We start from the raw sequence: 576716 nt of genomic DNA on the forward strand, positions 1-576716 counted from the left end.
GAAAAAAATAAGTTTGTTTCCACAGACTGAGAATCTTGAGAGCAGTTGTGGACACCTCGAAATGGCAGCTTTCAGGAGGATGCAGATCGAATCTGGCAGGAGTGTGGTGGGCACCTGGTGACACACTTGGAAATCAGGGGTCAGCTGGGGAGTTGGGGTCCTTCTCTCCGTCTGGAACCCTGACCCCCTGTTTCCAGCGCAGTGCCACCTCTTTCCTCCCAGTCTCCGCTGCGTTGGGATAATGTTGATATTTCTACTCGCCTGCAGGTGGCGCCACAATGTAGGTTTTTAAGCTGCGGACTCGGCTTGTTTTTTTTGTTTTTTGTTTTTTTTCCTCCATCCAGCGCCGGGTGCAGTTTCAAACCCAGCCATGGGGCCAGTTATGGGGGGAAAATTTTCTCTATAGCACCACCAGGCTCTGGTGATTTATTTAACGAGCATATCTGGCTTTTATCAACTTAAATAGCGGTTCTGTTCCTAGACTAATAAAACGGTGGTGGCTAAGTGAAGGAAAACTCAAGGATTTCTTCTCCCCTCTGTTAAATCTGGGCTTTTATTCAGCCTGAGGGATGAACCACTACTCTACTTCTCAACTGTCTTTAGAAACCACCACCAAATCGCCACCAAAATAGTCTCCTTAGAAAACAGGACTTTAGGAAGCGGTGTGCCGTTTAGTTTCTCCCTCTTGTGGCCGTAAACCAGGCAATGACCTCTGCAGTGTACCCACTAGCGCAGGCAGAGAGTGGGTGACGTGCAGACCCACTCTCAGCAGGAGAAAGCTCTGGTCTCTCTAGGCCCCCTCCCCAGCAGGCAGGGGCGGGGGGTGGGGGGGATGTGCAGGAGCTAAGAGGGTCTGTACATCCTGCAGAAACCCACTTTGAACCTGTGTAGACGCTGTGTTTCCCAGTGTCTGAGAATGGTCAAGATGACAGAGAACCTTCTGGCCCTCCCTGTAGGGTGCTATTTTTAAAAAGACTTGGTCCTCTGAAAAGCATTGCTAATCCCTTAGGTGTGTATCACGCTTACCTTAGAGTCTCCAAGCACATGGATAGCATCTTCCTTGAATGGCACTGCTTCCAAGGGGTAAATGGGGCAGGTGAGAAGACAGAGTGTCACTGAGGAGGTCTGATCCACCGCAAATTATACAACGGGCAGGTGGCAGAGTCAGGACTAGGACCCAGGTCTTCTAACATCCGGTCTAGAGCACTGCTCATCCTAACCCATCGCACTCTCCAGTGCAGAGAGAGTAAACACAAGCGGCTATCATAATTAAAACAAAACAAAACTGAAAAACAGGTCTGGCACTGTTGCTAATTTGACCTTTCATGTTCTTCCTTGCAAGGACCTTATAACCACCCCTCAGCACACCTTTCACCTGGTTGTTAAGTGGAAGGTTAAATGGAAGGGAAAAGAAGGAAAATGGCCTTGTTGACTACAGGAGAATTGGCTGGTGGGACCCCTCACCTGCCCACTGTTGGGCCAGCTCGTTCCCTCACTCTTTCTCTGTCATTTGGCTCTGTTATTGCTCTTCAGGCACCACATGGCATTCATTTCTTTGAATGAAAATAAATGACGCCACACACTAGGCAGGAGATAAAGAATAATAAATACACTTTATTTGCTACCGCTTAAAAAAAAAAGGTCTTTGACTTCCCATCCATCCATCAGAAAATGGACCTGGGGCGTACCAGCAATATTCACACACACACACACACACACACACACACACTCATGTGCACACACAAGCTACAAGAGAAAAAATCAAGTTGTATTAAAAATACATGCTAGATGGCTGAGAATGGAAGCAGAGCTGTTTTTCTCACTCCCCCCCCCCACCTTCGGCATTTTTATGGCGCACCCTGAAAGCTGAGTGGTAAACACATTTGAAAGGGTTCCCCCTCCCTCCTGCTTTTACGGAACCATATTCCATAAGTAACCCATTAGGGTTTTCCGTGGGGCTGTCACCTCTGGGAGAGGACTGTGATGGTTTCATCCAGCAATTTCAGAGAAGATATCTTGAAGTGGGGCCTAGACTGGGGTGAGGACCGCCTGACGGGAAGGCGCCTGAGCATGCATGCCTCCTGAAATTTTGCCTCTGGGGCGCCTGGCTTGTCTCTCCCTAGTCTGGGTCCCGCCTGGAGAAACATTTGGTCCTGGGCTTCCTCAAATCCTGATGGAGTTCCAAGAAGCAGCAAGACTGACTTATTTTGTTCTGTTTCTCTGGACTTCCGAAACTAACCTGATAGTGTGTGCTTTATCTAGAGTCTGGGATCCAGGGTTTCTGAGAAGAGAAGAGACAGATCAATGTATTAACGCAAGCTAATAAGATAAGTCCTTGCTGCTTTCTGGGCCTTGCGGTGCTCAGCGGAGGACCAGAAGCTCCCAGGGCTCCACTGTGTCTCCTGGAATACCCTCTCACCAAACAACCCCATGTCTGGTTTCCTTCTCATTGGGGCTTGGCGCTCTCCTGCTCTCCGGGCATCCTGCCTCTCCAGGGCAAAGCTTCAGCAAGGCCTGTCTGGGTGGGTCCGGCCTGACCTGAGGGCAGTGTCACCCTGGGGCTTGTATAGCCCGCCAGTGCCCAGCTGGTTTTAATCTCCCTGGTTTACAACCCTGATCTCTGTGAAAACAGAATTCCTACAGGAAGGTATAGAAATGTATGCTGTTGTCAATCATTTCCACCCAACAGGAAGATTGCCTGAAGATGTTTTGATGGGAGGACAGTAATGGACAGGAAGTTACTGGCTGTGGGGCGCAAAAAGGAAAGTTGAAGACCAGACAGGAAGGAGGAAGCCAGAAACCATGGGCTCCTTTTGAGGGTCATCCTTGATGGCTGCCCATGAGAGGAGGTCCCTGGAGGGCAGAATTAATGGTGCCAGTTTGGTGTGGTGGGTGGAAGTTGTAGCCGGGATGTGGGAGGGACACATGGATGTCTTGGGCTAAATTAAGTGTGGAAATCGCAGTTTCTTTTGCTGGATGGGGCACAGTCCTGGGAGGATGGAGACAGAGGTTTCAGGGATAGAGCTGCTCACTTCCATATTTGCGCCCTGCCCCATGGCTCTCTGAACCTGAGCAACGTCCTGATTGTTTTCTTTGGACTTCAGAAACCACCCTGATGTTGGTATTGTCTGGTTTTGCTCTGATCTAGGATCTAGGGTTTTCGAGAAGAGAGGAGCCAGGTCGGCCTCAATATGAACAGGACTCGAGAAGTCAGGTTAACAAGGGAGCTCTAGGGCCATTGACCACCCATATTCTCTCAAACAAGCCTGGCATCCTCAGGTCCCCCGCGGGGTGCTGGGGCGGGGCTCTGATTCGGGGCACGGGTGCCTGCGTCGGTGTGTTGGCTCTGAGCACCAGGGGGTCCCTCCGACCGTCGGCGCCCACATCCGGACCTGCTGGAGGCAGCTGTGTGCCCCATCCTGCGGGCGCGCCCGGCCCCCGTGCCACCAAGTACGCTCCCCTCCGCCCCACCTCGCCGCCGGCGGGGTCGCCTGGTGCGGGCCGAGGGCACCAGGCGGGTCTCCTTCAACGTGGGAGCGGGGAGCGCGGGCCAGGCGGGCGGCGCGGGCGCTGGGTGCGGGGAGGCGCCCCCTGCCCCCTCTGCCGGCCGCTCTCGGGCGGTCTAGCTGTCAGCCGAGCTCCGAGCCAGCCAGCGCGAGCCAGGGAGGGAGCGGCGGCGGGCGGCGGGGAGGGGCGGGGGCACGGCGAGGGAGGGAGGCAGGGAAGCGGGGAGGGCGGGAGGGAGGAGAGGAGGACCCAGAGAGCGCCAGGCAGCTGGAGTTTTTGCAGCGCTTGGCCGGGCTTCAATGCACAGCAGCAGCGAGCCGCGGCGGCAGCAGGCAGCCCGGGAGCTCCGGCGGCGGCCGAGCCAGCGGCGGCCCCGCTCCCTGCCCCCTGCAAACTTTGCGAGCAGCCCGCCCGGGGGGCCGGGGGCGCGCCCGGGAGGCCCGGCTCGGCCCGCAGCCGCGCTCTCAGCCGCCGCAGCGCCGGCGGCCGCCGCCGCCGCCCCGCGCCTCCCCGGGGAGCAGCCGGCGGCTCCCGCGGCCCCCCAGCCCCGGCCCCTCGGCCCGGCCCGGCCCGTCCCCCGGCGGGGGCGGGGGCAGCCGCGGCGCGGCCGACCGCGGGTGGCCGGGGGGTGGCCGCCGCTGCCCAGGGAGGCGCGCGGAGGCGCGGACAGCGCTCCCCGGCGGGTCCCCGGCGCACTTGCCGCGCCCGGGCAGCGGCCCGACCGGGCGAGCATGGGCGGTGCGGAGTGACGCCGCCGTGCCCGCTTGGCATCAAGGACATTCAGCCCGCGGGGGTGGGGACGAAGGGGGGCGGCCCCGCGTCGCCACCGCAGCCCCCGAGAGCCGCCACCGCTGCTGCTCGGGCTTCGGGGCTCGGGATCTCGGGGAAAAGGGGTGCTTGGAAGCTAGCCGCATTTCCCGACCTTTCTGTTGGACATTCCGCCCACCCTGGACGCCGCCAGAGGAGCTGTCAAGTCCCGCAGGCTCTGATTTCGCCCTCCGCTTCCCTGGCCTCCCCCCTGGGTTCCCCGCGCCTCGGTGGAGTATTCGCGTTGGTTCGGGGCTGGGCTGGAGGAGGCAGCCACACGCGCGCACACGCACACGTTCAGAGGAGGGCGAGAGGCAGCGGCCCCAGCACCATCTGCAGTGTCAATGCGGCGCTCCCGCTGAAGCAGGCAAAGCGGCGCTTGCAGGTAAGGAGCCGGGCGGGCGAGGACAGCGCGGGTGGAGATACCCGCGCGGTCCGGAGTCCTGGGCTGCCCCGGAGCCAGCCCCCTGCACGCACGCACACACACACACACACACACGCGCGCGCACACACACACATACACATAGGCACACGCCGCGCATTCGCACCTGTCCACGTCCCACCTGGACACCCACGTAGGTGCGGCGTGGCCGGAGCAGGTATTTCCCGTGTTCTTTCTCCTCTGACGCTCTGGGATTCAGACTTCGCCAACCCGGACTTTCGGGTGGGATTCTGTGCCTTCTTGCCTCTCCCTCCCGGCCCGCCAGGTTGAGGGAGCGATTTTTTTCGCCCCCAGTTCCCAGCCACTGGCATCCCTAGCTGGTTTAAAAAAAAAACCCAGAGAAGTCATGGTCTTGGGAGACCCGCCCCAGGTAATCTTTGCTCCGTGGCCTTGGCGCACCGGGAGGGGTTTAACGCTGGGACGGACCGACAGATATTCAGACAGATCTTTGGAAAGCGGGGTGGCCCCGCGCACGGGGAGGAGGCCACAGAGGCGGATGGGGCTGCAGTTCTGTAGGGCGGTGCGTATGGAACAGGCACTGCGTTTCCCCAGTAAGAGGCAGCACAACCGCCTTTCTGAAGCGAGGCAACGCTTTCCCGGGAATGCGCCGGGGTTTCAGGCAGGAAGGGGCTTAAGCATCGCTTTGGGTATGTGGCTGGTCTAGAGAGACTGACTGTATGGGGCCGGATCCTCCATAGAAGGTCCAACCTACTAGCATCTCCAGTCTGTGGGCAACAGCAATCCTACAAGCGCCTGGGGCTTCCTAGCCTTCCCTCTGCACTGTGCCCGGGGAAACATGGGGATGCTTTCCCCTGCCTGCGCCTAACACCTGCCACATGCCTTTCGAGCTGTGTGTCTGAGAAATAGAACTAGAAGGGAGATGGAGGAGGGCGCACTGCAGGAAGGGAGGAGGCCCCCCCCCCCCACCTTCATGACCACCTCAGCAGTGCCCACCCTACAAAGAGGCCAGGCATTCTTGGGTCTGGCAGCGTCTCCCAGAGCCAGGCTGCTCCTGACATGTGAAACCACAGGCTCTCCTGAAGCCTGTGGTTCAAGGCTCTATCTCCCTTAAGCTTGTCCTTTTTTTTTTTTTCCTCCCTGGATGGAATGTCACAGGCTGCCCATTTTCAAACTTTTTCTGGAGGAGGTGGGAAGTAATAGGGTTCCCAAAGTTTTTTTTTTTTTATTCACAGTTCGCATTTGGGGATCAAAGACCAAACCGTTCAGGGCTCAGTTGTAGGGAGCAGAATGTGAGATCCATTACAACAGCAGTTTGGAGTTGAATATAGATTTAGCGAGGTTCTGTGTTTCTGGAGCTGTCCCTTTTGGCATAGCTTGTTGGGCAACTTGGCAAGAAATGGAATCAGCTTGTACTCTCTATACAAGATCATGTGTTCAGTGTGTCCTGCAAACCCACCAGTGGGAAAAATATGTTGGGAGTTTTCCAGAACATTAGGGGAAAGGAGGCAACATTCTTTCGAACAAGTGGGCTTCAGTGCTGAGCACAGGATTGGGCTGATTCTGTAAATACTGAAGATGGGTGCTGAACTAAAGGGCCCTCTTCCTACCCCCATCTCTCTGCTATTTTCAAACTTTTTTCAGCTCCTGCAAAGGTCTCCGGTTAGGCTGGGAAGGAGAGAACCAGACATCCCCCGGAGGGAGATTGTATTCCCCGCTGTGTGCTGTGTGAGCTGCCCTTTGATTGATTGAAAAGGGTAGATGGAATAAAGCAAAGCTTTCACAATGGGGAGAACCCAGTCGGGAAAAGAGATATTATTCTCTTTTTAAGAATGGTGGGTGTGTGTACATGCACCTAGATATACGCGCGCCTTCTCAAAAAGCCTTGCTATATGTGGTCAGCTCTTTCAACCACATAACAAAGGTTGACAGCGGGGACCCCATCTCTATATCTTTGTGGCTACGGGAGAGCCTTAACATTTCACATGCATGCCTTGTGGGTGCGTGGACAGGGAGGTCCCATGTATGCGTGGAGCAGCACATGGTCTTCTACAGAAATAGGGAGCACCAGCGACGGTGGGTGGCTCCCAGGTAAACATTCCCTCAGGGCACCTTGAAAGGGCAGAAAGGTGGGGTCCAAGCTTCCGGAAAGGTCTGTGTGCCTTCCAGGGGAAATCTCTGCACCTTTCTCTGCTTCCTTCCCCAATCACTTTCCTTTCTTGATTATTTGCAGCCTCAGGATCCATCATACTCACGCCAAGCCAGGAGTCACTATGCTGGTGACAAGCTAAACATTTTTTTTTTTTTTAACGTGGGTTCAAAAAATCCCCACACTTTTGGAACTTAGTGTTAGGTACCAATTTGGTTTCTAGGACAAAGCAGGCATGAATTAACATCTGTGTAAAGCTGGCTGTACGTCTCATTTTTTCCCTGGCTCTCTGGCCTAGCCCTGGAGCATGTCACGTTCCTTGTCACTCTCCCTCTCCACCAGTCCACCAGTACCTTCCAGTTAAGTTCTCTGGGGGGTGGGGGGCCTTCCTCATTGCTCGGAAGGGAGTCAAACTAGCTTCTCTGCAGACCCTCGCTGCTGCGGAGCTGTGCTCCGGGCGCCTCTGATGTGGGCGCGCGGCGTGGCTTGCCGGCGAGCCCTTCCTTCTCGCCGGATCCAGTTACTGCCGGGCTCGCCTCTGTCCTCCCAGCCCATCATTCTGGATGCCCACCGACACTCGGGCAAACGTTTCCGGAGGAATCCGAGGCCGCCAAGTTGTTTCCTTTCTACGTCTCTGCACCTCTCCCTCCCCGCGGCCGCTGTTCCCCGCAGACAGGGAAGTCTGCGCCGCAGAGTCTGCCTGCACTTGGCCTCCCGATCCTTCTAATCACGACGAAGGCTGCTGGGAATTAAGTCCGGGGGAGGAGGGGCGGGGGGTGTCTTTCTAGCGCGGCAACGATCCTGAAGTGGAGAGAGCGCTCAGGGGGCGGGGAAATCACCCGCTCTTAGCTCCTAGTTATCCCTAAGCTTTGATGCAAAAGAAATCGCCGCCCATCTCTCTCCTCCTAGCCAGCTAGGGGGCATTTTTCAGTCGTTTTTCTCCCCATCCTCACCCGGAGAAGCCAATCCACAGACAATGCCATTTCAAGACCTGTTGGGGTGGCTTCAGCGAGGGACTGTGATAGGGTGTCTGCCCTGCAGAAAACCCGCCAGAGATTCCAGGCTGGGATGCGTCTGGGATGCAACACACGTGCTACTCTTTCTAGGCTCTTTTCTCCTCTTCTTCATCTGTGTCCAGCGCTGCCCGATGTGAAGCCAGTTGGGACCCTCGGGCAGTGGAGCAGGGCTCATGTCCCTCCCTTGACACCCCCTCTTCACCCCTCCCACCCCGCCATTTCCTCCCATCCCAGCCCCTCCCCTTGCCAATCCACCTCGTGGCTTCGTGCACACATCCGCCAGCCCATTCGCCCTCAAATTTGTGGCACTCCAAGAAATCAATATAACATGAATTTAACGACAGCTGGATGATTAAGTGTTATTTATATTTAAGAGCGGCATTTTTAAAAGACGGCGCACTAATAAATCAAACGACTGTTGCGGAGATGCATGTGATTAGAGAAATTGCTCTATGGGTTCTGTGGAGCAAGGCTTGGGCGAGAGGAGCCCTGCGGAGGCTACCTTTTTAGTAGGTATGCACCCGACTGCTCTCCACCCTGCACCCCAACCTGATCCCCTCTCTTGGTTCGGGCTGACCAGCTCTTCCTTCTTCCCTCCTCACTGCCCAGGTCACCGCTAGCCTTCCAGTTGTGGCAGGAATGTGAAGTCAGCAGGGAGGCTGAAGGGGGCTCTGCTGCTTAGTGGAAAGCTAGGGATCTTTAAAGCGGAGGGAGGCAGGGGTCCTAATTTCCAGAGCAGGGGCCTTGTTCCTGGAAGAGGAGGCTGCTTCCCTGCTTGGTACCAAGCCACTTGGAAGAAAAGCTTCCTGAGTCCCAGGCCAAGTCTACCTGAACCCTGCATCTCTGTGCTTAGGATCATGTGACATCAGCCTCCCCAGGGGAGAGGCTGTGAGGACGTATTTGTCCTTGTGAAAATAACAGAATGAAAAATAATAATAATTAGTAATGATAATGGTGGCTAGTATTTCCTGAGCACTTACTTGGTAGAGGCATCGTTTAAGGGTTTGCACAGGTTGGTCCATGTCTTCCTTACCCGGAGGGACAATCACTGCTATTATCCCCATTTCCTCCACCAGAAAACTGAGGTGGGGGCAGTGTTGGGGGAAGGGTATGGACTTTGTCCAGGATCACACAGCTAGTAGGGGGTGGAGTCAGGTCTCAACCCTAGGCAGACAACCTGGCCTCTTGTCACTGTGGTGTGTTTGCATCCTTAGCAAGCCATGGGGAGGTTTGCGGGGAGTGTGCTGGGGCAAGGTTTAGAATATCTGGTTTCTCCCTTGGACCATCTCTGTGATCCCAGGCAAATCTATTCATTCTTTGAACCTCGACTTCCCCTATCACCAAATGGGGCTGGGCCTTATCCTTGACTGCCGTTGGCTGTGAAATTTCGAGGATCATTCTGGCAGAGTGCTCCGTTCCTGAGGGTGACTCTTGCCTCATTTGGCAGCTCCTATTTCATCCTGGGAAAAACCTAAGGAGGAGTGAATGCGTGCAGTCCTGATCTCTGCTTTTGACTCTGTGAGGCTCTGAGTCTTATGCTGGTAGGAGTCTAGTTCTCCCAGTGGCTGCTTCACACTCTCATTTAATCCTTCAAATCACCCAGTAAAGTGGGGATTATTTATTCTCATTTTGGTGGTCTGGGAACTAAGATGGAATGAATGCCCAAGGTCCCAGTCTGCTATACAGCGCATGGTCTTTTCATTCTTTGGGAAGTATGCACACAGTAGGTGCTCACCACTTGCTGGCTCATTCATTGATTAGCCACCCTAGGGTTCCAGATCTTGGAAGCCAGAGGCAGGACAGGAATCTTTGCTTGTGGATGTCATGATGTGCTGGAGGCCTGGACCATATGGTGTTGGAGCGGAGATTCATTGGAAATTGGTGCAAATGGCCTGTGGGTGGGGAAGGTCATTGTGCAGACTTATGGTAAGTGTAGCGCTTAGCCAGGAATGACATACTGATTCTGAGAAATGTGGGCAGCAAGGCCCTGATGGAGCCCATTCATCCAGCTGGGTGCTGTCCCCCCTGGAAGTCGGGCCTAAGCTACCTGACTTGGTCTCTCTGGCCTGAATACTGTAGGGAACATCCACAGGTGATCTGCTTGTGATTAGTTTGTTTTTTGTCTCTCCGAAAGACAAACTTTCATTCTGTGTGTTATTTATTTGGCTTCTCCTCCACGCTGAAGTGAGTGAAGCTTCTGCTAAACTTGAGGCGGCTAGAAGGGTGCCCTTGGATTTCATCACCACCCCTCCGGGCCGCAGCAGGAGTGACTGCCACTGTTGGCCTGCTCAGACTCATGCCGACAGGTGCGTGCGAGACCTCAAGCATCCTCTTTGCTGGCTCAGCTTGGCTGCCCGCCGCCCTCTTCACGGTGCCTTCTCCATGAACCAGGATTCGAAACAGCAAATTGGATTTTGGAATGTTTTGTCACTCCAACACAAAACAGATCACTAGCTAAGAGGATATCGTCTCCGCAGTTGATGTGCTGAACACAGACTCGTTGAATCAATTCCCGAGGTCTTCCAGGAACGAGGATTTTCATTAGGAAGTTCGAGGAGAGGAGCAGCGGAGGACGAGGTCACTGAAATCGCAGGAAAGGAAAACCAGAGCTGGTCAGAGGCTCTCCTGGTCTCTGCTCAAGTTCGGGTTCCCGTTTGACAGCCTCGTTGAACTTATCTGTTACAAGACCCACTGAATTTCCCTCTGGGTAGCGTGGGGTCGGGAACCAGAGGGGGAGCAAGCCATTCCTTGGCTTTGGCCCAGAGGTCGAGAGGAAGGACAGGAAGCCGAGTAAAGATGGGTGTTTGCGTCTCCTCTCGTGGAGGGAATAAATAGAGAGGTGGGCCTGGCAGGGCGCAGCCAGCCCTTCGGAATATGGGATTGAACCAGCCTGCATGGAATGCCAGCCAACTTTGCTGCTGCTGCTGCTAAGCCGCTTCAGTCGTGTCTGACTCTGTGCCACCCCATAGACTGCAGCCCACCAGGCTCCCCCGTCCCTGGGATTCTCCAGGCAAGAACACTGGAGGGGTTGCCATTTCCTTCTCCAATGCATGAAAGTGAAAAGTGAAAGGGAAGTCGCTCAGTCGTGTCCGACTCTTAGCGACCCCATGGACTGCAGCCTACCAGACTCCTCCATCCATGGGATTTTCCAGGCAAAAGTACTAGAGTGGGGTGCCATTGCCTTCTCCGAGCTAACTTTGCAGAGACAATTAAAGTGGATTTTCTTGCTCCTCATCTCAGTCCTACTTCCTGAAGGTGATACCTAAAATAAAGCAGAATTTCACAGAGCGTACTCTGTGAATAGGTGTTACACATACACAAAGTTTCCATGGCCAAAGAAGTTTGAGAAATCCTGAGTGTTAAGAGCAAAGCGAAAAGGGGTTCTTTGTTGCAGGACTTCTCAGAGCCTTTAAACACATGAATGTGCATTGGGAAGACCACAGGAAGTAGATACAATGTGTTGTGGCTCTGGGAATCCCCCAAGAGATGCCAGACTTGACAAGCACTTTCATTCATCTACCCCTGTCTGTGAAAGAAGGAGTGAAATCTATAAAAAAAAAAAAGTTTCAGTTGAATTATCATGATAAGTATTAGGTTCTGCTGATTATATAGACACTAGGGTTTCAAGCAGAATTTTGGTGGGCAGACAGTTCAACTCCAGACTCAGTGTTTGGCCCTTGTCCTTCCAAGGCAGCTGAGAGGTTCTCAGACAGTAGTGAGATCCAGGAGGTGTGTATTTTCTCTGGTTCCTGGATGATGCTGGTGTGTCCCCCTGGGTAAACAGCGCTAGTGTTTTGGGAGAAAGCTAGGTTTTGAAGAGGGCTTCCCAGGTGGCTCTAGTAGTAAAGAACCTGCCTGCCAATGCAGGAGACTTAAGAGACATGGGTTCAGTCCCTGGGTCAGGAAGATCCCCCAGAGAATGGCATGGCAACCCACTCCACTATTATTGCCTGGAGAATCCCATGGACAGAGGAGCCTGTTGGGCTACAGTCCATAGAGTTACACAGAGTTGGACATGACTGGACACAGATGTAGATAATCCTAGCCCTGTCACCAGCAAAGGGGTCTTGGGAAAAATCACCTTATGTTTCAGTATTACTGTTTATAAAATTAGGGAGTTGGTCTAGATCAGTGATTTTAAAAATGTTTATGCAGTTGTGTGCATGCAAGCTAAGTCCCTTCAGTCATGTCCGACTCTTTGCGACCCTATGGACTGTACCTGCCAGGCTCCTCTGTCTGTGGGATTCTCGAGGCAAGAATGCTGGAGTGGGCTGCTATGCCCTCCTCCAGGGGATCTTTCCAACCCGGGGGTTGAACCCATGTCTCTTATGTCTCTTGCATCAGCAGGTGGGTTCTTTACCACTAGTGCCACATTATGCAGTGGAATTCTCTACGAAGGCAATGGAATTCTAATGCACAGAACAGATGCTAGATGCGTTGTTCTGGTGCAAGCAATGTAGAACCCAGGGCCTGACACCCTTATCTTTCTCCCCACCCCCAGTCTTGGCCTGGATTCCTTGGAAAGCAGAGACCGAGGCAAAAGCTGATGTGGTGACTCTTCATTGAAGGGCAGAAAGACTGAGGCAGAAGAGAGGAGAGGGAGGGAAAAAGTGTACAAAGAATGATGTATTACCAAGCCAACCACTGTGCCCCCAGGAAACAGCTGGTGGCTCAGACTCTCAGGATGTACCAAGAGAAGCCTGGTGGGAACATGGTTTCAGAAGAGCCTGGAGGACAGGCATGGCCAGCATCCATCTACCTGCTGGGTCCTTCCTGCTGCATCTCCCTGGGCACTGTTCACCCCACAAGGTGGGAACTCCCCTGCCCCTTGGGGTCATGATGGCAGGTCATGCTGGAGCCTGTGTGGTCAGGCCCAGGGCCTGGGTATCGGTTGCTCCCCCACAGTAGGCCTGCAGTATCCTGACCTTCACCCCTGAAGGAAGAAAAGGAGCAGGAACTTTAGGAGCAGAGGAATGAATGGGGCAAGGTGTCTATGGGGCTGCTTTGGCAGGGAGCAAGCACCGCAAGGGGTTGAAGTTCAGAACTGGGGATGGGGTGGGGTGTTAGGTGGGGCTCAGCGATCTGAGAAGATACCTACTCTGGGGTCTGTGATAATGGGTTCCATACAAGGAAGAAGCGATTCCTCAGCACAGTCAGTGAATCGCAGCAGCTGCTCCAATAAGGCATCATTAAGCCGCTAGAATCATGACTCTGGCCAAAATAGCCAAGCACACTATGGCTTACCCAATTTAAACCCCTGAGGAACCACATGAAGAATGTGTTCTAGCCAGGTTTCAAGAGGCTTTCCTGACCCCTAGGGCTTATTGACCAGAGTTATGCCTTCCACATGCTGATGTGCAACTAGCTCAGAAACTTCTCTTGGTGCGGGCAGAAGGGCATAGCCGCTGGGAAGCTGGAGGCAGATACAGATAACTTTTGCCCCCTCCCAGTATTTAAAAAATATTGTGAACATTGGCAGACAAAGCAACAGGGGACCTTTCTGCGTAAAATATTTCCCATAGGTCATTGCCTGAAGTCAGTCCCCCTCCTTTTTTAACAACCCTTGTTCTTTGATTCATGCTTAGTCAGTCTAACTCTTTGGGTCCCTGTGGAATGTAGCCCGCCAGGCTCTTCCTCATCCATGTAATTCTTGAGGCCAGAATACTGGAGTGGGTTGCCATATCCTCCCCCAGGGGATCTTCCTGACCTAGGGATCGAACTCACGTTTCCAGCATCTCCTGCGTTTGCAGGCAGATTCTGTACCGCTGAGCCACAGGGGAAGCTCCTCTAGGGTCTGGTGGAGCAAAAGTCTGATGGTCACACTGTGCTTGTGACCCGCATCCCCACTCCCTTCGCCATTAGATACTGACCCCTGTCTTCTTCCCCTAAATGCACCTGCCCTTAACCACTGATTGATGCAAGCAACTCGCTGACTTTGAGACAACATCTGTGTTAGCACGGCTGCTTGAGGTTTCCGGCTCCCAGAGGGCCAGAACCAGCCCCTGCTTGAAGCAGTCTCTTGTGTGATCGGGAACTTAATTCATAAAGAAGCTGCCACTGGCCATAGCAATGGTGAAAATAGCATTGAAATTACTGATTTCTTTGTGCTTTTAGATGACAGGGCTTGTTTCTTATGTCTCTTTTTGCATACTCGGTACCCAGCTTAGGGCCTGTGTTACTGGAAGCAGTCAATAAATATTTGCTGAGTAGAAAGAATGAATGAGTGGAGGCAGAGAGCAGAGGAACAGTCTATAAAGGAGAAAACTAGGGAGGTGAAAACCAGCTGCCCTGGCGGGTGCCTGCTCCCTGGCAGGGGCGGCTGGAAGCACATCAAGGCTGGTGGCTGTTTCACAAGATTAAGATGAACCAAGACTAGCACAGCTGAACCCATCAGTCACCCCAGGGTGTTCTGGGCGATGGTGGTTTGGAGGCCATCAGGTGCCATGGTCTTGTTACACTGATGCACACAGAATTGAATTCTTGCTCTCCATGAAAAACTCGCTATGGGTTTAGATACCAGTATATTGGGAGAGATGACCAAACTGCATTTACCAGAGCATTCCAAAGACAAGCTCCCCCCACACTCCCGCCCCGTGGAAAATGCATTCATGGCCAAGTGTAAGTCTTACAAACACCTTATGCTATGTCCTCCTCTTGGAGATTCAAGATGCACATTAAAGGCAACGGAGTTTGGCTATAGAGAATCCTGGTTAGTTATTCTTGCAGTGAAGAAGTGAAAGTGTTAGTTCAGTTGTGTCCGACTCTGCGACCCCACGGACTGTAACCCGTCAGGCTCCCATGTCCATGGAATTCTCCAGGCAAGAATACTGGAGAGGGTAGCCATTCCCTTCTCCAGGAGATCTCCCCAACCCAGGGATCAAACCCTGTTCTCCTGCACTGCAGGCAAATGCTTTACTATCTGAGCCACCAGGGAGGCCCTATTTTTAGCCAATCATTTTTTTCAATGGAGGGATCCCTTTGTGTGGGTGTATTTAAACCTGTTGACATTTCTTGGAATTAGGGTTCCCCAGAAAGCAGTTTGGGAGATACTGGCCTTCATCTGGAAGCTTTCAGGTTTGAGTTTAGTTTGGAGGAGAAAAACAGAACAAATTTACTATGCTCTTAAAACAAGGACTGGTGAGGTGCTGGCTTCTGCTTATCCTTGTCAGTTGCTTTTGGGAATCTCAGAAATGGCTGTGAATTGCTCTAAGACGCAGGTGACCCTGGTGCCTTCAGATGTATGTGTTCTAAAGGGACCGTTTAGGAGCGTGACTGCAGTTCTGACAGGTTTGTGGCAGCGTTTCCAACAAGTAGCACTTCCCGGTTGCGCATTATAGATCAAGATGGATGTCTGCAAGATACGTGAGTAATGACATTCACCTTCTCAATATATTTTTTTCAGCTGCACTTATTGAATAAGAGACTTCAATGTAACTGGCAAAGATAAATGTTCAGAATTAACAAAAAAGGCGTGAGTTATTAAGATACAGCTCCCTAAATTTTGGATGGTTGAAACACATTTTCTCTCAGGAAGAAACTTTGCTACCCCAGAGAGGCTGAAGGTTTCTAATTAGACTGTAAATCCATGGTTTCTACCATTGCGTAGTGACCCAGAGAGCAAAGCTAGGCATTTCCCACGGGAAGCCTTTCACCGCCTAGTATTTGTCTTACCTAGGTAATGATGTGTGTGTGTGTATGCTTGCGTGTGTGAGTGTGCGTGTGTGTGTGCATGCATGAGTCAGGGTGGGGGTGGGGTATCACCCCATGCTCCTTGGCTTTGGCACCTGCGGACGCTGACTGAGAACCTACGTGCCCAATTACAGGGCCTCACCATGCTTTGCCCAAGCACTGTGCTCCTTTTCAACGTGAATAGCAGTTGCTAACACACACTTACTAACAAAATTCCCCTGACGCCCATTCATAAAACAGAGCACTGGTGACTCTAGCAGCATTAAACTGTTTGGCGACCGAGTTTAGAATTATAGGAATCGGGGAGATGAATTAGCAGTAAATCAAGTCCCAGCTGAGTTCGGACCCAAGTGCGGTGAGTTTTAAATTAAACATATCTTGCCATGATGAAGGCGTTGTAAGTCAAGCACTGGAGCTCTGTCACTCTTGACTCTGGAGGAGTGTGGCAGTCACCCTTTGAAAAGAAAACCCCGACCACAGCTTGTATTGATTCCCAGGCATTCTGGGAAATTGCCACTTCATTTCTTCATAAACTGTTGACTTTCAGTTTTTTTTTAGAATAGGAGTCCTGTTCCCCAGGACTCAGTGGAGCTCTGGGACCAGGTGGGTGGAAGAGGACTCAGGCCCAAGGGGGACCACTCGGAGCCTTCTCTTTGGTCTTTCCCAGGAGGAGTCACGCGGAAGGGGAACCTGGGTCCGTGGGTGCTGTGTGGTTTGTTTTCCCGCTCAGACTGTATTTGATACTTTTTTCCTGGGGGATCCGTACATAAAAACAACAAAGAGTACACCTCAAGGAGGCTGCAGCACAGTTATATTGCAGTGACAATTGCAGTGTAATAGGAAATCATTTATGTAAGTTACGGTGCCCTCTGAATGGAGCTTGTTGGAAATATGGCTACAGCTTCTTGAGGCTTATTTTTTTCCCCCTCCTGCAAAATAATCCTGAGGTTTTCATTTTCAGAGCAATTGAAGAAGTATTATGTGCTGGCCAGGGAATTGGGAGCCCCGGCTTCTAATCCTAGGGTTGCTGAATCGCTTTCAGGGAGTTCCCTCTCTGGGCTCGGCCTCGATTTCTCTTTCTTTCAAGCCACAATAAGCCCTTGCTGTTTCTGACCTGAAGCCCCGGACGTGAGGATGAACGTTGCCATGCATAGTAAAGGACCAGGTGAGCGTCAGAAAACAGGTTCTATTTACATCCAGTGTTAGAGAAAATCAAGTAAGAGGGACGAGTGTCTCAGATTAGGCTTCTCACATCGCACCTTTACCAGCTCCTGTGTGTTTGCTGATCTGATGAAGAGTGACTAGTGATGAAAACAGCTCACAGAGGGTCAGAGAGGAGAATGCCCCTGGGGTAGCAGGAAGCCTGGGAGAGAATGGTTAGCGCAGTAGTCCAGAGGCTTGGGCATGAGGCCGGGGGTGGGGGTCCTGATCCTGGCCGTAGTATGTTAATCGGGGACCATGTGAATGTGTGCATAATGTCACTTCAGTCGTGTTCAACCCTTTTTCAACCCCATGGACTGTAGCCCACCAGACTCCTCTGTCTGTGGGATTTTCCAGGCAAGAATACTGGAGTGGGTTGCCGTGCTCTCCTCCAGGGGATCTTCCTGACCCAGGGATCGAACTCATGACCTTTATATCCCCTGCATTGGCAAGTGGGTTCTTTACCACTACTGCCTCTTGGGAAGCCCAATCAAGGACCACAAAGATAGCCAAAAGGTCTTGATTTCCTTCCCTAGCTGTCATTCCTACTTTGGCCCATATGTATATATTTACATACTGTAGGTAGATGTGAGCTAAGGACTATTTAACCAATGAATTGATCAATTCATCAATTAGTTAATATTTCTTGAGTTCCTATGATGTGCTAGGCATGATGCAGGAGTTTGGCTGGAAAGAGATGAAAGACTCAGTTCCTGCACGGGAGAGCCTGCACACAGCTTGGTGTGGCCACAGTGCACACATTTCTAGATCATTAACACAGGACGGTGAGACATAAGCTCTGTGCATGCAGAGGACCTTCTGTGAAGATGTAAGAAGGGGCGCCCATTTAGATATGAAGCAGGACATGGTGAAAGTCTTCTGGAGGAGAGGGGCATCAAGCGGAGCATTGAAAGGTATTTTGAAGGGAGAGCAGGACTGGCCTTGTGAACACATGGGGAAGAGGTGCCCTGAGGGAACAAGCAACATAGACAAGGCATGGAGAGCTGAGCCCCCACAGCACAGGTTGGGAAGTGGACCAGATATAAACACTGTTGGGGGCCGGCCAGGACAAGAAGCATCCAGATCAGGGTCTCATCCAGCAGGCAGTGGTGAGGCCTTGGGGATTTCCAAATGAGAGAAGCAACAAGACCAGCTTTGCATTCTAGAAAGATCCCCATGGGACCATGTGGGGAAAGAATCAGATCCTACTATGGTAACCCAGAAGACATGGAAGAGGGCTACCCAGAGGTGGTGGCCAAGGAGAGAAAGGGACAGATTTGGCAGGTCCGTGGGCGTTAGAGTTGACAGATGGTGAATATGGTAATGAAGGTGGTGGGAGGGAGGGGAAGGGGAGTTGGAGATGTCTTGCAGGCATCCAGCTTGGGCAGCTGTGAAAGGTGGCCCTGCTTCACTGAGCTACAGATTTCTAAACTGACACTTGGTTGAGGGACAGGATGTGGTCTTTTCTGGATGTGGTGCATTGAGGTGCACGTAGATTTGCGGGTAGAGGCGACCAGGTGGCCAGTAGCTATACGGCCTCTGAGTTGCTGGCAGTATCATCTCCTTGCTTACTATGCTATTTACCGCTGGTCCCATTTGTCGACGTAGGAGCTCATTTTGGGATCTGGCAGAAGCTTGGTAAAGAAGCAAGAAAACCTACATATAGATTTTTACATTTTTCAAGTGGTTCATGTTTTGAATTAAACATACTATCTTGAACATTTTGCTTGAGATTATTCTGAAAACATCCAGGCATTCACCTTGCCTTAGGAAATTTCTACTATTTTCCAATGGAAACAGCATGGGCCTGGAAGGTTGAGTCATATGCAGCTGATGCAGCTGATTACAGAGTAGGATCAGAATAAGGCAGAAGTAGAATTTGGCAGAGGAGAATCACAGGCCTTTGTTCCAGGCATTAGCTTGTTCCTCTTCTTGGTGTGTTCATCCCATTTTCAATGTTCAGTTGCTCAGTCATGTCTGACTCTGCGACCCCATGGACTGCAACACACCAGGCTTCTCTATCACCAACTCCCGGACCTTGCTCAAACTCATGTCCATCGAGTCAGTGATGCCATCCAATCATCTCATCCTCTGTCATACCCTTCTCCTTCTGCCTTCAATCTTTCCCAGCATCAGGGTCTTTCCCAATGAGTCAGTTCTTCATATCAGGTGGCCAAAGTATTGGAGTTTCAGCTTCAGCATCAGTCCTTCCAATGAATATTCAGGACTGATTTCCTTTAGGATGGGCTGGTTTGATCTCCTTGCAGTTGAAGGGACTCTCAAGAGTCTTCTCCAACACCACAGTTCAAAAGCATCAATTCTTTGGCTCTCAGCCTTCTATATAGTCCAACTCTCACATCCATACATGACTACTGGAAAAACCGTAACTTTGACTAGACAGAGCTTTGTCAGCAAGATAATGTCTCTGCTTTTTAATATGCTGTCAAGGTTGGTCATAGCTTTTCTTCCAAGGATGTGGACACACTCAAAACAGTGTTGTTGTTCAGTTGCTCAGTCATGTCTAACTCTTTGTGATCCCATGAACTGTAGCACACGTGACTCTCTGTCCTTCACAATCTTCACAAGTTTGTTCAAACTCATGTCCATTGAGTTGATGATGCCATCCAACCATCTCATCCTCTGTCGCCCCCTTCTCCTCTTGCCCTCAATCTTTCCCAGCAGCAGGGTCTTTTCCAATGAGTCGGCTCTTTGCATTAGGTGGCCAAAGTATTGAAGCTTTAGCATCAGTCCTTCCAGTGAATATTCAGGGTTGATTTCCTTTGGGATTGACTGGTTTGATCTCCTTGCTGTACAAGGGACTCTCAAGAGTCTTCTCCAGCACTACAGTTTGTAAGCATCAATTCTTCGACGCTCAGCCTTCTTTATGGTTCAACTCTAACATCCATACATGACTATTGGAAAGACCATAGCTTTGACTAGACAAACCTTTGTTGGCAAAGTGATGTCTCTGCTTTTTAATATGCAGTCTAGGTTTGTTATAGCTATTCTTCCAAGGAGCAAGTGTCTTTTAATTTCACGGCTCAGTAACTACTCACAGTGATTCTGGAGCCCAAGAAAATAAAACAGTGTGGTCTGGTGAAATGAGCCCCACCCTGAGCTGAGAGGTGGGGATTAAAGTTTTGACCTTGCCCTTTAGAAGTATTGTTTGTCTAATTTTGTGTCCTGTGCACAGGAACGGGTCTACACAGTCTAGGCTTGCAGGTAGGATCTGGCCACTAGTGAGGTTTTGCTTGGTCCAAAGAGCCTTCAAGAGAAATTTGTGTGATTTTCATGATGAGACGTTAGGTGGGATGGTCCCTGTCCAGCGGGTGGCAGGTTCCCCTCCCTGTAGTCACGCCTTTGCTTCACACATTTACGGTGGAGATATTTGAATTAAAATACCAGCAGCCTAATACCTAAGAGCTACTCAAGTAGTGGAACTTTCCCCCTCTTTACAGTATATGAGGGTAAAATGAGTTATTTTTGCATCCGGTGCTCTGCATTCTGCAGGGACGCTTTGTCATTTAGTGGCCCCTGTTAAGCCCAGGAGACATAGATGTGGCTGCTGGCAAAACTTTTAGGCAGTCCGTGCTTATACTATGGAAACTTTAGGAAGCAGGATGTTTGGTTTGAGCACTGTGTAGAGAGAAAAATACCCAACTGCTTCAAGTCCGCCCAGGCCCTTTCAACCTCCAGCCCTGCTGTGTGCTGCTGTGGAAGGGTCACCAGGCTGCCATGAAGCTGGGGGTCCTCTGATGAGTTGAGAGGTCTGGCTGGCACAGATGCTATTCACACCAGTCTTCCTGAATGAGGGATTCTGGGATTTCAGCTCCAAAGATGGTCTCCAGCTGCAAAGTCACCATGCAATTTCGAGGGAAACAATGGGGCTACTCTGGGTCACCCCTGGGTGTCAGAGCAGCTAATCAGAATGGCTTGTGCTGCGGTCTCCCGCGTGGAGAGGGAAGAGGGGCAGGATAGGTGTTGTTGAGCTCTTACCTCCTCAGAACCCCGCAGAGATGACAGGGTTCATGTTCTTCCTGCCCCTCACCTCTGTAGCAGCCCTTCTCAGCTACACTCGGTACATAATATATTTATGTACGTGCGCTGCTGGTCTCAGGGAACTCAGTAGCTTTTCCCACTTTGTCTGGTGGCATCTTGTTTCCCTGTTTGAGGGCAGAGGGCAGGGCCTGGGGCTGTAAGAAGGGAAGTAACTTAACCACAGTGATGTGCGGCGAGGACTCAGGTAGACTGGTTGACAGCACCCAAGGCTGTGCTGGTGGCGTCCCCTCTGCCTGGCCCCGAGTGCTGGGAGGCAGGGGGCTCCAGATCGCTGGGCCACGTGCTCTCTGAGGCTGCCTCTGAGTCTGGGACAGAGGCAGGTGATCCCCATTGCTCCTGCTTTTCTACTTCTCTGCCCCCTTAAGTGTCATTGTAGAGACTTCCCACTGAACCTGTGCTTAGCTGATGCCCTCAAAGGGGGTAGATGGGATGATCCAGGAAAGGTGCAGGTACCTGAGCTGTTGACTCTGTGCTCAGTATCGAACTGAGCAGAACGTCTGGGCTGTTGATGGGCCCTGGGCTGGGTGCTGGGGGAGGTGAGGGGAAGCATGCTTTGCTAAACCCAGGCTTGATTTCATGAGGAGTTCGCTTTTGCTCATTCTACCCTACTTACTCTTTTTTTTTTTAATTAAAAAATTTGGTGACTCAGATGATAAAGAATCTGCCTGCAATGCAGGAGACCTGGGTTCAATCCCTGGGTCAGGAAGATCCCCTGGAGAAGGGCGTGACAACCCATTCCAGTATTCTTGCCTGGAGAATTCCATGGACAGAGGAGCCTGGTGGGCTCCCATGGGGTCCCAGTCAGACACTACTGAAATGAAGGAATGTATCCAATTTCTTTTTGGCTGCGTGGGTCTTTGTTGCTGCTCACGGGCTTTCTCTAGTTGTGGTGTGTGGGCTTCTCACTGGGATGGCTTCTTTTGTTGTGGAACACAGGCTCTAGAGCATGTGGACTCAGCAGTTGTGGCCCACGGACTTACTTGCTCTGCAATATGTGGGGTCTTCAAGGACCAGGGATTGAACTCATGTCCCCTGCACTGGCAGGCAAATTCTTAACTACTGGATCACCAGAGATGTCCTCATTCCTTTTATTATTATTATTTTTTTTTTAGGACTTGATACTAGCAAGAGTGCTTCGTGGCAAGTACTAAAAAATAAATGGATTGCATATTTTATTTAATTAAAAAAATTTTTATTGGGCAATAGTTGCTTTACAGTATTATGTTAGTTTCTACTGTATGGAGCTGCCCTTATAGGGTACAATGGTATTTTCCTGGCATCTAGTATTGAAGATGCAATAGAAATTATCTTGCTTTAATTTGAAGATGCCCATGTTTGAAGTGTTCCAGAGAGCTTGAGTGTAAAGCTTGAGGAACATCACGTAGCCAAAGAGAGAAAAGTGACTCCTAAAAATATCAAGCAATATTTCACCAGCACATATTGTTTTGAAAGAATGGCATTTATATTTGCAAATTAAAAAAAATTCTTCAGGCCTGGGTGAGTTTTTCCTAGTTAACAAATTTTGCATGTAACCTTGTCCACATTCCAGACATGAGCCATACCGAGGAACTTCTATGTCAAGATAGCAGGCATATAGCTAGAATCTCTCTACAAATTCAAGCTGCCAAGAATTTGTTTGTCATATGTGATTTACTGACTTGTATTTTTAACATTTACGTCTCATATCTCCCTTTAGCTACAAGCTTCTTGAAAGCAGACGATTGTCTTATTTCTTATTCAGTTGCTAAGTTGTGTCTGACTCTCTGCGACCCTATGAACTGCAGCACGGCAGGCTTCTCTGTCCATCACTATCTCCCAGAATTTGCTCAAACTCATGTCCATTGAGTCAGTGATGCCATCCAACCATCTCATTCTCTGTCACCTCTGTCTCCTCTTGCCCTCAATTTTTCCCGGCATCAGGGTCTTTTCCAGCGAGTCAGCTCTTCACATCAGGTGGCCAAAGTATTGGAGCTTCAGCTTCAGTCCTTTCAGTGAATGAATCTTCAGGGTTGATTTCCTTTAGGATTGAATGGTTTGATCTCCTTGCTGTCCAAGGGACTCTCAAGAGTCTTCTCTAGCACAACAATTCAAAAGCATCAGTTCTTTGTGCTCAGCCTTCTTTATGGTCCAACTCTCATATCCATATGTGACTACTGGAAAAGCCATAGCTTTGACTATACAGACCTTTGTCAGCAAAATGATCTCTGCTTTTTAATACACTGTCTAGGTTTGTCATAGCTGTTCTTCCAAGGAGCAAACGTCTTTTAATTTCATGACTTAAGTCACCATCTGCATTGATATTGGAGCCCAGGAAAATAAAGCCTGTCACTGTTTCCACATTTCCCCCATCTATTTGCCATGAAGTGATGGGACAGGATGCATGATCTTAGTTTTTTGAATGTTGAGTTTTAAGCCAGCTTTTTCACTCTCCTCTTTCACTTTTATCAAGAGGCTCTTTAGTTTCTTTTCACTTTCTGCCATTAAAGTGGTATAATATGCATATCTGAGGTTATTGATATTTCTCCCTGCAGTCTTGATTCCAGCTTGTGATTCATTCAGCCCAGCATTTCACATGATGTACTCTGTGTATAAGTTAAATAAGCAGGGTGACAATATACAGCCTTGATGTACTCCTTTCCAAATTTTGAATCAGTCCATTGTTCCATGTCTGGTTCTAGTCCTTCTTTTCCTGCATACAGATTTCTCAGGAGGCAGATAAGGTGGTTTGGCATTCCCATCTTTTTTTTTTTTTCTTTTTTTTAAAATTTTATTTTATTTTTAAACTTTACATAATTGTATTTGTTTTGCCAAATATCAAAATGAATCCACCACAGGTATACATGTGTTCCCCATCCTGAACCCTCTTCCCTCCTCCCTCCCCATACCATCCCTCTCGGTCGTCCCAGTGCACTAGCCCCAAGCATCCAGTATCGTGTATCGAACCTGGACTGGCAACTCGTTTCTTACATGATATTTTACATGTTTCAATGTCATTCTCCCAAATCTTCCCACCCTCTCCCTCTCCCACAGAGTCCACAAGACTGTTCTATACATCAGTGTCTCTTTTGCTGTCTCGTACACCGGGTTATTGTTACCATCTTTCTAAATTCCATATATATGCGTTAGTATACTGTATTTATGTTTTTCCTTCTGGCTTACTTCACTCTGTATAATAGGCTCCAGTTTCATCCACCTCATTAGAACTGATTCAAATGTATTCTTTTTAATGGCTGAGTAATACTCCATTGTGTATATGTACCACAGCTTTCTTATCCATTCATCTGCTGATGGACATCTAGGTTGCTTCCATGTCCTGGCTATTATAAACAGTGCTGCGATGAACATTGGAGTACACGTGTCTCTTTCCCTTCTGGTTTCCTCAGTGTGTATGCCCAGCAGTGGGATTGCTGGATCATAAGGCAGTTCTATTTCCAGTTTTTTAAGGAATCTCCCATCTTTTTAAGAATATTCCACAGTTTGTTGTGATCCACACAAAGGCTTTAGCATAGTCAATGAAGCAGATGTTTTCTTGGAATTACCTTGCTTTTCTTCCTATGATCCAGGGTATGTTGGAAAATTGATCTCTGGTTCTTCTGCCTTTTCTAAATCCGGCTTACACATGTGGAAGTTCTTGGTTCATGTACTGCTGAAGCCTAGCTTGAAGGATTTTGAGCATAATCTTGCTGGCATGTGAAATGAGTGCAATTGTACGGTGATTGTACCGTCTCACATGATCTGCAATTCATTTGGCTCCAATAATAGGGTAGTTTGGTTTTCTTCTTGGTTTCCTGAGCCAAAAATAGAGGGGTGCTGCAATGGCCAGATGGTAGAGGGCATCACATATAATGAAGCAACTTTGAATTCACAGGAAGTGGGAAGTAGTTTCACAGGGAAATCAGCACGCCATGAAGTCTGCATGCTGGTGTGTAATCTTCCGTCTAATCGTAGTTGCTCAGTGATTGTGAATGGAGCAGCTCCTGAGTTGTAGTCTTGACCACAGACTTACTGTAAGGCCTTGGAGGACATAGGAGGACATGGGAAGGTCCAGTCACTTCCTTCCCAAAATGAAAACCCCATTAAACTCATCTGCTTTCTTGTGGTCTTTGGCTGGAAGGTTCTCAGGTTTCATAAAAGTGAAAAAATTATAAAGATAATATCAAAGTGAAATTCAAGGAAATAAAGAGTTTTTTATTTAGGGACACAGATGATTGCCCCTCGGTAGTTAATGGCCTGCTTTTATGTTTCTCCTTTCTCCCCCTACCCCATTCCTTCCATTTTCTGTGAAGAAAATCTTAAATTCCCAGCTTAAATTCCTCAGAATTCCCTTAAATTCTGAGCTACACATCTGGGCTATGCATCTTTGTGGGGGATGTGAACAACCCTGTGTGACACACGATGGTTCTTTCTCTTCTACTGACCTTCCCACATGGACTGAGAGCTCATTGCTGCCATGAAAGAATAGGTCTGACTCCACATCTGACTTGGGGACAGATGTGTGGAGAAGGTGGGAATCTGTGGGAGGTGGGACACCAGATCCCAGTGTTAGAATTCCCTTGCATCAGAGGTGCTGGGCACAGACTCCCATATACTTTAGGGGCAGCCCCATGGCACTACTGGTCCAGAACTGGGGGGTTTCTAAACTCCTTCCACATTCATTTGATATATATTTTATGTTAACTTCTGCCACCTGGTACTTTATTCACTAATGTGTTTTTTAAACCTAAATTTTGAACCTTACCACTAGTACTTCCTGGGAAGCCCCCAAAGAATTTTAATCAATTGTTATTTGTCAAACATATAAGGGAAGCTCTCCAAGAAATGCCATGCCAAAGGGTTCTGTCCTTGGTGCTCTGCAACAAAAACCTTAGTTTTTTTTGTTATTGTTGTTTAATCACCAAGTCATGTCCAACTCTTTGCGACCGCATGGACTATAGCCCGCCAGGCTCCTCTGTCCATGGGATTTCCCAGGCAAGAATACTTGAGTATTCTTTTGGCAACTAGAGTTGCCATTTCCTTATCCAGAGGATCTTTCCAACTCAGAGACTGCACCCTCATCTCCTGTATTGCCGGCAGATTCTTTAGTATTGAGCCACCAGGGAAGCCCTGAACCTATGTTTATCACATTCAGTTTTATCTTGGAGTCATGTTCGGATCTGTTCCAGCCTGCTAAGATAGTTTTGAATTATGTGTCATTATCACCAATAGAGACCACACAACTTCTCCCATTGCCTCTCATTTGACCTTTACGAGTCCTAGAGTTTGTCTTCTGCAATTCTGAGAAGTGTCTTCATTCATATTACTGATAAATTGTGAAACTGCAGAGCACCAAGGACAGAACCCTTTGGCATGGCATTTCTTGGAGAGCTTCCCTTATATGTTTGACTAATAACAGTTGATTAAAATTCTTTGAGGGTTTCCCAGGAAGTGCTATTGGTAAAGAACCTACCTGCCAATGCAGGAGACACAGGAGACCAGGGTTCAATCCTTGAGTTGGGAAGATCCCCTGGAGAAGGAAATGGCAACCCACTCCAGTATTCTTGCCTGGAGAATCATGAACAGACAGACCTGGTGGGCCATAGGGTTGCAAAGAATCAGACATGACTGAAGCAACTTAGCACACACAAGTTTCTCTGGACTCAAGAAGCAATGGAACCACAAGGACCCAGCAAGGACTTTGGAGGCAGACAGACCTGGCCTCGCAACCTGGCTTATGCCAACTGGTCATCCATTCCCAATAAATAGATTATCTGGGGGCTCAGTTTCTAGTGATTACGGATGAATGAGAGCTATAGGCCTTCTCCTCCACAACCTTCCAACAAAGCAAGTATCAGACTGGATTCCATCACACACACCCGTCTTTGTTAGTAAGAAGACATAAAATCAGTTGCACTCCTGTCCTGAAAGCTCAGTGATGACCCTGTCTTTTTGATCCCAGCTAGTACACCACAGATAGCAAGTCCCCTCAGCCCTGCTGTGGACATATGAGGCATACAGATGGCAGAGCCCCCAGGCCAGCCCTCTCTAGCTCCAGAGAGTAGCACAAATATTATCATTTTCTTCATGTGTCAGGAACTGAGAAAGTTTGGGGAGCACTGGCTTAGTGACCATCTTGGTCAGTTTAGGCTGCTATACAGCATACCATAGAAAGAGTGGCTGGAACAGCAGACATTTTTTCATAGTTCTGGAGACTGGAAGTCCAGGATTAGGGGGCCAGCATGGTTCAGTTCTTGAAGATTCTCTTTCTGATTTACAGGTGACTGCCTTCTCCTTGTATGATGTGTGTGTGTGTGTGTGTGTGTATATATATATATATATATATACCGCCCACACACACATCATATATATATATATATATATATATGATTATATATATGTTACACACACATATGGGGGCAGGGGGACACTTGTTCTCTTCTTATAAGGACACTAATCCTATTCAGGAGGGCTCCACCCTCATGACCTAATTACCTTGCAAATGCCACACTTCCTAATACTATCACACTGGGAGTTAGGATTTCAACATATGAGTTTTGGGGGGACACATTCAGTCTCTAACATGACTCTGTGAGGTTTATTTGAAGGGAGGTTTACTTGAGGCAGAGGCAACAATATTTTTCTTAGAGGTTTCAGCTCACCTTCTAGTGGGATCAGAGGACAGAATCATTTGAAAGATGAAACATAGATCTAATGGGGCCCTAAGCCACAAACTTTCCAGTTTCTTGTGCCATAGAGCAGAGGTGCCCAGACAGTATTTCAGTCCAATTGTCTGTCTTTGACACTACTTAATTTCCCACTGAAAAATTATTTCCAACATTTCTTATGCTTTTTAACAAACCCAGTGGTGCTGATCAAGATAGTGAAGTTGAAAGACTCAGGGTGGACTCTAATGTGAGTCTTTCAAAAGCCAACTCAGCAACCCTGGAGTGTGTGTGCATTTTTGATGTCAGTACTTCAGATGTTGACTAACTGTCCTTGGGTGTAGATTAAAAGTAACTTGCATACATTATACCACACTGTCTACACTGAAGTGTTTTAAAGTAAGTTACAGATGTCATCAAACTCTGGCTCCTTGGCTGTGTGACTCTAGGCATGTAACCCATCCTCTCTGATGTTCAGGTTTCTTATCATTGAAAAGGTAAAATAATAGATCACAGAATTACTAAAACAATCAAGTAGCATTATGCACACTGCCTGGCACATATTAAATGCTTATAATATTGCTGAAAATTATTGCCTCCTCTTCAGATAACTAAAACCTGTTAGTTATGATTCTTGCTATTCTGTGCTGGATTAAAGCACTTAAACTTTATTGGCTTATAAATAGTCACACTTGTTTCTAACACTAGACTTCAGTGTGCCTACCACTTGAGACTGTACATGCATGTGGGAGAAGCAGAAGGGCAGGTGGCTGATCCCATGGATCCTGGCTCTCCTTTTAAGTATGGCGTCCTAGAAAAAGATTTAAAAGTTTCTGTAGGAGTTTCTTCATTTTGGGAAAATCCAGTGTTTGCTTGGAGTTTAAGTTTAACAGCAATATTATATCTTTGATCTGTGCTCAGCTCAGCCAACTGTTTTGCCAATGCACTCCTGTAAACATACATGGTTTTACGTATGTTTCACCTTCAGTGATACCTTAGATAATGTGTTCTTGCCAGGCGGTGGCAATGGTTGCTGTTTTTTCAGGTTTACCACCCAGACCCAAAGATTTGGTTTAAGGGAGAGCACATAGGAGACTCTTGGCTTTAACTCAAGGCAGTGACTAACCATTAGTGGGTAATTATTGCCTGGAGCCTACCTGATAATTACATCAAGCTCTGCAGGATGGAGCATCTGCTGTGTGCCTGCTTCAAAGTCATAAAGCTGACATGGTCCATTGGAGACCAGAAGGGTGGGTCCAGTGTACATGGCATTGACATACCTGGATATACTCACCTGAGTCCAACAGGAGATACTTATGGAAACAGCCCATCTCAGTTGTCTTCAGTTCCAGGCCCTGGTTTCCTGGTAGGATAGCCTTAAGCTGGATTGCAAGGGCCTCTGGGACTTTCCTGCCTGCTTTTCACTGTATGTGTCCAGTGACCCAGTCAGAACCCATTGCCCCGAGACACCCCAATTGACAGAGCACACCCAATTTCTCCTGTTAACTCAGTTCTGATAGCAGTTAAATCTCTGCGTGATGATGGACTATTAAGCTGGAAACATGCATTTTCCCCAGCAACATTCTGGCTGAGGGAGGAATAAACCACTGGTTGACTGTGGAGAGAGGTGATGAGCCACTGTGGAGAGGGAGCAAAAGCCTGGGAGCCTGGGGACTTTCAGTGCATTGGTGGATTTTGAAGATGATGGAGCCTCTATGAACGGTGAATTTAGCCAGCTTGGAATGAGATGGTCATTCTAGAGCAATCACACCACAAAAAGATCTGTTACGTCTCCCCTGTTCCCTGAAGGAAATGAGGCACTTATTGGCAGTATCACCCCCATATCCTTGTCACAGCCACCTGCCACTTTCTGGCCTGTCAGTAGTGACCATGCACCCTGGATTTAGTAGACACAGACTTCAGGTATTCTATGCCACTGTCCAAGCATGTGTCCTGGTATTCTTGGTTTAAAAATAGTCACTATGTAGGTATAGATATAGATATGGACATAGATATGGGATATACATATATCTATATGTATAGATACAGAATGCACATACACATATACATGTGTCTATTTACGTATCTGCCTACATCATCGACTCAATGGACATGAGTTGAGCAAACTCTGGGAGATTGTGAAGGACAGAGAAGCCTGGTGTACTGCAGTCTGTGGGGTCACAAAGAGTCGGACGTGACTGAGCAACTGAAGAACATATCTCCAAAGGTTATCCTTGGACAAAATTGGAAAGTAGTTGCTTTTCTTCTTAAGAACTCCATTCAGAGTGAAACTTCTTCCTTTCTGCCTCTCCTTATTTTCTTTAGACAGGCCCTCGGGGGCTCTAGCTGTATATCTGTGACTCGGGAGTTAGTGAGAGCTGCCATTGTGCCATGTCCCATTGGCCAAGCTTTGTTTCATCTCCTTGCTGAGGAAAGACTTGTCTCTTTCTTCTACCAAAATCCTTCTGCCCACTAAGCTTTAGTTGACCAGAGAGGATGCTTCTCCTCAGTCTCACCGTGTAGCTTTGTAGACCAGTGGGCCCCTGCTCTTTGAACCCTCTCCACTCACCTGGTCTGCCTGCTCTTGTGTCTCCCTGTCCACAGGGAAAGGGAAGTGATGGAGGAGCCACAGTAAGGAGTGGGTTATTGGGAGAGGGAATGTAACACTTGACCCAAAGACACAAAGCTCCATTGGTGGCATTTCAGGCATTTCAGTGGAGAAGGTAAGATGAAGACTGATTCAGGGGGACTTCTCTAGAATTTCTCAAACTGGACAGGGAGGCCCCTGACTACCGACTTTAGGTGTCTGTGTTTCAGATTGGGCCTGGAGCAGTTGTCTCGGGCCCCTCCTTCTGCATTTGATTTCGTGGCCCTGTCAGGAAGCTCTGCCCCTGTGCTGAGGCTGTCACCCTTTGGTTTTTCTGATGGATCTGGGGAGGAGACCCTTCCAACAGTGTTATGAACCTCCTGGGGCAAAACACCATTAGTTGTCCTGTGGACAGTAGCTCAGGGGCAGCTGAGAACTGCCTCCTCCCAAGGCCCCATGCTTCCTTTTATGTGTCTCCTCGCTGTCACTCCAGGAAATGCTGGCCTTCCGGTGAGCGGGTCACAGGCACTACCTGAGGCTGGCAGAAACACACCTCATGATGTAGCCTCTGCTTCCGGGTCATCTGCTGTGGATGCAAGTGCTAGGGATAGGTGTGCAGAGCAGCAGGATTTCTGCCTGTGGGGTAGCTCAGAGAGACTGGCTTTTTCAGAAACAGGAATTAAGAAGACCCTCATTTTCATGGGGGGCCTTACAGAAACCCAGAACTCTGGGTCACACACCCCATCAGGGCTAACAAGCCAATGCCCTGCTTCCTAGCAGGACCACCCCAAGGGGTTTGTCATGGGCAGTGCCAGCCCCAAGGCAAGATTTCTTTTTCTGAGTCTCTTTCATCTGAACAGTTTCCACTTCACTTAGTATCACTTAGCTGGTGTCGACTTAAAAAGCATTTACAACCTAAAAGTTGAGCGTTCGATTTGGTGGCAATTTTTAGGACTTCAAGCCTGAGAGACAGCATCTCAAGTGATCCTGAGAGAACTACTCTGGGGAGGAAAGGGGAGGTGCCAGATAATATAGAAGTTTTGCAACAAAGGGCAGGTAGTCTGAACATCAACAGATTATTAATTAAAAAAATCCAGATCTCCCAAGTTAAGGAATGTAGTGTGTATTGAAGGATGCAAGAGTGGGGACTCACTGAAATCATTTCTTTGATATGCACCTCAGCTATCTGTGGGCCAGTATCCTGTGCTTTCACATCCAGAGTTTCCTCAGGGCTCACTGGGACTGACTGTGGTCTGATGGCTGCTAGAAGTCAGGTACTCTTTCCTTCCTGAGTTCCCTCAGGGCTCACCAGCTCATGCTGGTTCAGTTCAGTTCAGTTCAGTCGCTCAGTCATGTCTGACTCTTTGCGACCCCATGAATTGCAGCACGCCAGGCCTCCCTGTCCATCACCAACTCCTGGAGTTCACCCAGACTCACTTCCATCGAGTCAGTGATGCCATCCAGCCATCTCATCCTCTGTTGTCCCCTTCTCCTCCTGCCCCCAATCCCTCCCAGCATCAGAGTCTTTTCCAATGAGTCAACTCTTCGCACGAGGTGGCCAAAGTACTGGAGTTTTAGCTTTAGCATCAGTCCTTCCAAAGAAATCCCAGGGCTGATCTCCTTCAGAATGGACTGGTTGGATCTCCTTGCAGTCCAAGGGACTCTCAAGAGTCTTCTCCAACACCACAGTTCAAAAGCATCAATTCTTTGGCACTCAGCCTTCTTCACAGTCCAACTCTCACATCCATACATGACCACAGGAAAAACCATAGCCTTGACTAGACGGACCTTTGTTGGCAAAGTAATGTCTCTGCTTTTGAATAATGCTATCTAGGTTGGTCATAACTTTCCTTCCAAGGAGTAAGCGTCTTTTAATTTCATGGCTGCAATCACCATCTGCAGTGATTTTGGAGCCCCCCAAAATAAAGTCTGACACTGTTTCCATTGTTTCCCCATCTATTTCCCATGAAGTGGTAGGACCGGATGCCATGATCTTCGTTTTCTGAATGTTGAGCTTTAAGCCAACTTTTTCACTCTCCACTTTCACTTTCATCAAGAGGCTTTTTAGTTCCTCTTCACTTTCTGCCATAAGGGTGGTGTCATCTGCATATCTGAGGTTATTGATATTTCTCCCGGCAATCTTGATTCCAGCTTGTGTTTCTTACAGCCCAGCATTTCTCATAATGTACTCTGCATATAAGTTAAATAAGCAGGGTGACAATATACAGCCTTGATGTACTCCTTTTCCTATTTGGAACCAGTCTGTTGTTCTATGTCCAGTTCAGTTGGAGGGTTGCAGTTGCTGATGACTCTGACATCCTTTGTTTACTGATATGGCAGGCAATATTCCATTTATCACTGATATTGGGGATGGGGCTCAGGCACTGAATTGATTTTGTACTGAAGGGTGTGACTCTTGAAATTAATCTCCAGGAAAACAAAAACCCAGGTTTCTTTAGCTCAGAGTTTTCGAGCCCAGAGGGGTGTGTTTCCAGGTGGAGGAAATTCACTGAGGGTATCAGTGCTAACCTGAGCCCCAAGGAGGTGGGTGGGTTTGCAGGTAATCAGATCACCACTTCAGCTGGAAACCTCATACCTGCAAAAAAAATTTCCTCTTTTCACCTTCCTGAGTCTTCCTGGTCTGAGGTGCACTACAGGAAATTGAGGGCTGATGAAGGGCAGGGTTTGTCCCAGTACCACCCCTAAAGCTGTCTCAAGCCCTCCAGACCCTTGGCCTCCCAGCACCCCATCTCTGGGGGCAGAGGTACTTCCAGCTACTCTTTATGGACCAGGAGTTTGGAAGGGAGGCAAGAGGAACAGAGAACCTCCAACAAATAACTCCCATCGTGGCTTCTAGTTTAGAGCAAGTGTTTGCTAAGGATGAAATCAACCCTCCTAGCTTGTTATTTTTCAGTATTTTAAATTAGGGTCTAGGAATCAGGTCTTTAGCACTGAGGTTCTGGGTAAAAACTTTGCCAGCTGTGATCTGGACAGGATCTCTGAATGGCTTTTCCAGCCCCAATTAACATCCACCCTGCCAGTCCCATTAACTCTCACCAGGAGCTTTCCTGTTAAAGGGAGGCGGCATGCAGGCACTCAGCTTTACACACACCCTCCACTTGGGCTGCATCTCAGTTGCATGTGGGACATTGATTTTACACTTTGCTCCTCAGCAAACCTGCTAATAAGATCCTTTTTCCTCCTCCTCCCTCCCTCCAACCTCCTTCAACCTGGCCCGACTCCTGGTCAGGCCTTGATTACATGTCTCATTGATTCCATTCAGCTATTTATTAATACACTAATTAGTATGTTCGTTTAAAGGAGAGTGACATCGCCTTTTAAAAATAAATGTACAGAGGTGCAGGTTAATGGAAATTTCTGTTTATTTAACATTGACGTCTGGTGTGAAGAGGATTAGTTTTGGATGTTAAAAGGACACAAGGGTTTTTTCTGGGGCTTAAATCACTTGTGCTGACAGTCTTTGAAAGGTGACACCTAGAGTCATATTGCATTTTGCTTGGGAGATCAGAGGCTCTCTCCACTACTCGAATAGGGAAACTGGAGGGTGTCCGAGAGGGTGTGGGGCTGTCTGTGCTCCATCTCTCACAGGAGACTGGTTGTGTATGAGGGTGGCTGGCACATCCTCATTCACTATGGTGAATCACACTTACTGCTCTGCCTGTAGGGCTGTCTGGAATTTTGTAATTCAAGGTCAGTGAATGGACGGCCATTGCTTTTCTAGGATAAGCTTGCTCTGTTTGTTCTTGAGTTGCTCGTGAATGGTGTATTAGTCAGCATCGGTGATTTCTGTAACAAACAGCACCAAAGATCAGTGGGTTTGCACATTGCCATCCAATATTGGTTCATATGTTATGGGGGGATTTTGCTCTGTGTAGTCATTGATGTGAGATCTTCCTTGGTGGCTCAGATGGTAAAGAATCTGCCTGCGAAGTGGGAGACCTGGGTTCAATCCCTGGGTTGGAAAGATCCCCTGGAAGAGGGCATGGCAACCCACTCCAGTTTTCTTGCCTGGAGAGTCTCCATGGACAAAGGAGCCTGGTGGGCCACAGTCCATGGGGTCGCAAAGAGTCGGACACGGCTGAGCGACTTTCACTTTCTAGCTTTTAATGCTAGATTGGGAATTTACCAGAAAGCACCAAAGAATTCTTGGTGTTTGGTGAGAACTCCCCAACTTTGAGTCAGAACAGGTGTTTCTGGGATGGGTGGTGGAACAGAACCCAGACTGCCTGGCGTGCGTTCAGCCGCAGGCTCGTCCACTGCTGGCAGTTTCGTCTGTTTCCAGCCTGTCCCCCGTTTTCTGGACTCTACCCGCCAAGCAAAACCCCCAAAGGTAGACAAAATGATGGGACATTACAAAAACAAATAAAAACCTCCCTGGAGCTTGAAATGGCCCTAGGCTCATTGGCTTATCATAAAATCCTTTGGCAGTCATCTTGAAGTTAGAATTACACTGTACTCTGAATTAATTTTGCATTAGACTTTAATTTGATGAAAGACCAGGGCTACCCGAGCCTAGGACTCCACTTCCTACTCTGACAAGGAAGCGCTGTTCAACGCCTGGGGCTCTCCAGACCCCTCCCAAACCCCACCGGATTTGGGACGTGGCATTCCTAGAAACTCTTTTGAGCCTTTCCAAAGCGAGGCTTTGTCTGTCTTCACGCTCTCCCCATCCGCGATCCTGGAGCGAAGCCATCAATTCAAAGGGCTCTGTTTGGCTGGGTTTTTTCTTTGGTTTCACGTTTTGTTCGACAGCATTAGATGCGCTCACGCTCAGACTCCCTGGGGCCCGTGTGTGCGTCAGTGACGGCTTTCTGTCCTAATTTGGTCCGGGTGATCTGGGGATCTGGACTTGTGGTTGCAGAGAGAGGTGCTCTCTGGTTTCTTCTCACCCCCAGAGCTCAGCTGTAAGCTGAGGCAGGGGCTGAAATACAGAGCAGCCCGAAGAACAGAAATCCAGGCAACTAACATACTCTCTTGTCTTCACCTCTGATTTGTTGTTCTCGATGGGTGTTTGTGGAATCCTGGTGGCTTTCACCCCTTCCCTGTCTTCTCTGTGGGTTGGGAATGCCTGTCCTTTGGTCCTTCTGCATAGTAGATACAAATCGGAAATCCCGTAACAAACAGCCCCAAAGATCAGTGGGTTTGCACATTGCCATCCAATATTGGTTCATATGGGGGGATTTTGCTCTGTGTAGTCATCGATGTGAGATCAATGACTCACATCATCAGGCAAGCCTGGGAGGAGGCCTATATATAGCTCCCAGGCTCTCCTCTGACCTTGCCCTCAATGGTGCCTGCACGCCTGCAGGAGGGCCCTGACATAGGAGTTGAAGGAACTCTGTTGGCGTGGAGGGGATGTTTGTTCAGTGATGTTCAGAGATCCAGGAGCAAGCAGAGATGTAGATGTGGGAGGGGTGAAGGAAGAAACGTGCTGCAGGCTTGAAGGTAAAGACTCGGGTCAGATGCAGGTGAAGTTCAATCTCCCCACTTCCTAGCCTGGGCAAGGTACTTAACCCTCCACTTCTTCATCTGTCGCATGGAATCCCGATCATTTCCTTACAGAGTTAAGTGAGGTGATGCATGTAAAGTTCTCGGCCCTGTGCCAGGCCCAGAGCAGGCATTGTCAAAGAATGTGGCCTCATATCTCTTCCTTTTGGAAAGGATTTTCAGTTTTAAATGATCTCTGCGAACTGGAATCAGGGGAAATACCACTGTGGAACTAACCTGATGTAATTCAGAGTATTCTTTCAAGAGAGGAAATATTTGAAAAATAAATGTATCTCTTAGGCCACTTGTAAGGAATTGGCATACTTTGGGAATCTCCTGCCTTGAATAGTAGAACCAGCTAGGCTGGTTTGATATTTGACCTGCATGTTTTCATTTTGTGAATCTCAGGGTTGACCCCATGGTTCCCAAGCCCTGCTTATTTTAAGATTCACCTAAGAAAATTTGAAAAATTGTAGATACCCTGGCTTCATCCCAGGCTGATGTAATCAGAGCCTCTGAGGGTGTTGGGAGTGGGGGGTTGAGGATGGAGAACCTTCTGGAAAGGGTTTCAAGGAGGATCTGATGATCAGTCAGTTTAGGAAACCTGAAGCAAGATCACTGTCTTTGGAGTGCAGGGCATAGGAGGAAGACATGTGTTCCTTCTCCCAGCTGCCCACCTCTGCTGAGCTTAAAAAGCTCAAAGCTCAGCACTCAAAGAGTTATCAGTGTCTGTCAGCTTCTGTTCCTGAATCTAGATGAGTGTCTGAGTTACCTGCGGCCCTTTAGGGGTGATGATGCTATAATCTGAAGATAAGTTTATGAATGACTTCCGCTGGCATTGGGCTTTCACTTGGGTGTTTGCATCTGACATATGCATTGGATAACTTTCTCTTTCAGGTCCTACATCCAGCAGTGTAGCATGGTGAACCCACTAGGGCTGATAGAAGGGGGGGAAAGATCAAGACCACTTCAAGCAAACCCATGTCAGTGTGATGTCCTTTTCCCTCCCTCTCTCTTATCTTCAGATTCTCCCCAGCTATGGCCCCAAGGAGGTGTGAGGGGAAGAGGGAGAGAAGCACCAGATTGGGTGTGAGGGTGGGTGTCCCGCCTTGACCCTTCCTTGCTTCCCCTTCATTGTTCTGTTCGGCCCCATTGACCAGGGCTCCTGCTAGAGCCAAGGCAACAGCTCTCTGCTGATCCTCCCAAGGAAGATGCTTCTGAAGGGTTTTCCTGGTGTCTGTAAGAGCCACTGCAAGGAGCACAGACTCTAGGAAATACACTGGGTGATTTTGTTTCCGTTTCTTTTCTGCTTCTCAAGGATGGGTTTCAGATGTTGTGAGGGACCATATTTCAGAGTCATGCCAGCTTTATTCCTCTTATAGACTCTGGGAACTCAAGGGAGGGACCTTGGAGCCTGAAATATGTGAATTTCCAAGAATCCTGATGGCTTCCGGCAGGTCAGTGAGGACCTCAGTGAGGCAGAGAGCGCTCCAAGCCAGGAGGGCACGCCTCCTGTGATGGGAGCTGTAGATCTGCCCCTGACCTGACGGCGGGGACATGAGACCACATCCCCTTGAGGGGTCTTGAAAACATGGTCTTCCTTCTCTTCCCTGGGAGGAACCAGAAGTCTTCACTCTAGCAGACTAGGCAGCCACTGGCTCCTTTTGCTTCTGTGGGCTGATTAAGATGGGAAACGGAGGGTCTTGCTATGTGTGGCTGAGAAACAGTCTCAAGTTTGTTGTTGTTGAGTTGCCAAGTTGTATCTGATTCTTTGAGACCCCATGGACTACAGCACGCCAGGCCTCGCTGTCCCTCACTGCTTCTCAGAGTTTGCCCAAGTTCATGTCCATTGAATCGGTGATGCCATCCAACCGTCTCATCCTCTGTCACCCTCTTCTCTTTCTTCCTTCAATCTTTCCCAGCATCAGGGTCTTTTCCAGTGAGTCGACTGTCTGCATCAGGTGGCCAAAGTATTGGAGCTTCAGCATCAGTCCTTCCAATGAGTATTCAGGGTTGATTTCCTTTAGGATTGACTGGTTTGATCGCCTTGCTGTTCAAGGGACTCTCAAGAGTCTTCTTCACCACCACAGTTTGAAAGTGTCAATTCTTTGGAACTCAGCCTTCCTTATGGTCCAACTCTCACATCCAGATCCTGAAGTTTAGCAGTTCTTAAATTGATCCTAAACCAGTGGTTCTCAATCGTGACTATTAAGTGGAAACCCATGAGCCGAAGCACACTTGTGTTTCATTTAGGTACATGGAATATTTCCCCATGGCCAAAATTTAATGATCAAGAGATTGCGTGTAAAATGTGGTTTTTTACACATCTGTAGAAATACAGGCATATCTGAGAACATGGAGCCGTTCTTCTTACATGGCAATCGCAGAGTTGGCTAGAGGCCACTTCCCAGAGGACGTGTTCTCCAGCTTGCAAAGCTGCATGCTCTGTGCTCAGCTTGCTGTGTTCTCTGTGCTATTTGCCTTCCTTGCCTGGGCCCAGGGTTGTCACTTGATTTTGGGAGCCCTGCCTCCTGGTGTCATAAGGGGCACCTAAAGATCTATTATCTAGAAGGCTGCTTCCTGCACCCTCAGAGGTTCTGATCCCATGAGTGCAATTCTGCTCCAAGAAACTACACTTGGAGAAATACTGTCCTAGAGTTCAAGGCACAGTTTCTTATGAGGGCGAGTGTGTGACCACAGAGAGGTCCAGGCAAATCCCACCAAGGAGAGCAGGCCTCAGGTCTCTCCATCAGCTCAGTGTTAGAAGTTGATGTGAAGGCATCTCGTTCCTTTTTCTCCTCTGGGGCCAGGGGTCTCGGGTGGGGACACAGCATCTGTAACACAGCTGAGCTCTGCTTTTGCACCTGTTGGTGGAACGTGAAATGCTGCCTTCTTGGTGGCTCTGCTTAGTGAACAGAACTTGCCTCGCTAAGCTTTCCAGGAGAAATAGAAAAGCCACTTGTTCCTCTACTCACTGTTCAAAGTGGAAGCCCTGCTCTAGGGCCTGGATGGCTGGACAGGGATTTCTGAAGAAACGGAGAGGTGAAGCCTGAATGCAGGCCAGCTTGGGCCAGAAGCAAGCAGGGGACGGTTGAACCACACGTAGAGATTCCCTGCTTCCTTCACTGGTCAGGGGCTTCTGAGGAAACTGTAAACTCTGCCTAGGGTAGATGGATGAAAATGAAGAGAATTCAGACTTCTTCTGGGCCCAGAGATGGGAGGAGCTAGGAGAATAAGCCGGAATAACCAGAATAATGATGAAGCTCTCTAATGCATGGCCCCCTCCTGGATGCTATAATTTTTTGAGGTCCTGGAAGCATCCATTCCCACGTATCTGCCTTCAAACTTTTTCTTTGCAGTGCTGCCCTTGTTGTGTTTTGTTTTGCTTCTGGTTACTCTTTATTTTGGGCTTCTCAGGTGCTGTTAGTGGTAAAGAACTGGCTTGCCAGTGCAGGAGACACAAGAGACGAAGGTTTGATCCCTGGGTCGGGAAGATCCCCTGGAGGAGGGCATAGCAACCCACTCTAGTATTCTTGCCAGGAGAATCCCATGGACAGAGGAGCCTGGAAGGCCAAAATCCATAGGGTCGCAAAGGGAGCTGGTCATGACTGAAGCGACTTAGTATGCACGCACACCCTTATTTTGGCTTCCCAGGTGGATTAGTGGTAAAGAACCTGCCAGCCAGTGCAGGAGCCACAGGAGACACCAGTTCGATCTCTGAGTTGGGAAGATACCCTGGAGTAAGAAATGGCCACTGACTCCGGTATTCTTGCCTGGGAAATCCTATGGACAGAGGAGCCTGGTGTACTACAGTCCATGGGATTGCAAAAGAGTCGGACATGACTTGGTGACTAACCAACCAATCTTTATTTTACTGTCACTTTTACTTGAGTATAATTGGTTTACAATGTTGTGTTAGTTTCTGCTAGACAACAAAGTAAACCAGTCATGTGCATGCATATATTCCCTCTCTCTTGAGCCTCCCACTCCCCATCCCATTCCTCTAGGTCATCACAGAGCACTGAGCTGAGTTCCCTCTACTATGTATCAGATTCCCACTAGCTCTCTACACATGGTAGTGTGTATATATTAGTCCTAATCTCCCAGTTTGTTCCACCCTTCCCTGTCCCACTCCCCCAACCCTCCTGCACCCACATGTCCATTCTCTACATTTGTGTCCTTATTCCTGCCCCAGAACTATGTTCATCTGTTGCTCTCTATTCCAGAGATCAGCTTTGGGAGTAGGCAAGGTACAATTCCATAGCTGGAGGACAGGACCCCTGGTCCTTGGGTGGTGGCCAGAGCATCACAGAGGGACACCATGGCTTAGTTCTGGCTCAGGCATGTGCACCCCTCTGGAGTGCCTTGTCCATTGGGGACAGTTGTTAAAGCCACTGTTGCCCTAGCTAGTGATGACTGGAGTTATCAGGGATGATTGGTCACTCAGCACTAGTCAGTTTCCAGGGTTGGTGGGTTACTGGTGGTCCTCTTCTCATGTCCCACCTTAGCTGTGAATAGACAAAGTTACTCCATCAGTCAGCAGGAATATACCTGGCTACCTCCTGCTGGGTGCTTACCCGCAGGTGCTGGTAGCTGTGCGGTGGATGGTGTCAGCCCTCAGCCTTGCAGGTTCCCCACCCTAGCAACACTCTTGACTTTTCTTAGCCTCTTCTCTCCTGTTACACTTCTTAACACCTTCATCCCAACTTAACCTTATCCTCACCTTCTTTCTTTCCTGCAAAAAACACAGGAAAGTCATGTAGCCCTCCCTTTCTCAGGAGTCTGGAAATCCAACTGCTATTTTTCTTTTTTATGGAACGAGTGCTTTGAGAGGCAAAAAGAATACATTTGCAGGGATAGGGGGAGCCTCCTTGGGACGATGTAATGAAAGAGTTAGAAAAATATTGTGTCAAGCCATTGCCTGGCTCTCAGATGGCAAAATATTTAAGAATTATTTGGAAAGACATGATGCCTGGCTTGCTTTCCTCCTCCCTGGAATCTCAGTTCAACAGTTCTGGCATTTATGGAGTATCTCCTATAAGCTAGGTATGGTGCCAGAGCCTGGGGTTCAGTGGCGAATCAACCAGTAGGACCCTGCCCTCAGGGAACTGATGATCCATTCCTGGGACACCTTTACACAGGCCACACTCTGCCTCCATCGGTTTTCCAACCTTCTAGCACTCCCATGGCTTCCCTGATGGCTCAGTAGTTAAAGAATCTACCTGCAATGCAGGAGACTCAGGTTCAATCCTCAGGTTGGGAAGACCTCCTGGAGGAGGAAGTGGAACCCACTCCAGTGTTCTTGCCTGAAAAATTCCATGAACAGAGGAACCTGGCAGGCTACAGTCAGTGGGGTTGCACAGAGTTGGACACGATGGAGTGACTCTGCTCAGGTAGCGTAACTACAATCTAACTTTCACTTGGTTAAATGTAAGCTGCTTGCAGGAGCCGAAGACCTGATTGCAGGAGGTGGGTTCCTTTGCGGAGAATTAGTGGGAATTTTTTGAGCCCAGAGGATATTGGGAGAGAAAGTACATTTGCTTTCTGCAGATCCCATTGGTTTGGTGCAGACAATTAGTAAGAAAGTCAGGGGCAGACAGGTTCTGTACGCTTGGTGAGCTTTGCCTGATGTGGCCATCATGTTCTCTTCTGTCTGTAGCACGAGTTCCGCTCAGATCGATGCCAAGCCTGGTAATTTATTTATGAAATTATATAGCCCTTCCCAAAGTAACATTTTACTTTTATTTTATTTCATCTCCCAGATCCCTACCGTGAAAGCAGAAGTTATTTCCTCACAGGTGGCTACCTTTTGACATTCATATAAATGGAAGGGAGGAAGGGGAAAAATATCTGTAGTACATGGCATATGTGTAGGCCAAGGAAGACGTGATGATAGTTTAAAGGTTTAAATTTCTTTGGGATTGAGTCTCTAGCTGGAAACCTGGGAGCTCAGCCCTAGTGGACACTTTCTGTGGCTCAGGGGAACCAGTGATGGCGGTCCTAGGAGTCTCCGAGGGCCAACTATCACACATAGTGATGGGTCCACACCTCTTGCCCTCTGTGCATTTAAAATCCATTTCTATGCTCTCTGTTTTCTATGGAACTTCCTGGCTTGTGTTCTGATCTCCCAGGATATCTGGTTATTAACAAAGTGCCCTGAGAGCTTTCTCCTTGCCCTGGACAAGCATTGTGCAGTCAGCTACCATCACTTAGAGAATCTCTGAAATCACAAAATAGGGTGACCTCCCTCTCGCCACAGGCTGGTCCTTCCTGCCTGATCACGTGCTATGCTGGATGCTTTCTAGTGGCAGGTTCTGTATTTTAAGCCTGAATTTCTCCCTCCCTGGCAGTTTTCTCGATTGGAGAGTAGTGCCATCACTAACTTCAAAAATGTATCTCCCCATATCTAGAAAAAGTACTAAAATTCTTCATGGTGATGACATTCCCCATTTGGAAAAGGCAATGGCACCCCACTCCAGTACTCTTGCCTGGAAAATCCCATGGACGGAGGAGCCTGGTAGACCGAAGTCCATGGGGTTGCTAAGAGTCGGACACAACTGAGCAACTTCACTTTCACTTTTCACTTTCATGCATTGGAGAAGGAAATGGCAACCCACTCCAGTGTTCTTGCCTGGAGAATCCCAGGGACGGGGGAGCCTGGTGGGCTGCCATCTCTGGGGTTGCACAGAGTTGGACATGACTGAAGTGACTTAGCAGCAGCAGCAAAGCTTCATGAGACTAGTAGAAACCTTCTGGAAACATATGTGCTTGACTGCACGTATTCTCCCTTCCCCAAAATCACATGTTTACTGACCTTTCCCCCTCCCTGCCTCTTTGGAGCAGTTTCTCAGAGCTATATGAGGTGCTGTCTCCTGAGCTTCAGTCCTTATTTTGCTCTAGATAAAACTTAACTGAAACACACACACAAAAACCAAAACCAAAAAACCCGACAGCACACTAGAAACTATAAAGAATATATAGTAGATTTGAAACCAAAAAGATATTCCAGAACTGAAAAGTGTAGCAACTGAAATTAATAACTCAGTGGATGGACTTTTAAATGCTTTAGACACAGCTGAAGAGATAATTAATGAAGTGGGGAACAGGGCAAGAGAAACTATCCAAAATGGGAGGTAAAAAGGTACAGAAAAGGGGGGTAAGGGACATCGTGGGCACATTGAAAAGGTCTTACCTAATTGATTGGATTTCTGCAAAGAAAGAGAGAGAATGGGGAAGAAGTAGCATTTGAAGAAGTAATGGTTGTGGATTTTCCATCAGCCATCAAAAACAGATTCTAGGAGATCTACAAACTCCAAGCAGGATGAATAAAAAGAAATCTACATCCAGACAAGTCATAATGCACATGTAGAATGTTGAAGACATACTGTATTGTTTATGATTTCCCAGGCAAGCCCCCTGTATCCTGTACCTTTGCATATACTGTTCCTTGCTTCTTCATCTTTGTCTCCTCAAGCTTTATCTGATAATATTCCTGTTCTTACCACCCACTAGATTTACAATTAAAATTATAAAAATTTGTAACGTCACCAGTGTCAATTCTATTTCCTTGATGACTGCTCTCATTATGGAACACTGAGTTAGTTCCAGGCATTGTTTGGGTACTCATGATACACGATCCCATTTGATTCTCCTAAAACTCACCAGGGATTTCTACACAGGAACGACCACCCAGTCCTCCTCTGAACCTGAAGCATTTTACCGATCTTATACCACTTACACTCTTCTCCCTGAATGTCTGTAATTTCTAAGCCCATCTCATCTGGGGGAGGACCCTTTTTCTTCTTTTTCTGTCTCACTCTGTGCCTTGCACCTAGCTTTGCATACGCACGGCAAGTGCCCATTTACTTGTTGAGTGAGACTTGCGTGTGGTTTGTCCCCAGAATGCCTTAAGTGCCTGTGGATCTGTTAAAAGTCTGAGCAGATGCACCAATGGAAGCTGTGAGCCCGTCTCCACACCTTATCATCTCTGCCTGCCTCAGCGGCTGCCGTTCACACGTTAAATTGAAAGCAGCGACCGATGCTCTATTTAAAGTGTCCTCGAAAATGGTACTCAAGTGTGTAACACAGCTATTTCACTGATGTGGGCAAAGTATTTATGGAGAGGTTGTTTTTCCTTTGGATAGGAGGGTTTGTAACCAGAAGCCATTATAGAACACCTATGTGGATGTCAAAAGGAAAACAATGAAAAAAAGCCCCCAAACTCCTCTGCTTGTTACCTCCATCTCTATCAAGACATCATCTCCCTGGTTATTTTCTGCATCAAGTTGTGTCTCTTCCATCAGTATCCGAAGATCGCAAAATGTGACCTGGGGCCAATAAAGTTGAAGCAGGGATTGTCCAGAGCAGAAAGAATAATTGCAGTGTTTGCCATTAGCATTCCAGCTCTGGTTCTCTCTGGATTTGTTCACCACCTGGCTTGACAGCTTAATGGTTTGCAAGGGAAGAAACGTTTTAGCACAGTTGGTCTCTACCCCTTGCGGGGAGGAGTAACTGGTGAAAGCACTGGGTGAAGTCTCTGGGGAAGGAAGGGGGCGGTGTTTGGGAAAAGAGGTGTTAAGTTAGGGGCAGCGGCCCACTTCATCAGGGTCACATGCCGTCCCTGCTTCCAGCAAACTGGTGACTTGTATGCACTGTTGCCGCCACCCTTTCCCTCCTCCACCCTCTGTCTGGGCACCTGTTCACGGGGCATCCTTTGAAGTAAACTTTATTGATTCTACCGATTCAGTCCACTGCTCGCACTTTTGACATCCAGGATATTTTACTTTCAGAACAATATTCACATTCTCTTCCTTTTCTCTCCTTCTCCCTTTCTTGAGCATGTGTACTCAGTCATGTCTGACTCTTTGCCACCCCATGGTTTGTAGCCCACCAGCTATCTCTGTCCAGGGGATTTCCCAGGCAAGAACACTAGAGTGGGTTGCCATGTCCTTCCACAGGAGATCTTCCCGACCCAGGAATCGAACCTGCATCTCCTGCATTGGCAGGTGGACTCCTTACCACTGAGCCACCTGGGAAGCCCTCTCCCTTTCTTAGCAGCACATAGTAAACAGCACAAAAATTTTAAGACAAGTCCCTTCATACCCTCTAGTCTCTGCACTCGGCGTCTGTTTCCAGTACAAGCTTCTGGAGAATCCTCAATACCACAGAGCTGGACAGCATTTTCCTGGGTTCTGGAGGCAGAGGCTCACGTAGGTTTGGTGGGAAGCTTTAATCATTGCATGTTCAAGAGAAAACAAAATATTGAGGGTAAAACCCAGTCCTCACCATACCCGATGTGGGCGTTGGGGATGCCAGCAGGAATCCTGTCCCCTGAAACTTCAGTCCTTCACTGCAATGACTGTGATTGCATTGCCAGGTTCTCCAGGCAGCCTCTGACATAGAGTTCTGCTCTGTGTAGCTCTGAACCTCTGGTGCAGCCTATGTTTCTTGATGGAGGTGTCACTGGGCCTTTTGGTCAGTACAGTTCTTCATTATGCATGACCATCTTCCAAAATACAGGGTGAGCATCCCCCACTGGGGGCTAAAAACCAGGGGCTCTTGGTCAACTGAAAAAGCCTCCATACATTTCTGGATGCCCGTGGTGGAGCACTCCAGACTGAGAACTTCTGCAAGCCTGAGAAAAAGAAAAGCATGGTTTACACTCTTCCTGCACGTGACTCCTGTTCCTCTTTTGTTATCTTGGACAGAGAAATGACCTTGAACAAATCACATCAAAAACTCTCTGAGCCCTCAGGGTCCGTCCTTGTTGAATAGTGATCATAGTAAAACCTATGTCTTAGGTTCAGGAGGAAGATTAACATTAATGAATGTTTGTGAATGTTTACAATGTGCTAGGCAATTTGCTAAGCATGTTACATGGAGGATCCCATGTAATCTTTGTAACCAACCACCCAAAGAAGTGGGTCCCATTATTATTCCCATTTCACAGATGATGAAACTATTTTTAGTCCCATCTTACGGATGCCAAGACTCAAGATTATTTAGCCACATGGGCTATAAGTTCAGTCAGTGGCTCTCAAACTTCAGAATCTCCTGGAGGGCTTGTGAACATCACAAGTGGTAGGGACCCACCACTAGAGTTTCTAATTCAGTAGGTTTGGGATGGGCCCAAGAAATTGCTGGGGCTGCTGCGCTGGGTACCACGTGTTGAGAACCACTGATTTAAGTCTGAGAACCACTGACTTAAGTCTTCCAGTTTATTACTTCCAGCAATTTGCCATGTATTGTAAGCTCTAAGAAGGCAAGTGGAGAGTATGTCCCTTACCCACTTGTACACATCACACACACACATATCCACACATCAAGCGATTCTGTATGTTTGATGTGGCCTTCTAAGGGCTCAGCCCCTGAGGCAGGGGACAGAGTGTCACTTGGGTTGTCTTCACTGTCAGTCTGCTGAGGCTCAACGTGTCCCTGAGCTCTAGATGTAGGGGCAGGGTCCTGAGAAGTCCTAGTGAGGTCCATTAATAGGAGAGAGAAGGGGAAGGTAGGTGATGGGGGTGGCAGCGGCCACAGGGCGACAGGCAAGGGCTGGGAGCTTGGAAAGTCCTCTAGGATGTGTTACTACAGATCCTGAGACTTGTTCTCAGGATACTTCATTTCTATTGTGCCTGAGTTTTCTGGGACTATTGGGTTTTGTTCTCCTCTCCTGACACTGTCAACCTGTGCACACAGGAAACAGGGGAAGGGATTTTCCTCCTTCCATGCTTAAGCCAGCCTGTCAAGAGGGAAGCTGCATCTCTTGATGGCTGTTCATGATGGTGACCAAGTGAGGGAAACCCAAAGAGAGGTGGACATAGAACAGGACAGCTGCCAGCAGCATCCAGGCCTGCTTGGTCCAGGTGCCCTCCCCACCCAGAGATCCTTCCAATAATAATATTATAACCACCGCTCATAGCTGCTGATTGCTTACTGTATGCCAGGGCTCAGACTGAGCACTTTATAGTAGTTGTGGGTTTGGGGCCTATTTTCAACTCTGTTTTATGGATAAAGAAAGTAAGTTTGGAGATCCAAAAATTTGCTCAGGTTTGCATAATGAGCAAGCAACAGAGTAAGACCTAGGGCCCAGGCTTTGCCTGAGGTAAAGCCCATACCCTTAACCCTTTCACACCGAAGTTCATTAAAGCCTTGGCATTTTCTCTGTCTCAATTAGGGAAGACTTCACTCACTGCAGGAGGACCTTACCCAGGGGCTTCCCAGGTGGCTCAGTGGTAGAGAATCTGCCTGCAACGCAGGAGACATGGGTTGGATCCCTGCGTAGGGAAGATCCCCTGGAGGAGGAAATGGCAACCTACTCCGGTTTCTTGCCTGGGAAGTCCCATGGACAGAGGAGCCTGATGGGCTACATACAGTCCATTGGGTCACAAAGACTTGAACACGACTTAGCAGCTGAACAGCAGCAACTCCTTACCTAGAAGCAGGTACTCTCTAAGTCTCGTGGAGCTGACGATGCCCCAGGCTTCAGACCAGGTTCTGCCCGTGAACCTGAACTGGTCCTCCAACTCCATGGGCCTGAGTGTCTGCCCTTTGTGAGCGGAGGACCCCTCTCCTCTGTTGCAGGGCTGCTGTGTGGATGGCTGATACACCCAGGCTGCTGGGAAGAAAGGTGGTGATGGTGTCCTCTATCCATAGCTGTGCAGGGGCTGTCCCCCGCGAGGGGCTGGCTCTCTTGGTGGTCACATGGCACCCACACACCTGCCTGCTTCTCTGTGTGTGTAACTGCACCAGGAGAGCTGGAGAAGGGATGTGAGTAGGGATGAGACTGATGTCTTTTCTAGGAGGAATTGAAATGCAAGCAGGTCTAGGGTCAGGGCGGATTCAGCGATGCTCTACATCCTGCAGAGGAGTTGCTGTGTGCTGGGGGATTTTCCCGTCTGCTGATTTGATAAATGATCCAGGGCTGGGTGTCCAGGCCAAGCATGTGGGTTGCGGTGGCCCCCGCTGCCCGCGCACCTCCCCATGAAATTGACAAGAGAGCTCCTGGCTTGAAAAGGGCTTGATCCAGATAAACACTTTTTTTTTTTTTTTTTTAACCTACCAGTCTTATCAGAGGTTTCCCTGTCACTGTGGACTTGACACCTCACTCTCAGAGGGCCTTGGGGCTCCTTTTCTTTCTTCCCGCATGTGCCTCCCTCCTCCTTTCCCCGCCCCCCGGCACAGCCCGAGCTGAAGACGGTGCTGCAGGGAATGACCCCTGCGCTGTGCTGAGAGACATATGACTCTCGGTCCAGGTCCTGGCCTTCTGTTTCAGGCTGTCTATCCCGACCTGGGGAATCTCGGCGAAAGTCCTTAAAAAGGGTCTTAACTTTCTTTCTTTTAAAATTTATTTAATTATTTTATTAATTCTTTTTTTTTTCTGGGCTAGGTCTTTGTTGTGGCACGCAGGCCTGCTATAGTTGTGGTGAGTGGGTTTCTCATTGTGGAGGCTTCTTTTTGAGGACAACAAACTCTAGGGCACGTCCGGGCTTCAGGAGTCATGGCACAGAGGCTTAGTCGCCCTGGAGCATGTGGAATCTTCCCGGACCAGGGATTGAAACCGTGTCCCCTACACTGGCAGGCGGATTCCCAGCCACTGGACCACCAGGGGAGTCCTTAACTTTCTTGAAATGGTATTTTGGGTGCTGAAAATAACCTCATTCAGGGCGATAGTGGACTTGAAGGATTAAGACCTCTTCGAAAAGGCTGTTTTTATTATTATTGGCTCAAAAGAACCGCACTATCTTCTCACTGGATTAAATTACCATAAAAGCTATCACAGGCTGAGTGCTTAGTAGGTGCTAGATGCTGCTAAGTGCTTCTTTCAGCATCACTTGGTCCTCTCCCCTGCTTCTGTGCACAGCATCCCTGCCAACTGGACACTCGGCTCCTGCCTCAGCCTGTCTGGGGTGGCCATGTCTGAGCCTGTCTGGCATGGCCGGACTGGTCTCCTGGACTCAGAGAGGATCGAAATCTCTCTGCCTCATGACCCCCACTCACAGGCTCTATCTCTGCTCCTTGGAGTCATCCAGAAAGGTTAGTCTCCCCTCCCAGTAGCCCCCAGCTTCAGCCGAAACATCCCCAGCCCCATCCTCCATAGCTGCTTGTTTTTCCTTTCATTTTTAAGCAGCTTGATACCTCTGAGAGTATGGTCAACTTAGTAACTCTTCTGTGCAAGAGGCAGAGTCTGAGACAGAGTTGGAACTCCACAGTTCACTCTCAAAAAATATGCTTTTTTTTTTTTTAAAGAAAAAAATACCCTTCGCATGAACATCTCTCCCCCCAACTTCTTACAGTTAGGACCTCTGAATAGTCAAAGTCATTCATCTCTGTAGCGTGGCTTCTCACTGAGGGGAGGGCTTTTGAGTTTTGCTCCTGCCGCCACTGCTGCTGGATGGACAGGGCAGCTCCTTGAAGTGGCTCTGTGATTGCAGCCTTCCAGCCTCTCTCAGCAGCTGCCTCCTGTTGGGTTCTCTGGGCTGATTTGCCCAAGGACTGGCTGCCTAGTTAGTCTCCAGGTGTCTGGAGCCCCAGCAAAGCAGCCTATACTGGGCAGACTGCCTTGGAGGAGAAGATTAGATGTGCCAAGTGGGGGCTCTGCATGAGCTGAAGGAGCCTTGAAGCCTGCATCTTCTTTCTTCTGCTCTATTCACTTTCTGGCTCCTTTGGTGGAGACCTGACTGTGGCCGAGGGGTGTTTGGTCTTTCCCCTATATGATCTATAGCTTCTCCCCAGGCCTGGAGCAAAAGTCAGGATTGGGATAAAATGACAAGGATTAGTCTTTCATGGGGGATGAAAAAAGAGACTAAGCTTCCTGGGAGAGCAATATAACCCAAGAATGATGGCAATAATCATGGCGAACACTGATGTGATGGCTGTGGGTGCCCAGCACTGTTTGAGGCATTTACACCTGTTCACTCATTTAATCCCCACATGGTTTGTGCTATTGTGACCCCACTTTTTAAATTAGAGTGTACTGCTTTACAAGGACTTCCCTGGTGGCTCAGATGGTAAAGCGTCTGCCTACAATGCCGGAGACCCAGGTTCGATCCCTGGGTTGGGAAGATCCCGTGGAGAAGGAAATGGCAACCCTCTCCAATACTCTTGCCTGGAAAATCCCATGGACAGAGGAGCCTGTTAGGCTACAGTCCATGGGGTTGCAAAGAGTTGGACACGACTGAGCAACTTCACTTTCATACTGCTTTACACTGTTGTGGTCATTTCTGCTGTACAACAAAGTGATCCAGCTATATGTACACATATATCCCCTCCCTCTTGATCACACCATCATGGTTATGTGGGTCATGAAGATCTTTTTAAAGCTGAGCACCGAAGAATTGATGTTTTTGAATTGTGGTGTTTGAGAAGACTCTTGAGAGTCCCTAGGACTGCAAGGAGATCCAACCAGTCCATCCTAAAGGAAATCAGTCCTGAATATTTGTTGGAAGGACTGATCCTGAAGCTGAAAAACTCTAATACTTTGGCCACCTGATGTGAAGAACTGACTCACTGGAAAAGACTCTGATGCTGGGAAAGATTGAAGGCAGGAGGAGAAGGGGATGACAGGATGAAATGGTTGGATGGCATCACCGACTCAATGGACATGAGTTTGAGCAAGCTCTGGGAGTTGGTGGTGGACAGGGAAGCCTGGCATGCTGCAGTCCATGGGGTCGCAAAGAGTCAGACATGACTGAGTGGCTGAACTGAACTGAACTCCCTCTTGAGCTTCCCCCATCCCACCCCTCTAGGTCATCACTGAGCACAAGCTGAGCTCCCTGTGCTATACAGCAGCTTCCCACTAGCTATCTATTTTGCACATGGGAGTGTATTAGGTATTATGACCCCATTTTTATACATGGGAGCCTGAAGTTCAGAGAGTGACTCATCCAAGGTCACAAGACAAATGTGAGTTTTTCTCCAGGCTTGGCACTCCTGATCTCCTTGAGAAGCAGAAGAGAGGTGGGGAGCTGAGGTTCCAAGCCTGGGATAGAGTCTGGACTCCAGCCCTGAAGAATTCCTACCCTCTATGAACCCCAGTTTCTCCCCTTGTCAGAGGGCAAGAGTCACACCTACCTTGAGGACGTGTGGTGAGGATTATCAGAGGTGATGGGGTCAAGCATAGAGCCTAGTGCTGGGCAGGTAGTGAGGTCTCAGTAACTTGCTCTTATGAAGGGGAAGATACTTTGATATTCAATCACAGAGAAAATCTCCTGACTGTGGGCACTGCCAAGAGTCTGTTCATCCAGGACTAAAGCAGAGTCAGGGAGCCAGGGGACCTGGGTCCTCATTTCTTGGCATCACATTTTTTCTTTTTTTTTGGTTCTCTTGGGTGAACTGCTGGAATAAGGGGGCACTGGACATGGGGTAGCTTCCATGAAGGTGAATGAGACGAATGAAGTGCTTGAATAGGAAGGGACCCCTTCCCTTTTCCTCCAGAGCCCCAAATCTGTGACTGATGTGAGAAAGAGGGTAGGAGGAGAAATGAGTCAGCTTGTTGGTCTCAGCTCAAAGGCCTTTAGGAAGAGCTGGATCTTGAGATGCATGAGAGTATAACCCCACTCCTTCCTCATGGTCCCACGAAAGCCCACCAGTCAGATCACAGGTCCTCCCTGCCCCGGCCCTCCCACAGAAGCCTACGGTGGACCAGGACACGGACTATGGTCTGCCACATTTCAGTGTGTATTGCCATCCGTGAGGCAGTATCTGAAAGTAAAGCAGCGCTTATGGGGAAGGTCAGCATTCATAATGCGTTCACAATGGTGAATCTAAATCCAGATTTGAAAGCAGTCTTCTGAATCATTTTGATTTCTTTTCTTGGAGAAGGGAGTGACTTCTGGTCTGGTTAGGTGGCCCTGTGACTTGTAATGTGGGTAGTGAAGAGTTTGTGCTGGCAGTAGAAGGGACAGAGGACGGCCTCTTCATTCTCTGGTCCCTTGCTAGCACTTGCACTTCCTATTCTCTTCTAGCCATACTCTTATTATAGGCATCTTTTAAAGCCATTTGTCCATTTTGAAAAACACGGGATGGTAAAAATGCAATAATGCAGTGCATCATAAAACCCCTTAGCTGATGCAGATATGCAGCCATATCTTGCTCATACTGCTGGCAAATTCAGGTGCGAGGGGACCACACGAGTCCCGCCCAGCTCTGCCCTCAGGACACCTGCTCTCCCTGCAGGATACAGGCCTGTTGACATGTTAACCCAGGGCCATGCTGGTTCTCTGTGTCGAATATTTGTAAAGCTGTTATCTTTCATTCTTTTGAGATAAAAATATATTTAAATAGAAACTCTAGTATTTTCTTCCCATATCTCCTTATTTTGGAGACCAGTAAAAGAAAACACCTTCTGCACCAGCCAACCTAGCATCTGTCCCATTTGCTCTGACTCTCACTCGGAGACTCCTTCCTGCTCCATGTGCTCTCTCCTCACCTCCCTGCCCCTTGTGTCTGTAAGCATGTGTATGTCTCCATGGGGATGTCCCTTACAGCCAGGCTCTCGCCTCTGCACTGTGGCAGGGACACAGCATAGGGAGACCGTGCTTCTCTCTCCTGGAAGAGGAGATGCCCCTTCCTTACTGGGACCCCTACAGCAGGGGTGCATCTAATGGTGGGAGGAATTAGTAGGACAGGTGGCCCCATAGTCGGTCAGTTGGGGAGCCCTAGATTAGGGTCGGGGAAGAATAGAATTGCTGATGGATCTCGCTAGGTATCCCTCTTCTGGCCAGGCAGAGAGAAGCAGTGCATCCTTTGTTTATGCTGACCAGTTATCCATTTGGTCAGTTATCCATTTGGTGGCTCAGATGGAAAAGAATCTGCCCACAATGTAGTAGACTTGGGTTCGATCCCTGGGTTGGGAAGATTCCCCTGGAGAAGGAAATGCCAACCCACTCCAGTATTCTTGCCTGGAGAATCCCATGGACAGAGGAGCCTGGTGGGCTACAGTCCATGGGTTGCAAGGAGTTGGGCCCAACTGAGTGACTGTCAGTGACTATCCATTTCAGTGTGAGCTCCTGCTCCCCCTTCCTCTTCACCTGCCTCCCCTCACCCCTGCAACCTCCCTTATCCCTCATCAATCTTCCTCTTTAGTGGCCTTTTCTTCTGAGTCGGCTCAGCCTTGGCAGTCATCACTGAGCGGCCATTTTGTTTCCCAGCCTCCCTTTCTTCAGCCCCTCCCCAGCAGGCCCCACCCTCCCCCCATCAAAGGAATGTCCTTCAGTCTCATTGCTTCTGTTGTTGGCGAGATGCCAAAACAAACAGAACCCCTTAATGTGTCCTTAAGAACCCACAGTGGTCTGGTTCTACAGGCAGTGGGCCCAAGCCAGAGTTCCAGAGTCCCAGGATGATGTGGCTTTGCTCAAGGAGGTGGCTTGGTCTGGGATGATGGTACCAGGGATGCCCAAGGCAGGCAGTAAGCAGAGGGGAGGCGAGGTGGTGCTGGCAGTGGGTGGAGGAAGGGGCCTGCTGGGCTTGCAGCCTGTGTGTGGAGAAGCCCCCAGACTCCACGGAGTCAGAGCTCCCTGAGGTGGGCAGGGCAGCAGCAGCTTCATAGACGAGCAGAGCACGGGAAGAACAGAGGCCCAGAAGCATCAAATGAGAGAAAAATGGTTTTCTTGTGAAGCCAAGGTTTTTTGTTTTAAGTAAGCACAAAGGACTCCTGTTGTGGAGGAGAATCTTTGAATTATTGGAAGATGCTTTGGGGATGGAAAACCGGGCTGAGGCTGGCCTCTAGGGATTTGGGGGAACTCTTTGAACAGGGATGTCTGGGGACCCTTCTCCAAAGCTTAGCAACTGGTTCACAGGACGAGTTAAATCTTTTCATGTTGGAGGCCTCAGTTCAGTTCAGCCACTCAGTTGTGTCTGACTTTGTGACCCCATGGACTGCAGCACACCAGGCCTCCCTGTCCATCACCAACTCCCGAGCCTACCCAAACTCATGTCCATTGAGTCGGTGATGCCATCCAACTATCTCATCCTCTGCCATCCCCTTCTCCTCCTGCCCTCAATCTTTCCTAGCAGCAGGGTCTTTTCAACATCAGGGTGTTGGAGGCCTCACCCCATCTGATTGCTGACTCTGTGGCATGCCCAAGGATGTGGCTACTCTCATGGGGCTGAAAGCACTGGGAGGGACATTCTAGGGTCCATTTATGGTCACACAAAACTGATCATTTATCCTTCCAACTCCTGTTGGGCACTTACAGTGGGTTAGGTGCTGAGCTCTGAGCCTTGAACTATACATAAGAATCATGTCTTCACCTCATTAGGGCTTAGGTAGCTGCCAAGTGAATACAGGTATAAACGTGATGGCAACTGCAAAGTTCAAGTGATAAGTTCTGATATTTGCACACATTGTTTTGGAAACTCAGGGAAGGAAAGAGATTCCTTTGGCTTGGAGGTTAGGGGGGCTTTGTGATGGTGGTAACCATTTATGCAAACTGCCTCAGTTATTCCTCATCACAATCTAGAAGGCAGGTCTTACCCTCATCCCCATTTTACAGTTGAGGAACTGAGGTCTAAAGGGAATAAGTAATCTGTCCAGGGTCAGATTTGTAAGGGCAGAGCTAGAGAAGAGAGAAGAAGGGAATCTTAGGCAAAGGAAACAACTTGACGAAGGCGTGAAGGCAGGAAAGCATGGGACAAGTATCAGCAGTGAAGAGTTCTATTCGAGTGAAATGATGAAAGCCAGATGGAGGAGGTATTTGAACACAAAGCTAAGCCTCTCTTTCATTCTGTAGGCAATAGGGAGCCACTGAAATTTCCCAAGTAAGAGGGTGTCTTGATCGGAGCAGACAAGCAGTCAGGAAAGAAGAGTATCAGATGTGTAGAGAATTAAGAAGTGACTCTTACAGAGCATGTGAGAGGTAATTCACTGTGCCCAGAGGCGTATTACTTTGGACAATGCAGGAGAGAAAATTTCTTTTCGTTTTGATAAGAGGTAACTCATTTCACAAGAATGAAGGGAAAGTTGTCCGCATTTCAATTCCTTCCAATTCCATCTACACATTTGCACCTATTACCCTGACCCCCAGACTGGTCTCTAGTTATCACCGCTTTATTCTCTTCCTGTCTCCTTACTGGATATTTTGATACCAGTGCCAGTTGCTTTCTAGATATCTCTCTCAACATTTTACTGGAATGAATCTAAACATTTTTTATGCCTTCAGACATTTATTGCCTTTGAGGGAGGTGGTTGGTGAGTGCACAGAGCACTAAGCTCAGGTTCTTGGTCAAGGCTGTAGCTTCTTTTGTGGTTCTAGGACACAGGATTTTGATTTTGAGTTTCTGCATCACTTTGCCGACAAAGGTCTGTCTAGTCAAAGCTCTGGTTTATCCAGTGGTCATGTACAGATGTGAGAATTGGACCAAAAAGAAGACTGAGCATTGAAGAATTGATGTTTTCAAATTGTAGTGCTGGAGAAGACTCCTGAGAGTCCCTTGGTCTGTGAGGAGATCAAACCAGTCAATCCTAAAGGAAATCAACCCTGAATATTCACTGGAAGGACTGATGCTGAAGCTGAAGCTCCAATGCTTTGGCCTCCTGATGTGAAGAGCTGACTCATTGGAAAAGACCCTGATGCTAGGAAAGATTGAGGGCAGGAGGAGAAGGGGATGACAGAGGATGAGATGGTTGGATGGCATCACTGACTCAATGGACATGAGTTTGAGAAAACTCTGGGAGATAGTGAAGGACAGGGAAGCCTGGCGTGCTGCAGTGCATGGGGTTGCAAAGAATTGGACACAACTTAGTAACTGAACAACAGCAGCCCACAAGATGGGGATTATAACCCCGAAGCAAGTGAGAAACACGAGGTGGTGGGAAGAGAAATACGAGTCCGTGTATCAGTGGTCCCCAGGCAGCAGCAGTGTTGCCTGGCAGTTTGCTGGAAATGCACGTTCCTGAGCCCTGCCCCATCATGGGAAGGTACCTAATCTGGGACTCAGGGGCCCAGACCGCTGGTGTTCTGACTCTGTGGGCAGTGGAGGCTGGTGTCCAGCGGCCCCTTCCCTCACCTGGGCTTGCCGCTTCTCCTGCTCAGGACTGGCTGTCAGTGGTACTCATCCACTCTGACTGCACTATTAGAGCAATCACTTGGGAATCAAGTGGTTATTGCTTATTTTAAAAAGCAACATTTTATTGTTTTATAATTAATTTTGAATAACTATTGCTTTTTAAAGAATACTGATATCTATCCCACATCTTTTGGGTGAGAGTTTCTGGGGATGGGATCCTGGGTCTTTGCTTTTTACAAAGCTCCCCCAGTAATTCTGATGCACAGGAAGTTGAAATGATTTTCCACACAGCCTTCTTATCCAAAATACAACACTTTTGTATTCTTCATGTTGATTTTGTTTTACTCTCAAGAACACCGTGAGGTAGGTAAGAGAGATGTTGTTTAGTTGCTCAGTCATGTCCGACTCTTTGTGACTCCATGGACTGTAGCCCACCAGGCTCCTCTGTCCATAGGATTCTCCAGGCAAGAATACTGGGGTGGGTTGCCATTTCCTCCTCCAAGGGATCTTCTCGACCCAGGGATCGAACCTGTGTCTTCTGTATTAGTAGGCGAACTTTTTACCACTGAGCCACCTGGGAAGCCTCAGGAGAGATGTAGCTTGTTTAAAAACAAGGATGCAAGTACATAGAGTAGATAAGGGACTTGAGTGGATATAAATGGGTGGGGCTGGAAGGAGGCATGTGTTTACCATTGTTCCCTCCAATTGCTGTTAAACAAGGTGACACCAGCATTTAGGCCAATTGCTATTAAAAAAGGTGACACCAACATTCAGGCAGCAAGTGGCCTCTGGGTTGGGTACCCCACAGTGGAGTTACCATAGACCAGGGTCTGTATCCAGAGATGGAGAGATTCTCAGGACTGACTCAGTCTAATTCTCTGGGATATTGATATTTAAGGTACAAATGCCACCTCATTCATTGTTGTGGAGTCTGTTCTAGTTAATGGAAGAAAGATGCTTGCTCTCCTAGATACCCTTCTTGGCTCCATGGTGGTTGGGTATCTGGAGAACCCCTGTGTAACCTGAAGGTTTCCTGGGAGAGTCAGTGAGAGGCTTTCAGCTGCTGTTAACAGAACCCAAAGGATAATGTGGACAGTAAGTGAATGACCGTCTCCCATGAGACGACTGCAGGTTGGTGCCTCCAGGTGGGACTGTTCAGTGGCTCAGCATCCAGTGATAAGGTGGGGTGATGGGTCACCCCCTCCCCAGGTACTTCCTTTCCTCCGCTCAGCCACGGTGGGTATATCAGTGATGCCTCCCCTCCCGTTCAGGAGAAGCCTGCAGCAGTTGATGGCCCCAAGGGTGGTGGACTCACCAAGGGTGAGGAAGAGGACTGTTCCTCTGCGTGGAGTCCCCAGCAGGCTTCCCATTCGGTCCAGTGGGCCAGGCTTGAGTCTCATGGCAGTTCCAAAGCTCATTACTGGCAGGGGGAAGGGGACCCCCATGATTGGCTTAATCCAGTCATGATTACCCACTAGGACTGGGATTCACTGGCTTATTCCAATCTTGATTGGCCCCCTTCTGAGGTGAGGCTGCTTATGGAGGCTGTACTCCTGAATAAAGCTGGGGGGATATACCAACAAGAAAGAATAAGGGGTTCAGCTGGCTCAAGGGAGTAATGTGGAATTGGAGCCAGGAGGCTGGTATCATCCATGCCATGGAGAAGCCTGGTGACCAACTGCTGTCGTTCCTCCCAGTGGGTAAGCCCCACACTCATGTCTGACGGCCACTCCCATGCTCTCTCCCTGGTTGGTATGAGATTAAAACTCAGCAGTTCATGCTGGTTTGCTCTGTACTCCAGGCCGACTGCCCTGAGTTGGCTAATATCTTCTTTATTCAGACTACAGCCTTCTAGAGTTACATTCTTGTCTTGACGAAGAAATCACGTCACCCCGAGTGGACTTTGGCTTGCTGCTCTTTCAGTAGTGATCTGGGGACACTTAGTTCCTGTAAGGTGGCTTCTGCAGATATCTGCTGCTTCCGTGAGGATGTCTTTATCATTACTAAATTAACTCTCTGAAGGTGACCTTATCTCCTCGTTCCAGGGGCTTCTTCCTGTAGCCTGTCTGTGCAAACTCCATCAGCTACCTCTCAAGGGATGTTTGAAGATGCTGTTCGAATCAGCACCAGGGGTCGCCTAGGTGGAGGTTGAATCTGGTACCCAGGGAATATGCGGGCAGGTGGCATGGGGGGTTGGTTTGGGCAAATACAAACATGACCGTGATGTGGTCGGGTGTCAATTCAGGTGGGAATACGGGTCGTTGGTTGGTTGCCTCATCGATCTTTACAGGCTGAGCATTTTGCCTTATTGATTTTTCACTGTCGACTGACTCTTGTTCATTGTTCACTTAGAGATCGCTTCATTTCTTTTCAATTCATTTTTCTGTGCCCGTTTGACACTTTACCACACTGTGTTTTCCTTCCTTGATGTGGTTGCTGATCATCCCTTTCCTGGGACACTCTCAGTGACCTTTGGAAAGGCCTTTAACCTCTCTGAGCCTCTGTTTCCTCATCTACTCAATGGAGAGGATAATTCCTCCCCAAAGCATCTAGAAGGTAGGGAGGCGGGCAGGTGGGGATCTGGGAGGGTAGAGGTGCTGGCAGGATTTGCTTGGTCAGGGAATGATGGCCTTGCTCAGACCTGGCACTGGAGGAAGAACCTCCACTTGAGGAGGGGTGGTGACTGAGATCCTGCTCTCCCCCAGAGATTGGGATTTTTCCTGCTAATAACTGCAGCTTCAGCTGCATTGGCTCCCAAGGATGGGATGTATCTTCCTTAGAACCTCAGCCCAGGAATGGATTTACAACTTCCCATTAATATCTAATAGCACGGTTGAGACAAAGCTGGACATTTTAATAGTATTTTGCCTAGGGCCTGGCTATCATAAAAGGAAAATAAATACTGTAACAAGTCATTGTGATTTCCAAGTTATGGTTTATTTCTCTTCATCGGTAGATGAACACGCACTGTACTGCCATCTCCACTGTCCTTTTTTGACCCCTGGCTGGATCCCAGCCTGCCTGCCTGCAAAGTCACTTCAGTCGTGTCCAACTCTGTGTGACTGCATAGACAGCAGCCCACCAGGCTCCCCCGTCCCTGAGATTCTTCAGGCAAGAACACTGGAGTGGGTTGCCATTAGAAGCCCTTTAAAGTTTAGGCATAAAGACTGGGGACCAGAGAGGGATAGGAATCCCCTGTCCTGCCTGCAAAAGTGTGCCCATTTGGGAAGCCACCTCTTACCTGGATGACTGATGCCACTTTGGTCACCCCTTCGTGAGACCAAGATAGAGGCTCATTATCCTCAAACAAAGCAGCAGCCCCCACAGGGGCACCGCAAACGCCTTCACTACAGGCCGAGAGGCAGTGAGACTTCCAAGCCAGGAGCCTTGAAGTTGAACCTGCTCTTTGGCTGGAGGATGGAGGGGCGTTTGAACCTGGGAATGAGTTAGGAATGTCTGAAGCAGAAACCCATCATTTGTTCACAGAGACACACTTTATGTGTCTTCCTTTGTCTGTGTTTGTTTTGTTTCCCCGTCAGATTTCATATTATCATAGAGAAAATTGTGGCCGTTCTCAGCTGTGTAAGGAGGAGGAAATGGCAGCCCACTCCAGTATCCTGGCCTGGAGAATCCCCATGGACAGAGCAGCCTGGTGGGCTACAGGCCATGGGGTCGCAAAGGGCCAGACACGACTGAGCGGCTTTCACTTCACACTTCACTTCAGCTGTGTAAGAGGCAGCAGGAGAGGGTGTTCTCACGGCCGTGTAGTCCTCTGCCAGAAGATTAGAAGTGGGGATGCTGTGTGTCCCGGGGCTGTGACGATGGTGGACACAGTGTGTTATGGGAGTGGGCTTTTGGCCGAAAGGAACATCAGGGGGACAGAGTCCAGACCACTTCTTCCAGATGCTTCTCTCACCTGGAGATTTTCCTTCTAGACCTAAAGCTCGATAGCTGTGTGTGTGTGTGTTTTAATGAGTGAAGCAAATTACCTTAAATTTCTCAATCTACTTGACAGGGTTTTTATAAAGACTAAGTGAGAAAATAGATGGAACAGTATTTTGAAGCCTGGAAGCCAGCATACCGACATTTCCCAAAGTGTGGATGTGGAACAGTGTTCCTAGAGACATTAAAAGGCGTTAAGCAATGGAAGGTATTAATAGGTATTAAGCATCTGTAGTCAAACATGTTTGAGAAACTCTGGTTAATAATCCTTCAATGGGTGTCTTCGTCAAAAGACTTCTCAGGACTTTTAATAATAAGCACCTGAGGTCGCAAAGAGTTGGACACAACTTAGTGACTAAACAACAGCAACAAAGATGGAAACTGACTGTCTAGGAGGGTGACTGGTGTTTCCCAAACTTGCTTCATCAGGGACCCTTTTAGGGCAAAGCTTTGTGAGGGCCTGATGTTCTTCGTGTTGCCATGTCATGATAAGTGTGCAGGTTTGGAGTTGCAGGTGTTGTTAGGGGGTATGCTTTCATTCAGGAAGCTTCCATGGGCATTTATCCTATTACATTTTCTCATTTCAACATTTCTTCCCATTCTCACCAGTGTCCATGAAATGGCAACTGTGAGCAGGAATTACTTAAAATCCAGAAAAGTTTCTTTGACAGGGGAAGTCCATGTTTTAAAATTAAACACTGTCTTACTCTATGTGCTACAGCATAGATGAACCTTGAGGACATTATGCTAAGTGAGATAAGCCAGACATATAAGGACAAGTACTGTATGAGTGCATTTAAATGAGGTCCCTAGAGTAGTCAAATCCATAGACAGACAGTGGAATATTAGCTGCCAGGGGCCTGCAGGGAGAGGGGTTTGGTGAACTGGTGTTTAATGGGTACAGAATTGCAGCTTGGGATGAAGGGAAAGTTCTGGAGATGGATGACAGTGATGGTTGCACCACAATACAAATGTTCTTAATGGCACTGAACTGTGCAGTTAGAAATGGCTACAGTGGTTACAGCCCCTATATGTGGAATCTGAAAAGTAATGCAAATGAACTTGTTTACAAAACAGAAACAGACTCACAGACATAGGAAGCAAGCTTATGGTTACCAAAAAGGAGATGGTAGGGATGGAATAGGAGTTTGGAATTAAAAAACTGCTATATATAAAATAGATAAACAACAAAGATTTACAGAATAGCACAGGAAGTGCCTGGGCTTCCCAGGTGGCTCAGTAGTAAAGAATCTGCCTGCTAATGCAAGGGACACAAGGGAACATGGGTTCGATCCCTGTGTCAGGAAGATCCCTAGAGAAGGAAATGACAACCCACTCCAGTATTCTTGCCTGGGAAATCCCACGGACAGAGGAGCCTGGCGGGCTACAGTCCTGGGATTGCAAAAGAGTCAGACGTGACTTAGTGACTAAACAACAGGCTGCTGCTGCTGCTAAGTCGCTTCAGTCGTGTCTGACTCTGTGCGACCCCATAGACGGCAGCCACCAGGCTCCCCCGTCCCTGGGATTCTCCAGGCAAGAACACTGGAGTGGGTTGCCATTTCCTTCTCCAATGAATGAAAGTGAAAAGTGAAAGGGAAGTCGCTCAGTCGTGTCCGACTCTTGGTGACCCCGTGGACTGCAGCCCACCAGGCTCCTCCGTCCATGGGATTTTCCAGGCAAGAGTACTGGAGTGGGGTGCCATCGCCTTCTCTGAAAAAATAGGCAACTATATTTAATATCTTATAATAACCTATCATGGATAAGAATATGAAAAAGAATATATATACACACATCTATTAACTGGATCATTTTGCTGTACACCTAACACAATATTGCAACTCAACTATAGTTCAATAACAAAGAAGAAAAATGGTTAAAATGGAAAATTTTTACCTTATGTAGATTTTGCCACAATTTTCTTAAAAGTTAATATTAAAAGGTCTTATCCTTATTCTGAATTCTTTTGATTTCAGTCTAATTTCTTAAACTTTCACTGGTTAGCATAACTGGGTGCCCAAGATGCTCTTTATAGCTTGGAGAGAGAGTGAAGAGAGAGCTCATTGCTAAGAAGTATATGATTGATGCTGAATATCCTTTACCATTTCCACTCTTTTAATATTATTAATTTTGGCTACAAATTTATGAGCTTACAAATTAGCCTGTACTTCATAAGCATTTGCAATTTCCCTTTAGTAAAATGGAAACTTTGATGTGATAGTTTTTCTTTCACAAAATGTAAGTGTGAAATGCCAGGTCTCTTAGGAAAATATTTTAGTTGGCATCCCCCTTTGCCAGCGAAGGTCCCTTGGTTCAGTCTCTGCCTCTACCAAAGGCTGATGCAAGCAGGATGCCTCTGGGGTTTTCTGCAGGCATATTAGGTACTGAGAATCAGTTTCTCATCTAGAAAATAAGGATACCATTAGCATCCACTTGGAGCATTTAAATGAGATGCTTTATGTAGACCACACAGCTGGGTTCTCTGTGAGCCACTTCCCTCCATGATTCCCTTCCATCCCAGCATGTAGACTCTGCAGACAGCCTTGCCCTTGATGTTCCAAACTGAACTCTTGACATCTTTCCTTATTTGCCCTGCTCCTCCCTGCTGCTGCTGCTGCTGCTACATCGCTTCAGTTGTGTCCGACTCTGTGCGACCCCATAGATGGCAGCCCACCAGGCTCCCCCATCCCTGGGATTCTCAAGGCAAGAACACTGGAGTGGGTTGCCATTTCCTTCTCCAATGCATGAGAGTGAAAAGTGAAAATGAAGTTGCTCAGTCATGTCCGACTCTTAGCGACGTCATGGACTGCAGCCTACCAGGCTCCTCCATCCATGGGATTTTCCAGGCAAGAGTACTGGAGTGGGTTGCCATTACCTTCTCTGTGTTCCTCCCTGCTAAGTCGTTTCAGTCGTGTCCAACTCTGTGTGACCCCATAGATGGCAGCCCACCAGGTTCCCCCATCCCTTGGATTCTCCAGGCAAGAACATTGGAGTGGGTTGCCATTGCCTTGCCTTCCCCATATCAGTAGAAAGGAACTACCATTCACCCAAGTGCTCCGGCCAAAATCAAGGTGGTATTATAAATATTCCTTTTATTTCCATATTCACCAGTAAGCCCTACTGGAACAATGATGACCCTGTTTTCACCTATAACACCTGAGTCAGGCCTCCATCACCCCTCAAGGAACTCCGGCAGGTCACCTGTTCCACCCTCAAATCATCCTCCACGTGGAGCCAGACTGAGCTGGTCAATGATACACTGATCGTGTTACTGCCTTGCTCAAGACCTTTCCATGACCTCCCACCCCATTGGGAATGAAACTCTCATTCCTCCCCTGGATTTGAATGTCCTCTGTCATCTGTCCCCTGCCCTTCCCTCGGACCCCATTACTCACACGTCCCTGCTTGCCCAATGCCTTCCGGCAGTTCAGTCTTCTGCCTTTTCCTTGCCAAAATCTGCCCTCTTCTCAGAGTTTCTCACTCACTCTGTTTTTGCCCTGGAATGCTGTGTCCCCAGATCGTTGCATAGCTGGCTCCTCCTTGTCATTTGTTAAGTCCCCTTCAAGCATCACCTAGGAGGCACCTCTACTGGCCACTACAGCTGGGGAACACCCTGCCCCCGAAGTTATTCTGTATTAAATGACTATCCTTTTTTAAAAAAAAAAACTTCAAAAATTTGAAAATAACACTCTCTGAAAATAACTATTCTTCCTGTTTATTGTCCGTCTTCTTCCTGTTAAATGTAAGCTCTGTGACATCAAAGATCCTTTTGTCTTACTCACTGTGCACCCTTGGAACACAGGTTTCTGGTATGTAGTAGGAGCTGATTAAGTGTTGTTGATGAATGCAGAGATAGACTTGGGTCGCCCACCCTGCTTGCTACTTGGCCCCTTATATCATCCCTTGGCCACTGAGAACTTGTCTACTTGTGCCATCTCCTTGGTCTGAAGGAAAGGGTCCCCTTCCATCACATGCAAGCCGTCAAAGTATATGGAGGTCATGTCGGTACAAAATTGTTTATACTCTAACAGGCTAGAAGGCCTCCCTTTCTTTCCAGCTAACCACTGCATTGGTCACGTCATCTTTATCTTCTCAACTTATCCCCTACCCCACTTTTGACATGCCACCCTCATTGATGGCTCTGATGGGTGGCCTTGTGGTTTACAGGGAAGTGTTGGGTCCATCAGAAGACCTGAGTTGTAGACATATGAAGAGCAGGGCTTTGGGAACTTAATGGAATTATCTGAGTCTCTGTGTCCCCATCTGGCCAGTAATAATAATGGGTTGGATGGGGATGGATATATATTTTTGGAGTCATGAGGGCTGATTGCATATGAAGGAGAATGTGGAAAGCCAAATATAACCCACAAACAAGAGGTGATGGTGGTGGAATTTCAGGCCGTGTGAGAGGAGGAGGTTGGCCAGTGCTGGCACGTGTTCTCTCTGAGTGGAGCATTGCATGGTTCCATCCACTGAGTGATGTGCAGAGCAGATTCGTAAGAGCTGCAGGGTCTACTTCAAGGTCTCCGGGGTTTCACAGTGGGTTTGATCCTCTATCACACCTTGGATCCACCTCTTGGACTCTTGTGCCCCTGGTAACACAGCTAGGAGGTCCTGAACAGGTCCTGAAATGAGGTGTCAGCAGCATCCAACAGGATTCCTTCCTCTGCTTGGCCCTGCCCCGGCCATCCAGCACCCTGCCCCCCATGTTCTTGTCACCTGGAGAAGGAGGAGGGGTTGACCGATTCATAGGGGTGCTATGGGAGGGACCAGGCTCCCTCGGGAATGCTGGCGAGAGGGCCTGACCTTGATGTGGGGGCAGAGGTGGACTCTTTGAGACCCATGCTGTGTGGCGTCTGCAGTGATGGGCACCTTGGAGAATGGTCTTGGAGGGCCTTTGCCATTCTGTGCCTCGCTTGAGAAATGGCAGCAGAATGGGGATTCAGATTTCCTGCTCCTTGTTCATATGTTGCTGGCACCAATATGGAAATAGAGAGAGGTCTCAGCAAAATGGTGTGGGGTGGGCGGGGGCAAAGGAGTTGGAAGATAAGACTGTGTTAGTTAATGGAGAATCATTGCCAGAACCCACAGGTCTCCTTGGTCCTTTGATTCATAAGTGTGTGTCCAGCAGGTGGGAGGGGCAGGATGAGATGGTGGCTCAGGTCCCCCAACTGCCTGGGACCCAAACACCTAAAGCCCATGAGAATAAGGAGAGAGTGCGGGGCTAAGAACCTCCTGCTTAGGAGGTACGGCCTCCTAATACTACCATTACTTGATCAAATATTTTAAAAATTCAGTGTTGCCTTGGTGATAGAGATTATTTCCAAACTTGAAGATATCAAATACCCTATTTTGCTAGCTCCTTGTCTGTTTACAGGTAATAGTGCCTGGTCCCCAAACTTTGTTCCAGTCGATTCTGAACTTTTTTTTTTAAAGGAGTGAATATAGCTCTGTTCGGCTTCCGGCTGCAGGGGAGATTTCTGCCAAGATTTGCGGCACGCAGCTGAAATGTGTTTTGTATTTTATGAGCTTTGGCTCATCGTGGAATTAAATAGCACTAATTACATGAATATAGACCAGCAAGGGAGACAACTGTTCACTTCCTGATTTTCTGGGGGATTGAAAAAGAAAGGGAGGAGGAGGACAAGGACAAGGACGGGACCAGGGAGAAAGCTCTCTCACCAGACATTAGGTGACACAGAAGTGCAGTTATTTAGCCTAAATCTGCTCCAAATGGCCTGTTCCCTCATGTTGCCCCTGCTGGGTGGAGTCACTCATTTCCTGTCAGCAGGAAGACCCTGTGGGCTGGAAGGCAGGGGGTCAGGGTGTGGGATGCAGGGCTGCTCTGAAGGAGCTGGCATTGATGCTCTGGGTGGGAAGAGGCATTCTGGGAACAGAGTGGTACCTGGGAGAGATGCTGAGTGCAAGGATCTGAGCACAGTGGATTCCCATCTGGGTCCCCCTGGCAACCTGCTTCTAGCATCCTTTCCAAACCTATTGACTTTTTTTAGTTAGAAAAGTCTACTGAGAGATTTCCAGCCATCTAAAGAGAGGAATTTCTATTCTTTTAAAAATTTTCTCCTCTTGAGGAAGATAGGAGATGAAATAGGCAGGATGTCCTTATCGTGGGGTGGTGGTTAAGCCCTTTAGTGGGTGGGGGAGCCTCAGAACTTGGAGGCCTCCTGCTGATTCTTCACTCAACTGTCGAGAGACTTGGGGTCCTCAGAGGCTGGGAGCAGTGAAGGCCCCTCCTTGGAGGGTTAACTTGCTCTCTAGAGTCTGACTCAGTGAATTGGCCAATGCCTGAGCTGACAGTGTGTCCTGCTCCAGCAATCCTTACTGAGAGAGAGAAAATAGGTTCAATGAGTGTGATGGAAGCCGGCTTAACAGCTGCATGCCCTGAGTTCTCCAGGGCCAGATCGTGGGACTCGACCAGCGGGCCCTCCCAAAGCACCTCACAACTTTAGCCACTACAAAGCCTTCAAGTGAAGATGCAAAGAGACTCGAGAGAGAGACTTCAGCACCAGCCTTCAGTTTTGCAGTGAACACCCACCCCTGGGCATCGTCACCCTCACCATTTCACGGCAAAGGCCACTTGTGGATCCCTCCCCACATCAGTGTCAGCCTGTGCTCCACGCAGCCTGAAATGCTTCACTCTCACTCCGTCTAGAATTAAGTCCAAAAGAAGCATAATGAGTGACCTTGACTCAGCACCCTGTTTCCAGAAATGCCATTTTACAGATGGAGACACTGAGGCATCAAGAAAGCAGGACTGTGGCCAACGAGAAGGACCATTCCTGATGCCTGTAGCATCCTTGCTACTGTGATTCAGAGAGAAAGGCGTTCTTAGGAGTGACCTTGGCTGATAGGTCAACTGCTGTGAATGAAGAAGATCCAGCCTCTTCCTGAGACCGTGGAAGGAGAGAAGGGCCTTGAGAGAGAGGAGCTCGCTAGCTTGAAGCCCACAAGATGTCACTTTGTTTCCTGGGAGTCCAGGGTGAGAAGATGGCGAGGCTCAGGGGAGGGGCGAATGGGTGGCTGGGGGAGCCTCCATTTTAGATGAAGATCAGACAGCAAAGCAAGCCTTCAGTCTACTTCACCCCAGGCCACACGCTTGAGGTGGGCCTGGCTGGGTCGATGACTGTCCCCAGCTTGTGGTGGGCCCCCGAGACCCCTATCTGTGATGTGAATGTCTACCCAGACCTTGGGGCAGCAAAAGTGACAACAAATACTCCCTTTGTCACAGCTTTGGGGTGTCTTGAACATCTTCCCATGATATGCCCCCATTTCTGCATATCCACAGGCCAGTGGGGACGCTCAGAAGTAACTGGGAGCTAGCCCCCCTGGACAGGGCATTTTTCACCAGCAAGACCAAGGATTGGGATGGGAGAGAGTGACCACATGGACACCAAGTCAGCTTGGGACATCTGCCCCCCAGTTCCTGGCCGGCCGTTTCCTTTAAATGAGACCCTGGAAAGAAGCTGACAATTGTGTCCTCCTAGCCCAGGCTGCTACTGAGAGTGTTGTGTTTTGAAAGCCTCGCAGCCAGACTTGGAGTAAAGAGACTCATTGCTTAGCGACTCCCCCGCCCGAGCACAGCGCCTAGAATATAAAGGACTGCCGTGGTGTAATAATAGCATTCCATATTGGGCTGCCTGGGCTTCACTGGAGCTCCCACTCGGCTCTGCTGGGAATGGCGGACTTGGCCAGGAACAAGTGGTTCTGCACCCTGGGAGGGGGCTCCCTCAAGGCCAAGGAGGGGAGACCTGGGGGAGGGGAAACCACAGATGGGGGCCTCAGGGTTCCAGCACGGACCTAATCTCTGAATGGGGGCGGCTCTCTGGCTCATTCTCTGGCAGGGGCTTCTTCCAGGCTGATTGCAAAGGCTCTGTCCATGGTAATCGTGTTCCCCCAGCCCTGTCTAATAAACTGGGAAGTAAAGGATTAAGTCACTGAGCTTGGTGCTGATTTTCCCGGGGACCGGGCTGGTTGCCTGGCAGCCAGACTCTAAGCTTGGGCCTGGCTCCCCATGTCTCCCTCTCCGTACCTTTTATGCCCTTCTCTAGCCCTTCCCTGACCACGGATGGCACGTTTCTCATTGCTCAAAGAAACAGAAGCACAGCGAAAGCAGACTAGAGGGATTGATCCCTGGGCTTGTGACCTGCCCCTGCTGTTGCTGCCTTCTGCTTTTGTGCTGGGTTACAACCAGGCTGACCCTTCTGGGCACGCCCCCGCCCCACCAGCCCTGCATAGGAGACTGTTTAGTCACAGCGCTGTGACCTCCTCCTGGGAGGACAGTTCCTTTGACCTGACCTTTCCCCCAGTGGTAGTGATGGAATGCACTAGGACACCCACACCTGGAGTGTTCTTCCTCCCATGAATGCGGCAGTCATTTCTGAGACATCGACAAGGAAGAGGGGTAGCAGCGAAGGCCAGGACTTGGCAGTGCAGCGCACAGGGGACGCTATAACCATCGTGTCTTCTTCTAGAAGGCAGGGACAGATGTTCTATGAAAAAAATAATTCTCTGGGAAAAGAAAGAAAATCACAATTCATGGCTCCTTCTTCTAGAAACCAAGAGTTTAAACTGAGAAATGCAAACAGGAAAAAATACCAGTTACTTCCTGAAGGTGTTCTTCTGAATGCATTGATTACAAATTGGAGGAGGAATCTTACAAAGACCTTTGTCCATTTTACTATTTCGGGTCAGTAGCTGGCTGGTGTTTCTTAGGTGAAATAGAAAGGGGACCTGGGCCGTGTCCCCAGTCCCCCCACTGCTCCCAGCTGCACACACATAAGGTGCCTCCTTGGTCCCAAACTTCAGAAAGACCACTTGAGAGTAACATGAAGATTTTTTGCCTCAGGGAGACACTGGCATGGCCTTCTCCCACCTCGCTGGGCTTGGTGACTTGCAGTCTGGCTTTGGGAACAAGGAGGGAGCTACTGACACTTAAAGAGGACTTTCCCTGGGGTCATGTACTCCAAGGAACAGAACCTCCCGGGTACCAGTTTCGGATTGGAACCAGCTGAGATACACTGTGTGCTGGCTGTGTTCTGTGCTCATTTGGTTGGTGCCAACTGTTGGGACACACAAGTCCACCAGTTCAGAGCCTTGTCCCAGTTCAGTCCAGTTCAGTCGCTCAGTCGTGTCCGACCCTTTGCCACCCCATGGACCACAGCACACCAGGCCTCCCTGTCCATCACTAACTCCTGGAGTCTACTCAAACTCATGTCCATTGAGTCGGTGATGCCATCCAACCATCTCATCCTCTGTCGTCCCCTTCTCCTTCCACCTTCAGTCTTTCCCGTCATCAGGGTCTTTTCCAATAAGTCGGTTCTTCACATGAGGTGGCCAAAGTATTGGAGTTTCAGCTTCAGCATCAGTCCTTCGAATGAATATTTAGGACTGATTTCCTTTAGGATGGACTGGTTGGATCTCCTTGCAGTCCAAGGGACTCTCAAGAGTCTGCTCCAACACCACAGTTCAAAAGCATCAATTCTCTGGCACTCAGCTTTCTTTATAGTCCAACTCTCACATCCATACATGACTACTGGAAAAACCATAGCCTTGCTTAGAAGGACATTCATTGGCAAAGTAATATCTCTGCTTTTTAATATGCTGTCTAGGTTGGTCATAACTTTTCTTCCAAGGAGCAAGCATCTTTTAATTTCATGGCTTCAGTCACCATCTACAGTGATTTTGGAGCCCCCCAAAATAAAGTCTGTCACTGTTTCCATTGTTTCCCCATCTATTTGCCATGAAGTGAACTGAACTGATGGGACTGGATGCCATGATCTTAGTTTTCTGAATGTTGAGTTTTAAGCCAACTTTTTCACTCTCCTCTTTCACTTTCATCAAGAGGCTCTTTAGTTCTTCTTCGTTTTCGGCCATAAATGAGGTGTCATCTGCATATCTGAGGTTATTGATATTTCTCCCGGCAAGCTTGATTCCAGCTCGTACTTCATCCAGTCCAGCATTTCTCATGATGTACTCTGCATATAAGTTATATAAGCAGGGTGACAATATATAGCCTTAATGTACCCCTTTCCTGATTTGGAACCAGTCTGTTGTTCCTTGTTCAGTTCTGACTGTTGCTTCTTGACCTGCATACAGATTTCTCAGGAGGAAGAATGGTTTATTTCTTGTCTGACTTGGATGTCTGTGGTTGGTCAGTGGGTCCTTCCATCTTGAGGCTCCATGATCTTGCAGGGCCTCAGAATCCTCTTTATTCAGCTGGTGAAAGGCTCTTTAGAGAACACATAGCCATTTCTTACCTGTTTTGGCATGAAAGTGTCACCATGACTCCTTCACCAGTCATGCGGTCACACCTGGAGGCCATGTGGATGCAGAGAGGCCAGGGAGACCATAGCTGGTAGGCATCTCTTATCAACAGCTTTACATCAGGAGCTGCAGTGATGGAGAAGCATACCGTTTTGGTGGATAGCTAGCTTCCTGTCCCCCCTGGGCTCACCTGCACAAGAGATGAATTACCTCTAGTGTAGCCCCGTCAGGAGGATGAAGGAGGATGAAGTTCTTGGTTTCTAGGAAACCAGGTGGGACTGAGAGGTAGAGCTTGGCAGAGCTTGCCAGTGACTGTGGACAAGCTCAAAGGGGAAAGCTACAGGGTCCAGTATACCTTAGCCACCAGACAGCAGGGCTACTGCTCTCTGCTTTGGAGTGTCTATAGTCCTTGACACCCAGCTCAGAACCCCACATGTGATACATATTCCATCAACACTCATTGGCCGAATGAACGAACACATCCTGACTTCCAGTAACTGGGTCTCCTGTGTTGTCTCTTTTCCTCGCTGCAGTTTAGTTTTCATGCCCAGCTCTTTCTTCTCAACATGGTCTGTGCTGAGTTCCTCTGCTGAGTAGGGAGATGGTCCTCAAGTCTAATTTGTGGATGCCAGGCAACCTATTATGATGTTCCACTTGGTGGACTGGCAGCTCCCATTGTAAACCATGTCTGAGAGATGTAGTTTCCCATTGCATTTGAAGGCATGTTTTTAATGGACAAAATAGGCTATTTAAGTAGCTACATGCCCTGGGTTAGAGTGGGTAAAGTCAGCATTGTGAGTTTGGCCTAAGTGGCTCAGCATCGAGATTGACATGGTACTTCAGTTGTAGGGGAATCCCAGCTGCTGTCTCATACACTCTTCTGTGAAGTCGTCATTCATTCCTCATTTAGTCACTCATCAACTCGTTCATTCATAATTCATCCATCCACTCATTTATGCATTCCCAAACATTTATGACATACCAACCATGTATCCAGCTCTGGGCTTGAAATAGAAGAGAATAGTGGCAAAAAATACATAGTAATTTCTAACCTCCAGAAGCTCATATTTTTTAGAGAAGGGGGAGCATCAATGGGCAAATATAACAGCGTTTGTGGGATGTGAGACTAACCTGAGTTCCTGCAGTAACACATGGGTGAGGGGCTGTCCTAGACCAATGCCAGGGTCAGACATGATTCATCAGAAGAATGAGGCCTTAGGGGAGGGGTTGGGGTGGTCATCCCAGGCCAGGTAACCACCTATGCAGAAGACACGGGGGTGTGGACAGGTGAAGATCCCAAGAGACTTGTCAGCATGGCCTTCAAGGCAAAGGCCTAGCAGACAGGGAGCATTGTGATGGACTATGAAAGTCAACATGCACACACACACTCATTATATTAGCAAAATTCTAGTTTATCTCTGGGGCAGTGGGACCCAGGCATGATTACTTCTTGTGAAAGGACAATCTATTAGAGAGGATGTGGTGAGAGACACTTATTCTTTTGGCTGGAAGGCTGGATTTTTCTGTGTATGGGTCATAATTCTTTCATTAACAAGTGCCAGAACCCTCGCTGGCTTATATAAAAGGGGAATTTTTGGCTCCTGTAGCTGGAAAGTATAAGCATAGAGCCGGCTTCAGTGCACGTGATCTAGACATCTGTGTGATCACCAGGACCTGGGACTCAGGACTTTCCGTGCCCTGGCTCAACTCTGCTGTCCCGGGACTAGGCTTCCTTCTCTTCAGGGTCCCCGCCCCTCTCCAACCCCTCTGGTTACAAGATGGTGCCCAGAGTTCTTAAGCCCGCCCCTCTCCAAGGACACAGCCAATGGCAGACCTAGAATGTTTCCCTCAGCACTCCCGTCCAAAGTCTATTGCCTCCCAGAGATTCTGATCCAACCAAGTGCCCATCCCTGAACCAGTCACTGGGACCCGCCCCTGCTCTGTGCTGATTGGTTTGAGCTTGGGTGACGTGTCCTCCCCTGAACCAGGGGTGAAGTTAATTTTCCCAGAAACTTTTGGCTGAGAAAGGGTGAAGGGGTGGATCTCTAGAGGATAAATGAATAGTAGCGAAAACAACAGGTGTCTACTGTGTCTAACAGTGTCTTCCAATTTTTGTGTTTTGATCATGACTGTGTTAGTCAGGGTTTTCCAGAGAAGCAGAAGCTCTGTGTGTGTGTGTGTGTGTGTGTGTGTAGATAGAGAGAGAGAGGAGTTTATTTTAAGGAATTAGGTCATGCAATTATAGAGGCTCCAAGTCCAAAATCAGCAGAGTAGGACTGCAGACTTGAGACTCAGAGGAAAGCCCATGTCGTAGTTCAAGTCCAAAGGCATCGGCTGCAGAATTCCCTCTCCCTTGGGGAGGTCACGCTTTTGTTTGAGTCAGTCTTCAACTGATTGGGTGGCTGCACACCCATATTATAGGGGAAGTCTGCCTCACTCAAAGTCCACTGATTCAAATGGTACTCGCATCCAAAAACCCCTCTCAGAAACATCCAGGATGACGTTTGCCCACATATCTAGGCACCATGGCCCAGTCAAGTGGACACATCATAGTTACCATGACAGTGACCGACTGCAGGAAGTAGACTTACTTCACACTCATGCATGCACTTACGTGGCTGAAACATCAGTCTCACACAAGTTTTATCCTTCCTAAATGTGACATGCTTTTATTTTTCTCCTCGATTTTATTTCATTAAAAAGAGCACATGTGGCCTGCTCAGTTGATTTCTAGACTCAGGATGGATTGTGATTTGTCTTTTGAAACGCCATCCCAGAAGACATTTTCTGGATGTTCTATTATTCCATAGCAAAGGTCCTGAGGACAAGAGGATTCTGTTCAGAGGTTCAGGGAAGTACTGTGTGCCACCGAGGAAGACCTGAAGAGATTTCCAAGTCCCAGTATGACTGGGTGTGACCCCAGCCAGGACCTATAACTACTCATGCATCTGTTTCCTTATCTGTAAAGGCTGCCTACTTACAAATACTTCTTCTGCCTAACAGGGTTGCCACGCACAGTACAGTCAGAACAAGGTAATATATATGAAAACACTTTGTAAACTCAGAAGTAATTTTGTGCAGTAATTGCTATTTTTAAACTACTCTATAATAACTTTCTTCTCTGCCACTCAAGAATCTGAGAAGATGATGCTATTTCATGAAAATTAGTTTGAGCTCTTCACCACGTGCCACATAAAACAAAGCCCCAATTTCTTTAATCAAAATGATGATCAGCTTCTAAAAATGAGTCCCACCTCTCCTGAGATGATTTAGAATTAAAATTTGATTTCAAAGAGGGGGAAAACAGCAGCGTGTTTGGGTTTGATTCAGAATCTTTCAGTCCCACCTTCCTGAGCCTTTCTCATTCTTCCTAGTTCCTGAGTCCTTCAGGGCCATTTGGGGGTGACTCGGCTTCATTATTTGCCTTGAAGCATCTGAACTGGGCTGAATGCCACCTCCAATACTTGGTTTTTCAAATCAACCGAGTGATGACCCGAGAGAGAAATGGCAGATGGGACCTGGAATCTCAATGGGGGTTTCCTAGGTCACGTCCTCACTTACCAGGATTAAATCCAGCTTTGCCAGGACGGACAGCCTGAGGCAGCCTTGGGCGGGGGCAGGTGGGCAACTCTACCCACCTTTGGGTCTGGCCCTGGGCTGGGAGGGCTGCAGTTGGTTCACCCCTGGGTGGCACCGGGTGGGGTCTCTGATGAGGCAAGCTGGGGCCCTCCACATCCCTAGAGCTCACATCCCTACCTCCCCCATTCTCTTCCATTTCTCTTATTTGTTTTTTAATCAGTCTCTTTCGTGGTGTGTGAAATGAGAGGCTGGTTATTCCTATCACACGTTATTGTTTTCTGTGGGTTCCCCCCTCTCCAGGCGCAGTAATTTCGCCGTCCTCAGATGAGGGTGACGAGTGTTTGAGATGCATAACTGTGTCTCATTTCAGTGCCTAATAGGAGATGGGGAATGAGGCCTGGCACCTTTCTGCTCAGTAAATTTATAATTACAGGCTTCCTCGTCTCGCCTCTTGCAAACCAGAGAGCTGTTGATTGGCTTGTGGGCCCGTGAGTGGGTACAGTAAGGCAGGGCTGTGGCAGGCACGCTTTCCTGGTGCTCGGCAGGTTCCAAAACAGGGACTGTTGACAGTTCCCTCCAGAAGGCTGGTGGCTGAGGCCTGACCCGCACCTGCCTGTCTGGAATGAGGATTACCAACCCTGCTGGAATTTGGCTGTTGGCAGCGGTGTTCTCAGAGCTGCAGTAGCCAGCAGAGCACGTGGCACCCATACAGCAGGCTCCTCCAGACAAAGGCTGAAGGGGTTCAGGTAAAGTCGGGAGACAGGCCAAGGGTGGTGAGAAGAGCCCTGGATTGGGAGTCCAGGGACTTGAGCTTGACCCCATCCCCACTGTGAGCTCACTGTTTGACCTCCTGCAAGTCATTTAACGTCTGTGGGTCACAGCTTTCTTGTCTCTAAAATCAGCGGTTGGAATTGTCCAAATGGATCATCTCTTTCAGATAAACTTCTAGATTCTGATACTTAGATGTGCACAGGCAATTCACAATGAACCATCCTGACCCCTCATCACTTACAGAGGTGGTACCTTTGGGTATTTTTTGATCCTAGTCCCTCTAATCTTGTTAAAGTCTTGTCAACAACAACAACAACAACACAGCAACATCCACAACAACCCACACATAAGAAACACTTACTTGGGGCCGGGAGAGACTGTGTGCCAGGCACTTTCCAGTCATTATTGCTTTTAGAAATAAATACCTGTGCCTGCCTGATGGGCGTTACCTGTGAGGTTATGCTCTGGGGGTTTCAGGGGCTTTGCTTTCCCCCTACAGACCTAGGAGAGGTATTGCTGGGTGATGTATTGGGATTTCTGTGTGTGGGAACTTAACATGGATTAAAATGGACTTCCAGGACTTCTCTAGTGGTCTAGCAGTTAAGACTTCACCTTCCAATGCAGGAGGTGCGAGTTCAATCCCTATTTGGGGGGCTAAGATCTCACATGCCACATGGCCAAAAAAACAAAGCATAAAACTGAAGCAGTGTAACAAATTTGATAAGAGCTTTCACTGGAAAGAATCAAAATTTAAAAATAAATAAGTAAATAAAATTGACTTCTGGGGGCTCTGGAATTGCACTTTCCTAGAAAGAGGACAGCTTTTGTAGTACTACAATGCTGGGCTTCACCTGAGCTTTCCTGGTAGCCCAGTCAGTAATGAATCTGCCTGTAGTGCAGGAAACCCAGGTTCGATCCCTGGTTTGGAAAGATCCCCTGGAAAAGGAAATGGTACTCCATTCCAGTATTCTTTCTTAGAAAATCCTATGGACAGAGGAGTCTGGTGGGTCTCAAGAGTCAGACACGACTTAGTGAGTAGACCACCACCACCACCAACGCTGGGTTTCAGCCTCAGCTCTGCCAGCTTATGAGCCACGAGCCATGAGCCATGAGCCATGTGCTCTTGCTGAGCTGGCTTCCTCACCTGCAAAGCAAATCAAACACTTCTGACCCCAGCCAACAGGTGTCTGATGAGTGAGGTCATGGGTCTCCTAGCATTTGGCTGGGGCCGGAGGTCCTGTAAGTGATACACAGATGCTGATGCTCCTCCTCACCTCCAGCCCTCTTCCTGCCAGCCAGAAAAAGGTCTTGAGTCTCCATTCCATGTCAGCTGTGGGTCTGGCGCTGTGGACGCACCAATGAACAAGGTACCCCCTGCTCCCAGGGAGCTCTCACAGGCCTCAGCTCCAAACTCAGTTCTTTCAGCAAAGGTTAAACCAACAGGAGCATGGAGATCCTTTCTGGAAGCAGGACCTAAGCTCTTCCCAAGTTTTTTCTCCGACACCGTGTATTTTAGTCTCAACCTCCCAGGGACACCTTGACAAGGTCCTGGCTCCCTTTCTCACCCTATGTCCTTCTGACTCTTACGAACCGTGTTTTCCAGACAGACGCCTCCTGGTGTGCACCCTGAGGGTGCCCTCGCTGTGGCTCCAAGGACCCCTCCCCAGGGAGGCCCTTCCTCTCCAGCTCTTCAGGTCCTCTCAAAGTTCAAGGCTCAGCCCAAATGCCCTGGCCTCGCTGAGGCATCCTGCAGCCTTCTCCTTGTTCCCCTTGCCCCAGGTTAGAGGTCAGCTATACTCATCTGAGCTCTTGAAGTCCATCATCTAACATTCCATCATCTGAGTAACTGGGGTTCTGGCGGTATCCACCCCCCTGACTCAGGGTTCTTCCAGGGCCTGGTCCAGCCTTGGCCATCCTTGGATCCACAGTATCTTGCTCATTTGGAATGTGCCCTGAGCGCATGTTTGCCTTGTGGAGGAAGAGATGAAGGTCATCTGCTCACAGGATTGCTGTTGGTCCTGGGTGTGCTATCTGCCAGTTCCCCTCCTCTGATGTTTTTTTGAGAAGATTTGTGGTTTTCACTGGGACCTTTGCTGACAATGTCAAGTGTCTGTTTAACTTTCTTCTTCCGTCTCTTGTTTATTCGCTCAGTTGTGTCCAGCTCTTTTGGACCCCATGGACTGCAGCACACCAGGCTTCCCTGTCCTTCACCATCTCCCAGAGCTTGCTCAAACTCATGTCCATTGAGTCAATGATCCCATCCAACCATCTCATCCTCTGTTGCCCTCTTCTCCCCCTGCCCTCAATCTTTCCCAGCATCAGGATCTTTTCCAATGAGTAGGCTTTTCACATCAGGTGGCCAAGATATTGGAGCTTCAACTTCAGTATCAGTTCTTCCAATGAATATTCAGGGTTGATTTCATTTAGGACTTTGCACTCTCTCTGCTTGGGATTTCCCTGGTGGCTCAGATGGTAAAGAATCTGCCTGTAATATATGAGACCTAGGTTCGATCCCTGGGTCGGGAAGGTACCCTGAACAAGAGAATGACTACCCACTCCAGCATTCTTTCCTGGAGAATTCCATGCACAGAGGAGCCTGGTTGGGCTATAGTCCATGGGGTCGCAAAGAGTCTGACATGACTGAGAGACTAACAGTAACTAACAAGTTGCTTGGGATGGGGGATGGGTCTTTGGCTCAGTCACCTACCTCTTCCTATCAGCTTGTTTCTGAGTTATTTGGGCAGGGACTGGGGGGAGAATGAAAGAAATTCCACAGAGGTGAGATGTCCCTGAATAAGACATAGGCCATTCCTTCCCAGATTTCTCCCAAACTGGAAGAAATATGAAAAGCCATTTTCTGGAAATGCATGCCAAAAGGCATCTTGAATAGAAATGAATGAGACCATTAGGATGGAAAACTATATTGTTCCACAGGGAGTTGTTTATTTATTTATTTACTTGACCATTTCTTAAAGCATTTGTTCTCTGCCTTTAATGAAAACCTCTCAGAGGAGGCCTCACTATGGGCGGCAGCCAAGATCTGCCTCATTAAAATGACATCGAGGCTCAGAGCTGGGCAGTGGACCCAGAGGACCGGGTTGCTGACACGCAGTGAAGGGATCTGGGATTTGGGTTGTTAATTTGGCCTCTTGCACCGACCAGCAGGGATTGGGGTGGGGGGGAGGGGCAAAGGAGAACCTTCCCCTGCAGTAGGTGCAGACCCAGGGGGCTGGAGCTGTAATGGACAGCCCCCGAGGAAGGGTTGTTTGAACTGATCTGTTGTGTATAAGCCGTCACTGGTGGACATTCCCATCTGTGCCCAGCTGGGGTAAACTGAAATGGTTTAGCAGGACAATACGAGAGCATGGACCTCAATTAACCTTTGTGCCAGTGACCTGATTTGCATGTATGATGTTTCCATGCACGTGTGAGTTGGGCTCTCTTGCTTTTTTTAAAAAATGAGTCAGTTTATTCAAGTATAGTTTTATACATATATAGCATTTCAAAACATTTATTTATTTTTGGCTATGCTGGGTCTTCGTTGGTGCGCATGGGCTTTCTCTAGTGCTGGTGAGCAGGGGCTACTCTCCAGTTGCCGTGCATGGGCTACTCATTGAAGTGGCTTCCCTTGCTGAAGAAGCATGGGCCCTGGGTGCAAGAGCTTCAGTAGTTGTGGCGCAGGGGCTTAGTTGCTCTGAGGCACGTGGAATCTTCCTGGACCAGGGATCAAACCCATCTCCCCTGCATTGTTGGCAGGTGGATTCTTAACCACAGGATCCCCAGGGATGTCGGATGACCTTTACTGCTTTTACCTGTGCATCTTGGATACCTGCCCTCCGCTCTAAAGTGGGAGTGTCGGAGGTTCTTACATCAGGAGGCTGCTAGTTAGGGTCCTAGTAGGAAACATCCTACATGCAAATCAGGTCATTGGCACAAAGGTTAATAGAGGAGCTGTTGACCAGGTGCCTCCTCAGAGGCAGGGCGGTGTTTAGGGCCAAAAACACGGAGGCCCTTTATCTCCCCTAGGACCAAATGGAGGCAGATAGGAGGCAATCCACAGACTCCGGGGATGGGGAGGCCGAATACACGCAGCCCACCTCCCCTCTTCTGAGCCTCTCCCCTTCCCACTGGGTTTCTGCTGATTATCCTCACTCTGCTGCACCTAACTCAGACCAAGGAACCTGCACATGTAAGGGCTCCTGGGCACAGAGAAGGGAAGAGAGCAGAGCTAGGTGTGTGTGGGGGGGGGGGGGGGGAGGGGCAGGTGGAAGATACACAGCACTAAAAATTTGTTCAAATGAAATGAGAGTCCCTGGAAGGTGCTGGACAGTGACTGATGCACAGTCAGGCATTCTGTGGGCAATGACTATCATCATCAACATTATCATCATTATTACCACCACCATTATCACTGTTGCTACCATCGCTAGTATTATTACTAGTACTACTACTGACATGCCCACCTGCTGCCACTAGCTTGGGCTGACTCATACATGTATGCTGGGGACCAGCCCCAGCTTCCCCCCTTGAAGATCTATTTCAGTGTGTGCAGGATGCTTTGAGGGCCCAGCCAGACAAGCTATGGGGTGAAACTAAGACTCGGCCTTTGTCATCAGCATCACCTCTTTCCTTTCCCCCACAGGGAGCCTGCACTCCTCACGTGACACTGCTGTGCCCAGTGCCCCGTGCCCCAAGGACGCGTCTCTGAAATGAAAGCCATGCCTTGGAACTGGACTTGCCTGCTCTCCCATCTCCTGATGGTGGGGATGGGCTCCTCCACTCTGCTCCCCCGGCAGTCGCCCCCACCGTCCCAGAAGCGGTCTTTCGTCACGTTCCGCGGGGAGCCCGCCGAGAGCTTCAACCACCTGGTGGTGGATGAGAGGACAGGGCACATTTACGTGGGCGCCGTCAACCGGATCTACAAGCTCTCCAGTGACCTGAAGGTCCTGGTGACCCACCAGACGGGGCCGGACGAGGACAACCCCAAGTGCTACCCGCCCCGCATCGTCCAGACATGCAACGAGCCCCTGACCCCCACCAATAATGTCAACAAGATGCTGCTGATAGACTACAAGGAGAACAGGCTAATCGCCTGTGGGAGCCTGTACCAGGGCATCTGCAAGCTACTGAGGCTGGAGGACCTCTTCAAGCTGGGGGAGCCTTTCCACAAGAAGGAACACTACCTGTCGGGGGTCAACGAGAGTGGCTCCGTCTTTGGGGTAATCGTCTCCTACAACAACCTGGATGACAAGCTCTTCATTGCCACTGCTGTGGATGGGAAGCCTGAGTATTTCCCCACCATCTCTAGCCGGAAACTGACCAAGAACTCGGAGGCAGACGGCATGTTCGCATATGTCTTCCACGACGAGTTTGTGGCCTCGATGATCAAGATCCCTTCGGACACTTTCACCGTCATCCCCGACTTTGATATCTACTATGTCTACGGCTTCAGCAGCGGCAACTTTGTCTACTTTTTGACGCTCCAGCCTGAGATGGTGTCTCCCCCGGGCTCTACCACAAAGGAGCAGGTTTATACGTCCAAGCTTGTGAGGCTTTGTAAGGAGGACACGGCCTTCAACTCCTACGTGGAGGTGCCCATCGGCTGTGAGCGCAGCGGGGTGGAGTACCGCCTGCTGCAGGCCGCCTACCTGTCCAAAGCCGGGGCTGTGCTCGCCCGGACCCTCGGGGTCCGCCCAGAGGACGACCTGCTCTTCACCGTCTTCTCCAAAGGCCAGAAGCGGAAGATGAAGTCCCTGGACGAGTCGGCCTTATGCATCTTCATCCTAAAGCAAATCAACGACCGCATTAAGGAGCGGCTGCAGTCCTGCTACCGGGGTGAGGGCACGCTGGACCTGGCCTGGCTCAAGGTGAAGGACATTCCCTGCAGCAGCGCGGTGAGTCCAGGGAGGACCTGTGGGCCGGGAGGGCACAATGAGGAGGCCCAGGCTGTGGCCTCCACAGGGTGTGAACCACCTGTCCCGTTTTGTAGATGAGACAAGTATATCCCACCTCTGGGGCTCCTTAGGCTCGGATCATCACCAGCTCAGGCATGCTGTGACCACTAGCACTGAGCTTATGAGAGTCAGAGCCGGAGCTGAATGTAGATTTCCTATCGGCACTTTTCTCTGTTCTGATTGGCTCATTGGCTGAAAGAGGAGGGGCTAGAATAGGCGGGAATTGTATGCTGTACATTCCGCGAGGACCAGGCATTGTTGAAGGCTGCATTGTGTGTGCTGTGATCCCAGACATGTACGCACCTTCTTCTTTTTTTAAATTAATTTGATTTATTTTAAATGGAGGATAATTATATTACAATATTGTGATGTTTTTTTGCCATACATAACATGAATCAGCCACAGGTATACATGTGTCCCCCCAACAATCCTGAATCCCCTCCCACCTCCCTCCCCACCATATCCCTCCAGATTGTCCCAGAGCCCTGGCTTTGGATGCCTCACCTCGTGCACTGGTGTACCCACCTTCTTACCAACCACACCTGTTAGTCACCCTTCTGAGCATAGAATAAAACCATTGGGTGATGGGGGGGGGGGGAGAGCTTAGAGTAAAACCACTACTGGGAGTAGGGGAGGCAGTCATTTCACATTTAGAGTAGATGTAGAACTTCTGAAGAGGTATGTTTTTAGCCCCTTGTGTCTTTAGGAAATGGCAAAATAAGATCAGAAGGAATAGGATGAGAGTCCAGTGAACACAGATGAAAAACAGAGCTTGCTTAGAAAACTGCATTTGTTAGGCATCTTCTGTGTGCACAGTTCCATGGAGGAGATACGTCACAATGTCCAGAAGCAGCCACGGAGCAGTGCTGGGTGACAGAAGGGCTGAAGGAAACTGGAGGAAGGGGAGAATGAAGGGTTGGTTTGGGAAGCCTGCCCAGGGTCCTGATGGACAGACGACCTCAGGCTGCTGGGTGACCGCAGGTGCTGCAGGTTACACAGACTCCTGCCTCTCCCAGCCTAACCCACTTGTGACCCAAAGTGAAAAGCACCTGCCTTTCTATGGCTTGACTTCTGTTCATCTTCATGGTTGTTTTTTCTCAACCACTCTTCAAGTGACTTGGAAGGTTCAGCTATTGGCATCTTCTATGCTCTGTGTCACTCTCCTTTCCCTTTTTCCTATTTATTGTCCATTTGAAAAATTATGAACCTTGTTTGAGAAAACCTATCCCATAATATTAGTGTAGGAGAAGAAAAGTCAGTTCACTCATCAGGTAGAAGCATTCAGTTGTGTGGATGTAGTTCTTGACTCCTAGTCAAACTTTGATGGAATCCCATATTAGGAGAGGGTATTTGGACTGATTTAAGAAGTGCAAGTTTCGTTCATAAAGTGGCTGCTTGCCAAGCAGCCCTCAGAGGGCACTGGCACCCCACCCCCAGCATGTGGTGAGGTCGTTCCTCGGGGTACTGGGATTTGGGGTGATGGCAGGGGAGAGGAAGAGAAAGAAGGAACTCACTTGCCACCCAAAGTTTGTCTTTGGTGCCCTAGCATTTAGGCTCAGGCTGTTTTCTAGTGATGCATTTTCCAGAGGCTGAAATTATAAGATGTCATTTCTTCTTGGAGGTCCTGAAAAGCCAGGAGACGCCCCTAGTGTCACAAAGGGAATTGAAGAGGCATTGAAGAGGCACCATGAGCCAAAGAAGGAAGCAACACATTGAGGGGGCTTGAGGCCAGGGAATGGAGGGGACTCCCTTGTATCTGCTGAGCCCTAGAGACTTTGGTTTGGGCAGTAGGTGATCCACTCAAGAATCTATAAGACGGGTTTATGGGCTTCCTGGGCTGTGGACTGCTCCCACATGAAGACAAGGAATGACAGGCCAGATGCTGTGCTGTGTGTATGTTTATTACACACTCAGATGTAGGTCCCTGGGGGAAATGCCCCAAGAGTGTTTCCACAGGAAGGTGCTCAGAGATCTCCCAATCTGTATCTTTGTTCTGAGGCCCGACAACTTGAGTGAGTTGCACTAAGTCACATATTTTGTGTATGCATGGCAGAGACTGCATTTGAGGAGAAAACCCTTGCCTCTCGCCACCACGCTTGCACACACGCCCACACACACCTCTATACACATGCATTGCATGTACACAAGAAATACCCCCATGAGCTCACACACATGCTCCTTGTGTTAGAAAATAGTAAGTTTATGCTGTGTGCTTACTTAACAGCTAGTTCTTTTGAGATTAGAGAGGTTGGCTATTTTTGCTGCAGAAAACTTGCTCCTAGCCTGTCTTTTGGGGCGATGCTTTGGGGAGTAAAATCAGCGGTGGGGATCAGCCTGACTGCCCACAGGCAAGCATTTGTCTCGCCCTTGCTCCCTGCCACAGCACAAAAAGCAGAGTTCATCATGGGGAGTCTGCAGAGCTGTAGGTCCTAACATCCGCCTGGCGGCCTTGGAGAGAACAGAGGAAAGGCAGCTTTGCAAGACAGGCTAATGCCAGTACTGGGACTAATGGAGCCAGATAACAAGCTTTTGATTTTTCTTTGGGCTTTAATTAGCCTTTTCAAGTTCGAGGCAAGTTCAGGGTTGAGAGCAGAAAGGAGGAGGCCAGAAACTCCACACAGGGCTGGGGCTGTCTCCCCAGCCAGTCTAAAAGACCACACTGGCTTTTAATGCACAGTATCAGTTTCTTTTGATTCAGCCGATGCTCGAGTTACTTTGCTCTGGGGCTAGGCTACGCTTCTTTTGGCCTCAGCCCAGACCACACAGGTTTCACCCGCCTCAGCCAGGCCAGGCTCCTGAGCATTCCCATTGAGGAGCCCTCTCAGGGACACTGTTAGCAAACCCAGCTTTTCCCCGCACTCTTCATTCTCAAGGCCATTGCATTCCTTTCCCTTATGCCTTCTTACCTTGAGGCAATGAGGGATGGGGATGGGACGAATTCTAGAATTTTGTTTTGTTTTGTTTTGTTTTGTTTTGCCTGGAGTCTGGGATTCCCTGGAGGCCTGAGAAGGGAAACACAATCTCAGATGACCTCTGTCCTGTGACATTTCAAGCAGGAAAGTGGAGGAGGGGTGTGTAAGGTACAGGAGGCTGACTTTAGGACTTACGCTTTGTAGGATTGGGGTCCCCTGTAGGTTTTGTCATAGTTACAGCTCAAAGAGCTTACAAAGTGGTTCATTTTAAAATTGAGATGAAATTGACGTGTAACATGACACTAGTTTCAGATGTAGAGCATAATTGTTCAATATTTGTATATATTGCAAAATGATCACTGCAAGAGTCTAGTTAACAATCCATCACCGTACGTAGTTACATGTTTTCTTATGATTAGGACTTTTAAGATCTATTCTCTTGTGGCATTGACATATATACACTGCCATGAGTAAAATAGCTAGCTAGTCGGAAGCTGCTGCAAAGCACAGGGAGCTCAGCTCAGTGCTCTGCGATGACCTAGAGGGGTGGGATGGGGGGCGTGGGAGGGAGGCTCAAGAGGGAGGGGATATATGTATACATTTAGCTGATTCATATAGTACAGCAGAAACTAACGCAACATTGTAAAGCAATTATACTAAAAAACAAACCTCTACTCTGTTCAGTTCAGTCACTTAGTCATGTCTGACTCTTTGCAACCCCATGGACTGCAGCACGCCAGGCCTCCCTGTCCATCATCAACTCCCGGAGTTTACTCAAACTCATGTCCATTGAGTCAGTGATGCCATCCAACCATCTCATCCTCTGTCGTCCCCTTCTCCTCCCACCTTCAATTTTTCCCAGCATCAGCGTCTTTTCCAATGAGTGAGTTCTTTGCATCAGGTGGCCGAAGTATTGGAGTTTTAGCTTCAGCCAGTCCTTCCAATGAATATTCAGGATTGATTTCCTTTAGTATTGACTGGTTGGATCTAGTCCATGGGACTCTCAAGAGTTCTCCAATACCACAGTTCAAAAGCACCAATTCTTCAGTGCTTAGCTTTCTTTATGGTCCAACTCTCATATCCATACATGACTACTGGAAAAACCACAGCTTTGATTAGACGGATCTTCGTTGGCAAAGTAATGTCTCTGCTTTTTAATAAGCTGTCTAGGTTGGTCATAACTTTTCTTCCAAGAGCAACTGTCTTTTAATTTCATGGCTGCAGTCACCATCTGCAGTGATTTTGGAGCCCCCCCAAAATAGTCTCTCACTGTTTCCACTGTTTCCTGATCTATTTGCCATGAAGTGATGGGACCAAATGCCATGATCTTAGTTTTCTGAATGTTGAGTTTTAAGCCAACTTTTTCACTCTCCTCTTCCACTTTCATCAAGATGTTCTTTAGTTCTTCTTTGCTTTCTGCCATAAGGGTGGTGTCATCTGGGTATCTGAGGTTATTGCTATTTCTCCCAGCAATCTTGAGTCCAGCTTGTGCTTCCTCCAGCCCAGCATTTTTCATGATGTACTCTGCATATAAGTTAAATAAGCAAGGTGACAATATACAATGTAGATGTACTCTTTTCCTGATTTGGAACAAGTCTGTTGTTCCATGTCCAGTTCTAACTGTTTCTTCTTGACCTGTATACAGATTTCTCAGGAGGCAGGTCAGGTGGTCTGGTATTCCCATTTCTTGAAGAATTTTCCGCAGTTTGTACTCCCTTAGCAGCTCTCAAATATACAACACAGTGTGTACATGCTAAGTTGCTTCAGTTGTGTCTGACTCTTTGCAACCCCATGGACTGTAGCCCGCCAGGCTCCTCTGTCCATAGCAAGAATACTAGAGTAGATTGCCATTCCCTCCTCCAGGGGATCTTCCCAACCCAGGGATTGAACCCATATCTCTTTTGTCTCCTGAATTGGCAGGCAGGTTCTTTACCATTAGCACCACCTGGGAAGCGCATACAGTATCATGAACTGTATCACCATGCTCTACATTACATCCCAGGACTAATTTATTTTATAACTGGAAGTCCATCCCTTTTGTCCAGTGACTCGTTTTTAATGCACTCTTGTCCTAATTCCTTGAGCTAGAATACTTGTCCCATGGTGCTCTTCAGGCTTTTCTGGTCTCTTCCATTTCCTGGGATTCACATTTCTTCCCCTGAACTCATGCCTCCAGGACTCCGAGCAGGAAGCAGTATGAACCTGAGGACCCACCTCCTCACCAGGTCCCTGCTGTATTCAGCTGTACTCAGGGAAGATGAGGTCCGAGGGCCTGCATGTGTGGGGCATCAGTGGAGCCACGTGTGGCCCATAGCCTGGTGACTAGGTGAGAGGACAGACTTTGGGCTGGGAATCTAGAGTCTTGATCTGTAGGGAGCAACCTGTTGTCTTTACTCTTGGAGAAACAGGGAAGTCTGGTTGAGCCCCCATCATGGATAAGGGCCAGTTGGCGAGAAGTGGCTTCCTCATGGGATTGTGTCCCAGTGAATGTCAGTGCATGTTGCAAATGCAAATCCCAGAATGGGCATCAGGTGTAGAGGCTGGGGAAGCAGCCCGGGCACTTGCTGGTGCTTGGGGAGGGCTGGGTAAGGGAGGGGAGAAGAAACTTCTGCCTTTGCCTTCTGGCCCATTCCTTATTGGGTCCTGGTTTTTTTCCCCCAGCCTGGATGGAAAGAGGTATCCAAGAACAAATGGGCTGGTATCTGAAAATTGCTCTAAGGACCTCAGGAGGGCCTCAGCAGAGGATGGGTCCTAGAGGGATCGACCAGGCCTCCTCCTAGTGTGTCTTAGGATTTGGGAGACTGTAGACCAGCCTAACACCCTTTGCTGGTGAGCATCCAGGGTGAGGGTTAAAGATGGCGGTGTAATTTCTGTGTTTCTGCTACTTAGCACTGAGATGGTTTCTATCTTTGGTCCCTTTAAGGGCTACTGTCTGGTCTCCCCACACCCTCTTCTGTCTGCAGTTGGGGTGAGGAGCTCATAGCCCGAGGCTATTGTCATATCCCATGACCTGAGCAGGCCAAGGTAACAGCTCTCAGTTGCTTTCTGGGAGCACCAAGAATCCTGACCTGGAGTGAGGCCACCAGGCTGGAAAGTGTGCTGTTGGGCTCCAAGACCTTGTGTTCTTCGTGGGTAGAGAAGCCGGGCATCCTACTGCTCCCCAGGAATGGCTATCTACACCTCCTCACCCTTTCTTCAGCCTTCCAGGGTCACCTACAGAACACTAGCCCTTCTGCCTACAAATGAGTTATTGAATGGATGAAATTTTTATTAGGCCCTTGGCAATGTACTCTCTCCTGGCTGATGCCAAGAATCATGAAATGACATCAGTCTCTAGGAGCCTAAGAGTCCAGAAGGGAGATGCCTCCAAGCAGGTCATTATAGCCTCTGTGATGGGAACAAGGGCTGTGGCCCTGGGAGTGACCATCACTCATGCCACTTAAGTCTTCCCTAAGTTTGGAACCAGTTGAGAAGTGGGTGTAGGAGTTAGGCAGCATCAGCTTTAATGCTGAGAAGGCTGGATGGGGCAGAAAACGTCAGTCTCCAACTCTTTGTGACCCCCTGGACTATAGCCCTCCAGGCTCCTCTGTCCATGGAATTCTACAGGCAAGAATATTGGAGTGGGTTGCCATGCCCTCCTCCAGGGGATCTTCTGAACCCAGGGACTGAACCTGGGTCTCCTGCATAGCAGGCAGATTCTTTACTATCTAAGCCACCAGAACTCAGCTGCTTAATCTCCGCCTCCAAGGCTTGAACTTAGAGTGACCGTCCAATAGTAGACATTGGTCCATGGGGCAGAAACTATGACCAGAATTCCCGCTTCACCCTTGTCTAGCCTCCAAGCAGAGTGTGTTGGCCTCTGAGCCGCCTGGCAATCCCACTGGAGTCCTTGTGGGGCCTGACAACATATAAAGGGCTTCATCACCTCCTTTTCTTCTCCCAGCAGTTCTGTAGGATAATAGGGAAGGCAGACATCCCATCTAGTTGAGGAAATGGAGGATCGGAAAAGTCAAGGACTTCACCGAAGGTCATGTAATTGGTGGAGCAGAACCTTCTATACATCCTAATTCTCAGCCTGGGGCTCTTTCCACTGGTGTTTCTTGATAGGGCCGTAGTGGGACCTGGGGCAGGGGGATGATTGGTGGTGCTGGGCGCTTGCGTTGCTGGACTATAGAGCCCTACGTGCCCACGGGACTCTGCAGTCACTGCAGAACCAGGAAATCCCTCACGTTTCCTGGAGCCCCTGATTGAGAGCTGTTGCCAGACCAGGCATCTTCTCAACTTTGGGGTTGACTTGCCAGTCCCTCTCAGACTCACAGAGGCACTCGGACTGAGCTTTTCATTTTTAACCCCAAGCTTCACTTCACATCAGCAGTGGAGGAGAACCCACTGGTGTGTGCCGTCACTCTGACTCACCACTGCTCTCGCAGGGCAGCCCCGGGAGGGGACAGGGTCACTCCCTGGATGCGGGCTGGCCTCCCTGCCCGGCCTGGATGGTCACTCAGTGAGGTCTGGCGCCTGGGATCCTGACACTCCACCAGAGTCCGTATCCGGAACGGCCAGGCAGCCACCCCAGGCTCCGGGGGCTGGATTGTGCCCATCTGCTCGGGCTGTTTTCTTTTCCTGTCGGCAGGAAGTGCGGCTCTGACTAGATGGGTGTATCCTGTTGTTTATGGCGCAAGGCAAGGCTTTCTCTTTCTGCTCAGCTGAAGTCCTCTCTTAGACCATAATCTCCTGCTCCTGCGTGCCCCTCATCCCTCCTTCCTCAGCTCTAATACATTCAAGACTCACTCACACACACATGCACACACACACACTGGGACCCAGCCCATATGCCACACTCAAGTCCCCCTGACAGCACACATCACAAATCTCCTTTCACATCGGTGCAAGCCCTCACCCCTCACAGCCCCATGACCCCTTCTGGTTTAGCACTGGGGGCCTGCCACGTCACAACTCCAGTCATTATAGATTCAAGCTTCTTCCCCCTCCCCACGAGAAGGCTTCTGTCTCAGGTATTCAGGTGAAAAGGATACCTACCTCTTTCTCTTTGGGAGAAAGCATCTCCCAAAGTAACGTTACATCCCGTTACATCCCGGCCAAGAGCATGCAGGGCTTTGGGTCCCTAATGGTGGCCAAGCTGTAGGTGATGAGCTGGACCTGGTGAGAGGAAGGGGCTTGAAGCTGGCCTCCTAGGCTGGGTGTGACTTCCTAGGAACCACTCTGGAGCCCATCGGGCCAGCAGGGAGGGTGATGAGATCCAGGAATCAGGCCTGCAGATGTTAACACAGACACCTGGCACGGCCACAGGGTGGGGTTTGCCCAGTGGGGGATTAGGGCATGGGGCAGCCTTGCCATGTCTTCACACTGAGATTCTGACCCTGACTTCATGAAGCCCCCAGAGGCGTGCACTCTGGTGCACACCCACACGTGCACACACATCCTCTCTGCCTGGATGTCCGACTCACACTGCCTGTCCCCTGTCTTTTCCCTCTGTTGCTCTCTCTGCTGTGCTTCACTTTCTCACTTACACTCATACTCTGTGCAAGATATCCCTGAGGCTCCCCGTTTCTGTGGTGGATCCTCCCCCACACCCCCACACCACACACAGCAGCTCACACCGCAAGTACAGCTATGTACCCACGCCCGTGTACACACACACTTGTGCACACACACCCCTAGACGGTGTGCAATGGCCCAGCCCAAATCAGCAGCCGAGCCTCTCATTCGGTCAGCACACAGACCAGCCCAACTTATCCATCCAGTTCTGCCTTTCCTTCAACTCCTATCATCCTCTCAGGGTGGCGTCTTGGCCAGGATGCTGGCCTGTGAGCTTGGGTCTTTGAGTCTCAGCCAGGTCCATCTCATGAGAGGTCACTGAGCTGGTGAGCGGTTTCCCTTTTGCTTTGAATCATACATTTCATCTTTTAGAAGGAGGCGATAAAACCATATCCCTTTAATAAAGTATGCCAAGACTCCTAGGGAAAGAGAAATACAGAGACATTCATAAGTGATGATAGACACAGAACACCTTATATTTGTAGAACACTGAAATAGCTCATGGCATCATCCGTATAGTCTCCTTGGGTTACAGTAACCACCTGAGGAGACAGAAAGGGATTTCATAATATTGCTGTGCTTTCATACTTAATGTTTTTTTTTCTCCACCGATGTCTGCTTTTGAGAAATTTGGGCTGTGCCAGACCCAGATGTTATGTTCGGAATCCCAGGCCTGGAGCGTGCCCACCCGCCTTCCCTGCCATCCAGCACATGATATGAATACAAAGTCAAGGCCTTTGAAGGAGAGGAGACATTTCCAGCTAGATCCTCCCTGCGGTCACCTTCCTGTGCTCCTCTGGTTTTTGTAAGGCAGAAGGGAATGGCTCCACGTTGGCACACGGCGCTGGCGTCACCTCATTTACAAAGTTAGTGGAAAGAAGGAAAAAAGACAACTCACGGAGTTCTCCATTTAGTCCCTCAATTTACATATTTTTTAAAATTTTTCCTAGTGAATTGGGCCCTGCATGCCTTCCGCATATATGAAATGGCATCAGCGGGGGGAGAAGAAAGCCTGCATCTTTTCCCAGTCTCGGTGTCATTACTGTGTCTCTGTCAGTGTTCCAAAATATAATGGGATTTGTTCGGCTGATTTATCCTGCGTGCCGGCAACATTATCCAGACCCACACTCGGGCCCGAGGAGCGAAGAGGGGGAAGATGCATGGCAACGAGACTGGGGCTAATAAAATTTATTCCTCCTAACAAGGGAATGGCCTCCTCCGTAATTCAGCCTGGCGAGCGGGGCCACTGCTTCCCAGCGCCGGCCAGAAAACACACAAACTTAATCATTGTGGTGTGCCCCGCTCCAATTACCGTTCCGGTGGCGGCTCAGGTTGTCTGCAGTAGACAGGGAGAGCAGTGGGGATGTGGAATTGATGGTCTGGGGATGGGGACGTGGCTCTTGGTCCTTGACAGGCAGCCGCTGGGGACCTCTGAAGCTTAAGGTACCCAAGGAAAGGGACGCACGTGTGGGTTTTGCTTGGTGCCATTCCAAGGCCTTCTTCGGTCTTTCCCAGGGGTCCAGCTTTGGCTTCTGCACTGAACCCATCGTGGAGGTTACCTGCAGAACTGGACTAGTGGAGTTTCATCCGTGTTTCTCTTGCTTGGCCAGCCTGAATCTCTGGTCATGGTGTCCTGGCCCTCTGCTTACCCAGAGGGAGGAACCTGGGGCTCTCAGCAGCTGAGCTAATGAGGAGAAGGTCAGGGCTTTGATCCCTGGGGTTCCTGACTTGGAGCTGCTCTTTGCCTGCCATGCTCAGCAATTCCTAGGAGGGGTGCATTGCTATGGCTGGCCATTGGTTACAGCCTGGAGTGGGCTTAGTGTTCCTCTCTTGGGAAAGCAGCTCAAATTAGTGGCATTAGTTGCCTATTAGAAAGATAACTTGTTATCATGATGAGTGAATGGCCACTTAGACGACCTGTGTTTTGGTACCTATCTCTGTGAGATGCTTAGAAACAGGGCACATAGCTCGTTGGGAATCTCGGTGTGATTCATTGGGCTCTTTTTCCAACCCCAAGACACTTTTCACAAAGCCCCTTCGATAATGTGTTGGTCTAACCAGGTTACTGTGACTGCGGTTTGCTGGCTTCCTCTCTCTTTCTCTGCACATTCACTTCTCCTTCAATCTCATTGAAAAAGACACAATAAAGAGCCGTTCTGAGATAATGTGTTAGTAACTAAGTGGATGAGGTCTCCTTCATGCTCTTTTCTTGACATCTGGGCTCACGGCCGAGGTGTGGGGCCAACCTTTGCCTCTACTGGGGTTTCTCTGGCTCTGAAGTGAGTTTGACTGCCTGGGATCAGCCTGGGCCCTGGGCAGAGCTTCAGACAGGGTTAGAAAGTATGAAAAAGAGGAAAGTTTATGAAAAACAGTAAGCAATCGTAGGGCGATATTGTCTGAGTTTTTGGATCTCTTTGTTTTAGAAACGAGTGCTCAAGGCACATGGGAATATTTTATGGTGAAACAAGCTTTCTGATGAGAGTAACCTTAAGCCAACCAGAGCCTCCCCATGAGGTTCCTGCCTCCCTGAGGACTCTCCCTGCTTCCCTCCCTGCCTGCTGTCAGAGGGCACACAGAGTCGTCTCCAGGGATAGATACGCTGTGGGCATCAGAGCCTGGCACATCTATGAATGCCATGGGGTCAGCGGTTCTATTTGAGATCTGGCCCCAATAAGTGGGGATCATTACTTTCCTGCACTGCAGAGATATACAGCTAGAGTCTGTATTTAGACATGAGCTACTGTACTTACCTGATCAATATCTCCCTTTATAAAGGAATCCCGCATGTGTAATTCACCTAGTCCCTGTTTCCTGTGGAGCTCTACTCTGGTCAGCTCCCAGTATATGTGTGTGTGTGTAAGTGTATTAATTAGTGGGTACATGTTTGGGGCCGCTGAGCATGAAGAATCTAAAGACCTTTACTCTTCCACATCAACAGGCACCTCTTTTTCTTCTAACTTGTGTTTATTTTCTAAACTTCAGCTTTCCCTCTCCTTAGGGACAGGTTGGCCCAGGAAAGGAGGAAGCCCACTCTGATGACTGGCCAAGGGCCTCCTCCAGACAGGAGGTTCGGTTTCTCCCAGAGATCACAGAAGGGCAGGAGGCTTTTCCTGGATGGTAGCAAAAGAAGTCAGGCCTGTCCCTCCAGCAGCCTCTCTCATCCTGGCATGTTGAGAGACCAGTTCCCTGATCCTGGTCCCTTTGGCGCCACCCTCCAGCACCCTAGAGGAAGCCTCTATGTAATACCCCCTTTTTTCCCTCCCGACTGGGAATTTGGGGTTCTGGTATCTATTTCTCAGTACCTTGATAGAACACGAGAGGTCATTTTTCTCTTCTGTAAAATGGGGCTGTTCAGTTCTAAGCTCTGGGGTCAATTTCCTCTGAAATTGTACAATGTGTGAAAGCATGGCCATGCCCTGTCCTGGATGGAGAACCCACAATTGACCCCCAGTGTTGCCTCTTCCTTGAAGCCTTACTGCCCTCCTCAGCAGTCATGGTCCCACCCTCTGTCCCTCCAGCCCCAGTGCACAACTGAAGCTGGTCATACATGGCCTTGTCTAGTCATGGACCTGGTCTGCAGGTCCTCTAAGCCATCTTTCTATTGTTAGGTCCTTACCTGCTGCTTGGTGCCTAGTAGATCCTCCTAAACTCTCTTAAGCAAAGTAATCAGCGAGGAACAATAAATACTGCTGTCTTCATTTAGTGCCTCAGTGTCCTCTAGTGGCAACGGAGAGCTCCAGTAGCACAAGAGACCAAAAGTTGGATGGAAAAAGGCCCGACTGAAGGCCCCACAGTGGGTGAGCCTGGGAAGGTCTCAGATGCCTTCTTCCCCATAGTGGTCCAGCCTCCTAGCTTTGGGGGTGGGTGCAGGGTGCTCAGGACTAGATGGCTCGAGGCTGGATGCTACTTTTGCCTTCAGAGAGAGCCGGAGAATGGGTTTGCTCCCAGATGGAAGGATTCATCTCCCTGCTAGGCCAGGAGCTACCATGAGCAATGGGAGGACCAGGTCTGACTTTGTATTTTTCCTTCCTGGGTTCAGAGACGGTGGCTGCCAGCTCAGAGTGGTTGGCAGCTGTATCTCCAGGTGGAGAATTCGCCCATCCCCGCAGGCTCACCTGGTCAGTCTGGGATATTTGTAAACAGTGGATGTCTGGGGTGAAGGGGGAAGCCTATGGCTATGGAAGAGACCAGGTCCCAGAGCTGAGCTAATTGGCCCACAGGGGCATGGACCTGGTGACCTTTATCTCATTAGCGCTGCTTTTGAACCACTGAGCTCTGGTCTAGTTCTGATCTTTCCATAATAAGGACTCGATCTGGGGTTTCTGCAAAGGTGGGGTGACTAAGGGCGGGACTAAAAGAGCTCCACCCGGCAAGAGGGATGCATCTGGAACCAGGCCGGGGGCCATGCTAGCCAGGACAAAGAGTGATTTCAGAATCAGGTCCCCACCCAAGGCCTTATCACTGGAGGGCTTCAGGATGGATTGGCCCAGGTTATGAGGGTGGTGGTGGGGCAGGGGTCGGAGGGTGATGCCCACTGTCTCCCAGGTCTACTCCTTCTTCAGCCGTTCTCAGGGGGTCTCCGCAGAGACCACCAGAAACCGCTGGGGTCCCTGGTGGCTGCTCTGCAGCTCTGCCCTGCAGCCTGGGGAGACTGAGCAGGAAGGATGCTGGCAGCACTTAAAATCCCCTTTCTGTGGAGATGATAGAGCTTTTCAGAGTGCCAGTCTGTCTGCAGAGTGGGAGCAATTTCCCTGTAATTGGTAAAGTAACCGTAACTGCTCTGTCATTTGTATGTAGCGACACGTAATTGCACGGTAACCTTTGCCGCTGAGTGCGAGGTAAGCGCGGTAAGCTATTAGATTGTAATTCGGAGTGTCAGCTCTGGCTCCCCATGCCACCTTCACCACCGCTGCTCAGCTCGGGGAGGCGGCCACGGGGCCCCTCTGCCTCCAAGTCTAGTGGGTCCTGCTCTGGTGGTTATGCTTGTCACATGGCGTTCTCTCCTGGGCCTAGTCTGTGGCACCCTCAGCCAGGAAGAGACCCCCGTGGGTGACCTGGGATGGTGCTTCTTACTAAATCATCTGGAAGGGGTTAAGATACAGATCTCTGAGCCCCAGCTCCAGACTTTCTGATTCAGTAGATCTGGGGTGGGGCTGACCAGAATTTGCATTTCTAAGGAGCGGCCCTAACTCTAACCAGGGCTTCCTTGGTGGCTCAGATGGTAAAGAATCTGCCTGCAATGCAAGAGACACTGGTTTGATCCCTGGGTTGGAAAGATCCCCTGGAGAAGGGAATGGCACACCACTCCAGTATTCTTGCCTGGAGAATTCCATGGACAGAGGAACCTGGCGGGCTACAGTCCATGGGATTCTCCGGGCAAGATTCTCTCAGATCTCAAAGAGTTGGACGTGCCTGAGGGACTAACACACACACTCAGCCCTAACTCTTCTGGACCTAAGACTATTTCTCCTTTATTCAGCCTCATTGGCCTTGATAGATCTTTAAGAAGAACCACCTTTGCTCTTTCATCTTGATAACCTGAGTGCCTTTAATCTTGATCACACCTCTCTGAGACAGGTGTCATGAATTTCCCCAAAGATCTAAGACTCACAAAGGTTATTTGAATTGTCTATGGATGACCTGGAGTCAATCCCTGGGCTGGGAAGATCCCCTGGAGAAGGGAAAGACTTCCCACTTCAGTATTCTGGCTTGGAGAATTCCGTGAACCATATAGTCCATGGGGTCACAAAGAGTCGGACACGACTGAGGGGCTTTCACACAACACACAGGGATAACCGACAGGAACCAGAGCTGACCGCTCTCTTGTTTGTTTTTGCTGTTCAGTTGCTGAGTTGTATCCCACTCTTGTGAGACCCCATGGGTTGCAGCCCACCAGGCCCCTCTGTCTTTGGGATTTTTCAGGCAAGAATACTGGACTGGGTTGCCATTTCCTTCTCCAGGGGGTCTTCTCAGCCCGGGAATCGAACTCAGGTCGCTTGCACTGGCAGGTGGATTCTTTACCACTGAACCACCAGGGAAGCCCGACACTCTCCTAGCACTTACTAAGGGCCAGACATTGTTCTACGTGAATTAGCCATTGAGTCCTCTCTACAGTACTGGGAAGTATATGCTATTATTATTATTGTTATCCCTATACTACCCATGAAAACCTGGGGCACACAGAAGTTAAACAACTTGCCCAAGGTCACACAGCACTAAGTGGTGGAGCTGGGATTCTAACCTAGGCTTTCTGGCTCTAGTTCCAAAATAGTGTTAGCTATTTTGAGACTCAGGTCTTTATTTAGTCATCCATCAATTCATCCATGCATTTTCCATTTAATGTATATGTCTTAACCTATTATGAACTAGGAACAGAGCTAAGGGTACTGCTGCTGCTGCTGCTGCTGCTGCTAAGTCACTTCAGTCGTGTCCGACTCTGTGCGACCCCATAGACGGCAACCCACCAGGCTCCCCCGTCCCTGGGATTCTCCAGGCAAGAACACTGGAGTGGGTTGCCATTTCCTTCTCCAATGCATGAAAGTGAAAAGTGAAAGTGAAGTCGCTCAGTCGTGTCTGACTCTTAGGGACGTCATGGACTGCAGCCTACCAGGCTCCTCCATCCATGGGATTTTCCAGGCAAGAGTACTGGAGTGGGGTGCCATTGCCTTCTCTGAGCTAAGGGTACAAACATGCCTAAAATACGGTGCCATCCTTGAGCTCATGGCCAGCCCCCAGAATCCAGTGGATCACCAGTCTCACTTTACAAGTCAGGCACCCCATGAGGACATCTGTGCAAAACAGATCTGGTATCTTCATAATGGGAGAAGGCAATGGCAGCCCACTCCAGTAGTCTTGCTGGAAAATCCCATGGATGGAGTAGCCTGGTGGGCCGCAGTCCATGGGGTCGCTAAGAGTCCGGCACAACTGAGCGACTTCACTTTCACTTTTCACTTTCATGCGTTGGAGAAGGAAATGGCAACCCACTCCAGTGTTCTTGCCTAGAGAATCCCAGGGACGGGGGAGCCTGGTGGGCTGCCATCTATGGGGTCGCAGAGTCGGACATGACTGAAGTGACTTAGCAGCAGCAGCAGCATCTTCATAACGGGCCAGAAGGAATCCCAGAGGCTATGGCCCTGTCCGAGGCTTTGGGGTCTGTTCACGGGGTGCCCACTGCATACATTCCCATGCAGCAGACCCTAATCTTTTCCCTGGTAAGAATGAAGCTGCTGTCTAATGAATAAGCCCTGGAGAGGTGGCCAGAGCTCATTCGTGGGTATTTGTGGACTGGCAGGGGACAGGGCCTGCAGGCGTGCCCGGCTCCTGATTACCACAGAGTCCAGCCCCTTCCTGGCTCCTCTGGCTCCAGCTCTAATCTTGCTGTTAATGGGGCCCAGGGGAAGGCTCGGCCAGGGCTGGAGGAGCACACACTCTCCTTTCCTGTTGCCCAAGGTGCTCAGGAATCCACTCCAGCCTTTGCTTGTCGAAGGTGTTCGCCAATTAGGCTTCCCTTCCACGGGTCCTGGCATCTGCTCCCTACACCCCAGCCCCCCAGGGTCTGTAGGCCCTGTGGGACCCTCCCTCTGTTCCTCTCCTCCCATGCTGCAATTACTCTGATGCTTTGGCTCAGACTCTGAGGGTGGTGTCCTCAGAGAGCTATGCTCTGGCAGGGGGCACGCAAGGGCCACTGCCTGCTGCACCCTTCCCCCCCCCGCCCCCGAAGGCTGTTCTGAGCAGGATTTCCATCAGGAAAATGAACCCGAAGAAACACTGTACCTTGAGGGCTCCCGTTTAGCCAGTGCCTTCACACCTGTTGTGTCACCTTGGTCTCAGGATGAGCCAGTCTTGCTTTTTACTGTCAAGGAATGGTAGGCCCAGAGAGTGGGAGGAGGCTGTGCCAAGGTGTATGCTTGGGAAGCTGCTCAGCTGCCGTGTGAGCCCAAGTCTTGTGTTTTCTCCCACTCCTTCACTGTTAAAAATCCTTCCCTTATCAATCCCGGCTGGAGGAAGCGAAGAGTAAGACCCCGCCCCCACCCTATGCCACAGTTGGGGACCTCAGCTTCCATGCACACCCAGGCTGGTGTCTGGTCCAGGCTCCTGGCCCAGCATCTCCATCACCCTTGTTTCAGCTAGGGCTCCGCTCAGATGGGAGAAACCAAGACACAGGGGAGTCTGAGTGGGAAGCTATCTTTGTCTCCAGAATCCTAGGGCCACGGTAGGAGCCCCAGTTGAGGCCTTTGCTTCATTTGAGCCTGATGACAATACCATGAGGTCAGCAATTTGGGGATGTACCTGCAGGTCTAGGTGAGGAGCCCGGAATCTGCCCCCTGTGTGGGTCTCACAGGGAGCTGACTTGAGCTGAAACTGGTGGAGTCCTGGCTGCCAGGACACCAGGCTGAGCTGTTCTCATGCCCCCCCACCATGAAAACATTCCTCACCAGGGCTTTTGCGGTGCAAGATGCTGCCGTGGTAAACACTTGTGGGTCCCTGACTTTCTGCCTCTGAGCAAGCAAGGATTTAATGCAGCCATTGGCTGAATACACACTTTTGTTTTTGTAGGTGGATGTTTTTCATCTCATGTTCTGCCCAGTGAAGAAGAAAGGTATCTAGTTACTTAAAACTCAGAATTGCAGTCCTGGGGGCTGAACAACCTGAGTCGTGTCAGGTCAAGGTGGTGGGAAACATGGACAGCCTTGTTCCCTGCCTCAGTTTCCCCTTGTGGAGAGTGGACAGTCCTTCAGCCTTATCCACTTGGAAAATGGTAGTAGTGGGTGAGATCCTTTGGCTAATGGCAGACATCCTGGTAGCACAGTTTAGGGCTGAGAAAGTCCAGGGTGAGGACAGGACCAGAGGCAGGAATGTGCAAGGCCATGAAGATCCCTAAGCTGCCCTCTGAATGCTTGGCAGTCACCGTGGTTATGTCTACCAGGGAGAAGACATTGTCTGTCCTTTATCTGGGCTTTGTCCTTCCTGTTTCCTCTCCATCTCTTCTACTCTCCACCCTAGCTGTCTCTCCCTTCCCTAGTTCCTCATTTTAGGAAAGAACCATAAACGTCAAACTGGACCTTGAAAGCTTCCTCCTGCCTTTGACTCCTGCAGTTGTTTTTGGAGGGAGTGGAGGTAGTAGAGGCTTCCCTAGTGGCTCAGACAGTAAAGAATCCACCTGTGATGCAGAAGACCTGGGTTTGATCCCTGGGTCGGGAAGATCCCCTGGAGAAAGCAATGGCAACCCACTCCAGTATTCTTGCTATAGACAGAGAAGCCTGGTGGGCTACAGTCCATGGGATTGCAAAGAGTCGGACATGACTGAGCGAGGTAGGGGTTGTGTTTGGTCTGGGCTGTTGGATTAGATGATGCGAGAGAGGCCAAAGGCAGGATGTGGGGTGGATGTCTGCTCTGCACGAGGCTGTAAGTGCTCCCTCCCTGCCCTGGCTGCCCCCACCACAATAAGAGGGAGGTCGAGATGCTTGGCACACAGACATTGCCTGTCACCCCTGCCCCCCACTGCTGGGAGGGAGCTGAGGGCCCCTGAATCCCTGGAAAGCTTGGAGTTGGCCACTTTGACGTGGCTCTGCTGGCAAGAGCCTGCCTGCTGGTTCTCCAGAAGCCTCTTCCTTTGGCTGGACTGGAGCTTTTAAAAAAATGACACCTTGTATTTTATTTCCCTGCTTTCTCCGAAAAGTCCAAAGGCGTTTACAGGCATGAGCTCTATAGGCTTTATGGATGCCCATCAAAAAGCGGGGTTTGTTTCCTTCATTTTTATAGAGTGGAAAATCAAAGCATAGAGAGATGGAATGACTCTTAGGAGAGACAGTTCTTCTGAGAAAAAGGGGGAAATCCATTGTAGGATCTTTGAGCCTCAGGGAGGTCTGTGCCAACCCCTAAGCTGCTCAGTGGGGGGGGCACTGGAGGCCCCTCAGCAGCCACTGTCAAGGTCTTCACCACTCCCTAGGAGGACTCCCTAGCTGTGACCCTCTGCTTACATGGGGATCTGGGAGGCTGGAATAAAACAGGGAGAGACTCAGCTAAAACACTGGGGGTAGGGTAGGGTGCAGAAATGGCTTTACTTGTTGGTTCCTGACTCCTGAAATTGTCTTGGAATCAGAAGCCAGAGTTGGGTCCCTGTGTCCCACAGCGTACCTGGGAATCCCGGGAATGTCCTCTTTAAGGGATGCTAAGAGGTGTTGCTGTGAAAAAATGGTTTAGGAAATAAATTGTTTGGAAAAAATGCTGAGAGAATTTTAAAGCTATTTCTTCCTAAAAAGACTTTTCAGACCTTTTTTTGTAACAATTAGAAATATCTTAAATGATGTTAGAATGCACTGGGTTTCAGGACATTGCCCAAAATCCTTTGCCCAAGGAACCCGTTTATGGTGGAAAATCCTGTGGGACTTGTGTTCCATGGAAGGCATTTTGGGAAATGCTGGTGAGAGTCTGACAGTGTCAGGGCTGCCCTTCTTCACTATGCTGTGAAAGAAAAAGGAGGCTGAGATGGGACATAGGGAGGCACCTGTGGCCCGACTGAATTCAGCCACAAACTTTCCACTCCTCCCATTGCTCCTTTCCCCAACCAATTGTCCATACACGTCTCTGCCATGGTGTTGGCGTACACATATTAACATTCCTATTTTTCTGTTCCACACCTTTGTGTCCTGATCTGTGTGTCTGCTCAACAGTAAGTGTGTAGATATGGAGACCTTGCCCCACTCACTCCTTATCAGGGATGTCTGGGTCCCATGCGCGTGAGTGGTGGCCAGTACCTTCCCAAGTCATGGTGATGATGGGCTGTCAAGATGGTACCTGGAGCAGTTGGAGGTGGGGCAGAGAGGCTGCAGAGTATGGTAGAAAGAAGACTCCAGGGATCTGTGACTTTCTGCCATGTGACTTTCTGCAATCTACCTAGATGACTGTTGACAGGCAACCTAGTTTCTTTGGAGCTGAGTTTTTCATGTGATAAAGCAGAGATTTATACCAGGTGATTCATTTCTAAGGACTCTGCTAGCTCCAGAGTTTCCTGACTCAGTACCTCCGAGAGTTGCCCAGCTGCTTGCTTCTAATTCTTCTCCCTGTTCCTTTTCAGCTCTTAACCATTGATGACAACTTCTGTGGCCTGGATATGAACGCCCCCTTGGGCGTGTCAGAGATGGTGCGTGGCATCCCCGTCTTCACAGAGGACAGGGACCGCATGACTTCTGTCATCGCTTACGTCTACAAGAATCACTCTCTGGCCTTCGTGGGCACCAAAAGTGGCAAGCTGAAGAAGGTAGGACAAGGGGTAGTCATTTTGGTGATTGTATGGACAGCCTGTCCCCAGCAGGATGGATGTTGGCTTGTATTCTCTTACTACCCCGGGCCTGGTTGGTGAGTGATACAGGTTTGCACCAAGAAGGTGTCTTGCTGTTTTGAGGTCGACAGTGGTATTCTTGTCCCTTCTCTGCCTTCACATGAGGATTGTTGTGGGACTCACACTGGGTGAGTGTGTGGCTCCACCTCTTCTGTGGGCTGGTGTGCTCCTGAGAGGTGTGTGTCTCCAGGCTCCTAGTCTAAATGGTGTGCTCTGGCCAACGTGGGCTTATGCCCTAAAGCAAGACCCTTATTAGGCATGGATGGTTGGGAAGGATGGACAGGGGCAAGGGATGTGCCTGTTCCTCCCTCTTCAGCCTTTCTGGTTTGTGCATCCATCTGGAATCCATTTAGGGAACAGATGGAGGAAAGTATATAGTACCCACTGGAATTGCTATTGGGGCTAAGAGCCAGATCGTGGGACGAGGAAACCATGGATGCTGTGGGAGCACAGAAATGCCTGCAGGTGGAGTTGAACCGTGTGATCCGGGGACATGAGCTTTCCTCCTAGTTCTCCAGAAGCTTGCTGGCTTCAGTGGTACTGGGTGACCATGGCTTATCCGCTGTGTTTCATGTCCCCATCTATGCAGAAGTACTCTGTCACCTGCTTGGCTTGGGCTCTCATCTTAGTGGGTTGTTGGCACTGGTCCCCCAGAGTGCCCTTCTTGCTTGGACCAAAGCCTTTCTAAAACTCAAGGCAGTAGGTCCTGTTTTCTATTGGCCGATAATCATACTTCACGCTTTCTCCTGGGAAATACTGATGATGCCATGCAGAGATCCTGCTTGTTTTAATTAGGCTTCCCCTGGAATTTTCTGGACATCGTGTGGTTCAGATGGATGAAGCAGCGGTGCCTTATCTGAGACCGAGTTTTGATGCCTGCTTTTCTCTTTGCTATGTTTGTCGGTATGAGCTTGATGGTCAAGGGGAAATGCTGTCTGCAAATCTCGAGATTGTACCTGTTACCCTGTTCTATGGTGTGACAGCCCATTCCAGCCATTGTTTTTCTCTCTTCAGATTGTGCATCTTTGTGGAACAGGTGGTGGGGCTGGAGGGTGGGAGTGTGGAGGGGGAGAGGCAGGGAGCAGAGTGTGTGTGGGTTGGGGATGTGTGTGGAGCAGTTACATGGCTAGCGGCTGGAAGAGAAAGCGTATGTTGGTGAAATGCCATGGCACGCAGTGAGAGTGATGCAGGCAGCCCACCACGCGTTGGGATCACCCTCCTCATTGTAGTGTCCTGCCTTCTATGTCAATGAACAGATTCATTTAACCTTTGTCCTTACAGCTTGAAGAATGATATTACCTAGTCACCTGCCTTTCTGCGAAGACTATGTTAAACGCAACTGAATATTTCCTTGCTGCCTTGGCCTTCTCGTTGTGATTACTACTCACACAGTGGACAGGGCTCATGGACGCCCAGGGAGGATGCTGGGAAGTGCAGGCATGTTGTGTCTGATCGTTGCGGCCTTCCCAGCTCTTCCTCTAGGGCACCTTGTCACTTATCCCTTCCAGATGCTGCCTGGTCCACATCAGCACCCTGCCTCCTCCCTGAGCTGCAGCTTCAGCTTTCAGTGAGCTGGGAAATCAGATAACCAAACTTGCTGAAATTATGTCTGATAAGCCTCCGTATAAGCCAAGGAGGGGGAAGTCCACGAGCTTTAGAGCAGGGACTTCGGGAAAAGATGTTTCTGTTGGTTGCTCAGGTGATTTCATTCTTCATGAGGATTCAACGAGTTCGATTTGCTGGCAAAGTGGATTCTAAATACCAAAGTCATTCCCATATACAAGTCACACAGTGAAATGTCTGTTGACCTGCTTTGCTTGCTCTGATGGTTAAATAAGCACTGTTGAGGGGTTGCACAGAGTCGGACACGACTGAAGCGACTTAGCAGCAGCAAAGGGTAAATAAGTAAGTGAAGGAACTGGGAGTGCTTTAGGTCTTGTCTCTACTAAGCCCATCTCAGTGGAAGGGAGAGGTGACTTTTTTCAATGTTCTGGAAGGTTCCAACCCCCTCAACTTCCTACCAGGGGCCAGAGGATCTTTTCACTTGCTGGCCAGACCAAGTAGACCCTATAGAATTTTTTTTTTTTTTTTTTTGCTATTGTCTGAGCTGGTGGGTATATGGTGTCTGTGATATAAACATTGAGAATTCACTGCAAACAACAGAACAGAAAGTTATTTTCTCTTGGGGGGCGGGGGGAGATGTTTCCTGGCCATGGCTGCATTGTAAACCTAAGTTGGTTGACTTGCAAATAAATGTGTGCTCTTGGTCAGAGGGTGGTCAGAGGCTGATGGGGGCTGACTCTCTCACCTGTGGAAGCCGGTCCCCTGTTGGGGGTCAGAGCGAGGCCCATCTCTGTGAGTGGGGGCTGAAGACACCTCCAGGACCCCGGGCAAGCCAAGTGCACACATACATCCATTGTGGGGCAGGCTGTGAGCAGAGCCTTGCCTTGAAGTGTGCCCCGAGGTCAGCCAGGCTGGCCATGACAGGCCACACCTGACCGGGGGCTTTAGGGCTTTATAAACCGTGGACTGGCATTTCTCATCTTTTACTTTGGAGTAGGGGGTGGGGGCGAGGTTCTCTTTCAGTCACCTGGGACATTACATTTAATTTCCAGGACTGTAGTGGCACTGGTGAAGCGTAAACATTTGAGAAGTAGGGCCAGAGAGTCATGTGTAGGGGAATGAGCCAGTGGCCCTCCTGGGGGAAAGCCAGGCCATGGGGGCAGCCAAACTTTCTGCTCCACGAGCTCAGAGTGGTGGCCTTTTTAATAGTTTTGCTGAAGCCCAGCTACACTCCTGCAGACTCAGCCGGCCCTGGGGGACAGTCTGAATAGGGAAAGGAAAGCTGGGCCGCCGCGTCTGTTGTTTGAAATAATAAAAAGCGAAACTGGCCCATTTATTTATTTTTTTCTAAACAATAGAATTCCCCACCACTCTGGCTCACTGAGTACCACTCCCCTTCCCCTGTCATAACTCTGTCCTGCTTTTCCCAGAGGTTATCAGGACCCCATTCACTCTTTGGGCAGAGGCCCAGCCGTGGAAAGCTGTGGGGCTGCAGGAGGATTTAGTGGGAAGTTTTGTGAGCTACTGAAACTGGGGGCTCAGGATAATAGAAATCATACAGCCGCCGTAATTACAGAGCCGGCTTCTCTGAGCCCTGTAATAATCTCCCGCATGAATCAAGGGCCTTGCAGCGTTCTTTGCAATATGACAAGGGACTCAAGGTGGGAAGGCTGGGCGGGAGAGGGTTAGGGGGTTTGCTAAGAGTAAGGGAGTTTGCTGTGAGTTTCAGGAGTTCAGGAGCTAGTCTGTGGCAGCTATCCATGGGCTGCCCTGAAAATTACTGACTTTCCATTTTGTTTGAAAGGTATGGGTCCCCATCATTGGCAACCTTGTCTCTGATGACCGTAATTTTACTCCTTTAGTGCACACATCACATGAGGCAGGGGGAAAGGAGGTGAGGAAAGTACCAATTTGGATGTCTTTTATTTTTTCTGATCTGTGTGTGTGTGTGTGTTATGGCTGGCATTGGCACATAAATGCTCCAGTCATCAGGAGGTGCCTAGAAATTTAGGAATAAGTTATGGGCTGTTACAGTTTCAACTACAGGTTAAACTCTTAAGGCCAGCACCATTCTGATTTGCTTTAAGGTGTCCATATAAATCTGAAAACCTTTGACCCAAGTTGGGGAAATGAGGTCAATGTTGCCTTGGAGGACAAGATCTCTTTGCTTAAATATTCCAGCTCTGATTTCTCTGTCTCTTGCATTTTTACCACTAAGTGATCATATTTTATGGCTGCTGTTCAGCAGTGAATTACTGCCTGACATTAGTGGGAGAGACTAATGTTCATCGTGAACCAGAACATCATAAACTTTCACTTGAGGTGTGATTGCTCCTTTCATTTTGTGATTGCATCTTTCCTGGGTGTTTTGTTAGGCTGAACTGCACACACCAAGGGGCGGAGCACTGGGAGAATGTTGGGTAAGCAGAACCCTGGCTGGCCTTGCTGTTGGCTTGTAGTCGGATGTGTGTGTGTGTGTGTGTGTGTGTGCATGCACACACACACAGCCTCTCTTGTGTGGGTGTGTGTCAGCATGGAGAGTCACAGGAGTAGAGAACATAAAGTCATTCTTCTTGGGAATTGTCATGCAGCTTAATTCAGTCTTCCTACATTTTTTTTGTGAGCCTGTTTGAATTTTGTTTTTTTTTTTACTTTTTATTTTATTGACATATAGTGGATTTATAATATTGTGTTAGTTTCAGGTGTACAGTAAAGTGGTTCTGTTATACACATCTAGCTTTTCTTTTTCAAATTTTTTTCCCTTGCCAGTTATTACAAAATATTGAGTAGAGTTCCCTGTGCTATATAGTAAGTCCTTGTTGGTAACCTATTTTATATCTATTTCATATATAATAATGTATATATGTTAATCCCAAACTAATTTATCCCTCCCTCTCTTTCCCCTTTGGTAATCATATATTTGTTTTCTATGTCTATGAGTCTGTTTCGTATATAAATTCATTTGTATCAGATTTTTTAGATTTCACACATAAATGATATCATACGTATCTGCCTTTTTCTGTCTGAGCCTGTTTGGAATTGATTTGCCTGTGTTCCTTAGGCCCTGAACACAGATCCAGAAGGGCAACTAGCAGAGGTGGAGGGAGACTCGCCTGAGGCTGTGTCATTCTGAACATAAGCTCTCAGAAACAGATGCTGCGTGTGTGGGTGTTTCTGCAGTGCTCGAGTCACAGGGCAACACCAGATCAGAGGTGTGCAGCCCCTGCCTTGCAACTTCCTCAGTGTATCTGAGAACTCTTTAATAGTCACCTGGAAATTTATCCATAAATCAATTGATAATAACTAATAACAACGATAATAACAAAATAAAAACAATAATAATAACAACAATAAGTTAACGAAAAAGAAACTCATGTCATGGAAAGCTCTCTAGATGACTGGAGGCATCACAAAATTCAGTGGAGACAGTTGAAACTCCAGCTTGCCCTGCGATCAGAGCAGAACCTGAGTGTGCCGGATATAAGGTTTGGGCGTTCCCTCTGTTATGTTGTTGTTTGGTCTCTCAGTTGTGTCCAACTCTTTGCGGCCCCATGGACTGCAGCATGCTGGCTTCCCTGTCCTTCACCATCTCCCAGAGTTTGCTTAAACTCACATCCATTGAGTCAGTGATGCCATCCAACCATCTCATCCTCTGTTAGTTTTTCAAACCAGAGAGGCTTTGCTTGTGGGTAGTCACTCAAGCAGAAGGGAAAAAGAAATGTTGAAGTATCAATGCCAGACAATTTCCATAATGAGAAGAGTGCATCAGAGTTGTTGGCTTTTTGCTGTCATTGTTGTCGTGCTGTTTTTGCATTTCCCACCCCTGGTTTTGCAAGTATTAGGCCCACGTAGATCTTAACCTATGGGTTGAGTGAGGGGGATGCTGAGGCTGAGATGCTGCAAACAGAAGAGTGCAACAGATGTTCCAGGGACCCTCTTTTCTCTGACTTCATGTCTAAGGAGGGACAGAGAGATGGCTGGTCATTCAAGCCTGGGGGTCCTGGGACTGGCCTTCAAACCAGCCTTGCCTCGTGCCCTTCCATCCACTCCTTGTGGCCCTCCTCCCGCTTCGTTTCAGTCTCCTCAGCTGGGCTGTAGGCCTTTTTGTTCACGTTGTACCTGGGAGATGTGGCAACCAGCTCAGCTGGCAGTAGCCTCTTGTGTGTGTGTGTTGGTCGCTCAGTTCTGTCCGACTCTTTGTGACCCCATGGACTATAGCCCGCCAGACTCCTCTGTCCATGGAATTCTCCAGGCAAGAATACTAGGGTGGGTTGTCATTTCCTTCTCCAGGGGATCTTCCTGACCCAGGTCTCCTGCATTGCAGGTGAATTCTTAGCATCTGAACCATCCTCTTGGGCATATCTTATATTCCTGAACAACATCAAGCCCTCACTCAACCATCCTTTTTGTGTAAATGTGTTCCCACTTGTGCTATTTTCTTATCCTTCCCTACTTTTCACTACTCAGCCCTGAGGCTCACCCTCTGTCCTGCAGGTCTCTGGGCGGGGATCCCAAGCGGTCACCAGTGCTGACCCAAGTGGGGTTAGAGTGGTGTCCTCTCAACGGTGCGTCTGCTGCAGCCCCTCTCAAGGCAGTTGGACCCCAAGAGCTGGGGCTTAGACTTGTTCTCCTCCTGGTGTCCTCTTTAAACACACTTTGAGCTTCCCAGAAAATACTACCCTGGAAGCATTTGTCGTTCTTTTTTCCAAATGATCATTGCTAGTGCACATGACTTAAGGAGATGATTTTAAATGAGCTTTGCCAATTCAAGATTTATTGATACATGTGTGCCATTTTTTTGAATCATATGTGTGTGTATATATATATATATATATATATATATATCTACATTTGTGTAGAATGATCCTGATTATAAATTAAAGCACAGACATTAAAATTAAAGAAAGTGCTGCAGAAACACCCCAAATCATAGAGCGTGCTCAGTCAGCTGATGCTCAAATGCCAGGCACGCTGGAGGAATTTATCCAGTGACACATGCAATTGAAGTAAAATATTGTGCTTTACAAGAACATATCATTAAAATGAAAACTAGCGGCATATCAGGAGTCTGGCCATGTAACCAAGACAACAAAGATGGGAAAGGATGAAAGGCATGATGTTCCAGAGGAAAAGGGAGGAGGCAGGAGGCAAGAGGAGGAGGTGGGGCACCTAGCCGTCAATGGTCCCCTCACTACTGGGCTCATAGCTAATCAGTTTTGGACGGGAAGAGGATAGAATCTGGATGGTGATCCTGGTGGAGGCTCCAAGCCAGGATAGGACCAGGGATGGGGAAGGCAGTGTAGCCAAATTGACTTAGAGTCCACCCGTGGAAGCTCTGATTGGGGGGTATGGTCTGCTTATAGTTCCTACTTGTTCTCGAGTGACTTCCCATGAATTCCATGCTTCCTGGTGCTGTCATGGTGCTTCTTCCAGCAGCTTTGGTTTCTCATAGAGGCATTCCTGGTGACTTCTAAACAACTCCTCACATCTCCCACATTCACTCCATGCCTTCTATCCCACCCCCAGGGGACACAGATGTATTGATTATGGACTGCTGTGTGACAAATGACCCCAACACAGAGGCTTTAACAAATTTATCTCACAGAGTTTATGGGGCAGGAATCCAGGTCTGGCTTAGCTAAGTCCTCTGGCTCAGAGGACTATAATCAAAGTGTTGTCTGGAGCATCCATCGTCTCCAGCTCAAGGCCAGAGTTGGGGAGGATCCTCTTCTAAGATCATGCACTTGGCAGTGCAAGGCCTCAGGTCCTCACTGGAAACCTCGGCCCCTGGCCACGTGGTCCCCATGATGGCCACTCACACAACAGGGCAGCTGAGAGAGGGAGCCAACAAGAGGCGGCGAGCACGATGACAGCCAGATTTTCTGAAACCTAACTTCAGAGATGACTTTTGTGGCATCCTGTTATTAGAAGCCAGTCACATGGTCCAGCTTACACTCAGGGGAGGGGCTTCCACAATGGTATGGATAAGGAGGCAGGGGTCCTTAAGGTCACCTTAGGTCCTTAAGGTCACTTAGAGGCTGCCTGCCACATGATGACTGTTTTTAAACCATCAAGGACCCCTGAACCAGTACTTTTAAAGTTCAAGTTGACTTTTAGTGGTATAGGAAGAAGCACAGCCTTACTCAGGAACCATCATGGCACCAGCACTGAATCCTGACTTTGGGCTCCCACAGACTTTGATTGACATAGGAGAGAACCCAAAGGATGGACAACAAGGGGCGAACTGGCCTGCTACACTCGAAGGGCCAGAGGGCAGCACATCGTCTTGAGTGGATGGGTGGTCTGGGAGCTTGGGGAGGCGTCCCTGGGGACCCAGCTTATCTTAGGGAAAGGGTAGTAATTTGTGATGGTGGATAAGCGAGACTTACCTTTCATGTCAGTAACTGATGAGAGCTCTGATTCCACGGAGAATCCTTGCCCCCTGACTCTGGCCTCTTTGGGGGATCACCTAGCTTTTAAAGTGAAGGAAGCAAAGAGAAAGTTGCTCAGTCGTGTCTGACTCTTTGAGACCCAATGGACTGTAGCCCCCCAGGCTCCTCTGTCCCTGGGGATTCTCCGGGCAAGGATACTGGAGTGGGTTGCTGCGCCCTCCTCCAGGGGATCTTCTCCACTCAGGGATCAAACCCAGGTCTCCCGTATAGTTGGTGGATTCTTTACCAACTGAACCATGATGGTGGAGTAGAAGGACGTGTGCTCATCTTTGACCTCGCTTTTAGGAAGGGGTCATTTTCCTGTGGATTGCGCCTGGCAGGAAAGAGGATGGGAAGGGGACCACCGTGCTTTTGAACACCTCGTAGGCAGCAGGCACTGTTCTAGGTGCTTCCCTTGTGTTGTGTACATTGATCATCTCATGGCATCCTCAGCCTTTCCTTTCAGGTAAAGACTACAACCTCCCTTCTACACAGGAGGAGAGGGCTTGAGTAACTCACTAGAGGGCATGCAATTTGATCTAAGGTCTGCCCTCGCTGATACAGGCAAGTCATGGACTCTACCTGTGGCTACGTTCTCGGCCTGTGGGTAAATCTTACCTCCTGCCTCTGGCCAGCATACCTGTTGGCCAGAACCTTCCTACTTTCCTTTCCTTCCCTCTGTCTCTGCCGTGGCTCAGGGCCCCAGTGGTCAAGTGTGGACGGTTGTAACTGAATTCCCCATCTCAAGGCACCCCCCCACTTTAATTTCCTGTAGATTGTGCCAGACTCATCTATCTAAAACAGCTCCAGTTCTCTCACTCTCCTACTTGAAAAACTATAGATCTTGTCCAAGCTTCTGTGGCCCCCACTGCCTGTCACCCACCTGCATGTCAGAGGTCCAGCCTCTCCAAGGACACAGGTCCTCCAGCTCAGCCCTTCAGCCCTGAACACTGCCTGGGCCCTCACGTTATGAGTCTCCAGGATCCCAGCTAAATTGAAATACCAAGGAAGGAGCTCCCACCTAAGAAATGGTGGGCTTCCCACCCCCGCAGCAGCTCTCGCATCACAAACCTCCCTCCAAGAACAGCCTCCCTTTGAGGGGGAATTATGCTGGAGTGCATTGCACAGTAGAGAGGGTGGTGGTCCTGGGGAGGGGCCGGAGGCTTTCTGGGAAACAAGCTGTGCTTTTCCACTTGCCACTGACCCGCCACCCAGGACTCACTTGGGGTGTTTGTCTTGGGGGTTGTCACAGAATTCTCTCTCCCAACAGCCCCCGGGACTGTGTTCAGTGGTTCCTGATTCCTTTCCCTGTTATTGGTCAACCAAGGTCCCCGTGACTGGGTCGTATCCCATAACTTCTTGGCAAGCCCCCTGCAACTGGGGACCTAATTATACCGTCTCCTTAGACCCCCTGGTCCTTTTAGCCTCTCCCTCCACCAGTCCATCCGGCCTTCTTTTTCCTCCTAAATGCTGGTCCCCTCCACCCAGGCCTCATGGCCTTTCTCTGTCCTGGACCTGCTCGCCCCACGTTTACTCTCTCAGCTCTTGGCCTCTGCTTCTTGTCATTGTGCGGCTTGTACACTTTACATAGGGGAAATCCATTCGCAGATGTTATCTTGACTGATTACCCAGGACGACAGTGGGGTAGCAAGTCCCGAGGCAGCTCTGGCTCCACGATTTCTTCATAGATTTAGTGGCTCGAGGGACACTGTGATTGGATGGTTGATTCACTTGACCTGCATTGCCCTGTTGGTGCCCCTGTGAGTCTCTTTAGGAAAAGCGGGCCAAAGAGTGGGTCCATCAGCAGTGGGTGTTGGCTCAGGGCTCCTCCCCCTCCACTGGCTCTCTCTTCCTTGGGGCCACTCTCTGGCATCCCCAGTGCCTCCCCTCAACCCAATTTTTCTGCTTTGAGCCCCCTTCCAGAAGGTTCCTCCCTCACCATACCCCACCCTGAAGGCTCCAGAGGTTTTGGGACCAAGAAGGGTGGAAGGGAAGGCATACAGGAAGAGATTCTCGCCAGGGAGTTGGATTGTCTTTCTGCTTAACTACTCATATCTCCCACCAGATTGAGAGTGTGCTGGGGACGGGGGAGCTGAACTTGGGTGTGACCTCAGTGGCTGGTTGGACTTGAGGGGCCAGAACGATGCTGAGACCGGCTTATGACCTACTCTCATCACTGCATCCACAAGTCACATCAAATCCTGATGCTTCTCAGGTCTTCCCAGCAGGAATCCCAGATGCCAAGTGTTGCTTCAGGCAGGATTATACCTAATATCACATGGGTATCTCACACGCTTTGTGGTTTCTGATAACAGTGAAGATGGTTAGATACCTTTGGTTCATTCGTAAAGATCTGTAAGTGGATGAATTCTCTACCTTGGTCCTTCGGCTAACTTGCCAGCCTTCCCTGCTGTGATCATTCAATTCTCTCTATTTCATCCTAAGAGCACAGCATTTATCCATGCTTTTCTACCAGAAACAGAATCCCTTTACAGCAATTTCTCATGATAGGGGCACCGGCTTTTTGAAAAGTTGTATGTACCTAAAGCCATATTTTAAATGCTTTAGATGAGCATACAATAAGAATGTCTTATTTAATCTTTATGATTAAAGCTCTTCTGGGCCTTCCCCCAGATATACCAGGCTTGGGAGAGGAAATTACGTTTTAAATATCACTCACAGAATCCATCTTTCTTAAATCCCATGAAGTTTATCAGGCAGGATCATCTGAGGCCTCGTAGAGCTGAACCACGCTGTTGGCCTTAAGTGCCCCTGTGGCGGCTGGGGAACTGGTCTCCTCCAGAGCTGGGCAGGGTCAAGGACAACTTGACTGACTGCTCCATTGCCTCAGTGAGGCTCTGGGCCTCTTCACTGGTGGAAAGATCATGGGCTTAAGAGATAGGAGTTCATCAAAGGAACCAATGAATCCTTTTCTAAACTGAAGAACACTTTCCTAAAATTAATAGCCTCTGAACATATTTATTTTACTAAGTTGAGTTTTTATTCACTCCCAGTTTTATTACCCAGAAATCATAGGCAATAGTTTCAAAATCTTAGAATTTTTCCCAAGAGGAATTTGTTCATTTTCTTTGCATTAAAAAATAGTTTTTTTGGTTTGTTTGTTTTTTCACTTCTGGATCAGACTTCTAAACGTCTCCCCCAGCATGTCTAAACCTTTCCTAGTTAGATGTGGGTGTCCAGCACAGCACTTTCCTGAAATGCTAAATAAAAAACATATTTTGAGATTGACTCTTGGGGCTTGGGGTCTTATAGTAGCTGTGTGTGTGTGTGTGTGTGTGTGTGTGTGTGTGTGTATCAGCTAGTTTAGGCTAAGCTATGGCTCAGTAACAAATAACCCCCGTTTTAAGTGACTGCCACAACAGCATAAACTTGTCTCCAGCTCATGCTCATGTGCACCCTGGTTTGGCTGCAGCTATGCTCTGGGTCACTTCTTTCGGACAGAGGCTAAAGACATGCCCAGATCCCTCTCAGATGTTAATGCTGTGGCTTGGATGTGGCACATATCATTGCCCCTCACATTTTATAGGCTACACCAAAGGGAATGGTGTGGAGACTTTACTCTCACCACGGGAAGAGGCCAGGTGCATATATGTTCCTGGAGGGAGGGACAGAGGATATTCTGTCAATAGTACAGTTTACTATAAGGATTATTATTGTGAACATTACCTTGAGTCAGGACATCTCTACTTGACCTGTCTGTAATATGCTGGGTGTTTCTTGAATTAAAGAGCACAAGGTATCTTCTTACTTAATATTGGAGAAGATGTATGAAAAATACAGGATGTGGCTGGTTTTATGACATCAAGCTCAGAAAGAGTGTTGGAGATTTTTAAAAACAAAATGCTCTATCAGCTTGTTTTCTGGTGACTTGCTTCTTCTGAAACTGAAATGAGAATCACTCAGTCCCTTCCATTAGTGAGGGCTGTAGTTGTTTGTATTTCCCTGCATCCAGTTTTCCTTAAGAGTGAGGGCACTTTTCTACTTAAATACAAAGATTAGACTGTGCTCAATGGATGTCTCTTGGAATAATTAAATTATCCAAATTTATTAAATCATTTCTCGTAACTACAATTAAATGAAATCTTCCAAATTAATTTTCCCCATGTAATTTACTCCACCCACTGACAAATTCCCCCATCTCCCCTCTGTCCTCTTGTTTTTTGACTATGAATTCTAAAAGAATTCACTCTGGACAGTCAGGACCACTGGCCCTTGAAATTCATCCTCCAGGCGAGGAACCTAATTTGGGAATTCTAGTCCCAAAGCTGGCTACTGCCTCAGGGCCAGGTTCCCTGTCAGGCTTCCCCACCATCTCCTCCTCTTTGGAAATGGCAGAGCTGGAATCCTGCATGGAGGAAGCAATCCTGCAGACTGGTTTGAAAAACACTGATTTTTTTCAGCCTTCGAACTCATTCTGTGGATAGCAAATTTTTTGGCTGACGTGTCTTAAACTTACATCATATTGACGATGCCTGAGGAGTCCTTGAACATCCATAACTGGATGGCACTTGGAATAATTAAATGATATGTATTTTCACGGCTGAGCTGGTGGCAGCCACTGGGTGAGTCTTGGAAATCAAAGAAAGCTTATAGGGAGTTGCCCTGTTGCAGATGTGCTAGAAGGAGCCCTTTGATCCTTTCTAAGCTCTTCACCTTCGATTTTCAGGTGGATACGAAATACTGTGGACCCTCTGCCACACACACACACACACATTCATGCCATAAACGTGCACATGTACCTAATTCCATGCATACCTGTGTGCACTCATGCATGCTGATGTGTACCCATGCATGCACACTTAGGAGCCAGACCGGTCTCTTAAAAAAAAAAAATTGAAGTATAGTAGATTTACAATGTTGAAATAATTTCTGCTGTACAGCACAGTGGCTCAGCTATGCATATATATGCATTCTTTTTCTGATATTCTGTTTCATTATGATCGGTCCCAGGAGACTGGATATAATTCCCCGTGCTGTACAGTAGGGCCTCATTGTTCATCCATTCTAATGTAATAGTTTGCATCTACTAACCCCAAACTCCCAGGCCGTACCTCTCCCCCGCCTCCGCCCCCTTGGCAACCACACACCTGTTCTCTACATCGTGATTCTGTTTCTGCACTGAAGATTAGTTTGTTTGTGCCATATTTTAGATTCTAGACCCTTCTCTTTGCACTCAAGCCTGGGGCAGGTCCTCCTGTGCTCTGCCCTCTTGGACTGAGCCCACTCCCTCGCATTCTCTCTGGGAAATTAGCAACACACCATCTAATCAGTTTACCTCTGACTCGCCCACTTTGGCTTTGAGATGATGACAGAGTGCAGCTATTTAGCTGTCAAAGGCTCTGACTATTGCCCAGATGGACAGCGCCTCAAACATCAGAGTGGTTTCTTGCTTCCTCATGGGTGGGGGGGTAATGACTCTCCCAGTTGCTTTTTTAAGTGCTTCATGCATCTGCCTTTAATTTTAATGCCTCTTGCCTGCTGACCTCGCTTCCCGACAGCCAGCCTAAGTGTGATTCCCATAATTAACTTAGTGATAATTTAATCTCTCTGCTTTAAATTTGATTGTTTTTGAGGGAGTGGGGTCTGGGGACAGGAGAAAGGGGGAACTTTGCGCTTTGTATGACCTTTGTTTTTGTCTGGACTCTTTCTCTGACAGCAAGATCAGAGGGATATAGCTGGGTCGGGTGAGGGGACACAGGGAGAGAGAGGCTCAGGGCATCATGGGTAGATTCGAGAAAGGATGCTAAAACAAAACTCTCTCTCCATTCCTTTTCTTGTAAGAGGTCGTCTTTCTTTGTCCCCTTTTCTCCCCCCAAAATGTGCAAACATGTGAGAGAGAGTACACAAATGCTTTCAGATGCTTTGATGGGGAGTAGCTTGAAAATGAAAAAATAATAAACTTCCTTAGTGGGCATGGCAACTATTCTCTTAAGCCAGAAGAAGGCAAGAAGGGGGGAAAGGCACCATTGGGTGCTACCCTGCTACTTCCCATGTTCGCTTCTAGGCATCCTCGCAGCCTTTGTGCCCAAGTGTCTGTCCAGGTCTGTGTCAGGGGTTTCCCATGCTTCTAAACTGTTGAAACCGAGACCGGCAGATTGTCTGAAGAGGTGGAACCGACAGCTGGGAAATCTCAACTTTGTTGCTGGCTGCACTCCTGATTTTGGACAAATTGTTTAACTATACATATTTCACCTTTTGAGCAACTAGCATGCTAATATATGCACCCCCCATCTCTCATATGAATAAGCTGAGAATAAAAGGTCTTCACATCTGGAGAACATTTCTTGATTCAGTAGGAGAAACGAATAAAAATTAAGACAATGGTGAAGACCAAATGATTTTATGTGCTTAGTAAACTTCTAAGGAGAGTCTTCAAACTCCATTGAGGTAAACACGTATGTGAACCCAGGCAGAGTATTAGAGCAGAGGGTAGAAAGTCCCCAGGGGAAACCTCAGAGGCTCCAAATAGATGCACTAACCAGTCCTTGTGGGATTTGTGTGTGTGTGTGTGTGTGTGCGCGCGCACATGCGCGCATGCGCATGTACATGCTCAAGATCTCTTTGGGAGAACTTCAGGAAGCCACCCTTGGTTCCTCCTTAGATTGCTACTGCCTTGAGGTGCTGTAACGGGGTGCATACCATGGGTGAAGGAAGCGGGGACACAGGGCAATACTCAGTTCTGAAAAGCTTGGGATTCTTCCTACCACCTCCTGCAGCCTGGAAACAAGGTCTTTGATTTATGAGCTAACTTTTAATTAAAAGAACAGCCAAAAAAAAAAAAAATCTCATATTGCCTCTCCAGGATAAATGGTTCACAGTCTGAAGTAATTTTGTTTCTTCTCCTGGTGCTGCAGGGGCGTGTGAATACGTGTATGTATGTGTGCACAGATGTGTGTGTGCACGCATCATGTGTGTCATGGGATGTTGGCTGAGTGCTCTGTGTCAGACCCCCCCCCCCAAAGATTCTTTGCTCCTGCAGCTGACCCTGCCTCTACCCTCTGGGTCCTGGTGTGTAGCCCTAATGCTAGCTTCTTGCTCTGTATCACAGTTTCTCCCTGCAGTTTTTCCTGACATCTTTACATGAAGAGATGCTGCTGTCAGTTTCTTTCTGACTTGCTTGTAGAACTTTCCTTCCTTGAGCCACAATGATGTCTCTGCTGTCTTTGGCAGAAGAGATTTTATTTTGGTGGTCACCCCGAATTCTCAATATGTTTTGATTTATTTCTCTGACAGCCCCTCATTACCTCCCATTGGCACTTCCCAGTATGGAATTTATCAGACCCCCAGCCCTTCTTCTCTGGGAGTTGATCTTCCCTAATATGACTGAAACTGACATGCAACTCACCCCTGGCGGGTTGGGATATAAACCTGGCCTTTCTTATATGACAGCTTTTATTCTCCATCACTATCCATCACCTTTAGCTGTGTGATGGGGACCACTCTTTTCTGTGGAGTCCAACCTTCTAGGAGTACCAATGTTTATTTGGTAGTTAGAGATGGATTTCTTTCTATGAGAGATGTATTAAGTCCACTCTGTTAGAATTTTCATTCCTCCCTTCATTAGGAAGGGCTGTGGAGCCCCATCTATTGACTGCAGAAGCAGGAGCCATGGGTCCTCATCTCAAAGAACCTGCCCCCTCCACTGCCCTCCTGGGGCTTTGGCAGCAGCGTTGGAGTTGCCGCTGTGGCTTCTTTGCTCTGGCGGGAGAATCTGTCCATGACACACACTGAAAAACCTCAGGAGAACTGACCAGCAAAAGTCCCTAGTTAAGATAAGCCAAAAAACCAACTGTGAGGCCACGGAGAGGTGGCCTGGGCCAGCGGCAGAAATTTGGGTTTGCACTTGATGATGAATTCTCCGCCTTCTCTGCTGCTGATTCACTGCAAGGAGCAAGGGACAGTCATCACCAACCTGGCCCTTTGCAGGGCTTTGGTCTTATTTGCAGTAAACAGCAGAGGGAATGAGCTCCAGGCCTCCCCCACCTTCTGCTGCTGCTCCATTTATAAACACTCTATCACAACATGTCTTGGTATAAGCAGGAGCGGGGCTTCACAGGGACGTGAGCCACCAGCTCACGGTTAGGATATTTGTTACTACTCACTGCTCATCACAGCAAAGAACGTTGGTATATATATGTACTCACCTTAAAGCGCCAGCTCACAGTACCTGGGCTCTCCGGGCTGGGGGAGAGCAGGGTGGCAGCAGTCCAGGCCTCACTCAATGTCCCATCTCTTCCCATGCCCTGCCATCACCTGCACCTGCTCCTCCTGGGTGAGCCAAGGGAGGGACCCCTGGGCGCTCCACCTACCTGATAGCACCAGCAGTGACATCCACTTTCCAACTTCCCAAAGTGATGTTTCCCAGAGTACTCTGAGGCCCTGGGGCTGTTCTGCAAGATGAAATCATTGGTTCTAAATTTGTCTTTGCTGACAGCCCAGAACCAGGTTCCAGGGCCCCTGGCAGGCTCGGGAGGTAGTCTGCTGGAGGAGACTCCCACGTGTGTCCCGGCTCCTGCCACCACCACTGTTCCACAAGAGGGGCTTCCGTCTCCTCCGACAATTCTCACTTCTGTCTTCAGCTTCCCTGGGTTCCCTATTCTTAAGATTAGCTTTTGTGCCTACGACCTCAACTTAGGAAAGAGCCAGCATAACAACCAGCTTAGAGAGTGCACCCAGACTCAGAAGAAAGGGCCAGCCTCTTCCGTGTTTGTGATTGCTTGTGGACAGTTGTCCTGCATCACAAGCACAGTGCTGGATATTTTTCAAGTCCACCTCTGGGTGCCGGAGCATCCTCACCTTCCCCCGTGTCCGCAGTCCCTCATCTGACAAATTAGCTTGGAACTCGAAGGGTCCTAGGAACAAGTCTTGGGAGTGTCTTTAAGGAAGCAGGGCTGTTTGAAATGGAAAAAGAGGACAGGCTGCTCTTTTGGTGAGGACCTGGGCCAGAGCGCCACAGAAGTAACAGTGGAGGCAGGTGAGCTTTTCTGCTGGGAGGACTCAGCCGGCAGTGCCTTTGGAAGAATCAAGCCCTGAGGGAACGTGGGGAGGCAGCAGCAGACCCCTTCCCAGGGACCAGCAGTGGAGTGTGTGTCTCCTATCACTGCTGCGACAGATTATGAAAATTACTGACTTAAATCAGCACAAACTTACTGTCTTACAGTTCTGTAGGTCAGATGCTCACTCGGCTGAAACCAAGGTGCCAGCAAAGCTTTACTCCTTCCTGGTAGCTCACAAAGAGTCCACCTACAATGCAGGAGACCTGGGTTAGATTCCTGGGTCAGGAAGACCCCTTGGAGGAGGGAATGGCACCCCACTCCAGTATTCTTGCCTGGGAAATCCCATGGACAGAAGAGCCTGGTAGGCTACCATCCACGGGGTCGCAAAGAGTTAGACACAACTGAGAGGCTAACATGTTCACAAAAGTTCTAGAGGGGAATCTGTTCTCTCATCTTTTCCAGCTTCCTGTGGTTTGCCCACTTTCCTTGGCTCATGGCCCCCTCCCGCCATGCTCAAAACCAGCAGCACAGCATCTCTCTGCCCCTTCCTCGAGTGCATCTCCTACTAACCACAGCTGGAAGAGGGTCTCTATTCTTAAGTATTCCTGGGATTGGATTGGGCCCACCTAGATAATCCAGGGTAATCTCCCCAGGTCCTTATCTTTGTGTGTTAGTCACTCAGTCTGACTCTTTGTGACCCCGTGGACTGTAGCCCACCAGGCTCCCCTGTGCATGGGATTCTCCAGGCAAGATTACAGGAATGGGTTGCCATTTCCTTCTCCAGGGGATCTTCCCAACCCAAGGATTGGACCCACATCTCCTGCATTGCAGGCAGATTCTTTACTACTCAGCCACCAGGGAACTTGCCAAATCCCTTTTTCCATGTGAAGTAACATAGTCTCTAATTCTGGAGGTAAGATGTGGACATCTTTCTTTGGAGGGGCAGTGATTCTGTCTACCACAGAGATGGCTCTGATATAGCTGCAAGGTTGTTGGGGAAGATGTGTGAGAGTGGAAGTTTGGGGAGGCATTTTGGAACCAGATAGGACCCATGGGAGACCCACCCCTAGAGGGGTAGGATGGGAAGGGGTGGGAGAGAGGCTCAAGAGAGTGGGGATATATGTATACTTATGGTTGATCAATGTTGTTATATGGCAGAAACCAACACACCAGTGTAAAGCAATTATCCTCCAATTAAAAAGAGAGAGAGAGAGAGAGAGAGAGAAGTAAAGTGTTTAAAAAGACTGAAAATCCCACCAGACTTTGGCATAGTTCCCAATCAGAGTCAGCTCCTCCCACCCCAGCCAGACGGCATGAGGATGGTCTCCCATGTTTTGGAACCCAGGAAGCTCCACTGGTCAAGACAGCTTTGGGCTTTCCTTCTTGGACATTGGAATGAAAGGGGCCTTTCATGGACTTAATCAGTTTCAGTGACTTTATTTGGAGTTTCATTATCTGTAAGTTTGCTTTCCCTTGGTTTCAGAAGAGCTTTTTCTGGGGGGAAAAAAGGCTTTTGGAAAGCTCCTCTTTGTCTTTATTTTACAAGGCAAAGTAGGTTTTGTTTCCTCCACTATGTGCAACAGCTACCAAAGCCCAGTGGGAAGAACTGGAAGGAAACCTGTCAGCACGAGGGTCAGTTGTGACAGCTGTGAACAGTGTCCCCTCCCCCGAAAGGGAGTCACCATTGACCTTGATGATTTACCGGTTGGGAAACCGTGATTGGCCAGGCTCATGTTTGTGTGTCTACTTTTGTTTCCTTCCTAAAATTTCCCAGCACCATGGCCAGCTTCTCCTGAGGTTTACTGTTGAGCAAGATGAGATTTTAGGCATTGTGAGATGACCAAAGAAGAGAAAAAAAAAGGGGGCTTTTATGGGCTTGGTGACTTTAGGTGGGCAGAGTGAGTGAGAAAGGGCCAATGGGTTTGTTAGACCAGACTGAGGTCTGTCTTCAGTCTCAGGTGTATGAAATAGAATTTTCAGCCCCTGGGTGAATTGTCAGTAAGAGCTGGTTCTGCTTCTAAGTTGGAAAAAACAACTGGGACTTCGGTCAGGGCTGGGGAGGAAAGAGAGAAGCCAGAGGTGAGGGAAAAATGAGCAGCTACTGTGTGCTGTGTGCTTTGCGGCTCAGACCTTACAGCGAATGCCTAGCGCCCTGCAGCAACCCTGCATGGTGAGGGCTTTTGCTGCAGTTTTGCCCTTGAAGAGATCTGTATTCAGAAAGGTAGAATGCTAGCTGGCATACAGACTCCAAAATCTATGCCTTTATAATCCATTGTGCAATCTCTACCTTTTATGAATATAAATGACTTTTTGGTTCCTTTTGCCTATGTGCATTTTATTTTATTTTTAAAAGATTTTTTGGATGGAATCATTTTTTTTAAGTCTTTAATTGAATTTGTTATAGTAGTGTTTCTGTTTTACGATTTGTTTTTTTGGCCTCGAGGTATGTGGGATCTTGGCTCCCTGACCAGGGACTGCACCTGCTCTTGTCCATTGGAAGGCAAAGTATTAACCACTGGAAGACCAGGCAAGTCCCCCTGAGTGCGTTTTCCAACTCAGTTTTGCTTCCCCCTCAAATATCCAGTTTTGTAGAGGGATGGGTTGTTGCTGCTATTTAGTCACTAAGTTGTATCCGACTCTTTGTGACCCCATGGACTGTAGCCCACTGGGCTCCTCTGTCCATGGAATTTTCCAGGCAAGAATACTGGAGTGGGTTGCCATTCCCTTCCCCAGGGGATCTTCCCGACCCAGGAATTGAACCCAAGTCTTCCACATTTCAGGCAGATTCTTTATTGTCTGAGCTACCAGGGAAGCCCAAGTATATGGAGTGGGTAGCCTATCTCTTCTCCAACGGATCTTCCCAGCCCAGGGATCTAACCATTGCAGGCGGATTCTTTACCATTGAGCCACCAGGGAAACCTGGGTAGAGATGAGGCTGGGGCATATGGGGAGTCTGAGGCTCCAGAAGGAAGCACTTGAAACTCACATTTTTGGGTGGCTCTGCATGCTGGAAGCTTCTGGGCATATCAGGGCCTGTGTTCTGAGCCTGGAAGAGACTGGGCCTTTTCCCTCACTGCTGGTAGCCATCCCTGGACTCTCACCACAGGCTTCCCTATTCCAGGATTGCTCTCAACTGGGCTTGTGAAAATGAACAGCTGATGTGTTCTATAATTCTTTGTCTCTTCATATGTGTATGTAACAGTATGTACATAAATATAATTATGTGTGTGGGGATAGGGTGGGGTTGTTCCTGGAAAAGCTGAAGAAGACCTATTTGCCATTTTGATGACTTATTCTAAAGCTCGGCCCTGCCTTCCTTCTCATCTCTTTCTGCTTCTCCTCATCCTGTGGGAAGAAGGAGAGAAGTACTGGGACGGCAGGCATAGAAAGGGACCCTGGAACTCTGTGTGCACCTGTGACTGTCTCTCCTACTTTCTCACCACAAGTCAAGACTTCCCCATCTGACCTCAGTCTTTGGGTTCCCAAGATGAGGATTTTTTTTTTCCCTTTGCAGTTCATGGGGATTGAGTGTGAGGACTAACACTGTTAGGAAAATGTGTTTGTGTAGAATATGTGTGGTGTATGTGTAAACATTCATCTACAAAATTACCAATGGGGGCAGTTTCTAAATAGAGTTTTAAAAATATGAATTCTAAGTTTTCAACAGTACCCTATGTGTGTGTATCAGTCATTTAAAGTCTGGCAGTTTGAATGTAAAGGTTTTCCTGACTCTGGGACATCCCTGGTAATCCAGTGGTTAAGACTCTGCACTTCTACTACAGGAGGCATGGGTTCAATCCCTGGTAGGGGAATTAAGATCCTGTATGCTGTGTGAGGTAGCAAAAAATTAAAACTTAAATTGTTTAAAAAAAGATTTTCCTGGGCTTGCCTGGTGGTCCAGTGGTTAAGACTGCACTTCCATAGCAGGGGAGTGGGTTTTGATCCCTGGTAGGGGAACTAAGGCTTCCCTGGTGGCTCAGATGGTAAAGAATCCACCTGCAATGCAGGAGACCCAGGTTCAATCCCTGGGTCAGGAAGATCCCTTGGAGAAAGGAAAGGCAACCCACTCCAGTATTCTCGCTCGGACAATTCCGTGGACAGAAGAGTCTGGTGGGCTATACAGTCTATGGGGTCACAAAGAGTTGGACATGACTGAGTGACTAATACACTTACAGGAGAACTAAGATCCCACATCCTGTGTGACATGGCAAAAAGAAAAAAAAAATAAATAAAGTTGTTTATAAAAGAAGAGATTTCCCTGGGTTTCCCTGGTGGCTCAATGGTAAAGAATCCATCTGCCAGTGCAGAAGACAAGGGTTCAGTCCCTGATCTGGGAAGATCTCACATGCAATGGAGCAACTAAACCACGCACATTGAGCCTGTGTTCTAGAGCCTGGGAAGTGCAGCTACTGAGCCCACGTGCCATAGCTCCTGAAGCCTGAGTGCCCTAGAGCCTGTGCCCTGCAACAGGAGAAGCCACCGCAGACAGAGGCCCGTGCACAATAGCTAGAGAGCAGCCCCTGCTCGCTATAGCTAGAGGAAGCCCACACAGCAATGAAGACCAAGCACAGGCAAAAATAAATAAATAAAATAAAAGATAAAGATTTTCCTAACTCTGTCATAATTACTTCAAACTCATCTAAGCCCAGTTGATACCAGACTACAGAATTTTATGCCAGTTTTCCTAGAGAATTAAGAAGGAGGGGCTCTTCCAACTCGGTCATGCCAGGATTGACAGGGAACACACCCAGATATATACCCAGGGAAGCAGCCGACGAGGCAGTTGGAGGCTGGGTACGTATGATTGTGTGAGAGTCATGTGTAATTACCTCTGATGGTGTTAGAGAGGACAGGTGTTTCATTAAGTTTGAGAGATTTGGAACATTTCAGCTATGCCGTGGTGGGATGCTGGCATTCCAAAATGAGCTAGCAAGGATCCCACTGCCAAGAAGCTGTATTTCTCAGCAGCACTGTCATCCACGCATGGCACATGTTACCACTTGGAGACCACTGCCCTAGATGATGAGCTTATTTAAGCTATTAGAATGACTCGGAAACAAGGCCCTTCCACACCACCTATGGGAGCGTTCTCTTCGGCCATCATGGGAGTAGACGGAAAGACTGGTCCCTGGTTCACTGCTTTGACATGTTGTGATTGTGGGCAGTAACCTTGGCCTCCCTGTGTGTTCATTTCCCCACTGTCTACAGCAGGCCAGAAACCGTGCTTGTGAAGCAGACCTTTGAGGAAGCCCTTGATGAGAGCAGCCTGGGAGTGGACCAGTTTTCAGAGCCTAGGATTGGTGGGCCAAGTTGGCCAAAGCGGGTGGTAATGAGGCCAAGGTCTTTCACATGCCCGCCCCTGCTTGCAGGGGGACAGCAAACAATTCTGGCTGGTGGCCTCAGGCAGAACCCTGAGCTCTTGCCTAATGGGTCACCTTGACTACAAAAGAGTGTGACTGTTGCAGCTCTGAAAGAATGCAGGCCCCACACCATCCCCACTGGGGGCGGTGAGCCTCACACCTCTTTTGGCCCCAGACCAGCCACTCTGCAAAGCTCCGGGGAGGATTCCAGGGCAGGCGGACTGGGAGTTCCTTCTCTTATTTGATTACTTGCTAAGTGAGGAGACAGCAAGCTGGTAGGAAGATCAGAGCCTGTGGGACCTCAACCCCTTCCCCTCCAGGAGCTTCTCGGGCTGTCTTGCAGCTTTCCCACGTGTGAAACAAGTGGTGGGCGATGTTACCTGATGGAGCTGTTTAGGGAGTTGCTAATGACTGATGGCCAGTTAAGGTTGGAGGGTGACAGTGTGAGTTTCTCTAATAGGCTACAACACACTCCAGTCAGGGGATAACCCTCCGGCCCCCAAGGTACTTTTATTTGTGAGTCGATGACTGCATCCACGACTATACTCATTTAGGCTTCTTGAGAGTTGGCTTGGCGATCTGACTTTATGAAAAGAGCACAGAGGAGGAACTTAGAAAACGTTTAGAAAACTTCCAGAGAACGGAAATGGAGAGGTTTGGGAAAAGAAAAGATGGAAGAGATGGAAGTGGGGTGAATGCCCCATATGAGGCGGTTGTGCCCAGAGACAGTTGCTGCTCACATCCTGCTGACACCTTGAGAGCCTGAGTGATCCACCTCATGCCCATCAGTTAGTGGGGCTGAACCCAGTGGGGCTCATTATGGTCAGGGGTATTTATCTGGGACTTGTCTGGCCAACATTTAGTGCATGGTTGCTAAGCGTGGGCACTACTCTGGATGATGTAATTTATTAATTAATTTATTCAATCCTCAGGACTGCCCTGAAAAGTAGTTGTTGTTTCATCACTAAGTCATGTCCAACTCTTTTATGACCCCATGGACTGTAGCCCACCAGGCTCTTTTGTCCATGGGATTTCCCAGGCAAGAATACTGGAGCGAGTTGCCATTTCCTTCTCCAGGGGATCTTTCTGACCTAGGGATTGAACCTGCATCTCCTGCATTGGCAGGTGGATTCTTTACCATCTGAGCCTCCAGGGAAGCCCTGCGAAGTAGACATGCTTGTTATTGTCAAGGACGCTTGAGGAAACAGGCCCAGAGAGGTTCAGTGGCTAACCCAAGATTATATGATTAAAGCTGTGGAGGCAGGGTCTCAGTGCAGGGTGCTCAGAGCCCATGCTTGTGCTCACTGTGCTTTCCTGGTCTTGGGCTAAGCACATCATCCATGATGCCCACAGCCTCCTAGAAGTATCAGATGGTACCCTCGGCTTTGTATTTCTCCCATGGACTCAAACAGGCTCTCTCTCTTCATCCTCCTTGCCCTGAGATCTTTGGTAGCCAAGCCATGATGTGTAAATGCTCCCTGCCTGTCTGGTTGATGGTTCCAATCTTCCCATGTCCCCAGGGAACAAGCTGGGGCAAGTGGCTCTCCCACTGGCTGACCTCCCGATGGATCTCAAGTTGGGACCCAGCCCCCGGACATGTGGGTACCAGGGAGAATAGGCTGTTGTTGCTCGAGTGCTTTCTGCCCCCTTTGAAGGGATGCTCTTCTGCTGTAAGTGGGATGCTCTCCTGCTCTCTCCTTCCCGAGCCTCCTCCTCCTTTTCCAAAAATGTGCATTTCAGAAGAAGCAGATGGGCTCACGGGTGCTCTTCTAGTCTCTCTCTCCTCCAGCTCCATGGGGAGTTGCCTCCTCTTGGTCTTTCTGCTTTCTTTCCTTCCCCCAAACCTTCTGTCCGTGTCCCTTCCAACTCACTGAGAGTGCTTTGCCCATTTAGGTTCATTGGCCTGAGCTGACACCGCTGGTGCCCATGGTCCTGGTACTGTAGCACACGAGAGAGGGAGAAGAGCTATTTCTGTGCATGAGACAATTCCTTCTCCTCGGGTTCAGTAACGACAAGTCCAGGGAAATCCTAGATGGTGTTCCTGTTGGACTGTATTTTGTCACTTAGAAAACATTGTCATTATTTGGGTGGGGAAGAGGCCCTTACGTGACTCTGTTGCAGCCCAGGACCCAAGATCCCCTTTCCATAGACTTATTACAGGCTTCTAGAGCAAAGATTTTTGAAGCTTTTTGGAGAACTTTTTCTTCAAAGAAAACCTTATGAGGAAAGTGAAAGTGTTAGTCGCTAAGTGATGTCTGATTCTTTTAGACCCCGTGGACTGTAGCCCACCAGGCTCCTCTGTCCATGGAATTCTCCAGGCAAGAATACTGGAGTGGGTAGCCATTCCCTTCTCCAGGGGATCTTCCCAATTCAGGGATTGAACCTGGGTTTCCTAAATTGCAGACAGATTCTTTACTGTCCGAACCACCAAGACATCAAGCCCCCAAGACCCTCTGAGACACTTTCACACTCTGAGGAAGTCAAATATAAAATATAAAATTCAGTCTATGTTGGTGTTGGTAGGATAGGTGAGGGGAAGAGGGACATGGTTTCAGAGCTCCCCTCTCTGTCTTCCCAATGGCCCTCAAGACTCCTAGGACACCTCATGGATTGTAGGCAGCATTATGGAGCAGGGTATCCCCAGCCTACACTGTTGCCTTGTGGGTGGTCTCGACTGAATGATGAACTCATCCTGGCATCTGGGCTGTGTCCCCTGGGTAGAGCGCTGGAGAATGAAGGAGGTAACTGTGCCAGGGGATGGAAAAAGGGAAAAGACTTTCCATTGACTGACTGTCGCACCATCACAGAAGATATCACCTGGGTTCCCTGGGGCTATGTCAGGTTCTGAGTGATGGCTCTTACAGGGAAGCTAGCCCTGGAGAAATGCCTTGAGTGCGATTGGGCATGTGCTCTCTCAGTTGACTATCTCAGGGCTATGAGGACAGTGGCTCTTGGCCAGGCCACCTTTGTCTTGAGAATGAGATATTTTCATTTAAGAAACATCCTTGAAGACAGGTGCAGACTCATGTGCTAGGTCAGAAGTGTCTACTGAGCTTCCGCTACAGAGTATCTGAGCTACTAGTGTTATTTTAACCCTGCTGAGAAGAGTGAGGCCAATTCAGGCTAAATTTCATTTTACTAACCAATGAAGGTTGCATTGGGCTTCCCTGGTCGCTCAGCGGTAAAGAATCCACCTACAATGCAGGAGACTGCCGGCAGTGCAGGAGACATGGGTTTAATCCTTGAGTCTGGAAGATCCTCTGAAGAAGGAAGGGGCAACCCACTCCAGTATTCTTGCCTGGGAAATCCCATGAACAGAGGAACCTGGTGGGCTAGAGTCTAGGGGATCACATGAGTTGGACATGACTTAGCAACTAAACCACCACCAGCAGGGTTGTGTTGGCAAATGTCACCTCTTCACTGCCATCACCAGATATAATACCTGGGGACCTCCTCTAACATTTGAGTCTCCCGTTACAATTTACAAAGCTCTTCTGTATGTTACTGCCTTTAAGTGGCACACACCCCAGTGAAGCAGGGGCTGCCATTCCTGACTCTCATCTTGCAGATAAGGAATCAGCTTAGAGAGGTCGCCTGACTCAAGTGAGGTCACAAAGCCAATTAGGAACATGGTGGGGACTCAACCATCCCATCTCTGATTGCGCATTCAATGCCATCTTCACTCTTCCACAGGTGTCTTTAGCGCACATCTGGGGGCTCGGGTCAGAAGAGGGGCAGGATGTAGAAAGGTGAGAAGAATGAAGGCATTCTAGTAGGTTCTCTGCAGTCCCCTCCGACTCTCCCCTCATATTCCTGCCTGCCTCCCCCACCCTTCTAGGTGAGACAGAGCCGGGCTCTTCCCAGCACATCCCCATTGTCCCCATTGTTATTTTCCACATCTCGCACCACGTGTATTGCTATTTTTATCCTGTACTAGAAACCACTGATGGGGGAGAAATGTTAATTGGTATTATCACAGCAAACTGTGTCCTAGTAACATTGCAATTCAGAGGTAAGCGCTCCATTCCTCTCCCCGGCCTTTTTGGAGAAGATAGGGATTTTGTTCATTTGGCTGACGGCCAGCTTGGGTTTCTGTAGCTGCTGCCGAGCCTGTGGGGAGATGGATTCAGGACTCTGCCATCCACTGGCCAGACTGCTGGGCCTCCACTGCATGCTTGGTTCCTGAGGGAAGGACGTGGGTGTGGGTGGAGTTGTGATGGATTTGGTTCAGTTTCGTTCTCCTGAAACTCAACTGGAGGGATAGTGTGTCTGCTCAGGAAGCGCTCATGGGGTGCGGCTTGCAGGGTCTTTGTGCAAGAAGCTGGGGCATTTGTATTCACGGTCCAGCTGAAAATAAGAGATAGCAACCCTCACAGTTGTGTCCTCCTAAGCCAGAGCAAAGTAGGGACAGATTAGAAAAGAATAGCAATGAAGTCAGACAAGTTTTGCTTAACTTCCAGAAGAGAGAAAAGAAAGAGGATTTGAAAAACAGTCTGTCTACTGGCTGCCAGGGTTCAGGTCCTGACAGTGTTCCTTCCCAGCCGTGTGACCTCAAACAAGCTTCTCCTCCTCTCTGGCCTCAGTTTCTTTATCTGTAAAAGGGGGCTAGTAAAATCTGCCTCTCTGGGCTGCTGTGAGGATTAAAGCGCGTGGCACAAAGCGCAGAGTAAGGACTGGGAAAAGTAGAGCTTTCTTGATAAATTATTTCTCGGAGGGTCCTGAGACTCCTGAGGGCTAAAAGTGCAGAGGCAGCGGGAGATGGAAAGCCCGGATACCAGCTAAGTGTCCCCTGATTGCTTGAATCTTCCAAATCCTCTTGGTCCTCCATTCTGTACTGAGGGAAGAATCCTCAGTTTGATTTCATGGCACCCTAAAACTTATTTTTATAGTGCTCGTTGCTTTCTGAACTTATTATAGCAATAGATATGGGCTTCCCTGGTGGCTCAGATGGTAAAGAATCTGCTGACAATGCAGGATACCTGGGTTCAATCCCTGGGTCAGGAAGACCCCCTGGAGAAGGGCATCACTACCCACTCCAGTGTTCTTGCCTGGAGAATCCCATGGACAGAGGAGCCTGGCGGGCTACAGTCCATTGGATCACACACAGTTGGATATGACTGAGCGACTAACACACACATAGCAGTATGTATTATTTGTGGAAAAGTTCAAAAAGAATATATGAGAAAGTGAAAAATCACCTGAAATTCCACCACCTCCAGAAAATGACGACTGACACAAGTGTGAATTTTTGTGGGTTATTTTTTTTCCTTAAAAACGTACCTTAAATATATGCATGTTATTGCTTCTGCTGTTTAGTCACTAAGTTGTGTCCAACTCTTTTCAACCCCATGGGAGCCTGCCTGGTTCCTCTGTCTATGGGATTTTCCAGGTGAGAATACTGGAGTGGGTTGTCATTTCCTCCTCCAGGGAACATTCTGACTCATGGATCAAACCCGTGGCTCCTGCTTGGCGGGCAGATTCTGTGCCACTGAGCCGCCTGGGAAGCCCAAATACATGCGTAGATGATCTGAAAACCTTTCATCTAAAGATGGGAACCTTTCTTCAGCTCAGGGTGAAGTTTTTTCTGTTATTTCTCATGAATGTTTCACTTCTGTTTGCTTGGCTTTTTATTCCTGGAAATCCCATTATATTGATCTTAAACAGGTGCTGTCCCACAGACATAGAATTCAAGCCACATGGGCAATTTAAAAGTTTCCAGTAGCCACATTAAAATATAAGTAAAATTTTAGTTATTTATCCAAATATATCCAAAATATTATTGTTTTAAAATATAATCTAAGAAGTATAACTGATTCACTTTGCTGAACACCTGAAACTAACACAACATTGTAAATCAACTATACTCCAATAGCAATTTAAAATTAAAATGTAAATATACATGTAATTGAGATAATGTAATATCTATAATATCTATATATTTTTATATGTGCCTTTGCCCCACTTTTCATTGTGAGCATATTCCCATGTGATTAAATACCCTTCTAACATGATTTTTAATGACAGTCTAATATTTTATAAGACAACCTTTGCTCTTCTGTATCTTTAGGCTTTCTAGCTTCCTTGTTAATGCATTTATTTCCTATTTCCTTTTTATCTGTTAATTTTTGCTCTATGGCTTGAATTTTCTCTGCCTTCCTTCCCTCTGGTGATTTGGCAAATATTCACCTTATTTGAACTTAATAGAGATCATCCTTAAGTTTTTAAAAGCAGATTTAAATTCAAAAGCATCAAAGTTAAGGATTAAACACTATGGTTTTATGTCCTTTCCCTCCTCCAACTTTCCAGTTTTCCTTAATATGACATAAGTTTCTAAGCTCATACTAATATTTTTACATTATGATCATTTCAGTATTCATTCATCCATTTTAAACATTGTGTTTTTGCATTTCCACTATTTTGAATAGCTATTCATTGCTCAAGGGTCTGTCAACCTACAAATTTCTCACCTATGGATTCTTAATTTTAATTTGTCTTTTGGTAGATCAGCATTTGCCTTTAAGACTTTCTTTTTTTCCATGAAGGGAATACTGATAATGTGATTTTTAAGCCCTTGAATGTTTGAGAATGTCATTCTGTTGACCTTACATGAAAATGGCTACTTGGTTTAGTATTTTTCTTTCCTCAAAGTTGTTGAAATTACTCCATTGTCTCTGAGCAATGAATACAGAGGAGAAGCCCAAGGCCAATTGGATTTTAGTTCTTTTGTATGTTTTTTCCCTTTTACTTGTCTGAAGGCTTATAGAGTGTTCTCTAGATACCAAGGAAGTGTTTCACGATGTGTATACTTGTTGATTTAATTTCTTTTGCACTATATTTAAATATGCTCTTTCAATCTGTAGCCTCAAATGTGTAGCTCAGAAAAGATGATGATGATTTTATATATAAATATATGTATATATGTATAATGGAAGAGGGCATGGCAACTCACTCCAGTATTCTTGCCTGGAGAATTCCCAAGGACGGAGGAGCCTAGCGGGCTGCAGTCCATAGGGTTGCACTGACCGACTAAGCACAGCACATGTGTATATATATATATGTCAGGTCCCCTGGTTTTGTCGTCCAGGTTTCTTTTTTTTTCCCTCGCTATCTATCATCCAAGTTCTGGGAAAGCTTTTCAAGTGTATCTTTACTTCCTTAATTTAATTTTTTGCAGTATGCTTTCTGCTGCTTTCAGTGAGGCTTTAACGCGGCCACTCATCTAAGCGTGCCCGACGAGCTCTTCCTTCTAGATCCGACGTGAGAGACAGGGTGCAGCTGCAGTCCAGATCTGTTCCCACCCATCCCCTGCCTGCTGTCCCCTGGAGCCAAGCTGAGCAGTTGCGAAAGCTGAGTGATTGCCAAAGATATCATGTGGCCCTCAAAACTGCTAATGTTTACTCCCTGGTCTTTTAAAGGAAAAGTTTACTGACCTCTGCTCTAGATACTGTTTACTTTGATTTTTTTCAGACCAAAGTCCTCTTGAATCTTCCTGAAAATCGAATAAGAAAATTTCCCAAGCATTCTCTTTCTCTCTTTTCCTTCATGGTAAATCTCTCTCACAGGAAAATATTTGTCAGCCATCTTTTTTACTTTTTGGATGTCCTTATGTTAATTTTTTCTATTTGTCCAGACTCACTAAAGGAGGTGTGGTGGGTTCACAAAAGAGCAATGTGGACTTTATTCTGAAATGTTTAGATTTCCAGTACCTCTCTCTGCCTTTCTCAGTCTCTCTCTTTTTATGTCTCTCTCTGTGTTTGTACTTCACTGAAAAGCCAAATTCACCCTCTCAGGGAGTGATATGTGCGATTAGCAGAGGTTAGGATTCATTCTTCCTGTTTTATGCAATAAAGGAAGAACAGAGACAAACTGCGGGGCAGGGAGGCTGTGATGGTATACACACAATTTTGACCTGAAACACTGCCTTCTTGCTTTGAAGCCCCAGGTCCACTTCTCAGCTGGAAACCCACCTCCAAACGTGTTGACCTGACTTGGTTCCACCTTAGTGAAACCTTACCCGGGACTCTTTGACACCTGAAGCCCTTGAAGTCTACAGTGCTGTCATGCCAGGGGTGGACTCTGGAGCCCCAGGAGGGAGGAGCAGCCATGCAGCTATTCTTGAAAATATTTGGAGATTTTATGATTTGAATTCTTTTTATGTTGTACATGTATTGTACGTAGTCATAAGTGTTCTTGCCATTGCCATCTTGTAATTTCCATACCTGGACTTTTGGAAGCAGAAGAAGTGAATGTTTACCTGCAACAAAGCTGGGTATATTCGCTAACTTAACATAAAATATTGTTTGAGAGTGGTACTCCTTCACCATGCATGTCCTCACAGGCTGGCAGGGTGACGTATTGCCAGCATGTGTGTAAGTGTGATCCTCAGAGGGGAAAGGGAATAGAGAAGGGACCAGGTGTGGGCTCACTTCTTTGTACAGATGTGAATTTGAAAATTAGGCATATTTGCAAGTTCAGTTCAGTTCAGTTCAGTCGCTCAGTCGTGTCTGACTCTTTGTGACCCCATGAATCGCAGCACACCAGGCCTCCCTGTTCTTCACCAACTCCCGGAGTTCACTCAGACTCACGTCCATCGAGTCGGTGATGCCATCCAGCCATCTCATCCTCTGTCGTCCCCTTCTCCTCCTGCCCCCAATCCCTCCCAGCATCAGAGTCTTTTCCAATGAGTCAACTCTTCGCATGAGGTGGCCAAAGTTGGACTCATTTGCAAGTTAGTCAACTCCAATTATCTGTACTTCTGGAAGGGAGATGTGATAGGGATAATTGAAACCTGCAGATGATTGAAGGATGATTTCCACTTTGTTCTGGGATTGTTGTTTAGTCGCTTCAATCATGTCCGACTCTTTTGCAACCCCATGGGCTACAGCCCTCCAGGCTCCTCTGTCCATGGGATTCTCTAGGCAAGAATACTGGAGTAGATTGCCATTTCCTCCTCTAGTTCCTGACCCAGGGATCTAAACTGAGCCTCTTGCATTGGCAGGTGGGTTGTTTTTACTGCTGAGCCACCAGGGATAGTTTGTATTAAATGCAGAGGAGTCTCCCATTTCACATCAGGCTCCTCACCCCCCACCCCTACCCCCCTGGGTTTACCCTCTAGTCAGTGGGCTGGCAATAAAACAAACCCAGATTCTCCAACACGCTGACCATTGGCCTGAATGTCTGGAGGAGTGGGACTATGGATTGGAAATTCCCAAGGGGAATAAACCCCCACAAAACCTCAGGACTGGACCCCCATCTATCTTCTCACAGCATCACTAATACCCTCTTGTGCTTCACCAGAAAGAATCTTACAAAATCAAATTTACTCTAGCCCACTTACATCTCTTCTATCCCTGGGATTCCTCACTGTACTGTCAAGGAAATATGAATATTCCACTTCACATTTGCTGCCATTCTCAGCATTTCTTGAATGATAGATTATGACCAAGGGATTGAAATTCAAATAGGAAAAGAAGATAGGGGTTCTTTTCCTAGACAAAAAATCTTATTGGTGTTAAAAACAAGATCTTAGTTAAAATCTTGCCCTGTGCTTTTTCACGCAATTTTTAAATTAGGGATTCTGTCCCAGAAAATTTGCCCCCAAAGTTGCTGTCTTTGTTCAGACGAGCAGCCCAACGTGTCCAAGAGCTTCATGGCTGGATGGGAGGAGGCAGGTGGAGGCTGGGCCGCGCTCTGCATTGGTCATGCCGTGTGAGTGGACCTCCCTCACCCAGGCTCTCGGAAATGTATGCATTTATGCTCACTAAGCTGCATGTTTCAGGGTTGTAATTGCATCCCGTGTCCCCACAACATTATAGACATGAAAGGAAAATGAGGGCTTTGCAAGTTCCCAGAGATGTAATTATGGTAATAGGCAGACCTTGTTGGCTGTGTTTGTCCCGTTCGGCGTTTAGCCCAGCTCTCCACTGCAGCGGCTTGGGGAATGGATGGACTTGGTGGGGGAACCGTTTCCCAACTTTGATTTCTTGGATGACTTCTTACTGAACTGTCATATTCATAGGGAAGGGCACATCTCCTAAGTGTACGCCTCAGTGAGTTTTCACCTGCAAGACTTGTCCATGTAACCTGTACCCAAATCAAGAATCAAAACAGTCCCCACCATGCACCACCCCCGCCCCCCCCAGCCCCATTCTGGTCATTATCCCTATCCTCCCTAGGGTGGCCACCCTCTGGATCTCTCACAGCACAGATTAGGTTCTCTGGTTTTGTACTTTATACAAATGGAATCACACATCTACTGTCTCATGTCTATTCATTCTTCTGTCTTTTACTCAAGACATGGATTTCTATCACTGCACAGAGTTGCAGCTTTTTCATTTTTGTGTTTGTAAAGCACTCCATTGTGGACTATACTAAAATTTACTTTTCTGTTTCATTGTTGATGAGCATTTGAATGGTTTCCCATTTTTGCCTTTTATGAACATGCGTTTAATTACTAAGTCATGTTCCGACTCTTTGCAACCCCATGGACTGCAGCACACCAGGCTTTCCTGTCCCTCACTATCTTTGGGAGTTTGCTCGAACTCATGTCCATTGAGTCAGTGATGCCATCCAACCATCTCATCCTCTGTCACCCATTTCTCGTCCTGCCTTCAATCTTCCCCATTATCAGGGTCTTTTCCAATGAGTTGGCTTTTCACATCAGGTGGCCAAATTATTGGAGCTTCAGCTTCAGCATCAGTCCTTCAATGAATAGTCAAGGTTGATTTCCTTTAGGATTGACTTGTTTGATCTTCTTGCTGTCCAAAGGACTCTCAAGAGTCTTCTTTAGAACCACAATTTGAAAGCATCAATTCTTTGGCACTCAGCCTTCTTTATGGTCCAACTCTCACATCTGTACATGACTGCTGAGAAAACTAGAGCTTTGACTACACAGACCTTCCTTGGCAAAGTGATGTCTTTGCTTTTTAATATGCTGTCTAGGTTTTGTCATAGCTTTTCTTCCAAGGATCAAGCAGCTTTTAATTGTGTGACTGCCATCACCATCCACAATGATTTTGGAGCCCAGAAAAATAAAGTCTGTCACTGCTCCCACCTTTCCCCCTTCTATTTGCCATGAAGTGATGGGGCCAGATGCCATGATTTTAGTTTTTTGAGTGTTGAGTTTTAAGCCACCTTTTTCATTCTCCTCTTTCACCTTCATCAAGAGGCTCTTTAATATCTCTTCGCTTTCTGCCATTAGGGTGGTATCATCTGGATAGTAGTTTCCTATGGCTGCTGTAATAGATGTCCACAAAGTTGGTGCTTATACCAATACAGACTTATTCTCTTACAGTTCTGGTGGTCAGAAGTACAAAATGTGTCTCAGTGGGTCAAAATCAATGTGTTAGCAAGACCATGCTCCCTCCAGAGTCTCTAGAGGGGAGTCCATTGCTAACTCTTTGCCTTTTCAAGCTTCTAGAGCTGCATTCCTTGGCTCATGGCTCCCTCTTCCATCGTTAGGGACAGATCAGCATAGCAGCTTTCAATCTCGGCTCTGTCTTCCCATTGCCTTCTCCTCTGTGTAGCCAAAGCTCCCTCTGCCACCCTCCTATAAAGACACTTGTTATTGCATGTAGGACATTCCCACCCACATGGCCCAGGAGAGTCTCCTCATCACAAGACCTTTAACTTAATCACATCTGCAGTCTCTTTTTCTGTGTAAGGTAAATCACAGCTTCCAGGGACTAGCGCCTGGATGTCTCTGGGAGCCGTTACTCGGCCTTGTATCTTGATTTTCACCATGTTATCCATAATACCCACCTTTGTAAAGCATCGTCATCCTACATCACAAGGTTGCGGGCTCATTCTGCCGCTCTCTACGCTTCTCATTGCATTGTGTGAAAAAGTCACTGGGTGGGACCAGAGAAATATATTTAAAGGATAGATGATGAATTGTTTCATCAAATTATTAATTCACTTTGTTACTTTGGTAACAAAAACTCTCAAATGGATAGGAAGGAAAATTTCAAAATATAAGTCACTCTGAGTGCATTGTGGGATCTTGGATTGAGTCCTGGAATAGAAAATGAACGTTAATAGAAAAACTGGTGAAATCCAAACAAAGCCTATAGTTTAGCCAACTTTGTCTTGGGAATTATACCATGGTGATATATGATATTAACATTAGGGGAAGGATATATGGGAGCTTGATCCGCCTACAATGCCGGAAACCTGGGTTTGATCCCTGGGTTGAGAAGATCCCCTGGAGGAGGGCATGGCAACCCACTCCAATATTCTTGCATGGAGAATCCCCATGGACAGAGGAGCCTGGTGGGCTACAGTCCATGGGATTGCAAGGAGTCGGACACGACTGAGCGACTAAGCACAGCACATAAGGGAGCTTTCTGTATTATCTTTGCAAGTCTTTTGCAAATCTAGAATTACTTCAAAGTAGAAAGTTTAAAGAAATGCAGGGCCCTCAGGTACCAGTGGGAAAGTTCCAAACTCCATCTGTTTTTGTGACATGGAAGAAAGAATCCAGGGTTGGCAGAATGTATTCAGAAGATCCAAACAGAAATGATGAGGTTTACAGCACATAGAACCATTTAAGTGTAAATGGAAGTGTGAGACAAATAAGATGGTGTTTGTTACCTTGCTGGGAACAGGTGGGTCATCTCCAGTCCCACCCAGGGCTCCCCCAGGGGAGCGGGAGCTGGGCAGAGGGTGATCCTACCTTGTGAATGGAGAGGGAGTCCCGCCCTCAGTCTCTGATTGATTCATCAGCTCCTCCCCACCCCCTCCCCTCTCTTCCGGGCCCCATCAGGGCTCAGTCTAAGGGCTCCCGGGTGGCCAGCCGCCTCACAGCTGAGTTGTTATCTTCCCGTCACACACTTATCTGGGCACGGTTAGAGCTTCCTAATAACATTTGTCACTGACTGTAATCCCATCACTGTCCAGACCTGCTTGATTAGCCCCTCTGGTTGTTTTGGCTTTGCTCTGCCCCTCAGCCTCTTCCGAGGAAATTGGTAGAGAGACAGTGCAGAGAGAGCTCCTGGGCTTGGAAAAAGAGAACAGGGATGAAGCAAACCAGGACCACCAAACTACTTCTACAGCAATTAGATCCAAGTGGCTCAGCCTCCCTCCTGCTCCCCGGCCAACCCTATTTCAGGCCCAGAAGCAGGAAAGGGGCCGCCTTCTCTGGTGGTGCCTCAAGCTGCAGAGTCCAGCCTCGCCTCCGTTGTTCTCCTGACAATTCCTCGTGTTCCCCACGCCCATCCTCGGTCTCCTGAGATGGGAGAGGGGACGAGGGGGTGGGGTGGGGGTGGGGTGGGGTGGAAGCTGCGAGTCTGCTTACTGGGAGCCATGCACCCATAGCCCACACTAGCTGTGGAGAGTCTGGGCCACATTCCCCTCCCCTCTGCCAGGCACCAGGGAGTGCCCTGTGGTTGTATAACTCTCGTCACAGCTGCCTGCTGGAGGGCCAGTTCTGCAGCCCAGAAAAACAGAGTATGTGGTGAATGCAGAGGGGGGAATCCTCTAAGGGGCACCCTCACTCAGCAGCTAGCTTGTGGGTGTGCCCCAAAGATGTGTAGACTGTGCTGGCATGGGAGTGCGGGTGTGTGTGTGAGAGCAATGGGATCTGTTGTGTCTAAAAGTGTTAAGTGCAAGCAGCACGCCCAAGTTGTGTGTGTGTGTGTGTGTGTGCATGTGTACATGTGTGGTGTAGACACCAGCGTGTTTGGCTGTGAGCTGGCCCTTTCTCCCTCCTCTTCAGTTCTGCTTCCCACACAGCTGCTACCCAGCCCCCGCCCATCCCCTCTGCACGGGGTGGGGGCCAGCTGCCCCTCCCTGCTCTCTCTTGAAGGTATCCTGTTCTTGTGAGTCTCCCTTTATCTCTGGGCTTTTCCTTCCTCCGTGGTCAGGACTTTGTGCTCTCTCTCTCTCTCTGGGCACCTGCCAGATGGGAGGTAAACCCTGGAATGGCTGAAGTGAGCACTTGCTGTGTGTGTACACAGGAAGCCCAGGGAGGCAGGGCCCTGGAGGCCATGCTGCCGCCCAGAACCTCCTGTCTCCCTGCAGTCCTGGCCCCTCTGCAGGCAGGAGGGGGCACCTCTGCAGCCTCCAGCCCCTGCCCAGGGCCGGGATGCGGGGCGCCTGCACTGCTGGCCAGAATCAGGCCCAGAGTGGGCACGGCAGGCACTGTGAGAGGGTGGATGGCTCACAGAGGGGACAGGAGGGCGCAGCCATAACGGAGGCCCGCAGACTAGGTGGCTTACAGCAGAGGTTCATTGTCTTATAGCTCTGGAGGCTGGAAGTCCAAGGTCAAGGGGTCGGCAGGGAGGGATCCTGCCAAGACTTGTCTCCTCAGCTTGTGGATGACTGTTTTGTCTTCTCATGGCCTTCCCTCTGCACCTGTCTGTGGTCACATTTCCCCTTCTTATAAGGGTGTCAGCCATACTGGATTAAGGCTCACCCTAATGACCTCATTTTACTTTACTTAACTTTGAAAGACCTTATCTCCAAATATTGGGTTGGCCAAAAAATTTGTTCAGGTTTTTCCATAACGTTTTATGGAAACATCTCAAACAATCTTTTTGGCCAACCCAGTACATCTTGAGGTGCTATGGTGAGGAGGTCAGAGTATGGATTTTAGAGGACACGGTTCAGTCTATAACAAGGTCATCTCCACCTGCTCTCTGTAGGGCCATTTTCCAGCCAGCTCTGGCCAGAGCCATGGTGCGCCCCTCGTAGAACTCGAGCTCTTTGTCCTGCTTGGCTGATAAGGCAGCTCTGGGTGTCACGGCTTGCAAATTAACTGCAAAGAAAATGGAGGATTTGGGTTGAGGGGCTATTCTTTTAATAATTTTAGAGAAAAAGGCAATGCAATGTAGTGGCACAAAAGGGAGACAATGGTTGTGTGGCCTCCATCAAATTACTTCACCCCTCTGTGTATGTTTTCCTGTGCACACCATCAGGCTATTGTGGGGATTAAGTGGGATCCTGTGTGTGAAATGCCCAGGGCAGTAGCTGGCGCATAGTAGGTGCTCAACACCTGCTTCCTTTACTTTCAGTTTCAGTCCTGATCCCACTGCCACCCCTGCAGACAGGACAGTGTGGAGATGACAGGCACCCTGTACCTGATGGGCGACTTGTCACATACCTTCTGTTCATGCCAGTGAGCTGAGACAAGGGTGTGCTGAGTGCTCCACGCAAACCGCGTTCTGCTGCTTCTGAAAGAACTACACTCAAATGTCATTTCTGCTGATGTGCTCAAAGACAAAATCTCTGTCTATAAAATGATTATATTTTCATGGAAAGCAATGTCCAATCTCAAGGGGTGTTTTGAACACAAAATTTGAAGAAACTTACTAGCGATAAAGGATGGAACACCAAATTGGAATCTCCTTTCCCGACAGAGTGGTTCTCAGACTTAAATGTGATACAGAATCACCTGGGTGGGGTGGGGTGGGGGCTGGTCAGCACACGGATTGCCAGGCCCCAGCCCCAGTTTCTGATTCAATACACCCGCAGTGCGTGTGTGGATGTGTGCTAAGTCACGTCGGTCGTGTCCGACTCATTGTAACCTTATGGACTATAGCCCGCCAGGCTTCTCTGTCCATGGGATTCTCCAGGCAGAAATACTGGTGTGGGTGGCTATTTCCTTCACCAAGGCATCTTCCTGACCAAGGATCAAACCCCAGTCTCTCATGTCTCCTGCACTGGCAGGTGGGTTCTTTACCACTGTGCCGCCTGGAAAGCCCCCAGAGTAGGGCCTGAGAAGTTGCATTTTTAGCAGGCTTCCAGGTGATGCTGCTGCTGCTGATCCAGGGCCACACTCAGAGAAGCACAGCATCTAGCCCTGGCTGGGGTCTGTGTCACCTTCTCTCTCCAACCTGTCCTGTCTTTGCTGTTGTCCGACCTGCCTGAACGGATTTTTCTGCTCTCATCCTGGGGGGTGGAGAGCAGTTTGGTGAATCTGCTCCGTCTTCTCTCTGATTTATGTAGGCTTCTCACCTGTTAATGGGCAACTGTTTCTTTGACCTTTTTCTCTTTTTTTCTCTTTCATTCTCTTTTTATATTTGGTCCTCCAGATACTTCATCAAGACCGAAGAGCAGACCCAGGTGAGGGTACAGCTCCCTCACTGAGGCCTGTGCTGACCCCAATTAGGAAGAGTCAGATGCAAAAAGAGCATCTTTCCCGTCACCGGCCTCATCTTCCGTAGCCTCGTGTCCCTCTACCCCAGCATATCAGTTCCCTGGCCCCAATTCCCTAATCACTTTGGCAGAGTAAATAATTGCTGGTGTGTGGTGACCCCAGGTCATAGCCAATGGAGGAATGTAATTAGGGCCTTCATTTCCGACCATCTTGGGAGCTGTCTTCCAGCTGATACTTGTTCCCCTGGTCCCCCACACTGGTGTTCCTATCCTCCCAACCCTTCCCTGCTCAAGACCAGAGAGCTTGGGTTGGATTAAGTTGCTCATGAGCAGATGTGGGTGTTGCCTTCCTTTGTGTCTTTCCCTACACGGACGGGAGGCCAAAACATCCTCTTCCTAGGGGCTGGGTACCTGCCCCTCACGCCTCTCATACCACACCTCATAGTGTGTGTGTGTGCTCCGTTGCTCAGTCATGTCTGACTCTTTGTGACCCTATGGACCATAGCCTGCCAGGCTCCTCTGTCCATGGGATTCTCCCAGCAAGAATACTGGAGTGGGTTCCCATGCCCTCCTGCAGGGAATCTTCCCCACCCAGGGATCAAACCCGTGTCTCAAGCGGCTCCTGCATTGCAGGTGGATTTTTTGCCGCTGAGCCATCAGGGAAGCCCATAATGTGTGAGTGCTCTTTAGTGACCATTTCCGGGAGGGATCTGAGCCTAGAAGCTTGCTCTGTGCCCTGTCTTTTTGGACTCTGCAGTGCACATGGCCACCGTTGCTTTTCCAGTGTTAGACCATCTTATGATCTTTTCCCTTTGCTGTTGGAGCCCTCCTCGTTTCTGCTTGCTGGGAATGGGCCTGGGCGAGCTCCCTTGGGTTGAGAAGGCCTGAAGGACTTGGTGGCAGGTGGGACCATAATATGGGAAGCAGAAGCCTTGCCTTTTCTTCCTGCCTCTTCCATCTCTCGATCCTCGATTGATTTTCCTTTGTCTTAGACACATGGTGCCAGGGTGCTCCAGTGGGGAGATGATGACAGATAACTGTTTTTGAGTTCTTTTGGAAACATTTCCCCCCTAGTCAAAGCAGGGGAGGAAAACATCTTCTTGCCTTTTCTCTGACTCTTAAAGCTCAGCCAGATTTGAGACAAAAATAAACTCGTGACTACTCCAAGAGAAAGGCCAAGAATCACTTGTATGTCCTTCCAAAGTGTCTTTTTGGAACGGGGAAGGGACTTTGGGTGAAGAAAAAGAGCAGTAAATGTGATGTAATGTTTTGGTGTCTGATGCCTTGAGCCTCATTTTGGAAGAATGTCCAATCTAACCCTGAGGGAAGCAGAAGTTTTATTGATTTAAGAAAAGGAGGCTCATTGGCCGTCATCTCTAGGAGGGTCATTGCTGCAATAAACTTGCACAGCCCACACACCCCACCCCTATGCCTGGGGACCCAGCCTGTTGTGCCCAGTCTGTTCTGGGATGCTGAGGCAGCCAAAGGGTTCAAGCTTGCTCTCTCCTAGTGGGCCTGGTATGGCCTTCCCCACCTGGCATCCCTCTGGGTCCAGGGATCAAGCTCTCACCTCCCTCTCCTCCTAGAAAACTCTCCACAGGCAAAAATGAGTCTTGACAGCTTGCCCCACTGCTCTTCCCCTTCCGGACACAGCAGACACAGCCTACAACAAAATGCAAGGGGGCCACGAAATAAAACTTCTTTCCTTGCTGGAAATCAGTGTAAGAGAGCCCTCTCCAAAATTTTTACTTGGGAGTAGGTGTCTCCATTGCTTAATGCTTGTGTTTAATGTCTGTTCCCATGTGTTGGTAAATTTCCCCCGCTGTCTGAGGACCTGTCTGCCCTGTTAGACTCTCCACCCTACCTCCTCCTGAGCTGTTCAGCACACCAGTTCATGGTGGTGGAGATGATGCTGGTTGGAAGGACACTGCCACTGCCTCCAGCTCCCTTCCTGTGGAAATCCCTAGAAGCCTTAGGATGGGGGTGCAGTGAAGAGGGAGCCAAAAGCAGACCTCAGCGAAAACAGCTGTCTTCCTCATTGCTCACTGGGTGAGCGCTCTGGCCAGCGTGGATAATGCTTCGGCCGTGAAGGGTGAGCCCTCATTCACTGTGGTCTGGGCTCACTCCACCTGGCCTCTCACTGTCTATTAGTACACGGTCTCCTGTAGGTGTAGGAGAAAATTGCCATTTAAAAGGAAGGGGCAGGTGGGTCTTGGTAGCTAGGAGCTTATCTCGAATTAGCAACCAGGAACCTTTGAGTTTATACAATCCCTATTTGGAGGGATGGATACAGAAGAGAGTGTCATCCAGGAATTGTCCTCAGGCTTGAATCACCTTCTTTCTGAGATCTCTAGGATTTGGCTCCTGCCTGGGGTCCTGAGCTGTGAAGCAAGAGGCCTGGGCACAGATTTACCCACTTGGGTCTCTCTGGATCTCCAGCTTGCCCCAAGCACCTCGAGGTCAGAATGGAACAGAGTCTTCACTTACGGACATGCAGAGATGGTTCTGGGGGAGGGCGAGGTCCTAACTACCATCCCTGCAGCTGCCTGGTGGGGAACAGCCCTCTCCAGCCGCCAAGTGGTTGGAGGAGTTAAAGAGGGGGTGTGAGGTGAATGTGTCCACTTGCTGAAGCAGGATTAAAATTAACAGGCTCCTATTACTCCCCCGTTAATGCTGGAGTCAGTGGTGTGTCTGTTTCCAGTGTCAGTCCTCTAGATGTCAGCTCAGGATGGACAGAGATGCTCTGCCTAGTCTGTTTAGAGACCTACCTGCTTCCTGGGAGGGGCACTTCCTTCCTTTATGAAACCTTTTGGTGGGAACTCCTAGCTGAGGAGAAGTTGAAGGCCAACATTTTGATGTGGTTGTTTCTTAGATCTGTGGGAACTGCATCAGGTAGCAGCATCGTGTAGCTGCTTTGAGGACCAGAGAAAGGCCCTCAGATATGCATAAGAGGCCCCAGCTCTCTTAGTAACTTACCGTGTGAGCCTGAGCCTCTTCCACAGCCTCTGTGATGTTAGTCTGTAACGTGGAGGGATCCCATTCAGTAGTCCTCTTCCTTCCTGGAGACAGGGAGGGATTCAAGAGATGAAAAATAGGAGCTGGTGTCCAGGAAGGAAATGAACAGTGTGACTTGGAGGGGCGTTTCATCTGGTGTCCTCAATCTAGAGTCACTGGCCTGGTAATCACTGAGCTTCTGGAGCCTTATGAACCCTCTGAAGTCATCTATAAAAACAGCGAGTGAGTGAGCACCTTTCAGAGTCTTCAAGAAGATTCTCAGAGAGGTCTTGGCACCCACAAACACCTATTGGCAGCTTTCGGTGAGAGCAGTCACGAGACGGGGGAGAACTGACCTCCTTTTTAGAGGTAGCATTTGAATCAGCATCTTGGCCTCTAGTCCAGGGGACTGAGGGCACATTGATCCTGATTCTGGGGAAGTTTGGGGAAGGAAGAGAAGCGTGAAAGATGGAGGCTGCCATGTGTGACAGGGAAGTCAGAGAAAGACAGGTTTTCAAGTGAGGTGCATCTCGCTCTTTGTGGGCACAGAGCTGGGGGTCAGAGACCAGGATATGTCTCTTCAAATCCTTGGGCACTGGTTTTCCTGTAGTGGATCAACTGTGGGAAAAGCACTAATCAGGCAGGAGATTTTGGGGAGATGGTTCCTCTAGCTTCTGAGCCACTTTGGAGGTGGCTCCCTTTGTTGTCTTGGCATGACTAGACTTTGGGTTGCCCTCATCTGGGGGCGTCTCAGGTACACAGCTGAGTATTATCAGTGACCAAGTTAGCAGTTTACTAAGAACCACAATCTCAAATAGAATCATTCTTAACAGGAGATCAGGATCCTGGGAAACTAGAAAGTAGGAAGATAGCCCGCTGGGAAAATGAGAATGAGGTGGAGCCATAGGTATGGGCTTAGGTAAGTTCCAAGGTCAAGATCATGTATCACCTAGTATCTGTCTGTCTAGCCAACAGCTAAATTTCACCTCATTAGGAAAAAAAGGGCTCTGATGAAAAGTCAGTGGGAGGTTTGTCATCAGTTTGATTCAGTTCAGTTAATAAACCAAATGTATGGATATGACACTTGGACCATAAAGAAAGCTGAGCATCGAAGAATTGATGATTTTGAACTGTGGTGTTGGAGAAGACTCTTGAGAGTCCCTTGGACAGCAAGGAGATCAAACCAGTCAATCCTAAAGGAAATCAGTCCTAAATATACATTGGAAGGACTGATGCTGAAGATGAAGCTCCAATGCTTTGTCCACCTGATGTGAAGAACTGACTCATTGGAAAAGACCCTGATGCTGGGAAAGATTGAAGGTGGGAGGAGAAGGGGATGACAGAGGATGAGATGGTTGGATGACATCACCGACTCAATGGACATGAGTTTGAGCAAGCTCTGGGAGTTGATGATGGACAGGGAAGCCTGGCATGCTGTGCAGTCCATGGGGTCACAAAGAGTCAGACACGACTGAGCTGAACTGAACTGAATAAACCAAATATTTGTGGGTTATCTGTTTGTCTTTGGTACCTTATCAGACACCGTCAAAAATGTATAAGAAATAAAAGGTACAGTCTCTGATTTTGATGAGCTCGTCAGTTGGCTGGGTAGAATAAACATTTATACAAGGAAGAGCTGGAGACAACCATGGCTAAACTTCGTATAAGTGTACATCTAGAATTCAGCCTCTGGTCAAGTGTGCTCTTAGCTAGTTCTTTTATCTCCAATTTATAGCTTTTGAGAAATGATAGAATCCCAAGATTCACCTGTCTCTTCAACCTTTCCCATTTTAGGTATGAAAGTGTGACCAGTGATAGTTTTCCTGGGAGGAAGTGACATAGATGAAGAGAGAATGAGGTTGTACCGGGATAGGAGATGAGGAAGAGAGGTGATTATGAAATTAAAGGTTGTTCTTTCCAAGAGATTAAAGACTGTGGATTCCTTGACTTGCCTCCATTCCTTCCAACTTTTACTCCACCTGTTCTTTGACTTCTGTCTCTATTTAAGCTTATCACTTGACTGGCACTCGTTTCAATAAAACCCTCAGTCTCCAGGAAAAAAATGTCCTGATTTATAGCATTTTATAATGCCCTGATTTAGGCCAGTTTCTGTGGTATAACTGTTCCCTCCATGATGAGCTCAAATTACCGACGATTTAATGGCCAGATCCCAGAATCCCTAAAATTTAACACTCAGCTGTCCCAAGCTGGGCTGCCACTACAAGCCTCCTCTCTGTTGAGCTGGTCATCCACTGACCACTTAACAGAGCACTGGGTCCAGATATTATTGGCAGAGTGGTGGCTTCCATAAAATTCCAGCTTGGGTAGCATCCACCGGGGATGGAAAGTTCAGGAAAGGAAAATGTAGCTCTATTTGGTACCTGGTACCCCAACAGAATGATCAGAGACAAAAACTGGAAAGTTGAGAGAGAATCTATGCAGTTGAGTTCATAAACTTAGGAGAGAAGCTCATCTTTTTGAGATATGCTGTGTGGCCTGTACAGAGGACTGGCTTAGATGACCTTTGAGGATTATTAAGTCCATCTTTAAAAAACTTCTCTGAAGGTTTCTCAATGGGTTAGAGATCAGGACCCCTCTGTTTTCAAGATCGTATCCCACTGCCTTTCCACCCTGCTCATTGAGCCCATCTTCCTCATATCTTCTGATCCGTTTTGCTCCAGGATAATCCCCTTTGTCATCTACAAGATGTCAAATTACCCAGGTCTGGTTGAAAAACATCAGTACTTAAGAGGTCAAGGCTTACTGGTCCTACCTTAAAAGGATATGCATTTCTTGCAATTTCCCCCGGCTCCCCTGCACGTTGAGGAGGGATTGAGGAGTACCTGATGGATTGAGGAGTGTGTGCCCACCCACTAGGTACATTGGGAACAGAATCCAGGGGGCGCTGAGTCTTGGCATCCATGAGCAGGTAAGCGTGGGGGTGGGGAGGTGGTTCAATTCAGCTTTTCCAGGTCAGTGGTCCCCAACCTTTTTGGCACCAGAGACTGATTTTGTGAAAGACAATTTTTCAATGGACTGGAATTTGGGGGGATGGTTTCAGGATGATTCAAGTGCATTAAATTGATTGTGCATTTTATTTCTAATCTAACACAACCACTGATCTGACAGGAGGTATCAGTCCCCGGCACAGAGGTCGGGGCCCCTGATCCAGGGGATGTGCTATTCCAAACTCAGCTCCTGTGGGAGCCTGGAAAGTCTACTGAAGGCCTCTAAGGTGAAATCAGCCAGAAGTGTCAATCAGGCAGTGGAGCGGGGCCAGAAAAATCAATGCTGAATTCCAGATGCCAGGAGGGCAGGAGAGGGGGGAGCAAGAGGACAGAATGAGAGCATTTGTTTGCAATTCTAATATAACAAATCAACAGATCACTGGGCAAAGATGCCTAATGAAAATGCACATGGTGGATGTGGGTGGGGGGAGAGAGAGAGAGGAATGGGAAGTCCAGACGTGGGGCCTGCTGAGAAATTCAAAGGTATTCATGTCCATGCCAGCCATGCTGCCAAGGGCCAGGGTGCCCAGGGCAGCTAGCCTTGGGCTGAAACCTTAAATTTGCTATTTATTCATCATGTAGCCTTAGACCAGTTACCTTACTTTCTTGCTTTTCCATTTCTATAAAATACAAACCATGTAGGGGTTTTGTGATAATAAAAGGGGATAACCAGGATAGTTACTACCCACTATATGGAAACAGCCATTATTTTATATTCTTATTTAAAATGCAAATTATGGTGACTGAGAATACAGTTAATTTCCTTTTCTTTCTTGGGGCAGTCTGAAGGCCGTCACCAGGTTTCCTGTCTGGGCCCCTTGGATGGAACCAGAAAATTCCACCCTTCCATAATTTTGCTTCCCAGTCTCTAACTGTGTGATGTGGGGCAGATTTCAATGGCCTGGGGTTTGCCCTTCCTCATATGTAAAGGGATGGTCATGGTGCCTTGCTGCCTGAGCTGTTGTGAGGTTGATATGCAGGGTTTTAGGGAGATGTTGGGTGTCCTGACCTCACCTGTACTGCTGAGCATGACGGGATGTCTCTGGTCTAAGGATGCTGCATGTAATACCTCATTTAACCACAAACACCTGAAGCACCTCGTGTGTGTTTGTGCTCAGTCACTCAGTCACGTCCAGCTCTTCTGTGACCCCCATAGATTGTAGCCTGCCAGGCTCCTCTGTCCATGGGATTCTCTAGGCAAGAATACTGGAGTGGATTGCCATTTCCTTCTCCAGGGAATTTTCCTGATCCAGGGATTGAACCCATGTCTCCTGCATTGGTAGGTGAATTCTTTACCCCTGAGCCACCTGCGAAGCCCAAGCACCTAGTACTGTTATTCATTTATGGCTCAAGGAGAGGGGAAGTCAGATTTGGTTATGTCCAAGAACAAACCTGGTGTCTCAGCCTTGGCACACTGGCCACCCTGCCCCCATCTGGCCTGGTGTGCTCTCACTAACATGATGCTGGACTGAGTTGAATCTATTAGGCAGATGTCAGCTCAGCTTTTAGAGTTGGGCAATCAATCCCCTGCATCAAGAACTTGTGAATTTAACCCTTTAACTATGGCCTTGATTTTATCACCTTATCCTGTGAGCCCAAGAGGTTGTGAACAACGTGGGTGTGAAAATGCCACCATCTATTCAGAAGTGAGTGTCATAGTCATGGTGGGGTGACCATGTGCTATGGACAGAATATGGTGTCCTTCAAATTCACATGTTGGAACCTAATCCCCAGTGTAATGGTGTTAGGAAGTGAGGCCTTTCAGAGGAGCTTAGGTCATGAGGGTGGGGCCTTCATGGATAGAATTAGTGTCTTTATAAAGGAGGCCCCAGAGAGTTCCCTAACCCCTTCTGCCATGTGAGGACACAGAGAGATGACGGTCGGCTATGAACCAGGAAGAGGGACCTCACCAGATCAGAATCTGCTGGCTCCTGGATTTTGGACTCAGCCTCCAGAGCTGTAAGAAATAGATTTCTGTTGTTTACAAGCCACCCAGTCTGTGGTATCCTGTCATAGCAACAGTTCATATCTTATAAATGAAGGAAATGCAATAACTCTTGGTTTGCACCCAGGAGATAGTCACCCAAGCACCACCCCCTAGGCAGCTGGATGCACCTCTGTGTCTATGAGGTGCCTGCTATGGGCATGATGAGGGCTGAGTAAATGGACACCACAGCAGGCATGCCCACCCAGCTCCAGGGAGGAGAAGGCTGTGAAGAACATCAAGATGCTATGTGTGTGAGTTACTCCAGACAAAACTCTGCTCATCTGCTCCATAGATAACAGGGAAGAAGGAGCAGGTGGCAAGTGTTGAGAGTAGCTGTGGGTATAAGGGTGGTGGTGGGGAGGTGGTTTGTCTGGCTAGATCAGGAGGTTAATGAGGACACAGCTTGAGGAGATGCCCCTGGAAGGGCCCAAAGTTGCCCTTATTTACTCTGGGAGTGGGAATGGCAACTGTTAGTTTCTTCTGTACTTTAAAAAAAATGATGTAGCATGGGTGTGCTGCAGGTATGTCCAGCCAAGTCCTTGTTGTGTGTGGTTGGGGGCTGCACATCCATGGATAGGCACACCCTCACTCAGACCTCACAGTCCCTCCCACCCTACACTACCACCCACCTCAGCAAAGCTGGGCACCAGGCTGCCTGGTGTTGGGGAGGGGGGCTAGAACTTTCATCCCTTTAGATGCCGCCACCAGTCAGCATGCTGCGAGTACAAAACAGGGTCCTCTGTGTCCGTCAGGGAGGTGACTGCTGATGACAGCACCCAGGAGAAAGGCATGGCTAAGGGGGTGAGCATCTGTCACCCCCTTAGATGGTAAAGCGTCTGTCTACAATGTGAGAGACCTGGGTTCAATCCCTGGGTTGGGAAGATTCCCTGGAGAAGGAAATGGCAACCCACTCCAGTACTCTTGCCTTGAAAATCCCATGGACGGAGGAGCTTGGTGCAGGCTACTATCCATGGGGTCGCAAAGAGTCAGGCACGACTGAGCGACTTCACTTTCAAGGGGGTGAGCAGATGCATGTTTGGTGTGCTTTCCTAATTTGAAGGAGAGAAGTACATATGGGAGAGGACTTCAAAACAAAACTGTCAGATTCTAGAAAAGAATATTAATGAAGGCTGAAATTCAGCAAGATGACGCTCTTAAGTTCATCTGAATGTTTTCTATCTGGCTCGGTTTATAAGCAGGGTATTTGGAGAGAGAGCGCAAGGTACGGGGTTCCCCCAAGTTCACAGAGGGGTGTGTGGCCCCATTGGCACCTGTTTTAGTATATGCTGACCCGTATTGAAGCTGATCGGGTCCATGGTCCTCTCTGCCCATTGATAGGATCGACCTGTTAATTGTGTTTCTGGACTGGAGGCACACATTTTTTTTAAAAGCAAGCTCTGCCAGAGACGTTTTAATTTGAGAGAAGTGTCAATTTAGAGAACGAAGGGGAACCCTGGAGATGCCAGTCTCGGGAAATTCTCTCTGCTAAGTCCTTCAGTGACAATATTTTCCCTTCCGTGTAATAAAGAAAGGGTACAGACATGAGGTTAATTAAGAGGGATGTATCCAAGGAAGGCTGAGCGCAGAGCAATCCAGGGGGAACGCGGCTGTGACCACCTGCGGCATCGTCTTCACCGCCCTTGATTCCTATCGACTGAGAAAACAGACCACGCACCCAATGGCAGCCGCAAATTGATTCTGGAAACATCCAAGGTGAGAGGGCACGGAAGGCGCGATCAAGAAACCATCAGTGTCTCTTATCATTGTTCAGAAGGAAGAAAAGAGACAGTCCGCAGGGTGTCGTAGGAACCGGGTCCTGGGAAGAAAATGGCTCAGTTGGCTTTACCTTCGGGGAGTATGACTCCTCTTTGTGAAGTTTTGGGGCTTTAAGATGTGACTGGGAGCAGCCCTGAAGATGGAAGTCTCCCCTCAAAGAGAACAGGGTGGGAAAAAGATGATGCCACTGATGGGATTTGCCTTTGCTGTGGAAAGAAGGCTACGGAGCCTGGAGAGGCTCTGAGCATTGTGGAGGGAGGTCTTCCAACTGGGGCAAAATGTTCTGTTCCTGCACGGAACTCGAGGCGCTAGGCCTCGGGGTGGGAGGGAACGCTGGGTGTGTGAACTGTGGTAGAGAAGACTGCTTTCCTCGGACCCTCGGCCTTCTCCGTGATGAAGCACCAGTGGTCAGGTGCACAGCTGGGGCAGCACACGCACTGGCACTCGGAACCGGCACTGCTTGCAAGCAGCATCGGACCCCATCAGTGCCGCCCTCTCGGTGATGCCAGCCTTAGGCTTACACAGGGGTTTGGCTTCTCAGAGCCATGCCAGTCCCAACAACCCATAGCCTGACGACTATCAGATCAGGACAAGGGGAGGCCAAAGGACTCCGAGAAGAAGCCATACAGAAAATTAGGAAACAGAAGACCTTCCCTGGTGGTCCAGTTTTTAAGACTCTGAGCTTCCACTGCAGGGGGTGCAGGTTTGATCCCTGTCTGGGAACTAAGATCCCACGTGGCCAAAAAATTAAGAAAGAAAGAAAGAAAAGTCAGGAGGCAGAAGGTATTGCTTTTAGGGGCAGCCTGGATCCTTGTTAAAAGCTGTGTGTGTGTGTGTATGTGTGTGTGTGTGCGTGTATGTTAGTTGCTCAGTTGTGTCAGACTCTTTGCAACCCCACAGACTGCAGCCCACCAGGCTCCTCTGTCCATGGGGATTCTCCAGGCCAGAATACTGGAGTGGGTTGCCATGCCTTCCTCCAGGAGATCTTTCCAACCCAGGGATCGAACCCAGGTCTCCTGCATTGTAGGCAGACTCTTTACCATCTGAGCCACCAGAGAAGCCCTCTTTCATAGTAAATTGTAAGCTCCAGGAAGCCTGGGACAGTTTTCTTTCTTAGCCACTGTTTCGTGCACATTGGGGCTTAGCCCAGTGCCTGGGGCATATATGCTTCATGAGTGCTGCCTAAACGCATGACATGAGTTTGCAGAGGGGGACTTTTCTGAGTGACAACTTAGAGAGGACAGAGGTCAGTGTTTAAAAGGAAAAAGAAAAAGAACAGGAAGAATCCTAGAGAAGGAGCAGATTGGAATCCAGAAAGCGAGCGTAGGTAGTGGAGTCAGCTGCCCACTGCAGAGAAATGAAGTCCTGAGGTATTCCCAAGAGATGGGGGCGGGAGGGACATCTGCGAAAACTTCTGAAAAAGGAGTGGGTACTGGAAGGATGCCTCGTTCCTATCTTTCCAGGATTTTCCTCCTTTGTTTCTTATTTCCCTGCTTGCTTACCTGCAGTCTGATACACACCCTGCAGGCTCACCCCAGCTGCTGGCATCTGGGACCTCTGGGGCCCTGGAACCCTAGAATCCGGGCTGTGACATCAAGCATGTTCCTTTCATCACCAGCTCTTTGCTCCTGACTGGTGACTTTTCTCCATCCCTTCAGAAATGTCCCAGCTGTGTCTTCGCTTTTGCCCCTGGGTCTTCTAGGCCAGACCCAAAGGGAAGTGTGATTCTTCAGGGCTGGGGCTCCTCCTCAGATAGGACGAACCAAGGGCCCCAGCCTCAGCAGATCTGGGGCTTCGTTTCAGTAGAGGGAGCGGTGACTCGGGGCCAAAAATGTCATTCTTGTGTGCAGATATTCACCGAGAGTGCTGGCGACGTCGTGCTACTTTGCAAAACGGTTGGCACTCCTTTCCCTGAAGGGCCCCTTTCCAAACACAGCCCAGTTTAAACCTCTGGCCTCATTAAGCTGGGTCTGCCTTTGGGAATCTCCCATCTCTGATGTTCAGCCTTGAGTGGCCTGGGGCAAATCCTTCTTTGAGAGGCCTTCATTTCCCTGACTGGTGGCCTAGCAGTAGGATTAGCATATGACTGAATAGGTTGTTTAAATGTGGTAGATTCAGAATATCTATATCTTTGAGCTTAAAAAAAATAATTCCATCCATTACTACCTAGAAAGGCAGAGCTGAGTAGAGTAAGCACAGGGACGCACTGCTGTTCTGCAGCGTTGGGATCTGTGGGCAGTGTCCTGTGCTTTCAAGCACGCGTCCCTCACTTGGAGACATCAGTGGGAGGTGAACGAATTCTGTTGTTCTCAGTTCAGTTCAGTGAGCAGGTAGGGAGGACACAGACGAGCCCAGGCACCGTGCTGGGCACTGCAGACCCTGAAAGAATGAACCACGACCCGAGGCGCTACCAGCCCCACTTATAGCTCAGTCTTCCAGAATGTTGTAAGAGGGAGCATCTCATCCAGCATCTCACAAGTTCAGTGACAGAGCCAAGTTTAGAAATCCCTTTTAGACAAAATCTGCATTTTGTTGCAGTGCAGGCGAGGTGCAGTCTCACGGGGCAGAAGCGAGTGGGGGCGGGGAGGGCACATGGAACCAACTCAGGAGACGTGGGTGCTAGCTCTGACCCTGATGGAAGCTCGCCACGTGATCATAGACAAGCCATAGTGTTGCTATTTACACTGGAAGGAACCCAGGGTCGCCTGTTCCTAGGATATGATTAAGGAGGCTGAGTGAGTCTTTACTACTCCAAGCCTCAGATTTTTCTGTGTACTGTATAAAATAGAAATAATAGTAAGATGATGCACTTCCTTAGTTTACATGGATTTTTAGGAAAGAAAATGTGAGAACAGCTGTCAGAATATTTAGGAAAAGCCCGAAGTCCATAGGCGTATCGATTCTGTTTCTAGAAGCATCATCCTGCATATTAACCTTCTTTGATCTTGTTTCCCTTAGGGACCAGGTGTCCCAGTGAAACCCAGTAGAGCCCAGCACAGTTGCAGCAAAGAAAGTCAGAGATGATTTTGGAAAACATTCCACTTACGGGCAAAAATGCCTCCGCAGCATCTGGGCCCTGACCTCTGTAGAGTTGGCTCTTGCCACAGACCAGTGCCTGATTATCACCCTTCTTGGTGAACTATTTGATTTATTCGATGGAGCCTCATTGGAGAGCCTTTCTAAGAGGAAACTGTGTAATAACATTTACTAGCAGCTTCAGGGACTGAGTGGAAGGAGCAGAGAGAATTATGACCACACACCCCTGGAATTGTTATCATATTAAACCTGTGTTCCCTGAGTGGATGGATTTTCTGATCCAGTTGGTATGCACTGCCTCTGGACAGTGAAATTGCCATCCTCTGCCACAGAATAAATTACCTGTCAGGCTCTTTTAAGCAGTTTCAGGATGGTTAGTTTGAAGACAGCAGCACACGCTGGGGAAGGCAGGCGGGGCCCCGGGGTGGGGAGAGCGGACTTTCAAAAGTTGCCGCATGCGTGTCATAGTGCTATTTGCTGTGTCGTGTTGATCTGGTGCAATGTGACAGCTCCTCGAGAGAGGCAGAACCTCAAAGACTTGCAAACTGCCTGCCAGGTGTTTGTCTGTGCACCTACGTCTGTGGAAGGCATGGAGAAAGTAAAACAAGGCTCCCTTTTTAAATACAGGGATCCTGGCATTTTCCCGAGGTTGAAGCTCAAAACTTTTATGGAGCCCTCCTTGTGGGGAAATGGAAGGCTATAAGTGAATCCCGTAAACATCTAAGTGTGTCCTATGGCAGCAATGCACAACCCCTTGCAGACTCACGTGCACACACACACAGAGAGACACACACACATACATAGAGTAAGGTTTTCCAATTACCTTGCCAGAGCATGTTATCCTAATCTCATAAGCTTCAGAAGGTACATGCTGTTTAGTTATATTTAGGACATTTTCTGGGGTCAAGAACCAGGTGCTTTCCACCCTGGTAATCCCCCAGCCAGCAAGGCCTAGAGGGCTATACATTAAAAGGTGACTGTATTAAAACATCTGCAAGTGGCTTTAGGGAAAGGGAAAGGAGGAGAGAGCAGAGAGGATCGCTCCCGCAGACTGTGGTTGATCATCTATCACCTGATCTGAGTTCAGGTCTTGCCCCTTTAACCAGGGGTTTACAAATGTCTTTGGCCACTTGATGTGAAGAGCTGACTCATTGGAAAAGACCCTGATGCTGGGAAAGATTGAGGGCAGGAGGACAAGGGGACGACAGAGGATGAGATGGTTGGATGGCATCACCGACTCAATGGACATGAGTTTGGGTAAACTCCGGGAGTTGGTGATGGACAGGGAGGCCTGGCATGCTGCAGTTCATGGGGTCACAAAGACTGGGACATGACTGAGTGACTGCACTGAACTTACAAATGTTTGGATTCCAGAAGCTGTTTGAGCCACAGAAAACGCTCTTCTTTCTCCCACAAACATCCCTGGCAGTCATGTCACTTGAGGAGAAGGGGAAGTGTGGTTGTTTAGTCGCTAAGTTGTATCTGACTCTTTGCAACCTCATGGATTGTAGCCTGCCAGGCTCCTCTGTCCGTGGGATTCTCCAGGCAAGAATGCTGGAGTGGGTTTTCATTTCCTTCTCCAGGGGATCTTCCTGATCGGGGATTGAACCCTCATCTCCTGCACTGGCAGGTAGATTCTTTACCACAGAGTCATCAGGGAAGCCTGAATAGGAAGTGTAGTCACCACTGATATATGCATATGCATGGATTTATGCATATGTATGTCTATGTACCAGAGAAGGCAATGGCACCCCACTCCAGTACTCTTGCCTGGAAAATCCCATGGACGGAGGAGCCTGGTGGGCTGCGGTCTATGGGGTCACTAAGACTTGAACACGAGTGAGCAACTTCACTTTCACGTTTCACTTTTATGCATTGGAGAAGGCAATGGCAACCCACTCCAGTGTTCTTGCCTGGAGAATCCCAGGGACGGGGGAGCCTGGTGGGCTGCTGTCTATGGGGTCGCACAGAGTCAGACACAACTGAAGCGACGTAGCAGCAGCAGCAGCAGCAGCAGCATGTCTGTATCCTGTATATGTATGTGTGTGTGGATGTGTATGTATGTGTGTATAATCATATATTATGCATGCATGCATGTTAAGTTGCTCAATTGTGTCCGACTGTTTGTAACCCTGGGACTATAGCCTGCCAGGCTCATCTGTCCATGAGATTCTACAGACTCATCTGTCTATGAGATTCTCCAGGCAAGAATACTGAAGTAGGATGTCATGCCCTCCTCCAGGGCATTTTCCCGACCTATGGATTAAACCCATGTCTCTTATGTCTCCTGCATTGGCAGGAGGGTTCTTTACCACTAGTGCCATCATATATTATATGGATAAAGCCCCAATCATATGTTATATGGATAAACATTATTAATTCATATATTAATGAGAAGCCCCAATCATATATTATATGGATAAACATTATTAATTCATGTGTTCTGAAGAGTGGATGATCACCCCTTCTGGGAGACCTGTCTGCAGACAGCTGGGAGGATCTTGTGAGGCACCCAGGGGCGATTTCTTTCACAAGGGCTGGCCTCCTGAGCTGCTGAGCCTGGGCAAGGCAGGCCATTGCGTCTGTGGTCCTTGTGTCTGAAACTCCGACACCTGCCAGCTGAGATGTGAGCGTCAGGGCAGCTGGATCTGGCAGAGATGATTTTTCTGCTTCTCAATTCCCTCCAGGCCTGAGGTAAAATGAGAAGTGCAGTTTGTGAATGAACCAGGGACAGTTGACGTTCTGGCTGAGAGTAAAGCACGTTGTGTGTTATACGTGGTGATAACGGTGAGTTCATGCTTGCTGCCTGGGATAGAGAGTTTAAAAGGGACGTGACGATTTGTCTCAATGGTGGTGGAAGAATTCGTATGTCCATATGCTTCATAGAGTCGTGGCATGTTAAACCTTCCATGTGTGTGCATGCTCAGTGGTGTCTGACTCTGCAAACCCATGGACTGTAGCCTGCCAGGCTCTTCTGTCCATGGGATTTCCCAGGCAAGAATACTGGAGTGGGTTGCCATTTCCTCCTCCAGAGGATCTTCCTGATCCAGTGATCAAATCCGGGTCTTCTGTGTCTCCTGCACTGGCAGGCAGATTCTTTACCACTGAGCCACCTGGGAAGCCCAGACTTTCCGCACCTTCCTGTAAAAGTCTTTTTAATGACTTACTATCTGGCAGTAGCCAGCCAATATGAAACAGAATTTTTCGTTTTGATATGCTGACAAATAGTCATACAAGAGATTGAAAAAAAAAAAAAACCACCATGAGATCCGGAATAGAATTGTCAATATAGAACACATTTAAGACTACACAGGATTATACTTTTTAAAAACATTTATTGGGCTGTTAGTAGGTGCCGATTTGGGCTAAGCCAGGCCAATTGCTAGCAAGAGGTAAATATGGGATAATACCACAGTCTAGTATCAGAGTCTTTGCTTTAGCATTACGGTATATGACTCTTTTAAATGTATATAAGACTAATATTGAGATTATCTAGCTAGGATGATCATCTCATTCTTATATTTACTGTGTGATTAGGAAGAGAGCCTTTCCATGCTGGGTAATGTGAACAAAGCTGTGCTGCAAATCATAACATTATGTATCTAACACCCCTTTATTTTTGCTGTCATTTTGGACCTTAGATGGTGGGAGCCTGGAAAATAACAATAAAAGAGGTGAATGTTTATTGAGTGCCTACTACATGCCAGGCACTGTGCCCAGTGCTTTTTTTGTGGATTTTGTCATAAAAGCAACCAACCATCACTTAATATCATCTGCATCTCATAGATGAGAAAACTGAAGCTCCAAGTGGGCACATTTTAACCAGAGTCCTAGCCTTTAACCTCAAGTTACCAGCATGTGCTTTGGGGTTGTTATGTGCAAACCCATTTATATGTTGTCATATCAGTGAGCTGTGCAGAGACTTTCCTGCAGATACTGTACCCAAGAGGAGCTTCTTAAAACCATGCTCACTTCCCCCACAGATGAGCCCCCTCCTCCCCCCAGTACAACCACATGATGTATGTGGCTCCTGCCACTTCCCGTGGGCTGGCCTCCAGCCTTCCGCCCACAGAGCCCTTGGCTTTCTCCTGGCTCTTGCTAACCCCACTTTGCCCTCCCGCCCTCTCCTTCGACTCCCATCCTAAGCCTGCTGGCCCTGCTCTGGTGACAGTACGTGCCCTCATCATCGTGGTCCCCACCTCTGGGTCTTCCTGTATCTTCCAGGTCATGGGCACTTAGTGGCTTGCATCAACCTGGGGAGGATGAAATGAGGGAGATCTCTGCTTGGTTGGCACTGGCCCAGGGGATAGAGGGAGGAGCTGAAAGAATGAGTGAAGGCACAGGAGGCTAAGGAGCTCTTGGAAGTACTCTCCATCCATTCCTGATCCTGAGCTACGCATAGTCACAACACTCACATCCACATACCACCAATTATTGTGGCTTCATTTCCTGAGAACGTGTATGTCTGCATGCACTCACACGCGCACACTGTGGCCACATCCCTCCGTGATAGATTTCTGCCCCTCATGAGTCAATTTCATCAGGGCCTTTAATGATTTCAGCTCAGGCAAGGAGATCCAACCAGTCAACCCTGAATCTTCATCGAAAGGATGGATGCTAAAGGGGAAGCTCCAATACTTTGGCCACCTGATGCCAAGAGTCAACTCATTGGAAAAGATCCAGATACTGGGAAAGACTGGGGGCAGGAGGAGAAGGGGGTGGCAGAGGATGAGATGGTTGGATGGCATCATTGACTCAATGGACATGAGTTTGAGCAAACTCTGGGAGATAGCGAAGGACAGGGAAGCCTGGCATGCTTCAGGCTGTGGGGTCACAAAGAATCGGACACCACTGAGCGACTGAACAACATCAGTGGAGTATGGTGACCGGAAAGCCACTGCAGGGACTCCATCCTCACTTAAGGAAGGGACTGGGGATTTCAATAGACATTCTTAGCCAGTGGCAGACACCCTTTAGCCTGTCCCTTCCCTCTCTTGTTCAATGACCTTCTCACTAATTTCTATCCTGTGCTGATTTCAGATCTCCCAATGTCTTTGGGCAATCAGCTGTGAACTGAAATTCAAGACCCCAATTCTCCATGTAGCAGCTTGGAGGAGAGGTGGAATGCGAGCTTTTCTCTAGGACTCCCTAAGGATTGGGAGTGGCAGGGAGGACTGCCTTGCCTCCTCTGGGACCTTCCACCCCTCTGGCTCCTTCAGCTGTGTTTCCAGGGGAGGGTGACAGTGCTTGTGGAGTGGGTGCAGGTGGAGAGCTGGCACTCCTGGAGCAACTGGCTCTGTCCCTGCTGCTCACAGTCCATGGGGCAGACCTTCCCCTACGCCCCACTCCCCTGGCTCCAGTCCAGCGAGGCGGTGTGATTATCCTGGACCACTGCACAGTGTTCACTGCCATGGCCTTACCTCATCAGTCCCGTTTTCCACTCTAGCTGCTTAAAATATAAACCAGATCCCCTGTCCCCACAAGCCCCAGCCCGGACTCCCTTTGGAGCGGGACGGAGTGTGGTGTGTCACGTGTCCTCTGATTTGTAGTGTGTTTGGGTGATGCCAGATGGGCGTAGAGGGAGGGAGAGGGCAGCTCAGCAGAGGGATCGGAGTTTAGTTTTCTAGGGACCCCAGACCCAGAAGGTGACCTTGATGCATGATTTGCCTCCAAGGCCCCATCTGCGGATCGGAGGGAAACCTGTAAGTCACCGACCATTTTCTGGGAACTTAGAGGAGTCTGGGGTCTGTGTGGAGTCCCTTAGCCATAAACCCTTCACTGCAGTGTGACTCTGGAGAACATCAGGGGCCACTGCTGTCTTCAGTCCCAACTCACCCAGCTAAGGTCGGGGGCTGTGGTGCCTGTTTCCTGCTGGGCACCAACCCAACCCACACCTCACCTCTGCCTCCCAGGGCTTACCCTGGGACTTCAGAGCTTTGTGAGACAGGAGAGAGAGAAGACACAAGAGGCAGGGCCTCAGAGAGGGGAGGGAGGCGTGGGCAGGTTCAGCTGACGTGCCCACGGGCAGCCATGCTTGTGCACAGGCTGGTATCATCACTTGTCCTGCCAGTGCCCGGGGCTCACTGGTGCCCAGATAAGCATCCTCGACATGGGCAGTCCCAGCACACACACACGATGATGGCTCCCACACTTCTGCCGGGAGTGATTCTCAGTCTTCCTGACACTTTCCACTTTTTCAAACGCCCTTCGTCTTTCTTCCCTCCCCAGCAAACCCCACCTTGTAAGCGCAGGCCCCTTCTCCTTTACAGGAAATGGGGTCACAGGAGGAGGGGTTCGTGGTCTTTCTGAAGGAATGGAGCTGGGGGCCACCACAGACGGGATTGAAGGCTCCATCAACAGCACTGATTAGAAAGGCTGCAGTAATACAGAGCGTTGTCACAGAAACCAGTTCTTGATGTTGTCCAGATTTCAGAATCCCTCCCCTCTCCCCACCTTCGTTATTTTCCCTCCTTCCTGGTGTTTAACCCCAAGGCTATGGTGACATGTTTGGCAGGAGTTTGTGGGCCCACAGCTGAGAGTGAGGATCTCAGATCTCAGCCAGTCTCCGTCACGTGGCTGCCCTTTAAATGGAGACCTGGACATGCATGACCAGGAAGCCTGAGACAGGACCCACACACTTGTGCTCTGATCCTGAAGGTCTAGGCAGTGTGTCTGGATGCCAGAAGCAGAGCCTGAGCCCCTAGATGTGCCCTCTGTGTGTGGGGATGGATGGGGGACTGGGAAGCCAGGAGCAGAGAAGCTGGGCGGGGTCGGCAGACCTGGGACACTCACTGCAGGCAAAGAACCAGAGCAAGGACTTTGGTTGTCACCACCCGCAGGGCCAGAATCCAGGCGTGGCTCAAGCGTTCCACCTGCACGGGGCACGTTCTCTAACTCCTCCACCTACAGCCAGTCAGGGTCATGCTTGACTGGCCGAGGGTGGTGAGAGCCAAGCGTGACATTTAGACTCAGTACGGTGTCATTCAGTGCTGTGTGCCTCTGTGTCCCCAAACCGCAAAGTGGGGCTCACGTCCTCAGGTCTGACTGCATCCGTTCCAAGGTTGAGAGCAGACTAAAGAGAGACAGCAGAGAGCGAGCTCTGGAACGGAACAAATCACACACATAGGAAAGATGTCATTGTTGTCTGGAATTTACTTGTGAGATGGACTTGGAACCACAGGACTTACTAAGAGTACCACACTGGCCCCCTTGTCTCAGAGAACCTGCATGTCTAAGTTTGAATTTTGCTGAATTTCTGGGAGAGATACTGTTGTTCTTGCTTAGTTGCTACACCATGTCCAACTCTGCACCCCATGGACTGCAGCATGCCAGGCTCCTCTGTCCTGTACTGTCTACCTGAGTCTGCTCAGATTCCTGTCCATTGGGTTGGTGATGCTATCTAACCATCTCATGCTGCACAGTGCCCAGAGCACATTTACCCGCCTTCCCTTCCTCTTTGATCACCCCCGTGGACATTGGCATGGGCGCGGCAGAGATGCCACCAGTCTGGCCCATGCGAGCTGGGCCCCAGCCACAAGTGAAGTAGACACCCAGCTGAGATCCTGCCAGCTGGGGGTTAGGTGCAAACTGTGGCCAAAGGGAGCATTAAAATTCAATGGTTGAAGTGCCAGTTCTGGTGCCAACGAGGAGACTGGGGATGAGGAGCGGGAGACAGGAGCACAACGTCTGGAGCTGAGTAGAAGTGGGAACAGAAGGGGAGGTGAGACCAAAGACCGACAGTGGGTGGCCGGCTGTTAACTGGCCGTTGCTGTCGTTACAATGAAGTGCTGAACCCTCTTTGGTTGGTTGACATGGGTCATTGTCAATCCCTAGGGATCTGTATTCTCAGCGTTTCTCTCTGTGTGTCCCTAGTCTGAGTTCTGGCTCGGGAAGCATTTTGTTTCTAATTTTACTCCTCTGTCTACTCAATTGAATATAATGAGGGTTTGGAGGGAATTCCCCAATGTGAGTTCTTTCCAGAATCCAGGAAGATGTTAGATGAGTTATCAGGAGGGTGAGGGATGCCCCAAGTCCCTTTATCTCAGTTTTCAGGAGGGCTGGGGGACCCCAAGTGGGCTCTTCTGTCTGGGGACCACTCCTTGCAAGCGCTAAAACGTGCCTCACTCTAAGTTGTGCTGTGCTTAGTTGCTCAATCGTGTCCAACTCTTTGCGCCCCAATGGACTGTAGTCTGCCAGGCTCCTCTGTCTATGGGGATTCTCCAGGCAAGAATACTGGAGTGGGTTAGCCACCCCTCCTTCAGGGGATCTTCCCAAACCAGGAGTCGAACCAGGGTCTCCTGCATTGCAGGTGGCTTCTTTACCATCTGAGCCACCAGGGAAGCCCATGGATACTAGAATGGATTGCTATGCCCTCCTCCAATGGATCTTCCCAACCTAGGAATCGAACGAGGGTCTCCTGCATTGCAGGTGGATTCTTTATCAGTTGAGCTACAGGGAAGCCCCACTCTAAGTTAGGAAGATGGTAAAAGCTGGGGTGGAATACGGCGATTCTCTGTTCTGAGACTTGAGAAGCAACTTCAGACACAAGGCAGCCACTCTCTTCTTTCAGTGGTGTCCGAGAAAACATCCTATCTAGGATGGCTCTGCTCATGGTCACTTGTGTCCTCTCTCGGGTGTGTTTTATTTGCTCTCCTTTTCCTTCTAGCTCCCTGTTTAACACTGACTAGCAAGGTGGGCACCAAAGTCTTTGCTGGTGTTTATTTTAGGATGGAAGGTGTTGAGAATGTGCCTCGTCCACTTTTAGGGGCCCGAAAGCATGTTTCCAGTATCACTTTGGCTGTTACAATAAAAGGGTGACATCAAACCAGGTACTGGAATAACAGGCAACAGCACATAGTTGCCAAAGTGATGAATGACTTTCACAGTCAAAAATATTGATTTCTTTTTTCAAAAATTTTACTTGGGTAAGGGGATATCCGTAGAATTTTGGAAGTAAAATATAGCTTCTGAAATTGTCAACCCAGTTGAATGCTTTAATCTTGTCATTTATCCCTGTTGCCAATTGAGTACTCGTACCAAGCAGAATTCGAGAGAAGAATTACCTACATGAGAGCAAATAGAATGATGAGCATTTCCAGTGGGGCGATGGCAAAGCATAGAAAAGACATGATCACTCTAGGAGCATGTTATAATTCTTTGCAGAGATGTTATAGGAAAGAAAAAAAAAAAAACACACTGACAAGGAACTCAAAAGCCCAAATTCGAGGTACAGCAATGCCATTTCTAGCTGTATGACTTTGGACAAATCACTTAATCTTCTGAGCCTCATCTAAAAGAGAATGAAATGAGCCTACCTCCCAGGGATGGTGTGAGAAATAGCTGGAGAATACACGTGATAGCACCATCACCTGCCAATCACTGTTAAGAGCACTCTCTTCTCACTGTGGACAGTGCTTCACAGCCTTCCTTTCTTGCGCCCCCTCAGTTTTTCCATCTGTTAAATAGAGGCATCGGTTCAGTCCTGCCCCACCCCACCCCCTGCTGCACACCTCCTCCAGGGTCTCCCCCAAGTTAGTGCAGAAAGGATAATGTGAAAGCTTTAAGTTCCTTGAAACCAAGGAGGTGGGATAAATACTTTACTATATTGATTATGATGATTATATCTGGGACCAGAAAAATATGATTGCCTGGTTGCCAATGGCAACCAGATGGCGATGCAGAAGGACTGTGTGCAGAGGTGCCCTGGGAAATGAAGGATGTTTCTTTTCTTCTCTCTTTTTTAAATCCCCATTCCTTCTGCCATGGTCTGGCATTCCTGCTCTTAGGAGATGTGGTCAGTCATAACTGGGATTTGAAGGGAGTGGCAAAGAGGGCTGACTCAGGGCGTCCATGGGAATGGCTCACGAGCGGCTGGTGCCTTCAGAGTCACGTTTCCTTCAGACGCAGAGATGGGAGATCCAGCTGGTTGGCAGGGAGGGCCAGGGCAGAGGAGAGGTGGGACCATATGGAGCAACACAGAGGCCCCAGGAGGGTGAGGGGCAGAGCCCATGACTGAGGCCCTGGGTTGGGGGTGGTGGGGGAGCCTTGGTTAAAGCCACTTCCTCCTCCCAGGTCTGAGGCCAATGTGGACTGAGGGAGGAGAAGCCTCATCCTCCTCTCAGCACGTGAGCAAAACCTCAGTGTTTTTAATGCAATGGCACTGACTTCCAGAGTCCTCCGCCTTTATGCCAGAGGTCCCAGTGCTGGGCTACAGTGTGGGCCAGACACTCATTATCTCACGAACCCTCCCTTGACTGCTGTCCTTGTTTACACAGTTACGTAGCCAGGGAGTGGGGACATTCAGATCAGAACCCCAGCATCGTCTGCATCCCTGCTCTGTCTTCCACGATGCTGATCACTTTCTGGGCAGGTCAGAGCCTGACAAGCAACTGATCGCTAGTCTCTAGCATGAGGGATCTGAAAAGACAGGCTTGGCCTATGAGAGGACCCCTAGCTTGTCTGCTGGCCAGAGGCCTTGGCTCGAATCCCTCTGTGACGCCTCTGTGTTCTGAGATAGAAGGCCTTTGGCCTGTGGGTCAGGACTCCCTCCCTCCCGCAGTGCTGGGGGCGGGGAGCTTTCTGTAGAGCACGGTGACTTTTCTTGACTAAGGTCCCGTGTGGGGCCGCACATTTTTGGCTGCTGGCGGCCACTAACTGACTCTGGGGAGTGACTGGGAGAGTATGTCAGCTTCCTGAGGATATGGTGGTTCCATGGTCCAGGGTTTGGAGGATGAGAAAGAAGGCAACGGGGAATATAGAATGTTCTCGGCTATCCCTACACTCTGCTGAAAAGAACCTGAAAGAAAGTGAAATTATTAATAGCTTAGTCGTGACCCCATGGACTGCAGCCCACGAGGCTCCTCTGCCCATGGGATTCTCCAGGCAAGAATACTGGAGCGGGCTGCCATTCCCTTCTCCAGGGGATCTTCCCGACCCAGGGATCTAACTCCAGTTGCTTGCATTGCTGGAGGGTTCTTTCACCTTCTGAGCCACCAGGGAAGCTCAAGTACCTGGTCTGGCCCACATGTGACTCCTGAACAATGGAAACTATTTGACTGCTGGCTGAGTAGAAATATGTACTATTTATCACAGCCCTCAAAAGAGCATTTGTGCGAGTAACTCTGTTATTGTGGAGTTTTCCTGGAACAAAAGAACACCGACAGCTAACGTACATGGAGCATACATAAGCACGTCCATGTGTAACCTCACCCAAACGTCCAGCGACCCTGTGAGGTGATTGTCCCGTTTTATTACATTTATCCTATTTCACGGATGGGGAGGCTGGGTCCTGGTGACGGCGAGTAAGCACTGGGGCTGGACTTGAACCCAGCTTCCCTGACTCCTGGGTGTGTACTCATAATCACTGATCGTGTTATGAGTCCCACGTCATCGCAGGCCACACTTCTCTTCCTCCCAGGGGAATGGCCCAGCTTGCCTGCTTTTGTCCTTCTTGCTGACTCCTGTCTTGATGTTCTCAGCTGTCATATTAATTTTACTAATCTCATTGCCACTCGACTACCTCTGTTCAGAAGACTCAACACCTACACAAGTTTAAACTTCTTTGCCTGACATCCTGGGCCCTCCGGTGACCTGGATAAAGCTCACCTCCTGGCTTCTAACCCTCTTTGTCATTTCTCTAGTTGCATGTAAGAATCAGCAGGGTAACCTGTTGGTGTTCTTGCAGATGTCATCGCTCCCGAGACCCTTGCTGGCTATCCCTTCTGGCTGTAATTTCTTCCCTCCTCTCCTTCCAGCCCCCAGTGTTACACCCAAATCTCACCCACCTTGTCAGCCTTAGCTCAATCGCCTCCTCTGCCACTGGGCCTTTCATGATTTTCTCAGAAGGGCCCAAATTCTCCCTCCTCTCAGCTGGCATAGGATTCGATCCATCTTACACCATTAACCATTTCCATCTCATGCCTTCATTCTTTTACTCATCCGTTCAGCATTTTCTGAGCCTCTCCCACGCAGTGCCAGGTGCTGGGATTGAAAGAGGAATCATTGGTCCCAGCCCTGAAGGCACTAACTGCATGGAGACTTGGACCAGTGTGTGCCTGACATCCTGTGCCCGATTGTCACCTGGCATAGCGCCGTGGAGGACACGCAACACAATTGCTTTGAATGAGTGAAGGTGCTTGATGTTCCCCAATGCTAAAAGCAGAGACTGCAGGAGGACATGGGGTAGGTTGGCATGTGCTGCGTCTAGAGCCAGGAGGTTGGTCCTCAACTAGTTTATATGCCAGGAGACCTTCTGTCTTGTCCAGAAAGAGGCATATTGGAACACAGCCCGTCTTCCATCCTCTTCTGGGAAGAGACTGTTTGCCCGGCTGGGGAAACCTCTGCTCTGCCTGCCTAGCTTCCTCCTAGGTAGGGCCCAGGTGCTCACAGATGGCATGCCTGCATGTTAAGTCCCTTCGGTCCTGTCTGACTCTTTGCGACCCTATGGACTATAGCCCACCAGGGTCCTCTGTCTGTGGGATTCTCCAGGCAAGAATACTGGAGTAGGTTACCATGCTGTCCTCCAGGGGATCTTCCCAACCCAGGGCTTGAACCAGAGACTCCTTCATTACAGCCATCGCAGATGGCAAGGATGTCTTTTCTTCTTTTTTAAAAAAATTTGGCTGCACCAGGTCTAAGTTGCAGCATGGGGTATCTTTAATTGACATTCTTGTGCTCAGTCGTGTCTGACTCTTTGCAACCTCATATACTGTAGCCTGCCAGGCTCCTCTGTTCATGGGATTTTCCAGGCAAGATTACTGGAGTGAGTTACCATTTCCTTCTCCAGGGCATCTTCTCAACCCAGGAATTGAACCTGCATTTCCTACATTGGCAAGTGGATTCTTTAGCACTGAGCTACCTGGGAAGCCTGGAAGGGATGTCTTGAGTAAGACTAGCAGGGCGACTTCCTGAGGTCATTCCATGGTTAACATGCCAGCATGACCTAGCAAACACTGACCACCAAGACTTTCCAAATGCTGTGCTGAGTCCACAGAGTCCTGTTTAGGGTCTGGGTATGGAGCAATCAGAGAAACACCAAGTGTTCTAGCAATGTTCTGGAGCAGGGGTCAGCAGGCACCATCCACCATCTGGCTGGCCACCTGTTTTCGCACAGCCCGCAAGAAAAGAATGGTTCTTCCATTTTTAAATGGTTGGGGGAAAAAATATCAAAAGAAGAATAATATTTCATGACATGTGAAAATGATATGAAATTCAAATTGCCCTGTCCATAAATAAAGTTTGGCTGGAACTCAGCCCTGCTCATTTGTTTACATCTTGTCTGTGGTTGCTTATGCAGTGGAACGGCAGTTACAACAGAGAGCACGTCGCCCACGAAGCCTCAATATGTATTCTCTCCCGCTTTACAGGATAAGTTTGTGAGCCTTGTGTGAAAGGATAAAGTTCTTTCTATACCTATCCTTCTTGGTGAAGAATGAAGGACTTGGGGCTTCCCTAGTCGTCCAGTGGTTAACACCTGCCAATGCAGGGCACGTGGGTTTGATCCCTGGTTGGGACGATTCCACATGCCGCAAAGTAAGACCATGCTCTGCAACAAGAGAAGTCGCAGCAATGAGAAGCCTGAGCACTGCTCCTGGAGAGTAGAGGAACAAAAACCCAGTGCAGTCAAAAATAAATAAATTCATTAAATAATTTTAAATCAAGTAAATTTTTTTTAAAAAAAAGAAGGAAGGACTTCCCCGTGTGGAGAGTCAGTCAGCTGCTGGCTTTGAGAACAAAGCCAGGTGTTTAGGGGCTTGCAGATGCACGAAACCTTGCCTCTGGGGTTCCATATCCTGAGTTCTATGTGTTTTGGGGATGAGACCTTTTTTTCTCTGGGTCTTTGATCCTCGTAAGTTTGGGCTGCATGCTCTCTAAGGCCCTGTCTTCCTCACAGGTGGGCACACTTCTTTGGTCTACGAGGCTTGTTCTGCACACTAGCATAAGGACAACTTTGGGCCTCCTCCCAGACCTGTGCTTTGAGGCTTTGGCCTGGGCAGCCGTGAAGGCCCCAGCTGGGCCAGCTGGTGGACATAGTAGCCCCTTGGCTGCCCCCATCTCCTTGGGCCCCAGCCCTTGCACCCCCACCACTCACCAGGCCCACCGTCTTCTCCCTCGCATCCATCCCTTTGGATTTGAGTTCTGGTTTTGGACTCAGTTCGGCAGTGTTTTTGAAGCACCCGAGATCTAGGCGGACTGTAATTATGTAATTCATCCTTGTTATCGTTTCTAATTGTTCTCAGAGCTGTTTCCTAAACTGATTGGAAGGGAATGGAGTGGGAAGTAGGCGAGGGCCTGGCGGCTGTCCGGGGCCTGACTGTGTGCTGGAGGCCACGTCAGAGTGGGTGGGCACAGGGTGGGGCCCGAGAGGGCCGCCCCTCGTGTTTCCTTGCGTCTGGGTGGTGAGGGTGACAAGAGGAAGCACGCTGAGGTGCTGGGAGCTTTGGTTTAATCATTCATAACTAACAAACCTCCCTCCTGTTCCCGGCCCCACAGGCTGGCTGTTTTCCCTTTCTCAGTGGCCTCCATGACGCTGGTGGAGCTCCCAGGGGAGCCTGCCAGCGGGCAACAGGAGCCTGGCCTCTCCCTCCTGGCTCTGAATTGTTTGCGTTTTCCTGACACAGAAAGAATGCAACTATTGAGCCATCCCTTACCCCCAGAAAGCCAAGGAGAGCCTGTGGAGGGAGAACGGGGTGGGTGGCTTCCTCCTGATTTGGGCCCGAGCAGGTGAAACGGGGCTCCTGCTCGTGTCCCCTGGGGAGAGCAGCCAGAACCCCAGAAAAGGGACCCAAATAAGTGCTTCCTGCAGGACCCTGCTGTTAGGAACGTGTCCCCCAACTGCACAGTGCTCTGTGCCCTGTGGGACCAGGCAGAGAACGGCTCACTGTGGCAGGGGGTGTACCTGGAGCATCTTTCCCCCCCGACACCACCCCTTCCCCCCACCACCAGGTATGTGATCTGGTCTGCGACCCTGTCATCCTCCTCTCCCCCATTCCTCTCCCCACCTGCCTGCAGAAATGAAATGAGGTGACTTCCAAGAAAACCACTGAATTTCTAGAAAGGGTGGAGAAGCCAGCAGAATGGGGCGGAGACACCCAGGCTATCTGGTGCTGGAAGAGATGCTCACCCCAGCAGGTCGTCAGTGACACCTCTGTTCACATTCACCAAGGCCCTCTGAGGGCAGGGAGACCATGATGCCCATGTTCCTACTGGGAAGCGAAGGAGTACATGACTCCAGAGACAAGCTGAAGCACCTGAGCGTGACAGGTGCTGGAGGAGGCGAGGCGCATGGAAGGTGGAGGCCGGTGGAGCCCAGGCCTGGGACCTTGACTTTCCAGGTTCCCATGATGTGGACGCTATACTTGAAGCCATGTGTGTCTGACTCCAAGCTTTTCCCACAGGCCAAAGCTGCCCGCTGAGGCGGAGGCTGGTCAGGCGGAAGCCACACCCCTTGCCTGAAAGACGCAGCCCAGGGTCATGTCCAGGGGGGTGGGGTAGGGGCCCAAGGACCTTCACTGCCAGGTGTTTAAGTGGGGGGCAGGGGGCACAGGTGTCCGTTTTGCTGGTGTTTTTTTTTTTTTTTCTCTCTCTCTCACTCTCCATTTCTAGCTTCTGGAGCCAGAGAAGGGGGAGAAGGAGGAATGAGGGGTACCTGAGGAGTTCAGGGACTCAGGCTTCCTCCCTGCCCCGCATTCCTCCTCCCCAAGTACCCTGGCTCCACCGACCATGTTCAAGGCCCCGCATCCTCTCAGCCCCACCCTCCATCCCTGCCCCAGGAGCCTGCCTGGCCAGTCCACCTGGTACTCCATCGCTTAGGGCTTGAGGTCTGCGGTGAGGGGTGTGAAAATCCCCATGTTTTGAGTTCTGGAAGCTCTTTCCTGGGACCCAGAAGGATACACAGCATTGTGGCATCTTACACAGTTGCCTACCCTGGTGTTGCTTCAAGCCCCAGGACTGCTGGACTCTGCCACCACCTCTAACGCCTGGGATTGTCTTTGTCGGGATGTCTAGGGCTCACCCACTAGGACAGAGCCCGCTCCTGTGGCCCATGTCCTCTTCAGTCAGCTGAGGTCAATCCCCATGGGCAGGACATCAGCGGGTCCAGCCTGGATGGCCATGGAGGTGGACCCTGGGCTCTAGCATCTCTCAACCCTTTTCTCATTATCACTTTCCTCCACTAGGAGAAAAAAAGAAAAGAACAACTAAATTTAAATTCTTTCAAATGCGAGACTATGCTAAGCTTTGAGAATTTGGGCTTTGGAGGGCCCAGACCACCATAATGTCCAAGAGGGCATTATGCCCTCCATTTTCACCCTCTTGGGGGTGCTCATGCCCCCTTGAGAATGCATGCTGTACTGTAGGCTTTCCAGAATGTGTTTCCAAACTGGGTGTAGTTTCTCTGTAGTCTCCTTTACCGTAGAGAACCAAAGGTCTTCACGAATGAAGAATGTGGTCTCAAGGACTGAGGCAGACATACAAAGCTGCTACTCGGGTGAATGGTTTCTCATGTCTGAGGTTCACTTGTTCCGTTTATAAAACTCAAACCCTCGCTTCTGCTCACCCAACATGGAGGCCACACCCAGGGTGGGGCACGCACAACACCGGCCACTGTGTGTGGGCCTCGCAGGGGTTGGGGGCCATGTTCTTCCCTTAGCTTCTACCCTGCAACCCAGCCGGAGGCGTGCAGCCCCCGGAGTGGGGATGGAAGGGGGACACCCACTCTTGCCCCCTTGGCTGGCAGCTCTTCAGGTTGTAACTGTGGGCAGGAGAGGGCTATTGATGGTCTGGCGCTGGCGGGTAGGGTCTGCAGGAGGGTTGGGGGCCACTGCAGAGGTCACTGTTCTCCCTGGCCTCCCTTCTTTCTGCAGCCTCCTCTGGCAGGGAGGTCTTCTCATCCCTTCCCCTGGAACCAACACCCCACCATACAGCCATCCCCCGAGTGAGGCCCCTCAGAACCTCTCCCTTCACGTTAGGATGTGTGTTCTCAGTTTCGGGACCAGGCAGTGGGGATCCACAGTGCAGGGTGTGCCTGGAGGAAGCGAAAGGGCTGCGGAAGCCCCGGGGCCTCCCGTTTGGAACTGGCGGGGCCCGGCAGCACTTTCACAGCAGCCCCCCGGACTCTCACCCGGGACATGGTGGGTAGTTGAACGGGAAACGTAAATGAGAAACAGGTTCCTGGAACCCGGCCATGGCTCCTGTCTTCTCTGTTCCTTCCAGCAGCCTTCTCCTCTTGCTCGTTTTCTCTTCCTTGTATCTGTACCAGGCTGGGTGTCCACCGCTGTCTGGCTTCACATTCATGCAAGGCAGGTGCCCCTGATCAAGGCAGGACATGAGATGGGGATGGAGGGGGAAAGGGAGGAGGAAGCAGAAGGGGAGGGGGAATAAGGAGGGTCCCATCTATTCCTATAAATAGAAATTAACCCTCCCAGCCCAGGTCAACAACCGCCCCCCACCCACCCATTTCCCTGCACTTTCCCACCAAGGTCATAAAATCTGCTTCTAACTCTTACCAATTCCCCTGTTAGGACCAGAAACACACAATTAGCTTTCAAAGTGTCTCCAAGCTGTGTCCAGTTAGAAATTTATGACTTTTTTTTTTTAAGGTTTCCTTTAAAGTGGCTAATTAGGTGTATTTCTCCAGTGGTAATTTTAAAAATGTTAATTGGTCTGCTCTCTGGAAGGAGGAGGAGAAATCTCCACCTTTATTATCTCAGTGCTGGGGAGGCACAGAAGAGACCAGCCTGGCCTGAGCAGCCTCCAAGAACAGGGCCCCGGTTGGCACAGATTTGGCAGCAAGCAAGTCGGGGATCTGGGAGAAAGGTTCTCTGTGTCCCACACACCTCCTTGGGAAGGGGAAGCGGCAGCATGTCTGGAGATGGCGGCCGGGGTAGGGCAGGGGTCGTCATGGTTCACCCCACTGGTGCAGTGGGGCCAAGATACCCAGTCCCAAGCGGACCTGAGAGACACCTTCACAGTGGCTTTCAGGGAGGATGGATGAGCAGGGAGGATGTGTGGAGGGCTGACACTCAAAGAGGACTTGCCTCCCAGCCAGGATGTAGCAGCCCTAGCACAGAGCTTGACAGCTAGTAAACTGCATGCTAGCAGAATATGCCATTTGGGGGAGGGTGTTTATTAAAACTACAATTCCAAATTGAACCTAAAGGGGGCAGAGTTCAGGTGTATGGTGTCCTCCTAAACCCTTGTGGGGTGCTCAGTCGTGTCTGACGCTTTCCAACCCCACGGACTGTAGCCCGCCAGGCTCCTCTGTCCATGGGATTCTCCAGGCAAGAATACTGGAGCGGGTTGCCATTTCCTCCTCCAGGGGATCTTCCAGACCCTGGGATCAAACCTGCATCTCCTGCATTGGCAGGCATATTCTTTCCCACTGCGCCACCTGGGAAGCCCCATAAATGCTTGCTCAGGAAATGGTCTGGGGCAGCTCTGGCCAGGGGGTTGCCCTCGGTGTCACCCCACCTGGCCCAGGGAGCCCCGGGGGCGAGCGGTGCATCATCCTGGAGGGATGTCCAGTCTTCCCCTTGGTGCAGGCGCTGCTGGCTCTCGCCCTTCCATCCCTGTGCGTTGCTATGTGAATAACACAATTATGAAGACACAGGACAGGGATAAGCAGAAAACATTCTGCAGCAGAGACAGCGGAAGGGAGAGCCAGTCACAATCAGATATTTTGTTATTGACTCATTTCAGGGAAGAGTAGAATTCTTTAAAACCCTGTGCTATTGCAGAAGGGAGGCATGATGAATGATTAGACAGATTGCTCAGTTTTATTTTTCAACATTAGCTTTTATCAAGGATCTCTCCCAGCCCACAGTCTCTGTTGGGCTCCATCACCATCTCTAGAAAAGCCAGACAGAAGTGTGACTGGGACTCTGTAGTCCTGAGTCTGCAACCACTGCCCTGCCCTGCTCATGGACTCAGCTTACCCATCAGTCAAATGGGAGGTGGGGCTGTCCCTGCAGTATGTCTGGGGCAGAGGACAGATTGGTTAGAGTGGGCGGAGCAGGGTCTGAATCCTGGCTTTATACTTCCCAACTGGATGAGGTTGGGAGGATTACTTTAGTTTGTAAGCTTTGGCCTACTGGGAACAATCAAAAGAAATAATGCACAAATTGTGCAAAGTGGAAATAAAGACGTGATGTTATTGTCCTAAAAATGAATTGAGATGATGGATGCAAAGTATCTAGCACAGTGTTGGAGATGTGTTGGAGATGTGGAGCCCTCTGGAGGACAGATTTTTGCTTGATGACCAGCCCTTCTTGGATAATTCTGCCCTGCTCATGCGGGAGGCTAGAGAGGAAGAACACAACTCGGGACCTGTGTAAACATTCCTGAGCCACCTCAAGGGGCTAGAGGGACAGGGATGATAATTGATCCATTTTCCTCTCCCCTGTGTCTCTGAGGCTGATGAGGCGAAGAGACTTGGTGGCCTCAGCTATGGGAGAGTTTGTCTGAGGTTCCCAAGGTGCTATGGACCACCTCGTCCATTCACCTCCTGGGTTGTCTAGAGTTACCTAACCTTTCTGACCTTCTGTCCAGTGGGGAAATTACCCCCTTTCCAAGGTTATTATGAAAATTAAGAGAGCTAATACATTCCAGGAGTTCCTGGAATAGGGCTGGGGTCTTAGAAAGCACTCAATGAATGCTACTTTCCTTCTCTCTATGAACCCAGTGGCCAGAAAATTGGCAATTGGATGTTGGACTAAGACCATGACTAATTAGCTTGAGCCATAAGGGGGAGAGAAAGGAAACAAGAGCCAGGCCATTAGGTAGGACCAATGCGAGTCCATCTCTGGGTGGATTTATGATGAATATTTAGGATTGGGTTTTATTAGAATGGCTGTGTAGAAGAGTAGAAACTTTACAGAATTTGGAGGCAGACAAAACTATTTTTTATATCAACTTTACGAGATACCAGCCGTGTGGCTTTAGACTAACTACGTATCCTCACTGTGCTTCTTTCTATGTGCTCACATATGGGAAGGATTAAATGTCATTGTGGGTGTGGAATACTTGGTAATATACAGTAGATCCCCAGTAGATGTTAACTTTCTCCTCTCTGAGGTGGGTGATCAGTGTGGTCTGCAGAAGGCACTCATTGTTCTCTGTAAGTCACAGTCTCTGGGTCACACATGTGCACAGTCATGCATGGCGATGGGTAATGAGGTCATTAGTCCATCCTTGTTTCCCGGCCTCTTGGATGGGTCCTGGCATCAGGTGAAGACTCAGAGCATTCAGGGAGCAACTGGGTGTTTTAGTTCCCAAGGTATTAGCATTTGTTGTAACCACATGCGTACATTTGACAATGACTTCCCTGTGAAAAGTTCTGAGACCTTTGAAGCCCTTGCCTCATTGTGAGCAAGATTTTAGAGGCGTTATTTGCTAAACTTCACAGAGGAGGAGGCTAGAGGATAGAAAGATGCTGGCTTGCCCAGGTCACAGAAAAGCAGTGCTGGATTTGACATCTTCCCGTGGGCCGCCGTCTATGGGGTCACACAGAGTCGGACACGACTGAAGTGACTTAGCATAGCATAGCATAGCAGGCTCTGACTGTGGTACTTTTTGTAGTAACTCAGTTGGCATCTCAAAAAGAGGTTCTGGGATTTTCCTGGGGGAATCTCCAGGGTTCCTTTTGGGATACTAGGAACCAGACTGTGACCCTGGAAATGATGAATTGGGTGAAAAACAGTTATAATTTTGAGGGCTAAGTTCTAAGCTTTGTGTTAGACAATTTGCTTTTAATCTCATTTTACTTTTACAACATCGTTACATGTAAGGTGGATGTTTCCATGTTATAGATGAAGTTCTGGTCAAAACCTTTAGCTCATACAGTATAGAAGCAGCTAAGATTTAAATTTGGGAATTTCAGCTTCCTCTTTGTGACACCGCACTAAAGAGTGGGAGGGTAAACCGAACCAGGGAATGTTCTAAGAACAGGGTAATGACAAGGAGATGGAGTGGCATCTAAACTTGATATTTCTGGGGGAACATATGAAAAGAGTTTGTCTTGAAATCTGTATTAAATCTGGGAAAGGCCCAGTTATATTCTCACTTTCTAGGAAAATCTGGGGAACCCACCTGTTAAAAGAAAGTGATCTATTCAACTCTAAGAAGGAAGAAACGGATACATACTATGACAAGGATAAACCTTGAAGACATGATGCTCAGTGAAATCGGCCCGTCACAAAAGACTTCCCAGGCGGCACTAGTGGTAAAGAACCCACCTGTCAGTGCAAGAAACATAAGAGACCCGAGTTCGATCCCTGGGTCGGGAAGATCCCTTGGAGGCGGGCATGGCAACCCACTCCAGTATTCTTGCCTGGAGAATCCCGTGGACGGAAGAGCCTGGTGGGCTACAGTCCATGGGATTACAAAGAGTCGGACGTGACTGAATCGACTTAGCGCAACACAGCAGAGGACAAATACTGTATGAGTCCGCTTACAGGACACCTAGAATAGTCAGCCCACAGAGACAGAAGTTAGAATGGCAGTTTCCAGGCCCTGTGGCTTCAGATTAGCTGGTGGGGCTCTGTTCAGCCAAACCAAGAGAGGAGGCCCAGGGAATGAGCTCCCGAGCAGATGGTATCCATGAGCCAAGAGAAGGCTTGGAAAGAGCAGATACTTTCCTGTCTTCTGCTGGACCAGCAGCTTCTGGGATCTATTGCTTCACATTCTCAGGAAGACCATAAGCAAGCAAAGTGATATTTAAAGACAGTGGGAGAAACTCATGGCAGAGAAAGCACACTCTCTCTGAACAAACTGTTAATTGAATATGTTAGAACTCAGATTCTAACACATAGGCGCGAGATCAACATGGGCTTGACCCTGACTAAGGGCACCTGTGAGGAGGGGGCTTCCACAGCCCAGCCTGTTCGTGGATACCGAACCCTTGAGAGAAGGATTAGCAGCACACCCCAAGCATGGTGGCAGACATGGTGTGGGCTGGGGGCTGTCTGGCTATGGCTGGACCACACCCTGACTTTGTACAGCCCAGGAGCTAAGGATGGTTTCTACATTATTTAATGATTAAAAAAAAAATAAAAGGCGAACAGTATTTCATGACACGCGGACATTATATGAAATGTGATTTATCATGCATTTCAGGGAGGTTGTATTTGAACACAGCCACACTTCAGTGTTTACTCACCCTTTGTGGCTCCTGCTGCAACAGCAAAACTGTTGTGACAGATAATACGGCCCGCAAAGCTGCACATATTTCTCACCTGGCTTTTACCGATAAGTTTGCTGACCCTGGTCTAGTCCGATAGTTTTTTTCAAACTCTGGGTCACAACCCACAAGTCAGTTATGAATCAACTTAGTGGAACATGATGATCAGCATTCAAGATGAAAAAAAAAAACAGAAAAATGGCAGAAAAATCAGAGTACATCATTTGTTGTAAGGCAGTTTTTCTCCTTAAAGATTTTTTTAAAAAATTTCACTTAAGTAGGCATATGTGCACTCAATTGTGATGTAAACTGTTTCTTTGGTTTATGGGTCTTTGTTCAAAATGTAAAGAAAGCTGCCAGTCTAGGTGAACCTAGGATATTTACTGTTGCGTACCTGGATGTTGGGGATAACATTTGGACGCGTGCCTCTCAGCTACGTCTGCTCAGGGCATCGTTATCTGTGCCCAAAGCCCAGGTTCAAGCCAGGTGGGTGTGGATTCCCCACTGTGTCTCCCTTCCCCAGAGCACTGTGGTCCAGGAGGGTCGAGATGCAATGCCTGATCCCAGTAGGGCCATTTCCTCATTTCTGCCCAATTTTTCTCCCATTTGAAGGGGGAGGTTTCAATTTTCCCAGAGGGCAGTGAATAAGGAATGTTTGCTCTTAGGAAAAGAGAAAAACAAGCAAGACCCAGGACCAAGGCCACAGAGCTCCCTTCCTGACCCCTTCGATTGGCTGCTGACACGGGAGTGACGAAGGATGGCTCTTATGCAAGGTGACAAGAGGCAAGATCCGAGGTGGCTTTGTGTTTACAAACATATTGCCCAAAGTGTCATGGATATCGTTGAAAAACATCAATTATCGATTGAGGCCAACAGATCACAGGTCCCAGCCATTAAAAACAGAACAGAAATTCAGGTGTGGAGGAAGAAAAGGGGAAGAATGAGCAGAGGGTGGGAACACTGGTGTAACCCCTCCCCACTCCTCCCCAACCTTTCTCTGTCTCCTTTTTCCTTTCCCTCTGCGTCTCCACCTGCTTGTCACTGCCAGTTTTTCTCTATGCAATGGAAGGAAAATCATTGATTTGTTCAAGAGCGTTTGCCTCAGTCTTAGAGGCTACCTGGTTTCCCTTTCTTTTCTCTCAACTGTGCCTGGCATGACTATAAACTAGACAAAATAATGACTCCATGAACTAGTGCTTAGCCAAGCTTCCTAGTCTCAAAGCTGTTTAATCATCAGTATCCTCCATAAAGACCTTTAACAACCAGATAACGCATTACAATACAGTTTGCTTAGTTGGAAGCAGACTATTCCAGACTTTAAGAGCTAAGCTGGGTTCAGTCCATCTTGATTCTGGGACTTTGGGAAGGTCAAGGGGTCATGTTCATCAGGAGGCTTTGACCCTCATGTCATAGTACAGAACAGATTGCACTGTCCTGTAAGGAAGAGCCATCCACAGGTAAGAATTCTAAGAATTTAAGGTGAATATGCCTTTTCAGTCCGAGGGTCCAGGGTAGACGTCTGGGATGGAGAACCTTGGGGAAGAATGAATGAACTCTGATAGACAGTGAGGAGAAGCTTTATTAGGTTCAGGTCACTTTCTGATGTAAGAAATGGCTGTGATGATAAAATAAGATAAAATAGTATAATCAAGTAAAATAAAAAATAAAATAAAACTGATAGCAGCAGCGGGATGGCTTAGTGTGGGTGATGGGGCTGCCAAGGGGTCTAGGGAGACCCAGTCATCCAGACGACAGAGTTGGCTGGGTGCTTGGAAGTCTTTTTCAGTGCCCAGCATCTCTTTTTGTACATCAGCTCAAAAAAAATCTTAAACATAAAAATTTTGGATTAGGGGAATTTGATCCTAGTAAACCAAAATGAGAGGGCTTCCCCGGAGGCTTGATATGCCTGCCAATGCAGCAGACACAGTTTTGATTCCTGGGTCAGGAAAATCCCTTGGAGGAGGAAATGGCAATCCATTCCAGTGTTCTTGCCTGGAAAACTCTATGGACAGAGGTGCCTGGAGGTCTATAGTCCGTGGGATCTCAAAGAGTCGGACATGACTTAGCAATTGAGCATGCACACACACAAACCAAAGTGACCTAGGACGAGATGCTTTAGAGGGTGAGAATCAAGCGGTTACAGAGAAAGCAGTTTCACCACAGAATTGAAGGAGAGAAATGGGGACCTAGTAAGAAAGAGAAGGGACCCAAGGACCAAGGAGTAGGCCAGCCTTCCTGGGGATGGAACAAGAACTGACTGGGTACCAGCTGAAGTACCAGGGATAGTGCTGATGGGGTCTCTCTCAGTCTCTCTCCCTCTCTCTCATTTATTTATTCACCCTTTATATTGGTGGTTTATTATTTGCCAAGCATTTTTATGCATGTCGGAAATTCAGATTTAAAAGATACAGAAATAAAATCTCTGCCCTCAAGGAATTTGTGAGCTAAAGCATTATCTCATTCCTTATCTACCAGGCAGCGTCTATATCCTGAGATTTCTCATTTTGCCTCAAAACAGTTTAATCATTTAAACGGCTGAATGTGTAGTTGGAGGCAACACCACGGAACGTGAGTCCAGAAAGAGAGAGAAACAAAGGAAGCAGGCCCCTTTCCTAGCCTGGGCCTTGTGAGGAGGCAGCAAACCTGGCTGTCTAAGGCATGGAGAAAATGGGGCCCAGGAGCCCTCAATGAGGCACCCCTTCTGCCATTTCATTTCTGGCTATCAGAGGCTCCCCAACTGTCCTGTTTGGTCAGTGACGTGTTAGGAGGATGGGTTGCCCTCGCAGCGAGATGGGTAATGATCTTTGAGGCTGAAAGGGAAGCAGGAGTCCCTGTAGAGTGGTCACACGCTTGGCTTAGAGTCTGTGGATGTCTAAAGCAGGCAAAGTGGCATCCAACAACATTCGTTTGCAGAGACACAAACCCCTTCTTTGTCCTGATATCATCAGTAGGACTACACTCAGTCTCTAATAGTGGGCTCAGATTGCAGTCGAGTTTGTTCTACCTTCCGAGACACTTTCCCCTTTCTGTAGTATGTGAAGAAGCACCCATGCTGTGTCAATAGCAGTGGGGGGTAAGAGTGGAGGGGTTGTGGTCCCAGCCCATGAAGTGCTTAAAGAACTTTTATACAGATGTCTTCTGTCCATCCATCCATCCATTCATATACCCATCCATCCACCCACCCATCCATCCATTCATCCATGCATCCAACCAACCACCCACCCAATGACCCTACTCCACCATCCACTGGTTTACTTGAGAAGTGTCTGTTGACGTCCCATAATGTGCCCTAAGCCACGCCCTAGGGACAGAGTAGAAAACAGCCCTACTTCACAGCTTCCCAAGCCCCAGGTGTACCATTTATCTTTCCGGTGGCTTCCCTTTTTTAAAGGCCTACCTTTTCATTCTTGAGCAGCCTTGCTTCATTACAAGAAGGGAAGAGGCAACTAGCGGGATGAAGGCGGTTTATTGCTCCCAAGCAAAACTTACCCGATAGGAGTCAGAATAGTGTGAAGTTGTGATGAGAATCACCTCTTGAGTACACATCTTAAGAGGGATCAGGAATGGGGACAATGGAAAGGACCCAGGATGACAGGCTGGGTGGGATGGGGAGAGCCCTGGGCTTAATCGACTGTGTGCCCCCAGGGCAGCGGCTTCTCCAGTGGTCACTGGCCTCCTTTGTAATGGGAAGGGGTTGGACGCGTGAGTCCTCAAGGTCCCCTCCTTCTGCAATATTGAGTGACATCGATTGATCTGTCGCTCACTGCCTCCACCCTCTTCTTTCCTGTTTTCTTGTCCTTTCTAGATCTAACCAGCTCACAAGTCGATGTAATCCTTCCTCCAGATGTTTTCTTTCTGAAAAGCATCCCATTTTGCCAACATCTTAAATTATCTTCTCACCTGCTACTGTCCAATAGATCTTCCGGTGATGATGGCAGTAGTCATTTTTGCACTGGTCATCCTGGTAGCCACCAGCCCCATTGACAACTGAGCACTTGAAATGTGGCCGGTTTGGCTGAGAAACTGGACCTTAAATTCTATTTAATTTTAACCTAACATATGAATCTAGTAACTGCCTTATTGTACAGCACAACTCTAACCTCTTTTCCCAATGCTCTTTAGTCTATTGTGTTTATCTATTTATTCTTCTTAAATAGATAGGTTGAGAGCTTATTATCTTTATTCACATGTCCTTCGCTTGAATTCTGCATAACCACTCGTTAGCCATGAGACCTTGGGCAATTAACTTTTCCAAGCGTCAGTTTCCTCACCTGTAAAGTGAGAGTACTGATCATCCCACCTGCTAGGATTGTTGTAGGTATAAACTGAGCTAATGAACATACAACATTTAGCTTAGTGCCTGGCACTTTGTAATTGGTAGGTGAGCATGGGTGAGTGCTTAGTCACTTTAGTCATGTCCGACTCTTTGTGATGCTAACAGACTGTAGCCCACCAGGCTCCTATGTCCATGGAGATTCTCCAGGCAAGAATACTGGAGTGGGTTGCCAGGCCCTCCTCCAAGGGATTGTCCCCACCACGGGATAGAACCTGGGTCTCCTGAGTCTTCTTCATCGCAGGTGGATTCTTTACCGCTGGGCCACTGGGGAAGCCCCAATTTTTAGATGAGACTGGGGAAGAAGAAGGAGGGGAAGAGGAGAGGGAAGAGAGAAAGAAGAGGGGGAGCAGGAGGAGAGGAGATATATTTCATCATTTCTCTTCTATTAGAGTGAACTCTTGTGAAGAAAGCTGAGTGCCAAAGAATTGATGCTTTTGAACTGTGGTGTTGGAGAAGACTCTTGAGAGTCCCTTGGACTGCGAGGAAGTCCAACCAGTCCATCCTAAAGGAGATCAGTCCTGGGTGTTCATTGGAAGAACTGATGCTAAAGCTGAAACTCCAATACTTTGGCCACCTCATGCGAAGAGTTGACTCATTGGAAAAGACTCTGATGCTGGGAGGGATTGGGGGCAGGAGGAGAAGGGGACGACAGAGGATGAGGTGGCTGGATGGCATCACTGACTCAATGGACGTGGGTTTGGGTGAACTCCGGGAGTTGGTGATGGACAGGGAGGCCTGGTGTGCTGCGATTCATGGAGTTGCAAAGAGTCAGACACGACTGAGCAACTGAACTGAACTGACTGGGGACTAAGACAATGTAACCTTTAGTTATTACCAGTTAACATATGAAGACCATACTGTCTCCTGGGGTTCACATAGGTATCCTTTTTATTTGATCCTCAGTCTCCGCCCAGTTACCAGCTCTCCTGTATAGGTGCCCAGATACCCCAGTCCTCTGCCCAAGGGCAGATACACACCAGCTACAGGGCCCACCCTGAGGAGGTGTGTGAGGAGAGCAGGCAAAATGGCATCTGACAACATTCGTTTGCAGAGACACAAACCCCTTCTTTGTCCTGATATCATCAGTAGGACTACACTCACTCTAATATTGGGCTCAGATTGCAGTCGAGTTTGTTCTACGTTCTGAGACACTTTCCCCTTTCTGTAGTATGTGAAGAAGCACCCATGCTTGCGTGAATAGCAGTGAGGGGTGAGAGCTGAGTGACGGTCACCCCATCTTCACACACACATACATGTGCACAAATGCTCAGGTCTTATGGATTGGATGGACCTGCGATTTCATTCCTTCAGACACATCTGTGTCTCCTGTCTCTTGCTCCTGCTCCTCTGAGCCATGGGGAACAGGGAGCTGACCCCATTAATTCCAGGCAGGTCCTTGTTGCTCAGCAGGTCCCTGACCCCCTTCAGACCTCCCCTCTGGCCAACCTGATCTCCTAAATGACATCTCTCAATCCTGCCCCAGGAATCAGGTGTCTAAATAGCAAATGAAAGATTAATGCCAGTGACCAAGATTGGGGCGTGAATAATTTAAAGGGCAGAAAAAGAGCCGGCTCCGCTTACCCACAGGGCTGCCTGGGCAGAGGTCAGGGAGAGGGTAAGGGCCAACTCCGGGCCAAGGATAGGCAGTGGCAGATTCTAATGAATTGGTCTGGGAGAAGGTTTGTTGTCTTTGGTGTTGGGAGGAATTTGTAGCTACAACCAGGAAATGGGTTCTTTGGCAGTCTTATCAACCCAGGGATTGTGAGTTTCATGAGGAGTGTGGGCAGTTTTCAAGTGGGTGCCACATTTCTGTGGATATTATAAGGCCAGGGACTGCCCATCAGATGAATATCCTGTGCCCCTCACCATGAGGACCACCTCTCACCAGGGTCTCTGTCCTTGTTGCCACCTTGAACCTGTTGGGCTCCAGGAGTCCACGTGACTTGGATATTTGATGGAAGGTTGCCTGGGGGCATGGGATTTGAGGTGAGGAGAGAAAAGCAGCCCAATGTTGGTGAATCAAGCAGATATCTTACAGTCAATGTGGCTCTTGTCCAGGCAGGAAACCTCCATGTGGATATTTTCTTCTTCTTTTCCTACCACCTCGGTCACCTCCTTGCTACCCTGGCTTCCTATTAGGTTTACCGCAGCCTCTCCTCTGATGGTTTGGGGGTTTGATAAATATTTTCCCCTCCGGAAGTCTTTAGCAGTGCAGCAAGAAGGTTACATGATAGATTCTCCCCATCACGTAATTGAAGCCATAAAAAATGGAAAGAGAGTCTCCAATAAACCAAACCATTACTCACTGGTGGATAGAGAGGGGATCCGAGAACTGGGCCCCCGGGAGGCGCAGCTGGGAAGCCCTCCAGCTGACTGTCTATTATGATTATTAATCACAGCGGCAATAGGGTTCATCTGCACAGAGCTTCTTAATGAACTTGGACTCATGTCCTTACAAGGTTGTAGCCATTATAGCAGCCAGGGCCCTTTGGTTTCAAATCCCTGAAGGCTTAGTTGGCTGGGATGGATGTCCGAGTGGGCTCGTTTTTCCTGGTGCTCCCCCCAGTTATGAGATATGTGTGGTTGTGTTTGGGCCCCAGCAGTGGAAGGGAGGAAGTTCATCTGCTGTGGTTGGGAGACTCGGGTAGGGACTAGGAGTATAAGAGTATGCCAGCTGGTGGCTGGTGTATTGTGTGCCTAATATCGATGTGTATGTATAATGCAACCATTGTAGATTAATGGTTGCATGATGTATGGGGAGTAGTGGATGGAGGACATGGGGGTCAGAGTAAGGCATTTTAATGGTTGTGGGTGGATATACTTTAAAATAGGCTTCCCTCATAGCTCAGTCAGTAAATCATCTGCCTGCAGGAGACCCGGGTTTGATTCCTGAGTAGGGAAGATCCCCTGGAGAAGGAAATGGCAACCCACTCCAGTATTCTTGCCTGGAGAATCCCATGGACAGAGGAGCCTGGCAGGCTACAGTCCATGGGGTCGCAAGAGTTGGACACGACTAAACGACTAAAACCACCACCATACTTTAAAATAGCATCATTGCTATGAGGATTTCACACATTTGAGTATCCAGGTGCATCACAAGTAGGAAGACTCTAGAATTTCTTGTCCAAATGAAAGAGTTTTAAAGTAAAAGGGGGCATTATTAATAGTTTGCCTCGAACACTCACATAAAAGAGGATTGTTCCAGGCAACCAGAGATGCGTGGGAAGTCCATTTGTAAGCCACCCCTGAGTGGCTTAGATATGTTTTCCATGGTATTGGGTGAGTTTATGCTGAGAGTGAATCTGTCCGAATTAGAACTTAGAGGCATGGGTGAAGGGTTGCCTCTTGGTGGCCTCATAATTGCTGACATAGGCCCCGATTTCTGCCATGTGGTGGGAAAAGCAGTCCATGGACCCTGCCCAGGCTCACTGCTCCTGTTTCACAGACGTCCTGGTGGGGCAACCAGGTCTCGATACCTGGGGAACTTTGGCACACGCTCTAGGTGTGTGTGCTTAGGCACTTCGGTCATGTCTGCCTCTTTGCAACCACATGGACTGTAGCCCACTGGGGTCCTCTTTCCATGGGATTCTCCAGGCAAGAATACTGGAATAGGTTGCCACTCCCTCCTCCAGGGGATCTTCCTGACCCAGGGATCGAACCCATGTCCACTTCATCCTGCATTGTAGGCGGATTCTTTACCCACGGAGCCACTGAGGAAGTTTCGGCACACACTCTAGGAGCTCTGATTCTCTCAAGATGGAAAGTGTAGCCTGAGCCAGTAGGCTTGCAAGCTCACTGCTCTGGGAGAAAGTGAAGCCGCCTCTGTCCAGAGAGTCTTTAGAGTTATCGTCTGGGGGTTTGCTGTATGTGCCCTGTGTCACGGGGCACAGTGAGTCAGGAGCCAGCCTCTGTTTTATTGTGGTTGGGTCTGTCCTTGATCGCTCCCAGGCCTCAGTTTATCTCTACGTGAAACTCAGGGAAGAAGAGTATTTACTAACAAGAGTATGGAGGTTTGAGACAGCGACTAAGATGAGCTAAGAGGAAAACACCCTTTTCTGTTTCCCTCCCTCATTGTTTAATCTGCAGTTCTCTTATGGGTCAGGTCACTTTGTCTCTAAAACCCTACATTTTGTTCCTGGGAGTTGTTCCACTTCAGCAGTGGCAGCCCTGAGGTTTGGGAGGGAAGGAGAATGGAGCCTCATCCAAATCTTGGCCTGTATTTTCTGAGTGGAGGTCCCTCCCCAGGGGCCCTGATTATCTTTCCGGCTCACCCTATGACCTTCAACAGGCAATGTGCTTCCTAGCTGCTGTTTACTTGTTAAATCATGCCCAGCTCTTTTCGATCCCATGGACTGTAGTCCACCAGACTCCTCTGTCTGAGGAATTTTCCCAGTAAGAATACTGGAGTGGGTTGCCATTTCCTTCTCCAGGGGATCGTCCCAGGAATCAAACCCATGTCTCAGGCACTGGCAGGCAGATTCTTGAGCGCTGAGCCACCTGGGAAGCCCTGTGCCCCCTAGAATATCACCTAAAGGATTCTGTGCAGGCTGCTCTCTCCAGAGGCCTTCTCTCCCACCTTCTTTCTGAAAACCAAGAACTCCCCAGGCCGTAAGCAACTAGATGTAAACAGAAATTAATCCATCTGCAAAACCTCAACATGTCACCTGATCCTTATCAGGGCCTCATAATCGCCTCCAAGGAAGATCTTATTATATTAAAGAGCAATTGCCCTCCAAGCCGGTAGCACTAATAGATTTTCTGTGATATTTACACCGGATTTAGCTTTCGGCTGACGAGATGCTGTTCCCTTCCTCCTGCCTTTGTCTGAGCTCCTTCATTTTTGCATAAGCCTCCCGCAATTTCAGTTTCTCATAGGGCCTCTGTCTGCAAGATGAGAAGCCCCATGAGGCCATCTGTCTGGTAGAATGTTGCATCGCCTGTGTAGGAAGAATGCTTGGCATGGTGCTGGCATGCAGTTTCATCCATCCATCCAATTCATTCGTTTGTTCATTCAACAAAGGGAGTCAAATTATAAACAGGGAAAGGACAAAAACAGATAAAATAATGACAAGTAGTTATAAGGACTTTGGAAGAAACAAGTAGGGTGTTGAAATAGAAGATAACCAGGTGTGGGGGGAGGCCCTCTACTCTGAATGGAAGGTAGAAATGTCTACCCTGAGATCTGCTGGGTGACAAGGAGCCACCAGGAGCAAGCAGAGGGGAGAGTTTCTAAGCAGCAGGATCAGCTCTGTAGGGCATTGTTGTTGTTGTTCAGTCACTCAGTCTTGTCAGACTCTTTGCAACCCATGGACTATAGCATGCCAGCCTTCCCTGTCCTTAACTATCTCCCAGAGTTTGCTCAAATTCATGTCCATTGAGTCGGTGATGCCACCCAACCATCTCATCCTCTGTTGCCCCCTTCTCCTTTTGCCTTCAATCTTCCCAGCATCAGGATCTTTTCCAATGAGTCGACTTTTTGCCTTAGGAGCCCAAAGTACTAGAGCTTCAGCATTAGCATCAGTCCTTTCAATAAATATTCAGAGTTGATTTCCTTTAAGATTGACTGATTTAACCTCCTTGCTGGCCAAGGAACTCTCAAGAGATTTCTCCAGCACCACAGCTCAAAAGCATCAATTCTTCAGCACTCAGTCTTCTTTATGGTTCAGCTCTCACAGCTGTACATGACTATTGGAAAAACCACGTAGCTTGGCTATGTGGCCCTTTGTCAGCACAGTGATGTTTCTGCTTTTTAATATGCTGTCTAGGTTTGTCATAGCTTTTCTTCCAAGGACCAAGTGTCTTTTAATTTCATGTCTGCAGTCACACTCTGCAGTGATTTTGGAGCCCAAGAAAATAAAATCTGTTGCTGTTTCCATTTTTTCCCCATCTATTTGCCATGAAGTGATGGGGGTTATTAGGTGGGGATAAAACTGAACACCTTTGAGGGCCTAGGAAAGGCTCCCTGAGGATAGAACTCTATAAAGGGGGGTGTTGGGTGTTTGTTGGGTTTGGAGAGGTAAACCATCTCAAAAATATCTACCTGGGGTGGTCAAGACACTCAAGGATGTGGTGGATAGAATTTGGAATCCCTCCTACTCCAAGCATAAGGATCTATATGATCTAGAGAAAACGGCCCTGGGAAGTCTGGGATGTGGAAATGAAAAGTCGAAGTGGTGAGGAGTGCACTTGAAACAACAGGTGCTAGGCAGCAGGTTGGATGCCAGAACTTCTTGGTCCTTTTCTGCTCACACATCAATGGGCACATCGTTTGCTTGTGTCTTTGGTTCATCTATGGGCTTCCCTGCTACTCAGACAGTAAAGAATCTGCCTGCAATGTAGAAGACCAGGGTTCAATCCTTGTGTTGGGAAGATCCCCTGGAAAAGGGAATGGCAACCCAGTCTGGTATTCTTGCCTGGAGCATTCCATGGACAGAGGAGCCTGGCGGGCTACAGTCCACCGGGTTGCAAAAAGTTGGACACGACTGAGTGACTGACACTAACATTACTCTCTTCCTCTACGCTTACAAACATGATGTAACTATAAACAGTGCATCTGGGCCCAAGTGGCTCTTGCTTAGATTGGAACAAAACTTGAAAGCAGGACCTTGCTGAAGACTTGTGATGAATTGATAAGACTCAAATTTCAAAAAAACGACCATGAATTTACAATGGCAGTAATAGCCCATTCCTACCTTCTGGGCTCTTTGGTGTCAGTAAACTGAAAGCAGTTTCAAGTTGAGATAGACTTGGTGGCAAGAGCCAAGCCTACAAAACGTCTTTCACTGGTCTTGTCAATTGCGTGTCAGAACTGTTAATAGTTGTTGATGAAGGATTTCAGAACGGAGGCTCAAGTAGGAATGAGAGGTGCTAGCATGCAATCTGATTGGTGCAAGTTGCTTAACAGAGACAGGGAGATAGAACCTGTGTGGAGCATCAACCACTCCAGGAGATAGGGGTGGGGGAGCCTTCATCTGCAGTTGTGGGGAGAAAATGGAGCAATTATTAATGAGACGTTAAACGACCCACTTTCTCTACCAGATCTGAATACATTCAAGTGAAAACATATGAGCACAAGCTCGTTCCTTTCATTCTGTCTGTTTCTAAACAATTCTTTGCATTAACCACCACCTCCCACCCTGCCCTGAGTTCCTTTAATCCATGACAGCCAGATCATATCATGGACAAACATAATTGGGATGATGGCCAAGACACCAGAACTTTTTCAACAACACACTACGGAAGACTGGGGCTTGCCTCCTGGGCTGTTGTCTCCTAGAGCTCACGTCTGAAGTTTTAGCTTTCAGTAGAGTCCCTGCCCAGGAGGGATGGTAGACTGCAGTGAGGGGATGGACAGACAGACTGACAGACAGAAAGGGCAAGACCTAGAGTCCAGAGACGTCCTTGACATCTTCTACATCTCCTGATGGAGAGTCTGTAAAAGTATAACATGATGGTGGCCTTTCTCAGCAGAACCTGGGGGTGGGGTGAGTGCTAGGAGAGGGCAGGCCAGAATGACAATGGTTTCATGATCAAAAGGCAGCACTTCGACCCCTCCTTCCCTGAAGCCAATCTCTCTGGCCTCCATCTCATAAACCAGTCTCCCACATACAGCGAACAGAATGCAATCCTGCCAGAGCTCTCCTCTGCTGATGGGAATGGAGGTGATAATTCCACGATTCTCCCATGGAGGGCAAAGGGCGAGGCTGGGTCTGTTCCCAGCTGTCCGTATGATAGATGAGGTGACCCAAGGCCATCTGCTCAGCATCTCCATCCTTCTCTTCCCCTTAGAGCCAGGAAAAGCATCTCTGCTTCCTTCTTCCTCCTCAAGATGCCAGGTGGGAAACACAGTGACTGCTCAGTAGCTGCTGGAAGAGCCCAGAAGGACGGCTGGTGATGCTTGTGTGATACTTCAATGTCTGTTCACTCAGTAGGACTTTCAACCCAGTTGGTAAGGAGGAAATGTGAGCCCTACAAAGAGAACAGGGGCATGGGGCAGATGACACAGCCTACTTTTGGATTTTGGTACCCATGGGGGCTCCGGGGACCAACACTTGCAAATCCCAAGGATGACTATGCAATCTCATGAGATTATCCAGTTGTGGAATTCCACATTGGAAGGGACCTGAGAGATCCATTCATCCTCTTGTCCAGGGTAGGAAGCCAGTTTAGTATGTGGATTCTCCTCATTTCTCCTCCCCTGTGAACCATCCAGCTGCAGTGGGATTATCCAGAAAGGGGAAGACATCAACACCACATCAACACTTCATTGCCAGATAACACCACTGAGGAAATGGGACTCAGGACTTGAGATGACGACTACAAATTGGGAGGAAGGGCTTCCATGCTCAAAACAGAGAAGAGCATCCCCGGAGTTTGGTCAAGGGTGGATGCTGGGGGCTGGAGCTGCTGAGGAGGCTATGGGAAGTGAGATCTGTCCTGCTGTCCCAGCGTGGGTCATCATGCCGTCTGCCCTGGACACGAAAGATTCGCTATAGCCAGCCTGGTGGATGGAGACTCAGGGCCGAGACCCCGCCTCCCCCAGCCGCCATTCCTGGTTTCACAGCACAGCTGCCAGCAGACCCGTTCTTTTGGGTGTTTGGCTCCAGATGTCCAAACCCAAGGACATCATGTCAGCATGTTTCTCCGCTGACTGTAAAAGAACAGCTGCATCTTCTAGAAGACCCTTCCAAGTCCATTGCTTGTTAGGATGATTATAGTGTTTTACTCGTAAGCTGGTTACGCCTCTCGGGCCCCTTTTTGAGATTCCATCCTCAAACACAGGGGGATGATATTTTGAGACACAGAATGTTAGAAAAGAACGGATTTTAGAGATCATGTGATCCTACACACTCATTAGCGATTGAGGGGAGGGGTGATGGATAGTGGAGGGAGGGAGGTAGAAAGGTCACATAACTTCCTTGAGGTCACCTGCAGATGTGGTTGGTGGCAGAGATGTGACTGGTCTTTTCCCTCTATAACATACTTCCTTGTTCAAAATTTTAAAAAAATGAATTAAAAATGAAAAATTTTTAGTTTTAGTCCAGAAATACAGAAATGGATAAAAGAAAGATAAAAAGAAATGCATACCCAGAGTTCTACCACCATTGTTAATATTTCCTTCCAATTTTTATGTTAATTATTTTTCATAGTTAAGGTTATTTTATATACTATACATATATTCACTGAATAGTCTGGAAAGAAAATCATATACACACATACACACATGCATATATATATATGAAACTTTGTAACTCAAGTAATTTCCTCACTTGTAAACTCTTCATAAACATAATTTTAAACATGTGCTTAATATTCTACCATGTGCATGCAACATAATTTACTTATCCACTCTCTTACTGTTTTATATTTAAGTTACTTCTCATTTTCAGATGATAAATAATGCTAATATAAAAATGATTGTGCATAAAGTTTTGCTTTTCTTCTTTTTAATCTTTGTATTTCACACTATTTCCTTTGGCTAGATTCCCAGAAGTGGTGTTTCTAGGTCAGAGGTCATAAACACATTCAAGATTGGCGATCTATTACTAAATTGTTTTCTAAAAGTATTGTTCCAATTTATGTTCCCACTAGAAAGCTATGAAATTTTATTAAATCTTTGCTAATGTGGTAGACAGTCCTCATTTCCGACGTGAAAAATCTCAGTGTTCTAAATTTAAGTGTGGCTGTGAGGCAGCCAGGGACTGTGATATGAATAAACTCTTTTCTTGAGTATTTTTGAAAATACAACAAAGCCCTGGATCCATGCCCCTGGAAAGCAAAAGAATTGACCCCATTCAGTTAAATTGACCAGGACAAACCCTACAAACTAATGCCTGCACCCCAGACCGGGAGAGATGTATTGATATAGCCTCAGGAATTTTTTAAAAGGCTGATTGGTCCCTAGAGGCACACTGGAATGTAGGATCTGAATGGTACGTGTGCCTTGGTGCCTCTGTATATGTGTGCATGCCACCAAAAAGCATCTCCATCCCTGAAGGAAACCTGAGAGCTGGATCAATGGACTCTTAAACACATGTCTCACAGTAGAAAATGGGACTGATGCCCCATCCTGTGAAAATCACCAGGGTGGCTCTCTGGCTTCTGTGAAGCTCCCCCTCAGTCCACCACAGCCCTGCTGTTCAGAGAACAGCCCAGGCCTGGAGGGTGGGGTATCCCAGCAAGGGTGAGGCCATCTCAGCCAGGCTCAGGGGGATAGGCCAGCTGAGATAATGAGCCCCTGCTGATCACAGGGAGGTCTTGCAGGCAGGGACCACTCGGGACAAATGAGAGTGTCAATATCTGTCTCTCTAGATCCATAAACCTAGGACAATTAGTGTAGGTATGACTAGAGCCCCTGCCCCTTCCAACTTCACACGAAACACGAAGATGCTGCCGTGATTTGTCCTCATAGAAGCAGATATCCCACGTGGGCTTGCTTTCCTTCTCTTTAGAAAAGGAGGAAATGAGGCCTAGAAGGCTGAGTTTTCCCCTCAAAGTCATCACCTACTCCTTTTCAATTCTCTTGAGACAGCCTCAGCCTCCTCTGCTAATACATCAGAGGGTAAACGCAGGAGAATCGGAAATTCGGTCTTTCTTACTTCCGTTTGTGGAGAGTGGTGTGGGGTGCTGGGGGCAGGGGGACACATCACCTGAATTCTAGCCCCTGACTCCAGTAATCCGTGTGTTTCTAAGCAAGTCACCAGCTTCCCTGGGTCATGCTCTTCTCACCTGAAAATAGGAGTCTGGATTAGGTGAACACTTGTCCTTTCTGAAAGCTTTATAAAGTTTGTAATATGAGAAAAAAAAATCAGGTATGCCTAGATACTTTGCTCCTTGGCAAGAAGGAAACAGCTGCTGTGAATCCAAGCGGCCAGAGGAACAGTCCTTTTCCTCTGTCTCATGTGGGTGTCCTTGAACATCCAAGAGAATTAAGGGTAACCTGCATGTGAATTAGAAAGGGCCTGAGTTTCTGCATTCCTGAAAGTCTCAGAAGTGAGGGAAAACCTCCGTTGGAGTAGTTTAGTACCGAAATTTTTAAGAAGTTCTTGGAGAGCGTGTGACTTACCAAATGCAGCTTCTTTCACAACCCACGTGGACAATGCATGCATGGAGTCTCCTGGCAGGAGGAGTGTACCATGTTTTTTAAATGGGCCAGCTGAGGTCTGTGCTGAGAGTTAGTCACCGGAATGATACAGAAGTCCTTCTACAAAGTGGCCCAGGCCTCTGGAAAGTCCTTGTCAGTCTTCAGTTTAGCCCTAGGGCTATTCTGTCTCTGAATATGTCAGGTAGTCTGTCCCTCCAAAAATCAGGGTCTTTGCTTACTTTGCAGCCCTGTGGAGTCACTGCCTCTCAAACAGCACTTTCCAAACCAAGGTCACAACCTCTCAGCAGACCATTAAGTCAGTTTCATGGGCTGGGCCCAGTGTTTTTTAAAATGAAATGGGATAAGAAAATATCAGAGTGCATTCCAGGAAGCTAAGGTAAGGCCTGTTTTCCTGAAAAGTTTTGTTTGATCCTGGGCTTTCCCGATGGGTCAGCAGGTAAAGAATCCATCTGCAATGCAGGAGACATAGAAGATGTGGTTTAGATCCCTGGTTGCGAAGTTCCCCTGGAGGATGGCATAGCAACCCACTCCAGTATTTTTGCCTGGAGAATCCCAGGCAAAAAAATCCCAGGACAGAGGAGTCCATGGGGCTGCAAAGAGTTGGACACAATGTGAGTGAGATCTCCTGAGTAAGTCTCAATTAAAACAGGCAGAACTACTCTGAAGGATGGGTGGAATAGGGAGGATGAGGAATAAGGAGTACAGAGGCTCCCTGTACATCTTTTTAGAGTATCTTCATGTCAGGTGGGTATGTTTGTGAGCATGGCCCGCCAAGCTCTGCTCGCGGTGGGCTGTGTGGAGCCCGGGTGCATCCACTCGGTCCACTGACTCCTGCCTCTGTGGTCTGGATTCTGGACCCCAGAGACCTGTCTCCTCCCCTGGGAAGACAGACACCTGTCACCAGTCCTTTCAGCCTGGCAAGGAGCTCTCGGTCTCCCTTTGTCCCTGCTCCTCTGGCTGCTTTCAAGACTAAGGCGGTTGAATGAAAGAGGAACAAAGTCAGAGAGCGAAAGGAGTGAGTCGAGCACCTCACAGTGAGTCAAACGTGGCAGGAATGGAGTCACAGCTCCTAGAACTTAACAGTTAGAAGGAGCCTCAGAAACATCCAGGTCCTGCCAGCATTAGGCAAGGAACCTGATACTTGGTGAAGCTGTGGGCAAGCAACGTGCAGTAGGCAGTTTAACACCCAGGTTTTCAATCGACAAAGTTCACACTCGGTCCCCTTTGAGTGCTGTCCTCATCCTGGCTGCAAAGTCCACAGTTTTGCAAATGGCTTCTGAGAGCTTTGGGGTTAAACATATGAGGGGAATGTGAGTTACATGTCCCCCTACCCAACACACACACACACACACACACACCCCTCCAACAGCTCTACTCTTACTGTCTGCAGAAACAACTGATCCCCTGAGGTTCTCAGAGCACAGTGAGCTCCCATTCCAATAGGCAGGGCCAGCATCGGGGGACGGTGGGGCGATCGGGGCGACAAGAGGCCACTAACATCCCTCTGTCTGCATTGCTCCCTCACACGGACCCTGCAGTCCCGTCAACCCAGGCCACTAGTCTCAGTCACGAGAGAGGATAATAATAAAAATAAAGGATAATAACGTCAACCATGGAGATCAGACTAGTACTCATAGCCTACACCGGGCACCCACCCAAGCTTGGCGCTCTTCCAAGCACTTTACATGAATTATGTCCATTAATCTTGTACCTTGATGATGTGCCGCTTTTGCTCTCACCCTTTGAACAGTAGACCAGTCGGGGCACAGGGAAGTTAAAGAAGTCATGGTTAAGGTGGCTCGTCGGATCCCAGCCCCACAGTTGGGCTTGGAAGCCCCATTCATAACCACAGCCCCGTGCCGTGTGACCTCCCTGTTGCCAGGGTTCACAGCTGGTGCAGGGTGAGGGGATCTGAGTGGCTTCAGCTGAGACCCCACACAAGCCATGCTGGCCTGGCAGTGTCCTGGTTCTGTCACCTGGCCAGTGACCCCTGTCTGGTGCCTCCCTGGCTCGGGGCCTGTGAGAACAGGTTTGCAGCAAGTGGTCAGTTGATGCAGGCTTGCAGCCCCATCCAGCCTCTTTTTCTGTCCTGGGAGATCAGGGGGCCAGCACCTGGTTCCCCCAGGGGTTCATTGGCAAAGTCACTAAGGTGAGTGTCCCCCAGCTCGAGGGATAACTTTGGGAAAAGTTTCTGGGACGCCACCCTGAGTTTTATGAAACGGGACTCAGCAGGGATCTGGTACCGTGTGCAGCCTCCGTCAGTCTGGGAGGGTTACATAAGGTGCAGCATCTCGGGGAGCTATTTAGGGTCAGGCCTCCGGGTAAGTCCTCTGAGGAGGAAGTTCTGACCCATATTGCATCACAGAGGTGATGCAACAGGACCAAAGGAAACAAAAGAAATGAAACAAGATCTCTGCAGCTGCCATCAGGGCTCGGGCCATCCTTGTCCTCAGGAGTGACAGGGTCACCGTCTCTGAGCCCCTCGGCCAACTCAGCAGGGCAAGCTCTGTTCTCCGCATCGCACCGTGAGATCCAGTCCCACCGGGAAGCCGTATCTCTGATGCACAACTCACCTGGCTGCCCTGGGAATGGAGAAGGGGTTTGCCTTGGAAGGAACACTGGCCAGGAGAGTCTGCAGGGGGATCCAGGCGACCACCTTCTCCCTCCTGGTCACTCAGGTTCTGTCCCCCCATGTCGGCACCCAAACCCCTCTTCCTTCTCTCTCTGCACCCCCAGAGTGAAGCCACAAGCCTACCTTTTGGAGTCTGCTTTCGGTAGGGATGAGGTTGGGGGAGGAGGTTGGAGAGAAAGAACAGAAAAAAGCTAGGAGGGAACAAAAGTCCCCGTTTAAACCCAGGCCGATGCGGGAATCTGGCTGACGCAGCAGGAAAGCAAGATTAGTAACAAGTGAGAGGGAGATGATTTATGTTTTGTGCCTGAGGATCCACGGAAGACTCCCAGCTGTCACCCACGCTGCCTGGCGATCTTTAGCAGCAATTAGAGTCGGAGACCGGGCCCGGGCCCCCACCCTCTGACCTGCTGCCTGGTTTTAGGCTAATATTTTCATCTACTCCTTAGTGCACAGGGGCTTCTAAGCGTCTCTCTTCCCTGCCTGATTTCTCTTTTCAACTTTTACCTTTGGATGAAAGCAGGACATGGCAGCAGCCGGAGAGAGCTGATTGGGGGCTCTGGAGGAGAACATGTGTGTCACACATCAGGATGCCTGTGTTTGGAGCCTCTGACCCCCTTCCTTGCCACCTCTAGGGCTACTTGTGTGTGGCAAGGCCTCAGAGTCCAGGGCAGCTTGTTTTTGTTTTTTTTTTTTTTTAATTTTTTAAAATGTTTTTATTGGGGTATAATTGCTTTACCATGTTGTGTTCATTTCTGCTGTACAACAAAGTGAATCAGCTATATGAATACGTATATCCCCTCCCTCTTGAACACCACCCCCCACCCCCACCACCCCTTCCCATTCCTCTAGTTCATCACAAAGCACTGAGTGGAGCTCCCTGTGCTGGGGACCTCTCTTCTCTGAGCACTACTTCCTGGGATGGTTGTGTTTGGAGGGGGTTGGGGGTGGTGACCACCCAGCCTGCCTGTCCCCACACAAAGAGCATCCTAGGAGATACTCAGCATCAGCACCAAGGGGAGGAGAGTTCTGGTGACTGCACACTGGTGTGTGGTGGCATTGGGTCAGCTAAGTATTTTGCTAACCAGCTCTTCTGCTCTAGTCTCTGGACAATGGGTCAGTGGGTGGGGTGCTCAGGCTCAAAGAAGCAGCTAGGTCAAGGATGCACAGAGTTTCTGACCAAGCTGATGTTGGAGTTTACAGCTGGTCCGTCTCATGCAAAGGGCTGTTTCTGTGGTCATGATGTGAGAAGTGCTTCTCGTGGTCCCTCGGATGCCTCCCTGCTAAGTTTAGTTGAACTAAGAGACTGAGTAGTTTGAGAGCAGCCTGCCCTTTGCATGTCCTGGGAGGGCAGTGGTGGCTGCTACAAGGGAAGACGACAAGCTTCAAGATGGGCATTGGTTCTTGTGGCAGAGGGCATCCTCTGGAATCAAGAAGGCTAGGCAGCTGCCCCTCACCCCCTGGCAGCTGCTCACCTTTGTCTATACATTGGACAAGTTGATAACAGGCACAAGGGTAAAGCAAGGAGAGCCTCGGCAGCGCTTTTAGAACTTGGGCTTGAGCATCTCAAAGCTCTTTCTCTGCCTTTATAGCCGAGCCCCTCAAGCTTGCTGAGGTGGCCTTCTTCTCAGATGAGCACCTCTGGTGACTTCGTCTAATTCCTGTCTCCCCTCCACAGTTGGTGCGTCTCACACCTATCACTTGTCACAGTTGTCAGTGGTGCTGTCTCGTGTGACACCTGTTTAATTTTGTTTTGAAATTTTTCGTTTACTTGGAAAGCGATCATCAAGCTTATTAAACTTGTGTAAAACAAGAATAAAAAGACACTGAGTGAGTACTCAAAGGACCTGCTGTGTCAAGTGCATTAGCTTTGGTTTGCAGGCACTGAGATTTCTATCACAGCCATTCTCAGGCCAGTTCTGGAATTTTCTGGCACTTGACTGAGTTCTGGGCTGCGGATGTCTAAGGCCATATGGAGTGGTGGAGATAAGCAAGGCATTTTCAGCCGTGATGAGGACTGTTTACAATGCGTAATTTATACCCATTGGTACTATGCTCTGAGGGCGTCCCCAGTGGTTCAGTGGTAAAGAATCCACCTGCAATGCAGGAGACCTGGGTTTAACCCCTGGTTCTGGGAGATCCCCAGAGAAGGGAATGGCAACCCACTCCAGTATTCTTACCTAGAGAATCCCATGGACAGAGGAGCCTGATGGACTACAGTCCATGGGGTCACAGAAGAGTAGGATGCAATTGAGTGACTAAACAGCTATATTCTGAGCCTCTCCAAGTTCTCCACATTGTGCTTACCTGAAAAAGGCCACGGGTCTTCTGGAGAATTGTCTCTGCTGACAATTGCTCTTGGTAATTTGCAAGGAAAAGCTGATTTGAGTGGTCAGGAGAGCCACCTGCCCAAAGACAGGGAGACAGCCGCTTTTTAGTATCAGCTTTATCCACCCACACTCTTCCCTGTGCCAAAAATAGAGTCCTTGCCCTCCACCATCCCTTCCTCCTCCCAGAATGGCCATACCATCTCCAAGCCTTTCTCTGCTGACCTGCAATGCTCTTTCCTGGCTCCCCTCTCTGAACTCTCCACGTCTATCAAATCCAGTTTGAATCCCACATCCTCCACAGTGCTTTCCCCTAATACTGTGCCTTACCCTTTCTCTCAGCACCCCTGACTCCTTCTATGCAGCTGTTGAGCGGTTCATTTATTCAACAGGTATCAGTGAAGTGATTAGTACAGAATCATATGTGGATGATTTCCCAATTTCAGGTGTCTGTCTTACCTTCTCCATCAGCATCTCCACTTCTGGAGTGGTCGGTTTTCAACCTTCACACATAGAATCACGTGGAGAGCTTTGAGCACTCTGGATCAGAAGCTGCACCCTAGATGCATTAAATCAGACCCCTGCAGCACTTTTTTCCAAGTTTTCTATTTTGAAATAACTGTGGATTTGCATGCAATTGCAAGAAATAATACAGTGAGGTCCCTTGTGCCCTCCATTCGGTTTCCCTCCATGATAACATTTTTACGTAACTATGGTACAACAGGCTTCCCCTGTGGCCCAGTGGTAAAGAATCTGCCTGCATTGCAAGAGATGCAGGTTCGATCCTTGGGTTGGGAAGATACCCTGGAGAAGGAAATGGCAACCCACTCCAGTATTCTGGCCTGGAGAATCCCATGGACAGAGGACCCTTGCGGGCTATGGTCTGTAGAGTTGCAAAAAGTCAGACACAACTGAAGCGACTTAGAACGCACACAGTACAACGCAGCAAGTGGAAAGTCAGCGTTGGTGCAATGCATCAAAGTTCCCCATTCAGATCTGGCCAGTTTCCACATACACTCGTGTGAGTATGTTTATGTGTGTTTAGCTCTATGCAATTTTCTCACATGCGTAGATTCATGTGACTACCTCTTGATAGCATTATTTTCCACAACTCCCAGGTGATGCTCTCAGTGTGTGACGAAGGCTGAGAACCACGGCTCTGAAAGCTACACCCCATCTGCATCCCACTGTGCCCAGCCCTTGCTGCCCCCCTTCATCCTCTCTGAATGCACGTTTCTTCGCTGAACCCACGTGACCCTCTGTGGTCTATCAGACTGCTCCCACTCTCCCAGCTGCAGCCTCCCTCTCCCCCTCTACATCCAGACCCCGAGCTGGGATCTGCGTGCTTGCTTGCCAGAGTCCTCCTCTGGCCTGCTTGCACGGATCACTATTTCCAGGGCTGGGGAATGAAATTGAAAATAGACCAAACAATGTGACAGTTTTCTGCTGCTATTTTTTCTCCCGTGAACAGAATGTTCAGCATTATTTTTTTTCTCTTTTGTGCAGTACTGCAAGTGAGAAATAATCTGATTGGAATGCTGGCTTATGCTGTTTAGAAGCCTGCAGTCTCCCACAAGCTGTGCATAGGGAGCTTTCCCGGGGACCCTGACAGTGAGCGTGCTGGCGAGGAGTCAACTCCGGCCCCATCCAGGTGCTGATTAGGCCAGAAAGTAAATGGGCCACATGCATATGGATGGTCCTTCCTGAAGCTTCCCTCTGCTCTGGAAGCTGTGTAAATGTTTTAAGCCTGAAAGCTATTAAGGAGTGGCCTGGCTCTTTCACATAGCAAAGGATCTGGGAAAAAAGACTGGGGGTGTCTGAGGTGGGGGCACATGGTGTCAGACATTGTCTTCAGAATAGCGTAGGGGACAGATGGGAATTTCTTATGGCCCAAACCTGCTTTTCTTGAGACCTTGGAGTTTGAAGTCTAAGACGGGCTGGCTATAGAAAGCGCACTCGAGGTCAGGGCTGGGGGGCAACAGGAAAATGCTCTTTTGCATGCTTCTAAGACCTCCCCTCCAAGAGGGGGACAGGAAGGCTTTGTGATTGTCAGTGTCATATGGGAACTTAGAGAAAGAGGAGTCCATCATTTCCCTGAGACATTAATCTGAGGATATTCGTTCTTTCCCTAATTTAAGAAACACGAGTGGATGTCTGCTCTGTGTCACATATTGGGCACTGTTCTGGAAACATGAAGATGAGAAATACAAATGCTCATTAGGTGTTTGTCTCTCCAAATATGACTTAATATACTTTATTTTTTTCTTCTGGGATGGGAGGGTGGATCAGAGTTGAGCAAGAGAGGAAGTTGATCATTCTGAGTTCTTCCCATCCACACATGCCCAGAAGATGTAGGACAGGACAATCAGATTTTAAAAGTCACCTTCGTATTCTTCAGGCCCCATGGGAGTGTCCAGCTCTCAATCGGGATGTTAGTTACCCAGGTGAATACATTTGTCAAAAGCTCATCACACTGTACCCTTGAGATTTGTACATTTCCCTGTGTGTAGAGTTTACCTTAAAAAAAATCGCATTCCAGGAAAAAAATAGAAGCAGTTAAGCTACAGTTAAGAGAACAGTTAAGAATAACTTTCATCAGCAATAAAGCCCTGCTATTGAGATTTCATGCTAAAGAAATTCTCAGAGGTGCACCGTGGCCCCAAGCCTCTGCCTCCAGAGCATAGTCACGTGTCCTTCAGGGGACCCACTCTGCCCCTGGCCCTGGTGTGTCCGCTGCTACTGCTTCTAGAACATCCTTCCCACATTCCAGCAGGGCCAGGACAGTCCTGCCTTCTCCACAAAGCCTTTCTCCGTCTCTCCAGCCGAAGTGACCTTCCCTGTTTCTGCTTTATTCACACTGACTGCCTTCATGTGATTCGACACATGATGACTCAGTATCTCCCATTTTTATTTACTAAGTTAGTATATTTAAAGAGCTTAGAACACCGCCTGGCACACCACAGATTCTCAATATATGATCACTGCTACTGTTGTCGTTGTTATAGTACGCTTCTGAGCCATCTTCCTAGGTCCTGTGTCCTTGATTGACAGACAAGTCCTGAGGAGGAGGGCTGAATCGTGTCCCTTACGTGCTCAGCGAGATGCCGGATGCTTGTACTCGTTGAAATCTGCACAGATGTGTGACTTCCAGACACACTCTATGCCAGATATTTGGGGAATCTGACCACGCTAGAGATGTGACTGAGGGACCTTCTAGCAGAGACTTCTGCTCGTATATGTAACACCAGCCAGGGTGGGGAGGGAGGTGTGAGGAGGGCGGGCAGGCCAGTGTTTTCAAACCTCTCTCCAGCCCCAAAGTTGAGCGACCTTGAGAGAAGACTGGTCCCTAACCCAGCCCAGGGGCAGGGGGTGTGGCCTCAGAGTACTCGGTCTTTGTGGATGGTCTCTTAAGTCTCCCGTGGCACCCCAGGGTGGGGTGATGAGATGCCACTTGATGACAACTGCCCTGCCTTTCAAAATGACACTCCGCATAGGGGCAGCACGACAATGACACCTGCTTATTGGCCCCGGCCACCTGGCATCTGTGTGGGCTGGGCCACCCTGCTCATTAGGTCAGCATCTGTCCCCATCGGCCTGCCTGCAGCTGATGCTCATTAATCCCGGAGCCCTGAAACTGGAGGGCAGATGAGGCTGAGCTCTTAGAGCCATTTATGGCAGCGGGCTTGGCGAGGACTCCTAGATTGATTTATAATTGGGCTGAGGGTCCCCTTGCCTCCCTGGAGCCCAAGCTTCCAAGCGAGGCAGTCCAGGAGGATAGTTTGGGCTCTCTGGTCTCATGAAAAGGACCGGTACAGGGATGCGAGGCCTACCAGACCAGCACAGCAGACTCCAGCACACCCCAGGGCCTCCTGACTTGAGGATCCCTGTTGAGGAAGCTCAACAGAACCTGCATTGGTCCCCTCAAGAGGACTGGACACTTGTCAGGGTCTTCACAGGCCAACCTGGGGCCTGGTCTTCTGAATGCACAACAGTTTTGCAGGAGAATAACAGTAATGAAAGCAGTACATGTTATGTATTGACATGTTATGTACTGACTGTCTCCTTCAATGCGGTGTAAGAACCGTTCAGTTCAGTTGTCGCTCAGTCGTGTCCGACTCTTTGCAACCCCATGGACTATAGCATGCCAGGCTTCCCTGTCCATCACCAACTCCCTTAACTTGCTCAAACTCTTGTCCATCAAGTTGGTGATGCCATCCAACCATCTCATCCTCTGTCGTCCCCTTCTTCTCCAGCCTTCAGTCTTTGCCAGCATTAGATTCTTTTCCAATGAGTCAGTTCTTCGAATCAGGTGGCCAAAGTATTGGAGTTTCAGCTTCAGCATCAGTCCTTCCAATGAATATTCCGGACTGATTTCCTTTAGGATGGACTCGTTGGATCTCCTTGCAGTCCAAGGGACTCTCAACAGTCTTCTCCAATACGACAATTCAAAAGCATCAATTTTTTGGCGCTCAGCTTTCTTTATGGCCCAACTCTTACATCCATACATGACTACTGGAAAAACCATAGCTTTGACTAGACAGACGTTCGTTGGCAAAGTAACATCTCTGCTTTTTAATATGCTGTCTAGATTAGTCATAGCTTTTCTTCCAAGGAGCAAGTGTCTTTTAATTTCATGGCTGCAGTCACCATCTGCAGTAATTTTGGAACCCAAGAAAATGAAATCTGTCACTGTTTCCACTGATTCCCCATCTATTTCCCATGAAGTGATGGTACTGGATACCATGATCTTCACTTTTTGAATGTTGAGTTTTAAGCCAGCTTTTTCACTCTCCTCTTTCACTTTCATCAAGAGGCTCTTTAGTTCTTCTTTGCTTTCTACCATAAGGGTGGTGTCATCTGCAGATCTGAGGTTATTGATATTTCTCCTGGCCATCTTGATTCCAGCTTGTGCTTCCTCCAGCCTAGCGTTTCTCATGATGTAGTCTGTTCAGTTCAGTTCAGTTGCTCAGTCGTGTCCAACTCTTTGAGACCCCATGAATTACAGCATGCCAGGTCTCCCTGTCCATAACCACCTCCTGGAGTTCACCCAAACTCATGTCCATCGAGTTGGTGATGCCATCCAGCTATCTCATCCTCTGTCATCCCCTTCTCCTCCTGCCCCCAATCCCTCCCAGCATCAGGGTCTTTTCCAATGAGTGAATTCTTCGCATGAGGTGGCCAAAGTATTGGAGTTTCAGCTTCAGCATCAGTCCTTCCAGTGAACACCCAGGACTGATCTCCTTTAGAACAGACTGGTTGAATCGCCTTGAAGTCCAAGGGACTCTCAAGAGTCTTCTCCAACGCCACAGTTCAAAAGCATCAACTCTTCGGCACTCAGCTTTCTTCACAGTCCAAGTTTCACATCCATACATGACCACTGGAAAAACCATAGCCTTGACTAGATGGACCTTTGTTGGCAAAGTAATGTCTCTGCTTTTGAATATGCTATCTAGGTTGGTCATAATTTTCCTTCCAAGGAGTAAATGTCTTTTAATTGCATGGCTGCAATCACCATCTGCAGTGATTTTGGAGCCCCCAAAAATTAAGTCAGCCACTGTTTCCACTGTTTCCCCATCTATTTCCCATGAAGTGATGGGACCAGATGCCATGATCTTCATTTTCTGAATGTTGAGCTTTAAGCCAACTTTTTCACTCTCTTCTTTCACTTTCATCAAGAGGCTTTTTAGTTCCTCTTCACTTTCTGCCATAAGGGTGGTGTCATCTGCATATCTGAGGTGATTGATATTTCTTCTGGCAATCTTGATTCCAGCTTGTGTTTCTTCCAGCCCAGCATTTCTCATGATGTACTCTGCATATAAGTTAAATAAGCAGGGTGACAATATACAGCCTTGACGTACTCCTTTTCCTATTTGGAACCAGTCTGTTGTTCCATGTCCAGTTCTAACTGTTGCTTCCTGACCTGCATATAGGTTTCTCAAGAGGCAGGTCAGGTGGTCTGGTATTCCCATTTCTTTCAGAATTTTCCACAGTTTATTGTGATCCACACAGTCAAAGGCTTTGGCATAGTCAATAAAGCAGAAATAGATGTTTTTCTGGAACTTTTTTGCTTTTTCCATGATCCAATGGATGTTGGCAATTTGATCTCTGGTTCCTCTGCCTTTTCTAAAATCAGCTTGAACATCTGGAAGTTCATGGTTCACATACTCTTGAAGCCTGGCTTGGAGAATTTTGAGCATTACTTTACTAGTGTGTGAGATGAGTGCAATTATGCAGTAGTTTGATCATTCTTTGGCATTGCCTTTCTTTGGGATTGGAATGAAAACTGACCTTTTCCTGTCCCGTGGCTACTGCACATAAGTTAAATAAACAGGGTGACAATATATAGGCTTGACGTACTCCTTTCCCAATTTAGAACCAGTCTGTTGTTCTATGTCCAGTTCTAACTTGCTTCTTGACCTGCATACAGATTTCTCAGGAGGCAGGTAAGGTGGTCTTGTATTCCCATCTCTTAAAGAATTTTCCACAGTTTGTTAGAAAGGTTATCAGACCTATTTTGCAGATGAGGAAATGGAAGCACAGAAGGTTAAATAATCTGCTCAAGACAGCCCTTAGAAAAGACCACACCCCTTGCCCCTGGGCTGGGTTGGGGACCAGGCTTCTCTCAAGGTCGCTCAACCCTGGGGCTGGAGAGAGGTTTGAACCAGGCATTTGGGGCCACTGTTTTCCCCTGCCCTGGGCACTGGATGTGGCCAGCTTAAGCAGTGGGTCTGCTGGGTGTCAGGGATCCTGGGAGCCTCCACCGTGAGGTGAGAAGCCAGGGCTGATGGAAGGGAAGGTGTCTGAAAGTCAAGAAACTGGGATTCCCACTTCATTCCAGCCCCTGAGCAGCCTGTGACTTAGGAAGCCTATTCTCTCTGTTTCACGGCCTCAGGTACGCCGTCATCCTTGTTTTTAAGTAAAGATCCTAGGTTGCAATAAATCTGAAAATACTTGGAAAAAAAGATAATGGCAGCAATAACTGCCCTTGGCCCTGCCGGAAGGGTCCCACCATCTGGAGCCCCTGCTTGAAGGAGAGCAGGGCATCTCGGTGCTGAAGCGGATGCTACTTGGTCTTTTGCCCAGGTGAATTCCCCACTCCCTTTGTCTTCCTTCTCTTCCGTGGACTGGGGCGTGGCTGGGCTTCCGGGAAGCTCGCATCCGCCCGCCTTCCCTCTGGGTCTCTCCCTCCGGGCTTGGCTTTCCGGAGTGTTTCCTGGGGAAGGCATCTTCTCTCACTCTCGTCCCTCCAGTTCTTCCTGCTACCTTGTCTCCACTTCCGGCCTCTCTCTCTTTGAGCTGGTTCACCGTCATCAAAGATGCATCTCCTCCTCAAACTGTGGACCCAACTGTCTCCGTTGCTGCAGGTTTCAGAGCAGCCTGTGACGGTGACTTTTTTTTTTTTTTTTACAGCATCAGAAGCTGCTGATGCATAATTCAACAAACAATCCAGAAATGCATCAGAATTCAAATGACTCACATCAGAGGGAGCCGGATGTTAAACACTGTCTCTTAAAAACCCACTCCATTCATGCTGGTCCTGGTGCTTTTATCTTCCAGTATTTGTAAAATTTTCAGGAGGGCTGGGCTACAGAGGGGAGTTTCAGCCTAAAACTGATGACTGGGTATCCGTGTGGAGAATGTGGTGGTGTGCGGTCCCAACCCTCATCCCTGGCCAGCTGTCAGAGTGGCAGGTGTCTGGGGCTGGGTCTTGGGACCAATTCTCCCAGGTCCCAGGAGGGGGTGTAAGCTAGCCCCAGAGTCTAAAGGGCACGCTAGTGATTCAAAGTCTGGCTCTGGCACAAGTCAGCTGCTGGACCTTGGGAATGTTACTTCCCCTCTCTCTGCCTTCCTTCCCTTCTCTGTAAAGCGTGGAAAATAATAGTGATTATCTTACAGTGCTGTTGTGAAAACCAGTTACTGTATGTGACTGCTACATAAATCTTGGCTGTGGTTATTATTCCAGAAACTTCCATGGATATCTAGGGAATCCCTGGGTCTCCCCCACTCCTTTATGGGACCTCCAGATGTCAAAGCACTCTGATTCTGTATAGGTTGGAAATGCCTGGCCATCTGCAGGACTTTGTAAATGACTCCGTGCCTCCAGCCCATTGCTGCATTCCTCAAATTTATCATGGCCCACACCCTTCATCAGTGGGACTCTCTAGGGTCTTCTCCTCCACGGTTTTATTTATTTCCCCCTTTCATAGGGCCTCAGAATCTAAAGAAACTTCCTATCCGTCTTGCCCCCCACCCCGTATCCTCTCTGCCTGGACCACCACCCACCAGCCCCAGTTCTCAGCCATGCCCACTAGCCTCCATGAACCCCATCACATGGTCCGCTGGTGACAGACACACCTGTGCATTTTCTAAGAGGCTAGAGGGGCTGCTGTGGCCAGTTTGCCCTCAAGTCCAGGCCTGAATGCCTAATGGGGTGTTTCTCTGCTATTTTCAGAAGTGAGAAGTGGGATTATCTGATGAGTAGCACTTATGGTTGCTTATCAGCACCTGGGATGGGTACCCATGGGCTGTGGGGCTGGGGACAGGCCCAGCCTCACGTCTAATGAGTATACAGCTCACGCCACCTACCCCTCAAAGGTGAGAATTCCCAGAGTGGGTCCCAAAGCTCCCTGGGCTGGTGGATCTGAGTCCCAGATGGCCGCAGAAGATGCTGGCTAAGTGAAGGGAGATTTGTAAGTGCTGAGGAAGGGCAGGGGTTCAGAGAAGGGCTGAAAACCCAGTGGGTGGACCAGCTTCTTCCTTGTGACTAGAAGCCCAGCACAGGGGCAATGGGAGAAAGTGGGGAAAAGCACTTCATAGGTCACCATGGGTCTTCCTGGGTTCAGTGGGGCTCTTGCTTTATGAAGTTTTAATCTCATGTTGTATGCCATGTGACTTATAAATCTTAGCTATCAGGGCTTCCCTGGTCACTCAGATGGTAAAGAATCTGCCTTCAATGCAGAAGACCCAAGTTCAACCCCTGGGTCAGGAAGATCCCCTGTGGAAGGAAACGGCAACCCACTCCGGTATTCTTGCTTGGAGAATCCCATGGACAGAGAAACCTGGCAGGCATGGGGTCACAAAGAGTCAAATACAACTGAGCAGCTAGCACTTGGTTGAGGGAAAAGGTGAGAGAATTTACCCAATGTCACACCGCAGGTTAATGGTCTTTTCTTTCGAAACAGCTTATGCCGCCATCCTGACATCTAGAACCTCAGACTCAGACAATAGGAGCACCCGGGCTCAGAGAGGTGAAGTGACCTGCCCAATGTCACACAGCTTATTGATGGCAGAGCTGGGACTAGAACCCAAGTTTCCTAATTCTTCATCTAGTGTTTGTTCTGCTTCCCACAGCTGATCACGTTCACCAGTCTCTTCACCTGCTCCCCTCATTAGCAAGGGAGGAGGGGTCCTCCCAGGGACTGGCATCTGCTGGTACCATCTGCACTGAAATCGGCCTGGGTGTCTCACGGGGGTAGGACACAGGCAGCCCTGGTGCCTGGGCAACACTTCAGAGGGAAGCTGGCCCCATCCCGGCCCAGGGACTGAATGGAAGGGCCAGCTTTGCACAAACACAAACAGCTCGCATTCTCCTCCTCCCCCACACCCCCTATGTGTTGTGGGTCTCAGCCAGGGCTTGGAACAAAATAAATTCTGGATGGCTACTAGCCAGGCAGACACCCAGGTTGTCAGGGGATTGGGGAAGGTCAGACAGGGATGCCAGTTAGCATGAAGGAAAAAAGAGAGGGTGGGTGTAAATTAGCAGCTTGCATCTCAACAGCTCTGTGCCTGGAATCTGGAGCAGGCCCCCCTCTACACGATGGCTGTGGACTCTGGATTCTAAAGCAGCCCCCCTTCCCGGGCCAGCCTGGCTGCACCGCCCATGCTGAAGCAGTGTGGCTCAGCATCCACTCGCCCTCTCAAATTCATCCACACTAAGCCTGCTCTCATCTCGAAGGCCTCCAAGCTCTCACTGCTCCCCAGGCAGCCATGTGCCTCTTCTGTGGACGAGACAGCCTCTCTGCTTCCCCCACCATGTCAGTTTCCTTTTCCATCTCTCACCCTCGCCTTGGAGTTTCAGAGGGTCAAAGCTACACCTTGTTCCCCTCTCAATTCCCAGTGCTGAGCATGCATAGCAGGTGCCCAATAAACATTCCTCGGATGAATGAATGAATGAATATCTAACTCACAAAATCAGGACTTGAGAGATGAGCTGGTTGGGGCTTCTAGCATCAGCCAGTCCCCTGTCCAAAGCTGATATGTGGTTCTGTTTGCTCTCCATGTGTTGGTGTGACCTCTGGATCAGAGCCAAATACATCGCCTCTGATCTGTGGGGCCTTGAAGCTAAAACCCATTCAATAAACAACTAAGTGCCAGTCGCTTGCTCAGGTGCTGGACTGATAATACGATGGGGGAGCGGATTTCCCTGACTTTGAGATGAACACAGTCATGGGAAGTATGGTACAAACACCCCCAAGCTATGATGGAGGTGCCTACCACCTGCTGTGGGAGCCTGGAATAGGGAATGAAGCTTCTCCCGGGAATGGGGGCTGGGTTAGGCTTTGGGGCCCTTGGTGATGGAAAGGGGTGCTGAGAGAGAAGAGGGGCAGTGGTCCAGACCCAGAAGAGTAAGTGCAACTTTCCCAGTAGAAAATGGGGGGAGGGTGAGGAACAGCCCACACCAAGTCAGAGGAATAAATTGATAGCCTGAACGGGGAAGTGTAGTTGCTTTATTTGGCTGGAGTGTGGACTCAGGAGGGATGGGTCAGGCCCTGGCTGTAGAAGGGCTTGTGAAACGGCTCCATGACAGTTCAAGAAGTGCATCTTTCCTGAACCCGGCTGCTGGGCTGCGTGATCAGATGCAGAGAAGCAGCGTATCCCCGAGCTGTAGGGTTTGGGGGAATGACAGCATCTTGTCTGCTGACCCACCCCAGGCTCAGCAGAGGCCAGTGTCTGGGTCCGTGCCTAGGCTCAGCAGGAGGCTAGAGTCTGTGTCCAAGCCCTGGTTGAGGCACTTGGACCTGTGCTGTGACCAGGACGACCCTGGTTCATAGGATGGTCGCAGCCTCTGACAGCGGGGCACCGCGGGACAGTCTCGAGGAGGCTGAATGCAGGCTGTTGCCACAGTAACGGCAAGCAGGGCGCATAGCAACACACGATGCCTGGCTCCCCACCTCCCTTCAGAAGGGCGCTGGGGCCAGACAGCGGCTACCAGGACCTCTGTGGCACCTGCTGCCTGTCTGGAGTGTCAGCTCCCCAGGTGAGGCTCTTTTCACCTTGGAGTATCATGTTGGATCTGAGAGAGACCTGGAAGGCTCTGAGAGTGGTTTCCCTGGGTGGAGTCCAGAGGACAGGTTGGAAGAACCAGCTAAGCTTCATCCACATATTAGAGAGGTTACATACAGCCTAGTGATAACCAGGTTTGCATCTAGATACTATATGAGGGCTGGTTAGGTTTGTTTTCACCCTTGGTACATTCCTTCCTTTCTTTATACAGCCACTTGTTAATGTAATAAATATTTATTGAGTGTCCCTTGTGCCGGGGCACATAGTTGTTAAATTGCTAAGTGGTGTCCGACTCTTTGTGACCCCATGGACTGCAGCACGCCAGGCTCCTCTGTCTTCCACCATCTCCCGGAATTCGCTCAGATTCTTGTCCATTGAGTCAGTGATGCTATCTAACCATTCTGTCCTCTGTCACCCTCTCCTCCTATTGCCTTTAATCTTTCCCAGCATCAAGAGTCTTTTCCAAAGAGTCAGCTCTTGACATCAGGTGGTCATATTGGAGCTTCAGCTTCAGCATCAGTCTCCTCCCAATGAATATTCAAGGTTGATTTCCTTTAGGATTGACTGGTTTGACTTCCTTGCAGTCCAAGGGATGCTCAAGAGTCTTCTCCAGCACCACAATTCAAAAGCATCAATTCTTTGGCTTTCAGTCTTTTTTATGGTCTAGTTCTTACATGATCCAGTACATGATGACTGGAAAAACCGGAGCTTTGACTGTACAGACCTTTGTTGGCAAAGTGATGTCTCTGCTTTTTAGTATGTTGTCTAGGTTTGTCTTAGCTTTTCTGCCAAGGAGGAAGCATCTTTGAGTTTCATGGCTGAAGTCACTGTCTGCAGTGATTTTGGAGCCCAAGAGAATAAAATCTGTCACTGCTTCCACTTTTTCCCTTGTCCTCAAGGAACCTGTGTTCTGGAAGGAAGGAAGGAAATATGAACATGTAGCTCCCTTCTGTCCTGTGAGGTGCCCCTGTCCCCTCTCTTTTGTTTGTGCTTTGCTCCTTGCTGCATCCTCTATAAAGTGTAAGGGCATCTCCGTGGCTCCCTTGCCTCTGACTTCTGGTTAAGTTGGACAGTGAGGAGCAGAGGTCAGGGAATGGGGTGGAAAAGAGAGTCCTCTCATGCCTCTGGCTGGAGACAGACTCACCTCTCCATGATTTAACTCTGGAAGCAAAGCAGAAACTCCATCTGTCAGCCCTTTGCTTGTTTCTGAAGGAGGCTGGGGCAAGAGGGAAACTGGTCAGCTAAGGCTGACCAGGGATTCTTGGGAGAAACGACTTGGCCTTACTCTCCAAGACTTTTCTTTTCCCTGGCTTTTGAGTCTCCAGAAAAGAATGTCCCTTATTATAGGCATTGTTTTCCCAGATTCAGAGCACAAAAGGAGAAAGAGCGCGCCCTTAACAGTCTCATGCCCAACCCGTGTGAGGAAGTAAAAGCTGAACTGAACTTTCGAAGAATCCCGAGCACATGCTGAGATGCTGGGTGTGGACCGGCATTTCTCAGAAGACACTGAGGGTGGGCTGTTGCTGGTGAGAAAGGGGGTGACCACAGAGGGCATTTTTGTTCTGAACCAAAATTGGGGTGGATTATTATGCCACAAGGAGAAGGAAATGGCAACCCACTCCAGTGTTCTTGCCTGGAGAATCCCGTGGACACAGGAACCTGGTGGGCTACAGTCTATGGAGTCTCAAAGAGCTGGACATGGCTGAGTGACTAAGCACCTTATGCCATAATATTCAGTACAAAAAATTGTCACTGTAATAGCATATCTGGGGGCTGAGATTAATATGAGTGACTGACTCCCACGTGGCTGATTTTTCTTACACTATCTTAGACTCCAACACAAACTAGCTAGATAACTCTGGCAAGACATTTAGCCACTTGGGCCCTTGGTTTCAAGAGTCTCCCAGCTTTGTGAATTGAGGATTCTTGGTGGAGGAGGAAAGGACTTATGAGACTTATGAAGTAGAGGATTTATGAAGTAGAGTCACAGTGCAGGTGGGACAGCAAGGGGTAGGGTGGCACTTGAAAGGGAACCCGGTCCGTGCCCAGAGAAGGGTCCCTGGTGAGTCAATGAGTATGCCTCTTGATTTTCTTGGGCTGTATAACAGGGCCGTGGCTTCTCCCACCTTCGTGTGCAGTTTTACTGTTTTAATTAAGCACCCAGGCTGCTCTTCAGTGAGAATTGATGGAAGGGAGTCTGCAGCCCCAGACAGAGGCACACACACTCTGGAGGAGGGGCTCAGGGCACAGCCCCCTCCCCCGGGGCTGCCAGCCTCTCCTGCACTCTGCTGGAGACAGAGCAGGGCGCAGAGAGCCCTTAATGGCCAAGCAGATTACGAACATGGTTCCGGCTGAGGGCACAGAGCCCTGGAGAATGATAATCAAACTCCTTGCAGCCAGTCAAGCAGCTAAGCAGACAAGATCTAAATCAACACGCTTCTGTCTCCAGTCGGGCAGGCCCCCCTCTCGGTGGTGGAATGGGGTTGTCTGTTGCAACATCCTGACCTCGGATTCCCTCCTTGACCCTGGTACAGCACCAGGTTTCCCAGCGTCAGATTCACAAATATCTCTCATCCTTTGTGCTCACTCCCCTGGGCTCGTTTTAGATCTGGTCATTCTCAGGTGGCTCCCAAGCCATCGGATGATCCAGCTACAAATGGGCAGCTCAGCTCCCATGAAGTATTTCAGCCTGAGGACGCAGCTGAGTTTTTCAGCCCCCTCTCACTCTCCAACATAGTCAGGATGCTTCAACGTTGATTCTTTATTCAGAGGCATTGTAAGGGTGCAATGTGGAGAAAACGTTTGTGATCTATTAATGTGCAAGTCTGGTCTGTCCCAGTGCTTCTCAAACTTGAACACGCACATAAATCATTTCAGGATTTTATGCAAATACAGGCTGCAATTCCAGAGGTCCAAGGAGGGGCCTGATACACTGCATTTCTAATGAGTTCCCAGGTGATGCTGATCCTCTTAGTCCTTGAACTGTAATTCTAATAGCAAAGGTCTAGGTCAGTGCTGTTTGAAATGTGTGAATTGTTAACAGCCTACAAGATACATACAGACATTGAGAATGAGCTTTTAGGAACGTGGATAGTTATTTGACCTTGCTGCTATATCTCAAAGCCTGGTTGGTGAATCTGCATTTCGTGTTTTTAAATTTCATTTTTCTAATCACTTGTCTCTGTGGTTTTTGACAAAAGTGCCCATCTACAATGGATTGGAAATTTTACAGAACAACTCCTCACCACGGATGGAGTGAGCCGCGAAGGACTAGGTGACTTCTGGCATGCTGTGCAGGCTCTGAGATTCTCTGAATCTTCGCAGCTCATGTACAGAGGTGCCCTGTCGGTGGAGGACAGACCCTAGTGGCACGCGATCCCCTCAGAGGATCCCCTGTCGGGTCCTTGCCATTTCCTCACGTCGCCTGTTTTCCAAGTTCAGCTCAGTGTTTTCTTTCCCAGGCAGCATTCTGGGTATTTCAGACAAAGGTTGAATGTGTCAGGGGAGTTCAGCCTCTGCTGATGCCAAAAAGTGCCAAGTAGCAAGAGAGATTGCTAGCCAGAGAGCCTTTGAGTTCACGGCCGCGGAGGCACCCGGGCTGGGTCTGGGCAGCCCACTCTCTCCATCCCTGGTCACTGAGCAGGATATATCTCTACTGCAGCAACCACCTGCCCCACTCTGAGAAAGAAGAAGGCAGGCTGAATAAAACAGGCCAGCGAGAAAGCTTCCTGCCTCGCGTGCCCTTGAGGGAGGGCTGGGTGTTAATGAGCCCAGCGCAGTCACAACAGGAATGAGGCCAGCTGGCGCCCGCCCACGTTTGACCCGTGGTCCTTTGGCAGGACCCAGACTGCTGGGGGAGTGGTCAGAGATGAAAACAAGTCCGGCTGTCTCCCTGCAGTGGCAGTCTCTGTTGTTCTTGGCCCACGGTGGGCTGTCGCACAGGCTAGACAGGGCTGGGGGCGGGGGGATGACCTAAGGGAGGCAGGGTGGCAGGACCCATTTCAAATCTTGCCTCCTCTCTTCTACTCCTCACCCTTGGCGGGGACTTCCCAGGTGGCTTAGTGGTCAAGAATCTGCCTGCCAGGCAGGAACAGTGGGTTCCATCCCTGGGTCTGAAAGATCCTTTGGAAAAGGAAATGGCAACCCACACCAGTATTCTTACCTAGAAAATCCCATGGACAGAGGAGCCTGGCAGGCTACAGTCCATGGGGTTGCACACAGTCATACAGGACTGAGCATGCATGCACACACACACCCTTGGTGCCTGGTCCAACTCTGGGCAGCTTCTATCAATACTTTTTTCATGATTGATTGTACACGCTCCCCTCTTTTGAGCTAGAGGTGATTCCTCAACTATAGAGGCTCCACAGAACACCTCTTCATCTTTACTAAATGCTAATTAGGTTGGAAAATCACAGAGAAAGGGGATTGATACTGAATAACCCTGTGTTGAATTATCTTCATACATCCTTTGGAAATTAGCCACTCTGGTGTTCAAAAAAGATATGATTTCAGCTAAACTGGATTTAATTGAGTGGTTAGATTTTGATTTGTACTTCAGTTTGATGACCCAAAGCTGCTTTACCTTTCAACTGGGGTAATTCGTTAACGAGGTTTTCCTTTGGCCGCAGGAGGACTTGTCATTGAAAGTGTTTACATGTGTGGGCAGTCTCACTTTTGTAAAAGGGACTACTTGATCAGGTGGGCCTTTTGAGTTTTTCTTTCCCAGATGGAGATGAGCCAAGCTGTCCTGGTTGTTCTCCCTTGCTAAGACAAATGCCACTGCACACATTCCTGAAACAGGTGTCTGGGGCTGGGGGTGGGGGGTGGTGTCCATGGTCAAGGAACCTAAACAAAGCTATTTGGTTGATCCAGCATTTGGATCCATGACAGTGACCTTGTTAGCCCTGTTCCATAGCTTTGGGCCTCTTAACACATTTTGTGAAACTGAACTTTAGTACAGGTGTTTTCCAAAAACAAGAAGGGATGAAGGGTCTTTGCAACCACATCTGTGTACACTGTCCAAGTCTACTAAGACACTAAAAAGATTCACCTTCAAGATGTCTGGTACAGGCCTCTTTCCTTACTTCCCCCCAGCCAGCCTGCTATAGATGGGCCTTCAGATTCCCCAGAGCCACAATCACTCTGCAAGCTCTGCTACCTAGCTATAGCCAAACTGAGACAAATTTCAGCGTGGCAGGGAACTGTTTAGCATATAATCTGCCTTGGATACTTATTGTAAGGACAGATGCTGAAGCTGAAGTTCCAATACTATGGCCACCTGATATGAAGAGCTGACTCATTTGAAAAAGTCCGGATTCTGGGAAAGATTGAGGTCAGGAGGAGAAAAGGGTGGCAGAGGATGACATGGTTAGATAGCATCACCACTACAATGGACATGAACTTGAGCAAACTTCTCAAGATAGTGGAGGACAGGGAAGCCTGGCATGCTGCAGTCCATGGGGTTGCAAAGAGGTGGACATGACTTAGTGACTCAACAACAAGAACAGCTGCCTTGGATGTTGGAAAATAGAGATAAAGGAGCCAGCATCTACTCATTGTGACTCAGCCAGACATCATAGCTCCGAGCTGGATACCCCAAGTTCCTAGAGACAAAGGACTTCTGATAATGTCTCCCCACTTAGCTTGTTGGGTAGTTGGTCTTCTTCTCCTGCCTCAGGCACCCTGTGAGCACTCTTGGACACTATATGACATTATATGTCAGGTCCTCTAGTGCTGTGTTACCACTTGTGATGTTTAACTAAATTGACTCCCTGATTAGAGCATGGTTGTCTCTTAGATCTGGTTCATATTTTCTCTGATGGGGTAGGATAATCTCATGCTCAATTGTCCACTTCTGCAGCTACAGTCACTGGATACTGTGTGTGTGTGTGTGTGTACACAAGGCAGAGAGGATAGAGCCTACCTTATTGTAATGTTAATTAACTCATTGGTCAGAACCACACCAGCCTCTGCAGTAGAAAAGAAATGGGAAGCTGGAAGTACTTGCTGTGGCCAATCATGTGCTAAAGCCCCCTGGGCATCTGGAGCAACAGGGACCCCCAAGAAAAGTTAGTGGCGTCCCCTTTTCTTTCCTTAACACAACGGGCTGTGACTGAGCATGACTGTGTCTCCTGCATGACCAATATCTGGTCCAATTCCATAATACTCAATCAGGAAAGCCCAGGAAGAGGAGGGGAGTGGGGTAGGAGGTGAGAACACTTGGCATCAAATGCTCCCATAATTTCTTTCAGTTCACTGAGAAATAAAATGATGCAAAGGATGCATGAAGGCCAAGTGGAAGGTTCAAGACTGGTGTAGTCTCATGATTATTTGAATATAAGTGAAAATTCAACAAATTCTTTCTGTTCTTGAAAAACACCATGCAATCCCCCAAATAATTCCTGTGAGATGTGCATCAGTGCAATTCTTATTAAGGTTGACTGCAGGGTCCTGTCCTGTGGGAGTTGATGGGTCAGGGGGTGCTCACGAACCTTGGGTTGGGTGGTTGCTCCAGAGTTGGGGCTGGAAATTAGTTCCCCAACTAGAGGTTTCATTGGAAGGGTTATCCCTCTGCCAGACAACGGTCTATATCTGGGGGATGTGGTTCATAACAGGCCATCTGATCCTGCACAGGGACAGGTAAACAGAGACTCTGAAGGAGTCGAAACACATGGTAAATAGTTCTTCGGAAATGAGTCCCAGGAGTGTGCTATGAAGCTGGCTCTGTTTGCATTTGAAGCATGGCTGCTGGGAATTCTAACTAGTACAACACGGTCAGAAGACAATTTGTAAATATTTAGCAAGAACCTTTAAAAGATTCAGATCCTTTGAACTAGCGATAATTTTTTTTTTGGTAGGAATCAATTCAAAGTTTAAAAAATGATGCTAATCATCAGGATACATATTTCAGCATTATTTAGCTGAATTGGAATTAATCTAAATATCCATTTATAGAGGAATACTTAGGTAAATTATACATATTATGCAGCCATTTAACATTTAGTTTAGAAAGGCCAATATTCTAACTAATTCTTATGTAATAACATTAAGAGGAAAACCATGATACAATTAAAACTTTTTACAATGCATAAAAAAAAAACATCCACCCAAAGTCTAATTAATAGCCATGCTTGGAAAACGGGACTAGATGCAATTTACTTATATTTTTTCTATTTATCTGTGTTTTTCTAAAGTTTTTGAATGCATGTTTATTGTTTTTATAATGGAAAAAAATTAAAAATTTTAAATGGAAAGAACCCCAGAGAATTGTTTAGAGAGCATTGAGGTTTGAGAACAGAGAGATTTTAAACAATCAACCCCAAGGTCTTCAGCCAGCCAGTCAATTAACTCAGCAGTTACAGGGTGGGGGGATCTTTCTCTGAGTGGGTCAGTGGGTTTGCTTGGTGGCTGGACCATCTCATGACTCAGCCATGAGTGGGCCTCAGATCAGTGGCTTGTGAGTGGAGGAATCAGCACGAACCTTTCCCCACTGCTGGTATAAATCCAACTGCCAACCAGAATTTATTAGGAGCTTTTAATGAAGGATGTGATGAGATGGCTGGATGACATCATTGACTCAATGGATATGAGTCTGGGCAAACTCCAAGAGATAGTAAGGGACAGGAAAGCCTGGCGTGCTGCAGTCCACGGGGTCGCAGAGTCTGACATGATTTAGCAACTGAACAACAATAATGAAGGATGTTTTCATTATTTCAACCCCGTTTTCAACTAAGGATGATACAGAAGAAATACAAAGAAAAAATGTTACCCCGAAGAACTTGCAGTCTTTTTTTTTTTCTTCTATTTTTTGGCCGCACACTGCAGCATGTAGGATCTTAGTTCCCTGAGAGGAGACTGAGTGGTGTACAGTGGAAGGGTAGAGTCTTAACCACTGGACCACCAGGAAGTCCCAGAACTTGCATTCTCATCTAGGGTTAAAACACAGCTAAGACGTATAGACGTGAAACAGTTCATGAATATAACTACATTTATACACATATACAACCTTACACATTATGTACACACAACAGCATTTGTCTGTGTATACATCTGTGTGTGTATTTATGCTGTTCTATGCTTAGTCGCTCAGTCACATCTGTCTCTTTTCGACCCCATGGATTGTAGCCTGCCAGGCTCCTCTGTCCATGGGGATTTGCCAGGCAAAGATATTTAAGTGTTTCAGTCATGCCCTCCTCCAGGGGATCTTCCCAACCCAGGGATCAAACCCAGGTCTCCCACATTGCAGGTGGATTCTTTACCAGCTGAGCTACCAGGGAAGCCCCATGTGTATGTATATGAATATGTAAATGTAAATACACACACATATGCATATTCACACACACACCTACAAACCGCACTCTCAAATATATTGGTAGCTCAGCCATTATATGCTGATTGTGCAGTGGAAAATAAGCACTTATTGTACCATGTTAGTAGCGTTGTCTTTGAATACAAAGGATGGCATGTCACTGCAGATCATTTCAATGGCAATGATTGCAGACTATGCCCATCCTCTCCTTTCTGATTAATGAGTGGATGCTGTAGCGATCTCCATTTGCAAAATGCCACACATAGCAATTTAAAAATCTTGCTCATTTTTCCTAAATTGACTAGGCATGCTTAGGGTGAAAAGCTCCTAGTGAGCTTGGGAGACCTTGCCACAGGTGTTTCATGTTTGGTTCTCACCTGTATTTCTGCAGGTGAGATGCAACAGCCCTCTTGGTGTTTGGGAGGAATTATGGAGCATGGAGAAGCCTGTGTCAGGTGCCAGGAGCAACAAGACTTTTGCTTCTATGCTGTGCTCCTCAGCTGGTCAAATATTACCCAGGCAGACAAGGCAAACAGCCACCGAGAGCCTTTCGCCCAAGCCAAGGACAGCATCACTCTGACCGCTGAAATCCGGCTTTGGTCTGAGTCCCCTGCTTCCGCTTCTCGGGGCTTCAGGGAGCAAGGGAACGTCCAGTCTGTTTGCTCAGTCTGAGCGGGCAAATGCAGACAACTTCTTAGAAGGTGCATCTAGGGGTCTTCTCCTCACCCTGCACAGGAAAGAGACAATGGCTTTCTTTCCCCCTTCTCCCTTGTCTTTTCGAATCCCCATGACTTTATTTTTATTTTTTTTTCTTTTTTCTCCCTCAAAGCAAACCAACAGATAGAAGTGTGAATAATTGATTGCGAGAAGCTGCAATGACTAACAGTTCTGGTTGGAATCTCTCTCGCTCAGGAAGCCTGGGGTTGCAAGGGGAGGTGATCTGAATGATAACCAGGCTCCTCTGACTCCTGCCCTGGAGGTGCTACAGGGGGCCCCAGAGGCGCTGCAGGGGGGCCCTGAAGCCTGTGACCATCTGGTGGAGTCTGGGTCCTCAGATAGACGTCTGTATGCTGGGGAAAAGGTGCCAGGTCCTGGAATCTGTTCTAACTGACTTGGATCACACTAGGCATGGTCTTTGGATTTACCCTAATGTGTGTGTATATGCCTAATAGAATACGGGCTAGTGGTATAAATTCTTTGCCTTGTTAATATCAATGCCAGATGTTACCAGACTATATTGTACACAGTGCAATGTCACCTGAAATTTCAAGTTGTTGTTAAATTTGGGTCATGCTTCCTAGCCTTCTCTCTGAGATTCACGACTGTTGTTGTTGTGCAGTCGCTAAGTCGTGTCTGATTCTTTGCAACCCCATGGACTACAGCACGCCTGGCTTCCCTGTCCTTCATTGTCTCCCAGAGTTAACTCAAACTCATGTCCATTGAGTAGGTGATGCCATCCAACCATCTCATCCTCTGTCACCTCTTGCCATCTATCTTTCCCAGCGACGGGGTCTTTTCCAGTGAGTCGGTTCTTTGCATCAGGTGGTCAAAGTGTTGGAGCTTCCGCTTCAGCACCAGTCCCTCCAATGAATATTCAGGGTTGATTTCCTTTAGGATTTGCTGGTTTGATCTCTTTGATGTTCAAAGGACTTTCAAGAGTCTTCTCCAGCATCACTGTTTGAAAGCATCAATTCTTTGGCACTCATATACTTAAGTATATTAAAATAACCTAGAAGTCTAGCAATAAATTTTTTGTTTGCATTTGCTTTCTCCAAACTTTTTTGACGTGGGATCACATTTTGGGTCACATTTTTGAAAAAAAAAAAAAGAAAGAAATGAAAACATTTTGTTTGACACTAGACCATAGTATAAAATTTAGGAAAATACTGATGGGTGCATTTCAGCCCTCAGCTCATTCCTAAAACACATGGTGAGACGGGAGATATGAGTTTGAACCCTATTTCTGTCTCATCCCAGCTGAGAGACGTCGCAGGAGTCCCTGAGCCTCAGTTGCCTCATCTAAAACAGGGATAAAAACCAGCCGACCAACCATCCAAGCCCCCAGTTTCATGTTCTACTGGGTGTATTGTATGAATAGTACCTATGACAGTGCTTGAAATGTAGGAGAAACTCTATAATCTAGGACTGAACATAAATATAATTGGTGGTAGATAAAATTTCCATGAAGCTAAGCAGAACTGATTCAGATCCGTTGTGGAAAGATGAGTATCCAGCTCAAGAAACTTCAGCACGGTCCTCAGTAACCTGATCTCCTGTCTTACTCCTAACCTTCGCTGTAGGAAGTTCTTCCTGATATCTTGCGTAGTTCACTCTAATTGGAAGTAATGTCCTCTTCCCCTGCAGCAGTGGTTCCTCAACTGCATCACATTAGCATCACTAGCATCATCACTTAGACCCACATGTTCTGAACCCAGACTTACAGAGTCAGAGACTCTGGAGTTGGGGACCAGCCATTGGGGTTTTAGCAGATTCTCCAGGTGATGTTCATACTTAATGAGGTTTGAAAAACTCTGCTTTGAAGGCTTGTCTCTATTGACTTTGCCAGGAACTCTCAGAGCTCCCTCCTACATGGCCCCTTCTCCTGTTGCTTTGAATCTGTCCTATCTCCTCGGCAGCCTGCCCACAAAGGACAGTTGTCTATTTCCTGGGTTCTGGAAATGTTGGCAGGTTTCTTAAAATCAGGCTTATGAAATTCTCCAAGGCTGGCAACCCTCCAAGCTTAGGCAACATCACCTAAGGGATGCAGGGCCACATCACCTCATGTGTTCCCTCCAAGCCTCCTCCCACTAGTCTCTGGGCAAGTTCTCAGATCTACCCATCTGCTTCCACTGCTGTGTTCCTGCCAGGGACTGGGTGGGAGGGCCAGTATTGCACTGGAGGAAAAACAAGCTCTCGGGGGAGAGGTGCTGGCTAAGTGTTCCTCCTGGTTATTACCCCTGGGGCTTGGTCCTGCCCTTTGCACGTGGTACGTAGCTGCAGATTCCACAGGCTGCTCTCTGCCGGGAGTTGGGCAATAGATAACAAATGTCCGGAGAGCTATTTCTTTGGTATTTTGGTTCATTAAAAAAGTTGTCTGTAGTTCCCAGAAGCCCCAAGGGGAGGGGCTGCTTCTACTCCTGGAATCCCATATGGGGCCAGTTTCAGTAACTCTCAACCAATTCTCAAGCCACAAGTAAGTCAACACCTTACATGAGGTGGTGAGCCTACCTCGGGGGTATGTATATAGAGGAGCTGTTGGTAGTTGGCTTCAAGATCATGTGTACAAATAGCAAAGGTCAGACAAGAATTAATTTAAAAATTGGTCTCCAACCCAAAGCCTTGAAACCTAAAGACAGTGGGTAGGGTAATATTGGACGCAATCATTCACTGCTTGGGAAATTTGCAGAGTTAATATGAAGAGCTATGCCCTAGGTTTCAGGAATGTGTGCACCATGTGATCAGTCGCTCAGTCGCTCAGTTGTGTCCAACTCTTTGTGACTCCACGCACTGTAGCCTGCCAGGCTCCTCTCCATGGGATTTCCCAGGCAGGAGTACTGGAGTGGGTTGCCATTTCCTCTTCCAGGGGAACTTACCGACCTAGGCATCAAACCTGTCTCTCCTGTGTCTCCTGCATCGGCAGGAGGATTCTTTACCATTGAGCCACCTGGGAATACTGGTTTCTAATGTGGACTTCGTCACTGATGGTTTGTGACTTTGGGCAAGATTGTTTTTTCATTCATTCTTTTATTTTTTCTTTTCCTTCAACGTTGGATTAATACTCACTGTGCTCTTGGCACTATGCTGGTCGCCTGGGGTTACATCAAAGAGTGAAGCACATCCCTGTTCAAAAGTGGCCCACCATCTAAGGAGACATACGGAGGCAGGGCTTTCATGGAGGTACTCACAGAATTCAATGGGAACTGTAGGAGAGAGTCATGAATGCTTTCGGAGAGAGGAATGCTTTACTGACAAAACTTTGAGATGCTCCCTCCATTTCTTCCTCTCCTCCAATGATTTCATAAAAGCAAGGTCTCATTAGTGTAGGCCTAGTTCTCTCTTGGGTATCACAGGTTCCCAGAATGAGAAGGCAGATGAAAAATTGCCTGGTTTAGCCACCTTTGAATGTTTCATACTCCCTCCTGCAATATACCCCCTCCCTTGCCCATACACAACCACCCAGCCAAGTTTCTGTCCAGCTTACACTTGAACAGCTGCACCAACTTTTATGGACATCTGTTACACACAAGAGAACTAAGTGGTCATTTCAGAGTTTTTAAATATGAGAGCAGATACCCATTTCAGAATTGTGTTGGCTGCCATGTTGGTTTAAAGGAGACTAGATCCAACTTGAGGTATATCCCGAGACCCTTAAGTGGAATTCCAAATTTCAGTGGCTCCAAGAAAATCAGGAGTGAAGGGACTTTTGAATATTCTAAGTCATTCTCATTCTCTCGTTCCTTAAACCCTATTTAACAAATGAGAGATCTGGGGCCCAGAGGAAAGAAATGACTGGCCCAGGGTTGCAATTTGCCTTGGCTGCTATCCATGAACCTTCTTGGAATGTCTGACAGTTTCTCAGGGACTGGGGAGCTTGTAAGCCCACTGCGGTGGCCTCTGGTGGTCAAGGATTGGCAGAGTCTGCAGAAACCTGCCACTGGAAGGGCTCAGAATAGTCCCACACCACCACACACTTCACGCCTCCTCCTCACACCACCCTAACGTCCAAGGGTTGTGCTATATTTGAGAGGGTTTGCACTAACTAAAAAGTCAGAAATAATCACCCAGAACATGCCACATGCCAGCTAGGTACCGGAGGTGGTAAGAAGCTGAAACTGTGAAGTAAATACTCCTCCCCAGGCTTCCCTGGTGGCTCAGTGGTAAAGAATCCACCTGCCAATATAGGAGACACAGGAGATGCGGGTTCGATCCCTGATCCGGGAAGATCCTGCGTGCCGTGGAGCAACTAAGCCCGTGTGCCACAACTTCTGAGCCAGCACTCTAGAGCCCAGGAACTGCGACCACTAAGCCTGTGTGCCCTTGAGCCCGTGCACCGCAACTGGAGAAAAGCCTGGGCGGCAATGAAGACTCAGCACAGCCAAAAAGTAATAAATAAATACTCCTCCTTTCTGCTCTAAAGCACATCTCCAGTCCTACACGGCGAGAATAGCTATTGTCGTGGCTTGAGAGCATTCGACCTCTGGCACATGAGAGCAATGTCGCTTCTGTGATGTGAGACACTGAGCTGTGACAGTGAGTGGCTCCGCGTAGGTACAGTCGTGACTCCTGAGAATAACGTGGGTGCTTCTGACAGAAACAAGATAATTGGAGAACTTCAGTCCCGGCACAGATGGTTGTACTGGGAACACGTGGCTTGGCGGGGAGGCGGGCAGGGGTCAGGGATGGAGTCACCGGGTGTTGCCCGAACCTTCTCTCCCGACACTCAAAGAACAGGGACTGTGTTGGTAGGAGTTGGTGGATTGCTCTGAAGTCCCCGTGAGCCTCCCACAGGGTCTCAGCTCCCTTCTCTCAGCACCCAACTCGTAGTCCTGAGGCCTGGGTATCTTTTCCTTTCTTTTCTCTCTTCCCAGACAGTGTTGAGAGAAACAGCGCTTTGTCAGGCCAGCTCCTCAGCCCTTCCCTCTACTTAGCCTGGGTTTCTCGCGTTCTAATCATTACCTCCAGCCACAGCTTCCCTCTCACAGATGTCTCCTGGAAAGCAAAGTGATTTTCAAGTAGAAAAGCAGACGTTCCTCTGCCGGCTCTGTGCTGGTGGCCGCTGAGGGGCACAAGTCAATCAGACAGTCCCCCCAAGCAGCAAAGCACTGAGGCGGGGAGCAGGCGTGATGGGCAGGAATGGGGCAGAGGCTGGCTCTGCAGATGCTGTGAGGATGCCTGACAGCCCTGTCCCATGTGCTGTGTGGGTACCACAGGTCGGGGGAGAGTCACACTTTATCCTCCAGGTTTCCTCCCTACTCATCGCGGTACTCTCTTTTCCTCCTCCTCCTCCTCTCTCTCTCTCTTTTTAAGTTTGAGCATGAAGAAACCTGTGTCTGGAAAAGCTCTATGCTTATCAGAGAAACACATTCTTCAAGAGCCATCCTATGAGTGTTGATAAACAGGAAGCAGAGGGTGTTCAGCTTGGTGGGGAAAGAAAGATCTTTAGAACTGAAATTACTTGAAATGATTTGGGGAAGATGAGGAGACCTAGCTGTATTTTGAGACCTGGCTGTATTTTGGGGCCTGGCTGTTTTCCAAGTGGGTCCTCGTAAACAAGGCCACTGGGCACTGTTTAATAATATAAGCATCTCATCTCACCGGCTCTTGCTAAATAGCCTTTCCGAGACAGAGAGAGAGAGACGATTCCTCTTATTGTCTCACAGAGAATATCTGGGGAGTGCTGCGTAAGAATTTTTTCCCCTTGTGTTTTGTTTTTTACAAAATTCATGAGGCTGGGAGAGGAGTTTTTGTTGGCATTCATGTTTGATGAAGAGAACAACGCAAGCAAGATAAGTTTCTCCATAAGCAAGTGTTGCCCGGGGCTGGGATTCAGCTTTTCCCAATGAAAGCCCGGAGGTGATTAACCCTGCTTCACACCTGAAAGTCATAAGGTGACCTCGGTGGGGAGGGGGGAACAGAGGTGCAAGGAAGCTGGAGTGCAGGTGGGGCCTGGTTGGCGTGACGGTCAGCCTGTGTCCCTTCTAGGACAATTCCAGGGACCACATCTCTGAAGGATCCCAAACCCAGACCCAAGTCACGGGCGGGGACCAATGGGTAAAATCCCAGGCGAGGGGCCAGGCCTCCGCTGCAGGATGGAGATGTTAGGAGGCTGGGAGGCCTGTTCTCCTGCCTGCGCAGGAGATTGATCAGGGCTCCTGACAAATGGTTATCACTCAGCAAATCGCTTCCTGCGAGCACAGATTTCGCGGCAGCCAATTTCGTTTCCTTATGGTTGCTTCTTGCGGAAAGCGCCTTGCCCAACATCACTGTTTATGGTCATGAAGTCTGAAGGGCCTTCAAAACAGCACCTGTAAAGAAAGGTATTTGGGAGAGCGAAATCCAGTGTAAATGAAGAGAAGCAGCCACTCCTTGGGATCCTGTTGGTGCGGGACTCTGCTGCAGGTGCCTGCATGCGTGTGAGCCCGGGACACCCTCCTCCCTCCCCTCCCCATGCCTGCCTGCTTGTGTTGTGCCTCCTGGTCTCCTGGTGCTGTGGGTCTGCATCCCCCACCCCGGCGGTAGGCCCCTAGGACTTTCCAGGGACTTTGAACAATCTGTGGGCTGAGGTTCTGTAAGTGTCAGGCGTTTGTCTATGGTCATGCCCACAGACCAGCCGTCCACTCTTTCCTATCAAGTGAGTTGGAAGGAAATATCGCTCCCTGCCTCCCTTGGTTTCTGTTAACCTTTTTTAAAAAATTATGTATTTATTTATTTGTCTATGTGGCGTCTTAGTGGTAGCACTCAGGATCTTCATTGCAGCATACGGGATCTTTAGCTGTGCCATGTGGGATCTAGTTTCCTGGCCAGGGATCGAACCTGAGCCCCCTGCTTTGGGGATTGTACCCAGGTCCCCTGCATTGGAAGTGCAGAGTCTTAGCCACTAGAATACCAGGGACGTCTCTAACTGCTTTCTCTTCTAAATTGCATGCGTGGTCCCCCAGCTCCATATACTTAAACTCCAGCAGTTCCAAATTGTGTTTTGCTCTGTTTCCCCACCTCCCTGATGAACATGTCTGGTCTTTTCTGTCTTTAGCACCCTCCCCACCTTTTTGACTGTCCTGAGAGCTCCTCCTCAGCTCAGATGTCACGTCCTCTCAGAAGCCTTCTCTGATCTGTCCCTCTCTCCCTCCTTGTCCTGGAGCAGAACAAATCGCCCCACTTAATGGACTGCAGCTGGACTCCTCGATAGCCCCGTGTTTTCATAGATCACACTGTTTCGGTCATTCGATCACGTGTCTGTCTGCTGTGCTTCCTGGGTCCTGTGTGAGACACTGTTGGGCAGGGCAGTTGACACCTGTCTGGTCCCCAGTGGCACACGAGAGTGCACACAGCGTTTGTCTTTGGTCAACAGTGTTAAAGGCTGGGGGAGCCCTGTCCATAGCATTTTTTTTCAGCCTCCAATGACTTTCCCACTTGTTGGGGGACACCCAGACTTCTGGACTCTTGGGAAGATGTCTCTGTGAGTTGAATGATGTTATCCTAGATATTCTAGAGCTGGGCTGGGTCAGAGGTAGGGAGTCTGAGTCTCTGGAGGCTGCTCAAAGGAAAGGACCAGGATGAGGTGGATCTAGACAACTGAGGCTAGTCGACACCAGCCTCGAGAAGTCTGTCTGGCCAGGTGCCTCTTCTACCCTGGCCCTGCCCAGACCTTCACCAGGATGCAAAATCCCTCTGCTTTGGAATAAAGAACACAGATAGGTGGGGAGCGTCCACATCACACCCCTTGCTGAAGTGAGCTGTGCTGTCCAGGGAGGAAACGGGGAGGGCAGGGAGCAGTCCTGCCTCTGTTGGTCTTTCCCATGCACTCTTGTGCACATTGTTTACCAGAGTAGCTCTCTGATACCTTGAAAATATGGAGGGTTTGTCCTGGGCAGAAATAAACTTGTCAGGTAATGGCCAGGACTGACTCTTGGTGCCTTACCACTGCATGTGTTTCTTTCTCCCTGGAGAAAGATGGAGCACTTTTGTGGATTTAAGAGCAAGTGTGCCTGTTTGAATTGGTGATAAAATTGCTGTATGGAAGTGATATGGTCCCTGTTGGTGCCAGCGCTTCACACAGATTTGTCCAGAAGTGAAGATCATGTTGCTAGCCGTGATATTTCTTAGTCTTAGTCTTAGGGCTGGGGTTCAAGGGCTTAACAAGTGGTGCTCCTTATGCAATAGTGGAATAAAAACTCAGAACCAACACCAGCTCCCATCTCTCCTGAAGACACTGGGGCGTGTTCATCTCTGTGGGTTTCTGATGGATGTGTTCTGATACCCACCGGTGATTTCTAATTACCAGCTGCTCATACCCCACCTCCCTCCAGACTCTGCTGGCTCAGACCTGGCATCTCCCAACAGCTCCGCCGTTGTGACATCCTGCCCATCTCGTGAAGGAGTCCGTCGGGTGGTATTAAGCATTGTGAATCAGCCTTTCAGAACTGAGAGTGAGACCCCCTGAAAGAATTGCATCTGACAGGGGAGATGAATTGGACCACTGTGCCCCGGTCCAAATGAACATGATCAGCCAGTGCTGATGGGAACCTTAAGGGATCAGGCGTAGATTAAAGCCAGGGAGGCTTTCAAATGCAGACGTCCGTTAATAAATCACATGTTGGAACTGGTCGGCATACTCCTTGGGTCCCCTCTTAATAAAGACCAGGAGGATGAGCGTCTCCATCCTCCAAGCAGGCATGCACAGGAGCCCGGCTGCCATCTTGGCCTGGCCCAGGTCAGCATCAAACGGCTCATGATTATTCTCTGATGTGCAGCGGCTTGTGTGTGGCTGTACCGGCAGCTCTGCGATCAATCCCAGCTGCTGGGCTGGAGGGTGGGGGGCTGCAGCCACCTGAGCCTCAGGTTGGGATCATCTCTTATATCCCCATTAAACTCTGGGCCCCTACCACATGGGAGAGTTTAGGGGGAAAATGAGATTTTATTAAAGCCAGGGGACCTCCCTGACTGAGCCGAAAGCCTAATCAGAGCCGTAAGTGTTTCTTATCACAGATGAAAAGTTCCCTGTTTTCCCAGACTCCTCTGTTTTGTGACTGCTGAGTGCCCCCTCCTCCACCCTGGCCTTTCCATGGGCTTCTCATTATTTAAAGTCATGGTGCAAATGCCAGAAAGCCGTTAGTAGCCAAACCATCCAACAGCCTTTTTTCCCTGCTAATGAAGGCCAGCGGTTTTGCGTGTATGTGGTTTATAGTCTGAACACAATGACTTCAAAAGGCTCCTGAGTTTCAGAGTGATAATGTGATCTGGATTTCCAGGGGAAAATAAGACAAGCCAGAAAGGTGTATGTCTGCCCCTGAGACTCTTGCACTTGGAGGTGTCTGTGACTTAAATGTGCCAAAACTGCCCCTGTGGTCTCAGCAACTCAGTCTGAAAACTTGTTGCCCTGGCTCCAGTCGTAGAATCCTGGTGTGTAAGGAATGGTTGCCTTTTCTTTCCCATCCTCTGGACTTCTCCTCTAGACCTTGGGAAGGACTTTATAAGAGTGGGCATGGCCAATGGTGGGTTCACTGGTTGCTGAGTCTGGGGATGAAGTTGGCACTGAAGTTCAGGCAGGACTTGTGGGTAGCCAGGGCTGGTCCATGTGCCCTATGAAAGAAAAGTGAAAGAATTATTCACTCAGTTGTGCCTGACTCTTTGCGACCCCATGGACTGTAGCCTGCCAGGCTCCTCTGTCCATGGGATTCTCCAGGCAAGAATACTTCCTGGAGTGAGTTGCCATTTCCTTCCATGTGCTCTATAGGCTTTGCATTGCTTCCACTGTCAGGGCACATCATCTCTCAGCCACTTTCAAAACTTGAAATCGTTGTTGCCCATGCAAAATGGGGATAATTGTATTTACCCACCTTCATAGTGTGTGGGGGGGGGGGCTTCCCCAATGGCTCAATGGGTAAAGAATCTACCTGCCAATGCAGGAGTTGACATGGATTTGATCCCTGGATCAGGAAGATCCCCTGAAGGGGGAAAATGACAACCCATTCCAGTATTCTTGCCTGGAGAATCCCATGGACAGAAGAGCCTGGCAGGCTGCAGTCTAAAGGGTTGCAAAGAGTTGGACATGACTGAGTGACTAAGCACATAAAGTGTGGTAGATTAAAAGCAATAATGGATGCTAAACCAATAGAAAAGTGTCTGGCAATAGTAAGCACTCAGTAAATGTTTAGTCATTTATAACGGCATTGAATCAAAGTATTTTATGACTTTGCAAGTAGACGCTTATGAAATGTCAGTTTCCTAAGAACTGCCCTCCTCTCCATGCCAAACCCTTTACGGAGTCCACAGGCATAGATTAGTTTCTGTAAGCATCCCAACTTTCCCTTTCTATAGTGAGAGAGTTGAGCCTTCAAGAACTTGCATGATACCATTGATGAGGAGCAGAACCAGAATTTCATTTGTCAGATATTTATCAAGTGCTTGCTGTGTGTCCGGCTTCCCGGGTGGCTCAATGGGTAAAGAATCCGCCTGCAATGCAGCAGATGCAGGCAGATGTGCGTTTGATCCCTGGGCCAGGAAGATGCTATGGAGGAGGCCTTGGCAACCCACTCCAGTATTCTTGCCTGGAGAATCCCATGGACGGAGGAGCCTGGTGGACTACAGTCCATGGCGGCGCAGAGTCAGACAAGACAAGTGACTGTGCAGGCATGCACGCACACACATGCTGTGTATCAGACAGTATTCCAGGCTCTTTAATTTGATCCTTTGAGGGTCTGATTCTAAAAGCCTCCATCTTTCCTACTCATCATGCTGGGGTCCAGTCTGTGAGATCTGGGTGCTGATGAGTAGCATCTACTAACCATCGAGGTATTTTAAAATAGAGAAGACACATAGGTTGGCTTAGGAGATTCTACTGCTTAGAACAGGTGTGGAGTAGCTGAGCTGATGTTGTTAGGAGGAGGGATCTGCAGACGGCAGCCTACCAGGCTCCCCCGTCCCTGGGATTCTCCAGGCAAGAACACTGAAGTGGGTTGCCATTTCCTTCTCCAATGCAGGAAAGTGAAAAGTGAAAGGGAAGTCGCTCGGTCGTATCCGACTCTTAGCGACCCCATGGACTGCAGCCCACCAGGCTCCTCTGTCCATGGGATTTTCCAGGCAAGAGTACTGGAGTGGGGTGCCATCGCCTTCTCCGTCTTTAAGAACAGTATCCACAAATCCTAACAAAAAATGTGTTAGGAGACCCCTTCGATGAGGAAGAGACACTTGAGGACACAGACACACACCATACCTATGTGATCAATGTGATGATACTGAGTGCTACATCGTCTGTTCTGTGGAAACTTACAAATCAAAGTGACAGAAACAGTCAAAGCGATCATCTCAGACTCAGCTTAGTCATTCTCTCCTGCTTCTTCTGTATTGGAAAAGTTAAGCTCTTGGCTGGTAGGAAATCTGCTCTGCCTTTTTGTTTTGTTTTGTTTTTCGCTAATTACCTGGCCTCACAGCCCCTCCTGTGGTGCCATGTGGCATGGCCCATGGATATAGGTTTTTTTCCAAAGCATGTGTGTGTATGTCTGGTCACACTGGGTCATGGTGAGTTGACTGATAGGAAGTAAGAACCAGGCTGGGGCCAAAATAATATTAGTGTTAATCTAGAGGCAACGATCCACATTAATTACACAGAGTGGTGACACAGATCATCAAAAGATGGTAGGCTCTGGAATGCACAAGGAATTTCTGGAATTATTCCCGGTTGCACTTCTCCCCTTTCTGATCAAGTGTCCCCAGGGTGATTCCCTCAGGCTGCTTATATGAACTCCAGTGCTCCTCCGTGGCTGAGTGTGAATTAGGAGGGTGTCGGAGGGGGCTGATCAACAGGCCCCTATAAGGGCTGTGATGATGTCCCTGGCGCCTTCTCACTCACTCCCTCTCACTCACTGTCCCTGGCAGCTTCTCTTTGATTCCTCCATTTTGAGGATCGCTGTGACCATCCCTCAACCCCCTCAACCACCCCACTCCAATCCGAGACTCCCTCCCGGGCAGTCTGCTCCCCTCCCCTCAATGTCACTTTAGTCTTGGGCTTCAGACCTCTCAGTACCTTGGTTTTATTAACTCCTCCACCAGGACTAATGCCCCATCCCAACACTTCCTTCTTGGAGCTCTGTTCAGAAATAGGCTCTCACATCTGAGAGGTCCCGAGGTCATCAGAGAGAAGTGTCACTAGAAGTGATTTAAGACCCCACCTGTAGGCAACTGGCAGCTGAAGATGGGGGGTGCCTCTTTGCCTTTGAGGGTCCCGGGCCATCCCTGAGGGACGTCTGGGGCAGTTTTTCATAAACATTTTTTCTCATCCATTCAAATGGCCATTGTCTTAATGTCATTCTTTCCTTCTTCTGCTTTCCCTGCACCCCTCCCTTCCATCATACTGGCTTCTACTGTATACATACCATGAAGCCAAGGAACATATAACCTGGTTCCTTCTGTACCCCAGCCTGCTTCTCTGCCTTGACCCCACAGGCACACACAGTCCCTTTCAGTCAAGTCCTAGCCCCGAGGCAGGTCCTCCTCCACCACATGTTCTTCTGCCCTGGGATTTCCTCTCCACTTTCCCGATCCTCTCTTGCCTCTCCCCCTGCCCACCAGGGTGGCTGTCCACATGTAGCTATCACTCATTCAGGGGCCCCTGCAAACCAAACACCATCTCTCACTTCACAACCTCACTGGGGCCCCTCGGGGCAGAGATGGGCTGTCAGCTCACCGGACAGCTATGTCTTTTTGGAGATATTGTTGTTCAGTTGTGAGTTGTGTCCAGCTCTTTGTGATTCCATGGATTGCAGCATACCAGCCTTCCCTGTCCTTCACGATCTCCCAGAGTTTGCTCAAGTTCATATCTGTTGAGTCAGTGGTACTATCCAACCATCTCACCCGCTGCCACCCCCTTCTCCTCCTGCCCTCAATCTTTCCCAGCATCAGTGTTTTCCAATGAGTTGTCTCTTCACATCAAGTGGCCAAAGAATTGGAACTTCAGCTTCAGCAGCAGTCCTTCCAGTAAATATTCAGCGTTGATTTCCTTTAGGATTGACTGGTTCTCTGTAAATATGGTTTTCCCTAAATGCAAGGATTGGCCTGGCTCAGTCATAGCACCCAGGAGCTGGAGCAGGTGAGGAGAAAGCCTCTAAAAATGAGTCAACAGAACCCAAGAAAAGCACCTGCTCATGGCTCCATTGAGTGAATTTGCTTCCTGCTGGCATTCATTTATATTTTCTTGTATTAGTGATATGAGAGGAGTAGAAATAGGCAACACACACAGTCCAGGAGAGTTGGCACTGCCAAATATAGACAGAGCAAGACAAGTTTTATTATCTAAATATAGACTTTTCTTCCCAAACAAATAGATGATTTTCTAAAGGTTATTTAAGGCCACGGAGTATCACTGAAGGCCTTGGGCTGGGTGTCCTTCAGTGTTTGAGAGGCTGCTTCCAAGCTGAGAACCCATAATGACTCAGGCCTCAGAGGCCTGTGGGTTCTCAGGGGATCCCCCTTGAAGCTGGCTACCCACTTCATCCCTGGAATCTCATGCAGGGCAGAGTCCATGATAGAAAGGTGTGGGGTCTCTCTGAGCCCACCCACCGAAAGGGCGCTTTGGGCAGAATGTGTCTGGATTTACCACTCTCTAGTTCCCAAACAGGGTTGAGGTTGGGAGGCAAGGAACCACATTGACTCTCGTTGACAGTATGAAAAGCTTGGGAGCCATGTTCCAAACTAGCCAACTGGGGCCCTGAGGCAATTAGCAATTTTTACCTACTTCTCAGGGGGCCGTAATGGACAGATTAGATATCAAGATCATCCCTCCACAGTCTGTAAAAATTCCCTTTCTTTGATGAGTCCGTTGTTCACAGCAGTGGTGTCGGGGCAGACACGTCGTTGCCTGCCTTTTGGCTGAGGCTTCGGTGGAACGTTGTTCACTGTTGATACTGGTGGCGGTATTCTGTCTTGGTGGCGACTGTTGCACCTGCCAGGGCCTCTCCAGTAGCGGAGCCGGTGGGCTTATTAGCCTGACCCCCTTAGGAGGCTCCCCGGGACGGTGGCTGAAACTATCCATCTGCCCGCCTCAGTTCTCACCAGGCTCAGGGAGCTCTCTGCTCACCTCCAGGCTGGACTCCCCAATTCTGTCAGTTTCACTGAGGAGGGAGGAAACTCACATGATATCAGCAAGGGGTCTGGTGCTGCGTCTTAGCAGGTTGCTGGCGCCTGCGTGGCTCTTGGGGCCTGAGAATCAAAGGAAGGGGCTTAGGTCACTCCACTTAGCGTCGTCTTTGCTGCTGATTTTGCTCGAGGGGAAGACTGAGTTGAAAGGGGCTGCGTTGGTCAAATAGCAGAGGCGCTGGGTATCTCAGCTCATGTTAAAGGGCTGGGGGAGCCTCCGGGCTCGCCTGTGCAGCTGGGTGCTTCAGTCTCCAGCAGATCTAAGCAGGTCACCCAGATGTGGAGCTGGCTGCTTGGGGTGGAGCAGGGGAATGCTCTGGATTAGGGCTGGGGAAGGACCTGGCCCTTGGGTGGTTCTGTGAGCCGTGGGAGGTGCGTGCAGACATGACTGCAGATGGGAGGTGGGGCCCAAGGTCAGTGCTTGAAATCCAGTGTCACCCCGTGACTCAAAGCTTGTGCCTGCAAATTCTACCCTGGCTGCCCTGCTACTCGAGGTCCTGGGCCGAGATGCTCTAGGGCTGTGGCCGGCTCCTTGGTAGATGCGTGTGTGTCAGCTTCCCCCCAGCTCCAGCCTTGTCTGCAGCTGTTGGCTGAGCTGGGCACACTGCCCAGAGTGGAATGAGGTGTCCTTGAGCCAGGAAGGATGAGGCACACCTGTGCACAGGTGTCTGGGCCCTCATGGCGGGGCAGGAGCTGCCGAGGGCCCAGCCTGGGACCTCGCCACATGCCAGCTGGAGCAAGGACAGGGCTGACAGGAGAGAGCAGGGTCCTGGCTTCTCCTCTGGACCCCAGGTCAGTGGGGGCGTCCCACCAGCTGGACTCAGGCTCACACAGCTGCTCCTGTGGATGCCTGGCAGGTCCATGGAGCTGCTGGCAGGAAGGAGAGTGATGGGGAGAGAGCTGTGTGGACCATCCACTTCTCCCCTTCCGCCCCTCCCCTCTGTTCCTTCCGCCTGACATTGTACTGTCCTTGCTGCCTTTTCCTCTTGAATCTTAATAATTGATCAATAGTTTTGTACATTCAACCAAAAAAAAAAAAAATCCTGACTAGCATAGAATAGTAAAAAATGCCCCTGTTTTACTTCCTTCCTCCCAAAGTGACCCTGCCCCACCTTTGCTCATGCTCTCAGGATTTACTGTGGTTCAATCAACACCCTGCTCTACGGCCATTTTCCAAGGCATCCTCCTCTCTTACCCACCCTCCTTACTCCGTGTGAGTGTTCTCTACGTTATCACAGAAAACTCCTTGCCCCCTACTGTGGTCTCTGTCTTCCATCAGGCCTGGAACACCAAGAGAATGGTGACCCAGTGGAAGGAGCCGTCTTTGGCCAGGGACCCGGCGTGGGGAGTGCAGTTCCACTGCTCACCCCTGGGAGGCCAAGGTTCAGCTACTTAGCCTTCCGGTTCTCAACTTTCTCATCTATAACAAACCTAGACAGAATATTAAAAAGCAGAGACGTCACTTTGCTGACAAAGGTATGTATCGTCAAAGCTATGGTTTTTCCAGTACTTACGTATGGATCTGAAGATCTACATGAATTTCAGAAGTTCCATGAACTAAAGAAGGCTGAGAGCTGAAGAATTGATGCTTTTGAACTGTGGTGCTGGAGAAGACTCTGGAGAGTCCCTTGGACAGCAAGGAGATCAAACCAGTCAATCCTAAAGGAAATCAACCCTGAATATTCATTGGAAGGACTGATGCTGAAGCTCCAATCCTTTGGTCACCTGATGCAAAGAGACAACTCACTGGAAAAGACCCTGATGCTGGGAAAAACTGATGTCAAGAGAAGGAGGCAACAGAGGATGAGATGGTTGGATGGCATCACTGACTCAATGGACATGAATTTGAGCAAACTCTGGGAGATGGTGAAGGACAGGGAAGCCCAGTGTGCTACAGTTCATGGGGTCACAACAACTCAGACACAATTTAGCAACTGAACGACAACAGACCCGCGCTGCCTGTCTGCTGTGAGGACTCAAGTCAGTTCAGCTAAAGAGCCTGAGTCCTAGTGGACATTCAGCTCCTGCCAATGCCCTTTGCTGGTTCCTTCTGTCTCTCTTCCTCCTGTCCCTGTGGGCATTTGTGCTCCATGGACATGCTGTCTCCACATGTGATCCTCTGGCCCAGCTGTATTGGCTCTTCATCTGGACCAAGTCATCTGTGATATTCCCTCAAGACGGGGGTTCATTGTTGGTCCCCCTCCTTCTTCAGGTTCTGAAAAATATCTCCTCCTCGCCACTGTGATGCGAGGAAGGGGTCGGACCCACCGTTGCCCCCGTGTTCATCCTGGGTTGTAGATTTCTTCCAGTTTCTCTCAGTGTGCAGCTCCCTGTAACCAGTCATATTTGAGACGGGCTCACACCTTCTAATTGATCTCACTGAGTCACTTCGGGAGTCTCCCAGCTCCTTGAGCCATAGCAAGGTACCCGGGGGACTGGGAGGGTGGCAGAGTCCCATGTGGGACTGGTTACTGGTACAAAAGATGGAGGCAGGGCCATCCAGCTCTCCCACTTGCAGTGAGCACTGCCAGCTCAGTTTTTACGTTCTCAGAGGAACTGAGTTTCAGCATTGTCCTTGGGGATACAGGTTTCCATGTGAGAGGACTTGGCAGAGAAGCTATTTCCTTGCAGGTGCCTGTCCTCTCTCTGGATCTCCTTTTCCTCTCTCTGAATTTCCTCTCCTTCGGCCTGAGTAGCAGGAGTCCTGAGTTTGGGCCCCACCCTTACCCTCTGCCTTGTGTCAGTAGCCTTTCCTGTCCTTTTCTTTCCTGGTACTCCTATCCCTCACCCACAGTCTCAGAATCATGGACCCATTAAAATATAAAGCAGTCAAGAAATGAATTTGTCCACCCCCTTGTTTTAGAGATAGGAAGATTGAGCCCCAGATTGGGGTGGCTTCCTCCAGACAGAGGTGTGCCCAGAATCGACAAGCCCCCTAAGGGGTCCTGGAAAGATAAGGGGCAGGACATGAAAACACTCAGAAGGAGGCCTTCCTCTTTGCACCCAGGGGCCATAGTAAGCTAGCATTTTTATTTACTCACTACTGAGTGCTCTCGGCTTATTGGTGGAGCATTTACCCTCACCAGATGCAAACTTGGAGGAGGTGAAGTGTCAGGTTTTATTCCTAGACCTTCAAGTTTGGTGAGAAGCCACTGTCATCCGGCAAATGCCTAACAGCTTTTGGAGGCATTGGTGGAAGGGCATCTGCCCAGGTCGACATCTGTCAAAGGGGCTTTGGGTACCTTCCCTGAGGGGGATGCCTCCTCCTGGAGGGAGTATAACCCTCATAGCTTACACTGTGCTCTGAGGTGCCAGGCACCCCGCATCACTCAGTGAGATAAGGCAAGCATTCTTGTTTATCTCCAGTTTGCAGATGAAGAATGTGAGGATTAAGCAGTGTAGTAATTGGAGTAATTTTCCTAAATTCACAAAGTAATAACTGTGAGCCCTGGGAGTCAGCCTGAGTAGCTGGATCCCAAAGTCTGCCTATTCCTCCTCATGTTAGACCATGAAGATGGAGTGGAAAAGGAACCATCATTTTCCACACCCACAGAACAGGGCCAAAGAAGGAGAGTTTTGATAGTGAGAAGAATTCCTGCTGGTTTGGAATGGTTTTGCTAGTGTCCTCTCTAGGCAGGAGTTTGGGCTAAATGACTATCCGCAGGCCCTCTAAGTCCAGCAACTTCCAGACAACTTTATGGAGAAAGGAAGAGCCCATTGGGCTAGCTGCCACTCCCAGATGCCAATGGTGCCCGGGCATGGGATGCATCCAGGCAGCTCAGCCACTTAGTGGCTGTGAGCTGGCATTAGACACCACCTCATCATCGGAAGGACAAGAACTCTAAAGCTTTGTACTCTGGCAGGCTAGCTCGGGTCTTGCCAGCTGCCAGGGCCTTTGTGGAACAAAGAAAGGCAGTGCATTTCTTTCTTTTCAGCCTGTTATTTGAAAGCTGAGTCTCTATCAGAATATCCTGTTATTTGCAACACATGACAAAGCCCGAGCATAAATATGTTACAACTAAAATGCTAATGGCTTCCTCCCACCATGGCCGTCCACCCTTCTCCATCTTTCCCTCCCCTTCGCCCTTCCCACGGAGGGGTCTGCGTTCCAGGAGGCAGCATCTGAGCTATCCGCCTGCCAAGGGAAACACTCTTGCCCATAAGCCTGTGCCTTCCCACTAGAGAGTTGGTCCAGGCCCAGGGACCATGTGCTCCCTGCACATCAGCGGGTGGCAGGGCAGACAGGCTCAAGCTGTTGCTCCTCCATCCTGATGCCCTGCTGGAACCACCTGCATCTCAGGCAGCTGCAAGAGAGGGATGGGAATTCACCACCTGCTCCTGGCCAGGTCCAGGCTGACTTCCATTTACGTTTCATCAACTTTTGTCTCTTTGTGATCCTTTAACTTCTCGATGAAGTATTCCAAACAGGCATTACTAATTGAAATTTAAAAAGAGATGGTAACAGTATGGTGGTTCCGAAAAAAAAAAAAAAAAGAAGATAATTAGCATGACTCAACCATTCCTCTTCTGGGGTATATACCCAAAAGAATTTAACGCAGGGACTTGAATAGCTATTTGCCCACTCAAGTTTAGAGCAACATTATTCACAAGGGCCAAAATTTGGGAACAGCTCAAGTGTCCATTGAGAGAAGAATGGATAAATGAAATTGGTCTATACATAAAATGGAATAGTCTTTAACGTTAAAGAAGAAGGCAATTCTGATACGTGCTACAACATGGATGGCACAGATGGGCCTTGAAGATGTGCTAAGTGAAATAGGAGTGAATACTGAATGATCCCACTTTTATACGGTCCTAGAGGAGTCATATTCATAGAGACAGAAAGTACAGTGGTGGCTGCCAGGGGCTGGAGGAGGGGAGAATGGGAAGTTGTTGTCTGATGGATGCAGAATTTCAGTTTGGGAAAGTGAAAAAGTTCTGGAGATGAATAGTGCTGATGGTTGCATAGCAAGATGAAGGTACTCACTGCCACTGCATTGTATTCTTAAAATTTGTTAAAATGGTCAATTTTATATGTTTTTAAAGCTTTTAAGAAGTATTTATTTATTTATTATATTGTATGAGGTCTTAGTTGTGGCATGTGGGATCTAGTTCTGTGACCAGGGATCAAACCCAGGACCCCTGCATTGGGAGCAAGAAGTATTAACCACTGGATCACCAGGGAAGTCCCAATTTTATGTTCAGTTCAGTTCAGTCACTCAGTCGTGTCTGACTCTTTGTGATCCCATGGACTGCAGCACACCAGGCTTCCTTGTCCATCACCAACTCCCAGAGCTTGCTCAAACTCATGTCCATCAGGTTGGTGATGCCATCCAACCATCTCATCCTCTGTCATCCCCTTCTTCTCCTGCCTTCAATCTTTCCCAGCATCAGGGTCTTTTCCAATGAGTCAAGTCTTCACATCAGGTGGCCAAAGTATTGGAGCTTCAGCTTCAGCATCAGTCCTTCCAATGAATATTGAGGACTGATTTCCTTTAGGATTGACTGGTTTGATCTCCTTCAGTCCAAGGGACTCTCAAGAGTCTTCTCCAACACCACAGATCAAAAGCATCAATTCTATGAGATATATATATATATATATTTTTTTTTTACTGGAATTTTTAAATAAAAGGAATAGCATGCGTGAACATGTTCCACAAATTGCCAAGTCCATTTATGTATATCAATTTTCTGTCATTAGTGTTAGTTCTAATGAATAGGCTACCTGTGACTCAGAAAGATTTGGTCTTTCCTAAGGTCATAGATCATGGTCTTTTTTTATGTATTTTTTAAAAATTATGAAGGTAGGATAACACACTTATAGGAGATGTGTAAATTACACAACAAGGTTGCATATAGTTCCACTATATATTGCAATTTTTTAAGTAGATAAATTAAGATTTTTGGTTGGAATTTAATATCAAACTCTCAAAAATTAATAGAATGAACAGACAGAGAAGTCAAAGGATACAGTAGACCTGAAAAACACTGTGAACCAAGTTAACATAATTAAGATTTATACAATTTTCAGACAACGGTAGGACACAAATTCTATTCAAGTTCCTCTAGATTGTGAACTAGGAGACATACCCAGGAACATAAGACAAGGTGCAAAAATGTCATGGTCTAAAGGTATTGAAATCATACGGAGTCTGCTGTCTTATCACTATGGAATTATGTTAGAAATCAATATCAAAAGATAGTTTGAAAAGAACCCACATATTTTCAAGTGCATTGGATCACAGTCTTTTGACTCCATATCCAGTGCTCTTTTCAATTACCCAAGATGCCATATACATGGCATATGGTACCAATGTCTTCTTCTACCCCTATAGCAGGCATCAGTCAATTGATCACTTTTCCTAATGAAATTCAATATCCTCAGAATCATTCTCAACACATGTAGTCACTATCAATCAGTCAGAATTAGTAGGCAAGGTGAAGGTTACATCCCATCTCTGTACTTCTACCATCTACATCAGATTTTTTTTTTTTTTTTAGTTTAGATGCCCCTGGTTTATCACTATTTACTCATGAAATTTCAAAGGTTCATGAGAGCTGCTATACAAAAGGCATGGCCATCTTTGGAGAGCCATGGAACTAGTTACACAGATTCCTGACCCAGAAATAAGTCAAGTGCTTGCAGCCCTGTCTTAATTGAATATTGCTGCCTTCGACCACCTCTTTGAGACTGGTGGAGCAACCAGCCTTGCATGGAAGGAACCCCTTACTGCAAGTGGATCTGCAGAAAATCTACTCACAATGGGAATATAAATTAAAGGCCTCTCTTCACTCACATTCCATCTTGGTCTGACTTAACCTTGATACCAAGTCCTCTAAATTGTCTCCTGCTTTGTGTGCAGACCAGCTGACAGGAGAGGATCTGTGACTGAGAGAGGGTCCTTGGTGACCTAGTGGCCTTTTGAACTCCCTCTAGTTAAACATATTTCTGGTTTTTATTTGTGGATGTCCTGGGTTCAATAACTGGTCATACCTCACTTCAAATCTATTTGAGTTATTAATGCAAGTAAATAAAAGAAAGGAAACAAGATTGGTGTAAATTTCTGTTCTTCTTTTTCTTTTTCAAATGTTCTTCTTTACTTTGAAAGATCAAAGGAGGGTCAAATAGAACTCTTTTTTACCCCTTCCCCCACCATAATATAATACAGGAGGAGAAATTCCTGAACGAAATTGTTCTCAGACATCTTTTTATTTTTCCTTACAGTGACTTTGATTGAGGTCCTGTGGCTTTAATCAAAGTGTTCAAGGGACACAGAAATAATTCTGTTAAACAAGTTCCTTGCCTCCCTCATGCTTCCTACTCTAACCATTCCTTTGTCCACATTTTGTGTTATTGTTTTTTATTACTGTGGGTTGGAAAAAATATTCTCCCAATGAAGGATTAAGTGAGGCCTGGAGAGAAATGTTATTTTCCAAGCTAATAACGGGATGCTGGTTCAGCCACTCTGCAGCTGACAGACCATCCTGCAAATACGATTGTCCCTTCTCTCTTTGCTGAATTCTTCCATCACTCTGGGCAAAATAAATAAAAGGCCCAGTAAACAAATCAATCAATCCATCATTTTCTCTGAGCTCACGAGGTACCTACAGTGGCCACACAGTGTGTTTCTGTTCTCACAGTGGCGAGTCTCACACCAGGCATCGCAGACCCACAGGACACATTGGAGATGCTGGCCTCTGGCACAGTGAGCGGTCCCTGTGGTTGTCATCTCGGCCTTACGCCCACTTAGGATACTTCTCGCTCTCCCAGCTCTTCCCAGTTTTCCCTGGAAGGTGCTCTGTGAGTTCACATTGAGCCGTGTAGCAGCAGCCCGCCCCCTGGGGCTCATTATGGGTGACTCCTTGGGGAGAGGGGATGGCATTGAGGACCATCCACATCTTGGAACAGGTTGGCAGGCAGCTTGCTGTAATATAACACTTTTTACTCATCTCCGTGTGCCATTTAGCATCCATTCTGCAAACATTTACTGAGTGCCTCTGCAGGGTTAAGAGCAGGGCTAGCCACCAGAGATAAAAGGTGAATATGGCGGGTGTGGCCCCCGTCTTCAAGCTGCATACATTCAGTAGACTGACACAGAGGGGCAGGGGCTACACAAGGTGGGGGTCCAGGGCTGTGCTTATTTAATCAGTCAAACAAGGAGGGCAGCACCCACCAGCTGTCTCTCACAAGCAGACCTCTGTGCCACAGTCAAAGCTCAGTGTGGACCCAGGTGCTGGCCTCTCTGCAACAGTCTTGGGTTTGGGCTTCCTCTTCCAGATCCATGTGCATGTGTGTGTTTGGTTGAGAGATGCACCATTCAACTCTGAGATCTTAGCCTATAAAGAATATGCAACATGCCTGCTAAAGAAAGGAAACCTCAGGGCCATTATTTTTTGTAGTCCTGTAGTCTGCAGGGTAACTGAGTGTCTTTGATCTGCATTGTTAGGGTGAGCCCTTCTGTACTCTGATCCTCACAGTCTTCTGTCTTGGTGTAGTGGGGAAGGGCTGGTGCCTGGAACCTGGGGTGGGGGGGATAAATAATCAACTAAGCACATTCTCCCAAGCCGTCCTGGAGTTCATTAGGGAGACATGAAGGGCAGGGAGAACTCTCATGGCTATCTGGCGGGGCAGACCCCCTTGGAGGTCTTGCCTTGATTTCTCTCCTGGGCCCCTGAGACCATAAGGTTCTGACCAGCTGAATTGGTAGAAAGGTGAGCTTCAGAGGAGAAAGTGCCCATGCTTCTGGGGTTGGTAGCCATGGTCCTGAGAGCTGGGTAATTCAGTGAAATAAGAAAAGGGATGTTGTGTCTTTAACATCAGGTCCCTAAAGGGAATATATTTGTTAAACATTATAATTACCCTTCAGCAACTGAACTCCATGGCAAATGAGAACTCAATAGCAATTGAGAACTATATAGCAATTGAAGCCACACCGAGGCCCATTACTGTTTCTCAAATGATGCTTTCATTTAGATAAGGCAGATAATTATACATCTTGATTAGGTCACTGCTCTCAAGGGGATACGGCTGTTCTCAGGATTGGCCCCCTCCCTGTAAATAATGCCGTACAACCACAGCCATCTCCCAGCTCTGTCTTTCCTCCTTTCTCTCTAGATCTAAATAATGAGATAAAGATGCAGACACAGACAGATATATACACATGCAGGCGCAGCTCCACTTTTCTGTTTTAACATGAAGGGACACTGAGATGAGTAAGTCTGTGGCCAGGGTGGAAGAGATCAGAACTAATCATAATAATACCACCTTAGGTATTATACTTCATTTTACAAAACATATTTATGGGCATTATTTCTTTTGCTCACTGCCTCAGTCAAATGAGGCAGACAGAATGGATATTAGAAACCTTGATTTTTGTTTTCTTCTGAACTAGGAGGGAGCTGGACTAAAACAAAACAAAAATCTCAGATGCCTTCCAGCTGTAGTCTTGAGTCTATATCTGTGACCCTTTTACAGATGAGAAGACTGAGTCTGGGGAGACATGGCTTTCTTAGAACCACCTGGCTCCTTGAGATGTCAACTTGAGTACAGAGCCCAAGTCCTCTGATTCTGGTGTTTTTCCCTCTATATCATGCTCTGCCCTCCAATGGATTCTAACTGCATTCATGATGAAACTGAACACCACGTATGTGGCCTGCCAGATCCTGGCCAATGGGGCCCCTCCTCTTCCCCTTATCTGCTCTGTCCTGGAGGAACCCCACCCCCTACCCCACCCCTGAGCGACACCAGTTGAGAGCATGTCATCAACACCCATTGGCAGAATTCTTTCACATTTTTTCTCCCATAGGACTTGTCAAAAGTGTAACAACTCATTTGCAAAAGTTTAAAAAAAATGAGAGAGGAAAAAAAAGCATGTTTCACCCCTTTATCTCTAGCACCTGCCAGAGTTCCTGTCATACAGCAAGGATCGAATTAATATTTGTTGAATGAACGTGTGCATTAAGGAATTAACTGTGAATAAATAATGGCCTGGAACCTCTGAAATCACCATGTCTGAAGACCCTGTAGAGCTAATTACTTCCAGAGAATTTAATAAAACGCAATCACTTCCTCTCTCCTTTTTCTTCTCCCCCAACACTCTCCTCCCAAACTCTTTGGCAAATTTCTTCTATATTTAGAGGCCCTGCTGCTATCTAGTTAGACCGATCGTACGTATTCTTCACGTTTTATTCTCCCAAAATGTGTGGGTCCATTGTTTTGAGATCGCTTGTTCGCGTAAAGGACATTCTTTTGAGACAGTTGGGCTTGAAACTCCCCTGGTTTTCAGAGGAGAAAACTGAGTCGTAGACACTCTCTACAGAAGACAAACATCTGGGTTACATTGGGAGCAGAAAAAGAAAGGATTCATATATTTCAAAATATCTGGATAATTTAATAAACTTCTCAAGTCCCTTCCAGATGGTTGATGCCACATAGATGCAGCCACGGAAACATTTTGTTTCAGAGTCTAAAAAAAAAGTGAGCGGTGGCAGTGGAATCTGAATCTTGTTCACAAATCCTCAACTCCATTGAGGTGCGCTGACTGGGAAAATAAATATACATGTCATTGGCCTTGCATCCAAGTGGAGAGCCCTGTGCTCAGCCTCCTGCTTTTTGGCAGAAAAGGCCCTGTAATTCCTCTCTCTGACTTTGGCCTAACAAAATCCTTCACTCTAACTTGGGCTCAGCCCAGCACTCTTATGTAGTTATTAGTGCTGCCTGTGGAGTTCTAAGACCACCGGGCCCACACACAAATCTATAAAAACACACAAGCCAATTTCCAAAAACTGCAGTAAACTCCCGCTGAAGAGTCCACCGTCATGGGGGATCTTAGGCTTGAACGGCTTGCGTTGGAGGCAAAGAGAAGGCCGACTTTCTTGGAAATGAATAAAGAGGGAGATGAGAAGCCCTTGATTTTTTCGTGGGAAATGTTCCGAGCCCCTCTTCTACCTGAGACCAAATGTCAAAGACTCTGGCTGATCTTTGTGGAAACGTGGGTGGAGAGACAACGTGTGAATTTTGGTGTCTTGATATCTTAAGATTCCCCAAAATGGACGTGGATTCAGAGGCTACCTACTACACAACTCCTGGGGGGCATCGTTACAAAAAAACCCATATGATTGTGTTTCCAAGAGCTGTGTCACATGATGGCGTAGGGGTGAGGACAGGAATTCCCCTTTGGCTGGAATCCTAAGTACGAGGAGTTTTCCTTGAGTCATGCACTCTTGACCATCAGAAGAAGGTGAAGGAAGCCCCTTGCAGAGGGGAATCACAGAGGTGAGAGGATGTAGAAATGCAGGCAACAGAGCTTTGCACTCAGCACACCATGGCGGGTCACACCTTGGCCAAGCAGTTCTGGCTCATCAGCCATCTTCTCTGTTTATACCCCCGTGGTCTCTGCAGAGTTCATGGTTTCCTGTGAGAAGAAACGACTGGGGAGTTCTGCTGATTTTAGATGGAAGTGTCTCTGGACACTAGTAAAATTTCAAGGCTCTTATGTCTGGAAGAGACTTCTGGCTGAAAAGCCCCAGGTCCCTCCTACCAGTCTGTCCATTTGGACGCTGCCGCCCGTGTAACAAAGATGTTGCCTAGAATGTTGAAGCCCTCGGCTGGTTCCCAACCTCTCCTTGGGAATCCTTCCATGTGTCTCTGTCTCCTTTCTTTGCTAATGAGAATTCCTCCAGAAGCATTTTTGACTCTCTAACACATGTTCAAAGCAGAAGAAGGTCAGTTACCATCATTCCTTATGACAGCCCCACACCTAGAGAAACAGTCCTAATTCAATCTTGCCTCCTATTTTTTGTTTGGGTTAGAGCTTTGACAGCTTCTCTGTTTGACCTTTATAAATCCCCTTGGCTTGCCTCTGGACATCTCAGGACTTGCTGAGGATTTGGAACCAATATTTCCTGAGCTAGAGTTATTATCCAGCCATGTCCTTGTTCCTGGATGGTAGATTCTATGATACCCCAACCTGGGTCTCACTTCCATTATGGTGGCCAACCACAGTGGGCTGAGATCTGTTCTCACCAAACAGTTAAAACAGCTATGATGATAAAGGAAAAAAAAAAACACAAAAACTAAAGGGCTACTCCCTTGCAGGCTTCCCAGGTGGCTCAGCGGTAAAGAATCCATCTGCAATGGGGGTTTGATCCCTGGGTCAGGAAGATCCCCTGGAGAAGGGAATGGCAACCCACTCCAGTAGTCTTGCCTGGAGAGTCCCATGGACAGAGGAGCCTGGTGGGGTACAGTCCACGGTGTCACAAAAGAGCTGGACACGACTGAAGCCACTGTGCACGAACACACACACGCCCTTGCAGGAGTGTGCTATTCTGTGTTTTTCTTGATTCAGAGTAGAAGTGAGAATATAGGAATATTTAAAACACTAACCCCTCCACTTTTGTTTTCTAAAAACAGCATTGACCGAACGCAGGAAGTTCATCTTTAATATCACTGTTTATAAGCTGTTCAGCAATGTTTACTGTGGTTATAATTGGTATCATTAAGCTTAGGTGACATTATTAATGCTGCTGATTAAATTGCTGTAAACCTAACTTTACCATTAACACAGACAGCCACATCTGAGCTGCCGGTGTTCACACTGGAGCACTGGGGCAGGGAAGCAGACTCGGAGGGGTGCAGTCGGGAAGGAAAAGGAACCCCACTTTCTCACCTACCTGTAGGAGCTTCTAAGAAGTTCCAGTTCTAAACATCTTTGCTATTAGTAAAGTGTTTTCACTTTCTGTAGCAATTCTTTTGAGAACTGGACATCCTGCTTCTGTAAAAGTGAAATGAAAATGTTAGTCACTCAGTCGTGTCCAACTCTGCAACCCCATGGACTGTAGCCTGCCAGGCTCCTCTGGCCATGGAATTCTCCAGGCCAGAAGACTGGAGTGGGTTGCCTTTCCCTCCTCCAGGATATCTTCCCGACCCAAGGATTGAACCCTTGTTTCCTGCATTGCAGGTGGAGCATTTACCGTCTGAGCCACCAGGGAAGCCCTCCTGCTTCTATGAGTGCACTTTAAAAAGGGCTCAGGGCCGGTGCACTGGGATGACCCTGAGGGATGGGATTGGGGGAGCAGTGGGAGGAGGGTTCAGGATGGGGGACACATGTACACCCATGGCTGATTCATGTGAATGTATCGCAAAAACCACTACAATACTGTAAAGTAGTTAGCCTCCAATTAAAATAAATAATTAATTTACAAAAAAAAAAAAAGAACAACAACAACAAAAAAAGAAATATCAAATATTTCTGTTTTTGCTCTCCCGTCCCTGCATCTGTCCTTTCTCCTCCCTTCAAACCCCTCATAGTTGTCTGCTGCTGTGTTGTTGTCATTTCTCAGACTGCACCCTTGTCCACCTGTTTGTTAATTTACCACTTACAATTCTGTACCCAGTGAACAGTCACTTCGCATTCTCCCCTCCCCGCAGTGGTAACCCACCATTCTGCTTTCTGCTTTTATGAGTTTAACCCACCTCATGTAAATAGAATCATGCAACATTTGTCCTGTGACTGACTTATTTCACCAAGCACAATGTCCTCAAGGTTCACCCATGTAGCATATTGATAGGATTTTCTTCTTTTTGATAGCTGAATAATATTCCATTCTATGTATATACCACATTTTCTTTACCCATTCATCCATTGATGGGCATTTAGATTGTTTTTACCTAATGCTGCAATGAATATGGGAGTGAAACTATCTCCTTGAGATATTATTTTTAATTCATTTGGATAAATCCCCGGAAGAGGGATTGCAGACTCTTAGGGTAGCTTTATTTTTAATATTTCACCTCCATACTATTTTCAACAGTGGCTACACCATTTTACATCCCCACCAGCATAGCACAAGTTTTCCAATTTCTCCACATTTTAACCAACACTTGTTTTTTTTCTGTTTTTTTTTTTTTGTTTTGTTCTGTTTTGTTTATTTGTTTTATAATGGCCACCCTAACAGGTATGAAATGACTTTCATGATTAGTGATGTTGACCGTCTTTTCATATGCTGGTTGGCCATTTGTATGCCTTTTTAAGAGAGATGTCTGTTCAAGTCCTTTACCCAGTTCTAAATTGGATTGTTTGAAGGGTTTGGGGGTTACTGAGTCCTTTATATATTTTGGATTAGTTCCTTATATATTAACTCTTCATCAGATATAGGTTTGTGGATATTTTTATCACACCTTAGGTTGCCTTTTTCCTTTGTTAACTGTTTGCTTTGCTGCACCAAAGCTCTTAGTTTAATGTAGTCCTACTTGTCTATTTTTGCTTTTGTTTCCTGTGCTTTGGTGACATATCCAGGAAATCATTGCCAAGACCAATGTTATGAAGCCTTTCCTTTATATTTTCTTCAAGTGTTTTATAGTTTCAGGTATGACATTTAAGTCTTTAATCCATTTTCAGTTCAGTTTTGTGCCTGGTATAAGACAAGGGTCCAGTTTCATTCTTTTGCTTGTGGAGATCGCAGTGCTGTTTGATTAAGATACTGAATTCTCTTGGCACCATTGTCAAAGATTATTTGACCATCTACATATATGCAAGGGTTTATTTCTGGGATCTTTATTTTGTTCTATTTGTCTGTATGTCTAGCTGTATGATAGTACCATGCTGTTTTGATTACTGTTATTTCATGAAGAAAAAGTTGGAAAATATAATGCCTCCAGATTTGTTCTTTTTTCTCAAGATTGTTTGGCTACTTGGGGTTCTTTGTGTTTGCATGTGAATTTTAGGATTGATTTTTCTATTTCCTGCAAAAAATGCCATTGGGATTTTGATAGGGAGTGCACTGAATTTGAAGATCACTTTGGGTAGTATGGACATTTTAGCAATATTAAATTTTCCAGTTCATGAACATCAATGTCTTGCTATCTATCTCTTTTATAATTTCTCTCAATATTGTTTTGTAGTTTTCAGTTTACAAGTCTTTCACCTCCTTCTGCTAAGCTAAGTCACATCAGTCATGTCCGACTCTGTGCGATCCCATAGACGGCAGCCCACCAGGATCCCCTGTCCCTGGGATTCTCCAGGCAAGAACACTGGAGTGGGTTGCCATTTCCTTCTCCAATGCAGGAAAGTGAAAAGTGAAAGTGAAGTCGCTCAGTCGTGTCCGACTCTTAGCGACCCCATGGACTGCAGCCTACCAGGCTCCTCCGTCCATGGATTTTCCAGGCAAGAGTATTGGAGTGGGGTGCCATTGCCTTCTCCTTCACCTCCTTGGTTATATTTATTCCAAAGTATTGTATTCTTTTTAATGGTATCATAAATTGGATTGTTTTCTTAAATTTCTTTTCAAGCAGTTTATTAGTGTGTAGAAACCCAAGTGATTTTTGTATGTTGATTTGTTTCCTGCAAATTTGCTGAATTTGCTTATTAGTTCTACCCTTTTTTGGGTAATCTTCAGGCTTTTTTACATATAAATGATGTCATTTCCTAATATCCTTTCTAATGTGGATGCTTTTTATTTCTTTTTCTTGTCTAATTGCTCTAGTTAGGACTTCTAGTATTATGTTAAGTATAAGTGGCATGAGTGGGCATCCTTCCCTCATTCTTAATCTTAGCAAAAAGCTTTTGGTTTTTCACTGTTGAATATTATGTTAGCTGTGAGGGTTTCATATATTCGGCCTCTATTATATTGAGGCAATTTCCTTCTATTGTTTGTTTGTTGAGTGTTTTTATTATGATAAGATGTTGAATTTTGTCAAATGTTTTTCATCTGTTGACATGAACATGAGATTTTTATCCTTCATTCTATTAATGAGATGTGTCACATTGATTGATTTTTGTGTATTGAACCATCCTTGCATGCCAGGGTTTAAATCCCCCTTGGTCATGGTGTACGGTTTTTTCACTATGCTGTTGAACTTCGTTTGTTAGTATTTCACTGAGGATTTTTGCATCTATATTTGTCCAGAAATGTTGAGTTATAGTTTTCTTATATTGTCTTTGTCTGTCTTTGAGGTCAGAGTAATATTCGTTCAGTCGTGTCCGACTCTTTGCAACCCCATGGACTGTAGGCCACCAGGCTCCTCCGTTCATGGGATTTCCCAGGCAAGAATACTGGAGTGGGTTGCCATTTCCTTCTCCAGGGGATCTTCCTGACCCAGGGATCGAACCCGGATCTCCCACATTGCAGGCAGACACTTTAACCTCTGAGCCACCAGGGAAGCCCCCAAGATGAGTTTATAAGTGTTTCCTCCTCTTCAGTATTTTGAGAAATTTTGAGAAGGATTGACACTTCTTCTTTAAGTGTTTGCTAGAATTTTTCAGTGAAACTATCTGTTCTTGGACTTCTCTTTGTTGGAAGGATTTTATTTATAATTTTTTTTTAAGTTTACTCTCCTCACTAGTTATAGTCCTGTTTAGTTTTTTGTTTCTTCATGAATTAGTAGTGATAGGTTGTATACTTCTAGAAATGTATCCATTTCTTTTAAATTATTCAATTTGTTAGCATGCAATTGTTCAAAGTAGTCTCTTATAACCCTTATTTCTGTAGCATCAGTTGTAATGTCTCCCCTTCCATTTCTTATTTATTTGAGTCTTCTCTCTTTTTTTTTGTCTAGCTAACGGTTTGTCAATTTTGTTCATCTTTTCAAAAAACCAACTTTTAGTTTCATTTTTTCCTGTTGCTTTTCTATTTTGTTTATTTCTTTTCTAGTCTTTGTTATTTCCTTTATTCTAACTTTTGGCTTAGTTTTTTCTTCTTTTTCTAGTTCCCTGAGATGTAAAGTTAGCTGTATTTCTGAGGTCTTACTCCATCTTTCTCAAACATTTTTTCTCTTGGCTTTGGATCTCTCTATCTCTCTCTTTCTCTTGCCTCCCTGCTTCCCCTCACCCATTCCTCCTCTCTCTTTTTCTCTGATTTTTCCTTTCTGCCTCCTCTCCCCTCTTCTCTCCTGTCTACCTCACTGTTTGCTCCTTCTCATACCCCTTTACTGGAATACCTTGGCGCATCACCCCTGCATCTCTTCTTTTCTCTAACTCACTACCTGGAGTGGGGAGGGTCTCATTTAGTTCCTGTCTTCGAACACCATCTAGATGTTGGCGATTTACAAAGATCACATCTCCAGTCTCATATCTTTATCTTGAATTCCACACTCATTTACCCACATGCCTGCTCAGCATCTATTCTTGGAAGTCTAATAAAGATTTCAGACTTAACATGCCCACTGTTCAACTCTTGATTTCTCTGTAAAATCCTGCTCCATTCCCAGTCTTCTCCAATAAGTTAATGTCAATTCCACTCTTGTTGCTGAGGCCATACTTTGGCGTTATCCTTGGCTCCTCTCTTTCTGTCACACTCTACATTATGTTGACTATAATAGTCTGCTTAATCTGTCTTTCAAAGATGTGCAGGCTCTAACCACTTCCACCATCTCTGGAAAACCCATCTAGTTGGGTCACTTTAGCCCAACTCACAATATTCTCTTGCCTGGACTAGAACAATAGCTTCCTCACTGGTTTCTTTGCTTCTTCCCATCCTACCATCCCAAAGTCAATTCTCATCCTAAAGGCAACCAGAGGAGACCTTTTAAAACATCAGTGGAATTGTGTTACTCTTATGCTCAAAATCTCCCAGTGGCTTCTCTTTTCACGCAGTATAAGATCCAGTTTTTATGGTGGTCCTTGACATCCTTTGCCAGATGGCCTCCTGCTCTCTCTCCAGATTCTCTCCCTCGCTCAGTAGTTTTAACCATGTTTGGCGTCCTTGCTGTTTCCTCAACACATCCTTAAGACTCCCGCTGCAGTTGCTGCATCTTCATTCAGTTCCTTCTTCCTGGAATTCTTTTCTCCCATGTGTCCGTATAACTAGCTCCCTTCCTTCTTTCAAGTCCCACTGACACTTTACCCTGTTCTGTAAAGCAGCCATGCTCCCATCTCTTGCACTCTGTACCCCTCTTTCCCAGGCTTATTCTTTTCACAGCACTTAGAAACACCTGACATAGGAAGTATTTCTATGCCTGTTTATGACTGCCTGTCTCTCTTGCCATCAGGATATAAACCCCATGAGTACAGAGATGCTCTCTTTTTCATTGCTGTATCTCATACCTAAAACAGTGTCAGACACATGGTTAGTGCTAGATAAATGTTAATTGAATGAATGAATGAAAGAAAGCATCTGCTGAGCCCCTGATGGTCTCATATGTCTGGATGTTATATGGAAATGGTGATTGCTATTGGGTGCATTTCTTGCTCGTAGCCAGTGGGACTTGCCCTTCAGCTAATGAAATCTGACGTCAGCTGTCTTGGGGATTTATCAGTTAGGATGTTTCAGTTGCAACTAATAGAGACTGACTCGGGTTATCTTAATCAAAAGGAGAATTTATGGGGAAGGATATCAGGGCCTCCCAGATTGATGGGTAAGCTGAAGGAGCAGGCTTGGATGGAGCATAGGAATTGGGGCACTGTGGCAGCTGGAAGTGTGACAGTCATCTTTTAGCAAGAACATCAGCTGGATGTGCTGTCCCTGCTATGACTCACCCCTGCCATCCTGAGCAATTTCTAACCATCCTTCATGTGCATTGCCTGCTGGAGATCCAGATTCACTGAAGCAAGACTCCATTGACCAGGCCAGGTCTCCAGATGCCAGAGGCAGGAAAAGGGGGTGTCTGGTTCCTTCTGCTTCCCAAGTAGGGGCACTTGGTCCTGCCTGCCACCAAGACCTCCCTTAATGGAGGGTTTCTCCAAAGGAGGGGGTGCTTGTATACCGGACTACCCCCTAGTTTATAAGTCCAGTGGAGGAAGACATGCATTTGCCTGATCTTTTACCAATTCTTATTTCAAAGCCACTCAAAGACTCATTTACCCTAAAACCACATCGGTGCTGAAAAGGGACTCGGGGATCTTCTCCACATTTTCCTGGGGCTGTCAGCAAGTTGCCTCCCAGGAGGCCTTTGTGGAACTTCAGACCATTTCTCTAATTCTCTGCCTCTGCCGCATCTGTACATGCTGGTTGCTAAGCAGGGGGAGGAGCTAGAACATCTTCCTTTTTGAAGGAAAAGAATCCCTCTCCAAGAGCTTTCCTTGCCTGGATTAATTAGACCCATCTGCAGAGCAAGGGTACATCAGGGACACACACATATGTGTACAAACAAATACACCCACAGACCCATGCACTAAGCAGCCTGCCCTTTGTCAGTAACCTACACGTATTAGTACTAAACGACACTGATGGTAATGACAGTGCTTTCTGATCAAAAGTTGTTTTTATGAAAGACACTAGCCTACCACCCTCCGTTATCTGAATGTTCTATTCCCTGATGAGAAAAGCAGAGCTATAAGGCACAGCAGGAAAAAAAAAAAAGTGAGCACAAAGGACTTCCACTCCAGATCACCAAGCCCTAAAAAGATTTGAGACCCTAGTGGATTTAAAAAAAAAACAAAAACAAAACTCTTCCTGTCTTAATTGTGCAGACCATGAGTCTAAAATGACATGATGCCTGTTGGTGAATTTCAGCTCATCCCTGATCGAAACCCCTTGTTAAGCACATGCTCAGCGTGCACGCGTGTGCACACACAATCTGCCAGTACCCCCGCTCACAGACATGCACAGTTCGGGCTGTAATAACTCAGATGCCATTAATCCAATCCCACCAGGACAGTTGCTCCTTTGATGTTCCCTTGGGGGAACATTCCAAGAGGTCCCCTCTCTTATTGATGTGGGAGTCTCTGGGGGCCAGTGAGCAATGAGGGCATGTGTTGGGATGGGGAAGAGGAAAAAATAAAAATAAAAACCTGAGCTCGGGCTCCATAAGGGAGACAGATCTGCCATGAAAAGAGCACAGACATTCAGGAGGTGCAAAGCCTTCAAGAAGCACAACAGACTTGGTTCATGCCAGACAAGAGGGCCCCCTCTGTTGAGACCAGGACAGCTGGGACCCCATGACAGGGCCAGGCAAGATACACCCTGTCCTCTGCCTCAGATTCCCACTTGATTAGTGGAGGGAGTACATGCTTTCTATGCCTCTCAAGATAGAACCAAGTCATTCATAGACTTAACCAGTCAAATAAGAACAGTAGAAGAAGCTACACATTGCAGAGATGAGATCTGCTTGTCTGTTTCTCTTTGTTTTGTAACAAGGTTTCCCTCCAGTTTCAGGAAACTCGATACCCCAAACACACTGAACTTGCCAAACAGATATTTCAAGGTGTAATACTCTGTGTTGGATGGGGAAGGTTCCTAATGAATATAAAAAGAAATTCAGTTCATAAACATTAGATTTACAAGCAACTTTCCTACGTACATCTGTGGAATGGAATTGAGTACACTAACATGTGATTAAGTAATAACAATAAGATTATAGCAATTGGCATTGCACGGATGCTAAGTTTGTACCATAATAATTAGCCCTTAAATGTGTTAATAAGGGCACAAACACATAGTTAAGAATGGATCTAAGAACAACTTAGAAAGTAATCACAAAAAGTATTCTGGGATGGAGCCATAAAAACCAGGCCAATAATATCTGCCAGCCACCCAGACATTCTGTTATTTGATAAAGCTAATAATGCAAAACTTATTGCTATAGCAGAAACGTCATAAAAATGTAGTAAAAATAAACAAGCACATGGCTCTGGCAGAAGAGCTGAAAACAAGTGTGGAAATTGAAGACATCAAAGGAAAGCCAAGAAGCATCTTGGCAAGTGGGAGCAGGAGATGTTCACATATATGAGTGGAAAACCTTAAGGAATTTGGGATTTTTTTTCATGTTTGAGCAATATTTTGGGAAGTGGTATTTCATACATACTTGTCCCTGTACCAAGAAATTTCTCCTCCCAACATTATTTTGTAACGTACTTGACTGGTAAGATCTGTTTCCGTTACGATGCCTTTTAGCAGAAGTACTGGATATTTTTAAGCACAGGGAAGGGGAGAAGACAGTCATGTTATGAAACCTTTCCCTCGCCATTTACCTGCAATTGCTTCCATTAATTCTCACAGCGATCGTGACTGGAAGGAAAGGGTTCCAGTCCTCCTTTTCAGAGGAGGAAGCTGAAGCTCTGAGAGGCTGATCCCATAGCCAGGTGGCAGAGATGGGTCTGACTCCAGAAACCAAGGGCTTGACCATGGCCTTTGTTGCTTCTTATCCTACTTTTCATTGGAAATTGCAAGAAGAGAAGGTGATTCTGGTGGGACCAACCACTGGTCAGCAAATGTGCATGAACGTTCCTTTCCCCATTCAGTGTGTGGACTCCTTCCCACGTTCCTTCCCTGTTCAGACTGTGCCACTGGCCTGAGGGGCAGTCAAGGATTGACCAGAGGGAGTTATTTCCCAGAGTCTGGCCATTGGGGAGGGGATGGGAGGAGTTTCGAAGGCCAAGGTCAACATTACTTCATGGCAAATAGATGGGGAAAAAATGGAAGCAGTGGCAGATTTTATTTTCTTGGGCTCCAAAATCACTGCAGATCGTGACTGCAGCCATGAAATTAAAAGATGTTTGCTCGTTGGAAGAAAAAAATGACAAACCTAGACAGAATATTAAAAAGCAGAGACATGACTTTGCTGACAAAGGCCCATATAGTCAAAGCTGTGTTTTTTCCAGTAGTCATATATGGATGTGAGAACTGGACCATAAAGAAGCCTGAGTGCCAAAGAATTGATGTTTTTGAACTGTGGTGTTGGAGAAGACTTTTGAGAGTCCCTTGGACTGCAAGGAGAGCAAACCAGTCAGTCCTAAAGGAAATCAGTCCTGAATATTCAGTGGAAGGACCGATGTTGAAGCGGAAGCTCCAGTACTTTGGCCACGTGATGTGAAGAGCTGACTCATTGGAAAAGACCCTGATGCTGGGAAAGACTGAGGGCAAGAAGAGAAGGGGGAGGGCAGAGGAAGAGATGGTTGGAGGGCATCGCCGACTCATTGGACATGTATTTGAGCAACTCCGGGAGATAGTGAGGGACAGGGAAGCCTGGCATGCCGCAGTCCATGAGATCGCAAAGAGTTGGGCACAGCTTAGTGACTGAGCAGCTACAAAGGCCAACGGGGCTTCCAACCCCAAAGCCTTCTGTTCATCAGCATCCACAAAAAGCCCCAGCACCTCCCACTGCCGGTCAGGTCAGCCTTCATGCTGCCCGGAGTCTAGAAAGGTGAGGCCAGCTCTCTCCATGGTCCCCACTCTCAGCATCTGAAGTCTTCTCCCCAGCCTTGCGGGGGCCCTGCTGCTGTGAGACCCAAGTGCTCAGTCAGTGATGGGCCCACAGATGCACCAGACGGGCCCATGGTGGCCTCTGGGCAGTTTACCAAAGGAGCAGAAGAGGGTAGAGGAGGAGGAGGCAGAGGACAGCTGTGTTGAGGGTCTGAATGGGTCACAGGCCCTCGGGTGGCCGCCAGCAGGGGAGTGGGAGGCTATGAGGAGAATACCAAGTTTCCCCTTGCAGGGGCCTACTCCAGCTGAAAGCAGCCTCCTCGCCCCTAAATCCAATTAAAGGCCGATATTATGTCAGTGGAAATGTATGCCAATCCTAATATAGTCTAATAAGCCTTAAAATAGCACTCTGTAAGTGGAAAGCCCTGTGCTTTAATTTGATTCGCAGCCTAATAACAGGCTTAATAAGAGGGAATTGGCCCCCTTTTATTTTCCAACTGGTCTCTGCATGCTCTTTTCTTCCCCTCTTTCCTTGCCTCCACTTTCTCTTTCTCTGGAGCTCCGGGGGTGAGCCCGGAGAGGTGGAAGCCCTCAGAGCTTCCAGCTGAGAGGCTCCTGGTCCTGCCGTCTGAGGAAAGGCGGTCCTGGCGCCTGGCGGGGAATCCAGGTCCTTTATCCCAGGCTCGACTCATTCCTGCCCTGGACAGGCAGTGGGGGAGACGGAAGTGAAGTTCCTCAAGGCAATGAGAGGGGCCTCATCACTCCGTTCTTCTGAGGCCTGGGGGTCTTCCCTCCTAGGACAATATAGCCAGTAGCCAGTCTCACTCCTGGAGCTGACGGGATGGATCCCTGTGGGCAGGTCTCATGAACTCAGTCTAGAAATTGATCCAAGGACTTGATTTATAGAACCTTGGCCCAATTCTTGATAGCAAAGGAGTCCCAAACATTTAAAAAGCAGAGTTTTAGTGTACACATTTTTTGCAGCGTTAATGAGATATAATTCACATTCCATACAATTCATCCATTTAAAAAGTACAATTCAATGGCTGTTAGCATAATTACAGAGCTGAGCAACCATTGCCACAATCAATTGTGGAACATTTTTTATTATTCTGAAAAGAAACTCCGTAACCTTTAGCCATCACCCTCCTCCAACCCCTATGCCTCTCAGCCTTAGAAAACCACTAATCTTTTTTTCTTTAAAAAAATTTTTTTTTAATTTATTTTTTGATTGCACTTCACTGCATGTGGGATCTTAGTTTCCCGACTAGGAATTGAACCTGCACCCCCTGCAGTGGAAATGTGGAGTTTTAACCACTGGATCACCAGGGAAGTCGCAGAAAATCTTTATAGCTTTGCCTAGTTTAAATGTTTCATCTGAGTGGAATCATCCAGTATGGGGTCCATTGTGACTGAGTTCTTTCATGCAGCATAATGTTTTCAACGTTCATCTGTGTTGTATCATGTGTCAATACTTCATCCTTTGTTATTGCTAAATTATATTCTGTTATATGAATATAGCACAATTTATTCACCCATACTTCATCCAATGGACTTGTGAGTTGTTTCCAGTCTTTGGCTATTATGAATAAAGCTGTTATGAATGTTTGTGTACGGGTTTTTGCCTGGATATATGTTTTCACTTCTCATGGATATATACCTAGGATTTGAACTGGGGGATAATACAGCCAATCTATGCCAAACCATTTAAGGAACTGTCAGAGCATTTTCTACAGTGGCTGCATCCTTTGCCTCCCCACCAGCAATGTGTGAGGAGCTCTAATTTCTCCACATCCTCACCAATACTTGTCATTATAACTTGTCATTATTTATTATAACCATCCCCCTCCAAGCGGGTGTGAAGTAGAGTCTCATTGTGGTTTTGATTCAGATTTTCCTGAATGGATTTAATGGACTCTTGGTCTAAACTGGTCTGTGAGAAATGAATTCAAAGCTCAACTGTGCTGATTGTTGGGCTTTTCTATTGGCTCAACTGGTAAAGAATCTGCCTGCAATGCAGGAGACCTGGGCTCACTCCCTGGTCTCCAAGATCCCCTGGAGAAAGAAATGGCTACCCACTCCAGTATTCTTGCCTGGAGAATTCCATGGACAGAGTGGCTGGCCAGCTACTGTCCACGGGGTCACAAAAAGTCAGACATGGCTGAGGAACTAACACTTTCAACCTTTTTTTTTTTTTTTAATTATTTGACTGCATCGGGTCTTAGTCGCAGCACATGGGACCTTTCTTAGCAATGCACAGACTCTCTAGTTGTGGCACACAGGTTTAGTTGCTCCACAACATGTGGGATCTTAGTTCCCAGAACCCGTGCATCCCCTGGATTGCAAGGTAGATTCTTAACCACTGGACCACAAGGGAAGTCCCTAACCAGTTGATCTTGAATAGGCAACTGTTCCTCTGAATCCCAGTTTTCAGATTTGTGAACTGGAGGTTGTGAATTGGAGGTTCCTGACCTTCTCAGGTCATGAAGTTTAACAGAGAACGTAGAGGAAGCAGCCAACTTGTGAAGGGTAGGCACACAATCCTCCTTCCTTCCCTTCCCCCGCCCCTGGTGCCTAGACCTCCACTCTCCTGCTGGTACAATAGGAATGATATGTATAGGTGCTCTTCTGATTTTATAACAAGGTCAGGAGGAAGCATATAACTTTAATGAGAGAAAGAAGGTGATGATGGATTGAGTTCGGACAAAGCAAAAGAGCGTTTGATGCCAAGATAAAGAAATTGAAGTTTTTTTTTTTTTTTAACAAGGAGAATCAAAAGGTGAGGAGTGACATAATAACCATCTTCAATATGAGAGAGGTTATTACGTGGGATGGTGACCAGCTGTTCCCCATCTCCACTAAGGACATCAGAAGGAAAAATGCATTTAAACTGTGAGAAGCAGTCTGTAGCTTAGTTATTAGGAAGAGCTCCTTTGCCGTCAGGGTCGTGAAACATTGGAATGGGAATTTATCAAATTTCCTGTCCCTGAAGGCCTCTCCAAATATGATAAACTGCATCCGGGATCATGAATGAGATGCCCTGAGGCAGGTCCTTCCATCACAAAAACACTGCAATTCCTGGCAGTGCTCGCCCGTGACAGTGCTCCCTGTAAACCCCCCATTTGCACCGGGTAGTGTGGTGCTGACCCCTCCACTCCCCCCTCCACATCCCTCCCCGTCTTCACTCCATCCCCTGCCCACCTCCACCTCCATGCCCCCACCCCACGTCCAGTTTCAGCCAGATCTGCCTGCTCTCTCTCTCCTCACCCTAAGTCATGGGAGAGTCACTGCTCACTGTTTCAATAGTGAGTGATGTGGTTTCTATACATAATCCCAGCTTATAACTTCTTTGGCAGCCTCCGGGTTGAAAGGTGCTTTTAACAGAGAGGGAGAAAGAGAGCTAAATAACCCTTTTATTTAAAACACACTTTTAAGACAAGCTCAAATGTTTGGTCCTTTAATTGATGGCTTACTGTGGCCATGATTGTCCTTGGCAGATCTTTTGAGTTTGGGAACTTGGCTGGCAACTTCTGTTTCAAGGATGAGCAGATCAAAGTGCATGTTTGGGGAAGGCACAGCATTAGGATCAAAGAGGGAACATCTCCAACTTGGGTACTGCTCCCACTGGGAATCCTGTCCCTGTCTCTCTGTCATGGGCATCGTTGTGGTTTCCACCCCATGGTCATCCACCTTCCTCCCTTGTAGTCTAGTGACCAGGAATGTAGGGGCTTCCCAGGTGGCGCAGTGGTAAAGAATCCGCCTGCCAGTGCAGGAGACTCGAGAGGGGCAGGTTCAATCCCTGGATCAGGAAGATCCCCTGGAGTTGGAAATGGCAACTTGTTCCAGTATTCTTGCCTAGAAAATCCCATGAATAGAGGAGCCTGGTGGGCTACAGTCCATAGGGTCACAAAGAGTCAGACACAACTGAGCGTGCGCACGCACACACACACAAACACCAGGAATGTAAGGAGGATTGTCTCCACTCCCCAGGACCACAGTAGATTCCCATCAACCAAACCCAGTGGGGTGATTCTTCCTGCCTTGTATAACAAAGTTTGTTCCAGATAACCCTAAATCAATAAGTGCCCAGAATTTCCCAGGCCCCAGAGGTTGGGGCTTCTGCCAACCCACCTCCATGTCTCCACTCTCATATTTTGGGCTGTGCTTTCTTTTTTACAATTAGATTTGGGAGGCGGACTGCACTGCACGGCTTGTGGGATCTTAGTTCCCTGATCAGGGATTGAACCCGTGCCCTTGGCAGTGAAAGCCCAGAGTCCTAACCACTGGACCACCAAGAAATCCCCTGGGTTGTGCTTTCTTTGCCTTCTCTTGGCTGCAGTGGGCCTAGATACAGGTTCCCTCCCCACCACTGGGAGCCATCAGGAGGGGACTGGGGCAGCAAGAACCCTTGGGGCCAGCTTCCTGCCCCTGCAGGAAGTCCTGCAGGTTACCTCAACACTTTCTACAAATATGACTTCTCTACAGGCATCATGGTGTGAAGATCTGCGCCCCAGAGAAAAGTTTGGATGAGATGGGTGGGCGGCCATTCCTTCATTCCTTTACTCCTGTACTCAGGGATTTTTCAGCTGTGTCCTCAGACTGAGCTTCCCTCAGTGGAAGGCTAGAGGGCAGCTAGAAACATATTCCCTGGTAGCTTAGCTGGTAAAGAATCCACTTGCAATGCAGGAGACCTGGTTTGATTCCTGGGTCGGGAAGATCCGCTGGCAAAGAAATAGGCTACCCACACCAGTATTCTTGGGCTTTCCTGGTGGCTCAGCTGGTAAAGAATCTGCCTGCAATGTCAGAGACCTGGATTCAATCCCTGGGTCAGGTAGATCCCCTGAAGAAGGGAACGGCCACCCTCTCCAGTATTCTGGCCTGGAGGATTCCATGGACTGTATAGTCCATGGGGTCGCAAAGAATCAGACACGACTGAGTCACTTTCACTTCTCAGAAACATATTAGGGCTATCTGGGTGTTGCTATTGTGTTAAAGAGTCAGAAACCGAGGCAAAGAGGTTACCTGGGCAAGATGGCTCAGTTAGCGGTGGCAGGGCCAGGGTGTCACTCTTTCCCCCTCTTCTTTCCAGCTGAGTGATGGGCCAGTGGGGAAAAAGGGCAGGTTTACAGCTGACCCTCCTACCCCAGAAAGCACTTCTCCAGCACCAGCGAAAGGAAAAACCACGAGGCAAATGAGACTTGCACCTCCTTCCCTGCCATGCTTTCTCCCACGTCTGGCCCAGAAGAGTCACCCCTGGGAAGGCACGCAAATCGTAGTGTCTGGCTGTCCTGTGTCCATGCTTCTGTGCAGGGGAAGTCTAGTTCTGATGAGTACACTGGTGGCAATGAAGTGCCTCTGAAGATCACATGCTGCCTGGAAAAATGGGAAAAGGGGAGAAGGAGAGGGTGAAGCCGATGGAAGAAAAGGACGGCCCTGGCATGAGGGTTAGAAGCTTGGCGTGGAATCCTGGGCAGCTACCTGCCCTCCTGGAACTCAGATATGGTTTGCAGACACTTCTAAGAGCACACCTGTCCCCCGGGGGTAACCTGCTCAACGCCAGGCCCTTGGAGAGCTGTTACTTCTGTGACCCACCCAGAACTTCCTTCTTGGCCATCTTGGGCATCAAAACTCTTCTCCAGAAATACCTCTTCACTGGGCTGGCTTTTATTTTTTTTCCCCACTGATTTTATTTTCTAGCCCCTTTCTTGAATCTTCGTTCCTCTTCTCCCTTCTCAGCACAAATGCTCACCCACAAACACACACACACCCCACACACCCATGTACAAACTGGCTCACACTTAGGAGAATCCAAACTTCCCGACAGCTACTGGCTCTGTCTGCCTCTTGCTTAGTTTCCAGGTGATGAAACTGGCCTTGGGCCTGGGTGGTTGCCATGGAGACGCATCCCCACGTCTCACCCCACATCGGCCCTCAAGCTCTTCCCGGCAACCTTTCTGGGCTAGAAAAGAAAGATCTGGCGTTGCCCTCTGCTTCTCCTTCTTTGCAGGGAGAGGATTCAGCTGAGAGCACTTTGATGCTTACCTAATCCAAGTCTTTGCGCTGGGGAGAGGGCAACGGCTGGCAAAAAAAAAAAAAATCCAGGAGGTTTTTTGTTTGCCTTGTTGTGTTAGCTAATTATTCCAAACAGTGATCAGAGAAAAAAGAAAAAAAAAAAAAAAATGGAATCAGGGTAGCATCCATGTTATCTATATTTTATCATCTTTGGCAAGGTCAGCAAAGGAATGCATTTTTATTTCTTCCTCTGACCCTTCATTTAATGTCATCTTCTTACTGCTGAGCAAATCTTACCACCTATTGATATCACCATCAAAAAATATCTCAGCTTCTCATTCACAGCTCTGAATAGACAGCTCATCAATGCTATCTACCTTCACCTCTGCAAGGGCACATCCTCCAGGAGCTTAGATTGGTCCAGATTTCTAGTAATATATGTGTGTGTATGTGTAATTTATCCAGAACTGCTTTTTAAGCATCTCAAAGGACTTTCAGTTCAGTTCAGTTCAGTCGCTCAGGACTTGAGCCAGTGTCATATATATAACCCAACCCCTTTGGGTAGGAGAGGGAAACTTCTTGCAAAGTGCAAGTGAGGAATGGCATGTCTTTTCAGAGTTCTGGAAATTAACTAGGTTGAAATCTATTGACCACAAAGAGAAAACTATCTAGGTTTCCCGATTGTTCTGTAACCTTTCTGGCATGCTTGGAAAACAAGCCTACTGCAAAAATTCTAGCCACGAGACTTATTTTACGGAGGGAGGGGTGGGGTTAGCTCTGGATGGGGAACTTAATGGTAACCTGGGTTTTAATCCTGCCTCCTCCATTCTGGACTTCTCTAAGTCACATGATACTGTCAAACTCTGGTTTTAACTTTTTTTTTTCCCTTAAAAAATAACTGAGTTGAAATACCTACCTGCCTCCCCTCTAAGTGACCCAAAGATGTGAAGATACTTTGTAACCTTCAAGGCATGCTAGAAATGCTAAGATTAATTAAAGCCATGAGACATCTTTGGTGCTGACAACCATCCTGTGAGGCTGGCATTCATGTCTAAGGATTAGAGACATCAGATGGCTTATCCAGAGTCACTCAGGTAGCAGGCAGCCGTGTCTGGACCAGGATGAGCTGACTTCAACTTGAGGGCTTTTCAGCAGCCCACAGCTGTCTCTGGGAACAAGGTGTAACCAGCACTGAGACTCAGTCCCCGAGACTGGGTCATTTCAAGGTCATCCCAACAAACAGACCGCTGTACCAGCTCTGGAATTAGATGCAGCTCCGGTGACCAGGAATTAGAGGAGCCTTATGGCTCCTGCAGCAGATGGGGAAAGAGGAAAAAAAAGGAACAGAGTGGAGAGGACAGAAAGTAGAGGAAGCCATGTGAATGCCCGTGCTGGCCTGGAAGAGGGGAGGGTAATGAGCCACGCTGAAGGCCTTTGAGCCCGGAGAAAATGTGCGTCTTTATCTCTGTCTCTACAATTTATGGTCCAGCTGGGTTCACTCGTAAGGCTGGGGCTGCTCTGGCGCTGCCTGAAGAGTTACTCTCGGGGTAAGACACTGGAACCCTGGGGCCCTGCCAGGAGCATAATGTAGCCATGGTTATTGGAGGGAAGTTCCCAAATGGAGTGAGTTGCTGGCAGAGCCCAGAAGATTTAGAGGGTGCGACTCTATGGAGTTTCCGGAGCAACCAAGCAACCGACTGACCTGAACTCACGTGTGTTAGAACCGTGGATTGTATCCTCTCTTTTCCTGGCGGTTTCAACAGATGCTCCTCTTGATTCACTCATTCATTCACTCACTCACTCATTCATTTATTTATTCAAGAACAATGTAGGTTGTTGTTACAACTGTAGATGAGATATAACATGTCTTTCTACAGGAGAGTTCCACATACTGGGTAAATTTGAGCTTTCTTGCCCTCAAGAGATAAGAGTCAAGTATTCATATTTAATTAATGCTTGTATAACAAGCACCCATGTGTACAAATTATTAGTTTGCGATTGTCCATAAGAAACATGCGTGGATATATAAATTATTACAGTTCATCACTGTCCAAATAACTTTTTGCAGTTGCTCATTTAAAAAAAAATAATTTTATTTATTTATTTATTTTTGGCTGTGCTGAGTCTTCATTGCTGTGTGGGCTTTTCTCTAGTTTCAGCGAGTGGGGGGTACTCTCTGGTTGCAGTGTGCAGGGCCCTAGGGCATGCAGGTTTCAGTACTTGTGGTGTGTGGACTCGTAGTTACAGTTCCCAGGCTCTAGAGCACAGGCTCAATAATTGTGGCACACAGGCTTAGTTGCCCCAAGGCATGTGGGATCTTCCCAGACCAGGGAGTGAACCCTGTCTCCTGCATTGGGCAGATGAATTATTTACCGCTGAACCACCAGGGAAGCCTTGGAGTTGTTCATTCACTGAGATAAATGATGATATTCATGTCAAACTAGCAGAAAAGTTAGTTAACCAGTGCTGATTGTATGTGCCCTTAGAACTCTAATATTAAGTAACCAGTCTTAATTCATTAAGAGTCTAGACTTTAATACCTGTTTTGTTGGTTAATAGTTTAAACACTGTTCATCCATGAGGTTTCACACCTACACCCATTTCCAAAAGGAGTTATTTTAAAGATCTAAGATGCATACATGTATGCATTTCCATGTGTTCATTTCACCACCGTTTATCGATTGCTGGTACCTGTTCTGGTGGGGAAGTATTTACTATGGACATATTTCTAATGAGAAGGCTAAGGTATGATATTCTAGAGGGCATATCCAGTCCATCTTTCCTGTTGGTGTTTAGTCACTAATTCCTGTCCAACTCTTTTGTGACCACATGGACTGCAGCCCACCAGGCTCCTCTGTCCATGGAATTCTCCAGGCCAGAATACTGGAGTGGGTTGTCATTTCCTTCTCCAGGATATCTTCCTGACCCAGGGATTGAACCCATGTCTCCTGCATTGCAGGTGAATTCTTTACCATCTGAGCCACCAGGGAAGCCCTCCTGCTTCTGTGAATGCACTTTAAAAAGGGCTCAGGGCCCGTGCACTGGGACAACCCTGAGGGATGTGATTGGGGGAGAGGAGAAGGCAATGGGAACCCACTCCAGTACTCTTGCCTGGAAAAATCCCATGGACGGAGGAGCCTGGTGGGCTGCTGTCTCTGGGGTGGCACAGAGTTGGACACGACTGAGCGACTTCCCTTTCACTTTTCTTTTTCACTCATTGGAGAACGAAATGGCAACCCACTCCAGTGTTCTTGCCTGGAGAATCCCAGGGACGGCGGAGCCTGGTGGGCTGCGTCTCTGGGGTCGCACAGAGTCGGACACAACTGAAGTGACTTAGTAGGGAGGGGGGTTCAGGATGGGGGACACAAGTACACCCATGGCTGATTCATGTGAATCTATGGCAAAAACTACTACAAGTAGCCTCTGATTAAGATAAATACATTTACAAAAGAAAAAAAAAAAGAACAAGAAAAAAAGGTTATATCAAATATTCCCCTTCTTGCTCTCCCATCCCTGCATCTGTCCTTTCTCCTCCCTTCAAAACCCTCATCAGCTGTCTGCTGCTGTGTTGTTGTCATTTCTCAGACTGCACCCTTGTCTTCCTGACCCAGGCAACAAACACATGTCACTTGCATCGCAGGTGGATTCTTTCCCTCTAAGTTACCTGGGAAGCCCACATGGTGCCTCTCATTTCTCTTATGAGGGGAAGAAGGGAACTCCTGCTGTGTTTTGTATTTAGACACAGGATCCCTGCCTGCCTTGGAGAAATCCTTTACCCTTAGTTCAGTTGAAAGGTGAGTCCTGCTCGACTCCACCCTTCCTTGAAATATAGTTAAATTGTAATATAGAAAGTGACAGCACTTTGAAGAGAGAGGTAGAAATACAGTATGTTCCAATGAACAGCCACTGGGACTCTGCATTCAGTCATACAGATGATGGGACAACATTGGGATACAGTTGTTCCAATGATGGAACATCTCTATCTCCCTAGAGATGATGAACAATGTCTTCCTAAGGAAGAAAGAGGAAGGAGAACACTAAAGCCCAGCACTGAGATAGTGTGTGAGGGTCTGGAGGCTGGCCCTCACTTGCTGACTATTTCTGGTGCAGAGAGTAGGCACAGAAATGCCCTTGGTCTCCAGGAGTTGAGACTCTAAATGGTCTTTCATTTGAACTGGTCTCCCCACCCCACCTCCTCGCCCCCAAGAGCTCAGAGTTCTTCTGAATTTTTTGGTTGCAGATCCACACCTCAGAAGTCCTTTATCATACTGTGCCATACAGGAAGTGACCATTTCTGTGGGGCATTTGAGGCTGCCTCCCCAAGAACTGAGGGGAAAAACCAGGTCTTGACTCACCTGTGGCCCCTTCCCGGTGGGGACATGCTCATTTCAGGTGATTTTTCTGGAAGTCATGGAATCTCTTCCTCTGCCCACAGGGAACAGCTGCCCTTGTGTCATCCTGATAAGGCACAGTGGTCAAATTGGCAGTTTCTGGTGGGAGTGAGGGAAGGTGGCCACTGGGTCTGCGTGTCTGTTATCAAGAGATGGCACCTGCTTTTGCACTGAGCGTCTTCTTCCTGGGTGCTCAGGCCGGCCTCAGATTCCTGCTTGCTCTCTTCCCAGTGTCTGTTTTTGTTTTTTTTTTAATTAATTTTTATTGTGTTGTGTTAATTTATTGTGTTAAATTAATTTATTGTGTTAATCTATTTTGTTGTGTTAATTTCTAGTTTCTGCTGGACAATAAAGTGAGTCAGCTATATGTATACATATATCCCCTCTCTTTTGGATTTCCATCCCATTTAGGTCACCGCAGATCACTGAGTAGAGTTCTCTAAACTATACAATAGGTTCTCGTTAGTTGTCTATTTTATACCTAACGTCATAGTGTGTATGTGTCAGTCTCTCAAGTTATCCCAACCCCACTTCCCATCTTGGTGTCTATATGTTTGCTCTCTACATGTGTAGATTCACCTATACCGTTTTCCCACATATATGCATTAATATATGATATTAGTTTTTCACTTTCTGATTTACTCCACTCTGTATGTCAGTCTCCAGGTCCATCCATGTCTATGCAAATGCCACAGCTTCATTCTTTTTATGGCCGAGTAATATTCCATTGTATATATGTGCCACATCTTCTTTATCCACCTGTCTGCGGATGGACATTTAGGTTGCTTCCATGTCGTGTAAATAGTGCTGCAATAAACATTGGGATACGTGCAAACAAAGCAGTTGACAAAAGATTAATTGCCAAAATATACCTGGTGGCTCAGATGGCAAAGAATCCACCTGCAATGCAGGAGACCCGGTTCAAATCCTGGGTCAGGAAGATCCTCTGGAGAAGGGAATGGCTACCCACTCCAGTATTCTTGCCTGGAGAATTTCATGAACAGAGGAGCCTGGTGGGCTACAGTCCACGGGGTCCCAAAGACTCAGACACGACTGACTGACTAACACTTTTACTTTCATGCAGCTCAATATCAAAAAAACAAACAACCCAACCAAAAAATGGGGGAAGACCTAAATAGACATTTCTCCAAAGAAGACATACAGATGGCCAAGAGACACATGAAAAGATGCTCAACATCACTAATTATCGTAGGTGTTATTCAGTCCCTAAGTCTTGTCTGACTCTGCAACCCCATGGACTGCAGCATGCCAGGCTCCCCTGTTTTTCACTATCTCACAGGGTTTGCTCAGATTCATGTCCATTGAGTCTGTGATGCTATCTAATCATCTCATCCTCTGTCACCCCCTTCTCCTTTTGCCTTCGATATTTCCCAACATCAGGGTGTTTTCAAATGAGTTAGCTCTTCACATCAGGTGGCCAATGGTTGGAGCTTCAGCTTCAGTATCAGTCCTTCCAATAAATATTCATGGTTGATTTTCTTTAGGATTGATTGGTTTGATCTCCTTGCAGTCCAAGTATCTTTCAAGAATCTTCTCCAGCACCGCATTTCAAAAGCATCAATTCTGTGGTGCTAAGTCTTCTTTATGGTCACTAATTATTAGAGAAATGCAAACAAAAATACAATGAGGAATCACCTCACACAAGTCAGAATGACCATCATCAGAAAATCTACAAAAAATAAATTCTAGAGAGGGTGTGGAGAAAAGGGAATCCTCCTCACTGTTGGTGGAAATGTAAATTGATACAGCCACTATAAAGAACAGTATGAAGATTCCTTAAAAAAGACAAAAATAGAACTACCATATGACCCACCAATCCCACTCCTGGGCATATACCCAGAGAAAACCTTAATTCCAGTGTCTCTTTAAGCCAGATGACTCTGGAAGCATGACCCTTCCCTCTTTAAAGGACTAAATTTTCAGAAGACCTAAGTCTCCTGGGAAGAACAGTGCAATCATGATTATGAAATGGTCCATTTAAAAAGAACATTCCAGACAGAAAGTAAAAGGGTGGTTGCCCGGGGCCATGGTGAGGGAGGAACGGGAAGTTGTTTCATGGATCCAGAGTTTCAGTCTTGTAAGATGAAGTGTTCTGTGGATGGATGGAGGTGATGGTTGCTCAGCTATGGTAATGAACCGCACTGTACCCTTTAAAAAATGGTTGAGATGGTATATAGTTTGTTTTGTGGATTTTACCACAATTTAAAATGTTTTTAAAAAAAGACTTTCCACTGAAGTCACACCCTGACTATATCATTTCAAAGTAGCTTCCTTTCTTCTTTTTATAGTTTATTTTTTCTAGCCTTAAAAACAACTTACTCTTTTCAGTGGATCCTCAGCACTAGAACCTTGAATCCTGTTTTTCCTCCTCATTCCCAGGAGACTCTGCCAGACGCCAGGGTCCCTCAGGCCTCCATAAACATCTGAGGGAAAACACTCACTGGACTAGTCAACCTCATCCAGGCTCCCTTCTCCTTAAGGTGCATTACAAGCTCAGTCCTGTCCAACTCTTTTCGACTCCATGGACTGTAGCCCTCCAAGCTCCTCTGTCCATGGGATTCTCCAGGCAAGAATCCCGGAGTGGGTTGCCATTTCCTCCTCCAGGGGATCTTCCAGATCCAGGAATCAAACCACCATCTTCTGTGTCTCCTGTATTGCAGCAAATTCTTTACTCGCTGAGCCATCGGGGAAGCCCCCTTCTTCTTAAGCCAACGTGCAAAAGTCCGAGGTCACAGGCACATCTGACCTATGAGGGGATCGGCAGGAATGCTGGCCTCGCATCTGTGCCCCCAAATTCCTGAGCCCAAGAAACAGGAGGCAGACCTCTCGCTTTGGGGTGTCCTTTCAAGTACATTAAAACCCACCCTTGTTGGTGGCATGAAATTCTAAAGCCTGGCTTAATTTATAATAACAGCAACAATCACAGAAGCTTCTTATTTTGTAGCCAAGATGAATCTGTTTGCAACTCATTATATTCACAAAACCTTTATTTTCCTAAGTATATTACAATGGCTTGTGAATTCTATTGTTATTATTGGCATTGTTATTCCTACTTTGATCCATGTTATTATTTTTATTGAGTTGCCTTTTTCTTTAGTTTTCAGTAACATCTTAAAGGCTTTGTTTTATTTATGCTCATAAATTCCTTAACGGCAGGAATGATTTTTCTGATGTTATGGGGAAGAGGGATAGTAAGAGGCAGAGCAAGACGAGCTGGTCTCCTCAAAGCCACATGGAAGCCAAAGGAAAAATCTGTGGTGGATGGATTCATTCATTCATGTCACACGTGCTCACGGAGGGTTCCTTTATGCCTGTGTGATGCCGATGCTCAGGCCGCTAGGAGGCAAAATGATTACAAATGGGGCAATGGTATCACCAGACCTTGGTTCAACGAAGCCCATTTTGATGCAGGAGTATATTTAGTCAATAGCCTGTGTGAATTTGGCAGCGTTATTGTTTATATTTCCCTCATTAGATAACAGCACCCACTTGTATATAAAATGCATGTATTAATAGTAAATGCTTATCTTAGCTGGCACATAGTAAATGCTCAATACATGTTAACTGTGGTTGGCTGATCTTCCTTAAGGAGCTCATAACCCAGAAAAGGGGTCAGACCCTGAAGTCCCCAGAACTGTGCTATGAGGGAAGGGGTCAGGGCCATGATGGGAAAGGAAAGTGAAGTCACTCAGTCTTGTCTGACTCTTTGTGACCCCATGGACTGCAGCCTGCCAGGCTCCTCCATCCATGGAATTTTCCAGGCAGGAATACTGGAGTGGGTTGCCATTGCCTTCTCCAGGGGATCTTCCCAACCCAGGGATTGGACCTGGGTCTCCCACACTGCAGGCAGATTCTTTACTGTCTGAGCCACCAGGGATGTTTGGTGAGGGAAAGAGTCAGGGCCATGATGAGGAGACATCAAAGTGTGAGGACTGGTCCAGGTAGAGGGGAGACTGGGCTGAGAGGCTGTTTGCCAGGCAGAAAAAACAGCATCAACCAGGCCCAGAACTGAGTGGGGGTATGTGCGAATGCATGAAGGGAAATCTGGCTGGAGCACTGGTCTTACAAGTGGGGCCAGGGCCTGAGGCTGAACGTTGATTGGGACCATTCTGCAAAGAGCTTGAATGCCATCTTAAGGGCTTTAGGTTTTACTATATTTTAACGCACATTTTCCTTCACCTTTTAAGCATCTCCAAACTGAATACATCTTACAATCAATGTGTTGTCATAGTTAATTGCCAGCATTTTTTCCTTTCTTAGTAGTACACAAAATTACAGTGTACTGTAAATCGGTGCCTCCGAGTGAATGAAATATGGCGTGTTAAAGGCTGCAGGACCCAAGGCCTGATTGGAGAAAGCTTTATGTTGTTATTGTTTCCTTTCCATTCCAGTGACTTGTTCTGCTGGTAAACACATGCCCATGCCCAATTGTGCTCAGATGTAATCAGTACTGATAAAGGACATGAGTCCTCCCAACACTTAAGAGCCATTGTCTCAGCGGAGGTCCCTGGATAAGGTTGAGTCCCCACCCAGGATGAACTGTCTTTCTTCAAAGAGCCGCACGCAGAAAACAAGAAGTGTAGGCAAAGCAGCGAAACTGCTGAGAAAGGATGCAATATGTTCCAAAGACGACTTATACACAACACTCAGACCCTGCTGTCTTGTCCTTCACACGGACTTATCCATGTGCCCCTTGACATGTTCTACCACTTCCTCCAAGATTGGGTCTCCCTATCTGTGTGCAACTGCTGTGGATTCTGCAGAGTTAAGAACCTGAGCATAAAAATTGAACTGAAGGGATGATGCTATGGAAGGGAGATTTTTTGCTTTCAGTCTCTTGATTCTTCAGAGTGCCTTCTGTCTCCTCCCATGCATCTTTATGCTTCTATTTTCTGCCTCTCTTCCTTGAGGAGAGCTGTCCTTAGAATACAAGCAATCAATGGGCCTCCTGTTAAAAGGACAGGGACACGGAGACAGATAGTGAAGAAGAACCTGGAGGTCCCACTAGCTGATGCTCAGAACTATCTGAGGCTCATCCTGGCAACACAGGCCCCACCCTTCTCTGGTGGCCCAGGCTGGTTGCCTAGCAACAATGTCCTCTGCTCTTTCCATACAGGCTTCTCAGCATCACTTCTTCTTCTGTGTGCTTCCCTCAGACCAGTCCACGAGGTTCATTGCATCCAATTTTTATTTATTAATATAGTGAAGATAGGTGAGAGAAGTGTGTGGTGTGATTTTCCTTGGATACTCAACCCCTTAAGCTCCACCAGACCACTAAAGGTAGAGCTTTAGTGGACTGAATAGAATCCACTGAACTCTCAATCTCAGCTGTATTACAAACTCACTATTACTCACTGTGTATTACAGTCTCACTGTGGGATTGGCTAAGAGCAAAGTTTATGGACAAGACCTAAGGAGACAAAAAGATTCACTGGGATCTGTAGGGTCCCGAATTCCATCCTAGTGGCATTCCCCTGCTATAGCCAGGCAGAGGAGCTGAGCAGTTCCAGTCCCAGTCTGTATTATTTATCATATATGATATGTATGTTCTTATCGGGTCTTTGGTGAGACGTCTTCACTATGAGGTTCAGCGTCTATGCTAGGTCCTTTCAGACAAGAAACACTGGTGGCTCTTTCCAATGCTTTCAAAGAAGCTTCCGGTGAAAAATCCAGTCTTCTGTGGTCTTGCCACAGTAAGTCCTGAATGCAGGCATAGGACGTATTTCAGCATCTTAACCAAGTATGGGGGCCCTGGAGTATTCTGTCCTAACCTAAAAAAAGATGGAAAACTTAGGTCTAATCAGTTCCAATTATTGTATACAAAGAAGGAGCAGGGGTGGAGTGGGGAGAGGGAGAAGGAGAGGAAAGCTACATTATTAAGGTTTACTTATTTATATGTGAGGAAATACAGCCATAATTGCTGGTCTTCCTAAGGTGGAACAATTTCCCCTTTTGTATCAATGCTTTGCATATAATATGTACACAGTACCTGTTTGTGAAAGAATGAAAGGAATCTCTACTTCACTGGCTTATTAAAACAAAACTTTTGATGGGACAAAACACGGAAAGGTGAGCTGTGGAGAACACGATTGAGAACTGACATTAAATGTGAGCTGAGAAATTATTTCAAGAGATAAACATTCTTTTTTTTTTTTTGGACCTTGTTCAGTAGGAAACTTCAGATTGGGAATTGGGCAATAGAGACTACATCAGCAGTCACCAGCCTTTTTGGCGCCAGGGACTGGTTTCATGGAAGACAGTTTTCCACGGATGGGGCGGGGACTGGCGATGGTTTCAGGATGATTCAAACACATTGCACTCACTGTGCACTTCCCTTCTGTTATTATTACATCAGCTCCACCTTGGATCATCAGGCATTAGATCCCAGAGGTTGGGGAACCCTGGACCAGACCATAGTTCTGACATCAGAATTTTCACTTCAAAAAAAGTACATTGTGGGTAGGAGATCCCTGAGCTCTGGCCCAGATGTAACATTCTGTGAGTCCCGATGTCAATCACTTTTCTCTCACTGGGTCTCAGTTCGTCTGGTCTGTAACACAGCAAGGATGCTGCTCACCCTGTATTTACAAGGACCCCTATGGATGCTTTTCTTTCCTTGGCTCCTTGACATTCTAAATGGGAGAAGCTGTGTCTCATCATGGGAGGATCCCTGGGCTTCCATTCCTCCTCTTCAGTCATCGCATCCCTTGAGGGGCCTGGCATGGAAAACAGTGATAGGTGGTCAGGTCCTCTGGAGAGAGTGATGTGAGCCGACCTTCTTCCCTCATTTGGCACATGGACAGCCCAACATCCAAGTGCCACTCTAGGATGCTGTTTTGTGTCCCAGAAATGTGTCTTCTTGGGGGAAGAAAAGGACTATTTTCTTGTCTGGAGGATGGGAGCTGAGTGCCAGATGAGAGAAGTGAGTGGCTGGGGTCATCAGTTTCCACAGTTATTATCTGAGAGCAGATCTTGTTCAGTGTTGCGTTCCCAGAGCCAGACCGTCCCCCACACCCCAATATTTACAGTGTGGTCACTAAGGAATTATCTGTTGAATGTTGAGCATTGTAAGACATTCCGCAGCCACACTAAGAAGATATCTGGCTGTCTATAGAACATCCTCATGTGATTTGGAGGGTGAGAATGTTAATCACTGTGTAAATATCTGAGTAATTGCTGCACTGGCAGCATTTTTAAGATGGTTTGTCCTGAAAGTGTGGAGCAAGTCGTTCTTACCAGTTACATTTCATCCAGACTTAATAGCTGGTTGGCTTTGACACGATCAGGAGGTATTCTCTATCTCTTTTCAATGCCATTCTCTATAAAAGGGAGATTGACATCTGCCTTTTATCAGTGTATTTCAAAACATTTGGGGGTCCTAGAATTTGAAAGGGCCTCTCTGACCTGCTCAAGAGTCTCTGCCTCATTTAGAGGCTAGGAGGAATTGGAATCTGTCGGGGTCCCTGGGCTGGTGGCAGGGTGCGAGCCAGCTCTCCTATCTCCTAGTCCAGTGTTTATTCTCCAAGGCGCACAGGAACCTTCAATCCTTGCAGACATTGGGAATTTTAAGAACTTGCCCTCACCACAGTGTGCGGCTGCAGTGTGAGATGAGTGGAGGCTGAACATGTTTGTGAATTTCAGAGAGCATCTCACCTTTTGAGAGGTGGAGAAATAACAGGTTTCCACACATGTGTCCATAAAGAGTGTGCTGAGCAGATGTTTGCTCTCCCCATGAGAGGGAATGGACCTACCTTGCACCAGGAAGGACTTAGGGCAGATCTTCAGGAGAACTTCCTGGTGCAGTGAACTCATCAAAGGTAGATCTTAACAGCTGCAGACTTAGGCAGCTGTTGTCAGGGCTTTCTGTTTTCTCCCAAAGTGCAACAGAAGCCCCGTTAGTGAGAGAGGCACGTTTACTGAGCCTGGAAATATGTTCTAAGCAGGGCTAATGTCCCCGAGACTCATTGTTTTCTGCTCTTTGCTGAGCAGCCCTGGTTATGTCATTCTGGATCAAGCCAAGCCTGCCAAAACCGTGGAAGCTGCCTTGGCTGTTTTTCCTTAGCAATAGGTCAGGAAGAGAGCGTTCTGGCTTTTAAACATTACTCTGAAAGGGATTGAACTTGCTACTACTGGGGTGCAACTGATTGCAGAATTCTCCAGGGTGGTGACTGGTGACATTTTGGAGGCGAGAATAAAACACATCCCTCTGCCTAAGGTGAACATCTGTACACCTGTGTGGAGCAGCAATGATGTGCATATCACAGGTATGTGTGTACTATTTCAGCTGCGTATGTCTGCACATGCCTCTGGGTGTTCATTTTACAGTCATGTGCGCTTCCACAGCCAGGGGACACGTGTGGACAAGTGCATGGGTGTGTGTGTGTGAACATGTGTATCTGATCCTCGTCAGTTTCTCTTTCCACATGGCCCGCAGCTGCACACATAGGCAGATAGCTGCAGCACATTTGCAAGTGTCCATTCTCTCTGCTCCTGCTATTCTCCCTGCCTTCAGGGGGAAGAAATTGTTAACTGTTGGCAATGCAATAAAGAGAAACTGATTTCAATGGGAAGTTTCCTTGCCCTGCAGACACATTGCCACCGCTTTTATGCTGGGCACATACACTGTGGTGAAATTTAGTTAATTTTATGGTTTGTTATTACAACAGCAGAGTGGATTGAGAGAGGCAGCTTTTGTTGGCGCCGTGTCCCAAATTTCCTGGGTGTGATGGGAGTCGGAGCAGGAAGCTAGCAGCGGTCGGAAACAAGTCCTCGCAGAAGCAAAGTGGCTGCTCTAGTTGGCTTTTAACGTCTATTACTTACAGGAATTAGTTAATTGGTCAGCGGAGGCTTGGCGGCTGCCCTCACTGAGTGTATATTTTGGTTAGGGAATCAAAAGGAGCGGTGAGAGAACAGTGAGAAAATAATCAGGTTGTCAACTGTTGGGCTGAAAAGCAATAGTTTTGGTGAAGAGAGCTTTGCAGCCTGAATGTGCCATGTTCAGCTCTCAGCTTTGCCAGCTATTAGCTTCTGCATCTTGGACCTCAGTTTCTTCATCTGTAAAGTAGGATAGTAATGGCCACCCTCTGAGGTTCCTGGGAGACAAACTCATGGAACATAGTAGGTGCTCAGTAAATGTTCCTTCCTCTTCTCCCTCCTTGCTAGGAAAATCTCTCTGGAGGCGAGAGAAAGTCAGAACCCTTGGGGTTTTGAAATCAAACCAAGTACCAAATGGGAAGGGATTAGGGGGACACAGGTGATGGCATGCATGATTTCTGAACCCCCTGATCAGGACATACAATCTGAGAACTTTGGAAGGATTATTCTGGAAAATCCACAGCAAACATGGGTGCTGCCTGGATCAGATGCTGAGGACCTAGAGTGGGAATGTGACAAAAGCCATTAGCTCATTGGGAGGTACGGCTTCAGTCACTCTGAAGGAAGCAAAGCTATTAGCATTCTTATTTATACTACTAATGAAGCTAATTAAATCCGAAATCTGAAACAGAGTTGGTGGGGACTAGAAAACTTGGAGAGCAGAAGCGATTTTCACAAAAAATATGGCTTTCCTTCTCATTCTTCTCAGCTGGGTCCTTGGATCCCGCCACCAATGGTAGGGCAAGCAGATGACAAAGAATATGTCAGCCCCGCCATCACTCCTCCAAGGCCTGGCAACTTCTTCCCGGGGGGCTGGGAGGCTGTTTATCTCTCTTCTAGTGACTCCTTTGTTCTCAGCAGACAGGAGCCCAGAAACTCCCATTGGTCTTGACAAGTAGCCTGTTCTGGGTGGGACGTGCCAGCAGCAAGCTCCTGATTGCCTCCTAGAATGAATGAGAAAGGTCTTAAGAGAGGGAGACCACACAAAAAATGGCCAATTCAGGTGCTCGCACCAGCAATTTTATCCCTCCATTGATTCCGTTGCTCCTCTTTGGGAGCTTGTTTTCTGAAAGTTTCCTTGCCCTGTCCTGTCTTAGAAGAGCTCTGGGAGCACTGAGATGCCATAAACTCATTTTATCTGATGGTTTGGGTGAGAGAAGAACAAACAACGAGATCTTTGTTTCCTAAGTTGAGACTCGTCATTTCACAGATTATGTCAGAACTCATCAATTTAAAACTTAATATAGGGTGGCCTTATGCCTTAATGCTAAAAAAAAAAAAAAAAAAAAGGTTCTATTTTGGCCCAGGAAGCCCCAGAATGAAAGTATTTGAAAACCACACAAGGCTGACTCATTTAAGGGGAATTTAACTCAAGTGCTTTGGGGCAGTGGGGCAAGGAGGGCGGAGACTTGGAAATGAACACCCTCTGGAGCAGAATGCTGGCTTCTGAGTCACAGGATCAGAGAATAATTAGACTTTGGTGATTTTAGCCATCAGTAAACCAACCCCCTTATTATAAAAAGGGAACACTGTTTATTTAGTGTTCTCCTGCCAGACTCAGAATATTCCTATTGTTCATCGTCCCCAGACTTAATTTCTGATAAAGCTCACGGTCACTGTGGAGGGAGTGAGAGACAGAACTGCTGATTTATGAAGTCTCTGCTTGGGGAATAAGGTGAGGGTTTTGTAATATTGTGAGTCACTAGAACACAGATCTGGGGCAAGGGGAGATGCATTTTCTAAAAGATTAAAAAGAAGCAACAAGTTTTCCTTGTCCTTTATGCTTTCCATAGAATAAAACTATGCTGAATATAATATATTTTAAAAAAAATGATCTGGAATCCATCAGGATTTGTCCTGTGCTAGAGTAATCATCCCAAACATGAACCCGTCAATGTAAATGTACAGATATTCTGGTCAATAGAAAGACCCAGTAAACAGAACAGCAGGAACAACATAAAGTACTGCATATTTTATTAATGTGTTTTGTAATGGAGTTTATTTTTCGATCAGAAAGTTAGACTCCAGAGAGAGTCTCCTGTTCTAGTCCCACTGAGTCCTAGTGTCCCACTGGGGAGTGCCTTCTCTTGGTGGGGGGTGGGGGAGGTGGGGGTGGTTGAAGGAATATCAGGAAGGAACCTTCTCCTCTAACCCAGGAGGGCCACCATTTCCTCCTGCTTAACCCACAAAGTCCAATCCTGACTCTGGCTCTAATGTAATGCTGTTGCTGCTGCTGCTAAGTCGCTTCAGTCGTGTCTGACTCTGTGTGACCCCATAGACAGCAGCCCACCAGGCTCCCCCGCCCCTGCGATTCTCCAGTCACGAACACTGGAGTGTGTTGCCATTTCCTTCTCCAACGCATGAAAGTGAAAAGTGAAAGTGACGTCGCTCAGTCGTGTCAGACCCTTAGCGACCCCATGGACCGCAGCCCACCAGGCTCCTCCATCCATGGGATTTTCTAGGCAAGAGTACTGGAGTGGGGTGCCATCGCCTTCCCCGTCTAATGTAATGAGGGACTTCTTAATCTAGATTTCCTTATTGTCTGCAGTCAGGCCACAGAATCTGAGGTGTCACTTTCTAAAGTAGGCAAAACTCTCAGAAAGCCCCAGAGCATGCATGATTCCTAGCAAAAGATCTACCTCTTTTTTAAAAATATAACCACTGAGATTGTTCTTTGAGGACAGAAGGAAGAGAGGGAGGGAGGAAGACCAGAGAAGGGAATGGACGGAAGATAGATACCTTTCATTCCCTGGTGGTTTAGTTGCTGAGTTATGTCCGACTTGTGACCCCATGGACTATAGCCTACCAGGCTCCTCTGTCTGTAGGCTTTCCCAGGCAGGAATACTGGAGTGGGTTGCCATTTCCTTACAAATAGCTGTGAAAAGAAGAGAAGTGAAAAGCAAAGGAGAAAAAGAAAGATATAAACATCTGAATGCAGAGTTCCAAAGAATAGCAAGAAGAGATAAGAAAGCCTTCCTCAGTGATCAATGCAAAGAAATAGAGGAAAACAACAGAATGGGAAAGACTAGAGATCTCTTTGAGAAAATCAGAGATACCAAAGGAACATTTCATGCAAAGATGGGCTTGATAAAGGACAGAAATGGTATGGACCTAACAGAAGCAGAAGATATTAAGAAGAGATGGCAAGAATACACAGAAGAACTGTACAAAAAAGATCTTCACGACCCAGATAATCACGATGGTGTGATCACTGACCTAGAGCCAGACATCCTGGAATGTGAAGTCAAGTGGGCCTTAGAAAGCATCACTACGAACAAAGCTAGTGGAGGTGATAGAATTCCAGTTGAGCTATTCCAAATCCTGAAAGATGATGCTGTGAAAGTGCTGCACTCAATATGCCAGCAAATTTGGAAAAGTCAACAGTGGCCACAGGACTGGAAAAGGTCAGTTTTCATTCCAATCCCAAAGAAAGGCAATGCCAAAGAATGCTCAAACTACCACACAATTGCACTCATCTCACACACTAGTAAAGAAATGCTCAAAATTCTCCAAGCCAGGCTTCAGCAATATGTGAACCGTGAACTTCCTGATGTTCAAGCTGGTTTTAGAAAAGGCAGAGGAACCAGAGATCAAATTGCCAACATCTGCTGGATCATGGAAAAAGCAAGAGAGTTCCAGAAAAACATCTATTTCTGCTTTATTGACTATGCCAAAGCCTTTGACTGTGTGGATCACAATAAACTGTGGAAAATTCTGAGAGATGGCAATACCAGACCACCTGACCTGCCTCTTGAGAAATTTGTATGAAGGTCAGGAAGCAACAGTTAGAACTGGACATGAAACAACAGACTGGTTCCAAATAGGAAAAGGAGTACGTCAAGTATATTGTCACCCTGTTTATTTAACTTATATGCAGAGTACATCATGAGAAATGCTGGACTGGAAGAAACACAAGCTGTAATCAAGATTGCCAGGAGAAATATCAATAACCTCAGATATGCAGATGACATCATCCTTATGGCAGAAAGTGAAGAGGAACTAAAAAGCTTCTTGATGAAAGTGAAAGTGGAGAGTGAAAAAGTTGGCTTAAAGCTCAACATTCAGAAAACGAAGATCATGGCATCTGGTCCCATCACTTCATGGGAAATAGATGGGGAAACAGTGGAAACAGTGTCAGACTTTATTTTTCTGGGCTCCAAAATCACTGCAGATGGTGACTGCAGCCATGAAATTAAAAGACGCTTACTCCTTGGAAGGAAAGTTGTGACCAACCTAGATAGCATATTCAAAAGCAGAGACATTTCTTTGCCAACTAAGGTTCGTCTAGTCAAGGCTATGGTTTTTCCTGTGGTCATGTATGGATGTGAAAGTTGGACTATGAAGAAGGCTGAGTGCCGAAGAATTGATGCTTTTGAACTGTGGTGTTGGAGAAGACTCTTGAGAGTCCCTTGGACTACAAGGAGATCCAACCAGTCCATTCTGAAGGAGATCAGTCCTGGGATTTCTTTGGAAGGAATGATGCTAAAGCTGAAACTCCAGTACTTTGGCCACCTCATGCGAAGAGTTGACTCATTGGAAAAGACTCTGATGCTGGGAAGGATTGGGGGCAGGAGGAGAAGGGGACGACAGAGGATGAGATGGCTGGATGGCATCACTGACTTGATGGACGTGAGTCTCAGTGAACTCTGGGAGTTGGTGATGGACAGGGAGGCCTGGTGTGCTGCGATTCATGGGGTCGCAAAGAGTCGGACATGACTGAGCAACTGATCTGATCTGATCTGATCTCCAGGGAATCTTCCCAAACCAGGGATGGAACCTGGGTCTCCTGCATTGCAGACAGATTCTCTACTGACTGAGCCACCAGGGAAGCCCACTCCCTACCACTTAAATATTTTAGACTGAGCCACAAGAATTCCTTTAAATAGATGCTACATGGTATAAAAAAAAAGTTACAGATGTTATAAAATCATCACAATTATTACATGCCCTTAATTAGTGTAACAGCTTTAGTTAAATATGTTTGCACAGCTATGCTCACAGCACCTTATAAACAGGGAAAAATTAGGTCTTCTAGGACCTTGGAGAGGAAGTTAGGTTCCTTCCATGTAGGAACGGTCGGAGGGGCTGGAGATTGCAATGAATTTTGGGCTGTGCCAGCAACTGCTTTCCCGGTGAGCACTGCTGTCTGGGCTCACGGGACAAGGCACAGAGACCATGGCCAGACTTAGAACAGTGTCTCCCCAGCAAGTCCCCACCGCACCCCCGGGAAGTGGATGGCTAGCTGATTCTCCCCACCAAAGGAGAGAGGTGCTTTCTCCTGACTGCTTTCTCTCAGGGCCCCCCATGCACGGCCGCTCCCCGCTCAGCGGTCCCACCCTGGTGGTGGGAAGCATCCGTCAAGCCCAGACACCTCCTCAAGCACCCCCAGGGTGGCCGTGGCCCTCCGCAGCTGAGTCCCAGGCACAATTAGACAGCCCAGTGGCACTCCAGCCACACCTGCTCTCTCAGCGGGGCTGTTAGCAGCAGGAGCCGGCCGGGAGCTGGGGGGAATGGGGGCATGTCTGAAGCCTCCCCTGCCAACCGCCCTGGCCTAGGTTACCCCACGGTAAACTAGGTGTTACCTCCCCGGCCCCAGGTTCACTGTTCTTCCTCTCTGCTTAGCATCCAGGGGAGTACCAGCTCTGGGCTGGGAGCAGGTGCAAGGATGGGGAGGAGCTGGGGGAACCTATTAGCACTCGTACACATGTTGTCTAATGAGCATCAGGCCGGGAATCCTGGTAACAAGCTGGTGTCGGAGACCCCTCCCTACAACCCTCTCTCCACCCCCCACCCCCAATCATCCCAGGGAAGGCTGTTGTGGAGGAGCAAGCAAATGAAGAAGATGCCTACCCATTCCCGTTTTGAACCCAGAAATGGGAACCAGTCACATCCTTTTGAGATCGTTGAATCTGATGACTTTGAGATTGTGGAGTGGTACCCATTAATGTGTCATGAAAGCCATTTAGTGGGTCGTCACCAGCATTTTACTGTTAAAAAGGGAAAAATATCAGAATGCATGTCACATATAAATGGAACTTTTCCTTCTGTTGTCTGTAAGCGTGTGTGTCCTGGGTTGAAATGTATTTCCGATTGTAAAGAAAAGCTGGAGAAAGGGTGATGGTAGCCTCACCCTACTCCTTCTGTGCTGAGTTCCGTCCAAAGCTCCTTGAATCAGTGGGAGCCACCCAGGATGCAAAGATCTCCTAAAGGAAGTGCCCGACTTCTGTCGGTAAGCAGGTCCTGCTTTCATGAACACTCCTCACTTCTGGCAAGTTCTCCCCGACTGTCCAGTGTAAATACCAGTTGATACCATTTCTCTTACTAGGTAATAGAAATCTAACTGCCCTTCATGCAATAATCCTTGGTTAAAGGATTCTCCCGGTGAGGAATTTAGAAATGCCACCTCAGATTCTACGGCCTTATCGCAAACAATGAGGAAGTCTGGATTAAGGAATCACTCGTTACGTTAGAACCAGAATCAGGGCTGGACTTTGTGGGTTAAGCAAGAAGGAATGGTGGCCTTGAGCCCTCCTCCTTCATGTGAAGTTTCCTCTTCCTCATTTCACAGTTGCCAGGCCCAGGAAAGGACCAGGGAAAGGCTGTGTCCAGGGCAGTGCGTCAGCCAAAGTTTCAATTTAAATAAGAACGTCCACTCTCTGGCCTGAGGGTCTCAGTCATTATGTGCAAAGAACTGTGATCTACAGCGAGGTGGACCCAACATTTTCCTTCCCCTCCTTTCACAGGTGCACAGATGCAGAGGGATGAGTCAGGGGTTTCAGAGGCTTTGGGAGTGTTCACTTGATTAGTAATGATTATTAACCAGGTGTGAGTGCTTGAAGGGAAATGAGCAACCATCTATGTCTGTTTACATGGAAGATGAAGCGACTGCCCTTTGAAGGTCAGTGCCTTGTGCCGGGTGTCTGAGCAAAGTCCAGAACCCAGATCTGGACACCCAAGAGCTCTGTCCACTCCCCCAAGGACCCTTGACTGTCACTGTGGGCTCTTGTGGCATCTCTCCTTCTCCTATAGGAAATGGCCCTCCCCTTCCCCTGACCTTGGCCAGGCATAGTTTGAGGCAAGTGGGTGACTCCTGGTTTTTGCTGTCAGCTCTTCCAACAGGGGTGCTTGGGCAGCATACTGGTGGTGGCAGGGGGGCTGGTGCTCTGGGTCCCCTGAAGGGAGGCATGGAAGCAGAGCCTGCAAGCAATGGCCTCGCATTATTATGATGAGAGAGATACTATAAACTTGAGGTTATTACTTTTATCATTGTTATTATTAGATTTAATGGCTGAGTGAGCAGTTCACTTGGCCCTAATAGAAAATTGCTCCTGACAGCTCTCCATAACCGCAGGATGGGAGTGGGGTGGGGAAGGAATGCTTTCACCTCCACTGGGGAGTAACACATGCAAGACTGGGACACGGACAGCCTAGGTCCCCAGCAGCTGAGCATCTCACCCCCTCCTGGACCTGTGCCTCGGAGAGGGAGGGGTGAGGACAGGGAGCAGGTGGGGGCAGGCCCTGTGGACTCTAAGCAGAGGCAAGGCACCATCCTTGGCACAGGTAAGGTGCAAATAGGGGTGTTATGGCTCCCAGCCACTTCCGGGCCCTGGGGCCAGCAGAGATGCCCGTTTCCATCTTCTTTCCACTCTCAGCTGAGTCCATTAAAAATGTATCTCTGTCTCCCGATTGCTCTTCTGTGCTATTAATTTGTGGTTGTATTACTTCCAGCTGTTATTATACAGCCAGGTGATGCAGAACAAAGCTTCTCATTAACATGGCTGGGGAGTTACTGCTTCTGCCAGGGTAGACCCCCTCCCCCAGTCTGTCCCTCCCCCACAACCCCTGTTCTGCCTTGACATGCATGGAGCCTTGGAAAATGACTGACGGATCCTGAGACCCAGGCAGCCATTCCAAAGTCAGAGGTGACTGCGGGAATCACAGTAAAGGGAGCAGCTTTGCTCAGTCCCTGCCCTTGCTTGCCCTTCCCCTTTATGAAAATTTTTTTTCTTTTCACTCTTAAGTACCACCTGCAACCCCTGTGACAGGTGTCTTGGGCTGTATCGGTGATGGGCAGGACAGCAAACGGCAGCAGGTCACTGGCGAGGTGACTGCAGGGTTAATGATGCTGTGTGGTCTTGGGTATCCTCTCCCTGTGAGCCCTGACAAATTGTGACCCAGATCAGACCCACAGCTCAGGTTGGGTGTGAGGCACCCAGCCCACTCTATCATTCAACTATGGGCTGGTTTGGTTTTGGGCCAAAGCGGTTCAGTTGGGGCCGCTCACCTCCTCACAGCCACACACGGACACAGTTTGGAATGGAAAGGGTCTGCAGTGGGACTCTCTGACTTACCAGCTTCTTAACACTTTCATGTTTTGAGTTGTGCTGTAGAAATACTCAGGACTTCATGGGGAGATGGCACGGTTTGTTTTTAAGGATGGTGGGCCTTTTCTCCTCTTTTCTCGGTACCTGTCCCTTCTGAACCATTCATGGTAAGTGGGTTATATTTCACGCTGAGCAGTGATTACTGGAAAAGTGGGAAAGCTTCATTCTGGTGGTTCCTCTGTCACAGTGAAACGGTCGATTCAGTTCCTGCTGGTGTGTCCCCGAGGCCCACTCATGGGAGGTGACCAGCGCTACAGAGGCCTCCCTCTGCCCCCAGCTTCATTTTCTTTCCAACAACCCCTCTAGCATCCTCTGCTCAGTTACGCTGTAACCCCTCTAGCATCCTCTGCTCAGTTACACTGTAACCCAGACACAGCAGGTCCTTCCCACCTCTAGTCTTCACACATGCTGTTCCCTAAACTAGACTGTTCCCTCTTTTTCCACCTGCGGAAGGTCCAATCCTTCCTTGAGAATCAACTCAGGGGCATCTGTTCTGTGACCCATCCCCTTGCCTCTCTACATACCCACTTTCTGGATTTCAGCTGTAGCCCTCAACACACAGTACAGTGCACCCCTGAAAAGAGTTAGGTCTCTCATACATTATTTGTACCAAATGCCCCATACAGCAAGCACCTGGCTTCCTGTAATGTCCACAAAAACCTGTTGAATGAATGATGGAATCCTCTCAATTTTGTAAACAGAGGATCTTCATTACAGGGCTCAGAGCCCCAGGGTCAAGGTCACCGAATAAAGCAGGACTAGAACCTGGGACCTCTGGTTCCTGGGTGGGGCCCCACTCCTCTGTCAGTATCCCCAGATTTCCAGAGTGCATCCAGAGGCCAGGAGCCAACCCGTTTTTATCTCCATGTCCTGTGATCCCTTGAGAATGGCTGGTGCAAAGGGCTTTGAATTGTCATTATTCTGGTAATTAAAAACAACCCATGGAGTTGGAGGCCAGGGATGCAAACGAGGCAAAGCAGCGGGAGTTAGTTCCAGGCTCTCTGGCAATGCTGCCTCAATTAAGGGTTGTGCTTAACCGATTCTCTCTGGTTTCCATCAAGGCAGCCTGTGACCATCACTGGGGCCATGGACCCAACAGCACAGAGACAGGTGGGCTGAGCTCCCTGGGGCAGAATCTTGCAGGGACACAAACAGGAGAAGCTCAACAATTCCTGTATAAAAGGGGAAACACACACACACACACACACACACACAAAAGACAAAAATACACTGAGAGTCAGTGTCAGGAGTGGGTGAGAAAATGATGGGCCATGGCGTTCCCAAATGTTACAGGGGAGGACTTCCCTGGTGGTCCAGGGGTTGAGAATCTGCCTGCCAATGCAGGGGTCACAGGTTCGATCCCTGGACTGGGAAGATCCCACGTGCCACGGAGCCAAGAAGCTTGGGAGCTGCAATTACTGAAGCCCATGCTCTAGAACGCATGCTCTGCACAAGAGAAGCCCCCATAATGAGAAGCCCGCACACCTAGAGAGTAGCCCCTGCTTGCCGCAACTAGAGAAAGGCTGTGTGGATCTGTGAAGACCCAGTGCAGCCAAAAATTAATTAGTTAATTCATTTTTTTTTAAGTTAAAAAAAAAAAGACTATGAGGAAACTCCAGAATGGGCTTGGGATGCATGTTAGAAGGGTAAGGTTGGAGCTGAATTCAAGGGATAGATTTTACCTGTGCGGAGAGGCAGACTGAGGGTATTTAGACTCTGCCTAGAGGTTTGTTCCTTGGGCTGATACTCAAGTATCCTCTGAGTGCAGTTCCAAACCTGAGTGAGCCTCAGCATCATCTGGAGGATATAAATGATGATGGTGGCATTCCCGAAGATTGCAGGGGAGGACTTCCCCGGTGGCCCAGTGTTAGAACACGCACTGCTGGCTCCACCCCAGGGTCTCTGATGCTGGTCTGGAGGGGGCCTGAGAAGTTGCTTTTGGAACAAACCTGGTGATGCTGACGCTGCTCACCCCAGGACCACCCGTTGCGAACCATGGCCTTGGAGAGACCAAACTGAGATTCCTCGGGAAACAAGACCGTGAGGGTTTCCGTCTGGGTATGGTATCCTCCATAGCTGGGTCTTCATGAAGGACAACCTCCTCATCTACAATGGTCTTTACCTCTTAGAGCTGCCGTGAACATGCCATGAAGTAAGGCATATAGTGATTCTGATCACTGTCACCCATGTCAGCTTGCGCAGCTAGTTTGAGATGGTCAGTAAGGTTGTTCAGGGAAGATCCGGTTCCAGTCCATGCTCTTCTCTCCTCTCTAGAGTCAGCCACCTCAAAAGAATGGGCAGCTGGTGGCCCAGGAGAGAATGCGAGGGTCTATAGGCAGGCAGTCCCAGAGGGGAGCATCCTCTCTGTGAAAAGACATTCCCCCCTGAAGGCTGGGCCCTCCACCCACCCTCAGGAGCCCTCCTTCTCAGCAGGATGCTTCGGTGAAGGATGTTATTATGCTGAAAGCAGAGGGGGTGGGGACAGAACGAGAGCTCCCCTCTCCACAATAGACGCTGCCAGCAGCACGCCTCACAGGACGCAGCACCATAGTATGTGTCCCTCGTGGCAGGTAGTGGGGCTCGGTGTGCCTGAGGCTGAGGCCCAGGGACACACCCTGCAGCACAGACCCAGCCTTCACTTCTTGACACCCGCGCTCTCAGCTTTGTGAGCAGGTTCCCTGGTTTCACACCCCACCCATCCCCAGCAGCCCACCCTCTCACCGCATCTTGCCCAGAGAGTCCCAGGAGGGCACACGGAGAGCCTCCCGACGAGGGCAGCATGCTCTGTATTGGTGAGCCGTGGAGGTGCAGGTTGGCATAGGTGTGACACGGATGGGGTGATGGGGACCCCCAGTGCTTGTGAGCACCACATGGCAGATACCTGGGGACATGATGGCCACCTCCCACAGCCTGACTCCTAAAGCTGCCCCAAGAGCATCTTCCCTGCAGGGCTGAGGAGGGGAGCTGTTCTTTTCTGGGGTGTTCTTCCAGCTGATGTGGCCTGGGGGACTCAGAGCTGGTGTGTAGAATTTCTGGATCTGCCCTGCTTTGCTGTCCCCAGGGGATTCTGCAAGGACAGATCTGGGCAGAACACACACCCTTTCTTGTCCTTCATCCCAGGTTTCGCTCCCACGAAATGCTCTCTCGGGAATTGTCACCCTTTACTCTCTCCACAGCCAGGACTCTGTGGAAACTCCTGGCTTCCAGTAACAAGCAATCTCTCCCAGAGTCAAGAACCCATGCCCAGTGGTCCTTGTACACAGCCCACTGGACCAGATGAAGGAGGTGTGGGGTAGGGTTAGGCAGCCGCCCCAGCACTGCCAGTGTTCAAGCATCATGCACAAAATGCTCCTTTTGTCCAGACCTACGAGCCTCAGTGATGTCATGACGGAGACTCGGTGGGGAGGGCAATGGAGGGGGGGAGGGTGTCATGGGCCAAGAGGATCAGAAACGCAGCTGAGAAGGTGGCTCAAAATAGCTCATGGAGAACAGACTTCTGCTTGACAGGCTGACAAAGATATGCCTGGAGCCAAGCACTCCTCTTTGAATGCTCTGTCTCCTTCTAATTACGGATCTGTCAGGAGGAAGAGAAGCCAGCGCCTGCCCGACCCCAGTGACCCTCCACTTAATGTGGAGACGGGAATGGGAAGCCCAGCTCCCCCACCTAGCAGAGTCAGGCGACTCACGGGGAAGATAGCTGCCCACCCCACCCCCACCCCCCATCCCTTCCTTGGGGACCAGAAGTTATCTGCTCCACAGCTGGTTTCCTTCAATGTGGAGGGAGAGATCTCACCTGTCCCTAGCAAGGCCGAGTCTCCCCTGTTGTCAGAGCCCAACAGGAAGAATGTGGACTTTCTCCTCATCCAACAGGCAGACAGGGAGTGTGGTCCCCCGAGGACAAGCTGGGAGGTTCTCTGCCATCAGGGACTTCACGTCCCTTCTTTATATGCAGGCCAGAATGGACCGCAGGCTCCCTTCATTTTTTTAAAGATTTGTTAGCTTACACACAAACTTACTTCCAAAGGATTGAAATACAGTCTAATTGGAGGATGAGAGGGTTAGATAGCCTCATTGCCTCAATGGACATGAATTTGAGCAAACTCCGGGAGATAGTGGAGGACAGAGGAGCCTGGAGTGTTGCAGTCCCTGGGGTGGCAAAGAGTCCGACACGACTTAGAGACTCAACAACAAGAAACGATGAATAAATCAGACAGAGAAAAGACAGTGCCTTTCCCACACCGTGTTCCTTTCTGTGTCCCGAGGACCTGCAGCATCACAAGCCCTTGGTGCTTATTTCTGAGTGAGCGCTCACTGGGTCCTCACAAGGTGACCCCTGAAATGTGCTCAGAGGGGCCTCACTTTCCAGACAAGGAAGGTAGACACTGATCTTGTTCTGGAAGAAGAACTTGCCATTTCAGAAGATTTGGGAGATAGAAGGAGGAAAGTGAGGTCAGTGTGCCTGTGTGTGTGCTCGGCCATCACTTAGTGGTGTCTGATTCTTTGTGACCCCGTGGACTGTAGCCCACCAGGCTCCTCTGACCATGGGGATTCTCCAGGCAAGAATACTGGAGTGGGTTGCCATTTCCTACTCCAGCGATCTTCCCAACCCAGGGATTGAACCCATGTCTGTAGCATCTCCTCCATTGGCAGGGGGATTCTTTACCACTGTGCCACCTAGGAAGGCTGAGAGGTCAGCAGAGGTTAATAATTAGCAATCATAATCTTCTCTGAACTTTTATATAAATGCTTATCTTAACATGTATGTGTGTGTGTGTGTGTGTGTACATATGTATAAAATTTTTATTTACATGACTGACCCTTCTCTTGGCACTTCTAACCTCTGGACTGCAGCCTCCCTCAGGAACATCAAACTGTAGGATCTCTGGTCTTGAGCGGACCCCAGGGGCCATCCTTGGATAATGGATGGTGGACTCGGGGTTTGGGCTTGCAAGGCTCTTCTCCTCCCTCCCTCCTTCCTTCCCTCCTTCCTTCCCTCCTTCCTTCCTTACTGCCTTCCCATCACAGAAGTTACTCAGTAGCCTGTGCCACCCACAGGGCACAGACACTGGAGGAATAGTCAGGAACGAGACAGACATGGTTCCTGCCTTCAGAGAGCTTACATTCTAGCAGGGAAACAAGCAGTATCTCAAGAGCTGTAAGGGCAGGTTGTGCTATAGATAAATACCTGGGTGAGGGAATGGAGGCAGATTAGGAGCGTGGGAGTCATGGAAACTGGGGGGGTCAGGGAAGGCCTTTCTAAGGAGCAATGCCATTTGAATAAGAGACCTGCGGGAATTGAGGGGCAGCCCTTTGAATTTCTCCGGGGAAGCAACCCAAGTGGGCAGAAAAATTCTGAGGCAGAGACTGAGGTGGGAGGTATAACAAGAAGGCTAGAGAGATGGGAGTGAAGTGGGCAAGGCGAATGGTGGGGTGGACAGGGGTGGAGGGAGGCCCAGATCATGTAAATCTTGGAAACATCTGGAACACATGAGACAAGGACTTTGGGGCAGCTGATTTCAAAGGGTATTAGTCAGAGAAGCAGAACCAATAGGAGACAGAGAGAGAGAGAGAGGGAGGCAGGCAAATAGATGATAGATAAGATGATAAGGAATTAGCTCCTGTGACCATGGAGGCTGAGAGGACCCAAGGTCTGCAGTCAGCAAGAAGGAGACAGATAGCCAGTGATGTAAGCCCCAGTCTCTGAGTCCAAAGGCCTAAGAACCAGAAGAGCCGATGGAGTAAGTTTCAGCCTGGGTCCAAAGGCAGAAGACTGACTGACGTCCCCAGCTCAATGAGAGTGAAGCAGAAAGAGAATTTTCCTTATTACAGATGTTTTGTTCCATTCACACCTTCAACCGATTAGATGAGGCCTACCCACACTGGGGAGGGCCATCTGCTTTACTCCGTCTGCCAGTTCAGATGTAATCTCATCTACAGACACCCAGAATGTTTAACCAAAGATCTAGAAACTTTGTGGCCCAGTCAAGTTGAACATAAATTTGTGTTCAATTCTTTGCAACCCCATGGACTGTAGCCTGCCAGGCTCCTCTGTCCGTAAGATTCTCCAGGCAAGAATACTGGAGTGGGTTGCCATTCCCTTCTCCAGGGGATCTTCCTCACCCAGGGATTGAACCCAGGTCTCCTGCATTGCAGGTGGATTCTTTACCATCTGAGCCACCAGGGAAGCCCTAACAGCCCACAGGCTGACTCAATTCCAGGTCTGTGAAAGAGAAGAGGGGCTGGTTAGTGGTGACAGGAAGGCCTGCTGTGTCCAAGAAATCACTTCTGTGGCATCTGCTGCCTTCCAGGCCCTGGGGGCCCTGCACCCCCATGTCCCTCCCCTCTCTCTTTTAACATCCAAGGATGACCTTCTGGGCTTTCTTGTTGTCATTTCCTAGGGCTGCTGTAATGAAGTACCACAAGTTGGGTGGCATGAAATAACAACAGTTTATTGTTCCGTGGTTAGGGAGGCTTGAAGTCTAAGGTCAAGGTGTGGGCAGGGCCATGCTCTCTCTGAGCCTCGGTGTCCTTCCTCTTCCAGCTTCTGATGGTGGCCATCCATCCTGACCTTAAAGCTGTATCATTCCAATCACCACCTTCATCCTCACATGGCATTTTCCTATTTCACAAGGACATCAGATCCAGACATACTGAATGAAAGCCCACCCTAAAAACTTCATCTTAGCTTGAGTACACCTGCACAGCCACCATGTCCAAATAAAACCCCATTCACAGGTGCTGGGGGTTAGGGCTCCAGCATACCACACAGTGCAGGTGTGCTTAGTCCCTCAGTTGCGTCTGACTCATTGCAACTATGGACTGTAGCCTGCCAGGCTCCTCAGTCTATGGGATTCTCCAGGCAAGAATACGGGAGTGGGTTGCCATGCCCTCCTTCAGTGGCTCTTCCCAACCCAGGAATCTAACTCATATCTCCTGTATCTCCTGCATTGCAGGCGGATTCTATACACTGGGGAAGCCCTCAGCATATCTTTGGGGGTGCCTAATTCATGACACTTCTCTTCCTGAGCTCCTCAGAGGAGCCAGAGGCATGTCCAGGGGGCCCTGATTATTATAACGGCAAGAATTCCTTTGCCATCTTTTAATTACCAACAAATCCCCTGAATGTAGACAGCCAGGCACCCCAAAGCCTCTGATGAGGCTCTGTAGCACCTTTGCCTACACCCCACATCCAGAGGAAGTTTTACATATCCTAGAAACTCCTCTGCAGATAAGGCAATGGCACCCCACTCCAGTACTCTTGCCTGGAAAATCCCATGGACAGAGGAGCCTGGAAGGTCCATGGGGTCGCTGAGGGTTGGACACGACTGAGCGACTTCACTTTCACTTTTCACTTTCATGCATTGGAGAAGGAAATGGCAATCCGCTCCAGTGTTCTAGCCTGGAGAATCCCAGGAATGGGGGAGCCTGGTGGGCTGCCGTCTATGGGGTTGCACAGAGTCGGACACGACTGAAGTGACTTAGCAGCAGCAGAAATTCCTCTGAGAAGTTAGGTGGTTAAACTGAAGGCAGAGTGGGTTTTTGTTTTTTATTTTTTCCTTCTCCTGAGCTGAGTTAAAAGCTACCTGGAAGAATGGACCAGTTTGAGGAGCCCCGGGAGTATAAGTGGGTGGGGAACAGGTGTCTGAGCTACTGAACGAGTGTACTTGTTGGTCTGCCAGGCCGAGGACCCCAACGCAAATTCCAGCCAGACAGGAGAAGGCTGCTGGCCTGTTTTGTTCTCTGTGGAGGGCTCATGCTCTTGATTTTAATCTTTTTCCTGAGGACACATAAAAAGCTCACAAGTTGGACTCTGTCTCCTGCCACCATCACCCAACACTCACACACCTTTCCAGGAATCCTTGATGCTCGTGTTTGGGCAAAATGCAGTTTTCACCCATTTTCTGATGCCCATGCTCCATCCAGAAAGAATCCTGCCAGAGTGAATTCCAGATGCAAGCATCTTTTCCATGAGCCCTGGGGAAAGGCAGTTTAATCTGCAAAATGACTTTAAAGTTATCAGAAGGCTCTCCAATTCAGAATATTTTTTAATAGCCAACACACTTTCCTTTCCCAATGCAAAGGAGAGATTTATTCTGGCCAGTTTATCCCAAGTAAATCTTGGGCATCTCAGTTTTACATTTTAACGAGAAACAAGCACTTTATAATAACTGCTCAGATTAAACTCCAACATACTTGCAAACCGTTAACCTGAAGGAATTGTAACGATAAATTAAGCATATTAATGAAGCTGTACTACAAGCTCAAAATTTGTTAGGTAAATTGTAGCATTATTAACAACCAACTTGACTTATCACCATCTATCATTGGAGGGAAATGAACTAAAACAGTGATTACATGACATGCAAACCCTGCCAGAATAAATAAAAATGGAAATGATTGTTAACAGAAAATGCAAATCTACTAGGACATTTTCATGTGTGTGTTAACCCCCATGGAACTCTTAAATTTTTCTCTTTTTCTCTCCCCTTCTCTTTTCTTTCTCCTCCTCGTCCCTTTTCATCCGTTCCTGTCACTCTCCTTTTAGGAGGATCTTAGAGTCCCGGTTTGGTTGACATCCTTGTTCTTTGGTTGACACCCTTGCCCTCTGTTCTCCACTAACTTTGGAGAGGAGCCTGCTTTTTGTACATAAATCTCTCCGGAGTACTCGTGACACAACATTTGCCTGTCTCTGTGATTGTCCCTGCGTGGCTCGGTACAAGCCAGCTCCCTCTCGATCCTCAGGTGTATGTTGTGATCATTTGCAGTTGAGTTAGTTTGCACTTCTTATAGCATCATAGCATCTTCTGCTTGGAGGAACTGCAGACATATCAGGCTCTCACTTCCACATGACAGAGCTGAGGCATGGAAGGTGACACGTCTTTTCCACAGCCATGCAGATATTGAAGGGGCAAAAAAAATGGAACCTCCAAGCCTTGCCAAAATGATGTATGTGTACAAGAGATCACTGCTGGGCTCAGAACTCTGGGCAGAGTCTGAGAACAGCCCGTGCTTTAGTGACATATCTGGGGCCTGTCCACCCAAGGCCCAGAGGAGCCCCTAGTACCATGACCCTGCCTGGCAGAGCCCGGCCCAGAGGAAGGATCTGGCAGATCTACTTTGGAAGGAGGGGCTGCCTAGAATTGTCCAGAGGGATTTTACATGGACAGAAGTCAGACGGCTGGGAAGGAAAGCTTTGCTTTTACTGCCCTCCTCATAAGCCCTGAGATGCTAATGTCTAATTCCTCGTATCACTATGAGAACTGGCTGAGATTTGACAAGCATTTGTAAACCTGGTACCCAAGCAGGCCTCCATAGTACCATGGTGATTACTACTGCACGTCAACACACCCCATCATCGCTTTGCCTGAAGATCTTAGAATTATATCCACCCTCAGCCCCTCTGCCTCCTCCCCTCCAACAGAGGTAAACTAGGCACTTCCTTACTACAGGGGCAGGGTGGAGGAGAGAGGAAGCAATGTTAGGACCTAGGAAGGAGGGGAGGGACGTCCCTGGATATCTAGTGGTTAAGACTTCACCTTCTAATGCAGGGCGTGCAGGTTCAATCCCTGGTTAGGGAATGAAAATCCCACACACCTTGAGGCCAAAAAACCAAAACATAAAACAGAAGCAATGTTGTAAGAAATTCAATTAAGTCTTTTAAAAAGGGTCCACATCAAAAAAAAAAAAAAAAATCTTTAAAGAAAAAGAGGAGGGAGACGAGATAAGAGCTTTAGTTGGAGAAGAAAAGAAAGGGCAAGAGGGAGGAAACACACACAGTCTGCGACTGGAGTAAGAGTAACCTTAACCTACTGGGGAGCCTGAAAAGCTAGTGGCTGGGGAGGACAGCTCATGGGCTCCTGAGCCCACGCCATGGAGGCACGTGGACAGGTGTTGTGGAAATCACGGCGTTGGAATCCCCGAATCTCCGCCTCACACTCCTCCACCCTTCACTGTCCTGTTCTCACCAGGGCACCTGTCCATCGGGTCTCATGAATCAGCCCCCAGCTCTCAGCAGTGTACACACAGGTGATTTACAGCCAGGTGTGGGGTGGGAGGGAAGACAGGCTGGACAAGGTGAACTCACGGGGGTCACAGCTCAGTGGCCACCTGAGTTATGAGTCTCTCTTTCCATAGATCTCCTCCCTCCATGAATTTCCATTATGTCACCTGGTGTATTTCATCCGTGCCAAAGGAGAGTTCATTGATATGAATGTGTCCCCTCTCCAACCTTGGTTTCCGATCTTAAGGCCCTTTTGGCTTATGTTGTCTAACAGAGTCCCCTTGAGAAGTGATGGATCAACTGTCCTGTTTAAAGTCTGAATGGATCTATAAGTCACAGGAATTTGAACCCCAGGGCAGTGGTAACCAAAACCTGGTTTTGGACATCCTTTTCTTTCTGGGTCCCTCTGGTTGCTTTGAAGAGTAACCCGATGGTCTCCAAAGCAAAATAAGTCACAGTAGTTTAAAAATGTATATGGGATCCCACTCCAGTATTCTTGCCTGGGAAATCCCATGGACAGAGGAGCCTGGCCAGCTAGAGTCCAGCTGAACAACTGAACCAGTAAGCATCTCCAGTGTCATATCCTGGAATGGAATACAACCCTGGCTTTGGGTTTCCAAGAGACAAAATCATATTAGCCTAAGGGAAGAACTTATCCCAGAGAAGGGACAGCATATCAGGTCACAGAATTTAAGAAGGAAGAGATTGCTGATCCCAATACCCTGAAAACACTGGTATTTCAGACTTCACGGTTGGTTCTTTGAGAAGCTGAATTGCTCTCATATTTCAGTTGTATCTCATGAGTCAGAAATCGAAAACCACTTCCATTTTACACAAACATTAAATCAAGAGCAGCCAAGACAATATCTAAAAGAAAAAATGTATATGGGGTGTGATGTGCTTAAGAAGAGGTTTGTTGTTGTTCAGTCACTCAGTCATTTCCGACTCTTTTCAACCCCATGGATGGCAGCACGCCAGGCTTCCCTGTCCTTCACCATTTCCCGGAGTTTGCTCAAATTCACATCCATTGAGTCGGTGATGCCATCCAACCATCTGGAGAAGGAGATGGCAACCCACTCTAGTATTCCTGCCTGGAGAATCCCATGGACAGAGGAGCCTGGCAGGCTGCCGTCCATGGGGTCACAAGAGTCAGACACCCCTAAACAACAACAACCAGCCATAGTCATAGAGCAGTCGACTCCTAAATGGCCAAATGCTCTTCAGGGTTTGAGGCTGGTGAATGGTCCTGAGAGGTTGATATCACATCAGAATCAGTTGCTGGGGAGGGGACTGTGGTTGCCCATGCTTGGCCAGGCTGCATCCTTGTTGTGTGATAGAAAGATTAGAGTCACTGCCTCGTGTGTTCTGAAGCTCCATCTAGAAGAATGGAGAGGAATGAAGCAGTTGTAGGGAATTTGAACTCAAGCCTTTGCTCATCTGGTTTCCAGACTCAGTGCAAACAGCGTCTCAGACCAGAGTGCCGGCATGCAAAAATTTCCAGATTTCTTTGCCATGGTCCATTTGCATCTGGTCCCTCACTGTTATTCATTTTGATTGGGTGGATTTCTATTTTTTTCCCATCCACTATGATTTTACTATAATTGTGCCCAACTTGACAACTGGGGAAAAAAGTCATGGAAACTGTACAGTAATTTGCCCAAACACCAACACAGTTGGCTCGACAGGTGAATATACTGGTTTCTGCTGGTTGCCACCTTCTTTGGGGGTGGGGCTTTGGGATCTCCACCTGCTCCTCCCCACACTGACTTCCCTTCCTCCCAAGGTGCTCAGGTGGGCCATCTCTCCAGAAACTGGGATGTCAGTCACTCACACATAGATCTCCCTTGGACTCGCACTCTGGCCCTGGCCAAAGTGCCTTCTGCTCCTCCCTACCCCTCACCCACAGAAATATCTTTGCAATCTTCTCTTGAAAGCTCACCAGACTGCAGCACATGTCCCCCGGGGCTCCCCGCTGCCTGTCTATCTGCCTTCCTGCGGGTCTGTCACTAGCGTGTGCCGACATAACACACACACGGTGCACCAACACTTCAGCTCAGCGTCGCTTTGAACAAGGGATCAGCAATGTGGGGAGCAGATGTCAGAGGTGACCCGCCGTCTGCTGTTTGTGGGAGCTGCTCCTTCCCTGGGTCGGGGAATGTGTACGGAGGCTGTCACAGCCAGTGCCATGAACATCCGAGAGGTTGTCACTGGTCTCTCTCTCTAAGAGTTGGACCATGATTTAAAAAAAAAAAAAAATTAAAACGCTTGCCTAGAACACAGACACACTGGGGTAACTGTAGATCTGACGTTCACACAGATCCTGGGTTTGACATCCTGTCTTCGGCAGCTTGGCAGATAGAAAAATAACAGTTTGTTTTCTGTGTGATCAGACTTATCTTAACCAACCCCTGCCAAGCTCTTCCCTTCGTCAGGAGCAAGAGCCAGGGGGAGTTGAGGGCATCCTGTGTTTGAGGGGTGGCAGGGGAGCCGAGGAGGGGAGATGGGGAGAGGGAAACACTGGGAGAAATGCTGGCCCGTGAGTATGGAGTGAGTGGTGCTGGCATCCCTCAGCTGCTCAGGGGGTGGAGTGACATGGGGAGCTGAGAATGGGCATTGCCGGGACGGGAGGGCAGAGAACAGGGAGATTTGGGGCCACAGGTGTGACAGCCAGCTGCTGGCCCTCCCTGGGGACACTGTGGGCCCCCTTCTGCTGGAGTAAGCATTTTCATCCTTAACTGAGCAACAAGATCAGCAGGAAGGCTTTTTGTATGCAGGTTGCTGGCCTCACCTCAGAGTTCCTGATTCCAAGGTCTGCTGTGATGCAGGGAGAATATGCCTTTCTAACATGCTCCCAGATGCTACTGCTCAGGGGCCCACACTCTGAGAGGCACTGCGCCAGGGAACCGCCAAAGCTGACATGCTTTAAACTCTTCTAATCCAGCAAGTCACCAGGGGCTCTGTGTTAACTGGGCTTTCATACTGTGTCCAGCAAAAGAAATCGCTTTATTCATGGGAAATACTTGGGGAAGCAAACCCTGGACCCTGAAACCTGCTCTCCTCTTTAATCAGAAGGTCAGGTGTGAAAGGAGTGCCTTTGGTGTATGGGGTGTGATGGACTGAATTGGATGCCCCCTCAAGAAGCACTGAGGGGCTTCCCAGCTGGTGATAGTGGTAAAAACCCAGCTGCCAGCGTGGGAAACATAAGAGACTCAGATTCGACCCCTGGGTTGGGAAGATCCCCTGGAGAAGGGCATGGCAACCCACTCCAGTATTCTTGCCTGGAGAATCCCATGGACAGAGGAGCCTGGTGGGCTACAGTCCATGGGATCACAAAGAGTCAGACACAACTGAAGCAATTTAGCACGCAAGCACCCAAAGAAGCACTGAAGTCCTAACTTCCAGGACCTGTGAATGTGACCTTATTTGGAAATAGTCTTTGCAGATGTAATGAAGTTCTTTGGATGTAATTGGAAGTTTGCAGACCCAAGTCGTACTGGATGAGGGTGGGCCCTAAATGCAATGCCTAGTGTCTTTATAAGGGAAAGGAGTGGGAGGTTTGGATGCAGAGACAGAGACACAGGGAAGGGTGCCATGTGAAGTCAGAGGCAGAGATTGGACTCACGCTGCCATAGCCGAGGAATGCCAAACTTTGCCAGGAACCACCAGACGTTAGGATGAACCAGAGAAGGATTCTTCACTAGCGCCTTCAGGGAGAGCATGGCCCTACCAACGCCTGGATCTCAGACTTCTAACCTCCAGAACAATGAAAGCATAAGTTTGTCACTTTCAGTGACCCAGTGTGTGGTCATTTGTTATGGTAGCCCTAGCAAACCAGCCCCTGGGGGCTGCAGAGTTTGAGGGTACTGTTTGCTTAGGAGCACCAGCATGACTACTTTGGTGGGGTGGGGTAGGGTGGAGTGGGGTCTTATGTCTGCTGACTCTGAGGAGATGCCCTGTTCCCCAAGCACATCCATGGGTCAGCTTCAGGTTGCTAGACCAGGAGCCCTGCTTGGAGGACACCAAGGGGGTGGAACCTCCTGCCAGGGCGATCCAGTTGGGTGGCTGGGGCAGCTGGGGGGATGGAGAAGGGGAGAGGGATGGAGAGTGACCTCTGTTCTGCAAATTCCAGCCAAGCCCCTGACGGTCAAGGCTGGGGATGGTGCTAGGGCTTTCAGGACACTAGACACAAATGAAAGAAAGGCTGGGATGAGAGCTAGGCAGTCTGAGAAAACCGTCCTAAGGAGCCAGAAGTCCAGGGGTCTTAGAGCACCGGGAAAGGAGCCTAAGGAAAAAATATGGGCTTCCCAGGTGGTGCTAGTGGTAAAGAACCCACCTGCCAATGCAGGAGACAATAGAGATGCAGGTTCCATCTGTGGGTTGGGAAGATCCCCTGGAAGAGGGCACGGCAACCACTCTGGTATTCTTGCCTGGAGAATCCTATAGATAGAGGGGCCTGGTGGGCTAGGGTCCATAGGGTCGCAAAGAGTCAGACATAACTGACTTAGTATGCATGTACATATTTAATATATTTGAAGAATAAGAAAATTTACATGAAAATTTTCGTGTAATTACGTGAAATTACGTGAAAAATTACATGAGGCTTAAGAACAGATCTTGAAGCCCTCATCATGACACCTGGGGGTGTCCTAGTTTGGGGCTCGCTGGTCACTGTATGGACATCACCAGGCGCGCTTACTCGAAGTGCAAGTTCCTGGGCTCCATTTCAGTCGTGCTGAGTGAGAATCCAAGTACACAGGGGAAGCTGCATTTTCACAGACTCCCACAAAATCTGAAAAGCATCCTTGCAGATGCTTTGTAAATGTTAATAGACTGTTCCATATGAGATAAAATTAGGGGCTCAGCGGGTAAAGAATCTGCCTGCAATACAAGAGACGCAAGTTCAGTCCCTGGGTGGGGAAGATCCCCTGGAGGAGGAAATGGCAACCTGCTCCAGTATTCTTACCTGGAGAATCCCATGGGCAGAGGAGTCTGGCAGGTTCAATCCATGGGGTCGAAATAGTCGGACACGCCTGAGCACAGGAGCACATAAAGCAGGGCCAAGTATGGAGGGATGGAATCGAGGAGGGGAGGGGTTTTGGAAGCGTTGTTAGCTCGCTGTCCCTCAAATCATCTTGCCCAGGACCCCTGTGCAGGCCCCCCGGGGGTGTCCGTGGACACACCTTCCCCCGACAGTTGGACCACTTCTGATCAGTGTTGCGGGGCCAGGTGCCACCGGACTGAAATCAGCGGCCTGTTGCAGCTCTGCCACCTACTGGCTGTATGAGGAGGTGCAGAATGCAATGCTGGGTTCAGCCTGGTTAAACACCAGCTTCAGAAAACAGACACATCAGGCACACACGCACACACACACACATCTGCACACACGCACACACACACACCTGCACATAGGCACACCCCAACCAGCGCCCCTCCGGCCCCTGGTGGCCCTCAGCAACAGCTGTTTGTTCACTTGTTGTCATGAGTACAGATACGTTCAATTTCTCTGTTCAGGGATGGATGAGATTGGAGGGGGAGAAGGGAGAAAAAGGAAAGAAAGTGCATGATGGTAACCAGAGGCTCTGAAAAGATGTCCTCTTCCTCCTTCTTCCCTGTTTTCCAGAACACGGAAAGTAAAAATGTCAGTGAGAGCTGTGGACATGAAGTCTGCTGGGGTGAAGAAGGGAGAGGCTCCCGGGAAGGGCAGGACAAGGCAGAGAGGGAGGGTGTGAGCCCAGAGGTGGTGAGCACGGACCAACCATGCCTCAGACGGGCACCCCTGGGATCCAGAGCAAGTGAGCACAGGCTGACAACTCATCCTCCCCCGAGGCTCTGGCTGCTGGCCAGTATCAAGGTCTTTTCTGCCTCAGTTTCCTCTTTTGTGGCTTGAATAACTGTATCCCCTGCCTTCAGAGGGGGTTTCCCAGGTGGCTCAGTGGTAAAGAATCCTCCAGCAATGCAGGAGACATGGGTTCAATCCCCGGGTCAGGAAGATCCCCTGGGGAAGGATATGGCAACCCACTCCAGTGTTCTTGCCTGGAGAATCCCATGGACAGAGGAGCCTGGTGGGCTGCAGTCCATGGGGTCACAAGAATCAGACATGACTTAGCGACTAAAGCACCACCACACAACCTGCCTTCAGAACCCAGCCAGAGCCTGACCTTCTCCAGGCTCAGAAGAGCAGGAAAGTGGGTGGCTGTCCCCTCTCTGACTAGGAGGGCTCTAGCACCCCCAGAGTCACTCCGAGGACGGCTGACCTCTGCTCACCTGTCCGGCCACTTGCATGCCCACTTTTCTATGGGGATGAACTTCTGACCTTGTCTTGGCTTGGGACCGTGAGCTTACATCAAAACCACCCTGAGTTTCTTGGACCGGGTTACTTCAGGTCTTCAGGGGAAACAGATCACCAGACTCCCACCGTTGCCAGGAGCCACGGAGTCCTGCTTCTCTAGAATGAGAATGCTCTGGGGCTGCACTCTCTACCCCGCCCGCCTTCTCTCAGCCTGGCTCTCTCTGGGCTCACCCCTGCTCTTGGCTCCCTTCCCTGCCCCTTTCTGAAGCTGCCTGGCTGCCTGCAAGCTGAGCCGGCTGAGGAGGGAACCAGCTGGGAACCCATGGAGCCAGAGTCCAGGCAGTGAGGGCTGACCTTGGCTTGTGGTGCCCAGGTTGCCCCTGCTGTGCATGCAACTTGGACCCGAAAACTGTGAAACCGCTGTGGTGGGACTCTGCTGGTGGATCACTGGTTAAGACTTCGCCTTCTAATGCAGGGTTGTGGGTTCAATCCCTGGTCAGGGAGCTAGGATCCCACATGCCTCACAGCCAAAAACCAAAACATAGAATGGAAACAGTGCTATGGCAAATTCAATAAAGATCTTTTAAATGGTCTGCATCAAAAAAAAAAAAATATTAAGGAAAAAAAAAGAAACCATTGTGACTTGGCAAGGGCCAACAAAACACCAGCACTTACCACGGAGTGTGAGCCCCAGGACAAACTTTGTTATACTGAATCACAGACCAGTAAATCCAGTCCAGTCCAACAAAATGCAGCACAATACAGCACAACACAACACAATCCAATCCAACAAGCACAATACAACCAGTTCACTCCAACATAGCACAACACAATGTAACCCAACCCAATGCAATACAGCACAACACAGCACAAGCAACCCAATCCAACAGAACACAATCCAACACAACACAACACAACCCAGTGCAACACAACACAATCCAATCCAGCAGGCGTGACAAAACCAACTCAGTCCAACACAACACAACACAACACAATACAAGCAATGCAACCCAACATAACCATTCTAACACAACATAACACAATGTAACCCAACCCAACACAACCCAACCCAGTACAACACAATATAACACAGCACAATAAAATAAATAACTAAGGCAAAAGGCAGTTTCATAGCACCCTATTTACTCATCTCACTCTGCATTGATGGAACTGGGAGAAGGCAATGGCACCCCACTCCAATACTCTCGCCTGGAAAATCCCATGGATGGAGGAGCCTGGTGGGCTGCAGTCCATGGGGTCACTAAGAGTCAGACACGACTGAGTGATTTCACTGTCACTTTCCACTTTCATGCATTGGAGAAGGAAATGGCAACCCACTCCAGTGTTCTTGCCTGGAGAATCCCATGGACAGAGAAGCCTGGTGGGCTGCAGTCCATGGGGTCACACAGAGTTGGACACGACTGAAGCGACTTAGCAGCAGCAGCAGTACCATGACGGGTACCATGGAACACCTGTCTATTCATTCCTCCTAGGCTGGAGGGCTGGGGCCTGAGTACACTTTGCCAACCTGGCTCACTACGCTGGTGCAGGATACACTGAAATAATGGTCACAGAATCCCTCCACAACGTTTGAACATGAAACTGTTGTTAGTTGAGTAACTGCTTATGGACAAGTGAAACCTGTTTTTAAAATCGTAGCCTGGAGGCCTGGGAGAGTCAGGGTCTCTGTCTCGTCAGGAAAGTGCTACAATGCTGTGACTGAGTCTCACTTTCTGTGAGTCTAGATGGGCTGATTCCATTTATATTAAGAGTATCAGGGTTTTCCAAAACCCCAGTTAGAGAGCTTGGTGCAGAGAAATGCGTTATTCCCTTAACTTGAACGCTAGACCTGGCCACAAGGAGAACTGGGAGGATGTGGCTGATTCAATACAATCCATTCCCAGCACAAAGTCTGCAGCCTCGTGGCAGTGGGGAAAGATTCATATTTAGTTGTTTTAGACAATAAGCAGATTCTCAGCTTTGCTAAAGGAATGAAAGTGTGCATCTTCCAGGAAGGGTCTCCAAGCTGGGAGAGTGGAGGAAGGAATACTGTCTTTATTTCACACAAGTCAGATTCTATCAGTTTCCACCTCTGCAACATGCAACGCTTCCCCTTTGCCTACAGATGAAAGGTTGGTGCTTTAAAGGGCATTCAGTCTGTTGTACCTGCATCCAACCTCCCTCTGTGTCCCTCTGCAGTCACATGGCCTGGCCGTTGCTGGCCCCTCTCCGCTGCACACACGTGACACTCACACCCACCCCTCATGCCAGGCAGTCCCAGGATCCATCTTCCTTGCAGTTCCTGCCATCGGGATCCCATTCTTCCTTTAACAGTCAGTTCCAATTGTCACTCTTTTGTGAAGAACCTTCTCCGCATAACCATCCCTTCCTTTCCTTGGAAGGGTCGGGTTGGGTGGGTGGCATCCCGGGCTGATGCTAGGAGAAAGGGGGTCTCCATTGAGCCCTGGTGTTCTAACCCTATACCACACTCTGAGCTTCCCTTTTCTCCAGGAGTGGGAAGAACTCTAAAGTTCTATCCTGACCGTCTCTCCCCACTTGCCTATGCGGTCAGAAGTCAGCATGTGAAGTTCAGCACCACACACTTTTAACATTTTTTTTTTTTTTTTTACAATTTTTGGATAAAGGTTGAAATAAAGTTTTTTTAAGTACAAGTTATCTGCATGCACTTCCCCCAGGAGGAGCTTAGTGTGGGGAGTAGAGCATGTTGGGCTGGTAGAAAATTATGCCACGACTGCTTGTTAGCTATGTCTGACTTCAGGCGTGTCCTCTCTGAGTCTGTTTATTTACACATGACACGTGACTAAAAATAATGCTCTCCTGATCTCGTCAGAATTATAGCTCGTTTATGAAATCAACCAGTGTTTCTTGTGCACCTACTATGTGTGGTGTGAATTAAATCAGAAAAGAGATGTGAAACTGCTTCCTAAATTCTGTTTGGCATCTTAGCTGTTGTCGACAAGACATTATTGAAGGTGGGAAACCTGCCAGATTCTCTTTGACTCCCTTGCAAGATTCCCTGTGAGTCCTCCACGTGGAGATGTTTCACAATGAACTTGAACTAGAGACTCCTACAGGTTGTGCACAGTGGGCCAGCGAGAGAGCCCAGAAATCCTGTTTCCCGAGCATCAGTCACAGAAATATCTCCCTTGCTCCCACTTGCTCCCAGATCCTCCGACCTGCTCATCTTAGGTGATGAGTGAAAAAGTCAGGGAGGGGAAGCTATGGAGGAGGAGTTTGTTTCCCACTGGGTAAAGAAAATGCTTAGGGTAGAGGGAGATAAGATTATTCTTAATTATCTGACACCTTTGTTTATGTGGTGTCTGTAATAATAATAACTGCCCAGGAAATAAGTACCTGCTTAGAAACCTAGGAGGAAATTAAATGCTGGAGATCATTTTGTTGCTGGGGTTTTTTTTTGGGTCTCTCTTTCCCCGGAGCAACACATCAAGCTGATGTGGGCAGAGTCCTGCTGGCTAGAGAGGAACAAAGAAGTGTTTCTGTCCTGCTTTTTCCTGGTCTACCTCCAGGGATGGGAAATAAAACTCGCCCAGGAGTCGCGGGCAGAAATCCAGTCAATGGCCTCCAGTCTACAGACCAGGGCTGTAGGGGGCTTCTGATTCAGCCCCTGGGGCCTTTTGAGGCTGGGCTGGCCATTGGGGCCTGTCTTGGGTCCCAAAGAGTAACGCCTGGATGGTTTCCTTCTCTCTTCCTGAAGTTTCCTGGCCCTTGGCACCCTTTCCCCTCCTCCCTCTATTGCCTCTTTCCCCTTCCTACCAATAGTAGCAAAAGCAGGAAGTCACCAAGGAGCAGAAGGGAGCCAGCGACCCCTGGTGGTGGGCACTTGTGTGGAGCTGACCAAAGGCGACCAAAGGAAAGGGTCTGTGAGCAGAAAGAAGTCAACCTTCAGAGTTCTTCACTTGGTTTTAAGTCTTACATCAGAGCAAAACATAAAACCTGAGGGTTATTTCTTTGTAATAATAGATAAATTCAGATTTTTGAAAATGACATAGACTTTGGGTAGAAATTCCAGAACCAGCCCCAATCAAAACCATGAAAACTGTAATGTGAAATGAGATTTCTCTTTAGTTCCTCGAAACTGCCCCCCACTTCTCCATTATGAGTCATCCAGATTTATATTGTCCCCTTGTTAACCTTTCCCTGGGAATCATTCTCTCCCGTCATGAAAAAACTGCTAAGAAATTCTATTTATACAGGCTACGTAATTATATTATGACCTGGACCTGAAGGAGCATCTAAACCCGCCATGTTGCTGACGGTACCTAAGGAATTGGGGGACTTGGCCAATGGGACTCATCTCCTGTATCCCTTTCAGGCCAGGGCCTTTCACTTTACCTCATGCCCCCCAAAGATGGGCTTCCCTGGTGGCTCAGACGGTAAAGATACTATCTTAAATGTGGGAGACTCAGGTTCGATCCCTGGGTCGGGAAGATCCCCTGGAGAAGGGAACAGCTACCTACTCCAGTATTCTTGCCTGAAGAATTCCGTGGACAGAGGAGCCTGGTGAGCTACAGTCCGTGGGGTTGCAAAGAGTCGGACACAACTGAGCAACTGACTAACACTTTCATTTTCACTTTCCCCAAAGATAGCTTCCCCTCCATCACAATATTTGTATCATAAAAAGATGTTTCACCCAAAGAAATGTTCCTCCACCGGAATTCAAGGATAGTGGTGACCATGTAGAGAAGATGCTGCGATGGGCATGTCTTTCCTGTGTTCTTCAACATGCCTGCCTATTTATTTGTAAGCTCAAGTAGGTTAAGGCATGGAGCCTATTTTAGGGGCTAGCCTGGGACATGGGAGAATGTTCCCTGTTCTCAACTGAGGGACTCTTTGTGGTTGTTTGGGGGCAACATGAAGGGAAGCAGAAAATGTGACTTTATTCCTTTCACCACTGACTTTCTGATCTGTACCTTGTAATCCATGAAGTGTGTCACACCTGACCCTCAGAAAGAAGGCGAGAGGGTCAGCCAGGCACAGTGGCTTAAATTCTGACTCTGGGAAACGTCTCGTGTCATGACTTCATAGTCTGCCTGCAGAATGGCAGTGACCAAAGGCAAGCCCTTAGCAATGATCCAAGCACCAGTCCTGAATTTCCAAGGCAATCAGACAAGGCCAATTGACCATGCTTCCATGACTTCATGCCACAGATCTGACTCACACTTCACTTCCCAGCCACACCAGTTTCTCCTCCCAACTTGCCCCTTGGTGGAACAATCCAGAGCAGTAACTGATCTGCAGTCTCCACCACTTCCTACCAACATCCATCTCCTTGATTCCTAAAGCCTGGAGGCGGGATCAGAGTGACCGTCACTCTGCTTCTCATCTCTTCACATCCATGCCATCCAACGTAAGAGATTTTGGCTCAGGAGCATGCAACTTCCTAATAAAAAGGTTTATGAAGTGGAATCATTTTCGTACCTTCCCAGACACCCACTATTCAATGTATTTTATCTTTTAATATATCTTCAAAATGCATTAAATAATACATCAAATACATTTCATAAATAAGACTTTCCATAACCATCATTAGCTTAATATTGACTCTGAACTTGAAGAAAAATGATGGGGCATGAGGGCATGTTCCTGGGGTGGAGTGTGGTAGGCAGAAGGGGAGATTGGTGTCCAAGGACTACCCCTACCCACATCTAGGTGACCAGCCACAAAGAGAAGTCAGGTCCAGCTCCTACCTCAAGGCTATCAGAAAAGAAGGGAAAAAAAAAAAAAAAGAATGTGTGCTACTTATCTTGCTGCAAATCTCAGAGCCTCACAGGAGACCAAGCCTACCCTTGGTCCCTCACCAGTGATGGAACTATGACCCCCGAGTTCAGAGAGAAGCGTCCTGGGTGAATGAGAATCCTGTGGACCGGCTGCTACAATAACAGGAAACTTGAGTTTAGCCCCAGTCATGTTCCAGCCCATGTGCTAATTGCCTTTCCTTTACTAACTCATGAATTCTTCACGTCAGCTGAATGTGTTGGGTGTTGTTATTATTAAGATTTTATGAATGAGGATACTAGGAGAGGTTGACTCATTTCCCAAGAGGTGTTGTATCTAGTTCATGCTGGGGCTGGGTTTGGAGTCCATGGTTGTAGCCCCTGGGACTCATGCACTCCATCACTCAGCTGCACTATGTAACTTCTTGGGCAAGCCTGGAAAATAACATCACGATGGACTAAATGCCGGCCAAATGGAGACAGGACCATATTACTATTGCTATGTTAAGATAATATTAGCTTATCATGTCAATATATTGATTCTCCTTTTTAATATGTATTTATTTGGCTGCATTGGGTCTTAGTTGCAGCACGTGGGACCTTTTGTTGTGGTGCATGGGCTCTCTAGTTGTGGTGCTGGGGCTCAGTTGCCCTGTGGCATGTGGGGTGTTAGTTCCCTGACCAGGAATCGAACCTGCATTGCTTCCATTGCAAGACGGATTCTTAACCTCTGGACCACCAGTGTGTGTGTGTGTGTGTGTTAGTTGCTCAGTTGTGTCTAACTCTTTTGCGATCTCATGGACGATAGCCCGCCAGGTTCCTCTGTCTGTAGAATTCCCCAGGCAAGAATACTGGAGTGGGTAGCCATTCCCTTCTCCAGGGGATCTTCCCAACCCAGGGATCGAACCCAGGTCTCCTGCGTTTCAGGCAGATTCTTTACAGTCCGAGCCATCAGGGAAGTCCCCGATATATTGATTCTTAATATTAGTTTTCCAACTACTAACTCTTCTGCTCTTGGCTACTTCCTCCTCAGTCTCAGTTTCCACGTCTGAGCGTGGGGACAGACGACGCCCACAGGGGCAGGAATGGTGGCAGTGGGTTTTGCTCAGCGCCTCAGAGCTGCAAGATCAATAGTTTAATTGCTGTGAAACACACGCTATGGTGATGCCGTATAAATAATTGTAATAACTGTGGCCAGTGACGGAGAGGATGGTTTTCCAATATCTTATTTTTAAAATGCATTTCTCTGCAATTAACTCCACATACTGCTGGCAGAACGAGTATTCCATACAGGCACTGGTTATTTCTTTTTTTCCTTCGAGGCCCTTTAGCTCTGAAACCTCTTGCCTTTTCCAGGCTCGCCTCACTGAGGTCAAAGGTCACCCGTTGGATTAGAGGACAGTGTCTTTAGGCCCTTCTGCTGAGGGAGGGGGGCAGCTTCAAGAAGAATCTCTGTGGTTTTCCCGGGATGAAGGGTGGTCAAAAGACCCTTTGTGGTATGACAGCCCAGCTCTCTCCTGGCCCTGGGGCCCCTTGACTCTCCACATGTGTGCATTCCAGCCCCATCTGCTGATGTCACAGCCACACAGGGACGCCCTTCTCCACCCCAGAATTCTGATCCCGAGGAAGGCCCTTCCCCTTGTCTCTGGGAACGGATTTGCTGACTGCAAACCATTCACATGCCTCACCCAGGCCTCATGTGTTCTGGGGTTCTCATTTGAAAGAGTTCCAAGTGTTTCTTGCTCAGAGGAACTGCTGGTGTGTGTGTGTGTTAATATAAAATGCAGGCAGTGGCTGCCAGGGGAGATGTGTGGAGATAAAGAGAGGAAGAATTGAGTAATCCTTGGTGATCTGTGAGGCAGTACTGAGTGGACTGAAGTCTATTCTTCAAAGAAGATTCGGAAAGTTTTTACTAGATAATAATAATGGACATTGCTGCTAGGGCACCCAGCAACACCTACTTTTCTGTCAGCTGTCGCTGAGAATGGATTTGGAGCCAGAAAACTTAAACTCCAGTCTGGGGCTCCACTCACTGGCCTTGTGACTTTAGGGAAGATGAACGTGACATAGTGCTGTGCTCGGGGAGCACATGGGCAGGTGGAAAGATGGGCACACATAACGACCCCATGTTGTGAGGTGTCCCAAGGGCCATGGTCCCGGCAAGCCAGGAGGAACGCAAACTGGGTGGTGGAGGTGGTGATTGAACCCATCCTCAGAGACAGTGGGGAGAATTCTTGGAGAGAGTTATGGTGACCTGTGTCTTGAGTAAACACGTTCTAACCCTCATTTTGACCACAAAATATATCTTAGGTGGCTCAGAATCTGGGGCTTTAAATCCTGGTACAAATCTCAAGTGAACAAAATATGAATCTCTGCCTGTTTCAGGGCTTTCCAAGCCCACTGCCATTCAGCCAGGAGCGGGGTGGTGGCTACTGACCAACATGCTTCCCAAAGGGGAGGTGGCATGTGGAACGTCGGGTGAGCACTTGGTGGAGATGCCGCCAGTCCGTCTTGGGGAGTTGTACGTAGCTGGCTCCTTGGCCCTTAGCACTAAGTCAACAAAGGTTGTTATTAGGCCCACAGAAACACACACAGCTGTCCTAGGATGAGAAAGGGCTGATCCCCAGAAGTCTGATGAGGCTGCAGGGAAAGAACCCAGAGCTGAGCTCATCAGAGAGAGCAGATGTCGAGGTGACGCGCACTTGTCTGATGCTCCCTGGGTTATTTGTTTGCGAAGAAAATTGCTGAGGAGTGCCTAGGGGCTGAGCCACCAGTTCATGGGGCTTCCCACAGGCAGCTCAGTGCAGGGTCTGGCGGGCGGGAACATACAGGGCTGGCTGCCGCTGCAGCCCTTGGTCTTACAAAGAGGACTGGTGGGCCTCTGGAGACGAACATCAAAAAGATGTAAACTTGGGAGGGAGTCTCTGAGGATCCTGGGATCCTTTTGATCTTTTCCCATTGTGATTGGAATTTGTGCATTCATTTGTTAATTGACTAAACACCTATTAAACAACTCTGGTGTTCAGAGAGCTGTTGGGGACTAGAGGCTGTGGGCGGCTACATTGTCACCATCACGGCATTATCTTATTTCCATCTTCAGATCAATTCACTAAATACAAGTGAGTACTGACTATCCACCACTAGCAGTCATGTGCATTATTTTACTTCCAACATGTTGTTGTTTTAGTCTCTAAGTTGTGTCCGACTCTATTACGACCCCATGGACTGTACCCGACCAGGCTCCTCTGTCCATGGAATTCTCCAGGCAAGAATACTGGAGTGGGTTGCCATTTCCTTCTCCAGGGCATCTTCCTGACCCAGGGATCAAACCCGACTTTTCTGCATTGGCAGGAAATTCTTTACCTTCTGAGCCATGAGGGAAGCCCTACTCCCAATACACCAGCCACTTTAGTAAGAGCAACTCATAATTCACCTGATGAAATCCTGACTGCAACCCTGGGCTCAGAATTCTGAGCCCCATATTTCAGTGAAGGGTATTAAGCAGATCTTTAAAATTCTCCCTGAAGTCATAAGGGCTAATAATGGGCAGAATCAGGACTCCAGCTTGGCTGGCTACACAGCCCTGTGCTTAAGCTCAATGCTATAGACCTGCTCTCAAGGGGCTGACATTCTCATGGCTGAAACGAACACACTGAAAGCAGGAGAGCAAAGGACGGGCGTCCACAGGAGCCGAAGCCCAAGACAACTTTTAGTGGCTGGGCTGTTGTGGCCGCGGGTGATATGAAACAGGGAGGCATTCAGAGTGGGGCAGGTGTTATGGAGAAAGCCTTTGGAAGAGTGTCCTAGACTGGATTCAGAAGGAGGGACATGCGTGGGTTGGTTGAGAGGAAGCAGAGAGGAAACTGAGGGACATGGTGTGAATAGGACTGTGAACAGGACTGTGAGAAAGGACCAGTTCGATTCTTCGAGGAAACAGGAAAGTATAGGCCTGGCAAGAAATGCAGGGCTGTGTGGAGGCGTGAGGATGCTGCACCTACAAGTTGGTGGGTGGTCGTGGATGGTGGTTGCTAGGTGATGAGGAGGAAGATGGGGAGGTGTTTCTGAAGGGGAGAGCTGGGAGGAGGCCTGGGGGGCAGAGTTTGGTTCTACTCTAGGGCAAAGATGACAATATGCAAAGGACCATCTGAAGATGGAAACAGTTGGGATCAGGAGAGAAAGTAACTAGGAGGGAAAGTTGCTAGAGGATCCAAGTCTTGATTCCTAGATGAGAAGAAAGTGGAAGTGAAAGTGTTAGTCGTTCAGTTGTGTCTGACTCTTTGTGACCCCCATGGACTGAAGCCCACCAGGCTCCTCTGTCCATGGGATTGATTCTCCAGGCAACATACTGGAGTAGGTAGCCCTTCCCCTCTCCAGGGGGTCTTCCTGACCCAAGAATTGAACCCTGGTTTCCCACACTGCAGGCAGATTCTTTACTGTCTGAGCCACCAGGGAACCCTGGGTGGGTGGGCCTTAGGGACTAGAGCAATAGGGCATGCAGTAATGGTAAAATCTGAGACGTGAAGGTGTGGGGGGTGCGGGTGGGGGTTACAGCTGCTTCTAAGCTTGGAGAAAACCTAGACAAAGCCCACTTTCCTCGTTCAGTCAACACAAGTCCTGAGGCTTTACTCTGGGCCAAGCTGCTTGCTAGAAGCTCTATCCTCTGAGCTAAGACCCAGCCAGCTGAGACTCACAGAACTCCTGTAACAGCTCATGTGAGAGTCCATCCGTCCCCAGCCTTCACTCCGCTTCTGGTTTCTCCTGCTTCCACTACAGCTACCTTGAGCAGCTGCTGGGTCCCACTCTGGGGGAGGCTCAGTTTCCAGCAGGAGGAAAATGCTGACTGCTCCTCAGCCCCTTGCAGCCAGGATACACCTCTGCTCATTAACCCATAGGTGACTGCAACAGTTGTGGGGGGCACAGAAGAGAGGACATAGCCTCCTCCGCACTTGGCAGGAGGGCCCTCTGAGCCCAGAGGATATAGGGCCGGGGATGGGGTGGAGTTTCATGGAGGAGGCAGTAGGGGAGTAGGCATGAGGAATCCAGCGTCCTGCTTCTGGGTTTGAGACTGTCTCCAGTGCCATTGCCTCACCTTTAGGAAACAGGCCCTGCTTCTCCTTAGCATCCTGCCAGCCCTGAGTCCACTTCCCACCCTTGATGGGTCCCCAAAGATGCTCCTCCTTTCCATGAGCTGGGCTGTGGTACCCCACTTCCCTTTCTGGGGCTTGCCCAAATGGTATGCATGAAGCTGCTTTCGTCTTTCTCCATAAAGTTGCTGGCTCTCTGAATCATGCCTGAGTGGAACCAGGCTCATCAGGACAGTTCCTCTGGCTTGAGGCATCGTGTGACAGTCTCTGGACCACATTGGTGGGATGCCCGTCTGAGCCCTCCATCATGGGCACAGACTCTTCCAGGCCTAGTTTCCTCTGGTGATGCCCATTTTCTGGTTGGCTCAGATAGTCCACAGCTGACCCCTGGGGCCTCTTCTCTCTTCCTTTAAGTGACCTTGTTGGAATTTGAAAGTCCACTCTGTGGGGCCACATCCTCTAACCTCTCTTTCTATAGCACATAAGGTTGCTGCTTCCCTTGGGGATGAGTGGGGATCACAGGGATAGATTCATTAAAACTGGCTTCCTAGCAATCAATGAGATTATTGAAACTTACTGAACATTTATTGAAACATAACCATCACCCCCTCACTCTGCTAAGTATTTTGCATGCTTGGGACATGATCAGACTCCCACAGTAACAACCAAGTATTGTTATGATTATTTCTGTTTTTTTTTTTTTTCCCAAGAGGAAAGCAAACTCAGGAAAGTTTGGTAGGTTGTCTAAGGCCACACAGTTCCCAAGCGCAGAGCTGGGATGCACACCGTCTGCCCGTGGGCTTACCTTCTCACTCTCTGCCTACACGTAGCATCTCAGAAGCCAGGGGATGCTGGTCTTCTGCAATACAGAACGAGCAGATTGTGCAAAGCACACAGCAGTGAGTGGCAGGCATGTATCAACAGTCTCTTCACGGGTGCTTGTTTTTCCAGGAGTGGGAGTAATGCGTCCATGCTCCTTTGGGGCTAGAGGCACATAGCTAAAAGCCATTCAGGATTTGGAGGTACAGCCTACTCTAAGGTCACAATCTGGCTCCCACTAAGTTTCCAACCCAGTAACTTGTGTGCGCAATTCTCTCCAATAAGATTGGGAAGATGCCGCAAGAGAAGTGGATTTTAAATATTTTGCATTTGAAACATACTGGTTTGAACTTTTTTCTGGTATTTCCTTCTTATCAACCGTACTGTCTTTCATTTTTTATTTCATCAGCATCTTTGTCTCCTGGAGTTGTATCATGTTCTTTGTGTCATGCCCCAAGCAGGGTGGGGGTGGGGGTGGGATGGAAACCGTTGTCCCTGATTTCTCTGATGTGGACCATACAGGCAAGAAGTCCTAATGGCTACCTGGACAGCGTCATTCAGTTTTGTGCGTGTTCAGCGGGAGACCCACAGGGACCTGTCGTCCCAACAGTGTTCTGTAACACGGTTCAGGCTTCATGTGCGCGCAGAGCCTGTCTAATTAATTACTGTTTACCCTCTTGCAGTTCCCTTTACAAGCTCTTTCTCCTGGCTGGAATCAGGAAATCAAAACAAAGCACCCTCACTGTGCTATTCTGGGGCGGCTTAAGCAGGGTGAATGCAGAAGCAGGGGCCCTGCTCGAATTCGAAGCCCTGGGATTCAAGGCAGGGAGGTGAGCCTGTGGTGTGTGGCACGGTCCACTTTGCTGGAGGAATGGGCATCGCTGGCCCCTTGGGTCTGGGTTGGATGATTCCAGCTTCTCCCCTGCTGCTGAACCTTCCAGTGCGAACATCCGCAACTGTTCTGTTCCCTTGTCATAAGATAAGAAGGAAATCTGCATCCTGGGGACAAAGGAAGATGTTGATGAGTAGTTTGAATGTTTCCATTTATTCAACAGATTTTTATTGACCCCCCCCCCTACTATGTGGCATGGTTCAGGGGGTTGGCAGACACCAGTGAGCACAAGAGATAAAGATTTCTGCTCTGTGGTGTTTACGGGGAGATAAATAATCATCATCATAAAGAAATAAATTATATAGCATGTGAGATGGTAACAAGTGCTGTGGATAAAAAAGAGAAAGTAGAGCAGGAGAAGGAGATTGGAAGGGCCAGAGGAAAAAAAGGAGAGGCTCTGATTTTTAAATTCAAAGCACTGGGCACTACTGTATGGCACAGGGAACTCCATCAATATTCTGTAATAACCTCTATGGGAAAAGAATCTGAAAAAGAATGGCTGTATGTATATGTGTAATTGAATCACTTTGCCATGCACCTGAAACTAACACAGCCTTGTAAATCAACTATTCTCCAATATAAATTTAAAAAAAAAAATTTTTTTTTAATGGGCATGCCACTGAAAAAAATTTGAAAGCACCGGGGACAATTCAAGTGAGTATGAGTGGAGTTTTGTTGCAGAAGTCCTTGGCTGCGGGTTGTAGGAATTAACAGTGAGTACTTGGGGCCAAGGGATCGGCCCTTGGCAGGGGACAGGCTTGCAGCCCCTGGCAGTCTGGCGGGAGCTTAGAGGTCATCCCAGCCACTGCCCTGAGAACCAGGCAGCTCTTCCGCAGGGATGCGGAGACTGTAAAGAGGCCCCTTGCCCTAAGGAGAGGTAACCCCACCACCAGCAAGTTTCTAAGAGAGTCACGCCTCGTTCTTGTGTCTCTTTTCCTGCTGGCATACGACACCCTTCCAGGTCCTCCTCGTCCATCACTTTGTCGTAGAGTGACCCATGGAAAGTTCTAGAGGCCGTGTTTGAGTGGAGATCTAGCCTCACCTTCAGGGATGGAGATGGTGTGTGTGTGTTTGTGCCTGTGAGTGAGTCTGCACATCTAAAAGTCCCCAGTGTGGCAGCTCGGGCTGAGAGTGAGCTTCTCCGTTCACTCATTCATTCAACCAAGGATCAAAACCGGCCACACACCTGCTGCGGGCGCTGTGCCGTGTGCCCAGTTCTCCTTTCACCGGCTTTCCAGTCTGTGTGGCAAGCGGCTGAGTGACAGTGACCAGGGTTGCAGCGCTGTCAGCCTCTGGGGACCCACAAAATAAACCGCATAAGTAAGATCCAAAAGCCTCAGTATTTTTCCCTCCTGGGAGACGCCACAACCCCGTATGTGCCAGAGAAGCAGATCCTGGCTGCTCTTTTCCCACCGAGGATCCTCACGGCTATTCTATTTCTGCCTCTGTGGGACACAGGTTGAGACCAGGACACCCAGGAGAGCCGCAGTCGTGTCTTGAGGCTCTTGAGGGGAGCAGCAGAGACTGGGTTCACATGCCTCTGTATTGGAGGCACAGGGGTCCAGGTGGAGAATTCAGAGGGTCCCGGACACTGGTTTCTAGATTTAGTCTGCTCCCACCCTGCGTCTCCAGCCTCAGTTCACATCCCTGCCTGCCAGGTGAGACCCCCACCCTTGCTGCCTTATTCCTGGGCCTGATCGGGAGGTCTGGCAGGCATAGACCTTAACCAGGAGGTCTGGGGAGGATGTGAGAGGAGAGAGGAAAGGGGAATCCTGGGGTGGCCTGCATCTTTAAGGATGAATAGCACTGTTTGCTCATTAGGGAGATTATTTCAAGCAAGACGGCAGCCAGAATGCTCTAATGCAAGCATCTGCCTGCTACCAGGAGACGATATTTATTGCTCAATTCTTCAATGGATGTAAATAAACAGCCCGGCCCAGATAATGTTCCAATAAACAAACAAGCAGCTGCCAGGAGCTCCCCGGATGGCTGACCTTTGCGGAGGCCACCCTGCTGATGTTTTAATAGCAGTTCTGCCTGGCAACGTAGATGCCCACCGTGCCAGGGGTGGAGAGGTGGCGGTGCTGCTTGCTGGATGGGCTGGTGGGAAAGCGGGGCCAAGCAGATTAATCCTAGGCTGGAGACCGAGCGGCTGCGAAGGACTGGTGAGGAGGCCTGTGTATACCAGAAATGTGGCTGGTCCAAACTGAGTTCCCCTGTCAGTGTGAAATACACATCAGATTTCAAAGACGGGGCATGAAAAACACATGTAAAATATTTCATTGACAATGTTTATACTCTAGACATGTTCAAGGGATACTATTTTGGGGCACAGTGGGTTAGTAAAAACATACATTACTGAAATTAATTTGGGCATTTCCCTGGTGGTCCAGTGGTTAAGACTCTGAGCTCCCAATCCAGGGGGCTTGGGTTCGATCCCTGGTCAAAGAACTAGATCCTGCATGCTCCATCTAAGACCCCACATGCCAAAACTAAAAACAAAAACAAAAACAAAAAACAGACTCACCCCCCACCAGTGCCACAACTAAGATCCCACATTGTAACTGAAAAGATCGTGCACGCTGCCACAAAGATCCTGCATGCTGCGACTAAGACCTGGCACAGCCAGAGAAATCAGTAAAAATGAACACTTTCTGAAAAAATTAATTTTACCTTTTTATTTTGGGAGACTTCCCTGGTGGTGGCTCAGACGGTCAAGAATCTGCCTGCAATGAAGGATGCCCAGGTCCTATCCCTGGGCCAGGAAGATCCCCTGGCGGAGGGCATGGCAACCCATTCCAATATTCTTGCCTGGAGAATCCCATGGACAGAGGAGCCTGGAGGGGTCACAGTCCATAAGGTCACAAAGCGTCGGACATGACTGAGTGACGAACACTTTTATTTTTTAATGTAACCACTGCTGGAAACTTTTTAATTGCCCATGTGGCCCGCATTTGTGGCCAGCAGTCTATTGCTGCTGTCCCGTGCTGTCTAGGACCTTCCACTGGGCCTGTGGTGAGGCCTGAAGTGACACCTCACCCTTCAGGCCTTGGAGAACACCTCTGTGCTGTCTCCTCAGGACAGGGCTTCATGAAGCTGGCCAAAAGTTTCCCCGTCTCCCCCTTTTTCATGTGTTCATTCTTGCCTCCCTCTGCCAGCGTATCTTTGTAAAATCTGTTAGTGCCACTCATTTTGCTCCTTTAGATCCGTCTTCCTACTGACCAAAGAGATTTCGGCTCTGAAGTGGGTCTTTGAATGAATCTGATATTACCCACTAAGTGTTGTATTAGTCAAACTCTCATGGCTGGTGGTGCCACGCGGTGGCCCTGTTATTCTGTGACATGCACATGCTCCCTTGAGCCTCGACTGGGGCTGGGCTGATAATTCCTGGTTACAGCCCGGTCAGTTGGCCAGATCTCCTGGGACAAAGGAAAAGAGGCCTTCGAACACTTCTCTGCTATAGCATTTGCTGCTTGGCCTCATCCTTGTGAAATCTGAACCCATTAGAAGACTAATAGCCCAGAGGGTGGGCTTCTCTGGTTGCTCTGCAGTAAAGAATCAGCCTGCAGGGCAGGAGACGCAAGTTCCATCCCTGGGTTGGGAAGATCCCCTGGAGGAGGAAATGGCAACCCAGTCCACTGTTCTTGCCCGGAGAATCCCATGGACAGAGGAGCTTGGTGGGCTACAGTCCATAGTGTTGCAAAGAGTCAGACATGACTAAGTGACTGAACACACACACACGCACATTCCCAGAGGGCAGGGCAGGCACTCACTGATCTCCAGAAACTGGCTCGGAGTCTAGTATACACTGCACATTCCATAAATGCACGCTGGATGATGAGTGAGTGTAGATTGTCGCTCTGTCAAGGAACACACAGGGTGAGGGTGCAGTCTCCTTCTTGGTGTCAGCCTCAGAGAATAACATCTTCTAAACACCAAAATGGACATGAGGGGTTTCCTTATATTTTCTACCTTAAATCAATGTCTATTTTCATTCTTTCTCACTGCCTGGTTGATATGCAAGTATCATCTGTGCTGTATAACAGAATACATTTTATTTGTCCTAATGCGTAAGACAATAAATCTTGTTTATTCTAAGCTGTCCCCTCCCAAGCTTGAGGGTGGCCCCTGTTATAGTGATGGAGCCACCGGCCACTGTGTCTCCTTTCATCTCAGCTGTGTCTTTGTGGCCTGGGGGAATCTTTCCCAGGCTGTCCCCAAGTTTCAGACGTCTGGTTTGTTCTAACTTACCAGAGGTGGACTGGACATGATTTTCTGTATCTAGGAGAACTTGGTCCAGAGAATGGCTTCTGTTTGCCTGTTTTTCCCTGGAATCCCATGTGAAAGCTGCCGGTCATTCTGTTGGACTTTTTGGCTGCTGTGGGGTACTGGGAGCAGTAAATGGTAACAACCAAGCTCTGCCTTTTCGATCCTGCTTCCTACCGTGATCTTGCCTTAATCAGCTCAGAGTCCATCCTCTGATTGGTAGAGTGAGGCTTGTTTTACCTGGAGGGAGTTGATCAGTTATTTAGTAACTACTTGCTTTTCCCATCCCTGTTGTTGTTGTTGTTTAGTTGCTAAGTCATGTCTGACTTTGCGACCCCATGGACTGTAGACTGCCAGACTCTTCTGTCCACGGGATTTCCCAGGCAAGAATACTGGAGTGGGCTACCATTCCCTTCTCCAGGGGATCTTCCTGACTCAGGGATGGAACTCATGTCTCCTGCATTGCAGGCAGATTCTTTATTGCTGAGCCACCAGAAAAGCCCTTTATCCATCTGTGGAGTACAATTGACAAGTTAATATTGTATATATTTAGGGTATACAGTTTGATGTTTCGATTCATGTATTCATATATTGTGAAATAATGCTACCTGATGCAAAGAGCTGACTCATTTAAAAAGACCCTGATCCTGGGAAAGATTGAGGGCAGGAGGAGAAGGGGACAACAGGATGAGATGGTTGGATGGCATCACCGACTCAATGGACATGGGTTTGGGTGGACCGTGGGAGTTGGTGATGGATAGGGAGGCCTGGCCTGCTGCGGTTCATGGGGTCACAAAGAGTCAGACACGACTGAGTGACTGAACTGAACTGAATCACTGCAATTCAGATAATTCACATATCCGCCACCTCATGTGTGTGTGTGTGTGTGTATGATGAGAACACTAAATATCTACCCTCTTCATGAATTTTAAGTATGCAGTATTGTATTATTATTATAGTCACCTTGTTGCACATCAGCTCTCTAGACCTTATTCATCTAATAATTGAAACTTTATATCCCTTGACCAACATGTGTGCATGCTAAGTTGCTTCAGTTGTGTCTGATCATTTGAAACTCTATGGACTGTAGCCTGCCAGGCTTCTCTGTCCATGGGATTCTCCAGGCAAGAATACTGCAGTGGGTAGCCATTCCCTCCTCCAGGGGATCTTCCTGATCCAGGGATCAAACCTGAGTCTCTTTTGTCTCCTGCACTAGCAGATGGGTTCTTTACGATCAGCACCACCTGGGAAGCGCATGCCTTGACCAACATCTCCCTGTTTTCCCCTCCCACCATTCTACCCTCTTCTTCTAGGAGTCTGACTATTTTAGATCCCACATATATAAGCAAGACTGTGCAATATTTTGTCTTTCTGTGTTTATTTCAGTTTGCATAAGTGTTCTCCAGTTTCACTGATGTTGTCAAAAATGGCCAAATTTATATTTTAAGGCTGAATTACATGTATATAATCACATTTTTTTATCCATTCATCCCTTGATAGATATTTAGGTTGTTTCCATATCTTGGCTATTGGAAGCAATGCTGAAATGAACATGGGTGGGCAGACATCTCTTTGAGATACTGATTTTATTTCCTTTGGGTATATACCCAGGAGTGGAATTGCTGGATCAAATGGCAGGTCTGTTTTTAATTTTTTGAGAAGCTACCTTACTGTTTTCCTCAGTGGCTATACCAATTTACACACTACCAATAGTGTACAAGGGTTCCTTTTTCCATACTCTCACCATACCTGTCAGTAACTACTTCCTGAGCACCAGTCGTGCCTTGGGTCCTGTGCTAGGCACTGGGGCTGCAGCCTTGGATACACCGAGCATGATCCCTGCCACTGTAAGATGTGACGACCCAGGTCTATTTGCTCAATTATAGCTCCTCCTCCACCCTCAGTTCCCACAGAGGAGGCACCGTCTTTCTGTAGCTCAGTTCCATCATGGGCCTTCTGGCTTTTCCAAAGAGCTTAGCATCAGCTGTAAATGTTCCTGCTCCCTGCTCCAGACCATTTATAAAAAATAGTAAATAAGACCAGTCACAACACTACTGCTTGGAGAGTGCCCCAGTTCCCACTTCTCCACGCAGAAATGTGTCTTTTTCTATCTCTACGTTGGTTCTCTCTCCATGGCCAAACTGCCCAAAGTCCCATGGAGACTCATTATTTTTAAAACCTTTTCATGTGGAACCTTGTCAAAGGCTCAGGGAAAATCTAAATAGCTCAACTGCAAGTTCTGAGCTAGGAATCAGGAGACCTGGGTTCTAGTCCTGACTGTCATTAGTTTATCACTGAATTTTAGAAAAGGCCCCAAACAACCCCCATCTCAGTTTTTTCATTGATAAAAAGAGAATGATTATGCTGGCAGTCAACATCATAAAAATTGTATAGCCATCAGATGAGACAGTGTTATTTAAGAATAACATTCTCAGCAAGGTATAAAACAAAAATATAAGGGATCGTTATTTTGAAAATTTACAACAGCATCTTTTTCATTCATATGCATGATTCTTTCCCAAAAGGACTGTGGAAGATAGACATGGTTCCTCCAGCACTCCTGGGGTGATGCTTGTTTATCATTAACAACTTTCACTCCTAGAAGAGACGCAGGTTTATAGATCCAGTAGGACCTGGCTTAACTTGTGTTGGTATACTATGTAAGTGCATTGAAGAGTGGACTCTGGAATTGGTCAGACTTCAGCAGGGGTCCAGACCACGCTGATCACTAGATGTGTGACCATGAACAAGGTATTAAAACCTCTCTGTGCCTTATTATTCCTGTAAATGGAATAATATTAAGGCTTCATGGAGCCGTGAGGTTTAAATGAGAAGATAAATACATGTAGAATGCCTTCCATCATGCCTGACACATAGGAGCCACTAAGTTGCTAGCAGTTCTTGTTGCCCAAGAGCCAGCAGCTAGTCCAGCCTACTTAATTTGATGGCTGTCCATCAAATTGTCCATCATTCAGCACATCCCATCACAAACTCCTGTTATCCATGTCTTGTGTGAGACTCTTTCAGCAGACAGATTGAATGGATGCTTTCCTTTCTGTTTCCTGAAACAAGTAGTATGGATTGGGTGGGTTGATGTGCAGGGAATAACCACCTTTTCAATTACTGATTTCCTGCCCTGGAGGAGTGGGCAAGGTGGGTCCCATTGCCCCATGCCTTGCCTCTCCAGGCCGGGAAAAACTGGCCGCATTAGTGCTCCCTGGTCCACACCTCTGTCCCTGCCCAGTTCTCCTAGTTTCTTCTGATGTCCACATCCAGCCCATCACCTCATCCTAAAGAGCAGGGAAGGTGGAGCCAAATGATAAAGACAGTCACTTAGGCACTGAATCCAATTTCCCTCGGGGATCACAACACAGGGCACCGGAGGGGACTCCTTTCTGCCAGCATCCCCGAGGGGTGCCTGCTCCTGCTGGCAGCCTTAAGGGCCTGGAGACCAGCCAGGCTGCACAGGATCACTCTTGTGCTGCTGCTCCAAGGGTGATTCACAGCTGGGGAGGCAGCCTGGCTGGGCTGGAGGCCAAGGCCATCACCGCACAGTCAGACTTGGGTGGTAATCCCAATTGGTTTTGCATGAGCTCCCATTTCATTCAGATTAAGGAAAGACCTGCTTGGGGTGGACATTTGGTGGCTTGGGGGTGGGGACAGAAGGAGGAGGGCTACTGGATTCCCAGGCATTTGGATTTTAACAGCTAAGCATGTCTCTTCTTAATTCCTTCACCAGTTTTTTTTTTTTTTTTTTCCATTCTTGTTGTTGTCCTGAGCTTAATGGGAAATCTGCAAAGAAGAGTTTGAACTTCATTCATTTCTTCATTTTAAAAATAAATATCTGTCAAGCACAAGTGTTTTAGCTTCAGAATTGGGAATAACTGATGAAAGCCTCTGGAATTTGTACATACCGGAGGCCCCTGCCTTTGGTGGTATCCCCAGAAAGTAAACGTGAACCTCATCAAGGAACAGTGTCCCTCATGTAACCGGAGTGGTAGGAAAAATACGGATTCCTGGGTCAGACTGGATCCTCATTCATTTGTCAGATTTGATAGCTCAGGGCAGTTATTTAATGCGCTGTGTCCCATTTTCCCCATCTATTCTATCAGAACATATCATTAGATATTGCAGAAAACCTTTGTGTTACTTTAATTAAGGAAATATCCTGAGTAGCTAGAAAGGCCTGGACACATGATAGCCTTTGGGGCTATTTTGATTCAGTGGCTCAGGGACATCACCAAAAACCAATGCTTTTCATCTCTGTCCCTGACCTTCCCTGGCTCCAGCCCCCTACCCTCTTCTTATAACAAGAGGGTTGCCAATAGTTCTGGGAGCTACCTGATCTTATGAAGGGTGAGGGGAGGTGCTTTCTCCCCCTGTCACAAGACATAGTCCTTGCTTCACTCTAATTGCAAGTGTTGAATGGTTTGGGTCTGCTTTCTCTCCACCACTGTGGCCAGAGAGTGAGATTAAACCAATTTGTTTCTGCCCATCAAAGACCAGCCCAGGAAGCAGGGGGTGGGTCCAGTCCCACCTAAAAGGTGAGAGAGGTTGGAATGGATCCTGGAGGGGCCATGCAAGCCAGGACAAAAAAGCTCTTGAGAAGATTATATCAATAAGGAATCATGTGTAAAATCATCTCCCAGTACCTGATGTCTAGGAAGGGCTGAAAAATTGTGCTTAAGAGGAAGACAAGCAAAAAGGCTAGCACAAACCCCAAATCAAATACATATGTCACACACCACCCTGGTGTCAGAGTTCAGTGAATTTAACAGAAAGGAGAGACAGCACACTTTTGGATGAATTGATGTTATCAGATGGTATTAATATGGTGTTCTTTCTGTAACTTAATTCCTCTGAATAGCTCTGCCATTCTCCTTGAGCTCATAAAAGGTTAAGAATTACCTATTAAAATTAAAAATGAATATATAATGGGAATATTATTTTTGGAATAATTTTCTAATAATTTGGAATATTATATTTTTTCTCTAATTTGTTTCTCTAGTTTCTCTAGTTTGTTATTGAAATTTCTAAAATTACACCGCATTATCTTATAGAGACTTGTACAAATGGCAACTGATCAAGTTTGGTGATCTAGCTATCGCTTCTCCCCATCTACCTCTGGCATTCTCCTCACTTCCTACATTCTTACATGGATGGTAATGTTTGATCCCAACTTATGTGGATGGAAATATTAGTGCTCATCAATAGTCATGGCAAATCTGTGAGCCCAGACTGGTGATGATCCTGAAGACCTGGGCCAGCACCTTGAATCAGGGAGTGGGTGGCATTGGGAAAGTCCTATCTTTTCTAGACTAGTCCTCAGCCTTGGGGAATGTGGACAAAAGTCTTTCCTCATGGTCTTCACATTGTTCCAACAGTTCTAGGAAGGACTGTTAGATGGCCCAGAGATGACCTAGTCTGTTAAGTGTTCTTGGAAGACTGAGAATGACTCATGCCCAAAACACATTTTCCTGGAATGCCCACATGCCCTTCACTGGGGACATAAATAGAAACTCTAGGGTATTTGGGGACCCTACATGTATTCCAGAATCTGAAGCATAAGCCAGTGGGTTCATAGACAGAACAAGTCCACCTGGTGTGAATTTTGGGGGGTTCTGGCTTCTCCTCGAAGGGCAGCAGTGATCCTGGCTGCCAGTTTCAAAGAATCAGCCCATATCTTTACATCCAGATTTATTCTGCTAACAAATGTAGCTAATGATACTGCCTTTCTGTTGTAGGATGATGCTGTGATCTGAAGCAGCATCAGTTTTCCCATTTGCCTCATCCCCAGATTCCTCTTCCCCCATATCAGCCCCACCCTCTTGTCCAAAGATACACAAGCAAGGCGTCAAAGTTGTGAGCCTAGGCATAGTGAGCCAGAGAGAAGACATCAGGTTCCGAGTGCAGCCTGATTTCGCCTCCCCCTGCCCCCCACTCTCTCCACCGCGTCTCGGCGTCTCGGCCATTCCCCACGAGAGGCTCCTGCTGGGCATGCGCCGCTCTTTTGTCTTTCCTGATAGTTTAGTTGGTAAAGACTCCGCCTGCAATGCGGGAGACCTGGGTTTGATCCCTGGGTTGGGAAGAGCCCCTGGAGAAGGGAAAAGCTACCCAGTCCAGTATTCTGGTCTGGAGAATTCCACTGGATGAGTCCATGGGATCACAAAGAGTCGGACACAACTGAGCGACTTTCACTTCCCTTCACTGGGCTCACCGCCCGTCCCTTGCCCATGGGGAGGGAAGCTCCGGCTGAGGCTGGACATACGGCGGCTCAGGATCTGAACTCACATCTGAACTCTCTTCTTCCTCTCCTCCACAGATCCGGGTAGACGGGCCCAGGGGCAACGCCCTGCAGTATGAGACGGTGCAGGTGGTGGAGCCCGGCCCCGTGCTCCGGGACATGGCCTTCTCCAAGGACCGCGAGCAGCTCTACATCATGTCAGAAAGGCAGGTAAGGCTCTCTGCGCTCTGCCAGAAATTCATCTTGCCGCTAAAGACTAGCCTGTGGCTCCGTGGAAACCTACAGGAGGCTGGCGGCAGAGAGGGGGTTTGATTTATTGGGCTCAGTGTGTATCCTTTCTGTTCTGCTGCCTGGGGATGGAGGCTGAGTGCACCAAAACAGGGAATGAAATGGTTCACATATCAAAATATCCGTGAGTCAGAGACAAATCTACTGAGTTCAGAGTGATGGTGTGTATAGGGGCAGGGCCAACACTTGCCCTCTTTTGAAGAAACACGGTACGGATGCTCAAGTTTCTGGTCTAGGTTTTCCTACACACTGTATAATCTGCTGCCAAAGTCACTGTCACGGACCCTGGAGTTCTATGGTGGGCAAGGATTTGTCACCCCCCCAAAAATAGTTGTGGGCAGATCATGAAAGAGTCAGATGGATGGAGATTCTGAAAAGGTCCATGTGTGTGAAACGAGATGCTGTGGCATGTGTCCTGAGCCTTTGTGTGATAAGATGCGTGGCATCACCGATGCAACAGACATGAACTTGGGCAAACTCTGGGAGATGGTGAGGGACAGGGAGGCCTGGCATGCTGCAGTCCGTGGGGTCGCAAAGAGTCAGACATGACTGGGTGATTGAACAACAGCAGCAAGAACTCTAACATGAAACCTCCAGCAAATTCCATGCGGCCATGCCAGGCAGAACAAATACGGTGTGGGGATGGCTATTAGCTGAGGTGGAGTAGGAAATGGCAAAGCTGGAGTTACTTCTGGAACTCAGCTGAGAACTCAGTTCTTCAGGGGTCCCTGAGTGTAGATCAGGGCTCATAAGTTTGCAGCAGGCAGAGGAATCAATTTTCCTTTGGAAATCTGGTCCACTTAAGGGTATGTCCTGTGGTACCCTAATTCACAGAGTGTTCCACCCTGCAAGAAATGCCCCATCCCAAGTGTGGCTTTGCACGGCCCTACCTCCATTGCCTCTCTGGAGGATGGGTCATCCTGGGAGCTGTCCTCCCAGCCCATGAATATGTATACATTAGCTCCAAGCAGCCAAGGCAGATTCCTCGTCTTATTCATCTTCATTAGCGAGGCCTGGACTCCCCAGAGGACCTTGCTGACAGAGTCTAGATTGTTCCCTCTCTGCAGAGTGGGGGAGATAAATACCACATTATGCCACCCACAGGGCTTGTGCATTATGCCTTGGGAGCCCACAGCAGCTCCAGCCTCCCCCAGAGCTCGATGACATCTTCCCGGGGTGTGAGACCCCCCTATTCAGCCACAGTGGGACTCATTGTGGTGTCCTGGTTGAGGCTGCCATGGCCGGGGAATGGCCTGAGGTGGGGCTGAGCGGGGAGCCTTTTATCCCAGGAGTCAGGACCCGTATGAAGCTGCTCCTTTGCTTTCATTCCTTATTCCCTTCTGGTGGGGCCTACACTCTCCCTCCCTGCATACCTCCAAGGCCCTGGATGCTGAGAGGAAGTAGCTTTCCTCTGTGGAATGAATTCTTCAGAGAAGACCCAAGACCTCTACAGGTGTTGAATGCTTCAGGATTTCTTACATGACCTGAAAGCCAAGGTTTCTGAACCTGAGACTTAAAGACTTCCAAAGAAGAAAATACAAAAGCTGTGTGGAGCCCCCTCTGATAGGTGCCTTGGGATTTAAGTTTCTTGACCTCAGCTGTCCTGCTTCCCTGAGGGCACAGTTAGTGGTCAGCACCCATTCAGGCTTGACCCGAAAGGCCTGCTGGGAGCGCTGGATTATGGGCACTTTGGGAAGAAGGCAGGAGTAGATGGAGTCAAGGCCTTCATCCATCATGGCGCTGCTTTTCATGGAGAAGGGGTGGCTGCCACCCAAATCATAGCTCCAAAGCCCTGATATCTGGGCCAACAATCCACTGGGGTTACAGATTCTCAGTGGGGAGTGGTAAGGTAGCAAGACGGGTAAATAACCAGGCCTTGTTTTCAGGATATCTGATCATAAACCGTGGTCCTGCCATTTGCTAACTCTGATCTCAGGAGCTGTTAAGCTTTGTAAGCTTCCTTGTTCTCAGCTGGCTCATGGAGGTAATGATAAAATCCAGTAGTGTGGTTCCATGGATCAAATGATGTAATGCATGTAATCAGCATGAATCAAGCCTGGCAGAGTAAGGACTCGATAAGTAGAGGCTCTTATTCTTATGACATTGCACCAGGAGTGTGTGGAACTGGCTGCGTGTGGAGTCAGGCATCAAGGTTCTGGGTTATCTATGAAGGGTGGAGCACAGGTCAAGGTCAAGGCAGGCCTCTGAGCAGGGATCCAGTCCTAGTGGAAAGCAAATCAAGAACCCACAACCTGCGGCTCTGACGGGACAGGAGCAGCCTGGTAAATACATGTAGCTGGAGATATAGCAGGCCCCAGGGCATCAAGTGAGTGAGTCATGAAGGATTGGAACACTTTGCAGGCCAGGACTACAGGCTCAGGGTATGGGCTGATGACACTGATGTCGGCTCTCCTAAAATGTGCTTCAGTTTCTCATCTGGCTAATATTCTATTGTCCCTTAAAGCTTAGCTTTTTTGCCACATTCTCCACTGAGTTGTTCCTGACCCGGGGTTTACACCTCTATGGTAGCTCTTCTCCAACTGAGTCGTGATGACTTTCTTATTTATCTATTTTTAGTTGAAGGATAATTACTTTAACGAATTGAAAGCTAAAGCCATATGATCATCTCAATAGATGCAGAGAAAGTTTTGGACAAAATTCAATATCCATTTATGATTAAAAAAAAAAAAAAAAAAAAGAACATCCAGAAAACAGGCATAGAAGTAACAGCTCAAAATGATGACTTTGATTTTTCCCTCCTACTAGACTGTCAGCAGATGGAGGACAGTTCTTTGTCTTTTTCATCCGTCTAAACCTCAACTTTAAACCCTTTATTCTGATGAATGAATGAATGAACCCCCAGTGTCTTCACTGAGCCAGAGTTAGAAAAGAGAAGGACTGATACAAATGATTTATTGCTTATCTTAATTCCTAAGTTTGAACTTAGGTAATTAATGAAAAGACTACACTTTGGATAAAGGAAACACCCCCCTCACCACCAGCAAACTTCAGTCCCATTTATTACTGCCATGACTTTTGCCCTGTTTTGAACTATTTTTTTCTTTGTGTTTTCTCTTATATAAACTTGCTGGTTAAACTTAAATAGCCTACTTTATCTCTTAAGTAATAATATCATACATCTCATGTGCTGCTGCTGCTGCTAAGTCGCTTCAGTCGTGTCCGACTCTGTGTGACCCCATAGACGGCAGCCCACCAGGCTTCCCCGTCCCTGGGATTCTCCAGGCAAGAACACTGGAGTGGGTTGCCATTTCCTTCTCCAACGCATGAAAGTGAAAAGTGAAAGTCAAGTCACTCAGTCATGCCCGACTCCTCGCAACCCCTTGGACTGCAGCCTACCAGGCTCCTCCGTCCATGGGATTTTCTAGGCAAAAGTACTGGAGTGAGGGGTGCCATTGCCTTCTCCTCTCATGTGCTAGTCATACATAATATTCCTAATTGTGATACTGTGATTTAAAATAAGAAAAACATACTTGGTCTCCACCCTATTTATGGTACAGAATTACCACAATCTTTGGAATTTCCCAAGTGAAGAGAGTAATGGAGCTACTATTACAGTTATTTGCAAGCTGAATAATTCCATAGCCGGATACTGTTTCTGTTGTTATGGATAGCTGAGTTCCGCTTTGTTTCTTGTCCAGCAAGGGCCGCCTTCCATGTGTACTTTCTGGGAGTGGCTGAGTGCGCCCTGCTAGGTATCAGCGTCATTTTGTCAAGGTCTGCCTGTCTCCTGCTGGGCTATATCATGCGTCTGTCCCTTTCCTTTCTTCTGCATGACTCTGGGTATCTCCCTAGGGTGTGTGTGTGTGTGCATACACACACCTTCCCCTGTGTCTGACTCTGTGTGTCTCCATCAGTCTGCGTGACTGTATATGGTATGTGTACTGCAACTGCTGCACTCCCCAGGGAACGTCTATATACACCGAAACCAGTGCGATAAAAACCTGCCAAACTGATGGGGAGGGAAGTGAGAACAAGTGTCAGTGAGGCAGACGCACGAAGAGACGAGGCGGCAGAGCTGGTGGCTGTCCTCAGGTACCCTGGAGCGACCCCCTACGGGGAGGAGAAGCAGCTATTATCCCCACCAGGAAAGTGTCTTCCTTGATAGCCTCAGAGCAAGTGGCAGATTTCTCAGTAAATTTCAGCATCCCTGCCAGCCACACTCCATCTCTCCCCTGCCTGAGAGCCGGGGGCCTTGAACACATGTTTCTGCTCATGAGATACACTTTCAATTGTGTTTGGGCCAAGCTGTCTCTCACGGAGCTCTTTGTTTTACTGACTCCTGTTGACAGTGGGTCAGCTTCAGGTGCCTGGGGACATCACAGCCTGTCCCTCTCATAAGCCAGTGGCACTCTAGTCCTAGCTGTACTAGGATACGGGCCAGGATACGGATGCCTGCAGGAGCTGAGGAGGTGGGTCCACCTGTGGTCAGAGTTACCTAGGAAAGCAGGGCCAGGCAGGGGTCCACCGTAATCCGGTCCACTTGGCTCCATCATAAGCCGGTAGGGAAGCAGCGAAGGCCGTCTTGCTTTGTGATGAATCACCCAGGCCTGATTCATTCGTTCACTCAACAGATTCACTCAACTAGGCAACTCCTACGTGCTGAGCACGAGCTCAAGCACTGGGGATTCAAAAGTGAAGAAGCGTAAATATCCTTGACTTTAGGAGCTTGTGGTTTCAGCAAGAGGAAACAGTCAAGAAGAATCAACCTGCTAAAAAGTCCTATAGTAGATTATCAGGTCATACATGCCATGGAGCAGGATAAGGGAATTCGGGAGGACTGGTCAGGGTGAAAGTCTTGAAATTTAAAAAGCACAGTGATCAGAGAAGGCTTCCCAGAGAGCAAAGACATCAAAGTGAAGGGGCCTGTGGAGGACCCCTGTCCCCTTCTGTGTTTTCTGTATTTCTGTTCAAGCTCTTTGCCTGAGATTGTGAAATGGAGAGATGGTGAAGAACGCGTGGTGGGAGAGAGGGCTTCGGGGAAAGGACGCTTTGTAAATGATTTGTACCATGTTGTGAGTTTCAAAAGGAAGCTCAGTTCAGGGGAAAGTGATACTGGGGTTCAAGGCTCACGCCCCTTGGGACTTGCACCCTCTCTGGGTTGTGCTCCTGCCAAGGACCCTCTGTGCGATAAGGACACCATTATTGCCCCTCTGTGCCTCAGTTTCCCTCCCTGCCCCCACCTGCCTCCCGGGATGTTCTGAGACTAGCCGACATGAAGTCTGACAAGCTCAGAGGTCCATGGACCTTGGTCTCTTACAAGTGCAGTCCTGGGGTCCAGGGTGATGGCTCCTGTAAGAATGATTTCCCTCCCTGGTGCTGGGTCCCCAGGCACAGGTCATTCCTCCCGTCCCGCAGGGCTGAGCTGTCTGCTCCAGTTTGCATTTGGATGGCTGACATTTGCTCCCAGCACCCAGGCAGGGCTGTTCCCAATAGCTCCTGGGAGAAGGGGCTTGAAGTGCAGGCCTGAGAGCAAGCGACTGCCCATGAGCCACCGCAGGCATTCGCAAAAAGAGAAGAGCTGTTGCCCTGTTTCCCCCAGTTTCACTCAGGTGGAAGCCTTCCCACTTGTTTGGAGCTGTTCCCAAAGGATCCTGGGCAGCATGACTGAGATGTTTCACTTCTCCCTTCCTTCTAATAAAGGCAGAACCTGGACTTCCCTGGTGGTCCTGTGGTTAAGAGTTCTCCTGCTAATGCAGAAGATATGGGTTCAATCCTTGGTCCAGGAAGATCCCACATGCCATGGGAAAACTAAGCCTGTGCACCACAGCTACTGAAGCCCACCTGCCCTAGGGCCCATGTTCAGCCATAAGAGAAGCCATTGCAATGACAAGCCCATGCACCACAACTGGAGAGTAGCCCCAGCTCACAGCAACTAGAGAAAGCTTGCGCACACCAACGAAAACCCAAAATCAGCCCCAAATCAATTGATTCATTAATTTTGAAAACATGGCAGAACCACTCCCTGGGAGGGACCTGGGCAGGGGAGATGACTTCCTGTTCCAGGTTCGACACTCCGGTGCTGGTAGCTGAATTCTCCATTGGGCCATAAGGCCTCAAGGCTTCTCAGGCCCAGCTCTCTCCTGCTGCCTTTGCTTCTGTGTCATGAGCAGACTGAAGCCCAGAGAGGTAAATGGCTTATTTAGAGTCACACAGCAGGTTGGCAGATGAGCCAAGTTAGAACGCAGCTCAGCTCCTACTGCAAGGTCTGCTCCAGACCCCCCTTCCAACGAGGACCGTGGAGCTCTTGAAGGGGGCGAGAGTCCTCTTCATCTCCTAGTCTTCCCAGCAGGACAGTTCTGTATCCCAGTCCTTGGCCACCATAACAAGCTTTTGAAATTGAAAAGGCTTGCTGGGGTGGGGTGAGGTGATTGGGACACTGCGGGTGATGATAAGAACTCAGAACCAGGACTTCTCTGGTGGTCCAGTGACTAAGACTTTGCTCTCCCAATGCAAGAGCCTTGGGTTCGAACTAGATCCCACATGCCATAACTAAAGATGTCGCATGCTGCAGCTAAGACCTGGTGCAGCCAAATAAATAAACAAATAAAAATAAAAGAACTCAGAACCTCCCCACTGCCACGTGAAGAAGGGCCCTTGGTTTCTTCTCCCAGTCCAGTGCACACTGGGACAAGAGCCCCTTTCTGTTCTAGAACATCCTGGGGGTACACAGAGTTCTAGATACAGCCAGGACACCCCATAAGGGGAGTGGGCAGCAAAGCACCCTAACCCCACACTCCTTTTCCAACAGACTTGCATCTGAGGGGGACACTCATAGAAAGTGTAAAACCCTCTAACATCTGAATAGGGTCGAATTCAGCAGCCTCCGTGAGAGGAAAAGAATGACGGTGGCCTGGCATCTGTTAGACGATCATGGGGGTGACTGGCAAGCAGAAATGTGTGCAAGATAGAGACGCTGGGACGATAAGGAATAGGCCGTGTAGATGGGGCTTCACCCTGACCCTCAGAGCTCATCTGCTCTGCTCCCCGGAGCAAGTCACTCAAGCAGAGTTTGTGCTTCAGTGTCTTCATGCAGAAAGCACAAATGATAATAACCAGCTTTCAGGACTAAAGATAATACACGTAAAGTGTCGGGCGTGGGCGATATCACTATTGTTATTACTATTATTACTAATACTCTTAGGAACACCCAGACAAACCACTTAACCTTTGGTGGCTAAAAGCTAGTTCACCTTCAGCCACCAGCCCCCCTACAATCTCCGGGCACCCCCCAATACCTTTTAGAATCCCCCAGAAAAGCCTGAGCACCCCCTCTTCACATCTGTTAGCACCAGGAGACTGAGGCCTGGGGGCCTGGGGTCTCCCATCCCAATCAGACAGCTGCATCCCTGCAGAGGGGGCTTGGCGGGGTTATCTTCATAGCTGCTTCTGCTTGTACATGCATGCCAAGTCACTTCAGCTGTATATGACTCTTTGTGGCCCCATGGACTGTAGCCTGCCAGGCTTCTCTGTCCATGGGATTCTCCAGGTAAGAATACTGGAGTGGGTGGCCATTTTCTCCTCCAGGGGATCTTCCCGACCCAGGGATTGAACCCTTACTTCTTATGTCTCCTGCACTGGCAGGCAGGTTCTTTACCACTAGCGCCACCTGGGAAGCCCCAGGGAAGGCATTTAGTTTGAGTCCAGCCCCACAGAACTTAACATCATCACAGACTGGGCATCTGAATAGCTTCTGGCTCCTCACCTGTCAGGACCTGTAGAGCAGACAGGAAAATGGTTTGTTCTCCTTCTCTGTGCCCCAAACTAAAGAAGAGCTAGTACTAAAGGGAGGGCAGGGGTGGGCAGAGAGGGGGCGGAGTGGGAGGAAAGACAGGAAACCTGAGGGCCAGGTGATTAGGCGAACGCCCGGCAGCCCTCTGATCCTGAACTCCACTCAGCATCTGTCTGCAGCACTTGGTCTGACAATCAGATCCTCTCTCCGCTCGGTACCAGGGTCTTCGTTATTTCAGGGCACTTGAAGTGCTGTCGTAAAGGCAACGACCTGTAACATCCCACTCAGCAGCACGTGCGGAGACTCCACAGTATGGGCAGACAGGGCCAGGGGCTGCATCTCTGCCACCTTTCAGGTATCTCCCCATGTGTGTTTATTGAGTGCCTACTGTATGCACAGTGCAGGGCCAGGCACTGTGCAGAATAGAGAAAAGCAGAGCAAAAGATGTTCTGGAAGCTCTGTGGGAGTGAGATGAGTACAAACTCCAGCCTACAGGGTGCTGAAAAGAAAGGGGTCCAACTGCTGGGGTTGCCCTAGAACCACAGCGTTTGTGCTAAGTCGCTTCAGTCATATCCAGCTCTTTGTGACCCCGTGGACTGTAGCCCACCAGGCTCCTCTGTCCATGGGATTCTCCAGGCAAAATCACTGGAGTGGGTTGCCTTGCCCTCCTCCAGGGGATCTTCCTGACACAGGGATCAAACCTGCACCTCTTATGTCTCCTGCATTGGCAGGTGAGTTCTTTACCACTAGCACCAGCTCGGAAGCCCTGTGCATTTGGGGTCCTGGAGAAGGTGGATATTAGCCCGAAGGGCACACTCTCCTTGCAGCTTAGGTGGGTATTGCGAGGACTCTGATCTACAGACAGAGCTCAGGGTATGTGTCCCAAGAAAGCCTCAACTCCACAGGTACCCCATCCCCTAACCCAGGGTGGGTGCAGACAGAAACCATCTCCCACAATCCCACCCCTCTCCCCTTCCTTCATGGATGGTGTCTGAATGGAAGTGGTTAAGTGCAGTGAGAATTGATCTGAGTTGTGCTCGAAGTTCTGCAGAAAAAGAGAAATACTAGATCCTTAAGTGAGTTGTGTGCTCAGTTTGAATATTGATGAGAAGTTTTCGAAAGTAAATAGACGTGTGTTAATTTGTGCCATTGTTCGAGAGGACTAGTTGGCATTAGTGGTGTCACATGACTTTGCTAAACACAATATAGGTATAAAAGTAGAAATTACAAATAGTAGAATTATATCTGATCTGTCTTGTAATTGCCTTTCAAGTATTACATGGAGACAATGGAGACATGAATTTGAAACTGACTCAGACACGATGCAGTCGTTTCATGGGAATGTATGATGGTTGAGGAAGAGACTGTCTGGATATTTAAAGAAAGTTGTGCAAAACAATGGAGTAGAGAAATAGGTATTTCGTCCTCAGACAGGGTTCAGTGCTGGTGTGGAAGGCATTCTAGTACCTTCTGGGTAACTTGAGGGTGTCCACAGCATGAGGCAGAACCACCAGTCCTGATTTCTGGTCTTGGCTCTGCCACGTTCTACCTATATTACTTTGAGCAAATTATTTAACCTCTGGGTATTTCATTTTTCTCAGCAGTAACACAGGGATGGGCTAGTGCTCACTGACTGAGTGGTTACAATGAATAAATTAGATAATATATATAACTCTTTGTACAGGGCCTGGCACTTAACTAGGGCTCAACAACTCTTAGCTTTCATCTTTATTATTAGAAGCGTGCCTATATTTTATTGAAATAAGTTCCACCTATAATATTTTTACTTCCCTCATTCATACACTCATTCTTGTCTTCTCCAAGACCTGTGAGGCCCATTTTTTGGTGCCTAAAATGGCAGAGAGAAGACCAAGGCAGCGTCCAGGGGCCACACTTCCCACATCAGCTCTGGCTCCTAGCCTGAGTCCAAGGCACTGAGGCTGCACTAGTGGCCCATTCGTGCACAGCTCGCTCCCTTGAGATCTCACCTTGGAAGAGGGTCACCACTCACATCTGTGGGTCCCTCAGGGTAGGAGGAGAGACCCCTCAAGGGAAATCCTACTTCCCTGCAGCCCCCTTTAGTCCACATGACTTGGCAATAAACGCTCACTCTCGTTAAGACAAGGGAGTCTCAGGAGACTAGCAGTACACACGTGAAGTGTGACACACACACAGGTTCTCCCGCATATCCCTGCCTCGGTGCCACTTTACACATCAGCTGGTCCAGGGTTCCCCAAATTTCATCCTCAGCCAAAGTTTTACAGGATATTAAAAAATAAAAACAAGCCTTCTTTGGTCTAATGCATTTGGAGTATTCTTGCCTGGGAAATCCCATGGACAGAGAAGCCTGGTGGGCTATACAACCCATGACATCACAAAAGAGTTGGACATGACTTAATAACTAAACAGCAATGAGTAAGCAGATATCTTGACTGTAGCATTTCTTAGAGCATCAGCGTGCTAAATCTCCAAGCTAGGGGAGCGCTGGCAAATTTAGGACGTCGTGTCTCCCAGACTCCTTTGACCACAAAATTCACTTTACCACGAGCACTCAGGCTGGAACTTTCACTGGAAAAGACTTCATTTTTATCTTTTCCCAGCTTTTCCAGGTTTCACTCAAGCTGTTTGCCTGGCTCTAGGCCTGGCACTGGTCTCATCTTCTGCACTGTATCATTCCTAGGCACGGACTGGATTCTTGGTCTTCACTTTTCTGAGTTTGGGAAAGGAGAGTTCTTTTGATCTGAGCCTTAAAATCACAGCTAGACTTTGGGGCTAAGATTCTCTCCTTCCAGTTCACTGCTCCCCACTGCCCCCTGGACTCTCTCTGCTCATAAGGACTCCCAGGACCATCTCTCCTCCATCCTAGGTTCCTTCTGCCCTCTTCAACTCCGAACTTAGCCGCACCCTTAATCCTTAATTCATTGTTCTCTGAAAGTCACCAATTTTATTAAAATTATTAACGTTCTGCCTCTTGCCTACTGTCACCATTCATATGTATACTGTTCTCACCTGAGATTCATAGATTATACCACTTTGCATCTTTTCAGATGGTTCCTAATGTAGGAGCCATTGTTCTCAGATCTTTATTAGTCTGTCTTCAATAATTCAATAATGCTGATAATCTGCTATTCCTCAATTCACAATGATTTAGAAGAGACAATTCATTTAAGTATGGGGGCTTCCCTGGTGGCTCAGATGGTGAAGAATCTGCTTGCAATGCAAGAGACCAGGGTTCAATCCCTGGGTCAGGAAGATTCCCTGGAGAAGGGAATGGCAACCCACTCCGGTATTCTCGCCAGGAGAATTCCATGGACAGAGGAGCCTGGCGGACTACAGTCCATAGGATCACAGAATTGGGCACAACTGAGCAACTAATGCTTGCTCCAGAACACCAAAGACCAAACTCTCAATATGTGGTACACTTTTTTTTTTCCTTTATTGTAGTGGTCTTAAAATATACTTTGATGCTAAATGGTGCTTAGAATGGTCAGATGGTGCAAGGGAAGAAATGATTAGAGCACCTATTTATTTTTCTATTTAAAGTAGGAAATTAAGCTTTGCTCTTTTAATATACAGTGAATACTGTGCACCATTTTCCTGCCTTGGTCTACACATCAGCCGTTTATGTGTCTAGAAGGCATGGAGGTATGTGGAGGGGCTTACCTCTCCCAGTGGTAGACACTGGCAGTCTTACTGACTGATTCAGTTTCACATATATGACAGAAACTTTGTACATGCAACCGATACTGTCAATATTGTTTAAAAAAAATCCTTTAAATAGAATCGACAGTATTTTGCGATGAGCTGAGAGTGAGCATGAAAATTTATTTTGTACAACATAGAGGTTTTCTGGTTATGGAAATGTAAAGATTTTTCCTTTTAAAAGAATCAAAATGTTCTACATTTCCTGACCTTTTCAGTTCTGACAAGCAGCTGTCAGAACTATGCCACTTTGCTGATAACTTTGAAAACTTAAACAGTTCATCTGCCCCCTCAATATAAAGGCACTGTGTTAACAGTGATTTAGAAAGTAACTACTTTCAGAAAGCATTTAGGGTAAGGAGAGACCATATGGGAAGAGAAAAAGGATGTTTGGAAATATTTTCACCTTTATATGATTTGATAATGAGGAAATATGACACTTTAAAAACTCATATCTCAATGCTTTAAAAACTTGAAAATAGAATCTTCAACTTGCTTAAAAACCTTCTAAAGAGTTTCTGAGAGTTTTGACCCATTTGTTAAAAAATATAAGAATTTAGCATCTTCCTATTAGTTAAAAGAACAGTTGATTGACATCAGAAAAGATGGAAATCTACTAGCTGAATTTCAACAAGAATCTTCACCTAACTGGTTCATGAAACTGAAAAAACATATATATCTTGATTTAGTCAGCATAGCCAACAATGCACTTTTTGCATCTCTGTGTATACATGAAGTGTTTTTCTGTTGTTATGACAGCCATTAAAGCAAAGTACTGAAATAAACCCTAGACCTCAAAACCCCATATCATGAAGTGCTAAACAAGTATTTTCAAAAGTAATGAAGGCAATCCCAACACATCAGTCTCACCATTATTCATAATAATTTTCATGGTGATAGTAAAATGTTTGTATCATTCATTAATAATAGAAAATAAAAATTAAGACGGTATTTTATCTTTATCTCACTTCATTATTTCCTCATTTTGTAATAATGCAATGATGTTAGTAAGTATTCTTTGTAAAGAAATATATGAGCTTTGTAAGTGCATGCTCAAAAATTGTTTTTTACTATGGGTATACAACCAGAACTCTTTAAAGACCTACTGGTCATTGGAGTGTGTAAAGTTACAGCTGTTTCACAAATTACTCTCATCTCAATCTCTGATATTCACTTTCCCGTTACCTTTTAAACCACCTTCCTTTGTACCCAAGAGTTTGTGTGTTTAGACCCAGAGGAGCCTGGTAGGCTGCTGTCCATGGGGTCGCTAAGAGTCAGACATGACTGAGCGACTTCACTTTCACTTTTCACTTTCATGCATTGGAGAAGGAAATGGCAACCCACTCCAGTGTTCTTGCCTGGAGAATCCCATGGACGGGGGAGCCTGGTGGGCTGCCGTCTGTGGGGTTGCAGAGAGTCGGACACGACTGACATGACGCAGCAGCAGCAGCAGCAGCAGCAGCAGCAGCAGAAGCGCATAGAGTCTTCTATGAGTTGATGCATCCATGTGGGTGGAGCCCTTGTGGCCAGTTTCTTTATTCCTCAGTAATTTGCCCAACGCCTTCTAGATCTTTCTAGGGCCAGGATCCCTGAACAGCAGATTGAAAATTCCCTGTGGGAGCAACAATAAGGAATTTGAGGTGGTGCTGACAGATGAGAAAATCTTCGGATAAGCAGGTAGCATTACCATGGCTATGCGGTGAAAGGTGACGGGGACAGTTCTTGCATCAAAACGATCAGAATGGCCGTGGAGCTTGAGAATCACTGTGTGTGCTTGTGCTTAGTTGCTCCAGTGGTGTCCGACCTTCTGTGGCTCCGTGGACCACAGCCCACCGGGCTCCTGTCCGTGGGATTGTCCAGGCAAGAATACTGGAGTGGGTTGCCATGCCCTCCTCCAGGGGATCTTCCCAGTCCTGGGACTGAATCCGCATCTCCTGTGTCTTCTGTACTGCAGGCAGATTCTTTACCACTGAGCCACCAGGGAAGCCCAATGAGAATCGTTACATAGACAGAAGCCAGTCAGTCCGGAGTTAGTCTTTTCTCATCATGTCTCCAGTTCCCACTCATTTCTCCTTTGTCTCATTTCATCCCCATTCTTTCCTTTATCTTATTTTCCACATTCCTCCCACCGTCTTCCTTATTTATCCCAATCTCTTATCTCTCTCTTCTCCACATCCACCTTCCACATTCCCCTCTCTGGGGAGGGAGGCAGAGCTAGAATGGGGTCAGGCCAGTGTTTTTCCAACTGCTGGTCATGACACATTAGTGGGTCGAGAAATCAATTTAGTGGGTCACAGAATCAATTTAAAGGGTCATGACCAGAACGTTTTTTTTAAATGGAATAGATGAAAATCAAATAGAACAGTGTCCATCAAACATAGTAAGGATAAGTGCTATCTGTAAGACTATATACGTGCCTGTATGTGGGTGCCCTGGGTTGCGACGTAAAGCATATCAGTTGCCGGGAGGGAGTCCTGGTTGGAATGAACACGCTGGCCTAGGGGAGAATGAGAGTAACTTGCATACATCGGCAGTAAGGTGACTTCAGCTTTGAACTTCTGGCTCACATTTCAAGCCGTGCTAATGACATCATCTGCTCCTTCACTAGTTTTTAGTCAAGCGATTTCTCACTTCCAACAGTTTGGCTTGAACAGCTGTTTGTTAACAGTTTGGTGTGACAGCTGTGGGCTGGTAGGCAGGCATTGGACACAGAGTAAGGCTAACTGGAACTGGAATCAAAGCTTGGCTTGATGTGAGTCTAGACTTCTGAGTTTCTGTTTTCTCATTTGTGCACCAGATTCATTCTTTCCAATCTGTTATTTTATTAAGGTTTTGTCGTTCAGTCGTTAAGTCGTGTCCAACACTTTTATGACCCCTGAACTGCAGCATGCCAGGCTTCCCTGACCTCCACTATCTCCCAGAGATTGCTCAAATTCATGTCCCTTGAGTTGGTGATGCTATCTATCCATCTCATCCTCTGGCACCCCTTCTCCTTTTGCCTTCAGTCTTTCCCAGCATCAGAGTCTTTTCCAATGAGTCAGCTCTTTGCATCATGTGGCCAAAGTATTGGAGCTTCAGCTTCCGCATCAGTCCTTCCAATGAATATTCAGGGTTGATTTCCTTTAGGATTATTAAGGTACACATGGCAAATAAATTTATTTGCACAGCTCTCTAGGGTGCTGGAGGTCCCCCCATGACCAGAGGGCACCAGACTCTGGAGAACACATCTCCTCATTTCCCAGCTGCCCTAAGGGCTGGAAAGATCAAAATGGTAGCACACCTGCTCTCCATCCCCAGCCTCACTGCATGCCACCACTCCCCAGGTGGGAAACGCTGTCCAGATGACCACAAACAGGTCTGGAAATATTTGTCCCTGTAAACCTGTGTGTAGGTCCCCATGCTGGGAACATACAAAGATGCGAAAGACATCAATGCCGTCTAGAAGCTGACTGTTGAGCAGTTGTCCTCACCACCTGCGGTTTGTAAGAGACACTGTGTGGTTCAGGGCCAGCTGAGTCCTCATCAGCTTTTATTTGCAGTGGCCTCTTTTTGCCTGGGGCCCTGACACTTGAAAGTTTCTTTTCTTTCTGTGGGAACTGAACATAACCTCTGAAATGCCTTGTAATCTTGATATTTCTCAGTTATAGACATAAACCTGAGGTGAGTCAAGACTCTAAGGGCTCTCCAAATGCCAGATTCTGCTGCATTCACCGTGTGCACCGAAGGAAGTAAAACTAATTACTACCTTCTTAAAGAGCTGAGCCTGGGTGGATACACCCTTGAAAGTGGCCAGCAGAAATGCTCCATCCTCTCCACGCAGCTGCCTGTACATCTTTCTGCTAGAACCTTTGATGCCTGAGGACCCCTGCCTCGGGCCATTAGCAAGAAGGCTGGTCATTATTAACTATTTGGCATTGATTGATGACACCAAGCTTTTTTTTTTTTTTTGGCCACACATGGGCTGGTGAAAGACGCCTAGTTGACCCCTGGAATTTGGAGTTTATTCTACCATGAAAACAAAGAAATAAATTAGAGAAATGAACAGAAGCCCACATGGTTAAACACACTGGTTAGAGCCACTCACTAACCTCTGCTGATTGCCTCCCCAAAACTACAAAAACACCAAAGAATCCTGCCTCTCAGCCCCTTGGTTCTCACTCCCAAATTCCTGGCACTCTTCCTCTCTAGACCATTAAAATGAAGAGAGAGATTTTTGTCCTTTTTTTTTTTTTTTTTTTGCCCTTTTGAGCCCAGTGTCACAGAAAGAGATGGTCTTTGTGCAACATCTTGCTTACTAAAGATTCAGGAATTCCAGGTTTACATAAATGATCCTTCTTTAGAATATGCTTATATAACAGATTGTATGTTAAGAGTACCATGGAAATCTTCTGCATAGAACATAACTCTTTAACTTTGTTAGGTGGTAGTTGATGTTTCTTACAAGTGAGCGACACGTGTTATTAAATGATATCCTTTCAACTCAATTCCACAAGCACTTGTTATTGGCCTACCAGAGGGACTGGCAAGCGACAGTTCAAATCTGATTGGCCATTGCTTTTGTAAATAAAGTTTTATTGGGACCCAGTCACACCCATTCATGGACATCTCATCTATGGTTGCTTTTACCACCACAGCAAGTTGAGTAGTTGAGACAGGCCATATGACCTCTCCAGTGTCTGAAGTATAAACAGTCTGGCCTTTTATAGACAACAGTGTGGTTTCTCCTGACCTACTATATGTTAAATCTCAAGCTCAGGGAGAAAAGAGAGCTGGATACAAAAGAAGTCTGGCAGGGTCCTTGTCCTCTGGGAGCCTGCAAGTTCATGGGGGAGAAGGATCTTCTTCATAAAGTGTGAACTGCCAACAGTGGTCAGTTTTCTGCTCAGCTACACGGTGTCTGTCCTCACCCTGGGTCTCTGCTTCCATTTTGCTATCTGTCCAGGATGCCCCATGACCTCTCACCAGAGAAATCTTGTGCATGCTTTACACCTGCTTCCCCTTCCCATCACTCTCACCCCCAAACTCTGCACTACACTCTCCTGCTGGTTTGCCTTTGCAGGCCTGGAGGATAAATTGTACCATGCAGATGTTCAATGAGCATCTGGGATCTTCAGATGAATCCCCACACTGATTTGCAAAAGAAGGGGGAAACCTCCATGAAATGACCTTCTCATTACCAATTTAAAATAAATATCCCAAGCAGAGCCCAGGCAAAACTCATGAGCTGGAACACTCTACATGTCATCTCAGGCCAAGATCTTCGTATGGGCTCTAAACCAAGTTCCAAGGATTCCCCAAATAATGAAACCATGTGGGTTACTGTCTTCTACTGTCTGTCTGTGTCTGTGTTAGTCACTCAGTTGTGTCCGATTCTTTGCAACCCAATGGACTATAGCCTGCCAGGCTCCTTTGTCCATGGGATTCTCCAGACCAGAATACTGGAGTGGGTAGCCATTCCCTTCTCCAGGGGATCTTCCAGACCCAGGGATTGAACCTGGGTCTCCTGCATTACAGGAAGATTCTTTACTGTCTGAACCACCAGGGAAGCACACTGTCTTCTATACAAGTCACTATTTCTGGAGAATATCTTTTGTACATTTTTGGCCATATAGAAAAAAAAAAAGAGGGCCAAATAACATATTCTTCTCCTGCTTTCCCACTAACATCTTCTAAGCCCCACCCCTACACAAAAGGAATTTTTTTTTAAATCAAAATGAGAACAATAATTTTATGTGATAGGATTATTTATATGGCTGTTCTCCCCATGATGAATCCATCCAGGGGCTCAGCACCTCCCCCCAGGTGCCAATTCATAAATCAGGAAATGCTATTACCCACTGGCCGTAAAAACAGAGCCCACCCCAACACAGAGGACTCATTTCAGGAGCAGCTGCCACATTTCCAGGGTAGAAATGAGTTCAGAAAAATCCACCTGGCTGTCTAGAAGGAGGAGAAATGTCTTTTATTTGATACGTAATCAGTCTTTCCTTCTTTCAATCCCTTCTCCCCTAGAAATACATGGAATTAATGGCACAGATATATGCTATTCCACAGAAATAATAATAACAGAGCTAACTAGATTGAAGTGGGGTAAAGGGCATGAGTGAGGATGGTGCAGATTTCCTAGGAAACCTTTCCTATTAGCTTAAATCAGTTCATAAAAAAAAAAGGCCTGGAGACAATTTAGTGGAAGTCCTCCTTTCTGGGTGTCTCTCCTGCAAACACCCTCAAGGGCAGGCAGAAAACCAAGAAAAAGAGTTGAGAAGGAAGGAGTCGTTGCAGAAAAGACTGCAAAGTTAGTGATTTTTCCAATGTAATTAGGTACTTCATTTTTATCTCAATGGATATGTGTTAGACTGAAAGTGAAGATATTAGTTGCTCAGTAGACTCTTTGTGACTTCATGGACTGCAGCCTGCCAGGCTCCTCTGTCCATGGAATTCTCCAGGCAAGAATATTGGAGTGAGTAGTCATTCCCTTCTCTAGGGGATCTTCCTTACCCAAGAATTGAACCTAGGTCTCCTGCATCGCAGGTGGATTCTTTACTGTCTGAACCACCAGGGAAGCTTGAGTTGGAATGGGGAGGGACCATAAAGAGAGTTATAGAAAGAGAAGAAAGGAGAGAGAAATGAGAAGGAAGATGGGAAGAAAAGTCTTCTAGGGATATGACCACAGTCAGCTGGCAATAGGAAAGACACAGCAAAACAGGTGATGCCTTGCATCTCTGTAGTTTACATTCTAGAGGGGATGGTGGTAGACAGTGAGCGAGTAATCCAATAAGCAACCAAGACAATTTCTTCTAGTGCTGAGTGCTATGCAGGAGTCATGTGGCAGAGTGGAGCTGGAACCAGAAATAGGGGGCAGGTTTAAGCTTAGTGGCCCAGGAAGCTCCTTCTGAATAGATGACATATGAGTATTTATGAGGAGAACAGTCTAGACAGAGGGAACAGCAAGTACAGAGACCTGAAGCAGGGTGCGCTTGGTACATTCAAATAAGAGAAAGATGGTTGCCATGGAGAGAGATGCCCGGGGCAAACGGAAGCCCATGCAGATGTGTAGGAGACAACTTTGGAACTCTCCAACAGGGCTAGGTGTCTGTGACCAACTTTTTTTTTTTTTTTTCTGGCCTCACCATGTGGCATGTAGGACCTTAGTTCCCTGACCAGGAATTGAACCTGTGCCCCTGTGTTGGGAGTGTGGAGCCTTACTACTAGACCACCAGGGAGGTCCCAACCATGACTAATTTTGATCTAATTCATGTGGTAGAGCAACAGTCAGGAAATCGTGCAGAAAAAAAAAAAACAAACATGAAAAACCTGTCTTCTGTTTATTGCCTGGACTGGACCTTGCCTGAGCATCAGCTAGAACAGGAGAGAGATGTTCTTTGATAAAACAGCAACAATGATAAGAGCTAACAGTTCAGTCCAGTTCAGTTCAGTCACTCTGTCATGTCCAACTCTTTGCAACCCCATGGACTGTGGCACGCCAGGCTTCCCTATCCATCACCAATTCCTGGAGCTTACTCAAACTCATTTCCATTGAGTCGATGATGCCATCCAATCATCTCATCCTCTGTCGTCCCCTTCTCCTCCCACTCTCAATCTTTCCCAGCATCAGGGGCTTTTCAAATATGTCAGTTCTTCGCATCAGGTGGCCAAAGCATTGGAGTTTCAGCTTCAACATCAGTCCTTCCAATGAACACCCAGGACTGATCTCCTTTAGGATGGACTCCTTTAGGTTGGATCTCCTTGCTGTCCAAGGGACTCTCAAGAGTCTTCTCCAACACCACAGTTCAAAACCATCAATTCTTCTGTGCTCAGTTTTCTTTATAATCCAACTCTTACATCCATACACGACTACTGGAAAAACCATAGCTTTGACTAGATGGACTTTTGTTGGCAAAGTAATGTCTCTGCTTTTTAATATACTGTCTAGGTTGCTCATAACTTTTCTTCCAAGGAGCAAGCGTCGTTTAATTTCATGGATGCAGTCACCACCTGCAGTGATTTTGGAGCCCCCCAAAATAAAGTCTTTCACTGTTTGCACTGTTTGCGCATCTATTTGCCATGAAGTGATGGGACCAGCTGCCATGATCTTAGTTTTCTGAATGTTGAGTTTTAAGCCAACTTTTTCACTCCTCTTTCCCTTTCATCAAGAGGCTGTTTAGTTCTTACTTCACTTTCTACCATCAGGGTGGTGTCATCTGCCTATCTGAGGTTACTGAGATTTCTCCTGGCAATCTTGATTCCAGCTTGTGCTTCTTCCAGCCCAGCGTTTCTCATGATGTACTCTGCATATAAGTTAAATAAGCAGGGTGACAATATACAGCCTTGACATAGTCCTTTACACTAATAGTTACATATTGCTTAATGTTACCTTGGCAGTGTCTTTTTGTATGTGTGTGTATGGAGGGGCTTCATGTTTTGTCAGCTTATTGAGGCATAATTAATGTAAAATCACCTGTTAAAGTGCACAGTTATATGGTAGTGATGTTTATAAGCTGATTGCAATGGTGGTCACATGAATCTATACAGGTGATAAAATGACAGAACTATATAGACACTTCATAGCAATTTCATTTTCTTGGTTTTGCTGTGACAGTTTTGTACAATGTAATCATTGGGGGGAACTGGGTGTTGGATACATGGGACCTTTCTGTATTATCTTTGCAACTTCTCAAGAATCTAAAATTATTTAAAATATTTTTAATTAAAAAGCAAAATAAAAATTTTTAATGTAGATAGAGGAAAACAATTTTAATTACACTACACTAATCATTGTTGCAGAGAAGATCCACCATTGGATACAGAAATTAATGGGCAAAAGTTAGAGGAGAAACAGGATATTTGTATAGTCCCAATGTATTTCTTCCAGATATTTATTCACTTCAATGGGAAAAATAGTAACTTGACAGTGGAAGTTAACATCGTCAGTAACAAGACATATCAGTATGATGAGTTCCTTGAGAAAATGCACTGACAAGGACATAATATCGCTTTTATAACATTCTTGCCCAAAATGCATACATTCATTCTAATTATGCAAAAGCCTCAGACCAACCCAAAATGAAAGACATTCTAGGAAATAACTGACTGGTATTTGTGAAAAGTGTCCAAGTCGTGAAGACAAGGAAAGATTGTTTAAAATTACAGATGACTAAGAGTTACAATAACTGAATAGAATGTGAGATTCTGGAAAGGAATAGAAAATTAAGCAGAAGAACTGGTGAAATTAGAATCAGACCTAGAGTTTAGTTAGTTTACCACTGTTAATTTCCTGGTTTTCATAGGTGCAACATGGTTATGTATGTTTTTAATATTAGGGAAGCCTGAGCGAAGGGGATATGGGAAATATTTGTGCTAGTTATACAGCTTTTCTCTATGTTTAAAATTAATTCAAAATAAATAGTTCTTAAAAATTTTTTTAATGTATGCAGTAATTTAGTCACAACTGCAATCCAGATATGTTGTTGTTGTTGTTTAGCTGCTAAGTCATGTCCAACATTTTGTGACCCCATGGACTACAGCATGCCAGGCTCCTCTGTTCTCTCCCAGAGTTTAGTCAAATTCATGTCAATTGATCAGTGATACTATTTAACTCTCTCATCCTCCACTGCCCCCTTCTTTTGCCCTCAATCTTTCATAGGATCAGGGTCTTTTACAATGAGTAGGCTCTTTGCACCAAAGTGTCGGAGCTTCAGCTTCAGCATCAGTCCTTCTAATGAATATTCAAGGTTGATTTCCTTTAGGATTGATTGGTTTGATCTCCTTGCAGTCTAAGGGAATCTCAAGAGTCTTCTCCAACACCACACAGTTCAAAAGCATCAATTCTTCCTGCTATAGACATTTCCATCCCCTCATTTTTTTTCAGCTGTAGATTTAAAGCTTTTTATTTTTCTATTATGTAAAGACAGATACATTACCTTGCCAACAAAGGTCCATCTAGTCAAGGCTATGGTTTTTCCTGTGGTCATGTATGGATGTGAGAGTTGGACTGTGAAGAAAGCTCAGTGCTGAAGAATTGATGCTTTTGAACTGTGGTGTTGGAGAAGACTCTTGAGAGTCCCTTGGACTGCAAGGAGATCCAACCAGTCCATTCTGAAGGAGATCAGCCCTGGGATTTCTTTGGAAGGAATGATGCTAAAGCTGAAACTCCAGTACTTTGGCCACCTGATGCGAAGAGTTGACTTATTGGAAAAGACTGTGATGCTGGGAGGGATTGGGGGCAGGAGGAGAAGGGGACAACAGAGGATGAGATGGCTGGATGGCATCACTGACTGGATGGACGTGAGTCTGAGTGAACTCCAGGAGTTGGTGATGGACAGGGAGGCCTGGTGTGCTGCGATTCATGGGGTCGCAAAGAGTCAGACACGACTGAGCGACTGAACTGAACTGACTGAAAGACTTAGTTATTCAGATTATGCTACCCTAAGAGACATGCAACAAATAACAGATTGCTGACCTATTCATTGACAAAATTACTAAACACGTAAAATTGTTTCTCAACAGGTCTACATCTTAAAACTGCCAGTGAGATAGCTTTAAAAAGCTGAATTTCCCCTATTTTTTTTCACCAAAAGCATTAAACACCATACCCTTCAGACACATTTCTTCTTCTCTAGATATCAATTTTCCTGAAACTTTTCGAATAGAAGTAGCAATATTAGTTTATTGTACACTTTTGTCCATTTCTTCCAGCTTTATTTCAGTCTCCAGAAATCACTCCACCCCCCAGATTCCTTCCCTGCCCTATCATAGTCAGACCCCTTCCCTATCACCAACCCCTAGACTCACGACTGTCATTCTATCACTATAGTCTGCCATTTCTAGGAGTTGGTGCAAATGAATCATGCAATATGTAGTCTTTCGTATCTGCCTTCTTTGACTCAGCACCATAATTTGAGATTCATTTGTGGTTTTGCTCCTTTTATTGGTGAGTCGTATCCTATGATATGGATACACCTCAGTTTATCCATTCACCTATCAAATGATATCTGGGTTGATTCTGGTTTGGGGAAAAGTGCCTATAAACATTCTCATGCAGGTTTTTGTATGAGAATAAGTTTTCCTTTCTTTTGGGTAAATATCCAAGAGTGGGATTTCTGGGTATATTATGAGAAACTACTAAACTGTTTTCCAGCCTGGCTGCATTTTGCATTTTCACCAGTGAACTATGAGAGTCATGGTTTTTTTCTCCCATCCTCACTAAATGTTGTCTGTTTTTTTGGGGGGGCTTGTTTTTTGTGGGGATGTTTTTGTTTTGGGGGGAGGTTGCCCCATAGATATGTAGGAATATCTTATCATAGTTTTATTTTGCTTTTTCTTAATGACTGAGGATGTTAAGCTTATTTTCATTTGCTTATTTGCCATCTATATATTGGGCTTCTCAGGTGGTGTGCTGGTAAAGAATCCACCTGCCAATGCAGGAGACACAGGTTTGATCCCAGGCTTGGGAAGATCCCTAGAGAAGAAAATGGCCACCCACTCCAATATTCTAGCCTGGGAAATCCCATAGACAGAGGAGCCTAGAGGCTAAAGTCTATAGAGTTGAAAAAGAGTTTGGACACGACTGAGTGACTGAGCATGTGTACATGTACCATATCCTCATTGGTGAAGAGTCTGTTCAAGTCTTTCACCTTTTCTAAAAATTCAGAATGTTTCTCTCCTTGTTGTTGAATTTTGAGTCTTTATGTATTTTGAAAGCAAACTCTCTGTCAGGTATATGATCTGTAAATACCTTCTCCCAGTCTGTGGCAAGATTTGGACCCATCTTACAGAATAGCAACCCAAGGCACAGAGAGGCTAAGCAACCTCCCAAAGATTACACAGTTCATGAGTCTGTACTCTTAGCCCCTCTCTTATGTTGCCTCTGTAGAAACTCTATGTTTTAGGTGGAGACAAAGCTGGATAATCAGCATGACCAGGTCCACTCCCTGGTGGCCCTTTCCACCTGAGGCAGCTTCAGAGTGACCCTGCAGTAGCCAATGGGAGTCTTTTCAGTGGGATCTGCTAGAGGCCCTGATGCCTTTATAAGTAGCATGCTACTACAGAACATTTATCTATCAATGGAGGGCATGCCTTGGCAGCCTTTTGGATTCCATAAGAATGATCATTCACTAATCAAAATATTTTAACCACATACAGAAACCACAAATTCAGCAAATAGAAGGGAAACTCTATATTCTAACGCTAGCCATTTCCTGGGTTTATTTTAGTCTCCTCTACCTGATTTTATACAGCCTGGCTTGGTAGACCTAATTAGATACTTCCTCAAGTGTTCAGGAAGTCAGTGCCTGTCACAACTCCTGCAGGGGATGTGGAAGAAGATGGACTTTTTTTGTAGCTTGAGGTTCTGCAGGTGAGACCCCTGGAATCCCATTTCCTGCTAAAGCCCCACCCCTTGTTGAAAATATGGAGCCTGCCTCTGATCATTTGGGATATCTGTGGTTAGGTACAATCTAGAATTACAGAGCCCTCTACATACTAAAAAATAAAAATAAAAATAAAATAAAAATTTGGATTTTACCTCCATAAGCAATAGTGATTTACTGGAGTAATTTAAGGTAGGGTAAGACAGTGACATACTTGAAAGTCAAACAGATTACTCTGATGGCAACATATGAAGTGAAAGTTGCTCAGTTGTCTTACTCTTTGTGACCCCATGGAATACAGTCCATGGAATTCTCCAGGCCAGAATACTGAAGAGGGTGGCTGCTCCCTTCTCCAATGGCAACATGGTGAATGAACTAAAAAGTTGGAAACCAAAAGTTAGTGAGACCAAGTAAGAATATGTGTGCTATTGCTGTACCAGGTACTTATTTAACTTAATCTTCACAGCAGAATTACAAAGTAGTTATTCTTTATTTTTATTTTATAGATGAGAAACTGAGAGGTTTGTAATTTACCTGAGGTCACCCAGCTGGTAATGGATAAAGCTGTGATTATGATAGTGCCATCAGAATTATGGGGTGGGTTTAAGGTTATACAAAGGTATAGGTTTAAGGGATGTTTAGAAGGGTAAACAGCCTTGATAATAACAGCATATAGGGGAGACTGAAAGAGATAAAGGATTTCAAGATGATTCTTGGGGTGTTTGGCCCACTGGGCTTCCCTGGTAGCTCAGATGGTAAAGAATCTGCCTGCAGTGCAGGAGACCCAGGTTCGATCCCTGGGTTGGGAAGATCTAGAGAAGGGAACGACTACCCACTCCAGTGTTCTTGCCTGGAGAATTCCAAAGACAGAGGAGCCTGGTGGGCTACAATTCATTGGGTCACAAAGATTCAGACATAACTGAACTACTCACACAACTCTCAGCAAACTATTCTCAGAACCTGGTTGTATGATGATGTCATGGACTCAGATAAGAAATAAGAAATTCAGTAGGAAAGCCCTTTCCAACCCTAATGTTTTCCCTCTCTTTGTAACAAATGTCTTCCCCCTGATCTCTGAATATTACCCTCTTCAAACATACAAGGAATTTTCTGTCCACAGTTTTTAATCTATTTCTTCCTGTCATCTTGTTCCTGCACCTCCATCTTCAGTCAGACTCAAGGTCTGCGTTCTCTTTTAAACTACAGCCCTGTTTCTTTCCTTTGCCACCAAATACTCTGAGTTTGTGGTTTAGGCTTTCTACTTTCATTTTTTCTACTGCCAACTCTTTCCTCAACCCTTGCAATCTGGCTTTTTTGATGAGACTACTCTCTTAAAAAGGTAGCCTGTGACCGCCTCTTAACCAAATCCCATGGTCTCTGTTCAGTTCTTATCCTCTTTGACCTCTGCTTGATGGTTACATCCATCATTTGATGTCAGTGGTTGACCTTACCTTGGATTCTTCATACGTTGTAGAATTCTGATCATCATAAATCCAATATAGATTCTTTCACCATTTTAAAAGGAATTTCAAAAATATACTTCAATGCCAAATAGAAACTTCAACCTTCTGGGATCACTTTTCCGTAGTTTTTCCAAACAAACCAACATATAAGTCATCACTGTGGGGACATTGTCAAATATATTTCATTTTTTCCCCAAGTGATCAAACTTCCTTTCCTCCTTGTGTATTTATTTGATGTCTTTGGTAGCAGCATAGAGTTTATTGTGATAGTCTTGGCTTTAAGACATCAAAATGATTAACCAAGTTTATCAGTTAGGGGTAGACTAGAATAAGCCTCAAAATTTCAGAGATTTAATACATGACATTTTATTTCTTATTTATTCAGAGTTTACTATGGGCTCAGTAGTTCTCCAGAGAAGAAACTTTTCAAATGGGAACTTGGGGACAGAGGCTGAGTCCATCTTGCTTCTTCTATATCAGACATGGTCTATATCACTGCTTCTGCAGAGGAAAGAGAAGAGCTGGAAGGTTATGAACCTTAAATGCTCTAGCTTGACTGTTATACTCTCACCTGGAAAATCCCATGGACAGAGGAGCCTGGAAGGCTGCAGTCCATGGGGTCGCGAAGAGTCGGACACGACTGAGCGACTTCACTTCACTTTTCACTTTCATGCATTGGAGAAGGAAATGGCAACCCACTCCAGTGTTCTTGCCTGGAAAATCCCAGGGACAGGGGAGCCTCGTGGGCTGCCGTCTATGGGGTCGCACGGAGTCAGACACAACTGAAGTGACTTAGCAGCAGCAGCAGCTGTTATACATATCACTTCTACTCATACCCCATAGGCCAGGATTATTCAGGGCTCACATAACTGCAGGAGCCCATATAACTGCATGGAGTCTGGAAAGCTCAGTGTTGGGGTGCCTGGAAAGGAAAGAAGAACCAGATGTGAATGACACTACTTATTCCTAATGCACTAAAAAGGTCCAAAGAATATTTCCCTGTAACGTTCCCTAAAACTTTATCCTCTAGCCATGGGATAAGTATTCTCTTAGCTTTATATTGGTCCTGGATGGTTGTGCAGCAACTCTACTCAGAGCCAGAAAAAGACATTCCTTCATATTGTGGAGGCACATCAAATGAAACTAGTGACTCTATATTTCAGCACCAGAACTTGAGGACAGCTCCCTCGCGTTGTAAATAATTCTGCCTGGACATCAGACTTCTTAGCCGTACCGATTTCCTGAATTTTTAAATAGATAGAGACATACGTATACGGTCAAATACTTCAATTACAATCCTCATTACTCCCATTCATCTATGCCACAAATTTGAGCAACTTATGAGCAGGAAGAGACAGACCATCAAAATGCCATCCTCTCTAAGTGTTTGGTTGACAAGTCCATCTGCATTTTAAGTGACATCGTTCACTTGTGAGGCTGTGCTACCTTTCACCTTAATGAAACTGCCAAGTAATTTTGGAACCATGGGGAAAAGTCTGGTCCTAGCCCCCAGGGGATATATTGAATAACTTGTTTCTTGCTGACCTCAATCGGTCTGTAATTTCCAGACGTTTCTGCTATCATCTGTGAATCTGTCCCTCTCTCCAGGCTCTTATTTGGAAACCATCCCTGTGGCACATATAACTTAAGGAGTCACAGGCACAGCAATTACTGATGACAGATATTCACACGTGGCAGTTCCCTCCATATGTGGTATGGAAATTAATGAACATTTATTTTATGGCAAAGTAATAACAAAACTGTAGGTAGAAATATGTCCTCATTTCTGTATATATACATATCTCTTTACATGTAGTATTTTCTCTCTCCAAATAAACATTTAGGAAGATGAGTTCCGCTTTTAGAAAGCCTAAGGGTGAACAGAATGGATTTCTGAGCATGCTGGTGTTCTAGATTATTCCTGTCAACCCCTCAAGCACGTTTCTTTGTGATTCCCATTAGAGGTGGGGGCTCAGTCCTGACTTTGCATCACATACTAAGGGCAGCTGCTGCTCGCCTCTGTAGGCCTCCCTATTTGCCTCATTCTTTCCTCTTCTCTCTAGTGATGAAACTATCAGACGTCCCAGCAGTGTGTCCCCTGTTCATCCAAACCTGGCAGCATCTCAGGGAAAAGAAAAGGGCAACAAGATGAAACCACTCTCAGAAAAATAAATAAAGCCACTAAAGGGACATGTTTTTAGAAGGGCAAAAGTTTCTCCCCTCCATCCCCCAAAAAAGGCTTTTTGCGGGGCGGGGGGGGCGGGGAACAGAAAAAAAAGTGTCAGAACACGATCACCAGGTAGCTTTTTTTGTTTCTACACTAGAGCTGCATCTGCACCTTCTTACTGGCTTTTTCAGGTACACCTAACCCCTCATCAGAGCCCTTCCCAGTTCTGAGGCAAAGTCAATGTGATGTTCCATTCTGCTCTGGGCATTAGCAACAGAATTCTTCAACTCCTGCCCATCTGTAATGTTTGCTCCCCACTTGACACATCTGGACACATTCCAAAAATTAAGAACATAAGCTAACAGAATAAGAACACCTTGCATTTATATAGCACTTTCCCTGGAGGTACTACAAAAGTGAAAGTGAAAGTCGCTCAGTATTGTCCAACTCTTTGAGACCCCATGGACTATACAGTCCATGGAATTCTCCAGACCAGAATACTGGAGTGGGTAGCCATTCCCTTCTCCAGGGGATCTTCCCAACCCAGGGGTCGAACCCAGGTCTCCCGCACTGCAGGTGGATTCTTTACCAGCTGAGGGACTTTGCCAGTTGCATCTCACTGAGACCCCCACCAGCTCTCAACAAAGGCTTTCTCCCTCTGCTATAAGCAGGGACAGCCGAGACATCACTGGGAGGGACTCAGGAAAGGTGACACGACACTTCTCTGCCACACATGCACCAGTCAGGCCGGCGGTTGACACACACACGGGCCTCAGTTGACTGAGGAAGCAGCAGGTCACATCCAAGGGAAGAAGGCTGAGACCTGCACTCCACTGAGTCTGGCGGCTTACCTCCTCCTGCAGGAACCCACTGCTTGAGATGCCCAAAAAGAGGACTGCTCCACAGGCACCCGCACTGTGTGCAAATGAGGCAAAAGCATGGGGTGCTTAGCTGCTTCTCTTAGCAGCCTGTGGATTAGTCCCCTCAACCCTCAAATAAATGAGTCCTGTGTGCCTCCCACTAGCCACACTTGCTTTGCTTCAAATAATTTTTCATAAATGTTTCCTAATCAAGTCAGTGGTCCACAGATATTTTAAAAGTCACCATGGGGACTTCCCTGGCAGACTTGAGGTTCTGAAGACACTGTGCTTCACTGCAGGGGGTAAGAGTTCAATTTCTGGGTGGGAAACTAAGATTCCCAAATGCAGCACAGCCAAAAAAAAAAAAAAGTCATCGTGCACCTGATGAGGATAAAACAAAGAATTACAGAGAGTGAGCTGGGAGTGTACTGTCTTTGGGATTGAGAGCAAAGGGGAAAATGGCCAGGTGGCGCTAGTGGTAAAGAACCCGCCTGCCAATGCAGAAGACATAAAAGACCTGGGTTCGATCCCTGAGTTGAGAAGATACCCTGGAAGAGGACACGGCAACCCACTCCAATATTCTTGCCTGGAGAATCCCACAGACAGATGAGCCTGGTAGGCCACAGTCCATAGGGTTGCAAAGAGTCGGACACGACTGAAGCAACTTAGCCTGCACACACAATCCCACAGTGCTGTCGGGTTCCCCTGCTGACATTTTACAATGTGCTCATGGCAAGCACAGAGGAGCGCTACCTGCAAGGAGAGCCATCCCATATATTTCCCTGTGTTTTATATATATAACCAAGAAGCCAGGGCAATCTTGACAGGTTAGGAAGTTCCATGCCACCCACGTAGTATCTCAAGACCCTACAAACCATGGAGTGGCACGAGAGGCTGGCAAGTTCATAAATTATCCTCCCAGTCAATTGCATTTTTAATCAGGGTGTGTACCATGATCACTAATGGCACTTGCTTACGGGATGAAGCCCCAGTATTTATCTTGTTTTAATTATATTAGAAAGCTGTGATATTCAATTAACCAACTAATCATGCAAGCTAATCAATACTGGTCCTGGCAGGATTCTCCATTTGCCCAGCTCCCTATGCTGGCTGGCAGTCCACACTGTAGAGTCAGATGGCATTAACTCTTGATGGCCAGGGTCATGCTGCTAAGAAGTAGGCAGAAGATAAAAACTCATTTCTCAGACATGGGCAGAAATCCAGAGGGCTCTTTCCTTTGTCCAATTCAGTGAAGATTTGCAACAGGTGTTATTGAATAGGGGTGTTATTTGTTCTATAATGTATATTTGTTTTCTGAGTATGTATGCTAAGTCACATCAGTCATGTCTGACTCTTTGCAAACCTATGGGCTATAGCGTGCCAGGCTCCTCTGTCCATGGGATTCTCTAAGCAGAAATACTGGAGTGGGTTGCCATGTCTTCCTCCAGGGGATCTTCCCAACTCAGGGATCAAACCCATATCTCCTTCGCTCCTGTATTGCAGGTGGATGCTTTACTGCTGAGCCACCGGGGAAGCCCTTCCAAGCACATAGAACGAGCTATTTTTCTTAGCTTGTGGCTTATAGATCTAAGATCCCTATATCCTGTAACAAGCCAGTGGCAGAGCTCTAAATATGAAGCAGACCCACTCACGGAATAGCACGAAGTGTCTTGCCATGTTCCTTAGGGCTGCCAGGTGACTCCTAACTATACCAAGTCATCCTAATAGCAAGTAGACCAACCTGCAAAGCCTCCACCGGGGCATTTTGAGGTAAGTGTCTGGGGTTGTGAGCAGCTGGGACACAACAGAGCTGTTCTCAGGGCAAAACCTCAATGAGCCAGACATACCTCTTGCCCCATGCACACCTGTCCAGGGATACTTGCCTTTGAGACTGTGTGGTCCAAAGCTGGCTGGGAAGTAGTTGGTGACCAGAAAGGAAAGTGATCCCCTTGGGCTATGCTCATTATGTCTTCACCTTCTTCAGATTCCTCCTAAAGGCACACAGGGAACTCAAGTAGCAACCCACTTTCCAAGGTAAACCATTGACTTTTGAGCAGCGTTGCCCAGTCACCTGATTGTTTTTTCTGACTTGTAGGGCAAGAGTCAGTATACAGCTTACCCCTGAATGCTCCCTAAGTTAAGTGGGGGTTATGCTGTTCACTGGACCCTATGCCCTGTGATGGTTTCAGGAACATGCACTCTTTACAGAGCTGAGGACCTCAACAGGTATCTCTGTAAATGTCTGCTTCAAAATGAGGATGGCACTGGGAGAGAAAAAAAATATCCAGGGAAGATGGGACACTGGGTTCTAGCATCCCCATCCCTTCAGCTCTCAATTGGCTAACAGGCAGCAGCCTTCCCAAGTGGCGTTAGTGGTAAAGAACCTGCCCACCAATGCAGGAGATGTAAGGGACACAGGTTCAATGCCTGGGTCGGGAAGGTCCCCTGGTGAGGGGCATAGCAACCCCCTCCAGTATTCTTCCCTGGAAAATTCCATGGGCAGAGGAGTCTGGCAGGCTACAGTCCATGGAGCCCGACATGACTGAGTGACTTAGCATGCAGCATAGCCCAAATACAAGTCTAATCCCTTTGCCAACCAGGTGCCCTAAAAGGAGAATTCACTCCAATGACCACAGACTGCATCCAAGTAATGTCTTCAAATGCATTGAAGTTCCCAAGGCACCCTTGGAAGGCAAGTAGGACTCACTTGTTGCAGCCAGAAAGCTGATGCTGATGCAAGACAGCACATTGTCCTTTGGAGGACCAACCCAAACGCTCAAATTCTTGAGCCTCTGTGGGCAGCTGACTCCCTTCTGCTCCAGCTGGGCTAAGAATCGAAACCTGATTCATTCTATGCAGCTGCCTGAACCCAAGTACGGGTTTTCAAAAGTTTCACACAGAGACACATTAGAAAGAAAAGAATCTCAAGACTGCTATTCATTTCCAAACATTTGATGCGTTGCAATTCATTAAGAGTTTTGTGGGCTTACTAATTTAATAAGAGCAAGTGGTGACCTAATGTCAGACAACAATCAGTAATTTAAAGGGGACAAAAAAAATAAGTAAAACAGTCATTACCTAACACAATGTTTAATCAAAAGGCACCAGAAACTTTCAACTCCACAGTAATGTTTTTAAAGGTTGGAGATATCAAATGCACACAGTTTTGGACTCTATCTGGCAGGCTGGAAAAATGGACAGAGTTGTGATAATTGGCTGTGATGGAATTTGAAAGTCTACCCTCCCCACCATTTGCACCCATGTATGCACACACACAGACACACACACACAACCCCCCCCCCACACACACATGTGCATGTACGAGCACCCTCTTTCCCTTGAGTTGGGTTAAGTTTGGGTTCCAACCCAGTGAATTTTGGGAAGCAGGGCTTCACCTTGGCGTTTGAGGTCTGCTGAGCCCTATGTTGATATTGAGTCAAGTTGTTCTTGATTTTGAACCATTCAGGGTTTCCCTAGTAGCTCAGTTGGTAAAGAATCTGCCTGCAATGCAAGAGACCCCTGTTCAGTTCCTGGTATCAGGAAGATCCGCTGGAGAAGGAATAGGCTACCAGATCCAGTATTCTTGGGCTTCCCTTGTGGCTCAGTTGGTGAAGAATCCTCCTGCAATGCAGGAGACCTGAGTTCGATTCCTGGGTTGGAAAGATCCCCTGGGAAAGGGAAAGGCTACCCACTCCAGTGTTCTGCCCTAGAAAATTCCATGGACATTCCATGGGGTTGCAAAAAGTCAAACACGACTGAGTGACTTTCACTTTCACTTTGAACCATTCATCTTTCCTCTTTCTAATGAATTTTTTTCTTATTCTCTCTTCATCCCTTTCCATGCTGTAGGACCTCTGTGTGTCTCCATGTCTATTAAGGGAGTAAGCATGTGTTGTTCTATGGGTTCCCCAAGCTCGCTGGGTGCCCTGTCCAGGGTGGGGTCCTTTTGATGGTTGCTCAGGACATTCATGCCCATGTGAGTGGCCTGGCAGGGTCTCAGTGCACAGCACTTGCAGCTGTGTCCTGTTCTTCAAGGACTGTCCCATTCACAGGTCTGTCTTCCAGAGCCTGTGTATACTTGCTGCAGGTATACAGGATGTTTATACCGAGAATCAGAGATCCATGCTTACCTAGAGAGCACCATGTGGATTTCAACTGCCTGCCCTCTCCTGGCTCTCTTCTTTGCCTCAAACAGAGAATGACCCCAATCCTGGCTTCTTGCTCTTTGCCTGCTGCCTAGTCCTTTCTACATATTACCCTGTATGTGGCCACCCAATTCTTAACTGTTCAATTCATGCCAACAGTTGACCATCCAAGAATGAATCATAGTTCCCAAAGTTTTTCTTTGACTTCAAAGATGCTTTCTTGTCCGACGTGACCAGTTGTAGCACAGTACTTAATCTGGGGTAGAGACCCGACAAATGCTCAATAACTGATAAGCAAAATATCACTCTAAGTATATGAAATCACTCCATCTGTTTTGATCCAGATGCTCTCTTTATATATATGCCTGAGTTGGGCTTCCCAGGTGGCGCTGGTGGTAAAGAACCTGCCTGCCAATGCAGGAGATATAAGAGATGTGGGTTTGATCCCTGGGCCAGGAAGATCTCTTGGAGGAGGCCGTGGCAACCCACTCCAGTATTCTTGTCTGGAGAATCCTATGGACAGAGGAGCCTGGTGGGCTACAGTCTATGGGGTCACAAAGAGTTGGACATGATTGAAGCGATGTAGCAGAAGCAGCAGCATGCCTGAATTAGGTGGGACTCAGCTTTCCCCTAAACACGATTCAGAATCAACACCTAAGGCTTCCCAAAGTCATGAATCTAGGAAATGGTGTAGCTGAGACCCAAACCCATGTTTCTCCAGGGCTCTTTCAACACTTTATCAGACTATCCCCCATTGCTCTCACTCATTGCTTGTTATATATTTGCTGTTATTTTAAGCATGGTTAAAAAGTTTCTGTTGTATTTACTTCTGGGCTCTAGCTGCTCTAGTGGCATCAAAAGGAAAAGACAGCCAGGCATTCCTTATAGCCCTTGTTGTTAAGTCATTAAGTCGTGCCTGACCGTTTGTGATTCCATGGACTGCAACACACCAGGTTCCTCTGTCCTCCACTATCTCCCAGAGTTTGCTCAAATTCATGTCCATTGAGTCGGTGATGGTTTCTAACTATCTCATCCTCTGCCGCTCCCTTCTCCTTTTGCCTTCAATCTTTCCCAGCATTGGGGTCTTTTCTAGTGAGCTGGCTCTTTGCATCAAAGTATTGGAGCTTCAGCTTTAGCATCAGTCCTTCCAATTAATATTTACAGTTGATTTCCTTTAGAATTGACTGGTTCAATCTCCTTGCAGTCCAAGAGACTCTCAAGAGTCTTCTCTTGCACTGCAATTCAAAAGCGGTCAGTTTTTCGGTGTTCAGCCTTCTTTATGGTCCAGCTTTCACATCTGTACACGACTACTGGAAAAACCATAGCTTTGACTATATGGGAAAGCTATACAGCTTTGACTGTATCAGCAAAGTAATGTCTCTGCTTTCTAATACGCTGTCTAGGTTTGTCATAGCTCTCCTTTCAAGGAGCAAGCATCTTTTAATTTCATGGCTGCAGCCCACTGGTGCCCATAAAACAAGTGGCAGTGGCTCAGGGACATCAGGATTCCAGTGGAGCCAGAGCATTGAGAGGTGTTAGAAATCCAGCCCTCTTACAGACAGTAGAGCAGCAGAAGGGCTCCAAAAGCAAGCGTTGTCTGCTTTACAGATAACCAGCCCTAAGCGACAGCATATGTTGCCCTTTTGCAGAAGGAATGAGTGAGGTCCAAGTCAGGGAAATTCAAGGACAAGGTCAGGTTTGGCCCAAGTTGTTCATGGCTGTTACCCAAGCCCCACACTAGACAGTCACCCCACAATGATCTCTGGGCGCTGTGGCTGCATCTGCCCAATGATGGAAGCAATTCGAATGCCCAGCTGAAAGATATAGGGAGCGAACTCCAGGGAAGAAGGTTCTGATGGGATATAGATTCCTTAATAACAATTACCACAAGCACCAGGGTTTTCAATTTAATTAAGCCATTTCCTCAGCTTGGGGATCTATGTCTGAGCTTAGTTGCTTTTCCTTCTTCTTTCTTTTCAGCTCTCTCTTTTATAATGTTCTTGTCTCCTCAGTCTTGCATCTTAGTGTAGCAGGATGTCTGAAATGATGATGAGTAGATGAAAAAAGAAAAATGATTTCTCTTCTGGTGCCTTAATGGAAGGTAGTGAAAGAATTGAATCAAGAAGTTAATAGTTACTATCATTTATGCTCCCTAGAAAGCTTGGTACAGGCGAACTCTAAATTATTTTTTGCTAATGGGGCAGTGGGAGCAAATGAAATGATATCACAGATGTGTTTAGTACTTGCCATCTCCCTAGTGCCTTTCCGCACAATACCTCATTGAACCTGCCCGGCAATGCTTTGAAGTTGTCATCATTATCTTACGTAACAGATGAGAAAGCTTAAATGACTTCTCGAAAGTCACACAGCTGATATGTGCCTCAGTTAGTCTCCAATCCAATTTTAAATGTTAAATTCAATGTCTCTGAAATGACTCTATAAACAATTCTAAATTCTCATTTGGGGTGTCCCTTTTAATTTTCCCTCCCACAAAATCAATGCAGGCAAATGGCCAATTTGATAGGTCTTGAGTGTTATCCCCTTTCCATCTTCAGGAAGAGATGCTGATGAGCAGAGAAATATTCCAAACCACACCTACTGTGTGAAATACTCTCACAACAACCAAGGCAAGGACCAGAATCCCTATTTTACAAGGAAGGAACTTAGACTCAAAGATACTAAGCAACTTGCTTGAGGGCACAGATCTGGCCCCAGCCTGCTCACTGTGATGGATAGGGTGACTGCCAGCCTGGGCAGTGGAAAATGCTGGAGGTGCCCACTTCCTGGTAAACCTGTGCCAGGATGGCAGTGAATTTAAGTGACCAGGACAAATTTGCCCTGGTCAGTCCTGCGGTCCCATCATAAAAACCACTCATGTCTCTGCCCCACTGATGGTGGGTCAACCACATGAGTGCTCTTCCTCGCAGGACACCAGTTTTGCATCTCTACCATCTAGGTGATTAGCAAAGAGGACACAAAAGCCCAGATATCCCGGGGGAGAAGTTTGGCCTTCCCCTCCTGTCTGGACATGCCATTTTCACTAATGCCCTTGTTCAGGCTGTGTGAACAGAAGTCTCGAGGACTCAGGTTTGACTGAGGGCTGACAATGAGCCGCTCTCCAAGAAGGAAGTGAGACTCTGTCCCCACTGCTGGAAGGATGTGGTTCCAAAAGTCAGCTCTTGTTGCTTGTTGACTGCCCTCCCTGCCTCCGTCTAAGCCTAGGGTTGCAGTATCACACAGAGGGGGTGGACTTGAGCCCTTGATCTTAGCCAGGGGTCACAGATGACAAGCAATCTTTAGGGTTCAGTAGCCCCTGGATGTTTTGACCCCCACCCCCTTTATGCCCAGTAACTTTTACCTTCTTCTTCAGATGTGTCATAGAGCTCATATAGGATAGGGGCTCCCCCTTGCCCCCAGATGGCCATCTGAAGCAGATGGTCCTTCTCTCCTTAAAGCACATAAATGATAACCCTCACAGCAATAATAATCGATCAGTTAATTAATTTAAAAGACTCATAGCCCCAGGAAACTGAAATACAGACAACGCTGTGCTGTCTGTCACCGTTTATCTATGCCACTGCCTCATTCAGACCGCTGGAAATGGAGCCACCTCAAAGCCCCACCACCCCGCCATCATGCATTCCCCCCCTCCCACCACTAGGAAGGGGGAGAAAGCCCACCGGGGTCTCCTGTCAAGGGGTCGGCTGGAAATCAAGTTACAACCGACACCATGTGTTTTAGAGCATCTCGGCTCCCATCCACCGGCCCAGGGCATCATTAATAATCCACAGCCTAATGACGGAGATGAATATGGGAGCAGGAGTGGGGGGCAGCCCGGTGCAGCGAGGCGGAGGGAGAGAGTGACTTATTAGCCCTGCTCCAGGTGTAACCTTCTCCCACAACCAAGCCGGGGCCATGGTGATTTATTGGTACAGTAAACAGATTTTTATAATTAAAATTGATTTTTGGTTTTAGCCTGGTTTGAAAGGACTTGGTCAAGTTCAAGAGGGGAAAGAGGGGCAATCTAGGGAAAGGAAGGGAAATGTACTCTCAGTTGCCCGAATGTCTTAGGTTGTTAGAACAGGAAAGAACCTCGCCTTTTATAGTCGAGGAAACTGCAGCCTGGGAGGTTGAAATATTTGGCCAGTCTCAGATGTGAGAGTGAACTGAGATTCGACCTGGGTCTCCCTGATCCCTGAGACACACTCATTTCCCTGGGGCTGTCTGCGCACGCGCTCACAAAGCCATGGTATCCTGGGGTGCAGGTGTTCATGGCACAAGGATGCATAACCAAGAGCATTTGTCATAGACTCCTGGACACCTGGCCATGTCTCGTGCTCGGGCTGGGACCACTGCGACCTAGAGGATATATTCAGAGGTAGTGACTGGGACTGTTTTCTCTAGGGGTCAGCTGGCAAGCTTTCTGTTGCCAGCCAGCAGCTGCCTGGGTCCTCTGGGCCTGTGCCCTTTCGATCCACATCTCACAGTTCAGCCCCCTGAGGCTGTTTATGGAAAGAGCTGAGGGCTCTGCAGTAGAGCAGAGACACACTGGGCTGCCACGTGTCCAGCCCATGTAACTCATCAGCAGGGAATGTGCAGCACTGGGAGTGGCGGAAGCTGATGTCTAGGTGCAGCGTGCGTACTTAGGAACACACAAACCAGCACGTCTGGGAGACTTGGCTAACCTCCTGTGTGCACTGCTCTCGACCACCGCGTCCGGCGAAGCCCGCGAGGCAGAAGGTGAGTCCACGTCCACTGTCAGGCTCCGCTTAGCAAGCGTCTTCTGTTCTGGCCCATCACAGGGCATCGCAGCCACATCACCCCTTCCCTGGCTCTTTGTACCAGGTCCCTCAGCCGGTGGCACTTCCGGATGGCTCTGGTCATAGCATTTCTCCTTCTGCCCCCCTCCCCATATCCCCCTGGGCATGTCATATTCAGCTGTGTAAGAGCAGGGGAGAATAGGAACACGTTCTTTTTAAAATGACGGAGGGACAATATGTTGCCTCTTTTCCAGCATAGTATGTTTTTTTAAAAAATAGACTTTAATTTTTAGAGCCATTGTAGGTTCACAATAAAATTAAGGAGAAAGTACACAGAGTCCCCATTCACCCCCTGCTCTCCTCTCCCTGCCTAAAGCCTCCTGATGATCAACATCCCCCAGCAGAGTGGTGCATTTGTTACAATCAATGAAGCTACATTAACACATCATTATCACTCAAAGTCCAGAGTTTACATTAGGGTTCACTCTTGTACATTCTGTGGGTCTTGACAAATGTCGAATGACATGTGACCACCATGATAGTACCCTACAGAATACTTACACTGCCCTAAAAACCCCCAGGGCCCCACCTATTCATCCTACCCTCCCCACTGGCTCTTGGCTACTATCGATCTTTTTAGTATCTCTGTCATTTTGCCTTTTCCAGAAGCTATACAGTTGGAATCACACGATATGTAGATTTTCAGGTTGGCTTCTTTTACTTGGCAAATTACGCTTAAGCTTCTTTCATGTCTTTTCATGGCTTGATAACTCGCTTCTTTTTTAGCACTGGATAATATTCTGTTGTCTGGATATACCACAGCTTATTTATCCATTCACTTTCTAAAGGACATCTTGGTTGCCTCCAAGTGTTGGCAATTATGAATAAAGCTGCTACAGACATCCATGCACAGGTCTGAGTCTTCATCTCCCTCTGGACCACCATCCACTATAGGGAGAAGACCCAAGACTCAGGTGCAAAGACTTCAAGGAGTCCAGATTGGCAGAAGGACCTTGGAGAACTCAGCTCACTCCACAGGTGTCTAGCCCACGCCCTGCACTCAGACGGCTCTTGGTATCTGTCTGCTAGTGACAGAGGAGAGGCCTCTTTAAAAGGCTGAGGAACCAAGAAACATAAGGAATGCTCCCAGTCCTTTGTTTTTGTAATTATGAGTAGATTATCACGGTACACGAGCAACAAATTAGGGCCCCAGTAGAGATAAGCATGGTTTAATGCTGCATCAAACTCTTTCATAAGTCACGTCTGATTACATTTAACGATGTGAACAACTCTTATCATTTGCCGTTTGAATGGGGTATAACTGGCAAACATATTGAGTAACTAGCTGTGCAGGGTGCTTGCATCCAACAGAAGACAGGATTAGGTGGCCTGAAGGTCTCACCCAGTGCTGGGATTCCTGGCTCCTTGTATTAGGTTTCAGCTGCCGAGCCTTGCATTTATAGTTACCTTTCTCTCCTCCCTGTGGGTTTTCTTGGAGCTGTGCTCTGGGTGGGGGTGGGTAGTTGTTCCAAGCATCCCAGCAAGTCAAAGCTTTAGCTCATGCAGTCATGTATGTGAGAGTCCTTGGAGGACTGGTCACAGGAGACAGGGAGGAGCAGATGGGAGAAAAAGTGGGCTCCAAAGGTGGAGGCTGTGGTCAGGCAGGGTCCCCCCATTCCTGGGGTCTTTGGGAACACAGGGCTCTCACTCCTGCCCCTACTCTGCCCCTGGGACCAAGCCTCCAGCAGCTGCCTCCAGGGAGACCTCACTTATATGGCAGGATGAGTGAGTGATCCTGCCTAGCAGTTTCTGAGACAGTGAAAGGGAGAAAGAGAGATAATCATATGGGGTGGGGGTAGGGGTGATGTCAAGGTGGGAGGAGCCAACCGGGGCGGGGGTAGCTCATTGTTTCCCCCTGTGGCATTACTAGTGCCAATCTTCGTTCTGCCCCAGCCTTCCTTTTTTGAACATGGTGCTCTCCTTTGCAACACTTTCATATTCTCTTTACTCCTTGAAGGAGCCATGGACAGAGAGTCACCAAGGTGGGAGACCCTCCAGGCTTTGCTGAGCCTAAGTGAACAGGACATGGGGGCCAGGGCTCTTGCAGAGATTGCAGGAGACCCCTGTGAGGGAGCTTTCTCGTCAACTTTTCTGCCCCCAATGCCCTCCTCTTCAACTGCAAAAAGGTGGATTGTTAAAGCATGTGCTGGCAAGGATGCCTGTGGGTATCTGGTTTTTGCTGCACCTGCCCTGTGTTGAAGAATCTGAGTTGACAGGACCAGCTGAGCAGCACAGAAGACCAGGATGGATCCTCCCAGACTGCACAATCTGTAGAGAACCTGCAGGGTCAGGCTTATTCCTCAGCACAGCTGGGGAAGATCGCTCAGAGCTCAGCCTAGGAAAACCAGCCCAGTGATCCTTCAGACCTCTAGGACCACAACTAAGCAACTGAGAGCAACTCCAGGTGGGAATAGGCTGCTCACCTGGCCCTGCCATGCTGCCAGCGGGGTGGAGTTCAGCTTATCTGGATGTGTTGGCCAGTCTGCGGGTTCAGGCTGCTCCAGGCCTCCCAGACCACACCCCTGGGCCCCCAGACAGGACATGGATTTATGACTGAGCCCTTGGGGAGCAGCTGCCCCAGGACATGAGCCAGTTCTGAAGTCTGCAGTCCCCAGAGCCAGTGAAACAATTCCATAATTGGTAAAGTCTCCCAACGTCAGGCACATCATACCCTCTTACTTCTGCCAGGGTGACACCATGGCACACTGAACGATGGTCTCGCATCCCGCCCAGCCTGAGATGAGAGAAGCCTTATTTGGAGATGTGAGTCTTGTCTGTTGACACAGATCTTGCCATGGAAACAAGGCGGCCAGAGAGCAATTCTCAGAGATATTTAAATGAGACCTTCCAACCCGATTCTGCCTTCATCCATTTCCATGATGTTCGGAGCTGGCTTGGGCAGTTGATGCTGCTCCTCATGAGGGAGTTATGGCCACTTGGCACCTGCAAGAGAGGGAATTCCAGTGGAGAAGGGAGGTTGACCAGTCCTGGAGGTCATGGACTCTGAAAAGCCCAGCTCTGCCACTCCCTGGCTATGTGACCTTGAACAAGTCACTTAACCTCCTCCAACCTCAGCTGTAAAGTGGAGACTGTCATTGCTGACCTGGCTGTCTCACCAGGTTGCAATAGGGGCCACACACAATCATGCAATGGGATTGCTTTATAAATTGCAAAGCCAAGTGTGAGGGTCTAGTGTTATGTGATGCCCAGTCTGCCTGTCTCTGTGCCCTGGGAGCCTTTGATCTTCCACGTCTCTCAGACTCAGGGCAGAAATACATCATCCTTAGTTCCCAGCTCCCCTTCTTCCATGGCCAAAGCCAGGTGTCCTAAACCCAGCCCATCATCTGGGTCATTGCTGAGGGATAAGGGAAGGAATATAATGCTTTGAGAAAAACACAGATGCTTGGCTTCTGGAAATTCTGATTTTGCTGATCTGAGCTTGGTCCAAGCGTGATTGAGATATACATCTCAGTTTGAGCCACTTGGCCTAGACCCCATCTCCCCACCTGCCCCTCCTCCCAAGCATGTATCACATACCCTGCTTCTCTTGTTAAGGCAAAGCTTTCCGGAGGATGTCCACCCTCAGCAAATGGTGCCACAGGGAGCTTGCCAAGGAAGTCTTAGAACCAAAAGCAGCTCCCCACATCCCCCAGACTCCCATCCAGGTCAGGCTACATTCACAGCAGCATCCCAAGCAAGCTTAATGGAGGAGAAAAGCTTTTGTAAATTGGGGATTCCTCTCACGGCATGCTACCTGCCCTAAATGGTCACATTTTGTTTCCTGGCTGCTGCGTCAGTCCTGCGGTCTTGTGGGTTCGTTTGCAAACTCAGCAAACGCCCTGTGTCTAATCGTGTCTGGAGGCCTCATCCTCATGTCCCTGTCACAGCAGCATCTGCTGGACGCTGTGCCAACACCACCACGCTGGGCCTCTCTGCCCAACTCGGGCCTGCCAGACGTGCCCTGCCAACCAGCAGACCCACATGCCAGCACACAGCACGGCCGCTTGTGCTTGGCCAATAGCCAGCTTGGTGTCCTGTCCCAGCCCCACAGCCAAGTTTTGAGTCCACCTTTGTGCAGAGGTCAGGGGAGAAACTGAATGCACTGACGCTGCAGAGAACCCTGACCTCGTTTCCTGTAAGAGTTAGAAGGTCTGCCTAGCTTCATCTCACTTTTCCTGGGTGCTGTGCGCAACACAGTCAATTCATTGGGATGTTTTTCCTCCTCTTCCTGCCATCTGCTCTTCAAAGGCAGAGGAACAGCTATCAGAAAAGCAGGAGAGAGAAAAAGAGGAGGCAGGGGCCTGGCTGGAAAGTTCTGAGCTGGCTGTAGAACTAAACCCCAGAACCACAGGGCTCCCTCAGTGAAGTTGGAGGCATCAGGAATAAGACAGATCCTGAAGTCCCAGCACAACATCTCTCAAGTTCAAACTCCTTCCCCACACTGCTTATAAAGTAACCGAGGGCAGAAATGTTCCACTATTATAAAGGCACATCTGGAAACCTTCAAAGCTGAACTTTACATTTAGGAGAACGTTGTCTGTTTCAGAAGGAGAAGCAAACCCTAAAGGCAAGCTGGCTGTGCTTGTCATCACTGTCCTGATAGTGGCCACTTATTTGGTATGGACGCTCCAGGACCTGTTTGGAGTGTTCTACATGTATTGTATTATTTAATCAGCATAACCTTTGTGAAGCTGGAAAATGTGAAGTGCCAAGCTATTAAGTGGCAGAGCTAGAGTCAGAGTGGCAAGTCCTGAGGTTGCAAAGCCCAGGTCCTAACTGCTGCACTGCTGGCTCCCCAGGTAACCCCCTGCCCCGATGGGCTCTCCACTCCTAGACTCCTCCCCCAGGTGCTCCACCCATCGAGCTCATCTGTTGTTGGCAGTGGCATTTGTATGTTGAGGGCCATTGGTTCCTGTAACAGAGCCCTGGATGGACAAGAATAGAGTGGCTGAGGCTCCAGGCCATCCCCCAGCCACATGTCCTCTGAGAATGGGCACCCACAGGCCAGAATCAGACACCTCCTCCTCCCACCCCCATCCTGGGACAGCAATTATATTTGACCTCGCTGAGTCCCCATCTAAATATAGCCCTGACCAGCCGCTTCTCATTTCAGAAGCAGAGATCTACTCCAAGTCTTAGTCTGATGTACATCAGAGTCCCCAGCTGCATGCAATGTGAAATGAATGAGCTACCCACCCCGCCCCAACCCTACCCACCCCTGGACAATGAACCTCCTAATGGAAACCAGCTGACCCACAGCTATAGTCCAACGGGGTCAGCTCCTGGCAGATGTGAGTGAGAGACCCTGCCTTACCTCCCCGGCTCTGCTGCCTCGAATACGTGAAGCTTGTGAGGATGATGTTGCTAAGTACTTACTGCATGCTGGAATCTAACTGTCATCTAACAGCAGAACACATTGTTTATTTCCATTATGCACGAGGAAACTGGGGCTCAGAGACATAAAGTAACTGTTCCCAGGTCACTCATTTGATAGGTGGCTGAGCCAGGATTTGAGCCTAAATCAGGGTCTGAAAGCCTGTGCTTTCCCATCCTATCAGGCTGGACTTGGTGCAGCCACCACTCCTGAGCGTTGAGGCCCCTTATTCACCCCACAATTGTTTATATTAATAATAGATAGAAATGGTAATAATAAACACTGGTGCTTTTGCAATTGTTGATCACAAGCTGCAGTCCTTTTCTTTCTGGTAATAAGGCAAAGTAGCTTCCCTGGTGGCTCAGTGGTAAAGAGTCCACCTACCAATGCAGGTGGGTCACAAAAGAGTCAGACATGACTTAGTGACTAAACAACAACAATAATGCAACATATATTTCAGGTTGATGTCATCTAACTGATTCAAGATCATACGAACTAGAGAAGGGGCAGCTCTGAACCTGCCTATTATTCAAAGTTGTCAGGATGGAATAAAATGGGGAAAGATATTGGAATGAAATTCCTGGAGGCTTTTCTAGCCTTTAACTCTGATGGAATCTTCCAGCTAGAAAGGACAATAAGGATCAACATGTCTGGAAACTGAGAGCTTGAGAAGCAAGGACCCCTGAGGAGCAAGGACCCTTGAGAAGCAAGGACCCTTGACCCTAATCTCACAGCAAGTCAGAGTCTAGGGCCCAGGTCTCAGGACCCCTAACCCTGAGATGCTCCACCACATCGGGGCGCCTCTTCATGGAAGCTAAGCTGACCCAAATGGAAGTGTGTGATGGAGTCTGAACTCATAGGGACCACAGGCAGAGGTGCCCCTTGCTCAGTATACCCATGGAGCAATGGAGCCTCTCTGTGTTGGGTGGGGATGAAGTAGTTTTCATGTGCGGGTCTTCTGGGTGAGCATATGAGCTTGCTCAGTGACCAGCTACCTTCTCAGAAATGCCCCCTGCACTCAATATGAGCTAGCAAATGTTCCGAGGAGAAGGCTCGTCTATGACTCAGGGTATGTAGATGTCTACGTGCTGGTTATTGTGAGACAGCCAACAGGTACAGACCAATCAGTTGTGGATCCTTTTCATAGTTCCCAAATGTGAGAAATCAACGAGTATAAAGAAAAAATAGTGACTTTGACCCTAAAATATATTTGGAGCAAATTAATTGGTTTAAAAGACTAATGTTTAAAACATCTTTTGAAAATTATTTTATTAATCTGCTAAGCTGAAAATTTTTTAGTTATGCCCTGTCTGTGAAAAATGCAGACTTTCCAGAGCTGACCACTGTTAGAAGTTTTACTATCACTCCAGATGTAATTCTCTGCCCAAAAATATGTCTGTATTAGAAATACAGAGTTGTCTCTTAAGAGTAAATATTGAGCCTTAATATACTTTTCCTGTAACTTGTTTTTATAAATTGAAATATGGTTGATTTGGGGGCTTCCCAGGTGGCACTAGTGGTAAAGAACTCACCTGCCAATTCAGGAGACATAAAAGACAAGGGTTCAATCCCTGGGTCAAGAAGATCCCCTGGAGAAGGTAATGGCAGCCCACTCCAGTATTCTTGCCTGGAGAATCCCATGGACACAGGAGCCTGGCGGGCTACAGTCCTTGGGTCACAAGAGTTGGACACGACTGAAGCTATTTAGCATGCTCATGTAGTTGATTTGCAATATTGTGTTGGTTTCAGATGTACAACAAAGTGCTTCATATATATATCTATGTATATATATAGGTATATATATATATTCCTGTATTGATTCTTTTCTATTCTTATTTATTACAAAATAATGAATAGTTTCCTGTACTATACAGTAAATCCTTGTTGTTTATGTCACTTGCTTTTTTAACTCAAAGATTGATGGGTCGTGAATATCTTCCCATATGAATAATGCAAACATACTTTATATCAGAGTATGGATGTCCCCTAAGGATGAACATTTTAGGGTCTTTCCAAATAGTCGTTATCACATACAAAGCCGCAGTGATTGTCCACAGCCATGCAACTGTGTGTGTGTGTTTAGTTGCTCAGTCGTGTCCAACTCTTTGCGACCGCATGGACTGCAGCCCACCAGGCTCCCTCCATCCATCGGGATTCTCCAGGCAAGAATACTGGAGTGGATTACTATTTTCTTCTCCAGGGGATCCTCCCAACCCAGGAGAGAAGCCAGGGCTCCCACATTGCAGGTGGGCTCTTTACCGTCTGAGCCACCAGAGAAGCCTTGTACCTGTATGCAGGTGCTAGTATTTCTATAAGAAAGATTCTAAGAGGAAGACTTGCTGGGTCATTTTAGATTTTGGTAATAACTACAAAATGACTCCTCAAAAAGGTTTTACTAATCGAAACCCCCCACCGACAGAGTATAAAGCATAAAACCCCTTGAAAACGCTGGCATTTTAGCTGCTGTCCTTTCATATTTGAAGAACTCTGGAAAACGCCCTCAGGGCAGCATCTCTTAATGAAAAGGTCACATTTGCCCGTGTGGGCAAAGATGATGCACATCCAAGGATAACTCAGACATCAGAGGACCCCCTCCACTACCCCCAGCAGCAAACTGACTCCTGACCTCACAAGAGGAGCTCATGTAGATCTGGGAGAGTTCGTTGGCTACACAGAGGCGGGCAGTGAGAGTGGAGAAAGGGGATTTGGGTTTCTTTGGGGCATCTGTGGTCTCTGTCTCCTTCCTAAGCCAGTAGCACCTGGCTGTGTGAGAAGGGATGCTATGGTGATGGGACCTCAAAGGCTCCCTGATGAAGGGTATCAGTTTCCTTTCATCTGGACACCATGATTTTTCCCAGGGTCGAATTCCTTGTTTTGAAGGAAGGTGTTTGTCTGCTGTCCAAAGGAGCCACCTCACCAGAAAGGGGTTCTGCAAGAAAAGCCGTATTGGCTTGCAAAGCTGCTCCCATGGCCCAGAAAACCTCTGCCCGTAGATGCGTGCAAACACCACCCCTGTTACCAGGCACATGTGTCTGGGCATACACGCTTGGGCCACTGTGCACTCATTCACATCAGCGTGTGATTTGCCCACAGCCACTCTTGGGCCTGAACAGTCAGACCTTTGCTGGAGATGCTGCCAGCACTGCCCTCGACAGAAGGCAGTTAGAGTGAAGCCTGGGTGCTGGGTGGAGGAGGCCTGCCCTGCCACTTCCCACAAAGAGCTGTGCCAGCGAGCCAGAGGGTCTCGGCATATGCCTCAAAATTCGCTTGGCTCAGCAACCAGGCCTGGATAAAGGTGTCACCATGCCAGCCCCTCCTCCATCCCCTTCTTGACTGTAGGAACAAAGGCCCCCCTTGAGCAGGCTGAGTTTGGGAAACTCACACCAGCAGGTCCCCAGTCCCCACTTGGATGGGGCCATGGTCTGTCTGCGGAGCCCGATGAAAGATGGCTGGACCCGAAGCAGCACTTTGATCCCAGGACAAAGGCTCCTTCCCACCTGCTGGCCTCAGGGGTGGGGTGGGGAGAGAGGTTCACATTCCTCTTTCCCTGGGTGTGAGTCCAGGGCTCTGCCTCCTCCTTCATCCCGGACCCTAGGGCTAGGTCATGAGCAGATGTCTTGGGCAGGAGCCTGTATCTAGGGGCTGGGTGTCAAAGGGTAATGTTGGTAGCCATGTGGCCCTGGACAAACGCTGCAGCAGCTGAGCTTCACCTGAAAAAGTGAGGGGACTGGCAGCTAGGTTGTTTCTGGCTGTCCCCCTTCTTTGGCCACCTGATGCTCAGAGCCGACTCATTGGAAAAGATCCTGGTGCTGGGAAAGACTGAAGACAGGAGGAGAAGGGGCGATAGAGGAGGAGATTGTTGGATGACATTACCGCCTCAATGGACCTGAGTTTGAGCAAGCTCTGGGAGATAGTGAAGGACAGGGAATCTTGGCATGCTGCAGTCCATGGGGTCACAAAGAGTCACACATGACTTAGAGACAGAACAACAAGAACACCCCCCTTCTGCTATTAACCCTGTGAAACACTCCTCCAATCCTGGGTATTTTCTCACTCACATTTTGGGTGTGGGGTCTTTCTGGGCAGGATGTGGGTGTGCTGACTGCCCATCTCCTCTATCAGATGCACCGGATTGGCCCACCTTGCAGGGTCTCCTGAGCTCATTGTGAATGAGAGCCCAGAGAGGGCCAAGAATTTGACCTTTACTCAAAGCGACAAACTTGTGGCAATAATCCAGAAATTATAAATTTGAGGGGAGGGTAGCCGAGACTGTCAAGTCATTGATCTCCATGGGGTCCTTGGGATATGTAGGAGCTTGACAGGAACCAAGTTTATTTCTTCATTCATTCGTGAATGGAAGCCTTCACTCTCTTGCTCATTAATTCTCATTTGCTGTGCCTGAGCTGAGAGCCAAGTGTGGTGGGCTAAAGATGACTTCGCACCACCCCTCAGGGGGGCATTTCACCTGAGAAGGATGCTGGAAGAGTTGTTCTTGGCATTGCACTAACTTGTTTGTATCTGTCATCTCAATGCATCCCCAAAACAACCCTTCAGTGCACTCCCTCTCATCCCTAGATAAGGGAAAGGAGACTCAAAGAGGTTAAGTAAATTGTCCAAGTCACACAGGAAGTGGCGGATCCAGGATTCAAATCCAGGTTTGCCTTTCCCCCAAATCTCTGCTTCTACTTGGCTCTGAGAGAAAGGATTCCAAACTCTGTTGTCCTCTCCAACCATGCTTAAAAGGAGCCGAGGGACCTACCTGGAAAAGGAGGGTTTGCTGAGACCTGCTGTCGGCCTCTTTTTAGGGTGCCTAGACAATGATAGACCTCTTTGCCCCCGTGAAGGGGCCCCTTGGCCCCTGAATTCAGCCAAACCTTCCTCGTTTACAGTCAGCAGCCTCCAATGCTATGGAATTCTCAACCCTGGAACCTGGGTTCGGTGGAGAGACTAGTGGTTTCTCAGTCCCCTGACCTGTGTGCAGGCAATGGGTGTGTGCTGGCCGGATGCAGGCTGCCCCGGCTTCATTTCAGTTTCCACCTTGGCCGCCGCCCTGCTGTGTGACCTTGAGCAAGCTGCTCAGCCTCTCTGGGTTGTGGCTTTTCCATCTGTGCAGCAGGGAAAGGGATGGCTCCTCGCTTGGTGAGGGGTCTGGCTGAAGAGAAGGCAGGCCATTGTGGCGCAGCCCACACCGGGAGGCACGAGGGTGGGGTAATTTCTCAAGGCTGCAGAAATCGCGTAGAGCGCTCCTGGCCCAGCTACTGCCATTTGCTAATGAGGAGCAGCATATGTTGATGATTCCGGCGTCAAGCTCGCTCCTTGGCTGTCCGAGTTCCCAGAGCAAACTGGCTTCCTATTAGGCATTTATACTTATTAATAGCAGCAAATTGCAGCCCTTCGCAACATCTGCTACTTTTTATTTGCAAAGAGCTTCCCAGACTATTTGTATTAGTAGTATTTTGTGACAGATTCTCTGAGGTAGAGGAGGCCTGGGTCCTCTGATCTGAAAACGAGAGCAGGGAGGCATAAGGAAGGGAGAGGGTTTGTCCAAGGTCACCCAGACACCCAGAAGGGATGAGAGCTTGGGACCTCAGCCCCCAAGCCTTGTGCTCTGGGGCTGTCATCCTTGCTAGTTATGAGTATTTATGAACGAACTTGACCCCGGAACCCCCTGCCGAGAGGCAGGTGGGGACAGTGGTGATGATGCCCTTGATCCCGGGCATCAGTCTGCTCTCAAGTAAGTGAGGCCCCTGGTGAGTGAGCCCGCTGGCCAGAAGGCAAGCAGAAGAAATTGCAAAGTTCAAGGCAAATTATTCCTGAGGAGCTTTTATTACTGCCAAGTAGATAAAATCATTTCCTGGCACTGGAGCCGCCAGGAGGTCAGAACAGAGAGTCCTGCAAGCATCCATGCTTCCAGTCAGCTCTCCACCTCTGCAGAGCCATAGTCTCTGTCCGGAGTCTTTTCAGGCATTTTGCTCAGGGCCTGTGCCTCCCTGAGGTCTACAGATCTATGGTCATAGAGAGTTTGGTCAGCACAGGATATACTAGGAAGATTCATTTGTCAAGTTAGTCCCAGTTTTTAATAATCTCTCCTACATGGTACCAAATGCATATAACCTGAGTGTTTATGTAGACCTTTCTGGTGCTCAGGATTGAAACTACCTGTACCACATTGCCACCTTACCCCTCCGCATTCAGCCTCTCCCCTTCACACCTTTGCACCCAGGTGTGACTTTCTTTCTGCATATCGGACCTGTGTATCAGTTAGCTATTGTCCCCAAAACGCTGTGTAACAAACCACCCCCAAACTCAGTAGCATATAATAGTAAGCATTGATTCTCATTCTCACAGACCTGCAGATCCTTTGCACATCAGCTGATCTAGGCTAAGTGAGGCAGTTCTGCTTGAAGCTGCCACAGCAGCTGGATTCCTTTCCTTTCTGGGGGTTGAGTTCAGGTCTCTCCACATGGGTTCATTTTGCAGAAGAGGAAGCGGCTACCTGGGGAAGCTCTCTTCATGGCAGTGGCAGAAGCATGGAGGGCAAGACCAAGCACATGGGCATATCTCAAACCATTGCCCTGTGCTTGCTGCCATCCCCTGGGCCAGATTCAGTCCTGAGGCCAAGCCCAGGGTCAAAGGGTGGGAAGAACACTCCACCTCTCCATTCACCATGAGGTCAGGTAGGAATAAGCATGGGGGTGTCAGAGGCTACTTTAGGAAAGTAAAGAGTTGGGCCTCAGAACACAGTCTGCCAGAGCCTGTGACCAGCCTTCTGACCCCAGCCTCTCTTGCCAGCCTGCCAAGTGGAGAAATACCTGCCACCTCTGAGCAAAGGTACTTGGCTTCCCTGGTGGCTCAGCTGGTAAAGAATCTGCCTGCAATGCGGGAGACCTGGGTTCAGTCCCCGGGTTTGGAAGATCCCCTGGAGAAGGGAAAGGCTATCCACTCCAGTATTCTGGCCTGGAGAATTCCATGGACTGTATAGTCCATGGGGTTGCAAATAGTCGGACGTGGACACGACTGAATGACTTTCACTTTCTGAGCAAAGAGGATATGAGTGACTGTGTTCCAGGCACCTAGAGTGACAGGAAATAAACACAGCTTCCTGGACCAGTGCTCAGCCACCACAAGTTCATGTCCTGGCAGTGAGGGGCTTAGAGGCCATCAAGGGGAGACAGGGCTCTCCAAAACCCCTTCATAGCCCCATGACAGCAGAAACAAAGCCTGGAGAGGCAATCACAGGCCACCAAAGGAGGTACTTAGGCTTTCCCAAGACCATGATGCTAACTCCCGTACATATTGCTGAGTTAATAATTTTCTACACAAGGACGGACTTTGCCCAACTCTCCTTCCTTTGCTTGGGGACAGGGGACGGAACAGCACAGGGGACGGTGGACCAGGCACAGCATCCCCACAGGTTGACAGCTCGCAGCAGCCTCTCGGAGTTTCTTAATGCATCATCTTGCCTCATTTTTTTCTTTTTTGACAATTTTGAAGGAAATTGGGTACTTACGAAGCCTTTGGACATTTAAATTAACTCCCACCATCAGGCTCAGTGTACCTACTGTAGCATTAGCATCCAATTATAAGAGGAGAGATGGAGCAATAACTCACATTTAGACCAGAATGTCAAATGCTTAAACAAATTAGAGGTATACACACAGACTGGATGCTCTATGTATGGAACATTCCTGAATGTAATCAGCAGAACAGCAGGCACCCTTTGCAAAGTTAACGGTAACAGGCAGAGTGGGACCCTACTGCTGGAGGAAAGCATCTTTCAGAATATCAGGGAAACTGGACAGGGGCTGGGCTGTAGGGGCCAGAACTCAAGGCAACTGAGAAAATTCCTCCAACTGCCAAGAGCACACCCAGGCCCCAGGCCCAGCAGAGAATAGGTTCCATTGATTAGAGTGAAGAAGCTGATAAAGACCAAGGTCATGAATTGAACTCCTGTGTGGGCTCCTTTGCTCTGCTGTCAGTCACTCCTTGTCTTCCTATCCCGGGTCATTGTTTTGTAACTTCATGGTCTTGTTCATGGGGCTGGACAGATAAAAGAGTAGAGATGATGAGTCTATTGAGCATAGTTTCAAAGCAGACACAACTACACTGTATTATTCAGGGAAGTTTACCTTGGTGGTCAAAGGATAGAGCAAACCGTTGTGATTCCCAGGAAGGTCATGGAGGGGAGATAGAGATGAGCACGCACATGTTCCTGGTCATAATTAGGGATGAGAAATGCTGAGGCAGAGGCTGAATTTGAGGACAATTTGATAAAACCAGGGGCCATTTGACCACACAGGAAGTGTGTGAATTCCAAACCTCTCCCCTGTGCCTCTTGGAAGGGGTGAGATGTGAAGCATGGTTCTGGATGGAACAAGACTAAGACATTATTTTTCCAAATCAGGAAACAGAGGTGCAGAGCTTGAGAGTGACAGGTCCACTTACATGACAATACACGATAAGAGACATTCATCCCAAATTCTTTTGTCCATTTGAGATTAAATTGAATAATGATGCCTATCTTTTCACTCAAGGATCTCAGAATATTTCATGCATATGAATTTATTATCAGTCTACCAACAGAAAGCTTCTCCCCCTTGATCCAGGCTCCTAGGCAGGAAATAGGTGTTCTTATATCCAGCCAATAGTGTTTTTAAAATTTTTTTATTATGGTAAAATACACCTCACATAAATTTGCCATCTTATCCATTTTAGGTGTTTGGTATCATCAAGTGCATTCTCCTTGTGCTACAACCCTTTCTTCCCAAACTGCCTGCTGCTGCTGCTAAGTCGCTTCAGTCGTGTCCAACTCTGTGCAACCCCATAGACGGCAGCCTACCAGGCTCCTCCGCCCTTGGGATTTTCCAGGCGAGAGTACTGGAGTGGGTTGCCATTGCCTTCTCCGCTCAAACTGCCTATTAAATACTAACTCCCTATTCCCTTTCCCTCAGCCCCTGGCAACCACTTTTTATTTTCTGTCTCTATGGATTTGACTATTCTGGATCTCATATAAGTGGCATCATGCAATATTTGTCTTTTTGTGACTGACTTATTTCACTTAGAATAATGTTTTTAAGGTTCATCCATGCTGTAGTCTGAATTTCCTTCCTTTCTGAGGCTGAATAATGTTTAATTGTGTGTATATTCCACATTTTATTTATCCATTCATTTTTTTTTATACATTTCAGTATCCATTCACCTGTCCATGGGTACTTGGGTGTCTACCTTCGGGCTATAGTGAATAATGTTGCTATGAATATTGGTATATAAGTTCAAGTCCCTGCTTTCAATTCTTTGGGAATATGTACCCAGAATTAGAATTACTAGGTAGTATGATAAATTCTAAGTTTAGTTTTTTGAGGAACTGCCAAACTGCCCAATAGGTTTTTGCCTAAAGCTGACAGAATGGGTCAGGAAGACTGCCCTACTAGAACCTTCCACCCCAGGAGCCCCACTCTCTCCCAGCATGGTGTAGACACAGACCAAGGTCCTGAGAGGCAGTGGCTGGTGGGGTGCGGTGCTCCTGTCTCTAGAAGCAATGAGGGGGCAATTGAACCCCTAAGTCAGCACCTGTCCTAGAGTCCAGTGGCCAGGGGAGACAGCCCTCTCTTGTCTGTGGTCTCTGAGACCATCCGCCACTAGGGTCCACTCATCTCTAGACATGTCACGTTGCTATCTGACTTGTTCTCCAAGCAGAAGCCCCCTTCCATGACTTTCTTTTTTCACCTCTTCCTGTGGCCTGAATTCCCTCACCCGGTTAATTAGCATGCCTGGCGCTGTAGCTGAAGACTTTAATCAGCGTGGGGTGCTTTTAATTAATCGTGGCTCTGCATCTGGAGTGGTTTGTGTTCCAGGGTCAGGAGAGGAGTGGAGATGGGGGATGGAAGAGGCGGCTTTGTTCGCTGTCAGGCGCAGGTGGAGAAGTTGCATGTCTGGGGAGAGAGGATCCTAGTGCCAAGGTGACTCCGAATCTATCGACCACCTGTGCAGCTTCCTAGCAAGGTGTGGCCAGTAACCAGAGTTGTTAGGGTACAGAATGGCACCCAGATAGATGGTGGGCTAAATCTAATTTTCAAAAGCTATTTAAAGTGTCAGGCAAATTTCTGATGCTCTCCAGATTACATGGGGTGGGGAGTGAGGCAAAGCAATGATGTAGATTGGGAGTTATGGGGTCCCCCTTGGAGAGGTGGTCATGCTGGAGAATACTGCCTGAAAGTGGGACTTTGGACATTTCTCTGAGCCTGGCTTTCTTTGTGAAAGTCCTGCAAAGGTGAAGGGAGGCGGCACTCAGCTTTTAAATAATGGCAGCTCTTCTATGTGGACTGTCAGAATCCTGGTGGTTCCTCTGTTTTAGCATCCGTTCTTTGAGGAGAATGGAGAAAACCTAGGTAAAGTTCAGAAGAGTAATAACAAATGACTGAACATACAGGTAGAAAGAGCCTCTAAGAAAAGGTGAAAGGAAGTTAGGTAGCATAATAACTTCCCAGGACTTCCTTCTACAGGGATTGCCCTGATGAAAAGCAAAAAAAAAAAAAAAAGTTCCTAATGGATATAATAGATGGTAGAATAAATCCAGGAAGCCGGGCCAGGATGAAGCAATGGATGGTTTAGGAGCAAACATCACAGTTCAAGGAGGAAGTTCTTCTTGGCATTAAACTCCTGCCAAGTTCATGAGGCCTAGGAAGGCTGTCAGGGCAGTTTTGGGGTGATGGGGGAGGAAGAAGTAAAGTGACAGGGTGGTAAAGAGTGAGTATTAATGACAACTTTCCTTTCTCGGTCGGCTTTTCTGGTCTCTTTCACCATTCTGTAACTGGCTGGAGAATTAGAACTACTAACCTAACCTAACCTGTCAGATCATAGACTTTCAAGGGACTTGTGATCCATGCTGTTACTGTGTACTTTTACTTAGACCCAACCCCCCCTCCCCCCGCCCCAAGCTTGGGCTTCCCTGATGGCTCAGAGGGTAAATAAATTGCCTGCAACGCCAGAGACCTGAGTTCAATCCCTGGGTGGGGAAGATCCCCTGAAGGAGGAAATGGCAACCCACTCCAGTATTCTTGCCTGGAGAATCCCATGGACGGAAGAGCCTGGCAGGCTACATACAGTCCATGGGGTTGCAAAGAGTTGGACACGACTGAGCAACTAACACTATTGATGACAAAGATGACAGTAATAAAAACTTTCTCTTATGATGTGTTTGATCATTCACAAAGTGAAAGAAAGTGAAAGTGTTAGTCATTCAGTAGTGTCCAAAATTGATGGAGAGTCTGAATTGATGGGGACCTTTATCTCCATGTTGAAAGATAAGGGGAAAAATGGGACTCAGAGACAATAAGACCTCATTGCCAGTAAATAGTGAAACCAGGATTTGAACCCAGCTCCAAAGGCTCATACACTCTTTCCAACCAAACGTAAATGACTCTTGTTTAAAATCAACAGAGGAGAGGCTTTACAATTCCAGTTGGTGGTTTTGTTGTTCAGTCGCTAAGTCATGTCTGATTCTTGGCAACCTCAAGAACTTCAGCACGCCAGGCTTCCCTGTCCTTCACTATATCCCAGAGTTTGCTCAAACTCATGTGCATTGAATCGGTGTTGCTATCTAACAATTCCGGGTAGTGATATTATTAAATACCGGTTGCAAGATGTTTTTAGAAATGTGAATATAAAGGCTTTGGAGGAGATCAGATTCAGCAAGCAGCTGGCTTCATGTGTTGTACACCCCAGAATCCCATGGCATGGCCATCTGAGACAGATTACAGACCATGTCCCTGGGAGAAACCAAGGAGGATATTAATTAAGTTTAGACCAAGAAAATGCTTTTGATTGAGCAAGCCATGATTTCCTCTTTAAGCCTGTGCAAAATATGGAGTGCTAGACAAGCAGCTGGAACATATGAAAACGTTATTATGTGCTTATGTTACCAACTTTCATCATCTCTGGTCCCCTTTATTACTTTTTTCATCACTAGACATCCAGTTTTGAAAGATTTTTGCCTACTAAACCAACTGTATTTATTAAGTAATAATATATTTCCTATTTTTAATATGGCAAATACATCACAGAGTATGCACACAAACAGAAAACAGCAACAATCCAATTTCCATTGGGCTTTTGGAAATATTAAGAATAGCTGTGGATCTCATTACCACTTGTGAATTCCTAGGAGTCCATGTGCTTCGGTCTGGATACCGTTATTCATATGCTTACATGACCAGTGTCTATGCCCATTTAATGGGTAGGTGAAGCAGGTCAGTTTCTGGCTATGTGTAGAGTCAGGGGTGTAATTTGTAAGAGGCTGATTGTCAGGATCAATTATGAAAATGGAAAGGCTGTATATACACGGAGCTGAGGCACAGCCCAGGCTGATGGCGTGAGAGGTCATAGAAGGAAAGATAAACTTCCAAATGTGCAAAAAGATATCTGAGAGTGTGGAGAAAGGAGCACCAAGGCCCAGGGCAAATCTGTACAGGAGCAGGAAGCTAAAAGGTGCCTTGGAAGAAGTGAACACACATGGTGGTCATTAAGACTGCCCAACGGGCACGTGAGAAAACAGGAAAGATACATAAAGGGAGGAAGAAAATTAAAGTAGAAAAGAAAAAGAAATCATGTGGGATTGGAAAGTAACAATTAATGAATTATTAATTCCGAAAGAGTTCTGAGACTAATTGAGCAGACTCTGGTGCCAGTTCGCCTGTGCGTGAGTTACAAGTAGCCCCTGCCAAGTGCTACATAATTTTATGGAGGCAGATGTCCCATGAAGCAGCAGGGAACACACAGCCTCTGCATTTGCTCATAAAGCACAGAGGCTCAGCCAGGTCAGGTGATTTATCCTTCACCATGTCTACTGTCTGATGGCAAGAAATTAAAAAGGATAACCAGCCTGGATGGGACGGGAGTTTAGGGGAAAATGGATATATGTGGATTCATGTATATGTATGGCTGAGTTCCTATGCTGTTCACCTGAAACCATCACAACATTGTTAATGCTGTGATATAATCGCCTATGTGTACATGCATGCTAAGTCACTTTGTGATATAATCGCCTATGTGTACATGCATGCTAAGTCGCTTTGTTACTGCTAAGTCGCTTCAGTCGTGTCCGACTCTGTGCGACCCCATAGATGGCGGCCCACCAGGCTCCCCCATCCCTGGGATTCTCCAGGCAAGAACACTGGAGTGGGTTGCCATTTCCTTCTCCAATGCATGAAAGTGAAAAGTGAAAGTGAAGTCACTCAGTCACGTCTGACTCTTAGCAACCCCATGGACTGCAGCCTACCAGGCTCCTCCATCCATGGGGTTTTCCAGGCAAGAGTACTGGAGTGGGGTGCTATTGCCTAGTCCAACTCTCTGTGACCCCATGGACTGTAGCCCACTAGGCTTCTCTGTTCATGGGATTCTCCAGGCAAGAATTCGGGAGTGGGTTGCCATGCCCTCCTCCAGGGGATCTTCCCAACCCAGGGATCAAACCTGAGTCTCTCATGTCTCCTGCATTGGTAGGTAGGTTCTTTACCACTGTCTCCACCTGGGAAGCCCATAGTTGCCTGTACCCTAATATAAAATACAAAGTTTGAAAAAAAAAAAAGGATAAGCACATCAAATTCTCTTAACTCAAGCTGAAAGATTAGGTAAGAAGTCCTCCACTGAGTTAAAAAGGTATCCCAAATGGAAAAGAATGATTACCAAAAAATAGAACCTTTTTGTAAAGAAGAAACTGGTAAAAGTGGAGAAGAAAGACCAAGGCTCTAGGAAGAAAATTAAAATTCCATTTGATCCTGTGTATCATTATTAAGTACCTCCTATCTCTCAGGCCCTGAGAAATCATGTCAGAAGACATTGGGGCAAAGCTATGTTAGAGAACAAAGAAATTCAAAAGATCTTTATGGGGATGCAGGAAATAGAAGCATTTGGGCCAAACAGAAATGTCATGTGGAACATTTTACATTAACAAGTGGCTGGTGAAAGTGAAGATAAAGTTTTGGGGTTGGAGAGGAAGCCTCTAGTCAGGAAAAGAATGCGGGTAGGAAGAGAAATAGCAACAGCTGCTCTTTAAAAGCACCAGAGTGAACAACTCTGCCAGCCAGTTGGCCAACATTATGAGAAAGAGAGAGTGGGCAGATGACAGCATGAAGCGAGTGGATTACACCTTGTTACAGAGAGAGAGGAAGGTACTGGATTTGGGTGCAATGCTCTCCGGAACCACAAAAATGATGAAACTTGAAGGAGAAGGTCTGGGAAGGGGGGTGAAAGAGAAACATGAATGGAGAAAGAAGAAGCATCTATGGTGATTACATTGATAAGAGAGAAATGTGTGATGAATTGCATGTTTGTAGCGATATTTGAGGGTTTGGATGGTGGGAAAATTTAAATGTACAGGATATAAATATCTTTGATAACAATGTGATATAAATTCTTTGGCGTCTATTCCCAGGGACTTCTAAGAAAATAACCGATGCTTATGCAGCCATCTGCTCAAATACAATCCCTCCAGGTCTCTTTTGGATCTGGGGTTCTAGGCCCCTACCTGCTACCGCACAGTCTTAGATGATACACCCGACGAGATAATATCAATTCCTGGTAGACTACAGGCTGTTCTACAAAATCTTGACCTCTGTCTCTCCTGTGGTCCTGTCCTAGCTCACCAGAGTCCCTGTGGAGTCCTGTGGTCAGTATCAGAGCTGCAGCGAGTGCCTTGGCTCGGGCGACCCCCACTGTGGCTGGTGTGTGCTCCACAACACGTGAGTACCTCTGGGCAGTTTCCTCCTGCTTCCCACATCCCCAGGTAATTCTCTTCCTCTTCGTCTTCTTCTCTGTCACTGCTCTCCTACAATTTGACCTCTCTCTTCTCTTCCTCTCTTTTCTTACTCTTCCTCCCTTATATCCTTTGTAAATCTTATCTCCCTTCTTGTGTTCTGACTTCACTTTAAATTGTTAACTTCCCATAAAAATGTATGGAAATGTCAACGTGGGAATGGTGATGAGTCAGGATATGGGGTCACCTGGGATCATTACACTCTAAGGGGCTGGAGGGAGATCTCTGGACATTTGTGGTTGCAATTTGACTGCAGACTGATATTCCAGGGCTGAAGAGCAAGAAAAAGGTATTGGACTCTTTTTCTCCAGGCTTACATGGGCCGCTAAATCGTTTATGTGATTAGTGATTCAACAGTCACTGAACAGACTTCAGTGTCTCCCCAGAATCTTCTGGTATTTGAGGGTTAAGTTCAAGTGTGTAGCACCTAAAGGCTCTCCTTGGGGCTGTCCGAATATTCAACTGGCTGTCTGAGTGCCCTGTGCCCGGGGTTACAAGACCAGTGGGTGAAACTCTGCCCTGGTGTTGCCACTCCCACCCTGTGCCTCTTCCTTGCTGGCTCCATTTGACTCTCCAGAAGTGGAAAGAAGGCAATGGTGCGCAATGGAGGCAAACGGATCCTGATAAATAAACCAAGGGATGAAAGAAGGGCATAGATAACCATCCAGACACATGCGGAGAGCTGAAAGCCTTTCTCAGTGGGATCCAAAGACCCCTGGCCTTGGCATTGCTGACTGGCAAAACCATCAGTAGTTGGGTCCCACTCAGTGGAACTTGGTCCCAGTCAAGCTTTCATTGCAGGAACCCCAGGCTTCTAGTTAACAGTTGAAACCTAACATGCTAAGAGTTGGATATGTGTATGTGTGCGTGCTAAGTCGCTTCCATTGTGTCCGACTCTTTGCAACGCCATGGACTTTAGCCCACCAGGCTCCTCGTCCATGGGATTCTCCAGGCAAAAATACTGGACACAAGTACCATAAATTAAAAAAAAAAAAGATTTTTTACTAAGAGCCTGAACTGTATGTGACCAATGACATTTACCAGTCATTTCCAACTATAAGAAGGTGGAGGCAGGGTCCTGCCTCACTCTACCCCAGGAGTGCCTCTGAAAGTTACAGTGACCTGTTAAATTCTAACACATCCTCCCCAAAGGGCCCAGGGCGGGCAACCTCCCTTCTTTGGGTGACAGTCTCAGGCACCACAAGACCTTGAGTTTGCTAAGGAAAGGTTTGAAAGTCCTCAGGCATACTGTGGGGGTGGGAAAAAATGGAGGCCCATTGACCTACCCTGAAATACACATAGCTCAGAGATGACTGGAAAGCTGGGTAGAGGCACATACTCAAAGCTGTGTATCCTAACAGAACAGTGATGCCTGAGACTGGCCGGCATGCAGAGGATGGGAAAGACTGCATTCAGAAGCCAGATCAGTTCTGATCAGTGCAAAAGAGTTGCCCGGATGATATTTTACAAGGCAGCGGGGAAGTCGTTTTCTTTGTCCCACTCAGTGAGGCCTCTCAGAAAGGGGCCATGCTCCAGATCCATGGCTTCCTTAGGGGCCTTTGGCAGCTGGCGTTCAGCTCGGCCAAGGATGGCTCAGCTTCTCCTGGCATGAGGCTTTCACACCTGGCATCGTTTAAGGGCAATCAGGAAAGCCGGCCCCCCCTGACACTCTATGCCTGTGGGACCCAAAGGCCAGTCTCTGTGTCAGCTTTGATCCTGCCTGGCGATGCCGGCCCACCCCGCATAGCACAGAGCCATGTGAGGAGCAGTGCCCTGAGGCTCTGAGACAGTAGTACAGGGGGCTACGAGTACTCCCACCTCCCCGCTCTAGAGCTGAGCTAAACGGGAATGACAGGGGCAGGTCCCAGAGGTGACTCCTACCTGGCCTCAGTTTCTCCTCAGTAACCTAATACCTGCCTCCTGGCAGAAAACAGGAGTGGACTGGGTCCAAGGTGAAGTCCAGACAGTTCATGAAAGAGGCCACCAGCCTGCACTGGGAAGCCCAGCCACCCTATTCTCAGCATGGCCTAAAGTAAACAGCCATGGATGTGAACTTGGGGCACCTGCTGCCAAGTCCAAACTGCACATCCCCCAGCTGTGTAGCCACCTGGGGCAGCATCCCATCTCTAGAGTGCTCTGCTGGCTCAAGGTGTGATTCTCCGTGACCTTGAGCCTCCTGGCTGTGGGAAGGACCTGGTGCTCGGGGCTGTGCTGATGTAAAGCCCAACTCCCCAGGAGCACTCAGCTCATGAGCATCCTAGACCCAAGCTGCCTGCCCTCCGTGGCAATCTGTACCTGGATCCTTCCTCCCTCCCAGAGTTAATAACCAGGAGAAACCCCTGGCCCACATGGTCAGGTGGAGAAGAGTGGATCCCTGGATCTTCTAAGATGCTTTGAATCAGGATTTAATATTTAATTTACATAGAGTGAGATAAATGGATACTCTGTGTACAGTCTGAAAATTTTTGATCAATGCATAAACCAAGGTAATCCATATCCCATCAAGATATACAATATTCTCTTATCAAGAAAAGCTATGACAAACCTAGACTGCATATTAAAAGCAGAGACATCACTTTGCCGACAAAGGTCTGTACAGTCAAAGCTATGGTTTTTCCACTAGTCATCTACTGATGTGAGAGTTGGAACATGAAGAAGGCTGAGCGCCAAAGAATTGATGCTTTCGAATTGTGGAGAAGACTCTTGAGAGTCCCTTGGACTGCAAGCAGATTAAACCAGTCAATTCTATGGGAAATCAACCTTGAATATTCATTGGAAGAACTGATGTTGAAGCTGAAGCTCCAATACTTTGGTCACCTGGTGCAAGGGGCACATTCACTGGAAAAGACCCTGATGCTGGGAAAGATTGAGGGCAGGAGATGAAGGGGATGACAGAGGATGAGATGGTTGGATGGCATCATCAACTCAATGGACGTGAGTTGGAGGATGCTCTGGGAGATAGTGAGGGACTGGGAAGTCTGGCATGCTGATTTCAGGGGGGTCACAAAGAGTTGCACTCGACTTAGCAACTGAACAACAACTTCTCTGGAAAGTTCCCTCATGCCCTGTCTTAATTCTTCCCGGGGGGTCTTTCTTTCTTATTTGCTTAAGTTCAGGGCAAAGCCAGACATTGCTTCTCCTAAATATGCCATTTGCATCCCTTTCATCTGAAATAGATGCCAACTGGGCATTCATAGCTACGAATTGATAGATGAGGACTCAGGCTGAGCAGGAGGTAAGGGAGCAGGCTGGGGTTGGGCAGAGGCAGTGGGGAAGGACAAGGATGCCAGAGAACGTGTAGATGCTCCATCGGGGCACCTGAGTTTACTAGGGAGGGGAAGACTGCAGGGGTTTCATCACTTTGGAGGCTCCATGCCCATACACAAAGACTTGTCCCTGTATCTCTCACACCAGCCCTGGGCCTCCTGTGCCAGGCACTCTGCTAGGCTCAGGCACACAGAGGGACCCATATTAGACCTTCTGCCTGGCAGCAAGTCCCGGGGAACCAGGCCTGTGATCCAGGGATGGGGTGAGGGTCGCAGTCTACAGTAGAATCAGCACGTTTCTCGAGTTTGCACAGCAGGCAAGACCCTGAGCTAAGTGCTGCGATTCCAGCCAGCCAACCCCAGGAAAATCCCTGCAAAAGAGCATTGGTAATGGGCTTCCTTGTGATTTCAAGATACATCCACTTTCTCTGTCACTTTTGCCAACTTTTCCCATGGTTGGAGGGAGTGAGGCGATGGGGAACTTTGCAGGAAGAGAATGACAGCAGGTGTGTGAGAGAGAGAGAGAGAGACAGAGGGAGGGACAGAAACAGACGGAGGAGCAGGAGGAGAGAGAGCATGTGTGAAGTTCAAGGAGGGGCCCCCACCAACAGGTGGCTCAGGTAGCTGAAAGGGCTGTTTGTACCAGCAAGGGCACAGGTGGGCTACAGACTGAACAAGCTTAAGAAATGCTCATGTAATTGAAACCCTCCCGCCTGTTACTCACCACCCTCAATCAGGCCTGCCAGCCCAGTTGCACAGAGGGTCACCCCTGTAGCCCTCTCTTGCAGCCCCAGGTCCCAGCCCACGGGCTTGGTGGGTTCCACTGATAACAAAAGCTTCAACAAACTGGGTATCTATTTGTCCATCACCTTGAGCCTTTTTTTTTGGCAGGGCCTCCACCCTACTGGGCCCTAGCCTATTGTGTCTTGGGTGAAGGAAAGGAAATGCGACAGCCCACCTATAGCCCTGAAGCCCAGCCTTCACTTGTCCTGGGGTTGGAACCCTCCCTCCAACCACCAGGTCCCCAGCCCCCTCTCCCACTTCCCCTCCCATGCCCAGGCCAAGAAGGTAACGGGATCCCTGCAGACCCAGCCCCATCGATTGGCCCAGACGTTACCTTTCTTCAGCAGGGTCACCAGCGTCACCCCTGGGAGGCTCATGTAACCCAGGACATTGACAGGGGAGAGATACGATCAGCTTTGAGAAAGTCTTTCCCTTCCCCACCTGGGGACCCCTCCTCTTTGCTGATTTCTTCTCCTGGAAGGATGCCCTCCCCAGGATGGCTTGGCATGGGTCACTCTTCAGGACTCACTTTGTATAGCTTCTGCCAAGATGGAACAAAGGAAAGGAATGAAAAAATGCTGCTACTTGGAGCAGAAGCAGTGGGTTAAACTAAGAACCTGTCCATGGACAGACCCTGTCTGGGCTCAGTCTCCTTCGCTATATAATGGCTGTGACAAGAGCCATCTTACAGCCACGCCTTGAAAATTAAGGAGAGGATATGCGAGCAACCCCTGGGGGGCCGGGAAGTAGCTCTGACTTTAGTGGCAGTGTAAGCAGGGGTCGTATGTTTGACCCAGGGCCTCCTCCATGGTCCCTGTCCCCTCCCTGTCCTCCCCGGAGGGTTCTGGCAGAGTGGCTGGGACTAACCCACTGCTGGGAAGTCTTCCTGCTTCAGCCAACCCCAACCAGCCACACCTTGTCTGAAACAGTTGTGTGTGTGTGTGTGTGTGTGTGTGTGTGTGTGTGTGTGTGTGTGGCTGTCCCAGGGCCACCTGGGAAAGGGCAGAGAGAGCAATTTGTTCCATTGTTGGTTCTTATTTTTTAATTGCTAAGTCATGTCTGACTCTTTTGTGACTCCAGGCTCCTCTGTCCATGGAATTTCCCAGTCAAGAACACTGGAGTGGGTTGCCATTTCCTTTTCCAGGGGATCTTCCCAACCCAGGGATCGAACCCACATCCCCTGCAATGGCAGGCAGGTTCTTTACCACTGAGCCACCAGGGACTAAATGTCTCCTTAGTCAAGTCCAAACTGATTCCAAAATGCGAGCCCTTTTGTGCCCCCAGGATCTCCAACTTGAATAAGGTTCCTCTTAACTTTTCTATAAATTTCATTTGAAAGCCCCACCTCCATTCCATTTTTTCCAACCCCTTCATGTTCTAAACACAGATTCCCCAAAATATTGCACTTTAGCATGACCATCATGAAAGGTTGAGGACTAGGGACTTGCCTGTGGGGATAGGCAAGGAGCTAGTTCTGATATCCGAGGCCTGCAGGTAGACCCACCCTGGAGGGCCTGGGGAGATGGACCAGCAATGATGTACACCCCCAGCTGACTCCAGTTTGGAGGCTTGCCGAGTTCGGACTCACAAATAGCCCCCCTTCCAAATTGAAATTTGCTTGCCCGGCCGGCAGCCCTGGGAGTTAATATTTCTATCGCCGTATTTAGGAATTAATTTCTGGAGAACTTAATCACCACCTCTTTCTCTACCCCTCACCCCCTTCCTTCTTCCATTCCTCTCCCTTCTAATTTTCCACTTGGCTGGGAACTCTCCAGCAGTGAAAGTTCAGGCTTAGGGGAGGCGGTAGGAGCTGCTTCATTAGACAGGATAATCTCATTGGAACCACTGACTTGAATAATAACCCCTCCAGGGGCCAGGGCCTTTGTCCCCAAGGGCTTTTAGCACCTCTGGAATGGGGCTGGAGGACCCTCTGCAGAGAAACTGGAGTAAGGGGGAGAGGGAAGAGGAGCTTAGCAGGGTCGGACTCCAATCCCGGGCCTGGGCTCTCTTGCTGCAGCCCACTTCTTGCAAGTCTGTGTTCGGTGGGGGCAGCCCTGGTGCTGTCAGGAATGGTTGTCTAGAAACTCAAAGCCATACGGCATGCTCTATTTGAGTCCTGCCTGGAAAACGGATGAAGCAGGGTCTTCCGCCATGCACAAGGTGCCCCCACAATGGAATGCAAAGAGATGCTCTTGGAAGTCCCTGTAGCTCCTTTGAAGGAAAGATCCAATCCAGCAGCACCACCTCCCTACCAGGAGTCATAAATTAACCCTTTGCACATTTCCCAGCTCTTGCCTGGGCTAGTGAGATATCAGAGTGCCAGAAGCCCTAAAGCCATTACCCCACCAGACCCTGTAAGAACCCAGAAGGAATCCACTCTTCCCCTCCATTTCCCCATCACTTCTAAGGTCAATTGTCTGCTTTTGGACATTCACAGCTTCCGCCCTCACAGGCCTTGAGGGATAGTAGAAATGTCAAAACATCCCTGACACTGACCTTAAACTTGACTTTCTGTGAAGAGAGCTGAGTCCTCAATACCCTTTGACAGCTGGGAAGAAAGCAGAGCTACAACCCAGGCTTTTCCTCTTTGCTCCCTGCTGCCCTCTGGGGCTTCCTCTCCCTCATTAAGAGGAAAAGTGCTGCCCCTATCCTTCTCTTTTCATCCCTGATTTGCCCCACGGGCCAGACTGAGAGGAGCTCTGTACTTCTGCATCAGCTGTGATTTGGAGGGCTTGGGTGGGGAATGTGGAGGAGGGATGGGACAGTAGCATTAGCTTTTATGGAGGGCTTATTATACATCAGCTGCTGTCTTCCATGCTTTACTCACATCCTCTTTTAACCCTCATAAATAACCACATTAGGTAGGTACTGTTTTGTCCCCATTTTACAGATGAGAAAACTGAGGCAGCAAATTCAGTTCAGTTCAGTCGCTCAGTTGTGTCTGACTCTGCAACTCCATGAACCACAGCACACCAGGCCTCCCTGTCCATCACCAACTCCCGGAGTTTACCCAAACTCATGTCTATTGACTTGGTGGTGCCATCCAACCATCCCATCCTCTGTCATCCTCTTCTCCTCCTGCACTCAATCTTTCCCAGCATCAGGGTCTTTTCAAAGGAGTCAGCTCTTCACATCAGATGGCCAAAGTATTGGAGTTTCAGCTTCAACATCAGTCCTTCCAATGAACCACCCAGGACTGATCTCCTTTAGGTTGGACTGGTTGGATCTCTTTGCAGTCCAAGGGACTCTCAAGAGTCTTCTCCAACACCACAGTTCAAAAGCATCAATTCTTCAGCGCTCAGCCTTTTTTGTAGTCTAACTCTCACATCCATAGTGGATCCATACTGGATCCACACTGGAAAAACCATAGCCTTGACTAGATGAACCTTTGTTGAGAAAGTAATGTCTCTGCTTTTTAATATGCTGTCTAGGTTGGTCATAACTTTCCTTCCAAGGAGTAAGTGTCTTTTACTTGGCTGCAATCACCATCTGCAGTGATTTTGGAGCCCAGAAAAATAAAGTCAGCCACTGTTTCCACTGTTTACCCATCTTTTTGCCATGAAGTGATGGGACCAGATGCCATGATCTTAGAGTAATTTGCCTAAGAGTACAGAGCAGGATGGGATCTTGAAAACTGAAAGCTATAGATGGCTTCCATGTACTTGTGCTCAGGGTTAGTCGCTCAGTTGTGTCTGCCTTTTTGCAACCCCATTGACTGTAGCCTGCCAAGCTCCTCTGTCCATGGAATTCTCCAGGCAAGAAAACTGGAGTGGGTAGCCATTCCCTTCAAAGTGAAAGTTTTAGTCATGTCTGACTCTTTGCAACCCCATGCACTATAGCCCACCAGGTTCCTCTGTCCATGGAATTCTCCAGGCAAGAATACTGGACTAGGTAACCATTCCCTTCTCCAGGGGATCTTCCTGACCCAGGGATCAAACCTGCACTGCAGACCTAAATCTGCAGGGAGATGATACATGGTTAGTTTCAGGCTCTTGGGAGCTGTGGAAAGATGCAGTCCCATGAACTCTGGGAGCAGCGAACCATGCAGCTAGACCTTGTCGTGAGATTCTCCCACCAGAGTTCCTTTGTACCCGCTGCAACAGAGAGAGAGTCACCTCTTTTCTGCCTGAACTCTATTTGGTAACTCCTGGTGATGTTTGGGCTGAAAGTAGCTTCATTTTTCCTCTCTTCATAACTTAGTCAAAGCCATTTTTCAGATCTACTGATTGCTCTTGGAAATAGGAACTTCAAAGTTGGGGAGTCAGTGAATAATTGAAGTTCGTACCAGCTCTCTGGGTCTGCTGTTAATGGGAGTAATAACACTATTAATAGCGATGTCAGTGCAGACACCCTGGAAAAGTCCATAACATTAGCTTAATGGCTGGAGGTAATGAAGTCCGCGCAGAGGAGCTAGCCTGGTAAATTAACTTCCCAGACTTTTAGGCAGATGCCCTTGTTGCCATGGGTCTGCTAGAGCAGCTCAGGGGCGCCTTGGAGACGACCACACTCTTAGCTGACCTTTCACCCTTGGGATGTGATTTCTAGATGAGTCCTGGAGAATTCACAAGTCTCAGTGATATTCAAAGTGCTTCCAGTGGCAGGCAAAAACAGAGATTAGCCTAGAAAAGAAGATTGGAGGGAAATTTTTAACTTTTCCTAAGCACAGAAGGGGACATCAGAATGGCAAGGGAAATGGGTTTAGTAGAAGCTTTGGGGAGGCAGAGCACAGTGGGTGAGAATGGAGGGTCCAGAGTTGATCTGTGTTTAAATGCAGGCTTCTCTGATTAGCTGGTGACCTTGAGCAAGGGGAGAAGGAAATGGTAACCCAGTCCAGTGTTCTTGCCTGGAGAATCCTGTGGTCATGTATGGATGTGAGAGTTGGACTGTGAGGAAAGCTGAGCACCAAAGAATTGATGCTTTTGAACTGTGGTGTTGGAGAAGATTCTTGAGAGTCCCTTGGACTGCAAGGAGATCCAACCAGTCCACTCTAAAGGAGATCAGCCCTGGGTGTTCTTTGGAAGGAATGATGCTAAAGCTGAAACTCCAGTACTTTGGCCACCTCATGCGAAGAGTTGACTCATTGGAAAAGACTCTGATGCTGGGAGGCATTGGGGGCAGGAGGAAAAGGGGACGACAGAGGATGAGATGGCTGGATGGCATCACGGACTTGATGGACGTGAGTTTGAGTGAACTCCAGGAGATGGTGATGGACAGGGAGGCCTGGTGTGCTGCAATTCATGGGGTCACAAAGAGTCGGACATGACTGAGCGACTAAACTGAACTGAACTGAGGAGCGGGCTGGTGGGGAGAGGGGCGCCGTGGCAACAGCATGGTTGAACCTTGTCTAGAGGGATAGGTAGAAGTTGGGTGAGGGTAATGTGGTGAGAGGGGCATCCAGACAGAGGAGCTGGGGTGCACAAAAGCAAGGAAATCAGAAAGAGGAGAAATCTGGAAAGAATAGCCTCGGTTTGCTAAGGAGGGAGAGGGTGGTGAGGGCTGAGAGTGAGTGGAGAGGGGGGATAGAAAGGACTTTCACCTGTTTCTGTGAATGAGGAGGCCTTGAGAGCACTTTGGGGTGACTTTTAGGGGTTTGATGTGGCAACCAGTGGTTGGAATTGCCTTCTTCCAATGTGGGCGTGATGGGGGTTGGACAGGCTGGTAAAAGGAAACTAGGTTAGTCCTGGGCACCTCCTAGTTGCTGCTGGCAGTGCCAGGCCTCCGTGCCAGCCCCTTGGTGCACCAGGAGCCGCATCCTGAGTCCCCGTGGGTCGCTCTGTCCTCGCCAGGTGCACCCGGAAGGAGCGCTGTGAGCGGTCCAGAGAGCCCCGAAGGTTCGCCTCCGAGGTGAAGCAGTGCGTCCGGCTGACCGTCCACCCCAGCAACATCTCCGTTTCTCAGTACAACGTCCTGGTGAGACAGTGGGAAGGGGTCGAGGGACTTGGGGAAGAGCCCTCTTCCCACCAAAAGGGCCGCAGACCCATCCCCACCCCCAGGAAGGCTGGGCTGTGTCTGGCCAGCAGAGCCACCCCAGGGCAAGGCAGGGGTTAAGAATGTGTCCCTGGGGATGGGAGAGGGGAACGTTTGCAGGAATACTGGGGAAGAGGCGCTGTGCATAATGGATAGAGAGGCAGGGAAAACTGAGACACCAAAATGACCAGAAGAGTGACCGAGACAAGGAGAGTGTTGGGAACGCCATCCTTGTCTGTGAGATGGGAAAGATGCATGTGCAGAGGGAGAAGCCGGGACACAGGCACCTGGATGACTGATGTTCCCGTTTTCCAAAATTGAAGATAATGGAATCATGCCCGTCTTTCTACCTACAAATCCCCTAAACAGTCATTTCCATTTCCTGGGCCAACTACATTCAGACGCTAATTTCTTTTTTCTCTGTCTCTTACTGTTTTACCTTCTCCATCCGCTCCTGTCATAATTCTTTTCTTCTTTATGTCAATACTGCCACATGCTTTTCTCTCTTCTCTTTCTCTCTGATCTGTCTTGCCCTCCCTCTTTCTTACTTTATTCCCATTTCTTCTCCCATTTCTCTCTTCTTCTCTCTCCCCACACTGGGCTGTTCACAGCTGGTCCTGGAGACATACAATGTCCCGGAGCTGACAGCTGGCGTCAACTGCACCTTTGAGGACCTGTCAGAGATGGATGGGCTGGTGATAGGCAATCAGATCCAGTGTTACTCCCCGGCAGCCAAGGAGGTGCCCCGGATCATCACGGAGAACGGTGAGCAGTCCCCAGAGGCAAAGCTGGGCGGCAAGTCCTTCCTCCTGCTGCCTGGACCAGGAGAACTCAGGACAGATGCAGGGGATCGGGGAGGGGGGAGCACGCAGGAGGGGAGGGTTGGAGGAAAGGGTGTACCTTGGTGGGGATGCTCTAGGAAGACGGGGATGGAGTGTCCCTCCACTGCCTTTGGAATTGAAACCGGGTGAGCATCCAGGAGTCAGCCTCACCATGGGTGAGGAGCAATGCCAAGAGGGCGAGGGAGGGAACGGCCAGCACAGCATCAGAGAGTGCCAGCTTAGAGATCTTGCTGCAGCATGGGAGGAGGGATGGGGTGCAGGGGTCGTTTGGCTCCTTCCCTCCTCCTACACTGCAGGGTCTCTGACCCTGACTGCTTTCCACACCATCCCCGACCCGCCCAGCCTCCCCAGAGCTGCCTGTTCATGGCTGGCTGCCATGGGAAGGATAGAGTGGACAGAAGCCCAGCACTGGGAGGCACAGACCGGCCTGGGCAGCCTGATTCCATGTTGGTCCTCCGATTTGGGCTTGTCACATTTGTTCTGAGCTTATTGATTAATGAGGCTCTTGGGGAAGGCTCAGAACAAGGGGCCTGGGGTCAGGGCTGTGAATTAAACATGGGGCTCAGCTCCTCACTGGCGCCAGCTGAGGAGTCCAGGGACGCCCGCCCGAGTGGAGCCACCAGTCCCCCCGAGGAGGGAGCCTCAGAGTCTCCCCTTACAGAAGTGGAAGGGGCTCGTGGGGCACTTACGTACGTGCAAAACTTCTTGCATGGTTTGTGGCAACATTGCCAAGTGTCTACACGTTTCTCCTGGTAGCTAGTCAATGTGTGTGTTCACAATTCTGTGCAGCCTGCATGGACATCATACATGTGAATGCACATGTGAATACCTGTCAGAGTGTGTGTGTGTGTGTGTGTGTACAGGAAAGAACCTGGTAAGCAAATGAGAGGTGGGTGCTGGGACTAGAGTGAGGAAAAAGGAATAGACTAGAACTACTGTCTGCAGCTATTCTGTTCTTGGATTATTTCATTCTGCCCTGGACTGGGCCCAGCTGATTCCAAGTCCTGTTAGAGCTCCCCACACCTCCTGGGGAGTGGGCGGCCCTTTCCCAAGGTGTGCTGCTCTCAGTGGGACCTGACACGTGATTGTGGCCCTCCACCTGACCCCATGGCCGGCTCTGCCCACAGGGGACCACCACGTTGTCCAGCTGCAGCTCAAGTCGAAGGAGACAGGCATGACCTTCGCCAGCACTAGCTTTGTCTTCTACAACTGCAGCGTCCACAATTCGTAAGTGTCCCCCAGTCTCACTCAACTCCCTGTTTCTGGGGTCAAAGCTCATCCAAAGATAGGAGGCCCCACCCTTGTTCCGTCTTACCATCCGAAGGCCCTATAAGGTGACCTCTCACCTCCCTCCTCTGGCACCCATGGGGTTAATGGGAAGAGGCTAGAATCAGCAGAGTGAGAGCCTGTGAGCTGGGGAGCTCTAGGTCCCTCGCCCATATATCTTCTCTGGCATAAATCTGTCTAACCTGATTCACCTTCCACCATCGGTTGAGGAGGGGGTGCTTTTCACCTGCAGAACAGAGAAGCCAGCACCCCAGATGAGAGAAGGGGTCTGGGGAGTGAGAGGATGTCCCAAGTGTGTGAGCAGGTGGTCCCACAAGTCACCCGAATGCTCAGCTTGCACAGTTTCCCTGCAGAGGGGTCAAGACTCAGCTGGCAAGGGTCAGAGGAAGGCTTTGGCCTGGGGCGGGGTCTGGCTCTTGCTCAGGTTCCAGCTCTGGCTCTGTTTGACTGGAGCATCCACTTCCTGAGGGAAGCCATGGAGGACAGAGGCTCGGGCTGTGGCATCAGGCCAGCTAGTCCACATAGCTATTCTGCGCCCAGTGTCTCTGTAAACGAGGAAGCGGTAGTTCTCCTCCTGGGGATGTCACCCACATACTTAACAGCTGACATGGCGAGGGCTCGGTCCCATTGTCTGGTACTTTGCTGATTGCTTGCCAGCCCCCACCGGTGGCTGTGAGAGCTAAAAAAGCCATTACAAGGATGGCACTTAGATCCATGTCTGGCCCATTGTTTAGGCACTGTGCACTTTACTGTTATTATATTATTATTTCCTCTCTACAAGGATGGATTTGGACCATACTGAGAAGGTACAAACCTTTCTTTCACCATAGAAACCTTTCTTCAACTAAAATCAGGTGTGAAAGCCCGAGAAACAAAATGAATGGAAGTAGAAGATGGTTGAGAGTTAAGGGCACCTGGACCCCCTCTGTCTAGGAATCCCTCACATCTCACACAGTCTCCAGAAAAGCACCATGGAACTCCCAGGGTTCCCTAGAGCACAGTTTGAAAGCCACAGAGCCTGATCTCAAAAAGCTCTGCTGGCTTTAACATAATGTTCTGTTTCCTTCTCCATATAGGACAAGCTAGTTAACATCACCAAAGATATTTGGGGCTCTAGGCTGTGGGCTTTGTCTGGTTATTGGTTATGGCAGCTGTGAGTCCACAGCTTGGCTCTCTTTGGAGCCCCACGTAACAGGCGGCCATTCCTCCCAGCCAATTGGAATTCTCTTCCTCCTCCTTTCAAAAGAGCTTGCCATGGCTTTACAATTAGTAACCTAATCCCTCACTCCCCTTTTGCCCCTCTAGGAAAGTGAAGTTAGTAGATGAAAGCATATTCTAAGTTTCCATTCAGTCTATCAAATGACTTTAAGCTTCCTATGTGCAAGACAGTGTGTTACTCATTAGACAGAGAGGATCAGAAAATAATAACATGCAAAGATTCAATCCCTACCCCCCAAGAATCATGGCCTAGTGGGCAAGCAGATACACAGGACAGCACATAAGTAAAATATAATACAGCAAGACCAGTACTGTCTCAGAGACAGAAACAAGGGGATGAATGGGGTGAAGGTTTCAGTGAGACCAACTCGCCATCAGTCAAAGAAGCAAGAGGAGATGGTGAGGCAGAAGAAATGGTACTCCAGGTAGAAGGACAGCTTGGGGACAGCACAGCCTGTTCTTGGCTGACGCACCAGACGCATGCTGGGAGGGTGGGCCTGGACCACAAAGGGCTTAGCCTGCATGGCAAGGTATTTAGGTTTGACCTTTTATAAGAAGGGAACCATGCTGGGTTTTAAACAGGAAGGTGCTTTTATCAAGTTGCCTTGTGTTTCCTAGGGTAATGAGTAGAGGTTGGGCTGCCAACTCTACAAGAGCCCATCATACTGAGGGGGCAGCCTCAGGACCTTCCTCTGCCAGGGTGGGTCCATGTCAGCCGAGACTCTGGAGTCAACTGGAATTAAAACTCAATTTCACTGTTTGTCCTAATTCCGATGGGTTCTCTGGATGAGCCCCTCAACTCCAGACCTCACTGTTTCCCTATTCAGCCAATGCAAGGGCCATCCTGTAAAAATGGAGGGCGCTTGATGAGGTCCCGGGGGATCAGGCTGTCAAGTACCTGACTAAAAGGGAGGAGGCCAGAGACTCCCAGCTTCCTGAGGACTTGGAGAGAAAGGGGCTGGGTTTTTAACCAGATCTGCTCTTCCTGACTGTGTAAGGGTGGTTTCTCCTACCAGGAGACACGTTTTGCTAGGCTCTGGAGTCTTCGGCGCCCGGCTTTGGGCGCATACGGGTTCTCTGACGTGTGCCTTTTCCGCCTCTGTGCCCAGGTGCCTGTCCTGCGTGGAGAGCCCGTATCGCTGCCATTGGTGTAAATACCGCCACGTCTGCACCCACGACCCCAGGTCTTGCTCCTTCCAGGAAGGCCGGGTGAAGCTGCCTGAGGTAGGTCCCGCAGCCAGAGCCGTGAGTGCTGCCTGCCGTGAGCAAGGGACACACAGGGAGGCTCTCCCTTAAAAAGAGGAAAGAGAGGTAAATCCAGGAGGACCACCCCCTCGCTCTCCAACCCCGCCTCTTAAAGGATCATTTCTTGAAAGCAGTAAACAAGCAAAGTTCTCCACTCTGGATCAGTCCTGGGGGTTCAGTTACAGGCAGAAGTGCCTTCCAGGTCACTCTAGCCAGCATGACCCTCTGCACACCAGGTGAGTTCCAAAACAATTCCAGAGATGTGTGTGTGTGCCCTGGAAATAATTGTACAGAGCAGGATTGTGTGTAGAGTCCTCTAGCTTTCCCTTGGAGCATTGTCCACAAAGCCGAGCTGAGATCAAAAAGGTCAAATTACCTCCACCCCTGCAGAGTGGTGGTTCTCAAAGTGTGGTCCCCAGACCAGCAGCATTGGCATCACCTGGGAACACGTAGAGATGCAAAGTCTCCCAGACCAGCTGATGGCCCCTCGGGGCTGAGGCATCTGTGATTCAGCTGCACAGTCCACTCTGAATCACTGACCCAGAGTCAGGCTCCATGACCATGGCACCGTTTCTGTTCCCTCCTCATCTTTAGTCTTATCCCTGCAAAGTCTTCATCATCATGATAGACATCCTCTATGCCTATATTGTTTCCTCTCTGATAATGTAAGCTTTAGGGCAAAGACCTCAAGGATAATGGGTGTAAAATCACTTTGAAAAAGTCTACTGTTGTTCCAACATGATGGTGCTTTTTGACTCCAACCATGGGGTCAGTAGTTCTGAGCAGAGTGGTTTAGAATGCTGTTGTTTAGAATAGAAAGATGGAGAAGCGATATCTATACCATGTTGGTTAGACCCCACTGGATGCAAGGACAGGGCACTCTCTCAACCAACACTGGACTCAGACAGGCTCCGATATTGCCCCCACCCGCAGGTCTTGGATGTACCTTCCAGCCCTCTTCACACACCTACATGAGTGCCATGACCATATGGCAAAACCATAGCTGTGAGAGCAGGGCCTTTCCAGGTACAGAAAGCATAAGGGCTCTGTAGGGGACTGGATAGGGCATGGTGAGAACACAGAGGCTCGCCTTGGTGCCCCCTCCCCCTCCGGCTAGATTCCCACCCACCAGGAACCCTAAATTAGGCCAAACCCTTAAGGGCAGGAGGGAAGCTGTCTTGTCTCTGAAAGGTAGGAATGACACCTCACCACCAGCATCTTCTTTTCTTTTTCTTTTGCCTATACTGGGTCTTGGTTGCAATGCACAAGCTTCTCTTGTTGCAGAGTGCAGGCTCTAGAGCTCACAGGTTCAGTAGCTGCAGCGTGCAGGCTCTCTAGTTGCAGCATGCGGGTTTAGTTGTCCCGAAGCACGTGGGATCTAAGTTCCCCAACAAGGATCGAACCCTCGTCCCCTGCATTGGGAGGCAGACTCTCAACCACTGGACCACCAGGGAAATTTCTCACCACCAGCATCTACTGTGTCGGGCCCTCCTTACCCAGGAAAAATAACTGACTTGTGCCTGGCAATGAGGAATTTCCAGCCCTGGATCCCGTTTTCCCAGGATGTGCTGGCCAGGCAGGACTTCTCCGGGTAGAGAGTGGGCAGAGCCGTCCATGTAGAGGGAAAGGCAAGGAATGGTGAGGTTGTCGAGTAAAAGGATGATCCCTACTGGGTGGGGGATCAAAGGAACAAAGAAGACAGAAAAAAGCAGAAATGTGAAAACATTCCTCAAGGTCATTAAATGATTTCAGGGCTTGTGAAATCCACAAGATAGCTCAATTGTCTCTGTTTTGGTCTCATTCTTGGGCCTCTCCACACATGAAATCCCTCCCAGATACACCAGCCTGGGAAGCTGGACAGAGGCTGAAATCCTCTTTTGACTGCTCCCGTCAAGTCCCTTGTAGGTTTCAGACCAGAATAAGAACAGGCTGTGGAAATCTCTAGACCCTCTATGACCCTCTGCCTCTATGACCGGGTCTGTCTATGGCTGGAAATGGCTGCTCTGAATTCATAATCCAGAGAAGAGCCCCAGACCTAGATCATCCCTTCATGGGGAAAGGAAGAAAAGAGGTTATGTCCTGGCTTTAAGTAGGAATGTGAGTCTAATTTTTATGGTTACAGTCTCTGCTTGTCTTGAACTAAGACAAAGTGGAGCTAAAGCTAATAAGACAGACAGGGGTCTGACAGCCAAGGGGCACATCTTGGCATGAAGACCCTGAAAAAAGGCTGTACCGTCTCCTCAGTCCTGGACTTTTGTCTTAGTGTGATGTCAGGAGCAGAAGAAGGGCTGGTTGACCCACCAAGCAAGGGCTAAGAGCTTAGGAAATATGTCTTCTTATGTTGCTCAGAAACCCACAAGTAACTTGATGGAAGCAGAGACAAAGAGGTTTTCAGACTGCCTCTGGCTTCCCAGACTGGTGTATCTGGCAGGGATTTCACGTGTAGAGAGGCCCGAGAATAAAATTAAAACAGAGACAATTGAGCTATCTGGTGGATTTCAAAGGCCCTAATCATCTAATTACCTTGAAGGAGGTTTCCACATTTCTGCTTTTTCTGTCTTGTTTGCTCCTCCTGTCCCAAGTTCCTTTTCTTTTAAATATGTAAAAGGAGCTGGCATCTGCTATTCAGAAAGAGAGGGGAAAAAAAACAAAAAAGAATAAAGCAAGAGCCCACCACGTTTCCCAGTGGCATTCAGTGATCTCCATAAAAGAACAATGTTTTCAAGAGCCCAGATCACAAGCCAGGCACAGCTCCCATCTGTACCTGGTTGTGGCAAAGGTCACTGGGGATTCATGGAACCTCAGAGGGTGTGGCACCAGGGTCCTCGACAGAAGAAAAAGCCTGGAGGAGCGTGATGGATGGAGGGGCAAAGAGAAGGACTAACCCACTACAGTCCAGTCACCGTTGTTATGGCAAGCCATCACAGTGACGGGCTCCCAGATACCTTGAAATCACCATGCCTCTCTTATCACATCACTGAATGGAATTAACATTGGCTTCTCTTTTTCTTGGATGTTTATTTATTTCAAGAGAAGGAAGCTTTACAGCTGTGCTCCTCCGAGTCCAAACTTGTAGGTTGCACTATACCCAGATCAATAACAGACTATTTTGAATATAACACAAAGAGGCCAGAGTTCACCACTCCATCGTGGTTGTTGTAACAGCGTCTTCCTGGAGATGTACCAAGGAGAAAAGAAATAAGTACATATCTGTGGACTATTGGCTGATTCGAGCCATTTTAGGTCAGCAGAAGAAGGTCATTGTCCTCAGAGATTTAAAAAAAAAAAAAAAAGTCCTGGCTGCTAATGGAAATATGATGATTTTTTTTTAATGTCATTGTTTTGTTTTCTATATTTTTGTCTCTCAGAAGAGCTGGTAACAGGAATAAGGGGTAACAAAGAAATTTACACATTTGAATGGTGATTTTGAGGAAGACTCCAGACACAATAACCCAGTCTCCATGCCAGGTGAAGAGCTTATTCATGGCAGGGTACTCTGAAACATTGTCACAGGTCACCTCTCATCCTGCCTTACCCACTGCTGAGCATTTCCTACACACAAAGCATTATGGGAGGTTTAACAGTATATAAAATTATATGGTGGCTCAGACAGTAAAGAATCTGCCTGCAATGGGAGACCCAGGTTGGATCCCTGCGTTGGGAAGATCCCCTGGAGAAGGGCATGGCAACCCACTCCAGTATTCTTGTCTGGAAAAGCCCATGGACAGAGAAGCCAGGAGAGCTACAGTCCTTGGGGTCACAAAGAGCCGGACACAACCGAAGGACTAGCACACACACAAGAGACCAGTGGATCTGTATTTAGAGACGTGTGAAATGGGACCATTGGTCCACATGATCGCTGAGGTTCTGTAATTATCAGTGGAAATAATTTGGAGAACATCAACGAGAAACCCACATCCAGGAAGTGGCCTTATCGGGGGGTGTCCAAGGGTGGCCTAGGTCTCCCAGTTCTGCCCAACGAGGGGCTCACATAGCCTCAGGTTTGTAGCAGCCCTGAACTTCTAGGCCCAAACACACCCTGGGAATGAACGGGAGACTCAGCCCCAGCCATTCTTCTAGAAGTCCCTAGGTTTTCATTTGCTTTCCACCTTTGAGTGTGGGGATGTAGACAGAGGCCTTTTGTTAGCCAAGAAGGAGGCTGCCAGGTGGCCCTTCTACTCCCCAGCAGCATCCTGTATCCCTAAGAAGATTTTCATCCAGGCGTCTTCCAGTTTCAACACTGGCTTTGTTGACTGACTATCACCACGCATGTTGAATTACCTCTTTTTTTCCCCTGAACAAAGAGGGCATTCAGGTGAAGTTATTGGTCTGGAACAGAGAACTGGTCAATCATTGTTGTTATTATATTAATGGCAAGTATTCTCCAGTAATTACAATTATTAGAAATAGAATGCCCAATAGCATATGTCGTTTATAGTCACTGTATTCCAGTTACAAGGAATGATTTTGTTTCAACTAATGATGGCATTGTGATAACAAGCCTGGGTCTTTAGATCAGCTGCCAGATCCCAGGTACCGACAAGAGTAGGAAGAGGAAGATGAGGGAAAGCTGAAGATGGATCACAGTTTTCAGTCTTGTTCTTCCAGTATCAGCTGAGACTCCTGGCTTCCCACTGGAATGGGCTTTCACCAGGACAGCTACCAACAAGGCCATGCTCTCGCCTTCACCAAGGAGGGAGGGGCTGCTGGTCTCCAAGTGGTTTTGGAATCCTCTGCTAGGTGACCTGAGCCCCCCATCAAGCCCACGCACTTAATAACTATGATTCTTGGGGAACAAAGGCAAACTTCCATGGGAAAGCACATGCATTGAGAAGAATTTATCCTCAAAGGACTATTTTGATGTTATTTCTCATCTACACTGAACGACAGAGTCAGCTATACTTGATGCTGTGTTGTTCTGGCTCCAGCCTGGCTGAGCTTTGCGAGGAAGGCGAGGCTCACCTAGCGCCCATGAGCAGGCTCATAGAGGAGCTTCCTGCAGCCCCTCTCTTCCTGAAGTTCAACCAGAGCCTTTCTCCAGAGAACCGCTGTGAGATCAGAAGAGGCAAAATGAATTCTGATTTCCAAAGCTGTGCTTGAAAGCCTCTCCCCAAGTTCCCTACCACCCCGATAGCGCTGAGATGAATCCATTGCCAGGACAGGTATTGGGAAACCTGCAGATACCAAGGTCAGTCCTCCCCAGGACTGCAGAATTAGTAAGGCAGGGAAAGTCCAGGCCCGGGACAGGCTGCTGAAATAAGCCCCATGCCCAGAGATAAGGCAGGCCAAGGGCCTGTCCCCCAGCAGGACTTGAAGAAGCTCAGGTTACCTTGTCAGTGACTCTGCTCCCCTTTTTGCAGAGGAACTATTCCGGAGACCCAACTCAAGGAAACAAAAGCATCCTTGCTATGCCTTTCACCCTCCTTTGAGAAAACAAAGCCAAACCCAGCTCAAGAACTTGCTCGCCCCTTGTGCCCCTGCCCCCTCTGCAGGTTTCTATTACTGGGTTGCCATTTCTCCACTCAATTGCACTTTCCATCAATCTCATCTGCCCCTCCCCCTGCTTAAGGTTATGGGTATTTCCTTTTTGTATTATTACTTGGCTCTCTCCATAAACCGGCCCATCGTAGATCACGCTAATGGCATTATAAACTTGGGGAACAGTGAAGAAAATATATGGTGCATTGCATTTTTGTATTGGGCACCCTGGGTCTGAGAAGGTGAGTGTAAATTTGGGGGTTGAGGCTGGGGCTGACTTGGCTTTAGAATTGATGGCGGCTGAGGTGACATGGGGGGAGGGGTGACCTGCAAATTACTTATTTCTTAGCTACCCTTCTGTGCTGCCCCCACCCAGCTCCCCCACTCCCGCCCCAGAACATCACATCCCCCTAGTCTTGCAGTAACAACTGAGAGAATTAGAGCCCTCATCTTGTAAACACACTAGGGGCTGTAAATCCACAGCCTACCACCACCCCCTCCCCAGGCACCACCAGCCCTGGAGGCAGATTTTCCTCTCCCAGCTGGGCAACACTCTTTATGTCCTTGTTCAATTATTTAAATGTGCAATGAAACCTCTGTATAAAGCAGCCAATGACACACTGGACATGGTAGACAGAAAGGCGTGCTTTTTGCCCTCATGTGTCGGCTTGGGGTTGACGCTACCCCATAATTGGTCATGATGTCTTTACTTCCGTGTTCATTTCAGTGGAAAAGTGGAAACTAAAACATGCACAAGGCTAGATGGTGGACCTGGAGTCCACCAGAGCCTCTTCCTGAAAGCCAAGACATTAAAGATGTTCTTGCACTTCAAGGCACCCTTCTCCCCACCCTCAGCTTATTCTTAGGACTGCAGAATGTCGTCACAGGCAAAACAGCCTCCCCAGGAATCTGGCTCTTAATATAGGCATGAGTCTCCAAATAATCTTGCTAAATGCAGGTGTTTTCTACTCTCCAGGAGCTGGCCCTTTCAAATGATTGTTTAAAGAAATATCTTCTCTGGAAAAAAAAGGGCAGAATGTTTTTAAGGAATTCAATTGTAAGGGGGTTTGGTCATCATGTGGGGATGAAAGTGAGATGATGATGGGAGTGTCTTGTTCGTGGTCATTGTGGGGACTGAGTGAGGTAACTGGTCTTCTTCATTTCTTGCTCATGGACATGGGGGTGATCATATGTATTGTGCTGTGAAATAAGTTAGCACGTGGCAAAATGTGTGTAAGGTGATGGAAACGTGGGTTACAGGATGAAGCCTTGTACTCCTTGCACCGTGTTGATTGTCTGAGCTAGAGTAGCAGTATCACACACTGCCTATCAGTGTCCGCTGGTGTGACTATGCCAGGTTGCAATATTGTTTTTGTCCAGTCACTCAGTCATGTCCGATTTTTTGCAACTCCACAGACTGCAGCATGCCAGCCTTCCCTGTCCTTCACTATCTCCTGGGGTTTGCTCAAACTCATGTCCATTGAGTCAATGATGTCATCCAACCATCTCACTCTCAAAATATCAGTTATTAAAATACTTCCGTCCTAGGAGAAGGAAATGGCAACCCACTCCAGTACTCTTGCCTGGAAAATCCCATGGATGGAGGAGCCTGGTAGGCTGCAGCCCATGGGGTCTCGAAGAGTTGGACACGACTGAGTGTCTTCCCTTTCACTTTTCACTTTCATGCATTGGAGAAGGAAATGGCAACCCACTCCATTGTTCTTGCCTGGAGAATCCCAGGGACAGGGGTGCCTGGTGGGCTGCCATCTATGGGGTCACACAGAGTCGGACACGACTGAAGTGACTTAGCAGCAGCAGCAGTAGGTAAATGGCACTTCCAGGACACCAACCTCCCCCACAAAGTACCCCCCACCACCTTCCAGCATGCAGTGGTTAATATTTTGAATACCACGCTGTGAGCTACCTGAACAGGCATTGTTTGGCCCCATTTTAGAGATGGGAAAACTGAGTCTCAGAAAGGTGATGTGAGGATGTGTCCCAGATCATCTACTGGGTTGATAATAGAACCGGGACCATACAATTCACTGAATCCAAACCAGCCTCTTCATTTTATGGGTGAGGAGACCCAGAGGGTTTGGGAACTTGTCCAAAGCCATGTGGTTGGCCAGCCGAGGTCCTCTCTCAGAGCACACGGAACCTTCTGGAAGAGGGGACAGCCGCTAGATGAGCAGTGAATGGAGCTGGGACCTCTCTACCTGTCTGCCTTGTGTTAGGGGCACTTGGAGCTGTTGAAATTGTCAGGCTCTAAAGTCAAGAAGGGGTGGATAGGCTGGACCGTGGGAATTGATGCGAGTTCGTGGAAAAGAACAAAATAACACAGAGGCGAGGTGGGAGCAGGGGAGCAGGAGCCTTAGAAAAAGGGAGTAGCTGAGAGACCAGGTGCAGCCTGAGCTGAGACGGATGAACGAGGAAAGAACCAACTTTTTTTAAATTTGAGCACTTGCTCCTCTGTGCCAGACGTATTATACAGGGTGGTTCATGAACTTCCCCTGAAATGACCCTATGGGGATGGGTTTTTAGTCCCCATTGGTAGGGAAGCCCTGCACCATTCAGAGCCTGAACAGTGAACAGTGAACAAGGCTGAAGTTAGCAAGAGGAAGAAAACGGACTTGCACTTGTACAGGATTCCCAAACCAGGTTCTTTTAGTTAAGAAAGCTCAAAGGTGAGGACCATGGCTGGAGCGCTGGGGAACAGGGCCTCAGAGAAATGTTTCGTGGAGAAACGTGGAAGTCTGCTCTGAAATTTCCCCTGAGCAGACTCAGAGGTGGTGTTGTATCTGGGATCTCAGCACGAGGCTAGGCAGGGTCTGGGGTGTGGGGGCGGAGGCAGCTGGGTGGCAGTGGTCCCTCCATGCCTTGTTGCCTGGGGAGAAATTGCCATTTTACTTTCAATTAGGAGGGACACTGTGGTCAATCAGTAGCGCCACCAGAGGAAAATGGGCCCGGCCCAGCCCCGACTCTCTCCAATTATTATTAATGAACTTAGTCTCAGAGCCGCCAAGCTTTTTATATGCAAAATAGGCCTTTATGGGGCCACTGGCAAGGAGGACTCATTAAAAAACAAATCTCAGAGAGAATCTTACAGGGGAAGAGAGAGAGGCTTAACTGCCATCCCAGACCAGAACGGGTCCAGCCCCCAGGCAAGGATCCAGCTCACCACAGGAGGGTTTTGAAGGCCCCTAGTCCTAAATTCTCTGGGGGATCTTTCTGACCCACCACCCCATCCTAAGGTGGTCCTATCTGCCAGGGAGAACTTGCCTCTTTCATTAAGAGGAGGAAAGATGGCAGGTCAGCATCTGAGTTCTTTAGCTGCCAGTGCATCTGCTGACATTGAACTGTTATTTTTTCCTCTCCCTGCCTTGGTTTCTCCTGTGCAAAGTAGAAGGGATCCTTGGGTTGACTGAGAGGGCTCTGAGATTCAGACACCCTCGCTGTATTGTTCTTGAGCTGCCGTATTTTCCTGTAGGACTTGGGGATGAGAAATCCCAACTCTACTCCTCTTAGTCCAAATACATCCCTAGATGCAGCTCCTCGGGCAAATGTGGGTTTCAGTTCAGTCATGAAGTTGTGTCCAACTGCGACCCCATGGACTGCAGCACGCCAGGCTTCCCTGTCCATCACCCACTCCCGGAGCTTACTCAAACTCATGTCCATTGAGTCGGTGATGCCATCCAGCCATCTCATCCTCTATCGTCCCCTGCTCCTCCTGCCTTCAATCTTTCCCAGCATCAGGGTCTTTTATAGTGAGTCAATTTTTTGCATCAGGTGGCCAAAGAACTGGAGTTTCAGCTTCAGCATCAGTCTTTCCAATGAACATTCAGGACTGATTTCCTTTAGGATGGACAGGTTGAATCTCCTTGCCGTAGCAGGGGGCAAGGTCAGGCCTGTGCCACTTTTGGAGAGGGAGCGCTGCCATGGTCTCAGGGAGGAGGAAAGAGTGGAGTCAGGATGGGCCCAACCCCTCCGGCTCACCAGTCCCCACTTGGCATCAGTCTTCTCTCCTGAGTTCCCAGCATCACACATCTCCCACTCCAACCTGAACTTCATCCTTTTCACAGAATCGTTTGTCTTGTGTCCCGAGTTCTCATGTTGCCCGAGCAGAGGGGCTGAAATAGCAGCAGAGGTAAGGGCACAGGATGGACCTTTAGGACCCTCAGTCCACGTGGGACCTCAAGGTCCCGGAGACCCACATGCTCTTGAGCCTCAAGGCCAGAAGCAGGGTTCAGGCTCCATCCCTTCCCCCCTCCTGCTGTTCCTCTCTGTTTTATTTAGTTAAAACTGGGTCAGAACACACATATCATAACATTTGCTATCTTAGCCAGTTTTAAGTGTACAGTTTAGTGGTGGAAAAAGTGCATTCACATTGTTGTATAGCCATGACCACCATCCATCTCCAGAACTTTATTCATCTTTCCCAACTGAAACTGTGCACCCATTAAACACTAACTCCCCCTGAAACTCCTGTTCTTTCTTCTGTCTCTGTGCATGTGACTACCCTGGGTAGTCACGTGAATGGGATCATGTAGTGTTTGTCCACAGTGATTGGCTTGTTTCACTTGGCAGAATGTTTTCAAGATTCACCTATGACTTAGAGTGTGTTTGAATTCCCTTCCTTTTAAGGCTGAATCATATTCCATTGCATATCCATATAACATTTTGCTTATCCATTCATCTACGACGGCACCTCCATTGTTTCCACCTTTTGGCTGTTGTGAAGGATGCTGCCGTGAATGTGGGCATCAAGTATCTCTTGGAGACCCTACTTCCAGTTCTCTTGGATTCAAACTCAGATGTGGATAGCTGGGTCTGCTGCTCCTGGTCTGGCCTCTCTTCAGGTTAAAGGAGTGGATACCCTGGAAGAGAGGAGGGGCTTCGTTTAATGGGTCCTGGGGTGCTCCCCTAAGGCAAGGCTACAGGGTCATGGGAAAGAATGGAGGTGAGACCACCCTAATCATGGAATCAGGACTGGTTAGAGCCAAATGGGTCCTTGGATTCCACCCACTTGACAGATGAGGAAGTTGAGTCTCAAGTGGGGACGGATGTGTAATGTGGTCAGGCTTCCATAGCTTGTCAGAAGCTCAGTGGCTCTAGAGCTCTTCTCCCTCCAGTTTTCAGTGACTGAGGGGCTCATGTTTGCTTTCAGACCCAAGGGACAGAACTCCTGGGTGCCTGATTGCCTGGGACCCCTCCCATCAGGGTCTCAGGCCTTCCCTTGGCCTCTTTCTTGCCTTACTTTACTGAGGAAGAGAGCTGAGGTTGGGGATCTGAGAGTCTGCAGTGAGCCCATGAGGCAGCATCCTTATGAAGGATGTGTGAGCCTTGCTTTGACCATTGACCTGCCCAGAGCCATCTGTCTGTAGGGCCTGCCCCAAAAGAGTATCACGCTGGGAGGAATCTAGGCATGGAAAACACACCTGACCCTGGGCCTCACTCCTGCCCAGGCCAAGACTCTCTTCCAACCAGCTCCTGAGAATCCAGCCACATGCTAGCACCCACGTCCCAGCTGGGCAGAGCGCCATGCTCCTTACTTGACCCCCTTCTGCCCCCAGCCCTCTCTGGACAGAGCTGATTGCCCAGTGAAAAGGGGCCCAGTGATCCACCTCCTCCATCCCTGAATGTGCTCAGAAATCAGTGGCTTGCCCCATCAGAGGGAGCTCAGTGTGTGTCTGCCGAGGGGCACTTCCCTGGGGTCAGATCATCCCTAGAGCTCAGGCAGAAGCTTTCTGGATTTCAGAGGTCTCTGGGGCTCATTCCAGAACATCCCCAAATGCCAGACTCAGCCCACCTCTGGAAGGTCCTCTCACACCCACCTGGGCCGTGGTCCAGACTGATGTTCTAGAGCCTCGATCCCAGGCTTCGGGGTCACTGTGGGGCTGCTGGCATGGGTCCTTTTGTCCCAGTGCTTGGCAGCCTGAAACCAAGGGAAAGGGGTTGGCAGCCCAAATGAGACAGGACCCCTACCCAGAAGAGTTCTGTCTGCCAGGGTAGAACCCTCACCCTTGAGAGGGGACCCCTGGGAGTCTGGACCACAGGGGCTGGCGAGAGCGGGGTGGGGGTCGACCTCCGTGGGGAGTGCCTCAAGGACTCGGGACATGGGGTGCTCAGTCCCTCTGCCTGTCTGCTGGGGGCTGGGCGTGGGCAGCAGTGCAGAGGGCCCCATGTGGGGAGCCCCTGGGAGGGGTGAGATGATGTGGAACATCTGGGTGATGTCAGGGGCTCCTGCCCCTTGGGCTCCCTGTACCCCAGCTGAGCCTCGCTGTCTGTCCAAAGGACTGCCCCCAGCTGCTGCGTGTGGACAAGATCCTGGTGCCCGTGGAGGTGATCAAGCCCATCACCCTCAAGGCCAAGAACCTCCCGCAGCCACAGTCGGGGCAGCGCGGCTACGAGTGTGTCCTCAACATCCAGGGCAGCGAACAGAGGGTGCCCGCCCTGCGCTTCAACAGCTCCAGCGTGCAGTGCCAGAACACCTCCGTGAGTGCCCACTCGCACCTGCCCCTGCACCCACCCCTGCCCGCCGCTCTCTCCTGGCCTCAGTCAGCTCAGCAGGGCAGGACTGCCCTCAACACCAGCAGAACTGTTTAGCTCCCCTCCCACCGCTTCTGCCAACCCTGCCGACCCAGACAAACTCACCACGCCTTTGCCTGCAGGTGTGACCCTGTTGTGGTGACCCAAGGGGCTAGGGGCCAGCCATGGGGCTGCTAAACACTGTCTGTGGGCTTAGATGTGTTTGCGGGGCTCTGTGCTCTTTCCTGAGAGGAGCTCTGGAAACTCTGGGCCCGGACTTCCTACCAGGGCTGACCTGAGGGTCTCATCTGAGCTCACAAAGGCCACCCCCATCAGCCTTTACAGCCACACAGAGGCTGTGTCCCAGCACATGAGGCTTCTGAGCCAGGCCAGCATCCACAAAGATGCTGAAACAGGAGGGAGCTGGCCGGGGCTGTGCTGCGGGGATCCACACGAACCCTGCCCAGTATTTAGAAATCCGTATTAAATCCGTGCCGGACCAACTATGGCTCAGCTGCCCTCTACTGCCAACAGCCTTTGCCTGATCCCTGGTCACCACACAGTGTGCCCTAATGGGGCACCCCCTGCCTGTCTGCCGGCTCCCCGATGGCCTTTGACCTTCTCTCTTTCTGGCTACTTCTGTGCACCCAAATGCTCAGAGACAAACAGTAGACTTAAACACTTGTAACATTTTCAAGCTATATGAGACCTACATTCTTCTTCACAGTACAGAAGAGAAACTGGAGGCCCAGAAGAAGGGGCAGGATTGGGTTTGTGGGGCTGAGAGTTGTACAATTTGGGAGACCTTTTTTAAGAATGAAATGCATCAATTCAAATGAGACACACAGGCAGGCCTTAGGATGGTCTGTGCAGGCTCGCGCAGGGCCCTAAAGCTGACCCTTAGGCTCCATTCACTTCAAGGTAACCCGTCAGGGCGTGATGGTCAAATCTGCTTCTGGTCCCCAGAGGTCCCAGGGCCAGCCACCCTTGCTCAGGGTCACACAGCTGGTGAGTGGCAGGGCCAGACCTGGGCACAGGGGTCCCCTCCCCTACCACACTGTGTGCTGGCATTCATGCCATTGCTTCTGGGTACCTACAGGTGAGATTGTAATTAAGCATGTGACGTGGGACCAGGAGAGCCCCTGACAAAGCTCTTCCTGGGGCACCCCGCTCTTCCTGCAGGAAGCAGGCTAGGGGTGAACAGAGCTCCGAGGGGTGAACATGCTGGCCCCGGGTTGCTTATCATTTAGCAACTCCTGGCGATCAACCTCCCAACCTCTGAAACCCCAGATGTGTGCCCACCTCTCATGCCTACATCTTCCTCCTCCCCAGTGGCCAGGCTGTGTTGCAGACTTCTGCAGCACCCCAGATTAAACCTGCAAGGGATATTAAATGCCTCCTGCTTTCTCATGAATCCTGAGGCCGAGCAGGCCCCCCAGGGTCCAGCTCAAATGATTCTCCCCAAATGAGGACATCCCGTGGGAAAAGTAAGCCTGAGTTCCACATTTGACCCAGCAGTAGGTTTTCAGGCTCTAGAGAAAACAGGCTTTTGTCCTCAAAGAAGCTGCCCCAGGGATCCAGATCCCAGAGGCGTCAAGAAAGAGGAAAGAGTCTGTGGCCTCTGAGTCACTGGGCTTCAGGGCCCTGTGCTAGACTGAGTTCTGTGGAATACAGGAAGCTACCCCAGGTAATAGCCAGGCAGGTCGGGGCCAGGTCTCCTCCCCTGTGATGCCCCTTCTGAGTCCCTAGTGCTGGCTAGTACCAGTGGGATAAGGAAAGGCACTGCTGACCCCCAGCATGGGCACCTGCTGGTCTGATGTTGAATTCTCGGGAGCTAAGAAATCACAGATCACTCAGCTGCTTGCGTGGGAATTTCTCATCCTAGAGCCTGATGCCCCAGGGCATGATGGTCAAATCTGCTTCTGGTCCCCGGAGGCCCCGGTCCACGGAGTCCTGCCCAATCAGCCAGCCTCCAGGGTACACGGGCTCAGGCACCTGCAGATCTGTCTCCAGGAGTTTGGAGACACCAGATCCATGGCAGAAATGTGACACTGGGGCTGGAGGCCTGGAGCCCAAGGCTCTCACTGCCAAGGAGAGGAGGCGACTTTTAAGCTCCTGACCTTCCCCTTGCCGTCCCCTCAGGAGTGGGGAGGGCCTGCGCTGGCCTCTGGCCCCCTGGACTTGGGAATCCTCTGGAGGTCTCCCCACCCCCATGGACAGTCTCAGTGCCTCCGAGGCCCTGCTCCCAAAATAGCCTTTTTCCTCTTGCCTTTTTCACTTCAACACCCTAGTAAGGAAGGTAATGGGAGCATTTGTTTCTCTATCATTTTAAAGTCTTAGAAACTGAGGCAACAGGAGGTGTACCCCACAAAGAGTGAGTTCTAAGAGGGTCCAGGACCTGCTGAAATCACACAGTTCAGGAAGGCTTATCAGGAGCCTCTCTTTTCAGGGGGATCAGTGGGATCCCAGTTGAAATGCCATCTGGGCCAAGGTGGTGCTTACTGTCAAGTGACTTCCTTAAAAAAAGACAATTGGGGTCATTGTGAGTGGCAAGCCTCCCTTACCATTGTAATAGAAAACAACGTTCAGGGCGGGACGAGACCTGAGTATTTACTTATTCCTGTGACAGAAGCGGGGAGGGGATCTCCAAAGTCCAGAGAGGGCAGGTGACCTGCCCTAGGTCACACAGCAAGTCATAGCCGATTTAGAACTAAAGCCCAGTCTTATAACACACCCCTCATCAAAGGTTAGGCCAAAACCAGCACTGAGCACTTTATAAAGTAGGGTCTGCTCTGCCTCAGGGAGGATGGTGGAAGGAGAGTCACTGTTGTTTTGTTTCCTAAATGAGCTCTCTGGAGTAGGGGCAGGAGGAGAGAAGGTTCTAACAGAGAAACCAACCCCTGCCCCCACACCCTTGGTTTCTGATGGCAGAGACAGGAGGGTGACCAAGAGGTCTCAGAGGAGAGCAGAAGAGGAGAGATGGAAAAGAGAGACATGGGAACATTTTGCATGGGGTAACCCCAGGGCTGGTAGGCAGGCAGCTCACTTCCAGCCCACTATGTGGGGACAGGCCCTGGGCCAATCACCGTAGCCCTCGGGGGCCTGTAGGCGGAAAATCAGGGCAGCTCGCAGGCAACAGGGGGAGGAGGGAGCAACTGTGGGTGTTTGAGGCCTCCTTTAGACTATGGCTCCAGAAATGCCAAGTGCTGCTAAGAATAGCACCCAGTCCCGCCCTGCAGTCACTGGCCATCACGATAGTCAGTGGGCCGCAGAGGGCTGGAGGGCTGGCTGCACTGCAGACGTAAGGCCCAGCTTCCACCCGCCCACGGGGGCCTCACAACTCCTTGTGGTGCCCCAGTTTACTGCGTGCAAAACAAGGATGGGGAGACTGATGGGGGTGGGGTGACACGTTCCCGCTTCCTGCTTTACTGGAACACAGCTGGGAGTGTGTCTGCTGAGCCTCTGAGGTCCTGGAGATGGACGCAACACATATGCGTTTGCGTGCCCACTAAATTTCTTCAGTCATGTCCGGCTCTTTGTGACCTGGACTGTAGCCCTCTAGGCTCCTCTGTCCATGGGATTCTCCAGGCAAGAATACTGGAGTGGGTTGCCATGCCCTCCTCCAGGAGATCTTCCCAACCCAGGGATTGAACCCCTGTCTCCTGTGACTGCTGCATTGGCAGGCAGACAGGTTCTTTACCACTAGAACCACCTGGGAAGCCCTGGCATCTTATGTTGGTGATAGAATTGATAGAAATTTCCACCAAAATATTTCAGACAGAGGAATGGCTGGAGGGAAGAATCTCCAAATTATACAGAGGTCCTCTCTTTGCTTTTAGAAGGTCGGGAAACTGAGGTTCACAGGGAATGAGTAACGTCATCTGTGAGCTGGGCCACCGTGAGCCAGCTCTTGATTGAGACACTTAACCTCCTGGCCCCTGGGAGCCTGAAACACTTTTCCTTCAGCTCTGGGCTTTGTGCAGGTTAACTGCCCACTAATTACACAGAGCTGTATAAATGCTAAGTGGAGTGGAGGTGGGGATGTTAGGGGCTGGGAACCGGTGGTCCAGGCTCCCCAGCAGGCTGCTTCCAGAAGGATATAGGTCAAAGGGGAGGGAGGGCATCTCCAGGAAGCAGAGTGACTTCCCTGGAGACATAGAGGGTGGTGGGGAACACCGCGGTTAATGATTTCTGTTAATATTTCAGAATTAAGGTCTCAGGAAGGGAAGGAGAAAGAGGAAGCAATGCCCAGAACTTCTGATCCTTAAAGCCTTATAATTTCTATTTTTTTCAAAAAGAAAATGTGTGCATATACACACACACGTACACACACGTCTGAACACATGAGTGTTCTCATCTGCATATGTCTCTGTACGTACTGAGTGTCTGGCACATAAACCCTCAATGGGCACTGCTATTATTCCACATGAACATAAACGCAGGGAACACAAGTGTGTTTTTACACAGCACCCTTCAGTGTACCCACACAGATTCAAATACACCGTAATATTTGGGTGCCCATTCTCTGTGACAGGCACTGTACCGCCCAGAGCATCGGACGGTTGTCTTGAACCCTCCCGACAGTCCCGTGAGGTACGCACTGTGTGTAATTCCTATTTTTCACGTGGAGAACCTGAAACTCAGATCCTCTGCCCGCATTCACACAGCCGGTCACTGTGGCGTCCCTTCACAGCAGTACACATGTGTGCCCGTGTATGCTCACGGGCGCACACACGTCTAAAAGCACAGGGGTGCACAGACCTCTCCTCACGTCCACACGCATGCCAAGACGTTCGTGCATGCAGACACTCCCGAGCACACGTGGGTGGTCGGTCTTGCCTAGCTCTCTTGGGGATCTCAGGTCCTTCTGCAGAGGGCCCCGAAGGTGCTCTTGGTCTTTGGCTAACACACCCCTGGGCCAGACCCAGGCCCAGACCTGAGCGGCAGGAACCTGGCTCCAGTGCGATTTAGGCACTGCCAGCATCCTTCCTAGAGGTCTGGGCGGCCTCACACTGGTTCTCACCATCTGTCTCCCACTGGGGTCTCAGAGGAGGGGGATAGGAAGGATGAGGCAGAGGAGCTTGGCCACAGGAAGAAATGGGAAGGGGGTATCTGAAAAGTGTTCTCTGCCTCCCCGACCCCCCACTCCTCTCCTACACACATGCCCCTTGGCAGGCCTCTGTCTTCCTGCTGCTAGCAGACAGCGAGGAGCAGTGATTCTCTAGATTCTCTTTAGCAGCACCTGGCTCACTAGAGTGCCTCCCTGGAAGTGCTCCTGACTCCAGGGATCCCGATTTAGCAGGTCTGGGTAGGGCCCTGGAATCTGCATTTAGTAGACCTCATTCCCCACCCCTGAGGCCCCCATGACTCTGATGAAAGCAGTCCCTTTTTTTTTTTTTTTTTTTAAGAAAACTCAGGGCAACTTGGAATGACCCACCCAGATGCAAAACACTCAACCTCTGGGGAGTTGATTACTAGCCTGCAAGGCAGAAAGCTTATGAATCATCAGCTGAGTTACAGGATGACCAAAAATATTCTCCAGTATTCTTTCTGCAGGAGTAGGAAGCTTTGCTTTATTCTACGGCTCAGCCCAAACTCTGACCCTGGCCCAGGAGTCATCGGTCAAGAGGGAGATTATGCAAGAGTGTGGATGGTGGTATAAACCACCACCAGTGGGGGAGAAACACTGCATGTGGCTCCCTGGCCCGGGCATCATCAGCAAAGAGTTCGTGAAAACCTCTGGTGTGCTAGGGTAGAGCCTGAAGAAGGCTGGACACACACCCTGCTTGTGATTCTGTATGAGGACAAGGTCACAGCATGCTCATCATGGAGCACGCTCTGTTACTCAGGAATATAGGACAATTTCCCAGGTTAAGATAACATCTCCTTTAGAAGCCCCCACAGATAGGCTGCAGAGCAGAGGCCCCCGAGACCTTCTGCAGGCTGAGCATTCCAAGTTTCTGTGCTGTCATCCCCTCAGGGAAACAAAGCGTCAGCTGCCTGCCACAATAGCCACGCACATCCCCATGGCCCAGTCCCTCCAAACATAAACCGCGTTAAGAGAGCCTGCTGGCTCTGCAAACACAACTTCAGACCATGTCCCCTGGACGTAACTCTTCCAACAAATTGCCCACTCCCAGTGCCTCCTCCGCAGAAAACCTGTTTTAGCTTCAATCTCCCATCCCACCCGCTGTGGTGGGCAGAATCCAGTGGAATAATGAGAAAATCACCAGGTAGGATTGGAAGCACTACCCTGAGCGGGCAGCAAGTTCCTGCTGCCTGCCCTCCTTCTCTGGGAATGGTGAAGGGGATGCTGGCAGAAGGTAGATGGGGGCTGGCATGCTGGGGGCTGTACCGCCCACATCCCCGCCTCCCCGCTTAGCACCACAGTTCCTTGGGATAGACCCAGCCTGGGGCAGGGGCAGGGACATTAGAGGAGAGCTGGGTCAAGAAACAGGGCCTAGAGGCCTGGAACAGCTCCCCATCCAACAGACAGCGGCAGGGCTCGGGCCCTCTGCCCGATCTTGGAGCTTCTGGTGTCTTGACCCAGATTTCCAGGTTTGTGCTGGAAATCTGTGCGTTTCCCACCTCACCTCTGAGCTCTCATCCATCCTCTTCTGTTTAACCCCCAGCCACTCACCCCTAAAGAGAGCAGCCCCTTCATTTCTTCCCCATGTCTCCCCTTCTCTCCCTGCCTGAGAATTGATCAGGCTTGGCCAGTTCCCTGGTAAAGTACCCACCTCCCCTGAACATGTACTAGAAATGAAAGTTCCCGAATCGCATCGAGGGCCTGGCAAGGCCTAAAGGTCAGAACTCCCCACCTGGGCACCCAGTGGGAAGCAGTTTCCTCTCTCACCTAAACATCCAGGGAAAGGCCCAGCTGGCAGGAACAGACGTCCAGAGAAGGTGGCCAAGACTTCCTGTAGTCTGCTCCGTGAACCCACATTCCAAATGTGTGTCCCACCCAGGCCCGGCCCCTCCCCAGCTTAGCTTCTTGACCCCCTGCTCTGATCCCCTGAGACAGGCATTCCCACCTTGCTTGCACATGCGTGTATGTGTGTGTGCTTGAGTGTGCTTGCACGTGCACACACACATGTGCTTACGCAGTCTTGGCCTGTCCTGAGCCCCATGCACTCTTGTGGGCACCAAGCTGAACAATAGGCACGCCTCACCCCATAGAAATCTCTGTGACCAGCTTTCTCCTTTCTTCCCATCCTGGCTGCAGTATTCCTACGAAGGGATGGAGATCAACAACCTGCCGGTGGAGCTGACAGTTGTGTGGAATGGGCACTTCAACATTGACAACCCGGCTCAGAATAAGGGTACGGAAGGTGGGCCGGGTAGGCGGGCAGGGAGGAGCAGCTCCCATTCAGGGCGGTGCCATTCCGTGCCCACCCTCCACGCCTCCCCAGCACCACCACTGCTCTGTGACTGCTCCAGTGGGTGGGCAGCTCCTGGGAGTGCAGTGGAGGGAGCAGGGTTAGCAAGGAGCAGCTAGCTAACCGGGTCCCTGCTTATGGGGTAGACTTCACCTTCCAGCCATGTTCTTCTGCCCAAGCCGTTTTTGCATCCAAAAGGCAGAGGAGACAAGGCTGTCCGTGTCCCATACAGAGGCCAGGACTGCGTTCCCGGTCCATACTCCTGGCTGCCCCCGCCCTGCCCCCACATCCAAACCCCTCTTGTCCTCTGCCTGCAGTTCACCTCTATAAGTGTGGGGCCATGCGTGAGAGCTGTGGGCTGTGCCTCAAGGCGGACCCGGACTTCGAATGTGGCTGGTGCCAGAGCCAAGGGCAGTGCACCCTCCGGCAGCACTGCCCTGTCCACGAGAGCCAGTGGCTAGAGCTGTCGAGCACCAACAGCAAGTGCACGAACCCCCGCATCACAGAGGTGAGCTGTGCTCTGCTGGGCCCTGTCCTGCCCCCCGGCTGGGCCCTGAAAGCCACGCCTGGCATGGTGGCCGGCACCCCACTGACCACCAGGTGCCCAACTGGCTGTGAGTAGCCTCGTTTTCCTGCAAATCTGCAGCAGCTCTAGGCTTGGCTCAGAGGCCCTTCCCACATCAGAGGAGGGCGAGAGCTGAGAGGGTGCAACTCAGCTGTCCTGTGGCATCTCCGTGTGCCAGGAAGGACTCGAAGTCCTCAACTCCCCTTCCTGGTCTCTAGGAGTCTTGATGATGAGCCTGTGACGCTTCATCGGCAGCAGCTCATTAAGCAGTCAGCCCATGAGCCCAGGCTGCGTGGGTGTCAAGGGCATGGCCAGCCCTGGAGAGGCAGAGGTCAGAGCAGAGAGGCTTCAGGGTGAACACAGAGCAAGACCTAAGCTGTAAGATGACAGAAACAGACTGGGAGCACGGTGAGGAGGATGGACGGGACACAGGCAGCGTGGCCAGGAGTGGTGATGGGCAGGGCAGAGCTAGAGATGCAGATACTGGGGTCCCAGAGATCCCTGTGCCATCAGCTAATCCCAGCTAACTGTTGGGTCCCATGGCGCTAATTCATCGTATCTCCAGGCCTCAACTTGCTCACCTGTGCCATGGGTCTAAGCACCCACTTCCCAGCACAGGGACAGGGATTATATGAGTAAATGCATACAAATGCTTGGCTGACGCCCAGCTCGTAGGGATCTCATCACCTTCTTCCTCCTCGTTCATCATCGACATTGTCAAAATCATTGTTAAAGTGTGTATCTGAGCCCTTCACTGCCCTGGTGTCTTGACAGCCACACTCCCTCAGGACGACCCCCTAAGTTACCCACTACCTGGATGGAATCCCTTACTCTTCTTGTAAAATAAGGAAGAGACATGCCTGTCTTAGTAACAGGACAGTGTCTGATATGTCGATTCCTGACGCCCAGGATTAAGCACATAGTAGGTGCCTCGGTGCTTTGTGCTGATAATGATAATGTCACAGCAGGGACAGACGGAAGAAGAGAAGGAAGCTCAGCCTGCCCATCCAGAGTGAGTGGACGCTGGGCATCCAGCGCTGGGCAGTGTCACACACGCCCCATCTGCTACTCGAGCAATTGTTGCTGGTTGTTTAGTCGCCGAGTCATGTCTGACTCTTTGTGACCCCAGGGACTGTAGCCCACCAGGCTCCTCTGTCCAGGGGATTTCCCAGGCAATAATACTGGAGTGAGTGGCCATTTCCTCCTCCAGGGGATCTTCCCAACCCAGGGGTCAAACCCAAGTAGCCTGCATCGGCAGGTGGATTCTTTACCCCTGAGCCACCAGGGAAGCCCACAGTTAGAGGCTGAACGTTTGTGTGGCGCTTCGAGTCTGTGGAAGAGCCGCCTGTCCTTCGCCACATCCGGGCTCACAGCAACCGTGCGGTGTGGTTTCCTAGGGCTGCCGCGACCAAGCGCCTTAAACATAGAAACACATTGTCTCTCAGTTCCGGAGCTGGACATTGAAATCAAGGTGTTGCGGGGTTGGTTCATTCTAAGGGGTGTGAAGGGAAGGGTCTGTTCCAGGCTCCTCTATCCACCTGCCGATGCAGGAGACGCGGTTCAATCCCTGGGTCGGGAAGGTCCCTGAGGTTGCAAAGAATCGGACAGGGCTTATCCACTAAACAACAACAACAACTCCTTGGCTTGTAGGTGACTGTCTTCTTCCTGTGTCTCTTCACATCGTCCTTCTTCTACGTGTGTCTCTGTGCAAATCTCTTTTTATGAGGACACCAGTCATATTGGGTTAGAACCCACCAAATGACCTCCTTTTGACTTGACTACCTCCATACAGACCCTTTCTCCAAAGGTCACAATTCTGAGATGCTGGGATTTAGGAACTTTGACATACGGATTTAGGGGGACACAATGCAACCCATGAATTGGGGGTTATTATCACCCTCTCCTACATAAAGATCAACACTGAGATCTACTCTGACCAAAGAATAAATCAAAGGAGTCCTGAAAAGCAGGTCTCTTGCTTGCTATCTTCCGCCCTACAAAGGCAGAAGAACATCCACTCATTCCCTGGCTCCTCCCCTCACAAGTGATGCAGGCACAGTAGGAAGGGGCTTGACTCCTGAGTGAGTAGCTCCTCCCTCAAAGCAGCCTCCGGGGCGTGGCCCCCGAGTGTGGGCCCTCCCCCACGTTAATGCCCCGCCACGTTCCCCACTTCACTCTCCACATCCCTGGTTTTCCAGATGTCAAGAGAGCTTCATTCAGTCCTGACTTCAGTCTCCTGCATGAGTCAGAATCTCAACAATAGTTCTCAAACCACGGAACAATACTTATGCATTTTACGTACAGAATTATTTGGAAAAGGCGGGCAGGTGGATGCCTCTGTCCCACCTCTATATGAGGGCCCCTCCTTTCCAGCCACCCTCTACCCTCAGAGCCCATAGCAAGAAACCATCCCCTGGGGCTGCCTCACAGGACTGCTAATGGTGTGTCTGGTGAAAAGGATGGGACTTGCTTTCTTCTTGGCCTGAGACCAAGAAAATCACAGGGAGGAGACAGCGAATGAAACAGATCTCCCTGCGACAAAGGCTATTTACTGGCTGCATACTGGTATCAGCCCTCTGGGGATCCCGGGCACCTGAGGATTGAGCCAGAGATAAAATTCCCTTTTCAGGACCGCAGACCAGAGCTGGAATATCATGCTGCTGCCGCTGCCAGGTGCCAGCGGCGCCTTGCGGACTGGCTGGGCAGGCATCTGGGGAGGACAGGGACTGCCCCAACCCACCCCCCTCTCTCTGGCCACCTTCCTCACACAGAACCAAGCCTGTCTCCAAAGAATCTGTTTTTTTCACTGCAGTGGGAATGTGCATGTGCAAACCCTTGCCCTCATGTATGCTCACTTACAGATTGCACACCTATGCATGTGAGAAGCAGAAATGTTTTGACCTTTGTAGGTGAGCAGCCTAGAAAGCCCAGCAAAGCTGTTATTCCTTCCCCATCTCTCACCCTCCTGCCAGGATGAAATCTCCACTTGTAACCCTGGAAGGATAGAGAGAGTAGGTAATATTAAGAAGTACCCTATCTGGACTCCTCCAATTGTGATCCCGTTGACATTGACAAAGAGCCAGGCGCTGGTGTTCAGTGGCACCAAGAATAAGAAATGGGCCCTTCTCTGGTCTGTCAGATGCCAGGAGAGGCTGGCATGGAGTGTCTTCTGCCATTCAGGTCACTACTGTGTGGGCTCATAATTAAATCACGTGACGTGTATGGAGTCCCCACCACAAAGCAGGCCCTTGGTTGTTGAATTCTAGCATTCCAATCATGGGTTTTTAGCATCAGTGGTGATGTCTTAGGAGGGAAAGCCAGTCATTTTGGCCAAGTTTTTGAGAATAAAGTCTAAATTAAACCCATCTCCTTAGAAACCAAACCAGATAATGACAGAGGAGCTGTGACAAACATTTTTCTAACTCCAGGAAGATCCTTGGATAGTTGGGGTGTTCAATACAATTACAACTCAAGAAATAACTATGGTGCTATCACTAGAAAGTCCATGAGGAGAAGGGAGGCACCACTGTCTGTGCTCTCAGAGACTCAGGATCTGAAGAGGAGGGGGCAGGGGGATGGCAGTGTGAAGAATCAGACACAAATGCTATGATGAAAAGAGCATACAAAGGTGTCCTAAAATTTCAGTGGAGAAAGACAGAGAGAGCATCTAGTGATGGGGAAGTGACTGTTGACAAGGATCTTGAAAGGTGGGTGGATGCCATCGTGTGGGTTGATAGGAGGCTTGTTCATTTTCATTGAGAATGGAACTAACACAAGCAGTACTGCAGCTGCTGCTAAGTGGCTTCAGTCGTGTCTGATTCTTTGCGACCCTATAGACCATAGACCCCAGTCTCCTCTGTCCATGGGATTCTCCAGGCAAGAATACTTGAGTGGGTTGCCATGCCCTCCTCCAGGGGATCTTCTCTACCCAGAGATCAAATCTGCATCTCTTATGTCTCCTGCATTGGCAGGCGGGTTCTTTACTACTAGCACCACCAAATAAATGCCGCCGCTGCTGCTGCTAAGTCACTTCAGTTGTGTCCAGCCCTGTGCGACCCCATAGACCGCAGCCCACCAGGCTCCCCCATCCCTGGGATTCTCCAGGCAAGAACACTGGAGTGGGTTGCCATTTCCTTCTCCAATGTAGGAAAGTGAAAATTGAAAGTGAAGTCGCTCAGTCGTGTCCGACTCTTCGCGACCCCATGGACTGCAGCCCACCAGGCTCCTCCGTCCATGGGATTTTCCAGGCAAGAGTACTGGAGTGGGGTGCCATTGCCTTAGGCTTTAATTCCGATTTCCTATGAATTACCCGGTAACATTGCAGATCACATTCTATCTCTTCTTCTGTGAAACAGGAAGAGGAACAAGGGGCTTTGAACCCTGTTCCTAAAACACCCAGACTATTCTTCCAGAAGCTCCTGCCCATCCACAGTCCCACACCTGGGTGCCCTTGTGGATTTGAATTGGGTGGAGGGAATGGGGTGTAGAAGGGAAAGAGCCTCTTCCTGTGCCATCAGCAGGGGGGGGGTGATGCTCTGTTTTGGTATCAGATTATTGTGCTTCCTCCTTCCAGATAATCCCAGTGACAGGCCCCCGGGAAGGGGGCACCAAGGTCACCATCCGAGGGGAGAACCTGGGCCTGGAATTCCGGGACATCGCCTCCCACGTCAAGGTGGCGGGCGTGGAGTGTAGCCCTTTGGTGGATGGCTACATCCCTGCCGAACAGTAAGTGGAGGCCTTCAGAGACATGGGGAGGGCAGGGATGAGAAGTTCATATAAAAAGATGACTGACCCTGACATCTTCCCGGGTCAACAGCAGAGGCTGTTAGAGCTTGTGGACAAAAGGAGAACGTCCCTCACCTTCTAGGGTGTGTGTGGTGGGGACTCCTACAACTCCCCAGCTCCTGAACTAGCCAGCTGCCACACTGGGGGAAGTCTAGAAAGGGGAAGGGGAGATGGCCGGGAGAGAAGGGAGAAATGATCATTAGCTCTTTGGGGTGTGGAGATAAGTAGGAGCAAGATGGATCAAAACCAAAATCTACAGTAGTGAGAGTTCAGTTCCTCCCCTTGACTCCCTCTGATGTCTCTAACTCCCCAGTCCTGTCCACTCTCTGTGGACTGAAGTCCTGTTATGAAAAAAGCTAGTCCTATGTGACCATCTATGGAGGCTGAGAATGGACCTCCACACCCACTCTCATGCCTGTGGCAACTTGGATTGTTTTCCTCCAGCAAAGTCTGCTGGTCCACAGAGAGGGCCATTAGACGCATGATCTTGACCATGGCCTTGACCTCTAACCTACCTGGCAAGGGAGGTTTATGAATCATGTATTGCCTTGTAAATAAGTAAAGACAATTTTCCAGCCCAGCAAACACAGGCATGAAATAAATGTTCACCAGCACAGTAGAATCTATATTCTACACCCTCTATATTGCCCCTCCCAGAGTGAAACCTTGCCACTTGCCCCTGTGTGCATAAGTTCTTAACTCTTTGCAAGGTCTCACTTAGGCAGGTGAACGCGTTTATGCTGTGTTCTTCTTGCCTGGGAAATCCCATGAACGGAGGAGCCTGGCAGGCTGCAGTCCATGGGGTCACAAAAGAGTCGTACACAACTTAGTGACTAAACAACAAAAACAACAAAGGAAAGCAAAGCTCATTCAATTAGTGGTTCATTTTCAATACCTGGAAAAAGTATATCAGATTTTTATTTCACATTATACACCAAAATAAATTGGTGTATTTATTGGTGTAAAATAGATGGATTGAAGAGTTAAGGGTAAAATATAAAACTGTAAAAGGATTAGAACAAAATGCAGGTGAGAATTTATTTGGTTTCAAGAAAGGGAAGGTGTTCCAGGTGTGACTGCAAAAGAAAAAATATAAAGGAAAATATTAGGAGATTTGAGTACATAATACTTAAAACTTGTGTACCAAAACCGCTGTGTGCCAAGTAGAAATATGAACGATGAACCGAGAATACGGTTTTACCCCGTTACAGTATGCTTTTTCTTAACACGTGAAGAGGTGCTATAGATGAAAGGCAATTATCCCAAAATTAGCAAAGAGTGTGCCTGTGAGAGTCACAAGACAAAGAACCAAAGTCATATAAAAAATGTTTAATATCAGTAGTAACCAGTGGAATGCAAATTAAAACAGTGGGGACAATTTTTAAAAGTTAATACCCAGTTCAAGTGAGAGGCATGAGAAATAGCACATTCATACATTCATGTTGGGAGGGTAAATTGGGATGACCTTCCTGGAAGGCAATTTGGAAATGTAGGTCAAATGTCTTTAGCCTGGCCATAATATTTCTAGAACTTTCCCCAAATAAACAGAACGCACAAATGTTTATTTGCAAGAATGTGTATTTTGGCCTAATTTGTAACAGTGAAATTGTAGAAGCAATTTGTATGTCTAAAAATAGGGAATTAATTTAATAAATTATTGTATATACCTAGGACAGTAACCTACACAGCCATTAAATTTGATGCTGTAGGAGAATCATGACCAGGCATATACACAAGTTTTATGAAGTGAGAACACAGGTTACCAAGCAGAAAACAGAGTTTATAATTAATTTTGTAAGAGAAAAGCAAAACTGGAAACATAAACACCAAGACGTTGACAGCGGATATTTCAGGGGATGCAATGGGGGTGCGGGGATATACATATGGCAGGTGATTTTTTTCCCTTTTTTTTTAACCTACCATGTATTAATTGTGTTATTGGGACAGAAAAGCATACATTTTTCTATGCCTCAATTCTTCATTTATAAAATGGAGATTATTTGTATTATATATTTGCATAGTTCTAGAGAAAGGTCTGCACAGATTTATACACCAAGATTTTGAGACAGATTAGTGAAGAAAGGCACGCTTGCTTTTTACTTTTGTACTGTTTTCAAGGGTATGAACCATTCTGTAAGTGAAACAGTAACACTTTTTTAAAAGGGGAGACGTTCAGATTCTCGCTTACCCCTTCCCCTGCCAGATGGACTAGGAGCAGGAACCACTGCCTGGGGCCGTCCATGCTTTGGGAGCAAAGAGCTCCAAGGCGAGGACTTGAGAACCTTAGGTCTGCTCTGAGGTCCCTATCTGCTGGCTGTGTGCCCTTGGGTAAGTCACTTTACCTCTCTAGGCCCTGCCATCTGTATTGCCTAAGCTGTTTGGCTGAAACGTCCCCTGCACTCTAATTTAGAACTGAGTGGACAATTCATGAATTGAGGACTGAGTGTCTGGGGTCCTCTCCGAGGCACCCCGTTTTTCCCCAAGGAGACCCCTGTAGATCACACTTCATTTCCTGAGAACCAGGGAGGAGCCCTTGCCGCAGGAATCAGTGTCTTTCACCTCCTCCTCCCCTGCCCATCCTTGAGACGGTACTGCAGAGAAGGAGGCCCAGGTAGGTGTGGGGCCCACGGATCATGGCAAGGAGGCCTGTGACCTCCTTGTGATCCAGGGGCCGTCTTCTCCTCCTGCAGGATTGTGTGTGAGATGGGGGAGGCCAAGCCCAGCCAGCACGCCGGCTTCGTGGAGATCTGTGTGGCCGTGTGTCGGCCTGAGTTCATGGCCAGGTCCTCGCAGCTCTATTACTTCATGGTGAGTCCTGACCACCAGCGGCCTGGCTGGGCGAGCGCTGGCCACCGGCCTCTTTACCGTGATTGCCGGGCCCTTCTGGACCTCTGTGGGCAAACCCAGGCCAAGTTCTTGGGAGTCCCGTCCTGTAGCGCCTGAGAGTCGGGGAGCCCTGGGTTCACATCCTGACCCTGAGGGGCTGGGCTGGGCTCCAGGGAAGTGGCTTTGACTCTTGGGCCCCAGTGTCCCCTTCTGGCTGAGTGTCAGCCTGACCTGGTGGGTGAGGGTGTGGGCTGTGCATGGGAACTCTTGGGATTTGAACCCTGGCTCTGCCACTTAATAACTGGGTGAACTTGGGCAAGTGGTTTACCTTTCTGTGCCTCAGTGTCTCCATTTGTAAAATGAGGATGACGATAATAGCAACTACGCCACAGTATTGTTGCGAAGATTGGATAGAATAGATCGATCACTTCTGGTATCACTACTGTGATGATTTCTAGTCCTGCCACCTTGCCTACTGTGCCCCGCCCTTTCCCTGTGTGCTGGCAGCCCGCCCCTTCCATCCATCATCCCCACTCACCAGCATCCCAGTCCTCGACCTCCTTCACCCCAGCTCCTCACCCGCATCTCGTCCACACTCCACCTGCCTCCTCCCACATTCTTATCCCCGCCTGCCCCAACACCCTTCCCCACATCTCCCTCCCCATCCCATAGCTTCCGCAGATCCCACCACTGCCCTCACATTCCCTCTAGACCAGACCCTCCTCAGACCCTGAAAAGGCTGCTGAACAGCCCTGGCCAAGGATTCTGCAGGCAGGGGACCATCCCCTGCCACACATGTGGTGTCATTTACAAAACTTACCATCCAGTTAACTTCTTGGGTTAATGACAGATGTGATGAGATCATTTCCTCGTGATTCTCAGCTACTTTTGGAAGTGGAAGCCTGAAATGATGGATTTTAGGTCTGGGCATCAAATGCCCTGAAATATGTCATAGGGGCCCGTTTTTCTCCTTCTTTCCTTCCTTCTTCCCTCTTCTTTCAACTGCCTTCCTCCTCTTCCTTCTTCTTCCCTTCAGCTGACAACCACTTATCATCTTGCACAGTACCTCTCCCTGGGTTGTTTGATAAATACTTGCTTAATTGGTTGAATGCTTTGATGGCCTGACTTGCAGGTGATACAGTGATGAATCAGACCCCATGCAACCCCTCCCTCACACAGCCCACAGTCCAGAAGAGGAGAGGAGATGAAGGACTCCCCAGGAGGGATGTACATCAGGTGCCCCTCCCTGCCTGCATCTTGATCTCTCCATTTCTCCACTCTACTCTTTGAAAACCAGCCAACCTTATGAACACGGCTGACACTGAACCTACACATAAGAACTCATGGAGAAGAACACACACGTCATGGACTTAGTGGATATATAGTTTTACCTATTTGTTTTAGCATTTGTACCCACACCTCGTTCTGAAAGGGTTTGAGGGAATTTTCAAGTTAAAGCCAATACACCTTAAGACAACTAGTGATATATGTATATATATTTATATAAATGTATATAATATACATGGGCTTCCCAGGTGGTGCCAGTGGTAAAGAACCCTCCTGCCAAAGCACGAGATGTTAAGATATTCAGATTCGATCCCTGTGTGGGGAATATCCCCTGGAGGAGGGCATGGCAACCCACTCCAGTATTCTTGCCTGGAGAATCCCATGGACAGAGGAGCCTGGCAGGCTACAGTCCATGGGGGTCTCAACGAGTTGGACATGACTGAAGTGACTTAGCACTCATGCATGCATATAATATATATATACATTTATATACCCAGATACTGTTATTCCAGCAGAGCTGAGATAAGAAGCAGAGAGAGGCCAAACCAGGGAGAGTCAGTGACAATGCTCCCCACATGTCTGAGAGGTGTGGCATGGGCATCGATACTTGGGCATGAAACCTGGCTCTGAATTACCTGGCAGCTGTGGTAAAAGGGAGGACACCGTTGCATGGCCAAAGCAAGCGCTGGACTTCCTTGGCCAGTCAGAGACCTGGAACGGTGTTCATCCCGTGGTCTCTTGGCAGAGACCAAGTGAACGGTACCAGGAACAGCCGCCACTTCATGAGGCTGATGTTTGCTTTGTGCCTCAGCTGTCTCTGGTGTGTTTCCAGCCAGGCTTCTCACCCTTGTGACTAACTCAAAGGCTACTGTCCCTGCATGTCCTGCCATCAACTCCCATACCCATGGGAGGGTAGACCCGCTGTCAGCTCCTGTAAACAGCATGTCCCCCTCACTTGCCCATTTCCTGTCCCCCGGGCCCACCACATCGGTGGCCTTGTGATTGAGGATCCCCTGACATCTGATGTCAGTCCCTCCATCACCATGTCCTGGAGTCTGACTCTCCCCATTCCCTGTGTCATTACACTGGCCCCCTTAAATCCCTGCCATTGGCCTGAGCCCATTCTAATCCAGCCACATGGGGGGGATACCATTTTCATCATGTCAGCCCCCAGCTCCAGGAGAACCCAAGGTGCCCACTGCCTCTAGACTTTGTCCAAGTTCCTCGGTCCGCTCTGCCCACCTATCCAATCCTTCCTCAAGCCTTTGAGTGGCCTGACTTCCTTCCCTTCTCTGTCTCCTTCTTCTGCTGCTCTTTCTGTGCTGTCTGCTCTTGGGCTTAACTCTTAGAACCTGTCCAGGCAGGAGACATTCAAAAGCCTCTTCCTTCTGCTCTTAGGGAAGGTCAGTCTTGCCAGCATGATCATTTCTACCCCAGAGCAGGATATGGTTGGATGTAGGGTATTGAGGAAAGCCTTCATGGAAGGAGCCAGAAGGAAAGGCAGGATCTGTCTAAGACAGAATACAGCTTTCCATATGGATCTCACGTAGTGGGAGGCTGTTCCTGGCATAAGGTGTGACATGGAAGGGCACCAAAAGATGGGAGCAGAAGGGAGCTGGGAGGCAGGGGTCGATGGGCTAGATGAGAGATTGGAGCAGAAGGGCAAGGAAGATGCGAGGTGTGGCTACAAGGCAAAAATGCACTGGTCCAAGGGGTCCCGGGGACCCAGACGTGGGTCACTTTTCTATTTGATGAACTCTCCTGGGGATACACATCCTCTTGGGAAGAGCTTCAGGGAGGGGGAATGGTGCTAGGGACCCCAGCATCCACCTACAGCCCAGGTTGCATTTAAAGATCTGGTCGTTGAGGGCCTCCATACAACTACCAGCAACAGAGCTTCTAGGAGTTCATGGTGGGAATGAGGAGCAGAAGTCCCCCGGCTGTGAGTCACACCAAGGAGGCAGGAAGGACAGAATGCTCCTCCATCACATCCCCCTCCTCCCAGCACGTCAGAGCCTTCATTTCCTTCCCACCCTGCTGGGCAGCTTACAGGGGGCACTCTTGGGACCTCCCACAGAAGCCCTCTTGATTCAGTTGGGGAGCCCCTTTTCAGCTCCTCTGGGGAATAGGGGTACTTCTCAGGACCTGGTGATGCTAGGGAGCGCACCCCCCCGCCCTGTGCCAGTTCAGTTCAGTTGCTCAGTCGTGTCCAACTCTTTGCAACCCCATGGACTGCAGCACGCCAGGCTTCCCTGTCCATCACCATCTCCTGGAGCTGGCTTAAACTCATGTCCAACGAATCGGTGATACCATCCAACCATCTCATCCTCTGTTGTCCCCTTCTCCTCCTGCCTTCAATCTTTCCCAGCATCAGGGTCTTTTCCAATGAGTCGGTTCTTTGCATCAGGTGGCCAAAGTATTGGAGTTTCAGCTTTAGCATCAGTCCTTCCAATGAATATTCAGGACTGATTTCCTTTAGGATGGGCTGGTTGGATCTCCTTGCAGTCCAAGGGACTCTCAAGAGTCTTCTCCAACACCACAGTCAAAAGCATCAATTCTTCAGCGCCCAGCTTTCTTTATAGTCCAACTCTCACATCCGTACATGACTACTGGAAAAACCATAGCTTTGACTAGACGGACCTTTGTTGGCAAAGTAATGCAAGTTCGGGGTAAAGTTTGGGTCTGCCTCAGTTTCCCTACACAAATTAAGCCAGGCTCTGATGTGTGGGTTTATTCGCCCCAAACCATGATGCCAAGGCCAACAGACCCCAAGTCAGCACTCTCGGGCTTGTCACCAGTTCCATTCCTAGAGATCTCTGTGAAGGGAGGGAGCCAGGGGAGGAGGTAGCAAAAAATGCCAACTTTGATTTCCGATGCAGACCCACTGAGAAATATTTGTGAAGCAAGCCTTGGATAATGAATAATTTCTCACCATTTTTAAACACCTGCCCCTGTCGCCCTCTCCCAGGCCCCTGGAATAACTCCGGGCCCAGTTAACCCCACACAGAAATGCCACTGCAAAGCCAGGATTATTCACCTCTACCCCTTCTACCATCAAGCTGTCAGAAAACCTGTTTTCTGTTTCCCTTTGCCCCCTTCTCCTAAGTAACTCACTCACATCCCCTTTCCTCTCTGGGGAGGTCAGCAGGAGCCACCTTTGAAAGCTCTCCCTTTACAGACTGCCGGACAAAGGCACCATCAGTGGGAGATTAGAACCAGAAAATTGTCAGGCGCTTCAAAGAAAACCATTTTTTTTTTTCATTCTCTGTGATCAGAGAGGTTAAGTGATTTGCGCCAGGTCACACAGCGCGATCTAGGCAAAGCTGAGAAAGGAAGGCTCTTTCCGAAGCTTCTTCCCATCTTTGCGCGGATCTCAGGGTGAGCCAGCATCAGAGCCAGGATAAGCCTTTCCTGGGCTCGGTGGGTGCCACGGGGCTGCCAGGTTCGGGATCAGCAGGCACCGGGTGGGCGGGCTCGCGAACGCGCCCGCGCAATGGTACTCGTATGTCCCGGCGCGTCCCCCACCCAATGAGGCAACCGAGGCGCGCCCCTGTCAGGCCGCCGGGCTGCAGGCTTCGCTTGACACGTCTCCTCCCCTTGTGTTATCGATCGAGGCCTCGCCGAGCGGAGGTGGCCTGCCCGCTTCGAGGAGCTGAGTGGGTTCAACTTTTGGTGCTGAATTCTTTAAGGGAGTAGAGAAGAGAGAAATCTTCATTTAAATGCAGATACAGGCTTTTCACCTGGGACTAAGGAAAGTTTTTTCCATTAAAATGCTAATGAAGGAACAAACTGAAACTCCAAATCCTCTGCTCACAGAGCTGTCCCCCGCCCCTCCCCACCCCGCCCCCAGTCCGACTCTTCACTCCATCCCCTGACCTTTCCTTGCTGCTTCTCCTGGGTTTCCGTGGAACTCACACACCCTGTGGCCCTGGCCGCTGGGAGCTTTGGGCAGCTCTGTGTGAGAGGCCTGTGGACGGGGCGACTCACCTTCTTGAAAGCAACCCACGCTGTAGACTGGAGAAGGGGTGAACTCCAGCCCTGGAGTCATGTCTCAGGCCACTGCTTCACTTTATGACCTTGGAAACTTAACATCTCTGACTCTTGTCTTTAAGATGGGCAATAATGCCTACCTTGTAGAATTGATGGAGCGATTAAATATATGTATATATATGAAGGGCATGTGAACCTGCTCGCTGGGAGGCTGCCATGACTAAGGATTCCGGAAGGTGGCTCCAGGAGTGGGGCGCTGCCCCAGGCCTGCCCAGAAGTGTCCTCAGGCCAGATCCTTTCCTGCACAGACGCTGACTCTCTCAGACCTGAAGCCTAGCCGGGGGCCCAGGTCCGGAGGCACACAGGTGACCATCACGGGCACCAACCTGAACGCAGGCAGCAACGTGGTAGTGATGTTCGGCAAGCAGCCCTGCCTCTTCCACAGGTAACTCACCTCAGGGCCAGCTCCAGGGATCCCGGCGCAGAGGGTGGGCAGGGCTGACTCCAGATGACCTTTGGGAGGTGCTTCTTCCTTCCTGAGAAAGTGACCATTCTCTCTGAGAGGAGACTTTATGGGCATGCTTGGCTGTGGCTCAGTCCGGGGACCTGCCAGGGATCCCTACCCTGGATGGACCTGTCATGCTGTCTCCTACCATTTAGCCTGGGTGCCCCCATACCACCCACTGTGCAGGACCCTAGGGTTCCATAGGACAGGGTTTGGAATCTAGGGTACCTGCCCCCTGGGTTAGCTCCTGGGCAGCTACTGCAGAGCCAGCCAGGACTGCTAAAACCTGGCCAAGGGTCACAGAACCTCCAAAGGCAACTGACTTTCCTTTCCTTCCTCTGGTTCCAGTGTCCAGTCCCAAGAGGACACACCTTCCAGGAACTGGGAGCCAGGAACCTGGGTTGGGGGTGAGGGTTGGGAAGGAGGCGGGAGGCGAGAGGTACATCTAATGCACATCTAGAAGAGGTGTGGTTGGCAGGAAGCTCTGCAGAGAGAGATTGTCCTGGGAGAGTGCTATACTGAGGGCCTGATCTGAATCAGGCCAGGCCAGACCTTGCCTGAGTGTTCCAGAAAACATGGCTCTGACACTTGTTAAAATGGTAAGAAAGAGCTTGTTCAGAACTACTGCAATAGGTGTCAGGACTATTGCAACGGGGATAGAGATCAGACTTCAAATACAGCAGACAGCTGGGGAATTATAGCCAAGGAGCACAGTGAGGGAAGCTGAGGATGGAAAATTACTAAGAGGAAACAAGGTTAAGAGGATTCTTGCTAAACCGACTTAACAAGACTCTTGCTGAAGGCAGTCAAGGTGATCAGGTATCAAGAGTGAGGGAGGCAGAAGCTGCCCAGATAGCAAGGGTATTCAGATATCAGGGTGGGGTGGGGGATTCTTACTAAATTGAGTTAGCAGGATTCTTGCTAAAAATGGTAGTAGGCGAGTGAAAGGCAGGGCCCCAGAAAGAAGTCTAGTCAAAAAAGCGGGCTCCGAGGAACCTGTCTACAGTTGGGTCAAGGACAGAGTCTTGATCAGTAGATCTCAGATCAGTAGTGTCCAGGGCAGCACTCACCCACTGCACCCAAGGAGTCTGATGAACAGGGAGGGGGGCAGGAGGGCCCTGACCCCAGACCACAGTCCTGATCGACACCCAGGAGCCCAGCTCCCTGTCTCCCCTCCTCCCTCCAGGCGCTCTCCGTCCTACATCGTCTGCAACACAACGTCCTCAGAAGAGGTGCTGGAAATGAAGGTGACGGTGCAGGTGGACAGGGCCAAGATCCACCAGGACCTGTTCTTCCAGTACGTGGAGGATCCCACCATCGTGCGGATCGAGCCCGAGTGGAGCATCGTCAGGTAGGGGCTGCCCCGACCTCGGGTTTCCCTCCTTAAGTCTCAGAAACCCAGGAGATGAACTGGGAGTGGTGTGGGTCAGACCTTCCTGCCGGGGCTCCCTCTTTCTAATGAGAACGCCTCTGAGCAGGACCCGGCCCTGGAGGCCAAACTCTGACCAGCAGGAGTTTACAGTCCCCGATGTGAGGATTGGTGGGCAACTAGGAAAATGGTGAGTGCCCTGGACTCTGAACCCAGCGATCCGAGTTCAAATCTTGGTGGGAACTTTGGGCTTCCCAAGTGGTGCTAGTGGTAAAGAACCTGCTTGCTGATGCAGAAAACGTAAGGGATGCGAGTTCGATCCCTGGGTAGGGAAGATCCCCTGGAGAGGGGAATGGCAACCCACTCCATTATTCTTGCCTGGAGAATCCCATGGACAGAGAAGCCTGGCAGGCTACAGTCCATAAGGTCGCACAGAATCAGACATGACTGAAGTGACCTAGCACACAAGCATGCATGGGCAACTAGGAGGCTGGAAGGGGCTGCTGAGGGCATCCTGACGGCATGGATGCTCCCTGGTGATCATTGGGAAACCTTTGTATCAATGCTTGGGTAGGGAGCAGGGTGGGAAGTAGACTTAGGGTTAGAAGGACTGAGTGCAACTCAGCTCCACTGCTTAGCAGCCAAGGGACCTTAAAGATTAGCTGGCTTCCCTGGATCCATGGTTTCCATAGGACCCGGAGAGGATTATGTGAGCTACAAACACCCAGTGCGGTGCCTGGTTCCCCTCCCCTCCCCTCCCCTCCTCCCCACACTCCATCCTCAGCCCACCCAACTGGCTGCTTCAGCTCTGGAAGCCATCTGGGGTCAGGAGACCAGGGAAAGCATGAAGATGTGGTCTCCACAAGCAGAGAAGGGTCAATGATGACTCCAGTCCAAAAAACAGTCTTTTAAACAGGGTCAGTAGACTCCCGCCCAGGGGCCAAATCTGGCTGTCTGCCTGATTTCATAAATAAAGTTTTATTGGAACACGGCCATACTCATCCGTATATGTTTTGTCTCTAGCTGCCTGCTCACCACAGCAGCGGAGCTGAGTAATTACAACAGATCATATGGCCCCGAGGAACCTGAAAGATTTATGCTCTGGCCCTTTACGGGAAGTTTGTCACCTGGCCTTACACACCCAGATGAAGGGCAGCCTTTGGGAGCCTTTGTTGTCCTCAACAGTTACTCTCTCTAAGGCCCAGGCCTTACAAGCTTTAACTGTAACCTGAAAGCAAATAAATATAAGACACAGAGAGGACCAAAGAGCCTGTAAAAGCTATTCCAGGATTTGCCCCCAGGGCCTGGTGAGTCCAGGAAGTTGGCACAGCCCCCTATTCTTAGACAAACTCTATGGTTCCCCAAGGCGTTCACAGCCTGGTTTAATTCAGCTCTTCCTCATGTCGCTGTCACAGAAATAGAGATGTTGGCCTTCCTGGCACTTGGCAGTCACCCCCAGTCACCCTCACATCGAGTGGAAGGCTGGAGGTGCGTTCTGAGTGGTTGGGGCTCCCCATCCCATGCCAGCATCTCAGTGGCACTGAGGGTGGGACAGTGGCATCCAGGTTTCCAATGCAAAGCTACCAAAGACAAATCCTATGATCTCTCCTATCAGCAATCTTCCAGCCAACCCCCGCCCAGGGTGCGAAAGCCCTGAAATGTTTCATATTTACATTCTTACAGAAGGTTCCTGAGTGTCTGAGCCTCAGCCTTTCCCAGGTCCCAGCCAGCTGAAGCCTCTAAGGTGGAAATTTGTAGTGTGATTGTCCTGTGCTTAGACTTTGGAGGGTCTGGTAGAAGATGGTCTGGAGCAAGGCCAGTGTGAAGAAAGTTCCCTGAGACTGGGAAGGGCAGGGGAAGAGCCCCCGGGGGGCTACAGAGAAGCAGCTGGCTCAGGTCAGGAGGCTGGGGCAGGGAGCAGCAGCGGGGAAGGGGCAAGAGGGCCGTGCTGCAGGTTCAGCCTCCGTGGGGTGTCCACACTCTGAATGAGCTCGGCACAGGACGGCTGCGGACATCTGGTCATCACTGTCTTCCCCTTGGCTGCTGAGAGCTCATCCTTATTATTATACAGTCACTTGTCATCTTGTCCCCATGAACGTCATCATGCCCCCTGGTAATCATTATCTTCAGTGCCAGAGCTCAGCCTGATTGACCGTCATCATCATCTTTGTGCTCGAGAGTCATTACTATTCCCGTCCCTGTCTTTACACGCCGCCTTCTTTCTCCCCGGTCAGTGGGAACACACCCATCGCCGTGTGGGGTACTCACCTGGACCTCATACAGAACCCCCAGATCCGGGCCAAGCATGGAGGGAAGGAGCACATCAATGTGAGTCCCGGGCTAGTGGGCTCAGAGAGGGCTGCCCTAGAGGGTGTGGGGCTCTCTGGGGGCTCAGGCAGGCTCATCTCATACACTGATGACTCATCGCGTGCAACGCCCCCAGACACTGGGATAGTGGGATGCGGGAGCAGGCATGAGGCCCCTTCCACACTCTGGCTAAAGGCATGGAGGAGCCATTGCTCCTGGGTTTCTGAGGTTTCAGATCCTTCTTCCTTCCTCCTCTGATCTCCTGTGGCACTCCTTAGCTTAGAGATAGCCTAGTGCCTGCCACAGCTGCCATGAAGAGCAGAGGTAAGGACCAGCTTCTGAGCTTGTCCTTGAATTTCCAGGTCAGGCTGTTGGGACCTGTCTATAACATCCCGTGTCAACACCATGCTGTACAACACCATGGAGGGAGGCCTGGTGGGTGGCTGGGGCTGTGGGTGTGTGGAGACCCGAGACATAAACCTTCTCTGACTCCTCCCCAGCTCTGTGAGGTTCTGAACGCCACTGAGATGACCTGCCAGGCTCCAGCCCTCGCTCTGGGACCCGACCACCAGTCCGACCTGACAGAGAGGCCCGAGGAGTTTGGCTTCATCCTAGACAATGTCCAGTCCCTGCTAATCCTCAACATGACCAACTTCACCTACTACCCCAACCCTGTGTTTGAGGCCTTCAGCCCCTCGGGAATCCTGGAGCTCAAGCCTGGCACACCCATCATCCTGAAGGTAGATTGATGGGGGAGGTAGGAGGTGTGCAAGGGGAGGCTTTCCATGTCCCAGGAAGAGGCCAGGAGTCATGGCCTTTTGCCAGATCTCATGGTGGTGTCACTAACTAGCAGAGGCTGAGTTACAGCCCAGACTATGGTAAACGCTCCCTACGAGTCTGTACTAAGATGTGCACTCTCTTTGTGGGTCACCAAAGCCTAGTCAGGGCAGCCGGATCCACGCTGGCCATCTGACTCCCAGCTTTGGCTCGAGTCCAGGACTTGGGAGGTCAAAGACTCATACTGCTTCCTCTTGCAAAGCTCTTTGCAAACCACCTTCTAGGACTTCTTTGCAGCATGGATAATAAATTAATTTTAACTCATATGACAATTTGAATAGACTGGTAGTGACTGACTACAGCTCTGTGTTGAGAAGGATTCTGAGGCTGCCTTTGGGAGAAGCTGAAAAGAGTACCTTGATTATTGATTCCCACTGAGGAAACGGGAATAGTAGTATGGTAGTATAGGTGTTATGAATTTTTTGGACTTAACTAGGGAAAGTGGCCTCTCCACCAGCTCCCCAGATGGATGGGGCCTCAGGGTGGGAGGACATGGTGGCCAGCCAATATCTGTACTCCTGACTGGAGTGAGAACTCGCGCTCCTGTCCATGCAGGGCAAGAATCTGATCCCACCTGTTGCTGGGGGCAATGTGAAGCTGAACTACACCGTGCTGATTGGGGAGAAGCCCTGCACCGTCACGGTGTCGGATGTGCAGCTGCTCTGCGAGTCCCCCAACCTCATCGGCAGGCACAAAGTGATGGTGAGGCTGGCGGGACCCACACCGGATGGGCGGGCACCAGGGATGCTGTGGGAGGAGTGGTCCTGCTCCATCCTGGGCCATCAGGGCTTTCCGACAGGGGATTCTGGCTTTCTTGAACTTTCCTCCTGGCTCACCCACACTCCTGTTTCTTCTCCTCATTTCACTTCAAATTTCTTTCTTCTGTGTTGTCATTCTTTCCATACTGGCTGGTGCTGCAGTAAGGGCAATGCCAAACAGCATCCAGTGATGTGCTCAGTCACCTGTTGGGCTTCCCAGGTGACTCAGTGGTAAGGAACCCACCTGCCAATGCAGGAGACATAAAAAGCATGAGTTCGATCCCTGGGGTCAGGAAGATCCCCTGGAGAAGGGAATGGCAACCCACTCCAGTAGTCTTGCCTAGAGAATCCCACGGACAGAGGAGCCTGGTGGGCTACAGTCCATGGGGTCGAAAAGAGTCGGACACAACTGAGCAGACATGCACGCCAAGTCACCTGTTAGAAGCAAGAGGTGCTTCCCGGGGAGGAGTGTTGTTGACCCAGGCTGGACATAATGTCACGTATTGTGCCTGAGTCATCAGTCCTCAGGATGGGATGTGTCTTCGGGGAGCCAGTCTTTGAGGTCATGTAGTATTCTTGCCTGGAGAATCCCAGAATTGGTAGAGCCAGGTGGGCTGCCATCCATGGGGTCACACAGAGTCGGACACGACTGAAGCGACTTAGCAGCAGTAGCAGGATTTTTTTAGATTCCAGTTGAATGCCATTTCCTCATGAAGATGGCCATGTTTGTTCCCAAATAAAATAACGTGTGGTTTTTCCAGTTCTGGGGGAAAGCTGAGCTATCCATCCTCCCTCTGCCCCGATGGCCGCTCATCTGCTTTCACAGCCAGTGATAATCCTCCTCCCTGGAGCCATTTCCCTCATCCGGCCCTGGTGCCCAGCTCACTGGTGGCTTGGGTCTGTTCCCTGGGATGCTCTATCCCCACACCCAGCTCCCTCTCCCCTGGTGTGTCCCCCCCAGGCCCGAGTCGGTGGCATGGAGTACTCCCCAGGGATGGTGTACATAGCCCCAGACAGCCCGCTCAGCCTGCCTGCCATCGTCAGCATCGCCGTGGCCGGCGGCCTCCTTATCATCTTCATTGTGGCCGTGCTCATCGCCTATAAGCGCAAGTCCCGTGAGAGTGACCTGACTCTAAAGCGGCTGCAAATGCAGATGGACAACCTGGAGTCCCGCGTGGCCCTGGAGTGCAAGGAAGGTACAGAGGGAGTGGTGGGGAGTCGGGCGTGAGTGTGCGCGCGTGTGTGTGTGCATCTCACACACCAGCAGCAGTGGGCAGTGCTAGGCCTGGGTTTCCTGCCTCCAGAACCTCTACCTCAAGCCATTTTAAACCCCACTAGAGCCATTTCTAGGCTTCCCTGGTGGCTCAGACAATAAAGAATCTGCCTGTAATGCAGGAAACCCAGGTTCGATTCCGTGGAGAAGGGAATGGCTACCCACTCCAGTGTTCCTGCTTGAAGAATTTCACGGACAGAGGAGCCTGGTGGGTTACAGTCCATGGGGTCACAAAGAGTCAGACTCGACTGAGCGACTAACGCTAGCACCAGAGCCGTCTCCAGCCCAGGATCCTGGCCAGGGTGGCTTTGGCACTCTCTTCTCAGGGAGACGCGGAGGTGTCTTGCCATGACACATTCAAGTAATCTTCAGCTCTCTTCCTTCAGAAGGAACATAAGGCTGGAGGGCCGATCTGAGATTTAGAGGAAAGAGTATTTCACAGCTTATATTTTTTTAAAAAATTACCAACAACACCATGAAGTGCAATCAGCCACACTAAATCCAAGAAGGAAATTTAGGAGTCAGACTCTTGTCACCCCCAGGATATCATTCGTGAGTCACCCTGCAAGGGTCTGGGCTGGTTCTTTGTGGAGCTTTATACATGGAGTGATCAGCCTGTACCTGGGGCTCTGGCATTCCCACCAGGGAGGCCATGGTGCTCGGATGGGGAAGCAGACCTCTTCCACCCTCTCTCCACATCCTCAGCTGTCAACACAGCATCCGCCTTGTGGGACTGTTAATTACCGCCTTTTATTATATTTATGCTGCTTAATTTTTTTCTCCGCAATGTACTCTTCCCTCTAATTAGGTGTAGTGATTAGAATCTCTTTTATGTGTGCCAGGCGTGAGGCTTTGAATGTTGGAGGCACTCGGTGACTTGAAGGAAAGCTGCAGACCTATAAAAAGCCAACCGCCTCCTTCTCCTCCTGCCAGCTGAGCCCCCCAGCTGGGAGGGGGGCACGAGGAGAGTGTGAAGCCGGGTTCCTCTCGGAGAACATTCGGAAGAAGGAGGAATTAGCGGTCACACAGTGGCTTCCGGCTCAGGAGAGGGCCGTCTCTCGTTGGTAGGAGGAGGAGATAGAGCAAAGACCCGTAGGATTGGCCCTGAAGGTATTTTCAGGCATGCCCAGGGCCGGCTCTTGAACATTGAAAGGGCAAACTGGGTCCAGGGAAGGCAACCTCCCGAAGACCTGACAATGAGCCAGGCCATACCCAGTCACAGACTCAGAAGAGGCCCTGCCTGGGCCCTTGCTGGCCTGACCTTTGGTGGTATAAACACACATATGCATGCACACACACATACAGACACTCGGTACTCAGGTGGTCACTCATGCCCTCACACACCTTTACACTCACACCCATGCACACACACATTTCCAGAGATAGACACACACGTGTGTGTTCCTCACTCGGCACACACATGAGTGCTCATCAGGGCTTTTGGTGACAGTATTTCCCAGAAAGGCTTACTGACTCCCCTTTCACACACATTGGTGTAAGCTCACACATATTGGTGCAGGTTCCATTCAGTTGTGTTAGGGCTGCTCTGCCTTCTGAATCACTTTTCTTGGCAAGGATCACCCTGCTCCCCGTGTCAGTGTGACCAGGGGTGCAGAGAGAGAGCAACATCGAAGGGGTCTACAGTAGCTTCTGAGGGGTCCTGGGACCTCCCCGTTGTTCTGTCAAGCAAGAAGCATTGGTATCCTCAAGGCTCTGAGCTCCAGGGTCACAGGCAGGAAGTCAGCACTTCTGGGGGGCAGTGGGGCCCACTGACAGTGCCTGGGCAGCTGTGTTATGATCATGTCATCTGCAGAGCCCACTGGGCACAGGACTGGCATTTCAAGGGCCCTGGACCTACACTGGGCTTGTGAATTCCTTCTGAGCTCACAAAGCATTTTTTTCATACTTTTGTCTGTATAAATAGAAAGAAGCATTGCCTAATCAACGTCCACTGCCTGTTCTTTGCATGTGTATTTTAATCCATCTTGGTTTGGTGTGTGTGTGCATGTGCACACACATGTTTGCATGCATGTGTGTACGAGTGCATTTGCATGTGCTGAGGGAGAAGATGGAGGCAGGAAGGACCAAGCACATTACCGCTGACAGCCTCCTGGAGAGGAGGGCTGTACCCAGGACAGAGTGTGATCACACGGCTGTGTGATAATGGGTCCATGTATGGAACTTTCTCGGGGGGCCATGGAGGTTGGTCTTGCAACTTCAGGACCGTCTGGAGGTCTGGGCTGTCCCCACAGGCAGTGGTACCCATCTGAAGATCACGATTCACCACCAGATAACATCACCTTGAGCAAGAAAAGACAAAGTGAGGCCCTGTGTGTTTATCCAGGAGGGATGTATCAGTAGGGCAGAGCCTTCATCTGGCCCCATTTGGTGATCTGATGGCTCCGGTAATCTGCGAGGCCAAGAACTGGGACTTTGGAAGAAAGTGTTCCTAACTCCTATAAGGAAACCCACTGTAAAGCATAGAATCCAGAGCAGGCTATCACTGGAACTTCTCCCTCACTCCCCATGTCCTTCCACATCCCCCTACCCCTCCATGTATCTTGCAAGAGCCAAAGCCCTTGTCTTCAGAGTGGGAGGCCCTCATGGCCCCAGCAACAGTGCAGATCTGTGGACCTTCTGGCCCCCAGTCATGTTTTGAAGGAATTTGGCCCAAGACAAGCTTCTTCGTTGTGCATCTTTCTCTCGTTCCTATATTGTTCACCTCGGCTGCATTAAACAGCCCCTCCTTATTCCTACACTACTGTGGTCCATCGTGCAGGTCTCAGGGGCCTGGGAGAGGGTTCTGAGTGTTGCGAGGCAGAGCAGCTCTTGAGCTGGCCCCACACAGCAGTCTCATGAGCTTGTCTCTGTGCCAGCCTTTGCCGAGCTACAGACGGACATCCACGAGTTGACCAGTGACCTTGACGGAGCCGGGATTCCCTTCCTGGACTACAGAACCTACACCATGCGGGTGCTGTTCCCGGGAATCGAAGACCACCCTGTCCTCCGGGACCTCGAGGTGAGAAGCAGTCGCCATGGTCGAGTCCTTTCCCGTCACAGTGTCAGTGCAGAGAGAGACATTGGTGACCAAGTCCAGCCACCTCATTCAGAGGAGGGTCAGCTGAGTCCAGGGAGGGGACAAGACCTTGTGGAGCCAGTCTGTCCCTTGGGACGAAAGGGATCTCAGAGCACAGGTGAGAGTAGGGCTTTGGGTCTTAAGGGACTGTGGATCCCCTGAGAATTAGATGGAAGCCAAAGACTTTCTCTCCCCCACAAAAATTGTCCATGTATGCAGAAACAGGAAATCTGGCCAACAGTGTAGGGGGTTTGTGAATGCTTGTTTAAGAAACCACAGTATAAAGGACTTCGCCACTTAGTTGGTGCTCAATAAATAAATATGGAAAAGATAACTGCCGTGCTCAGGAGGGGGGTGGGGATGTGAATGATAAGAACGTAACTGCCTTTGTACCAGCAGGGACCTCATCCTGTGAACGCTTTATCCCACTTACTGTCTAGTGTAGTGTCTGGCTTATGCATATATTCATATTACGCTTTGTTCTGAAAGGGATTTGGAATGACTTATAAAGATAAACACCAGAGAAAAGCGAAACATATAAATGAGGAAAGCAGGGCAAAGTAGTAATTCTAAGGAATAATTGCCCTGAGTTGACTGCTGACTAGTATCCTGGTCCCGTTTTCAGTACTTTACATGTACACATTGATGTAACCTCCCAGGAGCCCTCAGAAGCAGGCACACCCATTTCACAGGTGATGAAACTAAGATCACACAGTGGGGAGGTAGTGGGGCTGGGATCTGAGTCCAGCAGGTAGACTCCAGAGTCTATATTCTTAGGGACGGGGCTGTATACTTGGCTTCTGAGAGACTATGTCCATGTCATGGTTTGCGGCTCTGGAGACTTCTTTGGATGGATCAAAAATCTTCAGCCAGAGCACCATGGAAGATAAACCTGATTCCATGTTTCTATTGTCCAAAACCTAGAAACAGACCTGTCACTTGAATTGCACGGTTAAGCAGGTGCTGACCCCCGTGGGAATGTCTGCATGGGTTCTCCAAGGGGCCATAGAAGCTGTGTCCCCTGCAGGAAACGCAACAAGTCCCCAGTGCTCAGGGCCCACCTGTTTCTCTGACTTGACTGTGGAATGAAGCACAGGAGCGCGCGTGTGTGTGGGGGGTGTGCGCGTGTGTATGACTTGTGTGTGGACTGCGCATACCTTATTTAACTTTGTTTTCCATACCTTTCATATCTTTGTCTTGCGTACCTTATTTATCTATTGTGTCTTCCAGCAAGAGTGCTCAGCACATAGTAGGCCTGCAAGAAGTGCTGAATGATTTGACTGGATGAATGTATGTTTGAAATAGGGTAGAAATGTCAGTGCTAGGAAGGGAAGTTGTGTTTGAACATGCCCATACCCCTCAAAATAAGAATTCAACTACGATGAGTATATAAAGTTATTCTCTCTTTTTCACTAGCTCGAAATTCCAAGTAGATTTCCTTTAAGCATTTAACTTTTAAATCAGATTTGCTGAGACCACTTCTAAGCCAGCATCCCTGGAGGGCAGCCTGAATACTTTGGAGCAGGGCTGGGGCACAGCCTTCTCCCACACAGGGTGTTTTCTTCTGGATGCATACTCACTCCACACTGCTTTCCTGACCAGTCCTATGGCCCAGATTATAAAGCATGCCACATGCTATGTATGATCTTATTCCTCATTTGATCCTATCTCATGTCTTTTCCACCTGCCCTTGCACCTCCGTAATTTTGTTTTGTTGTTTTAAGATTTTTGATGTGGACCATTTTTAAAGTCTTTATTGAATTTGTTACAACATTGCTTCTGTTTTATGTGTTTTTTTTTTTTGGCCATGAAACAGGTGAGATCTTAGCTCCCCGACCAGGGATCAAACCCGCATCCCTGTATTGGAAGGCAAAGTCTTAACCACTGGACCACTAAGGAAGTCTTTCTGGAGATGTTTGGATTGTCAGGCCTGGCTTGGTGCTGGAATAGTGATCACCCAAGAGCAGTACATGCCGAAGGGCTGCTCCAAGTGGTGGAGGGGAATTTCAGGGCTCATCCCCCGACAGGATGTTGTGGGTGGTGGTGCAATCGAACACGGCACTGCTCCAGAGTGCACCGATCATATGCAGCACTTCCTGGAATTGTGCAGTACACAGCCTGCTTCACTGTCCGTAGCAGCCCTGTTTGCCCAGGACCAGAATCCTAATGATTCCCTCCGTTACCTTTTTGAACTGTACCCAGCCCTTTGCTGAAAGCTGGTGGCATCCTTACCTAGCAGCACTTCCCCGGGCCTTTCCTTGAGAGCTAGTTTTCTGAGAGAAGCTGCTGCCCAAGTCCTAGCCTTAATCCTCAGCAAGGTGCACAGTCCACTAGCCCTACCCAGCAAGCTGGGCTCAACAGACAGAAACTCTGGGCCCCCTCACACCCAGCCCAGGCCCCCAAGAATGGAGCCAGCTCCCTCCCCCACTGTGCACTGCCCTGGCCCTGCTTGCCTTGTCCCCCTGCAGCTAAGGCATCCCCTAAACAGAGGCTTCCGGGGCTGCAGAATGAATGACAGCAGACTCCTTCCTCTGCCCAGAAAGCTTCAGGAGTCCTTGTTCAGTATAGTCCAGAGCACTGAACTGTACTTCACTTCATGGGGACACCACCCACCCTACAGGCTGGATGCACAGGAGGCCCGTCCAGGGCTGCACCACCAGGAATCCTTGACGCCCCCGCAACACACACCCACCCATCTGTCAAGGGCTGTGGAATGAACTCAGTCCATGCAGGGCTGCAGAATAAAGCCTCCGAGAATCAGGGCTGCTGTATTCTGCCAATGACCTGACCAGCCTGTATGACTCCCTGGATGCTCTCTGGGTGGATACCCCATTTATGTCTGAGACTGTTTCTATGGCCCCCTGTTACAAGTCACCTCATGTCCTGCCATAGCCTTGCTCCTCATGGGGCACCTTAAAATCTCCCCTCCAACCTGAGGCTTCTGTCTTGTCCTTGCCTTTATCATAAGGGGAGACTTTCTGGTCCTACCCTCCTGCTCAGAAAGGAGTTAACAGCCAGCTTCACTGATCTCCCCGAGGCAGAAACCAGGAGACGGCTAATTGTCAGGCATGGGCTCTGAATCAGGCAGGTCACACAGACTTGTAAAAATTCTGGCAAAATATACATAACATAAAATTTACCATTTCAACCATTTTTAAGTGTACAATTCAGTAGCATTAAGTTCACTCACATGATTGTGCAACCATCATCACCGTCCATCTCCAGAACTGTTTCATCTCCCCCACCTCAATCTCTGTACGCATTGAACACTAACTCCCCATCCTCCTCTCCCAGTCTCTGGCAGCCACCCTTCTACTTTGTGTCTCTATGAACTTGACTACTCTGAATACCTCGTATGAAAGTTCAAGTTGCTCAGTCACGTCTGACTCTTTGTGACCGCATGGACTATACAGTCCATGGAATTCTCCAGGCCAGAATACTGGAGTGGGTTTAGCCTTTCCCTTCTGCAGGGGATCTTCCCAACTCAGGGATCGAACCCAGGTCTCCCGCGTTGCAGGTGGATTCTTCACCAGCTGAGCTGGTGAGCAGGCAGATTCTTTACCAACTGAGCTATCAGGGAAGCCCATATTTCGTATAGTTGGGATCACAGAGTATTTGTCCTTCTGTGACTAGTTTTTTTCACTTAGTAAAATGTTTTCAAGGTTCACCCGTGTTGTGCCATGTGATAGAATTTCTTTCCTTTCAAGGCTGAATAGTAGCCTGTTGTGTGTAAGAACCATATTATGTTTATCCATTCTTCTGTCAGTGGACACATGGGCTAGTGTGAGTAATGCAGCTGTGAACATGAGGGTACGAATGTCTGTTGAAGGCCCTGCTTCCATCTTTTGGGTTCTGTATGTAGAACACAGGAGTTTCTCATTTCCATTAAACTCATTCATTGATTTCTTGCAGACAGAAATTGCCATTTACGTTCCACGTTAGCCTGGGGCTATGTGAGATCCAGCCTCCTATGCATTGTCCAGAGATCTCATATGGATCACTCTATTCTCATTTGTTTCCAACCTCTCCCTGCTTCTGGATTAGTTTCTCCCTGTTGGTTTTCCAGGTTTGGAAACATTCCCGGGGAAGCCACTGACTAACTTAAAGCAGGGTTTCCACCTTCTCAGGTGCTGGGATGGGCATGAATGGTCGGTGCTTGTGAAGAAGATGGGGTCCTCTGGTTTCAGGCCGTCCCGGAGGTCGGGCCACCAGGCCCTCTCTTATGACAATCTGAGTGCAGCCCAGGCATTCAGATAAGGGGCTGCCCAGACACCGGTTACACACCAGTCCTTTAAAGACGCAGAGCAAACAGTAACCGCACACCTCGTTTTCCATCTATCCTTGTCTCCTAAACTCTAACCTATTGGGTTACAATTAAAATTTACTATCCAGTTTTATTCTCACAGACTTCAACTAAATTATCGAACCATCTGGTGAATAAAGAAACTCTTGTTTCAGCGTGCCATTTGCTTAGGAGGTGGGGGCGGCAAGTTACAGAGGGCAATTGTTCTGGATACTTTTCACCAAGATACTTCACTTCCTTCTCCTCTTCATAAAATTGGGGAAAAAAGTGCCTACTTTCTGCCCCTGGACACTGTGCCAATGCATTAGGTACCTTGGATCAGTGAAAACAGCCAAGGGAGGAGAAGCAGGTAGTAAAACTGCTGCTGTTTAAGTGCGTTCTGTGTGTGCCAAGCACTTTACATACATTATCTTATTTAATGTTCATAAAACATTATGACATAGGTACTCATATTCTCATTTTATAGATGAGGCAGTAGAGCCCAGAGGTGACAGAGCCGTCCTCCGTGTACGAGTCTGTTAGTCTCTCTGATTCCATTGCTTGCTGCTACAGGGATGCTCTTTCTCTGCAGGTCATTTTGATGAACCTTCCTGCCCAGGGCCCTGGCCCTGTTGCCTGGAAGGAGCGTGCAGCCACGGCAGGGAGTCCAGAGCCATTCCCCCCACTCCTCCCCTCCTCCCCTGTGCTTGGCTCCCCTGTCCTCCTCCAATGACACCTGAGCTCCAAGAGGCCCAGCATGGGGGGACTTGGAGCTGACTGTCAGTCACCACCGCCCAGACCCAGGGGTAGGATACACTGGCCATCGATGCAGAGGATGGCCAGGGACTAGTAGCCAAACAAGCTGGGGTTTGGCAATGCAGCCTTGCCCTCCACCAGCTGCTTGGCCTTGAGAAACCGCAGTGGCTTCCCTGAGAGGTGGCTATAAGGGGGTCGCGACTCACCCTCGCAAGGTTATGAGAGGGCTTTGTTTGATTGATGTGTGCAATGTGCCAGGACTGTCTTTTGCACAATGCAGGAGCCTGAGAAATGGCGTTATCTCTCATCAGGACAAATTAGAGAAAGATTGTTCTGAGGGGTCCGAAGGCGAGAGGAAGTAAAGCGTGTGCAAGTGTGTGGGAGGGGCTGTCTCGGGGCGGGAGTCAGCAGGAGACAGACAGACAGTGGACAGACTGCGGCCCTGCCTGATGGACAGCGAGGTGGCTGTGTCCCCCTTGCCCTTCCCTCAAGAGCCCCCGTGGAGTGTGGGACTCAAAGAGCCAGGCCGGAGCTAAGCTGAGCTTGGAGGACCTTGGGGAACGAGAGGGTTGCCAGAGGGGGCTATGCTGAGAGCCAGGATGAGTTCCGGGGGGCCTTAGCCAGTACCACCCTGGCTCTGGCGAGTTCCCATCTCTCCTGAGAACTGACTGGAGAGGTACCAGCCCTCCATGTATCAGCACAGCGGCAAAGGAAACACAAATGGACCCAATTTGGAAACCTGCCTGTTCCTGACCTGTGTGAGCTTCTGATGCCAGGCAACAGGAGTTCTGTGCGCATGCTTCTCCGCAGAGTTAAGGGGTCAGGGGTTCCCCCACCGAAGGGACTGCATGGTTCCTGGCTGATGATCGGAGGGGAAGGCCTGGGTCTGACTGGACTCTGCTTCAGCCAGCACCAAGCCCTGAGCTCAGAACACAGGGCGGCACCATAAATGAGCAGAAGGAACTTTGCAGCTCTGCATCTGCCAGCTTTGTGGACCTTGACAACAGGGTTTCTCTGGCCACCTCCATCCCCCCCAGTTTAAAATCTCTAGAGAGAAGCAGGATGCACTCAATAACTGGACTGTGGTCATGCCGAGGGTTTTCACATGTCTCGTTCAGTGCTCTCAGAAGCCCCGGGAGGGGGAAGGACACCATGCCGCTGCCCACTCTGTGGCCCAGCTCTGACACTTTTCTGTCTTGGGATCTTGGAAAGTTCCTTATCCTCATGGGGCCCTGGGGTAATAACAGCCCCTGCTTCATAGGCTGTTGTGTGGATTACATGGTCAGTATTCCTAAAGTATGAGGAACCGTGCTTGGCATAGATAAGAACTGTATACATATTAGCTGCAGTGCCTTCTTGTCACTGATAAAGGAACTGAATCTCCTAAGGGTTCTGCAGTTCATAAGTGCCTGTGATGGAGTTAATGCAAGCTCGACAGACACTGAAACTGTGTCCTTTACTGCTCCATACACAACACTCCTTCCCAAAACCTGGCACATTTACCCTCCCCACCCCCAGCGGGTAGGGGACACATCCTTCAAGACAAGGCTTCAAAGACACCTTCAGTGGGTGCCTCTTGCCCCCAGTGCTTCCCTCCAGAGCAGAAGCTATGCTTAATTTCTTAAATGAACTTTTTATTTTCATGGAAGCATAGAGACAGAAGGCTTCCCTGGTGGCTCAGACAGTAAAGAATCTGCCTGCAATGCGGGAGACCCGGGTTCGATCCCTAGGTTGGGAAGATCCCCTGGAGAAGAGAATGGCTACCCATTCCAGTATTCTTGCCTGGAGAATTCTGTGGACAAAGGAGCCTGGTGGGCTACAGGGGTCGCAAAGAGTCAGACACGACTGAGTGACTCACACACACACACATGTACGGACAGAGCAATGCACAAATTATCAGAACACAGCTCAGCACATTTCCCCCAAGTGAACACACCGGCAGGCAGCGCACAGACTGAGAACTTCAGTCTCCAAAAGTTCCCCTGAGCCCCGTTCCAGTCACAGCCACCACCCAGAAAACCCTTTTACTTCCATTTTTGAAGAATTTTAATTGTTTTATTTAAATCTGGGTTTAATGGTATTGTACAGTATGCTCTCTTTTCCACCTGACTTTTTTCTCTCGATACGTTTACAAGAGTCATTCCTGTTGTTGTGAGTGGCAATAGGCCCTTCATCCCTGTTGCCCTGAAGCACATCCTTGGGTAAATGTACGATAGTTCCTGGGGGTCTCTTATTGTTGCCCGACCTCCGGCCGTTTCTGATTTGGGGCATGACACATGGTACCACTGTGCCTGACCTCATGCAGCTCAGAGCTGCCGCTCCCATGCCTGGCTCAGTTGCTGGCTCATGTTTGCTGAGTGGATGGGACACCCTTGCACGGATCTCCCAAATGGACAGAAGATGCAGCATGGAGCAGGGTCTCAGAAGGAATTCCTAGAACGACAAGTGCTAGAGTTAGGCAGTGCCTGAGAGGCTCCTGGGCTTAAGCTTCTCCTTTTTGCAAGTGAATGAACTTGGGCCCCAGAGAAGTAAAGGGACTTGCCCGAGCTTCCACGGCATGGGGGTGTTAGAGTGCCTGTGGAGCCCAGAAGTCCTGGCTCTGAGGCCACTGATCTGTCAACAGGAACCCCAGCATCGGAGACGGGTCAGCAGTAGGTCAGCCGAAGGCGCAGGTTTGGTGATCCCCCAGCCAGGGGGCGGGGATCAGAAGCCCCCACTCCCTGAGTCAGCTGGCATGACCTGGAGTCACCTAGGGCTATGATGGCGGTCTCCGCTGGCGAGGGGCCCCCTTCTCAACTCCGTACTAACGATGACGCTCTCCCTGCCTCTGGAGACAGTGACCTGGCTCGTGGGCTGTGACACGGGTTAGGTAGGCACCCAGTATAGTGCCTGGCTCTAGATAAAGGCTTGGTGGCATCAGCCATGTGGCCTGTCATGAGTGAACGGGAGTTGGGAGGCTCCACACTGTGCACAGCCAACCCCTTGGGGCATCCCTGGCGCTCGGCCTGCCTCACCCCATTGTGGGAGGCAATTAAGACTCCCGCACCCCTGGGTCTCCCCTGCAGGTCCCGGGCTACCGGCAGGAGCGTGTGGAGAAAGGCCTGAAGCTCTTTGCTCAGCTCATCAACAACAAGGTGTTCCTGCTGTCCTTCATCCGCACGCTGGAGTCTCAGCGCAGCTTTTCCATGCGCGATCGCGGCAACGTGGCCTCGCTCATCATGACGGTGCTGCAGAGCAAACTGGAGTATGCCACCGATGTGCTGAAACAGCTGCTGGCCGACCTCATCGACAAGAACCTGGAGAGCAAGAACCATCCCAAGCTGCTGCTCAGGAGGTAGGATCGTGGCCCGGGGGCCCCATCCAGACCAGCGCACCAGCCTGGCCCTTCTGCCCTCGGGAGGCCAGGGTGGATCTCCCAGGAGCAGCCAAGTCCCCCAGGGTCCAGCACTGACCTAGCCAGAGGCTGGGGTGGACCCATGCCCTCTTAGAAGAACTTGCCCCTTGTGTTACCTGTGACTTAACCAAGCTCATCTTCTTGCCCCACGGTTTTTCTTCTGCCCCTCTATTGACTTTCCATTCTCTTCCTTCTGCCCTTACACTCCCCTGATTGAGCCTTTCTACCAGAATTTTTCTCTTATGGATTCTTCAGAGGTCATTTTTCCATCCCGTCACCTTTTCCACGCTGCTGCCGCTGCCGCTAAGTCGCTTCAGTCGTGTCCGACTCTGTGCGACCCCATAGACGGCAGCCCACCAGGCTCCCCCGTCCCTGGGATTCTCCAGGCAAGAACAATGGAGTGGGTTGCCATTTCCTTCTCCAATGCATGAAAATGAAAGTGAAGTCGCTCAATCGTGTCTGACTCTTAGCAACCCCATGGACTGCAGCCTACCAGGGTCCTTAGTCCATGGGATTTTCCATGACTGAACTTGAATTAGGAGAGATGCCCCAGGGCCTCTCTGGGCACCCACCTCACCATTTCAAGATGGCAGACTTCAGCCCCTTGTAATTCTCACTGCTGTCCGGGGCCAGCAACAGAAGCTTGACCCAGAGTTTGGTGGAAATGCAGATCCTCAGGTCACCCCACACCTACCGGATCAGAATCAGCACTTTAGTGAGGAACCTAGGGGATCTGAATGTGTATTAAAATTCGAGAAGCACTGGTCCAGTCAGCGTTTGAGTTCAAGGTCTTTAGTGACAACTTGCCTGATGCAACACAGCATGTATTTCCTGGCATCTGCTGTGGGTTCTGCCAATTCCAGGTCCACCTTTCAAAACCATGGATGCCTCATCCTTGACACTGTTTGGAATCTGCATGGTCATGTGTGCAGACATAACCATATACCATGGCTTTGCTTGAGGAAACAGAGACCCTCTGCCTCTGTCTGATGTTGTTGTTCAGCCACTAAGTGGTGTCCAGATCTTTTGTGACCCCATGGACTGTAGCCCACCAGGCTCCTCTGTCCATGAACTTTCCCAGGCAAGAATATTGAAGTGGGTTGCCTTTCTTTCTCCAAGGGATCTTCCTGACCCAGGGATCGACCCTCTGTCTCCTGCATTGTCAGGCAGGTTCTTTGCCACTGAGGCACCAGGGTCTTCCATTCAAACTGTCCATGCACTTGAAGACCATTTCTCCTCCAGGCTATTATTCCATTTCCTTTAGCCTTTGCATAGATGAGGTTGGAACCTGCCTTCCCCCACATCAAGCTATGACGTCTAGCCCTCTGCCTGGACCACCCCACTTATCGCCTGCCTCTGCCTGGCCCCTGCCTTCCATCCTTGGTCTCTGAGTGGGAGGCAGGGCTTCCCGCTCAGTCCAGTGGGTAGTCTTGGCTCTGTGAAGTGTTTACTTCTGGCTTTTTCCTGGTGCAGTGGGCATTTGCCAGGCACAGCTCCAAAAGGTTGCTCCATATAGGCACAATCATACAGCTTTAGAAGCAGCAAGGTAGATTATTTTGCTTTTTGTTTTATTTTCACCATGCAGCCACCCACCAGCATAATTCTAGGGTTGCCACCGCCCGCCAGAACTCCCACCAACAACTTGCCGCCGAGGTGTCACTCTGGATCCGTGTGTTTCCTGCTCTCGTTGTCCACTGGCTCTCTCCCAGATGCCCTCTCTTCCTCCTGCTCTCCTATGTCTCCTTTTCTTCTTCTTGTCCTTGGCTGCTCTCCTCCTTTCAACAGTTTTCCTTCTTCTCAGCTTCATTTAGTGCTGGCAGCTGTCCAACCACCTTGAGAGTTGAGGTGTTAGTATCTTCTGGCAACTGCAACTTTCAACTCTATCCAGACATACCTGATACAAGCTTTCTCTCTGGAACTGGCCACACTCTTACTGCAAGTTTGAATGTAGTTTTTCTCTTAAGTGAATGCAACCAAAAGTGTCCTTTAGTTGGTCATGCTGCTGTGATGTTCTCACTTTCCAAAGTAAAAAAAAAGAAAAAATGGGTTTGGGTAGTAGCATGAAAGATGCAAATTAGACTCAAGAATGAAATCACTATCATTGCAAATAAAACTCTAGAAAGGCTCCCAGGAGAAGTTCCAAAGTCCATGGAAGCCTTTTAAATAGGACAATTTGGATATCTATTGGAATGAGCTAAGATTCAGCTCCCTGTTACTACTTACTCTGGGAGCCTTTAGCTTAAGGGGTGGTCTCGGTCTGGTCTATCTGGCCTTTTTCCATGACCCACGTCCTCTGTCACCTTCTTTTCCATCCCCAGCCAAATGAGTGTCTCAGGGGTTCTTTTTTCTTTTCTTACTCTAAGGAACACACCTATCTTATAAATTTCTCTAAGATGTTTGTCAGTGTGATAGCTATGAGCCATATGTGACTATTTAAATCTAAGTTAAAGCAAATAAAATAAAAAATTCTGCCTCTCCCCATTTCAAGTCCTCTATGGCTGGTGGCTACCAGGTTGGACAACACAGAAAGTGCTCTTGGACAGTTGGACATGATGTTCTAGCATATTCTCACAGAAACCCACTGAGGAGTCTACACCCAGAAAGTTATCTCCCAGCTTGGTAGGCAAAGCTTATCTTATTAATTATCTTAATCATTATGATGTGTCTAGGAGTCCATGGAACTCAGGTATCCCTTCTTGTTGTTCAGTTGCTCAGTCATGTCCAACTTTGCCATCATATGGACTGTAGCACACCAGGCTTCCCTGTCCTTCACTATCTCCAGGAATTTGCTCAAACTCATGTTCATTGAGTTGATGACACTATCCAACCATCTCATCCCATCCCCGCCTTCACCTCCTGCTTTCAATCATTCCAAGCATCAGAGTCTTTTCCAATGAGTTGGCTCTTTGCATCAGGTGGCCAAAGTATTGGAGCTTCCAGGTATCCCTTACGGTCTTAAGATTTCTGAAAGCCTTAAGCAGCAAGCTCCAAGTAGAGTTCCTGCCCTCCTGCCCTTGAGGTCTGACCAGCTGCCTCTGTCTCTGTCTTGCTCTGTTGGGTCCCTCCATGACTGCTGCCAGGACTGAATCAGTGGCCGAGAAGATGTTGACCAACTGGTTCACTTTCCTGCTCTACAAGTTCCTCAAGGTATGACTGGATGCGGGAGGGAATCTCTGGGCCTGCCTCAGCTTCCCCACCAGCCTGGGCACCAACCTGCAAGCTCCCAAGTTCACAGATACCACAGCCTAGCTCCTAGAATCCCACCGAGAAATGGTGTTTCCCTCCTCATAGTCATGGAGGGAACAGGCTCCTGACCATCTCAGGAGACAGAGCCCCACAGTCAGGACTGGCTTGAGAGGCACGGTCCCCACTTTCTCCCAGGTGAGGGGAGATGAGTTCTAAGAAGACCCTTGCGTTCCCATTTCAAGCTGAAGACAGTTCACCCCTTCTTTTGCGTTCCCATTTCAAGCTGAAGACAGTTCACCCCTTCTTTTCCTCTTGCTCTCCTCCTGCCCTGGCCCCAGTTTGGTACTTACTGATGCTGATGAGGGCTCTGGGCAGGTAGAGAAGCACGTGTGGTGGCAGTTAAACTGCAAATGTGACTGGGAGGCAGAAGAGCTGCTCGGCCTCCAATTACTGACTTGTAAGGAGTTCACACCGCTGAGGACTGACTTCTGTTCCTTGATGGGGCAGCAGAGAAAGCAGGGTACAGCGGGGAACTGGGAGAGGGACAGACAGGGGTGTGGGGCCAGAAACATGAAGAGAGGGCTGTAGAACAGAAGTGGGAAAGAACAAGAAGGGGAGCAGAAGAGAATCAAGACAGAGAAGTGGAAAGCAGAGGAGAGACAGAGGCCATGGGAGGCCAGGCTCCACACATGTGGGGTCCTCCCAGCACGGCTCTCCTCCATGTGCAGGAGTGCGCTGGGGAGCCCCTCTTCTCGCTGTTCTGCGCTATCAAGCAGCAGATGGAGAAGGGGCCCATCGATGCCATCACAGGTGAGGCCCGCTACTCTCTGAGTGAGGACAAGCTCATCCGCCAGCAGATCGACTACAAGACCCTGGTAAGCCAGCCTCCCGGCTCCTCTCCGTGACTCTGATCCCACCCTGGTCCTGTGCAGCCCCTGCCCAGCCCAGGGGATGCTGGGAATGCTGACAAGCCGCCTCTCGGGTCCCCACTACACAGGGCCAGCCTGGCCTTCCCCCTGTGCATGGCACCACCCCGACTTCCTCATCCCAACACACCAGGGGACCAGTGTCTCAGACATATCTGAGCAACAGCCAGAGACCAATGTACTTCCAGGCTGGTAACCTGGATTGTAAGGTGGTAACCCCTTGCCAAAAGCTGGCTGAGTATGAGCCCAAGGAATGACACTTTCTTAACAGTTCTCCCAGTGAAGAACCCATGCTTTGCAGATCAGTTCCAAATAGTAGCAGGTAGCGTATGAAGAGGGGAAAGCCAAAAATGGTTGCTCATGGTCCCGAAGCCCACACTTGAATGACTCAGGCTGTAGGATAGGATGCTCGGCTGATCTGTTTAAGGTGTGTGTCCAGGGAACAGGTGGATACCTGTATCCACCCTCAGTCAAGCTTATACTCCCTTTCCTGCTAGAAACAGTTATCCCCACAAAGCTCAGCACTTAGGAGCACATGGTTTGGAACCAGGCACACCTGGATTGGAGCCCTGATTCCTTCTGACCAGCTGGGAGATTTGGGGCATGACTCTTAAAAAAAATCTGAGTTTGGGATCTTTAGCTGAAAAAATAGGATAATAATAAAACAGGGATAATTGCACTATTTACCTCCCAGAGCTGTCCAGAAGATGGAGTGTGATCAGGTGTACAAAGCCCTGAGCCCAGGGTCAAGGCTCCCCATTGCTGGCTCATGTGAGTCCTGCTCCTCTTTCCCCCCTGACTGTCTGCTGGTGCCCACTCTCTTTCCAGGCCAGGGAGCTCACTCTTGGGCTTTTCTGGGAGAGAGCTCTGATCTCCCACCAGGCCTTCTCCAGGAAAGAGGAAAGAAGGTAGAAGAAGTGAGTGAAAGTCGCTCAGTCGTGTCCGACTCTTTGCGACCCCATGGACTATACAGTCCTTGGAATTCTCCAGGCCAGAACACTGGAGTGGGTAGCCTTTGCCTTCTCCAGGGGATCTTCCCAACCTAGGGATCAAGCCCAGGTCTCCCTCATTGCAAGCAGATTCTTTACCAGCTGAGCCACAAGGGAAGCCCAGAGTGAGAAAATGAGACAAAAAATAGCTGTGGAGGGTGGTACATGGAGGGAGCCCAAGAATGGAGGTGAAAGAGACAGAAATGGACAGAGAATGTTGTTCAGTCACTAAGTACAATTCTTTGTTGACCCCATGGACTGCAATAGGCCATGCTTCCCTGCCCTTCACTATATCCTGGAGTTTGCTCAAATTCATGTCAAACTGAGTCAGTGATGCCATCCAACCATCTTATCCTCTGTCACCCCCTTCTCCTCTTGCCCTCAGTCTTTCCCAGCATCAGGGTCTTTTCCAGTGAGTCAGTTCTTCTCTTCAGGTGGCCAAAGTTTTGGAGCTTCAGCATCAGTTCTTCCAATGAGTATTCAGGGTTGATTTCCTTTAGGATTGACTGGTTTTATCTCCTAGTTGTCCAAGGGACTCTCAAGAGTCTTCTCCAGCACCACAATTCTAAAACATCAATTCTTTAGTGCTCAGCTCACATCCAGTTGGACCATTAAGAAGGACAGAGAATAGACGAGTTTAAAATGCACTTATCAGGAGATGAGATACACAACAGCCTGAGGCAAGGCAGAACTGGGCAGAAGCCCTGAGCTGAGGACGAATCCCAGACCCTGAAGCCAGCTGGGGAGATCTCCTGGCCACTCTGAACACAGCTGGTCCTGCTGGCTGGCAGTGATGCAACCATATGCACCTGTCCCACTCCATCCTCGGAGGGCCATCCTGCTGGGGATCCCAGCAGGCATCTCAATGGATCTGCCAGGATTGGCTCAGTTGACAAGGCTTTGAGGCAGCCATGTCTGCGTGAGGGCCCAGCTTCCTTACTGTCGTGGTCTGCTACAGGGGAGAGTTAGAGTCTCTGATTAACATGGGAAAGGGAAAAGAGAAAAAAACTTCCAAAAATAGATACCTGAATAGATTTCTTAATGAGCTAGAAAAACTACTGTTGAAATGTCTCCTGCCTGGTCTCTCCCTCTCAGATCCCTTTCTTTCCCATCTCATCAGCGGTTCCCAAATATTGACGCCAACGCAATGAGTTATAACACTGTGTCCCCAAATTGCAGCATCCTTTATACCAGAGGCCAAACTATTAGCACACCCAGCTCGGTTGCAGATGACTTGACTTCAAGAGATTGTGAGGAAATTGGAGTGGGTCAGGGAAGCGCATCCACTGAGGTAGAAACACTTGGGGAAGAGGCATCGTGAGGGAAGGGGAAGGAAATTGCAACCGTCTTGCCTGAAGAAAAAAATGGCTGCTGGGAGATTTAATAGCCACCCTTAGGCCTGTGAGAGGAAACCCCCTCCTGTGGAAGGGGGAGCAGCCTGGTCATTGGTGAGGAGGGGTCAGGAAGAAAGTGTGTTAGCAGCAGACAGGGCTGATCTGAGAATCGAGATGAAGGGGTCAAATAAAGTCCAGGCCATCCTAGAATTCAGCATGACTGGAGGAGCCCAGGGCGCTGTGGTCCAGCTGATGGTAACCTTGTGCTAGGCGGGAGTGAGACAGGTGCTGAGAGGCTCAGCAAGCGTCACTTGACAGTCAGATGCTCCTCCTCTATGCTGAGTGATGAATTAGATTGAACCTAGACTAGCATGCCTAGGACCCTGCTGCTGGGAGTGCCCAAGAGCCTAGCTGGGAGCCCGCTAGAGTGCTAGGTGCTCACTTGGGAGCCTGTCTGAAAGCAGAGTCTTAGGCCTGGTCCTCCACCTCCCAAGTCAGAATCTGCATTTTAACACAACCCTTTAGTAATATGGGCTTCCCTGATTGGTCAGATGGTAAAGAATCTGCCAGCAATACAGGAGACCTGGGTTTGATCCCTGGGTCGGGCAGATCTCCTGGAGAAGGGAACAGCTACCCACTTCGGGATCTGGCGTGGAAAATTCCATAGACAGAGGAGCCTGGTGGGCTACAGCCCACGGGGTCGTAAAGAGTCAGACACAACTGAGCAACTAACACTTTATAACTATTTTAGTGATCCTAGTCACAGGAATGTTTGAGAAGCAATGACCTAGCAGAACAGACCCCAGGCAGTTTGCTCTGAAATAGCCCAGAGGCGTGGACATGGGGAAAGGAACTTCCCGGGGAGCTGGGGCTTGGCCTGTGACTGGGAACCCTGTCCCTCGATGGGACCACTACTGCCTGTCCAGATGCCCTGAAGCACTCCACAAAGCTGTTCCTATGGGGCCACCGTGAACTCCAGGGGCAAGCAGAAATGTCGAGATGGGGGTGGTGTGGGGGCACAAACTCAGGTGGCAGCCTCTGCCTCGTGGTCTCACAGCCCGGATAAAGCTGTGATGCTTCCTAGGGAGATCAACTTCCCTCTTCCTACGTGGCCCAGAGCACAGGAGCCCAGGGCAGCACAGAGCAGCACAGATGGCCAGGCTGAGGGGGCCCGGAGGGGGGCCCAGAAGGCTCTTGGAAGGGAATGGTTTGGAGAGTGCATGCAGGAGGAGTGCGTGGTCCAGAGTTCCTTCCACCGTTGTTTTCGATTTAAGACATTTTGAGGGTGAGAGTTTGGTTTTATAGATTTAGGAGGTTTCCTTCTTCTTAATGGAATAAGCATGTTCTGGTTTGAGCTCACAGCAGTCTGGTCGCTAATGAAAGGCAGACGTCCAGGGGCCAGGGCTCTGATTGCCGCCACATGGAGCAGGAGAGGGGTGGGGGGTGGAAGGCCATTGTCTGAATCTGTGAACCAGACATGCAGTTGGGAAATGGTTGCGGGGGGTGGGTATGCAGTGAAAGTTCTGAGATGGAAACTCACAAAGGGCGCAGGTCGCAGGGTCAGGCAGAGGGTGCAGGAGCCCAGATTGGCAGGGCCACTTGACAGCACCTATGACCCAGAGCACGCAGCCCGACCAGCTCTGGTTCCCCCCCTGCCCACCCCCCGAAAAGGATTCTGCAGTCTCACCATGTAGAGAGAGCCCACGTTGAGAACAGCAAGAGACTCAAAGCTGTTAGAAATGGTCCAGAACATTTTAAAGGAAAAAGTATAGCTTGGTGATTTAGGCAGAGTCTTGGCTTACCCGACTAGTTCCAAAAAGGGAATTTGAAGTCCTGGGCTGGAGTGGCCTCCTCCCCCAACACCAGGTCGGAGCCAGGACGGGCTTGCGGGTGGCCTGAACCTGAAGTTTTTAGAGGGCATCTTTTTATTTTTTAAAGATCACATTAAGCTTCTTACAGATTCTCCAACCTCCAATCAGCCTGGAACCTGCACAAAAATCAAAGCATATGAAATCTTTGGAGAAAGGAGCCAGCTTCCCATTAGAGTGTGAGAGACAGAGTGACGAGAAAGACAGACTGACACGCAGGGATGGGGCAGGGGTCTCGGGGTGGGTGAGGGTCTGGGTGTACATGGAGGTGGTGCCCAGCGCATGTGTGTGAGACAGTGGGGCATGCAGTAGCGTCCGTTCTCAGACACAGTGCCCCTCGCTGCCTCCTCCTGCTTGGACATCACTCCCCTGATAAATCAGGGTTTTAATGGAGTCTTTTGTGGCGAGGAATTAAATACGCAGCTCCTACTCCTGCAGTGACGCCGAAGTGGTACCTTCCTGTTGCTTGTGGGGACGGGAAGGGAAGAGGGCTTAGCTGGGGTCACCCTACCCTACTCCAGTCCAACCCGCAGGGATGGGAGCCCTTCAGGAGAGGACCTCGGGCTGCTGCTGGTGATCCCTGGGACCTCCATGCTGCCCTCCCCACGTGCCTCCTCTCTCCACTCTACCAGGTCCTGAGCTGTGTCAACCCCGACAATGCCAACAGTCCCGAGGTCCCAGTGAAGATCCTCAACTGCGACACCATTACTCAGGTCAAGGAGAAGATTCTGGATGCCATCTTCAAGAATGTGCCCTGCTCCCACCGGCCCAAAGCTGCAGACATGGACCTAGGTGAGTAAGCAGCCCACCCAGGAGGCTGTCCTTGACTGGTCAGAAGCCCCTCCTACCCACCAGTGGAGCTAGGGTGCACAGAACAGGTATGCATGGCCCCCAGGAGCCCAGGGGCTGCTTCTTCATGGCCACTTAGTGAGAAATAAGCAGAGAGGGGACCACAGTCTGCTTCTGGGGTCTTTTGAGCAGCGGAGGGGTGGCAGCAGAGAATTTAGTCTGAATCCGCGTGGCCCAAGGTCTTGCCACCACCTTCTCTGTGCCCCCAGGCCTTTCCCTTTGCCTCTGTGCTGTGCCTCTAATTTTTGCTGACTACCAAAAGCAGGAGGGATCTGGGTCAGTGATGGAGGAAGGATAGAGAAAAATGAGATATGACAGCCTACTGTGGAGCAGGGTGACATTTTATTTGAATGTTCCATGAATAGATCGCATAGCCTATATAAACAAGGGCTTGCCACTTAGGGCCAGCTGAACTTAGATCCAGTTACAGCTTGCCTGCGTGTTTAATAAGACACTCAGCGACCTGGGGAAATCCTAGTGGGGAGCCCCAGGCTCCAAAGAGGCCAGGGCTGAAGAGAGGCAGTTTGGCATCATGGATCAGCATCACACCTGCCTGAGTTTGGGTCCTGGTTCCACTGAGTTCTGTGTAAGCTTGGTCTAGTTACTTAACCTTTCTGTGCCTTAGTTTCCTTGCCTATAAAATGGAGACAAATAATAGTGCCTGCCTCATTGTAAGAATGAAAAGAGAGGATGCATATAGAAGCTTTTAATGTACTGCCTGGTACATAGTGCCTCCTAGGAAGCATTGGCCACTATTATTTCTGATTATGAAGATAATACTGGTGAGGAAATGGTATGTGCCTGTTGATCCTGGGCATGGAGGGAAAGGTGTCTAGGTGTGTACATGGTTGAGTCTGGAAATTCATGGCAACATAGAGGGGAGAAGACCTCCAGAGGCCCCTAATGCATCCATCTGGCTTCTAAGCTGGCTTCAGCTAAGCCATCCAAGGCAGATGGGCATCTGTGCTATTTTCTAAAATCCATGGGGAATTTTCATCCCCTCCCACTGTCTCACCACCACCCCTCCCCCCCCACCCCCCCAACCCCCCGCCAACACACCAAATTCTGATGCCTAAAGACTCAGGATCAGGAAGTTCACTCACCTCAATTCTTACTCCTTCCCTCCCCCCTGCCCCACCTCTCCTCTTGGTTGGCTCTTGGCAGGATGTGTTTGGCCCTGTGCCTGGAGCTTGGCAGCCCAGAGGGACAGACTGACCGAGCACATTCTCCCCTTCCCTTTGGAGCTGTCTCTGTATGTTTCTGGGACAAGGAGGAAGCATCTGTGAGATCCTCAGGGTAGAGGGTACCAGGCGAGTATGTCCCCAGTGCTGGCCCCTAGAGTTGGAGTGGCCATTTGTGTCTGTGTGGGGGGGAGTCTACCACCAGGAAGATCCCACAGACTGATGGAGTCAAAGGCTCAGTTATACTACCAGTGAGAGAGAAGATAGTGCCAGGGAAGGAAGACCCCCATGTCCCTACCCCCAAGCAATTAAGTGGGCTGATCAACCATGGGTCTGCCAGGGAGAACTGAGTTTACTACGGTCACCAGGTAGTACTCACCATGCCTTTTATCCGTCTGTGAGAGCCATGGCTTATCAAAGTCCTCATCTGCAATATGGGTGGGAGGAGAGCCCTGGCCTAGCAGGGCCAAGAGGAGGAACTATTATAAGAACCTTTATCTTCATGCTGGAAGGTGAGTTTCAAAAGCTTGTGCCTTAGTTTAGAACATGGCAAGAGCTCACTGGGTGGGTGCATACAGAACTGTGTACTTCTGGTGCTTGGGAATGGGCTGACCTCCCATGGGGGAGAGAGACCATGTCAAGGCTGGTAGATAGATATTGTTCAGGATCAACCATCCCCACCTGGAAGCCATACACCCAGAACTTAGGAGGGGGAGGAACTGCTTTTAACTTTAGAACATTTGTCGGGTGCAAGTCCAGCAAAGCAGATTGTTGATGAAAGGATGTAATGAATCTGGAATGGAGGCAGCAGTATCCAAAGCAGCTATGGCCACTTCCTGGCATCCACTTCCTAAGATCCACTTCCTGCTGTCTACTTCCTGCCATCCACTTCCTGCTGTCCACTTCCTGCCATCCACCATGAGTGAAGGAAGCCTGAGGGCTATGCAGCAAACAGGGCCCGCCCAAGAGTTGCTACTCTCTCGAGTTAGAGGCTGCTCAGGCCAGGGGCATGGTGCTCACCAGGTTCCAAGAGGGCAAAGGAGCCATCTTTCTCATCACAGGAGCTGCTGGGGAGGATGCAGGATCGCTGGATGGATGAGGCTTCACAGAAGGCAGGGTAAAGGGGAGAAACCAAAGGAAGGAGACAATTTGAGCATCTGGGGCCTTGTCTTCCTGGAGAAGTGGCATCATATTGAACTTCTCACAAAGGCCTCCCATGATGGATGCTCTTCTGAGGAATTTCCTTCTTTTCTATTAAATGAAGGGTCTGGAGCTGTCCCCGCAACTCCGGTCTTCTTTCTACCAAAGCCAGATTCCATAACAGATAAAATAGGGCCTCCTCAGAGACCCAAATGCTTCTTCCATAAGATTTGCTCCCACTCAGTTGCATGGCCTCCGTGGGGAGAGAGAGGCAAGGCAAGTTTCTCCCATTGTGTAGGTGAAAGTGCCTTGAAACCTGAAAGCAGTTTACAAATATAAGGTGAGATTGTTATCAAAAATTCATCTGTGCCAAAGGGACATACGGGCTTCCCTGGTGGCTCAGTGGTAAAGAATCTGCCTGCTATGCAGGAGATGCAGGCAGGAGACATGAGTGCGATCCCTGGGTTGGGAAGATCCCCTGGATAAAGGAAATGGCAACCTTCTCCAGTATTCTTGCCTGGAAAATCTCAATCCATGGGGTCATAAAAGAGTCAGACACAACTGGACAACTAAACAACAACAGCAACAAAGGGACACATAGCATGTAGGCACAGAGAAGTCTCTGAGGCACATGCATTGGAGGCAAGACAGCCAAGCATACCCCTCCACTTCATTTCCCTCCATGCTGCCTCTTTCCATAGCTGAGGGCATTGGGCAAAGACTGCCCTCCCCATCCTGGCAAGGCATGGACATCTGTCCCAAGCCAGCTTAGAAGGAAACAAAGACATTTTAAACCACCTCTGTAATTATCCTAAGTACATCCAGCCCCAACTCCTTCCCCTGCCTTTCATCATCACTGTGGCGCCTGGCCTGGCCTAGTCCCCCATTCCCAACACTTCTGTTCATTGTTCCTGGGACTGAAGCTCTCCTACCCTGCCCACTCCACCAGCTTCTCCAGGCATTGAGGAGCCAAGATGGGGAACTGTATTAGCCAGTGTTCTCCAGAGAAACAGAACCAATGGGATGGGATATGTTTATATAGAGAAAGGCTTATTTGAAGGAATTGGTTCATGCAGTTATGGAGGATTTCATTAATAATGGACCAGGAGGAATCTGTCTGGGCCGGGATAATGGAATACCATAGCCTGCTTGACTTATAAACAACAGAAAATAATTTCTCACAATTCTTGCAGCTAAGAAGTCCAAGATCAAGGTGTCAGCAGATTTAGTATCCAGTGAGAACCCACTTCCTGGTTCATAGGTGTCCATCCTCTTATTGGGACTATATGACAGAAAGTGGGCAAGAAAACATGTGCTCAGTCACTCAATCATGTCCAACTCTTTGTACCCCATGAACTATAGCCTGCCAGGCTCCTCTGTTCATGGGATTTTCCAGGCAAGAGTACTGGAGTGGGTTGCCATTTTCTTCTCCAGGGAGCATTCTGGGATCCTCTTTATAAGGACACTAATCCCATTCATGAGGGCTCCACCCTTATGACCTCAGGCACCCTCCCAAAGGCCCCGCTTCTAAATGCCATCTCATTGAGGGTTAGGAGTCAACATATGAATTCTGGGGGGATACAAACATTCAGTGTCTAGCATGAAGGCTGTTAAGTCCAAAATCTATAGGGAAAACCAGCAGGCTTGAGACCCAGGGAAGAGCCATGTTACAGTTCAAGTCCAAAGGCATCTGCTGCAGAAGTCCCCCCTGCTCAGGGGAGGTCAATCTTTTGTTCTACTCAGGCCTTCGCCTAATTAGAAGAGGTCCACCTACATTATGGAGGGCAATCCACTTTACTCAAAGCCAACCAATTTAAATATTAATGTCATCCAAAAACACCCTCACAGAAACATCCAGAATAATTTTTAACCAGCTATCTGGGTGGGCACTGTGGCCCAGACAAGTTGACATATGATAGAACTAACCATTGTAAGAGTCAAAGCGAAGGACACAGAACCTGCCTTTGTTTCAGTCTCTTGGAATCCAGGGAAGGGAAGACATCCCAGGGCAGGAGTTAAGGACTATGCTGGGACCAGTGGGCCTTGGGAGCTTTGAAAGCACAGTGCTAGGGCTCCCCGCTTTGTTATATGTGAGGCTGTCCTCGCCAAGTTGATGCCCCTTTCCACCCACAGGTATTGGTTGTAGGTACTCCCTTATGCTGGACTTCAGTGGTGGCTCAGTGATAAAGAATCTGCCTACCAATGTAGGATCCCTGGGTCAGGAAGATCTCCTGGAGAGGTCAGGGCAACCTGCTCCAGTATTCTTGCTGGGAAATCCAACAGACAGAGGATCCTGGTGGGCTACCATCAATGGGGTCACAGAGTCAGACACGACTCAGTGACCAAATAAACCACAACCCTGTTACACCACCAAACTCCTCAACCAGCATCTCATAAGAGCCTGCCCTGGGGAAATGCCCAGCGCAGAGGGAGCCATACGGCTAAGAGTTCCTCACTTCTTTGCACAGTAGAAGGAGGCTGGACACTGCTCTCTCTGAGCCAAGGGACTCTTTGTCTCCTCTCTTCATTCCCCGGAGGACATAATTGATGCAATTCTGTTCCACTGCACAGGAGGAGACTCTGTAGCTCAGAGAGGCACAGAGCCTGGACCCTGGTCACACAGCAGGAAGTGAAGAGAACAACCGTTCCCTTCCCTCACAAGCTCCTCCACAGGCCATGACCTCCCAGTTCCTCTGGTTTAATGCAAATGCCCCATCAATAGCCCCAGAACTCCGCCACCCCTTCTGTCTGAAAGGGTATATTTTTTCAAATAACTAATTCCTGTATGCAACAAAAAGATACACTATCTTCTGAGTGAAATATAAAGAGTTCACAGCAGCTGTCGCCCCAGTTTGCATTTTTCGCTGCACCTGATGGGAAGGACAGATAAAGATAATGGGATTTTTTTTTTCTTTTTTATTTCACCTCCTTCTCTCCCTGGAAGGTGGAAGTATAGCAAATTGGATTGTGAGTGTGTCTGTCCTTTGTGCTTGGAGCCTGGAGTAGGGCAGGGGGCTGCAGGCTGAGCTGTGAAGAGGTCAGAGCCAGCAATTTTCCCTTGGTGATATGCATATGAATACCTGGGTCACCTTTCCTCCTTCCAGCCACCCATCTCTTGCCTCTTAACTCTTCTTCAACACAGCACAGCATGGCACACCACCCTGGAGCACCACCAGAGCCTCCATATTATTCCATGTTCAAGAATATCCATTAAGCTCTAGCTCACCTCTCTTAAATCAAGTAGCGGAGCACAGCCCACTTTTTCCTTTAGCTCTCCAGACTTCCCCAAAGCGACAACTAGCTGGTGCACCGCACTTTACAGTTTGCAAAGACCTAGGGCTTGAAAGTAGATGGCACTGTTCGATTTAGGGATTTCTTCTTTTAAACACCACATTTCCTAGTTCACTTATTTTATATTTTAGAATTTGCTCTCACCATAAAATTATTCCTCTTTTAACAAATTATATTTAGATGCCCTCCCCCAATTCCTGAGTCAATTTCCCAACTATTTGCATTGACACTGATTCTCTTCTGGCCTCTCCCCACTCTTCTCTGAAGCTGCTCCCTCCCACAGTTCGGAGTGGCTGGGTGCCGAGGGCATCCAGGCTCCCTGCCAGGTGTTCTCCTTGGGGCTCACCTGCAGACAGGTGTGCAGCAGTAGAGTTGTGTCTCCTCCTCTAGCCTTCTGCTCGGGACCCTGGTTTGGGAGGTAGAGAGGGCCCTGTGCAGGCTGGCGTGTGCACCTGCTGAGATCCTGCTCAGCACCCGGCAGGAAAGAAAGGCTACCTGGAGTGGGAGTGCAGGCAGCTAGTTCTGAAGTTGGTTCCCTGTGGATCAGAAGGGTTGACTCAGCCAGTTCTAACCAGCCTGGTGGGCACCTCCTTCATCCCTCTAGCTCACCCCCTCCTAAAGCTTCCTGTGATGGGTCTGAGGAGAGAGGCTGATGCAAAGATTGGACTAGGGGCCGGGGCAGGCAGAGTTTGGTGGCTGCAGAGCCTTAGGGGGTGAAATGAGGTGCTTGTGTGAGTATATGCGTGCATGTGTGCATGTGTGTGACTATGCATGTGTGTGCATACACATGCGTGTGCACCTGTCTGCATGCACACTATGATGCCCTGAGCTAGTGAGTGGATCGTGCTTCCCAGGGGGGTTTCCCTCTCCGAGTGATACCTGCTGGTGGGTAGGGGACCTTCCAGGAGCCAGACCAGTGATGTACTGGGTGCCAGTGTTTCCTCCAGGGTTGGCCTGCAGATAAACCCCTCCTTCCTCTACACCTCAGCTCCCTACTATTCCTCCAGACACCTCTCAGAAATGTGGGGGCACCCCACTGCTGCTCCCACCCCTTCTTCTCCAAGAACCTCCAGGTACCATCCTATCTCCTGAGCATCCCACCCCACCCCACCCCCGCCTTTGGCCAGGTCCTCCCCTTCTTGGGCAGGGCTCCCCTACTCCTTTTCATCCACCCCCGTCTCTGGTTTACCAGCACAACCCTAGATGCCTTAGACACTAGACTAAGATATTAGTAAAGTAATGGTATTCCAGACCTTTCTTAACTCAGTTCCAAACTTCCTTCCTTCCCACAAGGACTCATCCTCATGAATCCCTAGAAGTGTCACACAAGTGGCCCCTGTGGGCCAGAACACCTCCCCGACCCCCAAATACTCCTCTACCCTCCCCCTTTTCTGGGTCTGTGCGCCTTTGTTTTCCTGCATAACCTTCCACACACACAGAGGCCTTCAGGGGCCAGGGCTTTCGTGTTAGGAAGTTTTCTTTTTCACCTGTGTAATGTCCTGCCAGCACAGTGCCTAGCACACCGTGGGCACTCAGTTTTGAGTGAGTGAGGTTAGAGCTCTAAGACTTTCCGGATGTGGATTCTCACCATGGTGGCCGTAGGAGATGCCTCCTGTGTCCTAGTCTGGGGGGAGCGGGGAGATGACCTGGTCCAGCGTGGGCAGGGTGATGAGTCCCTGTCTCGGGATTCACTGGGACCATCACCGAGCTCACATCATTTGGTGCCTTGAGGCATTTTCCAGTCTCTCTGGGTCCCGTGGGCAGGCAAAGCTGTCCAGGCAGCTGGGCATTCATCCAGAGGACACTGGCCCTTGGCCCAGCTGTCACTTTGCCCCCCGGCTGTTCTAACGGGGTCACCTGGTACACAGTAAGGTGTGGACACAAAAGAGAGATATTTTTAGTGCTGTTTTCATAGGCAAGACAGAAGGAGCCTATTTGGTGGAAAGAATGCTGAACCTGGGATGAGGAGACCTGGATACTGTTGATTTCCATTACTGTTATTAGGACTAAGCCTATGTTGAATATGCAGAAGTACCCAGAGCACAAAATTAGATATGCCCTTGCTCGGGGGCCTCGTGACCTGACCAGCCGCCCACACTGCCAAGGACACCAGACCTGAAGACTGCAGGTCTGCCTCGCCCTCAACTGGCCCACCCCACCCTTGGGGCTCTCTACCACTGGGTAGGGATGAGGGTTCACGAAGCCAGCCATGCAGTTTGTGGGCTGGACTCTTCCTGGGACAGAGGGAAGCCAGCAGCTTTGATCTTTGACCTTGGCTGTTCCTGGTCCCAATGTGAGCTCCATGGCCCCTACCTCTGTCAAGAGCAGGTCTTGAAGGAGCACAGGAGCATTCCAGAAAGCGGAGCCTACCCTGTTTGATTTTCCTGAGATACCCCATGGTGAGTCTGGGGAAAGAGAGGCCCTAGCTGGCTTGGATATGGGGTTTCAGAAAAGGAAGGAAAAGAGTGACATGGAAATGACATGTGTTCAGGCCACAGGTGAGCTTGAGGACCCTGGGCAGAGAAGAGTGAGATTGAGGGATGGGTTTAGCCCACTTATGTCACTTGGTGCCAGGGACGCCCTGCCCTCATGTTGCATCCATACTTCTTCATTCCGGCTCAGCTGGGCAGGCCACCCACGGCCTCTCTTCTTTCCTGCATGTCCCAGGGATGAAGCTGCCAACACCAGGCTCCCATATTTCTTGCGTTCATTCTTCAGGATTGGTTTGGAGATGGAACAGAGGTTTTCACTTTTTCACCTTTCTGATATTTCAGGGGAAAAAGCACATAGCATCTTTCCTGTAGGAGGAGAATAACAGGCTTGAGAGATCTAAGAGAGCTTCCCTCGTGGATCAAACGGTAAAGAGTCTGCCTGCAATGCAGGAGACCTAGGTCCTTGGTTGGGATCTCCTGGAGAAGGGACTGGCTACCCACTCCAGTATTCTTGCCTGGAGAATTCCACGGACAGAGAAGCCTGGTGGGCTACAGTCCATGGGGTCACAAAGAGGTCGGACACGACTGAGTGACTGACACTTCACTTCACTCGAGAGATCTGAAAGCAGGACTAAGTGTTCTCCAGCTTTCTATCATCATATTGGCCTTTGGAGGAACATTCTTAACTTTTTGAGATAGTTGCCAAAAAAGACAATAGTCATTGCCTCCCTGTTGCCCGCTGGCACCCCAGAGGCAGGGGCCGGGGCTGGCAGGACCAATGGACAGGACACCTCTTCTGACAGCCCCTAAACATGTGACTAAGCACTGATAACAGTGATGGGCAGGCTTCCTGCCGCCCTTGACCATCCTGCTGCCCACTGCATATCACTGACCACAAGCCTCAGCCAGTGTGGAAGGCATGTAACCCCATCCGCATGGACTTGATTTTGTGGAGGTGGAAGGGCTGTGTCCCACTGGGATTCCTGGAGCTCAGAGTCTGGAGTTGAGGGGAGGCAGCTACTCACCAGCATCCCAGTGTGGTCACAGCCCAAGCTCCAGTCCAGCCATCACTGTCCACACCCCCAACACTTGAGTGGCTCACACACGTGGTGAGCACCACACTACAGAGCTCCAAGTTGCAGTGACCTCCAGGTCTGCCTTCCCAACCTGCTTCTTTAATTTCCCAGTTGTAAAACTGGAAGAACGAGTGATAATCATTCCAGGGAACTTTAACTTTGGCGGTGAATGTGCCCAGCTGAGCTTCTGGAGGTCAGCTCTACCTTTGTCCCAAGTTCTAACAGCTCAGCTCACAGTTGACCTGTAGCTTGCTGTCTGCCCACCATGGAGCAGCAACCCACGGGTATAAAATCCTTTCACTGCTTGGAAAATAAGCCACTGTTACTCAGTCACTTACTCTTTCTCCTCTTTCATCTATTCATCTATTTCACTCTTTTCACTTATGTATTATTCATGTAATAAATATTCATCAGGTACTTACTGTGTGCCACGTGCTGGGCTAGCCCTGCTGCTGGGCATCTGGTGGCATCAGTTTTGTACTCCCAAGGACAAGCCATCATCCCTTGGCTGCCCTGAGTGGGGGGAGGATGGCCGCACTCTGCCCTACATTTTTTCAGTCGAGGGCAGAGAGGCAGACTGACTTTCATTTGCTTACATAATTGCTGGACACGATTCAGAGCCAGGGCTGCTGCATAGGGCCGCACAGGCTGCGCACTGCACAACTTCAGGGCAGTTGTATAGCGAGGAATTCTGCGTCCAGCTCCAGCATTAAGTCACCAGCTGTCATTGCTCGGTCCCCCAGGTGGTTTGGTTTGTTTACATCCCCCTGAGAGGTGCTACAGAGCCATTGGCAAGGGAGCCAGTGCACACCAGCAAGCTGGCCCTCTGTGGGTACCTTACCCCACTTAATCCTGGCCAGCCCCATGGCCTCTTTAGTGAAGCGCAGTCCTCTACCCTCGGGCCTGGCCAGGAGACTTAGTGTCCAGAGCTGGGCCCCTGTTCCTCCTCCGGCTCCCATGTGGAGCATGCAGAGCACTGCCTGCCTTCCGGGCCCCCATCCATGTGTTCTCCTCTGACTTAATGGCCTGGCACCATTCACAAGGCAAGAGGGGAGACCCACGAGGCTTTATCATTCAGGGCCATTTATCTTTGTGCAACTGGGACAACGTGTGTCCCTGCCTTATCCTTGGCCCAGGCTAGTCTTCAGTTCAGTTCAGTTGCTCAGTCCTGTCTGACTCTTTGCGACCCATGGACTGCAGCACGCCACTGCAACCACTCAAAAAACATGCACTCATACCTACCTGCATAAAATCCAAAACAAAAAACCCACAACAGACAACATGACAACAAACAAACAAAATGCTGATGACCAGGTGCCCCAGTGGGGCATCTGCCCTTTTACATACCACCCCACCTGCCCCCAGACCCTCACCACCGTGATCGAGTCCAGCCGTGCCGTCAACAGCACTAAGTGACAGCTGGTCCCCAGAGACCTCTGGAGGCTCCTCTGCTCCAGTGAACCCACATGGCACCCTCATGTTTTCATTCCTGGGACAGCCTGTTGCTACAAGAAGCTCTAAACCAGGCAGCAGACAAGCTCGGGAGCTAGAGGCACGGACGTGGCTGTTAGGAACATCTCTGTTCCTGCTGAAGGCAGGCAGCTCCCTTCCTGGGCCGGATTCTCATCTGCAGCACTGGCCATGCCAAGTGCACAAGGCAGGAAGGAATCAGTCATGTTCCCTCAGCTGGACAGGAGAGAACAGGGGAGGGAAGCCGAAATGTGTGTCTGTGGAGCCACAGTAAAAAATCCAAGGCGGGGTTAGACCAGGACAGAGGGTAACTCACGCCAGCCCCCACCCGCACGCCGCAAAAACCCGGTGCTCTCACCCGTTTCAGAATCTCAGCATCTGTGAGGCGCTGAGTGGGGTCATGGCTGCTTGGAAACCAGATTCCTGGCTTTTTGGCAGACACACATGTTGTACTTGAATTGAGAAGGCCGTTTTCCTTTCTGGTGTGTGCATGTGAGCATGTGTGCGTGTGTGGATGTGGATGCATTCGTGCACGAGAGCTGGTCTGTGTCTGGCTTGCACCTGGGTCTCCATGTGCGAACTTTTCAGGACAGGAATGTGCGTGTCCCCATCCCCACGTGATTTGTACCACATGTGGCGGTGAGGGTTTGGCAGATGAGAAACAGTCTCCTGTTCCCCCATGTGGGATCCATCAGGGAACCCATGTGTGTAGGTGTCTGGGACCCATGAGGATAAGGTAGGAGGTAACCGTACACCTATGGCATCAAAGAAAATTAGGTGTCGGATAGATCACCAAGATGCTGTTCTCCACATCGACTTTGTGGCTGTTCTTGGGTGTGAGGATAGGTTTTGCTGGCCCCTCCACGTACATTTACTCAATCTCTCTGCCAAGACTGGCCCACCTGCTGGCTTTTGGGTCCAAGTCGCACCCCTGGAATAGGAAGAGGGTGCCTAGTGGTGGAATTTGCCGTCTTGGTCTCGTTAGCTCCAAGACCTCACAGTCAAGCAAAGAGTACGTGACACTGGTGATGCCACCTTGCATTTGCTTAGTATGTCCTTAAGTGTCCTCACGTGCCTTTTTTTTAATACTTATTTTTGGCCGTGCTGGGTCTTCATTGTCATGTGGGCTTTCTCTAGTTGCGGTGCAGAGGTTTCTCCTTGCAGTCACTTCTCCTGTTGCAGAGCACCTAGGATGCCCAGGCTTCAGTAGGTGTGGCATGTGGGCTCGGTATTTGCAGTTTCTGGACTCTAGGGCACAGGCTCAGTAGCTGTGGTGTACTGGACTTAGCTGTTCCACGGCAGAGTGAGATCTTCCCACATCAGGAGTCAAACCCGTGTCTTCTGCTTTGGTGGGACGATTCTTTACCACTGAGCCTCCAGGGAAGCCCCCTGCCTTCTTCATTCATTTAATCAGCATTGAATTCTTGCCGATGTGGCCACCCATCAGGAACACGTGGGCAGTGGAGGTGACGTTATTCCTATGTCTGTCATATAGTTTGTTGGGATGAGAACCAGACCTGGGAATCAGGGTCCCCCTGTGCTTCTGCACCCCTCCTCTGGGAGCATCTGCGAGCACCTGTCTGTCTTTGGAGGCACCCTGAGGTGGTGCCGTGCACTTGCCTGCACAGGGGTCCTCAGGGTCCCATGGGAGGGGCCCAAGGGCCTGTCTGAGATGGAACTGTTCCCCCTACAGAGTGGCGACAAGGAAGCGGGGCGAGGATGATCCTGCAGGATGAAGACATCACCACTAAGATTGAGAATGACTGGAAGAGACTCAACACCCTGGCACATTACCAGGTGAGGGGACCATGGATGGGGAGGGGCTAGCAAGCTAGGCAGCCAGGTCCCTGGGGGTCTCTGTCGGTGAATAACAGGGTCATCCTGAGGCTCTTACCAAGCCCTAAACCCATTTCTTCACCAGCACTTTGTGTGCCCTTAGTGACCCAGGGAAAACATGGGACCCCACGACACCCTGACCTTCCTGGAGATAGCATGCTGGGTGTGCGCTTCCTGCAGGGCATGGGCAAAGACCCTGAGCAAAAGCCTTTCTTAGGTGAGCCCTGGAGTTTAAGGCTGGGTGCTGTCCCAGGGAAGCATAAGGACAGAGGGTGCTGGTGAGAGGCTCTTGCCTGAGTCACTCCAAGAGTGAGCCCCACCATGGACTACAGTTCTATACTCAGATCTGTCCTGTTTCATCAAAGGAAAACTGACAGCCTCCTCCATCCCCTGGTTCTCAGTGAGGCCCTGATTGTCCCCAAGGACCACGTTCGTCCTGACTGGGTGGCAGTTTCTGTGACCAGGCCCTTACCTGCCTTTCCCCGGTAGGTGCCAGATGGTTCCGTGGTGGCCTTAGTGTCCAAGCAAGTGACAGCCTACAATGCAGTGAACAACTCCACTGTCTCCAGGACCTCAGCCAGTAAATACGGTGAGTTCATCAAATCTTTCTGGGGAAGAAAGGATGCCCCCTGAGCAGCTGTGGTCACCATGGCAGCACTGCTGGAAGATAGTGGGTGCCAGGGATAGGGAGTGGGGAGGGATGTGGGGAGTCAGGCAGCTTGGCCCCCAGAAAGGCACACTGTACCCAAAAGAAGGTTCCTGGTTCTGAGCAGGGACTCTGATGCAGGAGCTTCGTCCCTGGAAACAAGAAGAAAGTCTAACCTTCCTGAGCGTCCTACAGTCTCTAAGATGCTTCCACGTTTGTGATAACTCATTATCAAACGTCAGGTTCATAATAATCAGTGAATTAAATAATTATTATTTCCCCCTGTTATGCAGATTAGCAAATGATAACTCTGATGCACAGAGGCTAAATGACGGGTAAAGGTCACACACTATGAAGCAGTTGAGGGAAGGTACAGACCCAGGTCTCTGCTCCTTAGGGTGGGGAGAAGGGTGCCAGAGGTGGGCTGGACGCCCCGGTGCCTTCTTACCAGCAAAACTGGCTGAAAAAGCCACCAGCTTCATGAGACGGTTCTGGGAAATAGAAGACAACACACAGTGGTGCCTGCACACAGTGGGACCTGCCTCTTCTTTTCCCGCTCGGCACTCATCTCACCACACCTGTTGCAGCAGATAAATGGTCCACGCGAGAGAGGCAGGCGAAGGTACACAAGTGGCAGGGCGATCACTCAGCTGGTCAGTCACCGGTTAAGGGAAACAGGGTCCCAGCTCTTTCAGGAGCGCGTGCTAAGTCGCTTCAGTCTGACTGTACGACCCTATGGACTGGAGCCCGCCAGGCTCCTCTGTCCATGGGATTCTCCAGGCAAGGATACTGGAGTGTGTTGCCATGCCCTCCTCCAGGGAATCTTCTCGATCCATCCAGGGATAGAACTTGTGTCTCCAGCATTGGCAAGTGGGTTCTTTACCACTGACGCCACAGGGGAAGGCCCCCTCCCCCCCCCCCACCACCACCCCGAGCTCTTTCATTGGTACTTAATTGGCGACACAGAACACATCCTGAGACTTGAGAACTCTTACAAGGAAAGTACAAAAAGAGACAAGCTTGTATTTTTTACAAATTGAATCATAAGGGCTGGAGAGATGCAAGTACAAGAGGGAAAGGAATCCGATTGGGTGGACAAGACACAGAGAATTTCCTGGAGGCGGTGGAAAAGATGTTCCAGTTTCAGGAATGGACAGAAGCGCCTCCAGAGGCAAGAAGGATCAGAGTTGGCCTCAGCTGGAGCCGAGGTGTATCATAAACAATAGGCTGGAAGGCTGGGCGGCCTTACCCGCCTGGGGTCCTTGCATTGGCAGAAAACATGATCCGGTACACGGGCAGCCCCGACAGCCTCCGTTCGCGCACACCAATGATCACCCCTGACCTGGAGAGCGGAGTCAAGATGTGGCACCTGGTGAAGAACCATGAGCACGGGGACCAGAAGGAGGGGGACCGGGGGAGCAAGATGGTGTCTGAAATCTATCTTACACGACTGCTGGCCACTAAGGTACAGGACGTCAGCCAGGGTGTGGGGTGCGGGTGGGTTATGGGGTGGGGTGTCATCACCCCACAGAAATGTCAGAGCTGGCAAATACCTAGCATCTGTGCTGGTGCCACCCTGACCCCCACCTCAGTCATCCATCCATGCAGGCCCTGCTCATCAGCCTGATCTCCTTCCCAGCACAGAACCTCAGCATTCTTCTCAACCCAGTCCTGCAGCCAGCCCCTCCCATACATCCAGGCTGGCACGCAGTCTGAAGTCTCGATTCCATCCCTTCTCTTACGGCTACGGCTAAGTCACTTCAGTTATGTCCGACTCTGTGTGACCCCAGAGACAGCAGCCCACCAGGCTCCCCCATCCCTGGGATTCTCCAGGCAAGAACACTGGAGTGGGTTGCCATTTCCTTCTCCAATGCATGAAAGTGAAAAGTGAAGTGAAGTCACTCAGTCATGTCTGACTCTTAGCGACCCCATGGACTGCAGCCTACCAGGCTCTTCCGCCCATGGGATTTTCCAGGCAAGAGTACTGGAGTGGGGTGCCATTGCCTTCTCCAATCCCTTCTCTTGCCCTTGTTCAAATAGAGAGACACTAGCCATGTGCATTCCTGGTCCTCTGCCATGCCTTCTGGAAGACTGGCTATATATCTCTGGGGTGTCATATACAGTCTCTAGTGGTGGAAACTGCGGCCCCATCAGTGACTTTGCAGGCCCCCTTTCTAATCCTGGTTCTGGGGACCCTGTGTGCCTACAGTTAGTCCCACAAGGCCCGAGACTGGCCCCAGCTCTGCTCTTTGTGGATCCAAATGAGTAAACTGTTCATTAGCTGACGTGAGTAATGCCCGAACAGAACCAGCAGATTGTGCTTCTCTGCTCTGACCGAGTGAGTTGTTCATTAGCATTTGTGAAAAGTGCTAAAATAACACCACCGAAGGGTGTTAAAACCAAACCGCGGTGTTGGCAGAGGGAGGCTTCCTTAGGTCCAGTCATCAGTGTTATATCTATTTTCCACGTGCCGGGGAAATGGAAAGCTGCTCCGAGACAGATGAGAGCGGGCAGGAGGAGGGTGCAGATTCTTTGCACGCGCTTATGCGATTTTACCCAAGCAGGCCTGGCTGTGTGCTGGCCTCCCCTCCCCTCCGCCATCTGGGAGGCCGGGCGATCATACAGCCCCGTCCTCAGAGCTCTCAGGGCGGGCGAACTGTGAACTTGGTCCCCTCCGCAGGGCACGCTGCAGAAGTTCGTGGACGACCTGTTCGAGACCATCTTCAGCACGGCGCACCGCGGTTCGGCCCTGCCCCTGGCCATCAAGTACATGTTCGACTTTCTGGACGAGCAGGCGGACAAGCACGGCATCCACGACCCGCACGTCCGCCACACCTGGAAGAGCAATTGGTGAGTGAAGGGCAAGCGGAAGCCGCACGGGGAGAGGCCACCCCCGAGTTGATGGTCGGCCTTGGAGACAAGCAGAAGGGGCCAGCCCGCCTTCCCCGCTGCGGCAGCTCTGCGCAGGCGCTCTGTGGGGCTCCACCTGCTTCCGGTCCTTTTGGGCGTTCACTTCCTCTCTCCCTTTCCTCAGTGGAGTCGTCCATCTTTGTCATCGGTTCTTTCAGTCAACAAACATTAAACCAACTAAATGAGCAAACATGAGCATGCCAGATGTCACAGCCAGGTCGCTCTCACATCCTGGTCCCTCCCCTGTGCCTGACATGCTGGACCCTGAGTTTGCAAAGACTCGGGTCGTGCCTTCTGCCCTCCGTGGGCTGACAGGACGGCAGCTGTTTGAATAGAGGGGCACATGTGAGGATGTGGAGTGCGTGTGTGCAGCCGGGCTGTAGACAGGCAGGAGCTCACAGACTCTTAAATGGAGTTTGGAGCACAGCTAGGAGTCACCTAGATGAACATGGGAGTCTTTCCAGTTCATTCAAGACATGGTTTTCCCTTTTCAGAATTCCCTTTGGGGAAGGGACTGTCCCATAACTAGGGTGTCTTTGAGACGAGGGGAGCCTCTAACTCTTAAATGACACTGTAGGTGTCTCATCACGGTCCCCTCTCTCCTTTAGCCTTTATCCGCCTTTCCCTTCGTTCGTGTGTCGGTTGTTTCACTGAGACTGCAAGGTCAGACATCAGTATGCAGCTCTCGTGGCGGAATCTTGCACAGAGCTGGGACTCAATAAATATTGATGGAGATGCAGAGCCAAGATGGTCTCTACTTGAGAGTTCCACCTAGGGTAAAGCCATCTTATATTTAGTCCCTTTAGTTCCAGAATCGCCTCCCAGTAGCTTTTACACAGTCCCTGTCCTGGGGTGTTCTTCCCCAGCCCATTCTTTCAGAGTAGCACCTGCCAACTGCCAGGATTGACATGGTACTAGGGCTCAGCCAGCCACCCTGACAGCCCAGGGTCCCAGCCTGGGGCATTGGAATGTTATTCAGGGTAGGATGCTCTGGCTTCCTCTCTCCCCTGAAGAATAGTGCATCTCCACTAAATTTGGAAAGTCAGGCAGGAACAGTTTTGGATGTAAAACGGAAGAGTAGGGTTGCTCCCACGGTAATTCGGGGTACATTGTGGAGTTCTTGTGACCTTTCGGAAATAAGACAGTTAGACTCTGGATCCCATCTAGTCCAGCACTGGGTGAAGGCTGCTCCCTCTTCTGAAAGGCTTGCAGGTCTGGCCTTTCCCGGTGACTGCCCGTAGGTAAGACTGCATTTGAGGGCTTCCCTGGTGGTCCAGTGGTTAAGACTCTGCACTCCCAATGCAGGGGGCATGGGTTTGATCCTCAGTCTGGGGACTAAGATCCTACATTCCACATGGCATGGCCAGAAAAAAAAAAAAAAAAAAAGAAGGATTGCATTTGACTCTGCACACCTTTACAGAATGACTCTGCAGAGCTGTTCCAAGGGCATGTCCCTGACCCACCTAATCTGCTTCTCTCTGCCACTGAGTCTTCCTACCACCTGAGTTGAATGCCTGCAGCCTTCAGAATACAAGAAATGCCCTGTCCAGACCTTATCCTGGGAGAGCTGCTATTTCCAGACCATGCCCTTGTAACCTTTACAAGTGCATCCCCTGAAATGGTATCTAAATGAGCATACACCTCCCACTGGGCTAAATCCACCTCCAAGATCCAATAAAGTCCTTGGGGGAGAGGGCAGAGTCTTCCTTCCCTCCAGCTCTTCCAAGTGCCAGCTGTTCTCAGAAAGAGCTCCGGTCCCAGTGAAGGGCAGTCAGGCAGGAGTACCAACTCTCAGGTCCTCTCACCAGAGAACACACTTCCCCAACCCTGACCATGGCCACCTGCGCAAGACTCAGTCAGTCCAGGAATTATGAGGTCTACATACTGACTCAGGGTCCATTGTTCCTGATTGGAAAGAGATTGTTTCCTTATTCCTGGCCAAAGTTGTAGCTCACCCTCTCCCCTGCCCCCTTCCTCCTCATCCCCCTGCCTTTTCTCTTTTAAATAAACCTCCTGCTCATTTAGCCTGAGTGGCTGCAATCAACCAGAGATTAGTGCCACCACTAATGTTAATAATATGCTAATATTTCATTAGGCAGGAGCTGCTGTGGTTTCCCTGTTTGATTTGCCTGTCAGCACAACTGGCTGAAGGAAGGAGAGTGTTGGAAAGAAACATCCATGTGGCAAGTGTGGGCTCCAGGGTCCCTCTCCATGTTGAACTTCGGGAAGCAGGAAGATGTGACTGGAGGTTTCATCATTTGGGCAGCCCTGCATCCAGGGCTCTAAGCCAAGCTCTCAGGGTCTCCCCTGGGCAGCTGCAGTGACCCTGACTTTCCCCCGAGTGTCAGAACTTTTACCATCCCTTTATTTGCTCTTTGGATTTCCCAGGATGAAATGAGGGCCACTTAACATTGTTAGACCTCAGTGCTGGCTCCAGAGCACACTTCGTAGGAACTTAATAAATACTTGTTGACTGATTGGCAGTCTTGAACATGAGGTCTTACTGTATTTTAGCATTTGTTTTATGTATATGCTGGCTGCTGGAAGATACAACGAATATAGACATCTTGTTCTTGCTGGGTTGAAATACTGTAATTCAAAAGACTTTTAGTTCTAAGAAGCAAGCCAAACACATAGGAACATTATGACTGTTACCAACTATTACCAACCGTGAGAACAGCAACCAAAACAACAATAAAACATCAGGGCACATGGCAGGAGGTGAGGAGGTGGGGGCAGAGGGAGGGAAATAAGTGATCCCTTGCTGGGTGCCATCCCACTTCCTGATCTACGTCTCCATAGGCTGGATGGCAGTTGCAGGATCAGAGAGGCAGCGGAATGTAGTCACAGAGGGGTACGTGGGCAGGCTTTACCCAATGCTCCAGGATCCTTTCTAGCATATAGCTAGAGGGTTTATGGTTCCCAGACCGCACTGCATGTTTCACGTCCTGTTTGTTGAACTGATTCCCCTTTGGAGGTTCCTTCCTCCTCCTTTTCCTCGCCCTCTTCCTCCAGGCTTCATTCAGCTAAAGAACACCTCTGTATCTTTAAAACAGAGACCATTTAGCGTGGTCCCCTCTGTGAAGACTTTCCGGACTTCCGGACACGTCCCTCTGGGTAGCTGTGATCACACCAACCTAGGTCTTAAACTGGACCCCCTCCATCCTCTGGGTCCAGAACCTAAAATTCTTGATTGCGTGCCTGACCTCCCCATGAGCCCACCAGAATGCAGGCTTCTCAAGGACCAGGGATAGGTCTTATTCACGCTGTACCCACAGCTGCTAGCATGGCTCTTGGTGTAGAGTAGGTGCTGACTAAAAGAAAGGGAGAGGAAGGAGAGGACATAATGGGGCAGGTGAGAGCCAGAAGTGGGGTTTGTTCAGCTTGACAGCTTGGAGATGAGAATCAGTAAGTTTTGCTTGAACTGTCTAGTGCCAGGGCCCTCACCATGTAAAACAAATTGATTAGGCCAGGCGGAGAGGAAGAGTGTTCCTTCTTCAGGGAAGAAGAACATGTGCTTCTTCCACATGTTACTGTGAGGACAGAGAATAATAAATAGCCTAGGTTCCAGGCTAGTTAAGATTTGCCAACCAGATATGTTTTGTATCTAACGTGGGGGCAGACAGTGGGAGAGAGAGTTAGACATTCCACTTTCTAGCACCTGTCATGACTGCTTCGAACCCCAAAGCCTTGTGCTCTCAGGGCCACTGGGGAGTCCTACAGTCTGGGCTGGGCATCGAGACCTCCAGTGCCCATCAACACTGTATCTCTGAATGGACTGTTCAACACTGCTGATCTCCAGCTCCCCAGAAGGTGAACTGATGGCATGGAGAAAGGCCCATCAGAAGGCTTGCTTCCCAGCCTTTTCTCTGCCTCCAGGGACCTCTCTGGGTCAGTGTCCAGCTCTCCCACCCCATCTCCCTTGACCATCTGCCTCTTCCCTCTACACAGCCTGCCCCTGCGGTTTTGGGTCAACATGATCAAGAACCCCCAATTCGTGTTTGACATCCACAAGAACAGCATCACCGACGCCTGCCTCTCCGTGGTGGCCCAGACCTTCATGGACTCGTGCTCTACATCGGAGCACCGGCTGGGCAAGGACTCCCCCTCCAACAAGCTGCTCTATGCCAAGGACATCCCCAGCTACAAGAACTGGGTGGAGAGGTGAGTGCTGGCCCAGAGAGCTCAGGCAGGACCCTGGCTGCAGCAGGCAATTCTCTGGGGGTGTGTAGGGGGGCCCCCTTCCCCTCTGCAGTGGGTGGAGCTTGCAGGCTGGTCCTTGCACCAAGCCCCATCCTGCACTGGGACACCCACAGCCCGAGAACCCGGTGTTGTCAGTCAAAACAAGAATGGGACATGGCTAGAAGTTGCCACGATGCTCTACTCCCCTGCGTGGAGGACCCAGATCTTCCTAGGCCCAAGGAAGAAGTACAGTCCACTGCTCTAACGCTCACCAAAAAAAGAAAAACAAAAAAGACTTCAAGGGACCGAATAACATCTTGCCACAGACAGACTGGAGCCCTGTCCATCTGGCAGTTCTTCCAGTGTCCTGTGGGGATGTCATGGTAACCCTGAAGAGCTTCTTGCTGTCCCTTGATGCTCAGGCAATGAGCTCTAGATGCTTCAGGCCCTGATCTAATCCAGCCTCAGCTGTGCACCTGTGTGTGTGGCGGGGAGGGCACCTGTATGCCATTAAGCTGGGTTTCTCTTGGCACAAAGCTAACTCACGATAAACAACATTCATGGTTTGTCTGGGTCGCATCAGCTCCGTATGCCAAGCACCTGAGCTAGACAACCAGCTGAAAGTCTATTTATTTATTCATCACAGCAGCACTGGAATATAAGAGGACAGGCTTTATAACCTCATTCTGTGCCCATGAAGGTGAAGTATACATATAGAATGGCTGAGTAATCAGTCCAAGATGACTTATGTGGCCAAGAGAAAAGTAGATCCCCAAATTCAACTGACTCCCAAATCTTTCTACCATTTACAATCCTTTTAGACAGGGCCTCTGCCAACCCATATGGTGTCCATGCGAATTAAGGAAGGTGTTCCTTCCTACCAGAGGATGTGGCCCCACGCCAGAATGTGTGGTTTGTTGAGTGACAGGCTGACTGTCTGCCCTAGCTCACCCCCACCTTTGTGCAGTGAACAGCCTGCACAACTCTCCATGGCGATTCTGAGTTTAGAGTCCCTTTCTCTTTCTTCCAAGCTTAAAGACAGGAAACCTGGATGGAGGCTCAGATTTTGGATCTTTTTGAAGAGTCAAAGAAACCAGGAGTTGTTCTTAACTCGGCAACTGAGACAGAATGAACAATACCGTTTTGCTCATGGTAGAGACACAGTCCCCATCTTTATAAGTTGAAAACTGCCTTCCTTTATACAGGGAATAACCAAGAGGGGGTGAGATCCTGGCCATTCCCAGTCACAAAAACTGACCATCCCACCCTAGTTCTGCTGAAAGAGTTGCATTGTGTTTTCCCTCTCCCCCTGCCCCTTGATCTCTCCCCCACCCCTTCCTGCTGGTGCCTGTGGTGCGCATCCAGCCTTGGCTGTCAGAGAGAGCGCTCACTCTTTTGTCCTTGTATCTGATTATGTCTGAGTCACCAAAGAGGCTTTTGCCTCCCCCTGGGTCGCCAGTGGCTCACTCTTCTGACTACAGAGCTGCCAGAAGCGAGCTCTCCCGTGTGGTCAGCTGGCTCTTCAGTGAAGAGAAAAAAGAAAGAGGCAGCAGCTGGGCTCTTGGGCATCCCTGCCCTGGTGTAGTGTCAGTGCGACAGGACCTCGGGCAGGGAGGGAGAAGGCCAGGATGAGATGGGCTGGGGAGCATTGACGAAGCATCTGCTTAGAGGACGCTGTGGTGAGAATAATGCAAGTTCTGGGCGAACGGTCTCCCTCTTGCTTGGTGCTAAATGAGAGGTGGGCCACGTAGCTGCTACAGGTCACGAGTCACCCCAGTCCATCTGGTTATTTTTAGGAGTGCCTTGATGGTTTCCATTTCTTATCTCACTAGTTTCTTAGCAACCAATGGCACTCTCAGGAAAGTCATCTTTCACTTGTTTGGGGTCCCAAATTCTTCCTCCTCTCCTTATGGGATGAGGGTGCAAAAAGAAGGGGATGAGAAATAGCACGCCCTGGTCTGGAGATCATGTATAGAGACCTTCTTCCTTTGGTGATCAGTTCCACCCTCCCTTCACCAGGAGGCTGGCCTGCTGAGGGCCCCGGCAGCCTCAAGGTCAGAAAAGTGAAGGTAGAACCCCCTTTTCTCATGGCCAGGGCTTTCCTACCCCCTGATTTTGAGGTCTGGCTGCTGTGCACACACAGGAAGTCCATACGTAGGGCCTTGCTGACGTAGAGTGTGCTCTACATGCATTTGGGGAGGGCCTTCTGTCTGTGCCACTGAGAAATGGGGTTTACTCTGACTGGCCCTCTTTCTAGGGACTTGGAACATATATGGATTCCAGAGGCCTTACTAACTGCTGGTTGGGTAGCCCGAGTCATCCTGTCCCACCTAAGCTGTCACACCTCCTAGAAGTTCTTCATCTACCTATCCCTGCACCAACCCCCTCCCAACCTCCCACCTGTCCTCCCATCCCATCTCCCTCCCATCCTTCCTTCCACTTGTCCTCCCATGCATCCCTCATCCCATTCCTGCCTCCTTGCAGCACTGGTGGTTGGCAGCCCCGCTGCAGACTCCCAGTCTTTGCCACCTTCATCCAAGCATGAGGGGTTTTGCTTACGGTCACATCTAGAGTAAGGGAGAAGAATCTCTTGGTTCCCCAGTAGCAACCACCCACTCCGCTCATCTTAAGGAACAGAAGTCAACAGTGTTGTCACCAAACTGGTGTGTTACAGTCAGTAGTCATTCCTATCTCATTGCCAATAGCAGTAACATTTTCATGCTAGAGGGATTGCCTCTCATATTAAATAGAAATTAACCCCAATAAGAGGAGAGTGAAAAGTTGGTTTAAAGCTCAACATTCAGAAAACTAAAATCATGGCATCTGGTCCCATCACGTCATGGGAAATAGATGGGGAAACAGTGGAAACAGTGTTAGACTTTATTTTTGGGGGCTCCAAAATCACTGCAGATGGTGATTGCAGCCATGAAATTAAAAGATGCTTACTCCTTGGAAGCAAAGTTATGACCAACCTAGACAGCATATTGAAAAGCAGAGACATTACTTTGCCAACAAAGGTCCATCTAGTCAAGGCTATGGTTTTTCCAGTGGTCATGTATGGATGTGAGAGTTGGACTGTGAAGAAAGCTGAGCGCCAAAGAATTGATGCTTTTGAACTGTAGTGTTGGAGAAGACTCTTGAGAGTCCCTTGGACTGCAAGGAGATCCAACCAGTCCATCCTAAAGGAGATCAGTCCTGGGTGTTCTTTGGAAGGACTGATGCTAAAGCTGAAACTCCAATACTTTGGCCACCTGATGTGAAGAGTTGACTCATTTGAAAAGACTCTGATGCTGGGAGGGATTGGGGGCAGGAGGAGAAGGGGACGACAGAGGATGAGATGGCTGGATGGCATCACTGACTCAATGGACCTGAGTTTGAGTGAACTCTGGGAGTTGGTGATGGACAGGGAGGCCTGGTGTGCTGCAATTCATGGGGTCACAAAGAGTCAGACATGACTGAGGGACTGAACTGAACTGAGTAAACCCCAGCCTCCCTTGCATGCAGGCGCAGGTTTTGTACATAGGAATGAGTGAGATGAAACCACAGTTGACCCCTTGGAACTGGACTAAAGGGTGCCACACGTTGGGATGCCGTCTGTCACCTGTGTCACTTGTGAAAAAGGCTAAGAATTTTAACTATTTAAAAATGCCACCTAAAGAAGCCATCACTCAAAATATAAAACTGTGACAGTTCACCCTGGGAGCCATACTGGAGGTGAAGTATGGACATTTCATTAACATATTCATTCATCCATGAGTCAAACATTTTATGGTGTCCATCATGGATGCACTGAACACTCAGGATGGATTAGTCTTGATCCTTCCCTTATGGCCTTCATAGTTGAGGAAGATACAGATAGGCAGGCACCATGAACTGTACTCGTGGGGGCTCAGGAAGCAAGGAGCAGAGGGAGGCCAGTGAATGAACACAGAGGAAAAGACTTTTGTGCAGGACCCTAAACGGCAAGTGTCTCTACATTAGAGCCTCAGATGTGTCTTCTGTGTCTACATCTTCATCCTTGAGGTGTTGAAAGGGTGAGGATACATTGGGCTCTGCAAAAACTTCAGGGCGTTGGAGACCCTCTTCTCAATCACTGGGGCCATCCTAGAGACAGAGATAGGTGCCACCATCACATTGGGCACATCTCATAGAAGCCCGTGAATGTGAAACACTGCAGACTAGTCCACAGCAGTGAATCCAGCTGTTGGTGATTGGCAGCTGGATTTGTAGCAGCTCCTGAGGGCCAGTGTCAGAACCATGTCAGAACCACGATGGTGCTGGCATCCCACCTAGTATGACCAAGCACAACAAAGAAAGCTGGGTAAGGCCAGTGGTGGGCTCCACCCCTCCTCAGCGGGCCAGTCCTTGGCCAGCTGGAGAGTGGGTCCCAGGAGACTTTCAGAGCACCAGTCCCTTCTAGAGAAAGACTCATCTGCAGGAGGACATCCCATGGAGCAAGTTCAAGAAGAGGAGTCCAGATTGACCTTTCCTTTCCTCACTGCGCAGCCAGCAGATAAGAACACTTGTGTGAAGTTCATTAATGGGGCATAATTGCATTCTTCACAATCAATAAGGCTGCTCAGTGGCAGAGCCCAGCATAAAGCCCCTGCATAGCAGGTGCTCAGGAGACAGCAGTTTTGCCCACAGCACAGAGATGCCAGAGCTGGGCCATCAGGCTCAAGGGGTGCAGTTAGGTAAAGCCCTGGAGAGAAGCGGGGAGAGGTCAAAGCAAGGGCAGCAGAGACCTGCAGCTGGGTACAGGCCCACTTAGCTCCAGGCTGAATGTCAGCCAGACCCGACGCCCCACACTCCTCTAGGACATCGAGCATTCCAAAGCCACTCAGCTCAGCCATGTAGAACTTGCTGAAGATGAGAACATGTGGCCCATCCCCAGGTGGGCTTGCGTGTGGCACAGACAGGTGGGGCCCTCTGCACATGGGCAGCAGAGGAGGGGCCGGTTGCCCCCCCCCCCAACTTCGGTGAGGAATCAGAGGTCTCCCTCCGCCACTTTACTCTCAACTCCATCCCACACTCTCTCCCTCTTTTTCTCTCACACAAACACATTTTCTAAATATTGTCTTCGGAGAAACCGACCGGGCTTTTAGTGCACTACAAGGCAGGCCGTTCAGAAAGGACAAGGTGCTGGGTGTCTGCTGTTTCTGCGGGAGACGATGTGGTCCCTGACCTGGGCTCTCAGGCTGCCCAGGAACCACACAGGTCGCAGTAGGAGCCCCGATGCTCTCTGCAGAAAGTCTGATAGAGCCATCCTCCTACCTGTAAGGTTTCACAAGCAGGTAACAGAAATGGCAGGAGCCTTTGCTTCTGATGACAGTGCCGTCCCACCAGGGGGACACTGGGGTTTTCCTTACAGTCAGTAGCTCTGACTGTCCGTGGTGACAGAGTGGGACTGCCTAGAGGACACTCTGGACCCAGCTGTGTTGACAGAGCCACGTCTGGCTGCTGGCCGGGACACAGAAATGAGGGAGTCGTCCGTTCCTGTTCCCCCCATGCGAGCTTTGGGCATGACCTCTTACAGGACAAATGTATTTTGCTCAGTTGGCATACAATTGCGAGGGGGCGATGGCACAAATATCATTGAGCGTGACGGGGCTGGAGCCACCGCTGATGCTCCAGGTCTCCTCTATAAAACAGAACATTGCATTTACTGTCTTCCACAATAGTGGCAATGAATCCAGTCTCTCACTGGAGTGCATGTACCTGGGGTGTCATTCCCCAGAACTCCGAGGAACGTGAAGATGTTTTGGGGTGGGTTGCAGGCCTGGCAGAGAGTGGGCTCTTCTGGAATGGAGCAGAGGACCTAGAGTGAAACAGGACCAGGAGCTGAGTAAGGGGCCCAATGGCTCTGGAGATGGGGGGTGGTGGGCAGGGGAAGAGAGGACCCCACACTGAAAGTTTGTGAAGGAAGGAAGTCCACATGACCCAGGCGTGTGACAGCCTTCACACAGGGCTGTGGCTCAAGCAGGGCAGCCAACCCAGCTCTGGCCTACTCTTGCTGGCCTGGGGATGCTCTGCGCAGATGAACTGGAACTGTCATTCAGGCAGGGTGTTGAACATGATGCTGGAGTGGCACATAGGTGCCACCTCTGCCAGCCTATCACCCAGCTCCAGTGGGCCCCAGTGGGCAGAGGTGGAGGCGGGGAACAGAGCGCAGGACAGATGGATTCACAGTCAACGCAGTGAGGGATGCGGAGGGAGGGACACAGGACTGGGGTCCAGGGTGAGGCTGATCCAGCGCCTCCAGGAATGTGCCCTCCGCTCCCCTGATCAAGCCTTGAGTTCTGGGAACCCAGGGCCCCTCACGGTCACCTGTGCTCGCCCAGGTGAGAGTGAGTGACTTGACTAAAATGTTGTGCCCCAGTTGCCTCACTTGCCTCACCCTGGTCCCCACCCTGGAGACTGTCCCCCGCCACCCTCCTCTGTTCTAAGCTCTCAGGCTTGCTGTTCCCAGCATTGAAGCCATGGGCATTCAGTGTGGGCCAAGCAGACACCGTGAGGACTCCTGGGAGCGCTGCCCCGAGGTCCTGACCCTACTCCACCCCTGCAGGTGCCTCTCTGCCATGTGGCCCACGGCCGGAAGCACCCAGGAGAGGTGGCTGTCTTTGGGACACCGGGGGGCCTTTGGTTCCTCATTAGGACGCGACACAGCTCCCCTCTGGTGGGAGATTTGGGGGTTGCTGCATAAAATGTCAAACTGCAGAAATTAAAAATGTAAATGTTGGCATCTAATTAACCAGTTGACAGGAGAGCACAGCTGCAAGTGACAGTAACTGATTGCCTTCTCCCAGCCTCTCCCCACCAAGCACCCCCAGCCCCACCCTTCTCCCCGCTAGTACTCACAGATGGGGACGACGTCAGGGCAGAGCAACTGCTTAGAAGAGCCTTCAGGCCCCTGGAGGGGACTTCCTGCATCTGCGGAAGGGGGTGTTAGAAGGACCTGAGAGGCAGACTGGATCACTCCTGTGGGAGCTGGGAGCAAAGCCAGTGCAGGAGACAGCCCGTCCTTCCTCCTGCCCCACTGTGTCCACTCTCTGACCTTGTCTGGGTCACTCTTGAATCCCTTCTCCCTGCCTCCTGCATCCAGAGCTGCAGAGGGCACTCTGAAGCCCAGTTGGAAGAGAGCCTGCCGTGGTCCCTAAGAGGTCACACACAGGCATCCGCTGGACCCACACCCAGGGCTGGGAGCACCCGTCTCTCCCCTGGGCCCCCCACTACACACACACACGCACACACACACACACACACACACACACACGCAGAGTTCCTCACTCCCATGCCGCCACAGGTATTACTCAGACATCGGGAAGATGCCCGCCATCAGCGACCAGGACATGAACGCGTACCTAGCTGAGCAGTCCCGGATGCATATGAATGAGTTCAATACCATGAGCGCCCTCTCCGAGATCTTCTCCTACGTGGGCAAGTACAGTGAGGAGGTGAGCCCTGCCCTGCCCTGCCCTGCCCTGCCGTGCTCGGGGGCCCCTGGGGAAGGACTGGGGAGAGACCCAGATATTCCTGCCTGGAGCAGCTTCAGTGCCCAAGAGCACCACCCCAGGCACCTCCACCACCCACTTCTGCCAGGGGAAACTCTATCACCCAGGACTGGGGGGCTGTGCTCCAAAGACTGGGATGCTAGAAATGTTCCATTCTGTAAATTCTACATAATCCCTCTTCTTTTCAGATATATACAGCAAGTCTCTGTTTCTTTCATCATTTTTCTCTTTATTTTTTTCTTCCTTCTCCTTTATTTCTTCTATATCGCTCTCTGACTTCATTCTCTTTAATCAAGCAGTTCCTCACATTCATGGGCAGGTCATAAGGAATAGAATAGAAACAAGATGATAGGGTAGAATCAGAACAGGATAGATACAGAGTAGACTGGAGTCTGTCTTTAGTTGCTGTGTTCCCTAGTTAAGAAACCTCACCTGGGGTCATTGCCCCTTCAGACATGGCCATCTTTTGGCCGGCACAAAGGTGCCTACAGGAGTTTTCTTGGCCATACCAGTGCAGACCAAGTGGGTTCAGAGTCAGGCTCCCCATGTCCGAGCAGCAGCACAGCCACCTTCTCTGAGTGGAAGGTAGTAATAGGAGCTGAAGCCAGTACTCTGGGTTCTCTACGTCCTCCCAGCCTTGTCCCCAAGAGAGGATCTAGGAGCCCCAGCAGGGCCCAGTCCTGGTGCCCACAGGCCATGAGCTGTGAACAAGTGTGGAGAAAGTCGGCAGCGGGTCCATTAAGAGAGGGACCCCGCAGCCAGCCTGTGGGCCACTGCTGGTCCAGGACAGTTTCCACCTGTCTGGGGCCACTTGTGAAGTAAGGACGACACAGAGTAGGCCAGTGTATGAGTGCCACTGTCTCGTCTTGGAAAGGACATCAGTCTGCAGGTTCGGTCCTCTTTTATCTTTTTATGCATGTTCAGTCATACCCAACCCTTTGAACCCCACAGATTCTAGCCCGCCAGGCTCCTTTGTCCATGGGATTCTCCAGGCAAGAATACCGGAGTGGGTTGTCATGCCCTTCTCCAAGGGATCTTCCCAGCCCACAGATTGAACTTGAGTCTCCTGCACAGCAGGCAGATTCTTTCCCACTGAGCCACCAGCTTCCCAAGTTCACTCTTCTACTGTTAGCATGAAAATGTCCCATCTTTATGAAATGTCAGGGCCAATCACTGGTGGTTCTTGGCCAGCTGAGAAGCTGGCAACTGACTTGGTCTCCCCAATTAAAAATAGATTAACTGGATCAGGAAATCCAGAGCTCTGGGTGGCCCTCCTCCAGCCTTCAGCCTCCTCTTCTCTCCTGCTGCCCTCCCACCCTACTCCCTAGTTCCGGACCCCTGTCTGTCACCTGCCCCTCCTGGAGTAGGCATGGTGTGACAGGTGCTCACGTTAGTTACGTGACTTTATGCCCTCTCTTGGAGCAACTCAGAGAGGGGGTCATAGGTCCCAGGTTTTACAGAGAAGGAAAGGAGGGTTCAGAGAGTTCGTGTTTTGCCCCGGCGTCACCCAGCTAGAAACTGGCGGAGCCGTTATTCAGTGCTACACCTCCTGAGTCTGAGCCAGGTTCCCACACATCTTCCTGCTTGTACCCACAATTGCTCCCTGTTATTCTCATCCACCAACCACTGAATCTCAGCGAAGGCTGTGTAGATGCTGGTCATTAGATGTCTGTCACCAGTAAAGCTTGAGACATCACTCTTCGAGGGATATTTGTTTCCTAACAGGCAAAGTTGAGTCAAATAACTTTCTGCATGTGGAATTTCAGGCCTTGGGCTGCTGATGGGAAGATGTTCCTTTCTCACAGGGTAGTGGGATGTCTTGATAGTGTGAAATCATAGTTGCCCTGAGACACTAAGCGCTGTAGTTTCCGTTGGGTGTGGATCCCCCTGCTGTTTAGCCTAGAGGTAACAGCAGCATCTCGGCACAGGTGTCTTCTGCCCATTCTCAGCTGTGGTACGTAGGGAGCAAAAGGTACATGTGTATTCAGACATGCCTACGTGTGTGCTGGCGTCCTGTGCTCACTGACACATGGATGCCCATGAGTTGGTTCCCTCTGCCCAAGCGCCCCCACACACCTCCCCACCCAAGTCGTGGAGGCCGTCTGCCTCCCCAGCAACTTTGTGTGGGCTGCTTTACCCACGCTCGTCTTCCCAAACTCTCTGACCACAAGCCCTGTCAGTGCGTACCCCAAGAACACAGACACGTGCACACAAACTGGTAACCACCCCGTTCTTGGCTCTTCAACAGATCCTCGGACCCCTGGACCACGATGACCAGTGTGGGAAGCAGAAACTGGCCTACAAACTAGAACAAGTCATAACCCTCATGAGCTTAGACAGCTGAGAACCGTCCTTCCAGCTCGCCCGCTCCCCCCTCCCCCACCAGAGGGAGGGACACACCAAGCCGTGCCTCAGTCTAGATTATCATCTTTACCAAGTGCAAGTTCCGACTGGCGTCAGCAGCATCCCCTAAGCAGCGCTGTCTCCCTCTCTCTTTCTCTCTCTGCCTGTTTCTGTCTCTCCTGCCTTCCTGGATCCCCTCTCTTTCAGTTCCTCTGCCAACACGACTGAACCAAGCCGCCGACCCTCAAGTTAGTCCAGGATGGCCTGTCCTCACCCCGCCAAGGGGCCTGACCTGAAGACAGCAGAGGGGCCCTCTTTCCCAGCTGACCCTGAGCAGCAGCAGCAGGGCCCGGATACGAATGAGGAGCCATGGATGGGGGTGCTTCTATGCTGTTACCCCACCTTCCGTCTTTCCATAGTCCCCACGTGGGTCTGAACTTGGCCTGGAGAAGAGGCAGTGAGCTCAGTGTTATCTTCACTGGGAAGGTGTCACCTGGCTCAGGTGTCTATCTCCACGGGGTCCCCCTGCAACTCTGGGAAGAAAGGCGGCACCTCCTGCATATGGCTGGAGTGGAGAGCGTGAGGAGTTGAGGGGCACCTTGCAAGCTGCCTCTCACATGTGGGATTGGCAGCAGAGGCTCCCTTGTCCCCTTCAGATCTTTTCGGAGTCCTTCTGAGCGCCCATAGGTGCCCTGCCTGCCCGGTCCTGGCCTGTGGAAAACCAGACAGGAGAAATAGCAGTTACAGCCCACCATGGAGATCCTCCCGATGTGGCTCATAGTGGCAGAAATATAACATGCAGGAGAGAAAAGAAGAGAGTTGCATCTATCTGGAAGCAGAACTGGTTGTTTTCCATTCACCCCCACATGCTAACGAATCACGGCCATTGTCAGAGGTCTGATCCCTTGCAGACCCCCAAGCACCGTCTGGAGGATACACTTCCAACCCTCCTTAGTCATCACTCATCAGGGGTCAAGGTCAAACACCAGTGCATCCAGGAGCTTCTACCTCCAGTGGTCCCCGTGGCTCCACCCCCACCGTCCTTCCTGAGAAGTCTAGAGAAGGTTGGGGCCGACAGCCTCGCTCCTGACTCCCTGCAGAGTCTGGTGCCGTTGCTATGCAGATGACTTTGTGATGGACTGTTCAGACCTCCCCGGGAATTATTTCATCAACATCTCAGCTGTCGCTTTAGTCACTCTCCTTCCTCCTCCCTTCTGCAGTCATCCCGGGAAGAAACACTTGCAAGCACAGCCTCTCAGAGACAAACCAAAATGCCAGCCAAACTCAACCCTAGGTTTGTCATGTCTGGGGAGGACCGAAGAATCAAGAGGAAGGACCTGCCCGGAAATGGGAGGAGGGACATACCACTGACCTTGGCCCTGGCATTGTGTCTCTCCCTCTGTCCTTCCATTCACGGATACGTCGTCTTAGCCAGCCAGCCAGATACGTGCTCAGACATGCGTCCTAGGTGAGCAGGGGCTATGGTGAGAGACAGTCTGATGGAGGGCCGTGGAAACCTGTAACCTTGAAAGGACCTTAGATGCCATCTCTCCATCTGTGGTCCCGTCTCGGCCATAGACTCTCCCCAGGCAACCCCGATGTGAAGTTGTTCCCCACTCTGGGAGACAGGCAGAGGCATCTGTGGGGTTGGGAATGAGGTTCCTCCAGTCTTGTCTTCACTCCTCAAGCATCAGACATCTTCCACTGCCATCCACTCCAAAGGGGCCCCTCATGGAAAGAGGAAGGGACCAGACCATTCCCAGCAACATCTGTGGAACACCCTATATTTGAAGAATCCTAGCCCCTTTGGATATGAGCATGTGTGTGTGTGTGAGATCTCATGTGCACATGCATGTGTGTGTGTGTGTGTGTGTGTGTGTGTGTATCTGTCTGACCCGGGAGTAGGCAGAGAGCTCAGAAAGCTTTCTGGTCCTATGCGGGGGCAGGCGGGGAGGGTCTGAAGCATTTCCCTTCTCTGCCCTTGCCCACCATTCATTCTGCAACTTCAGGACATTTCCATACTTGTTTTCTGTGCTGCATACTGGGGGGTGAAGTCACCTGTCTATAGGAAATCAGGGTGATCACTGACCGAGAGAAGCCTGGACGTGACTGGAGGCCAGGCGGTGGTGACACAGAGCAGGGCATGATGTGGCATCGAGCGGGACAAGTGATGGGCAAAACGCAAGTAGCCTAATCAACGGGAAGAGGAGAGTGAGAAGCGATGCATTTTGAGTGGGAAAAACATAACCAAAGGTCTCGGCAAATGAAGTGCCAGGTGAAGAAGCGTGGAATTTCTCCCCTTGATCATTTGATTTCCTCCCCAGAAGCTACAAGGCCTGGCAGGCCAGGAAGGAAGCATGTGGGAGGCAGGCTGAGGAGGCACCTGGGCCGCTAACATATATTTGCACATGTGAAGGGTTGGGGAGAAGAAAGACACAAACATATTTAACACAGGTGTGCTGAATGGAAGCTCTGTGTGTGTGTGTGCGTAAGTGAGTGTGTTTTGATTTATTTTTTAAGTTTTGCACAGTTAGAGAAAAAAAAATGAACAAGCAGAGAAAAAGACTGTTACCATGGTTCTGCTGAAGCTTTTTTTTTTTTTACTGGATTATTATTATTGTTATTGTTTTGTTGTCGGTACAAAACTTTTTCTCCCTATGTTTTTCATTATAAGAGAAACCTCAAACCCATCAAAGAAATGTCAGGAAGAAAGAGGGGAGGAGGATGGGCACGTTTCCCTGGTTTCCTCATGTCTCCTGGGGGAGGGTTTGGGGCAGGTTTTCTTTAATTGGTGGGGTGGTGGTTTCTGGTGCTTTGTTTGCCCGAAGTCTCTGCGGCCTGTTGGGGATGGAGAAGTAGGACAGAGTCATGCAGAGCGCAACCCATCTTGCCCATAAGAACTCTCTTTCCGTTTGCTGTTTGTTTTCCATTTCTTTTGTTTGGATTCTTGGTGCACGTGTGATCTGTTTCAAAGTAAAAACAAGGCAGCGTGATCAAAAAAAAAGAAAAAAAAGCTGTTCTTTCCCCCCAGATCTTCTTTCCGAACCTCCCCTGGAATCCCCAACCTCCTCCTGGCAGGACGGAGACCCCGTGCTGGCCAGCATGCATGAGAGAAGGGACTTGGGCAGACTGGGTCCTGCAGGAGGGAGGTCTCTTCAGGGCCCCCCTCCGTGTCACAGTTTATGTGCCGGGTCACAGTTCTGTTCACGGTGGGACCTTTATCTGACTCCTAGAGTCCTGGGCAGAGAGCACAGGAGGAAAGGCCATGTCTCCTCACCTTCCTTTCATCCCGTCTCTTTCACTCCTTCAACCCCTCGGAACCACCAGGGTCTAAAATGGTACCAGGAGATCACACAGTCACACATAACCGACTTGGATTAGGTGAGGAGTTTGAATGTTGGAGCAAAATGGGATGGTAAGAGGCAGGGAGAAATGCTGTGAGGTCCTGAATTTAAGAAAGAATGAGCAGAGAGAGGCTGGGACAATTCGCTGCAGGCTGGTCATCCCTCCCAAGGGCACAAGTCTCCCCAGGGGTGGGCATATTTACCATTCCTTGTCCTTTCCTGGAAGGAGAGACCCTGACATGTCCTGGTCACCACAAATAGCAACACTGCCTGAAGCTGGCTTTTGTGGCTGTTAACTTCCTCTTGCCTTGTTTCAGTGTGGTTTGGAATTCAGGGACTTGGGAAAACCTGGATATCCCATTGACCGAGAATACCGTGCACACCCAGAGCCAGCCTAGAGCCTCTCTCTCTTGAGCCCATGGGTGAGTGAGTGAGGCCAGAGACGCTGGAAAGAGACAAGTCAGTTTAAACATTACAGGCAGACTAGCCAGGCCTGGTCCCAGGCAGCAGTGGGGTAAGGTCTCCAGCTCTCACCTCCCAACACTGGGGTCAGTGTGATGTGTTATCCCAACACTGCCCCCTCCCCTTTCCCTCATCATAGGTCCTCAACCTCTGATCCCCTTTGCATGTCTGGCTCCTGAGTGTGCCCCTTCCCCAGCAGAGTGCCCCCAAACCCTGCACGTGAGGCTCTGCCCCAAGGCCATGTATCCACTAAGTTCGGGAGCTGTTCAGCCTCAGGTGGACAGCTCCGCCCTCAGTCCAGCCTCCTGGGACCACCCCAGCCCTGTCCTGCCCTCCAAAGTTGCCCCCCTCGAGGCTCCCTGATACAGCTGGGGCCTGGTGGGTCTCCCATCAGAGGAGCCATAGAAGTGGTTTCCCCAGTGACCTCCGTTCCACAAGGCAAGTCCTGTTGATGCTTTCAGAGCCTCAACAAGGCCTCGTTCCCACCCTACAAATGGGGAAGCTCTGTGTGCCATCCGTCTCTTCTCTCAAGACTAAGAGACACTTCTCCTTGACCTCACAGAATGCGAAGTCAAATATTTAGCCTAGTGAAGGTTAAGGTTAATTATTGTTAATCAAGAATAGACGTTCCCACCTCACAGAGACCTGTGGAGGGAGAGGGACCTTGGGGAGGCACTCTGCAGACAGAAAGCCCATAAACACTCTTTTCTTGACCCTGGACTATAGTCCTTCCAGGAACAGCGCCACCCTCTCCCCTCCACAATGAGAACCTAGGGTGGACCTCTGAGAGGCAGTTCCATGGATAGGTACCAGAGTCCCCAGGGTGCCCCCAGCACCCAGTAGACTGACCCAGGCAGATCCCACCTGCTTCCTGGACCTTCTGCTTGCTTCTAGCTCATGTAGTCATCAAGAACCTTCTTTCAGCTTCCCACTCTCTCTGTTGGCTCTCAGGACAGACCATTAAGGACCCCTTGTCTCTCAGCCCTTCCCTTTATCTTTGAACCATCGATGGGTGGTTTGGGGTTTTGTAGTTTATTTTTTGTTTGTGTATGTTAAGAGTTTGAGTTTAAGGAGGGAGCCCAGGTGTGTATGTAAAATCCAAATACCGGGGGTAGGGGGGACACAGAATTCTTTGCCTGTGACTTCCAAGGGGCTGAGGAGAAACTGGGACTGGGGGACAGAGGAAATCCCACTTGTTAAAGAAATGGGTCCAGATATCCCTGGGCCAGGGCCATGCCAGGGGAAGCAGCCAGGGGCTGCTGACATTCTTGGTGCTTCCCTGCACTTTCGCTGGCTGGAGCATGCAGTGCTACCCTGCTCCTCCCCCCTGTGCCGCCTCACCCCACAGGTGTAGCAAACGAGTCATCCTACAACAGACAGAGAGACCGAGGGACAGCTGTAGGTGACGCCGTAGAGGCAGCTCCTGGGACAGGCTGACGCTCCGGGAGCCTCTTCCGGTCATGGTGCTGGAAAACGGAACGACCCAGCCTCCCATTCAGAAAGGAATCTCTGCAGTAAAACTTCATTCAGGAGAGACCTTTTTTTAAACTATGAATTTGTGTTCCCCAATAAAATCATTTTTTAATTAAGGGGAGTATCCAATTTTATTGTATAAGGTAAAGGATGTTTTGGTTGTCAAAGTAATACATACTCATTAAGGTCCAATTAAATCCTTTGAGTAGGCAGGTGACTACCCTAAATCAAAACAAAACAGAATCCCTAATGAATAAAACGAGATTTCTGTTTGTACTGGCAGAGACGGTGAGCTGGGTGGGGATGGGGGAGGGCGAGTGACCTTGGTCAGGTGAGCCTCACCTTCCCTCCACTCTATATCCTCTTTCACTTCTCTCCAGGCTGCCCCTGGTGTTGTTGAACCCTAGGGCTTCCCCCAAACAGCAGGGAGACCCTATTAGGGGTTGGTCGTGGAGGGATCACAAAGACAGATGCGCATGGCAAAGAGGTCTGTGCATCTCGTCTTCCACCAGTTTCTTTATCAGAACTTCTTTTGTTGGTATCTTTGATCTTATAAGTCAAGCACATTTTAGAAGGGCTCCCTTATAAGAGTAGAATTCCAAACAGAGGGTACAGTTAAAGAGCACTGCAAAGGACACCTGAGAAACTGAGGCACCACTTTACCAAACAGGACTGTTGGACACAGTTCAGGCAGATGACCAAGAAGGCATGCATGTCCCTGTGTGTTCTCCTTCCCTGTCCCTCCCCAGTGTTCCCGTCAGCTTGTTGGCTCGTTAAACCTTCCGTTCTTTAAAGAGAAAAGCTAGCTTACCTCAAAGAATCTTGTTTCCATTTGGAAACCATGACTTTGTGTTTTAGGGTGAATGACTCTCCGCACCCCCATCACTGTCTCAAGGCTTGGCATCCTTGAGGCCGGAGGTCCTGGCTTAGTCGTGTGTTGGCTGCACTGACCAAGAACAAGAACCCCAGGCCCCAAGATGGGAAGGAAGGGTTGGAGGCAGCCGCCCTCCTCCCCACTTTAGCTAGTAGAGACCAGCCTATGTCTTTCAGCAGGGTCCTGCCAAGTTACCATAGCAACCAGCAACTCCAGGGTACCACAACAGATAATGGCTCAATGAGCCAAGGGGTGGGGGAAGAGGAGTCTGGCCTGGTCAGACGACCCAAAGTTAAGTCTCAAATACTAGAGAGAGGAGGAGGAGCAGGAAAGGATGAATGGGTGATTTAAGGGACAGGCAGGGGCCTTTGAGTCTCAGAGACAGGTGGCTGAAAGTAGCAGGTTGGTCAGTCCTGTTCCCATCACCCACTCGCAGCCTCACCCCACTTCTGTCTCCAAAAAGCTCCCACCTTGAACACCAACCCTTTGTTAGAACAAAGCAAAACATATCTTTAGACAACAGTGTTATAATGAGCCTCAAAGATATGTGGATGAAATCTATTAGAGGAAAGAGGGTCTTCTGGTTTGGTTTTTAAAGAAGTGTATCCAAGTAAGATTACAAAAAAAAAAAAAGATTTTAAATAAAAGTTTTTAAAAAGGAAACCTATGCTATTTAAATTGGAGCCCAGTTGTAACTTGGTAAAGGCAAGCTTCTGTACCTTTGTTATAATTAATTGTATACCTGTGTATGTAAATATAAGGCATTCCTATTTTGCAGTTCAGAACAAAAAAAAAAAACCTATTTGTAATATAGAATAAAGTTTATTAAAAAATAATAAAAAATGCAGTTTGGGATTTGGAATGTTTCTTTATGTGTCTGTCTGAAAGGGAGAGGCGGGACCACAAGTAGCCACTGGTGGCCACCATACCCTACGGTCTGGACACACAGCCCATTCTCTTTTCAGCTATGTGATGTCTGAACTCCACCACCTGAGACGCATCTGTTTACTTAAGGCTCTGTCCTCAGCTACAGAGCAGGCATCTCAGGAGGTGATAACCCTGCCAAGCTGGGGAAAGCAGACGTATTCCCAGTCAATACGACTGGGACATCAGCAGACATCGCTTTAGTACAGAGCCCAACAGTCTCTCAGTCTCTCTCAACAGGCTCTCCAGGCACACACTCTGGAGAGAACGCATTCCCCACCCAAGTCCTCACTCTAGATGGCAGCTGCCTCGAGGAGGCAGTGGACGACAGCCTCTTGTGATGTCCAGAAAGGCTGGTTCACACATGCGGGCTGGCTGCTGTCAGCAGCACCTATTGCTGCCTGATTCTAATAAAGGCCTGACGATCCCTCCAAGACAGGGGTCCCCAGCCTCTAGGCCCCAGACTGGTACCCCCTGTCAGATCAGCAGCAGCCTTGGATTAGTAATAAACTGGTGCCTCAGACAGTGAAGAATCTGCCTGCAATGCCGAAGACCCGGGTTTGATCCCTGCATTGGGAAGATCCCCTGGAGAAGGGAATGGTGACCCACTCTAGTGTTCTTGCCTGGGGAATTCCATGAACAGAGGGGCCTGAGTCACAAAGAGTCAGACACGACTGAGTGACTAACACACACATACACAAAGCTCACAGTAAATGCAATGCACTTGAAACCACCCCCCACCCACCCACCCCTGGTCGGTGGAAAAAAAGGTCTTCCTTGAAACTGGTCCCTGGTGCCAAAAAGGTTGGGGACTACTGCTCTAAGACCAAAGCGGGGGCGGAACACATGCTGCCAGCCGAAGGGACCCTTCTTATGCTTCTTCCATATTGGAGTTCAGAAGTTCAGTCCTGCTGCTTCTACACCTGCCAGATTCCCCCACTGTCTGGTCCAACCTGGCCACCTCTGGCAACTCAAGGGCAGGCCTGGGGGTTACAGGAAGCAGGGTTGTCAGTGAGGGGGCTGGCGAGTCACTGGAGATGGCGCTCAGCCCACCCACGCCAACTACAAGGACCTAATCATGGCACCCCTTCCTCATGTGCCTGACTGCACTGACCCTGATCCCTCAGGGCCCTTCTCATTTCTTCTTCCTCGGTGGTTTGCCTCTAGTTGTGTGAATTCTCATGGGCAACACAGGCGGGATACACCTGGGGCTCACTGTGTGAGCACCCCACATCCAGACAGCTGTGACCTCATCCCCCTTTGTGCCTGAACCCATTCTCTACATAGAATAATAGCAAAGACCCGCCCCCCCCCCGCCCCCGCCCCCAATTACTGCCTAGCACAGTCAACTGGAGCAAATTCCTGTCTCCAAATCTTGGTTTTTCTCATCTGGAAAGATGGGAATAATAATGCTTTCCTCACAGAGTTGTTGAGAGGATCACGTGATGTAAGGCTTTCAAAGGACTTAGAGTGAGTCCCAACATCTTACAAGTTTTTAGCCGATGGTGGCTTCAGTACTGAGTGACGGGCTCCTGAAGGAAAGACCCCACATGTTGACTCTCTGTCTTGTACTTGGTCCTATCCCAAGAATGTAGTAGTTGCTCTAAAAATGTCTGTTAGATGAATGAATAAAGTCAGTGCAAGAATCTCTCAGCTGCCCAAATTTTGAAATATAAGAATAAAGCTTTCTGGGACTTCCCTGGTGGTCCAGTGGTTAAGATTCTGCGCTCCCAGTGCAGGGGGCTTGGGTTTGATTCCTGGTTAGGAAACCAGATCCCACATGCCGCAACTAAGACCTGGCACAGCCAAAAAAGAAAAGAAAGAAAGAATACAGCTTCCCAATAAAATACAGAAATGGATAACTGAAAACGATAAGTCCCACTGGCTCTGTGACCCAACACATTCACAGGTGACTTCTCAGAGGGACTGGTTGCTACTCAACTTCCTCCAGCACCTCTGCCGTTCTTTCTTGCACAATTAGCACCTTATCCTGAGTGGCTAGAGCCTCTAATTGCCTGTAATACAGCATTCAGCACTTTAACAGAACCAGTGCTGATGTATGTACATGATAATTTTATTCCCTAATAATTTCACCTTGTTTTCAGTCCTGTCTCCTCAACTCAGTAGTAGACCAGGTCTTAACATTTCTTTTATTCTGAACTCAAAGCTGGATACTTAGGAATAAGACAAATGCCCACTGTTTTCTCTAAAGCGTTGGGCCACAAGATCAGATACCTGAAGAAGATCATATAATGAAACCAAACTGATCCTAAAGACAAGGTTTTCAAGATGTCATTAGTCTTTGGTATCCCATCAATTAAAAAATTTAGGAGCCTTGAGAATGTATAGCATCTGGGAGGAGATGGAGAAGCATATACAAGTGTAGGGGAGGACTGTAACCTTGGTTTAATGCCCTGTGACAAGAGGGTCATCAGCTCCCAGGCCAGAAGGAACTGCCTTAGAGGGATCAACTCATTTTATGAGTTGATATATCACTTACATACATTACTTCATTCATTCTTAGGATCCAGCCTTCTGCAGTAGCTGTCACTGCTCCACCCATTTTATGGATGAGTACATTGAGGCTCAAAGCAATAGCAACTCCCATCCCACAAACGGCAAATGATAGGGGTGATGGAGCTGGAATGGGAATCTAGGCTTCTCTGACTCTAAAACTTATACTCTTGATTGGGCTCTATTGTAACAAACTATAAACCAAGAGCTTCTCTCTCCCTCTCTCTTTCCATGGTAGGTTGATTATCACCATAGCACTGGCAATGCAAAGATATTGCAGAGAAAACGAGAAAAGATAGGCACTGGATTGCAACTGGGAACTAAAGCAGGGAGAGAAGAAAAGAAATTGAATGGGAATTTAGCTGAAAACCTTAGAGACTGACATTCACAGGGATGAGAGGCTGGCAGGCTCCCTGGTGGGATGCACAAGAGTGACGTGGGATCTGGGTTCTAATCGTCAACACCCTACTTAGCTGTATGTGAGTGGCTTAGACAAATTGATTTACAGCTCAATGCCTCACGCTCCTCATCTGTGAAATGGAAGTAACTTGTGAGAAAATCGTGAGAAGTTGTGAGACGGTAGGATTATATATACAATGTCTGACGCGTAGTAAGCACACCTCGAAAAAGGTAGCTATTTTTTGAGGTAACACTGATTTAAAACCTTCTATAAGTATCACATCTAAAACATTACATTCCTACTTCTGTATACCCTACAATACCCTCACCGCCAAAAACTTAGTTTCCATCCATCACCCTCCTTCTGCCCCTTCTCCTCTGGTCGCCAGGACTGCTCTCTGTAGCTACATTTCTTATTGTTTGGTTTGGTTTGTTCATTTAATTTGTTTTTATTTTTTTTATTAGGCTTTCTTAAGATTGAAGTATGTTGATTTACATTTTTACTTAGTTTCAGGTGTACAACATTCAGCATTTTTACAGCTTCGACTCCATTAAAGCTATTACAAGATAATGTCTGTAACTCCCTGTGCCACACAATATATCCTTGTATCTTATCTATTTTATACATAGCAGCTTGTATCTCATAATCCCATATCCTTACTTTGCCCCTACAATTCCCGCTTCCCTTTGATAACCGTTAGTTTGTTTTCTATGCTGGTGAGTCTGTTTTGCATTTGCATTTATTTGTATTATTTTTTAGATTCCACGTATAAGTGACAACATACAGTATCTGCTTGGTTTCCCTTGTTTGCAGAGAAATATCTAGAAAGATATTGCTAAGATCGAAGTCAAAGAGCATGCTGCCTATATTTTTTTCTAGGTGTTTTATGGTTCCAGGTCTTACATTCAAGTCTTTGATCTATTTTATTTTAATTTTTCTGTGTGGAGTGAGAGAGTGGTCTAGTTTCTTTCTTTTTTTTTTTTTTTTGTATGCAGCTGTCCAGTTTCCCAGCACCATTTACGTTCTTTACTCCTTTTCCATAAATTAGTTGTCTATATATGCAAGGGTTTATTTCTGGGCTCTCAATTCTGTTCCATTGATCTGTATATCTGTTTTTCTGCCAATACCATGCTTGTTTTATTAAATAGCTTAAAGTCAGGCAGTGTGATGCCCCCAGCTTTGTTCTTTTTTGCCTCCTGATTGCTTTGGCAGTTTGAGGGCTTTCATGATTTCATATAAATTTTAGAATTTTTTGTTCTATTTCTGTGAAAAATGTCCTTGAGATTTTGATAGGGTTTGCACTGAATCTATAGATTGCTTTAGGTAATATGGACATTTTGACAATGCTAATTCTTCCAATCCATGAGCATGGAATATCTTTCCATTTATTTGTGTCTTCTTCAATTTCTTTCAACAATGTCTTACAATTTTCAATGTACAGGTCTTTCACCTCCTTGGTTAAATTTATTCCCAAGTATTTTATTCTTTTTATTGTGATTGTAAATGGAATTGTCTTCTTAGTTTCTCCTTTTGTTAGCTCATTATTAGCATATAGAAATGAAACAGCTTTTTGTATATTGATTTTGTATCCTGCCACTTTGCTGTATTCATTTATTATTTCTAATAGTTTTTTGGTGGAGTCCTTAGGGTTTTCCAAAGGCTGCTATATTTAACAGGGCGTCACTGACTCACCACTGGAAACATATTCCCTATGGCCTTTTTATAAACCCTGGACATTACAGAGGCCATGGCGGGAGGCAGAGGGATGGCCGGCATATCGTCAGCCACCCCCTCCTCCTAACCATGGCACATCTTCCCAGCTGGAGGGAGGTCGGTGCCAGTTCCCCCAGCACACGTCTGCGAGCCCTTCTGCAGCACTGTATTGACCGAAGGGGCTATTTTGTTAAAGGGCCAACTAGAGACATGGCTCAGACAAGGGAGGAGAAGCAAGGCAGCCTCATGACACGCTACTGCATTCAAAGAGAGAAACAGGTCCTTGTGGGGTGGGTCCAAGGGACCTAGCAGCAGGTGGCTGCCTCCCCCTAGAACCCCTCAGAGCCCCTTCTGTCTGGTGTCGAGTCCTGCAGACCGGCTGCCCTCTTCAGGCTTGGTCCTCCAGAACTCCCACGGACACAGACCCACCGGGTCTCTGAAACTGAGGCCCCACTGCCAGCACCCAATGTGCAAACAGCCATGAGGGCCACCTCCCCTCACACACCCCAGAAAGCTTTAGAGGGGCTTGCTTAAGGCCTCTGCCAATCAAGTCTCTCATTGTGGGCATCCTGATCAACCTTTCCCGGGGTCGGGGGGTAGGGGGCTGAAGCCAGGCTGGGAGAAAGAGTGGGCCCCCATGAGTTATGAGGCTGTAATTCTATCAAGGGCTTCTGGAGAAATCGTAAACTCATGGCCCACATCTCGCCCGTCCCCCTGGCCCTTTTTCTCCCCAGAGTGATTTACAAGCCTATAATTCTGAGGCGGGACTGCTTCTTATTTCACATAATCCAAATATTTTCCCAAAGCAACATCAGTCTTTCTCTTGGCTTACCAGCCGCCTGCGTCAAAGCCAAGGAGCAGCAGCAATGCCCTCTGGTGGCTGGAGGCCCAGGTGGGTTCTTTGGCGGAGTTTCTGGCACTTGTGGGAACCCAAGTCCTGTCTGAAATCCACTGAGTATCAAGGGCCTCTCTGGGCTTCAAGGTCATGCATGTGTGGGCGAAAGGGACTTACAAATCGTTGATTTTTGCGGCTCCATAGATTCAACTGACAAGCATTTTTTTGAACCCTGGCTTGTGTGGCACTTTCTACAGACCCTGTGAGTCATATTACCAAAAACAGGGTCTACTTTTGGCGGCTGTGTTTAAGCCCTTCACATCACTTCAGATGGACTTTCCAGGTGGTGCTAGTGGTGAAAAACTCCCCCTGCCAATGCAGGAGACATACATAAGAAAGGCAGGTTTGATCCCTGGGTTGTGAAGATTCCCCTGGAGGAGGGCGTGGCAACCCACTCCGGTATTCTTGCCTGGAGAATCCCCAGTGACAGAGGAGCCTGGTGGGCTATGGTCCACAGGGTCACAAAGAGTCAGACACAATTGAAGCGACTTACCATGCATGGACACATCCCCTCAAATACTAAAGTCTGCATGTAAATGTTTCTGCCAACACCGCAGCCCCTCCTGGCCCAATGCACCACCCCGAGGCCAGTGGAATGTATCATCACCTTGCCTTGTGGTTTATGCTCCCATCATCTGTCTCTCCCATTAGGATATGAACTCTATGAAGGCAGAGGCCGTCTCGGCTTGGGCTCTGCTCTATCTCCAGCATCTGGGACAGGTTCTGGCCTCAAGCAAGTGCTCTAGAAATGTTTGCTGAGGGAAACAAAACTGAACAAGCACGTGACTGAACCTGTGAGGCAGAGGACGGACTGAGGTACTGACCCCAGTCGATGACAGTGGAGGAGAGGCTGGACTGAAATCCTGGTCCCAAGCTTGAGCACGAAGGCCAGTGGGGCTGGTACAAGTCGGCTCCCGCCGCCTCTCCCTTATTGCTAACTTTGCTTTGGGTGAAGGTCCACAGACCGTGGGCTTTATGGTGGTGAAAGAAGGTAACCGTCCTGGAGATGGCCCTGGGAGAGGACCAGAGAGGGGAACCCCGGCAGGGTAATCTCTCCTGGTGCCATGATTAAAGGCTTCTCGTCAGCCTGCCTGTGTCCTTAAGGGACAGCTGAGATGGCAATGTGCCATCACTGGGTCCCCAGGGCATCTGCCTCTGGGATCAAGACCACAGCTAATGGTCTCTACTACGTAGAGTAGTGGCCCAGTTTCCTTCTGGGGTCCAGCACCCGCCCCACCTTTCTGACTTCTGGCCGTGCTGGGCTTTTCCCTTTAAAATCTGCTCATGTTCTCCTCGGCGGTGGCTGGTAACTATGGAAACCACAGTTAGGCTGTTTTGCTCAGTGTCTCTAAAAATTGCCAACTGCAGGCATCAACAGCTCCCGACTTATCAGAAACCCCGCCCCGGCAATCCCATATGCTCTTTTGGGACACGCCCTCTGACCATCTAGGAAAATGCCCCTCCAACTACCTGAGATGCAAGACCGGGTTCTCTGTAAAAATTTTCAGTCCATCGCAGTTCTAAGTGTTTGCAAAACACGATGGAAACAAATGAGATCAATGAAAAGAAGAATATAGATATACACCTAATAAGCCACAATTTTCTAATCAGGAAATTCGATAGACATAAAGGACTCTTTCTAATAGCTGTAGAAGCTTCTCAACACTTACTCTCTCTTTCCATCTTACATCATCGTGGGTGAGCATCAGTTTGTGGACAGGCTTCAGTCATGGACTACACTTTGAAGAGCGATGGCCCAGAATGCCACCTAGGGTCTCACCCAGGTCCAGAGGCATCTCTGACCATGCCTGCTGGCCCCATCCAGCTTGGACCTGTATTCAAGGATGCCCCAGGGTGTAAGGTGGGGCTCCACTGGGAATACTGACAACCCACAGAAGTGTCAGCCCTTGAACTTGAGCAGATGTGTGTGAGAGAAACAGCCTTGCCATGCCAGGAACTGCTCTCCCAAAGCCAGGAGTTGGGGTTTACTCATCTAGCCAGGAGCAGTCTTCTGTTCTCTGGATTCCAGCATGGGATCCACTGGCACAGTGCTAGGTCACTCAGAGGAGATCTGACCGAGGTTGCACTGCTCTGCTGCTGCTGCTGCTGCTGCTAAGTCGCTATAACCCCATCACTCTCTCCATGCTTACTCCTGGAAGACAGCATAGAGTTTGCATTGGCTCAGAGGACATTCATCATTTTTTCTACCTGAACGTTGAGCTTCCTTTCCCTTTAAAAAAAAAATAAAATTGAGATCTACTTTTTGTACCCATTGGAAAAGACTCTGACGCTGGGAAAGACTGAAGGCAGGAGGAGAAGGGGACGACAGAGGATGAGATGGTTGGAGGTATCACTGACTCGATGGACATGAGGTTGAGCAAACTCTGGGAGATGGTGATGGACAGGGAAGCCTGGCGTGCTGCAGTCCATGGGGGCACAAAGAGTCAGACATGACTGAGAGACTGAACTGAACTGAGCTTTTTATACACTAAATTATGAAAATATTGAGTACAACTGTGAATGTTCACATGTGTACCAACCAGGTCAAGATACCGAACACATGGCATCTCTGCTGGAAGTTCCCTCATGCCCCTCCCTACTAAATACTAACTTTCCCAGGTGTCACAGTGGTAAAGAATCCATCTGCCAAGCAGGAGATGCAGGTTCAATCCCTGAGTTAGGAAGATGCCCTGGAGAAGGAAATGGCAACTCACTCCAGTATTCTTGCCTGGGAAATCCCATGGAAAAAGGAGCCTGGCAGGCTACAGTCCATGGGGTTGCAAAAGTGTCAGACACTATTTAACAACTGAACAACTATGACAAGCAACCAGATCAAGATATAGAGCACACGCATCTCCCCAGAAGTTCCCTCATGCCCTTTCCTGGTAAATAAACACTAACTCTCCCCCACCTCCTGATCTGACTGCTGTTCTAAGTTTTATCACCATAGATTAGTTTTACACAGACTTCATATAAACAAACAATGTATAGTCAGTCTAGTTTTTTCCCTTCTTTCCTTCAATATAATGTCTTTGAGACTCCTCCACACTGTGGCCTGGTATCATTGAGTTCTTTCTTTTTGCTGCATTGTATTTCATCGCTACTGTGAACATTCTTATGCAGCTTTTCTGTGCACATATATTTTGTTACTTTCACATAAATATTTCGTAGAGAAATTGTTGGGTCCTAGAGCAGACCTGTGTTTAGGTTTTGAAGCAGACACTGCCAAACAGTTTTCCAAAACGACTGAACAAGTCCATACTTCCATAGGAGATGTCTAAGAATTCAGACCATACCACGCCTCTGCAAGACTTGGTTTTTGTCATCTCTCATATTAGCCACTCTGCTGGGTGCATAACGGTGTCTCACTGTGGTTTGAATTTGCATCCATCTGATGAATAACCATGCTGAGGACTTTTTCATGTACTCACTGACCATTGGGATAGCCTTTTTTGTAAAGAACATGCTAACTCTTTCACCCTCTCTTACAATATCAGATTTTTTAAAAAATCAGATGTATAGGTGTATGTCAGAGACATTGTGGGTTTGGTTCCAGACCACCACAATAAAGTGAGTCTTATGAATTTTTTGGTTTCCCAGGTATCTGAAAATTATACCATCATCATACTGTCTTCCATTAAGTGTGCAATAGCATTAGGTCTAAAAATAATATCCTTACCTTAATTTTAAATGTTTATTGCTGAAAATGCTAACCATAACTTGAAGCTTTAATAAGCTGTAATATTTTTTGAAATAGTAACTCCAAACATCACTGCTCAGAGATCATCAAAACACATATAATAATAAAAGTTTGAAATACTGTAAAAATCAATCAAAAGTGACCCAGAGACACCAAGTGAGCAAATGCTGTTAGAAAAAAAAATGATGCCAACCATCTTGCTTGTGTCAGGGTTGCCATAAAACTTCCCTTTGTAAAAAAAAATAAGAAGAGAGTATCTGCAAAGTACAGTAAAGCAAGTCACAATAAACCGAGGTGTGTCTGTCTTGCAAATATCTTCTTCTTGTCCATGGGCTGCCTGTTCACTGTTCAAATGATGACTTAAATGGAAAAAGACCTTTTTAATATAGTCCAATGTATTACTCTCCTCTAACATGGTTAGCATTTCAGGGTACTGTTCAAGAAATTTTTGCACATCCCCAAGGTCATGGAGATGTCATTTGTTATCTGACAGAAACTTTCTTATAATTTGAGGTTGTTGTATTACTGCTGTGGGTTTTCATGTTTTCACAAATGGAATGTTGCTTGCTTGCACTCAGGTTGTCTTAGTAAAAGGAAAGACATATACAACTGAATATACAACTAAGGCAGAAGTGACTGCCTCATATGCGTGGTGAGTGAGTGAAAGTTGTTCAGTAGTGTCCAACTCCTTGTGACCCCATGGACTGTAGCCCATCAGGCTCCTCTGCCCGTGAAATCCTTCAGTCAAGAATACTGGAGAGGGCTGCCATTGCCTTCTCCAAGGTATCTCACTGACTCAGGAATCGAACCCAGGTCTCCTGCATTGCAGGCAGATTCTTTACCATCTGAGTCACCAGGGAAGTGAGGTGGGCCCACTGGAATGAGTTGACTTGGGGCCATGATGGAGCTGGAGATGCCCCAAAAGAACACACCCATGCCCAACTTTCCTGCTAAAATGGGATGGCACCTCCCTCTTGGCCCTGATCTGTTCTACACTTTGGGGGTGATGTAACTGGTTATTAATTGTTGTTGTTAATAGATAAGATATGTACACAAGATCCAATTCAAGAAGTGTAAAAGAGCTTCATCCTTCCCATGGTCCCCAGTCATCAGTCCCCTCCCCTAGGAGCAGCTGATGTCTGTCCATCTCTTTCTTTCCCAGAAACAGCCCATGTGTACTTCATGATATAATTATTCCTTTGACGTTTGCAGGGAACATGAGCTTCAACTCAGAAAACAACAGCGTGAGTATCTAAAGCTTGCTAGATACATGTCAGAGCTCCAGAAGCAGGACTAGTGTGGTTTTTCCCCAGGGGAGTGGATAAGACCATGGGCAAAAAAGAACTAAATAAGGCAAAACAGTGAGAATGAAAGGGAGTGAGAGCCTGCTCTGTAATAAAGCGATCCATCTGCCCAGCATGCTCAGCCAGTTTCCAGATTCTGGGCCCTCTGCTGGTTCCCAGGGACCCACCTGGACTTGGCTGGTAATGCGTGGAAGCCATCAGTCCAAGGCTCAGGCCAGGACCTCCTCTGCTGCTTCAGTGGCTCTTTCTTACTCGTTCTCACTAGATGCCTGGAAACCTTGGATTTGTCTCAAAGTTTCTTCTTCATTTTTTAAAATATAATTGTATAGGCTGGAGTCTCTCCACGCAGTTTCATTGAGAGGCTTAGCCCTGCCTTCTGGAACCAAGATAAGAGCCTGCATGGGGCAGGGCAGGGATGGAAGGGACATACAAAACAAAGCCACTTTCCCCAGCATGGACATGTGAAAGCAAAGGGACACCTGGGGAGAGGCAGAACCCCCGGGCTTTGTCTGGGGGAAGTGTGGAAACGCAGGACCGGAAATGAGAGAAGTATGCACACAGGCTCATTCAGGCCAGTCCTGCCTGGGCTGCCAGCCTGGGACACGCTCCTAACAGAGGCTGTGACCTCAGAGACAGCCATGAAAGGCTGTCTCACTCCCTTCGGTGGTATCAACTCAGCTGGCAGAGGAAGTTCGCCCTCCCTTCTCTGGAACAGGAATCCTATTTGGAGGCGATGCCACAGGCAGAGCCAGGGTCTGCTAGTGCCTCCACACAAAATCACCAACTCACTGGAAGTGAATTTGAACAAACTCCAGGAGATGGTGAAGGACAGGGAAGCCTGGAGTGCTGCAGTCCATGGGGTCGCAAAGAGTCAGACACAACTGAGCGGCTGAACAACAGTAACAACCATACGAGATAGACGGTCTTCACTGCTCTGGTCATAGAACAGGATTCAAGACCGTAGAAGGGCTGGTCTTTGCCCTTCAGAGCTCACAGTATAACCGAATAGACCATAAACGAGAGTTAAACAGATGACTTAACCACACTTGGTGATGGCAGAAAGGTATGCTACAAGACAGTTCACGATTAATTGGTAAATGAGCAGGAAGAGTATAATTACCGTAGCTTCGTGGATGGAGCAGATAGCAAAGCCTTCTCAGGGGAGCTGTGATCTGAGCTGCACCTTGGAGGGTGCCTCAATCACAAACAGCAAAGAGCAAAGTGACTGAGCCCACATAGGAGAGAATTAGCAGTCCCCCAAAGCTCAGAGCACCGGTCCCCTGTCTGCCCAAATACACCCAGGTCCTGACATCCAGGAGAAGTCAAGACCACGCACAAGGTCGACAGTTGTAGCAAGCAGGGTAGCAGAACTTCCGGTTCCCTGGGTTTGCTCCAGCAATGCCCCCCGCTTGCTTATTCTGCCCAATCACCTTTCCCTGCAGGAACCTGAGAGACAGTGGCAGGCAGGCCACCATTCTAGAACTGATGGCAGGAGGGGCTTCAGCAAAGCCCCCGTGTGAGCATCTGAAGTCTCCTCTCCCAGTTTCTCTTAGCTGTCTGATGGCACCTCAGCCCACCCCCTCTCACTTGCCCACATCTAAGCACTCAAAACTGTTGTTGCCATTCCTTTTTTCTTCTGGTTCCCCCGCACTTTCAGGGAGAAAAAAAAATCCAAAGACACAGAAGAAAATTGCTGCTAATGTTTCCTTCCCTCCCTCCATTAGAGTTGATGCTTATAAATATTGAAGCGCCAAGCTCCACCAAGCTCTGGAGTACCATTGTCTGTTGGCTGCTCCCTCCCTCCTCCGTCTCCTAGGGCAACACATCCCCGGAGGCAGAGGGAAGGACCCTGCTCTGGGAAAGCCAAGGAGGCAGGCAGGGGCTGCCTGAGCAATCTGGGTCTCAAGGGATGTGGGGTAGCCTCCTCCTACTGGGATAACTGGGAGCCCAGACCAGGAAGTGACCAAAAAATCTGCAGCCCCCACAGAGGCCCAGGGGAGCCTGACCTCACAGAGCCAGAGGATAGGTTCAGGGACCTTGAAAGGGAACTGGGGTTCTCTGAAAGACATTTTGGGAAATAAATTACTAAAAACAAAAAGGTCCTGATATAAAGAAAAAAAAACAAAACTTGCTCACACACATCCCTCCCATTGACTCACAAGTGAGATCCAGAGCTCCGGACTCAGGGGGTTGCTGATGAACTCTGCTATTCCACAGCCTTTAGTACAGAGACCCTCAATATCTGAGGAAGGGGGTGCTGAGGGATTTGGAACCCAGGCCTCCTTGACTCACAGACCCAAACAGAGAGACCAGGACAGGACAGGTCTTCCAGTGGCCACGCCCTCCCCATGCATATAGGTGGGATGTGGGTGGGTAGACCCATGAACTAGACCCTGGAAGCCCCCCACAGGCCTCCCCCCAGCTCACACAGTGTTTTAGTTCTTCCACTCATGCAGTCAAACCTTTCTGCTCAAAACACTCAAGGCTCTGGCCAGGCCATCTCTGGAGGTGTTCTGAGCCCAGACATCCTTTGAGGGCAGGTGCAGAGCTGTCAGGACACAAGCTGTACACCAATAAATCAGTGGGCCCAGCCCTAGCCTGTGACCACATTAGCTTGGCGTGGATTACCATACAAATTAGATTTTACTGCCCTTTACAGTCTTCCCTTCCTAATTTACCTTTTCTACTTCTCTGCCCCAGTGAACCTCTCTCTCAACATTCTCCTATTCCTAGAGGAAAAGAAATCCTTTCTGTGTGGACTCCAAGTCTGCCCCCACCCAGCTAGTTTTGCTTTTCTCACCTGCCTGATCCAAAACCGTGATGCCTCTGGACTGCACCCATAGACCTGACATGAGTCGGCCTGGCCTCGTCATTCTTGATGAATCTGTATTTTGTAAAGTGCGCCTGCAGTCTGTTTTAGGCCTTCAGTCTGTTTTAGTTTCATGGCCAACCTACCAAAGTCTGTCTTCTCAGTGCGGATGGTCTTCTTGATGCAAACCATAGTGGTCTGGGGACTTCCGTGGTGGTCCAGAGGCTACGACTCAACACTCCCAATGCAGGGGACCCAGGTTCAATCCCTTTTCTGGGAACTAGATACCTCATGCTCAGCTAAAAGTTTACATGCATTTGTGCTCAGTCACTTCAGTATTGTCCAATTCTACGACCTCATGGACTGTAGCCCACCAGGCTCCTCTGTCCATGGAATTCTCCAGGCAAGAATATGGAAGTGGTTTGCCATGCCCTCCTCCAGGGGATCTTTCCAACCCAGGGATCAAACCTGTGTCTCTTAAGTCCCCCGCATTGGCAGGTGGGCTCTTTACCATTAGTGCCACCTCTCTCAGTCATGTCTGTGTGCCCCAAGGACTGTAGCCTGCCAGGTTTCTCTGTCCATGGGATTTTCTAGGCAAGAGTATTGGAGTGGATTGCCATTTCCTTCTCCAGGGGATCTTCCCAAACCAGGGATCGAACCAGCATCTCTTGTGTCTCTGCATTGCAAGCAGATTCCTTACCCACTGAGCCATTGGAGAAGCCACCTGGGAAGACTGCAATGAAAAGATCTCATGTGCTGCAGTGAAGACAGAAGATCTTGCATGCAGCCCAGCCAAATAAATTAATTAATTAAAAAAAATAAACCATAGCAGCTTGGGCATTTTGTCCTAAACAGACTCAGGTTCCCTAGATTTAGAAATGATCAGTGGGCAGAAGGAGTTCCACCACCCCCACCACCTTGGCCTCCCCAGCTCTAAGCTATCTCATTGCAACAACTAGCTACGAACTGTCTCTGCTGAAAGGAAAGGAAAACAGCTCTGGTGGGTGATGGGAGGCTGGCACCAAGAGGCAAATGAGCAAGAAATACAATATAATGAATACAGGACTCTGATGATTGCTATTCATTGTCTTGTCTTTCCCAAGCTGCCATGGGCTTTCATTTTCTCCCCCAAAGACTGAAATTGTCACTCTGACTAAAACCCACAGTGCGACTCATAGAACAAGGGGAGATTTTGCCTACCACCTACCTCTTTCCTATTTCATCAGCTAGAAGACGCTGAATGTTGAGCCTGAGAGTCAAGGTCCATGAAGGAAATTTCAGCCCCATCAAAGAGTGGTGAGATCTCAAATCAGTAGCCTTTTTTATCTTGCTGACTATTTGACAGCCAAATCAATGCTTCCTTTTTTGTGACAAATTTTACTCTCCCTCTGATCAGCTCACAGCTGGTAGAGACAGCTGCTATTCTAAAACCACTTCCATGCTCTTGATTGGGGTTTCTTAGGACAAGGAGGCGAGGACCCTGACCACTTATGGTCATTCTTGTCTGGCTTCAGGAGTTGTGATGGATGGTAAGTTCCCTGGGAAGCCATGGAACAGAAAGATCTCTAGAAACTGGACAGCTATTCTACTCTAGGAGAGAGATCACCTTAAAACAAGTAGAAGCAAAGAAAGGAGCTGGGGGAAGGAGCAGTAACTGAGTGTTTACAGTGTGCAAAGTATTGGAAGGCAACTTACACATAGGAAGACAATGCATTAATATATTAATCTGCATCTCTCTGCTCCCCCAACCTTTTGATCACTTAGACCTGCCTCGGTTTGTCCCCCCACCCCCACTTCCTGTGAACATACATACATTCTGAAGGGAGAAATTTCCACCAAGATTCTCAGGTCTTTTGATAGAATGAGGAGAATGCATGGTTAGAATCAAAGAGCCTAGATACAAGGAGAAAGCAGGGGGGTTTAGACCAAAAGACTAAGATCATATATACAACAGAAACCTAGAAAAGAGGGAGAAAGCCAGAAAGAGTAAGAAAGGTCCAAAAGAAAATGGATTAAGAGAGAGTTCGGAGGACTGGTGGGAAGGAAGATTCTGGAGAAACACAAGATAGACAAGAATGGCTTCCCAGGTGGCTCAGTGGTAAAGAATCTGCCTGCCAAGCAGGAGACACGCGTTCAATTGCTGAATCTGGAAGATCCCCTGGAGAAGGAAATAGCCACTCCAGTATTTTTGCCTGGGAAATCCAATGGACAGAGGAGGCTGGCGGGCTACAGTCCGTGGGGTCACAAAAGAGTCGGACACAACTTAGTGAGTAAACAACAAGAACAAATGGGACAGAGGAGGAAGAGCCCTCAACAGTGGCGATTAGTTTGGAATTTGTATTTTCTTGAATGTTCTTCAAGAGAGGCAGGTAAAGTTTGGAATTTCTTTTCAGTTGCCATTTGGCTGCTTTCTTTTTTAATTGAAATACAGTTGATTTACAAAGTTATATTAGTTTCAGGTGTACAGCAAAGTGATTCAGTTAGATATCTGAATATATACATCTTTTTCAGATTCTTTTCCATTATAGAGTCTTACAAGATATTGAATATAGTTCTCTGTGCTACACAGTAGGCCCTTGTCATATTTCTATCTGTACCTCTTCAAATGAAGTTCTGTACAAAGACTGAGACATGAGGGTCTGAAAAATTTATTCAGGTTGTATATCAAGACTCTTTTTTAATCTAAGGTACAAAATTCAACTTGATCTCAGATAACTAACTGTCCTAGACTTGGGGAAATGAGCAAAGAGCACAATTTCTCCTTGCCAACTCAGCTATGAGAGTCATCCTGAAAGGAGAGGTCAGGAATCAAACAAATGAAGAGTAGTTGCCTAGAATGAATCTGAACTGATCAGGCATTGACATCCTTTCACTGCTCAAAAAATGATTCCAGTTTCTTAGGAAAAGTCAATTTATTGAGGCTGGAATAAAGATGAACTTCTCAGCTTCATCGTGGATTTTTCTTTTTAAGTACCTTGGTTCAGTACTCTCACATAACACCACCCGGCACACCCTGTTCCATGCCCTCCATTCTCCTGCAAATTGCAATGCTGGCTTCTTCATCGCCTTGATTTTTTTTTTTTATTTTGAGGTTGCACTGAATGAGCCACATGGGGTCTTGGGATTTACTTTGGTTATGGATACCCTTTACCCCTTAATGAGATGAAGACAGTTTTGTCTTCAGAGCCTATTGTTGATAACTTGACGCTTTAAAATAAAATTGTGGCATCTGACCCTTTTGGATCCAGTGAAGCTGGGATTATCATGAATTAAAAATAGTTTCAGCCCTGGAAAAGGAAATGGCAACCCACTCCAGTACTATTGCCTGGAAAATTTCATGGATTGAGGAGCCTCGTGGGCTACAGTCCATGGGGTTGCAAAGAGTCGGACACGACTGAGTGACTTCACTTTCTATCTTTCAGCCATGATACACAAAAATGAAAAAGAAAACTAGAAAAGGACTTCTCTTTTATTTCCAGTTGCCCTGCCCTATTTTGTCCACATGTTTTTGAAATTAAAAATGTCATACATAATGCAAAGGTGACAGAGTTTTACAATGAACATACATATACCTCACTAACTAAATTCTTCCGTTAACATTTTCCTTGACTTGCATTATCATGTTTCTGTCCATGTATCATCCCTCCATTCATACATCAACACGCCTTATTTTTCATTTTACTGTGAAAACTGAAAGTGTTAGTCCATCAGTTGTGTCTGACACTTTGAGACCCAATGGACTGTAGACCGCCAGGCTCCTCTGTCCATGGAATTCTCCAAGCAAGAGTACTGGAGTGGGTAGCCATTCCCTTCACCAGGGGATCCTCCTGACCCAGGGGTTGAACCCAGGTCCCCTGCACTGCAGGCAGATTCTTTACCATCTGAGCTGCTTTACCACTTATACTTATTTTTTAAAGAGATGTAACTTGACACATAACATAGTGTAAGTTTAAGGCGTACAGTGTATTGATTTAGTATTTTATACACTGCAATATGATTACCAACATAGTAGTAGTTAACACCTCCATCACATCATATAATTATCATTTCTTTTTCGTGACAGGAACATTTAAGATCTAGTCTCTTAGCAACTTCAAAGCTGATAATACAATATTGTTGTCTACAATCACTGTGCTATGCATTAGGTCTCCAGAACTTATTTATCTGCTAGTTGCAGGTCTGTACCTTAAACAACATCTCCCCAGTTCCTGAGCCCCCAGCCCCTGGTAACTACCATCCTTCATGTGCGTGCTCAGTCGCTTCAGTCCTGTCTGACTTTTTGTGACCGTATGGACTATAGCCTGCCAGGCCCTTCTGTCCATGGGATTCTCCAGGCAAGAATACTGGAGTGGGTTGCTATGTCCTCCTGCAGGGGATCTTCCCAACCCAGGGATCGAACCCTGGCTCTTTTGTCTCCTGCTTTATAGGGCAAGCTCTTTACCACTAGCGCCACCTGGGAAGCCAGCCCTTCACTAATTTGTAGGAAATGTTTCATGAGGCTTCTTGAGCATTTGGATCTTCCGGAGCTTCACAGGATGACTTGGGCTGCCATGGTGTCCACAGTTGGGAATCACCGTGTACAACCCCCTGGGTCTCTTGTAAACCCAGCCTGGGTGTGACTTGCTTCACCTCTTTGGCACCAGGATTGCAGCCATCCTCTCTTGGGTCCTTGGTCCTGGAATCAGAGTTAAGCTCTGAGCGATCTGCAGAATGTGTGACGAGGGAGAAATGTCTTGTTTTCCTCATGCTCTCTACGGGAGGGAACAGCCAAAGGAAGGAGCTGTCTGCATTGCCTGTGGTGTAAGACCACCCGCCAGCACAAAATAGGAAGCAGAGGGAAGTAAACAGACCAAATTCTGAAACGCGCTCATCAGCGCAATCTGTCCTCTGAAGGGTTGTTTCTTTTTCTTTTCTTTTTTTTTTTTTTTTGCAGTGAGAGATCGTCGGATGCAACCAAGCGGAAGGAGCTAATCAACCAGCCTCAATGACAACATTAAAGAGAGGGGAGGAGGCATCCAGACTGCGGTGTCAAGCCCTCACAGGAGCATCAGGGCAGGGTGCTCTGCCTTGGATGCAGAGGGCTATCAGCCTCAGTCACATAGCTTCCAGGTACATGGAGGTTTTTCATCAGTCACTACAGCCCTGGGTGCCAGCACCAGTCTCCTGCATGCCCAGTGCTGAATGCAGGGGTGGCATGGATGGGAAGTAGGGTGATGATGATAGCGTGGATGGTAGTGATGATGATGATATAAAATGAGGCTGTATGTAAAGTAAGGATTCTTTTCAACCTCCCCTGCTTACATCTCAAGGGTAACCAAGGCTGGGTATTCACAGCACAATTCTGCAGAACTAACCTAGGGATGAGGCTTCCCAAGTGGGGTGCAGGAGATGTAAGAGACTAGTGGTTCAGACTTCCCTGGTGGCTCAGACAGTAAAGACTCTGCCTGTAATGCAGGAGACACAGGAGACGTGGTTCAATCCCTGGGTCTGGAAAATCCCCTGGAGGAGAGCACGGCAATCCAGTCCAGTATTCTCACCTGGAGAATCCCCAGTCCATAGGGTTTTGAAGAATCAGACACGACTGAAGTGACTTAGCATGCACATGCTCACAACCTAGGGAAGAGTAAATGTGAAGCCAAGCGATCAACGAGGGAGAAGGAGAAGGAAGGAGAAGAGGAGAGATCGCCTCTCCTTAGCACAGCTAATTGAAATTAGTCTAATGTTCATAAATATTAAGACCCACATCCTGCCTTAATGGGGCCGCAGGTGCAGAGATTGCTAATAGGGAGAGTCCGCGGGTTCAGAGTTTCTGGTTTGGACCTAATAAGAATGCTAATGGAGGTAATTAGAGACCAATTGATTATCAGGGATGAACACAGGAGTGTCATGGGTTGGTATATATTAAAGTTCGAGGACCATGTGTCCTGGAAGCATGAACCAGACTGTGAAATCCCCAGCTTCACGGGATGGGGTGGGGAGGCTTGGAGTCCTGTGCACCCAATCAGGGTGTGAAACAAATTTGCAAGGAGCAGGTGGCAGCTAAGGAAGCCCCCACAATTTTACCTTGAAGCTAAGGGTCAGAAGGAAAGCAAGAAAGATTTTTTTTCTCTGTCTCCCTCTCTGTAAATCCCAATTTTGAGCCATGGTCCTCCTTGGAAACTCTATTCAAAAATATAAAATAACCTTATACCCTGTGTCAGAAAGGACTTTGTCCTAGATGCTCATAATCTAACTCAGGGACAGCAGTTTATCCCCTTTACTTCCTCCCCTGTTTCATTCCCTCCTCCCCCCTTGACACAAGAATAGGAAAGACAGGAGACCTAAATATTTCAAAAGTAAGGCAAAGGAAGGGGACAGCCAAATGAGACGACTTGGCCTTCTGAGCGCTAGTTGTAGTGGTAGTGTTAGTTGCTCAGATGTGTCCGACTCTTTGTGACCCCACAGACTGTAGCCCACCAGGCTCCTCTGTGCATGGAATTCTCCAGACAAATACTGGAGTGGGTTGCCATTATCTTCTCCAGAGGATCTTCCCGACCCAGGGGTCAAACCCAGGTCTCCTGCATTACAAGCAGATTCTTTACAGTCTGAGCTACAGGGAATATCCTAAAGATCTGGATGTGTAACAAACACATGTGGCTACTCCCCTTAATTATTCAAAAGCAGAGATATCACTTTGCAGACAAAGGTCTTTATAGTCAAAGCTATGCTTTTTCCAGTAGTCATGTACAGATGTGAGAGGTGTACCATAAATAAGGCTGAGTGCCAAAGCATTGATGCTTTTGAACCGTGGTGTTGGAGAAGACTTTTGAGAGTCCCTTGGACGGCAAGGAGATCAAACCAGTCAATCCTAGAGGAAATCAATCCTGAATATTCATTGGAAGAACTGGTGCTAAAGCTCAAGCTCCAATACTTTGGCCACCTTATGCGAAAACTGACTCATTGGGAAAAAAACCCTGATGCTGGGAAAGATTGAAGGCAGGAGGAGAAGTGAACAACAGAGGATGAGAAGATTGGATGGCATCACCGACCCAATGGACGCGAGCTTGAGCAAACTCTAGGGGATAGTGGAGGACAAGGAAACCTGGTGTGCTGCAGTCCATGGGGTCGCAAAGAATTGGACATGATATTGACCGAACAACAACCACCACCCTGAAGGGACTTACTATCAAGGGTCAGGCTAAGAAGCATACTAGATGAACCAAAAGTTTTCCAGATGGGGCGTCCAAATTGGGGACTAAGTGACTACTCTGAGTTCCAAGAGCAAATGCCAAAGCTAGGAACTGGTCCCAGCATTCTATGATATATATTAAAATTTAAATCCCTCCAGAAAAGCTTTCTTGAGAATTGACCCACCCTTACTCCACCTGTTTCCATCTTTCCTCACCCAAGTCCCAATCTCTCCATGCCTCTATGCTGGCTCCATCTGCCCCCTACCATACTCCTTCCCTCCGCACTGCTGGTCCAGGACTCTCCTTCCTTCTGGGCCACCTCTTCATCATGCCCGGGGACACCGTGGAGAAGTCCCCACTCTGTGCCTCCCAGTTCTTTTTATCCCATGGGAAATGTCAGGGACACTTCCCGACTTCCTACTGTCCCAGCTACCCAGGTGGAGTCCCAGCAAGAGCCCAGAGCCATCAACCTGGTGGCCAGCCGTGTGTGCCTGAAGAGGCAGAGTCATGGTGAATGGCTGAAGCAGGGCTCAGTCCCTCCAGAGCCCCAAGACAGTCTGTGGCATCAGCTCAGTGGGCACTGGCCCCAGATGATGCAAACTTACCTTCCCAGGAACCCTCACGGCCTGACCATCAAACGGCCTGTCGAGCTCATGTTGGCCACTCTGCTCCATCTACCTGCTTGTCTCTCTGTCACTATTTCATGCTCCCTGAACATTCATGGAGGCAGAGGTGACTCCGAGCAGGGTCCCCCTGCCCTCCCAGCAGCTGCAGTTCAAAGCACCTTGCCTTCCTTGACAATTTAAAGAGCAAGAACTGTCATATCCCAGTGTTTTGCGCTCAGTGAAGCATTGCCAATTAAGTCTCCAGGGAGGTTGTGTCTTTGGGGAGCCACTCAAAGAAGGGCAGAGCCTCAAGGGCTAAAAGCAAGGGGCTCCCCTCTGGGGATGCAGAGGGGCCAGCTCCAAAGAAGGGGTGCCCGGGGAGCTGATGCTTTCTCTTGGCCCTTTCTAGAACCCTAGAGACTAAGGTAAAACCTCCTCCTCTTCTTGGCATTTGAACCCCTAACCAATCAGCACCTTTCTAGTCACACATATGCACACATACACAAACACACACACACACACACGTGCGCTTCTACTCTCCTAGCAGGTACTGTTATCCCCAGTCACACTTCACTACCTGAGACACTTCACAACAAGACAACTGCCCAATTAGAAGCTACAGAAGTTATTTGTAATTTCTCAGTGTGTGGCCATCTCTGATGAAACTACCTGCTCATTCTCTTCCATATCATCTAACTCTAGTTCCTAAAGGGTCCTGACAGGGCTCTGCACTGGGGCTCACTGCCCCTGCAGGTTCACAGGCAGTGATCCTAATGAAGCAGAGGGGGGCTCCAGTCCTAAAAAGAGCACCTCTCAAACCACACTAATTGGATTTTAAAGGAGGGATGCAGCTTCGGCAGCAGATACTTTACTTAATAAGAAAATGGGTTTTAATTCCCAGAGCACATAGCGGTTGTTGGGATGCAGTTTTGGGGGAAGGTGAGGGAGCACACACATGTGCTGGGAGGAGGGATGGAAGCTGGCCTGGGACCAGGAGGAGCCCCTGCTGAAGGATTTACCAGGAGGTCGCTGAGGGCTTTCCCCCTGGCCTGTGAAGATGGGAGGTCTGGGGTGTGCAGTTTAGGGAAACCACAGCAGTAGACCCGGGATCGACCTCAGAAATGTGCTCTCCCATCCACACAGCATCCAGACGAGGTTCCCAAGCCCAAGAGGTTAGGACCTGATGGAGGTTACAAGGACCAGGGTTGGGTGGGGACTGACCTCTGGACACACTTGGTGCTGCTTCCCCTGCAGCCCACAGACATGTGCATGGTTTTGCCCCCAGTAAAAACCTTGTGAGAAACTTCCACGGTGGTCCAGTGGCTAAGACTCTGTGCTCCCAGTGCATGGGGTCTGGGTTCAATCCCTGGTCAGGGTACTAGATCCCACATGCTGTGACTAAAGATCCTACATGCCACAACTAAGACCCGGGGCAGTCAAATAATTAAATATTTTTTTAAATACTATATTAAAAAAAAATTGTGGCAGAGCTTCCTTCAAGGTGACAAGTGGAAAAGGCAGATGAGTCATCTCCAATCCAAGGACAGTGAACAGTCTTCTCTGTTCTCCTCTGGGCAGAGGGTCCTGGTGGTCACCTCTGCATATCCTCTGGGTCCACAAAATCTATCTCCATAGCCCACATAGCTGGGGGAGTATGACTCATGATGATGGTAGAAAAGAGAGACCCTGACTCCCTAGATTGGCAGTTATCAATGCATTCGCCTCATTCTCTCCCACACACCACCACTGCCTCCATCCAAGCCCCACGGGACTGCCAGCTCCTCCAGGCAGGGACCACGTGCTCTGTGATAGCTTCAGGCCCCAATCCAGAGATTTCCACACGCAGGTGCTTGATACACATTGAATCAAGCCGGACTGGATTAGCTGGGAAACAGTCGCTGGCTGTGCTGCGACTTGGATACACCAATGATGGCAGCAGTTCATGGAGGTGGAGAGGCAGTCTTCTGCCAGGCAACAAGGACAGAGAAACAGACTAGAAGGCTGAATCAAGAGTCGGGGAGTGGCCTCACTTGAGGAGTGCTATCAATCCAAAGGAAATATCGTGCAACGTAAAGTGTTGATGGGAATTTATAGGTTACCTCTTTGGCCACGTGTAGTTTAGAGGTGCTGCCGGCTGAATTCTCAACACGTGGTACTGGCCTTGGAGAGCCATGAGGCTTAAATCAAGTGAATGCAAGGGCTGTGGTGCAGATCTCAAAGTTCAAAAACCCAGAAATGTTGGGGAGGGAGGGCCCACAGGAATCATCTAATAAACCTTGCACCTTCAGAGGAAGGGACCATTGGCAGAAAAGGGGAGGCAGATATGGAGTGAATAATGCCCGAGTCCCAGGCTCCTGCCTCCCACACCAGCAGCCCCTCCTTGCTCCATCCTGCTGTATAAGGAAAGGTAATCTGGGATAAGACACCCATGGACTGTAATGAAGAGTCTCTGGAGGCCTGCCTAGGTTAAAGCTAAGTGGCCACCTAATACCCTACGGAGTCCGAGCCAGACTTTAGAAGAAAATAAACAGGCCTGGGAAGGCCCAGGTCCCTCTTTTCTGTCCAGTGCCCCGACCTGGACTCCTCTAACTCACTGCCCTGTGCCCCACACAAACAGGGAAGGAACAGAGAGGAAAACACATGGGCACAGAGGCAGACCAAGCAAGAAGGCAGAACAGGCTGGAAGGAGGTCCCGTAGAAATAGCTCTTGCCCCTGGAGGACTTGCAAACCCTGTGACCAGTACTGGGGCGAGGGGTGGGGAAGGGAGAGCAAGAAGGCATCCTTGTAGTAGAACCCTTACCTGCAGGGCCCTTCAGTCCCTCTTTCTGCATCAAGATGGAGCCCCACGTTCTTCCTCAGGGTTCAACCCAAGGGGGCCGGGTAGCAGGTGGAGGACACACTGCCAGGAGGTGGGGAGGGGTCCTTAGCACTGCCTGCTCCAGATTCAGCTACCAACCTCCATCCTGGTTCCAGCCCCTCACAGCAAGCAACATGAGCCCCAGCTTAGGGTCAATGGGCTTGACCACCTGCACTTTCCCCCAGAGCTCTCCAGGCAAGGGAGCAGATGGGATGCCAAGCTGAGGGCAAGACCCCCCCAGGGGACTCACGGAGTCTGTAAGAGATGACTGGGTTCCTGCCGGCTGGTTACCAACACATCTGTCTACTCTGTCAACTGGGGTGGGGGGTGGGGTTGTGTCAGCTGCCTTTTCAGCCTTTCACCCATTCCCTCCAGTTCTCAGAGGATGCAGTAAATAAAGCACACAGAGCAGTAAACTTTAGTGGACATGTGGGTTCTAATCCCAGCTCTACTCCCCACCAGCTGTTGTGACCTTGGGCAAGGAACCCAAACTCTTTAAGCCTTTGTGTCTTCACCTGTAAAAGGAAGCAGACACCTCCTCTCTCAGGCTCCTGGTGAGGGTAAAGGAAAATACTGAAATCGATGTGCAGATGAGCCAGGGCCCATGAGAAGTGTTTCATGCCCTTTCTTCTTTGTTAAATGGCCATTGGAAGGCTTGGCACTACTCTCAGGAGCCCCTTTACCAACCTAAGACATCATGAGGAAGGGAAATGGGAGCAAATGATAACATCTGGGGACAATTTACAAGCCAGACACTATGCTCAGTGGTTCATAAGGATCTCCCATAACTCTCTTGTTATGCAATATGCATAACCTCAGATATGGAGATGACACCATCCTAATGGCAGAAAGAGAAGAGAAACTAAAGGGCCTCTTGAAGGTGAAAGAGGAGAGTGAAAAAGCTGGCTTAAATCTCAGCATTTAAAAAACAAAGATCATGGCCATTGGTCCCATCACTTCATGGCAAATAGATGGGGGAAAAAATGAAAACAGTGACAGATTTTATTTTCTTGGACTCCAAAATCACTGCAGACAGTGACTGCAGCCATGAAATTAAAAGACACTTGCTCCTTGGAAGAAAAGCTATGACAAACCTAGACAGCATATTCAAAAGAAAAACATTACTTTGCTGACAAAGGTCAGTATAGTCAAAGCTATCGTTTTTCCTGTAGTCATGTATGGTTGTGAGAGTTGGACCATTAAGAAGGCTGGGCACTGAAGAATTGATGCCTTTGGACTGTGGTGCTAGAGAAGACTCTTGAGAGTCCCTTGGACAGCAAGGAGATCAAACCAGTCAGTCCTAAAGGAAATCAAGCCTTAGTATTCTTTGGAAAGACTGATGTTGAAGCTGAAGCTCTAATACTTTGGCCACCTGATGCAAAGAGCTGATTCATTGGAAAAGACCCTAATGCTGGGAAAGATTAAAGGCAGGAGGAGAAGTGGACGACCGAGGATGAGATGTTTGGATGGCATCACCGACTCAATAGACATGAGTTTGAGCAAACTCTGGGAGATGGTGAAGGACAGGGAGGCCTGGTGTGCTGCAGTCCATGGGATTGCAAAGAGCTCGACACAACTAAGTGACTGAACAGCAATGCCAGCAATAACTTTCTGGATTGTAAGTGAGGGAGCTATGGCTGGGCTCTCAACCATTAGTAAGAGGAAGGCATGAAGAAATGGTGCCCAAGGAGGGAAGCCAGGACTGCCTGTGGGCTGCTCACTGACTCTAGCCTTGTGCCTGGACTCTGCCTGAGGGCAGAAGGTGCAGGGCTGTGAGGCTTGCTCTGGTCACTTCTGTCCCTCTAGGAGCTGAACTGAGATTAAGCATGTTTGATGATGGATATTTGTTTTGGAAATTACCTAATGAGCTACAAGATTGTTATCTGGCACCCAAATGGTATTATCATAACTATTACAAATTAAATTAGGCCACCTTTGCTAAATCACACAAATAATAAGAGTAATTGCAATGATAATAAACCAGAGGATTCCAGCCCACTTGGTTCCTCAAGATGTTCTTGTTGATTTGTGTATTCACTTTGGACCATGTGGGCTGGAGATGAAAATTGATTCCGTCATCTGTCAGTTCTGTTGTTTTAATGAAATTCTCCCTAGGAACAAAGTGAATCTATATGTGTAATGTGATGGACAGGTCTGTAAAAGAGAGAAGTGACTCTATGGTTCCAGACTTCAAAGTAACTCAGGCCTGTTTCTTCAGCAAAACTACACCATTCTCTACTTTTAACTTGCGGACAGAGATGGATTTCATTTTTGACATTTTTATCCATAGTTTAAGAGTATAACATTTCCTACTGGGATTGGCTGCAATGACCCAGATGGTTTTCTTTTATCATCATTAAAATGTTGAAGCACTACTTCAAATAATTTATTGCAGAAGAAACTGGTCTTCTCTCTTTCAATTATTGAGCAATCACCCTCTCTTTTCTTAGTCATCCCATTCAACCACCGTTTGAAATAACCAGTATTTTATTTTCAAACCAAAGCACCAGCCTTGCATTGAAAAAATTAGTTTTGAAGCCACATACTTTGGTTAAGATGATTCGGCAGAGAGATGATTCTGCAGAGACTTTGCTCTGCACTCGCTGATGCTTCCTCTTTCTAAACACCAGGGAGACACTGTCTCCCAAGCTCCTTGAAATGAGGCGGGGGCCATGTGCATGAGTTCTGGCCAGTGAGATGTAAACAGAGGTGATTTAACCCACTTCCAGGCCTGATCCTCCACCGCAGTGACCTCGGAGGTTATGTGTGCCGCTGTATCTGTGAGATGAAGACCTAAGTGAGAAACTCTGCTGTACATACACCACGTCTTCTTTATCCCCTCCTCTTTCGATGGACATTTTGGTTGCTTGCATGTCCTGGCGACTGTACATCATACTCCAATAAAAGTTAATTTTAAAAAATATTAAAATAAAAGGATAACCAAAAAAATCTTTGATGCACTAAACACTAACTATTGATTAATGTAATCTTGCTATGGCAGCTCAGATTCAGCTAATATTTGTAGACTTTCTTTCATGTTCTGAATAGCATATATCTGAGGATAAAAAGCTCTTTGTGTCTATCCTCACCACTAACTCATCTAATCTCTCCATTCTGATCACATTTTTTGGTCCAAAAGCAATCACCTTTTGTTTGTTTGTTTTATAAAACCTCATTAAGAATGTGTTCCTCTGGCAGTTCAGTTGGCAATAAAAAATAAAATAAAATAAAGCTTTTATCTCACATAATAATGAGATGGCAACTAATGGTTTATTAAATCTCTCTCTGTAATCCTCACAACAATATAACAGATAAATAGTATTATCCCTATCCTACATGAGGTGATTGAGGCTCAAAGAAGTTAAATAATTGGTCCAAGGTGACATAATTGGTTAAAGAGAAGAACCAGGATGTAAACTCAGACCTTTCTGATCCCATGCTTGCTTTTACTTAAGCTACATTATCTCTTGACTCTGGAATATCAACATAAAGGTAGAAGAATGTACAACATGATGCATTAAAGGGTCTCCTTCGTATCGTCAAGTCAGACAAATGTTAGTTGGAAGACAAAGAAATACACCTTAAAGGAGCTCACAAGTCAGATTTGTTTTAAATTAATAGACATTATTTTTAGAGCATTTTTTTAGGATTACAGAAAAAAGTAATGAAAATCACAGTGAGTTTCCATATCTTCTCTTGCCTACCCTATTATTAATATCTAAAATTAGTGTGGCACATTTTTTACAATTGATGAGCCCATAATGATATATTCTTGTTAACTAAAGTCAATAGTTTACATCAGGGTTCACACTTTCTGTTGTATAGTTCTGTGGGCTTTGACACCTCTATAAGGATATGTACCTACCCATAACAGTATGGTACAGAATAGTTTCAATGGAGCAAGAACCAGGGAAATGTTTCACAGGAGTGGAATGTTGGACTTTTAAAAATGGATAAGGTTTTCAGATGAACCAAGAACCCTGAACAAAGCCAAAGAGGAAGGAATGCACAAGGCATTATTCAAGAGGTAGTGTTAGATGTGGTATATACATACAATAGAATATCAGTTTGTTCAGTTTAGTCTCTCAGTCATGGCCGACTCTTTGCAACCCCATGGACGGCAGCACGCCAGGCCTCCCTGTCCATCACCAACTTCCGGAGGTTACTCAAACTCATGTCCATCGAGTCAGTGATGCCATCCAACCATCTCATCCTCTGTCATCCCCTTCTCCTCCCGCCTTCAATCTTTCCCAGCATCAGGGTCTTTTCAAATGAGTCAGTTCTTTGCATCAGGTGGCCAAAGTATTGGAGTTTCAGCTTCAATAAAATATCACTCAGCCACAAAAAAGAATGAAGCACTGCCATTTGCAGCAGGGTGGATGGACCTAGAGATTGTCATACTAAGTGAAGTAAGACAGACAGAGAAAGACAGATATCATATGATATCACTTACACGTGGAATCAAAACAAAATGGTACATATGACAGAAATAGACTCATAGAAAACAAACTGATGATTACCAAAGGGAAAAGAAGGAGAGGGATAAATTAGGCATTTGAGATAAACAGACATGCATTACTATATACAAAATTGGAGAAGGAAACGGCAACCCACTCCAGTATTCTTGCCTGGAGAATTCCATGCCCAGAGGAGCATGGTGGGCTACAGTCCACGGGGTCTCAAGAGTCAGAGACAACATAAGGACTAAACCACCATGAGCAAACAGAAAACAGATACACAACAAGGTCCTACTGTATGTACAGGGAACGGTATTCAATATATTGTAATAATCTGTAATGGAAAAGAATCTGAAAAAGAATATATATATATATATACATATATATAAACTGAATCACTTTGTTCAAAACATTCAATACCTGAAAATAACATAGCATTGCAAATTAACTACACTTGGATAAAAATAATAATAAGATTAAAATGCTTGCTTCAGAAAAAAAAGGAGTGGTTAGATGAGTTTGTCTTAAGCAAAGGTCTCATATTTGGGAATATAATAACAAGGGTGAAAATTTTATTTGGCACCATGAAGGGTCAGGCAGTCACTAAAGTTTTACAAGGGTTATATGGATTAAATAATCTAGAGACCAATCTATAACATAGGTACATAACTCCCATTTTTAATAAAAGGTGTGCAAAGTAAAACTTGGAAGGGTTTTTAAAAACTTCCTTGAAGTGACTTAATAAGTATTTGGAAGATCTGGAATACAGACTGAGCAGAATGAACCCAGAGCCCTTTGTCAAAGCTGCCATACTCTAAGGCCTCTAAAATAAAACCAAAAGAAGATAGCAGGTAAATTAGAAAAGGTAATTTGCAGATAATTTGAGATTAACTCAGATGTCAGGCTAAAAAGTTGTTTTCTTTCAGCAGCAGAGTTTTCAAGATTAGTATATACTAATGTTCCCTTTTGGTTATTCAGTTCAGTTCAGTCTCTCAGTTGTGTCCAACTCTGCGACCCCATGAATCGCAGCACGCCACACCTCCCTGTCCATCACCAACTCCCGGAGTTCACTGAGACTCATGTCCATCGAGTCTGTGATGCCATCTAGCCATCTCACCCTCTGTCGTCCCCTTCTCCTCCTGCCCCCAATCCCTCCCAGCATCAGGGTCTTTTCCAATGAGTCAACTCTTCGCATGAGGTGACCAAAGTATTGGAGTTTCAGCTTCAACATCAGTCCTTCCAATGAACACCCAGGGCTGATCTCCTTTAGAATGGACTGGTTGGATCTCCTTGCAGTCCAAGGGACTCTCAAGAGTCTTCTCCAACACCACAGTTCAAAAGCATCAATTCTTCGGCGCTCAGCTTTCTTCATAGTCCAACTCTCACATCCATACATGACCACAGGAAAAACCATAGCCTTGACTAGATGGATCTTTGTTGACAAAGTAATGTCTCTGCTTTTAAATATGCTATCTAGGTTGGTCATAACTTTCCTTCCAAGGAGTAAGCGTCTTTTAATTTCATGGCTGCAATCACCATCTACAGTGATTTTGGAGCCCCCCCCCCAAAAAATAAAGTCTGACACTGTTTCCACTGTTTCCCCATCTATTTCCCATGAAGTGATGGGACCAGATGCCATGACCATTTTCTGAATCTTGAGCTTTAAGCCAACTTTTTAACTCTCCTCTTTCATTTTCATCAAGAGGCTTTTTAGTTCCTCTTCACTTTCTGCCATAGGGTGGTGTCATCTGCATATCTGAGGTTATTGATATTTCTGCCGGCAATCTTGATTCCAGCTTGTGCTTCTTCCAGCCCAGTACGCATTTCTCATGATGTACTCTGCATATAAGTTAAATAAGCAGGGTGACAATATACAGCCTTGACATACTCCTTTTCCTATTTGGAACCAGTCTGTTGTTCCATGTCCAGTTCTAACTGTTGCTTCCTGACCTGCGTACAAATTTCTCAAGAGGCAGGTCAGGTGGTCTGGTATTCCCATCTCTTTCAGAATTTACCACAGTTTATTGGGATCCACACAGTCAAAGGCTTTGGCATAGTCAATAAAGCAGAAATAGATGTTTTTCTGGAACTTTTTTGCTTTTTCCATGATCCAGTGGATGTTGGCAATTTGATCTCTGGTTCCTCTGCCTTTTCTAAAATCAGCTTGAACATCTGGAAGTTCATGGTTCACATACTGTTGAAGCCTGGCTTGGAGAATTTTGAGCATTACTTTACTAGCGTGTGAGATCAGTGCAATTGTGCAGTAGTTTGAGCATTCTTTGGCATTGCCTTTCTTTGGGATTGGAATGAAAATTGACCTTTTCCAGTCCTGTAGCCACTGCTGAGTTTTCCATATTTGCTGACATATTGAGTGCAGCACTTTCACAGTATCATCTTTCAGGATTTGAAATAGCTCAACTGGAATTCCATCACCTCCACTAGCTTTGTTCGTAGTGATGCTTTCTAAGGCCCACTTGACTTAACATTCCAGGATGTCTGGCTCTAGGTGAGTGATCACACCATCATGATTATCTTGGTCATGAAGATCTTCTTTGTATAGTTCTTCTGTGTATTCTTGCCATTTCTTCTTAATATCTTCTGCTTCTGTTAGGTCCATACCATTTCTGTCGTTTATCGAGCCCATCTTTGCATGAAATGTTCCCTTGGTATCTCTAATTTTCTTGAAGAGGTCTCTAGTCTTTCCCATTCTGTTGTTTTCCTCTATTTCTTTACACTGATCACTGAGGAAAGCTTTCTTATCTCTCCTTGCTATTCTCTGGAACTCTGCATTCAGATGTTTATATCTTTCCTTTTCTCCTTTGCTTTTCACTTCTCTTCTTTTCACAGCTATTTGTAAGGCCTCCTCAGACAGCCATTTTACTTTTTTGCATTTCTTTTCCATGGGGATGGTCTTGATCCCTGTCTCCTGTACAATGTCACGAACCTCCGTCCATAGTTCATCAGGCACTCTGTCTATAGATCTAATCCCTTAAATCTATTTCTCACTTCTACTGTATAATCATAAGGGATTTGATTTAGGTCATACCTGAATGGTCTAGTGGTTTTCCCCACTTTCTTCAATTTAAGTCTGAATTTGGCAATAAGGAGTTCATGATCTGAGCCACAGTCAGCTCCCAGTCTCGTTCTTGCTGACTGTATAGAGCTTCTCCATCTTTGGATGCAAAGAATATAATCAATCTGATTTCGGTGTTGACCATCTGGTGATGTCCATGTGTAGAGTCTTCTCTTGTGTTGTTGGAAGAGGGTGTTTGCTATGATCACTGCGTTCTCTTGGCAAAACTCTACTAGTCTTTGCCCTGCTTCATTCTGTACTCTAAGGCCAAACTTGCCTGTTACTCCAGGTGTTTCTTGACTTCCTACTTTGGTTACTGAAACCAGGAAAAAAGGAAGGTATGAATCTATAGAATTTTGTCTCCTTCACAACAGCTTGTGTGTGTGTGTTCAGTCTCAGTCATGTCCAACTCTTTGTGACCCCATGGACTGTAGCCCACCAGTTCCTTTCTCCATGGAATTTTCCAGGCAAGAATACTGGAGCAGGTTGCCATTTCCTTCTCTTGGGGAATCTTCCCAACTGAGGCATTGATGCTTCATCTCTTGCATCTCCTGCATTGGCAGGTGGATTCTCTACCACTAGCACCACCTGGGAAGCCCTCATATCAGCTTATATAAGCTTAAAAAAAAAAAACCCTCTGTTTAGGAGAATGACATGATAAAATCATATCCGGGGATGTTATCCTGAAGATGATATGTGGAGTAGTTTGGGAATAAAGAGTTAGAGTTAAGGGGGAATTAGTTAGAAGTTTATTGACATCCTTCAGGTGCTGGGCCAGAAAAACTTGGACATGAAATGGCAGCTGTATGAACTGAAATAAAAGGATGATTATGGCAGAAAATGTGAAAGGGGAATTGACCAGTCAGGGGGATGAGGAAGATGTCTGGAAAAGTTAAGGGTGATTGGTAGAATCATGGAACTATTTTGAGAAATTCTAAAGGTGAAAAGAAGGGATAGTCTCAGAGGTAGAAGATGAGTGTGGATGTCAAGTGACCATTGAACGTTGTGGTGGAACCGTCCAGCAGACAGTTGGAAATACTGTCTAAGGTTCAATGAGAGGGTCAGGTCTAGAGTTACAGATTTGAGAATCACCTTCATAATAGAGCTGAGACTGAAGGATGGAAAGGGAGAGAGGGAAGAAGAAATGATTGGACTATGCACAGAGGTAGGAAGACAAGTCTCAGAGACTGGAGAGGGGCACTTAGAAAGGCAACAGAAGAATCACTAGCACAGAAGTCTCAGAGTCCAGGAGTAAGAGGGCTTCAGTAGCAAGATGGAGACAAGACTGTCAGATGCTACACTGAGACCAGAGGTGACCAGGATAGGGCCTCTGGGGTCCTTCAGCATGAACCAGAGAATGTAGAGGAGAGCAGGAACGGAGAAGCTAATGTCTGGGGAGTGGGGAGCAGGGCCTGGGGATGCTGGAAACACAGGAAGTACATGACTTTTCTCTGGCATTGAAGACCCAGGAGACTAGATTTGCTGAAAGCTGTTGTTCAGATGCCAAGGGAACAAGCAAGGATATCAGCGCCCAGGTGACGGCGACGAGAGCTGTTTGAAACTGAGCAGCTGGCTTGAGCAGAAAGAAGCGACCGTCTTCCAAATGGTCTGCAGAAAGCACTGCAAGAGGTGACCCTGGAGAGAAATGGGGGGGGGAGTGGAGGGAGGGAGACTGAATTATCACTGTTTTGTATATTTTTTGAATTCCATACCATGTATAATCATTACCCGTTTGAGCAAATTCTGTATTAAGATAACAAAAGGTAGCAAGAAATAATACCAATTGGGACCAAGAACCTGGATTAAAGGGAGTCTGTGGGCTCCAGGGCAAACAGGTAAGAGCCTTTAACATCAGCATCACCCTTACGAACTAACCTGCATCAGGCTGGAATCAGAGACTCTAACGTTATACATGGAAAAGGAATGTTCTCCTCTGAGTAGAAAATGTGCAATAGGCTTAGGTTCTGAGGTCTGACTCCACTTTTCATTCTTTGAGTAGTGGCAAGAAGTCAATCCGAAGCAAAGCAGAGGCTCCTCCTCCACCACCTTTTTTTGTCTTTTTTTCCCTCCTGTTTTTTTTTTCGTTTTTTTTTTTAAGGTCTTTTCCATCAGATGCAATGGATTCAACAGTGTTTAATAGCCAAAGCAGAGGCTCCTCCTCCACCACCTTTTTTTGTCTTTTTGTCTTTTTTTCCCTCCTGTTTTTTTTTTTTTTAAGGCCTTTTCAATCAGATGCAGTGGATTCAAACAGTGTTTAATAGCTTATCTTATTTTTCATTGGAAAGAAATGTCAGTTTTAACATTAGTCCAAGGAGAGAGACTGATTAGGAAGGCAAATCAGCTCCCAAGAATGATCAAATGGTACATTTCAAACACAGATGGTAATGATGTACAGATTATCTGCCAGCTTCAGATTACTCTTGCTGTTGCTCACCTCCATCAGCACCGCTAGCCATGAGGTTACTGTGGAATCTACAAAATCCTTTAAAGTAAATGCAAAAGTCCCAGGCATCACCCGAAGCCTGGCCTTTCCCCCACGAGACTGATTTAGACTGCAATCAATTGTGTGTGTACTCGGTGCGGGAGAGAGTGTTAGAGTTAGCATTCACCAACAGCTAATCAGAGTTGAGGGATATTTTGTTTTGAAACTAATTTTGTCCTCTATCTTCCCCCACACCCCCGCCCCCACCCCCTGCCACACACACACACACACACTGCAAATATGGAGAAACCCAGGTTAATCTCATTGCTGAGCACTGGTGTTGATGGAATTACTCTCTTGAAATCCAAATCTACGTGTTAAAGCAGTCGTAGGCCCTGGGCACACAGAAAGGGGAAACCACTTTGCTTGGTAATGATTGGATTCTACTTTTTGATCCTGTAGACATTTGTATTTTGGGTGTCTGGAGTCTTTTGAGCTCCAGAGTCAAGTCCCTGAGACAGAAGACAAAGGCCAGTGATGCAAAAGGCAACCTATGATGAGCTTTTTCCAGGAGCTCAAAACTGGAACCTGAACCTAGACTGAAGACAGCATCTAACTCATGGGCTCCATTTTCTAACTACATCATGGCAGCTTCACAGGGCAAGGCCAGGGAGCTGGCCCCAGTTCTGAGCCAAATGGGGCCTGCGGAGGAGAGGGCAGGAAGCTGAAGTCCAGCTGCTCTTTGGGGTCCCCAAAGACACCAGGACCAGGCTTCAAATCAAGTATTACAGATTACATAACATCTTATGGAAAAAACCTGAACGAACATTTTGGCCAACCTAATACATGGTTTGTGGTCGTGCAAAAATTTTGTGCATGCCAAGTGTGAAAGACAGTCTTAGAGACATAGTTTGTGAGCCAAAAACTTCAGAAGGTGAAGGATATTCTGAAAGTTTGTAAAAAGCAGTCGAGCAGCCTGTTTGACAATGCTGGCCTGTCCTGGGCACTTGAGGATGCTGGCTCGTCCTCTACCCCGGTTCACTCCCCACTCATCACATTTGTCTTTGACCTCATGGTTCCTGGAGGAGTTTCTGGCAAGTAGAGACCAGCATCTGCCAATTGCCTTTAGAAGTGAACTCAGAACCCAGAAAGAGCCCTCGTCTTGAGAATTATGCCTTCTTTGGGCAAAATGAGGCTCCTGTGTTTGGACTTACTGGGACAATCTGCTTCTTTGGATGACTCCACCATCTGGAGAGGAACCAAGTACCCTTCTTGACCCCCAGGCAGCAGGATCAGGATGCAGAATGTTTTGCACATTCCGAGAGCCCTTCTGGCATAAGAACAGTAGAGAAAGAGAATTACTAATATTAATGTTTAAGATTCTGACACTCAGATAGGATCTTGCAGTCAGAGAGCCCTGGCCCACCATGAAACAAGAGAGAAGTAGGTCCAGGAGATGAATCTGTCTCCCTCCCCAAGAAGCCTGCAAAGCACCACAATGCTTCTCTCTTATAGATGGATGTGGGGCATGAAGAGTTCTGAAATCCAAGATGGCCCCATGCAACTGGCCCAAGAGAAAGGAGCTGCATCAGAAACACTGGGGTTTGAGTTTAACTGTCCTGCTAAAACTGTTGGCTGTGTGCTCCCCGGAGGACTGATTTCCTCTCTGCAAAAGGAAAGAACTAAAGACTCTTCTTCCAGCAAAAGGCTCATGGAGGTGCTTAGCATCCACTTCTGCCCTGCCTGCTTGTGCTACTGAGGCAAAAAAGTCATCATCCTGCCAGAGGGCTCCTGGCAAAGAGTTAGCAACAGATTGTTGGGATCCAGGTGTAGACCCCAGAAGGGCAGGAAAGGCAACCCAAAAGGGTGGAAGCATCTGGAAGGTTCATACCTCCCTTGAGGGTGGCTGGGGATGGGAGTTGTACATCTGGTGTCGAGCAGCCATGAACTACAAGGTCCCGGTGCAGAAATGTCAGCCACAGCTGTCCTAAGAAGAGGAAGACAGGACCCAGAATCTGAGGGCAGAGAAACAGACCTGCGAAGAATCCTAGAACCCCAGTCCGGGAGTGGGTACAAATTCAGGGCTTGAACAGATCAGACTAGAGGCAAATAACTGGAATGAGGGAATAAAATCAACATGGGAGCCAAAAGGATGACTTGATATTGAGTTGGGTTGGGGAACTACTGTCATAGGTCCAAGATAATAACTTAACAGCCAAATACAGCATCAGCGGTGACCATAGAGGTTCAGTCTTCTAACATTCAACAACCTATCCATGCTCTGGGGATAGAGATAAAGAAGACCATTTCCTGGTCTCCAAGGAGCTCACAGCAAGGTGTAGGAAGACAGCCTCATAAACTAGTAATTTTAACAGAGTAGCTAGAGTGTGCAGCATACCCTCAGGGTACAAAGCATTGGAACTGAAGAGAGAAGAGGGAGTGGATAGGCCCTCACAGTGAGCCAGGGTCAAGTCAGGGGGTATCTGTCTAGTAGGTCTCACTCCAACCTGACCCACAGGTGGTGAGGCGCCATTGAGAGGCTGTTGACATCCATTCAGGCTCTTTGGTCATAAGCAACAGAAACTAGCTCTCACTCAAGCAAGAAAACACAGGTGATGGAAGCATGAAGGTTGTTCACCAATCTGAAGTACAACCCAGCAGTTTAGGGAAAGAACTGAAAACCAGGACTGCTCTGGGACTCCAGAGCTTCAGGGAGCTACCAATAGAACAAATCAACTGCACCCCACTCCCCTGGCAAGCCAGATTCCAGGGAGAATCAGACAGCAAGCTAGGGCCACAAACCTGCTCCTTGACTGACAGTCGCACCAAGACCAGGCCAGGTGGGTGGCACTTCCTTAAAGGTAACTCAGGGTTCTAGAGCCAAGGAAGAGGATTGATTTCCCGGTGGTCAAAAGTTAACTGAGAGCATGCCTCAAATGTTTAGGCTAGAGGGTGACATAACACATCTAGTGTTTGGAGCCCTTTCTGTAAAGGGCCAGATAGCAAATATTTTCAGCCTTGTGGGCCATATGGTTCCTAGTGCCTGGACTCACCTCTGATGTGTAGCGTAAAAGCAGACGGACAATACATACACCAATGGGCGTGTCTGTGCTCCCACAAGGCTGCATTTATAAAAAGAGGCAGTGGGTGTTCTTGACTGTACCGATCCCTGACTTATGTCAAATTAAAGTAAAAAACGAGCCACAGAAGGGAAAAGAAGCAAAGAGAGTTAAGAAACCATCCTGTCTACGAAAATACGTCTTACGAGTTTTCTAGCTAAGAGTAGTCTGTTGGGAAAATTTCTTCTTTGGGGAATAAAACTACCCCTCGATAAAGAGCCCTTTTATAGACTTTGTTTCCATGAGTATTAAGTTCTGTTTCCTCTTGTATTTAGCTTCTTTCTTAACTGTTGGTTTCCATGGGGGGTTCTGTTTGTTTGGTATCTTTTGTGGGCTTTTTATTCTGGCAAAGGCAGCAGCAATCCCCCTCAGCAGGGTATCAGCAATTCATTGCCTGGTTTTGTTTCCCTCATTATTGTACTGGAACCATGGGTTTCCCAGTGTGGTACACCTGTATTTATTTGAGTCAGTTTTTTAAAATACAACAACACAACCACATCCGTACTTCCCGCGTTGCCATCTAGCTCGCTGCTGGCAACCTCAGAGCCTTACCCTGCATTGCTTCTCAGTCATTACGGCTCAGCCAAGGAGAGGGGGCCAGGGACTTGGACTTGGCATACACAGTCATGGCCAGGCGAAGACCTAGGCCCTTTTTTGTAATCACCTCTTCAGGATGAGGCAATATGCTATGAATTAGTGTGTTCCAGGCCTGGAGTGGTAACATATGGTGTATCTCTGCTCATTCTACATTAAATCCTGACATTTTGCAGCTGTCGAGATAAAGCTGTTTATATGAGTAACATTGTAGTTTGTTTATAGGGAAATAATGTGTAGCAAGTTATGATTAATCAAGGTGTCTAAAATCTGCTGGAGGCTTCTAAATAGATTTGTTTTCACTGCCATGCTTTTTGTCTCCTAAATTGGGGGTTTAGTCACTGCCCATCTCCCTGCCCTTTGAACCTCACCCACTTCTTGGTCCCAGGTCTTCCAGAGCTACTGAGAGGTATGGTTGCAGAGGCAAGAAAAAGGGTATTGCTTAGGGCTGGGTGATGGAAGGAAGTCACCTGAACTCTTCTGAACTCTAGAAAGTCCCTCAACAAGCCATGTCTGCTTCATCCTGGTATTTCTGCACTTGGAACCCCAATCTCCAGCTGGATTGTTGTCATAAAGCACTGTGAGGTTTTCCAGGGTGAGGTCATAGGGTCTTCAGGTAATGCAGACTTTGGGGGTCTCAACTACTACAGGTTATCTGATCTCCTCCTTATGCCTGTGGTTCTGGGTTCAAATTTTCTCTTTGGAGGATAATTGGTTAGAACCCAATGAAAGCCCCTCACACAGTCTCTTGCAGAGTTTTCCCCCCAAATGCCAGAATCCTTCAATGATGCTGATAGCCAGTCTCCAGTCCTGCCTGCTTCATCTCAGCAGGTAAAGTGAAGCCACTTGTATAGTTGTGGGGAGGGTCAAACTTGGGGAAGAAATCAGCCCTCTAATCCTGAGCTTCATTCACCCCTAGTTTCATCCTCTGGGGCAACTCCAAGCTGGCTGATTACTTCTCTGCTTGAAAGCCCTTTAAGATCTTGGTCAACTGCCACCATCTGCCTGCAGGCCAAAGCTCCTCAGTGGCGCTTGTAGCACCCAGCCCGCCTCAACCCTAGCCACACTACCCCAAGCACTTGCTGGCTTATCTTTACTCACTCAGAAACCTGGGCTTCAGAATATACCCACATGTCCACGGTGGTAGGAAATACCAGCTGAGCTCTCTTTCCCCTTGTCCTTCATTCCCAGGCTCACCATGGGGGTGTGGTCTAAAGAGTATGTATGTTCTAACAGAGTCTCCAAAGAGTGATCATCTTTATTATTAGCCTTGACATTTCTATAAAACTTCTTGACACTGTAAAGGACTTTCCTTTTGTTCAATTATTTCTTTATTGAACAATTATTTCTCCAAAGCAGTGTCTCTCTATCAGAGTATCTCATAGGTACTTCAGTCACTCAGTTGTGTCTGACTCTTTGCAACCATGGACTGCAGCACACCAGGCCTCCCTGTCCATCACCAACCCCAGAGTTTACTCAAATGCATGTCCATTGAGTCGGTGATGCCATGATAGGTACTAGGTATACTTATTTTAGGGCTTCCCTGGTGGCTCAGACAGTAAAGAATCTGCTAGCAATGCCCTCCCCAGTTGGGAAGATCAACTGGAAAAGGGAATGGCTACCCACTACAGTATTCTTGCCTGGAGAATTCCATGGACAGAAGAGCCTGGCAAGCTATAGTTCATGGGGTTGCAAAGAGTCGGACTGAGCAACTAACATACACACACATACCGATTGTATTCCTTTGAGCCAAATGCACAGATATTGCTCCAAAATAAATCTCGGCATGCAAGATGCTTGCTTGGATACACACCCACATGCATGCTTCAGTTCTGGGCATGTGTGATCCTTGCCCCAGCGCTGGCCAGGTGGAGAGGTGAGAAGCCAGCCGCCACCAAAGGGGCATGAAGCAATCCAAGACACTGTGGGGGCAGCTTCAGGTACCTACCAGAAGATGCATAAGCAGAGACACATTCTTGCAGCTCTGTTCATGATGTAGTATTGCGGATCAGCTGCCTCTTTGGCCAGGGAGGCAGAGCCAGCAGTAAGTAACAGCAGAAGAAGTTGCTGGAACCTCACAACCCTGCTGCATCTCCTGCCTTTCCGGGTACTTGGAAAGCAGCTGGTTGGAAGGCAGGCAGGTAGGATTTTTGCCGCCTGAGAGCATGAAGCAATTCCACTGCTAGGGAAGACCTTGTGTCATCACCAAACTCTTTTTCAGCAAATAGCCCACCCTCATTCAAATCATCTGCCGGGACTTCTGTGAATGTCCACTGTGAATGTTTACAGAAAAAAGCAGATGGCCCAGGCTGGGGTCTTAGGAGATGCCCCAGTTCAGAGTGGAGGGGAGGAAATGAAGCCATTTGAAAGAGGAGCTCGGGCAGGACTAGGCCAAGAGGCAAAGACCACGAGGCCAATTGTGAGCATTAGCCAAGCATAGTCAGTCAGTCTGGAGACATGGATGAACTGACCTTGCTGGGTCCAGGTGTTGAGCTTGGATCATAAGCTGTTTAGTTCAGCATCACTGAGCCCTGCCCCACCATGGGGTATGGAGGTGATTCTGTCTAGTTGGTTTGAAGGTTACTTCATCTCCTTAAAGGGAGAGATCCCCCCCAGGCCTGCCACATGGCAGAGAGAGAGGAGCATTGAGGTTCCCATTTCACATGTAAGAGCACCCAGGAAGACCAAGTAAAGGGCAGACAGAGCTCACCCAGCCAGTGAGGACGGATGTAGGAAGAAAGGATTACTGCAGAAGAGTGCTTTCTGAAAACAAATAGGACAGGCAAATAAAGAACTGAAACCAATCAGGAACCTGGAAGCCTCCCTCCTCCCCCCACCACCTCTCCACCTTCCTTTTCCTGCCGGGACAACCAAGTGAGCCTCTTGCCGGAAATGAACATTGCAAGGGATAGTTAATCGAAGCTGAACTGCACCTCCACCGCTCCCATGAGTGAACGGTACCCGGAGCTGAGCTGACAGCCTGGCAGATGAAGGAAGGAGAGGTGGCAAACTTTCCCCAGCAGAGTCTGCCTGCAGGGAGGGGTAGGGTGGGGGTGCAGAAGAAGCCCAAAGCCAGTTCCTTCCCATAAAAAATGATATGAGGTGAAAAACCGTTTACTGCACATTAGGATCCATGGTTGGGCCATTTGTATGTTTTACTGGGATGGTTATGTCACTAAGTGAAGCCTGAAAAATCCATCATGGGCAGAGAGCCTGGCAGTGGTCCGGTCAGAGGAGGGGAGTTGGGGTGTTGTCGGCTGGGCAGGAGAGGAGAAACAGGAAAGGAAAGATGTTGGTGCTGCGGGGGACCTACATTCATCCACCGTCCCCAGATAGCTCAGGATCACATTGAAGGGCCTGGTGAATCCCTCAGCAGCTCTGTGGTTACTTGTCTTTCTAAATAGAAAATTCAAAGTTTCCCTCTACCCGAGTCTTTCCTGGCTGGTTTTGGGGAGGCACTAATCCATTACCCCTCATTCAATGGGTGACTTTTAATTAAATACTTATGTGCTAGACTGAGGACCCAGGGGTGACAGTAGCCCTCTTGTCTCCATCAGGACTATCCTCTCCATCCTTTGGGTCTTGACCAAGCCACACTGGTTGTTAAAGAAAATGTGACTTAAGAAGCTCCCAGAGGGACTTTGCTGGTGTCCAGTGGTTAAGACTCCTCACTTCCACTGCAGGGGGCACAGGTTCGATCCCTGGTCAGGGAATTAAGATCCCACAGGCTGCCTGAAAGTGAAAGTCACTCAGTCGTGTCTGACTCTTTGCAACCCCATAGACTGTCCATGGAATTCTCCAGGCCAGAATACTGGAGTGGGTAGTGTTCTCCTTCTCCAGGGGATCTTCCCAAACCAGGGATAGAACCCAGGTCTCCCACAATGCAGGCAGATTCTTTACCAGCTGAGCCACAAGGGAAGCTCAAGAATACTGGAGCAGGTAGCCTATCCCTTCTCCAGGGGATCTTCCTGACCCAGGAATCGAACTGGGGTCTCCTGCATTGCAGGCAGATTCTTTACCACCTGAGCTGTTAGGGAAGCCTGTTGGACCAGGGAACAGACCCCTTTTTATAGCATGTGGGCTGTACCAGGCAGCCCACAGCCAGAAAACCCAGAACCAAACAAAAATAAAAAGAAGCTCCTGGAAAGTTGGGGAGTGGGTAACCAGGTATCAAATGGGGGCAGAACATGGCAGGAGGGAATGTGGGAAAGTCATTGGAACGGATGCTATTAATCAGGTGCCCTGTTAATGAATGCCAGAGCTGGCATGTGATATGCCCATTCTCATTTCCCTAGCCCCACCTTACCTCTGAGCACAGTGTCTGGCTGTAACTGGCCCATTTGTTACATCAGCAGTATAACTCTAGGAAAGGGGTGCCTTCCTGGTCTCCCTGTTATACCATGGACCTCCTGCCACGTATGACCCTTGGATTTCAGAGCCAGAGAAACCAAGAGAGTGTCTGTCCTGAGCTCCTTGCTGTCCGGGTAAGGAGACTGAGGCTGGTACTAGAATAGTTCTCCTCATTCCCGGTCCACCCCTCCACACCCGGCTCCTGCTCTGTAGCTGAGTTTTGCAAGCACACAGAGCACCAAATCAGCATCATTTCTGACCACCCAAGGTATAACCCACCACATCTTAGTCATAAGCAGGAAGGATGTTTTCTAGAACATGTAGTGTTCTCATTCAGCCTCCTGCCCCCTCATCTCCCTTTCCCTTTTCATATCACGTTGAGAAATAAGGACACAGACTGTGGGGACTGGTATACTACAAGCAACCCCCAGTGCCTGGAGGAATGTCACGAGATGCTGGGGGAGCGCGGGGGCTGTCAAGATCACTGCCCAGATTCCCAGAACCACAAAGAGCCACGGGATGGATCAAGGACAAGATGAATGGAACAGTCAATGAAGGTCCTCGACCACAACTGGAAACAATGTGCAGTAGCCAAGCAGACTGGCACATTGCTGATTTTTGTGACAAGTTCATCTGAGGACAAATCAAATGCTGCATTTACACAGCATCAACTCAGCTGTCTGATTCATCCTTCCAGGTGAAGGAAATAGATGGAAGGGAAAAAAAAAATATCCCACATGTCGGGTAGCAAAGATGTGTGTCCAGTCCTGACACGTGCAATTTCCCGTGGAGTGAGAACAAGGTGAGAACCTCCCAAGGCCCTGAGTCGACGGCAGACAGAAAGGATGCTCGAGGCTGGGAGGCAGCCTGGGGCAGCAGGCAGACACAAACTGTGGCACAGGGTGGCCTGAGTTTTAATGCCCAATCTGCCACTTACTGGGGCTTCCATGGCAGCTCAGAGGTTTAAAAAAAATCCACCTCTCAATGCAGGAGACATGGGTTCGATCCCTGGATGGGAAAGATCCCCTGAAAAAGGAAATGGCAACGCTGGAACACTCATTCCAGTGTTCCTGCCTGGGAAATCCCATGGGCAGAGGAGCCTGGTGGGCTACAGTCCTTGGGGTCACAGAGAGTCCAACATGACTTAGTGACTAAACAACCATGACAACTTCCACTTACTAGATGCAATTACCTTGAGCAATTTCATGAACCTCTCTCTGCCTCAGTTTTCCCATCTGTAAAATGGGGAGAACAATAGTGTAAGACTGTCTAAGAATTTAATAAAATATTACTTGCAAGTGTTCAAAATAGTGCCTGACACATAGTGAGTTGTATAGAAGTGTTAAATGAAATAACCCTAATGCAAACCAAGAAAACCAAACTTTGAAACAAAAGGCAGAAATTTTTCTCAACCAAGAATTTATCTGCAGGCAAAAGTGGAAGTGAGTGGTGGGGATGCCGTAGACACACACCCAGTGCCTGACAGCTATGCCCTCCTTTCCCCCTAACTCCTGTCCCGTGGTGCAGATGTGCTGTGCAGCCTAAGAATGTTACCTATGAAACAGGATCCTCCGACATGCATCTTATTTTCAATTTCAAGGTAAAATTAGGCTTGCGTCCCTGAGGGAGAAAAACCTGTCCCCAAATACAAGAAACTCCCCAGAGAAACCTGCTAAAATCATATATTTAAAAGGACATCAATATTTTTCTGACAGCGTATTAGCAACAATAAATAAATTGCCAAATAGAACTGCAAACTAGAACTGCTCAGTATTTGAGAGACAGTTAACGTCTCATGGGAAATAGCAGAGACAGCTGAACATGTCACCAATGGCATGGCCTTGATTGCACAGAATATGAGGGGCTCCTGCTGGAAATGGGGGAAAGCCAGGGCAGATCCAGGCTGCCACAGTGCCCTGGTCCAGGTAGGGACAGAGGGCAAGGTCCAGGGCTGGAACCATGGGGATAGAGTAATATCTCCCCCCCTGGGGTCAATGAGCCAGAAATTGACCTGAGTGGGGAGGCAGGACACTGATCCCAGAGTCTACAGTGAGCCCTGGCCAAGGAGCCCATCAAGGGGCTGGAATGTTGGGGTCAAGAAGGGTAAAGCCTGCCACTGATATAAAAAGAGGAGGGAGGGAAATGGCAGTGGAGAGAAGGTCTGGGTGCAGGACATCCAAATGGAAGACCAAGCTGTGGAGCTTGGGTTAAGGTAGCTGCTGATCTCAGGGAGACCACATTCCAGTGCAAAGGACACCAGGCGTGGGTCAGTTGGATGGTTCCAAACCCTTCCAAGCAGCGGGGCAAGGGAAGAACAAACAAAGCTGGGATAACTGCCGACAGGGGGACTGTGAGGTGCAGTGACTGAACCCTTGGTCTTGGAGCTTCTACCAAATTTTCATCATGGGCTGATACTATAATAGGGAAGAACAAGTTTGACTCCATATCAGGTCTGTTTCTGTTTTGTTTTTTCATGAAGTTCTTAAATATTACTAACTGCATTTTTTTTAACTTTTCCCAAATATATTTGGAAATATTTTCAAATATATGATATATATTTTTATATATATATTATATAAATATTTTCAAATATATGATATATATCTATATATATATATAAACATGTATATATATATGTTTGTATTTTTTGGCCATGCCACACAGCATGCAGAATTGTAGTCCCCAGACCAGGAATTGAACCTTCCCTCTCAGCAGTGGAAGCACAGAGTCTTAACCACTGGACTTCCAGGAAAGTCCCTATTAGATCCGTTCCTTTAACTTTAGCCTTCATATTCTATTGCTTTGAGTTAAGAATGTTGCATATAGCCTGAAATATACAGGATAGCCTATTCTCAAGGCTCTTTAACTTTTAAGGGTATAACACTTTTCCATTCACATAGAGATAAAAAGTTACAGAACAGAGAATAACATTTGTCTTGTGACCTGACCTATGTGGATAGCTGAAAGAACAAAGGATTCCAACATCAAGAAGTTTGCCACAATTAACCACACCCCCTTCCCTTTTATGTATAAAAGAAGCCCAAATTCTGACTCGGGTAAGATCGAGCCATGGTCATAGCCCAAAGACTGCCTCTGGGGTTGCCCTGGAACTAGCTACATTTTAGAAAAGAATAGGTCACCCTGGACCTGCAGAAATCCACCCCAAGTCAAACATTCTTGACACTGAAAGAAAGAAACAGGTAGAGGAGCCTCAACACTGGGACCTGATTGTTGTTATTGGTGGTGATTAGTCACTCAGTCATGTCCGACTCTTCTATGACCCCATAGACTGTAGCATGCCAGGCTCCTCTGTCCATGGGATTTCCCAGGCAAGAATACTAGAGTGAGTTGCCATTTCCTTCTCCAGGGGCTCTTCCCAACCCAGGATCGAACCCACGTTACCTGCATTGCAGGTGGATTCTTTACCCCTGAGTCATGGGGGGATCCCCTAGGACCTGATAGGAGTACACAAAATTAGTAGGGATGCTCTTCCCAAATCACCCAACTCAGGGCACCTGGAAAGGGCTTTCCTGTACCACAGTGAGTGAGCAGGAGTGCGTGACTAATCAACTTAACCTTGCTTATATAAATTGTTTTAAAATATCTGGTGGACATAGAACTTTGTTAATGAACTATTGGTTGGGAGAGAGGTGAGTGACCTAATTACAGAGTAAGGGGGACCTTCACCTACTCTATTATATACTTCTTTCATACTTTAAATTTTATAATAATCCTGTCTTTTATAATAAAAAGATATGTTAAAGAATATGTTATGGGAAGACATGTAAGACTTTTTAAAATAACTTCTGGAAGGCTTTTTTAAGAGTTGGTTTACATGCATTTCTGGTATCTTTAAGTTGAAGCAAGGAAACAAGGAACTTCTTACCAGGAGGTTGTAGTGGGAGTAGTACTCTCCCCTCCCTATCTTTCTGCCTCACTCCAGGAACTAGGAACTTGCACTCTTGCTGAGCTGTTGGGAAGATACTTCCTGTCCCTTGAGTAAGCCCCGCTGGCTCTGAAAGAAGAGTAATGCATGATGGGAACGGCAAGGCTTCAAATCTCCAGGAGCTGCTCCCCTCTGCCCAGCAGAGTTCATGTTCACCTTCAGATGGCACACCCCTCGGGCCTCTCTAAGCCCCCTGAGGCATCTTTGCTCTTGGCCATCCAACCTTTACACAGAGCAAATCCAGGTCTAGAGTTGATGAACTATATTTGGAAGAGGGGTTCTTGGGTCTAATTGTCTTTCCATAATCCAGCTTTACCAGCAATGAAAATGGTTTTTTCCCTATCTATCTGACTTCTGGTCTATTTCTGGAAGGATTCAAGACTCACGAAGGGAAGGATGTGATTAAATGTGATTTTTCTCATTGCTCAAAAGGGAAAGCCAACACCATTAATGCAGGGGTTGGCAAAGAAAACTCCTGATTGGAGGGAAAGGGTCAGGAGGATTTATCACAAATAACAGCATCAACACATCTACAACTAACATTTATTTACTGAGTGCTTACCAGAAGCCAGGCATAGTGCTAAGTACTTTACACACTTTAGTTTTTGTTTTTATTTTATTCTCACCGCAACTTTCCAGATGAGGGAAGTGAGAGCCGGAGAGAGCAGGAGGAGGGCTGGTCACAGGAGAGCTGGCATTCACACCTGGGCTGACTTTGCAGGACACACTCTTGAGTTTCACCCACTATAGTTCTGTGTCCTCCTGCCTTGAGGGAGGGCCCTCCATTGGCCTCCCAGGAATGGCTGGGTAGCCAGCTTTTGTAGGTGGAGGTCACAATAAAGCAATGCTCACATCAGCACAGAAGGTGTAAAGGGACAAGGGCAGGATAAATTAGGACCAGGGCACGTGTCCAGCTCCCCAAATGGGGGTGAGGTTCCAGATGGTCTGAAGAGCAGGACAGGTTTGTCCCATAATTCCCAAGAGAATCACACAGAGGCAGCCCCTTGAGAGAGAAATCCCTCAGGGATCCCTCAAGCTTGAAGGTTAGGCTGACCCCATCGGTTTACCCCTTCCCTACACCAACAGGGCTATTAAAAGAGCCTCGTTGCTTTGTTCCAGGCTTGGTCATAAAATCATGAACTTTGAACTACTATGAGGCTTAGAGAACTATTCAGCTCTCTGGATTTAGAGATGAGTGAATGAGTTTGGGGACCTGAATGCATTGCCTGAGTTCACAAAGCCAGGTAATGTGGAAACCCAGAAGTTCTGACTCCCCTTCCAGTGCTCATCCCATAATACCATGGTAAGGCTTGGAATTCTGCCCCATATCTGGTCCTACCGACTTTTAGGGAACATCCACTTCAGATTGAAGATTGAAGGTCGGAGGAGAAGGGGACGACAGAGGGCAAGATGGTTGGATGGCATTGCCGACTCAATGAGCATGAGTTTGAGCAAGCTCTGGGAGATAGTGAAGGACAGGGGAGCCTGGCATGCTGCAGTCCATGGGGTCACAAAGAGTAGGACGTTGACTGAGTGACTGAAAAACACTTCGATTAGGTACTGGGACACCCGAGCATGTGAAAAGCCCGGGGTTGATTTCCAATCTCAACTGCATATTTCTGGGGCAGTTCATGAGATTGTGGCCAAGTTCTGGGATACACTGAGAATATGTTCAGCTCTTTGGACTGATAAGCATGCCTCTTAAACCTTGCAGGGTATAAACAGATGACAGAAAATGTGATGGAGGAATAGAGGATTGATTTTCTATGTCAAGAGCTTCTTCTAATTTATACACTCTATAATTGCCAATATTCCACATCTTGGGAGACATCTATTTCAGCCACTCAAGATATGATCTTATCTCCCTCTCCCCCTCCTCTTCCCGAACACACAGCCCTTCGACTGCAAAAGGGCCCTGGAGAGTTCTATAGTGGCCTGCCCAAGGTCACAGAACAAGCCAAGGGCAGGATGGATAGAGAGCACCCAGGTCTCAGCACCAGGCCCTCTCACCTTGCACAGATTTCTGTCACAGAAGAGAAAAGATCACTCAATCAGGAACTTTATGAGTCACTGGAATAAGGAAAGACATGGGTCTCATCTCTGGGGAGGACTGATGGAGGCACACAGAAGTGCAAGGAAGTTGTGTCCTCAGGCCAGGTAGCACTGATCTAACAAAGGTTTTATAGGCAATGACAAAAGAAGATACCCCCCCAAACTCCACCCCTCCCCTCAGCTAAGTGCCCCTGCTGTTCTTTTAATAGAAGCATTTTCCCTGCCTACCCCCCTCCCTCCAAAAAACCTCACAAATATGGTGTGTGAAATATCAAAACTAATTAGACCAAATGGTGTTCATATCTGTCACTGGCTTTTCTGGGGGAGCACAGCCTGTGTCGGGGAGGGAAATTTTGTTCACTAATTAAGGACAGTTTTTAGGAGAGAGTGTCATGGTTCTGTGGGAAACAGGGATGGGAGGATTGGAGAGGGTTCTTGGATGGGCTGATTAAGGAAAACTGAAAATAGAGACAAAAATGGCAGTGACCGCAGGGTGACCTGGAAGGTGATGTGGGAGAGAGGGAGGAACAGGAGTGAATCAGGCTGGCGGGCAGCCAGTTTTATGGTTCTTATAGTCAAAATAGGACACGGCTTGGTGGTTCAAACGGTAAAGACTCTGCCTGCAGCACGGGAGACCCAGGTTCAATCCCTAGGTCGAGGGGGGATCCCCAGGAGAAGGGAATGGCAACCCACTCCAGTATTCTTGCCTGGAGAATTCCATGGACAGAGGAGTCCTGCAGGCTACAGTCTGTGGGGTCGCAAAGAGTGGGACACGACTAAGCGAAACTCTGTCTGTCTTGTCAGTCTGCACACAAGAATGAGTGCACTTTCTATACCAATAAACAAATCCATAGGAAGCAGGAGACAGTTTGTCCGAAGTTGGTACTTCGTAGTTGTTAATGCTATTGATTTCGGATGTGCGCAGCAGCAAGCAGCAGCATGCAACAAGCAGTAACTGGAAGCAAGGTCTTACTTTCCCGACAGGCAGTCCTAACCACTGGACCACAGCTTAGCCATCAGTTAGGGCTAAGGTCCCTAGTCTTTACTTGCCTAGTCAAGAACAAATTCAGGCAAAGAGGCAGAATGTAAAGAGTAAAGTAAAAAGTTTATTGAAAAGAAAAGTACATGCAGAAAGAGGTACAGATGAGCTCAGAGCGAGAGTCACATATTTGGGAAGTTCAAATCCTTTATAAGGGTGAAGTTTTCAGGGTCTCTGTCTTCCCTCAGGCCAGCCATCTTGCTCTGTCCTCTCCCACCCAGTTAATTTGTCTCAGGACCCTTCCCTGGGGTGCGCATGCACACCTTAGCCAAGATGGATCTCAAAGTGAAGGCTTCTGGGAGAAGCAAGACTCATTACGGCTTGGAATTGTCCTCCAACTTTCGACTCCAAGGAGCCTTTCTATACATGTATAGTGTCTCCCTTGTCCCAAAAGAAGGGGAAGGGGAGATTCCTTAATCTTTTTACTCAGACAGGGTTTTTGCCTCTCTTTGTCCTTGCCATGATTATTCCCTTGAAGTATTTACAAGAGAAAAAGACTAGCTATTTACCCTCTTTCTGCTGGAGAGCTCAGTCGTGTCCAACTCTGCAACCCCATGAGCAGTAGCCCACCAGGCTCCTCTGTCCATGGGATTCTCCAGGCAAGTATACTGGAGTGGGTTGCCATTTCCTTCTCCAGGGGATTCTCCCAACCCAGGAACTGAACCTGGGTCTCCTGCATTGCAGATGGATTCTTTACTGTCTGAGCCACCAGGGAAGCTCCTCTGAGGAAGCAAACAGGAGGCTGATTGATTCCTTAACTGGAGCCCCTCTATGTCTTGCCCCAGGAAATGCAAAGAGGAGGCTGGCTGATTGTAACTTTCCAACCTGGAGCCCCATCTATCTCCTACCTCACTACTATCACGCAACCAAGAGCAAAGACCCCATCTTATTTTCTTTATATTTTCCAACTCTCAGCACAATATATGGTGTTGGTAGCAACCCCAAAATTTTACTGTAGAGGAAGAAAAGAAAGCATTTTTATGAGTATGGTTTGTGCTGGAGACAATTTAAGATCTTCTGATGTTTTTGAGATCAAACTAGGACTGATTAGTAGAAGTTATCGGGAGGCAGACTTTGATCCGAAGGAAAAACTTTTTAATGATTAGAACAGTTCAAGAAATTAAACAGGCTGCTATGTGATGGAGGCAACCCCTATGTTCCTGCATGTTTGAGGCAAGACTGTGAGGCATCAGGCAGAGCTGTTTGGAAGGAATTCTTCAAGTAGAGCATTGATTTTGAGGTCCCTTAAGCATTGAGATCTCACCAGTCTGTAGATATTGAGCTGAAACAGGCCATATTTTTCAACTGCATACAATAAAGACTATTTTGCCTAAGGAAATAATAGGGCAAAAGCCCCTGGGAAAGGCTTTGAAACCCTCTTCATATGAAAGTCTTTAGAAATGGGAGGACATACAGGAATCCTGGAAATACCAAAGTGTTGCTTAGCCCAGGAGACAAGGTGGGGTTACAGGCAGATAGGGCATGACTTTAAGAGTTCTTCCTTCTTCTCACTTCCTCTGCAACACCCACAGCTTCCAGGCAAAGGTATACCTGGGGTTGGGCGGCAGATAAGAAGTGAGGAACTAAAGGACATTTTGTTCAGTTGGCGTTCACATCCCCAACTGTTGACCAGTCATCCTGACCCACACCTGTGCCGCACAGCTGCCGAGGCACATGGCCTCTGACCTGAAAGTGACTATTCAGGACTTTTCCACTTAGCAGCCTGGAAGACCCTCTGGAGGAGGGAGCGAGGGGCAGAGGTGGGAAGAGGCAGCCAGATGCAATAGATGAGGGTGAACCTGACCCTGGGCTGGACTTGAATTCTGGCCCTGTCGCTCCCTGGTTACGTGGGCAAATTTCTCAGCCTTTCTGGCCTCCTTTTGTTCTTAAAAAGGCATGATACTGTACTTAGATCATAGGATTGTTGTGAGGGTGGTGAATTCGTATGGCCGGTGGATGCTGAGCAGAGAACGTGGGATACAGTAAGCGCTACATAAGTGCCTGGTCCAGGAGGGCCCTTAGTATTCTGCCCCCCAGACTAGCACCACTGCCCTTTGAGGGGATGTCACAGTGATCTGGGATTCCAGGAAGGCCTCCATCAAGTGGCTAAGACACCACGTGTAAAGGACTGCTGGCAATGGAGATGGCTCAAAGAAACCAAATTTCAGAAACAGATCAGGGAGTAGGCAAAGAGACCAGTGCAAAATGTCCCCTGGGGACTGGGGGGTTGTCTGCATACCATCTCTTTGACTCTAGAGGTCACATGGCCCTCTGCTGGGGGCTGCAAGGGAGGTCTCCTCCAGCAGACAGGCTCCTCCGAGGCCCCACGCAGGCATCCTCCCACTGGGCTCTCTGCCAGCAATGGCTTTTCTCTTAACAACTTGTAAGCGCCTCCAAGACAGACTTTGCAACTCACATAATGGATGGGGGGCCCCGATACAAGCAGCTCCAACTTGCTCAGAGTCACAGTGTGAGTCTGTGTGGGGCCTGGGGCCAGGACCACCCCCCCTCTCCCACCTCCTGCTGCTGCCTGGCACTGCCCCCCACCCCCCCACTCCAGCCATGGCTCCTCCCCCTGCCTGCCTGTCTGCTCCACACCCTCCACCAGCATTTGCTTGGCTGGTCTAATAACGCTGGCCCTGCTCTTTGGCTCTGCTCGCTTTAATATAGACATAGATTATAGCTACATTAAAGAAGCCCAAAAATACCAAAGCAGAACTAAAGCAATTATTATAATGCGGCCTTAACAGCAGCTGTAATGAGACAGAATTAAAAATGCGCCAGCATAAACACAATTCACTGTTCCCAATGACCTTCCAGAACTGCTTTCATTTGGAAAGTAGCATCCAGTCCTGAACTGTCAGATGGAAGGGGAAAATTCAATTGTGCCTCCCAGCATGGCCTGGTCCTTGGCTACCAGGAGATCTGGCTGTTCCCTATGAAGACATCTGTCCCCGGGCTGATGCTACCTGGTATTATCCATTTGCTTAGTGGGGGTTGGGACAGCGGAGAGGGACATAGGGGCTGGGTGTTCTTCCATGGCACGCAAGGCTGGCTTATTCCTCTTCCCTCCATTTGTCACCGAGCCTGCCCGTTCCACATGGAGCAAACCCAAACCTGAGCAGCCATCCGTGCCCAGCTCACCGCGTGTACCACATGTTGCCAACGCTGACAACTCACATTATTTCAGCTGATCCCCACAGTCACCCTGAGAGGCAGCTTCTATTATTTCTCCAGCTTATGACCAAGGACACAGAGACTTCGAGAAGTAAGGTGACCACTCAAAGCCACGCGAAGTGGGTACTAGAGTCATGACTCCAATCCTCACCTCCATGCTGTGAATCCTCAACCTGACTTTATGGAACTGATATTCTAATAGAAGCCAAGGAGAACTCTATACATTACTTCATTTTGAGGCAAGGGACCGGGGAGGGGAGGGAGAACGTTGAGAGAGAAAAGATGGAAAGAGACAGAAGCACAGCCAACAGGAAAGTCTTCCCCAGGGAGCCGATTTCTGATGGATGAGTCAGGGGCATCCGCATAACAGAAGCACTTACTCATCTTTCCTTCCCCGGTTCTGTACCAAGAACAGAAGTAAGAAGGCTAAGTGCCAGGAGATAAAGCAGCCTGCAGAGGAGGTGGGGGAGGATGCAGTGAAGGTACAGGTTCTGCTCTCCAAGGTGCTTGGGAGCAAATGCTAAGACTCAATGAGTTTGCCAAGCTGGCTCCCAGCCCCAAACTGAGCTTTCTGGAGCCTCACCAAGGGCAGTCTGACCACTTCCTTCTGAGCATGCTCAGTTTACTCCAGAGACAGAGATGGAAGCTTACCTGGCTCTTCACTCGTGTTCGGCTTTCACATCTGTGAACTTGGGATAGCTTGCCTCTTATCATGCTGAACTAGGAGCAGATCCAGCAGGATGGACAAGAATGAGGAGCCACTTCCTTATCTCCTTCCTGGCTGAGCCAGCAGCAGTTCAGGGGGCAGTCAGCCTTCCTTCTCTCCCCCAGTCCCAGACAGGTGGTGGCCTACAACACTGGTCCTGGGAAGATGTCCTGAGGACTTGGTTCCAGGAGCCCAAGAGCCTTGAACACCTGCTGACATGTCAAGCAGCTGTTGGGTGTAGAGAGTGAATCTGTCCCGCCAGCCTGGGCTCCCAGAGAGGGTCTTAAAAAAAAAAAAAATAGCTGTACCATTTATACTGGGGCTTCCCTGGTGGCTCAGGCAGTAAAGAGTCTACCTCCAATGCAGGAGACCTGGGTTCGATCCCTGGCTCAGGAAGATCCCCTGGAGGAGGGAATGACTACTCACTCCAGTATTCTTGCCTGGGGAATTCCATGGACAGAGGAGCCTGGTGGGCTACAGTCCATGGGGTTGCAAAGAGTCAGACATGACTGAGCAACTAACACTTTCACCATTTAACTAGTTTGCTGTTTTTTTAATTTTAGTTATTTATTTTTGACTGTGCTGAGTCTTCGTTGCTGCACATGGGCTTTCTCTAGTTGCAGCGAGTGGGAGGCTGCTCTCCAGTTGTGGTACCTGGACTTCTCATTGCAGTGGCTTCTCTTGTTGGGGAGCATAGGCTCTAGGGTGCACAGGCTCAGTTGATCCAAAGCATTTGGAATCTTCCCTGACCATGGATAGAACCCGTGTCCTCTGCATTGGCAGGTTGATGTTAACTGTTAACTGTTGGGGCACCTAGAAAGTCCCTGGAGAGGGTATTGAGCCCCACACCGCAACCTCTCCCACTTGCCACTCTCTCACCCCAGTGAACTTTTGAATAATGATTTCCTCATCCTAGGTAAGAAATGGTAACAAAGCACTTGATGATTTGACAACTGCATGGAGGTTCGTTACCATTTCCAGGAACCTAGCTCCAAAAGTCGTTATCAAGCTGAACGCTTTGCTATACCAACGTTGCTGGTGCCCTGCTTGCCCTGCTTCCAGGGTAGGCAGGACCCCAGAATCACGCTACAGACGCTGGCATCGTGGCTTGTCTTTGCTGAGAAAAAAAAGAGAGTTGTTGAGAGAAGCCACCTCCTGTTGTTTCCTGTGGACTGTCGTCCCTCTCTCTGTGAAAGTCCCTGCTTCACCCCCAGCCCTATTTTCTGGAAAGAGAAATGAGAGGGGTAGTAATCTGACTCAGCATAGGATAAGGTACAGCAGTTCCTTCTGGCATAGAATAAACTGGGAGGGAAAATCTGGGAAAATGTGAAAGGGCAGTTCAGTTCAGTCACTCAGTTGTGTCTGACTCTGCGACCCCATGGACTGCAGCACACCAGGCTTCCCTGTCCATCACCAACTCCCAGAGCTTGCTCAAACTCATGTCCATTAAGTTGGGGATGCCATTCAGCCATCTCCCCTACCTTCAGGAGTGAAAGGGCAGAGTGCCTCCAATACTGGTGGCCGGATGGAGCTGTCGCTCATTTGTGAGAGGACAGAAGGGACCGTGGCCACTTCATGTCTTACTTCCTGTTTCTGGGCCAACAGGAGCTTCCTTGGAAGGCTGGGAACTTGAGTATACAAACATGAAGGGATGAGGGCATGGGTGGGAAAAAATGAGGGGAATTGCTGTGGATCTAGGGGGCCTAATTTCCAGCCTAGACAACAGGATGTGCCCTCTGGAGGTGAGTAGTGGCCTAACTGTGGCAGTGAGTGGGGGTGTCTATGAAAAGCACCCTGACCTCCAATCACCATTGGCCAATTATAGCAAGTCCAAGTCATAAGGTCAGCTGAAGACACAACTCTGCAGGGACACGCCTTTCTTCTTCTTCTTCTTCTTCTTCTTTTTTTTTTTTTTTATAGTATTTCACAGCCATTTATTTTTCTTTTGTTTTTAATTTTTGTTGGAGCATGGTTGATTTTAAACACTGTCTCAGTTTCTGCTGTGTGTGTGTGTGGGTGTGCTCAGTCATGTTGAACTCTTTGCAACTCCATGGACTCCTCTGTCCATGGCATTCTCTAGGCAAGAATACTGGAGTGGGTAGCCATTTCCTCCTCCAGGGAATCTTCCCAATCCAGGGATCAAATCCGCATGTCCTGCATCTCCTGCTTTGGCAGGTTGATTCTTTACCACTGAGCCACCTGGAAACCCCCAAGAAATCATATTAAATCCTCAGGGTTCAGAGATGTGGAAGAGGTCTTCAAGACCTGGCCGGTTGGGGAATCAGTTCAGTTCAGTTACTCAGTCGTGTCCGACTCTTTGCAACCCCATGAATCGCAGCACACCAGGCCTCCCTGTCCATCACCAACTCCCGGAGTTCACTCAAACTCACGTCCATCGAGTCAGTGATGCCATCCAGCCATCTCATCCTCTGTCATCCCCTTCTCCTGCCCTCAATCCCTCCCAGCATCAGGGTCTTTTTCAATGAGTCAACTCTTCTCAGAATAGTAGACTAAAAAACAGTGTCCAACATGAAAGGATTCAGGAATCTGATACTTTGTGTAAAAATCCACACACAAGGGAACAAATAAACAAGCATAGCATCTGAAAGGCCTTTTGGCAGCTGAGCGCTGGGCACCTCCCACTACGCCCCCCTCGGCTGGCTCGCACTGGTGTGAGCACCACTCGTAGGTGGAGGCTGTGGCTGTGCCAGCCCCTCTCTTCCCACCCCCAGGCGCTAATGAGATCCAGGGAGGATTGTTGCTGTTGTTCACCCAGACATCTTTCTCCAGGGCTCTGCTACCAGCTTGTTAGCACATGGCATTAGTGAGTGAGAAGGCTTTAGGCTCTCAAGACGGGGTAACGCCCTGCCTCAGCTTCCGAGGGGGTATTCTCAGGACACGGGTCCACAGCATCTCCAGACAGATGCTCCAGAGTCCTCCAGCAGTCACCCAGGCCCTGTGTCCAGGGAGCCAGGTTGTAAAGCCCACTCCCATACTTGAAGTTTCTTTTCCCATCTGTCTAGCAAAGGTGTGAATGGAATTAACCAAGGATGAGAGAGGAGGAAAAGGGGAGAGAAATTAACTGCACCCTCTTAACACCACATCACTATCATCACACACGCACATACGCGCGTGCACACACATACCCCCCTACTCATACACAGGCAGCCAGTCATCTGCCAAAGTAGACTATGGCCAACACACTAAGACCAAATCGGGAAGCTAGGAAAAGTGTTCCCACTATGGTGTGAAGTGTGAAAAAGTGTGAGTCACTCAGATCAGATCAGATCAGTCGCTCAGTTGTGTCTGACTCTTTGCAACCCCACGAATCGCAGCACGCCAGGCCTCCCTGTCCATCACCAATTCCCGGAGTTCACTGAGACTCACATCCATCAAGTCAGTGATGCCATCCAGCCATCTCATCCTCTGTCGTCTCCTTCTCCTCCTGCCCCCAATCCCTCCCAGCATCACAGTCTTTTCCAATGAGTCAACTCTTCTCATGAGGTGGCCAAAGTACTGGAGATTCAGCTTTAGCATCATTCCTTCCAAAGAAATCCCAGGGCTGATCTCCTTCAGAATGGACTGGTTGGATCTCCTTGCAGTCCAAGGGACTCTCAAGAGTCTTCTCCAGCACCACAGTTCAAAAGCATCAATTCTTCGGCGCTCAGCCTTCTTCACAGTCCAACTCTCACATCCATACATGACCACAGGAAAAACCATAGCCTTGACTAGACGGACCTTTGTTGGCAAAGTAATGTCTCTGCTTTTGAATATGCTATCTAGGTTGGTCATAACTTTCCTTCCAAGGAGTAAGCGTCTTTTAATTTCATGGCTGTAGTCACCATCTGTAGTGATTTTGGAGCCCAGAAAAATAAAGTCTGACACTGTTTCCACTGTTTCCCCATCTATTTCCCATGAAGTGATGGGACCAGATGCCATGATCTTCGTTTTCTGAATGTTGAGCTTTAAGCCCACTTTTTCACTCTCCACTTTCACTTTCATCAAGAGGCTTTTGAGTTCCTCTTCACTTTCTGCCATAAGGGTGGTGCCATCTGCATATCTGAGGTTATTGATATTTCTCCCGGCAATCTTGATTCCAGCTTGTGCTTCTTCCAGCCCAGTGTTTCTCATGATGTACTCTGCATATAAATTAAAGTCACTCAGTTATGTCCAACTCCTTGCGACCCCATGGACTGTAGCCACCAGACTCCTCTGTCCATGGAATTCTCCAGGCAAGAATACTGGAGTGGATAGTCATTCCCTTCTCCATGGGATCTTCCTGACCCAGAGATGGGACCTGGGTCCCCTGAATTGCAGGCAGGTTCTTTACCATCTGAGCCATCAGGGAAGTCCTGGTATGTAGTGGAAAAAGCTGTACCTGCGGGTCCCAGCTCTACTGCGGGCTAGCTGACCTTCAACCAGGCACCTATCATTTCTCTGTGCTGCAGCATCCTTCCCCCATGTCAGTGGTCCATGTTTTTCAAGAGCAAATAGATTGTTCCAGACCACCTATAACTTAACACCCAGGCCCACACTGGATAATTTATTCAGAGGAGGCGCAATCCAGGCGGAATATGTTACAGATTTGGGAGCAGAGGAAAACAAGCTTTTACAGGGATGAGTTTCCTGACTTTAGTCACCCAACAGCAAGCTCTTTGTCTGCCCAGTCACTGGGGTCCATGCTGCATTGATTTCTCCCCTTTGTTTATAAAGTCCCAAGATACATATGTCAGTGACTCAAACAAGCCTTAGTTTACTTGCTACATGGTTCACGGGCCACCCTCACATGGGATCTATCTACAGCAGTGTTCTTGATACGGAACCCATTTCTGGATCATTTCACGTCAGATCCACCACTCTTTCATCTGAATTCCTAACACCTGCTGTGTGAACTTCTCATTGGAGGCATATCTTATGTCATCTTCTAGTGGATTTAACTTTTTACGTTTCCTCTCAGCTAGATTGTTCTGCTTGTTGAAAAGTAATGAGGGGCTCACTCCATTCTGAATTAATGTGGAGGGGATTTTGCCTTAAATATATTTTGTTTGCTATTTTTTTAATGCATCAGTTTTGTTTTGGTTAGTATTTTCACAGTATGCCTTTCTTCATTGTTAACTACTTTCAAACATTTTGCATCTGTCTTCCATAGGTGTGAATGGATTTGACCAAAGATGTGGTAAAAGGAAAAAGGAAAGAAATTAACCAGTCCTCCCCACAACTAGTACATCAGCATCACCACCAACACACACACACATACAAACACACACAAATACAAACTCACATTATACAGACAACCAGATAGTCACTATTAATAAAGTAGAGTTTGGCCAAAGAACAAGGTGTTTCTTATGAATTATACATTTTTCAGACGCAAACTTAAAAATTTTCTCTTTAAAGAGGCAAATTTAATCAGTTTCTAAATTGCTGGTGTGTTCTAATTCGTTTCTGTCATCTTGTTTTGTGTTTGGAAATTGTCTGTAGATAAACCCCTCTCTGGCTTTTTCCTGCTTCTCCGTGTCTTGCTGGGTTTGCCAAGAATATAAGGCTTGGACTGCTCATCACCTAGGTCATTTCTCAGTGTTGTGTTTGCTTAAAAAATATCCAACAACATGAGGTAATATCTCCCTTTAAGACACAGGGCAAGTTCACGGCCTGCTAAGAGATGGATTCCCCATGGACACTGTTCCTCAGCCGCAACACACTCACCAACATGCAACATCTATCAGGGTCTCTCCACGTCATCTCGCCTGGGACTGAGGGACCAAGAAGAACTGAAGCACACGTGATGCTCAAGGTGGTCACCAAATGACAGTGTTAAGGTCCTTTATCTCTGACCCCCAAGTTTCATGTCTTCTGTTAGCATCCAAAAAACAGTAAAAGGCTAACTTACCAGCTTATAGGTAGGATTAATCAAATCAAAGACCCTTCACAACCCTAATAATAGTTCTCATGATTATTTTCTTGTATCGTGTTTCCTTTTGGAGTGATTCTGCTTTATTTCCTTTTTAGCCTCTATCACTTTGAAAATTATGCATTGTATTTCTCTTCTTTCATTGGTTCCCATAAATAACCACATTTTAAAAAACCTCTGAAGTTTAACAATGTTTAAAGGTTGTCAATATTTCTATCTCCCTTCAGGATATTCTCTGGAGAAGGAAATGGCAACCCACTCCAGTACTCTTGCCTGGAAAATCCCATGGATGGAGGAGGCCTGGTAGGCTGCAGTCCATGGGGTCACAAAGAGTCGGACACGACTGAACAATGTCACTTTCACATTTTCTTTCAGGACATTGGGCTTCCCAGTGGCACGGTGGTAAAGAACCTACCTGCCAATGCAGGAGATGTGAGACTAGGGTTCGATCCCTAGATTGGCAAGATCCCCTGCAGGAGGGCATGGCAATCCACTCCAGTATTCTTGCCAGGATAATCCCATGGACAGAGGAGACTGGTGGCCTCAGTACATAGAGTCGCAAAGAGTCAGACACAGCTGAGTACACACACACAGAATACACACACACACCCTTGGCATACACCCTTCAGGACAGTAAGGAAAATTCCCCACCCCACCTCACTCCTGTCTTCTGTGCTACCTTCTGTTATCCAACATTTTAGTTTCACCTTGTTTTTAATCTACGTCTTTGTTATTGGTGTTATTATATTTGGTGCTTACTTAGATCTTTTTAATTGTTGTTAACTTTTTCACCGTTGTTTCTGGCTTTCTACTCCCTCCATCTGGTTCGGCTCCATCTCTATAGCTGTATCCTTTATTTGTTTTTTCAACTAGGATCTGTGAGTCATAAATCCTCTTGAGTTTTGTTTGTATTTAAAACTCTTTTTCCCTTATATCTGAATGATGGTTTAGTTAGGGTTTGAATTTTAGGGTGCTACTTATTATCCTGGAGAAGGCAATGGCAACCCACTCCAGTGTTCTTGCCTGGAGAATCCCAGGGATGGGGGAGCCTGGTGGGCTGCCATCTATGGGGTCCCACAAAGTTGGACACGATTGAAGTGACTTAGCAGCAGCGGCAGCAGCAGTTATTGTCCTACAGGGATTTGAAGATACACTTCCTAATGCTATCTATTTTTGCTGGTGATAAGTCTTTAGTTGAATTGTAATTCCTTTGTGTACTCTTTAATCTCTAAAACCTTTTAAAGATTTTCTCATTTTTTATTTTCTGTAATTACCTACAGAGTGTCTAGAGTTGCATTTGTTTTTCTTTATCATTCATGGGACCTGATAGTCTTCAATTTAAGAACTTAAGTTCATTTAAATTCTGAAAAGTTCTCTGTGATTATCTTTTAAAATATTACCTCTCTCACATATTCTTTGTTCTGTTTCTGGTACTTGACTACATGCATTTTGATTACATACCTGTTAACTCCCTTTCATATTTTTATTCCAAATTCTAGGTGATAGTCTCAATGTATCTTCCAGGTCATTAATTCTCTCTTTGGCCATGTCTAATATACAACTTCATAGTTCATCAGGCACTCTATCTATCAGATCTAGGCACTTAAATCTATTTCTCACTTCCACTGTATAATCATAAGGGATTTGATTTAGGTCATACCTGAATGTTCTAGTGGTTTTCCCTACTTTCTTCAATTTAAGTCTGAATTTGGTAATAAGGAGTTCATGGTCTGAGCCACAGTCAGCTCCTGGTCTTGTTTTTGTTGACTGTATAGAGCTTCTCCATCTTTGGCTGCAAAGAATATAATCAATCTGATTTCAGTGTTGACCATCTGGTGATGTCCATGTGTAGAGTCTTCTCTTGTGTTGTTGGAAGAGGGTGTTTGTTATGACCAGTGCATTTTCTTGGCAAAACTGTATTAGTCTTTGCCCTGCTTCACTCCATATTCCAAGGCCAAATTTGCCTGTTACTCCAGGTGTTTCTTAACTTCCTACTTTTGCATTCCAGTCCCCTATAATGAAAAGGACATCTTTTTTGAGTGTTAGTTCTAAAAGGTCTTGTAGGTCTTCATAGAACCATTCAACTTCAGCTTCTTCAGCGTTACTGGTTGGGGCATAGACTTGGATTACCGTGATATTGAATGGTTTGCCTTGGAAACAAACAGAAATCATTCTGTCATTTTTGAGATTGCATCCAAGTACTGCATTTCAGACTCTTTTGTTGACCATGATGGCCACTCCATTTTCTGCTTTATTGACTATGCCAAAGCCTTTGACTGTGTGGATCACAACAAACTGTGGAAAATTCTGAAAGAGATGGGAATACCAGACCACCTGATCTGCCTCTTGAGAAATTTGTATGCAGGTCAGGAAGCAACAGTTAGAACTGGACATCGAACAACAGACTGGTTCCAAATAGGAAAAGGAGTACGTCAAGGCTGTATATTGTCACCCTGCTTATTTAACTTCTATGCAGAGTACATCATGAGAAACGCTGGGCTGGAAGAAGCACAAGCTGGAATCAAGATTGCCGGCAGAAATATCAATCACCTCAGATATGCAGATGACACCACCCTTATGGCAGAAAGTGAAGAGGAACTAAAAAGCCTCTTGATGAAAGTGAAAGTGGAGAGTCAAAAAGTGGGCTTAAAGCTGAACATTCAGAAAATGAAGATCATGGCATCTGGTCCCATCACTTCATGGGAAATAGATGGGGAAACAGTGGAAACAGTGTCAGACTTTATTTTTCTGGGCTCCAAAATCAGTACAGATAGTGACCGCAGCCATGAAATTAAAAGACGCTTACTCCTTGGAAGGAAAGTTATGACCAAACTAGATAGCATATTCAAAAGCAGAGACATTACTTTGCCAACAAAGGTCCATCTAGTCAAGGCTATGGTTTTTCCAGTGGTCATGTATGGATGTGAGTGTTGGACTGTGAAGAAGGCTGAGCGCCAAAGAATTGATGCTTTTGAACTGTGGTATTGGAGAAGACTCTTGAGAATCCCTTGGACTGCAAGGAGATCCAACCAGTCCATTCTGAAGGAGATCAGCCCTGGGATTTCTTTGGAAGGAATGATGCTAAAGCTGAAACTCCAGTACTTTGGCCACCTCATGCGAAGAGTTGACTCATTGGAAAAGACTGTGATGCTGGGAGGGATTGGGGGCAGGAGGAGAAGGGGATGACAGAGGATGAGATGACTGGATGGCATCACTGACTCGATGGATGTGAGTCTCAGTGAACTCCGGGAGTTGGTGATGGACAGGGAGGCCTGGCATGCTGTGATTCATGGGGTTGCAACAAGTCAGACACGACTGAGCGACTGATCTGATCTGATCTGAATATACAACTTCACGCATATAATAAAATTTTTAATGATACAGCTTTTATTTCTAGAAGCACTCTTTGCCTATTTTTATTTTTTTAATTAATTAATTTATTTATTTTAGTTGGAGGCTAATTACTTTAAAATATTGTAGTGGTTTTTGGCATACATTGACATGAATCAGCCATGGGTGTACCTGTGTCCCCCATCCTGAAATCCCCTCCCAACTGCCTCCCCATCCCATCCCTCAAGGTTGTCCCAGTGCACCATCTTTGAGTGCCCTGTTTCATGCATTGAACTGGGACTGGTGATCTATTTCATATATACTAATATACATGTTTCAATGCTATTAAATATATATTTGTATTGCTCTTCCCTGTTATTTTATTTTCATTCCTCCTTTGATGTTTTTAAAATAACTTAAATATACTTAAATTGTAGTCTATTTAAAATTGTTCTGTTTCCCCTAGATCTTGGAATGCTAACTACCCTGTCTGCTGTTCCTTCTAAGCGTCCTTCATGATAGCTTGTAGCTTTCCATAGATTCTAATTTTATTGTGAGTTTTTCAATGGCATTAGTTTCCTTACAGAATCTCATGTCTTCTGAATATAAATGGTGGTGGCATATCTCTATATAATACTGTGTATTTACCTTTGCTGGCTTCCCCTGGCTTTACCAATTCTGGGCCAGCATTTACGTTAGTTTCTAAGCATTACTTTTATGGTATACATTTGTACATGTATTATGGGGCTTAGGTTTCCAGTTTGTAGTACCTGACTCTCTTCTACTCAAGGCCTTCAGTTCAGTTCAGTTCAGTCGCTCAGTCACGTCCGACTCTTTGCGACCCCATGAATTGTAGCACACCAGGTGTCCCTGTCTGTCACCAACTCCTGGAGTTCACTCAAACTCAGGTCCATCAAGTCAGTGATGCCATCCAGCCATCTCATCCTCTGTCGTCCCCTTCTCCTCCTGCCCCCAATCCCTCCCAGCATCACAGTCTTTTCCAATGAGTCAACTCTTCTCATGAGGTGGCCAAAGTACTGGAGATTCAGCTTTAGCATCATTCCTTCCAAAGAAATCCCAGGGCTGATCTCCTTCAGAATGGACTGGTTGGATCTCCTTGCAGTCCAAGGGACTCTCAAGAGTCTTCTCCAAAACCACAGTTCAAAAGCATCAGTTCTTTGGTGCTCAGCTTTCTTCACAGTCCAATTCTCACATCCATACATGACCACTGGAAAAACAATAGCCTTAACTAGACGGACCTTTGTTGGCAAAGTAATGTCTCTGCTTTTGAATATGCTATCTAGGTTAGTCATAGCTTTCCTTCCAAGGCCTTGGCAGATGTCAAATCTTGTTGAAACTTTCCCCAAATAGATCTGCTAAGTTTTTCTTCTCCCCTAATAAATTCTAAACTTATGCCAGAAGGTCTCTATCCCTGCCTCTCAACTCACCTAGATTTGAGACCTTAATTCCTTTCCTTGGATGGATGTTAAAATACCCACACTACTATATATAAAATAGATGACCAACAAGGACCTACTGTATAGCACAGGGAACTATACTCAAGATCTTGTAATAACCTATAATGGAAGAGAATGTAAAAAGGAATATATATAATTCAATATATGTAACTGTACACTTGGGCATGCTAAGTCACTTCAGTCATGTCCAACTCTTCACAACCCCATGGACTACAGCCTTCCAGGCTCCTGTGTCCATGGGATTCTCCAGGCAAAGATACTGGAGTGGGTTGCCATTTCCTCCTCCAGGGGAATCTTCCTGATCCAGGGACTGAACCTGAGTCTGTTACAACTCCTGCACTGGCAGGTGGGTTCTTTACAACTAGCGCCACCTGAGAAGCCCTACCGTACAGTTGAAACTAACACAACATTGTAGATCAACTATATTGCAATAAAAATTTTAAACAATTCAAACCCTAAATCCTATCTCTTGGCCTTAAACCTCCTTGGACTAACATGGCTTCAGGTCTCACCCAGCACAGTGGCTTTGAATTCCTCTCCCATCACTGACACTGGAAAGTCCTCTCTCTTTCTTTAGAGTCCTGTGTGTAATTGAATTTTTTCTGTTATATTATATGCAGATTTATATATGCATCATTGGAAGAAACACCTTTCCCTTTCTCCTCAATCCATCATACCAGCTGAAAGTCTTCAGTTAGACTGTAATGAACTAAGAGCAGAAACCCTGTCTCACCCTTCTGTGTCTGCCAATCCTATAAGAGCCAGACTTAGAATCATACACAAAGTCAGAGTTCAAAAGGGGGTTTGTATTGTAAGAACCTCAGGGTCTAACAATAGTGGGTTTGTTAACTGGATCATGATACAACCATGCAATGGAGTGTGATACAGCCATTTTTAAAGATACGGGAGAAAATTTAAGTGATATAGAAAATGCCATCAACATCATTTTAAAATGTAAAATTACAGGTTAGAAAATAGGGTGCACTATCCTACCATATATACAGGCTTCCCCGATAGCTCAGTTGGTAAAGAATCTGCCTGCAATGCAGGAGACCACAGTTCGATTCCTGGGTCAGGAAGATCCTCTGGAGAAGGGATAGGCTACCCACTCCAGTATTCTTGGGCTTCCCTTGTAGCCCAGTTGGTAAAGAATCCGCCTGCAATGTGGGAGACCTGGGTTTGATCCGTGGGTTGGGAAGATCCCCTGGAGAAGGGAAAGCCTACTCACTCCAGTATTCTGGCCTGGAGAATTCCATGGACTGTATAGTCCATGGGGTCACAAAGAGCTGGACACACCTGAGCAACTTTCACTTTCACCATATATATATCATATGCAGAGAAAACAGCCTAGAAGAAAACATACCAGAATGTTAGCACTATATGATCCCTCTACAATGAGAATAGGGACCATTTTATTTTCTTCTTTTGATTTGTATTTCCTAGAGTTAACATTTACTTCTTACAAGAATGACAGATATGAATTTGAGTTAAAACCTGGAAAAACCCCAAATACCAAGTAAGTGTTAAACTTGAGATGCTCTCTTGACTTCCTCCCATCCTGCAACCTTTGTGGGTTGACACTGTATCAAGGAAGCATCCATTTGTCATTCATACCACATGGGGAGCTTGTTGCTTTCTGAGCAGGTCACAATGGCCCACTTCTCTCTGCCAGTGGAAGATGCTCTTGAGCACTGAGCTGACCCAGACTGGAAACCGCCCACTGATCCACTGTTACAACGCCTCCTTGGCTCATGTTCCTGCAGCAACCCTCAGGACAGGTGATTCCATGTCTAGTGTCCCTCTTCACTTCCTGTCTCACCTTACTTACATCCCCACATGCTCTCTGAGGGCACAAGTGCTGTGCCAAGCTGCTGGGTCCAGGTGGGACTTCCTTTTTTTGGCCTCAAAGTATGTGATATCCTGGTTTCCCAACCAGGGATTCAAACTGCATCCCCTGCATTGGAAGTGCAGAGTCCCAACCGCTGGACCACCAGGGAAGTCCTCCCAGTTGGAATTCTGACAGCGGCCACCAGCTACACACAAACTTGCCCTCTTCTACCATCCGGGGCACTTCCTCACTAGCCTTTGTTCTCTCTTTCTTCAAGTTTCTTTCTGGACCCTCACAGCTCCCCCTTTCCACCAGCCCTTGATGGGATGCTCTCTATTTCCTCTTCAACAGGTTTCCCTGGCTTTGAATTTCAGGACGCAGGGATGGGTGTCTATCTTCCTTGTGCAGAAGACCCTCTGAGCTCTTTGGGGAAACTAAGTCAACTTCTGCAGTGATCAGCTTTTACAATTCCAGTAGAGGCACCTTGCTTGGATCACAGGAAGTGTTTTTGTACCCTGACTGCAGAAAGATGGCTTCCTATCCTCCACTTGTTTTTGTTGTTTAGTCACTAAGTGTCTGACTCTTGGCGACTCCACGGACTATAGCCCGCCAGGCTCTGCTATGCATGGCATTTCTCAGGCCAGAATACGAGAGTCAGTTGTCATTCCCTTCTCCAGGGGATCTTCTCAATCCAGGGATTGAAGCCTCATCTCCTGCATTGGCAGATGGATTATTTACTGCTGAGCCAGCTGGGAAGCCCCACCCTCCATACAATTGCTCAATTAGAAGATATACAGAGCAACATTTCTTATATGTGTAATTTTGGTGGCTTCGACGGTAAAGAATCTGCCTGCAATGCAGGAGACCCAGGTTTAATCCCTGGGTTGGGAAGATCCCCTGGAGAAGGGAATGACTACCCACTCCAGTATCTTGCCTGGAGAATTCCATGGACAGAGGAGACTGACAGGCTAAAGTCCATGGGGTTGCCAAGAGTTATACACAACTGAGTAACTAAAACACATATAATTTTATTAAAATAACAGAGGGCTATAATGTGGCAAATCAGCATAAGGATTTGTATGGTGTCCTGCAGATAAGGGTGAGGTTGCAGAATTCAAGACCCATAGCCCAGGAAGAAGGCAGGTGGTACTGAGGTTCCACCCTGGGATTTCACCCCTGGCCCAGCTATCAGCCTCACCCACCTGCTCGATGAAGGCTAACAAGCTATGCAGAGAAATAAGTAGTTTATACTCTCCCTGTGATAGCATCCTTCTTTTCCTAGCTCCATTTTTGGCTGGCTGAGCTCCCCGAAGCACCATCCAAGGAGGGATCAGTTAAAAGCAGGGGTAAGGACCACAAGAAGGACTGGAGGAAAGAGCCGTCGGAGGCCCCGGAATCCCTTGTCTGAGACATCCTTTTTTCCCCTGCTCTTAACCTCACTCTCTTCCCATTCCCAACTCTTGCCTCTGGAAGTCAGAGAGGGGCAGACACTGAGCAGGTGGCCCTGGTGGGTGCCTGAGCTGATACCAAGTTGGGCAGGAAGATGTTGTCAGCGTATGGGCCAAGGCAACACATGGCCCCGAGTTCCCAGGGATAGGAGGGGAACAGGCAGGAGCAGATGAACTGCTAAGCAACAAGCTTGGTAATTTCAGCCAGGGAACTTTCCAATGATAAGAAATTAGGGAAGGCAGCCAGTGGGGGTGCACGGGAAAGGAGGCTCTGCACAGTGATGTCTCTGTTTATTTCCTTTCAAAAGTAAAATGCTCTTCCTATAGGAAGCTTTTGCTTCTCCCAAGTGGCAGAGCCAAACACAGTGGAAAACCATCAATACCCATCTTCACCCTCCCTAGAGGATTAAGTTCCTCATGCTCACATTTAAATCATCTCTGAGCTTCAGGCAGTCCAATGGTTGAACTTAACTCCAGATCAACATACAGGGAATGGAGCTGCTTGGGGCAGGGAGGTGGAGGGAGTATGAAAAATAGTGCAGAAGGACATGTACCAGGGTGGTAACAGTGGTTGCCTACAGGTAATGGGATTATAGGTGATTTTTTTACCTCCTTCTTTATACTCTTCCATACTTTTCATGTTTTTATGATATGCATGTGTGTGTGGTTTTTTTCTTTTTATCATTTTAGAAAGCTATTTTAAAATGTAGACAAAGGCAACACCAATTAATAAAAAGAGGAACACCTGTGGACCAGTGTTTCCAGAACCTTCTATATGGCAGAATCTAGAGTTAATCTTTTTCTTTAAAAGAAAAATACTTATTTATTTGGCTGTGCTGGGTCTTAGGCACATGGGATCTTTGATCTTCACTGCAGTATATGGAATTTTTAGTTGCAGCATGTGGGATCTAGTTCCCTGACCAGGGATCAAAATACAGCCCCCTGCAAAGGGAGTTCAGAGTCTCAGCCACTGGACCACCAGGGAAGTCCCTAGGGTTGGTCTTCACGTCTGTTATTTGATCTGACCATCACAAGCTTACTGTAGTATTGATCGCACCCTTTTTACAGGTGAGGAGACTGAGACTTGGGAAAGTAACAAGCTTCTCGGAAGTGACGCAAATGATCACTGGCAGAGTGAGATTTCCACCCAGGCCTGTCAGATGCCAGGCTGTGTACGGGAGCGGCAGGTGGTATCCATGTATGTTCGATCGCGGGGTGCTTGTGCTTAACAGATAACTTTATGATAAAAAGGCCACAGAAGAGACTCAACATGCCCAAGTCCTGAGTGAAAATGTGCCTGGGGTGTTTGAGGAAAACCTGGACACCAGGGCAGCTGGAGCAGAGGGAGCAAGGGGTGATGGGCAGGAAGGGAAACCAGAGGTGATGAGGCTGTATCCACAGAGCCTGACCAGCTTCCGTAAGAGCTGTTGGAAAAACTCAGTTATACTCCTGCTGACATGCCTGTGGCCCAGCGTGGTTCCTTTAGCCCCTAGTTTTTCATGATTTGTCAACACAGACACTCACCGACTAGAAAGTTCTTCTGTTTCTCTTAGTACAGATTCCCCACAGTGGGCTGCGTCCAGCCTGGGCACTTCACATTGAGGTTCTTGTCCCCTCCGTTGAAGGGTTGGGTGGACTGGCTGTCCTGTCCTTGGTTGGGACTCCGGCAGTCAGGCAGTGAAGGCATCCCGTGAGGGGAAACTCTGGACCAGAATTATTCAGGGAACCCAGGCAATTAATGGCTTCCCCTGTGGCTCAACAGTAAAGAATCCACCTACAATACTGGAGCCGCCAGTGATTCAAGTTCCATCCCTGGGTTGGGAAAACCCCCCAGAGGAGGGCATGGCAACCCACTCCAGTATTCCTACCTGGAGAATTCCAAGGACAGGGGAGCCTGGTGGGCTGCAGTCCACGGGGTCGAAAGAGTCAGACACAACTGAAGCAATGCATAGGCAATCATTCAGAATCAATGGGAGGAAGTATCGATTATCTCTTTCTGTTCTCCATTCTACTCTTATCCCTTCACAGTGCCTGTTAGAAGGGGCACTAGAAAGGGGCAGAAAGGCCTTTCTGACTTTCTGCAGAGCACTGTGGGCAGTTTGATTCTAGTGAAGGGAACCAATAGCTTCATTTGTTGATCTACTTGAAATGACGATAGGATGAAAACACACCCTGATGGGTGTGAAAGATTCAGAATTCAGTCTGCTCAATCCATCCAAAGCAAAACAAAAAGGTTTCCTACTTCTTATCACCTGGTCTCTCGAAAACCTTGTTTCATGCGTTTCCTCATGTAGCACACAATTATTTCCTAAGCATCAAAGGAAAGCTTCTGTGGACCCTGGGATGGAGTTCTCACCCTCACAGCCTCCTCTGCCTCTCAGACCAGGTCCCTCAGAAGCCTTTCCTGGCTGAAAACAAGGGACGGTCTCCCAGCAGAGAGCAGGGGGGCTGGGGAAGGTCGTGCATAAGCCTCAGTCACTCCTGCCGTCCCTGGACCCACTTCCCTACCCTGAGCATCCGCAGAGACCACCAAGAGAGCTCGAAGCGGGTCAGCAGGAGGCCAATTGCCTCATATGTTCTCCTCTCTCCTGGGAGCCCCTCTTGACAGGCGGTCCCTGCTCTCCCTCCAGCAGCACATAAATCCATCACTTGCCACTCTGGTTTTTACCAAATTTTAATTTCCTCATGTCAAGAAGTCTCACTTCCTCTGTATCCAGTTCATGTCTCCCTTTGTAGAGGGAAAAGGACTCAAGTCCCACTTTTCCATACAAGAGCCGGTGTCTCTGGGTCTGCTTTCTCCTTCTCCCGAGCACAGAGCCCAGACGGAAGGTCATGGAGATGTAGAGTGATGTGCAATAACCCTGGCTAAGTCCTGCTGTCCTGTTTAAGTACAGGTTCTGCCCAGCTCATCTCTCCCACACCCGGGCCCTAAGCTTAACCAACAGCACTCCTCTCATTAACTTCTTAGAGTGCAGCCCAGATCTCAGAACCTTAGCTGCTGGATGAGTCACAGGATAAGGAGCTGATGTGGGCAGCTGTTACCATGCTCTCTTCCAGGGGATCTTCCCAACCCAGGGATCGAACCCAGGTCTCTTGCATTGCAGGCAGATTCTTTACCTTCTGAGCCAACATACACACATAAATGGGTTCCCCAGGTAGCACTAGTGGTAAAGAACCCTGAAGACATAAGAAATTCGGGTTCAATCCCTGGGTTGGGAAGATCCCTGGAGAAGGGCATGGCCACCCACTCCAGTATTCTTGCCTGTAAAATCCCCTGGACAGAGGAGCTGGAGGTCTACATACAGTCCTTTGAGTCTCAAAGAGTCAGACACAACTGCAGCAACACAGCAGGCATGTACATGCACATAAATACATAGCATTTCGTATCTACATAAATACACATATGAACATAATACTGATTATTTACATCAGGTAATTACCCAGAAGTGGAATTGTTGAATCAAATGGTGTGCACATTTTTTTAAGTTTTTGATTCATTTTGTCAATATTGCCAACAGTCCTTCAAAAAGATTGTACAAATTCACCTTTAAGCAGTAGAACATGAGTGTCTACTTTTTCCCATAGCCTGCTGACACTGACTATAGTTAATGGAGCTTTTCTCTCTGTCCTTAAAAAAAGTTTTATTGATGAATAATAATATTTTGTCTTAATGAGAATATTTTCCTTTACTTGTAGAGCTGAACATTTTTCATCTATTTGCTATATTAAATCTCTTTTTAAATTGCCTATTTATTTCCTTTGCTTTTTCTATTAAAATGATTCATCTTTTATTTGAAAATTAATTTTAAGAGATCTTTTTATAGTAAGTATATTCATCCTTTATTTGATATGGATGTTACAAAAATGTTTTTCAGTTTATCATTTGCCTCTTTATTTGTTGAAGGTATTTCCACATATGCAATGCATTTATGTCATCAAACTTATTAGTCATTTTCTTTACGGTTTCTGCCTTTAGAATTATGCTTAGAAAGACATTCTACACCCTTAGAGTATACAACCATATCAATATTTTCTCTTGAGACATTTGCTTTACATTGAAATCTTTAATCCATCTGGAATTTATTATGTTGAATTATACAGATAGAAATCTTATCACACACTAAAATCTGGTACATTTATTTGGGACTGTTCCTGGGTTTTCACTGAAATCCATCGATCCATTGAACCACTAATATGTCAGCATTACAATTCTCTCTAATTTTGATGATTGAATAATACATCTTGACATGAGGCATTACATTTCAAGAATGACACCCGACAAACCAGAGAGCACTGAAAAGTGAAGTTAGAAAACCACTTCATATAAAAAAATTTTTTTAAACTAGAAACATTTATCTTTGAAAAGAGAGGGTTCAATTCCTGTCAAAAGTAGGAATTCAATAAGTAACCTAAGGGGGTTACATCAGAGCCATTTTTCAAATAGTTAAAGATCTGTTATGTGAATTGGAATGAGTCTGGATGGCTCTAGAGGAAAGAACTAAAGGGCTAATGGATGGAAATTATTAGAGGAAAATTTGGGTTCAACAAGGGACTTTCCCTTGTTCAGCAAGAGAACAGACTGTCTCAAAGGAAGCTGAAGCCAGAGAAGTCAGCTCCTCTTCACTGAAAAAAGCTAAAAAATAGGTAACTAATTTTTCCAGGATGCAATGAAAGGGACATTTGTCACAAATAAGTGGCCTGGCTATTTGAAGGACATTCGAACTCTAAAATCTTCCCATCTACAATCTTATTATCCTAAAAACAAAACAAACAAACAAACAAAAATCAACATCATAACTTTACGGACATCAAGCCTCAACCACTGAGAAATCAGCACTGAGGGATCTTTAAGGCAGTACAGCCAAGCCATTGTTTTCCAAAACCTTAGAAGCTGTGGTTTGTCTTTTTTTTGTTGTTTGGGAGGTGGTTTGTGCAGGGCTGGGTTTGTGTTGCAGAATCTAAAGCGAATAGAAATGTATTAGGTACCCACAGAGCCTTCTTTATTATTTACACGTTTAGGCACATCTCAGGGTGCCCCAGGGTACAAAGGGACATTTCCTCAAACAACCAGAAGAAAGTAGCCCAGATCCTGGGATCTCATTTTTATCCGGCTTCTCTAGACACCATAGCACTGAGCAGAAGTCTGTCCTGTCCCCTCCTCACCTCCATGGGGAGTGGGGAAGAGAATTTCCTTTAATGCCACAGTAAAATATTCTGAGGTCCCAGGAGCTGTCCCATTCAAATGCAGTGATTTTATCTATTATTTATCCCAGGGCTTTCAGAGAAAAGATGTCTCAGTCATGCAAAGAAGAGAAGCAGATCTTTGAAGCAGCCCTCTCTGGGTCATTTCCTTTGGAAAGAAGAGGCAGTCCAGAACAGGACAGCCGAAGTGTCTTCTGTCTGGGGCCAGCGTCCCTGTGTAGGAGATCTCACCGCTGAGGACATGGGCTCAGCAGGCATTCAGTTACTTAAGTACCCTGACTGTCATCCTCTGAAGACCCACAGTCCTGACTTAATTAAAGCCATAGGTAGATGGGGAAAGCACAACAGTCCATCATGGTTAGCAAAGCCCATCAGCTGCCTAAAGATACTTTATGGGCACAAGACATGGAGCAGAAAGTGAGTCATACAAGACGCTACAAAGTATTGAGAGAGATATAATTAAGCATTAAATTATAAAGAGAGTAGTATATGGGCCTTATACACATAACGTTGAACAAAAAAAGCCAGACACGACAGTTTTTTATTAATCCATTTATATAAGAAAAAAGCTTCCCTGGTGGCTCAGACAGTGAAGAATCTGCCTGCAATGTGGGAGACCTGGGTTTGATCCCTAGGTTTTGGGCTGATCCCCTGGAGAAGGGAATGGCTACCCACTCCTTTTGTTCTTGCCTGGAGAATTCCATGGACAGAGGAGCCTGGTGGACTACAGTTCATGGGACTGCAAAGAGCTGGACACAACTGAGAGACTAACATTTTCACTTTTTTCCATTTATATAACATGTTAAACTGATTTATGGTGTTAAAGTCAAGGTATTGGTTACCCTTTGGGGTGGAGAGATGGTAGTGTCTGGAAGGAGGCACCCAGGGCCTTCTGGGATACTGGTGATATTCTGTTTTGGTTTTTTTTTGGCTGCACCACGCGGCATAGAGGATCTTAATTCCCTGACCAGGGATGGAAACGGTGTCCCCTGCATTGGAAGTGTGGAGTCTTAACCACTGGGCCTCCAGGAACGTCCCGAAGTTCTGTTTCTTAATTGGAGTGCAGGTTACTTCGGTGTCCTCAATTTGTGAAAAATCATTGAGTTGTGCATTTATGATTTATGCACTCATTTGGGTGTGTTATACTTCAGTAAAAAAAAAATTTGAACCAGAAGGGGGTTAAAAAACGTTTTTCCATAGGGTACTGATTAAATTGGCAAAGACAAGAAAAAATGAGGAATTTTTTCAAACAATCCAAAACAAGAGGAAGGTGGTAATTGGCACTTCTCAGCACAGATCTGAGGGCTCCCATGGTTCTGTGCCATTTAAATCTCCTAACAGTGTGAAGGGAAGGATGCTTTCTACATTTTTGCAGTGAAGGTACAAAGAGATTACGTGACAGAGTCAAATCACATGGCTGGTAAGTGTGAGTCTTCTGGACTCAAATCCTAGGCTCAAGTTTTCACTAAATATTTACAACATGCACAGCAAAGTTATACCCTCAAAACCAAAGAAGGATAGGAGAGCTTGATTTAGACCCTTTCCAGGCCAAGGAACTGAAATCCATGATGTCAAGCAGAACTTGCAAGTCAAAGAGTCCGAGTATTCCCAGGGCCCCCAGTGGGTCCCCAGTTACTCAGGGACTCCTCACTTAGGCTTGGTACAACACTGAAAATTCACTTTGGATGTCCTCTGTTATTAGATCACACCAGTCCCTCCAGCTCAAGCAGCAGCTGAGTCATGGTATTTTACAGACTCTTTCAGAGCCAGAGAAGGGGAAGGGAGTGGGGGAGAGATGCAGAAAACGCAGGTGGCCTGTCCCAATTCAGACTTAATCAGATCAGTTAAGCAGAAACATGGGCCTCTGACAAAATTAAATTATGGTTTCTTCATGCCCTAATGGGAAGTTCATTGCCCCAGGCTCCAGGAAACTGTTCCAGTTACTGCCTTGGCCATTAAGTATCCATTCTAACCTCTCTGGGCTTCATTTTCTTCATCTGTAAAATGAGAAATTTAAAAGAAAATTTTTCTCTGTGTCCCTTCCAGCCCAGACTTATGACCTAAAACACCAGAGTTTACACTTCCGCCTGGGAAAGGATGCTAACCCCAGGTTTGAGCATAGCATTTAGTGTCAGGAAACCTGAGGTTACGTTTTTGACTCAAAATATGATGCTTTGTCATTTCATTGGCCTCCGTTTCCTATTCTGTAATAGGAAAGGGCTGTAACCAAGATTAAATAAGCTAATGAATGGTTCTCAAACTTGACCTTGTATAGATAGCATCAGATGCTGGGGCAGGGGGGCGGGGAGGGGAAGCTTATGAAAACACGGGTTGCTGGGTCCTACTCCTAGTACTTTTGACTTACTAGGTTTGAAATGGAGGCTAAGAATTTGCATTTCTATCCCATCCTCAGGTGATGCTGATGCTGCTGGTCCCAGGATCACACCTTGAGGACCTCTGAGCTCAAGCGTTTAAAAGCTCATAATAGAGTATGAATCTAAGCTGTTCAGGCTCAATCTAAATAGGAAATGGTTTCTAAGTGCTAAAAATGCAGCCATGTAGATGATTCATGTTCTTATCTGACAAGCAGTTGGGATATAAACCAAATGTCCCCAGGCTCTACCAGCATATGGGTTCTGTGGGGATGGTATTAATGCTGATAGCCCTCACAAGCCCCCAGCTGACAAATTCCAGACCAAGTATTCAGGAGACTCCATATGTCTACATGCAGGTCTCATGTTCTTCTGTGAAATTCTCTCTTTGTTGATCTTCTTCCCCACACCCTGAAACACATGAGAGTGGTCCCTGATCACAGCTGGTAACCCTGAAGGATGAAGCTTTCCTGACCAGGGGTGATACAGTGCTGCAGCCTCAAAACCATGAACATGCCCATTCCCTCCGGCCATCACAGAGGCATCACTTCCCACAGAAAAGCGAGAACTCCCTCTGTTCAACCGTGTGGCCCTTGTTAGCTGAGCCCTGATGGAACACTGTCTGTATCCTTCACAGAAATACTTCATTGCAGAGATCAGATTCAGTGCTCATCAAGCCTCCTTTCCTTTCCTGTGACTGCATTTCAAGCTGCTCTTGCAATCAAGTTGGGACCATGTTCGGGTTTATAAGGGGCAATGATGTATGTGCAACTTCTGGGCCAAATGACCAAAAAGGGTCTGTGATTTCCGCATGCCCTTTGTTCTCTCTCCAAGGACATGGTGCTACATGTTTCAAAGGCAGAGTAGACACAAATGACTTAGATTCCCAAGACACCTTGCAGACAAGAGCAGCCTTGGGGAAAGACAGTCAAAGTTGACTTAGTGAGCAATGAACCTTTATAACTAACCACTGAGTTTTACCCCACACACAGGTTAGTCTAATCTGAGACAAAACTCTTTTTGCTTTGCTTACTAGTCCACACCCTGTGTGTGTGTGCATGCTAAGTCGCTCCAGTCACGTCTGACTCTTTGCAACACTGTGGACAGTAGCCTCCCAGGCTCCTCTGTCCATGGGATTCTCCAGGCAAGAATACTGGAGTGGATTGCCATGCCCTCCTCCAAGGGATCTTCCCAACCCAGGGATTGAACCTGTGTCTCTTATGTCTCCTGCATTGGCAGGCGGGTTTTGTTTTTTTTAAAAAACTAGTGCCATCTGGGAAGCTCCCGTGCCCTCTAGTGCTCAGTCAAAAACTAGGAGTGAGGCTGGAGAAGAGACACCATAAAGTCCTTCCCATGTCCACATATTTCACGTTTTCCCCCTTGATACATTTCCCTCCTACTCTACATAACTGTCACCTGCACAAAGTCCCAGGGAGCAGTGTCATAAGCTTACTGCTCAGGAGGGCGGTCAGATTTAAGTCACAAAAGGAGCTGGTTGGTGGTAGTAACATGTGGGGAAGAGCCCATTTGTTGTTATTCGGGGACTGGAGTGAGAATAGTACAGCGCTGACTATAAACCATTCCTTAGGTCAAGGAAGATGGCAGTATCTGTAAGACAGATAAACTTAAATTGCTGACAAATTTGCCTCAGGGTTAAAAAACTTTTCATAATATATAATACTCCGCTTTTTAAAATAGAGTAAGTCCCATACATACGAACCTTCAAGTTGTGAGTTTTCAAAGATACGAACATACGCTCACATTTCCAATCACAGAAGTTAATTCATGTGTCTGGCATACATTGTCACGTGCGTACCTCCTCCACAAGCTCAGTACAGTAGTACGGTATCTTTATTTCCAGCCCAGGATGCTCCAAAGCAGATATAAAAGCAGCATTGATGTAGCTGGTACTGTACTGTACTTTTCAAGGTATTGTTGTTGTTGGGTCGCTAAGTCCTGTCCAACACTTATGTGACCCTATGGACTACAGTCCATCAAGGCTCCTCTGTCCATGGGATTTTCCAGGCAAGAATGCTGGAGTGGGTTGCCATTTCCTTCTCCAGGGGATCTTCCCAACCCAGAGATTGAACCCATGTTCCCTGCACTGTAAGATTAAAAGTTTTTTCTGATTTTTGTTTGCTGTGTATCATTTGTGTTGCTGTTGTTCAGTTATTAAGTCGTGTCCCTTGGCTCCTGCTTGGGTAGGTGAACTCTTTACCTCTAGTGCCACCTGGTTAGTTGGGTTCCTAGGCTAACTTTGTTGGACTTATTAACAAATTGCATGTACAAACACATTCTCAGCAAAACTTATTTGTACGTAAGGGACTTCCTGTAGTTTTCTTCCTTTCCTTCAAACAATTTTTGTATGTGCTTATTATATCTTATCCTTACAACTATGATATCTGGTGCATGCATGTGAGCTCAGTTGCTTCAGTCAAGTACAACTCTTTGCAACCCTGTGGACTGTAGCCCACCAGGCTCCTCTGTCCATGGGATTCTCCAGACAAGAATACTGGAATGAGTTGCTGTGCCCTCCTCCAGGGAACCTTCCTGACCCAGGGATCAAACCCACATCTCCTGCATTCTTTACCACTGAACCACCAGGGAAGCCCATGTTATCTAGTAGATGTAATAAAAGTGAGGGGCAAAAATAGAAACTGTTTACCTGGTCTCCAATTATGCCAGGTACTGTATGTTAGACAAATGAACTCATTTAGTCCTCATTATATTCTTGTGAGAAATGTCATCTTTGTTGTAAATCAAGAAACCAGAGCCCAGAGACAGTAACTTGCCCACTGTCACATAGGTAGTAACAACCATACCCAGATTCCAAGCCAAGGATGTATGGACTCAAAGCTCTTTCCATGGACATTATTATATTTGTTGACCAATGTCATAGAGCAAATCCATGATGCAGTCAAGACCAGGAGCAGTTTCTGCTAATTCCCCTGATGCCTAGTTCTGAGCCCTATATGGCATAAGAGTCAGCATCTTACTGTAAATCAAAGAGGCCCCATAGTGCCTGATGATAAAGGACAAGCCCCTGCCCACTTCCCACTGCTTCCCCAACCCTACCCCCACCATACCCACTCCCAGCACCTAAGCAACTTCCAAAGTACAGAACAAAGATAATTTAAGAGCACTTAAAAAAATTGCATCCAGGACCCAAATTGTACGATTTACCAATGACACCTTCCTATTATACGGTTCTAGTTCAGAAATAGAAAAATTAGGGAATAAAGTTATTCTGCATTTTTAAGTTATTTGTACTCCAAAGATTTTGCAAGTTCATTTGAGATAGTTTATGAAATGAAATCAGTTCAGTTCAGTTCAGTCACTCAGTGTCTGACACTTTGCAACCCCATGGACTGCAGCACACCAGGCTTCCCTGTCCATCACCAATTCCCAGAGCCTACTCAAACTCGTGTCCATCACATCAGTGATGCCATCCAACCACCTCATCCTCTGTCGTCCACTTCTCCTCACACCTTCAATCTTTCCCAGCATCAGGGTCTTTTCCAATGAGTCGATTCTTCGTATCAGGTGGCCAAAGTATTGGAGTTTCAGCTTCAACATCAGTCCTTCTGATGAATATTCAGGACTGATTTCCTTTAGGATGAACTGGTTGGATCTCCGTGCAGTCCAAGGGACTCTCAAGAGTCTTCTCCAACACCACAGTTCAAAAGCATCAATTCTTTGGCACTCAGCTTTCTTTATCGTTCAACTCTATCATCCATACATGATTACTGGAAAAACCATAGCCTTGATTACATGGACCTTTGTTGGCAAATTAATATCTCTGCTTTTTAATATGCTGTCCAGGTTGGTCATAGATTTTCTTCCAAGAAGCATCTTTTAATTTCATGGCTGCAGTCACCATCTGCAGTGATTTTGGAGCCCCAAAAATAAAGTTTCTCACTGTTTCCATTGTTTCCCATCTATTTCCCATGAAGTGATGGGACTGGATGCCATGATCTTAGTTTTCTGAATGTTGAGTTTTAAGACAACTTTTCTCTCTCCTCTTTCATTTTCATCAAGAGGCTCTTTAGTTCCTCTTTACTTTCTGCCATAATGGTGGTGTTATCTGCAAATCTGAGGTTATTGATATTTCTCCCAGCAATCTTGATTCCAGCTTGTGATTCATCCAGCCTGGCATTTCACATGATGTACTCTGCATATAAGTTAAATAAGCAGGGTGACAGTATACAGTCTTGATGTTCTCCTTTCCTGATTCGGAACCAGTCTGTTGTTCCATGTCCAGTTCTAACTGTTGCTTCTTGACCTGCACACAGATTTCTCAGGAGGCAGGTCAGGTGGTCTGGTATTCCCATCTTTTGAAGAACTTTCCAGTTTGTTGTGATTCACACAGTCAAAGGCTTTGGCGTAGTCAATAAAGCAAAAGTAGACGTTTTCCTGGAACTCTTTTGCTTTTTCGATGATCCAATGGATGTTGGCAATTTGATTTCTGGTTCCTCTGCCTTTTCTAAATCCAGCTTGAACATCTGGAAGCTAATGGTTCATGTATTATTGAAGCCTGGCTTCGAGAATTTTGAAATGAAGTAGTATAGGAAATAAGATAATAAAAAAAAATTCAAAAATTAAGTAAATAGAGATTACCAAGTACTTGAGATGAGTTAATTATCACTACTGAGCCTGAAATTTAGCTGTATTTCCTAGCAGGTAATACATAAAAAGGAAACATGGTTCTCATTATGTAATGAAAATAATTTTAAAAACAATTAGTTTTTAAAAACTGTGCATGTGTGTGTGTGTGTGTGTGCATATCACTGATTTCAAGGAGAAATGTGCCCTGAGATTATTTGTATGTGGAAGTTTGTAAAACCATAGGTACTATTTTTTCTTCCCTTCCTCCCTTCCTTTCTTTTCATCTCTTTCTTTCTTTCCTTCTTTCTTTCTCTTTCTTCTCCTCTTCCTCCTCCTCTTCCTTTTTCTTGGGTTTAAGAAATATAGAAAAATACAAAGAATAATAAATACCACACACTCAACACCCAGAAGTAATTTACAGTTTATTTTCTAAAATAAGATAAATGGAATGATTCTAGAAAAAAATGAAAGCTATTTCTGTTATTATCCTCAATTACATTTTCTACCCTCCCTTACCAGGTACAATAGCTATCACCAACTTAGATACATATTTTTCTGTCTTGTTTTTACATTTTATATAAAAATAAATATATAGACTATGTGTATGCATATGAATATTGAGTTTTGTGTAAACGGTATCAATGAACAGAGTACTCTGTAATTTACATTTCCACTCAGTATTATGCATCTGATACCTATCCAGGTTGATATATGCAGATCTAGTTAATTCATTTTCCTTGCCGTATAAGATTCTACCATGACTCTGTCACAGTTTTCTTTTTTTCTTTACCTACTGGACATGTTCATTTCCAGTTTTTTAGCATGATCAAATTTACCGTGGGTACTTTTGTACATAACTGCACACATGTTGGAGAGTTTTTTCTTAGGATATATACCTGGATATGGGATTTTACATATATATATATATATATATATATATTTCAAATTTTCCTAGTTGCAGATGACAGAATTCACTATAGCTTGTTCAAGCAAACAGTGGCATAATTAAATGATATCAGATAGTCTATAAAAATTCTGGCAAGGTCAGAAAAGTAGGCTGGGAAAATATTGCCAGAGATATCCTAATAGGGAGAATACTTCAATATGCCACAAGATTGTTCTAAAAGAAACACCAAAGCTGCTTAGAACCCATGACTTTGTGATCCAAACATCAGAAATTTGAATTCAGTTACCCCAGAAGAAGATGGCTTTCTTTCCTTATCATTTTATAAATCCTCCTTCATCAAATATCAAGGATCTGTATGTGCTTGAATCTGTATATGGACTCTTTATTATGTTCTATTGATCTGTTTGTGTACTCCTATGTCAATAATATATCAACATTTTTACTATGACTTTGTCTTTCTATTTAGTAAGACATCCTCTCTTCTTTCTCAGAATTATTTTAACTGTTTATATACGTTTGTTTTATATGAATTTCACATTGAAATTTCTGTTATACGTGTGTTGAATGTATAGCCAAATTTTGGGAAAATCAGTATCTTGATAATAGTGTTCCCATTCACAAACATGGTCTATCTCCTAATTTGTTTAATTCTTTGCACATTGCTTGGATTCTTGTTATAATTATTCATGGATATTTTTTAGTTTTTCTTGCTATCATAAATTGCATCTTTTTTAAATTAAAATTTCTAATTTGGTTAACGTGCTTCCCTGTAGCTCAGTGGTAAAGAAACAACCTGCCAGTGTAGAAGACGTGGGTTCAGTCCCTGGGTTAGGAAGATCCCTGGAGAAGGAAATGACAACCCACGCCAGTATCCTTGCCTGGGAAATCCCATGGACAGAAAAGCCTGGTGGGCCACAGTGCTTGGGATCACAAAGAGGCAGACACAACTGAGCAAATAAGCATGCACATAATAAATTATAATATTTGTTGTAAGATACCATTTACAAGTAGATACTATAAATGGTAAGATAGCATTTACAAGTAGATACTATTATTAAGTTAAGAGGCTACTCCTAATTTGCTAAGAGATTTTTCCTTAATCATGAATGCATATTGAGTCCTATTGAATCCCTTTCTCTGCATATATTGAGATGGTCAATTTTTTCCCCATTTCATCTTTGAAGAAAACAAACTGTTGTAGCCAGGATAAATCACAGAGTATTAGGTTATTAGAACTGGAAGCATTTTGAGATATCATCTCATATTCTCAATGGGACTCCCTTGGCATTTGAACTGGGAAAATCTTTACTGTTTGAGATTGTCTTACATATTACAAGAGCACTAACAAACCTGGTGTCCGTGTTAGAAGCCAGATACACTCTTTAAGTCATCCAGAAATCAAAAACTGTCCCCACATATTTACAATGTTCTCAGAGGTGCCACTGCATCACTTTGACACCCCAGGATACCCAGAGACCTCTCTGACACCTAGAGACCTGTAGGGATTGTCCTTACCCAAAAGTTGCCAAATGCCTTCTTCAGGGTAGCTTTAGGACTATTTCGACCTTACCCTGCTCTGAAATCTCCACTCCTGCACCCCACCCCCCATCCTTACTAAAGAGTTGCTGAATTTTTCTAACTCCTTCTAATATCCTTTTATTCCTGCCAAAAGCAACCCTTCTGGGATCCCTGTGTTCTCACTGTAAATCACTCTAAAGACTCATCTCTTTTCCCTACTCCTACTGGCACTTCTCAGGAGAGTCATGCCTGACCTGACACCGACCAATCCCACCGGGGGTCTTTGCAGATACAGTTATGAAACCAAGATGCTGCTGCCTTCTGCCCCTCCTCACTCAGCCATGGGCTTTCCAGTAAGAGAGGAGCATTCAATAGCTCCAAACTCCCTCCCCACCTCGGGCTGCAAGGCACGGTGCCAGCAGACACCAGGGGAGCTCTGCCCAGTCTTCTCCAAGCCTGACCTCTCGTGGGTGTTGGGGGAGCTGCCCTACAGCCTCCTGGGAAGAAGAGACACAAAGGTAGGTCTTAATCATACATCCTTACTTTCTAAACCATTGCTGCAGAGGATATGGAGGCTCTGGGTTTGGAGGGTTTGTGTCTGTTTTGGGGAGGAGGATGGCAGTGGTGGCCGAGGTGGGTGGACAAAGTTATGTCCAGAGGACAGACTTCATTGCCTTCTCCTTGGAAAGGGAAGTCGAAGCAGCTAGCTCCATTTGGGATGTGAGCCTACTAGGAGGCTTGTGAAATCATTTCATCCGCTCCAGCCAAAGCGTCACACGTATATCAGAAGTTTTCTTTGTCTTAATGCATTTCCTTCCTGTCACTCAAACATTTGAGCATCTGCTTTGTATTCAAAGATAAATAAGCCAGTTCTCAAGCTCAAGAGCTTCCCAGTCAGGTGGGGAGAAATCCAGGAACGTTTCAGGAGATGGTGTCCAGTGTCCCAGCAGAGGTATCAACTAGCATCTATCTATAGGAGCTCAGAAGGCTTCTCAGAGGCGAGTGCTGCTTGTCCCTCTGTCTGAAGCTTACTTGGAGGGTAGGCAGGCAGGTACAGTCATCCCAGCAGACATGGGTGGGAAGCACCCACTCTACAGCTCTCGCATTCCCATATCTACCTGCCCCTTAGGAAGCTTCTACTCCAGCCATAATAAGGCTCTAGACTCCACCCTTCAGTCAGCAAGTATCCAAGGAAAGAGGAGGAGGGAGCAGTGTGCAACCCCAGACACCAATGCCAGGGAAAAAAGTAGTGGTGGTGGTTTGGTCCCTAAGCTGTGTCCCAATCTGCAACCCCATGAACTGTAGCCCACCAGGCTCCTCTGCCCATGGGATTTCCCAGGCAAGAATACTGGAGTGAGTTGTCATTTCCTTCTCCAGGGGATCTTCCTGACCCAGGGATCAAACACATGTCTCTTGCATGTCAAGTGGATTCTTTATCACTAAACCACCAGGGAAGCCTAGGGAAAGAAGTGTGTGCAAATCTGGCCAACTGGCTCAGCAATGACGAGTAGCCAGAGATGGATTCCAAGTCCAACATGGGCTTCTTTGGGTTCTCAAAGTATGCACATTTGAATCACAGATGCAAGCAAATGAAAGAAATTCTAGAAATTATTATTATAGAACTTTCTCAGTATTAAAGCTGCCATAACAACTTCTTAAGTTTCAACTCTTTGATTTTTTATAGTCATGAAATAAATAAGAATTGTCAATGAGAAGAAAAAACAGAATTCCTAAACCCCTTACTAATTTACTCTGATGGACAGAGGGCATTTTTCTCCTGCTGCTTGCTAGCTGTGTGATCCAATACAAGTCACTGAACCTCTCTGAGCCCTTTACTCATTTATAAAGAAGATGTGGTACATATATACAGTGGAATATTACTCGGCCATAAAAAAGAATGAAATAATACTGTTTGCAGCAATGTGGATGATCACACTCAGCAAAGTAAGTCAGAAAGAGAAAGGCAAATACCCTATGATATCACTTATGTGTAGAATCTAAACTATGACACAGACGAACTCATCAATGAAACAGAGACAGACTCACAGACACAGAGAACAGACTTGTGATTGCCAGGGGTGAGGGGAATGGGGAGGGAAGGACTGAGAGTTTGGGATTAGCAGATGCAAACTATTACATATATAGGATGGAAAAACAACAAGGTCCTACTGCATAGTACAGGGAACTATATTCAATACCCTGTGATAAACCATAATGGAAAAGAATATTTAAAAAATGTATGTACTACTAAATCATTTTACTGCATAGCAGAAATTAACACAACACTGTAAATTAACAATATATCAATAAAATAAAAAATTGACCTGTCAGGAGATATGCCACCCACCCACCCAGCCAGCTAGCCATCCACCCCAGGAAGGGAATGGGAATAAGGACACACAGATGCTATGAATTCCTGGATGTCACCACCATGCCCTATTGCAGAGGACATAAATAGGAAAATCAACAAAAAAGAAATACAGATGACCTAATAACAAACTTAAAATGTTTATTTGGCCTTACTAGAAATTTAAAATCTGTACATAAAAATACCAAGAAGGAAAGTTATGACCAACCTAGATAGCATATTCAAAAGCAGAGACATTACTTTGCCAACAAAGGTTCGTCTAGTCAAGGCTATGGTTTTTCCAGTGGTCATGTATGGATGTTGGACTGTGGAGAGTTGGACTGTGAAGAAAGCTGAGCACCGAAAAATTGATGCTTTTGAACTGTGGTGTCGGAGAAGACTCTTGAGAATCCCTTGGACTGCAAGGAGATCCAACCAGTCCATCCTAAAGGAGATCAATCCTGGGTGTTCATTGGAAGGACTGATGTTGAAGCAGAAACTCCAATACTTTGGTCACCTGGTGTGAAGAGCTGACTCATTTGAAAAGACCCTGATGCTGGGAGGGATTAGGGGCAGGAGGAGAAGGGGACGACAGAGGATGAGATGGCTGGATGGCATCACCGACTCGACGGACGTGAATCTGAGTGAACTCTGGGAGTTGGTGATGAACAGGGAGGCCTGGCGTGCTGCGATTCATGGGGTCGCAAAGAGTCGGACACGACTGAGCGACTGACCTGAACTGAACTGAACACTGTAGCAAGTGTTTTTGAAATGAGAATTCTTGCTGTTTATGCGGGAGCTGGGAAATAGTTCCTCTTCAAACGTGGTGCTGGGAATCCAGATTGCTGTAACCTTTCCAGTGGGCAGGGGGAGAGGATGGAGGGGTGGCGAGCAGGTGTCTCCTCCCCCACAATGCCTCTGAGTGCTGCCAGCTCCTGCCCCCAAGCAACTCTTCTAAATCCATAAAAATGTGTGCTCCCTCTGACCTCCCTGCTTTATTTCTAGAAATTTATCCTTGAAAATAACAATGGCATGTGCGAAACATATAGCTATAAAGATGTTCTTCACAGCTCTGTTTGTAACACTTAAAAGCCGAAAACAACCAAAGTGCCAGCAACCGATGCTTAGCGGGGGTGGCAACACAGCGCGGAAGCCGCTCCATTTGGGAGCCAGAGAGAGTGTGGTGGGCTTCAAACCCCAGCTCTTCTGCAAGCTCGCTGCGTGACCCTGGGCAAAATCTTGCCTCCAAACCTTTTATTCTTAATTTTAAAATGTAGAGAGTAATAGTATTTACCTCCTAGGTATATAACACGGAATAAATTAGACGATGTGTATAAAGCTTAGCCCATGGGAAGCATTTTATAAATAGTTGCTATTATTAAATAAATTACGCTATAACCATATGATGAAATTCACTGCAAACATAAAAGAGATGCTAGATGTAGAAAACTGTCTAACGATGCTGGGAAATGTTTATGGACGTTGTTAAGTGCAAGGACCAGGTTATATTACTGTGTGATGTCTGTTTTCCCTAAATATATATATGTATTTTTCAACAGAAATAGACTCACAGACATAGAAAAGAAACTTCTGGTTACCAAAGGGGAAAGTAGGGAGGACGAAATTAGGAGTTTGATGCTAACAGATACATACTATTATATATAAAATAGATAAGCAATAAGGACCTACAGTATAGCACAGGGAACTATATTCACTTCTTGATGATAAAGAAGAAACAAGAATCATTTTGAACTGTAAAGACACTCTAGGAAATGGAGGTAGAGAACGGTGTCCTGCAAAATTCCCAGCAAGGTGTCCCTATTCCATGCTCTTCCCAAGAGGAAATCACCTAAGAAAACCCCTAACCAGAGATGGCAGGTTCCTCAGCTTGTGAACCCATCCTGAAGCTGTGGGTGATGCCACCCACCCACAGTCCACTTACGTCATGGGTGCAGCTAAAGAAGAGAGAGCAAAAAGGCCCAGGAAACTAGAGGAGGGGGAGGGGAGAGCCTCCCCTTTGCCCTGGGTCTTGCCACCCTCTCTGACCCAGCTTGCCCAGCATCCCTGTCTCCCCACTGCGTAACATTCTCTTGTGTTTTTCTTGACCATGGAATCTCGCCGGGCAGAGCCAACTTGGGCCCAGTACCACAAGGGAAGGTCCAGGGCAGGACTGGCCATCTACTGGCCAGGTCCCCTTCCCCAGGTCAGGCCAGAACAGGGCTGGAGGGGATAAAAGGGAAAAAAAATCACACTGAAGAAAGAGATGTATTCTTTCTGTTGAACAAAGGGAAGAGAAGGTGGGTTTGGGGCAACTTGGAAATAGTCAACTGGCTTCTACTGCTCTCCCCAGATCCACCTCCCAAGCAAGCACCATTTTCTGAGCACACAGGGAGATGCAGGCCCCCCAGCTATGGATGGATATGGAAGGAGCCTTTGGGGTTTGGCTTTTAGGCTGGAAGCCATGGGCAGGTATGGAATCCTGTTCATTCCCATGGGCTTTATCATTACCACTTAGCATCTATGCTGCTCAGCTACGTCCACAGAGACCTTCCCATACGTGTCAAAGGTGTTTGTGGAGCTGCGGTGGCTTCCAGCTATATGCAGTAACTTTCCAGCTCTCCTGGGGACTGGCACACTTTAGGGTGGCTTTCTGAGGAGGTTTTCTGGATGGTTAACCCTTGACTGGGTGTACCTAAACAACCGGGACTTGGGGTGATGCTCCAAGGGTAAGAAAAAGCTTCTTTCCCACGTCTTTAAAATAAAACAAAAGCAATAATGATGCTTGCTGGCCTGCCAAAACCACAGGACTATTGGTGATGAATGAATGGGATTGTCCAGGAAAGACTTGAAGAGCCCCAGGAAAAGAGATATTTTAACACAGAGAGAGGGTTGAGGCTTAATTCTGTCTGACAGCAAAGCCCTGCTCTTAACTGCTACAGTCTACCATCTTGGGAATAATTGTAGCTTGCAGATGGAGCTAGCTGCCACGTCCCAGGGGACCCCAAGTGGCATGGCTACATATAGTCAGGGGCTGGACCTCTTCAGCTCTGAATACCTCAAAAGGTGAAAGCATTCCTTTCTGTACCGTCCCCACTCCAGAGCTTTGACTCTCACATACCTGATCCTTGTCTTTTCTCGATCTCAGGGGGAAAGTGGCAAGGCATGCTATTTGGGGACAAAGATGGAAAAAGAAAGAAAAAGTGTACTGAGCAAGGTTATGTGGGGGCTGGTGGCAGCCATTCCCTCCATTTGAAAAGCCCGGTTGTTCATCACCTGCTGCCCTTCCCACCTTCCCAGCATTGGCTGGAATGCAAAGCGGGCCTCCTTGCATCCCACTCTTACCCTTGACTAATAAAAGTTCTCTTCCTCTCTGTGGGAGCTATTGCTTTTGTTCCTGAGAGCTTAAGGCCTTTTGGAATGCCAAACGACAGTGACAGGACTCTGAGTGGCCCTACCTGGGGAACATTAGGAGTGGGTCATAAGCTTCGTTTGCCTAATTGAGTTAGGACCTGTCAGTCATCAGAGATGTTATAAATACAGTGAGAGCTGGAAACTCTTCTCAGACAGGAAAATAATAGGCTATGCAAAGTGGATCTGGGGCTTTGAGATGGAACAGCCTCTTTTTAGAGGCTGCAGGTGAAACAGCAGGTGCCTGTCTGACCTCCACAGAGGCAGACACACTTATCCAGCACCGCAAGCCTCTCTCGAACCTGTATTAGGGTGAGTACAGAATTCATAGGTGAATGGGGACCTGTTCTTGGGCATGTTCGAGTCAAGGTGTTGGCAGATATGATTCTAGAGCAAGCTCCTTTCCCTCGGGGGACCCCTGTAACACATTCCCTGTTGCCAGGAGAGGAATTTCCCATCATCCTCCCTTCCTCTTGTCAACTGCTGGCACTGTCTGAGTTGGAAGGCAGGCTGACAAGGTTAAGGGGAGAGAAGATCTGATATGCTATCATGCTTCTCAGGTCCGTGATAGGCAGGCTTGTGTGGAGTGGGTCCATGGCCTCCCTCCATTCCCCTCCCCAAATAACCCTCCAATATGCCAATCAGAGACAAAGATAAGACACTGACTCTGAGTCTTCCTCCCAGAGCCTAAACCTCGAGGCAATTATTTATGGGAGCTCTGCAGTGTCTATCAACCAGCCTCAAGCCTGGACCCTCCTTTCCACATGGTGCTGCCACAGTAACATGGACTGCGGGGGAGGAGGGATAGCTCTTACACACTCCCATGCATCATCCTGGTCACCATCACTTGACAATGACAGCCACTGAAAGTTTAGGCCATGTCCATCGATGAAACCGTCGACCGTGAGACACACCTGCCACCTGTGACCACACTCCCACCGCCAGTCGTCTAGACCAAGGCTACTCAAAGTGCATAGCAGGACTAAGCTGCAGGTTGTCTGTTACTGGTCCACTGTGGTTTTAAGTACAGCAGTCAAGAGCAAGCATTTGAAACTTTTACAGCAGTCTGGCAGAGTAATGGTAACACGTTTATTCTAATAATTTAAAAGGGAATTGTATTTTTATCTTTCCATTTCATTTTCCCAGAAATGTAGTCTAGAGAATACATTTTAAGAAAAATATATATAGCATCAAAATACCATTCTACAATAAACTGTCCAAGAAAAACCTCTGTTCCTTCATCCCAGATAGTTTGAGGCGAACGAATCTAGTTGCATCAACTGTTCCAGGAATATGGCATCAAAAACCCTAGGCTGCTGACTATCTGTTCTTTTATAGGAATTATTATAAGCTGAAAGAGAGAGAAGAGAGTGTAAGTAGAGAGACAGACTAGCAGACAGAGAAGGTGCATCCTTCCGGGGCAGCCAGCTCCACTTAAAACAAGACAGTCTTCACACCAATAAACTGATGGGGTGAATCCCGCCCTTTCTGGCTCTCTTTCCTGAGATTTTTGGCTGTGGAGCAAGTCAAGAAAGAGGGCAGTACACCATAGACATGGCCTTTCTGGGCGGCTGACCCAGGAAGCCCAGGGCATGGGGAATATTTCACCATCTGATTCTTCTGGCTCAGCCTGGCTGCCCCAAGGCCCTCTTGACTCTACCCTGCATGTCTAGAGGTCTTTACCCCTAAAAAGTACAGGGTGACCAGAACCCCAGGGCTCCCCATCATTGGAGTTCAGCAAGACTTCCTGAGGGAGTTTTTCAGCTCAGGCAGGATACCCAGGCATTAAGAACAAAAGCATATAGTCAAACATCCTCAAGTACCAAGTCTGGTTTCTCCGCTTCCTGCCTACATGACACTGGGCACACAAATATCGAGGCCTCAGTGTCTGCATCTACAAAATGAACATAATGGGACTTCTTAACACTTGCAGTCTCATGGTTAAGACTCTGTGCTTCCAATGCAGGGGGTACAGGTTTGACCCCTGCTCAGGGAAGTTCTGTGTGCTGCGAGGGGAAGCCAAAAACAAACAAAAACCGAAATGGATAGTGGCTGACTTTATTTTTGGGGGCTCCAAAATCACTGCAGATGGTGATTGCAGCCATGAAATTAAAAGACGCTTACTCATTGGAAGGAAAGTTATGACCAACCTAGACAGCATATTCAAAAGCAGAGAC

At 48.3% G+C, this 576716-nt stretch overlaps 1 protein-coding gene and 1 long non-coding RNA gene across 2 annotated transcripts; one reads left to right on the forward strand and one right to left on the reverse strand.

Moving 5' to 3' along the window:
- Positions 1 to 4165: 4165 nt before the first annotated feature.
- On the forward strand, positions 4166 to 487206 carry PLXNA4 (plexin A4). Its single transcript, XM_027538965.1, has 32 exons — positions 4166 to 4699; positions 78777 to 80028; positions 99637 to 99819; positions 317369 to 317500; positions 374862 to 374962; positions 384872 to 384995; positions 385664 to 385817; positions 387022 to 387121; positions 389509 to 389623; positions 401414 to 401614; positions 408873 to 408969; positions 409344 to 409534; positions 414165 to 414316; positions 417067 to 417184; positions 422788 to 422924; positions 424171 to 424335; positions 426588 to 426681; positions 427161 to 427400; positions 428053 to 428199; positions 429217 to 429451; positions 432405 to 432547; positions 440708 to 440976; positions 444117 to 444183; positions 444951 to 445097; positions 449972 to 450131; positions 462472 to 462575; positions 463104 to 463203; positions 464535 to 464725; positions 465941 to 466110; positions 470122 to 470334; positions 477656 to 477806; positions 480112 to 487206. Exons 2-32 carry the CDS (start codon positions 78844 to 78846, stop codon positions 480205 to 480207), a joined length of 5682 nt encoding a protein of 1893 aa, XP_027394766.1. The 5' UTR covers positions 4166 to 4699; positions 78777 to 78843; the 3' UTR covers positions 480208 to 487206.
- Positions 160062 to 166442, reverse strand: LOC113891199. The gene is made up of 3 exons (XR_003510689.1): positions 165257 to 166442; positions 160482 to 160621; positions 160062 to 160229 (listed from the first exon to the last, which is right to left on the reverse strand). It is a non-coding gene; the product is annotated as an uncharacterized LOC113891199 (long non-coding RNA).
- Positions 487207 to 576716: the final 89510 nt, after the last annotated feature.

Source organism: Bos indicus x Bos taurus, chromosome 4 (genome assembly GCF_003369695.1).
Source record: "Bos indicus x Bos taurus breed Angus x Brahman F1 hybrid chromosome 4, Bos_hybrid_MaternalHap_v2.0, whole genome shotgun sequence".
Lineage (NCBI taxonomy): Eukaryota > Metazoa > Chordata > Mammalia > Artiodactyla > Bovidae > Bos > Bos indicus x Bos taurus.

Bases quoted from the DNA above. Each gene is read 5' to 3' on its own strand.
- PLXNA4 (XM_027538965.1), top strand. From the start codon at position 78,844: ATGAAAGCCATGCCTTGGAACTGGACTTGCCTGCTCTCCCATCTCCTG. The intron at 427,401-428,052 runs GTAGATTGATGG...CTGTCCATGCAG, and splicing joins GCACACCCATCATCCTGAAG to GGCAAGAATCTGATCCCACC. The intron at 445,098-449,971 runs GTAAGCCAGCCT...CCACTCTACCAG, and splicing joins AGATCGACTACAAGACCCTG to GTCCTGAGCTGTGTCAACCC.